The sequence below is a fragment of the Heptranchias perlo genome, chromosome 1, assembly GCF_035084215.1.
Source record: "Heptranchias perlo isolate sHepPer1 chromosome 1, sHepPer1.hap1, whole genome shotgun sequence".
Taxonomy (NCBI): Eukaryota; Metazoa; Chordata; class Chondrichthyes; order Hexanchiformes; family Hexanchidae; genus Heptranchias; species Heptranchias perlo.
The window spans coordinates 23,897,876-24,474,591 of NC_090325.1; the positions used below are offsets into that span (position 1 = coordinate 23,897,876).

General features: G+C 43.5%; 1 protein-coding gene, 1 long non-coding RNA gene and 1 pseudogene across 5 annotated transcripts; 2 read left to right on the top strand and 1 right to left on the bottom strand.

The window, feature by feature from the left end:
* Positions 1-45,656: 45,656 nt before the first annotated feature.
* Positions 45,657-81,101, bottom strand: LOC137320722 (uncharacterized). Its single transcript, XR_010962629.1, has 5 exons — positions 80,276-81,101; positions 63,144-63,209; positions 60,671-60,785; positions 49,411-49,486; positions 45,657-45,993 (listed from the first exon to the last, which is right to left on the bottom strand). It is a non-coding gene; the product is annotated as an uncharacterized lncRNA (long non-coding RNA).
* LOC137320704 (fibroblast growth factor receptor-like 1) lies at positions 80,037-374,019 on the top strand. 4 transcript variants are annotated; one of them, XM_067982402.1, is made up of 7 exons: positions 80,038-80,668; positions 81,971-82,095; positions 193,533-193,805; positions 325,672-325,761; positions 339,848-340,132; positions 344,985-345,338; positions 366,234-374,019. In XM_067982402.1, exons 2-7 carry the CDS (start codon positions 82,023-82,025, stop codon positions 366,659-366,661), a joined length of 1,503 nt encoding a protein of 500 aa, XP_067838503.1. In that variant the 5' UTR covers positions 80,038-80,668; positions 81,971-82,022; the 3' UTR covers positions 366,662-374,019. The 4 variants fall into 4 exon arrangements, with proteins under 4 accessions (XP_067838529.1, XP_067838503.1, XP_067838510.1 ...); XM_067982409.1 differs by lacking the exon at positions 80,038-80,668 and adding an exon at positions 81,094-81,247; XM_067982428.1 differs by lacking the exon at positions 339,848-340,132 and having other exon boundaries at positions 80,037-80,668.
* Positions 308,255-308,344, top strand: LOC137331344 (U6 spliceosomal RNA; annotated as a pseudogene).
* Positions 374,020-576,716: the final 202,697 nt, after the last annotated feature.

Below are 576,716 nucleotides of genomic sequence, written 5' to 3' on the forward strand. Positions count from 1 at the left end.
ACCATGTCGAAGCAACTGTCTTCCTCCAACTTGAATTGCCCCAAGCACAATGAAGACTTCAAACTATACTGTCAGGAGGACGAAGTTCCTGTATGCGTCATCTGTATTGTGGCTGGGAGGCATAAAAACCACTCGGTGGTTACTTTGAATGAAATGCTCCAACTTGCTAAGGTAAAGGCTAATTCCTGGAACTATTTCTTCCGTTGCTCGTTAGTTAGGTTCACCCCACTCCTATTGTGTTAATTGTGCACCGTGGCCTGCGTCTTTGCCTCAGTGATGTCTTCTAGCCACTATTTTACACACGTGTCGTCCACATCCTGGACTTCAGTTTATTCCTTGCTTCCCTCTGCTCCATCATCTGTGGCCAATCTTCCAGTCATTGGGGCTGAAATCTCAGGGCCTCCCGCTCCTGGAGAAACCATTGACCCTGTTCAAATCCCAGGGAGAGGATCATATTGATTATCGGAGGGGAACGGCCCTCACTTGTTGAGGTGCAACAGAATCATCTGTCCCGAGTGGCCAGTGGAAAATCAGAGTGGCACCCTGCCTTTGTCACGGAGGGGAGGGGAGGGTGGGGGAGACCTGAGGCTCTTAACAGTTCGAGGGTGAAAGGTTAAAAAAGAATTGTTGGTTAGTCAATATACGGGGGAAACATGATAATCAATCCTTATGGGAACGATTACCTTTGTTTCCTAATATTCCTGGGGCGTTTACTAACCAAGCTCACAAAGATAACCCACGCCTGCTCTCAGACACTCCCCCAAAGCTGGCGGCAGATGTGGGGACAGGACTGGCAGAAGAATTTATGGCAGAGCGTTTCAGGGGAAACCAGTAGATGTGGGTTCTGCCCCGAAAATCTGTCCTCCACGGGTGATTGGCCACCCTCTCCCACCCAGGAATGTTGGCCCTGTTATGTCCTTGCGCTCTGGAAGTTCCTCCCTAGACACATTTGCTTTATCGCTTTCCTTGTTGCCTTCAAATGCCTACCCTGCTTTCACCTCCCTTTCCAATCTATCAATGGCAAACTGTCCAAATTCCTCGTTGTCCATTTTTGTTCTTTTCTCAGCAAGGCTATCTGAGATAATTGCACTTGAGGGGTGCGGTAGTTATGCAAACTGCTGTCATTAAGCGTCCTGCATAAATCTGTAGAGTGATATTTTTAATTAGAAGAAAACTCTGTGTAATAATATATCAAGAGCTGTATGCAGAATTAATAACAATTTAATTTTATTCCCCTACCACGGTTTTAGTTAGAGTTGTGTTTTTTGGATCTTGTGAGATTTTAAAATTAGAGAAAAATTTGCAGGGCTAAGGGGAAAGAGCATGGAGGGGTGGGACTAATTGGATAGCTCTTTCAAAGAGCCAGTACAGGCACGGTGGACCGAATGGCCTCCTTCTGTATTGTATGATTCCATGCTTCCAGGTGTTTTTCAGGGGGACTGTGTGATTGATTGGCAGCTGCTCCTGCTCCGGCACCATAACTTTATACATTAAGAGCAAGAGGATAACTAAGGAAAGATTAGGGCCTATTAGAGACCAAAAAGGTAACCTGTGTGTGGAGGATGTGGGTATGGTTCTTAATGAATAGCTTGACTTCACAAAAGAGAGGGACGATGCAGAGATTGCAGTTAAGGAGGAGTGTGAAATATTGGATGGATAAACATAGTGAGAGAGAAAGTATTAAGGGGAATAGAATCTTTGAAAGTAGATAAATCGCCACGCTCGGATGAAATGTATCCCAGACTGCTAAAAGAAGCAAGGGAGGAAATAACAGAGGCTCTGACCATCATTTTCCAATCCTCCCTGGATACAGGTGTGATGCCGGAGGATTGGAGGACTGCTAACGTTGTACCGTTGTTTAAAAAGGGATCGTCCAAGTAATTACAAGCCAGTCAGTCGGTGGTGGGCAAATTATTGGAATCAAGTCTGAGAGACAGGATAAACCGTCACTTAGAAAGGCACGGATTAATCAAGGACAGTCAGCATGGCTTTGTTAAGAGAAGGTCGTGTCTGATTGAATTTTTTGAGGAGGGAACATGGATTTTAGCAAGGCTTTTGACAAGGTCCCACGTGGCAGACTGGTCAGTTGGCAAGTTGGATCCAAAATTGGCTCAGTGGCAGGAAGCAAAGGGTAATGGTCGACGGGTGTCTTTGTGACTGGAATGATGTTTCCAGTGGGGTTCCGCAGGGCTCAGTACTAGGTCCCTTGCTTTTTGTGACATATATTAATGATTTAGACTTAAATGTAGAAGGCATGATTAAGAAGTTTGCAGATGATACAAAATTGGCCGTGTGGTTGATAGTGAGGAGGAAAGCTGTGGACTGCAGGAAGATATGAATGGACTGGTCAGGTGGGCAGAAAAGTGGCAAATGGAATTCAATCCGGAGAAGTGAAAGGTAATGCATTTGGGGAAGTCAAACAAGGCAAGAGAATACACAATAAATGGGAGGATACTGAAAGGTGTAAAGGAAGTGAGGGACCTTGGAGAGCACGTCCACAGATCCCTGAAAGTAGCAGGACAGGTAGATAAGGTGGTTAAGGCGGCATATGGAATACTTTCCTTTATTAGCCGAGGCACAGAATATAAGAGCAGGGAGGTTATGCTAGAACTGTATAAAACACTAGTTAGGCCACAGCTAGAGTACTGCGTTCAGTTCTGGTCACCACATTGCAGGAAGGATGTAATTGCACTAGAGACGGTACAGAGGAGATATACGAGGATGTTGCCAGGACTGGAGAATTTTAGCTATGAAGAAAGATTGGATAGGCTGGGGTTGTTTTCTTTGGAACAGAGGAAGCTGAGGGGTGATTTAACTGAGGTGTACAAAATTATGAAAACATTTGCAGAGCTATGGGGATAGGGTGGGGAAGTGGGACTAGCTGGATTGCTCTTGCATAGAGCTGGTGCGGACTCGATGGGCTGAATGGCCTCCTTCCGTACTGTAACCTTTCTATGATTCTATGATTCTATGAAGAGCCTAGATAGCGTGGATAGAAAGGACCTATTTCCCTTAGCAAAGAGGTCAATAACCAGGGGGCATAGATTGAAAGTGATTGGTAGAAGGATTAGAAGGGAACTGAGGAAAGATTTTTTCACCCAGAGGGTGGTGCGAGTCTGGAACTCAGTGCCTGAAAGGGTGGTAGAGGCAGAAACCTTCATCACATTTAAAAAGTACTTGGATATGCACTTGAAGTACCATAACCTATAAAGCTACGGATCAAGTGCTGGAAAGTGGGGTTAGGCTGGGTGGCTCATTTTCGGCCGGCCCGGACACGATGGGCCGAATGGCCTCCTTCTGTGCCGTAAATTTTCTATGATTCTATTACTTCACCAGAAGTGTGACAGGAGCAGTTCCAAGGAAGTTCCCTCTATTGAGTTAAAACACTAATCGTTTCCTTGTAAACCTGAGTTCAAATCCAGTCTAGGTTGCTGGGATGAAAGTCTCTCCCTTCCCTTCCACCCCCCCCCCCCCCCCCACCGCCCTCCCTGCCAGTTTTAAGTGATCTACGTATAATGGCTCCATTTTGACCAAGTGGGCACAAGTCCGCCTCATAAAGCTGCCTCAAATGAGCGCAAATTGGCACCGAGTTAGCTGGCATACTCAGAAATGCCATATAAATGGTTAGTGTGGGACAGGAGAAGTTTCACTGTTGTGTTAATTGTATGAATTGTATCATTTGGGGTTGATTGTAATCAGGTGGTAAGTATTGATTGGGGACACTTTTGTATGCTTTTTGTAGGAGAGCTTAGCTAAGGTCTGGGGTGGGCAAGTGGAAACTTTGTGAATAAAGGCTTGGAAGTAACTAAAGACCAAGCTCTAGTATTCTTTCCTGCATCATATGGCTATCCAGTTTTAACAAGTGGGGCTAATTGGAAAGCTCTTTCAAAAAGCTGGCACAGGCACAATGGGCTGAATGGCCACCTTCTGTGCTGTATGAATCTATGATTCAATAACAGGTTTGGCTGTCTGCTTCTGGAGGCAAAGAGGTATCTGCAGCACTGGTGACAGCTCAAGTATTTAGTTAAAGGCAGGCTTAATACATTCACAAAGCCCAGCAATGTGTTTTTTGAGATTGTTGGTCTGCAGGACCTTTCTCTGACATCAGGGGAGGACCACGGCCAGATTTGGGGTTTCAAATCTGGTTTTGAATCAACTGTATGAGCAAGATCCCGTCAGCGAGTTACTTTAAAATAGCTTAAACTTTCAGACAACTGGGTATGAGCAATTGTACCCATTCTCTTGAACCCAACACACAGTAGAAACACGCCAAATTTGACACATGGGTTCGCAGTACGGAAATGCCATTGAGGTTTCAAATTCAGTTCCCTCACAATGGACCTCCATAACTCCTTCAAACCAGCTCCCTCCGTGAAGCCATCAGCACGCACAGTTAAAACAAAAGTATCCAAAAAAATGAATTGTGAAATTCACTTTTAAACAGGGAATGCGCAGTTTAAATTGTAGAGTCAGTACTGATTCAAAAAAGTAACACTTATGATGAATAACAATTGCACTGTTCAAGGCCCTACACTTGTGTCCCCATTGAGCAACTAAATTTCACTTTTACCTCGAATGATAAAAACAAGTTGAAGAAGAAGTTCTCGAGGTGTCCTCTCAGTCATAGAATCATAGAATCATAGAAAGGTTACAGTATGGAAGGAGGCCGTTCGGCCCATCGAGTCCACGCCATCTCTATGCAAGAGCAATCCCGCTAGTTCCACTCCCTTGCCCTTTCCCCGTAGCCCTGCAAATTTTTTCCTTTCAAGTACTTATCCAGTTCCCTTTTGAAGGCCATGATTGAATCTGCCTCCGCCATCACCTTGGGCAGTGAATTCCAGATCCTAACAACTCTCTGTGTAAAAAAGTTTTTCCTCATGTCACCTTTGGTTCTTTTGCCAATCAACTTAAATCTATATCCTCTGATCCCTGACCCTTCCGCCAATGGGAACAGTTTCTCTCTATCTACTCTGTCTTGAATACCTCTATCAAATCTCCTCACAGTCGTCTCTGTTCCAAGGAGAACAACCCCAGCCTCGCCAGTCTATCCACATAACTAAAGTCCGTCATGCCTGGAATCATTCCAGTAAATCTCTTCTGCACCCTTTCTAAGGCCTTCACATCTTTCCTAAAGTGCGGTGCGCAGAACTGGACACAATATTCCAGTTGTGGCCGAAACAGAGTTTTATAAAGGTTCATCATGACTTCCGTACTTTTGTACTCTATGCCTCTATTTATAAAGCCCAGGATCCCGTATGCTTTTTTAACCACTTTCTCAATCTGCCCTGCCACTTTCAATGATTTGTGCACATATACCACTAGATCTCTCTGTCCCTGTACACCTTTTAGAGTTGTGTCCTCTAGTTTAAATTGACTCTCCTCGTTCTTCCTACCGAAATGTATCACTTCGCATTTTTCTGTGTTTTATTTTGTCTGCCACGTGTCCGCCCATTCCACCAGCTTGTCTATATCCTCTGGAAGTCTATCACTATCCTCCTCACTGTTTACTACCCTTCGAAGTTTTGTGTCATTTGCAAATTTTGAAATTGTGCCCTCTACATCCAAGTCCAAGTCATTAATATGTATCACGAAAAGCAGTGGTCCCAGCACTGACCCCTGGGGAACACCACTGTACACCCCCCTCCAGTCTGAAAAACAACCGTTCACCATTACTCTCTGTTTCCTATCCCTTAGCCAATTCTGTATCCATGTTGCTACTGCCCCCTTTATTCCATGGGCTGCAATCTTGATGATAAGCCTTCCGTGCGGCACTTTATCAAACACCTTTTGAAAGTCCCCCCTCGTTTGTCCTAACACTCTCCCGCTTTCGTGCAACCAGGTCGGCTGGGCTGCTTGTATCCAAACCTCAATGTTTAAAGGAAACAAATCCACTTGTCATTGTTGGGGGGGGGGGGCGGAGGGGCGCGGTGGGTGGGCGCAGGCGGGGGAACAATTGCAGCTGACAGGACAAGGAATGTATAAAGATCAGCAGCATTTTATCTATGACTGGATACAGTGGTCTAGTGGTTACAATACCAGGCTAACAACCCAAATGCTGCTGAATTCACATCCCACTTCTGACAAATGGTGAAAATTAATCTGGTTCACTAATGTCCTTCAGGGAACGTGTAGCTCTTTGGCCTATACATGATTAATCGAAACTGTTATTTGAAATGAAAGGAGAGCCAAAGAACAGTATGGTTTTCCTTAACTCTAACTATGATTAAAATTGATGTTAATGAAAATAACTAACATTCACTAAGTTAAAATATAACAAAAAGTATTTCATAACTAAAATTAAATAATGACTCAAATTCCAAATATAACTCATTAAAAATAAAGTTATTTTGTGCCACAAAAGAGACATGAGAACATTGTATACAAGTTAGGCAACAATGGGGCAGAAATTGCTCAGAGTGAAAGTAATAGTTATCACTACGCGACAGTTTTAAATTAACGAACCTACTTACCGCGGTCTTTACTTTGGGCACTTCTTCAAATAGGAAGCGGAGAAGAGCCCAGCGTTAGTTCAGGCGGAACAAGAGGATCACGCCCTCTCCTTTACCAATCAGATTGCAGCATTTTTGACAATCTGCGTAACTGTTTCTGCTGGCTTGAAAGCCAGGACGTGAAAGGTACAACAGTAAAAATCATATAAAAACAGTTAAAGAGAGCGAAAAAAAGAGAGAGTAAGAAATAATTGAATTTAATAAAAGAGACAAAAGGGAAAAGTAAAGAACTTTAAAAAAAAATTTAATTTTAATTTTATTCTTTTTTAATGACCAAAAACTATTAAAATAAGGAGTAATAAGACTCCATATTTTTAAAAGTTAATTTTTAGTTGTTTGGCAATCATTAAAACATACCGCTCTATTAAAACTTAGTTTATACTTGGTATTTTCAAGCGTACCTATTTTGTGGTGACATTATTTACTTTCCAGCTGGGCAGATGAGCAAGTTGGCGCTGGTTCAATGATTTCACCGATTGCAGCCAGTGATATACCTTTAATTCGAAGCTGTCATATTGCAAACCAATAGGAGCAAGTTTTGGATTTCTGTGTTTCACTGCACATGTGTGAATGCCGGAACTTGCTCCTCCATTTCACCACTAACAACGGAGAGCGCTGTTGAGATTACCATTATTTTCCAAGCAATTTCTGCCCCATCATTTTTCAATGCAATTATGTTATGTCTGTTTACATTCAAGTAAGATAAAAGTTTTGACAAACACTTTTTCCTAAAGGCAGCATCCCTTTAAGACATGTGTACAATGGGAGCAAATTCTACCTAAACCAGTGGAAACTCGCAATACAGCCTGGAAGGCTTTCGTTCCCCTTGTTCTGTGCTCCTTGACCTGTCACACCATCTTCCCTTGGGCCTCTATCCATAGCCTGCCTGGCTTTTGCAAGTTGCCTAAACTGGGATTCGTCACCGTTGGTTCTCTACCAAAAGAAAGCAAGGAAATTCTGTTAGAAGGCAGGGTTATCCCAGCTTCCATAGAGGAAGTAAAAGATCCCAAATAAAAAAGAACTATTTAAAAGTATAATAAAAACAGAAAATGCTAGAAATGCATAGCAGCTCCATTGTCATCTGAAAGATTAAATGCTAGGTTAAAGCTCCGGAAAGGGACCCGTCATCTGAATTGAGTCCTACGTAGATATAAACTGGTACAAATAAGTATCATTTCCATTATATATTTTCCACATTTCATGGGAGAGATATAAAGGGGGCAATTTTAACCTAACCCACCCATCGAGAATCTGACGGAATCAGGTGCAATGCTGGTTTTACACCCTGTCCGATTTTACACAGAGAATAATATTGAGCATGGTGTAGAATCAGTGTTTCATCTAATCCCATGGGTTTCCCATCCAGCGAGTTAGGTTAATGTTACCCCCAATGTCACTTTCATATTTCCATTGCAAATTAATTTGAACAGAATATATTACATAGAATTACATCGAATGTACATTGTAGAAACAGGCCATTCAGCCCAACAGGTCTATGCCGGTGTTTATGCTCCACATGAACCTCCTCCCTCCCAACTTTATCTAACCATATCAGCATATCCTTCTATTCCTTCCTCCCTCATGTGTTTATCTAGTTTCCCCTTAAATGCATCTATGCTAGTCACCTCAACTGCTCCTTGTGGTAGCAACTTCCACATTCTAACCATTCTCTAGGTAAAGAAGTTTCTTAACTATTGGATTTATTAGTGGCTATCTTATATTTATGGTCCCGGGTTCTGGTCTCCTGCTAGGTATAACCTCTCAGTTCTGGTATCATCCTAGTCAATCTTTTTTGCACCTTCTCCAGTGCCTCTATATCCTTTTTATAATATGGAGACCAGAACTATTCACAATACTCCAAGTGTGGTCTAACCAAGGTTCTATGCAAGTTTAACATAACTTCTCTGCTTTTCATTTCTATCTCTCTAGAAATGAACCCCAGTGCATGGTGTACTTCTTTTATAGCCTTATTAACCTGCATCACTACTTTTAGTGAATTATGTATCTGTTACCCCCCCGCCCCCCCCCCCCCCGCCGATCCCTCTCCTCCTCTACCCCTCTTATTATCTAAGCAGTATGTGGCCCCCTTATTCTTCCTACCAAAATGTAATACCTCACACTTCTCTATATTGAAATTCATTTGCCAATTACATGCCCATTCTGCAAGTTTTTTAAAGTCTTCCTGTATTTTGTCACAATCCTCCTCGGTATTAACTATACCCCACAATTTGGTGTTGTCTGCAAATTTTGAAATTGTATATTTATGAGTACAATGTATAAACATTCTAAACCCATATCATATGATTTTTAAAAAATATTATGAGGAAACCCAGATGAGGGATCCATTGCTCAGCGGCACCACCAACGTTGGAAAGAGAAAGAGAGAAAATAAAATAAATTAAGTGGTGATGATTTGATGACTGAGCTAGATCTGGAAAGGGGCTCGATTGTAGAAGGAAGGGATGAACAGGGCTGGGGCGTGGGATAAGGAATGACATGATTTTGACGTCAATGAGTCAGAGTAGGAAACAGTAAGGAAGCCATGAGGAGAAGGATCAACACTCGGAGTACCCCCAGATGCACTCAGACCAAACCACAAAGGAATACAGAGCACTATTAAACCTATCCATTTAATTAATGAACTGAGGCTAATTAATTGTTAATGTATGGGATAAATTGTGAAGCTGCATGAGAAATGATTCATGTCCCATTGTGGCGCAGGCTGCAATTTACTTGTCACTTTGAGCTCATAAGGCATTAGTTCAGGATATTAGTAGGATATCCAATAGAGCTCAGTATCTATCCTCCAATTATATCTGTGGGCGATAAGATTTTTTCTTTGAGGGGGTCCTCTGAACAACAATAAATCAAAAGCCTTGTGTGCAATAAATACTGAACTGTTGCTGCCAGTTAGGTCCGAGTGTTCAACTCTTCCAAGTTTTCAAATATGGGAGCTAGTTGGCGACTGTATCACTCAATGGTTTAGACATTAGTCCTGATTAGCCGAGTCCAATAAAATTGGGGCTGTGCTCATCTGTGATGCGGTTGTACCCGCACTGGCAGTAGGGAGGGCTGGCCATGATGAATTGTGTAAGGCAAGCTCCTCCATGCACAGCAAGCCAGATCAGCAAGATTGCTGGCTGAAACTTGCAAAATTGGGTGAACCAGAGGCTTTCAGTGGGCTTCTGCTTGCTTTTAAGGGACTGCTGTTTGCTTTTAAAGGACTGCTGCTTGCTTTTAAAGGGCTGCTGCTTATGCTTAAAGGGGAGTTACCAACAATTGTTCTTCTAGAAGAGCAACAGACTTGTGATCAGCATGTGTGAGATGGGAATGCTGCCGAAGACTCCAGCCTCCAGTAATGAGTCTCTGGAGGGTGTTGGCAGGATGAGAAGTGAAGAAGGCGCTGTTGAATGCCAAATACATCGACCTGCAAAAACCCAGGTACAAACTGCATGGATGGAGGTTGGTGAGTGAATGAATGCAGTTTCCCAAGACTTCCATCCTTGGGAACAAAGGAGGAACAAGTTCAGTGGCATCAGGAGAAGTGCCAATGTAGGTGTACGTATAGAGACATTTGTAGACATGCATACTCTTCCTTCATATAAGGCATGGGCCCAGTGCAAATGTTTATCTGCTCCTCAAGGAGATAACTTGCAAAGAATGAACCCAGGTTTGATCGCTTTGTGCAACCTCTTTCATTCCACAGTGGCTGTATAGCATAATTGCAGACAATCAGACCATATATGTTGCACTTCGCAGGTCACCTGCAAAAGAGTACTGCGAGGAAAAACACCATGTAAGAAAAGAAAGAAAGACTTGCATTTATTTAGCGCCTTTCACAATCTGAGGATGACCTAAAGCGCTTTACAGACAATGAAGTACTTTTAAAGTGTAGTCACTGTTATAATGTAGGAAATATGGCAGCCAATTTGCGGACATCAAGGTCCAACAAACAACAATGTGATAATGACCAAATAATCTGTTTTAGTGATGTTGGTTGAGGGATAAATATTAGCCAGGACACCTCTTCTTCGCAACAGTCCTATGGGATCTTTTACGTCCACATGAGAGGGCAGACAGGGCCTCGGTTTAACATCTCACCTGACAGACGGCACCTCCGACAGTGCAGTGCTCCCTGAGTACTGCACTGATGTGTCAGCCTAGGCTATGTGCTGGAGTGGAACTTGAACCCATGACCTTCTGACTCAGAGGTGAGAGTGCTACCACTGAGCCACGGCTAATGGGAGAATGGCACAGGAAGGGAGGTGGTCTGGAGCTGCTTGGGGTGTCCAAGTACTTGCTAACATCTTCATAAATGTGCTCTAGTTCCAGGCCAATGCTGTTCCCAACAATTAGGAGAGAAAGAGAAAGAAACAATTTGCATTTATTTAGCATCTTTCACACCTCCTCAGGACATTACAAAGCACTTCACAAATTATTTTGAAATACAGTTACTGCTGTTTTGTAGACAAGCACGCAGCCAATTTTTGCACTGCAAGGTCCACGATCAGCAATGAGATAATTCACCAATTAGTCTGCTTTGGTGGTGTTGGTTGAGAGGCAATTGTTGATCAGGGCACCGGGAGAGTATCATGAGATCTTTTATATCCACCTAAACAACCAGATGGTTCTTGAATTCAACCTCTCATCCAAAAGACAGCACCGCCAACAATGCAACACTCCCTTGTTACTGCACTGAAGTATCAGTCTAGATTAAGTACTTAGGCTCTGGACTGGAGCTTGAACCCACACTCTTCTGACTCAAAGTTGAAAATGCTACCATTAAGCCATGCTGACACAACCAGGACAGCCACTGATCCAGTCTTGCAGAAGCAGCTCCCTGAGTTAGAGGTGATGGTCCTTGCCAAAATCCAGTTCAGAATTTTTCAAGGGCATTGGTAAGGGCAAGTTTGGAGGTGTAATGACACCACACAATAAATATTCTCCATTTATTATGATCCTTCATACACTGACTGACTTTCCAAATCTGCACAGTCAGGGGTACATTGGTGAAGCAGCTTCATGAAAACTCTTATGATCTTATCCGTCTTCGAAGCTATTATCTGGAGGGTGTATTGTAAATCTTCTTCCTTATCTCTCCTTTAGGTACTTCCCAAGGTGAAAAACCCAAAAGAACTCGTGCCACTGCCCCAGGCACTTCACTGGACGTTGCATCAAGCACTCAACCTAACCTAAACACCAACACAGAGACTAGCACCCAGGAGAATATAGTTTGTGAGCATGAATAAGGGGCATCGAGTGAATCATGACTCACAACTGAGGAGGAGCAAGTGGAGGTAGCAGGAGAAAAGAAGAAAGATCTGAGCAGGCTGCCAATCCATGCTGTCTGCCAATTGTTTGGGCAAGGGATTGGCATCCCACTGGGCCTGTCTTTAGACTGGAATTAATGCTTTTTCCACATCCTTTGAGTCAAGGCATATCCTTTGAACCAAAGGCGATGTGAGGAAAAACTTTTTTTACGCAGCGAGTAGGTATTATCTGGAATGCGCTACCTGAAAGGGTGTTGGATGCAGATTCAATCGTGACTTTCAAAAAGGAATTGGATAAATATTTGAAGGGAAAAGATTTTCAGGGCTACGGGAAAAGAGCGGGGGAATGGGACGAACTGGATTGCTCTTACAAAGAGTCGGCATGGGCTCGATGGGCCGAATGGCCTCCTTCTGTGCTGTAACGATTCTATGATTCTATAATTCAACCACGAGCAGCTGTAGCAGCTGGAATGTGTAGCAGTGCAATTCGAGTCATGCAGGAGAAATGTGCTTAAATGCAGAGTGCCATGGAGTGAGTGTTATCTTCATCACCATCTGCCAGGCGCCCCAAAGTAGTGATGGGAACATGCATGGAATAATGTCTTTTCATGAGCTCTGTCAGTGGCACTGTTGATTACCTTGCGTTTACACCAGTTTGTTACTGCCAGAGTTAAAAACTGGGAGATTATTTGGAGAGTGCAACGATAGTGGGTTTTAGCCACATTGGACACACTCTATAGACTGTTTTTATGCAGCTTGCTGGCCCTCCAGTTGGACTGCCCAGGCTCGAGGGAAAAGGGTCCAATGTATCAGCGTCCTCTCAAGAAGAAAGGAAAGAGCTTTCATTTTATATAGCACCTTTCACGACCTCAGGACGTCCCAAAGCACTTCACAACCAATGAGTACTTATGAAGTGTAGTCACTGTTGTAATATTGGGAAACCATTTGTGCACAGCAACCTCCCACAAACAGCAATAAGATAAATGACCAGATAATTGGTTTTAGTGATATTGGTTGAGGGATAAATATTGGCCAGGAAACCAGGGAGAGTTCCATTGCTTTCCTTCGAATAATGCCATGGGATCTTTTACATCCACCTGAGAGGGCAGACAGGGCTTTAGATTAACATCACATCCGAAATTCGACACCTCTAACTATGAAGCACTCCCTCAGTACTGCACTGGAGTGTCAGCCTAGATTAAGTGCTCAAGTCTTTGGAGTGGGACTTAAACCCACAACCTTCTGACCCAGAGGCACGAGAGCTATCGCTAAGCCAAAGCTGACAGATTGGTGTCCAACCTTCGTACAAAAGGATTTAGGAAGTGACAGACAGTAGGCTGCTACTGGCAGTTGCTGCATTATTGGATGTGACTCCAGTCATTGCCAGGAATTGCATCACTGCATCCCAACAGGGTCACAGCACCTAACAGCAACCTGCCACCACAATTGCTCCTTGAACTCATGAAACACTTCAACACTGTCTTAGGTTGAAGAGTAAGACAAGCAAATCTTTTATGGGTCAACAAGGCAAAGCAGGGGTTTACAGCACATGTTACTGCAAATAGCACTGAATAAATATGGATCTTATTATGTCAGTATTTGTTGAGTAGGACTGGGGAAAGAAATAAGGAGCCTGAAAGATGCAAAATTGAGATTTGCACTTGGATGGAGTTATACAGCACTGGTGAGATGTCAGACTGGCATGAGATGGCCTTCTGGGAAAGGTCTCAAAAGCCCTAGCTTCAGAGCACTTGGGAGTTAGATGATCAGCCAGAGTCCTGAGTTATACTGTCACTATTGCATTGGTGCGCATATGAAACAATTTGCATCAACATGAGTGTGGCATTGTAATGCATCCTTAATTTAGAAAATGTTAGGAAATTGAACAGTACGGGAAATATCACAAAGTACACAATACAGGATAAATCATACAGTATTGTACAGATAAGTCTGTATCTCTGTTTGATTTAAAGCCCAGTAAATATGGCATTTCCATTTCAAAGTGACAAGGACTGTTGCTCCTTATGGAATTCTGTGCCACAGGTACCCCTTCAAATGTGGCAGTGACAGCCTCTGAAAACAATGAACCCACAGTAACTCCAGCCAAACCAACCCCCCCTGACACTGAAAACACATTTTGCAAGATTTACAAATGCCTCTGAGGATGCAGCTGTCTTGGACTGAATATTCTGTAACTGGCTCCACAATCAGTAACCCCTAGGACAATTTCTACACAAAAATATCGACATTTTTACAGACTGTGTCATGCTTAAGATACAAATAGTTTTTGGTTTGGTTGTAGCATGCAAACCATTAAGAGAAACAATTATTAAAAAAAGATACAATTTAAGTCTTTTTTTAATATCCTTTTTGTCAAGGTCTGAGGTCACTGAAGGTTCGGATATCATCAGAGGCCAGAATTGGGCGTTACCCTGGAATTCTATGAATGAATATCAATAATCTTAATAGGCCAAATCTTGCATCTCGCGACATGCGCCATTAGCTAAAGGTTTTCCCGCACCCTTCAGCTCTAATATAAATTGTGCCGTAACTTGCTGGAAGTGCAAGCTGATAACGGCACGGAGAGGGCAACAGGGGAATCTAGGACCTTAGTGAACAACGGGACCAACAGTCTGTCTCCTTTAACTAATGAGAGTTAAGGATTGAGAAAGAAACAGAGGAACGACGGAGAAGGAGGGTGAATTAAAGTGAGTGAATTAGAGTCAAATCAGGCACAGAAAGAGAAATAAAGAGAGGGAAAGAAAGATTGGATTGAGAGAGAGAAAAAAAGTCAGAAAGGAAAAGTAAGAAAAAATTTTAAAATTTGAAGTTTTAAATTGCATGCAGGAATGAGACTCAACAGTTTAAATTGTTTCCTTTCTGGGCTGGAGAGGTTGATTGGCGTTGCATTAACAATTATGATGTCATTAAAAGGATACTTATGCTGTTAAATATGAGCTCTAACTTTCTGCGGTGAGTTTAATGGGCAATTAATGTGCAAATCCAGCAACTTCTTAAAAATAACGGGGATGCTAAGGGGGAGATGCTGTTCGTACAAAGCAAACGGCAGATTGGCATAAATCGACCAGCAAGTTTTAGAGATTCACAACTCACACAGTGTATCTCTTCTTCCCCTAAACTTGCTGGCCGATTTGCGCATTAATAATGGCGTGCGTTGTGAATTTGTCGTTATTTCTCCAGGAAGGTTTGGCCCATTGTGTTTCTTTCATGCTTGGGTGGCAGATTTGCGTTGTGGTGGAAATGATTACATATGGCATGTAAAACAATGGAGCCTGTTCCTAGCCCAGGGAGAGAGGATATGCAATTTAAACCTTGAGGTGAAACAAGCACTATATGAGTTCAACTTGTGCTCCAATCAGAGATGGAGCCTCTTTCATCCTATCCGGTCAAGGAAGGCGTCACCTAAAAGTATTTAATATTTTTTCAAACTTTTACCCTGCTTGGTGCCATTGTAGGTTTTACTTACACAACATTTGTAGGACCAGACACTAAAACGTACGGGCTGATTATACAAGCAAGGACTCCCGCCAGGAACAGGATTTCGAAAAACCCACCCCTAATAAGGTTGATTCTAGGGTTGTGTTTACTGCCAGGGTAATTTTATATGTTTTAGCATCACTGCATTTTGTTGGCAGCTGCCAAGTAACGGGGGAAATGGTAAGTGCTCGTAAAACAGACTGTTGCAACTTTCCGTGTCAGTGCTGAGAAGATGCACTCCACCTCAGGTGGTGAAATTGCCAACCCCACCGCAAACATGTGGGAAGACACAACCATGGGGCATTTGTCAGTTGGAGTTCTAAGACTGGAGAAGTAGCAAGCCATCTAGAACCTCCTTCCTGGAGGACTACACAACGAGAACCCACTCACATACACAGGGTTGCCTACTTGCTTCATTTAGAGACTCCAAAAGCCAAGGGCTGGAGAAGAATATTGGGTAGGGACCCATTATACCAGACTCCCAGCTATTTTTGCAACGTGAAAGAACTTGCATTTATATAGCGCCTTTTATAACGTCAGGATGTCCCAAAGTGCTTTACAGCCAATGAAGTACTTTTGAAGTGTAGTCACTGTTGTAATGTAGGACATGTGTAGCATCTTAGGACTTGTTGTTCACGTTAAAGGTGTTATATAAATGCATATTGTTGTTTGATTGTTGTTGTTGGATGCACTATCTGCCAGAAGTGACAGTAGACATCAGATTTGCCCACCCAAATATTGACAGGGACTTTCAAATTAGACAGGGATGACAGATGATGCTTAGCATTGCTGGCCTCTACAAACTCCTAGAATTGAACAAGTATCCAGCCCTGCTAGAGGATGGAGGAACACCAGAAATTATGTCAATACCCAAAAAAAGGATAATTAATGTAACAAGGTGCAATAGATTTGCAGTTCCAGATGGGTGGAATTTGCCAATTCATCATTTTTGCAGCTGCCTGCCCCTTTAAGGTGTTGCAGGTGTTCATCTCCTGCAGCAGTGGCCATTTCCCTTCCCCCTGGTGATGAGCTCCCAAGTGCAGATGGAAAGCCCTCCCAAAAAAATTTAAATTAGGCTGACCCTGAGAAATTCATTGAGGTCAGTGGTTAGTCAGTCGAGCCGGCCCAAACCCTACCCTGTCAACTTATTACTGCCAAGAGGAAAACCTAGTGGTAGAAATTGGTCATCATTGCGCCTATCTTCTGCATGGAAGTTGTGATCAATTTTGCAGGGCTATGCCCTGCACCCCAAGGACCCCATGAGAAACATGTAGCTCGTTGGCCTCAGACAATTTTCAGGCATTCAGGGCGGCTGCCTAAAACAGGTGTTGGGCCTCTTGCACATGCTAATTATGGGCCTAACGCCAGGGGTGTCAGGTCTGCTGCGCTTATGTTTTCCGGGCCTGGATTTGGCCTAGGAACCAGCCGCCACCGAAAAGGCAAGTTTAAATTTTTAAAAAATTCATGTGGAGCAGGAGTGCCTGCGCAGTTACCGATTCTAGGCCCGAAAACTGGCCCAAGCGATTCTCAATACCTTAGACTCAAGCTTATAAGGGATTTCAATCTGTCTAAATTTTCTCTGAGTTATGAATAACTGTGCAATAGCCAGCTGTTAGTTGGATATTCATATTGATAAAATTATTGCTACTGAGTAACAATTCTATTCTCCTGTTTCATTTTTTAAAGTCCACACTGGAGGTACAGGCCGGAGAACTTCGAAAAAGAAAATCGTTAATCCATATCACTGTCAAAAGTATTGCCAATAACATTACTGAAGTGAATGTGAGTGTACTTAGTATGTGAGGGTAAGCCTTGGTTGAGATCTTGCAGTCAATACCCAGACACATTTAATTATTGCTTAACTGATAAGTCTTTTGGTCTGGTGGTAACGTGATGGGAAAACTGCATCAGTGCAAGGCCTGTATGGCCCTGATATTCCTTTCTCCCGTGCATGGCACTAGTAAGGTGTAGCACATCCGAAGTGCGCTGTACCTAACCTGATCTGAGCTTGCCTGGATTTGTAGGTTCTGGTTATTAGAAAAACTTTGATGTGCCCCAGGCCCAAACTGGCATGGGCCAGTGCCCAGAACTGGGGGCAGAGAGGCAGCTGTTACAGCTAGGTTATCAGGTCTGCAGCAGTGCTAATGGCCGTTGGTTGTAGGGGCTTTTGGCTGCTGTCAAAAATCAGCAACCAGATGGCCTCCAGCCCTGTGTTTCCAATAAGTCCCTGTTGGGAAAAGAAAGGTTTCTTTGCCTTGCTTGCTGTCCTTCTCAGACCCTTCATTCTGAATGGAGAGGGGCCAAGTGCATGGGCTAGTGCCAGCATCTTTGGGCACCCTATGTTTAGGTGCCCTTCTGGCGAAACTGGAGGACAATGAGGCAGGAGGGCCAGAACACCTGCCCTTTGCTTGTGCCAGTTGGTAATTCCAGGTCAATGTAAAGTGGAAGAGGCTAGCATCATAGGTCTCCAGCCCTTTTTCCGCTCCATTGTGACTGGGGACTGAGTGTTTCCCAGGTGCATTCAAGGGGAATTTCAGAATCATACCTCAAGAAGGTAGTCTCACACTACTTTGGGTACACTATCTTAGTCAAACTGCGAATCATGCAAAAAAAATGGGGCCAAAAATCCTTTACCTTTTCGCGCACTCCCACCGCAACTCCCTACAAGGCCAGTGAGGGGGAATGGGCAGGAGCTCTCAATGTTGGGAGATCCCCCCCCACCCCACCTCAGTCTCTTAGAAGCCTGGTGGAACAGTGGCAGCTGGTACACCCATTGAGAAGAGATGTACCAGTTACTACCCTGGTAGAAGTGGGGCCCATCCTGGGGTCCAGGCCTGGATCCCCGACGACGGGTAATTTCCAAAATGTCTTTTTATCCGAGATTATTACTAAAGGGGTTGAAGGGGTCTTAAAATCGACTTTCAGGGGGAGGGACCTGGCCCCCCCCTATTGATGGCAACAGTTACTGGACTTTCTCGCCTGTGGTGGGTGCAGGCAGGTGCTTAAGATGTGCCCTTGGTGGCTCAGGCACCTGGCATGTGTATTTAAATGACTGGACCTCCCGTTGATCCAGCATCCTGCGATGGGTGGGGCAGCGGAGGTCCCAGCTGGCACGACCCTGGTGTAATTTTCAGGGTGCACATGTTCCAATCGAGGCAAACACATTCGGGTTTAACCTAAGCTGCCCGACGAGAACAGGAGGGTTTGGATTGGACGCCCGATTTAAACCCCGTCCGACTTTACGCTCCATTGAAGTGAATGGGTGAGGTGCAAATCGAGATCCCGCTCCGATCTTGTTGGGCAGGTTAGGTTAAAATCGTGGCTTCAGAATTAGGCTGGATGCTATAATGGGAGAGTAAGGTATTGGAAGGATGACCAATGGCTGAATGGCCTTTCCTCCTTCTTGGCTTTTTTTTATCTTCTACGACCCAGCATGCCCGTTTGTTAGCCCGTTAATACAATGCATCACTGTAATCGTCTGCCATCTTGAAAATCTCTTACTAATATCCCTTAATGGTAATAAGTGACGGTTAAAATAAGTTATACAATTTATTCAACTGCACTATTTAGGTCCAATGTAGCTCTATTTGTCTTCATTTGTCCACAGAATGCAGCATCAGGTCTTCAAAAGCAAATATCTCAGAAGTACAAGGACATGATAGTAGCCTTGAAGAAAACGGAGGATGAAGCACTGTCCAGTGTAAAAGCAGAACAGAAGAAAATCATTAAATCCTTAAACGAAAAAGCGAACAATTGTGAGAAAGAAGGGCAAGAAGTACAAACACTGATAGAACAAATCTCGTACCTTCTACAAGATGGAGATATTTACAAAATCCTTCAGGTAAGACACTAAAGGGTTGATTTTATGACTCTATGTTCACGGCCTGGAACCATTAATAGATGAAAAATGGTGGCGAGCAAGACTCCATGCCAGAGGACCAGTTTGGAAAATCTCCCCTTATGTATGTTACAGTACAGAAGGAGGCCATTCAGCCCATCGTGCCTGTGCCGGCTCCTTGAATGAGCTATCCAATTAATCTCATTCCCCTGCTCTTTCCCCATAGCCCTGTAATTTTTTTCCTTTCATGTATTTAACCAATTCCCTTTTGAAAGTTATTACTGAATCTGCTTCCACCACCATTTCAGGCAGTGAATTCCAGATCATAACAACTCGGTGCGTAAAAAAAAATGTTTCCTCTGGTTCTTTTGCCAATCACCTTAAGTCAGTGTCATCTGGTTACTGACCCTTCTGCCACTGGAAACAGTTTCTCTTTATTTACTTTATCTAAACCCTTCTTGAATTTGAACACTTCTGTCAAATTTCCTCTTATCCTTCTCTGCTCTAAGGAGAACAACCCCACCTTCTCCAGTCTCTCCACATAACTGTAGTCCCTCATCCATAGTATCATACTAGTAAATCTCTTCTGCACCCTCTCTAAGGCCTTGACAACCTTTCTACATTGTGTAGCCCAGAATTTTATACAATATTCCAGCTGAGGCCTAACCAGTGTAAACAAAACTCACATACTGAAGAGGTGAATCAGAAAGCCTGGTGTGACAAAATACAGTTTGACCAAAACTAGAAGGTGTAAGGCGATTAACCCAGCATCAAAGCTGAAGGTCAGGCTAGGGTGTGTGGCCCAACTAAGAGTTGTATATACAAATGTACGGAGTATAAGGAATAAATTAAATGAACTACAGGTTCAAATTCAAATTGGAGAGTATGATATGATAGCGATTACTGAGACATAGCTGCAGGATGGTCAGGATTGGGAACTAAATATACCGGGTTATAAGGTCTACAGGAGAGATGGGGAAAATGGAAGAGGGGGAGGAGTAGCCTTAATGATTAGAGATGAAATCACTTCAATGATAAAGGAGGATATAACGAGAGGTAAGCAGCCAACAGAGACCTTATGGGTTGAATTGAGAAATAGGAAAGGATCTAAGACTATAGTGGGAGTTTGGTATAGGACCTCTGGCAGCAGCTCTGAAGTGTTAGATTGTATAAATGCAGAGATTAGACAAGCGTGTAAGAAAGGCATAGTGGTCTTAATGGGGGACTTTAACCTTCACATAGATTGGGAAAAGCAGACTAGCAACTGTCAGAAAGGAAGTGAATTTCTTGAGTGTGTCCGGGATAGTTTTCCAAAGCAGTATGTCCTAGAGGCAACAAGGGGGCAAGCCATACTAGATTTAGTAATGAGTAATGAACCAGATTTAGTTAACGGCTTAACTCTACGCGAACATCTATCCAATAGTGATCATAACATGATCGAGTTCAATGTAGTGTTTGAAAGGGAAAAAAGTGAATCAGCTGCTAAGATTCTAGACTTGGGTAAGGCCGACTTCAATGGGATGAGACAGAGACTGTCCACAGTAAACTGGGCAAATCTGTTAATGGGTAAAACGACTGATGATCAGTGGGAAATGTTTAAAGAAACATTTAACGTGATACAGAATCGGTTTATACCCCTGAGGGGCAAGAACTCTACTTGCCAAAAAAAACAGCCATGGACAACTAAAGAGGTAAGGGACTGTATAAGACATAAGGAAAAGGCATACAAAAAGGCAAAAAATGGCACAGATCCTGGCGAATGGGAAAGATACAAAGATCAACAAAGGGTCACAAAACAGATAGTAAGAGCTACAAAAAGAGAGTATGAAAAGAACCTTGCAAGGGATATCAAAACCAATAGGAAGAACTTTTATAGTTATATTAGGAAAAAGAGGGTGGTCAGGAGCAGTGTTGGCCCCTTAAAAACTGAAAGTGGGGATATTGTCATTGACAATGGAGAAATGGCGGACATGTTGAACAATTACTTTGCGTCAGTATTTACAGTAGAAAAAGAAGATAGCATGCCGGAAATCCCAAGAAAACTAATATTGAATCAGGGACAGGGATTCGATTAAATTAACATAAGTAAAGCAACATTAATGAAGAAAATAATAGCACGAAAGAGTGACAAATCCCCAGGACCAGATGGTTTCCATCTCAGGGTTTTAAAGGAAGTAGGTGAGCACATTGCAGATGCCCTAACTATAATCTTTCAAAGTTCTCTAGATTCAGGAACTGTCCATCTGGATTGGAAAATTGCACATGTCACTCCGCTTTTTAAGAAAGGAGAGAGAGGGAAACCAGGGAATTATAGACCAGTTAGCCTAACATCTGTTGTGGGGAAAATGCTGGAGTCTATAATTAAGGATAGGGTGACTGAACACCTCGAGAATTTTCAGTTAATCAGAGAGAGCCAGCATGGATTTGTGAAAGGTAGGTCGTGCCTGACAAACCTGATTGAATTTTTTGAAGAGGTGACTAAAGTAGTGGACAGGGGAATGTCAATGGATGTTATTTATATGGACTTCCAGAAGGCATTTGATAAGGTTACACATAAGAGACTGTTAGCTAAGATAGAAGCCCATGGAATCGAGGGAAAAGTACGGACTTGGTTAGGAAGTTGGCTGAGCGAAAGGCGACAGAGAGTAGGGATAATGGGAAGGTACTCACATTGGCAGGATGTGACCCGTGGAGTCCCGCAGGCATCTGTCTTGGGGCCTCAATTATTCACAATATTTATTGACGACTTAGATGAAGGCATAGAAAGTCTCATATCTAAGTTTGGCGATGACCGCAAAGATTGGTGGCATTGTAAGCAGTGTAGATGAAAACATAAAATTACAAAGCGATATTGATAGATTAGGTGAATGGGCAAAACTGTGGCAAATGGAATTCAATGTAGACAAATGTGAGGTCATCCACTTTGGATCAAAAAAGGATAGAACAGGGTACTTACTAAATGGTAAAAAGTTAAAAACAGTGGATGTCCAAAGGGACTTAGGGGTTCAGGTACATAGATCATTGAAGTGTCATGAACAAGTGCAGAAAATAATCAATAAGGCAAATGGAATGCTGGCCTTTATATCTAGAGGACTAGAGTACAATTGGGCAGAAGTTATGCTGCAGCTATACAAAACCCTGGTTAGACCGCACCTGGAGTACTGGGCACCGCACCTTCGGAAGGACATCTTGGCCTTGGAGGGAGTGCAGCGTAGGTTTACTAGAATGATACCCAGACTTCAAGGGTTAAGTTACGAGGAGAGATTACACAAGTTGGGGTTGTATTCTCTAGAGTTTAGAAGGTTAAGTGGTGACCTGATCGAAGTTTATAAGATATTAAGGGGAACAGATAGGGTGGATAGAGAGAAACTATTTCCGCTGGTTGGGGATTCTAGGAGTAGGGGCACAGTCTAAAAATTAGAGCCAGACCTTTCAGGAGCGAGATTAGAAAACATTTCTACACACAAAGGGTGGTAGAAGTTTGGAACTCTCTTCGCAAACGGCAATTGGCTCAATTGCTAAATTTAAATCTGAGATAGATAGCTTTTTGGCAACCAAAGGTATTAAGGGATATAGGCCAAAGGCAGGTATATGGAGTTAGATCACAGATCAGCCATGATCTTATCAAATGGCTGAGCAAGCACGAGGGGCTGAATGGCCTACTCCTGTTCCTATGTTCCTATGTTCCATCTGGAGTCTATGTATGTTTATTCTACCATGGATTGTCTACTGTTCCCCTATCCCCAGGATCAAGGCAGTGTAGTGATTACGGTACTGGACTAGCAACCAGAGGTCATGAGTTCAAGTTGTGAAATTAATTCAATAAACATACTGATTTGTTCTGCTAACCTTTTGTTTTTCGAATCAATTCCTTTTCTACAGTATGTCTATTGTTCAGTATCCTCCTATATTCTCACTTTCACCATCATTTGTAAAAAAGAATGCAAAATATTAATTTAATATTCTGGGCACCACACTTTAGAAAGAATGTTAAGGCCTTGGAGAGAGTGCAGAGGAGATTTTCCAGAATTGTACCAGGGATGAGGGAATTCAATTATGTGGAGAGACTAGAGAAGCTGGGATTGTTCGCCTTTGATAAAGAAGGTTAAGGGGAGATTTAATAGAAGTGTTCAAAATTATGATGGGTTTTGATAAAGTACATGGGGAAAAACTGTATCCACTGGCAGGAGGGTCAGTAACCAAAGGATTTAAGATAATTGGCAAAAAAGCCAGGGGAAAGATGAGGAGAATTCTTTTACTCAGTGAGTTGTTATGATCTGTAATGCATTGCCTGATAGTGGTGGGGGGGGGGGCGGGGAGGGGGCGCGGGTGGAAGCAGATTCAATATTAGCTTTCGAAAGAGGTGGGGGGAGTGGGACTAATTGGATAGCTCTTTCAGAGAGCTGGCACAGACACGATAACCGAATGGCCTTCTTCTGCGCTGTATGATTCTGTCTCCACCATACCTTCATCCTCCATAATTAGACTCCCTCTTTTACTCCTGAATGGTCCTATCTATTATTTTATTTATTAGATGCTTATAAAAACTCTCACTATTTCCATTCAAATTATCTGCTAACCTTTTGCATTTTCCCTTTTAGCCCTTCTAATCTCTCCACTACGCTTTCTAGATTCCTTGTGATTTTCTTTTGTATGTTAACCCTAATTATCCCTTTTAAGTTTCAGTTCAGTTTTAATCTTTATTAATCCATATAATTCTATTCTATAATGCACTCCCTTTGCACATATAGGAATATATTTATTTTGTACTCTGCCCATCTCATTTCTCAAGATTTGCCACTGCTGATCTGTCAATCCATTTGTTAACTTTTCTGTCCAGTTAATATAAAGGGCCAGATCCCTTTTTATCTGACTGAACGCTCTCTTTTTTCAGTCCAGCACCCTCATCTTTGACCCCCCTCGTTATCCTTTTCATTGTTCTTACATTGAACCTAACCATTGTCACTATTTCCCAATTGTTCTCCTACTCTCACATGAGTTATTTTCCCCATTTAATTTCCTAGAACTTTAATCAAGCAAAGTTTATTCCTTTAAATAAAGAGCAAAAAAACCCCAACAGATGCTGGAAATCGAACAAAAATAGAAAGGTTGGTCAGCATCGGTGGAAAGAACAGATAAGTTAACATTTCAGGCGTAGATCTTCAGGTCTGTTCTCTCCACAGATGCTGATTGACCAGTTTTTGTTTTTAATGCATCTTCCCTTGTTGGACTCGAAACATACTGATTTAGGAATCAATCCTGGCTGCATTCGAAAAAACACTCCCCCACGTGGGTGCATTACCTTCATTCCCGTCGATCTTGACATTGTCAAAATCACCCAATACTCTTGTCCTACTGTTCTTGCATATCTCTCTGAGCTGTCTGAATATCTTCGTCTCTCACATCTCCACTGTTTGGTGGCCTACAATGTACCATTTCCCTTGCTTGTTTTTAATTCCATCCATATCGATTCTATCTTAACACAACATCCTAGGATATCCTTACACATTAGTGCTGTGACAGAATCCTTCACTAACACTGCCATCCCACTTCCTTATTTGCCCTCTGTATCACTTCTGAAAATGTTATAACCTGGAGCATTAAATTCGCAATCTTATCCCAGCTTTAGCCACTTCTCCACTTTGGCTGCTTTATCATATCCTTCCATAGTTAGTAATGCTTCCAAATCTCCAATTTTGTTTTGAGTACTTTGTGAGTTTACATATATAACACTCAATCCGAAAATGTTTATGCCTATTCTTTTTCCTGATTTTCTCTTACAGTAGGGAATTGCTTGAAAGCCCCTCCCCCCCAAAAATTCTGACCGCCAGATACCGACCCCAGACTGGACCCCAGGTGGGCCCCACTTGTACCCCATGGCGTACTCCCAACTTAGGGAGTCCCCACACTCGGCCCCATCCCCCCATGTTTGTTGTGGGGGATGGGCTCCATCCTCAAGTAAGACCACTGAGTACTCTCAGGTAAGGTCGGGTCCTGGTGTATCCGAGTGTGTCCGAGTCTCAGTTGAAGTTCTGCCCTGCTGACATTGCTGAGCAAATTCGGGGTCGTTATTTGCATCATATGCATTACCTCTCTCTTTAATTCTAGCATGCTACTGGATAAATTTAAGTTAATGTTACGCTCTCGTGCAACTAGTCAGGTGAACATGGCTGACACTTGCCACCTCCTTGGATAGCCATTTAAAGCAATGTCATCCTCATTGCTTACTTGGTACTTTTCTTCAAATTAGAAACTTTCCAAGAGTGCTGGGTTAGAGAGACCGTGTTGACTTTGCTTGACAACATACCGTACCTGCTGGTCCCTCTTCATTGGTGGGGTTATCTTACCAAACCTTAGAGACCATTTGCTTCTCCCTCATGTTCTTTGCATGAAAAGGAACTTTTCAAAATTTCCTTTCTCCCTCCAATTTGTGTATTCCACAGCTGCATTGACCAACTGTTCATTATTTATGCTGTGCTGCTGCTGACTGTCCATGTGGAAGATGATGAACTGGCTTGCTGTAGCAAACTATGCACCCGTGACCAGCTTAATGCATTTGTGCACAGCAATTGGGTATCATTACTGATATTCCAAAGGCAACCTGCAATGGCTCTTTGGCATAACAATTAGGGGAGTTGTGGACCTTCATGGTGACTGGTAATCCAGTGCCAATAGTGGAGGCGGCCTGCCGGCCAGGTTGCAGTATTCAGGATAACTCATTGATGGATTCGCTTGTGAAGTGCAGCCTCTGCACACAATGCTGTTGGTTCAGAAGGAGACAGGAGCACCCTGGGCTATCTATTCAGAGGAGGGGTATCGGTGGGTGGATGCCATATGCCTGACAAGCATATGGCATCCACCCACCCTCTGTTCCTCCTTTTCTCCAGAGACTTGAACACAAAGTCCAGGCTGACACTCCAGTGCTGTACTGAAGGAGTACTGCACTATCGGAGGTGCCCTCTGTCGGATGTGACGTTAAACCAAGGTCCCGTCTGCCCTCTCAGGTGGACGTAAAAGATCCCATGGCACTATTTGAAGAAGAGCAGGGGAATTTTCCCCAGTGTCCTGGCCAATATTTATCACTCAACCAACATCACTAAAAACAGATTGTCTGGTCAATCTCTCATTGTTGTTTGTGGGACCTTGCTGTGCGCAAATTGGCTGCCACGTTTCCTGGATTACAACAGTGACTACACTTCAAAAAATAATTCATTGGCTGTAAAGCGCTTTGGGATGACCTGAGGTCGAGAAAGGCGCTATAGAAATGCAAGTTCTTCCTTTCTTTTTCCTCCAAATAGAAAACACAGATAGAGAGGTATCCCCAAAGGAAACCCGACTGCTGTTTTTTTTAGAGTGGGGGAGGGTTGCAAAAAATGAAAGCTGCACTGCAGAAGCCACGAAGGTAGATGTCAAAGCAATGAGGAGACAAATAAAAAAAATTGAAAAATAAAGATTTTACAAGAATTTTTTTTTAAAGAACTTGCTCTGGTCTTTTTTGAATTTACTTCTGCTTTTTCCAGTGCCTAACAACACTGTTCCCATTCGTAACGGCCAGCGTGAAGGAGGCAGTAGTGATGGAAAATATGTCACTATGTCATTACTGCCTCACTGAAATATTTGGCCGGGTGCTTCCAGCATCTGGTGGAACGGAGAGCAGAGAATGCAACAGATGCAAAGATGAGTGGAGATCCAGTGTAACGGCTCCCTGCCCCACTTTCCATCCCAACTGCAGAAATACTGCCGAAAAATAGGGCAGTATTCAGAAGACAATTGACTTTACGGTTCGTTAGGACTATATGAAACCCTCAGAGTGTTTCAGCTCCAGGACATCAGTGGCCTTATTCTATATCCATGAATGATAATACTTGCCAAATATAAATATATATATGACATAAAAACAAAGATGGTGGAATTTTACAGCTGGCATTTAATAAATCAGGGCTCCTGACTTTTACCTGTTAGAATCATAGAATCATAGAATGATACAGCACAGAAGAAGGCCATTCGATCCATCCTGCATGTGCCAGCCCTTTGAAAGAGCTATCCAATTAGTCCCACTCCCCTTCCCTTTCTCCATAGCCCTGCAAATTGTTCCGCTTCAAGTATTTATCCAACTCCCTTTTGAAAGTTACCATTGAATCTGCTTCCACCACCCTTTCAGGCAGTACATTCCAGATCATAACAACTCACTGCATAAAAAATGTGTTCCTCGTGTCACCTCTGGCTCTTTTGCCAATCACCTTAAATCTGTGTCTTCTGGTTACCGATCCTTCTGCCACAGGAAACAATTTCTCCTTGCTTAGTCTTTCAAAGCCCTTCATGATCTAGAAAACACTTCTATTAATTCTTCCCTTAACCTTCTCTGCTCTAAGAAGTTGCTCTCTCTCTCTCGCTCCCCTCTTTTTTTGGTCAGTCCTAAAAGATGGCTTCTCCAACCTGACTGCGATAGTTCGGATTCTACCATAAACTTTACCCTTTCTTTCTTTCCTTCCTTGTGCTGACTCATCTACTCTGCATTTCTAGTATTTTCTATTTCTATTCTAGACTTCTAGTATTAACAGATTTTGTATGTCATCTGCATCTTGTCCATTGAAAGATATTGTTTTGGGAGTAATGCCTTTTCTGTTATTAATAATGGAGCTGGAAAAATACACCCTTTGTTATGAACACAAAAATAGTACAGAATAAATATGTTACTCAATGAGTGCCACTCATTTCACCAGTATAGAACCTTGCCACCAGACATTGTACTAATCATGTGTGAGCTTGGCTCAGTTGGTGGCACTTTCACCTCTGAGGTTGTGGGTTCAAACCCCACTCCAGGATTTGAGCACCTGATCTGGACTGACACTTCAGGGAGGAATTTTAACCCTCCAGCCCTCTCCCCCTCCCCTGCCTGGCAGATACCAGGCGTGGGGGCAGTTAAAATGGAGTGGAGGAACTTACCCACTATGTTCCCGCCCCGACCTGGCTGACTGCAATCTTAAATTGTAGGTGGCAAAGGCACTCGCCCGAAGCCAGCAGAGTCCTTTGTAAATATGCAGATCAGGCTCCGCTGACATCGGCGGGGGAGCAGTGTTGGCTTCCCCTCCAGGCCAAACCTGCCGGGAATGGGAGCCAGAGACAGACGGGGCCCAGTAAGGTAAGTTTTGTTTTGATTTTTTGTCAGGTTCCTTGTGGGTCATGAGGAGCAGGTGATCTCCTCCGGGCTCTACAAGGAAACCTTGGGCCTCCCCTGCCCGTACTTCCCACCCCTTTCCTGATCACGTTTGCCCTCCCCTGAGCCCTCGCAGTCACTTACCTTGTGCCGAGGACCGTTCCTGTCGGTCCAGGGCGACGGCCTCCGAGTCATGCTAATAAGGCCGGGCCATTAAAATCGGCTGAGCCTCTGTATGGCTGCTCACGGACTGGCCGGCTGCTTGTTAGGCCGTGTTCCGGACCGGGAGATGAAATTGACTGTTTCCATGCAGTACTGAGGAAGTGCTGCCTTGTCGGAGATGCTGTCTTTTGGCTGAAATAGTAAACTATGGCGGTGGTTGTTGGCTTTGGTGGATGTAAAAGATTCCATGGTATTATTCAAAGAGGAACAGGGAGATCTCCTGTTGTCATGGCCAATATTTGTCCTTCAACCAATACAAAAACAAATTAACAGGTTGCTGGTTGTGGGATCTTGCTGTGCACAAGTTGTTTGCTGCATTTGCCGACATAATAACAAAATTTGCTGACATAACAACAAAAAGAAAGAAGAAAAGGAAGACTTGTATTTATATAACGCTTTTCACAACCTCAGGATGTCTCAAAGCTTAGACGTGTAGTCACTGTTGCAATGTTAAAATGCTAAAAATTGCAAACATAATTCATTGCCTTTGAAGTGCTTTAGGACATGAAAGCCATTATATAAATGCAAGTTCTTTCTTTAACTATGGTGCGAGCCATGCTTTCTTCCATCGGTTGGTGCTAACTTGAAAACTATGATAACTACCAATAAATATTGGATCCAGAAATCGTACTAAAGGCATTAGCATTTTGTGACATGTATTTCTGACTTATAGACAAGGGCTCTAAACAAAAAAAAACCCCAGCACCTTTTAAAGAAAAAAAAAGACAAGGGCTCTTTAAATAGCATTCTAATGTTTAAATCCATAGAAAAGTCTATTTGCTCATCCAGAAAACAAATTCTTGACACAAAGGATTGTGAGAATGTGGGATGCACTGCCTTAGAAGGCCATCGATGCAAAATAAATCAAACTGTTGAAAAAAGGAGTTAGATACCTAATTGAAAAGCAGTAATGTGAAGGAGTATGGAGAAAGAGAAAGGAATTGGGACTGCAAAGGTTGAGCTGCCATGGCTAACCAAATGGGAGCAGGATCAATGGGCCAAACGGCCTAGTCTTCTTTCTCTGCGCATCCATCCAGTTAACCATTTTGATAGTGTTTTCTGGGGTTAGATAAATGTACTAAGTCAGACTGAGAGGGTAGGACTTAATTCAAATTATGAACCTGATACAGACCTCTTAGCTGTTATCTAATATATTTGATATATGTTTCTTCCTCAGGACAAAGCAGACATTAAATCACGGTAGGTCATTTGTTTTACATTGAAGCATAAATGTATATAATTGACTGAAATAAAATTCAACACTTCAGGAATGGTATGTATAAGACTTTTGAAATAATTAGAATTGTTATTGACATAAACAGTTTTGGTTGGAAAGTTCACAAGCAAAAATGACAGAAATGATTAATCATTAATATTTAATGGTCATGCCATTATCAGTTAAAGGCATAAGTTTAATAAGAGACAACAGGGAAAATGTTTGAAGAACATAAAAACCTCCATCTAAAGCGGATTGGTGTCCATTTTGGAAACTGATATGTTTGAAGACAAACTGCTAGCTCCAATCTCTTTACTCAGTGGGGGTAATTTTAACTTTGGGCGATAGTGTAAAACGAGCAATATCGGATCAGCCGCTTATTATACATCTCTCCCGATTTCCATTTCCAAAATCAGGAGAGATGTCAGCAAGGAGAGCATTGAAGAAGTTGAGTCTAGAGGTGACAAAGGCAATGATGGGGGTTTCAGCAGCAGGGTGAGGTAGAGACAGAGCCAGGCAAGGTTATGGAGGTGGAAATAGGCAGTGTTGGTAATGGATAAGATGGAAGTTTGAACTTGAGATGCTGCCTGCTGGCTGGCTCAGCCTGACAGAGCGGCTGGAAGGGAGAGGCAGTCGGGGCTGGGCTGCAGTTTCTGGTGGGAGATTCAATTTTGTCCATGTTGAGCTGAACAAAATCGAGCTCATCCATGACCTCGGACAAGGAGTTTGCAGAGCACAGTGGTGAATGTGGAGTTAAGAGTGGTGGAGAAGTAGAGCTCAGAAACATCTAGCGATAGCATTCAATCCTGCAACATAACACACAGTCACATGAAGCAAGATAAAGATCATGTCTCCCCAGACATTTCCACAATATTCCAACATGTGAAGACTCATTAGGCCTGAAATCAAACCTTTGCAGAGACAGGCTTAGCCTGCAATAAAGACTGTGATCATACCTTTACAGACAGTGGTCGGGGCTAGAATGGGGTACAGAAAAGATCTGTGGCAAACACAGCATTTTTTTTACAGCCAAAGATCCAAATTAGAAGTTGCTTCAACTGTGAATTTTTCAAGCTCCACAAAAACAGGGAGGTATTGCTGCAGTTATATAAGGTATTGGTGAGACCGCACCTGGAATACTGCATACAGTTTTGGTGTCCATACTTAAGAAAAGACATACTTGCTCTCGAGGCAGTACAAAGAAGGTTCACTCGGTTAATCCCGGGGATGAGGGGGCGGACATATGAGGAGAGGTTGAGTAGATTGGGACTCTACTCATTGGAGTTCAGAAGAATGAGAGGCGATCTTATTGAAACATATAAGATTGTGAAGGGGCTTGATCGGGTGGATGTGGTAAGGATGTTCCCAAGGATGGGTGAAACTAGAACGAGGGGGCATAATCTTAGAATAAGGGGCTGCTCTTTCAAAACTGAGATGAGGAGAAACTTCTTCACTCAGAGGGTGGTAGGTCTGTGGAATTTGCTGCCCCAGGAAGCTGTGGAAGCTACATCATTAAATAAATTTAAAACAGAAATAGATAGTTTCCTAGAAGTAAAGGGAATTAGGGGTTACGGGGAGCGGGCAGGAAATTGGACATGAATTTAGATTTGAGGTTAGGATCAGATCAGCCATGATCTTATTGAATGGCGGAGCAGGCTCGAGGGGCCGATTGGCCTACTCCTGCTCCTATTTCTTATGTTCTTATGTTCTTAAAACCAATCCTACAGATGAATTATTTTCACTTCAGGCACAATTCAAAGGGGGCAATTTTAACTGAACTCACCTGTCGGGAAACTGACAGGATCGGGTGCAATGCTGGTTTTATACTGCGCTGGACTTTACTGTCCATTGAAGTTAATGGAGAGTAATATTGGGCGGAGTGTAAAACCAGTGTTTCACCCGAGCCCATGGGTTTCCCGCACGGCGAGTTAGGTTAAAATTGACCCGTAGAAGAACTTTTACACCCATTCAACAAGCAAGGCAAAATTAGTAATTGACTTCCAGAACATCTAGGCCCTTGCAAACCTTTCCCCAAAATACCACGAATACTTGAACTCCTCATATCATCAAAACCACAACAACTACATTCCCTTCACCATATTTTCAGTGTTTATTCTATGCCACAATCCTTCCCTACCTGTTTAAATGTCATTTAAACCCAGCTCCCATGAATTTGCCTTCCAATACTAGTAATGTTTGTATTTTGAACACATTTTAAGACTCTTTGTAATCCAATATTGAAACGAAAAGAAAACTCATATAAAATTTAAAGAATGAGAGGGGTGATTTCTACTTTGGCACTCTTGGCACTGAGGGTGAACACTGGCAGCACATATATTGGGCACAGAGGATCACGTTTCAAGTTATGCAGTCCACCCAATTTTCTGCCCATTTAAATGAATCAGACAGGCATGCAATCTTCCATTCCCAGCATTCTGTTATGTGCTCTCAGTCCACATTGCTGTGCACCAGGAGTACAACAGCAGAAAATGTTACCCTATTATGTACAGCAGCAGTTCAGACTCTGCTAACATCATTCCATCTTCCGAGCTCTGACTGAAGCAGTCTTACTCAGACCTGTTAATTTGTTGATGCATTGTCAGATACTCCCTAATTTTCACGCTAAAACAATTGAAAACAATATGGCTTCCCAAGGTGCAGCTGAAGGGTTAACAAAGCCTTCGCTTTCTGTGAAAAATGTAGTTAAATTGCTTTAATATATTCCAAAAAGAAAGAGTCATGAGTCATGCAGTGTAGATACTTTAAATCCCCCCACCCCATCCAGCTCCTATTTTATAATCAGTTTGTTATCTCCATTATAAATGAATCGGAGGATGATCGCAGGTTATAAGAAAGTCTTTCTCTGCAGTAATAACTTATATAATCAATTCCGTACAGATCAGAACACAATCAGTTTAATAATAACAGTTGTGCACTACACATCTGTTGGGTTCATTAGTCACTGAGTATCATGTAATCCCATATTCCTAATTGCACACGATAATATCATATTCCCAAGAGTCTAAGCTGGGAATTTGTCCAAGACCATATCTTGGCTATGATTTAAAATTTTCTCATGAAATCACAGGGCTGTGTATGTAACCTACCAATATTCAGTTAAGATTTACCAAAAATAGGCTTAAAATACCTTTATTTGGGGCATAAAAATTGCCAATCGCAGATTCCAAGACCAACTTTCCTTTATAAAAATAATATCGGTTAAGTGTTCAACAACTGAGCTGCAGTAATGAACCCTGCTTTCTTATAAGCTAAAGTCTCCTCAAATGCCACCTTGAGAACAGCATCATACCCAGCCTAGTGAACAAATAGATAATTTGCTCCAAGAAAATGGCAGATTCGAGGAGCAAGCAGCAGATATTATTTTCAAGTCTTCTTCAGGCCACTAAAACCTGGTGACACTCCCAGCAGGCCGGCAGCTGGCCTGGCCGTTTTCCCACTCAGGAGTTAAAATTTCCCCCCTTATATACTTTCTTCCACAGATAGATTGGATTTTATGCATTTATTTTTCCCAGACCAAACTTCTATGCCCTGCTCCTGCCTCTCTTACCCAGAACACAGGGGCATAATCTTAAAATTGGAGCTAGAGCAGTGAAATCAGGAAGCTATATTTCATGCAAAAGGGTAGTGGAAATCTGGAATTCTCTCCCCCAAAAAGACTGTGGATACTGGGTCAATTGAAATTTTAAAGAATGCGATTGATAGACTTTTGTTGGGTAAGGGTATCAAGGGATACGGAGCAAAGGTGGGTAAATGGAGTTGAGGTACAGATCAGCCACGATCTAATTGAATAGTGGAATAGACTCCAGGGGCTGAATGGCCTCCTCCAGTTCCTATGAAATGACAAAGGCAGTAGTAGTGTGAGGTAGAAGCGTAGGTGGGCAGAGGTGGAAGCAACTGGTCTTGGTGATGGACTGGATGTGAAGATCAGCTCGTCAAGCAGGACACCTGCAGGTCGCGCCAGAAGAAGCAGTTGAGGAAGTAGCTGGCTCCAATCTTCGTAGCTGCACTTTAAGAAGCTGTTTTTTCTAAACTGAAGACTGAGAACCAGAGCCACATCACAACACTTCCTGCATATCTCGATAAAGGCAACGCACTCAATTCCAACCTGAGATCGGAAGCACATTCACCTCTGTATCACCACAGACGCATGACTGGATGCGCCTCCCCCCTCCATGAGAGCAAAGGAATCAGCTATGTACCCACCATATTACATATTCCAAGGACCCCATCATACCTTATTCTAAAAAAAAAACACATTGATCAAACATATTTACCAGACCAAAGCTAATTCCACAATCTTGTGCTTCCAGTGGGGGAAACCGTGATCAAAGAGAGCGTGGGTCAGAGGTCAGGCTGCAATATTGCAGCCCCAATTCTAGGAACATAGTTACATAGGAATAGGAGTAGGCCATTCAGCCCCTTGAGCCTTTTCCACCATTTAATTAGATCATGGCTGATCTGTACCTTAACTCCATTTACCTGCCTTGGATCCGTAACCCTTAATACCCTTGCCTAACAAAAATCTATCAATCTCAGTTTTGAAATTTTCAATTGACCTAGCCTCAATAGCTTATTGGGGGAAGAGAGTTCCAGATTTCCACTGCCTTTTGTGTGAAGAACTGCTTTCTAACGCCACTGCTGAATAGCCTAGCTCTAATTTTAAGATTATGCCCCCTTGTTCTGGACTCCCCTGCCAGAGGAAATAATTTCTCTCTATCTACTCTATCAACTCCTTTAATCACCCTAAACACCTCAATTACATCACCCCGTAATCTTCTATGCTCGAGGGATTGAATACAAGCCTAGAATATGCATCCTGGCCTCATAATTTAACCCTTTTAGCCCTGGTATCATTCTGGTGAATCTGCGCTGCACTCCCTCTGAGGCTAATATATCCTTCATGAGGTCCAGTGCTCAGAACTGAACCCAATACTCTAAATGGGGTCTAACCAGATCCTTATATAACTTACAAATGATTCCACTATTTGGGTATCTGATTCATTCTTTCTCTGGACTTCACAGGTATGGAATCCCTTACCTCTGGATCCTTCCATCCTCTACAATCCTCAGGCTTTTAAGTCCTAAGTTTGGCATCAGTAAACCATTACATTCTAATTTATACCATTTTCTGCCCTACTGTTTTCAATCTTGGCCCTTGGCTCTTCATCTAGGCTTCTCAATTAAAAAAAAAACTAATTGATAGCATCTCATTCTGGTGCTTTTAAAAATATATAATTTATCTCACATCAGAAACGTTCCTTTGGAATTAAGTTTTTTTTTGCTTGCCATTAAACAAGTGCTCAACTAATCCTGGAGAAGCCAATACCAAGAATCACGATAATCCAATTAGATGACACGGTTCCCTTCGTAAAGGACCCGGCCATCACACCGGAGACCAAATTGAAGAGTTTTCTGATTAAAAAGTGTAAGTACAATTCTGATTTATTAATTCACCTAAATTAAAATTCCTTTGTGTTACAAGGTTTCACAATGTATTCGTTCTAAGGAGTACACGGGGTTTAATTGGATTGTGTGTGAGAGCTAGCACATGTACCAATTGTACGTTAAGGGTGATAATTTGGTGGGTTGGTGTTAATGGACAGGGTGTTACATTTTGCCCATACTCCTAAAATTGCTGCCGGAGTTCATATTTGTAATGCACATTAGCATACAAATCCACTGTTAGCAATTGTGTGGCTTGTTAAATGCCTGTTAAGCAGCGATTAAAGTGAATTCGCACATTTATTCGGGATTTTCTTCATTCCCACCTCATTTAAAGCTGGCAGGGTCCCAGTGGTGAGCAGAGTAGGTATTGCCTAAAAGAGGAGAATTTTGGTGAGCTTTGCAGCTTTTAAAAAATTCGTTCATGGGATGTGGGCGTCGCTGGCGAGGTGGGCATTTATTGCCCATCCCTAATTTCCCTTGAGAAGGTGGTGGTGAGCCGCCTTCTTGAACCGCTGCAGTCCGTGTGGTGAAGGTACTCCCACAGTGCTGTTAGGAAGGGAGTTCCAGGATTTTGACCCAGCGACGATGAAGGAACGGTGATATATTTCCAAGTCGGGATGGTGTGTGACTTGGAGGGGAACGTGCAGGTGGTGTTGTTCCCATGTACCTGCTGCTCTTGTCCTGCTTGAATGTAGCATCAAGCATCTCAACGCTAGGCATTTTGAAGGAGAAGAAGCAGCAAGAGATCACAGTCCAGTAGCAGCTGAACTCTCAGGATACACTGCTATCCAATGCACTGTAAGTACGGCCCATGTGTCACCTGGATGGACCTCTGTGGGGAATAGTGTGAAAGAAAGCAGCGAGAAACATGGGGGTAGATTTTAGTTTTCAGTGGATCGCCCTTCCGTTACGGAATGAAAACCACGTGGGTTCAATAACTATTCAGGTGGTGATCTGATCGAGGTGTTTAAAAGGATAAATGATTCGATAGGGTAGATACAGAAAAACTATTTCCTCTGGTGGGGGAATCAAGCACAAGGGGGCAAAATCTTAAAATTAGAGCTAGGTTATTTAGGAGTGAAATCAAGAAGCACTTTTCCACATAAGGGTGGTAGAAATTTGGAACTCTTTTCCCCAAAAGGCTATGGATGCTGGAACAATTGGAGCTTTCAAGACTGTGAGCGATAGATTTTTGTTAGGTAAGAGTATCAAGAGATATGGAGCAAAGGTGGGTAAATGTAGTTGAGGTGCAGATCAGCCATGATCTTATTGAATGGCGGAGGAGGCTTGATGGGCTGAATGGCCTACTCCTGTTCCTATGTTCCTATAACGGGCAGATTACTGCCCAGGTGGTGAAGACGAAAATCTATCGCATTATCTTAAACCTGAGTCAGCTCCCTGAACCAGAACTGCAGACAAAGAACAACATCCAGACACCACCACATTAAACTTCTGTACCACAGGGCATTTCAAGGTACAATGGGAGACATCTCTTGGATCAATTAGTACGCAGTTCACTGCTACGTCACTGAAGTTACTGATGCACTTTTTAGTATATTCATTGCTTTTATTACATCGGGTCTACGGCACAGAAACAGGCCATTCAGCCCAACTGGTCTATGCTGGCGACATTTATGCTCCACATGAGCCTGATCCCTCCCTACTTCATCTAACCCTATCAGCACACCCTTCTATTCCTTTCTCCCTCGTGAGCTTATCTAGCTTCCCTTTAAATGCATCGATGCTATTTGCCTCAACTACTCCTTGTGGTAGCACGTTTCACATTCTTTCCATTCTTTGGGTAAAGAAGTTTCTCCTGAATGTCCTATTGGATTTATTAGCGACTATCTTACATTTCTGACCTCTAGTTTTGGACTCCCCCACAAGTGAAAACATTTTCTATACATCTACCCTATCAAACCCTTTCATTATCTTAGATACCTCTATCATATCGCCTCGCAACCTTCTCTTTTCCAGAGAAAAGTGCCCCAGCCTGTTCAGACTTTTCTGATAATTATATTAATGTAGCAATGCAACATGTTTAACATGAGGCATCACAGTAATGTCTCCTTCTATTTACTTCATTAATGTGACATGGATTTTCTTCTGTACTATTCTTTAAAAAAATGCTCTAACATAAAACATAAGAACATAAGAAATAGGAGCAGGAGTAGGTCATACAGCCCCTCGAGCCTGCTCCGCCATTCAATCAAATCATGGCTGATCTTCGACCTCAACTCCACTTTCCCGCCCGATCCCCATATCCCTTGATTCCCATAAGAACAACATGTATTAGAAGGAGTAGATGTGGAAAATTCTGAGGCGCCTGCTTGAAATTCTGTTGCCTACCATTCTGTAGTGTCCTGTTTGTGTGCCGGGAACAGCCTGTCTTATTCTGGTTTTGGGGCCCTGCATGCTTTCGGGTGCTTGTTTAACTCCGAAACAGTGCTCTGCGTAAACTTGTACTTTTGTGTTAGTGCACTTTAAACATGGGAGAAAAAAATGAACTCACATTTAACATACAACGGGGTTCTTTTTGACTTTGTGCAATAGTGTAAAATGGGAGATATCAAATCGGCAGCCCGTTTCACATCTCTCCCAATTTTTATTTCCATTGACTTCACGAGCACAAGTGAGCAGGCGCAGTTAGAAAGGGCAGTCCAGGAAACAGCTCACTGAAGGATAAGCTTATGTCCCAGCTCTGTTAAAGAAGACAGACTTTAAGGGCACAGCCTTTAAAGAAAGATGTTTTCTGTGCACTAGCAATTGCTGAATGCCTTGGACTGCCTGCCTGGGAGCTAGCGCAACGTGTTGGAGATTGTGGAAGAGTCCACTAATAACTTGCTTGGGGTTCTGGTGCATGACATCGACACTCTGCAATGTAGATGGAGCGTGGCCACCTTAATGGACTCTGCAGCTGGGCCTTCCTTGTAGAATTCTGTGACGTCAGTAGTAGCATCTCTCAGGGAAGCTCATACTGGGGCTATGCAGGCACTGGGCTCCACCATCTCCTCCACCTGGGAAAGGTTGTGAGACCGAATGGATAGGGGCTTCAGTTGGATCATGAATGCCCGATTGCAGGGGCAGTCGTAGAATGGGAAGGGAACATGTTTCCCTCTCTCAGGATGACAGCACGTCTGGACCCTCATCAACCCCTGAACCGTTGCCTGCCCTGATGCCAGAAAACCAGCTGCCAAGTTGGTACAGTCTGTAGCTGAGCCCAAGATGCTAGAGGTTGCTGACCATAAGCATCTTAGGAGCCCTTAACTGGACCACAGCAGTCTTCCACCTCACATGCTGAAGCCACCAGGGGACCACCTCGTAGGAGCACTAGAGTAGATAAGAGAGCTGTTAAGACAGGCACTGTGGGCTCACATCAGATTGATAATTAGTGTCTAGGTGTATGTGTAAGCTAGTAAAATGATAAGCATTTTTGAATATTTTGTATGCAGAGTATTCCTGTAGTAACTGTTGACTCTGCAATGCCAGTTGACATAAATATCAATGTTAGTCTTTGGGCAGATGTAATTTATTGGAGGATGGAAGGACTGGGAGACATGACTGTTAATGCAAGGGGGTCAGTGATTGTTCAGCTGAAGCTCTCTTCAATAATCTGCTGCCAAAGAGCTCTGGCTGCAGGCAAGTGTCAGAGCTCTTCCACTTCCTCATCATCTTCTGCATCATCAGTGTTGTCTTCCTCATCATGTTGAAGGTCCTCGTCCAGTCGTGGCTCCATGTGTTGTCCCTGTTGCAGAGCAAAGTTATGAAACAAACACCAAGCCATTGTCCTACAGGACACTCTTTGTGGAATTTCTGGAATCATTGCTTGAGGATTCTGATGGTCTGCTCGAAGAAGGTCTCTGGTTGAGCCATGGATCTGATTGTAGGGCAACTCGTCTACAGAGTAGAGTGTGGGTTCCTGAGAGGAGTCATGAGCCAAGTGTGTAGGGGAGAGTCCTTGTCCCCAAACACCCAGCCTCTCACTTGATGTGCAGGAGGGAGGGGGTGAAGAGGGGAGATGGAGGATTGCTGTAAGATGAAAGCATCATGTTAGCTGCCAGGAAAGAGGACACAAATCTGCCTGATGCACTGCTGGTGATCACACACCAGTCACACGTTAATGGAGTGGAAGCCCTTGTCAATTCATGAAGGCAGTGGGCTCATCTGAAGGAGCCCTCAGGACAATGTGGGTGCACTTAATAACATCCTAGACTTGGGGGAAGACTGCAATCTGCTTTTTCTGGATGTCCATGGGGAAAGTGATGAAAGTGTTTGCTCTAGCAAACATGACATCAGTCACCTGCTTAATGCAAGCAAGAACTGATATCCCCTGTGGCAGCCTGGAAGGAGTCAGAGGTTAAGAAGTTCAGGGCTGCAGTGACCTTGACTGCAACAGGCAATGCTGTGCTCGCACTGACCGTAGGTTATAGATCTTGTTGCAGGAGGTGACACAACTGTGTGACAGCCTCCCTGGAGAATTCAGCCAACTTACGCACTCTTAGAGAAGTGAAATAAGGTTTCCTGGGCTTATATACTCTATTGGGAGCATGAAGGATTCCTATTAGCACACCTCCTTCTACCCACATGATAAGGGCTCATGGGATTGGGGGTAATATATTAGCATGGATAGAGGATTGGTTAATGGACAGAAAACAGAGAGTAGGGATAAACAGGTCATTTTCAGGTTGGCAGGCTGTAACCGGTGGGGTGCCGCAAGGATCAGTGCTTGGTCCTCAGCTATTTACAATCTATATTAATGAATTGGATGAAGGGATTGAGTGTAATGTTTCCAAGTTTGCTGATGATACAGAGCTAGGTGGGAAAGTAAGCTATGATGAGGATACAAAGAGTCTGCAAGGGATATAGACAGGTGAAGTGAATGGGCAAGAAGGTGGCAGATGGAGTATCATTTGACGAAATGTGAGGTCATTCACTTTGGTAGGAAGAATAGAAAAACAGAATATTTTTCAAATGGTGAGAAACTAAAAAATGTTTGTGTTCAGAGAGACTTGGGTGTCCTGGTACAAAAAACACAAAAAGTTAGCATGCAGGTACAGCAAGCACTTAAGAAGGCAAATGGCATATTAACCTTTATTGCAAGGGGGTTGGAGTACAAGAGTAAGGAAGTCTTACTACAATTGTATAGGGCTTTGGTGAGACCTCACTTGGAGTACTGTGTACAGTTTTGGTCTCCTTATCTAAGGAAGGATATACTTGCCTTAGAGGCGTTTTTAAAAAATTCGTTCATGGGATGTGGGCGTCGCTGGCGAGGCCGGCATTTATTGCCTATCCCTAATTGCCCTTGAGAAGGTGGTGGTGAGCCGCCTTCTTGAACCGCTGCAGTCCGTGTGGTGACGGTTCTCCCACAGTGCTGTTAGGAAGGGAGTTCCAGGATTTTGACCCAGCGACGACGAAGGAACGGCGATATATTTCCAAGTCGGGATGGTGTGTGACTTGGAGGGGAACGTGCAGCTGGTGGTGTTCCCATGTACCTGCTGCCCTTGTCCTTCTAGGTGGTAGAGGTCGCGGGTTTGTGAGGTGCTGTCGAAGAAGCCTTGGCGAGTTGCTGCAGTGCATCCTGTGGATGGTACACACTGCAGCCACTGTGCACCGGTGGTGAAGGGAGTGAATGTTTAGGGTGATGGATGGGGTGCCAATCAAGCGGGCTGCTTTGTCCTGGATGGTGTCGAGCTTCTTGAGTATTGTTGGAGCTGCACTCATCCAAGCAAGTGGAGAGTATTCCATCACACTCCTGACTTGTGCCTTGTAGATGGTGGAAAGGCTTTGGGGAGTCAGGAGGTGAGTCACTCGCCGCAGAATACCCAGCCTCTGACCTGCTCTTGTAGCCACAGTATTTATATGGCTGGTCCAGTTCAGTTTCTGGTCAATGGTGATCCCCAGGATGTTGATGGTGGGGGATTTGGCGATGGTAATGCCGTTGAATGTCAAGGGGAGGTTGTTAGACTCTCTCTTGTTTAACGAAGGTTCACTAGATTAATTCCTGGGATGAGAGGACTGTCCAATGAGAAGAGGTTGAGTAGAATGGGCCTATACTCTCTGGAGTTCAGATGAATGAGAGGTGATCTCATTGAAACATATAAGATTCTTAGGGGACTTGACAGGGTAGAGGCGAAGAAGTTGTTTCCCCTGGCTGGAGAGTTTAGAACTATATGGCGTAGTCTCAGGATAAGGGGTCGGCCATTTGAGACTGAGATGAGGAGGAATTTCTTCACTAAGAGGGTTGTGAATCTTTAGAATTCTCTACCCCAGAGGGCTGTGGATGCTGAGTCGTTGATTACATTCAAAGCTGACATAGATAAATTTTTGGACCCTAAGGGAATCAAGGGATATGGGGATCGGGCAGGAAATTGGAGTTGAGGTCGAAGATTAGCCATGATCTGATTGAATGGTGGAGCAGGCTCGAGGGGCTGTACGGCCTACTCCTGCTCCTATTTCTTATGTTCTTATCTCATCACCCAGCAGATGCAGCTGTATTTGCTGTTTCCTCCTGTTGCTGTACATTCTTCCTCCTCCTTCTCATTTAGACAGAGTGGAAATTGCTAGATGGATCCCCATGAAGAAAAAAACCGTGTTGCCAGAGCCTCCTTAAAAGGTCAGAAGGCTGCACCACCACCACAACAACAACAACAACTTGTATTTATATAGAGCCTTTAATGTAATAAAACGTCCCAAGGCACTTCACAGGAGCGTTATCAAACAAAATTTGACACTGAGCCACATAAGGAAGTATTAGGACAGGTGACCAAAAGCTTGGTCAAAGAGGTAGGTTTTAAGGAGCGTTTTAAAGGAGGAGAGAGAGAGGTAGAGAGGTGGAGAGGTTTAGGGAGGGAATTCCAGAGCTTAGGGCCTAGGCAGGTGAAGGCATGACCGCCAATGGCAGGGTGATTAAAATCAGGCATGCGCAAGAGGCAAGAATTGGAGGAACGCAGAGATCTTGGAGGGTTGTAGGGCTGGAGGAGGTTGCAGAGATAGGGAGGTGTGAGACCATGGAGGGATTTGAAAACAAGGATGAGAATTCTAAAATCGAGGTGTTCCCGGACCCGGAGCCAATGTAGGTCAATGAGCACAGGGGTGATGGGAAAACAGGACTTGGTGTGAGTTAGGATACGGACAGCAGTGTTTTGAATGAGCTCAAGTTTATGGAAGGTGGAAGATGGGAGGCCAGCCAGGAGATGACTGGAACAGTCCAGTCCGGAGGTAGCAAAGGCATGACTATAAGACCATAAGAAATAGGAGCAGGAGTAGGCCATTCGGCCCTTCGAGCCTGCTCCGCCATTTAATGAGATCATGGCTGATCTGATTTTTACCTCAACTCCACTTTCCCGCACTTTCCCCATATCGTTTGACTCCCTTGCTGATCAAAAATTTGTCTAACTCAGCCTTGAATATATTCAATAACTCAGCCTCCACAGCTTTTTGGGGTAAAGAATTCCAAAGATTCACGACCCTCTGGGAGAAGAAATTCCTCCTCATTTCCATCTTAAACGGGCGACCCCTTATTCTGAGACTATGCCCCCCTAGTTTTAGATTCCCTTATGAGGGGTAACATCCTCTCAGCATCTACCCTATCGAGTCCCCTCAGAATCTTGTATGTTTCAATAAGATCTCCTCTCATTCTTCTAAACTCCAATGAGTATAGACCCAACCTGTTCAATCTTTCCTCATAAGACAACTCTTCCATACCCGGAATCAACCTAGTGAACCTTCTCTGAACTACTTCCTTAAATAAGGGCACCAGAACTGTACTCCAGGTGTGGTCTCACCAGCACCCTGTACAGTTGTAGCATGACTTCCCTGCATTTATACTCCATCCCCCTAGAAATAAAGGTTAATATTCCATTTGGCTTCTGGATTACCTGCTGCACCTGTATGTTGACTTTTTGTGTTTCATGTACGAGGACACCCAGATCCCTCTGTACCACAGCATTTTGTAGTATTTCTCCATTCAAATAATATTTTGCTTGTTTATTTTTCCTCTGAAAGTGGATGACTTCACATTTTCCCACATTATATTCCATCTGCCAAAATTTTGCCCATTTGCTTAACCTGTCAATATCCCTTTGCAGACACTTTGTGTCCTCATCACAACTTGCTTTTCCACCTATCTTTGTATCGTCAGCAAATTTGGCCACAAGACACTCTGTTCCTTCATCCAAGTCATTGATATGTATTGTAAATAGTTGAGGGCCCAGCATTGAGCCTTGCGGTTACAGATTGCCATTTTGAAAATGACCCATTTATCCCAACTCTTTGTTTTCTGTTAGTTAGCCAATCCTCTATCTATGCCAGTATATTACCCCCAACACCATGAGCTCTTATCTTGTGCAGTAATCTTTGATGTGGCACCTTATCGAATGCCTTTTGGAAATCCAAATATACTGCATCCATTGGTTCCTCTTTATCCACCGTTACTTCCTCAAAGATTAAATTTCTCCTCATCTCAGTCCTAAACGGCCTACCCTTTATTCTGAGACTGTGACTCCTGGTTCTAGACTCCACAGCCAGGGGAAACATCCTCCCTGCATCTACCCTGTCGAGCCCTTTAAGAATTTTGTATTTTTCAATGAGATCACCTCTCATTCTTCTAAACTCTAGAGAATACAGGCCTAGTCTACTCAACCTCTCCTCATATGACAATCCCGCCATCCCAGGAATCAGTCTGGTGAACCTTCATTGCACTCCCTCTATGGCAAGTATATCTTTTCTTAGGTAAGGAGACCAAAATTGTACACAATACTCCAGGTGTGATCTCACCAAGGCCCAATATAATTGCAGTAAGACATCTTTACTCCTGTATTCAAATCTCTTGTAATAAAGGCCAACATACCATTTGCCTTCCTAATTGTTTGCTGCACCTGCATGTTAGCTTTCAGTGACTCATGATACCCAGGCCCCTTTGAACATCAACATTTCCCAATCTCTTACCATTTAAAAAATACTCTGCATTTCTGTTTTTCCTACCAAAGTGGATAACTTCACATTTTTCCACATTATATTCCATCTGCCATGTTCTTGCCCACTCACTTAGCCTGTCTATATCCCCTTGAAGCCTCTTTGCATCCTCCTCACAACTCACATTCCCACCTAGTTTTGTGTCATCAGCAAACTTGGAAATATTACATTTGGTCCCCTCGTCCAAATCATTGATATAGATTGTGAATAGCTGGGGCCCAAGCACTGATCCCTGCGGTACCCCACTAGTCACAGTCTGCCAACCTGAAAAAGACCAGTTTATTCCTACTCTCTGTTTTCTGTCTGTTAACCAATTCTCAATCCATGCCAGTATATTACCTCCAATTCCATGTGCTCTAACTTTGTTCACCAACCTCCTGTGTGGGACCATAACGAAAGCCTTCTGAAAATCCAAATACACCACAGCCACTGGTTCCCCCTTGTTGGCCCCACGGTGTTTATTTTCTACAACCAGTGAGGTACATTAATGTGGATTATATTTATTAAATCAAATTGAGTAATTCTAATGCCAAAAAGGAGTGAGAATTGGCAGATTTGTTACAGTGACGAGATCATAACATAGATACAAATAAAGAAGGCCGCTCGGCCCATTTAGTACATCCATCCAGAAAGACCCCATCGTCCCCTCAGCGCATAATCTTGCTGACGTATTCGCCTCCATGAAGTTGTTCAAAAAGCTGTTCTTTTTGAACTATTCCTGAGTTCTTAGTTTAAGCCTGTGCCTGTTGGTTCTATTGTCACGGTGTTCCACAACTATCTATTCTATACAGTTTACCATCTTATATAAGTTCAACTTAGTCTCCTCCTTCTGAAGGCTGAAAAGCCCAAGTTTCTCCCGTCTTCCCTCATAGCTAAGTCCGGGGATCAGCTCATGTGGCTCATCTAAATTGCCTCCAGAGATTGCAAGATGGATTTGGATGAAGACACCCTTTGGCCCATTTGCTGCAGTCATTTGATACCCAGAATGCAGTCACCAATGCTATTAGAGTTGGCAGACAAATTTTCTGTATTAAGAAGAAGCAGGATGCTGATTTTTTTTTTCCAAATGTGAGCCATTTGCAATCAGCGTTCACGTCAGAAAGCCGGTAAGTAGCAGAAGGCAGACTGAGAAGTGAAACAGCTTCATTTTGTCTGTCAATTGCCACATTGCGCTGTAACAAAGATCAGGTTGTTTGGAGTTCCAAAAGAGCTACCAGCTGGAAAAGTGCCTTGGTGAATACTCTGTACCTCAGGAAAAAAAAAATTGCAGGCCTCCCACAACATTGCGGACTGGGTTACACATAGACTTGTCCACACATTCAGCATGGTATCAACATCCCTGGTGCTGAATTACTGTTGGCTATACAATGCCGCCAACACATTACAAATCACATTAACCTTTCAAGGGTCTTGTTAAAGCCAGATACCTGACAAATTAATTTTTGTCCTAAGTGGATTGAACGTGAAAATGTTTTCTTTCGACAACCATTTTATTCACTTCTGTTAATGGAGCCATTTTAATGTGCAAACCAGATTACACGTTTTATCATGTTTTTAGCCCGTGTTATACAGTGACCTCTTGGACCATTTCTACAATGTTACCTAAAATGCAACAAAGTAAAGAGGAAAAAAATATGTAACAGTTTTATGGAAATAAATAGAAAAACCGTAAATGTTGAAAAGCTGAAACAAAAACAGAATGCAGAGTTTGCCAGATACTTTTGGCAAATATTCATCGATCACAACCAAGTACGTCTCCTTTTCCACCTTTGTTAATTGACACTCATTCAACACTTCATAGGAGACTTTAAGTTGCGCATGATGAACCATTAACACCAACGTGCCTGTCAAGTAGAAAGGAAAGCAGATAATTTTTGACATGCTACTTAATATTATGGGCATAACTCACTTAAGTTTTAAATTCCGCGATCTTTGTGGTGTTTCAGTCGATTCCGCCCAGACTGCTGGATCGCTGAATGCTTTCCGCGACCAGTGTCGGAATCTTGGCACCTCCGTTTTAATTCCCCCTGAATGCACCGTTTTGATTTAGTTTGTCAAATTTTGTTGAAAATCAGTTTGGGTACGTCAACCCTCCCTATAGATGTTACTAATGTCACCCCTTAATGGAGGGAGGGGGGCAATTGATTGTGTCCCATTGGGGCCCAGCTTGCCTGGCTCTGCTTTTATATCGGCCTATCGCAAAACACGACACATTTGTCACATCACGGGTGAATGTTGAGCACCAAAATGTTGGTCCGGAGATTCCATTTAGTTTCCACCCAGATATCATCGCAGCCTGGGCGGAATCGACCGAAACAGCGCAAAAGATTGCCGAATTTAAAACGTAAGTGAGTTACGCCCATAACTACTTATGCTCGAGTTCCCGCCATCTTTTATGCTGGTTCAAAAGTCAATTCGCCCGAAGCAGTCCCCGCCCACAAAATTGGCCACGTCCCCAGGGGGACGTGGCCAATTTTGTGGGCGGGGACTGTGTTCATCACATTGCACCCAGAATTCCGGCTGCACAGGCATCCGTGGTCACATTAATTCACCGTTAATGCCTTTCGTGATTAGTGAGCAGGTTCAGAATTTGCATTTTAATTTTCTCCAAATTCACTGTTTTAATTTAACATTTATTTACATTAAAACCCATTTGCCATTCCTTAGCTCGTCTTCTTACTTGATCAGGATCTTTTTGAAAATCGTTCTTTCCACATGGTCACAAAGTTTGATATAGTCAGAAAATTATTCTAATATCACGAGAAGTGCAGTCTTTCAATTCATTAGTAAATATTACCAAAAACAGAGTGCTGCACACTCCACTCCTCTCTGTTCCCGTCAGGCAGAGCTGTTCCCATTTATCACTGCCTTCTGCTTCCTAGTTTCAAGCCACTTTCTAATCTAGCTGGTTAATTTGCTATTAATTCTACATGTCTTAATCGCCTTTAACTGTCTCCCATATGGAATTTAGGTCGAATGCCTTCTGAAAATCCAAGTAAATTGTATGTGCTGGATAACCATCTTCCACTAGTTTATTTACTTGCCTGGATCATACCTACTTACTTGCAAATCCATGTGTGAGCACTCCTCATGGCTTCTGTGCACTTTAACCGAGTTTTCATAGCATTCTTTATAACACTCAATAAATTTTCTCCACTATAATGTTAAGCTAACTGGCCTATAATTTCTTAGGAGTGTTGTGCAATTCAGCCCAATTTGTTCTGCCACTCCGAGTTGGCACAAAGAACAATACAGATGGAGTTTAGCTTTAGTTTATAAAGTGTGACCCGGGATTTAGCTCAACATGCTGAGACGAGAGGTTCCTGCCTTCAGGCATGTTTAGGCACCTTCACATCCTGTAACGTGTGATAGTCCCATAGAGAGGAAAGAACTGCTGGCTCCATCATAATCTATAAAGAGAAACTTCTCTTAAAGCTGCAATGCAGTGTTGGTGGAAAAGTGTTGTCTAAATCAACCCAGGAGCCAATTTCATTTATCATAGAATCATACAGCATGGAAGGAGGCCATTCAGGCCTTTGTGCCTGTGCCAGCTCTTTGAAAGAGCTATCCAATTAGTCCCACTTCCCTGGTCTTTCCCCATAGCCCTGTAGATCTTTCATTTTCAACTAAATATCCAATTCCCTTTTGAAAGTTACCATTGAATCTGCTTCCACCACCCTTTCAGGCAGTGCATTCCAGATCATAACAACTCGCTGCGTTAAAAAAAATTCTCCTCATCTCCCCTCTGGATCTTTTGCCAATTATCTTAAATTTATAAGTTGCATTTCTGTCCTGTTAACATAGGGCAGGGACGATGATTTCAGTGGTAGGGGTTGAGTTTCCACTGGGTTGGAGGGGGGTCACCCAATCATCCGTTGTAACCCTGGAGAAACAACGTAAATGAAGTTTACGCCGTTTCCACCCCGGGGTCTCCGCTGATCTTATGCTGGAGTTACCACGGACGGTTAGGAGAAGCCCTGTGGAAATTCGACCCCATAGTTTCTTTGCAGCAAATTTGCACATTCTCTTGCATTTTCTCTCGATGTGTATTTTTAGATGCTTGGCTCCCTGGTTTATCATTCTGTGAAGGGACAAGTTTCCAAATGTGCTCTCTTGGAGTGGAACCTCGACAGCCGACAGCACTTATCAGGAGGAGCGTGCCTGTGATTTCCTAATATGTACTCTCACTGGCCAAGGCTCCACGACTGGTGTGCTTGTTCAGAAAATTGGCCCTTTATGAATGTGAATTAACATGAATAGCTGTATGAAGTTAGCAGATGCTTAGTAACTGATAAAACCTGTGGGCTTTATAGTTTAGGAATCCAGAAGTTAGTACAGGCTGCCATCAGCTGGTCGTTCTATTTTGCGCTCATCAAGACATGAGATGTTAATGGAACAATTTTCATTTTGGGCATTCAGTGTCACCATCAAGCACTCCCAGGTCAAATATGGTATGGTTAAATGCAGAATAAAATTCTCCCTATTCAAAGAAAGGAAATTTGCATTTATATAACGCATTTCACAACCTCAGGACATCCCAAAGCACTTTACAGCCAATGAAAAATTTTTTGAAATGTAGTGGCTGTTGTAATGTAGGAAATGCAGCAGCTAATTTGTGCACAGCCAACTGCAATGAAATAAATGACTAGATTTTTTAGGTGTTGATTGAGGGATAAATATTGGCCAGGATACCGGGGTGAACATCCCTGCTCTTCTTTGAAATAGTGCATCCACGTCCACCTGAGAGGGCAGACGGGGCCTCGGTTTAATGTCTCATTCAAAAGACGGCACTTCCAACAGTGCAGCACTCCCTCAGTCCTGTACAGAAGTGCCAGCCTAGATTATATACTCAAGCCTCTGCTGTGGGGCCTGATCCCACGAACATCTGACTCACTGAGTCAAGGCTGACACCTTATATTCAATCTGCACAATATACCTCAGCCCAAAAGAGTGTCCCCCCGCCCACTGCAACAGTGTGACATATCTCCATTTCCCACATTAGCCATTCTATGGTTTCTCAGTGAGATTGTCAATTCAGTGCCAATTAGTATTGAATTAGGAGCAGTTTTGTGCTGTGGCCTGAAGGCCATTATTACCACTGAGAACTGGAACTGATTTCATGGACTTGCACAGCCAGCAGACAGAGTTAACCTTCATTCCAGCAGCCTGGACATTCTGGCTGACTGAATTCAATGAGAAAAAAGAAAGACTTGTATTTATATAGCGCCTTTCCCGACCTCAGGAAGTATCAAAGTGCTTACCTTGAATGGTTTCTTCCACTTCCAATCCTCTTCCGACAGGCCTTCACCTGGTGGGAAAGCTGCAGTGGCTTCCCTGCTAAGAATGAAAGAAAGACTTGCATTTATATAGCGCCTTTCACAACCTCAGGACGCCCCAAAGTGCTTTACAGCCAATGAAGTACTTTTGAAGTGTAGTCACTGTTGTAATGCAGGAAATGCAGCAGCCAATTTTAAGCGCACAGCAAGGCCCCACAAACAGCATGAGATAACGGCCAGATTACCTGTTTCAATGATGTTTATTGAGGGATAATTATTGGCTAGGCCAATGGAGAACTCCCCTGCGATTTTTCAATATAGTGCCTTGTGATCTTTTATGTCCACCTGAGAGGGCAGACGGGGCTTCGATTTAACACCTTATCTGAAAGATGGCACCTCCGACAGTGCAGCACTCCATCAGTACTGTGCTGGAATGTCAGCCTAGATTTTGTACTCAAGTCTCTGGCATGGGACTCAAACCCACAACCTTCTGACTCAGAGGCAAGAGGAAATCATGGAAGCTTTTAGTTTTCTTGTTGATCTAATCCTAATTTGTGTTGTTTTTCTCCCAACATAGGGGCTAGAAACATTTCTTTGGACGTGGAAACCGCCAACAGTGCACTGGAAATCTCTGACGACAGGAAAAGTGTTTCATTCAGCGAAACGGCTCAAGGTGTCCCCTCGTCCCCAAAGCGATTTACTCACATGACTAACGTATTGGGCTCAGAGGGGTTTTCATCAGGAAAGCACTACTGGGAGGTGATAGTACAAGATCACACTGACTGGAGTGTAGGGGTTGTTTACCAATCCATACCCAGAGATGACGACGACAGTCTTACGAACAGCCCAATGGCCTGGTTGCTGGTTTTTGATCGGTCACAATACATGGTGTGGCACAATAATGTCTCTATGCCTCTGAACGTGGACCGATTGGAGAGGCTCGGGGTGCTCTTAGATTACGAAGGCGGTCAGTTGGCATTTTACAACGTGGACACCATGACACTCCTGCACACGTTCAGTGAATTGTTCACTGATACTCTCTATCCAGCCTTCAATCCAGGGAAAAGTAGCGATAGGAGGAAGAACCCTGCTTTAATATTGTGGGACTCTGCAAATGTACAGTAGACTCCTGATTTAGACAGACAAGTAATAATTTTTTAAAAAGCAAAAAAAAATGTAGATTTAGTGTAGCACAGGTCAGGTACAGATCTCAGTTCTCCTTCAGTTTCAGAAGTGTGCCCCTGCCCTCAAAACTGCTTTATTGTAAACTCTTCGACCTCCCAAATGGGGCATCCTTTAGGCCTCTTTGTGATTGCAACTATAATATCAATTAGTGCTCAATGATCAGCATTCATGCTGGGGCTCCAGCAACTGAGTTGAGGCTGGCCAACTCATTCTACGTATGACTCTTACAGTTAGGGGATGGAAGAGAGTGTCATCTTCGTAGTCTGCTCTGTATTCAAACCTCAGAGTGTAAAAAGAGTGCAGTAACTCAGCTGCCCCACTCCGTTCCCACAAATCAAAACCCAAACAGTCCAATATTAGCAGTGCCAAGCTTTCTTTTTTCTTTATCTGCTCTTCTTAATGTATTGTTTTTGAGGTAAGGTAAAACCATACACTTGTCTAGAAAATGATAAAACACAGTAAAAATGTAAAACATGATGGTTGGAAACAAAGGTTACCTGCTCTTTAGTTCCTCATGTCATAACCATTCCCTGACCGAAAGGGTGGAAAGATCTATTCTCAGGCCTCTAGCCGTGAAACATAGAATTACATAGAAATTAATACACAGAAACAGGCCATTCGGCCCATCCTGTCCATGTTGGAGTTTATCCTCTACAAGAGCAGTGGTCCTAATTTCATGTGCTAATTTCCCATATCCCTACATTCCCCTTTCTTTCAACCACCTATCTAACCTATTCTTAAATGTTGCCATGGTCTCTGCTTCAATCACTAACTCTGGTAGTGCATTCTACAGCCGCATATCTGGCGTAAAAAGTGTTTCTCTTGCTCTCTGTCCTAATTCTCTTACATCCGTCAGTTGTGTCCTGCCCCAGGACAGGTCCTAACTCAAGTCTCACATGTGAGATTCTTGAGCCACTTACTATGGAAGAGTAGCTGAGGTGGTTTCTTGTTACCTCCCTCACGGTTTTTATCTTAGGGAGTAAGAACATAAGAACATAAGAAATTGGAGCAGGAGTAGGCCAATCGGCCCCTCGAGCCTGCTCCGCCATTCAATAAGATCATGGCTGATCTGATCCCAACCACAAATCTAAAGAACACAAGAAGTCGGAGCAGGACCCGGCCACATAGCCCCTGGGCCCTCTCCGCCACCCACAGGGCATTGACCGATCCGAACTCAGCTTCATGTCCAATTTCCTGCCCGCTCCCCGTAACCCCTAATTCCCTTTACTTCTAGGAAACTGTCTATTTCTGTTTTAAATTTATCTAATGATGTAGCTTCCACAGCTTCCTGGGGCAGCAAATTCCACAGACCTACCACCCTCTGAGTGAAGAAGTTTCTCCTCATCTCAGTTTTGAAAGAGCAGCCCCTTATTCTAAGATTATGCCCCCTAGTTCTAGTTTCACCCATCTTTGGGAACATCCTTACCGCATCCACCCGATCAAGACCCTTCACAATCTTATATGTTTCAATAAGATCGCCTCTCATTCTTCTGAACTCCAATGAGTAGAGTCCCAATCTACTCAACCTCTCCTCATATGTCCGCCCCCTCATCCCCGGGATTAACCGAGTGAACCTTCTTTGTACTGCCTCGAGAGCAAGTATGTCTTTTCTTAAGTATGGAGACCAAAACTGTATGCAGTATTCCAGGTGCGGTCTCACCAATACCTTATATAACTGCAGCAATACCTCCTTGTTTTTATATTCTATCCCCCTAGCAATAAAAGCCAACATTCCGTTGGCTTTCTTGATCACCTGCTGCACCTGCATACCAACTTTTTGATTTTCTTGCACTAGGACCCCCAGATCCCTTTGTACTGCAGTACTTTCCAGTCTCTCGCCATTAAGAAAATAACTTGCTCTCTGATTTTTCCTGCCAAAGTGCATAACCTCACATTTTCCAATATTATATTGCATCTGCCAAATCTCCGCCCACTCACCCAGCCTGTCTATATCCCCTTGCAGGTTTTTTATGTCCTCCTCACTCTCTACTTTCCCTCCCATCTTTGTATCATCTGCAAATTTTGATATGTTGCACTCGGTCCCCTCCTCCAAATCGTTAATATAGATTGTAAAGAGTTGGGGACCCAGCACCGACCCCTGTGGAACACCACTGGTTACTGGTTGCCAGTCCTTCTCCTGGGTGGGCTGCAACTGAGGCTAACGAGCCCCACCTGTCCTTAATGATGGGTTGGGACCATCGGCACCTATGGGATGCAAGCACCCCAGCTGAACGTTAATCAACATCCTTCTTATAGCGTGGGGCCCAAAACTACACACAGTACTCCAACTGTGGTCTTACTAAGGTTTTATATGGATTCACCATTACATCTCGACTTTTATATTCTGTACCTCTTGCCATAAAACCCAGAATTCCATTATCTTTTTTATGGCCTTATCCACTTGAGGTGCTACTTTTAATGTTGTATGAACCTGAACTGCCAAATTCTGCTCTTCCACGTCATCCAGCTTTCTTCCATTCAAAGTATCATTATTATTTTTATTTTTTTAACCAAAATGTACCAGCTCACATGTGCTGATATTGAATTCCATCTACCACTTTGTTGCCCATTCCATCATCTTATCAATATTCCCTTGTAGCTTCCTTTGGTCCTCAGACCTATTTACTCTGCCTCATAATTAACTATTGTCTGCAAATTTAAACACTGCTCCCTCTAACCCTAAATCCAATGGACAGAAGTGGTCCCCGAACAGAACTCTGTGGGACACCGCTGCCCTCTTACAACCACTCTGAAAAAATGCCATCATAGAATCTTACAGCACAGAAGGAGGCCATTCGGCCCATCGTGCCTGTGCCGGCTCTTTGAAAGAGGTATCCAATTGCGCCCTTTCCCCATAACCTTGCAATTTTCTCCCCTTCAAGTATTTATCCAATTCCCCTTTTGCAAGTTATTATTGAATCTGCTTCCACCACCCTTTCAGGCAGTGCATTCCAGATCATAATAACTCACTGCTTAAAAAAAATTCTCCTCATCTCACCTCTGACTCTTTTGGCAATTATCTTAAATCTGTGTTCTTTGGTTACTGGCCCTCCTGCCAGTGGAAACAGTTTCTCCTTAGCTACTCTATCAAAACCTCTCATAATTTTGAACAGTTCTATTAAATCTTCCTATAACCTTCTCTGCTCTAAGGAGAACAATCCCAGCTTCTCTAGTCTTTCCAAATAACTGAAGTCCCTCATCCCTAGTACCATGCTAGTAAATCTCCTCTGTACCCACTCCAAGGCCTTGACATCCTTCCGAAAGTGCAGTGCCCAGAATTGGACACAATATTCCAGCTGAGGCCTAACCAGTGATTTTTTTAAAGGTTTAGCATAGTTTCCTTGCTTTTAATGTTGTATTGTGAGCATTTGCTACTTGATAAACTTGATTTGAAGGATTTAGGTGGTATATATGAGGAAACATTTTTTACGCAGCGAGTTGTTATGATCTGGAATGCCCTGCCTGAAAGGGTGGTGGAAGCAGACTCGATACTAACTTTGAAAAGGGAATTGGATAAATACTTGAAGGGAAAAAATTTACAGGGCGATGGGGAAAGAGCAGGGGAATGGGACTAATTACATAGCTCTTTCAAAGAGCTGGCACAGGCACGATGGGCCGAATGGACTCCTCCTGTGTTGTACGATATGTGTGATATGATACTATATTTTCACTCGACACATTCTTTGAATTTTGTTGAATTTTGATATATTGCAGCTTTTTGTCATTGTATAGATTATAACGTCATTGTGTCGTAGAAGCATGCACTCAAGTGATGATTAACTTGTTTCTGCAAAGATTTCAAAATAAAAACTAATTAAAAAGGCAACACAGAAAATTTGATGGGAGCCTGATAACAAGACCTGAGATGTCAGGAAGCAGAGGAGGAATGGACACAGCTATAGAAGCAGACCCTTACAAGTGCCCCCTGCAGCAGAATGTGAGAGGGCCAGTTCAAGACAATACATCAAGTGGACTGCACCCCACAAATACTTTGCAACTTCCTGGGGATGATTGTTGGAGGGGCAATGGCCAGAAAGGTATAAGTTCTGGTCATACCGTTACATTCAGCCATAGTGAGCTGTACTCCAGGACACCATGGCAAGGAAGAAAGGATTCACAATTCATGCAATCCAGGCTATTGGGGTGACTCACTGGGAAAAGAGCGTCCTTGGCATGTTCACGCATCAGACAATGCAACTGTCACTGCAAATCACAAAAAAAAGGTTTTCCATGGAAAAGTGCAATCGCCCCACAGCAAACATGTGGGTGAGGCACCTTTGGAACATATACCAGTCAGAGCGGGTAATGTAACTTATGGACTCTATTCATAGCTCCGTTCATAAGCTCTGGAAGCAACAGGCAATCTGAAGGTCTTTTCTGAAGACCTACACAACCCAGACATCCCATGCACACATGCAGACTGCCCCAAAGATAAAGGGGGCCAGTTTGGAAGGTGGCCATGAGCTAATTAAGATTTCCTTCCATTTGATTAGGCCTCTAAAGCACCACATAGGGCAACAACTCAGCCCTGCGAGATCTCTTTCTATTCAGACAGTACTTTCAAAACCTCCTTGCTCCAGCTGAACCTGAGGGGCACCACTAAATTACCTTTACACTCCAACCCTCCCAAAGGGCAAGATTCCCAGTGTGTGCTTAACTTAATTGTATTTTCCTGCGTGTATCATGTAAACTGTACAGCGACACAACAAGTGTAGGCATTCTTTTCTCTGAATAATGAAACATTGATTAGAAAAAGGGAGCAGGAACGTCTTCCCTGATGTCTTGGTAAGTGTAGGGTGTGAGGTGATACTGAGCCACACATGCCAGGACCTTCAGTGTCTGCTTTGTGCTGGTTAACTGATCTCATCTGGGGCAGCAGTCATCACTGCAATTGGCCTCAACAAACTTGGGCTGGAAAAACCAGCCAGGGTTCCATTCTTGATTGCTGTCCAGTGATCGTCTAGAAGGAGCATGTGTTTGGAATTGGGTAAGGACAGGATTGGGCTCTGCTCTGTTGCTCTCTGCAGTTGACTAGAAAGAAAGAAAGAACTTGCATTTCTATAGTGACTGTCACCACCTCAGGACGCCCCAAAGCGCTTTACAACCAATGAAGTACTTTTGAAGTGTAGCCACTGTTGTAATGAAGGAAACACAGCAGCCAATTTGCGCACAGCAAGATCCCACAAGCTGAATTGAGACAATGACCAGATAATCTGTTGGTTGAGGGATAAATAGTGGCCAGGACACTGGGGGGAGCCCCCCTGCTCTTCTTCAAAATAGTGCCATGGGATCTTTTTCGTTCACCTGAGGGCAGACGGGGCCTCGGTTTAACGTCTCATCTGAACCAACACTCAAAGCTACATTTCTCAATTGCCAGCATTAAAATAACACACATTAGAAACGCTCGGCCCCACTGCCTAAACCCATGTATTGAGAATGACCACAGGGGTAGACAAGGGCTGCCAGCTTCTCTGGAGCTCTATCCCAGTATAAGTCAACGCCATCAGGCAAGGGGAGAAAACTGGGGAGAGGGAAAGGAAAATCTCTTATCTCATGCTGTGTGCTTTGTTATGTACATTCTGGCAAATTGTAGTTATTTCTGCACTTCGACAATGACATTCAGTTAATAATGGGATAACTAAATCTCACAAAGAGTCAGTGAAAATAAAACCTACAAGGACCTGAAAATCCATGGGCCAAATATTACCATTCCTTCATCGTCGCTGGGTCAAACACCTGGAAGCCCCTACCTAACAGCAATGTGAGAGCGCCTTCAGTGGACTGCAGTGGTTCAAGAAGAAAGCCCACCACCACCTTCTCAAGAGCAACTAGGAATGGGCAAGAAATGCCAGCCTTGCCACCGACTCCTGAAAATGACTTTAAAACAAAGAGAATCTTGGCAGTCGCACTGGGATTACATCTGTGGGTGCCCACTAGCGCTGTCCCCCACCTGAGATTGTGGGGGGGGGGGTCTCTGGAGGAGCATCTCATGTACGTAGGGCCAGTACACCAAATGCATCTTGGCCATCCTCCTCCCCCGTGCTGCCAGTATCCGAAGGGTGAGCTTGCCTTGGGGTACCCCATTAACTGTCGCATTCGGCCCTCTGTATGAAGAGGTCGATACTGAAACTTTTTGGAGGTCCAAGCCCCATCCACCCGGTGGGACCCACTAAGTGCCTCTCTGGAGGGCAGCCCGGTCTCCAGTGATACATCGGGTCCCTTCTTGGTCAGGAAATGTAGCGAGTCCCCACCACGTAAGGAGGGGTGAAAGGCCAAATGGGCATTCCCAAAGCAGGCTGGGACCCAATGTATCCAGGTACCGGCCCCTTTCCCGTGCCATTCTACTGGAGTTACAGCTGGACTCTGGCAGAACAGCTGAGGAAATTCGCCCCCCTCCTCCCCACGTGTTTAATCTAACCATCTTCCGACCCCTTCTTTCTGTCGTGCTTACCTAGGTCCTTTTTAGAATTTCCTTAATGATTTTGGTGAACAATTAAATGTATCAACCAGCTTTCTGTTTGGCCTGAGAGCTTTATTTTCTTCCGCAGTGTAGTCTCCACGGCAAGCACACAGAACTCACGTGAGGCCTCTGTATGTTCACATGGTCCCATTTGAAAAATTGAGACCAAAAATGACAAATAGAGGAATTGCATTCAATTTATTAGGTTATGATAAAGCATTCATCCAGTGCCATTTAATGCCATTTAATGCAGTGCTGCTTTCATGAGTCTAAAAGAACAGTCTTTTGCACAGTTGAAAGAACTGCCAGATTCATCTATCTGAAATCTGTTTTAATTTTTGTATTCATTTTGGATAGACAGACGGTGTTCCAGTTATTGCCACTAGGTGGCGGACAAGCACTGGCCAATACCAGTGACTCCACCATCCAGCCCACCTTCAATGCATTTTCCTTCTGCCATCAGCAGACCCGGTTGAATGTGTCTGGATTTATCCACAACATCCAGGTCTCAATAGCTGAGCTGGTTTGGATCTTTGGTCACAGAAACCGTAACCTGGTGCACAGATGAGCTGAGCTATGAGGTAATTTCTTTTTTTCCATCTGAAGCCAGAGATCCTCAGAAACCATTAAACTAGCAACAGAGATTTTGCAAGGACCAGTCATTGGACACCAGTGATGGTGTAATAAATGTCACTGAAGAACTACACTGCTTCTAATTCTTAATTTGGCTAGAGGAGTTTGTGAACTCCACACTTTGGAGATCCATCCCATTATCCTGTATTGGATGAAGACAGAAAGAAAGAAAACTTTGCATTTATATAGCACCTTTCACATCCTTAGGATGTCCCACAACGCTTTACAGCCAATGAAGTACTTTTGAAGTGTAGGCATGGTTGTAATGTGGGAAATACGGCAGCCAATTTGTGCATAGCAAGCTCCCACAAACATCAATGAAATAAAAGACCAGAGCATCTGTTTGAGGTGTTGGTTGAGAGATAAATGTTGGCCAGGAGACCACCCTTCTTATTCAAAATAGTGCCATGGGATCTTTTATGTCCACCTAAGTTTAACATCTAATCTGAAAGACAGCACCTCTAGTGGTCCAGCACTCCCTCAGTACTGCACTGGAGTGTCAGCCTGGATTATGTGCTCAGGTCTCTGGAGTGGGACTTGAACCTACAATCTCCTGACTCAGGGGCACAAGTGCTACCCATGGATCCACGGCCGATGCATCTGACACAGGGGCCTCTCTGTCCCCATCTCAGTTCCTTACCAAGTTATTTCATAAGTAATAGGGAGCGAATATTCTGCAACATGGGTGAAAGAATACCTTACTTTCTACATCGTAGGGACAATGAACTATGGAAATATTCACAGTTGTTTTTATTGAAAACATTTGTGTTCTCCCAAAATCTAGTGAAAGCTTACACTTCAGTTGATGGATATCACTGAGTTATCAGCTGGTGAGATACAAAGCTCCTGGAATGATTCTAGCACTTTCCTTCAGGACTAACACTATCATTTGGATGAATCTGCACAGTGTAGGTTTGCAAAATAACTGAAAAGCAGCCACATGGACCATTCTTCATATCTTCAATGCCTATCATATCATAGGCTTGACATGACTGCTAGTTTTGAAGGCCTGCCCTCATCAAATCCCATCCCAGCTGAATCCTCACACTTGGACAACCTCACTCCCCATGGTATAGGTTACCCGGGGTATTCACACCTAGACAAACCCCTCCCTGTGGTATAGGTTACCCGGGGTATTCACACATAGACAAACCCCCCTCCCTGTGGTATAGGTTACCCCGGGTATTCACACATAGACAAACCCCCCTCCCTGTGGTATAGGTTACCCGGGGTATTCACACCTAGACAAACCCCCCTCCCTGTGGTATAGGTTACCCGGGGTATTCACACATAGACAAACCCCCCTCCCTGTGGTATAGGTTACCCCGGGTATTCACACATAGACAAACCCCTCCCTGTGGTATAGGTTACCCGAGGTATTCACACCTAGACAAACCCCTCCCCATGGTATAGGTTACCCCGGGTATTCACACATAGACAAACCCCTCCCCATGGTATAGGTTACCCGGGGTATTCACACCTAGACAAACCCCTCCCTGTGGTATAGGTTACCCCGGGTATTCACACATAGACAAACCCCTCCCTGTGGTATAGGTTACCCCGGGTATTCACACATAGACAAACCCCTCCCTGTGGTATAGGTTACCCAGAGTATTCACACATAGACAAACCCCCCTCCCTGTGGTATAGGTTACCCCGGGTATTCACACATAGACAAACCCCTCCCTGTGGTATAGGTTACCCCGGGTATTCACACATAGACAAACCCCCCTCCCTGTAGTATAGGTTACCCAGAGTATTCACACGTAGACAAACCCCCCTCCCCAAGAGGTTGTTACACAAGATTAGGGCTCATGGGACTGGGGGTAATATATTAGCATGGATTGGGGATTGGTTAATGGACTGAAAACAGAAAGTAGGGATAAATGGGACATTTTCGGGTTGGCAGGTGTTAATTAGTGGGGTGCCACAAGGATCGGTGCTTGGGCCTCAGCTGTTTACAATCTTTATTAATGACTTAAATGAGGGGACCGAGTGTAATGTATCCAAGTTTGCTGATGATACAAAGCTAGGTGGGAAACTAAGCCGTGAGGAGGATGCAAAGAGACTGCAAAGGTGTCTAAACAGGTTAGGTGAGAGGGTGAGAAGGGGACAGATGGAGTATAATGTGGGGAAATGTGAAATTTACCACTTTGGTAGGAAGAATAGAAAAGCAGAATATTTTTTAAAAGGTGAGAGACTAAGAAATGTTGGTAGTGAGAGAAACTTGGGTATCCTTGTACATGAATCACAGAAAGTTAACATGCTGGTACAGAAAGCAATTAGGAAGGCAAATGACATGTTAGCCTCTTTTGCAAGGGGTTTGGAGTATAAGAGTAAGGAGGTCTTGCTGCAATTATATCGGGCTCTGATGAGACCACACATGGAGTACTGCATACAGTATTGGTCTCCTTAGCTAAGGAAGGATATACTTGCCTTAGAGTGGGTGCAACGAAGGTTCACTAGATTGATTCATGGGATGAGAGGGTTGTCCTATCGGCCCATTGATTTGAATGGGCCTATATTCTCTGGAGTTTAAAAGAATGAGAAGTGATCGCATTGAAATGTATAAAATTTTTAGAGGGCTTGACATGGTAGATGCTGAGAGGCTGTTAACCCTGGCTGGAGAGTCTAGAACTAGGGGTCATAGTCTCAAGATAAGGGGTTGGCCATTTAGGACTGAGATGAGGAGGAATTTGTTCACTCAGAGGGTTGTGAATCTTTGTAATTCTCTACCCCAGAGAGCTGTGGATGCTGAGTCGTTGAGTATATTCAAGACTGAGATCGATGGATATTTTGGACACTAAGGAAATCAAGGCATATGAGGATAGAGCAGGAAGTGGATTTGAAGTAGAAGATCAGCCATGATCTTATTAAATGGCAGAGCAGGTTCGAGGGGCCATGTGGCCTACTCCTATTCCTATTTGTTATATTCTTATGTTCTTATTTTGCTCTGGGGTTACTTACTTGACCTTCTGCTTATCCCTATGGTCACTGTAAAGTCACCTCACTGTGTGGATCACATTGAATGTCACTTGCTGAGACAAGAATCCGTTTCAGTTTTGCTGATCAACTATATAGTCTGTCAAGAGAAGAAAGGGAGAAAGAACTTGCATTTATTTAGCGCCTTTCACGACTTCAGGACATCCCAAAGTGCTTTACAGCCAATTAATTATTTTTTAAGTATAGTCACTGGTGTGATGTAAGAAATGCAGCAGCCAATTTGCACACAGCAAGATCCCACAAACAGCAATGTGATAACTGACCAGATATTCTTTTTCTTAGTGATGTTGGTTGAAGGATAGATATCGGCCAGAACACTGGGGATAACGCCTCTGCTCTTCTCCGAAATAGTGCCATGGGATCTTTTTTGTCCACCTGAGAGGACAGACTCATTGGTTTAATGTCTCATCCGAAAGACGGTCTTTCATTCTGTAGTCTATACATTCCTTTATTCAAAGAATGGTGGCTATAATGATGGCAAGTAGTTCATGCTTTTCTGTGTTTGCATCTAAACCATCTGATTGTCCCAGTACAGTAAATACATCTAAATTCTCCAATGGCTGTTGTGGCCTCAGGGGATATGTAACAATCTATCTAATTCTTATTAGTGTCTGGTAGCTGCTATGGCCTAGAAATTCAGCCATGCGGCACATATTTTCCAGGTGCGAAGAGGTCTCCCTGAGCCTCCAATATGGGGGGCGGGAAGCGAGTGCACATATTTGTGGCTGGAAATGTGCTGTCCGCCATATTGGATAAGGTAGTTCCGCTGGGGTCTGAAGAGCACGCGGGAACATTCAAAAGTGGAAATAATTTGTGTAAATTAGGGTCCTGCGCTTCTTGCAGGCCCCGTTGTCGTTTTCTGAATGCCCCAGAGCTTCACTTGCTGAACTCGCACAGCGCTACATGGCGCTCACCGGCAGGAATGCCTCCATACATACCTGAATGTGTAGCTGGGAGGAACAGGAGTGCTATTGCATTAGGATCCCGGATATATCATCTTGGCTCTTTATTAACAACAGTTCTTTTATCACAGGATATATTTGTTTTAAAAATATAAGAACTTGCATTTAGCATCTTTAATGTAAAAAAAATCCCAGAGGGGAGAGGAAAAAAACCAATGCCAACAACAACTTGCATTTATATAGTACCTTTTAATGTAGTAAAAAGGCCCCAAGGTGCTTTTATATCAAATGTTCTAGGTGTTATAAAACAAAGGTACACATACAAGAACAATCTCAGACAGCTTCAAAGAGAACAGAACATTTCCCAGGCTCTGGCTTTGTGTGTTTCCTCAAGGGAGAAGAAGACGATTGAAGAAAGACAAAGACGTTTACATACTCATTTCATGTAAAGCGGTTCCACTGATCCTTTCTGTGGCAGCCCTCCAGGGGAAAAATTTGGGACACATTCAAGTTTTGTTTCTAACACTTTCCCCTTTGACTGAGAAGCCTAAATAAAGGACCAAATCCCATAGCACAGGACTTCGTCAAAGTTTTAAAGAGTAGAAGAAAGGATGAGGTGAATCAGGACACGGTGCATTAGATCTTGGGTTAGGAACTTAGGAACAGGAGTAGGCCACTCAGCCCCTCAAGCCTTTTCCGCCATTAAATTAGATCATGGTTGGTCTGTATCTTAACTCAATCTTGGTTCCATAACCCTTAATACCCTTGCCTAACAAAAATCAATCTCAGTTTTGAAATTTTCAATTGACCCCCAGCCTCAACAGCTTTTTAAGGGAGAGAGTTCTAGATTTCCACTACCCTTTGTGTGAAGAAGTGCTTTCTGATATCACCCATGAACAGCCTAGCTCTAATTTTAAGGTTATGTCCCCTTGTTCTGGACTCCCCCCACCAGAGAAAATAGTTTCTCTCTATCTACTCTATCAACTCCTTTAATCATCGTAAACGCCTCAATTAGATCACCCCTTAATCTTCTATACTCAAGGGAATACAAACCTAGTCTATGCAAGTCTTTAATTTCTCATAATTTAACCCTTTTCATCCCGGTATCATTCTGGTGAATCTGGGTGTTAAGTGCCTAAGGGATAGTAGGTGGAAGGTAACACTAAGGAAGGTGAGGGATCCCTGGGAAAGATTGACTTGGAATAAGAGACCGCACGATGAGTCTTAGGATAGATTTTAACTTGCAGCGAGTTTCCGGTGGGAAACTGTCCTGGCCTGTTAATTTCTTCATCCGCCCATGGCAGAATGAGGCCAGGGTGATTTTAGCTGGCCTGGATGGTTGGGAAATGGGCAGAAAACGACTGCTAGCCTGTGTAAAATTAGCCACCCACTAGCACTCAGGTTAGTGTGGGATGGGGGTTCCGGGCGTGTCTCGCTGTAGGAAAGGGGGATTTCTGAGGCGGGGGAAGCCTAAACTTTCCTTGTGGGGCCCCAGGAAAACCGCCTGGCTTTAGAAAGAAAAGTAAAAAGCTTACCTTGAGTGGCCTCTTCCGCTTTCAATCCTCTTCTGACCTGGTGGGAAAGCTGCAGTGACTTCACCGCTAAGAATGAAAGAAAGACTTGCATTTATATTGTGCCTTTCATGACCTCAGGATGCCCCCAAAGTGCTTTACAGTCAATGAAGTACTTTTGAAGTGTAGTCACTGTTCTAATGTAGGAAATGCGGCAGCCAATTTACACACAGCAAGGTCCCACAAACATCAATGTGATCATGATCAGATAATCTGTTTGTGTGATGTTGGTTGAGGGATAAATATTGGCCAGGACACCAGGAGAACTCCTCTGCTCTTCTTTGAAATAGTGCCATGGGATTTTTTACGTCCACCTGAGAGGGCAGATGGGGCCTTGTTTAATGTCTCATCTGAGAGACTGGACCTCCGAGTGTGTAGCACTCCCTCAGTCTTGCACTGGAGTGTCAGTCTGGATTTTGAGCTCAAGTCTCTGGAGTGAGACTTGAGCACATAACCTTCTGACTCAGGGGAAAGAGTGCTACCAATTGAGCCATGGCTGACACTGCACATGACAATAAATATGAATGTGACAATGAATAAATTACCCGGTGGATTTTAACTATTTATCTTCCCATTTTCTGCCAGGCGGTTAGAGTTAAAATCCACCACAACACAGTGATGATGCAGGGAGAAGGAGCATGTAGGACAGAGTACTTGACACATTGGAGTTGGTTTTCATGAGAACAAAGGAAATTACTGGGTGATTTGATAAAGGTATTTAAAATTATGAAGGGATGGGACAGGGTAGATGGAAACAGACTATTTCTGGTGGATGAGGGGTATGGAATTCCTGGGACATTGGGACCAGTTCTGGGTAAGGAGGGACCTGTACAAGATGGACTGGTTACACCTCAACAGGGCTGAGTCCAACTGGTCCCAATGTCCTCGTAGGGAGGTTAACTAGTGCTGTGGGGGAGGGTTTAAACCAATTTGGCAAGGGAAGGGGCTTCAGGATGAAGGATTAGAGAGGAGATACAAGGTGCACAGAGGACTGGGAGAGACAAACAGCATTAAAATAAAGAGTAGTTCAGAAATAGCAGGGATCAGACAGGGGATGAAATGCGAGGCAGGATAAATGTGTGTAAATGCACGGAGCGTGGTAAATAAGGCTGGTGAGCTGCAGGCGCAAATAGCCACATGGGATTTTGATATAGTGGCAATAACGAAGACCTGGCTTAAACAAGGGGTGGAATGGGCACTTAATATTCCTGACTACAATGTATTCAGGAAAGATAGGGAAGGAAAAAAAGGAGGTGGTGGCAGTATTGATCAAAGATACTGTTACAGCATTAGAAAAGAACGATGTATTTGTGGGTTCATTTTGTGGTATAGGCCACCAAATAATGGGAAGGAGATAGACGAGTAAATTTGCAGGCAAATTGCAGAAAGATGGAAGAGCTTCAGAGTAGTGACAATGGGGGACTTCAATTATCCTAATATAGACTGGGAAAATAACAGCTTAAAGGGCAAAGAAGGGGAGGAATTCCTGAAATGTGTACAAGAGAACTTTCTTGATCAGTATGTTTCCAGCCCAATGAGGAAGGAAGCAGTGCTGGATCTGGTTCTGGGGAATGAAATGGGGCAAGGGGAGTATGTTTCAGTGATCACAATATCATTAGGTTTAGAGTAGTTATGGAAAATCAAATATGAAAATACTCAACTGAAAGAGGACTACTCAACTGAGTTGAAAAGGAATCTGGCCCAGGTGGATTGGAATCAAAGATTGGCAGGTAAAACAGTAAATGAGCAATGAGATGCCCTTGGAGAAAAGATAGTTCGGGTGCAGACTAGACACATTCCCTCCGGGGGAAAGGAAGGGCAATGAAAGCTAGAGCTCCCTGGATGATGAAAGATATGGGCTCAGAGTTTTCTCTCGATTGTGTTGGCTTTTTCAGCACAATCCGACCAAATCAGCACAAAACATCGAGGAATTTTGAAGTACGCTGGGTGTAATTTGCGCCCGGTGTTTTCACGATCTAATGCGCTGGCTAAAAAAAAAATTGCGTTGAAACTAGCCCCGCCCACAAAACAGGCCACACCCCCTCCGCTCGAAACAATGAGGATGGTGAGTTTCGGCTGATTGTGCCCGCCTGCAGCCGTTTGAGGAGGGTCTTAAAATTAAGCTCGTTTTCTTCGGCGCAAAGGCACTAGTAGGCATGGTGTAAACGTTTTTAAATATTAAAAAATATTAATTTACTGAGAATCAATGAAAGTAGTAAATGTTTCAGTATAGTTTTTTTGAGTCATTTTCAGTGATTTTAAATCAGGTTACTCACTGGGCACTTTTATTAAAAATGCTTATTTTTAGTGAAAAAACCATTTTCATCGGTATTAATAAAACTGCACCAGGTTACCACTCTAAAATACATCTCTTAAATGCATCAGTGAATATTTTTGATTGCAAAAAAATAAATGTTACGCTATATTAAGCTGTCGCATTGCGCTGATTCATGGCAGATTTTACGCTTGTGATTATGTTAATGCATTTTAACGGAAACTCGGCCTAACTTGGCGCAAAATGTGCCGGCCTAATTTTCGGGCGCAAATGCTGATTGCGCCCAAAGTGGAAACTCCAGGCCGTAGAGATCAAAATGAAACAGAAAAAGGAGGCTTAAGATAAATTTTGGGTTCATAATTCAGTAGAGATTGAAGCTGAATACAAAACATACAGGGGAGAACTGAAAAAGGAAATATGAGGGGCAAAGAGAGTGTATGTGAATAGATTAGCAAGCAACATAAAAGGGAATCCAATTGTCTTTTATAAACATATAAATAGTAAAAGGGTAGTCAAAGGAAGGGTGGGGCTGATTAGAGGATCTTCTTATTGAGGCAGAGGGCATGGCTGAATATTAAATAAGAACTTTGCATCCATCTTCACTAAAGAAGAGGATGCTGCTCATGTCACAGTAAAGGAGGAGGTAGTAGAAATTGGATAAGATAAAAATAGATCAAGAGGAGGTACTTAAAAGGTTGGCAGCGTTCAAAATAGAAAAGTTACCCGGACCGGACGGGATGCATCCTAGATTGCTGAGGGAAGTAAGGGTGGAAATTGCAGAGGCTCTGGCCACAATCTTCCAATTCTCCTTAGATATAGGAGTGGTGCCAAAGGTTTGGACAATTGTAAATGTTACATCCCTTGTTCGAGAAAGGGGAGAGGGATAAACCTGGCAACTACAGGCCAGTCAGCCTAACGTCAGTGGTGGGGGAGCTTTTAGAGACATTAATCCGGGACAAAATTAATTGGCACATGGAAAAATATGGGTTAATAAATGAAAACCAGCAAGGAATTGTTAAAGGCAAATTGTGTTTGACTAACTTGATTGAGTTCTTTGATGAAATAACGGAGAGGGTTGATGAGGATAGTATGGTTGATGTTGTGTACACCTTCCTAAGATCAGTGGACTGGTCAGGTGGGCAAATGGAATTCAATCCAGTGAAGTGTGAGGTAATGCATTTGGGGAGGGCAAACAAGGCAAGGGAGTACACAATAAATGGGAGGATACCGAGAGGTGTAGAGGAACAAAGGGACTTTGGAGTGCATGTCCACAGATCCCTGAAGGTAGCAGGTCAGGAAGATAAGGTGGTTAAAAAGGCATACGGGATATTTCCTTTACTAGCTGAGGCATAGAATATAAGAGCAGGGAGGTTATGCTGGAACTGTATGAAACATTGGTTAGATCACAGCTTGAGTACTGCGTACAGTTCTGGTCACCACATTACAGGAAAGATGTGATTGCACTAGAGAGGGTACAGAGGAAATTTACGAGGATGTTGCCAGGGTTGGAGAATTTTAGTTATGGTAAAAGATTGGATAGGCTGGGGTTGTTTTCTTTGGAACAAAGGAGACTGAGGGGAGATTTAATTGAGGTGTATAAAATTATGAAGGGACTAGATAGAGTGGATATTTCCCTTAGCAGAGGGGTCAGTGACCAAGGGGCATTTATTTAAAGTAATTGGTGGAAGGATTAGAGGGGAGCTGAGGAGAAATTTTTCACCCAGAGTGGTGGGGATCTGGAACTCAGTGCCTGAAAGGGTGGTAGAGGCAGAAACCCTCAACTCATTTAAAAATACTTGGATGTGCACTTGAAGTGCCATAACCTACAGGGCTACAGACCAAATGCTGGAAATTGGGATTAAGGTGGATAGCTCTTTATCAGCCGGCACGGACATGATGGGCCGAATGGCCTTTTTCTGTGCCGTAACTTTCTACGATTCTATGATTTGATAATGTACCACATAATAAATTTGTTACCAAAATTGAAGCCCATGGGATTAAAGAGGCAGTTACTGCGTGCATACAAAATTGGCTAAGGGTCTGAAAGCAGATAATAGTGGTGAACGGTTGTTTTTCAGACTGGAGGGAAGTATACAGTGGTGTCCCCCAGGAGTCGGAGTTGGGACGACTGCTCTTTTTCATATAAATTAATGACATGGACTTGGGTATAGAGGGTATAAATCAACGTTTGCAGATGACACAAAACTCGGAAATGTAGTAAACAATGTGGAGGATAGTAACAGACTTCAGGAGGATATAGACAGACTAGTGAAATGGCCAGACACATGCCAGATGAAATTTAACACGGAGAAATGTGAAGTGATGCAATTTGGTAGAAAGAATATAAACTAATGGTACAATTTTAAAGGGGGTGCAGGATCAGAAACCTGAGTGTGTACATTGAACGTGGCAGGACAAATTGAGAAGGCTGTTAAAAAGGTATAAGGGATCCTTGGAGTTATAAATAGAGGCATAGAGTACAAAAGCAAGGAAGTTATGCTAAACCTTTATAAATCAGTGGTTAGGCCCCAGCTGGGGTATTGTGTCCAATTCTGTGCACCACACTTTAAAAAGGATGTCAAGGTCTTAGAGAGGGTGCAGAAGAGATTTACTAGAATGGTACCAGGGATGAGGGACTTCAGTTATGTGGAGAGACTGGAGAAGCTGGAGTTGTTCTCCATTGAGCAGAGAAGGTTAAGGGGAGATTTGATAGAGCTGTTCAAAATCATGAACGGTTTTGACAGAGTAAATAAGGAGAAATTGTTTCCAGTGGCAGAAGGGTCAGTAACCAGAGGGCACAGATTTAAGGTAAAAGAACCAGAGGCGACATGAGGGAATGGTTTTTTACACACTGAATTGTTATGATCTAGAATGCACTGCCTGAAAGGGTGGTGGAAGCAGATTCAATAATAACTTTCCAAAGGGAATTGGATAAATACTTGAAGTGGATAAATTTACAGGGCTATGGGGAAAGAGCAGGGAAGTGGAACTAATTGGATAGCTCTTTCAAAGAGCTGAATGTCTCCTTCTGTGCTGTATCATTCTATGATTCTATGATTATCAAATGTCTTCTGGAAGTCCATATGGACAACATCCATAGACACTCCTCTATACACCATGCTAGTGACCTCCTCAAAACATTCAACTAGATTAGTCAGACAATCTACCCTTCACAAATCCATGCTGACTCTCATTGATCAACTGATACCTGATCAAGTCTTCATTCACTCTGTCCCTGATGGTAGATTCTAGTAACTCACTTGTTTTATTTCTGTTGTTACATGAATTTGTGTACAGAACTCTTATCTGGGTAACTGTTCCCATCCTGCCCATGTGTTTTGTTAGTCTTTTACTCACACCTTTTGTCTTATAGTATGGATTTCTCCCTCCCACCATTCCACCCCCCCTCCCCAACTAGATTAAATCTTTTTCCACTGCCCTATTTATCCTTTTCGCAAGGACACAGGTGCCTCTCTGGTTTAGGTGAAGGCCATCCCATCTGTGCCTAACTTTAGATTATTTTATTCAGTTACCTTCCTCATCCCAGATTTCCTCCCTCAGCCCAACATTGAGCCTGCTGGTGAGTCACTCCAAGTTTATGAGGAGCTGAGAGGATCATAGGCCAAATTTCATGGAGCTTTTCAGTTATTGTCAAATTAGCTGTGGTTTTATTTTTTCTGTGCCCCATTGCTAAGTTTAAATTATTTTTAATATTCTTGTGGCTCGACTTCATTCTCAATGTTGACATTGTTGCTATGGGAGTGCTAAGATTATTGCTGTGAGCAAGTTTTATCTTTGCGAATAAAACTTGATTTAAGTGTTCCTGTACATGCAATGTCATCCTAGGGTACTGGTAGCAATGGCTATTTTGTTTACAATGCAGGAAAACAAACAAAAATGACAGTACAGCATCACACTAAGCAGAGTACAAGATAAAAATCATACATCCTCCCACTCAACAGCTTGGAACATTGAAAGAAGAAAAAAAGAGAACGTGCATTTATATAGTGCCTTTCACAACCTCAGGGTGTCCCAGAGTGCTTTACGGCCAATTAAGTACTTTTTTGAAGTGAAGACACATTTGGAGCAACTCTGAGGACATTCCCGGCCTTTGTTTCTGCTCTTCTAAATTCCAATATACGTTTGTTTTGTATCTGCTTACAAGAAAAGACTAAATATAACAGAGTGCCCTCCAAACTGTCGGACTGGAGGTCATAGAGGAAGTGAGGGAAAGGGAGATTGGAGGCCACCCCAAAGCTCAGGGCTAGTACCATTATCTTATTCTTTTTTCTCCCTACTCACTCACTGATTCATTCATTGACACACAGTCTACACCACACCAGCACAACACACAATATCCTACAATATAAGCTCAGGTTATTGTTAGCATTCTAACATATGTCCTTCTAAGCTACTTTTTTCTGCCACTCTCTGGAACCCTCTCCTTAAAACCCTTTGCTTCTTCACATCTCTCTCCATTAAAGGCCTTCTCAAAACCCCATTTTTCACCAAGCTTTCGGTCAGTTCTCCTGATGTGTTTCTTCATGGCTTGGCATCCTTTTCCCCATCTATTTCCAGAACTTTTGTGAAGAGCCTTGAGACAGTTTTTATGCTAATGGTACTAGATAAATACAAGTTTTTGTTGTGGCAATGAGGAGGCTACCCCAGAGGGCAATAACCACCCTCTCCCTGGCACCTTACCGTGCCCTCCAAAAGTAGAAAGAACCAGCAAAGGTATGTCCACCAGTGTTAGAGTACCTAGCTTCTGCTCTGCTCTTGTAGCATGTTCTTGAGATGGTGGATCCAGTTAAGTTTCTGGTCAATGGTGATTCTCAGAATGTCAATGGAGGAGGACTTGGTGAGGGTGGTGCCATTGAAAGTCAGGGACAGGTGGTTGGGCCTTCACTTGTTCGGTTAGGATATTGATTCAGTTTATTGGCATATGTTGACATGGTTAGTTGTGCATTGGGTGGAACGGACATTGCATTGAAGTTCTCAGGCATTTAACTTTTCCTGTCTGCAACTGGTATTCAGCTGGGTCTCAATGTCCTCTTCTGCCAATGACTGTGCCTGTGCCTCCTATTCCACGTGGTTCACAGTGATGCCTCCGTGTTCACCTTGTATCCTCCTAATGGTGTCATGTTCCAATGTTCACCTGGTATCTTTCTATTGCTGCTATGTTGAAATGTTCACTTGGTATTTTTCTAATGGTGCCGTCTTTCGGATGAACGTTAAACCGAGACCCTGTCTGCCCCCTCAGGTCGATGTAAAAGATCCCACGGCACTTTTCGAAGAAGAGCAAGGGAATGCTCCAGGTGTCCTGGTCAACATTTATCCCTCAACCAACCCCTAAAACAGATGATCTGGTCATTATTAAATCTTGTAATTTATCTCATTGCTGTTTGTAGGACCTTGTGTGCAAATTGGCTGCGACATTTCTTTCATTACAACCATGACTACACTTTTTAAAAAGTACTTACTTGGCTGTAAAGTGCTTTGTGACGTCCTGAGGTCATGAAAGGTGCTATATAACTACAAGTCTGTCTTCTTAATATTTGTATTTTCTGTTAGCAGCTCAGATTTCTAGCCCTTGTATTTTTCTTGGCTTTTCTTCTCGATTAATGTGTTAGGCTGTGTTTGAATAGCGTATACTTTGCAAGGGAACCGTTAGTGGACAGTGCCACACTCTGCGTGTGTACAGGTGTGGGTGCTTCTAAGGCTGCATTGAAATGATAGATACAGAATTAAATCTAGCGTGGAATATGCTGCCTCACTGTGAATCAAATTCTCGGGATCAGGAGATAGTTCTGAACATGCACTAGTGGAAGTGTCTGTACTCGCTAAACATTTAAAACAACTCAGTTTAAGTTTATAAAGTGCCCAGCAAATCCAAGGGATCCCATAAGCACTTTTTAAAACCAGGTTTGATACTACACTAAGGTTGTAATCCATGCAGTGTCAAAATCTATCAGTGTGAGATCTGACTCCACAGTTATACTGTCACTTTCATGTTGTTGCAAAGAGGAAACCAATTCGCAGTGATGGAAGAAAGAAAGAACTTATGCCTTTCACAACAATGAAAATCTTTTCAAATGTAGTCCAATTCTGGTTTCTTGTCCATCCTGATTTTTATTGCTTCACCATTGGTGGCTGTGCCATCAGCTGTCTAGGCCCCAAGCTCTGGAACTCCCTCCCTAAGCCTCAGTGTCTCTCTACCTCTCTTCCCCCACCTTTAAGACACTCCTTAAAACCTATCTCACTCACCAAGCTTTTGCACACTTTCCCAATAGCTCCTAATATGGCTCGGTGTCAAATAATATTGTTTGATTATGCTCCTGTGAAGCACCTTGGGACGTTTTACTATGTTAAAGACACTATATAAATACACGTTGTTGTCCCTGTTGTAAAGTACTCTTCAGTGGCTGGAGTCATACCTAGCACAAAGGAAGATGGTGGTGGTTGTTGGAGGCCAATCATCTCAGCCCCAGGGCATTGCTGCAGGAGTTCCTCGGGGCAGTGTCCTAGGCCCAACCATCTTCAGCTGCTTCATCAATGACCTTCCCTCCATCATAAGGTCAGAAATGGGGATGTTCGCTGATGATTGCACAGTGTTCTGTTCCATTCGCAACCCCTCAGATAATGAAGCAGTCCGAGCCCGCGTGCAGCAAGACCTGGACAACATCCAGGCTTGGGCTCATAAGTGGCAAGTAACGTTCACGCCAGACAAGTGCCAGGCAATGACCATCTCCAACAAGAGAAAGTCTAAGCACCTCCCCTTGACATTCAACGGCATTACCATCGCCGAATCCCCCACCATCAACATCCTGGGGGTCACCATTGATCAGAAACTTAACTGGACCAGCCATATAAATACTGTGGCTACAAGAGCAGGTCAGAGGCTGGGTATTCTGCGGCGAGTGACTAACCTCCTGACTCCCCAAAGCCTTTCCACCATCTACAAGGCACAAGTCAGGAGTGTGATGGAATACTCTCCACTTGCCTGGATGAGTGCAGCTCCAACAACACTCAAGAAGCTCGACACCATCCAGGACAAAGCAGCCCGCTTGATTGGCACCCCTTCCACCACCCTAAACATTCACTCCCTTCACCACCGGCGCACTGTGGCTGCAGTGTGTACCATCCACAGGATGCACTGCAGCAACTCGCCAAGGCTTCTTCGACAGCACCTCCCAATCCCGCGACCTCTACCACCTAGAAGGACAAGAGCAGCAGGCACATGGGAACAACACCACCTGCACGTTCCCCTCCAAGTCACACACCATCCCGACTTGGAAATATATCGCCGTTCCTTCATCATCGCTGGGTCAAATCCTGGAACTCCCTTCCTAACAGCACTGTGGGAGAACATTCACCACACGGACTGCAGCGGTTCAAGAAGGTGGCTCACCACCACCTTCTCCAGGGCAATTAGGGATGGGCAATAAATGCCGGCCTCGCCAGCGACGCCCACATCCCATGAACGAATAAATAAAAGGAAATACGGCAATCAATTTGTGCACAGCAAGGTCCCACAAACAGCAACGTGGTGATGACCAGATAATCTGTTTTTAGTGATCTTTATTGAGGGATAAAAAAATTTGTTAGGACACTGGGGAGGACTCCCCTGGTCTTCTTTGAAATAGTGCCACAAGATATTTTACGTCCACCTAAGTGGGCAAAGTGGGAGTGTAACCTTTAACTGACAACTATGGTTGAGATTACCTCAAGTTCCTTAACATTGCAGCCATTCAATCTGTGGATTAATTGAAATCTGGATCAAAACAGAGGTAAAACTCTCAAATTCCCATCCACTTGTTGCAGTGCAGAGGTTTAATGCTTATTTGAGTGCTCCAATTTACTCAGTGTTGATAAAATAATCTTTCCATGAAGTTTTTGGGCAATGCTTTTTCTCCCTCTGACATGCAAGCTGGCAAATTTTCTTTTCACAAATGTCATTTTTAATCATTTTTTTAAAAGAAAAGTATTTAAGATTTCCAACAGTCATATGATGGTAATTAACAGCCTTGACATCAAGCTCCCTCTGGCTGGAAAGTGAAAACAATACTGCTTTTGTTACAGGTACTGAACCATATCATAAATGTAAAATATAAAATAAAATGGCAATGGGAGAAAGAGTTCAGCTGCCTGTTAAGCAAATATATATCCAAGGCCAGTGGTATTAAGTTTTTGTGGAAAAACAACAATAGCTTGAATTTATATAGTGCCTTTAATATAGTAAAACATCCCAAGGTGCTCCACAGGAGCATTATCAGACAAAAATTGACAACCAGCCAAAGAAGGAGACATCAGGACAAGTGACCAAAAGCTTAGTCAAAGAGATAGGTTTTAAGGAGCATCTTAAAGGAGGGGAGAGAGAGGTTGAGAGGCGTAGAGGTTTATGGATGGAATTCCAGAGCTCAGGGCTTAGACTGCTGAAGGCACGGCCGCCAATGGTGGGGTGAAGGCAGTGGGTGATGGACAAAAGGGCAGAATTGGAGGAATGCAGAGTTCTCAGAGGGTTGTAAAGCTGGAGAAGACACAGTCACAGCACATGAATGAAAACATTAGTTAGAAAACCCTGAATCCAATGTAGTAAAATGGAACTTGTCTTATTTAGTCAATGTAAACCAGTGGTACTGGTTATGTTGACTTCAGTCCTTTAAACGATTATTTCATTCCATAGCCAAGCTGTTCCAATACAGCTACAACACTGGCATCTACCCGACAATGTGGAAAATTGCCCAGGTATGTCCTGTCCATAAAAAGCAGGACAAATCCAATCCAGCCAATTACCGCCCCATCAGTCTACTCTCAATCATCAGCAAAGTGATGGAAGGTGTCATCGACAGTGCTACCAAGCGGCACTTACTCACCAATAACCTGCTCACCGATGTTCAGTTTGGGTTCCGCCAGGACCACTCGGCTCCAGACCACATTACAGCCTTGGTCCAAACATGGACAAAAGAGCTGAATTCCAGAGGTGAGGTGAGAGTGACTGTCCTTGACATCAAGGCAGCATTTGACTGAGTGTGGCACCAAGGAGCCCTAGTAAAATTGAACTCAATGGGAATCAGGGGGGAAACTCTCCAGTGGCTGGAGTCATATCTAGCACAAAGGAAGATGGTAGTGGTTGATGGAGGTCAATCTTCTCAGCCCCAGGAAATTGCTGCAGGAGTTCCTCAGGACAGTGTCCTCGGCCCAACCATCTTCAGCTGCTTCATCAATGACCTTCCCTCCATCGCAAGTTCAGAAATGGGGATGTTCGCTGATGATTGCGCAGTGTTCTGTTCCATTCGCAACCCCTCAGATAATGAAGCAGTCCGAGCCTGCATGCAGCAAGACCTGGACAACATCCAGGCTTGGGCTCATAAATGGCAAGTAACATTCGTGCCAGGCAATCACCATCTCCAACAAGAGAGAATCTAACCACCTCCCCTTGACATTCAACGGCATTACCATCGCCGAATCCCCCACCATCAACATCCTGGGGGTCACCATTGACCAGAAACTTAACTGGACCAGCCACATAAATACTGTGGCTACATGAGCAGGTCAGAGGCTGGGTATTCTGCGGTGAGCACTGTGGGAGAACCTTCACCACATGGACTGCAGCGGTTCAAGAAGGCAGCTCACCACCACCTTCTCAAGGGCAATTAGGGATGGGCAATAAATGCTGGCCTCGCCAGCGACGCCCACATCCCATGAACGAATAAAAAAAATGTAAAATGTGCAATATTCAGTAGGGCAGATTGTTTTGGACGGGGTGGGGTGGGGGTAGCTTTAGGAAGGCAGAATAATGACGTCAAAAGGTTATCACTTCGGGATTAGGTTTATTCGACGTTTATTTTATGTTTCACAGTCTGACTTGTTGCAAGAGTTTTGGAGCCTGTTACTCGACACCCGGCTGCTGTTCTATCCTTACACCTGTAGGAGGCGGAGTGTAACCGTCTGCAGATGTTTGCAGGTGTTAATCTCTTCGTGGTTCGGCTGAACAGAAAGAAGGCTCGTGGAAAACTAACCCAGGCTTGTCTGAAACACAGAATAGCTGAGAACGCAAAAGGATGAGCGAGAATATGTTGTGTGTCACTAATCTCCGTATCAGTATACTGGTGACCACTGTGTCAAATTAAGTTGATTCGTCTAATGGTGTGGGTTATTAAAGGTATATTTTGTTTTGCTGCTCTGTTTTATAAATAATTTAACTTGGCTGCGTGAACGATTTGAGTTTGGAATATTACTATACAGAGAAATTTAACTACCCAGGAATTACAAGGGACGCTTTATGTTATATAAATGTATTTGAGTACGTGTTCCTCTCAGTTTGTGTTTCTATATACGTGTCCCTGTGTTTCTATGTTTAATTTATGTATTTACTGTGCATATATTTGAGAGTCTGGGGTTGTTCGTAAGCTATTATGCACGGATCTTTTTGGACGAATTCCTGAGTTAGTATGTTCGCGTAAAGTATGCAAGTGTGTTTGGATGTGTTGTGTGTTTAGATATGTGTCTGGTGTGTTTGGATCAGTGTGCGTTTGGATTTGAGCGTGCTGAGGTGTGTGTGTATGTATGTGTGTGAATATGTTGTGTTTGGATATATGCGTGTTATGAGTTTGGATGTGTTTTTCAATATATGTGTGTTTGAAATGCGCTTGTATCTATTTGAATGTGTGTGAAAGTGTGTGTGCATGCGTGATTGAATGTGTGTTTTTGAACGTGTGTGTTTGTGTGTGAATGTGTGTTTTTTGAATGTGAGTGTGTGTTTGAATATGTTGTGTTTGTGCTTGAATATGTGTGTGTTTGAATGTGTGTGCGTGTTTGTTTCAATGTGTGTGTGTTTAGGTGTGTGCATGCATTGTATGACCCCTCCATGCCCATTAGCTGCTACCAATGCTGTATCACATCTTATGCGCAAGAGAATAAATGCTAGGCAACCCTAGACAAGTTCATTTTGGTCAATTGACAATGTAACAATGAAAGGTTGACGCAAACATATGATTAATGAACATGAGTTTTCGTGTAAAACACAGCTTGTGGCACCTTAACAATGTGTTATTAGAGGGCGGGGTTCGTTTATAATAAGCACATGGAACGTGGCGTTCAGACTGTAATAAATCTAACGTCCTCGGGCTCAGGTGGTTTGGGAAGCACAGTGCTGATGTTTCACGGTGCTGGGTGAAAGTACAATTGACAAAAGGAACTTTAGTTCAGATTTGTTTTCAAATTATTGTATTTATTTGTTCAGTGCTGTGTTACTGACCACGGTGTAGTTGAGAAGAATGGAAAATATAAGGTCATGGTTTCAAGTTCACTCGGTGATTTGACTGTTGCCTCACTAGTAAATGCTCAGATAGGTAATGTTGTCAATGTCGTACATTTCGGTTCAATGGCGATTGAAAAAAAAACCTAACACTGGCCACTGAAAGAAAGTTCTTTATTTAAAAAGGCTATGAAAATTTACCGACTGAAGCAATTTATGATTATGATTATTACTATAACTATTATTTATCACGTTCATACACTGTTATATTTAAACGGAATTATAACATATTAGAAACCAAATTTATATCTAAAGCACCTTCTTGACGCATTTACAATGTAAAAAGCCGAATGTTTAATCTTGATTAATTAAACTGAAGTTTGTTTCATCAGATCTAGGACCTGTTTAATGTGAAGATGTCAGCAACAGGATTATCGATTCTAAATCCCATCATTATAAAAACTACCAGTTATTAACGAGCAACCTAGCATCATCGCATTAGATAGCTGTAGAAGGGAGATTCAGACTAACTTGTACATACAGTACTATAGTATATGTAATATACTAAATGCATAGACTATAACTGTGTATACTTTAATTGTTTATTCTATATTTAACTCATATAAGTATATTCACTATACTATAGTATATCGTTATATATTATATTATAACTGCGCATACTTTAACTGTAACCATAAATATTATACTTGTACTATAAATCTAAATACTATGTCACTATATATATATTTATCCTATCTACTATAACTGTGTATACTATAACTTTATACATTTATATATTTTATTTAAATGTATATTCTATAACCATATATACTATCATGTTATATATTATGTTCAACTCCATATAGTATAATTGTGTATACTATAACCTTATATGTTATACAACTTGTTATATGCATGGAGTATAGCTGCGTACATTATAATTAACTATATAATAGATTTCTTTGTTTGATCATATGAAATATTTTAGTTACAAGCAATATTTTTCAGGTATTAACCCATCGTAACAGCGATTGAACCGGGTTAATCTGGGAGATATCGGAGAGTACACAGGCTGCAGTATTATATAGATGATAACAGACTGGCACCTGTTATATACCGGATAACATGCAGTGTATTATGTACAATATGATTGTCTGGAATATGCCATGTCTTTGACTTCAACCGGGGTTGTTCTACATAATTTTACGGGTTGTACTGACAAAGGCTACAGTGGTTATTTTATAACGGGATTTTTTTTTATTTCTTGGTGCCAGGCACCAGTGCGAATGGCAGCCTCCTGCAATCAAATGATTGAAGTGCTATTGTGTCAGTGTTTTGAACTAGAATGTTACTTTTCTGGACGCGAATGCGAAATAGCAACGATGTATGTTATTAAACAGTAGGCAGCTTCTCAAACGCTTCGCTCTTTCTGAATGCGCCTTTTTTCCGTGTGTAATTCTACTTAAGTCTACCACATTCGCCAGTCCTATTAACAGTGGGTTTGCAACCATTAAACTCATAAAACTAAATGTTTCCACAATTAAATCAGCAAGCCTATCTTTTGCCTGTGAAACAGTACCAGCGAAAAAGGAGCCGGACTGCCAACAATTAACATTAAATGTATGGATTGCTCAGATTCAGCAGGTGTTACTGGGACTCCAGCCTGGGTCTTTCTAGTCACTGTCTAGATATCCGTCTGGTGTTTTATTTTTCAATTCTGAAAATCTAACACATTTGGCAAGTTCACATTTATTCACTGCTGAAATATTTGTCTCAGGCAATGTCGCTATTGAGGATGCGGTCTTATGCTACGGAACACGTTTTTGCTGATATGCTTGAGCTCTCCCCCTTGTGCCTCCTTGTTACAGATGCCTCCAGGGAAAACCTTAAACATTATAGTTTGTTTCACTGGCGCTGTTCGGACAACGCAAACCGCGGAAAGATGAAAATTGTGATTAAAATTCTTAGCTTACTCCCAAACATATTTTTATAATATATTTATTTTCCGAGGGACTCTACGTTTTATTACTTCCACCTGTCAAGATTTAAAACGTTGGGGATTAACAACCCTTGTGAGCAGTATAGAAGACTTGAGTGTCAGGATCAGTACGAAGGAAATTCAGAACTGAAAGAGTTAACTGTCTGTATTTTAGAAGTAGATTTTTTTTTACTCAAAGTAAATAAACTCCTATGAACGCAGCATTGATCAATACATCTTTATATGGGCTGTAATCTACAGAAAATCCGCGATGTACAACATATAGTACTAAATTGTAACTGAGTTATTCATTTTATCCCTCCGGCTTTCCCCTTCTGCACTAAAGGTTTGATTTTTATTTCTATCTTTTCTTCTTTCTGTAATTTAAAATAAGGCGGGGGGAGAGAGTCATCCCGATTGTCAAAATGATCTCTGGGAGGTTCTTTCGAAGAAGCCCATTATAGTTAAACGTTTGCTGGGACAGCGATATTAATAAGAGGAGGTTATATTAGGGACAGGTGGGTAATCTTTAAAACCAACACGAGCACAACCAAATACAAGAAACCATAATGTATCCCCCCTTCCCCCAAACACCGTGTAATGAAAAAGTGCAACGGTAGCTTTGTAAAATACATGTGAACGTAAAACCTTGGAAATAATATTTTAATATTCAATAAAGCCAGGTTAGATTGCTATAATGTAGAGTGTGTATGTGTATGTAAGTCAAACAGCTGCCTCTTCTTTTACTTATAAAGGTCTTTAAAATTATGAAGGGGTTCGGGTAAGGTAGACATAACGAAGATGTTTCCACTGGTGGGGGAGTTCAAAATTAGGGACAATAAATATAAGATAATCACTAATAAACCCAAGAAGGATTCGGGAAAAAAACTTCTTTACTCGGAGTGGTGAGAATGTGGGACTCGCTACTGCATGGAGTAGTTGAGGCAAACAGCATAGATGCATTTAAGGGAAGCTAGATAAGTATATGAGGGAGTGAGGACATGTCCATAGGGTGAGATGAAGGGAGGAGGCTCGTGTGGAGCATAAACACCAGCATAGACCTGTTGGGCTGAATGGCCTGTAAATGACAAGTTTCACAAACAGATTTTATTTCTAATCAACACTTTTTTCTATTTTGTTTCGGATTTATAAACTTGTTCTTGCTTATATTTACAAGGCTGTTCGTTAATCGACGGCCGCAGACCCAGCGTGCCTGTCAGTTACAGCTGGCCCCTGATTGGCTCCAAGTTTGCCTTTCCCTGTACTCGCGGAACACAAAGACCGGCCTCTCGGTTACAACTTGACGTGGTTCTTTTTAAAACAAACACACACTGGAGAGAGAGAAAAAGGGGGGGGGGGGGGGGGAGAGAGAGACGGAAAACTCGAACAGTTGGTAATGCTGCACATCGATTGCTTGGCGGTCATTTTTTTTGGCAAGCTTAGGCTCAAGTTGCAATCCCTCTCCTACAGCTGTCCTTCTTTAAAAAAAAAACTTGAAAGGCGAAGAAGGGAAGGAGCTGCCAATCGGAGAATTCAGGTATTTTTTTTTGACTGACTGGAAGCGATCTACAGGGCCCTTTTCCTACCTTCTCCACTGATAAGCGTTTTCCACCAGACACACACACAGAGAGAGAGAGAGTTCTCTGGCTGCGTTGCAACAAAAAAAAAGATCGCTGTGAGCGCGAAGGAGGCTTGACCTTTACAGTGTAAAAATAAAACGAAATCAGAATTGGAGTGTGCCGGAGATCCTCGTGTGCTGTAGTAAAGGACTGTTCTTTTCCTTAAAGTTCAAAGTTTGATTTCTCCCTCCGCAACGCCAGTGCGGAAGCGTTGGCACCAACTGACGGGGCAAGCACATGTATGGGTTGCCCCTGGATTTAAAATACGTGCGATTGATTTTTTTTCTGCACAATATAAAATGGAAAGTCCATGTCTTAAGCAACACGGGATAGTTCCAGTTCACACATCGGAGATTACAGGTACGTAATAAGAAGTAAATAAGGATAATGCAATGAGAGGTGGATAGACTTGCCCCAAGTTGATTTGTTTATTTATGTCCGTTCAGGCCGGTTTCTTTATTTATAATAAGAAAGAATTTGCATTTATTTAGCGCCTTTCACGACCTCTGGACGTCCCAAAGCGCTTTGCAGCCAACCAAGTACTGATAATGAACCAATGCAGTTTCAATATCGGTTTCTCATCAGTTCACAAGCGCGCACTTGCGACTGAATTTTTAAAATACGCGGATCAGTTGGTGATTGTCCGTATTCCAGCATTTGGAGGCAGCATCCGCCACAAGCCTCACTCACTCACTACCTTCAGACTCTGCGAGCGGGCGATCTGTATCTGTGGACGTGATTAGTTCAGATAATTGTTGATAAGAGTTACCATAGCGGCTGCGTCTACCAATGATCCGCTTTAAAGAAAGGGGTGGGGGTGTTCGAGTTGCCAGCTTGTAATCAGCGGTATAAACAGTAATGTGTTACCGACCATTCCTGAAACTATATAAGACAGAGGCCGCTGCAGCAGCACCCAGTTGCAGTATAATATATATATATGTATGTGTGTTTTGTATGTATTGATTAAGTTGCTTTAGATTTAAAAAAATCCAAATGTTGCAAAAGCAAAAAGTGCTATGCTCCGTTGCATTATCTTTGGAAATGACCAAAATGAAACGACCAGAGCAGTCCGTTCTGCACGTGGGCAATGTGTACAGCCTCTGGCCATCTCTTTTCCCCTGAAGAGCCCATCCTTTCGCCTACTTTGTAACGTGTTTTAGTGCAAATTTGTAACTAATGACAATTGTCTAATTACATGGCATGTTGGCGGCAGTCGTTGCTTTGTTTTGTATCCCCGGGGCACCGAGCGTTAACCAGGAACTAAGTCTAAGGTTTTGAAGAAAGTGAAGGTGTTATCAAATATGGAGCGAAAAATGTTGCGATTTTCTTTAACATTCAGTAAAATTTTGCATTTAAAGCAGATGTTACAGATGTAATCCCAGGTCCCCCCCTCCCCCCCAATGGACAGGTACAGTTGTGTCCTTGCTGTACCGGTGCGAATAAGGATGGGTACGTCTCCCCCCTCCCCAATTTTATTAAACACGACTAACTTTGTGAAACTAGCACACGTTCAGAAAGATGAATTGTGTCGTAAAACGTCACTGTAGCCGGGCTGAAGTGTAAGAACAATTCCTGCCCCCGATATGTGAACCCTGTCATTCTGTATGTGGCTGATATCCTCGCTCACTTCTGAAAAAAAAATCCCCTTTCATTTATTTTCAGCTTGGAAAACGAGAAGAATATAAAGAAAGAATTTCGCTTTGTTTTGCTTTGGATGGGGAAAATGGAATTTCTTCCACTCGCTTTCTTGATTTTGGGAGTCACGGCGCTTTCAGACGGTGCAAGGGGTGAGTACACTTGGGGTTTTTAACTGGGCAAATGACTGGGGTTGAATTATTCTGTGCTTCGGGGAATCTGCCGAGTGTTCCTATCTGGTTGATAGAGTAATACTTCATTTAGTTCCTTTTCTACGTACAATTCCAAGTGACTTGGGGTTAATTCAATGATTTTTGAGTGTGAAATATATATGCTGTCTCGGCCCCACTCCTGCCTAAAAAAAAGTTACACTTTTCAAAGATTCCTAATATTTAACCCGATTAAGAATTGTCTCCTTCCTCTTCTCGCTTACGTCCAGCAGAGACGTCTTTCCAAAGTGGGAAGACTGCTCAAATGGCTTTCTGAGGGTTGGGGGCGTTCTAGCTAGTGTGTAAAAATCATTTAGATTGCCTCCAGTTCTCAAGCCTTAAGGCAGAGAAAACAATTGCATTCCTGGTCGGATAAAGCCGAGCTTCTCTCCCTCGTGTAACCCTTCGCTGGCTTGTGCATTCCCGATAGAAATGCAAACAAACAAATCGATTGGCCTCTCCGCACGCAGCGCAGGCATCGATTTTTGTTTCCCCCTCAACTGGTCGTAATTTTTCCAATGATGAAATCCAGATGCCTTCAATAAATTAAGAAAGTAAGGGATAAGTTTCACACCGGGATGCTGTAGTTGTTATTTCCTGTACCAGCACGTAGAATCAGTGTCATTTCAGCACAGAAGGATCCCATTGAGCCTGAGTCGGAGCTACCACTCCTCTCCTCCCACAGCTCTACTCTTTAGCAATTTCTTTCCAGTACACGATGAATTTTAATACAGGTAACACTTTCTGACTGATCAGAAACCGGGGATTATCCTGCAGAACAATGACAAATATATCTGTGTCGTGTTAACACTTCATATCGACAACGAGTAGCAGTTCACGTTTAAGAAGCTAAGCGGATAATGGGACAGATGGAAAGCAATTCGGATTGAATCTGGTGTGCAAAGATTGATCCCCATATTGGAATTCCACGCTGACCCCATGCACACAGCTACAGAGCGCATTCCACCCAGTCACAGAACTGTGAACATTGAGTGAAAGTTAAACACTGCGATTATTTGAAAAGGAAGAAAGCGAATTTCTAATGAAGATAGGTCCGAGCACACACTATCTATCTATCTATCTGCAGTTGTTTAATTACTGTTGGCTGCAGTTAGAACTGATTCGACATTTCCTAAGTTAAATAAACATCGGATGTGAATTCTGTATTTTTTGTTGATTGCACAGTCTGCCCATTGTATCTGGTTTAAACAAAACTGACAGATAACTAAAAGTAATTATTTAATTGAACGATTTCAATTTGCAGGAAGAATTCCAGCCAATAACTGGAGGCTACTTCCGCAGAGCTTGTAAGAAAAACAAGACATTGGAACTTAATTTTCATTGTGATTCATTATCAATGAGGAGGGGAGGTCAAGTTTGAAGTAGTTTGTTGTAAAATATGATTGTATTTGGTACCGTATATTTATCGTGGTAACAGTAGAGAATGTTTAAATCTTGGCAGAAAAATTAAGCCCCGAAGTTTGTTTTCATTTATGATAATGATTCATTTCACGGAATACTAACAAGATCCTGTGTCTGGTGTCTGTTAGTTAAATAACGAGGAGCAGTGCTTTGGAAGCATTGAATGGGTGGCATTATTGCAACGGGGGAAGGGAAGGACTCTTGCACTTGTGTTGACAGCAATCCTATTCTGTTTTTGGATCTACTCGCACTTGTTCTACACCGGCGGTGTTTTTTTTTTCTCCTGTGAATATCGTAATGCGACGCAAACAGTAATTTCGGACTCAACTTCAGATAGACGGGCAGAAAAATGTTTTTAAAAACTATTCTCTTAAGTTATCCAGCCGGTGTCTTGATACATGCCACAAGGCTGAACGCAGGTTGAATGATTTGACGATTTTCCCCAATATGGTCAGGCGGGAATCTAAATGATTTCCAACTCGAAATCCCAGGAAAGTTGGGGAGGGACCGAGGAATTGGATGGAGTTCCTGTGGGACTTTGCAACTCCTTTCACTGAGGGAAATGAAGATATACTGAAAAAGGGAAAAACATGCAGGGCTGTGGGGAAAGAACAGGGGAGTGGGACTAATTGGATCGCTCCTTCAGGGAGCCCGCACAAGCACGATGGGCCCAATGGCCTCCTCCTGTGCAGTATGATTCTATGATCTGTGTAGAGTTTAAAGCACAATTGAAGCCTGCTTGTTGGGCTGTGAAGCGAATCTTGATATAAGAGAATAGAGGGACGGGGGCTTGAAACTAGACGAATATGATCTGAGGGGAGGGCGTTCCTAAAGGAAAGGGCCGAATGGCCCTTTCCGCTCCAACCTTGCCCATTTATGTTTAGATGGCGTTGTAACCCAGTAACTTGTACACAGCTCGGCTCAGAGTTATCCATTCGTGCAAATGATACAGGTATTTACCAGCCTGATCGAGTTACTTTGAGTTATGAAATCTACCCCTCTTGTGGCCATTAGCGTGTCGTTTTTACACTTTGATTTGCTTCGCTGATGTGTAATTTTTAAGAGGTTCAAGAGAATAGTAACTGTGTTTATTCCGATGACTGCTTTTATCGTATTGCTACAACAGGTTTGGGAGATTGAATCTGCCCCTTTTAAATATTCTCCATTGACCTGGTGTCCGGTGATCGGGGTGCTACGTGGCAGGATGTGCTGATCCCGCCCGGGAATATGTCGGGGCATTGGGGGACAATTAACGGGACAAAAGGGTGAAGGGGGAAGATCATTGGGCTCACGGAGCTGCACATTAGTTGAGATGAGGATGTTACCCGGCAGGTAAAGAAACGTGTTTATCCTGACAATTTTTTGATGGCTGGGGAGCGATAAAGCTCTAAGAAAAGGGCACTACACACAAACACACACAAACAGACCATAAACACATATACACTCACACATATACACACAGACAAATACTCACATACACACACACATTCAGACCATAAACACATATACACTCATACATATACACACATACAGACCATAAATACATACACTCATACATACAAACGCTCACACACATACACAGACAAATACACGCACACACATATAGACAGGCAAATACACATACAAACAGATATACACACACGCAAATACGCGCACACAACGAGAGTCCTAACGATCCGTTGGAGGGAAATCTGTTTTCCTTTGGAATATTTGGAGTTCTAGATGTAAATTGAATTAATGTTGTTTGGAATTGTATCTGAAACAAATATTAGCAAATGCCCCACTGTTACACGTGAGTAAAACTACATAAATCAGAAAACAATGTTAACTTTAGGGTGAAGCAAGCCTGTGTTGTGATATTCTGTGATCGTTTACCAGAGAAACTCCCCGCATAGCGCCGTCTTCCATGACCAATGATTACAAATCCGAATTCTTTATAAAGGCTCCATCTGGAGCCAAGTTAGTGCTGCTGCTGAAAGTGTGTTTAATTCTCAATTTTCCCACCTCAACTGAGCAAACGAAATGCGTTGGGCGGATTGCACAGTGTGACTTAATAAGATGATATTCCCGCGTGTTATACTTGTATTATGTTGCTTTTACATAGAATTACATAGAATTTAAAGCACAGGAACAGGCCATTCGGCCCAACTGGTCTGTGCCGATGTTTATGCTCCACACCAGTCACCTCGGACCCCTCTTCATCTCGCCCTATCTATATATCATAGAATCATAATAGGTACAGTAAGAGAGGAGGCTATTTGGCCCATCCTGCCTGTGCTGGCTCTTTGAAAGAGCTATCCAATTAGTCCCATTCCCCTGCTCTTTCCCCAAAGCCCTGTAAATTGTTTCCCTTCAAGTATTTATCCAATTGCCTTTTGAAAGTTACTATTAAATCTGCTTCCACCGCCCTTTCAGGCAGTGCATTTCAGATCATTACAACTCGCTGCGTAAGAAAAAAGTTTCCTCATGTCCCATCTGGCTCTTTTGCCGATCACCTTAAATCTGTGTCCTCTGGTTACCTATCATTCTACCACTGGAAACAGTTTCTCCTTATTTATTCTATGAAAACCCTTCATGATCTTGAACACCTCTATCAAATCTCCCCTTAACCTTCTTAGTTCTAAGGAGAACAATCCCAGCTTCTCCAGTCTCTCCACAGAACTGAAGTCCCTCATCCCTGGTACCATTCTAGTAAATCTCTTCCCTACCATCTATAAGGCTTTAACATTCTTCCTAAAGTGTGGTGCCCAGAATTGAACACAATACTCCAGCTGAGGCCTAACTAGCATTTTATAAAGGTTTAGCATAACTTCCTTGCTTTTGTACTGTATGTCTCTATTAATATTGATCCCATACACATTTTTAACAGCCTTCTCAACTTGTCCTGTCACCTTCAAAGATTTGAATATGTGCACCCCCACGTCTCTCTGTTCCTGGACCCCCTTTAAAATGTACCATTTAGTTTATATTGCCTCTCCTCATTCTTCCTACCAAAATATATCACCACATTTCTCTGCGTTGAATTTCATCTGCCATGTGTCTGCCCATTTATCAGTCTGTTATTATCCTCCACATTGTTTACTACTTTTCTGAGTTTCATGTCATCTGCAAACTTTGAAATTATACCCTGTCTACCCAAGTCCAGGTCATTAATATGTATGAAAAAAAAGCAGCGGTCCTGATACTTGCCCCCAGGGAACATCACTGTATACTTCCCTCCAGTCTGAAAAACAACCCTTCACCACTTCTCTCTGCTTTCTGTCCCTTAGCCAATTTTGTATCCACACTGCCACTGTCCCTTTAATCCCATGGGCTTTAATTTTGCTAACAAGTCTATTATGTGGTACATTATCAAATGCCTTTTGAAAATCCATATATACATCAACCACACTACCCTCATCAATCCTCTCTGTTACTTCATCAAAGAACTCAATCAAGTTAGTCAAACACCATTTTCCTTTAACTAATCCATGCTGACTTTTATTTATTAGCCCGTACTTTTCCAAGTGCCAATTAATTTTGTCCTAGATTATTGTCTCCTTATATTCCTTTCTCCCTTATGTACTTATCTAGCTTCCCCTTAAATGCATTGATGCTATTCATCTCAACTGCTCCATGTGGTAGCGGTTTACACATTTTAACCACACTCTGGGTGAAGGATTCTCCTGAATTCCCCATTGCATTTATTAGTGACTATCATATTTATGACCCCCAGTTTTGGACTTACCCACAAGTGGAAACATCTTCTCTATGCCTCTTCTCTAGGAGATTATATGGCTGTGGGGTGGGTGGGAAGTTGGGGGGGGGTGGGGTGGGAAGAAGTGTTTAGCCATGATGGTCCAGCCATCATAGTGTGGGGCAGGCTTGTCTTTTCCTGCCCGTCAATTTTGTATGTTCTTATGTCTACCCTATCAAACCCTTTAACAATTTTAAGGAGCTCTATTAGCTCATCCCTCAGTCTTCTCTTTTCTAGAGAAAAGAACCCAGCCTGTTCGGCCTTCCATTGGTTTGGTAAAATGTTCAGAGGGACATCCGTAATTACATGTGCGGCACTTTTTCAAATATACTTCCCTGCACTATAGTGTGGATGACAGTGGTGCACGATTGACTAATAGAAAACAATTCCAGCAGCATGTAGTAGGGCCTGTCATCTGTTGGATTTAACACAATGTCTCTACTCAACGCAACATCTGCACTTTCACAGTTCATTTTGCATTCTGGGAGAAGACTCTAGATAAGGTAGTCTAGGTATTAAGGGATATGGGCCAAAGGCAGGTAGATGGAGTTAGATCACAGATCAGCCATGATCTTATCAAATGGCAGAGCAGGCACAAGGGGCTGAATGGCTTACTTATGTTCCTATGTTCCTATAACTCCAGCTTCAGCAAGAAACCACTCCGACTCTGAGTTGGAAGACAATGGGGCTGCTGGTTTACTCGGAGTAAATCAAGCTCTATTTCTACAGCTGGCATTCTGCTGTCCCTTCACTTTATAATTAGACCCAGTACCTGTATAAGGCAAATCCCTGCTTTTATTTACACAAGCTTCCTGCTTTTCCCATGTTTTGAAAATAGCACTCTGCAATTTGTTCGCTTTACAGTTGGGGCCTCCGATGAATATTGTTGCAGCATATGTACTTGTATTTTGGGGTCCGGTTCTGCCGAGCCTTCAATTAATTTTTTTCTTTGCGAAAGCTCACAAACCTAGAATCATAGAATGGTTACAGCACAGAAGGAGGCCATTCAGCCCATTCAGCCCATGCTGGCTCTTTGTAAGAGCAATCCAGTTAGTCCCATTCCCCCGTTCTGTCCACGTATCCCTGCAATTTTTTTCCTTAAAGCATTTATCCAATTCGTTTTTGAAAGCCAAGATTGAATCTGCTTCCACCACTCTTTCAGGCAGCACATTCCAGATCATAACCACTTGCTGTGGAAAAAAAAAAGTTTTTCTTCATGTCGCCTTTGGTACCTTTGCCAATCATCTTAAATTTTACTGTGTCCTCTGGATCTCGACCCTTCCGCCAATGGGAACAGTTTTTCTTTATTTACTTTATCTAAACCCTTCATGATTTTGAACACTTCTATCAAATCTCCTCTCAACCTCCTCTGCTCTAAGGAGACCTTGAAGATAATTCAGGACAATTCTATGAATCGTTCACATGATTTCATTCCAAAACCGCTTCTCTTTTTCTCTAAGACCCGTTTGGTTCACAAGCAACACCCTCTCTTTAACTGGCGTGTTTACACTCAAGTTTATTACCACTACTGGCTGAAGAGCAGAGGGATTTACATAATTTACTGTCCTGAAAAAAACGGATAGGGAGACACTTTTTTCTTAGCACCTCCCGAGACAACAGACGATGTTTGCAGAGTTTGACTCCCGTTTAGCCAGAACAATACAGTCATTATGGAGTGCAGCCCATCCATTCAACTCGAGATAAAAGCCATCAGTTTTAAAGCATTTTTACAGCCTCTCTCAGCACATGGCTCGTTCCTTAACGGCGGATGCGGCTTGAGGAAATTGTTGTCCCAGCTTTATTCCAATGATTTCTCGAGGAAGTAGATAAGGTTTAATTAACTGGGATCTGATTCCAGGATTTCCCTATCTACGTTTCTCGTCGCTGGTTGTAACTCAATTCCCAATTGTAAAATAACATACTGTGGTTGGAAACATGTGGGTGAAAATGACTATCCGTTTTGTTCATTGCAGAGGTTTCGATCCTCACTATTTCCGAACAGAGACTCCAGTGGCCTCCTTTAGACCACACACACTCACAGGCATTCTCTCTTTCACACAGACACACTCTCTTACTCACACACACTCACATAGACTCTCTTACACACACATGCTCACACATTCTCTTACACACATACACGCACACAGACAATCTTACACGCACATACACTCACACAGACACTCTTGCGCACACATTCTCATACACCCTCACACACAATCTTACTCACACACAGACACTCTCTCTTACACACACGTACACAGACACTCTCTTACACACACATACACAGACAGACACTCTCTTACACACACATACACAGACAGACACTCTCTTACACACACATACACAGACACTCTCTTACACACACATACACAGACAGACACTCTCTTACACACATACACAGACACTCTCTTACACACACATACACAGACAGACACTCTCTTACACACATACACAGACACTCTCTTACACACACACTCTCTTACACGCACATGCACACACAGACACTCTCTTACACGCACACAGACACTCTCTTACACACACACAGACACTCTTACACACATGCACACACAGACACGCTCTCTTACACGCACATGCACACACAGACACTCTCTCTTACACACACACAGACACTCTTACACACATGCACACACAGACACGCTCTCTTACACGCACATGCACACACAGACACTCTCTTACACACACACACAGACACTCTCTCTTACACGCACACACAGACACTCTCTCTTACACACACACACACAGACACTCTCTCTTACACACACACACAGACACTCTCTCTTACACACACACAGACACTCTCTTACACACACACACACAGACACTCTCTTACACACACACAGACACTCTCTTACACACACATACTCACACAGACACTCTCTCTTACACACACATACACATTTAAGGAATCTTACAACACCATGTTATAGTCCAACCGTTTTATTTGATAAAACAGTTGGACTATAACCTGGTGTTGTAAAATTCCTTACATTTGTCAACCCCAGTCCATCACCGGCATCTCCACATCACACACATACACAGACACTCTCTTACACACACATACACACATAGACACTCTCTCTTACACATACACACACACAGACACTCTTACACACACATACACACACAGACACTCTCTTACACACACATACACACACAGACACTCTCTTACACACACATACACATGCACACACAGACACTCTTACACTCACACAAACACTCTCTTACACACACACACACACACACACACACACATATTCTCATCTATCACATTCCCCAGCACCCTGGTTCCTTTGGCTCTATTCAAAGGGATACTAGTGCCCAGCATGCAGAGGGGGAGATGGACATGGTGAGAAGGTGGTGAGGTGGAGTTGATATATCAAAAAGGGACAGGTTTATCAAGCCTACTGGGCGTTTCCTGATCCTAAAACAATTTTTTGTCATAATGTCACCAACGACCCAACATATAATTTGATTATAAATTAAGAAAAGACTAATTACTAGAATTTGCATTGAGCAGATTTTAAGGACCTGTGGTAATTGACATCATCGACCCACATTACAGATGTTCCGTAGAATTTTTGGGGAATTGCTGTTCTAGGAGTTTAGGCTTCCTCCCTAACACTCCACAAATATCATTTGATCAACCAAGTTCTCATGAACTTTTGTTATTGTTACTCTGTATTGGCTAGCGGGGATTTATTTTAAAATACATTCTTATATAAAGAAGGACGTTTATATGAGTTGAAATCTGATGATATTTTGAATAATTCTGGAGTAACAATTGACTCAGACACTTCAAAATGGTACAGCTAAATAGAGAAAGGACCTTTAAGCGGTGCTGCATTCGCCTTTTTTGTTACTAATAGAAAGCAAGTCTCCTCTGCTAATTTATTCAAAAATGACTTTCTATTGGTTGAATGGCAATCGCACAAGTGCAGAGAGTGAGGCAAAAGTCTTGCTGCATTTTATTGGGAATGACAGCACATGGACAGTCGATTTCCTCTAGCCTGCTGTAAAAGTCATGGTTCACCACAATAGTGCTGAGGGGACGTCTGGGCAGAAATATGATACCAGCTCAAATGAATTAACCGAGGAATGCAGATGCCAGCAAACACTAGAAACATGCAAAGGATAGCACGAGTTTGTGAATTCAACTTTTGGGAGCAGTTGCCATGGATTGCACAGTTCTTGTGCGTAAGGAATTTTGTTCTAAGCAGATTTCTACGCGAAGTAAAGCGAGCGTTTGTGATCCCAATAAATAATTTAAAATCTTACGCCTTTCTTTAAAAAAAAGTTCGTCCTTTCGAGTACTTTTAGTTTGTGGTACAGTTCACCAAGTTTGTCACCTCACCTGCAAAGCCGAGTTGAATGGGAATCAACGGCCACTGGTGAGAGAACAGAAGGTGCTGTGTTAATCGGGGTTAAAAGCATCATTAGAGCCGGATGGTGTTGGCGCAATGCATATTTTGCTTCGTTCACAGGGAACTGGGTGGCATGGATAATTAGACCACTGTCCTTTCACCTCGTGGAAATCTGGCTTTAAATCCAGCCTGGTGGACAGATGGGATGAAGGTCTATTTTTCTCTCTCTCTCTCTAGCAGCTGTTTATAGTTCTAACTGAAATGAGATGGGGGCACAGTTTCAATCCAGTTCCTAAGTCCACAGCCCATAACTACTACTACTTTTACACCAGTTGGGGAATCTCACTGAAGCCACCAGCATAGTCAAAGTGAGATTCATATGTTGCAGTAGGGGGTGCTCTTTTCTGAGATGGTGGCTCCACATTCGATCCAACGCTTGTTACACCTGTCACTGACTTTTAAAAGGGGAAAATTATTACATTTCACATCATTGTCATTTCTGAGACTAATTTTTTTTAAAAAAGGGAATCCAGTTTTTCAGAAGCTTGCTGTTGTCTTTTTGGTTCAGTTCTGATGAAATTGGTTAATTCGCAGTGATTCTACTAGGTGGGAGGTTCAGTGTCACAGAAATTTGATGTGTCCCTCAGGGCAAAAAAAGTGATGCCTCCTGCCAGCTGATGGATGCTGAAAGTTAGTTAGGCAAGTCAGTGGGTTGTCCGACCGCTTTACGCAGATGAGTGGGGTAGGGGGGGGGGGGGTGGGGGTGGGGGAGGCAGAGCAGAAAATGTACGACTGAACCAAAAACAAACTTCATGGAGGATCCCAAAACTGGCTAAAATATGGTGGTCAAAGAAAGGAAAGAAAAACCTTGCGTCATTCACGACCTCAGGATGTCCCAAAGCGCTTTACAGCCAATTAAATACTTTTGAAATGTAGCCACTCTTGTAATAGTAGGAAACGCGGCAGCCAATTTGCACACAGCAAGGTCCCACAAACATAAATGTGGTAATGATCAGATGATCATGTTTTATTGATGTTGGTTGATCAGGACATTCGGGAAGACCTCCCCTGCTCTTTGAATTAGTGCCACGCGATCTTTTATATCCACCTGATTTAATTTCTCATCCAAAAGATGGAAAATCTTTAGTGATGGGCAGGTTTTTGTGCTGTGATAGCGACAACACACAATCAGTGCTGGAGCTCTGGGCGAGCTTAAGGGGAGAGGTCAGGTCAGAGGTATAGGCCTGGCCGGCCCTCCACCAAGGGCCTCTGGAATAACAGGTCAGATCCCCTAGCGAGGTTCAACTGCCTTTGCACTTTGATGAGAAAAATATGCTGACCGTCACCAGCTGTTATTTCTGTCACTTTACAAATGAGATGTTGAAATGTAACCTCAGACTTTTGGGCAGGTTTTCTATTTTCCATTCGTTCTACCTGTCAATTAATGTCAAACACGTGCATTTCATAATAAAGAAAGCTTTACTAAACTGACAGTTATACTCAGCAGCCTTTTGTGATGGGGGAAACGCATCTCTTTAGAAACTGTATTTTCTCTGCTGGATTTTGAAGCATAGGAAGTTATTGCAGACAAAAAAAAAATCTTATTCCAGACAGTGTGACTGGGATCTGGCCTGTTAAATCCATCTCACTTTGCAGACAATCCTCTCACCAATTTCACAAACCGGAGGGCAGATGGATACTTTTATCCCTCCAGCTGTTTCAATATTGACTGACAGAAAACATGAAATAGTATTATTGCTAATCTCTGTGCTTAGTGGATTACATAGAGGATACACATACTTTACAGAAAAGACACAATTCATTGACCTCACAACTAATGAGCACACAGAACATAAGAATATAAGAAATAGGAGCAGGAGTAGGCCATTCGGCCCCTCAAGCCTGCTCTGCCATTCAATAAGATCATGGCTGATCTTCAACCTCAACTCCACTTTCCTGCCCAATCCCCATATCCCTTGATTCCCCTAGAGTCCAAAAATCTATCTATCTCAGCCTTGAATATACTCAATGACTGAGCATTCACAGCCCTCTGGGGTAGAGAATTCCAAATGTTCACAACCCTCTGAGTGAAGAAATTTCTCCTCATCTCAGTCCTAAATGTCTGACCCCCTTATCCTGAGACTATGTCCCCTAGTTCTAGACTCTCCAGCTAGGGGAAACATGCTCTCAGCATCTACCCTGTCAATCCCTCTCATAATCTTATATGTTTCAATACGATCGCCTCTCATTCTTCTAAACTCCAGAGAGTATTTTTTTTTATTCGTTCATGGGATGTGGGCGTCACTGGCAAGGCCAGCATTTCTTGTCCATCCCTAATTGCCCTTGAGAAGCTGGTGGTGAGCCGCCTTCTTGAACCGCTGCAGTCCGCGTGATGAAAGTTCTTCCACAGTGCTGTTAGGAAGGGAGTTCCAAGATTTTGACCCAGCAACGATGAAGGAACGGCGATATATTTCCAAGTAGGGATGATGTGTGACTTGGAGGGGAACGTGCAGGTGGTGTTGTTCCCATGTGCCCATTCTACTCAATCTCTCTTCGTAGGCTAACCCTCTCATCCCAGGAATCAATCTAGTGAACCTTCGTTGCACCGCCTCTAAGGCAAGTATATCCTTCCTTAGGTAAGGAGACCAAAACTTCACACAGTGAAGGTGTGGTCTCACCAAAGTCCTGTACAATTGCAGCAAGCATTCCTTACTCTTGTACTCCAACTCCCTTGCAATAAATGCCAACATACCATTTGCCTTCCTAATTTCTTGCTGTACCTGCATGTTTCATATACCAGGACACCCAAGACCCTCTGAACACCAACATTTAATAGTTTCTCAACTTTTAAAAATATTCTGTTTTTCTACTCTTCCTACCAAAGTGAATAACCTCACATTTCCCCACGTTATACTCAATCTGCCACTGTCTCGCCCACTCACTTAATCTGTTGATATCCCTTTGCAGACTCTTTGTGTCCTCCTCACAGCTTACCTTCCCACCTAGCTTTGTATCATTAGCAAACTTGGATACATTACACCCGGTCCGTTCATCTAAGTCATTAATAAAGATTGTAAATAGCTGAGGCCCCAGCATTGATCCTTGTGGCACCCCACTAGTAACAGCCTGCCAACCTGAAAATGACCCATTTATCCCTACTCTCTGTTTTCTGTCTGTTAACCAATCCTCTATCCATGCTAATATATTACCCCCAACCCCATGAGCCCTTATCTTGTGTAACAACATTTTATGTGGCACCTTACCGAATGCTTTTTGAAAATCCAAATATATTACATCTACTGGTTCCCCTTTATCTACCCTGCTAGTTACATCCTCAAAAAACTCTAATAGATTTGTTAAACACAATTTCCCTTTCATAAAACTATGCTGACTCTGCCTAATCATATTATGATTTTCTAAGTGCCCTGTTATCACTTCTTTAATAATGGATTCCAGCATTTTTCCGACGACTGATATCAGGCTAACTGGCCTGTAGTTCTGTTTTCACTCTCCCTCCTCTCTTGAATAGGACAAAACAATGATGTCAGGCATGATGTGGGTGGCTTATTGTCTGCATACCACTGCTCTCTGGTGTGTACCTCATTTCTACAAAAGATTTGAGTATTAAAAAAAAAGTCTTTTTATGCCATTATATATTTTTTATTTACTTGGAGGATGATTTCCTCCGTTAGTTATTTGTGCCTCAATCATAACCTTTATCCCTCCACATTGCCTCCTGTTTAAAAAACCTTCTTTAAAAAAAAAACCTCCTCTGATCCTGCTTTTAGCACAACCTCCTAACTTCTTCCATGCCATCCCCTTCATTCCTGCACCTTTCCTATAGCATTCCCTGTGTACAGAAAGAGATGCGGGAATGCTATTGAAATGCAGGTTGTTGCTGTTCTGCTTGTGGTTACATTTTCAGCACGAGTGGCAAACAGAGGAGCTTGTCCCCCTCAGTCCTTTGTCAATATTGGCTGAAGTTGGTGTTGTGAATATAATGTGAAAGTTTGCAGGTGATCTGCATAATATTGGATCAGTCAAAATTGAAAGGGAAAAATCCCAATGGGACAGAATTTGCTGTCAAAATAACAGTGAGGCTAATGGCGCTCGCCGTTATTTATGCGTAAATGGTACAGCAACTTCAGGCGAGGAGCGTGGTTAAATCCAAATATCCAAAAGGTGGTGTCCAATTTGTGCTGCTCCAATGTTAGCTTCACGAAAACAACATTTCTCTGCCTGCCTCACCATTGACACACATTGAATGTCGTGAAGTTGCTATATTTGCACGGCAGATATGAATTAAACCTGCCGCAAATATTTAAGGTTAGTAATTAGTAGCATAAGTACGCTTTTAATGATGAGATAACTGTTAATTATTGCCAATCAATCTCTCTGGCACTGAAAATTAACTATTTCATGCGTGGAGTCTCCTTCCTTCAGGTTTTAAGCTTTTAGGGCAAATCATTTTAAGCTGTTTGGAAAAAAATTAAATAAAAGATCAAAATGAACAGAAAGAAAACACATCAGGTTTGAATAGTTCATGAAAAATTAAACTCCCTATCCTAACAGTTTGAATAAAAAAAGTAATACCAATGGTTGCTGGATAAAGGCAGCGGCCGTTGAGTGTAATTCACTGGTCTGCACTCCAGACATGTTGTATAATTTAATCTACAAACTGTAAGTGCTATTTCCCTTGAGGAGAAATTTTTTGGCAAGTTTATATTATACAAAACCACTTCAAATAGAAGTGGTTCTGTATGTGTTGGCTGCCGCTGCTTTGGAATTTGCCCTGTTTACATTGCAATATGGCTTTCAGAGTGTTAGCTGGAACACTAAAACAACTGTGCATGGGCAACCTTGTGGATGTACCGGTGTTAAAAATTTGCAAATCACAACACTTGTTCATCTGGCCTGAAGTATAGCAGAATAGCATTGCAGCAGCAGCACTGAGGAATAGGGAAGTACAGGACTGGGAAACGCTACTGTGATCCATCTGACTGGTTCCATAGTTCAAATGAATACCACACTACTTTCGGTCTTATATCTCTCAATTGCCTCTTTCCCCCAAAAATCTGTCCAGCTCCCTCTCGAATTTGCTGACACCGTGTCCAGCTCCCACTCGACACCGTGTCCAGCTCCCTCTCGAATTTGCTGACACCGTGTCCAGCTCCCTCTCGAATTTGCTGACACCGTGTCCAGCTCCCTCTCGAATTTGCTGACACCGTGTCCAGCTCCCTCTCGAATTTGCTGACACCGTGTCCAGCTCCCTCTCGAATTTGCTGACACCGTGTCCAGCTCCCTCTCGAATTTGCTGACACCGTGTCCAGCTCTACTCTCTTCCCAGTCAGCCTTTTCCACATATTCACCATCTTGTGTGAGAAATCGTTAAATTCAAACCTTCAGCTCACTTTCTTTCTTCTGAGCTGAGTCAGTGCCACTTGCTTAGAGTGTATGGTCCAGTGAAACAATTTATTCAGGTTTAGTTTTTATGTGTGTAGATATATATATATATATATGTATATTCAAGATTCTTTGATAAAATAATTTTTAAAATTATATTATCATTATATATGTTCCCAAGAATCTTGAAAACTTTGATTAAAGCCTCCCCTGAGGTTTCTTTTCTCCAGTATAGAATCATTGAAAGGTTACAGCATGGAAGGAGGCCATTCAGCCCATTGAGTCCATGCTGGCTCTATGCAAGAGCAATCCAGCTAGTCCCATTCCCCCGCCCTATCCCCATAGCCCTGTAAATTTTTTACTTTCAAGTACTTATCCAGTTCCATTTTGAAGGCCATGATTGAATCTGCCTCCACCACCCCCTCAGACAGTGCATTCCAGATCATAACCACTCGCTGTGTAAAAACATTTCTCCTCATGTCACCTTTCGTTCTTTTGCCAAACACCTTAAATCTATGTCCTCTGGTTCTTGACCCTTCCGCCAATGGGAACAGTTTCTCCCTATCTACTCTGTCTCGACCCCTCATGATTTTGAATACTTCGATCAAACCTTCTCTCTTCCAAGGAGAACAACCCCAGCTTCTCCAGTCTATCCACGTAACTAAAGTCCCTCATCCCTGGAATCATTCTAGTAAATCTCTTCTGCACCCTCTCTTAGGCCTTCACATCTTTCCTAAAGTGTGGTGCCCAGAACTGGACACAATACTCCAGTTGTGGTTGAACCAATGTGTTATAAAGGTTCATCATGACTTCCTTACTTTTGTACTCTATGCCTCTATTTATAAAGCCCAGGATCCCATGTGCTTTTTTAACCGCTTTCTTAACCTGCCCTGCCACCTTCAACGATTTGTGCACATATACCCCCAGATCTCTCTGTTCTTGTATCCCTTTTAGAATTGTGCCCTCTAGTTTATATTACCTCTCCTCGTTCTTCCTACCGAAATGTATCACTTCGCATTTTTCTGCGTTAAATTTTATCTGCCCCGTGTCCGCCCATGCCAGCAGTCTGTCTATATCCTCTTGAAGTCTATCACTATCCTCCTCACCGTTTACTACCCTTCCGAGTTTTGTGTCAACAGCAAATTTTGAAATTTTGCCAAGTCATTAATATATATCAAGAAAAGCAGTGGTCCCAGTACTGACCCCTGGGGAACACCACTGTACACCTCCCTCCAGTCCGAAAAACAACCGTTCACCACTACTCTCTGTTTCCTCTCACTTAGCCAATTCTGTATCCATGTTGCTACTGCCCCCTTTATTCCATGGGCCACAATCTTGATGATAAGTCTACCATGCGGCACTTTATCAAATGCCTTTTGAAAGTCCATATACACCACATCAACTGCATTGTCGTCTTCTACCCTCTCTGTTACCTCATCAAAAAACTCTATCAAGTTAGTTAAAAACGATTTGTCTTTTACAAATCCGTGCTGGTTTTCCCAATCAATCCACACTCATCCAAGTGACTGTTAACTCTGTCCCAGATTATCGTTTCCCAAAGTTTCCCTACCACCGAGGTTAAACTGGCCTATAGTTGCTGGGTTTATCCTTACACCCTTTTTTGTATAAACATGTATAAATGTCCCCACCTTATTTAATCTCCCCTTGTAGCTCAGGTGCCTAATGCCATAATTTATATTTTCTCCAAAACCAGACCATCCCGACTGTAGTATGTTGACCAGGATTGTGAACAGTTTTCAAACTAGGGCCAAAACGGTTCTCACTCTTAACCCCTTTGATTTAATTTCAAAACACCAAGATTTTGTTTGGATTGTTCACTGTTATCACAGACAATAGTGGTGATTTCAGTGAGTTACCCATCAATATCCTCAGATCCCTCACATGTTTTGCAGCCTACAGTCTATTATTGTTCACTTTTTATAATCCTATAGAGCCATGGAAGGTTACAGCACAGGGGAAGACTATTTGGACAACCGTGACTGTGCTAACCCTCTGAAAGAGCTATTTACTTCGTCCCATTCATTTGCCCATCCCCATACCCCTTTAACTTTTTCTTTTTCACGCTGCCTATTCCTCTTTCTCAATCTCATCACCTTGTATTTGTCCATATTGAACAACATTTGCCACTTGTCGGCCCAATTCCCCAATCTATCCGAATTCCTCTGTGTTTGTTCCTTGTTATTTGCAGCCAGCTCCTCCAAGTTTTTAATGTCAGCAAACTTAGACAACATTGTTTCAGTCCCATGCTCAAATCGTTTATGTACAATATAAACAGTAATGGCCCCAAGACCGACCTCTGAGGCACGTCACTAATCACCTTCTTCCATTCTGATGGGGCTGCATATACAGCAACTCTTAGCTGTTTGAGTCAATTTATTATCCACTCCAGAAGGTTCACCATATCTCATGCCTTCAGACATTGTGGACAAAAAGCTTTATTAAAATATGATATATATAATATCCAATAAGTTCACCTTACCCACTAGGTCCATTATCTCCTCAAGGAATGTCAGACATGACCTTCTTTCCATAAATGTAAGGAATCTTACAACACCAGGTTATAGTCCAACAAATTTATTTTAAAATCACAAGCTTTCGGAGATTATCTCCTTCGTCAGATGAATGAATGAAAAGGTTCTCAAATCGCATATCTTATACGATGTTGGGACAGCATCACACCAATCAAAAGGTGTCATTGTTATTCAAACAGGCCAGTCACGGAGAACAGCACGTCCCAGTACACTCGATATACATTGTGTCTTTTACACAGGCAGGCAGAAAGAAACTCAAAATGGCAGAGAGAGAGAGAGAGAGAGAGAATTTTAAAAAACATACAAATTTTTTCCCCCTTTTTGCTGGTGGGGTTACGTGTAGCGTGACATGAACCCAAGATCCCGGTTGAGGCCGTCCTCATGGGTGCGGAACTTGGCTATCAACTTCTGCTCGACGATTTTGCGTTGTCGTGTGTCTCGAAGGCCGCCTTGGAGAACGCTTACCCGGGGGAAAAAATTTATATGTTTTTTAAAATTCTCTCTCTCTCTCTCTGCCATTTTGAGTTTCTTTCTGCCTGCCTGTGTAAAAGACACAATGTATATCGAGTGTACTGGGACGTGCTGTTCTCCGTGACTGGCCTGTTTGAATAACAACGACACCTTTTGATTGGTGTGATGCTGTCCCAACATCGTATAAGATATGCGATTTGAGAACCTTTTCATTCATTCATCTGACGAAGGAGATAATCTCCGAAAGCTTGTGATTTTAAAATAAATTTGTTGGACTATAACCTGGTGTTGTAAGATTCCTTACATTTGTCCACCCCAGTCCATCACCGGCATCTCCACTTCTTTCCATAAAGCAAAGTTGACTCCCTTTTATTGGTCCTTATTTTCCTAGGTGCTTCATTATTCCTTCCTCAAGATGCCATCTAATCTTTTACCTACTACCCATATCCGGCTCGTTGGCCTGTAATTCTCAGGTTTATCTTTATGCTTCCTTGTTGAAGACTGGCACTGGGATGCCCTTCCGCAATTTGCAGGCAATATTTCGGTTTGCAACGAATCCCTAAAAAAGCTGGCTGGGACTTGACTGATTTCATTAGCTACTTCCTTGCCCAATGTTGGTGGAATGACCTGTGAGAGGCAGCAATTGCCCTGAATGTGAGCCTCCCCCCCCCACCTCTCCCACTCCCCTACAACCAGAAAAACATGTCAGCCTGTCACGTCCAGCAGTGTCTGGTGATATGAAAGAAAACCACATCTCGAGGCAGCATTTAGCACATCTCATTTACACTGTAGTATTGCTGCTGAAGTTGGCTGCAATCCCAGTCACCCACTTAACTGTATTGTGTATAGAAATGCCATCCTTTTCTGTTTTTATTATAAATGCAATGTATTTTGTAACTGAACAAAGACATAAAGATACTCTAAGGAGCTGCTTCTATTGAAGCAAACTGTCAGGGACCCAGAGCAGACAGCCTACAGTTACTAGTGATGTTTAAAAAGGACTACTTTAAGGAACATTTTAATTCCAATGAACTATCCAAGCTGCATAATTCCATACATTTATTTGCTCTCCATAGTATGCCTTGTATCAATAGGGCTGATTAAACTTAATGGGGTAGAAATTTGTCTCGGATGGTAATGCAAAATGGGAGGTATCCCACTGCCCACCTGTTATACGCCTTGCCTGATATTCAGTTTCAGTGACTTCAATGGAAGAATATTTGACACGGTGTATAACAGGCAGCCCAAGTGATGCAGCCTGTTTTTGCACTACTGCTCAAGGATGAATTTCTACCCCAATATGCCTCTGCCTCTCCTGGACAAGTGAGCTGTGCTGATGGGTACAGAAGTGCGGGCAGTACTCTGGAATCTCATCTGGCAGTGTATTTGCCCACGGAGAAGTTTCATCTACATCTTAATATAAGGTTTTTTTTTCTTCAGAGTGTCAACAGAGTATAAAATAATTAACAGGGACTGGAGAGGATAAAATTGGCTCCCGCCCGCAACCCCCCACCCCCCACCCCGTTGATGCTCAACCAGATTGATTGATTTAACTGGCACCAACAGCTCTGTAGGGGCCACCCAGTCCCTAGTGTGCCCACTTGACTCCTTGATGAATGAAGAGCTCCATGGAGGACGCTTGTAAATACATGCTTTTGAAGAGCAATTGATTTCACCAAGAATAAAATGCATTAGGGTGATACTTACCTTGTCTAGTCTTACCCGTAGATGTACCAACACCTTTAATTAAAATAACCCTTTTTTGTCGCTGCCATTCCTAAGTATGCTTTGAATATAGTTGAAGCATTCGGTCGCTGAAAGTAAACGGAGCAAAAGATGCTTTAATATATTTATTTCCATATATAAATATTGAACTATATTTAAATAAACTATTCTTTCCGCTTATATAATCCCAGCCACCCACTTAACTGTCCGGCGTGTAGGAATGCCATGGTTTTCCGTGTATGCTGTGAAGCATCTTTGTTGGTATTTTCTTTAATATTATTGGGCATCATTGGTGTACAGTGATCCAAGTTTACACTAGAGGCCGTAGTGTGGAAATTGCCCTGTGCAGTGTTGCTGCCTGAATGCGGAATGAAGTTGCTTTGTCTGCTGCTCTAACAGAGGCGTCAACTAATCACAACTACAGGGATTAATACCTTTATTAAAACAGCCGATAGACAATGTCACTGAATGTGTTAAGTGTTCGTACGATAATATTGGACAATGAGATTTCTAATCTTTTATTTTGAGCTCAGTCCTGTACGAATTTTAAGGCCTCTGCCGTAAATCCTGCTCGCAATCTTATTCCACGGTGAGATTGAATGAATATAGGTCCCTACAAATAACTGAGTCACTCCAGGTAGCAGGGACAGATGAATGAATACAGGTCCCTACAAATAACTGTCACTCTAGGCAACAGTGTAAGCAGTCTAATGATGGCTAATATTTACATTTAGAGTAATAATGTTTGTACAGTCTATGCCGCAGTGTGGTTAGCCTCATTTTAAAAAATAAATTATATGCACACTTCTCTCTAAAAGTGGTAGCTTGTCTCAGCAGTGTTGCATGGATCTAAAGGTATGTCCATAGGGAGAGGGGTTAGCGTCGAACCTGCACTTTAGACTTCCATTATATTCATATATTTCTCTATCTTCTGTACTGAAGTACTTTGTTCATACTGAGTACCAATGCCTTAAACTGTGACCAGAGGCACAGCCCGCCATGACTAAATAGAGCTCCTATTGCCAACTGTCAGCAAGCCACCTCTGTGGGTACGAACGTACACCACAACACTTTGTTCATGTGTGTCTACCTGTGGTTCAGTTAAGTTACTCCAGCTTACATGGAACTAAAGACACTTTTATTAACACGTGCATTTGTATCAAACATCATCCACATAACAACATTTACTGCACTCAAAGTAATTCATTATATGTGAAACACATTGGGACTTGTTGAGAGATAAGAATCATAGAGTCCTACAGCACAGGAGGAGGCCATTCAGCCCATCGTGCCTGTGCTGGCTCTTTGAAAGAGCTATCCAATTAGTCCCACTTCCCCTGCTCTTTCTCCGTAGCCCTGCAAATTTTTCCTTTTCAAGTATTTAGCCCTTTTGAAAGATACTATTGAATCTGCTTCCACCACCCTTTCAGGCAGTGCATTCCAGTTCTCTCAAAATCATTCTTAACAGAGCTGAATTCAACAACTGTCCCGAGTTCACATGATACTGCGTCTAAATTGGATCTGGCGCAAAACCTGCCACAGAAGTGAGCCTAATTTGTGCCATAACTGATTCAGAGCTCAGAGTTCAATGTTGCATTGGTAAGTTGAGATCAGGGTACAAGATTGCGTTATGATCGTGTGCCTGCTTTGAGAGAGCTTTGGTGAAGGACGTACCTGTTGCACACTCAAAACAGACATCAGGGTTGAACCATACAATCCTTCCTCCATGTCTTTTTACTAGAAAGAAGTGGGGTTTTTGTGCTCATCAAAATGGGAGGCGTTAGTGATGGGGCACGGGATTCTTTTAATTTAATACTTTTCGCACCTGGTGTCAGCATCAAGGTCAGCTATAGTATGGTTAAAAACGCCCTAACATTCCCTCCACACTATTGCAATATTCACAGTTGACTCCTTCACCTCAGCTTTGGTATTACCTTGAGACTCGGACTTGGATACTGCTTCGGGGCTCTCTTTGAGAACAGCGAGTGAGGGTAGCAATGTTTTACTCGACCCCAACCATGTGCCTTCGAATTAGAAGAGCACCTGCTAAATCTTTCCCCATGCCCCATCCATCCTGTGGCCCCTCTGTGCCAATGTAGGGGGAAGATTTCTTAAGTGCACCGTTTACAAAGGTCACCTTCATAATGTTGTTATGCGCTGTGCTCGGTGGGATCTCCCCCGCCCGGTGCAAAATTAGGGATAGTTTTGTATTGTGGACTGGATTGTGATTGTCCAAATTCTTCATATTAGGAGGCTAACAGCCAACCGACACAGGGGACTGTTAATCTAGAGTTGCTTTTTTTTTGTGTTAAATGAGATATGCACATAAAAAAGGCTATTTAATCTTTGAAAAAAATGTTTATCTGAGTATTTGGTTGTGGCTCGTGGGTCTAACTTTCTAGCTGATGAGTTTTGGATCTTTGGGGTGCCAACTGTTCCTTCACGGGGAGAACCATTTTGGCATACTCTTGTGCCATTCTTTGCAACCAGTTGTATTGTCAGGAGGCTGGGAGCAGGCCACCAGCCTAGCCGTCTTGGCTGGCATATGGCGCTTGGCCTTTTGGAGAACTAGTTAGGAGAAATGGGGAGAAAATAATAAATATTTTAAAAAAAAATGTTTGTGGCAGCTCCTTCCATTTTCCTTCCCTGAGGAGATGTTACTTAATTCCTGGAATCGTGTTGGGCAGTACATTTGGTGGTACATTAATATATCCATAGCAACCTGGCTTCCTTGCTCCTGCCCCATTCTCAAATCCTTTACAAAATGCTGTCTGAATTAAAGTTACTTTAAGAAGCCTTATAAACCTAATGTGCCAAACGTTTACTTAGTGAGACTGGAAGTTTCCAAATAAAATATACTGAACATTCATTGTAAGTTTTTTTTTTCCCTTCAATATTTGTTGTATCGGAAGTAGTTTGAGGCTGACTCTTATTGTTTGGCACTTGCAGTCACAGTCTATCTATTTTAACAGAAAATTCCTTTGACATGTGTGTGCTGCATTTCCGCATGCTGCAGTGATATTTTGTTCTCCCCTGTATCCTGTGACGGACAATCTTGGAGACAGTAAGTCTGTGTTGTTTTTAGAGAGAGGGACAAACCTCTGCAGGAGGGGCTCTGATTATAATAGGAGAGCAGAACAACTGATAGGTATTTCACACGGAGTAGATACGGTTTCTAAGGTGTTGATTTTCAAACTGGTAAAACAGTTGAAGAAATAAAACTGCCTCAATCCTTTCAGCATGTGAATTACAGCCAAAGAATGGGATCGGCCTGTCCCAGCTTTGAATCTCTTTCCGATGGGGCTTCGAACGGACAACACCTGGCTGTAGAGTATGTTATTTCCTTTTCTGAATATTATTCTTTTCTTTTCAAATTTCCACTTATTTAATCGCCATTATGAAACCATTAGAATGATTAAAAGAATGCGCGCCTTGCTTATTTGCTTTGTCACGTTGATCTGTTCACTTATGTTGACACAAAGAACCTTGTGAGTGCATTTTCATAGTATCTGGGGAAAAAAATGGCAGCCAAATTCAGCTGTATTTATAGACGTTGCCGTCATCTAGACTATAAAATGCCAACAAAACTGCTCGGACCTCAAGAGGGAAGCTGAATGGCATTCCAAGTTTTTGGTGGTCTGAAGTCTCAATAACACAGGCTTGTAAAAAAAGAGACATTTAACTCTTTGAGGGTACCAGTAATTCCCCTTTTTGCACAGGCCCACCGGTTAAACAGAGCGTTGTTTTTCCCTTTTTTACACCAGGGGAGCCTTGCTATACAGCGCACCATTTTGTGCCTTTCTCATTTTGACTCTGTACATTTTCAGTATTTTGAAATAGACAGGAAATTATTTGGCCAGATGTTGCTATTTCAAAAAAAAACACGTGGGTGTCACTCAAAAGATTAACCGTTCCCTCTAGACCGCCTTTCTTATTGTCCATGTCTGTATTGTAGTGCTTGTTTCCTATTCCCACATTGCATGTAGATAATTTCAAGCACATTTAAGTTACTGTATCTGGGATTAGTACACAATCAGTGTTTATATAGATGGAAAATGCAAACTATTGTGCATCTTTAATATATTTATTGGAAATGTGAGCAACTGTAAAACTGGTTACTAATCTACTTCAGTTCCTGATGCTGTACATGTGAACATACAGAAAGACACAGGAAAAGGCCGTTTGGTCCATCGATAGTCATGATGCAACTAAGCATCATGAACCCCCTCCCCCCTCAACCAGCAGCCATGTAATCTCGTGCGAGAGGCCAAAGAAACAGATGAAAAATACTAGGCTAGTTCAGGGAGATTTCTCTCTGGCCCTCTAAGGCAATCAAAATGCGTTCCGAGAGATGAGTGACCATGAGGTACATACCCAACTTCCCACCTATCTTTTGTACCCAGTGATATTAGCTCCAACAAGGAACCCGTCCAGATCCTTTAGTTGTAGCTCAGAGCTTTATTGCAGGTGGCTGATTGAAGTGACTGATGTGGGTAAAATGATAAAACCTAACGTAGTCAGCCTGGGATGTTCAGCCGAGTAGAACAACAAAGAGAGTTACTGGAAGTGCTATGTCTCTGAAATATAGACTCTACAATAAAATCACATTTCCAGATATTGATTTGAAAATATTCTCATTTCAGTGCACAATGTTAACAGCACATGTGCCTATTTGGCTTGTGCTTATTATTCTGTACACATAGAGTTCCCAGTCCAATCTGGATAGTCATGAGGAAGGTACCAATTGGAAGTGAGACTTTTCCAAACAGAGAAGGAAGTTCAGTGTGCCAAATGTCACAGGCTAATCTATGTACCTCCAGCTGTCTGGTTATGGATCGGTATTCTCAAATTTCTGGGAGCTTACTGCATTTCCATTTTTTGTGAGGGAATGACACATGGCTTGGAGGTAGACTGAGATTTAAAAAAAAAATCCCTGGCATCTTTCTTGTTCCATTTTGGGAAGGGGAAAAAACTAACACATAAATGGGAAGACTTCTTTTTATTGTGAAACCACATCATTGATGAATGGCCAGTTTTGGTGGTGTTGGTTGAAGGATAAATTGTTAGTCAGAAACCGTGAGAACTCCCTACTCTTCTTAGGGTATGGCTGTGGAGGGAAACTCTGAGATCATTTAAAAGATAGTTGGATGTTGTCATCTTTTTAGATGCCTGAGTGGTGATGGTCCAATGGCCTCCCTCATCTATATCTATCTGAGAGTCAAAGCAAGACAGTGCTATGAAAGTTGGGCTATCCCAAAATCTATTGCAAAAATATGAACACTCCATTAAAGCTCATGAAGGATATAGTGTGGCTTTGGAAAGCGGCAATAGAGGGAGAAAAAATTGTAAATAAAGAAGTTGCATTTGTATAGCACCTTTCATGACCTCTTTTGGAGTATAGTTACTGTTGTAATGTAGGAAAGATGGCAGCCAATTTGCACACAACAAGGTCCAACAAACAGCAATGAAATAAGTTACCAGATCATCTGTTTTAGACTTTGGTTGAGGGATAAATGCTGGCCAGGACACCAGGGAGAACTCCCCTGCTCTTCTTCGAATAGTGAGATGGGATCATTTAAACCTATCTGAGAGGGCAGATGGAGCCACGGTTTAACATTTCATCTGAAAGATGGCACCTCTGACAGTGCAGCACTCCCTCAGCACTGCACTAAAGTGCCAGCCTGGATTATGTTCTCAAGTCTCTGGTGTGGGGCTTGAACCCAAGATCCTCTTTCAGAGGTGAGAGGGCTACCACCGAGTCAAGGTTGACACTTTAGAGCAGCACAGTAAAGGATGAATGAAATATGGGTGGTAATAGGCACCCATATTGGTGTAGAGAAAAAGGGGGAGGGACACCAACTGAAACCGTCTAGGAATTTCACTCACTTATGTAGAATTAAGACTGTAACTGGCAGCAGGCATGATGTCACATGCATGGAAATTGACATAATTCCCGATGATGCAATGGCAGGCCCGGCAGTTTTCATGGTCCAACTGCATTTAAATCAATTGGATTTGTTTTTGGAAATCCCCAGCGGACTGGAAGGCGGTCTGATTGATTTGAAAGCAGTTTCCCTTTGAAATGGCTTGTCTCTCGGATCCGCCTGACACTCTCCACACAGCTCCGCACTGCGCTGGCCCTTGTCATCCCACTTAATTTCCATAGCCGAACACCAGGCAATCAAAACCAGTGAGAATTGAATAGAGGGAGACGAATGAACAAGCTACATCTCAGGAAGCTGAGATCAGCACACCTATCTTTAAAGGGTCTTGCTTAACAGCAATGACCACACCTTCCGGCTCCCGTCATTAGTTTTAAAACTTTGTATTTATATTTCGTATTTCCTTTCTTTGTGGTTGCTTTTCCCCCCCTCCACAAACTTTCCTCCAGGCCTTCCCTTGCCGCACAGCAATACACAACTGAGCCGAGCTGGGGTGAGGGCTGGCGATATGGGCACAGGTGCACGACAGCAATGAGGTCAGTCGAGTCACCCTCTGACTTCTTTCCATTCGGTTCCTTCCCTTGCCCTGGAGACATACCTCACCTCTGCTCCCCATGCTCCGTCCTGGAGAGGGAACGGGCTCGCACAGCCTTTTCCTCTGCTCTCCTCTTCCAATAAAAAGACCCAGCTGAGATCAGGAAGGCCTGTCCTATGGAGGGGAGGAGGAGGACGAGGAGGAGAAGATTGGGGGCTCAACTCTGAACCCATAACTTTACACAGCGCTGCTACCGATGCCACTGATGTGAAAAGCGGTAACAGAAATGCAGCTGGGCCCCATCACACTCGGTTAAAGTGGACGGTGAGAGTTCAGGCATTTTCCAATGCAAAGCAACTGCATACCAGATTCCAAAAAGTACTTCTAAAAATAATCAACATTTTTTTCCTCTCCCTCTGGTAAAATTCAACATCTATTCCAGAATAATCATCCTAAATAATTGCTGGCGTTCATTAATATTCATGTTTCATGAGATCCTCGCTCCAACATGTGGCTAGCATGCTATGGGGAGATTCATGGCACAGCAAAAACCCCCATTGATTCCCTCTCCGAAAGGTTGCGAAGAACTTGCTTTAGGAATCAATGGGCCTTCTGTATCACCCTCATCTTTATTGAGTATCTCTGCTTCCTCTCTAACCCAGATCATGTCTTGGAATTCCTCACATTCCTTATTTCATCAGTGATCACCCTCTGCTTGAGGAAAGGACTTCTGCTTATCCCCTATGAGAGAACTCTCCATCAGTTCTTCCATTATTCCGCCCTCTCCATGATGGGACTGATTACAGGCTAAATGGCACTTTCTTTTCTAGTTCTAATTTTCTTATTACTATCCTTTCTTCCCCGCCCCCCTCCCCAAATCCAATTTTCTTCTGAACAGATTCCCCAATTTGTTTGTTTTTATTAGATCCTTTAGAATTTTGTCAGTCATTCCCATCTATTATCACGTCTTCATTTTAAATTTTCACCCCTGTGCATAATTTATCATTTTCTCAGCCCATCAGTCGAAGATAATGCCCTCGCATGTCACTGTTTAATGCAGTGACTCGCCCTCCTCCTTGGTATCTATGGGGCAGGTGAGTCTCTCCCCAGTCAGCACATACTCCGAAAATCGTTCTTCAAGTATCAAGGCCTGGGCAGTGAGGTCTGTATCGCACTCCGTGTCGCAGCCTATCCGTGATTTCCAGAAACTGGCAGCTGGAAGGTGCCAAACTGTGGGGGAGGGGGCACTTGATGTGATTTTCTTTCTTGCCTTTGGGAAAGCACTTGGTCAATCATCTCCTCGTGGTGGAGATCAGGAACAGGTGAACGGTGGCAGGAGGGACTCATGAATTATTGCTTTTTACCTCAACCCCCCCCCCATATCCTTTCCTTTTGATGACTGAGACACACCCGGTGTGGACTTTAGGTGAAGATGAGCTGCGATTTCCATTACAGCTGAAAAGCCCACTGGTGCTCCCTGACCCCAGACCCTGACATTCGAGGGCCGGTTTTCTGAGTATGTGCTGATTTGTGGTGGGGGGGGGGGTGGGGAGAGGGAGAATCTAAGCTTGGAGTCACCTAATCAATATTCCTTGATTTACCACAGCTTCTTTCTTACTCTTTTCAACCTTGGTGGTGTTCTGGCAATACGCTTTGGCCTGTCAGTTAAGTTTCTCAATAAAAAAAAATCTGTGGAAAACCAGGAGTCACAACAGGGACTTTAAATATCCTGCAGTCAGTGGAGTTCACATGAAAGTCAGATTTACTAGATGCATCATAAGCCCCAGATGGCAAAGCCTCCGTTACAAGAATCGCACATGATTTTATGTTTGTAATGTGAAACTTCCCACATTAATATATCCTGGTAGTTATACAAGCACTTTTTATTTGGTCCATCACCAGCTCCAAGTCAAGTAGGTTCACGTTGGCTCCTCAAGCAGAAAGATCGTTTGTATTTAAAAAATTTTTTTTAAGTGAATGAGTTCTGTATTGAAAACTCCTTAAACATGCAAATACATTCATAAATCACTTTGCCTCTTTTTGGCTCCGTTCCTGGCCAGCTGTTGTTTAATCCTGTGCTTGTCCTAGTGTGAGTGAGACCAGCCACTGTGAGGATGTGTCAGGCCAGTCGCCTCAGTTGGCTTGGAAAGCACTGAGATAAGGATCGGGTGCTGCAGTCTTTTTTCTGCTTCGGTTCTATCCGCTTCACCTGTGGTTCCCCCCCCCCCCGCCCCCCCACACTGTTGGCCTTCTCCCTGAGAAAGCCTTTGAAGATGCAGGCAGATAGCAAGCAAAGTTGGCTTGCCTTCTGTCAGAGTGAGCGTTGTGTTTTTTTTTGGTCCTGCTTATCGCTCAAACATGTTCTAATGAATAAAAGAGCAGATTTTTCCAGCAGGGAATGTGCACTTGTGCTAATCAACCCTTTTTTTTTAAGCATCTGTGACCTTACAATTCAGCCTAGCTTTTTATACAGCAATTGAAATATTTAAGAGGAAATTTATTGTTTCAGAATATATGTTGAATCTGTTTAAAAATGCTGCTTTTTATACAGTGAGATCTGTTGTACATCTCCTGGTGTATGATAGCAAGACAGAGGGGCACTGATTCAAACTATTAAAAGGCAGATTTAGCAGTGAAGTTCTTCGCACAAATTGTAATTGTAATCAACACTCAGAATGGACTCGGGGATAATAGAGGCAAAGATCCTAGGTTAATTTAAGAAACAAGTTGGATGCTGTGATGGGGGAACTATGGGGAATGATTGTGACTTTGGGTGATAGTGTAAGACGGGTGATATCAGATCAGCCACCTGTTATACATCTCTGCCCATTTTCATTTCTATTGACTTCAATTGGAAATGGGGAGAAATGTATAATGGGCAGCTGATCCGATATCGCCCAAAGTCAAAATTACCCCCATGGAGTCTTTTTGGGTAGATGAGATAAAATGGACATAAAGGCCTTCCTTATCCATAAATATCTTGTGGTAGTGCACATGTAGAGTTTATTTCACTGTTGGAACTGACCTCTAACAATGGCTTTCTGATATCCTGTTAAATTTTATACATGTGTGTGAACATGAAGTAGTCATTATTAAGATGCTAACACTTTGTCTGTTTTTATATATCAGTTGTTGTATGAGGACTCATGCTGTCATTTCTGGGCTGCCTTCTTTGATTCCCTTCTAGTTTGGTATCATCTGCAAATCTGACCATTTTGCACTGAGCGTTGTGAATCAGAGTAGTTGATATAAATTCAGAAATAGCAGGAGTCCAAACATTGAGCACCCCACTCAGTACCTTCCATATATGAAAGTTTGCCCTTTTGCAGATGCTAAAAGAGTTTGCATCGAAATAAGTGTCCATAAATGCTAACTCTCAAATGCTAACTCTCAAATTTGTAGCAGTAGTAGGCAGTTAGTGGAGTAGCAGTGGGGCAGGACAGGTCAAATACCTGACTGCCCCCAATGGACTATTTTTGACTATTATACGTAGACAAACAAAATTATTGCTGACAGTTATAAGCCAGGCTTAAACATGCCTTACTTGTGGGTAAGAGGCTTTGTTTATCTACATTTGGAATTAAAACCATTTTTTTTTTGGAAACATCACTCCTGTTCCCAATGACAGACAGTCAGGCTCTCCTGTTCAGTCTCTGGTGGTTAGAACTCTACTCTTAGCTGTGGGCTCACACCCTGCCGACCTTCCTCTCGTGGGCAGTGAACACAATGGGCACAGAATATGCCGGAAACTCACTTCAATCTCATGTGAATATAAACTTTCCCACTTGCTGCATTCAACTGGGAATGCTGTGAATGGAAAAATCAATGCACAATCCCCCCAAATTTAGCCCCTGCACAAAGAGACGAAAACTAAGCCCCGTCTTTCAAAAAGAAAAATGAATCCTTAAGGTCTGCTCAAAAGATATTTGTTTTAATTAAGGTTCTTTTTTGATACATTTGATGCCAAACTCTTGTCTTTGCTCCACTCCAATGGAACTTGTTCTCAAAATATATAGTTGGATTCGGGTATAGGGAGCACAATTTTGAAATTTTCTCATGGCACAAAAGTAGGGAGTTTGGCAAACGCTGAGGAGCACTGTAAAAGACAGGTTAGCGGAATGGGAAGATAGGTGGCAGGTGCAATTTAATGTTAAGAAGAGCGAGGTAATACACTCAATGGAAAGACACTGAAGGGTGTAATGAACTGAGAACTGAGAAACCATGGGGTTTAAATACATAATATCTTGACCAGTGCAAGTGTAGGTAGATAAAGCTGCAACAAAGGCCAGCAGCATTTTAACATAAGGACATAAGAAATAGGAGCAGGAGTAGGCCAATCGGCCCCTCGAGCCTGCTCCGCCATTCAATAAGATCATGGCTGATCTGATCCTAATCTCAAATCTAAATTCATGTCCAATTTCCTGCCCGCTCCCGTAACCCCTAATTTTGGATTTTATTACTGGGGGAATGGAGCACAAGCATAAAGAGGTCATGATAAATTTGTACAAAAGATTGGCTAGGCCACAGTTATAGTAATGTGAGTAATTTAGGGCACTCCAGTATGAAAAGGACCTTAAAGCCATAGACAGCGTACAGTACTCCAGGATAATGCCAGGGATGAGAAACTATAGTTATGAAGAGAAATGTCACATTCTGAGGCTATTTCCACTGAGCAGAGAAGGCTAAGAGGAGATTTAATAGAGTCTTTTAAAACGATGAAGGGTTTTCATAGGGTGAATAAGGAAAGACTACTTCCTCTGGTTGGAAAGTCAGTGATGAGGGCTCATCAATTTAAAATTGTCACTGAGTGAAGAGAGAGGTTAGGAGAAAATTCTTTACATAGAAAGATATTAGAGCATGGAATACTTTGCCACAGGGAATGGTTGAGGCAGAGACTATTGGAATCTTTTAAAGGAAATTTGGATAAATATCTGAAGCAAAGCAAGGTGCAGGACTATGGGGAGAGAATGGGGCAGTGGGATTGGTTTCGGACTGTGATAAGCAGCCAGAACGACTCAATAGGCTAAATGACCTCTTTTTGTGCTATAAACTTCTAAGGTTCTTGTTTCTTTCCAGTTTTTTCCTGCTCTTCTCTAAAGGTGCCAGCTCAGGCTGGGGTTTGGTTCTATGGCTGTGGATAGCATTGCAAGGCGTCGTTCTTCACAGCTATTCGACAACGGTTGCCTCACTTCTATACCTGATCCTGTTCTCACTCAGGATATGTACACCCACACTTTTCACAGGGGTTACTGCGCAGCAGTGAGGAACAGGAACCCCCGGATGATTTTTTTCTCTCCCTAGCCCAGAGGTGCTGAGACCAATTGTAGCACCTCATCTGCCACTCCAGGTGAGATCAGCACAGACTAATGATGAAAGCTGGGACCTCCTGATTCACATGGCCCCGTTCCATAGTGCATTTAGTGACCTCGGAATTTATCAAACAAGCAATCCAGGAAGCTACATTGGGTCACAATGAGATGATGTCAGAAATCACAAAGCAGTGGAGTGATTTATCAAAATAATCTCAACCCAGAGGTATATTGTGAGCTTAATGTAATTATGTGTCATACGATAGCTACTTACATTTATGCAGTGCCTTTCACATAACAAAAATATCCAGTGCGTTTCGAAGAAGGGAGTGGTGGAACTGAACAGGAGGTAGGAGAGAAGTTGGGGGAGGTGACCAAAGACACGGTTAAAGAGGTAGGTTATGAGGAGACTTTTGAAGGTGTGGAGTATTTATAGAGAATTCGAGGGTATGGGAGTGTGACGGCCATTGGGCTCTGTGACTGTGAGGGAGTGGGGTCGGAGGGAAACTAACCATAGACTAAGACTGAAGGAGTTGAAGGTGTATGCAGGGACATTGGCTTGGAGCAAGACCATGGAGGGATGGAAATGAGACCGAGTACTTATACAGGTGGCATTTATGGAGGATGATTAGATTCTGTTTTCGCTGACCCTTGTTTACGTCAGCAGCAGGTGTCATGGCTGACAGCAAATGGACGACCAGCTCCCACATGCATATGATGCAATTTAAGCCAAAGCTTTCAACTGCAGCGCTATGGAATTCACTTCACTGAATGTTACAGGGAAATAGCACACTCTACATGTATTATACAACAGTATCCTGTTTTTGTTAAAACCAGAATAAATTGAACTTTGTTGTAAGTGCAAAGCGAGACCCAAACAAAAGTGACATTCAAAAAAAATTTGCTTTATTACTTGACCCCTTTCTGTATCTAATATGAAATGTAGCACAAAATCCACATCCTGTTATTCAAGGTTTAACATTATCATTTCCTGCTCGACAAACACAGTCTGAAATCTCTCTATTCTTTCCAAACCTGCTGTAACAATTAAAATGGCAATGTGGCGTTATTGCTTGACTCGCTGATCATATTGTGCGTGTTTGAAGAGACTTTGCAGTGAATGACTTTATCTGTCTACCATGCAGGATTGTGCAGTTCATGCCTGTCCTTATGCTTCTCCCTCCCTTCATTCTTGTGCGATAAGGCGTCTGTGGAAGGTTGTGCTTAGCACCATGTCAGGCTAATCAGTGGATGAGGGAGAAACAAGATATGCAAAACCTTTTTCTTTCTTCCCTTTTTGCATAAGCATGAAATGAAGTCAGAAGAAAAGAGATTCTGGGAAAGCTGAGAAACCCCTCGCTTCTACAGAATTAAAAATTGCCCTTCTTTCAGAGCACTTTAAAGTGGCTTGCTTAACTTTTGTTGGTCTGCATTACATCATTAACAGAGATCAGATGCCAAAGCCTGCCTATTTAGTGCTGTACTTTCCTCTTGAAAATAGATGTTAAAAGTGGTGCCATTCTGGTAGAAAATACTAACAGACTATTCTCCATCACGTTCAAAATACTATCCTATTTTATGAAAAAAAATAATAGTTCAAGCAGCAATTTTTGATCAAAACCTCAAGTCCAGGGCTGGGTTTCCTCTCTGCTAGGTCACTTGGTCCTGAGGAACCGTACTAGAGGCTGAGAAATCCTCATCCCCAGCCTATAGTAAGAGTAGGCTCTCAAGGCTCCAGAGTGGCTCAGCAGTGAGTGAGCTTGACATTTTCTGCTAAAATGGCAGAGCACTTTGAGAAAAAAAAATATTCTCCCTAAACGATGCTTTATGTAGATTGGCTATATGTTGTCAATTTTATAGTGACCATTTATGTAACTGATCATTCTTGCCTTTCTCAGAGAAGGATATGTGTAGCACTGAGAAATATGATAAGGCTCTATATAAATGAAAATCTTTCTTTAATGTTGATGTATTCACCATCGTATGATCTTTAAATAATAAACATGTATAGAAGAGAAAAACAGAATATTTTTTAAATGGTGAGAAACTAGTAAAAGTTGGTCTTCAGAGAGATTTGGGTGTCCTCATACAAGAAACATAAAAAGTTAGCATGCGGGTACAGCAAGCAATTAGGAAGGCAAATGTTATGTTGGTCTTTATGGCAAGGGAGTTGGCGTACAAGAGTAAGGATGTCTTACTACAATTGTAAAGGGCTTTGGTGAGACCTCACCTGGAGTATTGTGTACAGTTTTGGTCTCCTTATCTAAGGAAGGATATACTTGCCTTAGGGGCGGTGCAATGAAGATTCACTAGATTAATTAGATGAGAGGTTGAGTAGAATGGGCCTACTCTGGAGTTTAGAAGAATGAGAGGTGATCTCATTGAAACATATAAGATTATGAGGGGGCTTGACAGGGTAGATGCTGAGAGGTTGTTTCTCATGGCTGGAGAGTCTAGAACTAGGGGGCATAATCGCAGGATAAGGGGTCGGCCATTTAAGACTGAGATGAGGAGGAATTTCTTCACTCGGAGGATTGTGAATCTTTGGAATTCTCTACCTCAGAGGGCTGTGGATGCTAAGTTGTTGAATATATTCAAAGCTGAGACTGATAGGTTTTTGGACTCCAGGGGAATCAAGGGATATAGGAATCAGGCAGGAAAGTGGAGTTGAGGTTGAAGATCAGCCATGATCTGATTGAATGGTGGAGCAGGCGCGAGGGGCCGTATGGCCTACTCCTGCTCCTATTTCTTATGTGAATTTGCCATTTAAAAAATTGTGTACTCTCTGAATAATCAACTTCATTTCAGATCAAGTTTTTCTATCCAGAAATTAAACACATAACCATCTCTTTTGTCCTTCTACTGGAATTTCTACGACATATAGGATCTGTTGGGGAAATCAGGATTTTCCCACTTTTTGTGGAGCCATTACATGCAATTGCACACTTCACATCTGATGCTCAAGCTTTATGTCATTTATATTGGTTAGGTAGATATTTAGCTGCTTGAAACGTAGTATAGGTGTGTTGTGATTGGCTTTTTTTGGTGAATACCAGTGAATTTTTATTGGACAACGGAGCATGTGGTAAAATTGCGCGCGCGCGCACACACACACACTCTCTCTCTCTGTCTCGTGCACACGCTCACTCACTCATACACATACACTCTCACACACACACTCTCTCTCTCTCTGTCTCGTGCACACGCTCACTCACTCATACACATACACTCTCACACACACACTCTCTCTCTCGTGCACACGCTCACTCACTCATACACACACACACACACACACACACACACACTCTCTCTCTCGTGCACACGCTCACTCACTCATACACATACATACACACACACACACACACACACACTCTCTCGTGCACACGCTCACTCACTCATACACATACACTCTCACACACACACACACTCTCACTCTCTCTCGTGCACATGCTCACTCACTCATACACATACATACACACACACACACACACACACACACTCTCTCTCTCTCGTGCACACCCTCACTCACTCATACACATACACTCGCACTCACGTACACACACATTCATGTGCTCACACTCACACACACACACACACACACTCTCACTCTCTCTCGTGCACATGCTCACTCACTCATACACTCACACACTCACACACACACGCACATACACACGCACGCACACACAACCTATTGGCTCTAAATAATGAACAGTTTAGTCTCGCAACACAGAAATTCTGGCTTCTTTCGATCTGTTTTTAGTTAGGCCTCAGATTGCCAGCTTGTTCTGCTTGTCTTTGCTGCTGCTGCTTCTTGCATCAGTCTGTGAAAGTGTAAAGAATTAGAATTATTCACATTTTCTTGCTGGTTACACTCCAAAAGAAAAGTTTGCTGCGCTGCTAAGTTTTTGCACCTGGGTGCGCATCAGTCGAGACGTCTAATCCACTTTTGGCGATTTGGAGCCTTGCAAGTAATCCAGCGGAACCGAGCCATCTGTAAGATGCCCGTGAAAGAAAGCAACTCTCGCCGTGTGTTTTAAGTTAATGCTCCCTGTGGAAAATAACTGATTTAAAATCGGGACAGTCCATGGTCAGCGAATGGAGTAATGGGTGAACTGTTTTAAAAAGCAATCCAGGGTTTTTTCCTCTCTCTGTACGGGATACGCTTATGTGGTTAGCAAGGAGGTTTTACATTGTAAGTGTTGCATGTCGTCGGGTAATCCTCATTTAAATCACAATCACACTTGATGAAACCCAGCAAGAGACATAATTACAGTTTAAAGTATAGATTAACCTTTGAAATTCTGAAACCATATTTGCGCTATAAACCTGCTGTGTAACTGTAGGATGAGTTCATTTTAAAAAAAGGCTAAAACTCAACAATACCAGATAAGCAGGATATTTATTGCAACCTACTTGAAGGTTTGAGATGGTGTAAGGCTGTGGATTCTTTACAAATGGTTCAAGAAAAAGTCTCCTTTACCTCCCCCCTCCTCGCCTCAAAATCCTGTAGGATTTGCAAATTATCCAACTTGATCATTTAAGACCTAATAAAGCATTGTCCTATAACCCATCTGGCTGATACTCCCACATTAGGAAATGTTAGATGTTGGATATAGAGTAATAGATAATAAATGTAAAATTGACCGTTGAAACCGAGTTAATTGCAGCATTTAAAAGAGAATTAGATGAGCACGTGAAGAGGGAAAATATGAAAGGATATATTGAGCGTGCAAGGAAATGGGAGCTAGTACTGGCGTATAGATGGGCCAAGTAGGAACATAGGGATCATAGGAACATAGGGAACAGGCCATTCAGCCCCTCAAGCCTGTACCACCATTCAATTAGATCATGGCTGATCTGTACCTCAACTTAATTTTCCCACCTTGGTTCCATAATCCTTAATACCCTTGCCTAACAAAAATCTATCAATATCAATATCAATATCAAAAATGGCCTCCTTCTGCGCTGTTATAGATTCTATATTCAGAGCGATTACAAGACAATAATCTGAGTGTCATGAACCATGAACCTAGAGTAGTATATACCTGAATGCTGAGATGAGATTAAAGCCTTCACATCACTCGTGTGATGTCCATTATTTTTAATGTGTGCCATAGGGTTCACAAGGGTGAGTTTGTTCTGATGTGGACTATTTTTGCCAGTAGCAGTTGTGACAACGAAGGCTAATGGGCGTCACTGAATATTTATCGAGTGAATAGATTGTTGATTCTCATAGATTTGTACAGTCAGTATATATTGTTTTGCTTGCTCCCTGTCTCACTGTCTGACTTGTGAGTCTCTGCACATACGCTTTCAGTTCCTGTTCCTGTTAAGCAACCTGTGAGACCTGGGAGCAGTTCATTCAACAGCAGCAACTTACATTTATATGGCATTGTTCCTACTGAAAAGCATCTCTGAGCACTTTGAGGGAGGGGGGACATTGAGCAACAAGTGAAGGAATTTATGGATGGAGATCAAAATTATGGTCTAAGAAATAAGTTTTAAGGAGGCTTTTGAAAGCACCTGAGGGAGGTAGTGAAGCAACATGGTTTCAGAAGGCATCGTAATTCCAGAAGGTAAATCTCATTGGCTGAACAATTGGCCTACGATGGTGGAATAGGGAGAACAGGGAAGACGCAGTTATCTAGAGTCAGAAGAATGAAGGGTGGAGGGTTGAGATAAATGGCTGGAGAAGATCCCCCAATGTAGGGTGGGATGACATAGTGGAGGAATTGAAAATGATGGTGAGGATCTTGACATCGGCTCACTGGGGTACCGGAAGCCAGTGAAACTTGGAATGGATGGGGTTGATGGTGAATGCAGGAGCGAGGACTTGGCCACAGACTCAATCAGTTGTAGTTTCTGAAGGGTGGAAGCGGCATGGAGAGCAATTCATGAAATTGGTCCTCTTGGTGATGAAGGCAGGGATAGAATTTCAGCAGTAACGGGGTGAGGTGGGACTGTAGACGTTCACACCCAAAGGATAAGAAAAGAATTGGTAATATATCGTGGGTGATGAAAGGTTAGCAGTTCTGTTTTTAACTTCAGTGAGAAGACTGTGCTCCAGACATGTGACAAATCTCAGGCCATCCGTTGCCAAACTACAAAACAGCCATAGTAACTGGCCTGTTACCAATAATAGAGTATTGTCTGTTCCAAACATGTTTTTTTTTTGGAGTTTAGCTCCCTAATGGCTAAGTGGGTAAATGTATCTCCCTCAGTGGTACTGAATCAAACACACAAGAATAGTTCCAGGTTTGAATCCTGGTCTGTTCTGAGATATCTGATCACAGCCATGGCAGTAATGGGATGCTACTATTGATCAAATTACCCTGGGCACAAGATGGGGTGGGGAATCAGCCAGAGTTCCCACCCTTGATCGCTATCCTTAGACCTCTGCTAAAAGGTACATCCATACGGATTTCAGGAGAAGATAGGATTGGGCTTGCCTGGGATGTATCCATGGTCAAGCAGCCTCCCAGGACGCACTGTCAAGGCTCACAGATGAAGGTGAGGTACTAGAGGGTGACGGGTGCTCATAAAACTGTACCCTACCACCTCCAGGAGAAGGGGAAAAACTCAAAAAAAAACCTTTCACTTCTTCTCCCCTTGGTTTTGTTTGGCACTGAGATATGTCTGTCTGATTTATACATATTGTAAGTTAAACTGAAAATCTACAGCTAATCAATGGGTCCATCGATTGGCTAATTTATTACCTCCTCGCTGCAGCAACTGACTGGGGTGAGGAGGGCAGCACTCAGTGAACCCTGGGGAAACTCAGTGTGATCTGATTGGGGCTGAAATATGATGACGGTGAAGGAGTACTTTTCTCAAGTGAAGTCAATTCCACATCACTCGACAGATTGCAGTGAAATCAGGAGCATATAGTTGATGAGTTAAGCTTTGTAATGGAAAACAGATGTCTCAATGCCATTGGGGCAGGAGATATCTTCACGCCAATGAAGATAAGATACAACTGATCCCGACAGTTGGAAGAGATCTGCACTGAACTCGACTGCTGTGGAATCTCTCCAGAGACAGTTGGAGGCATGAGGAAAGATTGGGTTAGATGGGATTCCTTTGATTGTTAGATTGTGACCTACCAGTGAGTAAACATCTCAGAATAGGTTTATGCAGCTTTAAGAGAGAGTGAAGTAGAGGGAAAGTGCTTTGTTCAGTCTAAATCGCTGAACCGGTGCCCGAACTTGCTGTGCTTGCTTGTAAAATGACCTGCTTTAATAGGTTGAATGATTTTGTCACTCGTTTCTTGTCCTTTCCCTGAGGTGGGTACTGGGACAAAATGACAGGCACAACTGAGTCCTTGTTGACAGATTCATTTAGACAATATTCTGGCCCTGTCTTTGGCCTTCAGTCTGTCATCGAGCATTCAGCTGGGTATAGATTCTTGGAAAACTGCAGAGACTGTCAAACTGCAGAGAAACTCCAGAGATCGCCACATTCATCAGCACCAAATCTAAACTTCTGACACCCCAAGGCAAGCAGCCATTGTTCAGTTTTGCAGACAGTTACAGTTGTTTTAATTTTTAACCAATCATTATTGCTGGGCTCATTGTAATTTGCCTTGAAATAACCCTGGTAAGTAGCTGCAGCGTCTGAGCCCAGTCAATGCGGAACAGTGGGACAAACAGAAGCTTTAGTCAGTGTGGTTTTTGAAAGGTTAAAAGGGGAGCCTCACTGTCAGTATCCTTTTCAAGAAACCACCAGTTAAGAAGAATTATGATTAACTTGCTTTTTAAGGAGTTTAAGACAAACGGAATGCTGATGTCATCGTCAGGGGAGCCGGTTGAGAGGATTTGCTGAGTATTAACAGTGTGAGGGAACTGAAGTGACCTCAGTAAATCATTCATTGTAACCCCCAGCACTTCTGCAATCTTGCCATTTCAACTATACAAGTTGATTCAGTTCCCTTGCTCTGGCAGGCACAGCAACTCCTCCAAGTCGATTCTTCCAATACCGACTATCCTCGGTAATCACTATCTAAATCAACAGAAAAAGAAATGAAAACAAAACAAAGGACCTTGATGTTAGCCACAAATTATAATTAACAATCTTTGTTTTTTTTTGAGAGACTTATTGATTGTAAGATTCCCTTTGCAATTGATCTTTTCTTGGCCAAATGAGCTTCTAACTACACCTTCCATTTTGTGAAAGTGTAGGATACAAATCTTTTCTTTTCAAATGTCCCTTCTCCCTTTGGGCAGGAGGGCTAAATACCCTGTGCAGTAGGCTGAATCGTCTGCACCATCGATGGCACTCTGAAATCAGTTATAGAAACTGCCATGTAGCAGGCAAGGTAACTTTCTTAGTCGCCTTTTCTTTCCCCTCTTTCCCACCCCAGTGAAATGGAGCAAGATGCTCACTCCAGTTGGCTGCAAGAGAACTGAGCAACCCTTTTTTGAACTGAGCCCCTCCTCTCCTGAAGGTGCTGCCTAGTGCTGGTGTTATGGTTACCCAGCTCTCTGGTGCCTCACCCATGAGGCCATGTACAGACCTAACTAGGGAATATCAGCAGGATATTTAATTATGGAGACGGCTGATCCTAATCGATCCTTACCCAATGTGTACACATGAATACTTTCCAACAGGGATAACTTGACAGCAACCATGAGTGAGAACCCTGGCTGAGTTCTCAGCCTCCTTAGGCCAATTACGTTAAGGCCAATTGTAACGCTGCTACCATTGACCCATGAGATCAGACACAGACCAGGGATCAAATATTACAACAGTGACTACACTTCAAAAGTATTTCATTGGCTGTTAAGCGCTTTAGGATGTCCTGAGGTTGTGAAAGGCGTTATATAAATGCAAGTCTTTCTTTCTTTCAAACCTGGGTCTCCTTGCTCTTTATGGCTCAGTTCCACACTGAGCAGAGGACTTGTCAACTGGGTCATGGTGAGGGGCGATAGGCAGCTTTGGGGCAAATACATCTTTTTAGAATACAGATATTATAAACCTCCCCTGCCCCTATTCTGTCATGCCAGCCATAGAATTTAAATTATTTTTGGTAAGTAAATCAATAACACAGGCAAGTTGATTTGCCTTGTGTTGTAATAAGGGGCAGCTACATCATGACAACTTATGCTACTTGAATGAAGAGGCTTTACTGATGAAAATGAGATAAGAGGCTAATAAAGCCGGATCAGACAACTTTGCTCTTATTAATATCCAGAAGATTAACGACACTGTTACAGATGGGATGATGCAGACAAACAAGCACTGAACCTATGTCAACTGGGACATAATTAATTTTGGTAGGCAAATGAAGTCAAAGCAGGCAGTGCTTTTTAAATTAATTTTAAGAAAGAAAGCTGCTTGTTCATGATTGATCTTCTCATTCACAGTTAAGCCAAATTGATTTAACCTCGTTGTTTGACCTAAACAAAAAAAAATGGTCATGTATATTTGAAAAACAAAAAATTCTCTTTGATGAGGTTAAAAAGAAACTACAAATGCTGGAAATCTGAAACAAAAAGAATGGATGCTGAAAATACACAGCACGTCTGTCAGCATCTGAACAGAGGAAAGAGATGTTAATGTTTGAGGCCCTGACAATGGGTCTCTACCCAAATCGTTAACTTATCTTTTCTCTTTTCAAAAGCCAAATGAGATATACAAGACTTAACAAAATTAAATCTTCAGATTTTCTATGCTCACGTGTCACCTCCGCCAGCCCTACAATCCTTAGAGAATTAGATGCTGAGGGATACATGGAAGTGGTCAAAGATGTCTTGTCTGTGATCAAGACCATAGGAGTAGATGGCAATGTTGAGGGGATCGCAATTAATATGAGCAGGAGAGTTTATCTGGAGGAAGAGGTTTAGGAAGGACAGGAAGGCAGTGAAATCAGAGGAGAGGACAAGGTGAGTTGAGTTGCAGATTGGATTCACGGAGGATGAGGAGTCGCTTCAGTGAAGAAGCTGAGGGAAGAAAGGAGTGAGGCTATCTCGGAGAGAAACTCTGAGACCCAAGTTGTCCTCCCTAAACCTCTTTCTCCAGATAAACTCTCCTGCCCATATTAATGGCGATCCCCTCAACATTGCCATCCCACATGGCCCCTTTACTCCCATGGTCTTGATCACAGAAACTCGGGATTGGGTTTGAGTGGGTGGTAGAGAATGAGGATTTTAAAGGAGAGGCTAGAGGAATGGAACAAAGTGGGATACTTGAAGAAGAGACCAAGTTGTGATTTGCTGAAAGGGTCAAACCAGCCCCACGGGGGTTTGGGTGGGGCAAGTGGTAGCAAGTATAGCCCGATGGGAAGGCTTCAGTAAGGAGCAAGATGTTACTATCCGTGAGCCAAGTTTCAGTTATCGCCTTGATGTCAATGTAATCATCCACAATAAGGTTGTGGATGGCAAGGGCCTTGTTCATGAGTGAATGGACATTCTGGAGAGAAATGTGAAGAAGGACAGTGATTGTTGATCCTATGGCAGAGTCTGAAAGGGGCAGTGGTGGATGGGGTGAGAGGGTTGAGAAGGGTATTGGCGAGGTTAGCTGCCGTGGGAAATTTAAAGGTAAATTTTCCATTCCTGGTGATGAGCATCACATACTGGGAACACATATTGAATATTGGGTGCATTATATTGCCTGCCCATCATACAGTTCACTCGACTTACTGGCCATTACTTTTAATGGACATAACAACTGGGCAGGCTGTATAATGGGTATGTTATCCTCCGCGCTCAATATTCCGCCCTGCAATGCTGTGCACCGGGAGTGCAAAAGCAGAAAATTACCTCTTTAATCTTCTCCGGGAAAGTTCTTCAATGTTTCCAAAAGAAAATCAAGTAAAATGTCAAAATATTCATTCGCCCAACACATCTTTGCCCACACAGCAAAAATAAACTGAGCTTCAAAAGTAATGCAGTGCTTTGAGACATTTTGACTTGATAAGGCACTCTATAAATGGTAGTAGTATTATTATTGATTATCTCCAATAGTCAACCGTGTCTCCACTGTCCTTCACACACAGTGTTATCACGGTCTGGCTTTACCCTTTAACAAAAGGTTAAGGCCACAGGAATAAATGTCAAACACAAATGCAGTGTTTACCACACTGTGGGAATGGTTTAGATAGCAGCGAACAGGAGAAAATGTCCAATACAAACACCCAGAAGGTTCCATGTGCTTGCCTGATAGCAGAGGGTAACGCTTTCGGAGCCAAAGCACATACATGCCTGTTGTTTATCAGTTCTGCTGCATTTAGTGGAGACAGGCTTGATTAATGATTAAATGTTCTGCTATTTGTTTTTGTTTTTTTTTCTGTCCTGGTTGATTTTTCTATTCTTGTTGTGACAGCGTTTACCCCGTGTTTAGTTTGTCGGTGTGTTGAAAGGCGAAAGGACTCATGCTATTGTTGAACAATGTGTGACTACATTTACACACAGATAGAAAAATTGACCTTTGGAGATCCGTCGATTTTTTTTTTGAAAGTATGATGTTGACTGAATGTAAACTGAGATTGCTGCCCTGTTCCAGCTACTGATCCGGTGCTTAGAAATCCAAGGAGAACGCTGTCTTTCCCAGCACCATCAACACTTTGCCATTTCTGTAAATGCCAGTGACTTGTTAATCTCATGAATTCAAGTCCGTTTTGGTCTGTTTAAGAAGCAAGTTGCTGAAAAGCAATTTTCTCCTAAAGGCCTCATACCGACCCACTGTAGTAAGGGTTGTGTATGATGGTCAGGGCAGCTCAGTGTATTGCAGCGGCAGCAAATCTGAACAACATCAGTTAACAGACAGATGGGATTGCTGGTGCATCAGGTATGTCTGGTGATGCCTGGCACTAGATGAAGGCCCAAAGTGCAAAGGTTAAATGAGTAGGAGATCCAATAAATCAAGACTAGGATGGCAGAAGCAGATTCAATAGTAACTTTCAAAAGGAAATTGGATATGTATTTGAAAAGGACAAATTTGCTAGGGCTGGGGGAGAAAGCAGGGGAGTGGGACTAATCGGACAGCTCTTTCAAAGAGCCGGCACAGGCACAATGGGCCGAATGGCCTCCTTCTGTGCTGTATGATTCTATGATTTTAAAAGGTAGCGATTGTCTGACATCAGGATTAGGTTTTAAAACCCTGTAGATTACAAGAGGAAGGGAAGAGCGAGTGAGGTAAAGAGTTCCACAGTTTCCAGGTTCTGGGAAAGAATGCGTTCGAGTAGGAGACGGTGCAAGGACTCTTGATTTCAACACGGTGAGGATTCAAGAGGAAAGAAGATCATGTGGGACAGTGTATTTGGAGATTAAGGGGAGCAAGTGACGAAAGTTCAGATAAGCACTGACTACAGTAATATTGATAGAATAGAGTAGGATGAGTAAGGTTGCAACATGTGGTTGTTCACACCCAACAGCTAAATGTAAATGCATCATTTGCAATAAATGTTCACCACACTGGGCGTGTCCAGGAGCTGGATCTAAACGTTATCTCTTGTGGCACAGATGTTTGAGCATTTCCAGCAGCTTAATATAAATGATATTCGTTGTGCTATACATGTACCGCTGACACATCGAATGGGCCTGGTAGTACCAGGCAGGCCCCATAGCTAAATCTAAATTACATTGCCTGGAGCCATAAACGTATTGGCAGCTCATTTATTTTAACCGTTGATGACCGCCCAGGTCCGGAACAGTTAAATCGAAACATGATCACCTGAGGTATAGATATATCACAGGCAATGTCCCGTACGCACCACAGTTATATAAGTGACATTATTGGTATATTGCCAGACGTGGCCAACGGGTGACATGATGGCATTGGCACCAGTGAACAAAGCTGGGGTTTGAATTTGACAACGTTACAATTTGAAGGCGATTTTGACAATTTAAAATCTGTTTCTCCTTTTCATACACAACCTCCTTAAAGGGAAATTGGGAGGATATTTTGTTCAAGCCAACTAATTTTGTTGAAAACAACTTGAATATAAGTTGGGAACTGAACACATTATCAGAAGGTCCAGGTTCACTACTTACAGTTATAACAGGTTTAAAATACTTTTTTTCAGGGTTGCATAAGAGAAAGAACTGTTTTACTTTCCAGAACAACATTTAGTCCAAATTGAACCTCTATCGTTGTCAAATAATCAAAAAATATTATGCACCAGTTCTCAGAATTTATTTTCATTGCTTGTGAAGGAATTGAGATTTGAAGTAAATTTGGCCCTGCATGTTACAAAGGCACATGAGAAATGAGCTGCCCTCTGCACTTCAAAAATAACTTAGGATAGTTCAAACTAAATTTTAAAAAAGGCTTTGGATTTCTTTTGGTAAGGTATGCTGCTTCCTTTGTTAGCTAAAAGGGGATACTGTCTCTTTAAAAAGCAGCATGAAGATCACAATCAAGAATTCATGCTCGGCTGAGCTCTGGTGATCCTTGAGGGCCGCCTCAGTCCTTTCCGCCTCCTCTTCTTTCCATTCTCCATGTTTTCACAGCTGTTGCACAGCTATTCCCACGAACCAGAGGACTGTCTTCAGCCATGGCTCCTGTAGGCTCCAGTGGCTTTTTGCAGCACCTGTTTTTTTTTTAGGTTGGGGGAGGGTGGGGGGATGAGGGGGGGTTAAAGGAGAGACTGGGAAAGGAGGTACAGGTTTAAATTGTTCTGAACCTGCTTTTAGGAGGCTGCTACATGCAGAAGAGGCTGCATTATGCTGAGGAATTGAGTGCTTCCCTTAATATCACTTGTTTAGGGATCTGGCGAGGGTCTGGGAGGCCAGGCTGTTTTGAGTTAGTACCAAACATCTCAGCATCTGTCTCTTGCGCTTCAATGATCTGCCAGCCGAGATTAATGCAGAGGAAAGAAATGGGGGAGGGGGACTGGAGGCCGGAGTCCCTTTCTCTGTATCTCAGCTTTCCGTCTATATCTTTTGGATCAGTTTGATCTACACAAGTAAGCTTCTGGGAAACAAAATAGGTAATAGATTAAATCCCGGATTTATGAGCATTGAGACATTTTTTTTTCTCCCAATCGCAGTCTTCTATGGCTTCTTTCTTATCACTGATGATTTTATCAGGCGTCCTAAAGTAACTGCAGGCTCCTATTTTTGAAAGGAATTACTGTGACCCTATACCAGGACTCGGAATGTTGCAGCTATACTGCAGACATTAGTGTCTATACTGTGTAATATTCGGGCAGATCACTCAAATTTTACTACCATTTGCACCTCGAGGCACTTTGCGCTGTGTTTGGCACCGAGGACCTCAGTGTGTGTTAAGGTTAGGAGAGAGTAGAGGGAGCTCAGAGTTCCTTGTCACCAAATGCAGTAATGTGCAGCTGACAGTATAACTCAGGCTCAACACCAGAATCTACTTACTGATGTCTACAGTATAACCACAACATAATACTACTGTTCTTATTTCTTATGTTCTTATAATCCCGGGGATGAGGGGGTGGACATATGAGGAGAGGTTGAGTAGATTGGGACTCTACTCATTGGAGTTCAGAAGAATGAGAGGCGATCTTATTGAAACATATAAGATTGTGAAGGGGCTTGATCGGGTGGATGCGGTAAGGATGTTCCCAAGGATGGGTGAAACTAGAATTAGGGGGCATAATCTTAGAATAAGGGGCTGCTCTTTCAAAACTGAGATGACGAGAAACTTCTTCACTCAGAGGGTATTAGGTCTGTGGAATTTGCTGCCCCAGGAAGCTGTGGAAGCTACATCATTAAATAAATTTAAAACAGAAATAGACAGTTTCCTAGAAGTAAAGGGAATTAGGGGTTACGGGGAGCGGGCAGGAAATTGGACATGAATTTAGATTTGAGGTTAGGATCAGATCAGCCATGATCTTATTGAATGGCGGAGCAGGCTCGAGGGGCCGATTGGCCTACTCCTGCTCCTATTTCTTATGTTCTTATGTTCTTATAATCCAGCCTGACACTCCAGTGCAGTACTGAGGGAGTGCTGCACTGTTAGAGGTGCCGTCTTTCGGATGAGGCCCTCTCAGGTGGACATAAAAGATCCTACAGCACTATTTCGAAGAACAACAGGGGAGTTCTCCCCAGTGTCCTGCCAATATTTATTCCTCAGACAACACCTAAAACAGATTATCTGGTCATTAGCATGTTGCTGTTTGTGGGAACTTGCTGTGCGGAAATTGGCTGCCACGTTTCCTACAATACAACAGTGACTACAATTCAAAAGTACTTAATTGGCTGTAAAGTGCTTTGGGATGTCTTGAGATCGTGAAAAGTGCTGTATATAAATGCAAGTCCTTTCTTTCTTTTAAAATTAGAGACTTTACCTAAGGTCCACAAAAAAAAAACATTAAGAAGTTTACAAAATTCCCAGGAAGCCCAATGGATAATCTGGCATATTTAAAATGCATCTTCAGATTGAAGATTTACTGCACCATTTAAGAAAAGAAAGAACTTGTATTTTTTTTAGCACCTTAGCATGTCTCTCTGCACATCCCCAAAGCGATTAAATGCACTGAATTACTTTTTGAAGTTCAGTCACTGTTATGTGGGTAAACCCATTTGCACACAGCAGGGTCCCACATGGGAAATGAGAATAATAACCAGTTAATCTGTTTTTGGTTGAGGGAGGAATGTTGGCCAGGACATCTCTCTGCTCTTCTTCAACTTGTGCATGTGATCTTTCACATCCACCTGAAGAGGCAGACAGAGCCTGCAGTTTCATATCTCATCAACAGAGCAGCACCTCTAACAATGCAACGTTGTCTCAGTACTGCACTAAAATTATGTACTCAAGTCCTGGAGTGAGCTGTGAACCCACAACCATCTCACATCAGAGATGAGAATGCTACCAACTGAGTCACTGTAGACTTCAAACATCTTGACTTCCAAGTTAGACGGCCACTTTTGCCTGAAAACTGGATTGCACCAATTTGTGAATGGCAGTATAACTGCAAGCCTAAATTTCTAATTTTTTTGCTTCTGAATCTTTTTTTATTTGCACTTCTGTCTTTTCCCACATTAAAAGCACATGGGAGCGAGGGTAGTAATCGTAGATAAGGGACAACGTCACAGATTTGACAGAATCAGCCAGAGTTGTACGGTTGTTACACTAACATGCAATGTGTCGCCCTAGCGCCCCAGCCCCCAAATGTTAATGAATTCCCAGGATATCAATCAATGCTGAAGTACTTGAGGTGTCATTGAGTTTCCCGGCTCTTTCTCCATTATCTCTGGAATTTCAGTCACTGGCTCTGGGATCCTGACAAAGCTTGTCACCAGAGCCATTACTGGGGATTAGGATGAGAGGACACTTACAGGAAATGCTGCTGTATTCTGAAAATAGATTTGGAAATGTGTCCGACCTAAATTTTTTACATGTGAGGTATTTGCACTACAAACATCTTTGACACCTTTCCTTTTTCAGAACCTGTCACAATGAAGCCTGGGAACAAAGCAAGGTCAAATGTCATCTTTGCCTAAAATCCCTGAAGAGCTTAAGGATAGGAGACAAAATATTTTCAGATGTAAAGATTACATTTTTCTTTCTTAAAAAAAAAACTGTTGAAAAGTAATTGTGAAGTAGACTAGAAGATTGAAAATACTGTTAAATAGTCTTGCGTCAGGGCCCATAAACACAGGTCACAACATGGCTAACAGTGGTATGTGAGGAGATATGGCACCAGGCTTAAATAAACAAACATCCCCAGGTGTGCCTACTTAGAAGTTTGCTGGGAATGACAAGTCGTATCACTGTAAGAATTTTAAATATGAAGAATGTTGTCTTGTTTTTTATTCCCAATTGGACTGGTCCAATACCTAGGGTAAGTCCCTTTTAGCCAAGTCCCACACTGGAGCGAGGGATGAATAGGGGTGGAACAAGGATGGGATCATTGCTTGAGTTGTGAGATTTGCTTGGCAGATTATGAAAATTCATTGGAAACCTCAATATCTAGCACTGCAACAAAAAACACTTCTACATTACAAGAGTAAATGGAAGAAATAAATTTCAGTCTTTAAAAAATTCAACCTTTGGTGATTTTAGATATTAATTCATACAGTCAGGAATCTCAAAAACCAAACTGTCCAACAAAAAAAACATTGATGGCAGCTTTCATATTTCCCAAAGTATGTATTTATATATTATTAAAACTCTTGTGTAGGACATGCACTTCCTGACCACAAACTGTTGTCATGATATTTTTGTTCATATTTTGCTCTCAACATTTCCCATTCAACATCACTAAATCAGATTATCTGCTCATTTATCTCATTGATGATTGTGGGACCTTGCTGATCGCAAATTGGTGGCCATATTTCCTACTTTACAACAGTGACCACACTTCAAAAGTATTTAATTGGCTGTAAAGCGCTTTGGGACTGCAAGTTTGTTCTTCTTTCAGTTTTGCTATGTCAACTGTCATGATGTAATTGCAGGTTCTAGCCATTGGGGGATCTGTGGAGTTAGTTTCTGAGGCTTCCTCCCAACTCCGTCACCATCCTGAACTATATTCATCAACTGACCATGCCATGGGCAATTTATCAGTAAAATTTCAAAGTATGAAATGTTTTGTTTTATGAATCCTAGTGCTCCAGTAATAATTGTGACCTTTCCAAATAAGTGTAGCCTATTGATCATTTTACTGCCCAATGCCATAGATTTTTGAGATGCCCTGAAATCAAGTGTACAGGTTGACCTGAAGATCCAAGGGTTGTAACTTGTGACAGATGTTATCAGTTGCTGGGTCTATAAAAATCCCTGGCATGAGGACAATATACCTAGTTTCATGGTGCATAAAGGCAACAGGCTCTTTCAACACCTAGCAGTGGTGACATTCTGCAATTCAGCCCATGTCTTTAATTGTCAAGAGCCGAGGTGACAGGAGTCAGTCAGTATCTCCAGTACACAATCCACACATTATACAGTAGTGATCACCATTGTAAACAAAACATTGGATGACAAGGTGGGAGGGAGAGAAGAGGTGAGATTTCACTCACTGATAAAATGTAATGAAATGAAACAGCCAGCTTTTAATATAACTTTGTTTTTTCCTTAAATAAAATAATTGATGCAGAATTGCTAATATGGTCTCTGGATATTATCATTATTACCAGCTCTAGTGTTTCCACTGGTAGGAGGGTCAGTAACCAGAGAACACTGATTTAAGATAATTGGCAAAAAAATCCAGGAGGAAAATTAGGAGAATTTTTTTTAAGCAGTGAATTGTTATGATCTGGAATGCACTGCCTGAAAGGGAAGCAGATTCAACAGTAACTTTCAAAAGGGAATTGGATGTATACTTGAAAAGAAGAAATTTGCAGGGCTACGGGGTAAGAGCAGGGGAGTGGGACTAATTGGGTACCTCTTTCAAAGAGCCGGCACGGGGGCAACGGGCCGAATGGCCTCCTGTGCTATATGATTCTCCATGAGCTGGTATCATAAACTATGGAAGAGTCTCCCAAAGTGGAATCATGTTGAAAGTATACAAGATTGCCTTGGGGGTTCTTCTTCCCCCTAAAAGAAAATTGGCCTGGATTCTCCCCTGTGATCCCAGTGGAATCACAGCGGTTGAACGAAGAAAATATGCAGGTGATGGGACCCAACCTGTGTTTCTAACCTTCTGACAGGAACACCACGGGCCTTGTGCTTTCTCACCCGCTGCATGCAAATGCCGACAGATCCAGTCACCATTAAATTTCCTTTGTGTCCGCCTGTGTTACCACAAGGGGAAGGTGGCGGAGGGGGTGGGGGGGGGTAGGCCCCGGTAACAGCCTGAGGTCCCATATGGAGGGGGAAAGAGGGCCCTGTAGTAGTCTCCTCTCCAGCCACCAACACTGATCTGTGACAGCTCTGGTCTTCAGCGGGCCACAAATTCCAATCTTCAGGATGTTTCTGTCCCTTTAATAAGGCCCCTCTCCGGCTCTTCTGGTGCAGCAGCACAGTCCCTGTTACAGCACCATTGAGATTCTGATTTTCACACTGCACCCCCCACCTCCCCCCACCCACCCACCCACCAAGCAGGAATCCTGCTGAGAGACGGCTGTTTATCGCCATTGAGACCTGACCCGGGGAAATGAGTCGGGATTGGGGCAGATTCGGAGGGTGGGTGGAAGTACCGCCTCATAAGAATTCCATTCTCAAGAGGAGAAGCCTGGCCATTGTGTCTGTTAAAGTATTTTTTAATCATGGATATATTTGGAGCAGCTTTATATCTCATCACTGCCGGCAGATGAAGCTCCCCACTGACAGAGACAAGTTGGAAAATTACCCCAATAATCTTTAATTAGCCGCGAGGAAACAAAGTCCGATTACAAGCTTTTCAAAGGTTCACACAACCTTTCTCCAATGGCTCAGTGGATAAAGGAATGCCTAGTGTGGTGTTGCGTTAGACATTGTCGGAAGGTCCCAAATTCATTTGCTGGCCTCAGCTTAGGCACCAGATCAGAGCCCAACAATGGCCTCATTGCCCCTGAACTGGAGACGGGAAAGACAAATAAAATGTTCTGCTTCCTGCTGGAAGTTGCCTGTGTGTAGATGTTTGATGAGATCAGGGAGGTAGATTATCTGTGAGATCTACCAATGTTGAGTAGCTGAGGATCATACGTGAAGAATGCTCCTCTGGCTGAGGTATCAGACAGTTGCCGGCTCGCATGGAGCTAAGGGAAGATGTTTGTTGGGGGGTTTGGGGGGGGCGGCAGATAGAAACGTTTTCCCTGATGCCCACTGCGGCAACATTTGAACAATGTTTTTGGAATGTGACAGTCCTACATAGTGAAGTGAGCTTGCCCACCAACTGCAGATCGAGGTGACAATGCCCCTTTAAAAACACTGTTTTTGAACTTTGGCAGAAACCACTCGAACAAGAGTACGACTGTCAATTTGGCAAATCCTGCCTGTGCGTCAACTGGGGCTGTTTTCTTTCCTGTGATAGCACGGAATGAGTCCTTTGGGGGTTGAAGTGATGGGAAATGTGTGGTGTGGTGACAATCCTGCAGATCGATCCTGCGGAACAGCTGGGTTTTTCTTCCCAGTTATTTCCACATCACTATCATCGGCACTATTTACTTCATGATGAGGTTGAAAGGGATTGTAGTAAGCTCATTACATTTTACGACCACACATCAGTCCCTTTAGGTTGATGAGAGGCACTTGCAGGTAATTTCAAAAACAGCTTTCAAAGGCAGGAGTGATCAAACACTCCTCCACTAATAACACTCACTGTATTGATTGTCTGTTTTGTTCGCTAAGCAAATAGAAGTGCAATAAAGTTTCAAGGACTTTGAACTAATGAACCGAAGAGGTTTTGCTGATGTTAGTAAGATGTTGCACTTTGCACATCGAACTTGCACCACAATTGTTAGTTTGCATTTGTTTACAATCTTCGACATTAGGTTTATTGAAATTAAAGCATGGAAAAGAGAAAAGGTCATTCAGCCCATCAACAACAACTTACATTCATACAGCGTCTTTTAATTTAATGAACCATTCCAAGGCATGCCAAAAAGGAACTGGATTAGGGAGGTTAGAGGAGGTGAACTGAAGATGAGGTCAAAGATGTGTGTTTTGAAGTTGGGGAGAGATACAGCAAGCTGGGGGAGTTTAGGGGAGAATTCCAGGGTGCGGGGCCATGATGACTGAAGGCTCTGCCGCCAGTTACAAAGCTGACAACAGTAAGTGCGGTGAGGAGGCCATTCAGCCCATCTACCTCACCTTTCATTGTTAGTGTGGAGAGTGCGAACTGAGACACAGGTTTGCAGGAGGTTGCAGAGTCGGGCTGGAGCAAAACCATGGAGGGATTTGATGAAGATTTTGAAATCAATGTCCTGGTGGATGGCAAACCAGTGGAGGCTGCCGAGGACTGCAGTGATGAACAATCAAGACTTTGTATGGGCAAGGCTGCAAGTTGCAGAGCTTGAGATGAATTATAGTTCATATAGGCCAGGAGATCAGCTATGATGGCATTGGAAAAGGTAACCAAGTCATTGGGGATCAAGCCTACTCTTTCTGCACCCCACTTATTATTAAAGGCTTTACACATCTATTTAATGTCACATCTGCATAAATACTCCCGACAGGTCCCCAGAGGTAATAGTGCAAAACTCCAAAATATTCATCACGCCAAAGCAGAATAATACAGAAATTGAAATGTTTTCCTTTTTCTCACCAATATTCTCCCCACCCCCCTCCCCTCCTCTCCAAAAGACATTGACTTGATGAAATATGTTTTCACAAGTACTATTCATTGCTAGTACCTTGCCCAGTGCTCATTATTCACATATAAGGCTTGACAATGAATATTGGCATTCAACCACAACGTGGGCAAGGACGATCCTGTCCTCCACACAAGTGCACTAACAGTTGGGGTCGCTGCTTAGCATTCAGGAACGGCAAGCCTAGCTGATTTAACCTTTGCCTAACTCCGAAACACTGAAGCCAATTGTAATGCCCCTACTGCCACCCTAATTGAGATCAACTAACTGATTTTTCACATCAAAGATGGGCCTGGCTACTTCTAAGAGGTAACCAGGTCAGTCTTCTGAATGTAATGAGAAGCTGGCCTTAAAAGAACAATTTACATCTAATTAAAACAGTTTTCCCAAAAATATGTTTTCTCATTGCCAAAATGGACAGTGGGAACAGGGAGGAAGAAAGAGAAAGGAAGAAAGAACTTGGATTTATGTAGCACCTTTCACTACCTCAGGATGTCCCAAAGTGCTTTACAATCAATTAAGTATTTTTGACGTGTAGAATAGTAAAAGATTTTAAAGTGAAGTTAAATTTTTTTTTTTAAATGGTTAAAATTGGTAGAATCAATAGAAAATAGTGCAATTAAAGTGAATAGGAGGTAAAAGGAACAACAGAACAAGCACAAGTACAATCTTTAATGTTTTTACTTCAATATAAAATGGTATTTCAGTTGTTTAATTTAATAGTTTAGAGTTAATAGTACATTGACACAAGTATTAATAATCTTTCAGTAGCTTTATTACTATAGTAACAATAATGTTTATTGCAGGATCACAGTCCATGAGTTGAAAACAAACAAAACTAGTTGATCTAAGAGACAGATTGTCCCTGAATCTTGCCAGTATACCAGCAATTAGTACTATTTTATCCAAAGAGAACACTAACAAGTTGTGTACTTGTAGGAGATGTTAGATTTAGATGAGATGATTCTATTTTCTATACTTAAAGCATGAAGATAAAGGAAGATATAGTTGAGATACTGGATGAGCTAAATATTGATAAAGAAAGGGACTAGGAAGGCTGGCTGTACTTAAATAAGTTACCTGGTCTGGATAGGATGCATCCTAGATTGCTGAGGGAAGTAAGGGTGGAAACTGCAGAGGTACTGGCCATAATCTTCCAAACATCCATAGATACAATGGTGGTGCCAAAGGACTGGAGAATTGCAAATGTTACACCCTTGTTCAAAAAAGTGTGTAAGGATAAACCCAGCAACTATAGGCCAGTCAGTTTAACCTCAGTAGTGGGGAAACTTTTAGAAACAATAATCCGGGACAGAATTAACAGTCACTTGCAGGTAATCTGGAAGGCAAACGGAATACTGGCCTTTATTTCTAGGGGAATGGAGTATAAAAGCAGGGAAGTCATGCTACAACTATACAGGGTGCTGGTGAGACCACACCTGGAGTACTGCGTACAGTTCTGGGGCCCTTATTTAAGGAAGGACATACTTGCATTGGCGGCAGTTCAGAGAAGGTTCACTAGGTTGATTCCGGGTATGGAAGTGTTGTCTTATGAGGAAAGATTGAACAGGTTGGGTCTATACTCATTGGAGTTTAGAAGAATGAGAGGAGATCTAATTGAAACATACAAGATTCTGAGGGGACTCGATAGGGTAGATGCTGAGAGGATGTTACCCCTCATGGGGGAATCTAAAACTAGGGGGCATAGTCTCAGAATAAGGGGTCGCCCGTTTAAGACAGAAATGAGGAGGAATTTCTTCTCCCAGAGGGTTGTGAATCTTTGGAATTCTTTACCCCAAAAAGCTGTGGAGGCTGAGTCATTGAATACATTCAAGGCTGAGTTGATCAGCAAGGGAGTCAAAGGATATGGGGAAAGTGCGGGAAAGTGGAGTTGAGGTAAAAATCAGATCAGCCATGATCTCATTAAATGGCGGAGCAGGCTCGAGGGGCCGAATGGCCTACTCCTGCTCCTATCTCTTATGGTCTTATAGTCTTATGGATTGATTAGGGAAAGCCAGCATGGATTTGTTAAAGGCAAATCGTGTTTAACTAACTTGATAGAGTTTTTTGATGAGTTAACAGAGAAGGTAGATGAGGCAATGTAGTTGATGTGTATATGGACTTTCAAAAGCATTTGATAAAGTGCCGCATGGTAGGCTTATCAGGATTGCGGCCCATGGAATAAAGGGGGCAGTAGCAACATGGATACAGAATTGGCTAAGTAACAAGAAACAGAGAGTAATGGTGAACGGTTGTTTTTCGGATTGGAGGGGGGTGTACAGTGGTGTTCCCCAGGGGTCGGTGCTGGGACCACTGCTTTTCTTGATATATATTAATGACTTGGACTTGGGTGTACAGGGCACAATTTCAAAATTAGCAGATGACACAAAACTTGGAAGGGGAGTAAACAGTGAGGAGGATAGTGATAGACTTCAAGAGGATATAGACAGGCTGGTGGAATGGGTGGACACGTGGCAGATGAAATTTAACAGAGAAAAATGTGAAGTGATACATTTCGGTAGGAAGAACGAGGAGAGGCAAGATAAACTAGAGGGCACAAATCTAAAAGGGGTACAGGAACAGAGAGATGTGGGAATATGTGCACAAATCGTTGAAGGTGACAGGGCAGGTTGAGAAAGCGGTTTAAAAATCATATGGGATCCTGGGCTTTATAAATAGAGGCATACAGTACAAAAGTATGGAAGTCATGATGAACCTTTATAAAACACTGGTTCGGCCACAACTGGAGTATTGTGGCCAGTTCTGGTCACTGCACTTTAGGAAAGATGTGAAGGCCTTAGAGAGGGTGCAGAAGAGATTTACTAGAATGGTTCCAGGGATGATGGACTTCAGTTACGTGGATAGACTGTAGAAGCTGAGGTTGTTCTCCTTGGAACAGAGACGGTTGCGAGGAGATTTGATAGAGGTATTCAAAATCATGAAGAGTCTAGAGAGAGTAGGTAGAGAGAAACTGTTCCCATTGGTAGAAGGGTCAAGAACCAGAGGATATAGATTTAAGGTGATTGGCAAAAGAACCAAAGGTGACATGAGGAAAAACCTTTTTTACACAGCGAGAGGTTAGAATCTGGAATGCACTGCCCAAGGGGGTGGTGGAGGCAGATACAATCATGGCCTTCAAAAGGAAACTGGATAAGTACTTGAAAGGAAAATATTTGCAGGGCTACGGGGATAGGGCGGGGGAATGGGACTAGCTGGATTGCTCTTGCATAGACCCGGTGTGGAATCGATGGGCCAAATGGCCTCCTTCACTAATGTAACCTTTCTATAATTCTATGAAGAGAAATAAGACCTTAGTTAGACTTTGCTGGCTTTTGAAAGCTCTCACTTATCAAAGATGCACTTTATCTTCATACAACTGCAGGGGCCCTTTGTCCTTCCTCTTCTGCCCACTTACAGTCCATTTCAAAGAGAGAATGAAACTGGATCAGCGAATGATCAAAATCTCCAATTCAGAATCTCTTTTGTTGGACAATCCATTGAGCATCAAGCAGTCGGTCTGGATATTACGAACGGTTTCACCATACTTTGGGAGTCTGCCATTTCAGCAGCTCTTGTGTGGTGCCACTTTCTACTATCCTCAAGATCAGCACCTTCCTCTCAAACTACACAGCCAAAGCTCATAAATAAAATAGAGTTTACTATATTTCATATGAAATAGGTTTAGTGACTTCAAACCTATATTTGTTTTTTTAAGGAGGTTACAAAAACTTGCCAGGAAATGAATAGGAGAATATCCTTTCCAAAATGATGTGAACCACTTTGTGTGTAGGTTAGTTTTGGTAAACAAATAATTAGACTGTGTTTGGATGTACAGTCTATGTAGACCCTAAAGGAAAACTTCTGATTTTAATGTCCGTTGTGAAACTCTATTTTTAAAGAGTCTATTATATAGAAGCTGACTGAAGGGATTGCGATAGTTTCTTGAACATGATTTTAAAAAAAGGTGGAATTAATGGGCCACAAATAAAATCAGTTGTCATCAGGAAAGATGACATTGTTTTGTACTTGTTACACAGAGTCTTCTTGCAATGATTATAAGATAAAACTCTCTGATGTATTCCAGTGGTTGAAATGTATCAATTGGCATTTCCGCCATGTGTATTACTCTAACACTTTGAACAAGTTCTGTCAGCACTAAGTGGTTTTACACTGTCTTGGAAATGGAGGCTCGAACTACAAGTGTTTTGATTGCTAGACACATGAAAAGAGCCAGCTGTACAAATGACATATAATGTAGGAGATCTTGGTCTTCGCCATACAGATGAAGAAAGATTAAAACCTAGGAATTTCAGTGTAGTTTTCTTTATATACACACACACACACACACACACACACACAACTTTAAACACCCTGAAATTTCACACAGCTTTGTTAAGTAATCAATTACCTCACCTTGCATGGGCTGCCTCTGCATATTATTCTCCTCTGTTGCAGTAACTGGTGATGGATTAAAATGACAAGCGAGATGTGTGTTCTGTTAGGCCTTCCATTAATCTCCCTCCTTGTTTGTACAAAGCATGCCCAAATGGTGCCTCAAGGTAAAATACTTGTACCATCTCTCTGGTTTATCTGTTTATCTTCAAACTACTTAATAATCCATTTGACCTGGCCAGCACACCTAGGCCAGAATTACTCAAGGCAGACAGCTACGGATGTTTTCTCTGGATTGTGCAGTGGTAATGCAGTGAAATTTAACATAGTGGTTGGAGAAAAGCTTTTACCAAGATGTTATCTTATTCTTAAATGTAACTGTCAGCTAAGATACTATTGACAAAAAACTAAAAGGGGTATCACGGACTTCAGGTTTTTGCATGTCACAAGGCTGTGGACCAAGTGCTGGAAAGTGGGATTAGGCATGAAAACTCTGTGCCGGCCGAAAATTGTTCTTATTGGCTGTAGAAGAACAATTAAAGAAAATAGATTTTTTTATATTCATTCTCAGGATGGCACTTATTGCCCATCCCTAGTTGCCCTGAAAAAAAGACTTGCATTTATATAGTGCCTTTCACAACCTCAGGACGTCCCAAGCATTTCACAGCCAATGAAGTACTTTTGAAGTGTAGCCACTGGTGTAATATAGGAAACACGATGGCCAATTTGCACACAGCAAGATCCCACAAACAGCAATGTGATAATGACCAGAAAATCTGTTTTAGTGATGTTGGTTGAGAGTTAAATATTGGCCAGGACACTGGGGAGAACTCCCCTGCTCTTCCTCGAAATGGTGCCATGGGATCTTTTACATCCACCTGAGAGGGCAGATGGAGCCTCGGTGTAACATCACATCTGAAAGACAGCACCTCCAACAGTGCAGTACTCCCTCAGTATTGCAGTGTGGGTGTCAGCCTAGATTTAGTGCTCAAGTCTCTGGTGTGGGACTTCAACCCACAACCTTCTAACTCAGAGGCAAGAGTGCTCCCAACTGATCCACGACTGAGTTTGATACAACTGAGTGGTTTGCCACTCAAGACCACTTCATAGAGCAGTTAAGAGTCAACCACATGGGTGTGGGACTGGAGTCACATATAGGCCAGACCGGGTAAGGACGGTAGGTTTCCTTCCCCGAAGAACATCAGTGTAACAATTGGGTTTTTGTGACAATCTGACCGTTCCATGGTCACATTTTACTTTTACCAGCATTTTATTTCTGTATTTTTTGAAAACCGAATTAAAATCCTCAAACTGCCATGGTGGGATTTGAACTCATGGATTACTAATCCAGTAACATAACCACGATGCTACTGTGCCTGTTAGATTCTTTTAACTCTATATAAAAAAAATGGCCCCTTAGCTGGGGCCCACATACACCTCAAATCACTGGAGCTAGAATTCTGATAATCCAAATGGCCACCAATGACTATTTCAAGAGTTGCTCATAAATTTTCAGAATTTCACTCGTGGGGATCCTTCGGAGATGTTGACATCAGTTTCTTCCTAATAATCCCTGCAAGACATACGAATGTCCCTGAAACACACACACACTGAAGAATGTATATTTCTTCCTGCTATAGCAGGATGCTGTCCCACTAGGAGCACTCGTACCTAAACAGCTGCTTGGCTGGAGAAGGTTTGAACCTAAAAAGTTAACACCCTGTAGTAGCAGCAGAAGAAATTAGCCTGAATAACAAAATGGAAAGTATCATTTTGTGGCATCTTCCTTGTGGTAGGAGGTAGGAGGTAGGTGTCAGGAAGAAGCCATATGAAATACTTTCTTTTATTAGCCGAGGCATAGACAATAAGATCAGGGATGTTGTGCCAGAACTGTACAAAGTACCAGTCAGGCCACAGCTTGTGTACTGCATACAGTTCTGGTCACCACATTACAGGAAGGATGTAATTGCACTAGAGAAGGTGCAGAGGAGATTTACGAGGATGTTGCCAGGACTGGAGAATTTTAGCTATGAAGAAAGATTGGATAGGCTGGGGTTGTTTCTTTTGGAACAGAGGAGGTTGAGGGGTGATTTAATTGAGGTATTTAAAATTATGAGGGGCCTAGACAGAGTGGATAGGAAGGACCTATTTCCCTTAGCAGAGAGGTCAATAACCAGGGGGCATAGATTTAAAGTGATTGGTAGAAGGATTAGAGGGGAGCTGAGGAAAATTGTTTTCACTGAGGATGGTGAGGGTCTGGAACTCACTGCCTGTAAGGGTGGTGGAGGCAGAAACCCTCAACTCATTTTAAAAAGTACCTGGATGTGCACCTGAAGTGCCGTGACCTACAAGGCTACGGACCAAGTGCTGGAAAGTGGGATTAGGCTGGGTGGCTCATTTTCAGCCGGCACGGACACGATGGACTGAATGGCCTCCTTCTGTGCCGTAAATTTCCTATGATTCTATGATCAGGAAATCGTTTTCTTAGAATTTGCAGGAAGGAATGCTGGGTGGAAAGAAGGAAAGAAGTTGCATTCATGTAGTGCCTTTCATTACCTCAGGACATCCTGAAGTGTTCTACGCCAATGAAGTACTTTTGAAGTGTAGCCACTGTTGTAATGTAGGAAAATTCTGCAGCCAATGCGGCAGCCGATTTGCGCACAACCAGGTCCCACAAACAACAATGAGAGAAATGATCAGGTAATCTGTTTTAGTAATATTGTTTGAGGGATAAATATTGGCCAGAACACTGGGAGAACTCTCCTGCTCTTCTTCGAACGGTGCCACAGGATCCTGTACTTTGACCTGAGAAGGCAGACGGGACCTCCATTTAACGTCTCATCCAAAAGACAGCCTTCAGTACAGCATTGAAGTGTCAGCCTAGATTATGTGTTCAAGTCTCTGGAGTGAGGCTTGAATCTATGACCTTCTAACTCAGAGGCAAGAACGCTGCTGCCACTGCGCCAAGGCTGACACTTCACTGGAGCAGGAAAACTAGCTGAATGTTCCTCTCCCTAATCCATGGATGCTGAGGCCAATTGTATCACTCCTACCATTACTCACTAAATGTGGCCATCCTCCTGTTGCCAAACCTCACGGAGTGGCTGCAACATATGTGATGGCTGGCCTGGGTGTAATGTGGATACTTTGGTTTGGTGCTTTCTGTTGTTCAGATCAAGCTGTTGAATGAATGAATAGATGCGTCCGGGAACAAAGATTTCCAAGTTGGCTTTTCTTATCTGCAATTTATAGAAACCCTAATCCAAGGGCAGGACACCTTGACAAAGTAATGTTTACAATTCAACCATGGCCTTTTCTCTGATTTCACAAATGATCTCAAGTGATAAATATTCCTTTTCAGAATTATAATTTAAAAAGATTATTTGAAATGGATAGGGCTGAATTTACTTCTGCAAACACCAAGGGCTCTAAACTGTAATCAAATACTCCACTGGCCATTTAAAAAAATATGCAAAAGATAATTGGTACTATATTTTTTCAGAGGGTTAAAATAACACCAACATTTTTGCACACATCGAACAGAAACCTTTCATCCATTTCATTCAGGTCTGAGTTTACCGCAGATCAAAGCTGTGAGCAGAACAGCTGAAACACACAACTAAAGGAAATCTGAGCAAGCAGCTCCCCTGACACAAAGAGACGAGTGATATCATTCAACCTCATTGCAAAGTGATTTTATGTAAAATTCCAGCCCATTACTGGGCTGTTAATTTTGAGAAAGACTTCGATAAGAGACCCGAGACACTTTACCAGTCCATCTCGAAGAGTAACTAAAACCCATTTCTATTTATTCCACTCATTGTTTCATTTGTAGATTAAGTATCTGAAGTTCTTGCAAAGACTTTCTATCTCGTTAAAACACAGCATCAATGTCATAGTAACTTTCTACATTTAGGTTATCTGATAGGGGACCGATACTTCCTGCTCTACCTTCTTCCTCCCTTTCCCCTTAAATCAAGTTTTATAACGTAGTTCCATCAGGTGAAATGGAACAAAGGGTCTTTGTCCGATTTCTTGATGCTTGTCCTCCTATCGATCAGAAAAGGGCATTGATTACTACAGGGTCTCAGTCTGATAGCTGAAAGCATGTCTTCTAACTATGGGTTTCCTTTATATACAATACGTCCTCTTATTGCAGAATAATGCTATCAGTTCCAACACCTGGTGCATTTTAAGCTGATGGCCCTTACAACCCTAAACTTGAGACGGTGTATATACCCTTACAAAATGTGTGTTAGAACCACAGTTGTTATACAGCAGAGTGCTGCTTTAGCATCATGCTTTAGCTGAATATATTGTGTTCCCCTCAGTGAGTAGTCTGTTCACATTCAAAAGTTACACTTTTCCAATAGCTTGGAATTCCAAATTCATCAAGAAGACTTCACAGAGCTACTGTATGGGAGGGATGCTGTACGTGATGTTTTATAAAAGCCTTCTGGAATATTCGTGCGGGGGTGGGGGGGAGAAAAGAAATTTTTTTAACTTCTCCTTTCCCTTTGAATGGTCTCCGGCTGTCCTGGCACTGACAGCGAGAACAATGCACTCGAAGAATTTGATGCCTATTTTGCATTGCATTTGAACCAAAGCGCCCTTGCAGCTCTCAAACCTTCTTGAGTGGGGCCCACTTCGCTTCTTACAAGAGTGGTGTTACTGAAAGATTTCATTTTTTTTGTCATTGAAGAAACACTCACAAACAAGGTTCTCTCTTCTGTTGTTAACACTCTTCATTCTCAAGCCAATGATCACAGTGTGAACAATTTAAAATGGACACATGCCCCCCTGGTTGTATTTATTTCCTTTATCTTATTTTAACAGTCCTTTTGTCATTTCCTAATGGTGTTATCCACTTAGCCGTTTCTTGTTGTTAGTAACCTCTGGACCACATGACGTTTCGACTGGGATACAGACACCTTTTTATTCTATAAATCAATTTTCTTAACATCCGGGAAGGACGTTCCCTCAACTGATGTCTTATTCTTTATAGATTTTCATTGATTTGTTCTTGAGATGTGGGTGACACTGGCAAAGCTGCATTGATTACCTATCCCTAGTTGCCATGAGAAAGCGGTGGTGGTGAGCCTTCTCTTTAAACTGCTACAGTCCTTGGGATGATGCTGCTCCCACAATGGTGTCAGGTAGCAAATTCCAAGATATTGACCAAGTGACAATGAAGGAATGTGGCCACATCAGGATGCTATGTGGATTGGAGGGAAACTTGAAGGTAATGGTGTCCCCATGGCATTGCTGCTCATGTCCTTCTCAGTGATAGAGGTCGCAGTGGAGGGAGGTGCTGCTGAAGTAACCTTGGTGAGCTGCTGCAGTGAAGCCTGTAGATCATACATACTGCAGCCACAGTGCGCCAGTGATGGAAGGACTGGCATTGAATTCAATGGCAGGGACACCAATCAGGCAAATTGCTCTGTTTTGGATGATGTCAAGTTTCTTGAGTGTTGTTGTGGCTGCACACATCCAGGTGAGTGGTGAGTATTCCATCAAATTCCTGACTTGAACCTTGTAAATGTTGGAGAGGCTTTGAGGAGTCAAGAAGTGAGCCACTCAACACAGAGTACCCAGCCTCTGCCTTGCTCTTGTAGCCATGGTGTTCATATGGCTGGTCCAGTTCAGCTTCTGGTCTATGGTGATCTTCAAGATGTTGATGGTGAGGAATTTAGTGCCGCTGAAGGTCAGGGAGAAATGGCTTTCTTTTTTGTGATGGTCATTACCTGGTATTTATTTGGCGCAAACCAACTGATCTAAAAATCGAACTCATGAAGAAATCATCAAATAGCAAATTTACACACGGATATGGCAACAATTTTAATTTGTGTTCCCTGAATCTTTTGCTTATAAAAGAAGCGTCACCCCTCAACAAGGAGTTTGCAGGCAGATATTCAGTTCCTGATAAAGGCAGGTCAAGGAGGGGAGGGGGTTCAGCTGGGACAGCAGCAATTAAGCAAAAGGATTGGGCAACAAGGGAGGAGGTTTGGCAACAAGACGAATGTTCAGCACTAAGTCCGGGGAGGGTTCAGCAACAAGGTGGGAGGGTTCAATACAAGGTGGAAGATTTAGCATTGGGAATTGGGTTCAACAAAAATAGGGGAGGATTTGATGCAAAAGGGAAGAGCTCAGCAACAAGGAGGAAGGGATTGGCAGAAAACGGGGAGGGTACAGCAGCAAAGTCAGAAGGGGTAATCAATAATCTAATAGAAAGATAAACGTACCTGTATAAGTAATGAGAGAACACTGGTCAAGCCCAGCCCTCCCATCAGCCAATGCCTATGAACATTCCAGTAGGGGTTCAGTAGATACCATTTACAAGATGGAACCCTTGTTGGTCCTTCTGCTTTGCCAGCCATGGGACACTGAGGCCAACTATAGCAATCCTAACATCACCATGGCAGAGATCAGTTAACTCATCACAAACTGGAGATCTAACCTGGGACCTGCTGGACACATACCACTCGCTACCACAATGTATCATGTGCCCACTGAGACATCGAGATTCCCCAGATAAACTACTGATGCTTTTAAAAAAAATCCCAAGAAAATAACCAGAAAATATTTGAAACTGAAGCCCGCTGAATTTTAGGAATCGCATTGTTTTGCAAAGTCTGAATATATCTTTTGAGTGTTCTGACAGTTTCTCTGTGCATATAATCTATTTTGTGTCGTTTTACTCTCCTGTGTAGCACCGACACATTGCTATCACATTACATAACTCTGTGTGTGTGTGTGAGAGAGAGTGTATGTGAGTATGTGTGTGTGTTTCTGCATGTTTGATTGTGGGAGAAGGGCTGTTATTTAAAGTGGTTTCGCTGTCCACTTAAAATATGGTTAATACATCCTGTACATCGACTATTTCACCATTTTAAGGAATCACACAAGCAGAAACACACACAGTCATGTAATGTGATAGCAATGTGTCTGTAAAGTGACAAAAAATCATAAGGAATGTGGTGATCTTTATAATATTTCATTTTGACTGGCTGCTGTTTAACACGAGCAGGCTAACAACTCTGCAGGTATCCCACGATGTCATTTTTTTCTCCACATTGGCTCTGCCCTGAAGGGGAAAGGAAAGTGCTGGAGTTTTATCGTGTGTCTGTAATTGACCTGTGACAACCATGTCATTAGGTTGGGGGGGGGTGGGTGGGTGCAAGGGCTCACCTCACTCCAACACACTCATTTGTGGTTTGTGTTGTTGTCACCTTAGGCAATCACGGTCCGCTTCCTTCAGACTAGCCTGAAACAAGGGCCGGTTTTGATCCACTTGGCCATAAAATAAAGCTGTAGTGAGTGACTCAACCGGTTTAATGTCAGAATAGGGACATTAATTAAAGCACAAGGCAAAAGGCCAAATACTTCAGTTAGCTCAGGGTCCACGTTTGCCACACAGAACTTGCTGGATCCTTTTTACAGCCATTTGGTTCAGGATGAGAGGTCTTTACTTTCTTGCACTGTACTTTTATAGTGAACATTTATTTTTAGTCTGAGACTTATCACTCTGAAATTTTATTAATAGTTTGGGGGATTTGTTCTTCAATCTAGGACAAAGCAGCCCGCTTGATTGACACCCCATCCACCACCCTAAACATTCACTCCCTTCACCACCGGCGTACCGTGGCTGCAGTGTGTACCATCCACAGGATGCACTGCAGCAACTCGCCAAGGCTTCTTCGACAGCACCTCCCAAACCCGCGACCTCTACCACCTAGAAGGACAAGAGCAGCAGGCACATGGGAACAACACCACCTGCATGTTCCCCTCCAAGTCACACACCATCCCAACTTGGAAATATATCGCCGTTCCTTCATCATCGCTGGGTCAATATTCTGGAACTCCCTTCCTAACAGCACTGTGGGAGAACCGTCACCACACGGACTGCAGCGGTTCAAGAAGGCGGCTCACCACCACCTTCTCAAGGGCAATTAGGGATGGGCAATAAATGTCGGCCTTGCCAATGACGCCCACATCCCATGAACGAATAAAAAAAATTCTCCATCAGGAATTAAAGGAGGTAACAAAATCAGGAAAACTTCAATGATTTGGGTCAGTACCTTTGACTTAATGCCACACTAAAGATGCTATATCTGATGAAAAATGCTATTGGGTAATGAAAACAGGGTATCATTATTGTCAATGAAGCCATGATGTTGTCACACAGCAATTCCTGAATTGTAACATGGTGGAGTTACCTGTTAGTTACACTTGGCTCGCTCAGTACAGGACTTAAGGTACTGCTGGTATCAGTGCGACAGGGTTAGCTGCTTTCATTACCATGATAAAGCAGGGTTGATTTTCATCACACTGAGCGGTGACAAATTAAGACACTGATTTGCAGCAATTGCTGACTTTACGCTCAAGCAGTCATTATTATTTGTTACCGCAATGAAAATGTCAAAAAGGCTGTCATAGTTATAACCAAGATTAACACCCGTTTGATATTGAGACCTTGTCTGAGCAATCTATTTTCAAATATTTTTAGCTTATAATAGTTTAACAATAAAACAGTTTTAGTACCCTGATGTCATAGAATCATAGAAAACTTACAGCACAGAAAAAGGCCATTCAGCCCATCGTGTCCGCGCCAGGCGAAAATGAGCCATCCAGCCTAATCCCACTTTCCAGCACTTGGTCCATAGCCTTGTAGGTTACGGCTCTTCAGGTACACATCCAGTTACTTTTTAAATGAGTTGAGGGTTTCTGCCTCTACCACCCTTTCAGGCAGTGAGTTCCAGACCCCCACCACCCTCTGGGCAAAAACATTTTTCCTCAGCTCCCCTCTAATCCTTCTACCAATTATTTTAAATCTATGCCCCCTGGTTATTGACCTCTCTGCTAAGGGAAATAGGTCCTTCCTATCCACTAGGCCGCTCATGATTTTGTACACCTCAATTAAATCACCTCCCAGCCTCTTCTGTTCCAAAGAGAACAACCCCAGCCTCTCCATCTTTCCTCATAGCTAAAATTCTCCAGTCCTGGCAACATCCTCGTAAATCTCCTCTGTACCCACTCCAGTGCAATTATATCCTTCCTGTAATGTGGTGACCAGAACTGTGCGCAGTACTCAAGCTGTGGCCTTACCAGTGTTTTATACTGTTCCAGCATAACCTCCCTGCTCTTATATTCTATACTTTGGCTAATAAAGGAAAGTATTCCATATGCCTTATAGACACCTTATCTTCCGGTCCTGCTACCTTCAGGAATCTGTGGACATGCATTCCAAGGTCCCTCACTTCCTCTACACCTCTCAGTATCCTCCCATTTGTTGTGTATTCCCTTGCTTTGTTTGCCCTCCCCAAATGCATTACCTCACACTTCTGCGGATTGAATTCCATTTGTCACTTTTCTGGCCACCTGACCAGTCCATTGATTTCTTCCTGCAGTCTACAGTTTTCCTCCTCACTATCAGCTACACAGCCAATTTTTGTAATATCTGCAAACTTCTCAATCACGCCCCCTACATTTAAGTCCAAATCATTAATATATATCACAAAGATATATATTCAGCCAGAAGTGCCGAGTGGATAATCCATCTCAGCCTCCTCCCGATATCCCCACCATCATGGAAGCCAGTCTTCGGCCAATTCGATTCACTCCACGTGATATCAAGAAACGGCTGAGTGCACTGGATACAGCAAAGGCTATGGGCCCCGACAACATCCCAGCTGTAGTGCTGAAGACTTGTGCTCCAGAACTAGCTGCGCCTCTAGCCAAGCTGTTCCAGTACAGCGACAACACTGGCATCCACCCGACAATGTGGAAAATTGCCCAGGTATGTCCTGTCCACAAAAAGCAGGACAAATCCAATCCGGCCAATTACCGCCCCATCAGTCTACTCTCAATCATCAGCAAAGTGATGGAAGGTGTCGTCGACAGTGCTATCAAGCGGCACTTACTCACCAATAACCTGCTCACCGATGCTCAGTTTGGGTTCCGCCAGGACCACTCGGCTCCAGACCTCATTACAGCCTTGGTCCAAACATGGACAAAAGAGCTGAATTCCAGAGGTGAGGTGAGAGTGACTGCCCTTGACATCAAGGCAGCATTTGACCGAGTGTGGCACCAAGGAGCCCTAGTAAAATTGAAGTCAATGGGAATCAGGGGGAAAACTCTCCAGTGGCTGGAGTCATACCTAGCACAAAGGAAGATGGTAGTGGTTGCTGGAGGCCAATCATCTCAGCCCCAGGACACTGCTGCAGGAGTTCCTCAGGGCAGTGTCCTAGGCCCAACCATCTTCAGCTGCTTCATCAATGACCTTCCCTCCATCATAAGGTCAGAAATGGGGATGTTCGCTGATGACTGCACAGTGTTCAGTTCCATTCGCAACCCCTCAGATAATGAAGCAGTCCGAGCCTGCATGCAGCAAGACCTGGACAACATCCAGGCTTGGGCTGATAAGTGGCAAGTAACATTCGCGCCAGATAAGTGCCAGGCAATGACCATCTCCAACAAGAGAGTCTAACCACCTCCCCTTGACATTCAATGGCATTACCATCGCCGAATCCCCCACCATCAACATCCTGGGGGTCACCATTGACCAGAAACTTAACTGGACCAGCCATATAAATACTGTGGCTACGAGAGCAGGTCAGAGGCTGGGTATTCTGCGGCGAGTGACTCACCTCCTGACTCCCCAAAGCCTTTCCACCATCTACAAGGCACAAGTCAGGAGTGTGATGGAATACTCTCCACTTGCCTGGATGAGTGCAGCTCCAACAACACTCAAGAAGCTCGACACCATCCAAGATAAAGCAGCCCGCTTGATTGGCACCCCATCCACCACCCTAAACATTCACTCCCTTCACCACCGGCGCACTGTGGTTGCAGTGTGCACCATCCACAGGATGCACTGCAGCAACTCGCCAAGGCTTCTTCGACAGCACCTCCCAAACCCGCGACCTCTACCACCTAGAAGGACAAGGGCAGCAGGCGCATGGGAACAACACCACCTGCACGTTCCCCTCCAAGTCACACACCATCCCGACTTGGAAATATATCGCCGTTCCTTCATTGTCGCTGGGTCAAAATCCTGGAACTCCCTTCCTAACAGCACAGTGGGAGAACCGTCACCACACGGACTGCAGCGGTTCAAGAAGGCGACTCACCACCACCTTCTCGAGGGCAATTAGGGATGGGCAACAAATGCCGGCCTTGCCAGCGACGCCCACATCCCGTGAACGAATAAAAAAAAAGAGCAAGCGACCTAGTACTGAGCCCTGTGGAATCCCACTGGAAACAGCTTTCCAATCACAAAAACACACGTTAACCAGTACTCTTTGCTTCCTGCCACCGAGCCAATTTTGGATCCAACTTGCCACTATCCCTTGGATCCCATGGGCTTGTACTTCTTTTACCAGTCTGCCATGTGGGACCTTGTCAAAAGCCTTGCTAAAATCCATGTAGACTACATCAAATATACTACCCTCATCAACTCTCCTTGTTACCTCCCCAAAAAATTCAATCAAGTTAGTCAGAGACGACCTCCCTTAACAAATCCATGCTGACTGTCCTTGATTACTCCGTGCCTTTCTAAGTGACGGTTTATACTGTCCCTCAGAATTGATTCCAATAATTTGCCCACCACTGCGGTTAGACTGACTGGCCTGTAATTACTCGGTCTATCCCTCGCTCCCTTTTTAAACAACGGTACAACGTTAGCAGTCCTCCAATCCTCTGGCACCACACCTGTATCCAGAGAGGATTGGAAAATGATGGTCAGAGCCTCCACTACTTCCTCCCTTGCTTCTTTTCACAGCCTGGGTTACATTTCATTCGGCCCTGGTGATTTATCTACTTTCAAAGATGCTAATCCCCTTAATACTTCCTCTCTCACTAAGTTTATCCCATCCAATATTTCACACTCCTCCTCATTAACTACAATGTCTGCATCGTCTCTCTCTTTTTTATAGACAGACGCAAAGTATTCATTAAGAACCATACCAACATCTTCCGCCTCCACACATAGGTTACACTTTTTGGTCTCTAATAGGCCCTACTCTTTCCTTAGTTATCCTCTTGCTCTTAATGTTTTTATAAAACATCTCCAAATAAAGATAGAACCGCCATTTTGGAATCAGGATTTCAAATGGCTGAGATGTCCCATCATGCAATTGGTATTGTTCCACAGAAATCACTATTCATATTTTTAAAAGAAAATCCTAATATATAATTGCTGAAAAAAAAAATTTTACCACTGGAAAATGGTAGGAATAAGCATTCTAAAATTCCTTGAGTTTAAAAAGTTCTTATTTAGTTTGCACATTCTTTTGAAAGTCATAGAACATCAAATGGAATATCTTTGACCAGCATTCTGGTCATTTCTTCATAGGACTAAATCAGATTAGTGAGGCTGGACCTATGTTTCCTAAAGCCATGTTAGGAATCCGTATTAACCACCAAACGCTCCAAGTGATTCCATATCACATCATGTATAATGTTTTGCAACAGCTTCCCTACTACTGAATTCAAACTTACAGGCCGTTAATTTCCAGGGTCTGATTTCTTCCATTTCTAAAATAATGGGTCTATGTGAGCTACTCCCAATCCATGGGGAACCAACCTAGATCTCAATGTGCTATTGAATGTATCAGCCATCAGCTCGTATAGAACCTCTCCCATTTTCCCGAGAACTCCAGGATAAATGGCATTTTGTCTGCAGCGCTATCAATCTTAAGCACGTTCACCTTAGCTAAAATCTTTTCTGCAGTTACTTGTTTAAAAAGTAATTTTAGCTATGCTATCTAGTAATACTGGGATTGTGAGTTGGCCTCAGAGATGAAAGCTGATGCAAAGTATTTGTTTAGCCCATCAACCATATCTTAATCTTTGTACCCAACCTGTCCTGATTAAATTCCTTAAAGGACCAATATGGTCCTTGATTGTACTTGGACTTCTAACACTGAATAAGGCCTTACCATCTACTGTGATTTTTTTCTTGTGCCATGTTTGCATTCCTTATACTGACTATAGTTATCCTCAGCTGTCAGTGTATACTTGTACTGCTTTCTTGACAAACAATCCTTTTTTATACTGAGTTAATTACTTTTATTAGATTTATTTCTCTATGAATATCTTCATTTGGCCATTTAGGCTTCACTTTACCTTGGGCAATGGATATTTTTCCTAGAGCTATTCTCCTTTAAGGGCTGAGCCTTTGGCTTAGTGGTAGCATTCCCACCTTTCAGTCAGCAGTTGGAGGGTTCAAGCTCCCACTCCAGACAGCCCTGCTGAGTGAAGACTAGAATATGGTCTCTAACTCTTGGGTTGGCATGCAGTGGGGTACTTACATCTGAACAGAGTGACCACTGGCTCAGTGGCAGTATTCATGGGTGCAGGTGGCCTCTCTCTTCATCATAAAGTAGGTGGGGCTCTTTCACCTCAGTTGCAGCCCATCTAGGAGAAGGTACTCCAAAGATAAAATCCATGACGGAGGCAACAAGAAACCACCTCAGCTACTCTTCCCCAGTGAGTGGCTCAAGAATCTCACATATGAGACTTGAGTTAAGAACACAACACGTGGAATATCCCTCAATGTTAATTTATAAATAATTTCTTAAGTTGTGTGGGTCACAACTGCCATACTGGATTTACAAAACTATTATCCTGGCAGAATAAAACATAGCATTTGCTTATTGAATTAAAGTTATAGCTGATTTGAAAGATTTTGAATTAGGCTGGGCTTTGGACAGGGCAGAATTTTACTGAATTGGCCAACAAAGTTAGACCACTTAGGACCTGGATGTTGGATCTGCTGTTCCTTCCTAGACAATGCGCCTTTTGAACTACCAATACTCTTTGATTCAGGCTACTTTAAAAACTGTGAAAATAAACTCTGGTTAGTACGGCCCCTATCAATACTCGAGTGGCTTTAAGCTAACATTTTGTAGTGCCCAGGAGAATAAGATACTTTCCGGAATTTACAACAAATCTAAAGGCTGCAATTATTTATTTTCAAAGTGCTGCTGTATTATTTTGTTCAGTTTAATTGGCCCTTTAGGTGAGAACTTGAAAAAACAGCAAAAGATCTGTGAAACACAACGAGTTTTATATAATCGCGGTATTGTTGTGAATGAAAGAAAAAACACGTCTAAGGTTCCAAGAGCCATAAAATGTGCTTCAGCTGTCTCTCATGTTCCATGTGAAGGTTCCAGAAATATTTTTAATTTCCTCATATTATTGACTATTGGAACAGAACCCTGGCAGTTCTTGTGATTGCAAGCATTCAAAACTCCAGTCAAGGTGGCGCGGAAAGGAAAACTAGGGGAGCAGCTCGAGCCAAAAAAAAAAGTGGTGGGGGTGGGGGGGTGGGGGGGTGGGGGGGCTCTCAGGTTACCCGACTCAGTTTTAGACCTCTATGTGCCATCGTGTTAAGGTTACTACTGAGGAGGCTCAGCCTTGAAGGAGGGTTACTTTTCAGTGCTGCTGAAAGTAATGCGACCTTCATTTGTTTTGATTGTAACTCCTTTGCGCTTTATGAAGCTTAAGGGAAAGTTCAAAAGGTTTTCACTTTGATGGAGGGAGGAAATCTCAAATTCTTCATGTAAAATGGTAATGTCATCTGTTCATTAGAACATTCCAGAAGGCAGCGGAGTGGGGCCCCCCGTGTAACTGTGTCATAATGAGAAACTGATTCTGCAACTTGGTTTTCAATCCAGTGTGGACATGAGGCAGCTGGAGTGAGGGCCTGGCTTCTGGTTTGCTGGCTTGCAGTGGAGAATTTTTGCAAGTGAAGATTGAAATGTGCTCCATGTCCACACACTTAAATCTAGTTTGAGTACCAGCCTGAGGGTGAAATGGTGGAGGGGTAGGCAGAGACTCGTGCTGATAGAGCAGTGTGGTAGCATACTTGCCTCCTGAGTCAGAAGGTTGTGGGTTCAAGTCCCACTCCAGAGACTTTGAGCGCAAAAATGTCGGCTGACACTCCAGTGCAGCACTGAAGTAGTGAAGTAGTGCTGCACTGTCAGGTGTGCCGTCTTTCGGATGAGATGTTAAACCAAGGCCCTGTCTGCCTTCTCAGGTGGATGTAAAAGATCCCATGGCAATATTTCCACAAAGAGCAGGGGAGTTCTCACTGGTGTCCTGGCCAATATTTATCCCTCAACCAATATCACTAAAATAGATTATCACATTGTTGTTTGTGGGACTTCACTGTGCGCAAATTGGTGGACACGTTTCCTTCTTTACACCAGTGACTACACTTCAAAAGTACTTTATTGGCTGTAAAATGCTTTGGGACGTCCTGAGGTCATGAAAGGCATTGTAGAAATGCAAGGCTATCTTTCTTTCTCCAGATAGAGCTGTTTCATAATTCACTACATGACATTAGAACGTGATGAAGCACACTGATTTTTGGACTGGTGTCCCTGTTCCAGCTGTTATACTGGACCTGAGATGACAGGAGACGTGTACAAGTGACAGATTTTGTAGATGCTTGTACAAATCTACCACTTGTATACATTTCCTGTCATGCTGGCAGTGCTCTAGTCCAGTTCTGTCTTCACAAAGGAGGACACAAATAACCTCCCGGAAATGTTAGGGAACCAAGGGTCTAGTGAGAGGGAGGAACTGAAGGAAACCAGTATTAGTAAAAAAAATAGTGCTAGGAAAATTAATGGGGCTAAAGGCTGACAAATCCCCAGGGCCTGATAATCTACATCCCAGAGTACTAAAGGAAGTGGCCCTGGAAATAGTGGATGCATTGGTGATCATCTTCCAAAATTCTATAGACTCTGGAACAGTTCCTACAGATTGGAGGGTGGCAAATGTAACCCCACTATTTAAAAAAGGAGGGAGAGAAAAAACAGGGAATTACAGACCAGTTAGCCTAACATCAGTAGTGGGGAAAATGCTAGAGTCTATTATAAAAAATGTGATAACAGAACAATTGGAAGGCATTAACGGGATTGGACAAAGTCAGCATGGGTTTATGAAAGGGAAATCATGCTTAACAAATCTACTGAAGTTTTTTGAGGAGGTAACTAGTAGAATAGATAGGGGAGAACCAGTGGATGTGGTGTACTTGGATTTTCAGAAGGCTTTTGATAAGGTCCCACACAAGAGGTTAGTGTGCAAAATTAAAGCACATGGGATTGGGGGGAATATACTGGCATGGATTGAGAATTGGTTGACAGACAGGAAACGGAGAGTAGGAATAAACGGGTCTTTTTCCAGGTGGTAGCCAGTGACTAGTGGGGTGCCGCAGGGATCAGTGCTTGGGCCCCAGCTATTCACAATATATATCAATGATTTGGATGAGGGAACGGAATGTAACATTTCCAAGTTTGCAGATGACACAAAGCTGGGGTGGAATGTGAGCTGTGAGGATGATGGGAAGAAGCTCCAATGTGATTTAGACAAGTTGGGTGAGTGGGCAAGAACATGGCAGATGCAGTATAACATGCATAAATGTGAGGTTATCCACTTTGGTTGTAAAAACAGAAAGACAGATTACTATCTGAATGGTGATAGATTGGGAAAAGGGGAGGTGCAACGAGACCTGAGTGTCCTTGTACACCAGTCGTTGAAAGCAAGCATTCAGGTGCAGCAAGCAGTTAGGAAGGCGAATGGTATGTTGGCATTCATTGCAAGAGGATTTGAGTACAGGAACAGGGATGTCTTATTACAGTTGTTCAGGGCCTTGGTGAGACCACATCTGGAGTATTGTGTACAGTTTTGTTCTCCTTATCTGAGGAAGGATGTCCTTGCCATGGAGGGAGTGCAATGAAGGTTTACCAGACTGATTCCTGGGATGGCAGGACTGACGTATGTGGAGAGATTGGGTCGACTAGGCCTATATTCACTAGAGTTGAGAAGAATGAGAGGTGATCTCATCGAAACATATAAAATTCTAACAGGACTAGACAGACTAGATGCAGGGAGGATGTTCCCATTGGCTGGGGAGTCCAGAACCAGGGGTCACAGTCTCAGGATACGGGGTATGCCATTTAGAACCAAGATGAGGAGAAATTTCTTCACTCAGAGGGTGGTGAACCTGTGGAATTCTCTACCACAGCAGGCAGTGGAGGCCAAGTCATTAGATGTATTCAAGAAGGAGATAGATATATTTCTTAATGCTGAAGGGATCAAGGGATATGGGGAAAAAGCTGGAACAGGGTACTGAGTTAGACAATCAGCCATAATCATTTTGAATGACGGAGCAGGCCCAAAGGGCCGAATGGCCTACTCTTGCTCCTATTTTCCATGTTTCTATGTTTCTATGTGTCAAGCCTCCTTTTTTGGTGGGCCTCACAAGCAATTTTTCATTCAGCAGAGTAACACTGAATTTGGCACCAAGTTGATGTTTATACTAGTGTGATGATGACACTAAATTCAGAGTGACACCAGCATAACGCAAGAATGAGACGTTAAACCAAGGCTCCGTCTGCCTTCTCAGGTGGATGTTAAAGACCCATGGTACTGCTTCGAAGAAGAGCTTGGGAGTTCTCCTGGGTGTCCAGGCCAACATCAATAAAACAGATTACCTGGTCATAATCTCATTACTGTTAGAGGAACTTTGCTGTGCGCAAATCGGCTGCCACATCTCCTACGTTATAACAGTGACTGCACTTCAAAAGTACTTCATTGGCTGTAAAGTGCTTTGGGATGTCCTGAGGCTGTGAAAGGCACTATATAAATGCATGTCTTTCTTTCTTTTTAGCATTACTGGAGCTGGCATTGTGCTACGCCAGAGTCAAGTTACCCATCTCGTGGGTCTTGCTGGCTGTAGTTCAGTTGCACTGCTTTCAGATTTGGCGCTGTTAAGCCATGAATTTGGCAGAGAACTCACACTACAACTAGCGTGAATTTGTTGCTCAGTTCGTAGTATAACGTCAGCATTAGATAACGCAGGATAAGTCAACAGCAGCCATTGCTATAAAATTTCCTTTAGCACCGATGAATGGGGTTGGTGGTGTCTGTTATACAACATTTCAAACTCTCCTTATCACAGGGATTAATATTAAAAGCTGAGAAAGTAAAACAGATTTCAGTACCAAAAACAGTTTTCTTTATTCAAAGGAGGGTAGATATTACAGTACGGTAATACAGTAGTGTTATCACATGAATGCTTAAAGTGCTCAGATCAAATTCCTTTCCACAATTTTAAACAGGCATTAACCCATTTTAAAATAAACAGATTAAAGTTTCTGTTAAAATAGAAACATAGAAATGTTTAGGAAGAGACTGAGGTTTATCTAACAGGTCCCAAGAACTAATATCTCTCAACCCCTCCCTCCCTCCAATATCTATCCCATAGATTTTTCCTCACTTGGACAGTCCATTCTGCTCATTTACCATGCTCTCCATAAACTAGTTAAATCTAAAGGTGTTAAATCTCCATGGAGTTCTCTTTTGTGCAGTAACTTCAGAAGATCCATGGAAATCCTGGAGAAATGGCGTAAACCAAAGAGTCTGTACCCTTCCCGCTTCTCAACTTAACCCTGCGTCCCATGATTCTGGAGTTTGTGGCAATCTCCAACATATTACTGTAGAACCATAGATGTTTACAGGAGGAGGACACCTGGCCCATCATGTCTGTGCTGGGCAGGATAATCAAAAACTCATCGCACTGCCCCATTCTCTCTTAATATTTTCCTCTGCTTCAAATATTTATCCATTATTCCCTTAAGTGATGCCATGGTCTCTGCCTCAACTATGCCCTGTGGCAAAGCATTTTATGCTCCAACAACCTTCAAAGTTATCACCCGAGTTCAATTTATCTATTCGCTCCATCTTACTCTTTCATAAATCATTGGTTCTTCCATGAACCACAACTTCTGGCTGGCTTTCCTCCCTTTTTCAGAAATGTATCTACTGCTCCATTACGCTGGCACTTGGGAAGCAACACACCATTCATTATGTAAGGATTGGATAGAGTGAATAAGGAGAAACTGTTTCCATTGACAGGAGGGTCAGTAACCAGAGGTCACAGATTTAAGGTAATTGGCAGAAGAACCAGAGGGGAGATGAGAATTTGTTTTAGGCAGCCAGTTGTTATGATCTGGAATGCATTGACTGAAAGGGTGGTGGAAGCAGATTCAACAGCAACTTTCAAAAGGGAAGTAGATCTATACTTGATAAGGAAAAATTTGCAGGGCTATGGGGAAAGACCAGGGGAGTGGGACTAATTAGATAGATCCTTCAAAGAGCCAGCACAGGCACAGTGGGCCAAATGGCCTCCTTCTCTGCTGTATAATTCTATAATTCAGTACTTCTGTTTGTGGTTGTGACATAGGCTATCTCCCTAATCGTGGAATTCCCCCACAACTATAATTCTCCTCTTCTCATTACTAGTGTTTCTATTTTCCCCATGGATAACCCCTTGCTCCTTGGCTTCTGATTTCCCTCCATGCCTCCATCTACATCCTCATCAAAGGCATTGAGAATTGTAAACATATTGATGAAGCCCAGAACTGCAGGGTTTTCCTACACTGGTTGCTCCTGTCTGCTGCTCCTTACCATTTTGGGTGGTTACTTACTTCTCTTTCCGTGCTTCATTATTTCTGTTTATCTGTGAGGTGACTATCTTCTGAGACATGACTTCCAGAAATCCTTCCTCCCCACATATATTGTGTAAGGAGTCTTACAACACCAGGTTATAGTCCAACAGCTTTATTTGGACTATAACCTGGTGTTTTAAGACCCCTTACATTTGTCCACCCCAGTCCATCACCAGCATCTCCACATCACATATATTGTGGAGTGTAGCCAACTGGGCCTCAACTTTAGGATTCCTCTGTTTGAGCAACACAGCTTTCTAACACTTTCTGTATATATATCTATATGCAGAAAGTGTTTTTATATATATATATATATATATATATATATATATATCCTTCCTTCATACTTTGAAGATCAGGATACCTCACATCACTAGCCTAGCTCCTGATCCAGCCATTATTGTATTCCTAACTTCTATGCTGTTCTTGACTTAATTAATTAGAACTAAATCTTACTTGGCCATCTGGCCTTGCAGTATAAGGCTTACTTACTTACTCTGTAAGCACTTTATTCAGTCACCCTTACATTGGCACGACCTTATATACCTACCAGATGACTCAGTCATTTGGTTGTCTTAGCCACTCCCTAAAGCTCAAAACAGTGGAAGTCCAAAGAGACTTAGGGGTCCATGTACATAGATCATTAAAATGTCATGGACAGGTACAGAAAATAATCAAAAAGGCGAATGGAATGCTGGCCTTTATATCTAGAGGACTAGAATACAAGAGGGTAGTAGTTATGTTACAGCTATACAAAGCCATGGTTTGACCACACCTGGAGTTCTGTGTTCAGTTCTGGGCACCGCATCTTAGGAAGGATATACTGGCCTTGGAGGGAGTTCAACGTAGATTTACTAGAATGGCGGAACAGGCTTGAGGGGCTAAATGACTTACTCCTGTTCATATGTTCCTATGTTCCTAAATTGCACAATCCAGCTAACTGAATTAACTTGACATTTAAACTGCTTAATTTGAAAAGCAACTCAATCCTCACATAGCCTCAGTTACTCCAGCATACTTACAACAAAGTCAGCACCTCCAACTCCTCTCCCGGCCAAACTCCGCTCTTTACCTTCTCTCAGAAGAAACTCTCTGAGTGAGATGCTGACAGAATCAGCCTTCCACAGAGGGGAATTTGATATGAGTGGGTTAAACATTCATACAATAACATTGCTTACAGTAATTTCTACCCTTATAAATTTATAACAGGTTTTTCAATATACCACAATATTATCACGACTCATAGTGTTCTCAACAAACATATATAAAAATGACAGTTATGGGACTTGTACAATGTATGGATCTCATTAAAAGTAAGGTTGAAAAGTACATAATCTACACTTTCAGAGACATGAATGAACATTCAAATCGCAGTGCACTCAGTGGGCTTAGTTTTATGTTGTGTTTGGCACAGAAATTTCATTCATCTGCACATGCATGCTGCTATTTAAAAAGAAAAAGAAAAGGGACAAACGCATTGGGCTCAATTTTGAAATGGTGGCGCATTGGGCAGCGGGGTGGGGGTGAAGGTGCGCGTGGCAAACCCAAATAAACAAAACTTATAGTTTCCGACGCGATCGCATCGTAATTGATGATGATTAACGTGCTCTCCTGGTTTTGCGCCCGGCAGCTGGTCTGAATGACAGGAGCTGCAACGCGGGGCGGGGGGGGCGCGAGAGAAAGAGAGAGAGAGACGTCATCCGGCGCTGAAATGGAAGATCGGGGGTGGGGGAGGAGTGGACGATGGCGGGGGTGAAGAGGGGAAGATCGGTGGGGGGGTGAAGAGGGGAAGATCGGGGGGGAGACATCAGACATCGGAGCAGGGTGGAAAGGTAGGTTGATTTTGTGTTTTAACTTTGTGCAATGGTTTTTTATTTAATTTATTTTGTTTATTTTTGCCTGATCCGGCCCTTCATATCTGCTTTCACCAGGCGTGAATCAGAAGACGTGGGGAAGCCGTCCAGTTAAGTTAAAAATCATTCTAACTACCTAATATGTCACAAGTAAAGTGTCTCAAGTACCTCAATGAGGTACATTTGGTTCTTTAACTCTCATCCCGCCGGCTTTAATTGCCGGGACTTCCAGATTCGGGACGCCCCCGCGCACACAGGTGCACCTGTGGAGAACTCGGGAGTCGGCGGGTTGGAGCTGACTTCCGAACTCGCACGGGATTTCCCTGCTTTTCGGAACCCCCCTGCCTCCAACGCACTCGCAATTTCCCGGGAAAATCGAGCCCATACAAACTCAAAGAAATGGGGTAAGGTTAAGGACTCAATGATAAACTGGCAATGACAAAATGCAAACCAGTTTGAATTTTCAGTTCAGATCAGTGTTAATCTTTAATGACATAACATTTTATGATATGCATATATGCAGTGTTCCCAAATTAATATAAGGATGCACCTCGGCATATACCAGCAGCATGGCCTCATCCCATGTGAAATAATATTTAATAGCAGTGTGGTATTTCAGAATTAATACAAAGAAGTTCTTCAGCTGGGAAAATGAACAATGTGTTTGAGAGTTCCTCCTGATGACTGATGATAAATACTTTGCCCAGTGTGGAATTGAGCCAAATAGAACAGGAAGATCCCAGGTTTAAACTGAGCCATATAGAACAGGAAGATCCCAGGTTTAAACTGAGCCATATAGAACAGGAAGATCCCAGGTTTAAACTGAGCCATATAGAACAGGAAGATCCCAGGTTTAAACTGAGCCATATAGAACAGGAAGATCCAATGATTACACTGAGCCATATAGAACAGGGAGATCCCAGATTTAAAATAAGCCATATAGAACAGGAAGATCCTAGGCTTGAATTGAGCCATGTGGAGTAAGATGGTCCCCATTGTAATTCCTGTACTGTTAGCTGAGCTCAGCCATGGTAACGTCGAGGATGAAAGGCTATGGGAACAGAACGTGTAAATGTGATTAGGACTATTTGCTCACATGGAGGATAAATTACTCTGTCACTTTTTGTAGCCAATGACTAAACCTAAAACTCAAACTGCTTTGTTCAATGAGCAGCACACTCCACTCTTCCGATTGGTGAGCCAATTCAAAGATGGAAATAAAGCTGTGACGAAGCTCGATCCTAAAGCAAAAACAGAAGATCTTTTTCTTGTTATTTTCTGTTTCAATTAGAATCCAAGAGCAACATTTTCAACAGAAAACGTTTCACAGTGAAATCTAGCGGGCTGAGTGAGACTTATTCTTAATATTAAGAGGGAGGGCTGAAACCAGTTGTTCTGGCAGCCACCAGTATCTATTTCCTCCTCCAGTGGTGGAGGATCACAATTATTGACTACTTGAGCTGAAAGATGGATAATGGGAATCGTACTCCTGCATGGAATGGCACACTCAGCTCAGTGGCAGCTCTCGAGTCAGAAAGCCATGTATTCAAGCCGCACTCCAGAGACTTGAGCACATAATATAGGCTGGCACTTCAAGGCAGTACTGAGGAGTGCATCTTTCACATCCTCAGAACATCCCAAAATGATTTACAGCCAGAGTACTACTTTTGAAATGTAGTCACTGTTGTAATACAGGTACACGTGGCAGTCAATTTGCACACAGCAAGGTCCCACAAACAGCAATGGGATAAATGAGCGGATAACCTGTTTTAGGGATGTTGTTTGATGGCTAGGACACTGGGGAGAACTCCCCTGCTCTTCTTCAAGTAATGCCATGGGATCTTTTACCTCTATTTGAGAAAGCAGATGGGAACGCAGTTTAACGGGGATGAGGGGGTGGACATATGAGGAGAGGTTGAGTAGATTGGGACTCTACTCATTGGATCTTATTGAAACATATAAGATTGTGAAGGGGCTTGATCGGGTGGATGCGGTAAGGATGTTCCCAAGGATGGGTGAAACTAGAACTAGGGGGCATAATCTTAGAATAAGGGGATGCTCTTTCAAAACTGAGATGAGGAGAAACTTCTTCACTCAGAGTACTTCTTCACTCAGTAGGTCTGTGGAATTTGCTGCCCCAGGAAGCTGTGGCAGCTACATCATTAAATAAATTTAAAACAGAAATAGACAGTTTCCTAGAAGTAAAGGGAATTAGGGGTTACGGGGAGCGGGCAGGAAATTGGACATGAATTTAGATTTGAGGTTAGGATCAGATCAGCCATGATCTTATTGAATGGCGGAGCAGGCTCGAGGGGCCGATTGGCCTACTCCTGCTCCTATTTCTTATGTTCTTATGTTCTTATCTAAAAGCCTCCACTTGACACTCAGTTGAGCTCCAAGGTCATGTTATACTGTGTCTCTACCATCCAAGACAATATGCTTCCGGGTCAAAGCCAGCACGCTTGTAGGTCACGGAGAAATACAAGTCCAGGAACCAGAGGGTGGGTTTGCCTTCTTGATTCTAGTGTGAAGGTTTCTTATTGGAAAATTTTATCTAGCGATGAACGTGCAGAGAATTCTCTCAGGAATGAACTCTGTAGTGAAAGTGGAGCTTATTCATAAATTTTGGTAAGTTCTGAGAAAAATGGAAAATTGCTATCATGTTCTTTTGGAAACACTCCTGATGTCCCAAAGAGCAAAGGAACAGTATCCTTTTGTTAATCCCAAACAGATCATATTCAAACAATATTTAAATAGAAAATAAGAACATTAAAACCTCTGCAACATTCCATTTTCAATATCCCAGATTTGCTGTAAAGTTCAAGGTGCTTTTAGGTAAGTATATAATCAAATCTGATGACAGAAAGACTGCAGGAATCCATTTATTTCTAAAAATATGGAACAAAAAATGACTGCACACTGTTCCAATGAATGCTTTTAAGGGGACGGCACATTAAAACCATAGCAACTGAATAAATTATGCAATGCAGGTTTGATTTTTGACCTATTACATGACAACCTAGATAAGTTGAGAAAAAGGATCATGTTCCATTTAAATAAAATACAAGAGTGTGTTGACAGACTGCAAGTAGCCGGCACTCAGACCAATATTAGTAGATTTCCCAGTTATGCGTTGGGAAGTGCTGAACAGTCTCTTGGCTTTGATCTCCCCACCAACGGTCCTGACCTCCAAACTGAAATTTGCAAAGCAAATAGGCCACTGGCTTCACTTCGCTTATGAAGCACTGAGGTCTAGTAAAACTTAATAGATGTCAGAAGGCCCGCTACTGGATGCTCAGTTTTTTTACGGAGTTGCCTGTATGTCAAGTGGCAGGTTTATTGATTGCTCCCCTTCCCACTCCCCTTTCCCCGGGTTTTAATGATTAGCATCTGTGAACTAATGCTCTTTGAGCTTTATTTACAATTGCGCACATTTCTGTTTGCGGCCAATCTAGATAATGTAAATCGCTACTTTTTTATTTAAAAGTGAATCCTTAATATCTTTTTCATGAGAGTGGGACTGGGAAAATAAAGAGGTAAAATGAAACGCTGTGTTGCGGAGTAGCTTGGTGCGTGAGGAGATGTTCCAAGGTTCGTTTTTATTTGTGAATTTTTGGACTCATCAAAGTTAGGCCTGGAGATTAGAACAAGCCATCTCTACTCTACTCCAATGAACCAATGTTACATTTCCATTTTAACAGTCATCCAGTGTCCCCATTAAGTGAGATTGCCATTTGGCATTAAATTATATGCTGTGAACCCATGCACATTGGGAATTGAAAAACAAAATGGGATCTATTTAAACCCTATAAACTCCTTTTGAGAATCGGGTTTAAGAAGGCAGGTTGAGGAACATAGATATATTAAGATGACAGGCTGGTGACCTGCTCTTGCAGCTCTGCCAAAGCTACTTTCTAACCAGCCACCGGTAGGTCTGTGAGATTGGCAAGGAGTAATATATTTCCAGTACATTGGAGCAAGTTGTAGAACTGGTAAGAAATATTAAATTTCTTTCACCTGTGGAATGCTTTGGAGTTTGCAGCAAAACCCTATAAGACTTGTGTAAGATTCTATAGCAGTATGGTTATTTAAAGGTGTCTGGGTAGCATGTCTCTTCTGTTCCAAAGTGACGTAGAATTGGAATTCGTGTTGGAATTGCCCATGTGGATGGAATGCCGATCTCCCTGAGCTGTTGGGTGATGAAGATGTTTATTCATAACTTGTTGCTAAATTAGGTCCAGCCATTTACATGCACCTTTACTGATGGTTGCCAGGAATTTGTCCCTGCAGTGAGGTAGCTGTTTATATTCTTATAAACAAAACTTCAAAGTCTGTTTTCACTATAACTCTACTGATCATTGTGGGACCAGGAGAATGCTACCAAGTGGATTCTTGGCACTAGCCCCAGGAAAATAGAATTACCTGGGGGTGAATCTGCCCTCTACCCCTTTGCCAATCTCACATACCTATTGGTGGCTGGTAAGAGACTGGTTTGAGGTTCATGAACAGGTCACCAGCCTGCTCACTTAATCAGGGAATGGTGCACAGCATTAACAAGGAACCCTGCTTTAAAGAACAATAAGTACTTACCTCTGCCTCCGACGAGAAAACAAAATTCAAGCAGTACCATTAATACCTCTATCACCCTCAAACCGCCTTCTGAATTCCCCCTTCTCAAAGGGTGTTCATAGAGCCTTATCTTAGTTATAGGAGCAGTGTGGAGAAACTCTGTTTCTCAATCCAGGATGTTTTTTCCAATAGTAGTCACAGTTTCTTCATGGGATTTCATTATTGTGAAATATTAGAGGTTACAGTCTCTTATCTGGTGAGTCAGGCGTCTGAGTTGTCTGTCTTTTATGTTGATGGTTAGACTTCAAAAAGGAAGGTTGGGTTAAACTCACAAACCTGTACTCTTGTCTTCTTTACACAATCCAACAACTGGTGTAGCTGAGGTAAAGGGGCTTGTCTTGTTTTTCTTACATATCCAGCTGGGCGCCTGAAGAGGGTGTGCACGGCTGTTTCACGCTGAGCTGCATTACAAGACTGCGCCACTTTTGCACATACACTGAAGCCTTTCGGTTTCTTACCCTACTCGTGAACTCAATGCTGCTGACGGCAATCGCCGAGGAAGGGGCTGGCAGCCAGCAATTAAGGGCACCGCATACAACAGCCTAAGCTGCCCCATCTAAGAGGCTCCGTCTGCCCTCTTGGGTGGATGTAAAAGATCCCACGGCACTAGTTCAAAGAAGAGCAGGGGAGTCCTAGCCAAGATTTATCCCTCAATCAACATTACTAAAACAGATTACCTGATCATTATCACAATGCTGTTCGCGGGATCTTACTATGTGTAAATTGGCTGCCGTGTTTCCTACATTGCAACAGTGATTACACTTCAAAAGTACTTCATTGGCTGTAAAGTGCTTTGTCATGTTCTGAAGTCGTGAAAGGCCCTATATATAAACGCAAGTCTTTTTAAGCTGTGACTGGTAGCGTTGGAAACATGCGAGACTGTGAGGCTGATATAGATTGTAATTGCATGGGATGGTGAAAGTTGGCATGTATGTGAATGGTATGATGGTGCTTGGATATTGACATTTCTGGATTGCAACCCAGAAATTGCTGACAAATCCAACAACAACTTGCATTTATATAGTGCCTTTAACATAGTAAAATGCCCCGAGACGCTTCACAGGAGCGTTAACAAACAAAGTTTGACACCGAGCCACACAAGGTGATAATAGGACAGGTGACTAAAAGCTTGGTCGAAGAGGTAAGTTTTAAGGTGTGTCTGAAAGCAGGAGAGAGAGAGAGAGAGAGGCAGAAAGGGTTAGGGAGGGAATTCCAGAGGTTAGCGCCTAGGCAGCTGAAGACAGCAAAGGTGGAGCGATTAAAATCGGATATGCAAGAGGCAAGAATTGGAGGAGCGCAGAGATCTTGGAGGGTTGCAGGGCTGGAGGAGGTTACAGAGATAGGGAGGATATCCTTATATGAACAAATAAATGGTGGTAAAAGAAACAAAGAATCTGATTGAAGCAGCTGATAGGTTGTAAGGAAAGCATGAAAAAAATACTCATTGTCCAAATGCTGAATAGTCAGTGAAAGTATTCCCTTTTTATATTGCAGAACCACTTCCAGAAGAAGCAGTTCTGTAAGACACCTGGTACTGTGGAGTCTACCCCTTTTACACTGGCAGAGAGATTCGGATAGGGTTAGATGAAATTGGGTGGGAGGAGGCTCATGTGGAGCATAAACACCGGCAGAGACCAGGTGGGCCGCTTGGCCTGTGCTGTAAGTTCTGTGTAATTCCACAGCAATAGACAAACAAAGTGCCCAGCACAGAGCTGTTTGAAAACTTTGTGACTTCATCTCTGGTCACATGACCTGCCCCAGTGGCTGGTGAAGCCATTGATTGGGAGACTTTGTCGTGGATTTGTACGGCACAAAAGCTGTGACCTCCTCTCTGGCAGTTGTGCTTCTATTTGCCACCGGGGTAACTGCTGCCTGAAGAGGGGCCTTTGAAATAATCTGTTTATGTGGGTCCTGGAGCTAGCAGACGAAGCAATGGCCATGGTTTTCAAATGGGTGTCTCTGGACACTTGAGGGGAGGTGGGTGGGGGTGGGAGAATGAGGAGTTCCCAGTGTCTGTGAGGCCCTAACACTAAATCAGATTTTCTGTCAATGACTTTGCCTTTGAAAAAGGGCCTGAGAGGGTGTCAATATTCACTGGGAGTCCCTCACATAGGAAAATTTGAAAAGTGCTGCATTACAGTGCTGCCACTAAAATAGTAATTACAGTAAAGTAAAGGGACATTGGATTCATGCATTAACTGGAAGGACAGAGCTGCATTCATACCGAGGAGCTCTCGACTATTCACCCATCTATGGGTGTGGAAAGGAAGGTACATTATTGCATTCTACAAGTATGTAAAAAAGAAAAAGATTAGTGAAGACAAATGTAAGTCCCTTACAGTCAGAAACAGGAGAATTTATAATGGGGAACAGGGAAATGGCAGAGCAATTAAACAAATACTTTGGTTCTGTCTTCATGGAAGAGGACACAAATAACTTCTCAGAAATGCAAGGGAACCAAGGGACTAGTGAGAAGGAGGAATTAAAGGAAATTAGTATTAGTAAAAAAATAGTGCTGGAGAAATGAATGGGACTGAAAGCCGATAAATCCCAGGACCTGATAATCTACATCCCAGAGTACTAAAAGAGGTAGCCATGGAAATAGTGGATGCATTAGTTGCTTTCGTCCAAAATTCTATAGATTATGGAACAGTTCCTGCAGATTGGAGGGTGGCAAATGTAACCCCACTATTTAAAAAAGGAGGGAGAGAGAAAACAGGGAACTAGAGACCAGTTAACGTAACATCAGTAGTAGGGAAAATGCTAGAGTCTATTATAAAGGATGTGATAACAGGACACTTAGAAAATATCAACGAGATTAGACAAAGTCAACATGGATTTATGAAAGGGAAATCGTGTTTGACAAACCTACTGGAGTTTTTTGAGGATGTAACTGGTAGAATAGATAAAGGAGAACCAGTGGATGTGGTTTGTTTGGATTTTCAGAAAGCCTTTGATAAAATCCCACATAAGAGGTTAGAATGCAAAATTAAAGCACATGGGATTGGTGGTAATATATTGGCATGGATTGAAAATTGGTTAACAGACAGGAAACAGAGAGTAGGAATAAATGGGTCTTTTTTGGGGTGGCAGGCAGTGACCAGTGGGGTACCGCAGGGATCAGTGCTTGGGCCCCAGCTATTCACAATATATATCAATGATTTGGATGAGGGAACCAAATGTAATATTTCCAAGTTTGCTGACGACACAAAACTAGGTGGGATTATGAGTTGTGAGGAGGATGCAAAGAGCTTCAAGGCAATTTAGCCAAGTTGAGTGAGTGAGCAAATACATGGCAGATGCAGTATAATGTGGATAAATGTGAAGTTATCCACTTCGGAAGGAAAAACAGAAAGGCAGAGTATTATTTAAATGGTGATTGGGGAATATTGATGTCCAAAGGGACCTGGGTGTCCTTGTACACCAGTCACTGAAAGCAAACATGCAGGTACAGCAAGCAGTTAGGAAGGCAAATGGTATGTTGGCCTTCATTGCAAGAGGATTTGAGTATAGGAGCAAGGATTACTGCAGCTATACAGGGCCTTGGTGAGACCACACCTGGAGTATTGTGTGCAGTTTTGGTCTCCTTACCTAAGAGAGGATATACTTGCTATAGAGGGAATGCAGCAAAGGTTCACCAGACTGATACCTGGGATGGCAGGGCTGTCGTACGAGGAGAGATTGGGTCGACTCGGCCTGTATTCACTCGAGTTTAGAAGAATGAGAGGGGATCTCATTGAAACATATAAAATTCTGACAGGGCTAGACAGACTGGATGCAGGGAGGATGTTTCCCCTGGCTGGGGGGGGGGTCCAGAACGAGGGGGCACAGTCTCAGGATATGGGGTAGGACATCTAGGACTGAAATTAGGAGAAATTTCTTCACTCAGAGGGTGGTGAACCTGTGGAATTCTCTACCACAAAAGGCTGTGGAGGCCAAGTCACTGAATATATTTAAGAAGGAGCTAGATAGATTTCTAGACACAAAAGGCATCAAGTGATATGGGGAGAGAGTGGGAATATGGTATTGAGATAGAGGATCAGCCGTGATCATATTGAATGGTGGAGCAGGCTCGAATGGCCTACTCCTGCTCCTATTTTCTATGTTTCTATGCATTATCATCAGGCACAATGTGATAAATAAAAAATATCATGGCATCAAAGCAACCTATTTATGACACAGCAATGGAATTTCAGAAACATGAACAGGAAATGGTTTAGTGTTTTGAAATTCTGTGACTGCAGTGTGATGATTGAGTTTGTGAAGAGAAGCCCTCCTTTCTTTCTGATTTAATTAAACTGTCAAACTGTCAAAGTCCAGTCTCCTCAACATTCCTGTGTTATATGTGCGAGTGTTAAAGAAACTGGTTGGTGTTGTTTTGTTACAATCTGGTTTTAATACAGCGATATCACTTTCTTTTAATCCTGGTTAGTTTATCTTTTGTTTTCCAGCTCTAACCATTCCCTCATTCTCCAGCTACAAATTACTGACCTATTCAAGACCAGCTTGCACACGCTTAATTTGGTGGACTCACTTTTTAAGTCGACATTCATATCGCTGACCGTTCTAAAACTGTACCATTTAGTGCAGAGGTGGCTTATGGAGTGGGCAGGTAAGAGAGAACTAACTGCTGCTGTCTCTGCGGAGCTGACTTGTGGCCCTGAGTAGTGGTTCTCCCAGAGCTGTCCACATCAGGGAGATGTTGCAAGATCTATGATCAAGAAATAGTGAGACAGATCAGCGACCCATTTAAATATGTTTGATCGTATCAGCACTAATCGTCAGTCTCACTCGGAGGGAAACGGAAAAACAGTTCACATTGGTGAGGTGGAGGGTGCTCTTCTGAGCTTGTGGCAAAGTACAGAGGATTTTATTCTTTCATCTAACTAAAACCTTTCCACCTCTCCACCTCTCCACCTCTCTCTCCTCCTTCAAGACGCTCCTTAAAACCTACCTCTTAGATCAAATTTTTGGTCACCCGTCCTAATATCTCCTTATGTGGCTCGGTGTCAAATTTTGTCTCATAAGACTCCTGTGAAGCGCCTTGGGACATTTTACTACGTTAAAGGCACAAGTTGTTTTTGTAGAAACTATGCAGTACCTGACCTGGGAGTGCTTCAGCAGCTGTCTGAAATGGCTACTCCTCCATTCCCCAGCACTACCATCTATCCATAGATGGAAAGTTACTCCTGTTATGCTAAGCTCTACAATGGGAGCGCCAAATCATAAAATTTATCCCTATATATGTACAAAGTATATTTATTTTTCTAGGGTGGGATTCATCAAAATACTGTAGATTAAGTTTTTAATTTGAAGAGTGTAAGTCTCACTCCGAGTGAATGTCTAAGCAGGGGTCTGTTCCTCCCATGGTTGCTGCAGGAAGATACATGGAAGAAATGTGACTGGAAAACAATAGAAAATATAGCTACGAGTGCTGCCCAGGCAGGGAATGGTGCACACATTCCTTGTGTTTTACTGTTCTTTAAGTGTCAGCTGTGGCTGAGTCAGAAGGTTATGGGTTCAAGTCCTACTCTAGAGACCCGAGCACAAAATCTAGGCTGACACTCTAGTGCAGTACTGAGGGAGTGCTGCACTGTCAAAGGTGCTGTCTTTCAGACGAGTCGTTAAACTGAGGCCCCGTCTGCCCTCTCAGGTGGACGTAAAAGATCCCATGTCACTATTCGAAGAAGAGTCGTAGGCACTCACCAGTGTCCTGGCCAATATTTATCCCTCAACCTACATTCGCTGAAACAGATGATCTGGTCATTATCACATTGCTGTTTGTGGGAGCTTGCTGTGCACAAATTGACAGCTGTGTTTCCTACATTACAGCAGTGATCACACTTCAAAAGTGCTTCGTTGGCTGGAAAGCACTTTAGGACGTCCTGAGATCTTTCTTCAGTCAAATTTGTGCAGTTGGTTCCTGCAAGCCAGCTAAAGTGAGCCAGTTGGAAATGGCTGCACAGGTGCCCAAGCCTTGGGGAAAGTACAAGGAGCCAGGACAGATAGTGGGGTATGTTTAGTTAGGTGCACTGATTTGCACACCCATTTAATTACCTGGACTGCGATTTAGATTGGCTCCCAGACCAAAGTCTGAGGTGGATTTTGGCCTGCTCAGAACGTCGATGGATTTACAGAATTTGGGGGATTTAGTATTCCAAACAGGCATCATATTTAGTAAAAATGCAAAATGGAAATCCAACACCCATTTGGAATACTCAACAGGGTATTGCTGGTACTAATTGTCAAATAATAAGGCAACTTTAAATATCCTATGAATCACACTATTGCCCATAAATCTAAAATTGGAATAAAGGTGACATTGTAAAAAATAATAACATGCAAGTTGCATCAGTACTTTATTCATGTTCTCTGTTTTGCCTGAAGAAGGTGAGATGTTGTTACCTGTGTGAAATGTGGACTTGCAGTTGGTATTAGTTGCTAAATCCTCATCAATTATTGTCAAGCAAAGTGTTCAAGGACCTGCGACAAAGCTACCTTCAACTGCCTGACATATTTGTCAAGAAATTATATGCACTGTTTAGCTAAAACCCACTGTGACTTGCTACCCTGTGTAAATCAATATAATTGTATAAGTTTTTACAAGAACTTGTAGTATAAAGGATATTGTTCCAACAACAACAGTACTAAGAATAAGTGCAATAGGAAATGTAATTATTAACAGATATTTTGAAATGCTTGTGGTATGTGTGTATATGTAAATGTGTACGTGTGTGTATATATATGTTTTTGTACGTGCAGATGTATGTGTATATATATATATATATTTTATATATATATATATATATATATATATATATATATGCATGCTGTGGGCGTACATATATAAGTGTGCATATTTATATGTATGTATATGTACATGTGTTTGCCTATTAAAATAATGTGAGTGAATCATGAGTCTTGAAATTATGCTGTGGAATATTAGTGTATGAATGTTCCGTGCGTTCATCTGAAATAGTGGAGAGGAATTTTGCAATGATATCCATACACTATTATCCCATAGCATAATTTCAAGGCCTTGAGTTAACAACATAGGCATAAACTAACATAAGAGTTCAGGTGACATTATGCAACACAAGAGTAAAGTTCAAGCAGTTTAAAAATGCCACTTGAACTGCAGATAAGATTGCAGCCTCTACCTGTGATCTGTTGCACTCTGTAACAAATATTCTTGGAACTGACAACCTTTTTTCTTTAATTGTGTGATGGAGAGTTCTGGAGTCCCCATGCTGTGGTGTTCAGTGGACGGTATTAACCTCTTTTGCGATCATGTTCCCGTAGCATTGCCAGGGAATTCTTTGTGATCGTTTTTTTTTGCTGGACTATTCCGTATATAGTGGAAATATATTCTGGACATGAAATGGAAATCATTGCTGACCACTCACTCCATTCCGGTACCTGCTGTTCTGCTGAAGCCTCAGCAATCCATTAGTTTCCTGCACTAATTAACAGGGATTAAATGAAACTAAAGTTGTAGCTCAGATTATTTTCACATTGTAGGTCACAATTTATATTTATTCCCTAACTAAACTGCACTGCAACTGTAGCTTCTAGGAACTGAGTACAGATGTCAAATTACCTCATTGGGTTGTTTACCTATAGTATTATTTTTATGACTTTTTATTATATTGCAGTGTATTGATCCAGTCCATGTTTTGTATCTGACATTAGCAATGTCTGATCAATGATTCTAATTATAGGCAAGCAAAAAAGCAAATTCCATTTAGTATGTTAGATCTAGACTGACACTCCAGTGCAATACCGAGGGAGCGCTGCGCTGTTGGAGGTGCCGTCTTTCAGATCATAGAATCATAGAATCTTACAGCTCATCGTGCCTATGCCAGCTCTTAGAAAGAGCTGTTCAATTAGTCCCACTTCCCTGCTCTATCCCCTGTGCAAAATTTCTCCTTTTCAAGTATATATCCAATTCCCCTTTGAAACCGATTCCACCACCCTTTCAGGTAGTGCATTCCAGATCATAGCAACTCGTTATAATCAGATAAGACATTATACCGAGGCCCCGTCTACCCTTTCTTTTTCTTTATATGTAAAATACTAAGTGGAATAGAAAAGCACTATTTCACGTTAAACCAGCATTGCAGGTCCAGGGGCACGTATGCCAACCTAGAAAACTAGCAAAAGGCGGCCAACAGCTTCACAAAAGCCGATACAGCCTCACAAAACCTGACAGTTCAAAAACAGCCTTGAATATATGCCTTACGACACAAAAAGGTGAGGGGTTGCACTAAAAGTGCAGTGGCACATTGATAGGTCATAACTTAAGTTGCAGGAGAAACATTTTGCCCTTGAGATATAGCTGACACCAGCAAAGGTGGCATTTATTGTCTATCCCTAGTTGCCCTGAAGGCATTACGAGCCAACCACATAGTGTGGAGTCACCTGGAGATAGGGCAGGCTCCCTCCTCTGAAGGACATTAGTGAACCAGTTGGGTTCTTACAATAATCTGGTAGCTTTCAAAGTTATTCCCCCCCAAGATTTATTGAATACAATTTCATATCATGTCATGGGGAGATTTGAACTCATGTGATCTCTGATTGTTAGGCAAACGACCATAACCACTAGGCTACCATAACCTGATATGTCCACCACTGGATTACTTTTACTGTAATAGAAAAACCCTGAAGCACATAATCATACAGTTTGCAGCAATGGTGAATATAGAATTTATTAGAGGAGAACATGGGTGATGAAGGTGTGAGGTTTATTTTCTGGTAGGATTTCAGGGCATGCTCCTCCCCAGAAGGTTTTGATTTTTGACACTGTATTTTGCACACTTTCTGGCTTTTTGGAGATTACTTTAATCCTGCCTTTTAAGTGAAAACTAGTTTCGCCTGGAAGAGTTAGAGATATTTTAAGTATGAAAATACAAGTAGCTGTGTAGACTTTGCTACAACTTTGCAGGTAAAGTTAAAATAATTGGATCAACGGCCTGCTGTTAAAACAATGGGAAAGAGGAATGTCAAACAATCACACTGACCGTTTGTCTGCTATTATCTCCAACTGTAATTCTAGCCAGGTTTACTTTTCTTTTACTGGAAATAAAAAATCATTACACACTAATCATTAAAAAAAGTAAAATACACAAAGATGTGGGGGCAGATTTTCGTCTTCACCGCCTGGGCGATTATCAGATGCCCTTTATAGAACCTGCCCGATTTTCATTCTGTTGATTTCAGTGAAATGAAAGCCGGATGGGTTCAATAACAGGCGGACAATCCTCTCCACCAGATTAGCACCCGGGCAGTGAAGACTAAATCTATCCTGTCATTTCCAGGAATGGGTATTGGTGGGGGAGGGGTGGGGGGGTGCGCGGTGAATACTGTGCTCTCAGGTGCACCTGACTGACTGCCTGCAGTGTGGGCCGGCCATGTATTTTGCCCTTATTGATTATTAGTGGCACTACTCATGTTTCCCTGTGGTTTTTCTCTGCTCCAATATAGGTGTTATGGGCTGTCTCCCTGATTATTCTATGGTAACAAATGGACCTCAACTATGTGTGCATCACCAAACTGAAAACAGTTAAGTTATAGACTATAAACGGACATAGTAACAGGAGTCGGCCATTCAGCCCCTCAATTAGATCATGGCTAACCTGTATCTCAACTCCATTTACTTGCCTTGGCACCACATCCTTTAATACCCTTACCTAACAAAATTCTATCAGTCTCAGTTTTGAAATTTTCAATTGACCTAGCCTCAATAACTTTTTGGGGGAGAGAGTTTCAGATTTCCACTACCCTTTGTGTGAAAGAGTCCTTCCTGACATCACCCATGAATGCCTAGCTCTAATTTTAAGGTTATGCCCCCTTGTTCTGGGCACCCCAACAGCAGGAAATAGTTTCTCTCTATCTACCCTATCGAATTCTATAATCATCTTAAGCACCTCAATTAGATCACCCCTACTAAGTCAATCTTACACATCACAGCTGTACACGCGATCCACTACAGTTAATAACTGAGAAGATTTTCCTGGAATGTGTTCTGTGGAGCTATTACTGCAGTTCATTACTGGGCACTTATGCACAAAAGCAAAATGGCTGCAACGATGGGTAGAACTATGGAATGGTGGGATTCAAGGCTCATGCTCTAAGATCTTCCCTGCTCCTCGGGGCTGTTCTAGGGGAAATTACATCACGGAGGTGAGGCTTGAAAGAAAACCAGGGAGGGATCAGTGAGCAGGAATCAACACAGGCCACGCTCCTGTGCGTCTCCCAGCTGGCTACAGAGTGCCTGTTGGCAAAGGTCTGGAATTCGAGAGTGGCATCAGGAGAAGCCATAAAAATAGGAAGAAAGGAGGGGCAATAAAACTACAAGCACTGCAGCTCAAAGCACTTGAAAGAAATGTAGAAAATAACTTACCAGCGAAAAAAAAACCTGTACAGTAGCTTATTAATATTAGTTAAAGACACAAAGCCAACTCACCCAGAGACAGCCCAGACATCCCTGGCTGCTGCCCTGTAGTGTGCACCCCAGCTGCTTCTTGTTAGGAAGACATTTTTCACTGTCTTTGAACACCAAATGGCAGCCAACAGCACATTAATACTTAAAGTACTACACCATTATTTTTAGAACGGCTTTCCAAACTACAGCATGCTGAAAGAGAGCTGAGATCTATGACATATGGTGCTGTTTATCAGGCTTTACCTCATGTATAATAAGCAGCTCTCTCCGAGACGCACTGCAACTTTAAGGGCTGGCCTTTTTTGGGGGGTCCTTCACCTCAAGCCTCTGGAGTGAGACAGCAGCATTTACCAGCTTTGCTATTAATCTAGATTTATAGAAGGAAATCAGATGTCATGGCCTCGGCCTTACCTGACTTGACCCATAGTCCTTTGCTAAATTAGCCTGTTGCGAACACGGTGAAAAAACAATAAATTATTCTGCAGTCCCGTGACCTGCTGAGGGCTTGAAGCTGTATTGCATTTACTTTCTTACATTTAGCTACTGAAATGTAACAAAACTCATTGGTCAAGAGATGCCCATGTTGCAAATGTTTATACGCACCTACCATATATAACAGTGTGCCTGCCAACGTTTGCATGGCAGGATTGTCATATGAGGCGAGATTGGGTCGACTCGGCCTGTATTCACTCGAGTTTAGAAGAATGAGAGGGGATCTCGTTGAAACATAAAATTCCGGCAGGGCTGGACAGATTGGATGCAGGGAGGATGTTTCCCCTGGCTGGGGGGGTCCAGAACTTGTGGTCACAGTCTCAGGTTACGGGATGGGACATTTAGGACTGAGATGAGGAGAAATTTCTTCACTCAGAGGGTGGTGAACCTGTGGAATTCTCTACCACAGAAGGCTGTGGAGGCCAAGTCACTGAATATATTTAAGAAGGAGCTAAGTAGATTTCTGGACACAAAAGACATCAAGGGGTATGGGGAGAGAGCGGGAATATGGTATTGAGATAGAGGATCAGCCATGATCATATTGAATGGCGGAGCAGCCTCAAAGGGCCGAATGGCCTACTCCTGCTCCTGTTTTCTATGTTGCTATGTTTCTACCTTGTATGCGTGGACATACTGCTCAGGATTTGTTTGCTTTTGTTTATAAATGACCCGATAACATCCCCATTTTTCTTTCCCTTTTGGTGCATTATCCGTGCCTTGGTCATGTCCAGATTTGACTATTCCAAAGCTCTACCAAGCATCCTCCACCCTCCATAAACATCTGCTTGTCCAGAACTCTGCTGTCCATACCTTATCTCATTCGCCCATCACCCCTGTCTTCGCTGACCTATATTAGCTCTCAGTCCCTCAATGCCTGAAAGTTAACATTTTCATCCTTGTGTTTAAACCTCTTCATTTGCCTTACCTCCATCTTATCCCTGTAAGGTTTTCAGCCTTGGCTCAGTAGTAGCGCTCTTGCCTCTAAGTCAGAATGTTCTGGGTTCAAGCCCCCCACTGCAGAGACTTGAGCACATAATCTAGGTTAACACTTCAGTACAGTATTGAGGGAGTGCACTGTTAGAGATCCTGGGGGACAAATTCGATAAAGGCCATTTTGGGCAGGGGTAGTGTGATGTGCTATTACCCACTCCCCCCCCCCCCCCCCCCCCCGCCCAATGGCCCCGACGGAGGTAGCACGTGAATTTCGAGCTACCTGCTACTTACCACGGTATCTCTGTGCAGCCAGCACTACCCGCGCTGCTGAGAGGCTGCACGGAGAATCAGGTAGTCGGAAATCGGGCGTGCTCAGCACACATCATCGGCAGCCTGCACCTCTTAAAGGCGCAGGTGCACGTTTTAAATGGAACTTGCACAGTTCACTTGGAAGAGGGAAAGATGGCCGCAAAGATGGCAGGACTGGCGCGCGAGACGGCTCCACGCTTCTCCGATGATGCACTGGAGGCCCTGGTGGAATGGGTGGATGAAAGAAGGACCAACATGTACCCGCAGGGTGGCAGGAGACCCTCCAGACTGCAGCTCCACAGGCATTGGCAGTCTGTGGCACAGGAAGTGAACGCCAGGAGCATTACACCATGCACTTGGGTGCAGTGCCAAAAGAAGTTCAATGATTTGACACGAGAGGTCAAGGTGAGTGAATGCGAGTTTCACGTGGCACATTCTACCCACTGCTCCGTTGCTGCAGCCGTCACAACGTGCCGCGCTGGAGGTCCTGATGAAGGGGGTTGCTGCATATCTAATGCTCTTTCTCGTTTCTCACATCTCCCTCGTCCCATAATCTTTTCTGACTCACGTACTGCAGAGGCTGTCAGCACGCACGTCTTACTTGCTCCTCTCCCCGCTCTACAACTCAACCCGTTTCCCTTTGTCATTGCAGATACCCAAGAACACGTGACGGCATCCGCCGAGGAGGAGGATACTGAAGCCACACCGTCACTCGATCTGACACTTGCTTCCACCAGCTCAGAGACTGACACTGCGTGTTGTTTAGAGACTTGGTTAGAGGAGGGATCTGCATGTGGTGAGACACTGAGCACAAGTGTGCAGGAGCCGGGGCGAGGGGAACGGATACCACAGGTGCCAGCTCACCAGAGGGCGAGGTCACTCACTAGTTCTGCTGCAGAGAAGTTAGATGAGGACTTCAATGGGCCAGGCGACAGAAGACGGCTGATGGGTGTACACAACCAAATGCTGGGGGCACTGGAAAGCCTGCCAGAAAGCCTGCACACAATGTCAAGGGGCATGGAGGAGTCCAGCTCCAACTTGGCACAGAGTTTTGCACAGAGCTTGGAGCCCATCCTTTCCGACGTGGAACGGGTGGTCACCTCCATCAGCGCACCTGTGGAACCCACCATGGTGCAGCGTCTGATGGCCGATGTCGCGGCTTCCATTACAGCACAAACCGATGTCATCAAAGGTCTGCAAGATACATTTGCAGCTCAGACTGCTGCAATAGAAGCTCAGACTGCTGCAATGGAAGCTCAGACTGCTGCAATGGAAGCTCAGACTGCTGCAATGGAAGCTCAGACTGCTGCAATGGAAGCTCAGACTCCTGCAATGGAAGCTCAGACTGCTGCAATGGAAGCTCAGACTGCTGCAATGGAAGCTCAGACTGCTGCAATGGAAGCTCAGACTGCTGCAATGGAAGCTCAGACTCCTGCAATGGAAGCTCAGACTGCTGCAATGGAAGCTCAGACTCCTGCAATGGAAGCTCAGACTCCTGCAATGGAAGCTCAGACTCCTGCAATGGAAGCTCAGACTCCTGCAATGGAAGCTCAGACTGCTGCTATCGTGGCTCTGGGGACCACTGTGGAACGGGGCTTCCAGGGCGTCACAGCACTCCAGCAATCCGTTCTCCAGCTGATCAGGATTGCTGAGGCGCCGTCCCGGGAGAGTAGCAGTGGCGCCATGGCAGTCGGACCTGCTGTCCTCTCTCAGGAATACAGCATTCCTGCTCCCACCCCTGCCCTTCTGCCAGTGCCCTTGTTGTTGCCTATCGGCCAGCCAGGCCAGACTGCTGCAGTCCATGCTGAGATGGTGCAGTCTGAAGCCGGGCCCTCCCGGCCCAGAGTTGCTCGAGGTCGTCCTCCAAGGCCATCTGCACACTCCTCCATTGAAGGCCAGCAGCCTTCCACCACCCATGCTCCAGCCACTCGTAGGAACACCAGGATAGGTAAAGGCACACGAACAACAGACATTAAGGGAATGCACAAGGGTGAATAGTTCTGTTCTGTTTCCATGATTTCATTTATTCATTGATAAATGCGACTTTGAATTCGCATTTGGTGGTGGTTTTTATTTGTTCGATGAGCTGAGGGAAACCAATGTGTAATCAGATGGAGGGCGATTCGATTGTCTTGTGGGAGCGGAAAGGCAGGGAATGTAGGACTGTTGGTGAATTCAGGGATGTAGTTGACACATTATTGATAGCGGGCATGGATCAGGCAAGCACGCAGAGCCCTTGCAGACAAGGCGTGTGGTCCCTGTTGCACCCTTGTGTCTTCCTCCACTTCCTCTTCCGGCTCCTTGTCCTCAGCCTCTTCCTCCTCCTCAGCCTCTTCTCCTCAGCCTCCCCCTCCTTCACCTCTGGCTCAGGGTCTTCTCCGATCATTGGCGGCAACGGCTGGTCCCTCATGATGGCGAGGTTGTGCAGCATGCAGCAGACCACCATGAATCTGCCCACCCACTGTAGGGCTCCTCCAGACCAGTCCAGGCAGCGGAAACGTTGTTTGAGGAGGCCTATGGTGTGCTCCACGATGTTGCGTGTGGCAGCATGGCTCTCATTATAGGCCTGCTGTGCACATGTGCGTGGGTTCCTGACTGGAGTCATGAGCTATGGCGTGAGGGGATAGCCCTTGTCTCCCAGTAACCAGCCTTTAACTTGCCGAGACAGGCGAAAGATAGCTGGCACGTTGGACTACCAATGATGAAGGCGTCGTGACTGCTCCCAGGGTAGCGGGCATCGACCTCCATGGTTTGATGCATGTGGTCGCACACCAGCTGCATGTTGAGGGAGTGGAAGCCCTTTCGGTTGGCGAAGATGTCCGTGTTGATATGGGGGGCACGCAGGGCAATGTGCATGCAGTCAATGGCACCCTGCACCATGGGGAAGTCAGCAATGCAGACGAGCCTCGCTCGTTCTGCTTGTCTCTGTCAAGAGGGAAGGTGATGAACCTGTTCCTCATCTGGTACAGTGCGTCTGTGACCTCCCTTATGCAGCAGAGCACAGCATACTGTGAGATGTTGCACATGTCACCAGCAGAGGCCTGAAATGATCCTGAGCCGTAGAAACTCAGCACCACGGTGACCTTCACAGCCCCAGGCAATGCTGTCCTCGCCCTGCTCTGAGGCTGCAGTTGTGGCCGCACCAGTTGACAGATCTTGGTCACGGCTTCCTTGTTGAAACTCAGGCGTTGGACGCAATCCTCCTCGGTCATGTTGAGGTAAGAGAATTGGTCCCGGAAGGCCCTCATTGGACACAGCCTCCCGCTCAGTGCCCTGTGCCTCCTCGTCCTCCCTCTTCTCATTGCTTAACCTGCTACGCCTGGTCTCTCTGCATGCTCCCAGTCGTGCTCAATGCCCAGCGGAAGCCCTAGCAGACCACCCATGGTTGCCTGGAATGTCGTTCAACTGCGGTTGTAACTTTTCGAACCATAAGGCAATACCTGCCAAAGCACACTGAAATGTACTGTAACAACTCTCAGTAAGTATAAGCTTCAAAAAACACTTCCTATTCCACCAGCAGCCAGAAGCAATACTCCAGCAACTAATCTGCAACACCTGCATGATCCCTTTAAATAGCGCTGGTTGTGGGGGGGCGGGGGGGGGTCCTCCACGCACTCTAAGATACGTTCAGGTGGTCGGAGTTAAGACTGTGCGTTGAGTTCAGGGTTAAGTGCCAAAATGGTGTCTATCACTTTAAACAGCGTTGTGCACTGATTGCACGCATTTTCTCCTTACTTTACATGCTTCCGGTGTTCGGTATTTGCGCCTGCGCTAACTCCTATACCAAGGTGGCGTCTTGGCTGCGCACGTCACGCTGGAAACGTGCGTGCGCAGCCAAGACGCCATCTTGGATGTTGGAAAGACCACGTAGTGCTGAAACAACGGGCGCTAAACTGGCCAATTTAGCGCCCCCTATCTTTCAGTTGAGATATCCTGCCTGCCCTCTCAGGTGGATGTAAAAGATCCCTTGACAGTGTTCAAACAAAGTGCAGGGAAGTTCTCCTGGTGTCCTGACCAATATTTATCCCTCAATCTACCTCACTAAAACAGATTATCTGGTCATTTATCTCGTTACTGTTTGTGGAACTTTGCTGTGTCCAAATTGGCTGCTGTGTTTCCCTGCTGTACAACAATAACTACATTTCTAAAGTACTTAATCAAAAGCAAAATACTGCAGATGCTGGAAATCTAAAATAAAAACAGAAAATGCTGGAAAAGCTCAGCAAGTCGGGCAGCATCTGTGCAGTTCTGATGAAAAGTCTTCGACCTGAAAAGTTAACTCTGTTTCTTTCTCCGCAGCTGCTGCCTCACTTGCCGAGCTTTTCCAGCATTTTCGGTTTTTACTTCAAAAGTACTTCATTGGCTGTGGAGGTTTCTATTGCCCTGAGGCCATGTAATGTGTTATATCAATGCAAGTTGTTTCATAACTTCCTCCAGCCTTACAACACCCCCTCCCCTCACCTCCCCCCCCCACCCCAGAACTTATTGGTCCTTTAAATTTTGTACATCCTTCGCCCCACCATTGGTGGCCATGCCTCCAGGCCCCTCGGCCCCATGCCCTGGAATTCTCTCCCTTCACTGCTCTACCTCCGCTTCTTTAAATTCACCATGTCCTAATATACCCTTCTTTGGCTCAGTATCCATTTTTTTCTGATTATGCCTCTCTGAGGTACCATGGGATGCTTTTCTACATTAAAGGAGCTGGATTTATGAAAGCGAAATCGTGTTTGACAAACCTACTGGAGTTTTTTGAGAATGTAACTGGTAGAATAGATAAGGGAGAACAGTGGATGCGGTTTATTTGGATTTTCAGAAGGCCTTTGATAAAGTCCCACATAAGAGGTTAGTGAGCAAAATTAAAGCACATGGGATTGGGGGTAATACACTGGCATGGATTGAAAATTGGTTAACAGACAGGAAACAGAGAGTAGGAATAAATGGGTCTTTTTCGGGATGTAAAGCAGTGACTAGTGGGGTACCACAGGGATCGGTGCTTGGGCCCCAGCTATTCACAATATATATCAATGATTTGGATGAGGGAACCAAATGTAATATTTCCAAGTTTGCTGACGACACAAAACTAGGTGGGATTGTGAGTTGTGAGGAGGATGCAAAGAGGCTTCAAGGCGATTTAGCCAAGTTGAGTGAGTGGGCAAATACATGGCAGATGCAGTATAATGTGGATAAATGTGAAGTTATCCACTTCGGAAGGAAAAACAGAAAGGCAGAGTATTATTTAAATAGTGATAGATTGGGAAATGTTGATGTACAAAGGGACCTGGGTGTCCTTGTACACCAGTCACTGAAAGCAAACATGCCGGTGCAGCAAGCAGTTAGGAAGGCAAATGGTATGTTGGCCTTCATTGCAAGAGGATTTGAGTACAGGAGCAAGGATGTCTTACAGCAGTTATACAGGGCCTTGGTGAGACCACACCTGGAGTATTGTGTGCAGTTTTGATCTCCTTACCTAAGAAAGGATATACTTGCCATACAGGGAGTGCAGCGAAGATTCACCAGACTGATTCCTGGGATGGCAGGACTGTCGTATGAGGAGAGATTGGGTCGACTAGGCCTGTATTCACTTGAGTTCAGAAGAATGAGAGGGCTAGACAGACTGGATGCGGGGAGGATGTTTCCCCTGGCTGGGGGGTCTACAACAAGGGGTCACAGTCTCAGGATATGGGGTAGGACATTTAGGACTGAGATGAGGAGAAATTTCTTCACCCAGAATTGGTGAACCTGTGGAATTCTCTACCACAGAAGGCTGTGGAGGCCAAGTCACCGAATATATTTAAGAAGAAGATAGATAGATTTCTAGACACAAAAGGCATCAAGGGATATGGAGAGAGCGGGAATATGGTATTGAGATAGTGGATCAGCCATGTTCATATTGAATGGCGGAGCAGGCTCGAAGGACCGAATGGCCTACTCCTGCTCCTATTTTCTATGTTTCTATATAAATGCAAATTGTTGTTGTTGCTGTTGCTTACTTGGTTAAAAGAACTTACAAATTATTGGCAAACAGTCAGAAATATGTCGCAGACACACCTACAACAGCTCTCATCTGATTGGCAGATGATATCAGTCAATCTAATATAAAATGTTTTAATTATGTTTCTTTTTTAATTGACAATTTTCATACTTATTGTTCTTGGGTAAGTGAGAGAGGTGGGATCGTATTTTGGATAGATTGGAACTATAGTATAGCCAAAATTGTCCAATATGGGTATAGTTTACATTGAATAGTTCAAAGTGGGCGGGACGTTGACCTGAAGTGAAGTGTGCTGTTTGCACCCAGTTTTACATGGTCAGCTCATTATCACAATCATGCACTGCTTCAGGTGCAGATTTGGGCATATGCAGGGAGCACGCTAGTAGCAGGAGTGGAAACTGTAAGGGATGCAAACAATTAAAGGGAAGTAGAGGGATAAAAACCCTTATCATCTTAGGAAAGGCTCAGAAAGAAATTCAACACATTGGCAGCCTTCGCCAAGACTAAAGGAGAAGAAAACCCAAGATGCAGGCGTGCATTTACAAGCGAGTAACGGTGCAGCCCAGCGCTCAACCCAGGGTTTGATGGCTGCTGAAGTGAAGGTCATGTTGCATGATGTGGTTGCAAGGTGGGGGGAGAGGGAGAGTCCCTGTTTGCCATTCCATGGCTCAGTGTGCCTGGACAGAGGTGGGGGCAGGTTTGAGGCCGCATGGTAGCTGTGGCTGTTCTTTAAAGCAGATGACATCACTCTGCATCTGGTTCTTTGATGATGCAGAACCTGTGAAGACAGCTCCCCATGGTCATTGGTTGGGGGATATGAGCATCTGGCTTTGCTAGTTGCTAATAAGAACATAAGAAATAGGAGCAGGAGTAGGCCAATCGGCCCCTCGAGCCTGCTCCGCCATTCAATAAGATCATGGCTGATCTGATCCTAACCTCAAATCTAAATTCATGTCCAATTTCCTGCCCGCTCCCCGTAACCCCTAATTCCCTTTACTTCTAGGAAACTGTCCATTTCTGTTTTAAATTTATTTAATGATGTAGCTTCCACAGCTTCCTGAGGCAGCAAATTCCAAAGACCTACTACCCTCTGAGTGAAGAAGTTTCTCCTCATCTCCTCACCTCACCCTGACATGCCTTCTTTCATGCAATCCCACAGAAAGCTTGACCTACTGTGATTGGGGTGCTTCCATGGAAGTATCCATTATTACATTGTGAGGCATTTTTACAACTTATTTGTGTCATCTTGTCTGCTGTCCCAGCTTTCTTTGGGAATAGGAGTCTTTGCATTCACTACTGCTGTGTCAAAGCAAGGTATGTGCACCTCTGTCTGTAGATTTGGGTGTGTGGGTACCAGCAGATTAACATAGAACACCTCTGGTGTAACCTAGCCTACCTGATAACCCTTTGTTAATCTTCCTTTTCCTTTTTTTCTAAAAAGATCAAATAATGGAAATTCCCATTGGGAAACCCATTGGTGGCAGTAATGGTGCTGGTGACAGCTTATTTTATGAACGCGTGCTTCACATGGTGGGAGCACACATTGAGAAACCACGGGTGCACTGCTCGCCATATTCCATCTATTCAGTTTGTGGACAAATTTGTGAGGAACACACCCAGGATTTCCTCATCTGTTTTCCTGGCTGCTGAGGCTCCCCATCGGGAGATTGCATTCAGAAAATCGGCCCTCTGGGGCTTTCCTGGTCTGTATGGAAGAATTCACTGACCCTTCTGCAAATTTTAATTTTGGAAAGGAATCCATTCTGATTTCACCTCCAATTAAAGTGGTACTGTAAATGGGGTTCCTTAAATACTAAGGTCACGTTACATGATAGGTATCGTAGAGCACAGCTGTTGAAACCCACAGTCAGTGACAAGTTTCTATTTCCAGCCCTCAATGTAGGGGAAATAGCTTTACTTATTAAACCATGTGAGCTGTGTAAACTGGGTTAAAGATTAACTGGAAGACAGTGAAGTGGAATGCAAAGTTAATCTGTGAACTTGAATTTGAGACCTGGATTGGGAGCAGGAACTGGAAAGGTGACTATTGGTAAAGACATTATAGAATTCACAGGGTCGAAACTACCTGGGTAGAGGAAATAATTTCTCATTGATACTGTCGGACACGAGCCAAACATTTTAAGCAACCCTGAATATGAAATTCTTTTGATAACTGGTCCGATATCAAATTAATTTTTGTTAAGCAAGGGTATCAAGGGATATGGAGCTGATGCAGGTAAATGGTGTTGAGGTACAGATCAGCCATGATCTCATTGAATCTCGGAGCAGGCTCGAGAGGCTGAATAGTCTACTCCTGTTCCTATGTTTCTTTGCCCTCTGAAGTTCTTTCTACTAGGTTACATTGGAGTGTACTTCCCTCCATTCACTGAAGTTAATGATTGTTCCTTGTCATGATGTAAATGCTCCCTGGCTCACCTGGCTCTTTCTTTCTCCACCCAAAAAAAATAAGCTTTGCAAATTTTTTTTGGTGAAGACAGTATCCCTTTAAGTAAGTCTCACCATTTGATTCGGGCAGACTTTATTCGGGAGGGGCCTGATTGTACAAATTTGTTCTTTTGCCTTTTAGGGAACATTCATTCTGTAGCAGCTATCTCTATCTGCTGCACAGAGAACATTTTCAATGAAGGGTTTGCTCTTTACTGTGAGGTTAAGTTCACTTTTTTTAACCAGCAGTTGATCGGTGATGCAATGACGTCACCATGTCACAATTACGTCCTTTGATTCTCTAACCTGGCAAATTGCAGTCTTACAAAACAATTAATCAAGCAGCAATGCTCCTTTTAAGCTACATAAACTCAGATGATAAACTAATCAAAAACAGTCCAATCTCATTACTACAAACCCCATAGGGACCCAGCAAAGCAAAAGTTCTTCTTATCTGAGGTCCATCTCATCACATGTTCAACTCTTTGACTGATTACAATATGGGACTGAGGAAAACGTGTTAACAAGAAGCTTGTTGTCACAAAATTTGGAACAATATGGAAAAGTAAATCGAAGGGGGAAAAAAAAGGAACTTAACTAAACTGAAATGATGGAGTCAGTGAGACACACCGAGTTACAACCCCCTCCCTCCTCCCCACATAAAAACAAATGTCCACACAGTTTGACCTTCCTAGGAATTTCCTCTTCTCAGTTGTGTTTGATGTGATAATAAAGCTTAGCTTAAACAATGTCAGTACAATTGGTCTCCGAGGACAGGATTCAGCAGTGGTATATTTGCCATATGTCTGTGGTTTGGTGAAATCTCCCTTACAAAATGTTAACAGTAAAAGCAGTCTTCCCCAAGTTAGCAATTAAAACTGATTTGGATGTAGGAAGGAAAAGGAAATTACACAAGTTTTCCTAATAAGGGGGCACACAAGATGTGAATTTTCATCTTTTTAGTATCTTACTACCAGAGATACAGAGTAACTGCAAGCAAATAAACCAAGGTAATAGTAGGGCCATTGGATGATCCCAAAGGTGAAATTATATCAAAACTAATGAAATATCAAGTGATCAAGGAATAGCAAATATGCTTCTGTGTTCATGGTGGAGACCATGGGTAATCTCCCCAGCACAGAAGTGACATTTCTGGGAGAGGTGGTTGAAGTACTATAGGAAATTTCAAATAAGGTGGTTACAGATAGGCTGAGGAAGTTAAAGGAAGACAAGGCATCTGGCTGGACCTCATATAAGGGCTAACAAAATCAGTCACATCCTTGCCACCGTCTTTTAGGAATCATTCGAAATGGGAGGTGTGCCCGAGGACTGTAAAGTAACAAACATAATACCAATCTTTAAAAAAGGAGCATAGGGATAATGCGGGGAACTGCAGACCAGTAAGCCCAACATCTGTTGTGGGTAAAATATTAGAAGGCATTCTGAAAGAAGGGATAATGAAAGACCTAGATAGATATGGTATGGTATGGAAAGAGGGAGTCAAAATGGATTATGGGTGGGAGGTCTTGTCTAACAAATTTACTGGAGTTGTTCAATGAAATGACAGGCCTTGTTGACAACGGAAGTTCTGTGGATGTGATATATTTTGATTTCATTAAAGCTTTTGAAACTGTGCCACACAAGTGATTAGTAGGAATGCATGGAATAGGCAGCAAGCTTCTGAAGTGGAATGAAAATGAGCTAAAACGGAGGAAGCAAAGGGTGGTTGTGAATTGAACTGTTGATGTGCCAAGGGGGTCACCAGTAGGCTGCAACAGGGATCAGAGCTCAGACCCTGTTTACAAATATATATAAATGATTTTGAGCTGGGGACAGAGACAAAGCTCTCTAGACTTGTAGATGATACTAAGTTGGGGGGTGCATCAAACAGTAGGGACAAATGCAGAGGGATCCCTCTCCTCCTTTAAGACCCTCCTTAAAACACATCTCTTTGACAAAGCTTTTAGTCACCCCTTCCTAACATCTCGGTCTCTGGTTCAGTGTCCATTTTTGCCTGCTTACACTTCTGTGAAGCACCTTGGGATTTTTCTCTACACTGAAAGCGTGATATAAATGAAAGTTGTTGTTGTTGCCACAACAATGAGGCTCAACTCTAAAAATTTAGAAAGGTGCACTTTATTTCAGTCCATTACTTCATTTCCCATGCCAACCAACAATGTGAGGTCTTTGTGTGCTAATTGGCTCATATCAGGTTCTGCTTTGTGCTGTGGAATTGCACTTACTGTGATGCTGAGTTAAGCCTACTAAACACACTTCACGTAGGACCCCTTATGCAGTTTACTTGCTGATAATTCAAAGAAGTTGTTCGATACGAGAAACATTGAATTACCCAGTAGCAGCCAACGTAAATAAAATGGCAGTGCTAACGAATGATGCAACTTTGAATTACGAGGAGTAGACTGTAGTCAGCAAAGGGTAGAGACTGACATTGTATTAATCTGGGCTGCGTTCAAACCTGCGTCCCTGCGGTGAAAGGCCAATGTGCTAAGCCACTGCTACCCAGTTACACACTCCAAGCTCTAATGTCTGCTGCTGTTTTTGATAAAAGGCAAACTTTCTTTAGTGTATACATGAATTTCTGGCTTACAATATCATTTGGCACTTTTCAATGTACCTCTCCTGCACGCACCAATATTCAAAACAAACAGAAATGCCAAGAGGGCTTTTAATACCTCAGAACTGCATTCTCTTTACACTTGTAATTATGAATATTAGATTTTCTTTGTATGAAGAGGTGACAATGTTTTTTTCCAAGTATAAACATCAAAATGTATTTTCTCCATTCTAAAATTCAGGAGGAGTCAATGGTGCAGCAATTACAAAAGGGCAAGGATGGCGGGCAGGGGGAGGGAGGGTGTTGGCGAGGGGGGTGGGAGTTTATTACAAGAGCTGTAGTTGTCTACAGGGTGTAAATGTTCATCCAGATGGCTTGCATCAATGAAACTGTAGAGGGATAATTACGCTGCCGGAGGTCCGCACTTTTTCATCTCGTTCAATATTTCATAAAGGACTGTCAAACAAGTCGAATGTAATCATTCCTGGATGTGGGCATGTTAACAAACACAGCACAGAACATGTGTCTTTTGAAGTGGCTGCTGGTGACTCTCGAATTCTAGGCTTCTGGACTCCATTCATTCAGATTAATTCCGCTTTCATAATGATAACTCCAATGTGGAGCGAGAAGCTGCTCTGCAGCTGGCATATCTGCTACATTATGCAGCGGCATCTGGGAAACCGCACTGTTTATATTTACAACTTTATTTATTTTAAGCTCAAAAGCTTGCACTTAAAATGGATCAATCCAAAGCCATTCATCCTTGCTCTTTAAATTTTTAGCCCAGTCACGCAACATGGTGTTACACTGAAATTTAGGATTAGGCCACGAACTGCATTGCATGACACCAAAAGTCTTGTGGAATCCATCTTTTTGTGAAACATGCATTATGGGCAAGATTCTTTTTATTAATGCAATTCGGGGCATCTGCTGTTCTGAGATCACATTGGTGCTTAAAACTTGGCTGAGTTTTATTTTTCAAATTTTCAATTTTTTCTTGGCTGGGGCAAGAGGATTTCTTTTTCCTTGCTGCAGAGTAGCAAAGTTTGCAAGAGTGTAAAATTCTAGGTTTAAACATTGAACACTGACAGACATCAAACGCTCTGAGCAGACTGTACCAATAACACTGTTTCCAGAAGCAGCGCCCTGTGATATATGATAAATCTGCTGTGGGAACATTGTCAGGGATTGGGTTGGAGCACATTATCTGTGGCAAAGGATATATATCGGGCTAGAGATTTCGTCTTGAGCGTTAGGGCAAAAATGGGCGCCGATTATACTGCCCGATAATCAATAGAAGTCAATATTGAGCGGTGGGGGGTATAACAAGCAACTGATGCAATACTGCCCGTTTTGAGCCGTCCAATATGAATTTCTCCCCCATCGGATGTTGGCAAGTGGTTTGTTCCAAGTGGTTTGTTGAATGATCTTCATTGCATGCAGCTTTTGCATGGAGTTTGACATATTGTAGTGACATTGTACCACATGATATTCCACCACATAATTTGCACTGTAGTGATATCGTATTACACAATTCATAATGTAGTGATATTGTTCTGTGATTAATACTGCAGTGATATCTTACCAGATAACTTACACTATAGTGATATTGTATCACATGATTCATACAGTAGTATTTCTCATCTACATGTGCCCTTCGGTGACATCATCCGAAAACATGTCAGATTCCACATGTAGTCTGACGACACCCAACTCTACATCACCACTACCTCTCTCGACCCCCTCCACTGTCTCTCATTTGTCACACTGCTTGTCCAACATCCAGTACTGGATGTGCAAAGATTTCCTCCAACTAAATATTGGGAAGACCGAAGCCATTGTCTCCCTGTCTGAGGCTGAACCAGTCCGTTCACATCCTATTTAATCCTGAGGTGAGCTTCCAACCATATATCTGTTCCATCACCAAGATCACCTACTTCCACCTCTGTATCATCACCTGTCCACACCACTGCCTCAGCTCATCTGCTGCTGAAACCCTCATCCATATCTTTGTTACTTCCAGACTCGACTATTCCAATGCTCTCCTGGATGGCCTCCCATCTTCCACCCTCCATAAACTTGAGCTCATCCAAAACTCTGCTGCCCGTACCCTAATTCACATCAAATCCCGTTCACCCATCACCCCTGTGCTCACTGACCTACCTTGACTCCCGGTCCGGCAACGCCTCGAATTTAAAACTCTTATCCTTGTTTTCTAATCCCTCCATGGCCTCGCCTCTCCCCATTTCTGTAACCTCCTCCAGCCCTACAACCCCCTGAGATCTCTGCGCTCATCCAATTTTTGCCTTGTGCCATCCCTGATTTTAATCGCTCCACCATTGGCGACCGTGCCTTCAGGCCCTAAGCTCTGGAATTCCCTCCCTAAACCTTTCCGCCTCTCTACCTCTCTCTGCTCCTTTAAGACATTACTTAAAACTTAACTCTTTGGCCAAGTTTTTGGTCACCTGTCCTAATACCTCCTTATGTGGCTCTGTGTCAAATTTTGTTTGATAACACTCCTGTGAAGCGCCTTGGGATGTTTTACTACGTTAAAGGCGCTATATAAATGCAAGTTATTGTTCTGTGTGTTTAAAACTGCAGTGATATTCTACCATGTGACATTTTGCAGTGACACTTTATCACATGATTTATACTGTAGTGATATTGTACTGTGATTAATACATCAGTGATACTGAGTTATAATACATGCAGGGCATACTTTTTATCTATAAGATACACAGCACTTCTGGTTCCCTAGTAATACATATTATTCTCCTATAACTTGCAGTAAGTGGAGTGCCCCAGGGCTTAGTGCTGGGGCCCCAATCTGCATTAATGGAGTTAGATAAAATCTGTAATTGGGCAAATTATTGGCAGATGAAACTAAATACAAATAAATATTTAATCAAGTACTACATCTAGGTGGAAAAGCTGGATGTCACTGGTATAATATTGCGGATGTAGAAATAGCTCAAGGCAAAATAGAAAGGAATCTGGACGTGATAGTAGATTTGATCATTAATATGTCAAATCACTGTGGAACAAAAGTAAGCAAATTGAATTCAATAGAATTGAGAATGAGTTTAAGTTGGAAGATAAAACTATATAGTGCCTTGGTCAAACTGCATCTTGAGTACTGTGTTCAGTATTGGCCACCAAAACATAAGGGAAAAAGGTATTCAAGATATGAAGGAAGTGCAGGGAAAAATCATGATGCTGATCCCTACTCTCAAACCGTGGCATAGATAAGGTTAATCAGGAGCCCTACTTCAAGGAATGTTTTAATATTAGAACAGAGGGGCATAGGTTAAAATTGGTGAACAGAAAGTTTAGGATACATGTCAGGAAAAACTTCTTAATGCAAACAGTTATCCACATCTGGACTGGTCTTCCAGGTGTGGTAGTGGAGGCAAAAATCTTAGACTCAAGATCCAAGTAGATGATGTTACTGGGGAACTGTAGGGTTTAATACAGATTGTATGACATACATCTGTTCACCATTTTAACAGAGATGTCAACCTTTTTTATATTAAATGTGATAACGCTTATGTTAAAATAGTGGAGAGAGGAATGTCATGAGAATGTGTGGTGTGTTTATTCCTTAATGTTTCCAACAATAATTTCTAGGTTTAAATTCCATTTACCTGAAATGCTACACTAGAACAACTATTCGTTGTTACCTTGTATTGTCAGCGAACCTACAAGGTCAGTGAATAAAGCGCAAAGATACAATGTTAAAAGGGGTGATTCCACGATTCAGTGCTCATGGGCAGTGCATCTTAGGAAACCATAGCCAGCGTGCCCGCAATTTCTTGAGATGTGGAAGTGCTGCCACCCCCACTGGAAGCACCAGTTTGCATGATCACCCTGCACCCCCCCAAACCTGGTAATAATGATTGATTGTTTTAAAAAAATGTTTGACATGACATGCAATCAGAGGGTAAATCATTATGTGGTGTAGTGCTGAGCTACCCAGACCAGGAAGGTCCCAGGTTTGATCTCCAGTCTGTGCTGAGTTAGTCACATTAGGGGGCCTCTGCATCACTTGGTTATGGGGGGAGAAAATTGCTGAGGGTTTTTTAAAAATCTGTTCTTGGGATATGCACAACAATGATAAGGCTGCATTTATTGCTTTTCGCTAGCTGCCTTGAGGGGATTTAGATTCAACCACTCCTAATTGCAATCCAATAGCCTTGCTGGCAAATGTATGTGTGTGTGTGTGTGTGTGTGTGTGTGCGTGTGTGTTGGCTGAGGACAGAATTGGACTTGGCCAAATTACATAGAATTACATATAACTTACAACATGGAAACGGTGTTTATCCTCCATACAAGCAGTAGCCCTAATCCCATGTGCCCGCCTGCTCCCATATCTCTTTATTCCCTTTACCGTCAACCACCTATCCAACTTATTTTTAAATGTTAACATGGTCTTTGCTTCAATCACTAATTCTGGTAGTGCATTCCACAGTCTCACGACCCTCTGTGGAAATATGTTTCTCCTGCTCTCTGTCCTTAATCTCTCATAGTTAATCTTATATCTATGTTCCCTTGTTCTAGACCCCTTCAACCACCAGAAACAGTCTGTTTCTGTCTACTTTGTCTCATCCCATCATAATTTTAAACACACCTATCAAATCATCCCGGAATCTTGTAGTGAAATCAGTCCTATGCTGACATAGATTTATATGTTATTTATGAGTTATATGTGTATTTTCATATGCATTTATTACACTTCAGGCGTTATCCTCTAACGCATTTGCCAAAGTGTGAAATGTATAAAACAAATAAAGGCAATCACTATGATTTCAAGCTGATTTCTTCTGACCAGGAGTCAAACATTTATAAGCACCTGCCAATCGTCAGACTTCTCTCACCAACAGCAATTAATCTCTAACCTCAGGTTGTACCTATTTCTAACGATTAGACTTTGTGGCCCCTAAATGGATAGGCTAGCTTAAACACAGCTGGACCTTAGCAGCAGAATAATACGTTGGGCGTTACTTGGTATAATGCTTCTGTCAGTATAATACAGTGTATCATCTCACTTACCATGTGCAACGCCACGGGAGATCTGCTAGTGTCCTTAAGAGAGTGTTTTAAACTTTAAAAAACAACTTGACACATAATAATCTCTCATTGGCCACTAAACCAACTGTATCTTTTTCTTGACCCTTAGGTCCGCCACAGATTTCTGAACGAGTGATCAACAGACAGACAGTGAGGTTAGGTCGAACGATTAAGCTGCCCTGCCCAGTAGAAGGTGACCCCCCGCCACTGACTATGTGGACAAAAGATGGCCGCACCATTCACAGCGGCTGGACACGATTCCGGGTCCTGCGTCAGGGTCTGAAAATCAAAGAAGTGGAAGCTGAAGATGCCGGGACATACATCTGCAAGGCTACTAATGGTTTTGGCAGCATTAACCTCAACTACACCCTCATCGTGATTAGTAAGTACTGAGTAAGACAGGAAGCTGCTTTGTTTTTTGTTCCGCTCCATCTAGTTCAGGTGTCCTCTGAGCTCCATTAAGCAGGAGTGATGCATTACTTTTTCCATCTGCATATTCCATCTAGGTCGGATAAACTAAGCTCCATTATCCTGGGCTTTGTGGTTGATTGTTTCACAGATGCTAGTCAAAGACAGCGTGGGTTCTATTTATCACTGAGCGCTGGGAGAGCTGTCCGCCTTAAAGTCAGGTTTTGCTATACGGCATAAAATGGACATTCTTCATTTAGGACTCAAAAAAAAACAAGTACAAGTTAGAACAGTAAACATGTACAAAGTGCACTGTTCTGCGTCATTGAGTTACCACTTTCTTTAGTGTGAGAAGGAATAGTTGCAAATAGCTCAGTAAATAAAGAAGTCAGGCATTAGATTTATAAACTGTAACCTTTTCTGTTTTATTCTTCTTTCTATCTTTTTTTAGTCAAACTACTCAGAAACCCACATAAGTAGTCTCCATTTGCCCGATATGGAGTGCACATTCTCTCCCCATTGGGACATACCCCACATGCAACAGCCAAGGCTTGTACTGCTGGAGTTTAACCAACTAAAGCTGTCAGGCTATCAGCACAGAGTACTAATAAGCTTCCTATTATTGGTACAGCTAGGATCATCTTACCTGTTAGGCCGTTGGCTTGCTTAGCCTGTCCGTCCAATAGACTCTACCTGCCCTGACAGATGTAAACAAATCACACTTGGAGCCTGTTAAACATGTTTTTAGTTTGCCAAGAATATTTATGGCCATTCAGGATTATGGTTGGAGCGGAATTTCCAGACTGCTTATAAAAAACATAAACTGCTGATAATATTTACAACTCCCCCTGTTTTAAAGCTGCTGGACCCCGTAGTGCCTGCATAGTAAGCTGGGCTTGTGCCTCCAGTAAGAACAGATCCCAGTATCATGTAAATGAGGTGGGGGGGGAACACGGAAATTGAGGCTCTTCTGCCTCAATTTCCTGTTGTTCTGTTGGTTGGGTTCCTAATTAAGGGCACCTGACGATGACGGTGTGGGGCCTTACGCCAGTGACCCATTCGTAACACAGAAGTTGATTTTCAGGCGCAGAGGCCCCAAAAGCAGCCACAAGACCCTGAGACACCAGTCAGGCCTGCAGCCATCCCATTTTACTGCCCTGTTTTCTGGCACTCAGCCCTGTGAAGAGGGTGGGTCTGTGCCTGAGGTGCTGCCAGGCCACGCCAATGGACACCAAAATTGACCGCAGCTTGGCCTGGACAGGCAAAGCACACTTCGGGCACACCAGGTCAGATGGTGAGCCATGAAAATCAGCTTCAAGGACTTCCTGAAATTGTCCTCTACTCTGGAAATTTGAATATTTTCATAGCAAATGACCAATTTTTTAAAAAACAAATCTGCTTCATTAATACCTGCCTATGATCTGGGTGGGGGACACTGCAACTAAAAGGGATTCCTTTGATAGCTCTTTAGGATGTAGCAACTAAGGAGCATGAATGCCTCATTAGAAAGTTAGGGGTGAGTCTTTCCTGTTGTATTTGCGAATAAGCAGTGCGGTGATATCTTCTGTATTGCAAAACTGTCCCAGGATCACAGAAAGTGTTATCTTGCTTGCTTGTGACCCTGTGATGAAGTGCCAACAACAAAAATGGTACTGGACTCTTCCAGATCTCGCCATGGGGAAAATAACTAGGTTTCCTCCTTTCGTTTTTGCATTCCAGAAAGCTGAGTAGCATCACTGGTGGAAAAGGTGATTTTATTTTTTAATCAAGCAGCTCCACGTGTGTGAAAATTGGAGGGACTCATGCTAAACCGTGCATCTGGTGTGATGGTGATTGGCAAAAGAACCAAAGGTGACATGAGGAAGAACTTTTTTACACAGCGAGTGGTTAGGATCTGGAATGCACTGCCCGAGGGGATGGTGGAGGCAGATACAGTCATGGTCTTCGAAAGGGAACTGGATAAATACTTGAAAGGAAAAAATTTCCAGGGCTACGGGGATAGGGCGGGGAAGTGGGACTAGCTGGATTACTCTTGCATAGAGCTGGCACGGACTCAATGGTCCGAATGGCCTCCTTCCATGCTGGAACCTTTCTATTATTCTATGTCAGGAACCTAGGAGTTAGTGGGCAGCACTCATGTTGGAATGGGGAGTCGCATTTCGATACTGGCCCGGAAATTGCTCTGAGCGTCGAACCAACAGTGCCCGCTGCTTATTAGATTTAAATCTAACCCACTAATTGTCCGTGGGCTTTTCAGCAGCAACTTCCTTCAATGTTGAGCTTAAACAAATGCAGTGGTCTTTCCCGGGTTTTTCTGAACGGTGAGAGCAGGGAAAGGATCGCTCTCTTCCCTCGACCATCCTTGGCCAGTCAGAACCAGGAAGTGAAGCCTCCTTCACAAACCACGCAGACTAAGAACCAGGAAGTGTCAGATAAATTAGTAAATTCACTATAAAATCAGTTGGAGAAAGCGACAGAAAGAGAGCGTAAGATTAAAAGACAGAGATATAAGAGACAGAAAGAATAAGCAAAAATGTCCAAATGTCCAACAATATTTAATAAAGGAAGGAATGAGACTCCACATTTTTAAGTTAATTTTCAGTGCCAGAGGGGTTGTTTGGCAGTCATTAATACGCTGTTAAAAGTTAGTTTAGACCTAAAAAACCCAGTGCACCTTTTTTTATGAATAGATTAGTTCATTTCCAGCTGAGTAATGCAGCAAGTTCACGTTGGTCCATTCATTTCAGCCGGCAAGCTGGCCTTTCAAACGAGCAGGGCAAATGGTAGAGCAACTTTCAGATTTATAGGAACATAGGAACATAGGAACAGGAGTAGGCCATTCAGCCCCTCGTGCCTGCTCCGCCATTTGATAAGATCATGGCTGATCTGTGATCTAGCTCCATATACCTGCCTTTGGCCCATATCCCTTAATACCTTTGGTTGCCAAAAAGCTATCTATCTCAGATTTAAATTTAGCAATTGAGCTAGTATTTGACTGCGCATGCGCACTCTCTGGAACTTGCTCTTCCATTGGCCCTGAAATAATGGTGAGCCCTGTTAGCCTTGCCGTTATTTCTTGAGAAATTTCCGGGCCAATATACCTGCAATAGGAGCAAATAGGAAATGATTTATAACAGCCGAATCTGTGCCTTAATCCTTGAAATAAAGGAGAACCTCGTGGTTCGCAAAAATGTTAAACCAGTTTGCAAAAGCCAAGAGTTCTTGGGAAATTTTAATTTAAATCCTGTTTATTAACAGGTCAGTTTGGATTACTTACAATGGCTGACATGCAAGTCAGCCACAGCCTTTGCCTGCAAGATTTACGATTTAACCCCTCCAATGAATTCTGATCGCTGAGGTTATTGTCGATTCCCATCACCATCACCACCAACAATTTTTGAATACATTTTCTTGAACCGTGAATTGTAATAAATTTTGTTGAGACTAAGAACTGCTAATCCAAGTGATTGTAATCTTCTCTGTTTAAACTACCCCATTGAGGGTATGTTACCTGCATCCTCTGAACTGTCGGTATTTTTCCCTGCAAAGTGGTTTGTTAGCATGTGTGATGTTCTGTTGCCGACCAGAGCAGGTTACCCTGGGATAGGCTGATAGCCTCTATCTAGTTGACTTAATTTGATTTACTGCTTGGTAATTGAGGGCAAATCCTTCCAGGTCAGAGTTTGTTCTCGGGGAATATTTATAATTTCAAAATGCAGCCTATTCCCCAGAGCCTGAGAAACCACAGAAGGCACGACCATGACCTTTAAAACATGGTGGTCTTACATTTCCAGCAAGCACCATTCACTCATCTTTTACACCTCACAACCCACACCAGCTTAGAAACCACAATATTATGGGGCCAATTTACAAATATGTTAAACTAAAAAGTTTCCTACAGAACTGTCTTGATGTCTGTTTTTCAATCTATCTCACAAATATATCTTTTTAGTCATCTTGTAACAGATACCATTTGCATATGTCAAAGTGCTTGATAGCTGTTGAATTCATTCCATGTGTTGGAGAATTTGTCCGCCTGAAATTGGGACTCAGACCTCATTTGAGTAACATTGCCAATCTGCCACCGTCTGTGGTACCTCCGCAGACAACTCACCCATTAACCAGAAAATTAATTTCGGACTGCTTGCCTCGCCGGCAGCAGCCCTCAGGAAAATGCTGGAGGGGCAGGGGGAGAGAGAGGACAGCGGAAATGCGGGGGGGGGGGTGGGGGTTCCGATCGTGGCCGACAGTTCAGAGGTTGCAGGTAACATACCCTCAATGCGGTAGTTTAAACAGATCCATTGACTCTTGACTCCGCATTCATTTAAAAGAAGATGTAACTTAACTTTTTGGTGGTGGCTGCTTGCTAGACTGCATCCATGCCTAGAAAACCTAAAACAGGCATTGGGCCCCACATTAGCATGTGCAAGAGGCCATAACACCTGTTTTAGGCAGTCGCTCCGGATTCTTTCTATCTTTCTTGTTATAATTTGGGCACTATTCAGCAATGCCATCAAAAACATGAATCAAAAGGGCTTGCATTCCATGACTGTGAGGATGGTATGCCACTGCTGATTTGGGATTATGCGCATTAATGGCCACTTTCCTTGGAGTATCCATGATATTTACACCCTAAACTAATGTCATGGACTCTTCCCAGAAAAAAGTGCATTGACCGCTGGCTGCTGGAAGATGATGCACTACGCACGGCAACCTTGGCTTACAATGTCCCTGCACAATCCACACACCACTGCTGAGCTATGGCCCAATGAGACCCATGCCCAGACCAGGGTGGTAATTGAACATGGTCAAATAGCCTGCTAACTCTACCGTCACGGCTCACGTGAAGAACGAGGAACCGGAGGGCTGACAGTGCCTGTTAACTTTACAGTGCATGCAGTAGAGGAGGTAGAAACCTGAAAGGGGAAAAAAGAGGCTTGATTTAAAAACACTCACTTAATGCATTGAAAAATTGACATTTTGTTAATTATCAGGAAAGCTCTTTTTGCCTTCACTCCAGGTCACTCGGCACCAAACAGCACAATGGCAAATCCTTCCAGTTATAAAATCACTGTTCAATTTAGTAATGTCTCAGCCTATCCGATGACACATTTGCAGCACCAAATAAACCCTGTCTTACTTTGTCCAGATGGAGCCATGAAGTGGTGTGAAGAATTATCTGCAATGTAAAAAGCCACACAAACAAATTTCATAGCTGCATTGTCTGCCAATTGGGAGAGTGTGAAAAGTCACCCTGACTGTAACAGATTATAGTCTTCATTCAAAACAGACGCAGACACAGCAGCCAAGTGAAAAACAGTTTACTAGCAGTTTAAAGCTAGCCGGGCATATAGATACAAACACACTCTCCCTGCTGGCAAAGTGCAATCGCTCATACTAACTTTGCTTCTTCATCGCCTGAGAAATCAGCAGCACTTGTGAGGAGGCAAATGCAAAACGATGGCTTTGGCAGCTGCTTAGGAAACCTCTTCCTATTTGAAAACGATAGCTGTGTTATTGGGCCAAAATAACGTTGAGGCTAATGGCGCTCGCCGTTATTTATTTGCAAATGGTACAGCAACTTCAGGCAAGGGACAGATGCGCAGTTAAACACAAATATCCAAAAGTTGCTGTCCAAGTTGCGTGGTCCACCATTAGCTTTGGGAAAATGGCAACTCATTGTCTGCCTCACCATTGAAACACATTGAATGGTGTGACCTTGCTGTATTTCCACAGAAGATACAGACTAAATTCAATATAGAAAGTTAATCTTTATCCTTTCAAATGTAAGAACCCTTTTAATGACGTGGTAAGTATTAATTACTGCCAATCAACCTCTCAGGTACTGAAAATTAACTATTACAAGTGTGGAGTCTCATTCCTTCAGGTTTTAATTATTTTAGGAGATTTTAAAAATGTCAAATTTAAAATGTTATTTCTTTTTTTAACTTTTCCTTTCTGTCCCTTTTTTCTCTCTCTATTAATCCAAATCTTTCTTTCCCTCTCTTTATTTCTCTTTCTGTACCTGATTTGACATTGAATTCCCCCACTCTAATTTATACTTCCATCTTCGTCGTTGCGTTGTTTATTTATGAATCCTTCAATTTGATTTGTTAAGGAGATACCTTGTTGCTTGCACTCAGATCCCAGATGCCCGGTTTCCCTCGCTGTGACGTTATCAGCTCGCACTTTCAGCAACTTGCGATGCAAAAAATATAAAAACCTAAACGTGCAAGGCCAAGTCTAACTAACGGCATACGCTGTTAGATGCCCTGCTACAGCAAATTCTGGCCCATTGCTTTGGGCCTTTAGGTAGAAGAAAGAACTTGCACCTTACCATGTCCTCGGCACATTCACAGCCAGGTACTACAGATCAGAGATGCCAATTCCTTTTAACAACATTTATAGACTGAAAGTAGCAAATAAAATAAGTTGATCAGCATTTGAAAGAGAGAGCGATATAAGATAATGTTTGGTAGGACTCTTGATCAGAGATCCATTATCACAAAAAAAAACAGAAAAGTGATTCATAAAACAACAGAGCACACCAGTTACTAGTGACTGTTAGAAGGAATGTTTATTTAAAGAATGCCTTCGATAAAAGACCAATAAATTCACTCTGCTGTCTGGTATCTAAAGATTGCTCCTTTATAGGAATATTTTAGAACAGAGTTCTAGTTCTATATCAACAGGTTAGACTGGCAATGCTGGTATGTAGTTGTAGTTTAGACTGGAATTGCAGGTAATATTTACTTTAGATGGGCATTTCTGGTTTACAGTTATAGTTTAGAATGGGATTTCTGGTTTATAGAGATAGTTTAGACAGGAATTTCTGCTTTGTAACTACAGTTTAGACTGGGATTGCTGGTTTGCAGTTATAGAGTAGACTGGGATTGTTGGTTTGCAGTTATAGAGTAGACTGGGATTGTTGGTTTTTAGGTATAGTTTAGACTGGGATTGTTGGTGTTTAGTGATAGTTTAGACTGTGAATGTTGGTATGTAGTTGTAGTTTAGACTGTGAATGTTGGTATGTAGTTGTAGTTTAGACTGTGAATGTTGGTATGTAGTTGTAGTTTAGACTGGGATTGTTGGTTTGTAGTTATAGTTTAGACTGGGATTGTTGGTTTGTAGTTATAGTTCAGGCTGGGATTGTTGGTTTGTAGTTATAGATTAGACTGGGATTGTTGGTTTGTAGTTATAGTTTACACATGGATTGTTGCTTTGTAGTTATAATTTAGACTTGGATTGTTGGTGTGACGGTGTAGTTTAGACTGGGTTTGTTGGTGTGTAGGTGTAGTTTAGACTGGCATTGCTGATTTACAGTTATAGTTTAGACTGGGATTGCAGGTGTGTAGTCATTGTTTGGACTGGGATTGTTGGTTTGTAGTTATGGTTTAGATTGCGATTGTTGATGTGCGGTTATAGTTTTCACTGGGATTGTCGGTGTGTAGTTATAGTTTGGACTGGGATTGTTTGTTTATAGTCATAGTTTAGGCTAGGCTTGTTGGTTTGTAATGATAGCTTATAATGCAATTGTTGATTTGTAGTTACAGTTTAGACTGAGCTTGCTGGTATGTAGTTATAGTTTAAACTGGGCTTGCTGGTATGTAGTTATAATTTAGACTGAAATTGTTGGTTTGTGTTGACAGATTAGGGTGGGATTGTTGGTTTATAGTTATAATTCAGACTGAGATTGTTGGTTTGAATTTACATAAGAACATAAGAATTAGGAATAGGAGTAGGCCATACCGCCCTTCGAGCCTGCTCCACCATTCAATAAGATCATGGCTGATCTTCGACCTTAACTCCACTTTCCTGCCCGATCCCCATATCCCTTGATCACCCTAGAGTCCAGAAATCTATCGATCTCAGTCTTAAATATACTCAACGACTCAGCATCCACAGCTCTCTGCGGTAGAGAATTCCAAAGATTCACAGCCCTCTGAGTGAAGAAATTCCTCCTCATCACAGTCTTAAATGACCAAACCCTTAACCTGCGATTATGCCATCTAGTTATAGTTTAGACTGGGATTATTGGTTCGCAGTTATAGTTTAGACTGTGATTGTTTGTTTGTAGTTATGGTTTAGTCTGGGATTGTTGTTTTGTAGTTATAATTTAGATTGCAACTGTAGAGTGAGAGCTTAGACTGGGCTTGTTGATTTGTAGTTATAGTTTAGATTACGATTGTTGGTATAGAGTGAGAGCTTAGACTGGGCTTGTTGATTTGTAGTTATAGTTTAGATTACGATTGTTGGTATAGAGTGAGAGCTTAGACTGGGCTTGTTGGTGTATAGTTATAGTTTAGACTGGGATTGCTCATTTGTAGTGAGTGTTTAGACTGAGATCACTGGTGTGTGGTTATTGTTTTGACTGGGATTGTTGGTGTGTACTTTATAGTTTAGACTGGGATGGTTGTTTGTAGTGATAGTTTAGACTAGGCTTGTTGGTGTAGAGTGAGAGCTTAGACTGGGCTTGTTGGTTTATAGTTATAGTTTAAACTTAGATTGTCACATTGTATTTATAATTTAGACTGTTTTTGTTGGTTTGTAACCACAGTTCAAACTGGGTTTGTTGCTTTGTAGTTATAGTTTAGACTGAGATTGTTGCTTTACAGTTATATTTTAGACTGGGTTTGTTGGTTTGTAGTTATAGTTTAAACCGGGCTTGTTGGTTTGTAGCGATAGTTTAGACTGGGATTGTTGCATTGTATTTATAATTTAGACTGGGTTTATTGGTTTGTAACCACAGTTCAAAGTGGGATTGTTGCTTTGTAGTTAAAATTTAAACTGGGATTGTTGCATTGTATTTGTAATTTAGACTGGGATTGTCGGTGTGCAGTTATAATTTGGACTGGGATTGTTAATTCTAGTTATAGTTTATTATAGGCTTGTTGGTTTGTAGTGATAGCTTAGACTGTGATTGTTAATTTGTAGTTATAGTTTAGACAGAGATTGCTTGTGTGTAGTTATTGTTCGGACTGCGATTGTTGGTTTGTAGTTATAACTTAGACTGCGATTTTTGGTGTGTAGTTTTGGGATTGTTGGTTTTAGCTATAATTTAGACTGGGCTTGTTGGCTTGTAGTGATAGTTTAGACTGGAATTTTTGGTTTGCAGCTATAGTTTAGACTGGCATGTTGGTTTGTATTGATAGGTTAGGCTGGGATTGTTGGTTGACATTTATAATTCAGACTGGTATTGTTGGTTTGAATTTACATAAGAACATAAGAAACAGGAGCAGGAGTAGGCCATCTGGCCCCTCGAGCCTGCTCTGCCATTCAATAAGATCATGGCTGATCTTCGACCTCAACTCCACTTTCCAGCCCGATTTCCATATCCCTTGATCGGCCCAGAGTCCAAAAATCTATCGATCTCAGTCTTAAATATACTCAACGATTCAGCATCCACAGCCCTCTGGGATAGAGAATTCTGAGTGAAGAAATTCCTCCTCATCTCAGTATCAAATGACCGACCCCTTATCCTGCGACTATGCCCCCTAGTTATAGTTTAGACTGGGATTGTTTGTTTGTAGATATTGTTTAGACTGAGATTGCTGATGTGTAGTTACTGTTTGGTCAGCGATTGTTGGTTTGTAGTTATAGTTAGGTTGCGATTCTTTGTGTAGAGTGAGAGCTTAGACTGGGATTGTTGGTTTGTAGTTATAGATTAGAATGGGAATGTTGGTGTATAGTTACAGTTTAGATTGGGATTGCTAATTTTTAGTGAGTGTTTAGACTGAGATTACTGGTGCATAGTTATTGTTTAGACTGGGATTGTTGGTATGTATTTATAATTTATATTAGGATTGTTGGTTTGTAGTTATAGTATAGACTGGGATTGTTGGTGTGTACTTATACTTTAGATTGGAATTGCAGTTTTGTAGTTATAGTTTAGACTGAAATTGTTGCTGTGTAGTTATCGCTTAGACTGGGATTGTTGGTTTGCAGTTACAGTTTAGACTGGGATTGTTAGTTTATAGTTATAGTTCAGATTGCGATTGCTGGTTTGTAGTTATAGTTTAGACTGCAATTGTTAGTTTATAGTTATAGTTTAGACTGGGATTGTGGATTTGTAGTTATAGTTTAGACTTAGATTGTTGGTTTTGTAGATATAGTTTAGACTTGGATTGTAGCTGTGTAGTTATAGGGCTCCATTTTAGCACCCGCTATCGGTTGCGTTTCTGGCGGGGGGGCTCCGAAAATCGGGGAATCCCGGAGCGGGTCGGGAGCCCGGCTCCAACCCGCCCACTTCCAGGTTCCCCACAGAGGCGCGCAGCCCCCGCATGTGGGACTCCCGCAGGCAATTAAAGCAGGCGGGGTGCCACTTGAGAGTATTTACCTTGCTATTTCAGGTCATTAACAGACCTGATTAAGGGAATATTTCAGGAGGGGTGGGATTTTAGAAACAACTGGGACTGTTTCCCATACTGGGGGAAACACACCCAGTTGAAGTGGAAGTGTTGCAGCTGTCAGCCTGTGGCAGCTGCAAAGGTCCATTTGACAGGTGGGGAGACCCTCACTCATTGCAGGAGGCCACTCTGTCACTTGGGACAAAGTTTGTCCTCCACCACCCTCCTCCTGACAATCAAATTCACCAACTTGCACACTTACCCCGGGGTCCAGAGACATGTACCTACCTTGCGGACCCCCTCAGATGTACATCTTGCGGATGGGGGTCGCCGTAGCTGCAGTCATGACCTCCTCGGAGGGCGAACAGCATCACCAGCCTCGCCGGCCAAGCTGTCCACCTCTGACACGTGGAGCTCCATAACACAGTGCTGTGACACATCCACCTGCACAGCAGGAGGGAGGGCAATTGCAGAGAGAGATGCGTCGCAGGGGGCACTACCCTCGCCACAGGGTCCACAGACCGAGGCTCAGCTTTCTGGACCTCTCTGAGCAGCAGTGCACACGGAGGTTCAGAGTCACTCGACATGTAGTCATGGACATCTGCAGCCTCCTTCATGCCGAGCTGCTCCCGGCTGGCCCGAGCACCATCTTCTTACCTGTCGCTGTCAAAGTCACCACTGCCCTCAACAACTTCTCCTCCGCATCCTTCCAGGGTGCCACCGGGGACATCGCCGATGTCTCTCAGTCGTCTGCACAAAAGAGCCCTGCAAATACACCTACACCCACTCTGCAGTGACACAATGGGTGGCATCAGGTGTGGGTCTTCATTGTGATCCTCAGGAAAGGGCATTATTGCACAAACCAGACAAGATTCGCAAAGATGTGGCAGTAGTGGTGTCAATATAATATGTGATGTGAGTTGATCAGAAATTAAATATAAGTAAAAACCATGACAAACCCTCAAAGACCCTTGTGCATCCCCTTCATGCTCACAACACATTTGCCGTACGCTTCCTACTGCACATATGTGATGCATGCCTTGTGGCTGCAGCACAGGTAGTGGCAGGTTGAGTGAGGCTGACCGTGAAAGAGATGCATGAGAGGGTGAGTATGAGATAGAGTCATGAGATTGTATGAGGATTGGGTTGAGTGGTAGTGGTGGGATGAGTACTGGCGAGGTGAGTAAGTGCAGGTAAGATGAGGATGAGGTTTGAGTGGGTGTGAGGGGTGATATGACAGAGTAGTGTTGGCAGTGCAGAAGGAGATGTGGGGTGGGGGCGGTGATGTGGCAGACGGAGTGCAGGGGAAAGAGTAAGTGTACTCACTTTGGCTGATCTACTTAGGTCATTGCAGCGCCTCCTGCACTGTATGCAGGTGGGCGATATGTTGGTGGTGCAGGTGACCTCCTCTGCCACCTTGAGCCAGGCCTTCCTGGTGGCAGAGGCAGGCCGCTTCCTCCCGCCCGCCGGGGGGAAGATCTCTGTCCTCCCCCTCCTCCTCACCCCATCTAATGATACCTGGAGTGAGGCATCATTAAACCTGGGAGCAGCCTTCCCCCTGGGCTGCTCCATGCTGTATTTTTTCCTATTTCTTGCAGCATCTGTCAGTGGAGGACTGCCCCTTTAAATAGAGCTCCTCCAGCTGACAGACCTTACTGTGCAGGTGCAGCCCGCCCGACGCGCAGATCAGCAGTGGGGAACCCGGAAGACCAGGTAAGTGGATCCAATTAGGCTGCAATCGCGCGCGGGGCAGACTGATTTCACCGGGCGCATTACGCACGTGCCCAATTGCCCCCCCGCCGCGAACCCGCAGCTCTGGTAATATTGAGCCCATAGTTTGGACTGGGATTGTTGGTTCTAGTTATAGTTTAGTCTGGGCTTGTTTGTTTGTAGTGATAGATTAGACAGTGATTGTTGATTTGTAGTTATAGTTTGGACTGGGATTGTTCCTTTGTAGTTATAATTTAGACTGGGGTTGTTGGTTTGTAAGTACCATTTAGACTGGGGTTGTTGGTTTATAGTGATAGTTTAGACTGGGATAGTGATTTTGTAGTGATAACTTAGACTGCGATTGTTGATTTGTAGTTATAGTTTAGACTGGGATTGCTGGAGTGTAGTTATAGGAACATGGGAATATAGGAACAGGAGTAGGCCATTCAGCCCCTCGTGCCTGCTCCGCCATTTGATAAGATCATGGCTGATCTGTGATCTAACTCCATATACCTCCCTTTGGCCCATATCCCTTAATACCTTTGGTTGCCAAAAAGCTATCTATCTCAGATTTAAATTTAGCAATTGAGCTAGTATCAATTGCCGTTTGCGGTAGAGAGTTCCAAACTTCTACCACCCTTTGTGTGTAGAAATGTTTTCTAATCTCGCTCCTGAAAGGTCTAGCTCTAATTTTTAGACTGTGCCCCCTACTCCTAGAATCCCCAACCAGCGGAAATAGTTTCTCTCTATCCACCCTATCTGTTCCCCTTAATATCTTAGACACTTCGATCAGATCACCCCTTAACCTTCGAAACTCTAGAGAATACAACCCCAATTTGTGTAATCTCTTAGTTTATTGTAGTTATTGTTTAGACTGGGGTTGTTAGTTTGTAGTTATAGTTTAGACTTAGATTGTTGCATTGTATTGATAATTTAGAACTGGGATTGTTGGTTTGTAGATATAGGTAGACAGGGATTGTTGGTTTGCATTGATGGTTTAGACAGGGATTTTTGGTTTGTAGTTTATAGTTTGACTGGGCTTGTTGGTTTCTAGTGATAGTTTAGACTTGGATTATTGATTTGTATTGATAGTTTAGACTGGAGTTGTTGGTTTGTAGTTATAGTTTAGACTTGGATTGTTGCACTGTATTTATAATTTAGACTGGGACTGTTGCATTGTATTTTAAATTTAGACTGGGATTGTTGGTTTGTAGTTATAGTTTAGACATTGATTATTGATTTGTAGTTATAGTTTAGACTGCAATTGTTGGTTTGTAGTTATAGATTAGACTGTGATTTTTGGTGTGTAGTTATAGTTTAGACTGAGATTGTTTCTTTGTACTTATAAATTAAAATTGGATTTTTGGTTTGTAGCTATACTATTGACTGGGATTGTTGGTTTGTAGTTATAGTTTAGACTTGGATTGTTGGTTTGTATTGATAGTTTTGACTGGGCTTGTTGGTTTGTAGTGATACTTTAGACTACAATTGTTGGTTTGTAGTTATATATTAGACTGGGTTGTTGGTTTGTAGTTGTCGTTGAGACTGGGATGGTTCTTTTGGAGTTATAATTTAGAATGGGATTTTTGGTTTATAACTATCGTTTTGACTGGGATTTTTGGCTTGTAGTTATAGTTTAGACTTAGATTGTTGCATTTTATTTATAACTTAGACTGGGTTTGTTGGTTTGTAACCAGAGTTCCAACTGGGATTGTTGCTTTGTAGTTAAAATTTAGGCTGGGATTGTTTCATTGTATTTATAATTTAGACTTGGATTGTTGGTTTGCATTGATAGTTTAGACTGCGATTGTTGGTTTGTAGTTGTAGGTTAGGCTGGGATTGTTGGTTTGTATTGATAGTTTAAACTGGGATTGTTGGTTTATATTGTTAGTTTAAGCTGGGATTGTTGGTTTGTAGTTGTAGTTTAGGCTGGGATTGTTAGGAACATAGGAACAGGAGTAGGCCATTAAGCCCCTCGTGCCTGCTCCGCCATTTGATAAGATCATGGCTGATCTGTGATCTAACTCCATATACCTGCCTTTGGCCCATATCCCTTAATACCTTTGGTTGCCAAAAAGCTATCTATCTCGGATTTAAATTGAGCAATTGAGCTAATATCAATTGCCGTTTGCGGAAGAGCGTTCCAAACTTCTACCACCCTTTGTGTGCAGAAATGTTTTCTAATCTCGCTCCTGAAAGGTCTGGCTCTAATTTTTAGACTGTGCCCCCTACTCCTAAAATTCCCAACCAGCGGAAATAGTTTCTCTCTATCCACCCTATCTGTTCCCCTTAATATCTTATAAACTTCGATCAGATCACCCCTTAACCTTCGAAACTCCAGAGAATACAACCCTAATTTGTGTAATCTCTCTTCATAACTTAACCCTTGAAGTCCAGGTATCATTCTGGTAAACCTACGCTGCACTCCCTCCAAGGCCAATATGTCCTTCCGAAGGTGCGGTACCCAGAACTGCTCACAGTACTCCAGGTGCGGTCCAACCAGGGTTTTGTATAGCTGCAGCATAACTTCTGCCGCCTTGTACTCTAGTCCTCTAGATATAAAGGCCAGCATTCCATTAGCCTTCTTGATTATTTTCTGTACCTGTTCATGACACTTCAATGATCTATGTACCTGAACCCCTAGGTCCCTTTGGACATCCACTGTTTTTAACTTTTTACCATTTAGAAAGTACCCTGTTCTATCCTTTTTTGATCCAAAGTGGATGACCTCACATTTGTCTACATTGAATTCCATTCACCTAATCTATCAATATCGCTTTGTAATTTTATGTTTTCATCTACACTCCTTACAATGCCACCGATCTTTGTGTCATCGGCAAACTTAGATATGAGACTTTCTATGCCTTCATCTAAGTCGTTAATAAATATTGTGAATAATTGAGGCCCCAAGACAGATGCCTGCGGGACTCCACTAGTTACATCCTGCCAATGTGAGTACCTACCCATTATCCCTACTCTCTGTCGCCTTTCGCTCAGCCAACTTCCTAACCAAGTCCGTACTTTTCCCTCGATTCCATGGGCTTCTGTCTTAGCTAACAGTCTCTTATGTGGGACCTTATCAAATGCCTTTTGGAAGTCCATCTAAATAACATCCATTGACATTCCCCTGTCCACTACTTTAGTCACCTCTTCAAAAAATTCAAGCAGGTTTGTCAGGCACGACCTACCTTTCACAAATCCATGTTGGCTCTCTCTGATTAACTGAAAATTCTCGAGGTGTTCAGTCACCCTATCCTTAATTATGGACTCCAGCGTTTTCCCCACAACAGATGTTAGGCTAACTGGTCTATAATTCCCCGGTTTCCCTCTCTCTCCTTTCTTAAAAAGCAGAGTGACATGTGCAATTTTCCAATCTGGAGGGACAGTTCCTGAATCGAGAGAACTTTGAAAGATTATAGTTAGGGCATCCGCAATGTGCTCACCTACTTCCTTTAAAACCCTGAGATGGAAACCATCTGGCCCTGGGGATTTGTCACTCTTTAGTGCTATTATTTTCTTCATTACTGTCGCTTTACTTATGCTAATTTTATCGAGTCCCTGTCCCCGATTCAATATTAGTTTTCTTGGGATTTCCGGCATGCTATCCGCCATTTCCCCATTGTCAATGACAATATCCCCACTTTCAGTTTTTAAGGGGCCAACACTGCTCCTGACCCCACCCTCTTTTTCCTAATATAACTATAAAAGTTCTTTGTATTGGTTTTGATATCCCTTGCAAGTTTCTTTTCATACTCTCTTTTTGTAGCCCTTACTATCTGTTTTGTGACCCTTTGTTGATCTTTGTATCTTTCCCATTCGCCAGGATCTGTGCCATTTTTTGCCTTTTTGTATGCCCTTTCCTTATGTCTTATACTGTCCCTTACCTCTTTAGTTGTCCATGGTTGTTTTTTATGGCAAGTAGAGTTCTTGCCCCTCGGGGTATAAACCGATTCTGTATGGTTTGTATTGGTAGATTAGGCTGGGATTGTTGGTTTCTAGTTATAATTCAGACTGTGATTGTTGGTTTGAATTTACATAAGAACATAAGAAATAGGAGCAGGAGTAGGCCATACGGCCCCTCGAGCCTGCTCCGCCATTCAATCAGATCATGGCTGATCCTCAACCTCAACTTCACTTTCCTACCCGATCCCCATATCCCTTGATCGCCCTAGAGTCCAAAAATCTATCAATCTCAGTCTCAAATATACTCAAATACTCAACGACTCAGCATCCACAGCCCTCTGGGGTAGAGAATTCCAAAGATTCACAACCCTGTGAGTGGGATTGTTAGTTTGTATTTATTGTTTAGACTGGGATTGTTGGTGTGTGTTCATAGTTTAAACTGGGATTGTTCGTTTGTTGTGATAGTTTCGATGGGCATGTCGATTTGTAGTCATAATTTAGAATCGGTCTGTTGGTTTGTAGTTTTAGTTTAGACTGGGATTGTTGCTTTGTCGTTGCAGTTTAGACTGGGATTGTTGTTGTATAGGTGTAGTTTAGACTGGGATTGCTGATTTTGAGTTATAGTTTAGACTTGGATTGCAGCTATGCAGTCATAGTTTGGGATGGAGTTGTTGGTTTTCATTGATACTTTAAACTGGGATTGTTACTTTGTAGTTACAATATTGACTAGGATTGTTAGTTTGTAGTTATAGTTTAGACTGGGATTGTTCCTTTTTAGTTATAATTTAGACTCAGATTGTTGCACTGTAGCTATACTTTAAACTGGGATTGTTGGTGTGTATGTATTGTTTAGACTGTCATTGCTAATTTTTAGATATAGTTTAGGCTGAGATTGTTGTGCAGTTATAATTTAGACTGAGCTTGTTGGTTTATCGTGATAGTTTAGACTGAAATTGTTGGTTTATACTTATATTTTAGACTGGGATTGTTAGATTGTAGTTATAGTTTAGACTGAGATTGTGGATGTATCGGTATAGCTGAGACTGGCATTGTTGATTTGTAGTTACAGTTTAGATTGAGATGGATGGTGTGTAGTTATAGTTTAGACTGGGCTTGATGGTTTGTAGTTATAGTTTAGACTGAGATTGCTGTTGACTAGTTCTTGTTTAGATTGAGATTGTTAGTTTGTAATTTTAGTTCAGACTAGGATTGTTGCTTTGCAATTATAGTTTAGACTTACATTGATGGTTTGCAGTAATAGTTTAACCTGGGATTGTTGTTTTGTAGTTATAGTTTAGGCTGTAATAAATTTGATAGCCAGGTGGTGACGGATGGAGTACTAGAGCCTGGCCTTCTGTTGCTTCCAAGCCTTTATTCACAAAAATCCACATTAGCCCCACCACACACACGATAAGCTCTCATATATACAATACAAGAGAGTCCCCAATTGATACGCATCACCTGAATACAATTAACACTAATTGATGTAAATCACAGGGATACAATTAACATAATCTGGAATTGTTAGTGTGTAGTTATAGTACAGACTGGAATTGCTGATTTGTAGCTATAGTTCAGACTGGGATTGTTCCTTTGTAGTTATAATTTAGACTGGGATTCTTGGTTTGTAGTTATAGTTTAGACTGAGATTTTTAGTGTTTAGTTATAGTACAGACTGGCAATGCTGTTTTATAGTTATAGTTTAGACTGAGATAGCTGATGTGTAGCAATCTTAAAAAGACAAGTCTAAAGGCATTGTGTCTTAATGCGCAGAGCATTCGCAATAAGCTAGATGAATTAACAGCGCAGATAGATATTAACCATTATGATATAGTTGCGATTATGGAGACATGGCTGCAGGGTGACCAAGGATGGGAACTGAACATCCGGGGGTATTCAATATTTAGGAAGAACAGGCAAGAAGGGAAGGGAGGTGGGGTAGCGTTGTTAGTAAAGGAGAAAATCAATGCAATAGTGAGGGAGGATATTGGCTCGGAAAATCACAATGTGGAATCTGTATGGGTGGAGCAAAGAAACACCAAGGGGCAGAAAACATTGGCTGGGGTTGTCTATAGGCCCCCAAACAGTAGTGGAGATGTAGGGGAGGGCATTAAACAGGAAATTAGAGATGCATGCAAGAAGGGTATAACTATAATCATGGGTGACTTTAATATACATATAGATTGGTCAAACCAAATTAGCAATAATACTGTGGGGGATGAATTCCTGGAGTGTGTACGTGATGGTTTTCTGGACCAATACGTTGAGGAACCAACTAGAGAACAGGCGATCCTAGACTGGGTATTGTGCAATGAGAAAAGATTAATTATCAATCTTGTTGTGCGGAGTCCCTTAGGGAAGAGCGACCATAACATGATAGAATTCCTCATTAAGATGGAGAGTGAAGTAGTTGAATCCGAAACTAGGGTCCTGAATCTAAATAAAGGAAATTATGAAAGTATGAGGTGCGAGTTGGCTGTGATAGATTGGGAACTTTACTAAAAGGGATGACGGTGGATAGGCAATGGCTAATATTTAAAGAAAGTGTGCAGGAATTACAACAATTATTCATTCCTGTCTGGTGCAAAAATAAAACAGGAAAGGTGGCTCAACCATGGCTTACAAAAGAAATTAGGGATAGTATTAGATCCAAAGAGGAGACATATAAAATTGCCAGAAAAAGCAGCAAGCCTGAGGATTGGGAGCTGTTCAGAATTCAGCAAAGGAGGACAAAGAGATTGATTAAGAGGGAAAAAATAGAGTATGAGAGTAAACTAGCAGGGAACATAAAAACTGACTGTAAAAAATTCTATAAATACGTCAAGAGAAAAAGATTAGTGAAGACAAATGTAGGTCCCTTACAGTCAGAAATGGGGGAAATTATAATGGGGAACAAAGAAATGGCAGAACAATTAAACACATACTTTGGGTCTGTCTTCACAAAGGAGGACACAAATAACCTCCCAGAAATGTTAGGGAACCAAGGGTCAAGTGAGAGGGAGGAACTGAAGGAAACCAGTATTAGTAAGAAAATAGTGCTAGGGAAATTAATGGGGCTCAAGGCTGAGAAATCCCCAGGGCCTGATAATCTACATCCCAGAGTACTAAAGGAAGTGGCCCTGGAAATAATGGATGCATTGGTGATTATCTTCCAAAATTCTATAGACTCTGGAACAGTTCCTACAGATTGGAGGGTGGCAAATGTAACCCCACTATTTAAAAAAGGAGGGAGAGAAAAAACAGGGAATTATAGACCAGTTAGCCTAACATCAGTAGTGGGGAAAATGCTAGAGTCTATTATAAAGGATGTGATAACAGAACAATTGGAAGGCATTAACGGGATTGGACAAAGTCAGCATGGGTTTATGAAAGGGAAATCATGCTTAACAAATCTACTGGAGTTTTTTGAGGATGTAACTAATAGAATAGATAGGGGAGAACCAGTGGATGTGGTGTACTTGGATTTTCAGAAGGTTTTTGATAAGGTCCCACACGAGGTTAGTGTGCAAAATTAAAGCGCATGGGATTGGGGGGAATATACTGGCATGGATTGAGAATAGGTTAACAGACAGGAAACAGAGTGTAGGAATAAACGGGTCTTTTTCCGAGTGGCAGGCAGTGACTAGTGGGGTATCGCAGGGATCAGTGCTTGGGCCCTAGCTATTCACAATATATATCAATGGTTTGGATGAGGGAACTAAATATAACATTTCCAAGTTTGCAGACAACAAAAAGCTAGGGTGGAATGTGAGCTGTGAGGAGGATGCAAAGAGGCTACATTAGGCATTAGACAAGTTGGATGAGTGGGCAAGAACATGGCAGATGCAGTATAACATGGATAAATGTGAGGTTATCCACTTTGGTTGTAAAAACAGAAAGGCAGATTATTATCTGAATGGTGATAGATTGGGAAAAGGGGAGGTGCAACAAGACCTGGGTGTCCTTGTACACCAGTCACTGAAAGCGAGCATTCAGGTGCAGCAAGCAGTTAGGAAGGCGAATGGTATGTTGGCCTTCATTGCAAGAGGATTTGAGTACAGGAGCAGGGATGCCTTACTGCAGTTACACAGGGCCTTGGTGAGACCACATCTGGAGTATTGTGTGCAGTTTTGGTCTCTTTATCTGAGGAAGGGTGTCCTTGACATGGAGGGAGTGCAACGAAGGTTTACCAGACTGATTCCTGGGATGGCAGGACTGACGTATGAGGAGAGATTGGATCGACTGGGCCTATATTCACTAGAGTTTAGAAGAATGAGAGGTGATCTCATCGAAACATATAAAATTCTAACAGGACTGGACAGACTCGATGCAGGGAGGATGTTCCCGATGGCTGGGGAGTCCAGAACCAGGGATCACAGTCTCAGGATACGGGGTATGCCATTTAGAACCGAGATGAGGAGAAATTACTTCACTCAGAGGGTGGTGAACCTGTGGAATTCTCTACCACAGAAGGCAGTGGAGGCCAAGTCATTAGATGCATTCAAGAAGGAGATAGATATATTTCTTAATGCTGAAGGGATCAAGGGATATGGGGAAAAAGCGGGAACAGGGTACTGAGTTAGACGATCAGCCATGATCATTTTGAATGGCGGAGAAGGCCCAAAGGGCCGAATGGCCTATTCTTGCTCCTATTTTTCTATGATTAGACTGAGATTGTTGGTTTGTAGTAATGGTTTAGACTGGGGTTGTTGGTTTGCAGTTATAGTTTAGATTGTGATTGTTAGTTTGTAGTTATAGTTTAGAATGGGATTGTTGGTTTGTAGATATGGTTTAGAGTGAGATTGTTCGTGTGTAGTTATAATTTAGGCTGGGATTGTTGTTTGTAGTGATTGTTTAGACATAGACTGCTGCCAGTTATATTTCTGACTCGGGTTGCTGGTGTGTAGTTATAGTTTAGCCCAGATTGTTGGTTTGTATTTATAGTTTATATAGGGATTTTTGGCGTGTCATTATAGTTTAGACAGGAATTGCTGATTTGTAGTTCTAGTTTCGACCTAGATTGTTGGTTTGTAGTTATAATTTAGACTGGAATTGTTGGTTTGTAGTTATAATCTAGATTGGGATTGTTGGTTTTTCATTACAGGTTAGATTGGGTTTGTTAGTTTGTCGTGATAGTTTAGACCGAGATTGTTCGTGTGTAGTTATAGTTTAGACTGAGATTGTTCATGTGTAGTTATAGTTTAGACTGAGATTGCTGCTGTGTAGTTTTAGTTTAGACTGGGCTTGTTGGTTTGTAGTCATAATTTACACTGAGATTGTTGGATTGTTTTGGTAGTTTAGACTGGGACTATTGCTTTGTCATTATAATTTACACTGGAATTGTTGGTTTGTAGCTATAGTGTAGATTGGGATTGTTGGTTTGTAGTTATTGTTTCGAATGGGATTGTTGTGTTGTTTTAATTTAGACTGGACTAGTTGGTGTTTAGTGATAGTTTAGACTGGAATTGTTGGTTTGTTGTCACAGTTTAGACTGAGTTTGTTGATTGGTTATAATTTAGACAGGGTTTGTTGGTTTATAGTGATAGTTTAGACTGAGATTGTTGGTGGGTAGTTACAGTTTAGACTGGGATTGTTGGTTGGTCGTAGTTACATTTTAGACTGGGGTCATTGGTGGGTAGTTACCGTTTAGACTGGGGTTGTTGGTTTCCAGTTATAGTTCAAACTGTGATTGTTGGTTTGTAGTTATAGTTTAGACTGAGGTTATTTTGTGTAGTTTTCTTTTAGACTGGGCATGTGGGAGTGTAGTGATAGTTTAGACTGCGCTTGTTGGTTTGTAGTTATAGTTTAGACTGGAAATGTTGGTTTGTAGTTATAGCTTAGACCTGGATTCTTGGTGTGTAATTATAGTTTAGACTGGCATTGCTGATATGTTGTTAGAGTTTAGCCTGAGATTGATGGTTTGTAGTTATAGTTTCAATAGGAATTGTTGGTTTGTAGTTATAATTTAGAGTAAGATTGTTGGTTTGGATTGGTGGTTTGGAATGGGATTGGTGGTTTGTAGTTATAGGTTAGACTGGGGTTGTTCGTGTGTAGTTATAGTTTAGATTGGCATTGCTGATTTGTAGTTATAGTTTAGACTGAGATTGTTCCTTTGTAGTTATTTAGACAGGGATTGTTGGTTCATAGCTATAGTTTAGACTGAGATAGCTGGTGTGTAGTTATTGATTAGACTGGGATTGTTGGTTTGTAGTTATAGTTTAGACTGGGATTGTTGGTTTGTAGTTATAGTTTAGACTGAGATAGCTGGTTTGTAGTTATAGTTTAGACTGAGATAGCTGGTTTGTAGTTATAGTTTAGACTGGGATTGTTGGTTTGTAGTTATAGTTTAGACTGGGATTGTTGGTTTGTAGTTATAGTTTAGACTGAGATAGCTGGTTTGTAGTTATAGTTTAGACTGGGATTGTTGGTGTGTAGTTATAGTTTAGACTGGGATTGTTGGTTTGTAGTTATAGTTTAGACTGGGATTGTTGGTTTGTAGTTATAGTTTAGACTGGGATTGTTGGTTTGTAGTTATAGTTTAGACTGGGATTGCTCGTTTGTAGTTATAGTTGAGCCTGGAATTGCTGGTTTATAACTGAGACTGAGATTCCCGGTTCATAATTTAGATTTGAACTTCTGGTTAATTTACAGTTTCAGCAGATTGACTTGTTTATACTCATCATTTAGAATGTGACTGTTAGTTTATAGGAACAGATCAGACTGAAGCAAAGGATTTTATCGGATTTCACAATTAGTTTTGTAATGATGCACACAGACAGCTGTTGTTGGGTGACAAAAAGTCCCAAAACTGAATAAAACCATTTCCATAAAATTCAACCATGTGTAAAATATAACAAAATCTGATTACCAAGGAATTATTTTTTTAAGGCAGTAATTTAATCTCTTGGGGTTCAAATAATATTTATGAAGCACTTGAGCTTTGCCCCTCATGGTTTATGAGGTTGCCTGAACCCCTCTGTTAGATTAGTGCCTTATAATCATTGCCAGGTACCCATTACTTTCTATATAACTGACTGATTTACTGATAATCAATTGTAGATTAGCCCCCGATTAACTTGCAGCAACTGTGTTGCAATCAGGAATCATTCAAGGTGGCCATCTCTGTACACTGATTATATGGTGGATCCTATGTGTCATCATTTGCCGGGATAGCCTGCACCAACAAGACAAAAAGCTGAAAAAGAATAGGACCATTCCCACAAGCTCAACAGTCTATACTAACCTAAAATAATAACAAATACAAGAGTGATTTCAACAGACTAATCTCATTTTGGGGCTCAGACGATGTTGAAAAAGTCCTTGAGATTTGTTTTGGTGGTTCGTGACATCATCTGAATCGAATGATTAATATGCCGACTTGTCATTGATAATAGTATATCCCGAGAATATGGGATCCCAACAGTAGCGGAGTTCAGAATTGCACCTGTTAATGATTTTGAGGAAAATTAAGAGTTTTTCCATTGATGTAAGCATAAAATGTGTTCGTGTTTTTTTTTCGCACTCTGCACACATACCTGATAATACAACAGACGCCTGACAAGCTGACATATGGCTGGTGTCAATTTGAGGCATGCAGAACATATGGATCTGTTTATTCCACAATCCTTTGCAGATGCTCGGGAGCAGAAGGCAGCTTGTACATCCGTGTGAATATCAAAGTGCGAGGCTGTCCATTTTTCTGATTCATTTAAGGACCCAAGCTGTACAAAGCGTTAGCATTCCAGTCCCCGCACCCCCCACTACCATTCTTGTTTTTGATCTATGCGATGGGGGCAACCTGACTTACTGCATTTTAATAAAATCTGTCTGCAGCATTGCCTGTGCTTCTGTATATCACCCGTACAAACCTCTGGCTCATTTCAAGTTACACAGATGCCCAGATGAGTTGAGCATAGAATGGAAAATGCTCAACATGAAAAAGTGTGTTGGAGCCTGGTTGAGGCTTTGAATAAAATAGGCTGGCCTGCTAAATGTTTCCGTGCCCACAAGACAATAAGGAAGCTCCTCTTCAGCTGTGAGCACTGTAGTAGTCACTCTGCACCTTGTCCAGAAATAATACATGTAACGTAATGGATATTCAAGGGCAAATTCCAGTTGGTCCCAAGTTGGTAAATCCAAACCAACAAGAGGCCCTATTCGTGACCGTGATATTCATACTACTCCCGTTAGTTGTTCAGTACAATACATCAAATTTCCAAGGTGTGAGCCTTGGCTCACTCTGAGTCAGAAGGTTATGCATTCAAGCCCCACTCTAGAGACTAGCGCATGTAATCTAGGCTGACATTTCAGTGGAGTGCCGAGGGAGTGCTGCATTGTTGGAGGTGCTTTTTTAATGAGAAGCTAAACTGAGGCACCACCTGCTCCTTCAGATGGATGTAAAGATCCCATGGCACTATTTGAAGAAGAGCAGGGGAATTCTCCTGGTGTCTCAACATTTATGCCCCAACCAACATCATGAAAACAGATTTACTGGTCAGTTATTTAATTGCTGTTTGTGAGATCTTGCTATGTGCAAATTGACTGTCGCATTTCCCTACATTACAATCATGACTGCACTTGACAAGTAATTCATTGGCTGTGACTCTGTCTGTCACTCTTTCTAAGTTTTGGCAACGTTCATCACACTTCAAATGTCAACGGTATAAAAGAAAGAGAAGGAAAGGCAATTATTTCATACTGGTTTTTGACCTGGAGCTGGCATTATAAGCACCTGCCAATCTGCAGACTTCCCTCATTGAAAGCAATTAACCTGCAATTGACCTCAGGATGTCGACAGCATTGAGACATTGTAGCTTTAAAGTGATAGAGAAGGTTAAACACATCTCTCCCTCAGCAGTGGGATGCTGTGTGCATTATGTGGTATAACAATCCTACCATTATAAAACAGCATATCATGTTACTTACCACATGCATTGCCTCAAGAAATCCCCTGGTATATTGTATAAGTGAGTACAATTTCTATTTTCTTCTAGGCATTGTGTAGGTTTAGATGTGCTTGATGCACTATTTGCATGTTCTATGAAACTTCTATTTTATTTTTCCTTGACGATTATAGAGTGTTGCATTGTATTCTGTGTGAAAGTCCCTCCTTAAGCCCCTCTTCCTCTCAATTTCTCTCCGCTGCTTTAAAAATCTCCTTGATACTTATCTCTTCAACCAAGCTATGGTCACTCCTCCTAGTCTCTCCTATCCTGTCTTGGAGCCTGCTTTCTATTCATGTATCTGTAAAGTGCCATGGGACCTTTCTTATGTTAAATGTGTTATAAAAATGCAAGTTGTTGTTGTGGTAGCACTAGAAGTAGCTAGTTCTACCACAACAACAGGTAGAACTAGCTGTATTGGTAGTAATAGTTGGAGTAGTATTGTAGTAGGTACAGTACAGGAAGAGGCTATTCAGCCCATCATGCCTGTGCCTGCTCTTTGAAAGAGCTATCCAATTAGTCACATTCCCCTGCCCTTTCCCATAATGCTGTAAACTTCTTCCCTTCAAGTTTTTATCCAATTCCCTTTTGAAAGTTATTATTAAATCTGCTTCCACCGCCCTGTTCAGGCAGTGCATTCCAGATCATTACAACTCATAGAATCATAGAAAGGTTACAGCATGGAAGGAGGCCATTCGGCCCGTCGAGTCCATGCCGGATCGATGCAAGAGCAATCCAGCTAGTCCCACTCCCCCGCCCTATCCCCGTAGCCTTGCAAACTTTTTCCCTTCAAGTACTTATCCAGTTCCATTTTGAAGGCCATGATTGAATCTGCCTCCACCACCCCCTCAGGCAGTGCATTCTAGATCCTAACCACTCTCTGTGTAAAAAAGTTTTTCCTCATGTCACCTTTGGTTCTTTTGCCAATCACCTTAAACCTGTGTCTCTGGTACTTGACCCTTCAGCCAATAGGAACAGTTTCTCTCTATCTACTCTGTCCAGAACCTCCATGATTTTGAATACCTCTATCAAATCTCCTCTCAATCTTCTCTGTTCCAACGAGAACAACCCCAGCTTCTCTAGTCTATCCACGTAACTAATGTTCCTCATCCCTGGAATCATTCTAGTAAATCTTTTCTGCACCGTCGCTAACCCCTTGGCCTTGCAAACTTTTTCCCTTCAAGTACTTATCCAGTTCCATTTTTCCATCTTTTTTTTTATTCGTTCACGGGATGTGGGCGTCGCTGGCAAGGCCGGCATTTATTGCCCATCCCTAATTGCCCTCGAGAAGGTGGTGGTGAGCCGCCTTCTTGAACCGCTGCAGTCCGTGTGGTGACGGTTCTCCCACAGTGCTGTTAGGAAGGGAGTTCCAGGATTTTGACCCAGCGACAATGAAGGAACGGCGATATATTTCCAAGTCGGGATGGTGTGTGACTTGGAGGGGAACGTGCAGGTGGTGTTGTTCCCATGCGCCTGCTGCCCTTGTCCTTCTAGGTGGTAGAGGTCGCGGGTTTGGGAGGTGCTGTCGAAGAAGCCTTGGCGAGTTGCTGCAGTGCATCCTGTGGATGGTGCACACTGCAGCCACAGTGCGCCGGTGGTGAAGGGAGTGAATGTTTAGGGTGGTGGATGGGGTGCCAATCAAGCGGGCTGCTTTATCTTGGATGGTGTCGAGCTTCTTGAGTGTTGTTGGAGCTGCACTCATCCAGGCAAGTGGAGAGTATTCCATCACACTCCTGACTTGTGCCTTGTAGATGGTGGAAAGGCTTTGGGGAGTCAGGAGGTGAGTCACTCGCCGCAGAATACCCAGCCTCTGACCTGCTCTCATAGCCACAGTATTTATATGGCTGGTCCAGTTAAGTTTCTGGTCAATGGTGACCCCCAGGATGTTGATGGTGGGGGATTCGGCGATGGTAATGCCGTTGAATGTCAAGGGGAGGTGGTTAGACTCTCTCTTGTTGGAGATGGTCATTGCCTGGCACTTATCTGGCGCGAATGTTACTTGCCACTTATCAGCCCAAGCCTGGATGTTGTCCAGGTCTTGCTGCATGCAGGCTCGGACTGCTTCATTATCTGAGGGGTTGCGAATGGAACTGAACACTGTGCAGTCATCAGCGAACATCCCCATTTCTGACCTTATGATGGAGGGAAGGTCATTGATGAAGCAGCTGAAGATGGTTGGGCCTAGGACACTGCCCTGAGGAACTCCTGCAGCAATGCCCTGGGGCTGAGATGATTGGCCTCCAACAACCACCACCATCTTCCTTTGTGCTAGGTATGACTCCAGCCACTGGAGAGTTTTCCCCCTGATTCCCATTGACTTCAATTTTACTAGGGCTCCTTGGTGCCACACTCGGTCAAATGCTGCCTTGATGTCAAGGGCAGTCACTCTCACCTCACCTCTGGAATTCAGCTCTTTTGTCCATGTTTGGACCAAGGCTGTAATGAGGTCTGGAGCTGAGTGATCCTGGCGGAACCCAAACTGAGCATCGGTGAGCAGGTTATTGGTGAGTAAGTGCCGCTTGATAGCACTGTCGACGACACCTTCCATCACTTTGCTGATGATTGAGAGTAGACTGATGGGGTGGTAATTGGCTGGATTGGATTTGTCCTGCTTTTTGTGGACAGGACATACCTGGGCAATTTTCCACATTGTCGGGTGGATGCCAGTGTTGTAGCTGTACTGGAACAGCTTGGCTAGAGACGCAGCTGGTTCTGGAGCACAAGTCTTCAGCACTACAGCTGGGATGTTGTCAGGGCCCATAGCCTTTGCTGTATCCAGTGGACTCAGCCGTTTCTTGATATCACGTGGAGTGAATCGAATTGGCCGAAGACTGGCTTCCGTGATGGTGGGGATATCGGGAGGAGGCTGAGATGGATTATCCACTCGGCACTTCTGGCTGAAGATGGTTGCAAACGCTTCAGCCTTGTCTTTTGCACTCACGTGCTGGACTCCGCCATCATTGAGAATGGGGATGTTTGCAGAGCCTCCTCCTCCCGTTAGTTGTTTAATTGTCCACCACCATTCACGACTGGATGTGGCAGGACTGCAGAGCTTTGATCTGATCCGTTGGTTGTGGAATCGCTTAGCTCTGTCTATAGCATGTTGCTTCCGCTGTTTAGCATGCATGTAGTCCTGAGTTGTAGCTTCACCAGGTTGGCACCTCATTTTTAGGTACCCTTGGTGCTGCTCCTGGCATGCTCTTCTACACTCCTCATTGAACCAGGGTTGATCCCCTGGCTTGTTGGAGTGAGGAATATGCCGGGCCATGAGGTTACAGATTGTGCTGGAATACAATTCTGCTGCTGCTGATGGCCCACAGCGCCTCATGGATGCCCAGTTTTGAGCTGCGAGATCTGTTCTGAATCTATCCCATTTAGCACGGTGGTAGTGCCACACAACACGTTGGATGGTGTCCTCAGTGCGAAGACGGGATTTCATCTCCACGAGGACTGTGCGGTGGTCACTCCTACCAATACTGTCATGGACAGATGCATTTGCGACAGGTAGATTGGTGAGGACGAGGTCAAGTTAGTTTTTCCCTCGTGTTGGTTCGCTCACCACCTGCCGCAGGCCCAGTCTAGCAGCTATGTCCTTCAGGACTCAGCCAGCTCGGTCAGTAGTGGTGCTACCGAGCCACTCTTGGTGATGGACATTGAAGTCCCCCACACAGAGTACATTTTGTGCCCTTGCTACCCTCAGTGCTTCCTCCAAGTGGTGTTCAACATGGAGGAGGACTGATTCATCAGCTGAGGGAGGACGGTTGGTGGTAATCAGCAGGAGGTTTCCTTGCCCATGTTTGACCTGATGCCATGAGATTTCATGGGGTCCAGGGTCAATGTTGAGGACTCCCAGGGCCACTCCCTCCTGACTGTATATCACTGTACCGCCACCTCTGGTCGGTCTGTCCTGCCGGTGGGACAGGACATACCCAGGGATGGTGATGGAAGAGTCACATATTGGCCAGACCAGGTAAGGGCGGCAGGCTTCCTTCCCTAAAGGACATTAGTGAACCAGATGGGTTTTTACGACAATCCGGTCGTTTCATGGCCATCATTACTGATACTAGTATTTTAATTCCAGATTTTTATTTAATTAATTGAATTTAATTAATTGAATTTTAAATTCGCCAGCTGCCGTGGCGGGATTTGAACTCATGACTCTGGATTTTAGTCCAGGCCTCTGGATTACTAGCCCAGTAACATAACCACTATGCTACCGTATCCTTTCCTAACGTGTGATGCCCAGAACTGGACACAATACTCCAGTTGTGGTCGAACCAGTGTTTTATAAAGGTTCATGATGACTTCCTCGCTTTTGTACTCTATGCCTCTAATTATAAAGCCCAGAATCCTGTATGCTTTCATAACCCCTTTGTCAACCTGCCCTGTCACCTTAAATGATTTGTGCACATATACCCTCAGATCTCTCTGTTCCTGTACACCTTTTAGAATTGTGCCGTCTAGTTTATATTGCCTTTCCTCGTTCTTCCTACCGAAATGTATCACTTCGCATTTTTCTGCATTAAATTTCATCTACCACGTGTCCGCCCATTTCACCCCTTGAAGTCTTTCACTATTCTCTTCACTGTTCACTACACGTCCAAGTTTTGTATCATTTGGAAATTGTGCCCTGTATACCCAAGTCAAACTCATTAATATATATCAAGAAAAGCAGTGGTCCTTGTACCGACCCCTGGGGAACACCACTGTACACCTCCCTCCAGTCCAAAAAACAACCGTTCACCACAACTCTCCGCTTGCTGTTACTTAACCAATTTTGTATCCATGCTGTTAGTGCCCCCTTTATTCCATGGGCTTCAATCTTGATGACAAGCCTATTATGCGGCACTTTATCAAATGCCTTTTGAAAGTCCATATACACTACATTAACCGCATTACCCTCATGTGCCCTCTCTGTTACCTCATCAAAAAAACTCCATGATTTGCTTTTAACAAATTTGTGCTGGCTTTCCCTAATAAATCCAATAATAAATCCTAATAAACTCGCTACGTATAAAAATGGTTCCTCATGTCACCTCTGGCTCTTTTGCTGATCACCTTAAATCTGTGTCCACTATTACCGACCCTTCTGCCACTGGAAACAGTTTCTCCTTATTTACTGTATCAACCACAGTATTCGTAGTATTAATAATAGTAGTAGTAGTATTATTGGTGGTAGTATTAGTATTATAATGCTCTTCATGGGTTCTATTTCCACAATGAGATTCGTTCCAATAACAACTACTACCCTATACTCAGGAGGCGAGATGGATGAAAGGCTTTATTGTGAATTCAGTGGGGTAAATTTTCACCTTCACTGCCTGGGTGTCACTCTTGCAGAGTGGATCACTCCACCCTATTTTAGGATCTGCTCGATTTCCTTTCCACTGATCTCCATGGAATGAAGATTGAGCTGGTTGCACTTTGGGCAGGCGATCCGCTCTGTCAGAATTCTGCAATTGGCAATTTGTCCCTCGTAATACTGAAATGAGTGCTTGTGATTTTAAAAATTCATAAATAAAGTCATTAATTTAATTTTCATGGTTTTTAAACCCTATTACTTCTGAATTTTGTTTATGCTATGTCATTTAATTCATATCCATTCTATGTACAAGGGCTGCCTCTAGAGGGCATTCTATTAGAGCAATCAACCTTTAAATAGTTTAGTTAGTGTTACAGTACAGAATGGACTGATCCAATTCACTGGTTGCTGTGCTGTTTTCCGACATGGTTACATATTACAATACAGCATATAATGCAATATCATCTTTGTATATATTAGAATCAATATATAATGTAGTGGTATATTGTGGTAAAGTATGTAATTTAATACAGTTAGTGTGTGGTAATGCAGTTTATATTATATGACAATGTACAAGTTAAAGCTGGGGCATGGTTCCATGGGGGATGGCTGTGGTCTGGTACCTCCCCCCAAACAGCCAGCCTTCATGTGTGAGTTTAGATAGAAGTCTACTCGATTAGGGGGAGCATACTGACCTACAAATTGGATCACGCGGTGCCCATTTTTTAGGCGAGAAATGGGCGCTCACTGGTCCAATGTGGCACGCATTGTGTGCGTGCTCAGTCTGTGTTGGAAGTGCGCCGCGCCCCATATTAGTTAGGGCGCCCTCTAATCGTCTAAGGCATCTGCATGAAACAGGCGTTAGGCCCATTACCCATCAAATGGGGGGGGCCTAACGCCTATTCAGGCCGCTTTGGGAAACTTAAAAATAAACCCACCCTACCCTACCTGGGCAGGTACTCAAGATGCACCAATAGTGGAATAGGTGCCTGTCAATAATGTTTAAGTTTGAGGACTTCCTCCTGACTCTGGATGCTCTGGAGAGGTCAGTGATGGAGGTTCCCAGTGGGCACATCCTTGCACATACACTGGGATTAAAGGACCATGGATTTTTGGGCCTAGGTAGTTTCAGGTTCAACAGCGACAAAGAAATAGAAAACTGAATCATGGAAAGTGGAGCTGCCCAACCGTCAAACCCAACTCACATTGTAGGTGCCTCCTTTTAAAAGAGAGTTAACTGGCATTTACATTTTTTTTTGATTGCACACTGTAGTATTTTTGTTGGAAAGTAAGCAGCACCCCAGCCAGTGGATAGGAACCCCCCCCTTCCCTGAAATACAATTTATGAAAAATAACTGGATAGTTTTTAGGAGAAATGTATGTTATGAATTACTTTTTTTTTATTCGTTCATGGGATGTGGGCGTCGCTGGCGAGGCCAGCATTTATTGCCCATCCCTAATTGCCCTTGAGAAGGTGGTGGTGAGCCGCCTCCTTGAACCGCTGCAGTCTGTGTGGTGAAGGTTCTCCCACTGTGCTGTTAGGAAGGGATTTCCAGGATTTTGACCCAGCGACGATGAAGGAACGGCGATATATTTCCAAGTCGGGATGGTGTGTGACTTGGAGGGGAACGTGCAGGTGGTGTTGTTCCCATGTGCCTGCTGCTCTTGTCCTTCTAGGTGGTAGAGGTCGCAGGTTTGGGATGTGCTGTCGAAGAAGCTTTGGCGAGTTGCTGCAATGCATCATGTGGATGGTACACACTGCAGCCACAGTGCGTCGGTGGTGAAGGGAGTGAATGTTTAGGGTGGTGGATGGGGTGCCAATCAAGCGGGCTGCTTTGTCCTGGATGGTGTCAAGCTTCTTGAGTGTTGTTGGAGCTGCACTCATCCAGGAAAGTGGAGAGTATTCCATCACACTCCTGACTTATGCCTTGTAGATGGTGGAAAGGCTTTGGGGAGTCAGGAGGTGAGTCACTCGCCACAGAATACCCAGCCTCTGACCTGCTCTTGTAGCCACAGTATTTATATGGCTGGTCCAGTTAAGTTTCTGATCAATGGTGACCCCCAGGATGTTGATGGTGGGGGATTCGGCGATGGTAATGCCGTTGAACGTCAAGGGGAGGTGGTTAGACTCTCTCTTACTGTATTTATATCTCTGAAGATAGAAGAGAGAAGTCTCGAATTACTGAATAGTGTGTACACCAACAGAATGAAAGAGGGGGCATGGCAGCACGTATTGGTTACTCTCCGGCTATACAAACACAGGCACACACAAATATGCTAAATTTAGAGTGAGCACATTTTTGGCTGTTATCTTTTTTTTAAGTTATTATTTACTGTGACATGACAGCCATGTGACCAGTAATAATCGAATCCTTATAGAAAATCACTCTAATATAGTTACAAGGTTAATGTCCCTCAACATGCATCAGGGATTGGCAGACACTTGAGTCACCTGATTTACTCTGGAGTGCTGGCAGTACGTTCATGAATAATTATGGTGCCTCCTTTCCTTTAATGATGAGATATAAATGTTTCCCTCTTCATAAGGTGCTGTGTGTCTGTTAACAAATTACAGAAACTGGGTTCGTTTAATTTAGCAATTCACCTACGTTGCTGCACTTTCCATAAAACAAGACAATTGTATTCACATGGTCCTCGTCAGGCAGTGAAGTGAGTTGGGGTAAAAGGCCTGTTTGTTCAGACTGGTCTTTGGGCTTCCATTTCATGCCTAATCTGCAATTCTAAAAAGCTGACTGCTCCTCTCTCAGTCTAGACAATGCCCAGTAAATCTTAGAGGAGTGAAATGGTGCCTTATCTGTCCCCCATTAGCCTAGAGTTACTTGTCCATTTTTGGTCTCCCCTTACAGCTGCCTGTTCCATAGGCATCCAATCCTACTCAGCATACTTCTAGTTTCCAGTTACCTGTTAAAAGCTGCCCATTGACAAATGTTACTGATCTGACCTCCCCACATTCACTTCTATTGACCCTTTCATCATGATACAGGACATAAGCACCAGAGCTGCATTTTTACAAATACCATAATAGCCCTCAATGCTTACAGTGTAATCCTAGGAACAACTTCTCATAGAAACGTTCAAGCTGTTACTCCATAGCTCCCTGTTACCCCAACACATTGCATTTAAAATCCTCATCTACAAATGCCCCCACTCCCTCACTCCACCCTAACTCTGCACTTTTCTTCAGCCTTATGTCCTTTTCCATATCCTCTGGTCCTCTAACTCTGGCCTCTTGCAGATCCTCCTCTATCTCTACTCCACTATTGATGGAAGAACCTTTAGCTATACAGTTCCTACTCTTTGGAACTCCCCATCCCCCGTCCCCCAAGCACCTCCATCTCTGCAACCTTAGAAGCCTTTGCAAAACCCATCTCGTCAACCAAGCTTCCAGTCACCTCTCTTAATTTCTCCTTCAAAGAGCTGGTGCCTACTTCTTTATCTGTGAAGTGCCTTGAGATGTTTTTCTACATTACAGTTGTTACGTAAATGCAAGTTGTGAATATTAAGGTCAGGGATTCAGCTGCGATCACTCTGAACTGTTTTTCTAGTGCGTTTAACAGATTGTTGGTGTCATTGTAAATCTGTCAGAACAGTTGACAGTAGCTATTGGCAATGTTTTTCAGCCATCACTCGATTCATGTATTTAAAGTGGTATAAATAAATTAGAAAATACTAGAAGTATACATACAGCAGGCCAGTCAGCAACTGAAAGATTTTCACATCGTTCACCTGACGAAGGAGGAAGCCTCCGAAAGCTTGTGAATTTAAAATAAAATTGCTGGACTATAACTTGGTGTTGTAAAATTGTTTACAATTGTCAACCCCAGTCCATCACCGGCATCTCCACATCATGAAAGATAAGAGACAGGTTAATATTTCAGTGGGATCTTTCATCAGAACTACTATAGTCAAAAAAGAGCATCTCTTGAGAAATTTATGTTGGGTTCTACAAAAGGGATTTTCCTCACAACTATAGCATTTCTGACAAGGAGCCTCCACCCAAAGTATTGATCTGTCTCTCTCTTTTTAGATGCTTTGGGTGGAGACTCCTTGTCATGAGTGCTATAGTTGTGAGGAAAACCCCTTTTGTGGAACCCAATATAAATTTCTCAAGAGATGCTCTTTTCTTGTCCACTTCTAGAACCTCCTGATTTCCAAAGTTTCCAGTTTTTCTTTTTTCTCTTGATCTCTATTCACTTTTAAAGCACATGTTTATTAGCCTTGTTAGACTCCCTGAACATTTAGAAGATTGTGTACACAGTGTACATTTGAACAAGTCAGCCTTTTGATAAAGTTCTAAGTGTCCTTCTTTGTGCTTTTTTTTTTAATCGGTTTTGAATCTTACAAGTAGTTGTTTTGTTTTTTGACACATGATTTTGATGTCATTATCATGTATAAGGCTGGTCTGTCTAAACACTAAACTCCAGGGTAACAAACAGAAGCTTATCTCATTCAAAAAAGACAATCGTAAAAACACAACTTTACCCTTTTCGCGCCGGCTCCGTGGATGGTTTTTTACAGTCACTGAGAATTATATGGTATTTATTACAGATTTTGCTCTTGGCCACCAAATAATATGTGTGGAAAATAGAATGTACGTTGGGTAAATTGTTATAATGTTATTGACTTATAGTGAACGCAGGGGGTAGATTTTCAACTTATCACCGGGCATAAAAATGACATGTTGCATCGACTGCCCATTATATCAACTGCCCAATTCCCATTCCCATTGGGAAATCAGAGGCAACAAAAATTGGGCGGATTTTATAACTGGCGGCCGAGCTGCAATGCCAGTTTTATATACTCGGGCGGCAAGATGAAAATCTACCCGGTATAACCTCGGTATAACGCTGACCATGTATGGAGTACATATGTTGCTCGCATAGGAGACCTATGTGTACAATGATATCGATCTGGGGCAGGCCAACTACTGACTTGCCCCAGATGGATATGGTTTTTGTACAATAGTTGCTTCTCCATCAAACCAAACCAGTCTGAGTTACCAGGGCCTGCGGGCCACATAGGCCGCAGTTCGGACATTCGTGCCTTAAGGTCATTTTGCATTGATGAAGGACCGTTGATGGTAGACACATAATACTACCTCCATTGACAGCATTCTTTCATACAAACGAGCCTACCCCAGAGACCCTCATTTTCATGGGTCTTGCAAACTGGTGTTGGGCTTGCAACTAAAACTATAGCGTGGCCCCAGATTTCCTCTCTTTTAGTAATGGGAATGGTGGGCCTACAGCCTTGATTTGTAGCAGAAGCAGGAAAAAGAGTCAATAGGAGTAAAGATTAAAACCTCCAACCAGCCTTCTCCCATCTCTGTTTTCTTCCTGCTGCCACTACACCATAATAAAAGTGCCTTTACTTCTGATCCGTTTTTGCCTGGATGTGCATTTTTTAATTTTGTCTTGTGAATCCATTAAAAGCTCATCCAGATTATTCTACTGGGGAAAAAAAACAGATGATGTTGATATTTTTCAGGAATCAAAGGTTTAAAGGAAGATAACGGGGGAAAAACAAACTGCCATACAGTAAGGGTTGCTGTGATTTACAGTTTCAAGGTTCTAGAGGCCAGCACTTACTCCAACTGTGCAAGTGATGAGTTGGGCTTGCTCAAGCCATAAACCAACTTTCTGACAAGCGTGCGACTCCCATATATTTGCATGAATCATAAAAGCAGATTGCCAACGCAGATATAGTTTTAAGACTGAAGTCAACAAGGAAATGAGGAACAAGGACAGCGTGGGATGAAGTCAGAGGGGAGGAAGGAGATGAGGACTGAGGATAGCAAAGGGTTGAGAACCAAGAACAGCAGGGCTAGGGATTATAAGGAGCGAGGACAGAAAGAGGATGAGGAGCGAGGACAGAAAGAGGATGAGGAGCGAGGACAGAAAGAGGATGAGGAGCGAGGGTAGAAAGAGGATGTGCAAAGTTGCACAGTTGGAGTTTGTGCTGGCGTCCAAAACCTTGAAACTGTAAATCACAGCAACCCTTACTCTATGGCAGCTTCCTGCTATCTTCCGTCAACTCTTTTGTTCCTGAAAAAAACATCAACATCATCTGTTTCTTTTCAGTAGAATTGTCTAGATGAGTTTTGAATGGATTCGCAAGGAGAAAGAAATGCACTTCGAAACAAAAATAGATTTCTAGATGTTGGCCTCCAATCAGAAGTAAAGGCACTTTTATTAATGTGAAGTGGCAGAAAAATAGATCTGGGAGAGTGCTGGACGGTGATTGTGGATCTCGTGAGATGAATAGTGAGGGCAACAGGGAGATGAGGGGTAAGAGCAGCAAGGCAATAAGTGTGAACCCAAAGGGGCAAAGGCAGTAAGGAAATGAGGAGGAATGAGAGACGAGGGCATCAATGAGATAAGGAGTGTGGGCAGCTGGGGGATGAGGGGCAAGACCAGCGAGAGCTGTGAGGAGAAAAGGAGTGAGAACAGCAAGTTTTGTTTAGTAATTCAGCGGAGATTCAAAGACTACATCTCATTCTATACTATTTTTAAGAGCCATCTTCTTGGCAGAGGAATTAATATGAATTTTGCACCTCATTTATTTTCATTCTTCAGGAGTCATTAGGCTGCAGAGGGAGTCTGGTACTTTTTCCTTTTTTAGTGCATATTGAAAAATCATCCTACCTTGGTAAAATACCATTTTTATTTGTCTTTAGTGCATGTAAACTGTGCTGGAATGTATCATAAAGCAAACTGTTCATGGCAGATAAACTGGAGTCTAATGGGAGCTTTCTGCATGGTATAGTATGGGGAAACAACTGTAAAAACCAAGAATATCTGGGCCAGACATACCTTTGGGTAAGGCCATGCTTTGGGAATAGCAGTGACCCTTCAGTCTGCTATGCTGTCACTCAGTTAACTGGCCTTGACAGTCAGGAAATTTAGTATATATGGTGCAACTAAACATGGAAGTGCAAAATGCACCTTGCCCTGGGCAGGATGTGACCTCGTGTCCCCATTGTTCTTTAGAAGAGAGCAGTAACATAAACTATCTCCACATACCCACCCTCTCGCCCAGATTTAAAAATAAACAAACCACAAAGAGTTCATAAATGAATTATTTCACTACATCCATTTGGCAAGGTACGTCTTACTTGAGATATAGTTTTGGGGGAATTTCTGTTCCTTATCCGTGCATTGTCCTAACACACCTCGGTTAGTAACCTGTCACTCTTAGTCCGCACTGAGTTAAATAAGCAGAATTCAATGAGTATAGGCATGAAGAACTAACATACATTCTGGAGTAATGTTAGCCAAGCACTGAACCTAAACTCAACAGCTGGATTTTATTTGTGGGCCAGTCTAAGAGAGGCTGCTGCAGGAATTGCCATTGCCGATTGTACGGACATTTCTGTTACTGCTATCGCCCGGTCTATTGCCAGCGGCTGTGAATGACGAGTGCCATTGCTGTTCCAGGATAAATCTGAGCCCGGCAAGTCAACCCATACCACTCTCATCCAAATCCCAGCAGCCGTATTTATAGCAGAATCGTCCTGATCACCCTCTTCAGTTAGGTCAATATTACAGATCTGCTACAAGTTGAAGCATTCTTGTAATATGCTTGGGGGCTCCTGGTGCTGTGGAATCTGCACCATTGATATTGTGGGGTGGTAGCATCAGACAAATGAATACACTGGCACAGTTCTTTCAAAGCCCTGATTCATGATCATTTCTGACCCAAGTACCTATCCCTGAGATCTGGGAAGTGGAGCATCGCATCACTGGCCTGTCTGGGCGGTCCAAACACTCAGCCTGCCCGTGGCCAGAAAAAAAAGTGTCCACTTCTGAAAATTTTGAGGAAAAGCACTTCTTCAGGCATCTTTTGAAGAGAGCAGCAACATCTCATTGACCTTACAGTGCTGCAATGAAGTCAGGGCTTCACAGAATAGTATGTGGCAGGACAGGGAGACCAAAGGAGAGCCACAGAATAAAGTGCAAAATGGGGCAGGAGTCAATTAATAATAATGACAGGAACATAGGAACAGGAATAGGCCATTCAGCCTCTCGAGCCTGCTAAGCCTTACAATTAGATCATGGCTGATCTGTACCTCAACTCCATTTGCCCACCTTGGTTCCATATTCCTTAATACTCTTGCCTAAGGGTACTTCAAATAATGTTAGTGAGTAAACAAATCTTTAAGAAATATAAATAAAAGTGATTTTTAAAAATTTTATCCTCAGAAGCTATAGACAGGCACACACAAACATACGCATACTTTCTTTACACAAAGACACTAAAGCTTGTGCCATTATATATTGTGTTGGATTTGCGGCTTGTAATGTTAAATGCTGATGGCTTATTCCAGTCACAGTTTGGCTTCTTTGTGATTTATGCTCCAGTGTAGATGATGATAACTGGGATGGACACAGGACGTGTAGGTTTTCTTGCCTGGGAATGTCATCAGTGGCTTCTTGCCAAACTCGGGGAAACAGCTAAGATGTTTTTGGCCCATGGTGACAATATCCTTCCTGTTTCATCAAAAGCATGTGTTCTCACTCCCAAGTGACAACCTTGTAAAGCACTTAGAACAGGCTAGGTGGCAGCCACAGTGACAGAAGCAAGGCTACGGCTGGAATGCCACGCCATGACTGAATGCTTCCCCAGATTGTTTGGAAGAAACGGAGACCATTAAATACACTCAATTGTCTATTTGTCTGTAGCTCGGACTCCCCAGATGTGGGGCCCTGGCCAAGGGGTGATGGATGACTGCTCTGTGGGAGAGACTGGTGGTAATAGGAATGACCTGTTGGATCTCTCATTTTGACAAATCACACAAAGTAACTTTGGCCAAAAAAAAAACAATTGGCGTACTAGCCCACTACAAATGGCAGCTTTCCTTTACAGAATCACACTGCACAGTTAGCTACTGTGTAAAGGTAGCAGAGTTATTGCAGCTTAGCTGGATCGCAAATTCATTGTAAAGAAATAAAATATAACTGCCAATACTAAAGACTGAAATAAAACAGAAAACGCTGGAAGTGCACAGCACATCCATCAGCAGCTGTAGAGAGAAGATGAGTTAACATTGTGGGGGGAATTTTATCCCCCACGACAGGTGGGAGAGGGTTGGGGGAGGAGGGGTTAAATTGCTAAAAATGTGAAACCCGCCGCGAACGTGCCTACATTCAGTTTAACCGCAGCGAGTTGGGGGGGGGGGTGCAAGTAACCCATTCTGGAGAAGCGGGTCAGTGATTATAATATGTCAATGAGGCAGCCAGTTAAAATCTTATTTGAGAAAGCTTAAGGCTTTTTTTTCATTTGAGATGCTAATTCTTTCATTTTGCAATTTTTCCTTCTGATTTCTTTCCCCTTGCATTGCTGGGGTTTGGTTCTAGAGGTGGTAATAGCCCTTCAGTATCTTGACCAAGTGGCCATCCTTAAACATGTGAACCTGGGCCATGATTGTCAGTTGGCTACTTGACCATGAGACCCAGACAAGCACACTTGCAGCAACGGTGATTCACTAGCGTTCAGGAGGGATGCTGAGGCCAATGGTAGTTACCTTAGTGCTGTCTGGGCTGACTCTGGCTAATGAAACACAAGTGCTGATTTTTTTTCAAAATCAACCCCAAAAAAAAATGAATGGTACGTACGCAGAATCTTGTATTAATAAAAAGAAAGTAATATGGCTTCTGGCAGCTGTAGCTAAATGTTTAAACTCTTAGAAGGCTTAAACCATTTCTGAATGGGTCAATTTCTGGTAACTTCATTATAACAAACCCTCCTATTACAAAACCTCCAATTACAATAATATTTTCATTGGTCTTGACTCAAACTCAATTAAAGCCTGTAAAGGAACTTATTAAAGTGAACCCCTGACAAGAGGTGTATTGTTTGTCCTCATGAGTTTGTAATGGCCACGATTGGCTATACTGTAAATGAGTACATACAGAAATACATGCATATTGGTGAAGAGATGGATGGACTGTATTAGTAAGGTGAAGTCCAATCAAAGATATTGATTATAGGAGAGGAACACTTGAATGGATGGCAGTGCTATGAAATTTTCCTCCACAGTTCTGCTCTGTTTAACTGCGCATGTGGATAAGGTGCATTGTTGGCTACAATTTTCTTTCTATACGTTTACATCTATCCCACAGGCAAAATCACAGTGGATTTGGCTACGTAAAAATTCTTGAGGAATTTCTAGCCATACTATTTTAGTATTGTGAGCGTTAACTGTTCTCTTTCTCAGAATCAGTGTTCCTCAGCTTAGTGATCTATAAAAGGTACATCTTATGCTCATTAAATGGTTACTAACCAGCACTGTGTGATCAGTTTTGTGAAGGCATTCTCTTAGCATAGACTCCACTCATTAGAGGCACCTATCAGGACATTGTAGATGCACTCTCTGTGATTTTCCATCCATTAAAATTGTTGGATGGAAAATTGTGAGGAACGAGCCCATGATTTCCTGATATGAGCTTCCCAGTGAACAATGTTAATTGTATGTTTTATATCCATTAGTGTTAATTGTATTCAGGTGGTGGTTATCAATTGGGGACTCTCTTGAATCGTTTTTATAGGAGAGCTTAGCTTAGGTGTGGTGTGTGTGTGTGTGTGTGTGTGTAAGGGGAATCTCTGTGAATAAAGGCTCGGAAACAACTGAAGACCAGGCTCTAGTATTCTATCCTTCACCACATGGCTATCCAATTTTAACAATTAAGGCTCCATTTCAGGAGCATGCATTCATAAGATTTCCATCTCAGTGTAAATTTTTACAGTGAACTATGGGCAGGTATGGAAGTCCGGCCTTACTCAGTAGCTTAGTGAGTAAACCTACCACTTGGACAAATACTGAGCCAGGCTGGCAGAGGTTCGATGCTCAGTTTGCATAGAATTAGTTGATCACTGCTGGGATAGCAGTTGGGGTGATACTGCTGGCCTCTTAGGCTAAACAAGGAAAAAATCTGTCTGAATTCCCATTCCTAGTAAGTCGCACAACAACAACAACAACAACAACACATTTATATAGTGCCCTTTAACATAGTGAAATGTCCTAACGCACTTCACAGGAGCATTATCACACAAGATTTGACACCAAACCACATAAGGATATATTAGGACATGTGTCTAAAAGCTTGGTCAAAGAGGTAGATTTTAAGGATTGTGTCAAAGGAGGAGAGACGGAGAGGCAGAGAGGTTTAGGGAGGAAATTGCAGAGCTTAGGGCCTGGATAACTGAATGTACGGCTGCCAATGATGAGGCGAAGGAAATTGGGGATGCGAAAGAGGCCAGAATTGGAGGAACGCAGAGTTCTCAGAGGGTTTGTAGGGCTGGGGGTGGTTACAGAGATAGGGAGGGGAGAGGCCATGGAGGGATTGGAACACAAGGATGTTAATTTTAAATTCGAGGCATTGCTGAACCAGGACCCAATGTCGGTCAGCAAACGCAGGGGTGATGGGTGAACCAGACTTGGTGTGAGTTGGGATACGGGCAGCAAAGTTTTGGATGCCCTGAAGTTTATGGAGGATGAAAGACAGTCCTGCTGGAAAGTGTATGTGTGTGCTCCCGGGTGCACAGATATTGGATAAGGAGTAGGATCACACATGGTTTTTGAGTCCTCAATTGTTGAATGGCCTGCTGACACTCACTTTCTCAACTCACAAACGAAAAATCATCACTTGAGTGAGGTAACAGAGAGACACTGGCACCTGTGGAACTGCACCACAGCATGCCTCAAAGTCTTCAGGAAGAGAGTAAAAGGGAGAAAGTTGAGGGGTGGGGGAGAAATAAAACTACTATTAAAGCAGAGGAATGGCTCAACACCCTCCAGGAGAAGCTGAAGCTGAACAGTCACTTTTGGTCACTTTCACAATAAAGAACAACAAAAGTCTGGCTTGAAATTCTTAGTGATAGCTGCATTTTAAAGATACGCATTTCAGAAAAATTAAGGCTTTCAATCTTAAAAAAAAACTAACATTGGCTCAATAGGAAGACTGTGACTGCCAGACACGGCAATAATTCTGAGGTTGCTGTCATCGGCACAGTTTAGCAGAACCGCTTTGACTGATAAAGGAGGGCTGAGTTACACTCAGCGGAGGTTTTGGGTAACACATTTTGATGGTTTTAAAATTGGAGTATTCAAGGCAACAAAGGAGATATTGTGGCTTTTAAGTGCTACAATAGTGTGATCTGCTATTTAGCGGAAATTTGACAGGCTGACTAGAAGCAACCCATAATCCCATTCTTCAGGCATTACATCCTTCATGTAGTGGTTCAGCAGACTTTTGTGCAATGAGTGCGCACTGCTTGCAGTCGCTCAGTATGGGGCGTTTTGATATTCAAGGCAGCGTGCTTTTAATCTGTCTAAAATAATGCTGTGGTTGATGTTTCTGAGGGCACCAAAAGGCCATTTTGGTCCGATTGGTGTTTCCAACATTGCCTCAAATGCACATTCCAAGTTGCAGTCTCCAGGAGTGGGAAGTATATGCTTCTAAAGTAAATGCCGCACTGTGTTTGTCCAAAGGAAACTACGGTTAAATTTTTAAAAATCCAAAGAATGCTTCGGCCAAGATATGTTTGGAATAGGAAGCTGGGGGCTCATTGGAATGTGGAGTCCGATTCCAAAAATATTCCCTATCTGCGATAATGCTCCTTGTCAGTAACAGTCATTACCATTGGCTCATTATTCCAAGAATAGGGATGATGTCATGTCCCACTTGCATGGAGATGAAAACACAAGAGCGTTGAGTGCAGGGTGGGGTGTGGGGGGGGGAAGGGGGGTGGGGAAAGAGGGTAGAGGAGTGATAGGTCGGCCAGAACAGAGAGAATTCTGCATTGTGTTTAGAAATCACCAGCGGGTTACACTAAAGAGTCAGACAAAACACTCCTCCAAAAAAAAATGCAATGACTTTGACAGCTTTTCCATTGGTTGATGTCTGTCCTGTTTAGCCCTTTCAGATTCCACAGCACAGCAACAAGTAACCTCACCAAAGAAATATTAAGACAGGCTCTTGTCTGGAACCTGCAGTATGTATGGACTTTATGTCATCATTTTAAACTATAAATATTCCTCACATTCTGCATTTACCCAGTGTTCCAAGCAGTCTCAATGAAGGATCAAAGGTGATTCCCCACTTACATTGAAAATTAATGGGAACTTTTTTTGCCCCTTCATTCGCCTCTGGCTGGCATTGCAGTGTTTTCCTTTGTATAGTAGACAATATATCAAGAAAAAAAATGCCAGTTCTTTGTTGCCCCATTGTACATACAGAATGACTTTTAAAACTGTATTTTATATCTGCTTGATTGTATCACAAGTCCATTGTCCGAGGTAGTCAAGATATTATCAGAATGAAGCAAATTTGACCCAATTGATTCACATCCAGGCATTTTATCACTATTTGTTACAACTGAATAAAGGGATAATGGAGAAAACTCATGGGAACTATCCCTCTCCTGCTTCCATTGAGTCTACCGAAGTACCGGAGTTTGGATCCTATATTTCAAATGCTTCAGAAGTTCTTTGCTAACTTATTTGCTGTTGCTCTGTATATGAATGATACTTCTTTCCCTCGCTGATTAAAGAAGATTTCACTTATTGATGTCGTGCGCTAGTGTAAAACTGGTGAAAGCGAGTCACCAGCCCGTTTTACATCTCTCCTGATTTTTATTTCAGTTGACTCCAGGTTTTTTAAAAATTATTCATTCTTAGGATGTGGGCATCATTGGCCAAGCTTATGTCCCGAAATAGAGTGGCTTGCTAGGCCACTTCAGAGAGCAGGTGTCAGCCACATTGGTGTGGGACTGGAGTCACATATAGGCCAGGCCAGTTAAGGACTGCAGGTTTCCTTCCCTAAAGGACATTAGTGAACCAGTTGTGTTTTTATGACAATCCGACTGCTTCATGGTCACTTTTACTGATACCAGTACTTTTTTCTTTACTGAATTCAAATAGTGGGATTTGAACTCATTGTTTGGATTATTAGTTCAGGCCTCTGGGTTGCTAGTCCAGTAACTTAACCACTATACTATCATACTGCTTAATGCATTCCTCTGTGCACTATTTTAATGCATGTGTTAAACTATTTCTCTTAAGTTAATTTATGCTTCTGCTAAAATGGCAGATGGAGGAACGAGGTATGAACGTGTGAACATGTCGAGCCTTTGTCCGCAAGTATTCAGTGGTCATTTTTAGGCTTTGTGTTTTTTCTTCTTTTTCCCATGCCCCATTTATCAGGGCTATTGTAATGGGAAGGTTCATGTTGAATACAGAACATGTATATTGGTAAACAGACTGGAGTTGCCCTATAAGCACTTCAAAAATATGAATCAAAAGTAAATAATGTGGTCAAAGGAGTTAGCAAATCTAAAAATTTAACAAGATCACATGATTAAATGGAAGTGTGTTTACATATACCCGAACCCTAAATCTCCTCTGTGGCTATTGTTAATTATTATTAATTGTGTAATCTGATACACATTACACAAGGGGCTTTTACAACAATGACTTGAATTATTGTTTTACTAACTTCAATTGCAAGAAATCTGGGTGTCATTTAATTTATAATGGGCCATAATTTGCTGTAACACAGCATCTAACGGTGCCTGCCGTTAGTTAGACTTGTCCTTCTACGTTTAAATTTTTAAATTTTTTGCGTGGCAAGGTGCTGAAAGTGTGAGCTGATAATGACACAGCGAGGGAAACAGGGCATCTGGGACCTGAGTGACCAGGGCAAGCAACTGGGTATCTCCTTATCCAATCAGATTGAAGGATTGTGAAATTAAGGATTGTGCAAGTACTGAGAAGGAATTGTAAATTAGAGTGGGTGAATTCAATGTCAAATCAGATACAGAAAGAAATAAAGAGAGGGAAAGAAAGATTGGATTAAGAGAGAGAAAAAATAGACGGAAAGGAAAAGTAAAAAAAAGTTAAAATGTTAAATTTGACATTTTTAAAATCTCCAACAACACTTAATAACCTGAAGGAATGAGACTCCACACATGTAATAGTTAATTTTCAGTGTCAGAGAGATTGACTGGCAGTAATTAATACTTATCACATTGTTAAAATGACACGAAATGACACGACTTAACTTTTGTAGCTACCGCGTAAATACAGCAACTTCACGCCATTCAAGGCATTTCAATGGTGAGGCAAATGTAAGGAATCTTACAACACCAGGTTATAGTCCAACAGTTTTATTTGAAAATCACAAGCTTTCGGAGATTATCTCCTTCGTCAGGTGAGTGAGACTCACCTTGCGTTTGTCCACCCCAGTCCATCACCGGCATCTCCACATAATGGTGAGGCAGACAGCGAGATGACGTTTTTGCGAAGCTAACAGTGGAGTGGTGCATCTCGGACAGCAACTTTTGGATTTCCATGTTTAACCGCACATCTGCCCCTCGCCTGAAGTTGCTGTAGCATTTGCGCATAAATAACGGAGAGCACCATTAGCCTCTCTGTTATTTTGACAGCAAATTCTGGCCTAATGTTACAATGGCAGGACCCCATTTCCCTTCAAATATCCTCACAGCAATTGTCATTACATCTTCTCTGCAGCAAAGTTCCTATAACCAATTATTTCCTTTCTCAGAACAGCTGACCATGGTAATCACTACCATACCTTGCTTTCCCCAGGCAAATTCCCGTATCATCCTGGAGGGCAAGGACAACTACACCTCCTTTCCTCCACGATGAATCACCTTCTCTACTGCAACCAATTCCTGACCACACAATTATCTTTCCTGGTTCCTATGCTTGCCAAAGTTGTGAATGACTCCCTTTGTTCAGGCACTGTCCATCATCTCCTTTTCAAAACCACTGTCATCAAGCACAGGCTTGATCTGTCCATTCTTTCCAACTATTGCCCCATCTCTAGCCTTCCAGCTCTATGTCCATCTCTCCCAAAATTCTCTGTTTGAATCCCTTTGGTCTGCCTTCCACTCTGCTCACAGCACTGAGACTATGCTGACCAAAGCTACAAGTAACACTTTCTACGATTGAGAAGACAATGGTGCGTTATCACTCCTTGTCCTTTTTGACATCTCCACAGCATTAGACATTGTCAATCATACATTCTCCTCCATCATCTCTCCTCTGTTGTCCTGGTTTGTGGGACTGCCCTTGAGAGATTCCACTCCTACTTTTGTCCCAAAGCAGCCTCCAACAATGGTTTCTGTTCCTGCCCCTGCACTGTCGCACCCCCCCCCCCCCCCAGGCCAAGAGTCCCCCATGGCTCTACACTTGGCCACCTCCTTTTCACCATCTCTCTATGACACCATCCGAAAAAAGTTATGTTAATCATATATACTTAGTAACCAATTAGATTTTGTTTTTATTTCTTTCAAATAACCCAGGTGTTCATAGTCACACTGTCATGGCATAACCTTTGTTTGTGAAGGTGTCGATTTTCAGATGCTACGTCAGGCTTTCTAAAAGCAGCTGGAACACTTCAGAAATTCCATGTCTGTTAGATTTGTGCAGGTCAAAGATGTCTGCCCCGGTGTTAGATCCGACTGGGAGATGTTTCCAGGCCCTTCTGGTTCCCTGCGGATTGCCTCTGATAATGCTTGGGTTGCCTCCCTCTCTTTTAACTGCCATAACTTGTCCCTTGGCTGCTTTTCTCCCTTCAAACCATTCTGTAATCATCCCCTGGCCATCTCTAACCTTCTCTTTTGTGTGTGACCTCTGCATAAGGAAAAAAAACGACGGGAACCAGGAAAAAGACAGAAAGCAATAAAGGGACAGTAAAAGGGACAGATTAAAAAAACAGAAAATAACATTTGGGAGACGGGGTAAAAAATAATGTGACGAGGAAATAAATAGACACAAAACAAATGGAATTCAAAGGGCAAAGAAAAAGGCAGGATATAGTATTTGGGATTTGTGAGGAACAAATAGTTATCGGTACTTTGGGCTAATGGACATTATCCATTAGTGCGGAGTGTGAATGTTTGAAGGACACTGATTACTCCATCAAGACTGTGTAAAAGCTGCTGAAGTATGCTATGTATCACTCTAATTACTAGTGCAGGACAGAATGTATCAGCAAGCAGAACCCAAATGCATTTAGTCATTTGCTCTGAACCTCTATTAGAGTAAAAAAGTTAGGTCAAATGTTTGGCACAGTGGAATTTAATAAGGTATTGATGGAAGTATCAGTAGCAGGGGTACAATCAGTGCATGGGCAATGCTCTTCTGGCAAGGTTAACCCAGCCCTCCCCCAGCCACACACACACCCCTACAACGCCAGACACATGATCTGCACAATGTTACTGGTCTGCTGGCCCTCACCAAAGTTTGTCCCTGCATCCCCTCCCCCCCCCCCCCCCTCTCCCTCCCCCCTGCTGATTCCCCAAAGCCTTGGCTCCACCCATGATTAGTAATTTTAGACCCTTCCACATCTGAAATCTTTTATGCTTTAAGAAAGGAAAACGTCAATCATAATCTTGAACATTTGCCGCTTATGTGAAAGGTATTATTGCTGGAAACTGTGGCCCATTCTGTTCCCTTCCAAAACCACAATGGGAAGTGGTTGAAAAGAAAAGTGGAGCAGATCACGTTACAAGAAGTGAAAGAAAGACGAGACCGTGTGTTTTCTTTTTTGCAGTGCTTCTATCTGTCTACCTAGGTTCAGCTTCATACCTCCAATTCGTCCCACCCGTAGTATAGTACTGTCCCATCAGTGCTGATCTCTGTTGTACGTGGACCTATCAGTAAATGCATTATTTGAAATAAAGTTGAAGCCTGATTAGAAGAAAGTAATCTCAGGAATTCATGAAAAATATAGCCTGTTCCATGCCCATTGGAATGCCAGATACTGTCATTTGAGTTAGGCAATAACTGAAGTTGGTTCTAACCACATTTGCCTATATCGTACTCCAGATTTGCAGATAGGGGTTTCATGGAATGTGTAAGTCTATTGAAAATAAATTACAAATTATTAAGACCCAGATTTTTTTGTCTTATCTCAGCTGGTTAAATGTAACAGGATTCCTGTGTGCTTTACTCACTTTCTTTTAGCCTCTTTATACTAGTGCAGTGGAACTACTCACTCACAGTTTCTCCAAGGTCCATTCCTTTCCATCACTGCAGATTTCTGCTTGAAAATTTCAGCGATGGAGGGACACAGGAAAGATGACCATAGTGCATCGCCATAGTAACAGTGCCGACTTGACAGCAACGTCACTAATCAAAGACAGATTCCAGTGTCACTCCATGACACATTCACACTTCACTGTCACCTGATTAATACCTCAAGAACCAATAGTAGGAGAGGAAAGTTCTCTGATGAGATGTTGACTCTATATTTTAGAGTTGAATCTGCACTGGAAAAAAAACTTACAGTACAAATTGGACCTTGGTGACTGAGAGAGCCATACACAAATATATCAATACAGTGTTATACACCATGGGTGTACGCCAATACGTCAGTATTGTGTTGCTGATCTATATAATAGTACGCCATTGTCATGCACTAATACACTACATAGCCTTGGCCTATTAGATTTGCATATTTGGATAGTCCAAGAACAGTTCTTTCCAATTAGGGCAAGACTTGTATATGCATCATCTGGTGACTGCATATCAGTCCTCAAGATATGCATTATTCAAAATAACTGCAATAGAAAACACCATCCATTGAAAGAGCTTGCAGTGTAGTTCTGTAATAACTTTTTTTAAGTACAATATTGGGCTTTCATTTAAATTGCAACCTTAGTATCCATGTGAATCTGGAGTGAACCTGTCTGTGGAGTAAGGCAGAGTGAGACTCCCCGGTAAAAGTAGTCTCACCGCCCCTCCCCACCCTGTTTCGATTTGACCCGGAATGGAGTGTAAATCCAATGCAGTGTCAATCCCGGTTTGAGCCAATTGCTCAGCGGCTCCTTAATTTAATTGTTGAGAGAGAGCAGAGATTCTCTGCTCCCATGCTCTCTAAACATTTAAAATTTACAACTATTGGGATAACACTCTGACTTGGACCCAGTTCTTGTAACCGGGCACGCGCAGACCTCTCTCCTTGACAGGACAGATAACGTTTCAGTCAGTCAGGAGCCAGCAGTGTAAGCAGACAGGCAGGGTTCTGCCTGGCTGGAATACCAAACTTCAGCCACCAGTCTCTCAAACAGTGTAAATGCACTTTTACTCAACATAAGAGTTTCAAAGGAAGTGTTTCTGGTTGTTAACAATGAAGAATGTCTTTAGAATGGAATGCAGGCTCTTTCACTCCACAAATCTCTCAACTTGCCCCGTTTAAAGCTCTATTTAGACAGACGGAACTTGATATTGTGCGAAGCCCTGCTCTACACGCAGAGCAAACAAATGGTTAATTTGTACAAGGTTGCAAGATGTCTCCCAGATGCTTTTCTTTCTCCATTCAGACGTTTAAGGCCGAGTTATTGAGGATGAATGCTTGACTGAATAATTTGTTCTTTTCAAAGGTGGTCAGCCCCCTGAACTGAATAAAGTGGGGGGGGGGGGACTTAAAATGTGGGCAAGTTACTAATTGAGGAAGTAGAATAACTTTGATCAACCAAGTAAATTTCACTTGAGGAGAGGAGGGTGAAGGGAGGAGAGTTTGAAGTGAATTTTTATCAGGATTAAATTAGATTCAAACATCGTATTTTAGGAGCCAGTAAACAAGTTTCGTATCTTTTATCTAGTTGGCTAAAGTTAAGCAGAGGTTGAATAGATATGACTACACACTTTAAAAACTACATCTCTGTGTGAAATAAAGGTCCAAAAGGAGACGAAAGGGAAAGGGACCATCAGGAAGAAGAAAAACTGTACAATATTCCTTTCACTATTCTATGTCCAAGATATCCTGCCTAATGGTGACATTTCTTCTTTTGTATCACTCAACATCTCCTCCTCCTATAGACCTCAACAACCATGAGTGGAAACATGATAATGAGAAATATGTTAAATGATTATTAATAGCATGGTCAAAGTGCTGAAAATAAGCGCCAGCATTTTTTACATTATATGTTAAATAAGTAGATGCAGAAAACTCCAGAAATGTAAAGATTCAGAAAACAAATTACATTTTTACACTTTTAAAAAAAAGGAAAACTCAATTATTTTAAGAAGCCAATCAATATAAACAAACATTACAAATTGCAAGAGGAAAACCTGGGCAACATTTAATAATTAGTATTCCAGTTCTAAACATTTTTAAAAGTATTTCTTTTCAAAAGGAGAAATATTATGCACTGGTTTTTACACTGATATGGTAGTGGTATATATCCTCAACACTCCATTATCAAGGGGGCACATTGACTGCATAATTAGGTATATTGTTACCGTAGCTTAACATGATTCAGGATCAGGGTGGACACAGGTGTGGGAGGCACACCTGGACACAGGTGCACATCCCAGGTTTTTTTTTTAGGGTGTTTTCTGGTTCGCTTACTCTCTCTCTACAAGTGAGGGCCAATTGCATTGCATTTGACGTCAACTGGTCTCCCCATGTGCAGGAGTGCATTGTGGGGTTTGCAAGAGGAGACTTGTATAGGTGTTCAGACAGCTTGGTACTTTCCCATTTTTCGGACTTGGAAATATATCACCGTTCCTTCATCGTCGCTGGGTCAAAATCCTGGAACTCCCTTCCTAACAGCACTGTGGGAGAACATTCACCACACGGACTGCAGCGGTTCAAGAAGGCGGCTCACCACCACCTTCTCAAGGGCAATTAGGGATGGGCAATAAATGCTGGCCTCGCCAGTGACGCCCACATCCCGTGAACGAATAAAAAAAAAAGTAGAGGCCATAAATTACAAGCTCTGGCATACGGCCAACAGGTACCTGATCCAAAGGCCAGAGGGGGCAAGGAATCACTCTATATAATTAGACTGACACCCTTGATTTGGGAGGAAGCGATGTATGCAAGGGGGGTTTCTCTGGTCTGTCTTGGTTAATCTGGCACTATAAGAACCTCTCAGGTGCACTAGCAGCAGCCTAACGTGAGAGGGACATCACCGAGCTTAGCCAGCTTCTTGGCAAAAGTAAGGACCCATTCTTTCAGTAATTCATGAAAAATTGCACCTCACTCAGCAGGATGTGTTTAGGAACCTTCAAATCAAGCAATTCCTCCAGGAGCCAGAGACAGTCCTCAAGATAAACATATCACTGTCCTATAGAAAGCTTCCAATTCCACCTTGACAGAACTCACACAGGACTCTAAATGGAGCATGGGAGTGAGATCAAGGTCACTAAATAACAGTGAATCAGGGAACAAACCCTCACCATTATCACTAGCAGCAGAGTAAGTGAGGGGCAACTCCAACTCATACGTCCTACATAAGCTTTATAGATCCCGCCTTCTCCTGTGGGATGAATGCTGGAGAGGATGAGGTCAGAGTGGGACATTTTTACAGGCCTTATGCTCCTGCCTCCTGAATCCAAACATTTTGGAAAGTAGTTAGATAGGCAACAAAGATCCCTTCCCTGTCTACAAGGCCTGTCCCCATGGTGTGCGGTCCACCTGGGCACAACTTTTACTGTTGGTGGCAAGAAGATGCATCTCTCCATGGTAACAAAAACCCTACCCATCCCATCACAAACATGTGGATTAAGCAACCGTGCTTGGGCTGTCCCAGTAGCTCAGTTGGTAAATGCATTGCGTAGTGCAGAATTAAGCCAGACCGACCAGGAATATCCCAGGTTGGATTGCTGGCCTGCACTGAGTTTATCTATTTTCCGGCGGGGTGGCAATATGGGAGGTATAATTGGGCTTATCACCCGTGGGCCAGGGATTGCTATCCAGTGGCCACTGCTAGAAGTGCATTTACTGTTGATATCAGATGAAGACAATAGTGGGCTTCAAGCTATGATCCATCCCATGGTCGAATAGATTGTCAACACTCACCGCCTTGACTCATACAAGGTGAGTTACCAGAGAGCAATCGCACCCATGAGGATGTTTTCTGGCTTGCGTTGGGGAGGAGAAAATTGGAAGAGAAATAAAATAAAATTACCAAGAGTTGGGAAATGTAAAGAATCTTACAACACCAGGTTATAGTCCAACAATTTTATTTGAAAATCACAAGCTTTCGGAGATTATCTCCTTCGTCAGGTGAGCGTGGGACTCCTTGAACGTTTCGCATAAATGACGCAAAGCTTGTGATTTTCAAATAAAATTGTTGGACTATAACCTGGTGTTGTAAGATTCTTTACATTTGTCAACCCCAGTCCATCACCGGCATCTCCACATCAAGAGTTGGGAAGGGGCTGCTCAGAGTGTGAAAGTCTGTCTTTTGTCTTTTGGTTATTGTGCTCAGAAGATGATGGTGCTGGAAGACAATGAGAATTCAAGAAACAAGTTACATATCTTCATCATGTGGGAATCCACAAGTGAGATAGTCAGGCACAAATATAGGAACGGGCTCGATGGACCAAATGGCCTTTCCTCACTCCAAGCTTTCATAGAATTACATAAAAGATACAGCATAGAAACAGGCCAATTGGTCTATGCCAGTATTTGTGCTCCTCAGGAGTCTCCTCCCACCCCTCTTCACCTAACCCTAACAGCATAAACCTTCTTAAGTTCTAATGGAAGGAGTTTGATTTAGTTGAGGCCTCAGTGCTGTGTTGGCTTGTTATTCCTTTCCTAATCTTATTTCAGCATTCTGTACCTCAGGCGTGTCCTTTCTGTTTCTTATGTCTTTTGCACTGTAAAAATAACACACATTCAAACGGCCTCCACCAAGATAATCCATTTTAATGGCACGGCACTTTTTCAAGTTCAATGAATTTCACAAGTTTCAGATGTAATCAGTTACCTATTTCCAAATTGGAAACAGGGCCTTTTTTTTAAAAAAAAGGCTCGACTTGAAAGTCCTCAAAGGGTTAAATATTAAACTCAAGGTCACGTTCTGCAGACTAAGATAATAGAATGTCCGCACTTTGCAATTACTTTACTGTCGTTTTCCAGGGACATCAGAGTCAGGACGTTGCTTCAGGCACCTTTGCAGCAGCTCTGCTAACTCTTTGGCAGCTGGGTTCGAGTCACCATTATTTTTCATCTGGACTACATTAGTCAGTCACACGTCTCCCCTGAATACAATTGCCTTCAAATATTTATTGGAACTTGGAATACAACAGCAGGGGCATAGCAGTTGTCATAACAGTACTCCCTTTAAACCAAAAGCAGGCACATGAATACACACAGGAAAACTGTGACACTGTGAGCCCCAGTTACAGCCATTGTACTGTTCGGGTGGATATTTTAAAGTAATCACTAAAATTTAAGTGTATTTGTGATATGGGCAGATTGAAATTGAAATAAGTTTGGCAAAATCTGTGCAAAGAAACATGACATCCTGGTTAAACTGAGACATATGGACCAGGTAGGCTCCAGGCTCAGTCACGGGTCTGTACTGTTAGTTGATCACAGACAGGATGGCAATTAGGGGAGCTACAATTGCCTTTAGCACCCCGATCTAACAAAGACTTGTATTTATATAGCACCTTTCACGACCTCAGGACACACCACAGTGCTTTACAGCCAATGAAGTACTTTTGAAGTGTTGTCACTGTTGTAATGTAGGAAACGCAGCAGCCAATTCACACACAGCAAGGTCCCACAAACAGCAACGAAATAATGACCAGATAATCTGTTTTAGTGATGTTGGGTGAGAGATAAATGTTGGCCAGGACACTGGGGAGAGCTCCCCCGCTCTTCTTTGAAGAGTGTAGGGAGGGGGGGGGGATAATAAACTGGGGTTCTGTTACTAATCGCCAGCCAGAGACTCCTGCTGGAAGTGTGTGTGTGTTGATTTTGAGGTGAATCCTGGGCTTTACTGCGATGCCATCTAGGGTGAAATAGGCTGTCAGCTTATTTCCAAGCTGACGTGAAGAAAGGCACTACAGTGAGTCACCAGAAGGCATCTGGTGCCTGAAACATACCCGATCTAGAGCCATGGGCTCCAGGAAATGATGGGAGAAAATGAGAGGAAAGAAAATCTGCAGTTTATTATTAACAGCGGACTATAAGCAAGATACATGTCAGGGATTGGTGAAATAATGAAAATAAACCATGGAACAGCATAGTCTACTTAATTCACAGCATTTCAGTGAGTCATGTGGGCTGGGCCACAAGTAACTTATTTTTTCATATACCGCGAACCCGGCATATTATTTTTGTTTTGGCCACACGTGCTTTAGTTGTTGTTTCTTATTTTGGGGAGGAGGGGCTGGGCCAGTTAATATGTTGGCATCACTGGGACTGCATCTGTGCAGCTGCATCACCACCCAGTGGAACTGGGAGCCTCCACAGCAGCAGGGCACCACAGAACACGCTGGCCACATTATCATCGTTCAGTGCGGTTCTCTGAACATGGCTGGGGGAGGGAGGGGTGGTCGACATTTTTAAGAGATGTGTCTCCACAGTCGCTGTGCCTGGTGAGATTCGAATTGGATGAGAAGGGTCTTGGCCTCACTTGCCCTCATCCCTGCAGAATACCGACTATGCCATCTTTCCCCTCAGCCCCTGCACTGAGTAACTGTAGCGCTGCGGCAGGAATCGAAGGTTAGCTTAAAAGTTGCAAGCTCAGCGTGCGCTGGAGAACTATTGGAAAAATGGAAGGTGCCTCCTGACTAAAGTCTAGAATTTTCTGCCTATTCTCAGTGGGGAGTCAAAGATTAACAACAGGCATTGTATCTCAATCCAGTGTTTTGCTTGAGTGGATATACAATGCAGTCAAGGACATTGTTCAGATTACCACTGGTAACTAGTAATCCTACTTGTCTCCACACTTTGAGATTCCTAACACTCAACATGGCCGTCGCCATAAACGGTTAGAAAGGATGATCAGTTCTACTCTGTGCTACAGTGATCCACGTTGCCTGAGCTAGGGCAGTTTGCTTTAGGAACATCCATAGCAATAAATTCAGTGCCGCTAAAAAAACCAAACTGTTCAAGTCACCAAGCTGTGACTTCTGCAGCTTGGCTGCCAGCTTCGTCCCACGCTGAAGGTTTTGAAAATGAGGTGAGCGGCACATGGGTGAAACGATCAGATTGTTAACCGGATATCCAGAGTCAGAATATATGGGGTTGTCGAACCCACTTGCCATCCAGTGACCCTGTTGGACAAAGGCCTGAGGATAGAGTCGGGATTGGAGGCGATGCCTCCCCTAGTAGAAGAGCCTGCGGACACTCCATGCGTGCTCACGTCAAGAATTGCTACTCGTGCGAGGTACAAAAGGGCTGGTGAATAGTTCAGCATCTTTGGGGGACGTTGGAGCAGAAAATTAGGGGGAATAAAAAGAAACTAGACTACCAGAATTCGATGACATGGATTCACTGATCAATTAGCCTTATGAAATTGTCAGAGAGAGAGAAACCAAACCTGTTGCCCTGACAGCCAAGAAACAGCTTGTAATGAAATTAACTTGCATCAAAAGTATCCAGACTGGACCAAATTAAGAAATGGAATAAATAAACCTGAACTAGTCCAGGCTATTGGATTTGGATTTCTGTTTGAAGTTTCCATTAATTCACATTTGTATCAGTCTATCTGGATAATTAAAGTCTTGCATATTGCATCCATCTGTTGGGAGTCAATCTAAGAATGTCCTGTCTGTGACTTGATGTTTTTATTTGCATGTATTTGTGAGTTTCAGAACATTTGTATCTGTTTTTGTGCATATGTATCTCATTTTGGTTTCCATATGTTTCTTTGTATGCTTGTGTGTATGTATTTATGAATACATGCGTAGTATGGTAGTGTAGAGGTTATGTTACTGGACTACTTCACCACCACCTCCCTCGATCCCTCCACTATCTCTCATTTGTCACACTGCTTGTCTGACATCAAATACTGGCTGAGCAAAAATTTCCTCCATCTAAATATTGGGAAGACCGAAGCCATTGTCTTCGGTCCACGCCACAAACTCCGTTCCCTAGCCATCGACTCCATGCCTCTCCCTGGCCACTGTCTGAGGCTGAACCAGACCGTTCACAACCTAGGTGTCCTATTTGACCCTGAGATGAACTTTTGATCACATATCCGCTCCATCACCAAGACCGCCTACTCCCACCTTTGTAACATCGCCCGTCTCCATCCCTGCCTCAGCTCAACTGCTGCTGAAACCCTTATCCATGCTTCTTTTTAACCTCTAGACTCGACTATTCTAATGCTCCACCGGCTAGCCTCCCATCTTCCACCCTCCATAAACTTGAGCTCATCCAAAACTCTGCTGCCTGTATCCTAACTTGCACCAAGTCCCGTTCACCCATCACCCATGTGCTCGCTGACCTACATTGGCGCCTGGTCAGGGAACGCCTTGATTTTAACATTCTCATCCTTGTTTTGAAATCTCTCCATAGTCTCACCACTCCCTATCTCTGTAACCTCCTCCAGCCCTACAACCCTCCGAGATCTCTGCGCTTCTCCAATTCTTGCCTCTTGCACATCCTTCAGTTTAATTTTTTTTATTCGTTCATGGAATATGGGCGTCGCTGGCAAGGCTGGAATTTTTGCCCATCCCTAATTGCCCTTGAGAAGGTGGTGGTGAGCCGCCTTCTTCAACCGCTGCATTCCCTGTGGTGAAGGTTCTCCCACAGTGCTGTTAGGAAGGGAGTTCCAGGATTTTGACCCAGCGATGATGAAGGAACGGCGATATATTTCCAAGTCGGGATGGTGTGAGACTTGGAGGGGAAAGTGCAGGTGGTGTTGTTCCCATGCGCTTGCTGCCCTTGTCCTTCTAGGTGGTAGAGGTTGCAGATTTGGGAGGTGCTGTCGAAGAAGCATTGGCGGCCATGCCTTCAGCTCCCAGGCACTAAGCTCTGGAATTCCCTCCCTAAACCTCTCCGCCTCTCTACCTCTCTCCTCCTCCTCCTCCTTTAAGACACTCCTTAAAATCTACCTCTTTGACCAAGCTTTTGGTCACCTGACCTAATATCTCCTTATGTGGCTCAGTGTCAAATTTTATTTTATAATGCTCCTGTGAAGCACCTTGGGACCTTTTACTACGTTAATGGTGCTATATAAATGCACGTTGTTGTTGTTGCTGTTGTTGTTGTAGTAGTAGTAATTTAGAGGCCTGGACTAAAAGAACATGAGTTTACAATCCCACCATGGCAGTTTGAGAATTTTAATTCAGTTTTTTTTTAAATCTGGAAATAAAAAATTGATATCAGTGACAATGAAGCTGTCAGATTGTCATAAAAACCCAACCGGTCTGGCCTATATGTGACTCCAGTCCCACACTAACGTGGTTCACTCTTAACTCCTCTCACTCATGGACTGCGGTGGTTCCAAAAGAAGCCCCACCACCTTTCCCTCGGGGCACCTAGGGATGAGAAATAAATGCCAGCACCGGCCTTGTCAGTGATACCCACATCCCGAGAATGAATTTAAAAAAAGATGTCAACCTTTTTCGACATGTTCACATTCCAAAAAGTGATAATTCACAGCTGTCCTATTATGACTCTATGAGGGCTAAATTGGGCCACTTGGACCCATTTTGTAGGTGCTTTGCAGATACCTAAGCCCTGAAAATGGCATCCGAGTGCACACTTCCAGCGTGACGTGCGCAGGACGCCGTCTTGGTAAAGGTGGGTGCCTAACGAACACTGGAAACATGTAGAGTAGGGAGATCATGGCGTTAATCAGTGCGCAATGCTGATTTGAAGCAGCCGGGCAGCATTTTCGAATTCCTTGCTCCAGCCAGCGTACTGTCCTAACTTCTCACAACTGAACAGGAGTTAAAGGGCAAGAAGGACCCCTCACCAGCACTATTTAAAGGGAGCATACAGGAGTTATCAGTTAGTTGCTGGTTTATTTATTCTGGTACAATTATGGGTGTTTGTGGAAGTTTCCTATACTTGGAGAAATGCCTGGGTGGTCTTGCAGTGCTGTCAGGGGCATTTAAAATAGTCGGCTGACCAAAGTTGCTTCCAGACATGGATGGCCTGCTCGGGCTTCCTCTGGGAATTGAACATGACTGGGGGCATGCAGAGAGGCCACGCAAAGCAGGACAAGCCGCTGGAAGAGAGAGACGGAGGTGGAGACGGAGGAGGAAGTGGTGGTGAAGGAAGAGGCAGGGAGGCAACAAGGTAGACAGACCCTGTCTGCCAGGGCTCTGCTTGATCAAATGATTAATGAGCGATACCAGTAACCTCAACAACACCTCCCCATTCACCAACAGTCCCACACTCCTTACCTTTCCTCTCTCACATGACCATCAAATCGTTCTCCTTCTGATTACACATTGCCTCTTCCCTCAGCTCAACGCAGAAATGAAAACTAACATCAAATACAAATTCATAACCACATTTATAGGTTAATGGTTCAAACAAATGGATATTATTCACCTTTGTGCATTCCCTTAGTGCCTTTCGCTCATGTGCCTTTACCTATCCTAGTGCTCCTACGAGATGCATCCCCAGTGGCTGGAGCATGGGTGGTGGAAGGCTGCTGGCGTTCAGGACAAGGGCAGCAGGTACATTGGACAACACCACCTGCACATTCCCCTCCAAGTCACACACCATCCCGACTTGGAAATATATCGCCGTTCCTTCATCGTCGCTGGGTCAAAATCCTGGAACTCCCTTCCTAACAGCACTGTGGGAGAACCTTCACCAGACGGACTGCAGCGGTTCAAGAAGGCGGCTCACCACCACCTTCTCAAGGGAAATTAGGGATGGGCAATAAATGCCGGCCTCGCCAGCGATGCCCACATCCCATGAACGAATAAAAAAAATTGAGGAGAGTGCAGATGGCCCTGGAGGAGGACCTCGAGCAGCTCTGGACCGAGAGAGTCCAGCTTTAGACTGCACCATCTCAGCCTGGGCTGCAGCAGTCTGGGTGGACTGGCTGACAGGCAATAGCAAGGGCACTTGTGGAGTGGCAGGGATGGGAGCAGGAATGCCGTCATCCTGAGAAAGGACAGCAGATTCATCTTCCATGGCGCCACTGCCACTCTCCTGGGGCGGTGCCTCAGCAACCCTGGTGATCTGTTGGAGAAAAGATTGCTGACCTGTTGTGATGCCCTGGAAGCCCCGTTCCACAGTGGAACCCAGAACGACAATAGCAGCAGTCTGAGCCAGTAACATTGCAGTCTGAGCTTCCAAATGCAGCAGTCAAACCCTGGATGGTAGATGTTTGTGCTGCAATGGAAGCTGAGACATCGGTCATTAGACGCTACATCATGGTGGGTTCCACAGGTGTGCTGATGGAGGTGACCACCCGTTCCCTGTTGGAAAGGATGCGCTACAATCTCGGTGGAAAGCCCTGTGCCAAGTTAGAGCTTGACATTGTGCGCAGGGTTTCTGGCAGGCTTCCCATTGCACCAAGCATTTGATTGTTTATGCCCATCAGTCTTTTTTCTGTAGCCTGGCCCATCGAAGTCATCATCTGACTCCTCTGCAGCAGAATTAGTGAGCGACCTCACCCTCCGGCGAACTGGCACCTATGCCTGGTGTCTCACCATGTGCAGATCCCACTTCTATCCCACCTTCTAAACTACGGGCAGTCAGTCTCTGAGCTGGTGGCTGCGAGTGTAAGATCGAGTGACGGTGTGTCTGCATCATCACTGTCATTTTCCTCTGCCTCCTCTGACTGGGCAGGTTCCAGTTCTTGAGTATCTGAAATGACAAAAGGACACGGGTTGAGTTGTGGTGAGGGGAGAGGAGAAAGTAAGACGTGCGTGCTCACACCATCTGCAGCACGTGAGTCAGAAAAGATTGTGGGCTGAGGGAGAAGTGGGAAGCGAGAAGGAGGATTAGGTATGCAGAGACCCTCATCATTGATACCTCCAGTACTGCCAGTGGCCACAGCCGCAGCGATGGCCCACCCAATGATGGACAGCACTGTCTCCTCCATGGGGGTGAGGATGTGTAGGCGCGTCTGTCCTCCGTCCGTTCTTGCCTGCTGTTGTGCACCATCTTCTCCTGCAAGAAAGAGGGAAGTGTGCCAGTGAGAGTCCTGCAAGATGTTTGGGTGATATGGCTGTCATGGTTGAATAGCTGCCAGTGTGTGTGACCTGAGTTGTGGGCGTGCAGCTTGCCAGAGTGCTAATGTGTGTGGGTGAGATGCAGCATCTGATTTGAAGGGTTGAGTAGTGATTGAAAGAGATTGTTGGTAGGTGGGTGATGGCGGGTGTAGTGCGCGGAGCAGTGGATGAGGCTAGTGGTGCAGTTGGTAGGATGTGCCACTTGAAACTTCAACTCACTCACCTTAACCACTTGTGTCAAATCATTGAACTTCTTCCTGCACAGCATTCATGTTCTTGGCGCTATGCTCCTGGCATTGACCTTGTCCACCACAGCCTCCCACTGCCTCTTCAGCATATGTCTGTAGGGCCTCCTGCCCCTCTGCAGGTATAGGACGGCCCTCCATCTGTCCACCTCTTCCTCCAAGGCCTCTAGTGCACCATCCAAGAACCTTGGTGCACGTTCTCTCGCCAGCTCAGCCATTCTTCAATATATTTCACCACAGGTTCACTTCCCAAAGCACTTCCTGCAGCCACAGTGCACCTCCCCTTTAATAGATGCAGGCTGCCTTTAGTAGTGCTAGCAACTCCCGATATTGGGGCCCCCTGCTGGTTTGTGCAGCCAATCAACAGTGCTGGCTGCACGCAGCAATCATTGAAATCATCAGGCAGCACGAATGTTACGTGCTGCCTGCATCGGAACGAACGAGCACGGGTTAATCATGCACCGTGATTCCAGCACCCGTTTTCAGGGGTTAACCAATTTAACCCCCAATATAAAATAAAAACAGAAAATGCTGGAAATACTCAGCAAGTCAGGCAGCATCTGTGGCGAAAGAAACAGAGTTAACGTTTCAGGTCGATGACCCCCTATATGTTGTATATTCGGTCTATAATGACAGCTTAAAATATTTTACTCACTAATGTTAACTTTGTCTCTGAATAGTCATAAAACACCATCTCAGTGAGAAAAGGCTGAATTATGACTTGTTCTGTGCATCTATGTGTAACAAGATGGAGTTACTGGGCGGCTGTAATTACGCAGTGAACCCCAATGAGAAAGAGAAAACTTCCAAGATACTGAACACTTGATAAGGTTTATAGGGAAAGAACTATTTCCACTGGTTGATGAGGCAGTAATTAGAGGGCATAAATGTATGATAATCACCAAAAGAACCAAGGGAAAGGTTAGGAGAATGTTCTTTCCTCTGCGGAGGATTGTTAGGACATGGAATACCTTACCACAAACAGAGGTAGAAGCAAAATCCACAACAACTTTTAAAAGGGATGCAGACAAATACTTAAGAAGAAAAAAATGTGAAAAGGAATGGAGAAAGGAGGGCTAAGGGAGCAATTGGATAGCTCTTTCAGAGAGCCAACACAGGCACGATGGGCTAAATGACATCCTCCTGTGCTGTAAAATTCTGTGATTCTTTTATTCTAGGAAGGAACTGGCATCTGGTGCCGACAGATCTGACTTGTTCCAGTTTGAAAGATCCCATAAAATTCCTTAATAACTTTGGTTTAAAGCTTAGACTTGTCACTAAAATAGTACACCAGTGCGTCAGAAAAGATATGTTAATAAGGTACCGAAAATTCTAGAATATGGGAACAAAGGATCAGGAGTAGGCCATTCAGCCCCTCGACTCTGTTCCACTATTCAATTAGATCATGGCTGATCTGTACCTCAATTCCATTTTCCCATCTTTGTCCCTTACCAACAAAAATCTATCGATCTCAGTCTTGAAAACTTCAGTTGTCCCAGTGTCCACGGCCTTTTGGGGACAGAGTTCCAGATTTCCACTACCCTTTGTATTGGAAAAGTGCTGCCTGATTTCACTCCTAAAACTGTGTCCCCCCCCACCACCAAAATGTTTTGACATCCGTGTACTTGTGAGATGATAAGTAGAATACAACACAGAGCTCTCAACCTCTCTGCCATCTCCCTTTGCTCAAATAAAAAGGATTTAACAATGCCATGTTAGTAAATAGTCTCCTCTAATTTCTTCGTTAATTGTGCTGGACTGTTACTCAGCCATGACCCATCAGTACGATCCCTGCTGCTCACAGTAAACGGGATCTGCTTTAGATTATTCTATCATTAATATTTATTTTGCCCTCACCCACAAATTTCCCATCAAATAACGTTTGGAATTTTAAAAAAAAAATTGCAATTGTATTGTGGCTTTAACATGAGGGGTTTTGATAGAATAAATAGGGAGAAACTGTTTCTACTGACAGGAGGGTCGGTAACCAGAGGACACAGATTTAAGGTAATTGGCAAAAGAACCAGAGGGGAGATGAGGAGGAATTTTTTAAGCAGTGAGTTGTAATGATCTGGAATGCACTGCCTGAAAGAGTGGTGGAAGCAGATTCAATAGTAACTTTCAAAAGGGAATTGAGAAATACTTGAAGGGGAAAATTTGCAGGGCTACGGGGAAAGAGCAAGGGACTGGGACTAATTGGATAGCTCTTTCAAAGAGCCAGCATAGGCACTATGGGCTGAATGGCCTCCTTCTGTGCTGTATGATTCTATAATAAAAGCTCTCAAAATGCTTCAGAAGCGAAAGGAGCCACTGAGCAGTGAGTGATAGGAGAGGATTTAGGGAGGTGACCAAAGACATAGTTGAGGAGATAGGTTTTGAAGAGACTGTTGAAGGATGTGAAAGAAGTAGCAAGCAGAGCGGTTTAGGTATATTACAGAGAGTGGAATCAAGACTAAAGGCTATATGACTGAAGGCAGAGTGGAGAGAGGAGGGGGGATGTGAGGGAGGCAAGAATTGAAAGAGCAGATGGCGTCTGCTGGCAAGGAGGGCTGGTAGAGTTTGCAGACTTGGGTGAAGGCCCACAACCAGTATTGCACAAAATCATCAAGCTTAAAAAAAAGAACAGAATAGTTGAGGAAAATCAGGGAGTAGTGATTAGGCAATGCCAAGCTTGGGTTTTGAAAGCCTGTAGGTTGTAGGAGGAAGGGAAGACTAAGGCAAGTAAGGATTTACAGTTTTGACATCTCATCTCCTGGATCTTAACTTCAAGTCCAGGGTCAATCCTTCCAGTCACCTGTTTTTAAAGCCTCACTGGCAATCCATGTGTATCTTTTCTTCCTTTCTCTCCCTGCATTCACTGGAAGTAGAAAAGCAGTGCCCTGATTCCTTCCCCGTTCAGGAATTTGCCAGCAGCCCTGACAACCAATCCACTACTCTGTCTCTCAAGAGTACCAGCTCATGCTGGCCTCACACAAATAGAATCATTCCCACCATAATAGATATGGATATTTTGTTTAGCCATCTGAATGGAGAAAACAAATTGCTTACAACAACAACTTGCATTTATATAGCGCCTTTAATGTAGTAAAACTTCCCAAGAGGCTTCACAGGAGCATAATCAAACAAAATTTGACACCAAGCCAAATAAGGAGATATTAGGACAAAGAGAGGTTTTAAGAAGTGTCTTAAAGGAGGAGAGAGAGGTAGAGAGGCGGAGAGGTTTCGGGAGGGAATTCCAGAGCTTAGGGCCTAGGCAGCTGAAGGCACAGCCGCCAATGGTGGAGCGTTTAAAATTGGGGATGCGTAATAGGCCAGAATTGGAGGAGCGCAGAGATCTTGGAGGGTTGTGGGTTTGGAGGAGGTTACAGAGATAGGGAGAGGTGAGGTCCTGGTGGGAATTGAAAACAAGGATGAGAGTTTTCAATTCGAGGCTTTCCCGGACCGGGAGCCAATGTAGGTCAGTGAGCACAGGGGTGATGGGTGAACGGGACTTGGTGCGAGTTAGGATACGGGCAGCAGAGTTTTGGATGAGCTCAAGTTTACGGACGGTGGAAGGAGAGCATTGGAATAGTTCATTCTAGAGGTAACAAAAGCATGGATGTCTCAATTGTTGTTGCTGCCTGGTCAAGTAACACCACAACCCACCCACCCACCCTCTCGCAGAGTCTGCTTTGTAAACATTTGCAAATTTATTTTGTTCTGAAACACAGCTCTTAAACATAACTCATTCTTCTGTCTCTGAGTCAGCAGCCTGTGGCTTTCTTTAAAAATCTGTTTAAATTCTCTTTGTTTTAAACGACAGCATTTAAACATGAATCATTGACAAATCCTTTGTGCGACAAAATAATGATCAGAAATTTCAAACCTTGATATATTCCTTTATATTCTCATTGAAAAGCATTCGGGGTGGGGATAGCAGTTAGTGTTTATGTCAATTGAAAATTTCAAAACTGAGATTGATAGATTTTTGTTACGTAAGGGTATTAAGGGTTATGGAACCAAAGCAGGTAGATGGAGTTAAGATACAGATCAGCCATGATCTAATTGAATGGCGGAACAGGCTCGTGGTGCTGAATGACCTATTCTTGTTCTTATATTCCTATTCCCAATCACTTATAGATATTGCAAACGATTTTTAGAAATCGATAAAACTGAAGATGCACTTTCCGAGAATCCAAGTGAGGTAATATGAAATAATATCATGCTGTCACAGGAGGGATGGATTGTCAAAATGCACTCAAAGAAATATATACTCTGTGGTACTGCTTAGGGTAAGTTAGAAGATACACTGGAGTAGATCTTGACTTTGTGCGATAGTGTAATACAGGTGATGGCGAGTCAGCAACCCATTATACATCTCTCCCGATTTTCATTTCCATTGAAGTTATTGAGATTAGGAGCTTCAACTGACTTTTCACTCAGTGGCTAAGGAGGGGGAAAAAACCCAGCTGGGAATCCTGTTCTTGATCTATCCAGTGACTTCCAGTTAAAAAGTGTGCTTGGACATTGAATGAGGACAAAATCGGACACAACTGGATGCCTTTTATATAAAACTAGCCTGGTATCGCTCACTGTTTACATAGAATTACATAGAATGTACTGCACAAAAACAGGCAATTTGGCCCAACTGGTCTATGCCGGTGTTTGGGCTCCACCTGAGACTCCTCCCACCCGTCTTCATCTAACGTTATCAACAAAATCTTTTATTCCTTTCTCCGTCATGTACTTATCTGGATTCCTCTTAAATACATCTATGCTAGTCACCTCAACTACTCCTTGTGGTAGCAAGTTCCACATTCCTCTGGGTAAAGAAGTTCCTCCTGAATTCCCTATTGGAGTTATTAGTGACTATCTTATATTTATGGGCCCTGGTTTTGCTCTTTCCCCCCCCCACCCCCCCCCCAAAAGAGGAGACACCTTCTCTACGTCTAGAATTAGAAGAATGGAGATTTGGGCGAGGTACCAGGTGGCTGCTTATGAAGCCATATACACCAGGAACAGTTAATGTTCTAAGGACAGAGGAGAATTATTGATAATGGAAAAAGAAAGGCATTCCGAACAAGAAGCATGGGCCAGTGAAAGTGATTGTGACTGGACAAGGATGCATTTTCCCCATCCTCTGGCATTCCCATTGATTGCCAGTAGGAGCATGTGCAGAAGGATGTGCTTCAATGTCCAACATAGTGTACACTGGCCGGAAGCCAGCTGGCAAGGCGCGTCACCAAGAGCTGACTGCAATGATAACTGTGATAAAGTAAGTCATTGTTGACTAGCTGCTGCGCTGACTGCTTGTGACGTAACCTTAGAAACAGCTCAAGCTGTTTACCAGTCCTGAGCGCAGTATCTGACGTGGCAGAGGGCTGTGAGACCGGCTGCCATCTTTTTTAAAGGGGTATCATCGCTGGTGCGGAGAGCTGTCAGGTGGGCTCAGTACCTGGAATATCTGGTTCCAAAACCTTAGATTTAAAGGTATCATCCACCAGGATTAAAGAAAGAAAGACTTGCATTTATTTGGTAACTTTCACGACCTCAGGACGTCCCAAAACGCTTTACAGCCAATGAAGTACTTTTGAAGTGTAGTCACTGTTGTAGGAAACCTGTTGCTGTGTGAACAGTTGAGCAATCTGTGGTTGCCTTCATTTCTGTTTAGAACAACAACAAAAAAAATGAAAGTTGTTTCTTTACCCCTTTTGGCCATAGACACAGCTGTGACCCTTTGAATGTTTTCAGCAATAAAACATTACTCGGTCGTCAAACAGGGAATGGAGCTGAAAAAAAAGTGACTGCATGCCGTGATCAGTGACAAAACATCACAGATCACTTGCACTATTACACACTTCTGTTTTCACACTTTGGTAACAACACACCAGTCACTTATGGAGAGATGAAACCGCTGTTAAAAACACTTCTTTTGTGCGCCCCAATGCCTCAGCCGATAAATGCACTGCCCAGTGTGCAATCCATCAGGCAGACCAGGGAGGTCGAAGGTTCAATAATCATTTCCATTTGGAAATGAAAGTCGGGAGAGGTGTATAATGGGCGGCCTATTTGATATTGCCCAGTTTACACTATTGCTAAAAGTTAAAATTATCTCCCATGCTCCCTACGCCCACATTAAGGACAAATATCCAAACATTTCACCCCAGGGCTGTTGAGAGCACAGAAAGACTTCGGAAAAACTGGATTGGGATATCAGTGAGTAAGCTACAGATATCCCATACCTCGATGTGTTCCTAAAACTCTGGCTTTGTTATTAGAAAGTATTTAAAAGTGCCGCGTCATATGAATCTCACAAGACAGCTAGCCCCATTTCTAAAGAGTAGAATATTTGGCATTGCAATCTTGGGCATGTGCCATGAAGAGTTTTAAATATTTGTGAGTAAGCAAACCAACGCCCCCCCAACCAAAAAAAAATGTTGAGAGAAAAGTTCAAGGTAAAGTATCAGCAACACAAGCCTTTTGCTGATGGATAAGGTGAGAGTAGAGTATGGGTGGGTTTTCACCTTCACCACCAGGGCTGTACTCAGGTGGGGCGAGCCCCACGCCCTTTATAAAACCCGCCTGATTCTCATTCCATTGATTTCAGCCCAGGCAGTGAAGATGAAAATGGTTCTAATATCTCCGGAGCTCAGCCGGCTCAAAGTATTCTTTGTCCCCCATCCCTTCAAATGTCAAGGCCTCTTTAAATTAGTTCTCGCAAAGTCTTTGGGAAAATGTTTACTCCCTCCTTCCCCCATTCATAAACATGTAACCTGGTAATGTCATTCTGTCACATGGAAATCTTCTGTGTTATTCTTTTCTCTTTCCCCCCCCCCCCACCCCTCCTCAAAATGCTAGTAATTCCTCCTTTTGAAGTACTAGAATCATAGACTCACTAGTGCACCAGTAATCCAGCCCTATATCCTTGCAAATACACTCTGCTCCTACAACTCTAGTCTAATGTTCATTCCCCAGAACGCTGTTCCACCACCAATGACAGAGTCATCAGTCACCGCTTTCTTCACTCTACAATTCTCTTAGAATCTTATAGCACAGAAGGAGGCCATTTGGCCCATCGAGCTCGTGCCGGCTCTTTGTAAGGGCAATCTAATTAGTCCCATTCCCCCCCTCTTTCCCCGTAGCCCGACTACACTGTACTACACTGCGGAGAGCCAGCCCAATGCTTCACCTGCACTTGAGACAGTCTCCAAACTGTGGAAAACAGAACTGCTTAAACCTATAAAGGGAAGACCACTGCACATTCCAGTGTGCGTGCATAAACTCCGTCAGAAACATTGTTGAATTAAACTTCAAAGGACAGGGTTTTTGAATCCAATGAGCCTGGATGGAGAGACTGGCTTTGCTCAAAATCGTTTGTTCCTGCTGTCTACCCTCTCATCCCATGCGAAGCGTTATTGTCTCTTGTCAATTCTCCCCCATGATATCTCCCATAAAGTGTTATTGATTAAGCTTGGCTCGCAGTCATCTGCAAGTCATTTCTCTTCAGCTCAGCTATTTATGTGAGGCGCTTTCGGCTGTGGAAAATAAAAAGGCAACTGGCCCATACAAATTTGTGTTTTGCTTCATTGCAACAAGGTGTCACAGAGAGGGGAAAAATGTTTAAAACAGTGGATAAGTCAGTCAGCACAGTCTGGACACCACCTGCTCAGGGGCGGCTGGAATTGTGCCAAGAGCGAGTGGCCTTGGCTGAGCCTCTTCACCCTCCTCCCCTCCCACCCCCCCCCAAAAAAAAAACCAAAAGCTTTTCATATGCTAACAAGTATATTGTTAGCCTCAGTTGGGTAAATTTGTCTTTATTGTGGGTCAGTGAAGTACAAGTAGGCACGTGTCTGTCAGCACGGCAATGTAGGCTGAGACAGAACCCCCCCCCTCCGAACACCCCACTGTTGACTTCCCTCCAAAATGGCACAAAGCGGTGTGCTGGAGAGTGACAGGCGAGAGTGTGGTGTCAGAGAGGATTGGCCATGGTTTTCAGCTAGGAAGGTGGGAGATGGAGAGAGGACAAATGGGAATGGGGAGCACGTAGTATGGAATCTTTTGAAAGGATGTTAATGCAGAACAAAAAGGAAGGGCAAATAATTGAGTATTAAACAAGCCAGAAATATTAACTCTCACTGAAATAAATGTAAATGTTCAATTTTTATTTTAACAGGCAACTCTCAATTTAATTCCCAATCACCTTGAAGTGAGGCTTTTTGTATATTAGTTTGTAAGCATATAATGAGCACAGGCATGATGGGCTGAATGGCCTCCTGTGCTGCAAGATTCCATGACTGAAATTCCTTTGTCCATTATTTTAATTGAAGCACCACCCTATTTATTTGATGGAACCTGGATCGGCCAGGTTTCCGCCCCTTGACAGCAAGCACAGCAAATTATGTTGGTGGGGGAGGGGAAAACTTCTTCTGCTTCACCCCCCCCCCCCTCAACAACTATGTCCCAGCAACAGTGTAGGGGGGCATTCACAAGGTTCCCTGGGAATCCTGTTAGAGAATAGGCCTAGGTGCCATTCTGGGCCTAAAGTGGGTCCAGAGTGGTTACTATAAAGGACGATTGATTCCAGAGGGGTGAATTAGTCATTACATTCAGAGCTTGCCAGTGTGGGACCAGCGAAGAAGAAAACCTTACTTAAGAAAAGACATACTTGCTCTCGAGGCAGTACAAAGAAGGTTCACTCGGTTAATCCCAGGGATGAGGGGGTGGACATATGAGGAGAGGTTGAGTGGATTGGGACTCTACTCATTGGAGTTCAGAAGAATGAGAGGCGATCTTATTGAAACATATAAGATTGTGAAGGGGCTTGATCGGGTGGATGCGGTAAGGATGTTCCCAAGGATGGGTGAAACTAGAACTAGGGGGCATAATCTTAGAATAAGGGGCTGCTCTTTCAAAACTGAGATGAGGGGAAACTTCTTCACTCAGAGGGTGGTAGGTCTGTGGAATTTGCTGCCCCAGGAAGCTGTGGAAGCTACATCATTAAATAAATTTAAAACAGAAATAGACAGTTTCCTAAAAGTAAAGGGAATTAGGGGTTACGGGGAGCGGGCAGGAAATTGGACATGATTTTAGATTTGAGGTTAGGACCAGATCAGCCATGATCTTATTGAATGGCGGAGCAGGATCGAGGGGCCGATTGGCCTACTCCTGCTCCTATTTCTTATGTTCTTATGTAAAACCCCTTGGCCCAACCAGCCTGTGACTTCTCCTCCTGGAGATTCCAATGGCTGCACTGTGTGGACCACCTTACTGTGCAGGCTCCCACCTCATTACATTAATTAGCCTGTCCCTGGGATTTGGGCTTCCGCCCTGCCTTGTCCCTCATCTGGAGGGGCAATTGCGCTGCTGGAGTTTAATACACTTAAATGTTTAAAGAGAGAAATCAGCAGGGCCTGGAATATCTTAATAAAAAGTGACTTTGTCACACCTTGCTGAATTTCTGTTTTACAAAAATGATCAGGACTTTTGTGAAACATTATTTAAAGTTCTACTCACAGCTCTGAATTCAGGATTTTTTTTTCATTAGTCAATTAATTTTTACGCTCATCACGGTGAGGAATGCTAGTGCCGGAGAACGGAATATAGGAGCATTTTCTATTTTCACCTAGTATCAAGAGAGGGCAGAGAAACAGGATTCGAGTGAATAGATCGAGTTGAAGACCTAGCAATAGCAGAGTGGGATTGGCTTTGATGGCGTCCTTCTTTGCTGCCATTTGTACGCTGTACCTAACTCTACGAAGCTAAGAAGCACAGTCTCAGCTACAGCATAGCTACATGCAGATATAACTCCATTTGCTTTTTCTTAAAAATGTGCCTTATCCACAACCTCAGAGCAGCAGTTTCTGCAACTCTGAATTTCTCCATTTGGCAAGACAGTCATCCTGATGGCCTAAATGAGATTGCCGAATTGTGTGAGCTATAGTGTTCCAAGCTGCTGTAGGGTGTGCTGCACTGTCGGAGGTGCCATCTTTCAGATGAGACGTTAAACCTCAGGTGAATGTAAAAGATCCCATGGCACTATTCGAAGAAGAGCAAGGAGTTCTCCCTGGCGTTCTGGCCAATATTTATCCCTTTACCAACATCTAAAAAACAGATGATCTGACCATTTATTTCATTGCTGTTTGTGGGACCTTGCTGTGTGCAAATTGGCTGCTGCATTTCCTACATTACAAGTGACTACACTTCAAAAGTAATTCATTGGCTCTCAGACATCCAGAGGTCATGAAAGTCGCAATATAAATACAAGTTTGTTCTTTCCTTCTTTTCTCTTTTGTTCTTTCTTTTAGGAACTGAGCTGTGGTTATCCAAATTGATTTCACAAAGGAATCCTTACAATTAAAAGAGAGACTTTCATCCCATCAGTCTGAGCTAGATTTGAACATGGGTTGCAGAGGTTAAAGTACAGCATTCTGACCCACTATCTATGGTTTCCTTTTAAGAGAAGCCAACACAGTGGAGATAGACAGGTGGCACAAAACAAAACATGATGGAGAGTGACATTGATTTACATGCAATTTGAAAACTTGCAATCTGTGGTTTTACTGCCTTGTAAAAACACCAACTTTAAATTGGAAAAAAGTGATTTCTGCAGCACAAAGCAAAACGGGTCCTCAAAGCCATTTGGAAAAACGACATGGGGTGATAGGTCACACGTAACTGTATACAATAAACATCCTACAGCGCTCACGCTTCTGAGGCTTTTTGGAGCCTTGTTTACACTACAGATGCAAACTGACATTTGTTGGGAACTTGCAGCTAATTCCTACTGAAGTACTCAGTGTAAATGGTGCGGCGATATTTATTCGGGCTCCATTCAGAGTAGAATCTCTGGCTTCCAAATGTCAAACTTATTCATAGAATGACATAGAAATTACAGCACAGAAACAGGCCATTTGGCCCAACTGGTCTATGCTGCACACGAGCCTCTTCCCACCATACTTCATGGGACATTGGCTAGACTCCCCTGCACTTCTTCGAAATAGTGCATTCCGATGGAATGTCAGCCTAAATTTTGTGCTCCAGTCTATGGAGTGGGACTTGAACCCAGGACCTTCTGACTCATGGGTGAGTGTGCTACCCACTGAGCCATGGCTGACACCATGATAAGCTGCATGTGGAAGCGTGACAGGCACTGGCAGCTCTTCCTGACTATATAGATGAGGTCCGAGGATCAATTCCTGGCCATCCTCTGGCCTCTTGCTCGGGCCCAGATTAAAGTCTACTGTTGCAGATGAGTATAATAGTGATGGCGTGAGTTGAGACAATCTTGTACAATGCACTTGACTCTCACAGACATCATGATGAGCCTGCAATACAACAGCAGCATTAAACCAGGAAGTAGTGGATCTGCGAAGGTACAAACACCACATTATTTGTGTCTTTTTTATTCGTTCATGGGATGTGGGCGTCGCTGGCGAGGCCGGCATTTATTGCCCATCCCTAATTGCCCTTGAGAAGGTGGTGGTGAGCCGCCTTCTTGAACCGCTGCAGTCCGTGTGGTGACGGTTCTCCCACAGTGCTGTTAGGAAGGGAGTTCCAGGATTTTGACCCAGCGACGATGAAGGAACGGCGATATATTTCCAAGTCGGGATGGTGTGTGACTTGGAGGGGAACGTGCAGGTGGTGTTGTTCCCATGCGCCTGCTGCTCTTGTCCTTCTAGGTGGTAGAGGTCACGGGTTTGGGAGGTGCTGTCGAAGAAGCCTTGGCGAGTTGCTGCAGTGCATCCTGTGGACGGTACACACTGCAGCCACTGTGCGCCAGTGGTGAAGGGAGTGAATGTTTAGGGTGGTGGATGGGGAGCCAGTCAAGCGGGCTGTTTTGTCCTGGATGGTGTCGAGCTTCTTAGCCAACATTCCTCCCCCAATCAAAATTACCAAAAATGGATATAATTCATCCGTTGTGGGATCTTATGTGTGAAATGGCCGCCATATTTGCCGATATAACAGTAGTCCCTGTACCTCAAGGCAATTGATTGTGTATGAACACTTTAAGATGTTTCTGAGCTATGTGACAAGATGCTGTATAAATCTTTGTCTTTTTTCTCTTCTCTCCTACTATGGGGGTCATTTCCTATTCTTTCTCCCTCCCCATCCATGTTTCAATGTAATGGGATGGGGTGGGGGGGGGCGGATTTGTTAAAGTTAGTGGCTGGTACCTAGGGGAATTTACAGGGACCAGTAGCTAAAGAGTTAATAAGATCTTTCCCACTTGCTTGCTGCCCGGATTCTCGTCTCTGCGACTGCCAGTGGCAGGGAAAGCACAAATTAATTGATTAATTGGAAACTAATCATGTCACAGTTGTGATAAATTGATTAGAAAGAAAGGTTTAATCATTGCCCCCTTGCTACCAGTCAGCATGCCTTTGACAGAGCTGTTTCTAATGGCTGAGTGAAATGAAGATAAATTGTCGGTGCCAACTTAATGTTTTGCAGCTGGGACCAGCAAGATTGCAGCTTTCTGCTGGCTTATTTGGGTCCTTTCTCACTGCAGGGGTTCCAGTGGAGCCTGACACAGGTGGGAATAAGCAGACCAGCCATTTGAAACTGCTCAGTGCTGTAATCCTAAATAGACTAATTACATATTCTGTGGGTCGTCTCTGGAAAAAGTAAGGGCAATTTTGTTTTGAAAAGCCACTTTAAGAAGCTAGGTAAACACATGAGGGAGAAAGGAATAGAAGGTCTTGCTGATAGAGCTGGATGAAAATTGGTGGGAGGAGGCTCATGTGGAGCACAAATACCGGCATAGGCCTGTTGGGCTGAATGTTGGTTGGCTCACTGCCCTTTAACCTCTGGAACCTGGGTTCAAATCTGACGCAGACTAGTTGGGGGGGAAGTCTCCTATCTCTGACAGCTCTAAGAATCCTAGATAAAATGGGTCTGGGTAATCTTAAACCAATCGCTAATGGTTACGGGCCCACACCAAAACAACATCCACAATCAGGCTTTAAACTGGCACTCTCACTCCCAGAGGTGAATGATAAGGATGGCTGAATTTGGGAAATGGAGAATTGGCACTAGTGCAGTGGGTAGCTCTTTTCACATTGTGATTCTTAACCAAACTGTTCACCGCCTTGGCGCCTGTGCAACCCTGAGCTGAGCCTCCAATGCCATATCCACTCCGTCACAAAGACTGCCCACTTCCTACTTCAGTACTACACCACACAGTACATTCAGCTACTGAGCCATAGAAGGGGCAATGATTTACATTATCATTATTTCCCCTCCCCCACCCCCCAACATGGGTTTTCTAGGATGATATAAGTGCTGAGAGGGAGGGAAGTGAAAATAACATCAGGTGGGCCAGAATCGACCCACACCAACTATTGTCTACCCCCTTATTGCTGGCTCAAGAGGGGATGAAACAGGAGGTGTGAACAGGTCCAGCTGGCCTGATCCACCTGTTGTAAAATGACACTGGGGACTTGGCAGGGGGGGGGGGGTTGGAGAATCTAAAGTGGAGAGGAAAAACATGTCAAATGTATGATTTATGAAAAAGATTATTTTAAAAACACATTTTAGAAAAGTTTATTTTCAGCACTAATGTCCACGTTTATTTCCCTCGAGTACTACTGTAGAATGTAGAATAAAATCACCTGTATAGGAATTTCCACCGTAGAATGAAAGCAGATGTGTGGGTAATTTCAGGTCAAAGGGCACAGATATAACTCTTGCACTAAAACACAGGTGTGGGAGCAATTTGCAGCCAAAATAAATGTCAATTTTGTTGCCATTTTCCCTTGGTGGCAAAGCACATTACATTACATACATTGTATTCCTAGTATAGAGTGTGCAAGGTATAATTTAGATGACAGGTTGTTGCAGTGAATGAGATTTACCAGGCGGCTAGGGTTGGAGGTGACCCAGGACCCATTCTTAGGCAGTGGCAGTGGCGTTCGTGTGGTGCTGCTGGGTTCACCCACTGTGTCAATGCCTGTTGGTTTTTCATTGTTGCTACCACAGCTTTGATGGTCGTGCTAGTTCAGAAAGAAAAAGAAAGAACTTGGAATTATAAAGCGCCTTTCACAACCTCAGGACGTCCCAAAGCACTTTACAGCCAGTGAAGTACTTTTGAAGTGTAGTCACCTGTTGTAAGGTAGGAAATGTGGCAGCCAATTTGCCCACAGCAAGCTCCCACAAACAGCAATGTGATAATGACCAGATAATCTGTTTTAGTGATATTGGTTGAGGGATAAATACTGGCCTGGACACTGGGGAGAACTCTCCTGCTATTCTTCAAAATAGTGCCACGGGATCTTTTGCATCCACCTGAGAGGGCAGACAGAACCTTGGTTTTACATTTCATCCAAAAGACGGCACCTCCAACAGTGCAGCACTCCCTCAGCACTGCTCTGGAGCCATTGGTGACAGGGACCAGATTTCCAGAAACTACCGGTTTAGTATTAGCGCTCCTCGCAGCATTACTTTAAATGAACACGACAGGCCGAGAACCCTTTACCTATTGTTCTCTATTCACTTTCAAAAATGCCTGTTGAAGTGCTTGATTCACTTTGAATGTCACTGCTTCCATTGTAAATATTGAAGACAACTCTTTAAAAAACTAAGTCGCCAATGTCATCCAGAGTGGCTACAGTGCGGCTGGTGTAGGAAATGGAATCGAATCGCAAGTTGTGCTTTTGAGGTTGGGGACTGAGGACCACTGTTGGGACAGAACTGAATGAACTCTACACTCTGTCTAACTGTTGTGTTCTTGAATGCATGATGCTGACACTGGGCCCCTGAATATATATTTTTTTATGTGCTTATCCCTCACTTTGAGAGGATCTGTTAAATTTTTGATCTCAAATAAAAAGAGAAAAATATGCTTGAGCTTCTCATACCCATAATGTTGGCCATTTTAAAGTCTGTGAAAGTTTCTATAAAGTTCCATGCAAAGCTTAATTGACTTTAATGTGCTGGAGGAAATCAAAATGTCTGTAAACTAATACTGTAGTGCTGGTGAGAGCAGCAAGTGCATTTGGTGTGATGTAATATTAGTGGTAGCAATGTACATTGCTAATCTGAGCAGAGTTGAGCTGAGGCCTAGTCTCTGAGGACTGAGATACATGATCACAGTCAAGTGATAAATCTGAAAGAAGAGAAAAAGAACAAAGACTCTTTATTCATTCTCAGGATATGGGAGCAGCTAGCAAGGCCAGCATTTATTGTCCATTCCTAGTTGCCCTTGAGAAAGTGGTGATGACCCTTCTTCTTGAATGTAGATGTAGCAATAACTGATAAATAGAGAGACATGGAGATATTTAGGAAATACAAAACAGAAAGAGAATAGTCAGGGCAAATAATGATGGATGGATAAGGTTAGTTAAGTTATGAATCCTTTCAGGCTTAAAAAAAAAGCTCATAAGGTTCATTGTTAAGAAGTGAGTCAAAGGCTCCCCTGGTAGCTCAGGGAGTTTATATAGTGAATAGGTGAGATATACAGACCAGGAAGGTCAGAGGCTTAATACCCAATCTGGTGGTTAGCTGGTCTCAGCTAAGATGGCAGTACAATTTCTGCAATTGCTCTCACCAGCTCCTTGATTAGGAAGGGAAAAATTAACCAGTGTTTCTGGTTCATTGAAACATATAGGATTCTGAGGGGGCTTGACAGAGTCGAGGCTGAGAGGTTGTTTCCCCTGGCTGGAGAGTTTAGAACTAGAGGGCATAATCGCAGGATATGGGGTCGGCCATTTAAGACTGGGATGAGGAGGCATTTCTTCACTCAGAGGGTTGTGAATCTTTGGAATTCTCTTCCCCAGAGGGCTGTGGATGCTGAATTGTTGAGTATGTTCAAGGCTGAGATAGATACATTTTTGGACTCTAGAGGAATCAAGGGATATGAGGATTGGGCAGGAAAGTGGAGTTGAGGTCGAAGATCAGCCATGATCTGATTGAATGGCGGAGCAGGCTCGAGGGGCCGTATGGACTACTCCCACTCCTATTTCTTATGTTCTCCTAATCACTATCCAGACTGGAAGTTCATGTGCATCAGTGTCCAATGAGGATAGGATTGGTTGTGGCTGTGATGTCCCTTTAACTCAAAATAGCCTGCTAGCACACTCCGTCAAGGTGTAGACAGGAATTCTAGGCAACTTGGAAGAGGTACCCTGGGAAAGAAATCTGAGAATGGGAGCTGGGGGGAGAGAAGTAGAGAAAATTGTTGAAAAGAGGAAAAAAAAGACAGAAGAAGTCAAGAAGAGAGAAGAGGAGAAAATAAAAGGATAAAAATGTCCTGCTTACTCCAAAGCTGCACCTTATTAATATCCGAGGGATATTGATTGTAAACACAGGCCATTAGTAGCACTGGCCCAGCGTAGTGGAGAAGCTCCTTACAGCCTAGAACTGTCAACATCGAGGAGTCAGATTTATGATCAAAATCATTACCCCATTTAATTAAATGGAGCTGTGTTCATTTTTATTGAATGAGAAATATCAAAATAGGAAACATTTTTAAACCAAAGTGAGTGAACCTGACTGTAAATGAATGCGATTTGACAGGTTCGCACATAGTCTGTTCCAACTAGGTAACACTGTGATACCTCCCAACATGTGCAGTGCAATCCAGATGTGATAAGAACAAAGCAAGAACACTAGATTCTGAGAAACATGCAATAGAATTCTTCAAAATTAACAGCAACCTTTCGTCCCTGAACCCTACCTGAGAACAAAACAATATGAGGGGAAAAAAAGAACATCATGAAGAGAAGTAACAGAGAATAAGAAAGAGAGAGATGGAGAGAAAAGAGACAAAAGAAAAAAAAAAAGAGCTAAAAAGAAATAGTTTATTTTCATTATAAAGAAAAAACAGGGCCTGCAGCAGCAGGCCTCACTATAACCTGGCTTTAGTCCAACTTGTTTGAGTGCTCAGCAGTGGAATATATTAACCTTCTGCTAACTGAAAGAATTCATAGCCTCTGACAAACAGACCTGTTTTCGATCACGCTTTCCCCTAAAACTGAGCAGACTCAAAATCCCTCAAAAATTGGATCCTGAATTTTGTAGACCGCAACAAGGGCAAGAAGAACTTGCATTTATATAGGACCTTTCACATCCTCAGGATAGCCCAAAATATTTCATAGTCAAGTAAATACTTTTCAAGTGTAGTCACTGTTGTAATGTAGGGAAATGTGGCAGCCAAAATTGCCCACGAACAGCAATGAGATAAATGACTGTTTTAGTGATGTTGGTTGAGGGGTAAATGTTGGCCAGGGCACCAGGAGAACATTCCTGCTGTTCTTTAAATAGTACCATGGGATCTTTTACACCCATCCAAGATGGCAGATGGGACCTTGGTTTAACATCTCATCCAAAAGTTGGCATCTCTAACAGTGCAGCAACCTCTCTTTACTGCATTGGTGTTTCAGCCTAATATTATGTGCTCAAGTTTCTGGAGTGGGGTTTGAACCCACAGCCATGGCTCAGTGGTAGCACTCTTATCTCAGAGTCAGAAGATTGTGGCTTCAAGTCCCGCTCCAGAAACTTGAATGCAAAATGTAGGTGGACACCCCAGTGCAGTACTGAGATGCCGTCTTTTGGATGAGACATTAAACTGAGGCCCTGCCTGCCCTCTCAGCTGGACGTAAAAGATCTGATTTCAAAGAAAAGTGGGGACGTTCTCCCTAGTGTCCTGGCCAATATTCATCCCTGAACCAATATCACTAAAACAGATCATCTGGTCATTATCTCATTGCTGTTTGTGAGACCTTGCTGTGTGCAAATTGATTGCTGCGTTTCCTACTTTACTTCAAAAGTACTTTATTGACTGTTAAACATTTTGGGACATCCTGAGGTTGTGAAAGGTGCGATATAAATGCAAGTCATTCTTTCCTTCTGACACAGAGGCAAGAGTGTTACCACTGAGCTACAGCTGACCCCATGCTTTGGAAAGTTAGGAGATTATCGTACTAAAAAACAGATAATGCTGGAAATACACAGCAGGCCCATCAAAATCTGAAATAGAAAACTAGGTAAGTATTTCTTAGGTTGTGATGAAGAACCTTTCAGTCACTATGTCCCTGCTTCCTGGAGCTTTCTCCCTACACCACCTGTCATGCCAACTACCATTCTTGCCTTCAAAAGTCGCCTAAAACATTCTTCTCTTTGACTATGCTTTTGATCCCCTGCAAACATTTATGTTTTCCTTCCCCTCTTGTTTGCTTTTCATTTTTGTCCTTTGCCCTATAAAACATTCTGAGGCATTTTTCTGTGCCTGAGGTGTACCATCATTTAACTCTAACCCTCCATTTAGCCACATTCTGGAATTACCTCCCTAAACCCCTCTGCCTCACCACCTCTCCTCCTTTAAAACCTTCCTTAAAACCCATCTCTTTGACCAAGCTTTTAGTCACCCCTCCTAATATCGCCTTCTTTGGCTTGGCACCCAATATTTGGATAATGCGTCTGTGAAACACTTTGAGATGCTTTTCTACATGACACACCTGTGTAGGTGCAAGTTGCAACTTTTAATCAGTGCATGTTAGCTGTTGAAGTTTGAGGGTTTGCTGTGGCGTCAATATTCTTTAAAAACGTGGTTGGTTTTTGAGTAGAGTAGTACTGTGTTGCATTGTAGCACAGAGTCGCAAGGCACCTGCGATTCCACACAGTGAGTATCCATTTCACTGAACCAAGCAGTGCTAGTGTCGCCAACTCTTGTTGGATGTATTCCTGGAGGCTTCATCACAGGACCTCCTGCCTCCAACCGCCCTGCCCAGTCAAACAGACTTTATTCTCATCTCCAATATTTTTATAACTAATAAACAAAAAGCGTTGCAAGAAAATGAAAAAAATAACATTTTTTTTGTAAAGGCCCCATGAATTCTTCTCCTGGGTTGTTCACAGCAGTGTTTGGGAGATTGATCCTTAATTCCTGGAGACTCCAGGACAATCCTGGAGGGTTGGCAACCCTAAGTAGAGCCCAGGCACCCCACAACAAAGGATACCGTACTAATTCACTGTCCAGGATTGAAACCAGGCCACCAGAAGGCTGCCGGGACTCTCACAACTGTACTCAATGAGAGTCTGTGCCATCAAGAGGGGGAGAATAGAAAAAACAAACCTCTAGATAAAATATCTACAAAGCCGCAATTACACTGATAATGGACAAACTCTTGGGAAGAATCTAACTATAAGTTTGAAGAATCGGGAAATTAATAGTTAAATGATGTCTTGACTGCTTCTCATTAGTAGAGGTATAGGGTTTAAATGACAGCCCCTCACCCCCACCGCTCCTCTTTTCATTCTATTTGAAGATGCCGAACCATTCTTCAGAGGTGCCAGCAAACAAAAACAAAATTTGTCATGCAGTGAGCATCAAGAAGGGCTTTTTCACGGTGCAGATGTGAGATTAAATTTCATGCTTTGGTGTCTGATAATGTGGCAGACTTCTCAGTTACACAGAGACTGCTTGGCTTTGGCCTCAATCAGCTTTCCGCACCATTTCAGATCAGAAAAAAAAACACTGGGGCACATTCACTGTAGCAACTTGAGTGTTAATAGCAGTAAGACGATAGCTGCTGCAGACACATTGTTGATGCTTCAGTATCTCCTCGATGCGGGCCTAATGCCTGCGATTGTGAAACCGTTAGGACCATTGTGATAGTAAATTGACCCCATGCTTAACTTGGGATTCACTGTGAACCTGTAAATGAATGAAATTTATTCCTTCTGATTTTGTTTTGCTATTCTAGTTCATTCACTCTCTTCCATGGTGTGAGATTTACCAATATGCTTTTCTTGGTTCCTGGAATACCAGATGAACTCTCTACAGGTTTCTCCCATCAATGCCGATACCAAGAGTAAAAACTCCCCAAATAGCTTAATGTTTCTGCTTGTATCCCCAAAATTTGTCTCCTTTTGACTCATGCTGGTTTTACTACATTAACGGCACTATATAAATACAAGTTGGTTTTGGATTATGGTCCCATGGGGAGCCAATAGTCCTTTGATACCTTGTTTAGGTGTCTTTTCTTCATATGTAAGTATGTGTTGACGTGTTATTTGATGGCGGATGGCATCATAGATAAAACCCATGTTTTCTCATCCCATGTTCTCGCCCATGGAGTTTCCAGCAGGAATCACTGCATATCTATCAGAAAGGGTAATCCTGGCATATTTGATTTTCTCTGCGTTAGACCAATTGTAGTGCCCCAGCTATTGCCCAGGTTGAATGAGCAAACTGAACACATACTGTAGATCGAGCCTGGAATGTTTTGGTCTGTATGACTCAGTACCACACTGGGTGGTGCCTTTATCAATGAAGTCATTGGGAGAAGCTCAAATATCTTATTTAAACATAACCAAAAAGCCAAATTGTCCTTTGCACTGATGTTAAATGAGAAATTGCTTTTGCAATTGAAAATACAAGAGAAAAACACATCTATCAGTAAAACAGAGTGACTACTGGAAGCAGTCCACAGCCACTTTGGGGAATAACAGGATGGTTCTTTTGTGGAAGAGTGTTAATCTGTCAGGGCAGAAAGTGGCCCCTATTTTCTACAGTTTTTGCTCGTGCAGTCTTTTTTTTAAAGGGGCAATGCCAACACAAAAAGTTCAGGCTTGCAACTCTTCAGAAGCACCTTGTGTACCATTCTTTCCTTTCTAATTTCCTTCCCTCCTCTCCCAAAGAGATTGACCCCTGTCATGGTACACGTCCATGGGTTCCAGCTACCCTAATGCAAGTGGCCATTCTTCATGTATAAGTGGAATGGCTTCCAAGTACTTTAAACTTCATTTTCTAATTTGTAATGTTACAGTACCACAGAGTTTCAGATATCAGTCAGCTTCGCTCTTCTTTAAATTATGATATGGTGCCTTTACTGTGCTCAGCAAGTCTTCCCAATAATGGGGAGCAAAGTGCCAGCGGGTTATTCAAGCATGGAAGAACATTATATCCAAAACTGATCCTGCCCTCACCCGCTATCAACACACGCTGACTTTCCATCAGGAGTCACTTGGTAGCAATGAGGGGCAGGAACCTTGACTGAATTTTCTCCTCCCTTGTCCAGGCGGCTTGGTCTAGTGAATAAGATGTTAAATTAAGGCCCTGTCTGCCCTCTCGGACGTAAAAGATCCCATGGCACTATTTTGATAAAGCGCAGGGGAGTTCCTCCCCGGTGTCCTGGCCAATATTTATCCCTCAACCAACTTCATTAAAAACTTTATCTGATTATCTGATCATTATCTCATTGCTGTTTGTGGGATCTTGCTGTGCGCAACTTGGCTGTTGTATTTCCCTATATTACAACAGTGACTACACTTGAAAAGTACTTCATTGGCTGTAAAACGCTATGGGACATCCTGAGGTCATGAAAGGCATTATATAAATGCAAGTCTTTCCTTCTATTGCAGTGCCTCCTTACCACCTTCCCAGCTGAGATCAGTTAATTCAGCACAGACCAAGGAGCAAACTTGGGCTCCACCTGGTTTGTGCAGCTCAATTCCATGTCTTTACTGTTTGTTAAGGTGGACTCTCACAGCTGCAAAACATTTTTGGGGGGATAGTCCCAATTGGCCCCTGTTTACTTACAGGAATTTCTGTCTGTCAATCCAGAAAATCATGATGCCAGTTTGCCTTTAATTTGTGTTATTCTCTAATACACTGCTTTTCTTTTCATGGAGGGTGGAAAAGCTGCACCGTGTTTTAATAATTTACACTTTCATTAGGTAATGCGTATACAATATCAGGTTAAATTTTTAAAAAAGCACGTAACCAGGAACTGTAAAAGGAGAAGCATTTAAGTATAGGCTGAGATTTTGGACATTTTGGAAACTCAATAAAATGAAGACACTTAGACGTTTTGGACTGGCAATGAAACTCGAGCTATTTATTCACTTGTAATCCACTGCTGAAAATAAATTTGTAATGTTACAGTACCACAGAGTTTCAGATATCGGTCAGCTTCGCTCTCCTTTAAATTATGATATGGTGCCTTTACTGTGCTCAGCAAGTTGTCCTGATAATGGGGAGCAAAGTAGAAAATGAAGTTTAAAGTACTTGGAAGCCATTCCAGTATCAGACAACAGCGAGCTTAAAGGAAAGTGCAGACAGGCAGCATCTTCCCACATGAATATCCCTTAGGCTTGGCACCTTTAGTAAAAAAAAGAGACAAATATTTACCTCATAATTTTTTTTTAATGCCAACTGCTGCCATTTAATAAAGAAAGAATAAAGACTTGAATTTATATAGCACCTATCATGACCTCAAGACATCCCAAAGCGCTTTACAGCCAATGAAGCAATTTGAAGTGTAGTCACTGTTGTAATGTAGGAAATGCGGCAGCCAATTTGCACACAGCAAGATCCCACAAACAGCAATGTAATAATGATCAGATAATCTGTTTTTTAATGTTGGTTGAGGGATAAATATTGGCCAGGACTCTGGGAATAACTACCCTGTTGGTGACATTATGGTGATGGTGTCCATTACAGGGAAGTGAATGTGAAGCTTTCATTAAAATCAAGTTGACAGTCAACTGTTGTTTCATGAAAAAACAGAGGCAGAAACAAATGGTTGTCGGTGTAATTTTAGTGCCTTAGCAAGAAAGCTTTACTCTTGCTTTCCGTATAATAATTTTATTTTTCAAGTAGCTTGTAACACTTTTTTTATTTGCCTTATTTAAATTTAATTAAACCAGAAGCAGACATACATAAAACACACAGGCTTACAGCGTTCAGCAAAAGAGTATAAATAATTCTGCCAAACAGAGAAGAAGGTACCAATGGAATCCAATAGGTAAAAAGAACAGGTAAGGCAAAAAGATAAGCTACGACTGCTAGAAATCTGAAATAAAAACAGAAATATTGAGAATGGACAGCAAGTTGGTCAGCATCTGAAAGAGAGACAGAAATAGGGTAATATTCTGGGTGGAGACTTTTCACAATTTGGATGGAGGGTTTCCACATGAAATACATCAAATGTTAACCAATGGCCATTTCCAGCATTTGCTGTGTTTTTATTATAGCTAAATGAAATAATCATGATGATTTTATTTATATATATATATTATATATATATATATATATATATAAAGCAGATGCCATATCAATACTTAAGTTGCGTGAGAAGGGCCCTCCCACTTCCTTGGACAATTATCACCTCGTCTTTCAGTTGGAAGACTGAGAATTGCAGTTGATAGGGAAAAGGCGAGGAACATTGGAACGTAGAATGCTCCTAGAGATTCCAGCCCTCCAGTGACGCAGTTAGTTGGCCACCCTTTCCATGAGTTTAACTTATTAATCCGGTATCCAGTTTAATCAATCAACTATTTATCGAGCTGCCTGTGAATCTGGTTTAAAAAAAAATATCACCACTATTATTGAGTTTGTACCACTGCACTATACAGTGAACCATCAACTGTATTTGCACATTCATTCTGGGGTTATTAATTCCACAAGATATAAATCTTCCAGTCAAAATACATGTGGAGCCGTGGCACCAGGAGAAGTGACAGCTATGTAAATACACTGCTGGCAACAGGTAAATCGGGTAGTATTCCGTTACACAAGGACTTTGGAAACTGATGTCACCCATATTGATTGATGTGTTTATCAGCACACAGTGATCCCTGGCACACACACTGACTCTTGGCTCATACGCTAACTTTGCAGTCGAGCATTAATGCTAAAATGCAATCTGTAGTAGAGGACAGACTAATTTCCCTCAGTTTTCCCTTTCTCCTACAATCTACAGGCTTTCAAAACCCAAGTTTGGCATCAACTAACTATTACTTCTTTGATTTGCCTCATCTTTCTTCCTATTCTTCTCAACCTTGGTGGCATCCTGCACTGTGAGGTCTCGACCTTTCACCTGAGTTTCTCAATACATGAAATGGTGTTACTGTTCTTAAGGGTGTGGAGGTGAGTGTATTGGGCTCCAATATTAAATTCCACACATTGCCTGATAGATGTGAACTATTATCCAAGTCTGAGTTATGTAGTTCTCCCTGTACCTTGCAAATTATCCGCGAGTGTCCTGTGTCACCTGTGCTGGCTCCCAACTCCCAAATGAGCAGGCCACCCAATTGCACTGATCGAGACAGAGCAATGGAACAGTACAGTCATAAGGGTTGCCTGCTATATTGGGAGCTGGTAGGCAATGCAGGCAGCAGAGGTAATCCAAGATCTTCCTGAATTGATCGAGTGTAGGGAAGTCTGCCATCCTGTATGTACAGGCTGGTTCAAAATAACTGTTTTGTTCTGTCTCACCCTACTATATAAAAGAAGTTTCAACTGCAACCTTCTCACTGGTACTTTGAGTAATGGAAAACTATCTGCTTTACTCTCAGATAATAAATAACTTCACAATCACAGCAGTTGTGGTTTAAATGACTAAGAGTCTCCTGTTCCTTGCGGTCTTGTAAAATGGGTGGGGAAATGAAAAGAAAAAAAAAGATTTATGATCAAATCCTTTCCAGGAGGAGGGCTGGTCCTTTTGAAGCAAAGCATACATGGATAATATAATTGCAGATTACCCATGCTATTTCAGTGGACAGTGTAGGGTTACAGAACAAGGATTGATGGGGCAGGTGAGAGCCGCCTCTCCCCAATCTGTCAACAAAAGAGAACAAACATGTAATTAGCACTTCCTGAAGCCGAATTTTCTCAACATGAGGGAGGAGAGAAAAAAAGAATGTCGTCGCCAGAGCTTCTTAATCCTTGAAAGAATATCCTTTCTCTGGGCCTTAGGGAGCAGGAGAGTCCCAGGTTAAATTTCCTGGGTCTGTGATAAATTAGCTGATTTCAGTCGGGATGAGAGACCCCCCCCCCCCCCTTGCTCCTGATCGCTACACGGTGAACCCCCCCCCTTACTGGAAGTGCATGCGTCTGGAAATGGGAGGAAGGCAGGATTGGGCGCAATTCCACGGAAAGCGAGCAGAACTCACCGTTAAGGCTCATACAGGAATAATGGCTGCCTGGTTGATGTACTGGAGGGAAACTTCTACCCATGAAACTGTGCTCTAGGGAGTCAGTCAATACCTTCAGAAGGAGGGGAAGGGAGCAGGGAAAATCAGAAAAAATAAAGAAAACTCTTTCAGTTTGGACTCAGTTCATATGTAACAGGTTAGGATGGATTTAGGTATGTTGGCCCTAAATTTCCTTGGGTTCAGATTATGGGAGGGTGGGACTCTGTCTCACTTTCCAGGTTAGGGCCATTTCGCATGTTTCGGGTGGGCGCACTCACCATTAATGGCAGAACTTGGGCACCTGCCTCAGATGGGGTGGTGAGGGGCTGGGGGGGAGTAACCTTGATGTGGGGCCTATCCGTTGGGATCCATCATGCCATCGATCACCCTTGTGCCCAACAATGTGCTGGTTCATTGATTGGAGGGAGACAGCCGAGTAGAAGCCATCTCTCCCTCCAGAAGGGCCCCAAATATTCTTGTCTTGAAGGTCTTGGTCCAGGAAACTGGATCGGCATCATAGCAGGGTTGGGGAAGCAGGCGGAAGTCCCGCCCTGCCCCTCCTCTGACAGAAGGAAATCCAGCTCATGGTATGCAAATCATGTGCTATCTTGACTTATCCGAATCAGAGAGTTATAGGTTCAAGTCCCAGTGAAGGACCTGAGCATGCAATGTGGACTGACATTTCCATGCAGTAATGAAGAAGGGCTGTATGGTCAGAGACACAGTGGACTCAATATTTACGGGGAGGTGGGGAGGGAGCTGCCGGAAAGACCGGGAAGGCTGAGGTCTTTAATGGCTGGACCTCATTAGAATTTTTTTACTCAGTTTCCCGCCTGGCAGCCGGCCAGATTGAGAGGCTGGCTGCTGCTGGGCAGGAAAGCCTGCTGTAGAGGACAGCAGCCGGGGATCTCTTGGAACAGTCGCCGGCAATCGAGAAGATTGGGGGTCATGGGGGAGGAGGGGGGGGGGGGGGGTCGGAGCGCGGCAGCAAGGAGGGAGGGAGAGATTGTGGTGGGGGGGGGGGGGTGGAGAAATCGCTGGGGTGGGGTGCGGCTGATCGCGGTGGGGGGGGGGGGTTGTTGACAGGTCGCGGGGGGGGGGGGGGTTAGCAGATCGTTGGGGGTTCGCAAGATCGCGGCAGGTTTGCTTGGGGGGCCCGGAGGGGGAAGCACTCCTGCTCCTCCTGGCCCACAAGCAGTGCTGGAAAAGCACTTACCTGCTGGATCCAGCAGCTCCCGACTTCCTTCAGTTGCCAGGTTTCCCGAGCTCTGAAAAATCCAGCCCGCGTCTGTTAAACTTAAATGGCTGCCAAAATCTGAGGAAGGCAGCCTCACTAACATGTAATAATCACCGATCAGCCTCTCCAGAACGGGTTATTCCACTGCCCCCCCCCCCCCAAACTCTGTAAAACTCGAAGTAGGTGTGTTCGCAGCAGGTTGGGGTCGTGTTTTACATTTTTAGCAATTTAACCCCCCTAGACCCTCTCCCACCCATCGTCGGGGGTTGGGGAGGGTTAGAATTCCCCCCACTGTCTTTTGGATGGGACATTAAACTGAGGTTCTATCTGCCTCTTCTGGTAAAAAGGTCCTATGACATTATTTGAAGAAGAGCAGAGAGATGTTCTGCCCATCATTCCTCAATCAACATACCAAAATCGATTAGACATCTTACATGTAAATCGCCACATAGCAGTAGTGATTCAACAGTAATTCATTGGATGTGAAATGCATATTAATACCATTTCTTTCTTTGCACAAATCAATGTGGAGGCAGTTCATACCCATTTTCCATTGCATGCTATCACATTTTAGTCTGAGTATAATTTTGCTACTATAATTCAGACTTTAGGTGGTATTTTCCCACATTTGCTAAATGTTAGTGAAAAAGTTGGCTTGGCTATAAACCAGTGAAATTCGTTTCTACTCGTGCTGACCTTTTTGCTAATTTTAGCGAATGAAGGAAAATGTACCCATTAAATTCAACTCTGAGGACGGAGCCGTGTTGGGAGTCGGTAACAATGTGCAATTGTAAGAACATAACAAAACATGGAAGCTCCCCCAGTGGCTTGGTAGGTAATGGCATCGCCCAGTGTGGTACTGTGCCATACAGATCAGAAGGCCCCAGGTTCCATCCTTGGTCGGTTGGCTGATCTCAGCTAGGGCAGCAGTTGAAGTTCCTGTAATTTTCCTTCAGTGCCCCTCAGCCAGAGAGGGGATAAATCAGCCTAGATCACACCTCTCATCAACGATGACCTCTGCTTAGAAGTGTGCATTTTGTGGGTGTCATTTGAGGACACAGTTGATTGGCCTGCTGATGCTCAGTAAGTGGGCTCACGCATGAAAAATAGTTTGAAGTGCGAGGCAGCAGAGAGTGGCCAGTGTATGTAGAACCATAGCCCGGATGAGCTGGAGCCTTTCAGGAAAGGAGGAAAGAAAAGGGGAGAAAAACATTCACTAGGAAAAGACCATCAAGCAAGTTCCTTCAAGAGACCATGTACAATTTGCCTTATCATGGATTAATTTAATCTCTGGAGGAAGAGTTCAGCAAACATTCTATGCTCCATTCAAAGGAAATGGACCAAAATTTCAGAAGATCTGTCTAAATTTACTCCCTCATTATTCATATTTGAACAGTTGGTTTACACTTCCATGGTCCTGCAGATCAGAAACAATCACTATGCATGATGTATTTAATTATCTCTGTCCATACTTAAAGCCTTCAATCATGTGCCTAACTGGATATCAGCTATTCATTTTTAAAAGGATTATAACTGTCATAACTTTATCTGCTTCTACTGGGAATCTGTTCTCCATATCTACTACCCTGTGAGAAAAATGTATTTCTTCTAATCCCCGGTCCCACTCGAGGCTTTTAACTAATTATTTGAATCTTCTGGTCCTGTGCTTTATCAAGAATTTGCTTATTCAACTGTACCAATGAGCGAGCAGCTAAAGCTTTCTCTCCCTTAACTGTAAGAAAGTGTTATTCAGGGAAAAAAAACTAGGTTTCCAAAAATCATTATGAAATAAAACAGTTTAATTAATGGAGGGAAAACGTTCCATTACTTTGTGCTGTTCAAGGTTAATGATAGTACTAAAAAATTGAACTCTTTCTGTATCACCCCCCTTGCCAGCATCCAGTATTCCCAGCTCAGGCATGGTATTGGTTGCATTTAAGGTCAAACTCAATCAACACCAAGATGATGTGTTCAGCCCTCTGACACACTGCACCAATGTGATTTCTTTCTATTTCCTACAGTTAGTCACTATTGTAGACTTTCCGGGTGAGACTACCAATTTATTTGTAATCCACTGTGCCAACTAGTCTCATGTATCTCTTGTATTCTAAACTAGGTCAGAAGAATTGATTCCAGTTGAACCAGGGTGAAGTGTCTTCTTACATGTACAATGCCACCTGCACTTGTGTTACCATATTGTTTATCCATTTTAGGCCAACTCTGTAATATATAGATTCATGACCAGTCTATAAATTCATGGTCAGCCCTACAATCTATTGATGTAAGGGCCAACTCTAATTAATAAATACTAAGATTGAAATTATGAAAATCGCATTGAAAGGAACAGAATAGTATCCACCGTGCCAGCTCTTCACTTTTCAATCCAGGCTGTCCAGAAACTGAGGCTGCCTGAAAACTCTGCAGTATTGTGATGCCAATCTTACTAACAATGCAAAACATTGCTTCTTTTATTTTAAGTTAGATACATGACCTTTTATACTATGTGCTTTCCCAGGGGTTCCCCAACACTACCTGTAACTGACAATGGATCTACACTTGTAAACAGATTGGATGATCTTAAATAACTCAAACTGACTTGATATTACAGCACAATTTGACCTGGAGAGTAACTGAACTCCATGCACATGTTCAAATTGCTATTTAATGTTCCGGATCACCATATCTTTAAACAAGGGTTAAAATTCACATTCTAACCCAGATTTCTAATAACAACATTTTCCATGTTTATTAGCCATTGCGTGATTCTTAATGTAAAGGATATAGAGTTTTACAAGCAAAATAAATAACACTAATTTTCTAGGTATTCCAGAGCATCAAAGTAATGTATAATTGAGTGCACCTTTAACTGATTAAATAAGTCTCGAGGCTTGTTTAGTGGGAAATATCCACCATAAAACGATATTAAACTCAGATTTTAAAAATGCATGTCAAAATATTTTGTTTGGAAGCTTGCAGGGCCAGTAACTAAGTCCAATCTGGAACGAAAGCCATTGTGTTCTTCACTTTGCGCTCTTGAGTTGCACGAGAAAGAAAGGCCATCTTAATGAATTTTGTTTGTCCATCACAAGCTGAGATTTCATGGCCGAGGAACCATTTTTAATTCTTTTGTGAAAAGGCAGATACAGTAAAGAATCCATTTTGTTTTCTCTGCTTGTTAAAGCATATTGCTACATATTTTCCTTTGGAATGAGCATGAACCTTCTCCATATATCTGTTATTCATTATCGAAATTATGAACCAACTATTAAAACTTTAAAGCGAGTTGCTTGTTGTGCTGTATAAATGCAGCTGATGTTTTGATCAAGTCAAAGGTTTTGGCCTACCTAGGCTCCATAGCAACACTTTACGGCCTTAATTTCCCCTCCATGTGTTCCAACACAATGTTGTGTGTAAAGTCATATATAATTGCATCTGCGTGCAAATCTGCATCCCGTACCCAGGTGTGGTGCATTATTCATGTGTTAAATGGCTTTCAATGAAATAACATTTAGGTGCTGCAGCGAGACAGTCTACCAGTGTGTATGGTGCCACCTGCCTAGTTCTGGACCAGGTACTCTGATTTTTTTGAGCGAGTTAGCCAGAAATGTCTGAAATGTGAATCAGACACTAATAACCTAACTGGCTGGTCGGGAAACCCACGGGATCGAGTGGAATGCCAGTTTTACACCCCGCCCAATATTACTCTCCATTGATTTCAATGGAAAATACAATCGGACAGGGTGTAAAACCAGCGTTGCACCTGATCCCGTTAGTATCCCCACAGGCTGGGAAGGTTAAAATTGCTCCAAAACTTTGCATTTTAACTAAAAATCCACTTTTTTTGTAGTTATTTTCCTGTCTCATGAAACGCATTAAGTTTTTCAATTAATTTTTATTATTGGCGAAGCAAATATCAAAATTCAAACCATGATCCCATTCCTGGTAACTAATAAGGTGATTAGCCATAATGGGGTAGGACATGGATTTGGGCCTGTAGTCCCCTGTGTGACGTGTCCCTGATCTCAGCAATGCTGCTGGGTGACATATCGAAGGAGGACATGCCTTCATGAGAAGGGAAAACCAGAAGGTGTATTACCTTTAACACTTCAGCCCCATGCCTAGTGGATCAAAAATAGAGATTCTCATTCCTTAAAGTGAATCGACTCCACCCTCTTGATCAACAATGTTAAATGTCTTGGAAGACCTCAGGCGGAAGCAAAATCTAAATTATTTCCAAAATTGGGATTTAATATATGTTGGATTTATGTCTGAATCCACTTCATACTCACACAGAAGCAATGGTCACAGAAACAATGCTTCTTCTCCAATGCTGGTGAAAAGACGTGTAGTAGTTCAGCTGCTTTCCTTTTGATTCACAAAATGCATTAATTTATTAATTTTCACCGATTGGGGCCAAGGAGTATAATCTGCGCAGTACAATGTGATCTATGATCTCAACCTTTGGGAGAGTTAGGGTATTCCCAATTGGGGAACAAAGTGTAAATAGGAATATACACAAAAATCCAATTTTGACTTTCGTTTGGTGCAACATTTGAGTATTAAAGGGAAAGTTTGCCATAAATCTGCATTAAAAAAAACAAATGTCAAAAATTCGATGAAAATGTTTTATTTTGATAAAAAATCTCTTTTCCCCATCTCTCATCCATACGATCCTTGGTTGGAACAACCCAATCTATGGAAATTTAGAAGCCAATTTTATGAAACTGTGCTCCCGGCAGATGAGCCTCCCCCCTTCCCACTAGTGCACTAGTAATCCAGCCCTACATCCTTGCATGCACTCGCTGCCCCTACAACTCTAATCTAGTGTTCATTCCCCAGAACTCTGTTCCACCACCAATGACAGAGTCATCAGTCACCACTTCCTGCACTCTAGAATTCTCTTAGTGTTTTATAAAGGTTCATCATGACTTCCATACTTTTGTACTCTATGCCTCTATTTATAAAGCCCAGGATCCCTTATGTTTTTTTTAACCACTTTCTCAACCTGCCCTGCCACCTTCAACGATTTGTGCACATATACCCCCAGATCTCTCTGTTCCTGTACCCCTTTTAGAATTGTGCCCTCCAGTTTATATTGCCTCTCCTCGATCTTCCTACTGAAATGTATCACTTCGCATTTTTCTGTGTTAAATTTTATCTGCCACGTGTCCGCCCATGCCACTAGCCTGTCTATGTCCTCTTGAAGTCTATCACTATCCTCCTCACTGTTTACTACCGTTCCAAGTTTTGTGTCATCTGCAAATTTTGAAATTGTGCCCTGTACACCCAAGTCCAAGTCATTAATATAAATCAAGAAAAGCAGTGGTCCCAGCAGTGATCCCTGGGGAACACCACTGTACACCCCACTCCAGTCCAAAAAATAACCATTCACCACTACTCTCTGTTTCCTGTCCCTTAGCCAATTCTGTATCCATGTTGCTACTGCCCCCTTTATTCCATGGGCTGCAATCTTGATAAGTCTACCATGTGGCACTTTATCTAACGACTTTTGAAAGTCCATATACACCACATCAACTGCATTGCCCTCATCTACCCTCTCTGTTACCTCACCAAAAAACTCTATCAGGTTAGTTAAACACGATTTGCCTTTAACAAATTTTGCTGGCTTTCCCTAATCAATCCACACTCGTCCAAGTGACTGTTAATTCTGTCCCGGATTATCGTTTCTAAAAGTTTCCCCACCATTGAGGTTAAACTGACTGGCCTGTAGTTGCTGGGTTCATCCTTGCACCCTTTTTTGAACAAGGGTGTAACATTGGGCAGGAAATTGGACATGAATTTAGATTTGAGGTAAGGATCAGATCACCCATGATCTTATTGAATGGCGGAGCAGGCTCGAGGGGCCAATTGGCCTACTCCTGCTCCTATTTCTTATGTTCTTATGTTCTTATTGTTGTTGTTTATTTGCTCTTCTACGTCACAAATACAATACGAATAACGTGTAACATTTTCTACTAAAAAAAACGTTTCCCTCTATAACAAGAGTCACTGTACCACAAAACATTGTGCAAAGCACTTTAAGACATTTCAACATAGTGAGATGCTATATAAATGCAAATCATAGAATCGTATAGCATAGAAAGAGACTATTCAGGCCATCGTGCCTGCGTCACTTCTTTCAACAAGCTGTTAAATTAACCCCATCTTTTTCCATACCCTTTAAAATTTTTCTTTTTCAAAATATTTATCCACTGCCTTTTCAAAAGCTGGAAAGAATTCTGCTTCCATAATGTTTCTGGTAGGGCAATCCATGTTGTAACAACCCCCTTCGTAAAAGAATTTCTCCTAACCTCTCCTTCATTCCTTTGGCGGTGACCTTAAATTTATTATTAACATAAGTGTTACTATTAACGTGCATATGATGTATGTAGCATTTCAATGGCTTTTAAAACCCAGTGTTGCTTAGCTTTGTATCTTTTAAGTTTTAAAAAAGCTTCACTTTAAGCGTACCGAAAGGCACACATCAACGTCCATCGAATCCTATCCGACGAATCAACCTTTGGGCTCTTGAATAAAAGAATGTGCTTCTTCAGTTGAAGTCCTCTCCCAAGCTGCCAACTCAACAATTACCCATCCCTGGGGTGACCTAGCCTGTTAATTTGTGTCCGTTAATTGTTCTATCATTCTCTATGCAGCATTGCCATTGTGTTTCACGGCAGGTTGTGGTGTCCCCCACCGAGGGCTTAGCTGCAACTTGTAGTTCATGTTTTAAAAGAGCCCTTTCAATATTATTCAACAGTGGAATGTGTCTTCCACTGATTAAGAGTTATTCTGACAGCGTGCGCTCTACATACACACCCACTGATCCCTTAAGATACTGAAATATAAACTTAAAACGTGATAGGCTTTAAAAGTAAGAGGCAAAAGTTTTATGTATATGTGACTTTCTCTGGGCAATAACTAATGTCCTTAACTTGAAAATCTGCTATGGAACCAGCAGGTTCAGGGATCGGATGACTGTGAGGAAGGATAAGATAGATTATGTTAACTTGTTCACCACAGGAGCTTTCAAGATTTGCAGCTTTCCATAATCCATCACAAGAAAGTTGACTCTCCTGACTTGCTTAAAAGAAAAAAAAACCCTCAATTTTTTTTTGAAAACTGTTTAGCTGTAAAACGGTTAACAATGAAATTCAGAAAAAATGATAGGAATTTAGAAATCTGAAGAGAATCTAACAGCCAAACATTTAGCCGTTAACTATTGACAGCCAAGGTGCGATCAGTGTAGCACAGGATTCAGTTAAAGTGTTCCATTTGGGCCGAAAACACCATGGAGTCATACAAGTGTGAAGAAGAGAGAAGAAAACTGACTTCATTTAAAATAAATTTATTTAAAAGGAAGCTTACAATTTTTGAGACTGGAGGTTCATTTAGTTTCCACTCAGCTATTTTATTAAAGTATAACAGAAGGAAGCAAAATGACAGGAAGGTATTCACCAAAAGTATGGAAATAAATAGCCCACAAAAAAAAAATTAAACTTGGATAAAACTTAGAAACTGGGTGGGGGGGGGGAATAAATTCAAAAGCAAAAGTGAGAATCCTTTTTCATTGCTTCAAAGGATGACTTGTTAGCTGTTTAATATTAATGAGCTATCTGTGTAACCTCACAGTGACCCAAGCGTTGTGATTTAAGTAGCGTTATTATGTAAATACTTCACGTAGATAATCACAGAAGGTCTGAAAGTTTCAGAGCATGACATTAACCAAAGTTAAAAAGAGGAGAGATGGCACGATAAATCAAATAGTAGTCATTAGGTGACACCAATAAGCCTGTAGATTGTGGGAGGAAGGGAAGACCGATGGGGATTTTTACGTTGCTGTGCCAGTTTCAGTAGAGCAGCATATAGGCTTCCAATCGCACCTCCTCGTCGTTCTCTTCCAACTTGCCCCACTTTCCAGCAGATGCCAGGCAGAAGGGAGCTGGAGCAATGGCAGCGGTTTCCATAACCCATGTAAAAAGTGGGTCTCCTAGAGTCATAGAATCACATAAGAACGTAAGAAATCGGAGCAGGAGTAGGCCAATCGGCCCCTCGAGCCTGCTCCGCCATTCAATAAGATCATGACTGATCTGATCCTAACCTCAAATCTAAATTCATGTCCAATTTCCTGCCCGCTCCCCGTAACCCCTAATTCCCTTTACTTCTAGGAAACTGTCTATTTCTGTTTTAAATTTATTTAATGATGTAGCTTCCACAGCTTCCTGGGGCAGCAAATTCCACAGACCTACTACCCTCTGAGTGAAGAAGTTTCTCCTCATCTCAGTTTTGAAAGAGTAGCCCCTTATTCTAAGATTATGCCCCTTAGTTCTAGTTTCACCCATCCTTGGGAACATCCTTACTGCATCCACCCGATCAAGCCCCTTCACAATCTTATATGTTTCAATGTGGTAGGTCTGTGGAATTTGCTGCCCCAGGAAGCTGTGGAAGCTACATCATTAAATAAATTTAAAACAGAAATAGACAGTTTCCTAGAAGTAAAGGGAATTAGGGGTTACGGGGAGCGGGCAGGAAATTGGACATGATTTTAGATTTGAGGTTAGGATCAGATCAGCCATGATCTTATTGAATGGCGGAGCAGGCTCGAGGGGCCGATTGGCCTACTCCTGCTCCTATTTCTTATGTTCTTATGTAAGATCGCCTCTCATTCTTCTGAACTCCAATGAGTAGAGTCCCAATCTACTCAACCTCTCCTCATATGTCTGCCCCCTCATCACAGAAAGGTTACAGCACCGAAAGGGGCCATTCGGCCCATCGAGCCTGTGCCAGCTCTATGCAAGAGCAATCCAGCTAGTCCCACTCCCCCGCCCTATCGCCATAGCCCTACAATTTTTTTCCCTTCAAGTACTTATCCAGTCCCCTTTTGAAGGCCATGATTGAATCTGCCTCCATCACCCGCCCTGGCAGTGCATTCCAGATCATAACCACTCGCTGTGTAAAAAAAAGTTTTTCCTCGTGTCAACTTTGGTTTTTTTGCCAATCAATTTAATTTTATGTTCTCTGGTTCTTGACCCTTTTGCCAATGGGAACAGTTTCTCTCTATCTATTCTGTCTAGACCTTTCATGATTTTAAATACCTCTATCAAATCTCCTCTCAATCTTCTCTGTTCCAACGAGAACAACCCCAGCTTCTCCAGTCTATCCACGTAACTGAAGTCTCTCATCCGTGGAATCATTCTAGTAAATCTTTTCTGCACCCTCTCTAAGGCCTTCACATCTTTCCTAAAGTGCGGTACCCAGAACTGGACACAATACTCCAGTTGTGGTCGAACCAATGTTTTATAAAGGTTCATCATGACTTCCTCGCTTTTGTACTCTATGCATCTATTTATGAAGCCTCGGACCCTGTATGCTTTTTTAACTGCTTCCTAAACCTGCCCTGCTGCCTTCAACGATTTGTGTACATATACCCCCAGATAACTCTGTTCCTGTACCCCTTTTAGAATTGTGCCCTCTAGTTTATATTGCCTCTCCTCGTTCTTCCTACCAAAATGTATCACTTCACATTTTTCCGCGTTAAATTTCATCTGCCACGTGTCCGCCCATGCCACCAGCCTGTCTATATCCTCTTGAAGTCTATTACTTTCGTCCTCACTTTTCACTACCCTTCCAAGTTTTGTGTCATCTGCAAATTTGGAAATTGTGACCCGTACTCCCAAGTCCAAGTCATTAATGTATATTAAGAAAAGCAGTGGTCCTAGTACCGACCCCTGGGGAACACCACTGTACACCTCCCTCCATTCTGAAAAACAACCGTACACCACTACTCTTTGCTTCCTGTTACTTAGCCAATTTTGTATCCATGCTGCTACTGTCCCCTTCATTCCAGGGGCTTTAATCTTGATGACAAGCCTATTATGCGGCACTTTATCAAACGCCTTTTGAAAGTCCATATACACCACATCAACCGCATTGCCCTCATCTACTCTCTCTGTTACTTCATCAAAAAACTCTATCAAGTCAGTTAAACATGATTTGCCTTTAACAAATCCGTGCTGGCTTTCCCTAATCAATCCACACTTGTCCAAGTGACTGCTAATTCTGTCCTGGATTATCATTTCTAAAAGTTTCCCAACCACTGAGGTTAAACTGACTGGCCTATAGTTGCTGGGTTTATCCTTTCACACTTTATTGAACAAGGGCACAATTTCAAAATTTGCAGATGACAAAAAATTTGGAAGTGTAGTAAACACTGGGGAGGATAGTGAGAGACTTCAAGAGGATATAGACAGGCTTGTGGCATGGGTGGACACGTGACAGATGAAATTTAACGCAGAAAAATGCAAAATGATACATTTCGGTAGGAGGAATGAGGAGAGGCAATATAAACTAGAGGGCACAATTCTAAAAGGGGTACAGGAACAGAAAGATCTGTGTGTATTTGTGCACAAATCATTGAAGGTGGCAGGGCAGGTTGAGAAATCAGTTAGAAAAGCATACGGGATCCTGGGCTTTATAAACAGAGGCATAGAGTACAAAAGTATGGAAGTCATGATGAACTTTTATAAAACACTGGTTTGGCCACAACTGGAGTATTTTGTCCAGTTCTGGGCACCGCACTTCAGGAAAGATGTGAAGGCCTTAGAGAAAGTGCAGAAGCGATTTACTAGAATAATTCCAGGGATGAGGGGTTTTAGTTACGTGGATAGACTGGAGAAGCTGGGGTTGTTCTCCTTGGAACAGAGAAGGTTGCGAGGAGATTTGATAGAGGTATTCAAAATCATGAAGAGTCTAGACAGAGTAAATAGAGAGAAACTGTTCCCATTGGCGGAAGGGTCAAGGACCAGAGGGCATAGATTTAAGGTGATTGGCAAAAGAACCAAAGGTGACATGAGGAAAAACTTTTTTACACAGCGAGTGGTTAGGATCTGGAATGTACTGCCCGAGGCGGTGGTGGAGGCAGATTATGGCCTATAAAAGGGAACTGGATAAGTATTAGAAAGGAAAAGCTTTGCAGGGCTACAGGGATAGGGTGGGGGAGTGGGATTAGTTGGATTGCTCTTGCATAGAGCCGGCGCGGACTCGATGGGCCTATAATTCTATGAAAAATACCAACAGTATTTCAGCAATAAAAGAAGATAAAACTTTCATTTATACAATGCCTTTCATGACCTCAGGACCTCCCAAAGTGCTTTACAGCCACTGAAATACTTTTGAACTGTAGTTGCAATGTAGGCAATGCGGCAGCCAATTTGCACACAGCAAGGTCCCAAAAACAGCATTGAGATAATGACTTGATAATCTGCTTTAGTGATGATGATTGAGAGATGAATATTCGCCAGAATACTGGGGAGAACTTTGCTGCCGTTCTTGTTTGGAATAGTATCATGGAATTGTTTGTGTCCACCTGAGAGGGAAAACAGGGCCTCGTTTTAACATCTCATCCGAAAGACGGCACCTACGACAATGCAGCACTCCCTCAGTACTGCACTGCAGTGTTAGCCTAGATTTTTGTGCTTAAGTCTCTGGAGTGGAACTTGAACCCACAACCTTCTGACTCAGAGGCGAGAGCATTACCACTGATCCACGACTGACACTGCCAGGAGGAAGGCAATTACACTGCCTGCTCGCATTGTTACCGAGAGGCGGCAGGATACAGAGTTGTACTCATTTAAAAGAAAACATCTTGAGGGAGGTAAGGAATTCCACAGTTTCGAGGCCCTGGAAGAATAAGTTAACGCAGCAGATGTTCCTGGATTTTCACAGAAAAATGTTTTGGGCAGCGTGTTTAGGGGAATAGGGGAACAGGAGAGGAAAGTTCAGAGGTTCAGGGAAGCTAGTAAATGAAACAGAGACAAGAAAGGCAGTGATGGATAAACTATCGTGTTATCTGGAATACGTAAGTCGGATTCGTGAGAAGATAAAAACAGACTGTCTGGGAATATTTATTGGATGGGATTCCAGTTTCGCAGAGTACAGAAAGTTTAAAATATTCACCGAAGATTAGTTTAAAGCTGAAGTTTTGCATTTGCTGAACTTAACAGACCTCCACCAGCCTTTGGGAAAGGTTATGACACAGCCGTGAACTGGAGCTTAGAAACAACTGCTGTGTAAAGGCTTGTGCATTTGCAGTTGTTTTTCTCATATTCCAGCTACTGTGGAATATATACCACAATATTAAAAGGACAGTTTGTATAGCACCCAGGAGCTAAGACATCATTTACTAAACCACTTACTAAACAGGCCATGAATACACATGAGCACAATTCTGTATCCTTCCCACTCTCAATAACAATGTGAACAGGCAGTATAATTACCTTCCACCTGACACTACTGCTGAAATACTGTTGGTATGGGTGAATGATACTACATTGGTAATGGTGAATGGTACTGGTGAATAGCATGGCACTGGTACTGGTGAATGGCACGGCACTGGTATGATGAATGGTAATGCACTGTTACTGGTTCTCATCCAGGTGAATGATACTGCACTGATACCTATCTTGGTGAATGATACTGCACTGATACTGACCCTAGTGAATGATACTGATCTTGGTGAACGATACTGCACTGATACTGACCCTAGTGAATGATATTGCATTGATGCTGATCCTGATGAATTATACTGCACTGATACTGACCCTAGTGAATGATACTGATCCTAGTGAATGATACTACACTGATACTGATCCTGGTGAATGATACGACACTGATACTGATCCTGGTGAATGATACTGCACTGATACTGATGCTAGTGAATGATACTGATGCTAGTGAATGATACTGATTTGATACTGACCCTAGTGAATGGTACTGCACTGATGCTGATCCTGGTGAATGATACTGATCCTGGTGAATGACACCGCACTGATACTGATCCTGGTGAATGACACCGCACTGATACTGATCCTGGTGAATGACACCGCACTGATACTGATCCTGGTGAATGACACCGCACTGATACTGATCCTGGTGAATGACACCGCACTGATACTGATCCTGGTGAATGACACCGCACTGATACTGATCCTGGTGAATGACACCGCACTGATACTGATCCTGGTGAATGACACTGATCCTGGTGAATGATACTGATCCTGGTGAATGACACCGCACTGATACTGATCCTAGTGAATGATACTGATCCTGGTGAATGATACTGATCCTAGTGAATGATACTGATCCTAGTGAATGATACTGCACTGATACTGATCCTGGTGAATGATACTGATCCTGGTGAATGATACTGATCCTGGTGAATGATACTGATCCTAGTGAATGATACTGCACTGATACTGATCCTGGTGAATGACACCGCACTGATACTGATCCTGGTGAATGACACCGCACTGATACTGATCCTGGTGAATGATACTGATCCTGGTGAATGATACTGCACTGATACTGATCCTAGTGAATGATACTGATCCCGGTGAATGATACTGATCCCGGTGAATGATACTGATCCTAGTGAATGATACTGCACTGATACTGATCCTGGTGAATGATACTGATCCTAGTGAATGATACTGATCCTAGTGAATGATACTGCACTGATACTGATCCTGGTGAATGATACTGATCCTAGTGAATGATACTGATCCTAGTGAATGATACTGATCCTAGTGAATGACACTGCACTGATACTGATCCTGGTGAATGATACTGATCCTGGTGAATGATACTGATCCTGGTGAATGATACTGATCCTAGTGAATGATACTGATCCTGGTGAATGATACTGATCCTAGTGAATGATACTGATCCTAGTGAATGATACTGCACTGATACTGATCCTGGTGAATGATACTGATCCTGGTGAATGATACTGATCCTAGTGAATGACACTGATCCTAGTGAATGATACTGATCCTGGTGAATGACACTGCACTGATACTGATCCTAGTGAATGATACTGATCCTGGTGAATGACACTGCACTGATACTGATCCTAGTGAATGATACTGATCCTAGTGAATGATACTGATCCTGGTGAATGACACCGCACTGATACTGATCCTAGTGAATGATACTGATCCTAGTGAATGATACTGATCCTAGTGAATGACACTGCACTGATACTGATCCTATTGAATGATACTGATCCTAGTGAATGATACTGATCCTGGTGAATGATGCTGATCCTGGTGAATGATACTGATCCTAGTGAATGATACTGATCCTAGTGAATGACACTGCACTGATATGATCCTAGTGAATGATACTGCACTGATATGATCCTAGTGAATGATACTGATCCTAGTGAATGATACTGATCCTAGTGAATGACACTGCACTGATATGATCCTAGTGACTGATACTGATCCTGGTGAATGATACTGATCCTAGTGAATGACACTGCACTGATATGATCCTAGTGACTGATACTGATCCTGGTGAATGATACTGATCCTAGTGAATGACACTGCACTGATATGATCCTAGTGAATGACACTGCACTGATATGATCCTAGTGACTGATACTGATCCTGGTGAATGATACTGATCCTGGTGAATGATACTGATCCTAGTGAATGATACTGATCCTGGTGAATGATACTGATCCTGGTGAATGATACTGATCCTAGTGAATGATACTGATCCTGGTGAATGATACTGATCCAAGTGAATGATACTGCACTGATACTGATCCTAGTGAATGATACTGATCCTAGTGAATGATACTGATCCTGGTGAATGACACTGATTTGATTCTGGTTTTGGTGAATGGTACTACACTGATACTGACCCTAGCAAATGTTACTGAACTGTATTGAATAATGTTGAATGAAAAAGTGAGCATTAGAAAAGTAGAGCTTGCAACTGGCAAATGTTTGTATGAGAGTTTTCAGCAGTGGTAAGGTGAGGACAGAGACACACAATGATCCAGAGGTGGAAGCAGGCATCCTTAATGATGGATTTAAAGCTCAGCTAAAAGTCGAGCAGGACACAGTGGTTGCACACCATCAGTCTAAGCTTGAGCATATTAATGGCTTTAATGAAGGGACCGAGTGTAGAATCCAAGTTTGCTGACGATACAACACTAGGTGGGAAAGTAAGCTGTGAGGAGGACACAGAGTCTGCAAAGGAATATAGACAGATTAAGTGAGTGGGCAAGAAGGTGGCAGATGAAGTATAATGTGGGGAAATGTGAGGTTATTCATTTTGGTAGGAAGAATAGAAAAACAGAATATTTTTTAAATGGTGAGAAACTATTAAATGTTGGTGTCCAGAGATACTTGCATATCCTGGTATAAGAAACACAAAAAGTTAGCATGCAGATACAGCAAGCAATTAGGAAGGCAAATGGCATGTTAGTCTTTATTGCAAGGTGGTTGGAGGAGAAGAGTAAGGAAGTCTTACTATAATTGTACAGGGCTTTGGTGAGACCTCACCTGGAGTACTGAGTTTTGGTCTCCTTACCTTGCCTTAGAGGTGGTGCAACGAAGGCTGATCGACTAATTCCTGGGATGAGAGGGTTGTCTTATGAGGAGACGTTGAGTCGAATGGGCCTATACTCTCTGGAGTTTAGAAGAATGAGAGTTGATCTCATTGAAACATATAAGATTATGAGGGGGCTTGACAGGGTAAAGGCTGAGAGGTTGTTTCCCATGGCTGGAGAGTTTAGAACTAGAGGGCATAGTCATAGGGTAAGGGGTCAGCCATTTAAGAATGAGATGAGGAGGAATTTCTTCACTCAGAGGGTTGTGAATCTTTGGAATTCTCTACCCCAGAGGGCTGTGGATGCTGAGTTATTGAATATATTCAAAGCTGAGATGGATAGATTTTTGGACTCTAGGGGAATCAAGGGAGATGGGGATCAGGCAGGAAAGTGGAGTTGAGGTTGAAAACCAGCCATGATCTGAATGACAGAGCAGGCTCGAGGGGGTGTATGACCTACTCCTGCTCCTATTTCTTATGTTCTTAAGCAGCCATCCAGAAAGGAGATGGGATTGGGGTCAGGGTATGGAGTTTCTGGCAGGGGTCAACATTGACTTCAGTCTTGCCAGTGAAGAGCTGCAAGAAGTTTTGACTCAATCACAACTTCATGTTTGGCAGGTAGTCTAATACCATGGTGACAGTGGTGGAATCAAGAGCGATAGTGGAGGGGTGATGCTGGTATCTTCAGTCCAGATGAAAATTAATCCTAAGCTAAAACATTAGGGAGTGAGATGGGTAGGTATAACTCCTCAGCCACCCGTGCCATTCCAGCATTCACAACACATGTAGATTAACTGCTAGGAGCTTGGAGGAATAAACAGAGAAACAACAAAAATATATATACTTTTTTAAATTTGCAAGTAAGGGTCTCTTTCTCAGCTCCAAGGACTGACTGGCAGAAGGGAGGACTCTTGTTGTTGTCAAAGATGCTGAGTGCCTCAAATTTTGGATGGTTCCCACCGGCAAGAGCCCCACAAAAATAATTGCAGTGGTGGCAGGCTGGAGACTGACAGATGCACACACAAAAAAAGTGCCTTGATAGATTGTGTGGCGTCTCTGTGAGACAACAGATGCATCTCATGGATGGAATTTTCCACGAGCGCTCCCATGTCGTGCAGTACTTATGTCCCAGCATGTAAAAGGAACCAGCCTGAAGTATACCTATTTTCTCTCCCCCCGCCCCCCCCCCAACCTTCCTCCCCAAGCATTTCATCTAGTTCTCAGCATTAGAAGAATCGACTATTAATTGACATCATGGAGATACCATTTGTTCGTGATTAGGTATAAGAAAGGGACCAAACTTTTGTTCCACTGAAAGGAAAGCTTGTAGCTCATTAAGTTTTGAGGGATTTGCTATGTCGCGTATTGTGCTCTGAAAAGGTATTAGTGCTGTGCCATGAAGGGTAGAGTTTTTGCTGGAAGAATTTTTTTTCCCATTCACCTCTATTCTGAATCTCTTTAATGATCTTGCCTGTGGTGGGTTGTCTTGTAAATGGAGGAATCCTTTCTCATTAGCTACTTACTCAGACCAGTCTTTGTGGCTCTACTAGTTCATTATGATGATTCAATAGCGATTTGCCTGTAAACCTCGCTAATTCAAGCCCAACCTAGACCAGGAATGAAAGAAAGGGGGGAGGGGGGGGGGGAGAAAGAAAAACAGGAAAACACAGAATAGATTCACCAATTAAATTAGAAGCATTGAGTTGCAAGAATGTAGGCCACTCAAGACTTGCTTTTAAGTTACTTTGAGAAATACAGAAATTGAACAATATACGCTTTGAATAAGTGCTTGCTGTAACAGTAGGCTGCATTATCAGAAAATTAGTTTTGATGGTTCTCCAATTTGTTTGGTAAAAAGCCCTCCCACAGAATAACTTTTCATTTATTTGACCCTTCAAGCCCAATTGTGTTATTTCTGTCATTCGTCGGTAAACGGAACTGACCCTCGCTCTCACATTCAATTATTTAACAGTGACCGTGTTCGGTTTTCCTGGTCAGTAGAAAAATAATGTTGGTGGTTTAACTACTAGCCATTGAATTTAATGAACCAAATGCATTTCTTTTTAAAAGATATTTTGTAAAAATAACATTAATTCGACTTTTCTGTGCTGAAATAGTTGCTTTACATCGGTTGGACTAAAGCCTTCTGTTGGATCGAGGTGCACGTACAGCATTTCCCCCACACATATCCACATTTTTTGCCTCTTTCTTCCCCATATTTATGATTTTTAGACATGCAGAATGTTTTGTCCGTAAACTGTGCAAGTTTTAGGGATTAAGGGGTAGAAATTGCACCTCTTTGGGCCCGTTTTATAGGCATAAACCGGGCACAATGAGGGCCAATTTTCAGAGCAATGTCCCTGTGCCTGATCAGCAATAATGTTACGGGCGTCACTACATTGGCACAAGCAGCTGCCCAGGCGCCCACCTGAAACAGGCAAAAGGCCCTGTACATATGTAAATGAGGGGCTTAACACCTGTTTCATGACCCCTGCACTAAATTGGAGAGTGATGGGCGAAGCAGGCAACTTGCCGGGGTATTTTAACTCCTGAGAATCATTTAAATGCAGCCAGTTCACGTCCCACCTAGAACAGGTGGGAAAAGGGCACAGAGAGACAGGCAGCAGGACAAGATTGAGAGTCCCTTAGCTGCTTGCTGGTAAAGGAAAGTTTTACACTTACTTTGGAGGGTCTCTTAGTCCTTCCCACTGGCTACTGACCTGCTTTAGCCTAGCAGGAAAGCCATGCCGGCTTCCCTGCTCAGTCCTCTGTTAAAATGCAATCAGGGTCCTATTGATGTAATAGGACCCTGGTTAGCAATCATGCATGAGGCTCCTGCCTGAGTCTAGCAGACGCCTCATCCACCTCTAAAACCAGTGATGTTAGAATTGGAGATCGATGGGACCAGAGGGCAAATGAAGTTGTTCCATGGCTCCTTTCCTGCCCACTGGGGAGAGTTAAGATTCCACATTATTTCCTCTGGTTGAGATGTGAGTGATGAGCGATTATCAATTTTAAATTGTCAATTAAGAGAGTGATGAGAGGAGAAATTTCCTTAGACAGAGATTGTTGAAGCAAGGAATACTTCACTACAGGGAGCGTTTGAGGCAGAGACAATTGCATCTTCTAATGAAAAGTTGGGTAAATATTTGAAGCAGAAGAAGACACAGGACTATGGGCAACAGCACAGAAGTGGGATTAGTTTTGGATTGCTCTAGCAAAAGGCCAGCACAGACACGATGGGCTGAATGGCCTCCTCCTGTGCTGTAAACATTTGTGGTTCTATGGTTCATCTCATGGCTGTTTGTGGGCACAAAATGGAAGGCACATTTGCCTAGACAACAACAGATGCAGCACTTCAAAGTGTGTGATAGCATGTAAAACGACTGTGAGATGTTTCTGAGAGGTGCTATAAGATGTTATATAAATGCAAGTCTTCTCTTTCATAACAACTTAGATCGCTTGCAAGGCATGTATTATATTTTTCAGGTTTGCATATGCTGTTAGAAGAGTTATGTGAAGTTCTGTGCTGCATGTTTGTTCATTTGTTTCCCTGTTTTACCGTATGAAAATAATAAACAGCAAGAAAAATCTTTAATTCAAAACCAATGTGTGGAGTTTCTTCCATGAGTCCTATTTATCCAACTGGTAAAATCATTCACCCACCATGACTTTGCCTTTGGGGGGAAATGTAAAGCCTGGAAGAATTTTTAGACATTAATCTGCCGAGAAATCCCATGCAAATTCCAAATAAACGTTCAGTGAATCAGCTCTATGATTCCTTGCCCGCATGTTAACACTGGTAGAATCCAGCTTTTTAACCCCTCAGCCACAGTAAAACACAACAAATGCAAGAAAATCTGATAAATGCACCTGGCATAGATTCAGCCCTAAAGCTAAAGAAGTTTACAGCACAGAAGGGACTATTCAGCCCATTTAGAATCCAAAACTAATCCCACTGCCCCACACGCTCCCCATATATCTTCCTCTGCTTTAAATATTTATCCGTAAATCTGGCCTGCTGGACTCAGATCCTCTTTGTCAATACACATCGGCCTCCTAACATCCAGCTAATCAAGTGGGATTCATTCTTTCGGGTTAAAATGAGAATTTGTCAGGTCAAACCTAATCTACTGCTGAAGCAATTTTGTTACCACACCCAAGGCAGCTGGTTGTAAAGTGAGAGGCATTAAATCAGAACTGTGAGTCAAGTTTGTATGAGGAGAGGGGATAGAATGAGCCTTTTGAAGGATGAAGGGGGAAGGGATCCTCTTGCTCTCTCGTCCTCATTTTTAGATGTTTCCTCCTCTTATCAACATCTTCTGTAGGGAAACAGTTAAGGGCCCTGCCTTCATGTTTCCAGCCTATCCTCATCTATTCCTTTTTTCGTGCTGCTGACATTAGTGATGTCTTACTGTAATCTCCGGTCCATTGTGTCTTTTGTCTAAACTGTCCAAGATGGGTGGATTGGTGCATGCCTTTGCTTGTAGCGTTTTTCTTTCCATGACCATTAACACGAGAACAAAGATCCCTAATGTACTGTGTTAATGTGGAGACCCATGCTGAGATGGTTAGCTGGTAAAACTCTTGAGCAGCTTTGATGATAAGGTCCACTTAAACACTGTAAGAACGCAGTGATTTAGTGGAATTTGAAGGGTTGGGCATGGCTCCTTGTGTTTGTCTGTCAGGTTGTGGTATGTGGTTTTCTGTATGGTTCAATCCTGGCCTTCTCGGAAGGTTTGTAAGGTATTGGACTGTGGTCTTTGTTTTAGCAGACATTCGCAAGCTGATTGGTGGCGTCACTGTCTCCTGCTTCACTGCTTATGGATTTTCCTTTGAGAGGGAACAGCTGCTCTCCTTTATTTCATGCTTCAGCCCTTTTGTTTGCAGTAGGTTTATTTTGACGTCCATGATAACTGGCTTCCAACATGTTTTCATGGGAATGTAATACATGCTACTGTGTGGAACGTTGCCTTCAGTGTAAGATGTTTCTAGTTATTAAATTCAAATTAACCGGGGCATCATTGGAAAAAGATTGGTGAAAGAAGACTCTAATGGGAGGTCTCGGTTTATAGTTACATCCCTTCAGATTGATGCAAATTCACGTGCTGGTATTTATCCTTCAGCAATGCTCCTCATCTATTTCCTGGTGCTTTTGTGCTTATCAGGGCGAGTGATGCAGCAGAAGGGACATTTTCCCATTTTGTACTTGGTGACCACATCAAGCGCTATCTAGTCAGCTATTGTATGGAACACATGCAAGAACATCCGGCTCCTCTCACATTGCCCTGATGAAGTGCCTGAAACCCAACTTGAGAGGAACATAATCTACCCCTCAGGTGTAACAGTTCTGTCTTCTTTGTATCTATTCTTGTCTCTCTATTCAGGACTGCTGCTAAATTAGAGCCTCTCTTCTGTAAAAATCCAGTCATTCAAAATAATCTTAGAATAGTATTACATTTGACTCGTACCCAGAATGATTTTGGCAGGCTCATCCTGGGTTATTAATTTGAGATCATAGAATCATACAGCGCATAAGGAGGCCATTCGGCCCATTGTGCCTGTGCCCGGCTCTTTGAAAGAGCTATCCGATTTGTCCCGCTCCCCTGCTCTTTCCCCATAGTCCTGCAAATTTTTTCTTTTCAAGTATATATTCAATTCTCTTTTCAAAGTTCCTATTGAATCTGTTTCCACCACCCTTTCAGGCAGTGCAGTCCATATCAGAACAACTAGCTGCATTTAAAAAAAATTATCCTCATCTTCCCCCGGTTCTTCATTTACTGTTGATGTTCAACATTTACGTTTGATGAAAACTGCATACCTTTTTATAATTGTGTCTATAGAGTTCTGGACCCCGGAAGGCAGTGTGGTGAAACTGAGATATTATACTGGCCTCCTGTTCTGACGAAGAGCTGTTTGCCTGAAACATTAACTTGTCTATTCTCTCCACAGATACAGCCTGACCTGCTGTGTGTTTTCAGCATTTTCTGTTCTTGTTTTAGATTTCCAGCATTTGCAGTATTTTGCTTTTCATTTGGCCTCCTTTACTATCTAGAGACATGAGTGTTTGATTAAAGATTGATTTTAGTTTCATACCAGAGTAATATTTAATTACGTTGCACTGATACCATTATCTTTCTGGTTTCCATGTTGGCGTGAAACTGGTGTGAGGGGTTTACACAAAAATACCATCACGTTTGTGCACTAGCAAATGTTTCATTATAAACAGGAATTTGGATTTGCTTTTCTTTAAAGCAGCCTAAAATTATGTCACCTAATCTGCGTTTTATCTTATCTAAGAACATATATGCACATATGTGTCATTATTTCCTTTTATTGCACCATATAACATTGAGCCGGTAGAAACCTAGACTAGTAGCCGGATGTAGTCTAGACTAGCAGCCGGATGTAGTCTAGACTAGCAGCCGGATGTAGTCTAGACTAGCAGCCGGATGTAGTCTAGACTAGCAGCCGGATGTAGTCTAGACGAGCAGCCGCCAGAAGTGTAGACGAGCAGCCGCCAGAAGTGTAGACAAGCAGCCGCCAGAAGTGTAGACAAGCAGCCGCCAGAAGTGTAGACGAGCAGCCGCCAGAAGTCTAGACTCGCAGCCGCCAGCAGTACCAACAATCAATCTTCTTTACTTTCTTTCAAGCTTCAAACAAGACAATATAAATAAGATCAGATTTATATTAATCAGTTTAGAACATTTGTATCCAGTTTTTTTTATGTTTCTAAATGTTTGCCGGCCTTGATCTTATAAAATAATATCCACACAGGCAGCTTGGTCTTAGAAAGATAAGAGAGGGCCAAATATACATTGTATTGGATGAGAACGTTCTGTGGGTTTTATTTGGGAGAGAGGGGTAGGCACATTTCTGAGAATCTCTAGTTTTAATCTATTTCATTATCATTTTCAATAGACTGTGGGCTGACATTCCTTTTGCGGCTAACTTTAGCAAAAAAGTAGACGTGAGTAAAAAGTAGCATAATATTGGTCGGAAGTGGTAATGTACTATGTGTCCATATTTAGTACTGCCACAAGCATTGCTAGCTCTCAAAAAATGCATGACAAACATTGATTGTTAAGGCCTTGTTAATGATGAATGCAAACATCAAACAGTCAAATTAAAAAGTGAGTATTTTACTCCAGGTCAGACCGAGCGCTAGAATGTGTCACTATCGTCTGATTCAGAAGGTTGTGAGTTTGCAGCCCCACTCCTGGACTTCAGCAAATAATCCATGCTGATGCTTTAATACAGTACTGAGAGTGTGCTCCATTGTTAGAGGTGCATTCTTTCAGAATAAAGTCTATAATTAAAGTGAGAACCCATCTGCCTGTTCAGATGGATATAAAGGATTATTACTACATGGCACTATTCGAAGTAAAGCAGTCAACATTTATCCCTCAACCAGCACCACCAAAATAGATTAACTGGCCCCTAATCTCATTGATGTTTGTGGGAACTTCCTGAGCGCAAACTGGCTTCTTTTTTGCCTGCATAACAATAGTGACAAAACTTCAAAATATTATTGGCTGTAAAGCACTTTGGGACATCATAAGAACATAAGAAATAGGAGCAGGAGTAGGCCATACAGCCCCTCGAGCCTGCTCCGCCATTCAATCAGACCATGGCTGATCTTTGACCTCAACTCGACTTTCTTGCCCGATCCCCATATCCCTTGATTCCCCTAGAGTCCAAAAATCTATCCATCTCAGCCTTGAATGTACTCAACAACTCAACATCCACAGCCCTATGGGGTAGAGAATTCCAAAGATTCACAACCCTGAGTGATGAAATTCCTCCTTATCTCTGTCTTAAATGGCCGACCCCTTATCCTGAGACTATGCTCCCTAGTTCTAGACCCTCCTGCCATGGGAAACAAGCTCTCAGCATCTATCCTATCAAGCCCCCTCAGAATCTTATATGTATCAATGAGATCACCTCTCATTCTTCTAAACTCCAGAGAATATAGACCCATTCTACTCAATCTCTCATCATAGGTCAACCCTCTCGTCCCAGGAATCAATCTAGTGAACCTTTGCTGGTCCGCCTCTAAAGCAAGTAAATCCTTCTTTAGATAAGGAGACCAAAACTGTGCACAGTACTCCAGGTGTGGTCTCATCAAAGCCCTGTACAATTGTAGCAAGACTTCCTTTCTCTTGTACTCCAACCCCAACATGCCATTTGCCTTCCTAATTGCTTGCTGTACCTGCATGCTAACTTTTTGTGTTTCTTGTAAGAGGACACCCTGATCTCTCTGAACACCAATATTTAGAAGTTTCTCACCATTTAAAAAATATTCTGCTTTTCTATTCTTCCTACCAAAGTGAATAACCTCACATTTCCCCACATTATATTCCATCTGCCACTTCCTTGCCCACTTACTTAACCTGTCTATATCCTTGTTTCCTCCTCACAGCTTACTTTCCCACCTACCTTTGTAACATCAGCAAACTTGAATACATTACACTCGCCCCCTTCATCTAAGTCATTAATATAGATTGTAAATAGCTGAGGCCCAAGCACTAATCCTTGCAGCTCCCCACTAGTTACAACCTGCCAACCTGAAAATCACCCATTTATCCCTACTCTCTGTTTTCTGTCCATTAACCAATCCTCTATCCATGCTAATGTATTACCCCCAACCCCAAGAGCCCTTATCTTGCGCAACAACCTTTTCTGTGGCACCTTATCGAATGCCTTTTGGAGATCCAAATATACGACATCCACTGGTCCCCCTTTATCTACCCTGGTAGTTACATCCTCAAAGAACACTAATATATTTGTCAAACACGATTTCCCTTTCATAAAACCATGTTGACTCTGCTTAATCATATTATAATTTTCTAAGTGCTCTGTTACCATTTCCTTAATAATGGATTCCAGCATTTTCCTGACGACTGATGTCAGGTGAACAGGCCTGTAGTTACCTGTTTTCTCTCTCCCTCCTTTCTTGAATAGCGGGGTCACTTTTGCTCCCTTCCAATCTGTTGGGACCGTTCTAGAATCTAGGAACTTTGGAAGATCATAACCAATGCATCCACTATCTCTGCAGCCACCTCTTTTAGAACCCTAGGATGTAAGCCATCAGGTCCAGGGGACTTGTTGGCTTTTAGTCCCATTAATTTCTCCAGTACTTTTTCGCTACATCCTGAGGATATGAAAAGCACCATATAAATACAAGTTATTTCTTCTTTGTTGGGGAATTTAATGAAAGGGCATTTTTAAAGTATTAACAGCAGTGAGAGAAGTGACTAGTTGAGCACATGGTACAGCAGTTTTGGTAGAGGCTGGGATATCTTCATGGAGCAGGAGGAGGAGAAGAGGGCAGTTCTGGAGTACAGGAGACATTGGAGGTGCATGGCTTGCAGCAGGTGCTACCCAGTGTCGACTGCCTGGACATGGCTAAACAGCATGAGGTGCTTCAGACATACTAGGCTGGCTGTAACTGAGGTGGGCTACCTGGGTCACAAAGACCTTCAACCATCTGCCATGCATTACCAGCGGCAGTGAAGGTCACCCTTATGCCTCGGTGTTTTTTGAGGCAACCACAGGGGCATGACGTATCAGCTATTTGTTTGGCTTTTGAACATCTGACACTTTCTTTTCTGCATACAGAAAACAGAAGAGACATTACAATTACATAAGCATACTTACTCATTTGGGGATTTTGTCATTAGGTGCAATCAGTATGTTCAGACACGTTGATTTTTAAAAACTTGTTCTTGGGATATGGGCAACATTGGCAAGGCCACATTTATTGTCCATCCGTAGTTGTGCTGAGAAGGTAGTGGTGGGCATTCTCTTTGAACCACTGCAGTCCCTGTGCTGACGGTGCTACCACAATGTTTGTTAGGTAAGGAATTGCAGGATCCTGACCCAGGGACAATAAAGAAATAGCAGTATATGTCCCAAATCAGGATGGTGTGTGACTTATAGAATCTTCATTTTTATGGGCCTTTACAGTAGTTTTTTTGCCACTTTGGGAGGTAACTGTTCCCATTTAATACAGATTGTCTTTGCAAATGAATGTGCAGGAGACTCTTCTACTAGTTGACAGTGCTTGTGTTGCTCTGAGACGAAGTGGCAGAAAACAGGTTATATTGCAAGACTGAAATGAGACTGGTGAGACTCAGTTCCTCCGAAAGATGGTGACAGCTCATGCAGTGACCTGAAAATGGATGAAACTCAACACTAGGGTGAGCAAAACAGGCTCGGCTCAAATTCAGTCTGATGTTACTCCTGCCCAATGAACTCAAAACCAAATCTAAACCACACCAAAAAAAAAAATCACTTTCAAAGACAAGTGAGGTATAAGTACAGAATCTGGTTGAAAAGAGAATGTTGCGGGTTCATTCAAGAAGCTAAAACTAAATCAAAGAGGGCAGTTTTCATGTGGGCTTGACTTTTCAGTAACAGGCTCAGTCTTTATTCATCAAATGCATTGGTGAAGAAGTTGGTCTGTACCAGGGCTTCAACTCGTTCACAAAATAAGCACTCTCTCATGGCAATTTGAGGTTGCTTTTCTGTTTCCAATGTTTTAATGAGTGTAATCTTCCTTCCCTTTGGTACCCATAAGCCACCTTATTCTGGAACACTGAAAACGTAGAGGTTTTGCCATTCCCTAAGCGAAAGACAAAAAGAAAACAGCACCACAGTCTCTGCAGGGTGGTACTCGTTTCAAAGAGAACGGGGAGCAGAAAGTATGTCAGATATTTTAATTCGGTAAGTCCCAATTCTCTCCTTGATGTTTGCTAAAGTTACATTGAGCAGCTGCAGACAAGAACATGGGAGAAGAGACCAAAGAAGCCCGTGACATTACAGCGTTTAATGCTTTCAGATCCAGTAATTCTTCTCATGCACGAGGACAGATGTCAAATGCTTTCTGTTTGATGTGTCTTGCTTGCTTCCTATCTTTAACAAATTATTTTAACTCCAACTCTACAGAAGACTATGTGGCACAGGCAGTTCAGTTACCATCGTATTCCCATTGGAGACCCAGAGTCCCCCCCTCACTTTTTGCAAGCACAAATAAACCCATAAGCTCTAATCTTACTCCTGTCATTAACGCCTGCACCAGACAGGTTCCACAAATATGGGGCTTTCACAACTAGAACCTTAACACACACGCCCCCAAGGAACTCAGAAAATTGGATGGTAGACAGATCTATTTTGCTACTAATAGATCATCTGTGCTTCTAAATGTTGTGGAGATGCCGGTGATGGACTGGGGTTGACAAATGTAAAGAATCTTACAACACCAGGTTATAGTCCAACAATTTTATTTGAAAATCACAAGCTTTCGGAGGCTTTCTCCTTCACCTGACGAAGGAGAAAGCCTCCGAAAGCTTGTGATTTTCAAATAAAATTGTTGGACTATAACCTGGTGTTGTAAGATTCTTTACACTTCTAAATGTTGGCATTTTCTAAACGTCTTGTCTTCGATAGGTCACTTCCCACATATTAATTTGTTTCATTAATTGCAGTACAATCGCCACATCACTGACGACTTACAGGCTTTTGTGCGATAGTTTGTTTTACAGATTATTAGGTTTGAGAAACTATCAGCTATTACTTGTTCTAAATTAATTGCTACAGTACAGATTTATAAAGAATGGGTATTGAAGGCCTCTGTTAAAAAGGGGCTAAAATTGTGTAAACGGTTATATGAAATTCGGAGTGCACTTTAGTGTGAAAAATGTTGAAAGCAGATTCTCGCTTTGTTATGGGCAGGAACCATTTGATCTCAAAGGTGTCGTACCCAATCTTGAGGTGCTGGTAAAGGTGGGTGGGGGGTTGGTGGTGGGGATGATTCCAGTAAGTGTGAAGACTTCAAAACACAGCCAGATCCATGGGCGTTAAAGACGCAGTTCCCACACAGGCCTCGTCAGTTTGCCGTGCCCTGCCGTCCATTCTTGGGTTATTTATGTTGTCACAGCAGAGTTCGGTTTTAATGCGATACTGTTTTGTGCATTCACACGCTGACACCCACCGGCTGTTCCTGCCAGTCACAGAGCCGGAATTCCAGTCGAGGTCAGCGGGATGTAGACGCAAACAGCGATAAAAATCCATCTTCGCAAACAAGTGCCAGTAACTTTAACTTTAAAATAGATAGCGCGAGTAACAGGACTTTGCAAAGATAATTTTAGTTCTTGGCTAGATGAGCGACGACTTTAATTTTGGGGGGCAACTGTGGAATACTTTCAGTTTCAATGAGCAACTAACTCCATACCTTCTGTAAGTTAGAAATTACTGTTGGTGATATTAGCAAATGGATACTCACCCCATTCGTGTGACCCTCCCCCATCAGCTATTTTAAAGCACCAGTGGTCCTTGGTTCGAAACACCTGTGCTCGCTTCGGCAGCACATATACTAACATTGGAATTGTAAACAATTTTACAACACCAAGTTATAGTCCAGCAATTTTATTTTAAATTGTGAATTTAAAATAAAATTGCTGGACTATAACTTGGTGTTGTAAAATTGTTTACAATTGTCAACCCCAGTCCATCACCGGCATCTCCACATCATAACATTGGAATAACACAGAGAAGATTAGCATGGCCCCTGGGCAAGGACGACACGCAAACTCATCAGCTATTTTAACAGAGGCATTCAGCCATTTACTTTAAATGGGTTAATAATGCCTCTGCTAAATAGTGGACAAAAGGAATGTCATTCAAATGCACTATCCGTTTATCCACTGCCATCACCAACACTAGTTCGTACCTCCATATGTACTGCACATAACATACTCAAAAAATGGCACTGAAAAGGACACTGAAAATTCAGTAAGACTTATTATTTAGGTTTCTAAGTAATAGCTGCAGTAACTTTTGCACTTATTTTGCTGAAAAATGATTTACCTTATTGGAGTCGTTAGGTCAGAAAGCCCAAAGGGTTAACAAACACTGGTATTTCAGGATCAATTTGTTATGCACAAATAGATTTTGATAAATGTTCCTTACAGATGCAACATGTTGCCTGACGAGGAAGGGGGTCACTTAAAATTAGACGACTCACATTGCCTGAGTGTTTTATGTCTACAGCTGTAAAGCACTCCAAATGTAGTGACTGATGTGTAATTTCACTGGTGACATCCATCACTCTGTGCCATACGGACTCCATGGGCTTTACCATATATGCTTTGATTGTGTCCTTCACTTTAACTGGAGACATAAATCAATGAAAATTGATACATTTGCTAAATAAAAAAGCAGGAAATAGTTCCAAGGGGGGTATGTCAGGATACATTTGGCTCACATTTTTAAAATTCTGTTGAAACGTTAAGCCGAGGTGTTGAGAGATAAGCTTAAGCTAGGAATACAAACAGCTGGCGCAGGTGGAAGAGGAACTACACATAAAGCCAAGGTGATGAGTACTTCAGGACGACACTTTTAAGACATGTTGCAGCAGACTAAATATTGTTTTACCTGTCATGTTCTCTGCTTTTCTTTCCCAAGAAGGTGCTAACTTTCACAGGCACCAGCAGCTCCCTGCTAGGCTATTCAATGGCAGCGGGAATCACAGCTGAGCCCTATCCTGTGCTCAAACAACGCCATGCTCTCCAGCAGGGGTCATTCATTGATGATCAGGAGCAGCTACCCTGGCTGACGGTTCCCCTCCCTGGCCCAGAAATGGGATTGTAATGGTTGTGATCTTTGATTCACATGGATGAGGTTATGGTTTTGAGATGGATGACACTCTAGGTGACTATGTGTATGAAATGTTTTTCCTTTTGGTCAGAGTTAACCCGGTTTGTTAGATCCAACTGAATATGAAACCTTTCAACTGCCCAGGGAAGCTAAAAACTCCCCAGTCATTTCAGAGGCAGTTAGATAATGCGATGGGGAAGCAGTAGGTTTAAGTGGAAGGATGAGCTCCATGGGTCAAGTGGCCTCCCTTATCTATACATTATCTTTGTGATCTTTGTCTGAGCAATTCGCCCAGAGTAGTAAGTGCTTTTTAATTTGGGTAGGGACGTTGGGTGGACAGGGAAGCAAAACTTGACTAGAAAGAAGAAAATAAATCACCAAAACATCAATAGTTTCAAGATCAGAAAATGACTAACGTTCGAGCTTGGTACATTCACCTATTGTGATTTAAATCATAAAAGAAAATCGAATAGTATATCAGCGTTAGTGGCATGAAACTGATGGCCCATGAATTAAATTTAGGCATTAACAATAACCAGTAATATCATGGACTAGAATCTGTTAAGAAACAACCTGGACTTTGCATGTGAAAAAAATTATATACGCCCAAACTGAGGCGAAGTAAGGGTGGAAATTGCGAAGTACTGGTCATAATCTTCCAAACATCCTTAGATACGAGGGTGGTGCCAGAGGACTGGAGAATTGCAAATGTTCCCCCTTTGTTCAAAAAAGGGTGTAAGGATAAACCCAGCAACTAAAGGGCAGTCAGTTTAACCTCAGTGGTGGGGAAACTTTTAGAAACCATAATCCAGGACAGAATTAACAGTCACTTGGACAAGTGTGGATTGATTAGGGAAAGCCAGCACGGATTTGTTAAAGGCAAATCATGTTTAACTAACCTGAGAGTTTTTTGATGAGGTAACAGAAAGGGTAGATGAGGGCAGTGCAGTTGATGTGGTGTAAATGGACTTTCAAAAGGCGTTTTTTTTATTTGTTCATGGGATGTGGGCATGCTGGCAAGGCCAGCATTTATTGCCCACTCTAATCGCCCTTGAGAAGGTGGTGGTGAGCCGCCGCCTTAAACTGCTGGAGTCCATATGGTGAAGGTTCTCCCACAGTGCTGTTAGGTAGGGAGTTCCAGGATTTTGACCCAGCGGCAATGAAGGAACGGCGATATATTTCCAAGTCGGGATGGTGTGTAACTTGGAGGGGAATGTGCAGGTGGTGTTGTTCCCATCTGTCTTCTGCCCTTGTCCTTTTCTAGGTGGTCGAGGTCGTGGGTTTGGGAGGTGCTATCGAAGAAGCCTTGGCGAGTTGCTGCAGTGCATCCTGTGGATGTTACACACTGCAGCCACTGTGCACCTGTGGTGGAGGGAGTGAATGTTTAGGTTGGTGGATGTGGTGCCAATCAAGCGGGCTGCTTTATCTTGGATGGTGTCGAGCTTCTTGAGTGTTGTTGGAGCTGCACTCATCCAGGCAAGTGGAGAGTATTACATCACACTCCTGACTTGTGCCTTGTAGATGGTGGAAAGGCTTTGGGGAGTCAGGAGGTGAGTCATTCACCGCAGAATACCCAGCCTCTGACCGTCTGTTGTAGCCACAGTATTTATATGGCTGGTCCAGTTAAGTTTCTGATCAATGGTGACCCCCAGGATGTTGATGGTGGGCGATGCAGCAATGGTAATGCCATTGAATGTCAAGGGGAGGTGGTTAGATTCTATCTTGTTGGAGATGGTCATTGCCTGGCACTTGTCTGGTGCGAATGTTACTTGCCACTTATGAGCCCAAGCCTGGATGTTGTCCAGGTCTTGCCGCATGCGGGCACGGACTACTTCATTATCTGAGGGGTTGCGAATGGAACTGAACACTGTGCAATCATTAGTGAACATCCCCATTTCTGACCTTATGATGGAGGGAAGGTCATTGATTTGGTGTATATGGACTTTCAAAAGGCGTTTGATAAAGTACCGCATGTTAGGCTTGTCATGAAGATTGCAGCCCATGGAACAAAGGGGGCAGTAGCAACATGGATACAGAATTAGCTAAGTGACAGGAAACAGAGAGTAGTGGTGAACGGTTGTTTTTCAGACTGGAGGGAGGTACAATGCTGTTCCTCAGGGGTCGGTGCTGGGACCACTGCTTTTCTTGATATATATTAATGACTTGGACTTGGGTGTACAAGGCACAATTTCAAAATTTGCAGATGACACAAAACTTGGAAGGGTAGTGAACAGTGAGGAGGATAGTGATAGACTTCAAGAGGATGTAGACAGTCTGGTGTTATGAGCGGACACGTGGCAGATGAAATTTGACGCAGGAAAATGTGAAGTAGGAAGAACGAGGAGAGGCAATATAAACTAGAGGGCACAATTCTGAAAGGGGTACAGGAACAGAGAGATCTGGGGGTATATGTGCACAAATCGTTGAAGGTGGCAGGGCAGGTTGAGAAAGCGGTTAAAAAAGCACATGGGATCCTGGGCTTTATAAATAGAGGCATTGAGTACAAAATCATGGCCTTCAAAAGGGAACTGGATACGTACTTGAAAGTAAAAAATTTGCAGGGCTACGGGGATAGGGCACGGGAGTTGGACTAGCTGGATTGCTCTTGCATAGAGCCAGCACGGACTCGATGGGCCGAATGGCCTCTTTCCATGCGAGGCCGCTTGAATATTATGGGCCTAATGCCTGTTGAAGGACCCCTTTCATAAATTGGTCACCGCACAAGCAGGGCAGGCGTCAAAACCAACTTCCTATGGAGCCAGGAGGAGCAGGAGTGCACCCCAATTCCACAAGAGTCACGATCACCCCCATAACCCGTTTCAACCCCCTTCCCGGGACATTCTTGAGGGCCGATGCCAGTGAGGCAGGTGGCCCGAAATTGAGTCCACCTCGCCTCCACGGGCAGCTCGCCCCAAGTATGCAGGTGAGGAACAATGTCTATCGATCCTCTGGCCTCTTGCTTCGGGTGCCAAGGCGGGACCTGAAAATGGGCACAGACTAAATTCTACCCCATGGTCTTTTTAAATCCTGAGAGTACTACACATGCCAATCGGAAATTACAGCGGAATAAGAGTGAAAAGATGATTTATGAGTGTTATGGCTGCCTTGATCATCCCCACCACCTGAAATTTAAGTAGCTTCTGACTCTAAAAGCAGAAAACACCGATGCTTTGATATTTTGCATGGTGCGACCCCTTTTAATATTTTACTTCAGTGCACATGTCTATTAATATGCACCCATACACTCAAAATTATGGTCGGATGAAAGCAGCTTTAACACAAGAAGGCTTTTTGCTAAATATTTGCATGACAGAACAAAGTTATTTTAAAGTGACATTTCCTTTTGTTTGATGTGTTTATCTGTGATGCTAATGATATAATTCAGGTGTACTGTTATTGTATTCACTCGAGCGTAACCAAACCCTGTTGGCGCCAGCTCTGTCCTCTCTATCAAGGTGCTAATGATAATCTAACCTCAAACACAATGAGGTATGAGAGACCAACATACTTTATGAAAGAGAGGTGAAGTTATGAAAGCAGATTGGCTGGTTAATGATTTCATTCAACCAGAATCGTCATGTATTCACAAACAAGACAGGATTTTTGTGTTGGTTCATAAATCCCCGCTCCCAGGACTGGAGTTATCAATCACATTGTAACTAACGCTTGAATATGAAGTCATTTTTAGTGAGGCTTAAAAGGAGTCGCTACTAAGTTTGCCCATATCTGTGTCTGGTGATCGCACTGTCTGTAGGTTTCGTATTATCTAAAGGGGGCTGGATTACAAAGGCGAGGAAGTTATGCTTCAGTTGCATAGAGCCTTGATCAGACCCTATCAGTTCTGGGCACCGCACCTCAGGAAGGATATATATTGGCATTAAAGTGGGTGCAGCGCAGATTCACCAGGATGATAACGGGGCTTAGACGGTTAAATTATGAGAACAGGTTGCATAAACTTGGCTTGTATTCCCTGGAATATAGAAGATTGAGGTGTGATGTGATTGAGGTGTTTAAAATGTTAAAAGGATTTGATAGGGTACATACAGAGAAACTATATCCTCTGATGGGGGAATCATGAACGAGGGTACATAATCTTAAAATTTGAGTTAGGCCATTTAGGAATTAAATCAGGAAGGTTTCGCACAAAAGGTAGTAGAAATCTGAAACTCTCCCCCCCCCCCCCAAAAGGCTGGGAATGCTCGGTCAATTGGAGCTTTCAAGACTGAGGTCGACAGATTTTTGTTAGGTAAGGGGATCAAGGGAAATGGAGCTAAGGCAGGTAAATGGAGAAGATCTGCCATGATCTAATTTAATGGTGGAACAGGCTTGAGGGGCTGAATGGCCTCCTCTTACTCCTATGCTATTATATTAAATGAAAAAATTGGTTTGAAAACTTATCTTAGTGTAGACAATGCAAAGTACCACTCGGAATTATTTTGTAGTTCTTGGTCATCGCCATAGGCGATGAGGAATAAGGCCTGCTGAGGTCTTTACATTGTGCAGCATTGTGTGTCTAACAGAGATTAATAACCCCAGTTTCTCACCTACATGGATGAAATATAGCGATTTACTCAATTAACAGAAGCAAAGTTGAATTTGGATTTTGGAGTATTATGATCATGATGAGGATTGATTGACAACTCTGTTCAGGGTTCAGTATATTCACCTGTGCCCTTTCACCTCTGACAACTCGGTTCAAATCCTGCCAAAATAGTGGGTGTAAGGATCCTGCGGGGAATTAAAGGGAACAGCCTCACATTTGCTAGTGGGGTCAGCCAACAACAAGGTCACTGAGGGAGGCAAGAATGACAAAACAGTTCCACTTTGGCACACTAGGGGATGGTCTTTTGTGCTTAAGTTTAGGACAGGCATTTGGTCTAGAATAGAGAAAGCTGTCCTCTGTATCTGGCCCGTAGCATTTCCCAAGTCGAGCTCTTGATGCTGAAACTAATACCAGAGTAGAGAACGTTCCATTCCCGAGCAACAGCATCTTTCACCTTGGTGAGCTCACACACGCACTCACAAAAAAGAATGTTCTCACAATGTTATCATTGATTTCCACTGGTTTCCTACATCATGGGTGTAACGACCAAGTAAATCCAAAAGGGGAGCCTTTATGACATGATTGGTTCCCTAGCGATGAATTGCCTATTATAACATTATTATCCATTTACTACTAGGCTTCATCATAGGCGGACACTGGAACAGCTTGCTAACAGCATCTCAAAAATAGAATAAAGGCTTGTTTGATGGAGTCATTTCCAGAATGTGTGACAGATGGTACAGAATGTGTTCTATACAGTTTGCCTTTGCTGCAAATAAAGCAGAGTGTTAGAAATATAATTTTTTGTAAGCCATGGTTATTTTTAAATCGTAGTCTTTAAAATTCTATCCAGCAGCTCCCCTACAGCACTGCCCAGTGAGGAGTTCAGTCGTCCAAGGCATAGAATCTTACAGCACAGAAGGAGGCCATTCGGCCCATCGTGCCTGTGCCGGCTCTTTGAAAGAGCTATCCGATTATTGCCACTCCCCTGCTTTTCTCCCACAGCCCTGCAAATTTCTCCTTTTTAAGTATATATTCAATTCCCTTTTGAGGGTTATTACTGAATTTGCTTCCACCACCCTTTCAGGCAGTGTATTCCAGATCATAACAACTCGCTGCATAAAAAAAATTCTCCTCATGCGCCCCCCTGGTTCTTTTACCAGTTATCTTAATTCTGCATCCTCTGGTTATCGACCCAGAAAGCTCTCTTGTTCAATCCCTGCTCTACGCTGCATTAGCAGGTCTCAGCCGGGCCAAGAGTAGGAGTGCTGCAATCGTCCTGAGTACAGCCGGGCTTGGAAGGGGAGGGGTTAAAAAAAAAATCATCCAGAGTTCACACATCTGATAAAACCTTTTCATAAAGCCATCACTAATTTAAACTGGTTTCCTGCATCGTGGGTGTAATAACCAAGCATTATTAGCTTAGTGACCCCTGCTGGAAAATGCACGTGTATGTGTGGATCTCAAATGAGCTCAGCTGGGATGTCTGTCACCATCAATTGCCAACTGACACTCACGATCTAGGCTCCCACTGCTTGCGAAGGCGGCAATGCGGCCGCAACACATGCCCGGACTGGGAAGCCTGAGGCCTGCCCAAAATTGGGCCCCGGGCCTCCTCTAAATGATCTGGGTGAGCCACAATGCCTGCTGCCCCTCCACAGTCCCCGAAACTGGGCCAGGTTGTGCCCGTTTGACGCCCGTAATACACTCCAATTTCTACCCCAGTGTATCCATTGATGCATAGGCACAGCTTTACAAGTGTTAGCTAGGTATTGGCAGCAAGCTCATTCTGTTTTAAGGGTTAATGGACTACCATAATATACAATGCTGCAGGAAAACAGACTGACGTGAGTTCTAGAATGCCATGGGCGGAGACAGAGCTTGTGATAGCTATTGTAGCTGGAATGTTAAATGCCTGATTGGACATCTGTAGCGGTTTACTGGTGGCCATCAGGGATCACAGTGTGGTTTCAGTTGTGGTTACGAGGCTCATCCTGGCTCAACTACAACACAGACTGTGCTGCACAATAAAACCTCTCCACCGTGTCCCTCGTATATTCTCCGGTGGCTCAGCAGTCAGTGGAGAGCCCTCGCAGGAAATTTTGGCCCCAACCAGATTGTTTTTCAGAGGCTTGTAAAACTGGGAAGAGACACCGAGTGGATGCTTGTCGGAAGTGGTGAGGAAAGATGTGTTTATTGCTTGAGTGAATAACATAGGCTGCCTCGCGAGTCTGATAAACACCATATTGTCCTAGTTACTCTCATATTATTTTCTCCCACAGTCTGTTGATCTGTCCACATTGGTCATCATTGAAACTTGTTACAGTATCTGCACTTTGGTTTTGAATTGAGCCCCCTTCCAGCACAGGCTGTGTCCTCTGGTTCTACTGTTCTGGACAAGATGAAATAACTTATCATGGTCCACATTATCTAGTCCCTTTAGAATCCTAAAAACGGCAATCATATCACCTCTCAACCTTCTCTTTTTACATAATCGCTCCTCATAATCAAATCCCTCCATCCCCTCAATCATTCTGGTTGCTCTCTTCTGTATCATAGAATTACATTGAATTTACAGCATAGAAACAGGCCATTCGGCCCTACTGGTCCATGCTAGTGTTTATGCTCCACTAATGCCTTCTCCCACCCCTCTTCATCTAACCCTATTGGCATATCCTTCTATTCCTTTTTTCCTCATGTATTTATCTAACTTCCCTTTAAATGCCTCAATATCCTTTCAATAGCTGCAATATCCTTTCCGTGCTGTGACGACCAAAACTGTACACGGTATTCTAAGTGCAGTCGCACCAATGATTTATAAAGTGGCAGGTTACCTCACTATTTCAGTGCAATAATTGACTTTTTAACATAACATCCCAACATCTGATTTGCTTTACTCACTGCCACTGAGCATTGTTGCGATAGCTTCGATTTATTGTCCACCAGGACCCCCAAATCTTTAATTTTACATGCACATTATTTTCTTTCCATTTAAGCAACAGTCCCTTCCTGGATATTTTGTCTCCATGTAAAGCAATTTGCATTTCTCGACATTGAATTTCATCTGCCATCTGTCTGCCCAATTCCCAAGTATATTAAAGTCCTACTGTAGCTTATCCTGTTCATCTTTGCAGTCTACCACCTTCATTAGATTTGTATTATCCACAATCTGTCAAGTCTACTTGGGTCAAGTACCAGAGGGTGACTGCTGCCTGTGGAACCTCACCCGAGAGAGGGAATCAAACCTTAAAAAAAAGAGAAGCTGAAGTAATTGATTACTGAATGGCATCAATGTGTCACCCAGCATAACAGTGAGTAAAAAAAGGACTTTCATTTATAAAGCGTCTTTCATGTCCTCAGACATCCCAAAGCGCTTCACAACCAATGAATTGCTTTTGAAGTGTAGTCACTGTGGCAACCAATTTACACACAGAAGAATCCCACGATCAATAATCAGTTAAATGATCAGTGAATCTGATTTGGTTGAGGGGTAAAGTGGCTAGGAGAACTCCCTCTTCAGGACCGGGGAGGGGACAATCGGGAGAGGCGCCTGATCGGGAGTGGAAGGCGACTGGGTGACCGGGCGTCGGGGAGTTTTGGAGGGAGGATAGTGGTGACAATGAACGGAAGGGGCAGCGGTGGCTGGGATCGGGGAGGGTTGCGATTACGATCGTGGTGGGTGGCGGTGGCGGTGGTGATCGGGGTGGGGGTTCGAGGTTGCGATTAAAGGGGAGGTGAGCGGTGGCTGGCAGCGGCCTCTGGTTTTAATGTGGGGTTGAGAGAAGCACTCCTGCTCCATCCGGCTCCACATTCAGGTAAGTATTTTTAACAAATCTACCTTCTTGGCGGTGACCTGCAGAGCTTAGGTCGCATATAGACCCGGTTTTCCTGAATGCAACCGCCGTTGGCTGTCCATATTGCATAGGGGGCCTCAAACACATGTTAGGTCACTTGTTTGCAAATGCAAAAGGCCTAACGCCTGTTGCAGGTGCAGGCCCTGGATGTCTTTTTTTTTTGCCTTTACCAATATGGCGGGCTGTGCATTTCCGACTTGTACTGAGCGGGCGCTTCTTGTCTGATATATTGGAGGCTTAGGAGCCTGTTTAGTGCCTGACAATGGGCACGGCACCATCAAATTTCTAGGCTATTGAGGCTCACTGAAAATCCCAAAAGTTACTCCTGTGTTACCTCCTTAAGAGAGCTTAGAGGTTCACCATGTTACAGCCAGAAAATTTTGATTTAACTATAACAGTGCTTGATATTTAAGACGTCTCAAAGATCAAACTGTTCCTGTCGATAAGTTCATGATAAAATACTTTAAAATTTAAAAGGGTAATATCATTGTTGTCAATCTTAATGGGCTGTGTTGAAAACGATTACAAATTATGCCGACGCAACATTAGTGTAATTAAGTAGTGCACCACCGTGCAATTGTTTGAGAGAAAAATTATTGAAAAATTCCAAAGTAATTTTCTACATTGCTACCAAAAACATGTGACCTGGTCTTTGCAGAGCTCCACAGCACAGAACTGGATTACAAATAAGTAAAACAGACCATTCTGTGCACTGAAGCAGGGAATTGTATCTAGGGGCTGCCATTTCTGTTTGTGAATCTTCAAAAAAAATAAATATGCATCAAGTGTAGATTATTCATGAGAGATGTTCCTGCTGCGCCTGTGGCCAGCATAACAAGTCTCTACTGCAGACGCCTGTGATTTTGCGATGTACTCAATGGCAGACTGCAGTGCAGACAACTGTTGTTCCATGACATCACTGTTGGAAGTGCGTATCTGGGTGCTGGGCCCCCAGACCACCTCCACCATTATGTCTAAGGAGGCAAAGGGGTTCCTCAATGTGGCCCTCCTGCTGTTATGACTTCCGTTTGGAAGCGCTGAAGTCTGCATCCCTACATAATGGGGCTTGCAGCGTGCCAGACTCTTTGCCAGCTTCACTGCCACCCCTTCCTCAACAGTGCCCCGTTGTCTCACCCTCTGCCTCTTCATCCATATCAGCACCAACATCTCCTGCAGTAGCTACATCTGTGCTGGTGTCTGTTTCAAGGTGGTAATTGGTACTCAGGCATGCTTGGTGATTACTGTAGCACCATATCGTATCCTCAGGATGTCACAGAGTGCTTTGTATCCAATCAATTACTTTTGAAGTGTAGCCACTTTTGTTATCTAGGCAAACAGAGAAGACAATTTGTGCATTAGGCTCCATAAACACCGAATGAGATGAATGACCAATTAACCTGTTTTTGGTGTTCTTGATTTGAGGGAATAAAGAAGAAAGTGAGTCAGGAATAGCTGATGGCTATTATCCTTAACAAGTTAATAATTCTTCTCCAAGCAATTATTAAATGATATGTTCATCAAAGAAAACATTTTAGATATTGGTTTTGAATGCCAGGACCATTTTCTTCCCTTCTCTCCTGAAAGCAGTGACTCATGGTGGGGTTATAGTTCTAGGGTGATGTGAGCATGCTGGTACCTCATCCAAGTGATCATCCTTCATGTTGTGGAGATGCCGGTGATGGACTGGGGTTGACAATTGTAAACAATTTTACAACACCAAGTTATAGTCCAGCAATTTTATTTTAAATTCACAAGCTTTCGGAGGCTTCCCCCTTCGTCAGGTTCACCTGACGAAGGGGGAAGCCTCCGAAAGCTTGTGAATTTAAAATAAAATTGCTGGACTATAACTTGGTGTTGTAAAATTGTTTACAATCCTTCATGTGTGAGACCAGACAGTGTCAGCGGGGGAATTCATCCCTTAAGATTATTGCAACTGAGCCCAATCTTAGCTGATGTATACACACACTTTTCATCAGGAATCCTAATTTTTCTCTCCTGAGGCCAAGACACCTTGGCCATTCACGGTGCCATGCTAGCACTCTGGTTGAGATCAGTTAATTCAGCAGGGGTCAAACATGAGGCCATCCTAATCCCATGTAATTGGGGTGCATCTACTCACAGCCAATGTGGGACACTTTTTTGATAGATTGGCACCCCATTTTTGCTTGTTGATGGGAATAGGGTATTGACACGACAATTGTGGGACACCATACCCTTAAAAAAGAAAGTAAGTCAGGAGAAAGTAATGACAAAAATCAGCCCTAGCAGGTTAATCATTTCATACTAATTGGTTATTAAATAATATTTTCATGACAGAAAACATTTACCTTTTGAGGTAACCAGACCAAGCAATTGTCTCAATTAAGAAAAAACTCTGGCTATTGACCCTTGAAAGGATACAACTAAGGCTGCCTTTATACTACAACAGCAGTGTTGTAATGAAGTGCTTTTATTTCATACTATTGTTAAGGAGATAGTGTCAATCCAAAGCTGGGGCCTGAGTGGACTCCAGAGCAAAGTGGACTGACGCTTGGTGGAAGAGGGTATCTCACTCCACTTTGCTCTACAAGTTTCTAGCATTGGTACAAAGTAAAACCACAGTTGTATTGTGAAAGCAGCCTAAGAGGGGACTTCATAGGTATAAAAATAGCAAACAGAAGAAGTAAATTCAGGACCCTTGGAGAGGGGGCACAATTTCAAATTAGCAAACAAGGTAAATTTAGGACTGATGTCAGAAAATTCTTCTCTATGCAAAAAGTGACCAGTACATGGAATCAAATTCCATGTCAGATACCGCAGGCAAAAAACCCTCGAATCATTTAAGAAACGGTTGGATGCTATAACAGGCAGACTGTAGGGTCTTTCTGGATCGACATGCTAGGATGGCCCGAATGGCCTCCCTCATCTGTATTCATATTGCGATCCTGTTAACAGGGCAAAGACCTTTGGGGTGATTGTCAGTCTGTGACCTGGGGGAGTGGATCGCCCTCTTGCTTATTGTAGAACCTGCCTGATTTTCATTCCATTAAAATCACAAAGTTGAAAATTACTCTATTTCTCTCCGATTTTACCTCACACGTGAAACTAATTGCAGATGCTTCCTCCTTACAAATACAGTTTGGCGATAGTTATTGCCTTTTGGTTTCATAAACAAACAGAACATTCTGCAGAAGGTGTACACAAGGATATACCATCGTTCCAACTGCATATTCAATCATGGGAGCTGTGTAATTATTGTTGTAGCCACCGATACTTGGATAAGTTTATGCAGAAACTGTACCTGACTTGTGTGTATATTTCTTTGTTATCATTTACTTGCTTAAACTGATGGATTGCTAAGAGATTGGAGGCAATCAAGCTACCGTTGTGAACAAACAATATGGCCAGCCATAGCAATTATACAACCAAAGTGACTAAATCTTGCCTCCGTTCTTGGTGCCTTCCCTTGTCTATACCTGTCAAAAATAATTGCTGCACTGAGTTTGATGTGTTCCAGGAGTTGATTCGGTTGTTGTTAAGAGCACAAAGCCCCTTGGTATGATTGTTCAAGCCTGATTTGATTACACTGCTTTCCCCTAATTTCAGTGTTTTTATTTTAATTCCCCCTCACCCCTCCCTCCCTTACTCAGCACCCTTCACTTGTCAGGACTGTCGAGCAGGAGTTGCCTTAATGATGCATGTTGATCGTTTCATCCATCGCTTTGAAGTGCGCTCAGGTCTCCAGTTGGAGTTCAAAGGTCGACGTGTTTATTTATGCAAAGCTGGATCATCTGTGAAATGGGGCTTAGAAGGCCCCCTGACTTCAAAGAGTTCAAATCTGGCCTTGCAAAGTCAAAGCAGAGACTGGTCTTGCGTTAAAATATTAAAAGAAAGTTTGTGGCTTTCTGTGAGTGATATGGGTCATTTCAGTTATTAAATAAAATTTTTAATTGGTATCAAAATCATGTCAGGTCTAATTGAATTAAGTAGTAATGGCCTCAATAATTTGTTCTTGTTTTTTTTTGAAGAGCTCTGTATAAATTGTCAGTAAATAGGAATGAGCTCATCCCTCTTTGTCCATTCTGAACCTCATTCAGGGTGTCTGCATGTGAAAGGTCCGTACAGGTTTATTTTGGGGGGGGAGGGGGGGGAGTGGACTGCATGCGAATTGCGCGCAAAGTTGGATCTTTAGAAGATCAAAGCAGCTCCAGCAATTCAGCGCACATCAAAGCTTTGGCTGCAAATCAAGTTGTGTTGAAAATCTAGCCGTTTGGCCGGTGCTAAGAGGTAACGAAGAATGAAACATAAGGAGAGCAGTTTGTTTTTTACACTCTTCGTAAACAAGTCAGTTCTTTAAGGGTTGGCACAAAAGTCTCATTTCTGATCAAATTGTTCTCATTGTTGCTGTGAATATAAAAACAGACAAAAATATAAACCTGATGACTGGAAGCATCCTTGGTTAGTTCATAGTTTTAAACTGTGAACCTTGAGTCCATAGTAGTGTTTGTGTACTGGGAAAGAGCAGTGAAAAATTAACATCAAAAGGATCTGACAAATTTTATGCTTTATTAACAAAATGTTACAAGTTTAAACGTGATTTCTCTTCAAACTTTAAAAAAAATTAAAGCTGCGGTTCTCATCATTAAAGACCTTGTATTTATACAGTGACCTCAGGACATCCCAATGCACTTTACAGCCAATGAAGTACTTTTGAAGTGTAGTCACTGTTGTAATGTAGGGAAACGCGACAGCTAATTTGCGCACAGCAAGGTCCCACAAACAGCAATAACCAGACTGTTCTTTTGTTCAGTCGTATTGGTTGAGGGATAAATATTGGCCAGGGCATAGGGGAGAACTCCCCTCCTCTTCTTCGGAATAATGCCATGGGATCTTTTATGTCCACCTGAAAGGGCAGACAGGGCCTCGGTTTAATGTCTCATGTAAAAGACAGCACATCCGACAGTGCAGCACTCCCTCAGTACTGCACTGAAAAGCCAGCCTAGATTTTGTACTCAAGTCCCCAGGGTTGGGCTTAGAACCCGCAACCTTCTGACACAGAGGCAAGAGTGTTACCCACTGAGCCATGGTTTACACCACGGCTTGACCAACTGAACGGGACAGGAGCTTAGAGTAGGTTGGCCGTCTACCCTCTTAAGCAAGAGACCAAGTGAAAGTGGTAGGGATCCTCTGTCTGGATTTGAACCAGTCTAGTTTTTGAATGAGCTGCTGGAAATTTATATCAGAGTTCTGTTTGTTTTTTCTGTGTCTCATGACGTGGAGACATTACTTATGATAATTTTCAATTCATCACTAGCAAAACAAACAAGAAGTTAATCCACAATCCCACCTTTGCCACTATCCTACCCTTGTCCGATTTTAGATTAGACAAGAAGGTGGCAACGCTGGAGCACAGCCCAGGACATGGTGAAAGAAAATAAAATGTATGAAAGAAAGAGTTGACAAAAATTTATCTGTGGCATACTTTGAAACTGGTTGGTCAGATAAGATGCAGCTTTTGCATCTTATTTCCACAGAGGCAATTACAATAAATCAGCTGTCTGTGTCTGGGCAAATTTATGAATCCAGAATTAACGAGTGTTTTTTGTCAAGGTTAAACGTCTATCATTCTTTGGGCAGCCACATTGTCAGTAGCTCTATGGGGGAAATTGGAGCACCCAAACAATACTAAGCTGCACTAGTGGCAAGCTATGCGATGTCTTCGGTGTAACTATGCAAAGATGAGGCCACGAGACAAGAAAGAATGAAAATTGGTTGCTAACTGCCTGCTGAAATGGAATGCAAAGCTTTGGAGTTTATTACTGGTGAAACAAATTTCTCAATTCTTTATTTCTTAAATGATAAGAATACAACCTCTTGAGCGGTGGGATGCAGGTTTGATTATGAGTTCCTGATTCCAGCCTTGTCGCAGTGGAGAGGGGCTAAACGATGGCCAGATACTTCCCCACACCAAGGGAGAATTAAAAGGAGAACTGTCTGCAGGGCCCTGATATCCGTTTCCTCATTGCAGAGTGGCATTCATAGGAGCCTGAGAGCATGTCAACTGAACCTCATTGGTAGGGGGCGATGCATTAAAAAATGGGACAACAAATGAGAACTTTACACTGACTACGCCTCAACTACAAAGATTTGATTTCTTTTAAAAGCAAAAACTCAGCAGAACAATTATTGCAGTAAAATTTAAATAATTCTGGACAGAGAAATTATTAGGAAAAAATACATTTCTTTTTTTTAAATGCAGATTTCAAAATAGGCTGATAATTTACTTAGGAGAATGAAAGCCTTGAGATTTTTGTTAAAGATTAGCTGATTGTGAAATGTAGTTTAATAAAACCTGGCATCGCTTTGCTTTTGATTCCAAACAAAACCCACTGTAATTACAAAATAATAATGTTATTATAATATTAGTTCTTGGCTTTTACTCCAAATTTAGTGGTAGTTCACTGGCTAACAAGGTAATTACAAATAGTTCATAATTGCAAGAACTACAATTAAGAATCTTAAAGTAGATTTATGGGAGCTGTAAATGTGTGGCCAATGCTGCAGATTCCTGCCGTAACTTCAGAGGGAGTCCACTGGAACGGCCGTAAACTCTACCAGGACCTAGATTTGTTACATCCTGGCTGTGAGGTATGGTCTTGTGGGAGGGGGGGGGGCGGAGCCTCTGTCTGCCCCCACAAGACCGTTGACGTAAGGATGTGGGGCCAGGATTAGAGACTCTCTAAGTCGGGACCCAGCACAGCATCAGATATTGGGCTACCTGAGGGTATAGGCTGGAATTGAGGCCTGGACTCCAAAGATTAGGGGCACACTTTTTTTCCTGCATTACAAGCAGTCCCCTCACACAGGGACCCATTGGGTGGGGCAACTTTTTCCCCTTTCTGGGGTGCGGTGGTGATGAGCACCCATCACCCTCGTTAGCTTGGCACGCTTTAGTTGGTGTTACCAGTCTCTTTGACATCGGGGCACCCCAGGTGCACTCACCAACTCACTAAAAGCCTGTTACTCACGGCCCATCTCCCAGACCCTGCAGATTTATGCCTGGATGTGCCCCCACCCTGATGGATAAATTCTATGTTATTAAACATCTGTACTTAAAATGTCAAAATTCTGATTCTTAAACTTTTGCCTTTTGGTGTCAAAATAATAAACTTCTGATTTTTATTTAATGAGCTCCTCACCAAATTATGTGCTGAGTTGAAGACATGATAAAAACAGGTTTGTTTATATTTATCCTGTGACATCAGTGGAACAGTCTATTAAGAGCAGTGGGAGCAATATAAATGTTGAAATATAATTCAAAGTACACAGTCAGGATTTTAAACCTTTTTAACATGATCATTTGAAGATTCAATCTAATATGGCCATCCCCTTTTGGCATTGTTAAGTTCCACAAGGATATTCCATTATCCTGAGGTGGTAAACAGACTCATTTTACTTTGTCTCTCTCTATTCCTATGTACGATCTCCCTCATTCTTATAGTCAGGTTTTTATCTCACCCCTTAAACCTTTTAGTTCTTCGTCCAATTTTTGCCCCTTTGCTCTACCCTTCTTTCCTCTCAGACTTTCCCTCCTCCTTAAAGCTTGTAAAGTCAAGTTTGGCGTCACCTAATCATTACTTTTGGATTGACCTTGTCTTCTCTCCTTCCTGTTTCACCACTGATTTTGTCCTGTACCTTGGTGCCTCACCTAGGCTTTGCAATAAAACTATCTTTGCAGTTTAACTTTGAAGATTATTTTTAACAAGAACCAGAAGGTTAAAAAAAATGTTTTTATAGCCAAGAGGTGCTATGTCAACTGGGATCTTTTAAGAGATGTTTGACGTATCATATGCCTTCCAATCCATAGTTCCTAAAAGTTTCCTTGCTTAATTTATTTACAGATGATTCAAGCACAGGAAGGGATGGACAGAAACTGCCTCAAGGATCAAATGGGGAATATACAAATGAAGATCCTACAGGAAAACAATGGGGTATGATGCCTTGAATTCTCAAAATGCAAAAATACTAACATAATCAAGTCTTTCTTTCTATCATTAAATTTGAGTTGGAATGAGTTGTATATTATAATGTATTCAGTTGGCTGCTCTGGTTAGATCATTCTGTGGCATCCAATTGTTTATTGTTTAGATGATATATGAGAGTCAGATTGTACCTTTGGATGCTGTAACTGATAGGACAGCTAAGAGAGTGGAGTTTAAGCAGGAGGTACAGCTGCCTGGTGGATAGGTTCAGAATTAAATGTGTAGCAGTGTGCTTCTTGGTTAAAAACTAACACCATTCATCTTCTCTCATCTCTCGTTCAGTCACATTGCAAACAAGAAGCTGCACTAACATCACTGGTCTTTTAGCATAAGAAGTAGGCATGAGTGGTTCCCCTTATAAGGGTGGTTAAATGTGTTGTGGTACTGAGTCATACAGACCAGGATAACCCTAGGTTCAACCCCAGATCCATATTTAGTTGGCCAATCTTAGCTGGCGTTGCAGTCAGATCTCTCTTTCTTTTCCCATTTTGTTCCTGGGATGTGGGCAACATTGGCAAGCCAGTATTTATTGCCAATCCCTAGGTGCCCAGAGGGCATTTAGAGTCAACCACATATCACGGGACTGGAGTCATAGGTAGATAAGACTATGTAAGGGTGGCAGGTTCCCTACCCTGAAGGGCATTAGTGTACCTTGGGGTTTTTACAACAATCCAGTATTTTCATTTTCTGATGCAAGCCACAAATTATCAGATTTATTCAATTCAATTTCATGACTTGCTATGATGGGATTTGAACTCACAACTTCTGGGTTGCTAGTCCACTACTATACCCATTAGGCTACTCTTACCTCATGAATTGGCTTAAATTGTCCCCGGTCTATGGAGAGAAAAAAAACTGTCTGGGGTTCCTGTTCTTTATGTCTGGTGACTGACTGTAGGTGTGCGCATGTATATGCATGTGAGTGTATGTGTGTGTCTGCATGTATATGTATATTTGCCAGGCGAAGCTATAATTGTTGCTGGGCCATCACAGCTGACCCATTCACTGCTACGCTCACATATGAAGAATTCCATCAAGGAAATGATTATCTCTATAAGTAAAGAAGAGAAAGGGAAGATATTTGAAAACAAGTGCAAGAGTGCAATGGAGAAATTGAGTTAGACTTTAGTGTTAAAGAAAAGAGACCAAAATGATAATACACTAGAATCAAAATCCAGTGCAGTATTCACCAAATTATCAAACTTATACCAGTTTAGCAGGATCGACGTGCTGTTGTCCACAGAAATATATCTATAGATTTAGATTTCAGAATTAATAAGTAGCTCACTGTTGCCTCCAATAATTAGTAACAAATCAATCATTTGATTTTGCTGCATATCCATTTCCATCTGTATCTTCATTCAAATAAAGAAAATTAAACTGTGAAGGTATAATGGATTTGGTGGATAGAACTGACTGGTGCTACAAGTAATTCTGACAATATCAGTACATAGACTTACTGATAAAGGTCCTGAAATACCTCAGGTCTTGATGCCAGTGGTTACACTGGGCTGGCGCCTGACCGTACCCTCCAGTACTGATCCTGCTGGAGTTTGTGGAGTTATCGAGGGCACCTCATTAGCATAGGATAGGCGAGTGCAGGTGCTACTGCAGATGCATCTCTGACGCCTGCCTGCCCACAGAAACATCAGACCCCGCTCACCCTCGAGAGAAAGGATTTCCTAGAATCTCGCTACCCCCCGCCCTCCCCTCCCAAACTCCGGCACTGTTCCTACTGGCCTCTAGAGCAAGGCGACAGATCCATTAAATATTTTTTTCAAAAACTGTTACTTGTTGGGATGTCCAGGGTGGGGCACACATACACCCTTGTGGAGGCTTCCAATCACTGGCACTAGTACAACACTGAACCCGACTGAGGCTCACAAACCCCCAGCTTAGGAAGACCCCACTACTGCATCTGCCCTCTGACTGTCATTTGCCTTACAATCGGTGGACAGAAAGTTCTACCCAATGAAAGGCATCGATAAATCTCCCAGAAATGACAGAGACGCTGTTCCAACCATGTCTCCATTGTTTCCCTGGTGGTTTCACCAGATTTATGGTAGGAGACTGGCAAAACGCCTGCATAATTTCAGGGCCAAACTATTTAAGTTCTGTACACCAAAGTACCGTGTTTCCATTTTTAACAACCTCTTGTTTCCATTCTATTTTGCATGAAATTATTCTTTTCACACGTTCATCTTGGAACATTGAAGTGCGTGATGTCACCAATATGTTGTGAGTTGGCATTTTCCTGATCTCCGTCCCATTTTTGGTCCAATTTCCTTCCCTCACCCTTTTCCTCCTGAAGGTGGTGACTCATCCTGGGCTACAGTTCAATGGGTGCCAGCAGCTCCCTAGTGCCCCACTCAACTGGCTGTTTTTTTTTAAAAAAGAACTTGCATTTATATAGCACCTTTCACGACCTCAGGAAGTCCCAAAGTGGGGTCAGCAAATCTGTTGCCTATTGACCATGTGGGTATACATTTTGGACACTGGACCTCAGGAAAGATATATTGGCCTTGGAAGGGGTACAGCAGTGATTCACCGGAATGATACCAGGCTTAAAAGGTTAACTTATAAGAACAGGTTGCATAAATTTGTTTGTATTCATTTGAGTTTAGATGGTTGAAGGGTGATCTAATCAAGGTCTTTAAAATGATAAAGGAATTTGATAGGGTAGATACAGAGAAACTATTTCCTCTGGTGGGGTGTGGCTGAGAAAAGGTGGGAAAATCCTAAAATTAGAGCTAGAAGTGAAATCAGGAAGGACTTTTTCATACAAAGGGCAGTGGAAATCTGGAACTCTCTCCCCCAAACGGCTGTAGATGCTGGGTCAATTCAAATTTTCAAGACTGAGATCGACAGATTTTTGTTAGGTAAGGATATCAAGAGATATGGAACAAGGGTGGCTAAATGGGGTTGAGGTACAGATCAACCATGATCTAACTGAATGGTGGAACAGGCTGAGGGGCTGTTTGGCCTCCTCCTGTTCCTGTTAGACCACATAATTCAACACTGACCGAGGAACTTCCAAATATGTGCAGCTCCATAACACATTTACTCACTGAGCCATCGCAGCGTTCCTCCCCCGTTTCTTCTTTACTTTCTGGTTTTGTTATTTTATCTTGGCCTGATATTTTTCAATGTTTTTAAAATCTTATTTGTTCTTCTTCATCAATAATTCTCATATTCCAGAAGCCCCCCCTTGGAATCATTCATTAATAGTGGGAACAGTAGGGAACATTAACTGGCTCTGTCGAATTCCAACCGACCCTGCCCAGAAGGCTGGAGCTCCCTCCATTCATCATCATCAGAAGTTTCCTCTCACCGGGCTAGTTTTCAATCCAGTTGACTAATTTACTGTTAATTTCACGAGTTTTAATATTTCTTAAAATCTCTCATTATTAAACACCTTCTAAATATCCAAGTAATTAGTTCTTATCCAGTTGTTTAATACCTCCTCAAAGCACTGCAGTACCTTTTTCAGTCCTGATTTATTTCTTCTAAATTCATGCTGACTGCTCCTTTTGCTCTCTGCACTCTTTCAATGAAAATTGACATCATCTTGTAAAATGCTCTTGAACATTTTCTCCACTACACCCAATACCACCTAGTTTATAATTTCACGGTTCACGTCCCACGCTATTTTTAAATATCAGGATAACTTTGCTGTTCTTTGGTTGTCAGGTAGAGCTCCTGTATAACTTGAGCTCCTTAATATGTTAACCAGAAGTATTCCCTATTTGCTCTTTCCTTTCTTTGTGGATTGTAGGGTGTATTTTACTTGGCCAAGGTGGCAAAGGTGGCTACTGGATCCGTCCCTTAGGTTTCTTCATGACACACGTTTTATTGACCTCTGCATATGTTATAGATTCGTGAGGAAAAAACGTTTGGATCAGGAATTCATCACCAGTCTTTGTTTGGGAAGGATTCATTAAACACGTCTGCCATTTCCTGATCCTCCACAATATTTCTATCCAACTTGAACTTTAAAGGACTTACCTGGTCTCTAACACATTGTCTACTTCGCATATAGCTGAATTATTTATGTCTTTCTTGCTGCTCTCACTCTGGGCCAGAGAACTGAGGCTATGATGTTGTATTGATCTCTGACCAGTGCTCCCGATGAGTGTGGCTCCCCACTAGGTGGGCTAGATTGTGGAATTACCCCTAACATTTCAACTTTTTATTGTCAGTTTACTTCTCCTGATATTCATTTAGTTAAGATCAACTTAGTTTTGTACAATACAATTCTCACTATATTATGTTTCCTTGCCTCTTTTAAAATAACTCTGCTCAGCCTTTGCTCTTTATTCTGCCCCTGTGGTCTTTGTTCTCTCTGTGCTTCTTCTTTGTCTCAGATAGACACATTTTCTATCCACATCCTTTAAAATAATCTTTAATAATATTCCAAAATGAAAACAGAAATTAGCCCCGATATTAACTCGGAGCGGGAGTTGGGCGGACAGGGGCCAAGTCAGGCAGAAAACCCACCCCGACCTCAGCAGCGGAGGCCCGGGAGATTTTTAACTCGGGCCTCACCTGCATAGACTCAAGTCAATCTCCCGCCCGAAACTGGTGGGAAGCGGCAACTGACCAGCAGGCACAATGTCAGGCCCCCACCAGGGACTGAAGGAACAGTCCCCAGAGCGGGTAAGTGGTTGGGAGAGGGTTCGGCAGGGATCCCACAGTCAGGGGATGAGGGGAAGCCTGAGGCACAGAGCGGCACCTCGGCAGGTAAGTCCCATGGGCGATTTCTAACTGCTCGCCCGCACGGTTTCTGCTGGGCAGGCAGGGTTAAAATCGCCCTAAATATGTTGGAAACACACAGCAGGTCAGTCGGCATCTATAGAGAGAACAAATAAGTTATCATCTTGGGTGCAGACCCTTCTTCAGAAAAATAAGAGGCAAACAGGCTTACCATTACCATCAAAAAAGGGGGGTGTATAAAGAAATAGAGAGGAATTGTGCCTTTGGATTGGAAAACTTGCAAATGTCACACCATTATTTAAGAAGGGAAGGAGGGGGAAAACAGGTGACTACTGACCTGTCAGTTTAACATCAGTTGTGGGGAAGTTACTGGAATCTATCACCAGAGACAAAGGCCCCAATATTTACAGAGAGGTGGGGAGGGAGCGGTCAGCAGCCAGGAAACCTGGAAAGACGGGAAAGGTGGAGGTACTGCCGAATTTAACGGCGGGACCTCATTCGAATTTTTTAACTCAGTTTCCTGCTCGGCAGCCAGCCAGATTGAAAGGGGGGAGAGATCGCGGAGGGGGTGGGGAGATCTTGGTGGGGAGAGCGATTGCGAGGGATTCAGCAGATCGCTGGGGGTGGGGGGATCGGCCGATCACGGGGGGCATCGGAAGATGGCAGCAGGTTTCCTTGGGGGCTGGGGTGTGGGGGGGCGGGGGGAAGCACTTTTGGCCCACAAGCACTGGGAAAGTGCTTACCTGCTGGATCCGGCAGATCTCCCCTCCCTTTAGCTGCTGGGTTTCCCAAGCACTGGGAAACCCGTGCTGGAGACGCTAAATTAAAATTGCTGACAAAATCTGAGGAACGGAGCCTCATTAATATATTGATTGTAATTACTGACCGGCCTCTCCAAAGCGGGTTGCTTCGCCCTCCCCCAACCCACCTTGGTAAAACCGAAAGTAGGTTTCCTATTTGTAACAATTTAACCCTCCCACCCCTGGACCCTCTCCCGCCTATGTTGGAAGTGGAGGGAGGGTTAAAATTACCCCCATAGTGATTGAGCAGTTGGACAAGTATGTCATGATCAAACAGAGTTAGCATGAATTTGTGATGGGTAGGTCACGTTTGACTAATCAAGTTGAATTTTATGAGGAAGACACAAGCATGGTGGATAGTGGGGTGTGTATGGATGTGTATATGGACTTCCAGAGGCATTTGATTAGGGTCCGCACCGAGATCATTAGGAAAAATTAAAGCGCATGGAATTGGAAGTAATCTTGTGACACTGGTTGGTAATTGGTTGGGAGATAGGAGGTAGAGAGTGGGGTAAAAGGAATGTATTCTGATTGATGGGATGTGACAAGTGGTGTTCCCCAGGGATCTTTACTGGGGCCTCAACTTTTCATCATGTATAGCGATGACTTTGACGAAGTATTAGAGTTGTATCTCCAAGTTTACAGATGATACTAAGTTAGGAGGCACTATAAATTGTGTAGATGGGAGCAGGAAGTTACAAAGAGACACAGACAGATAAAGTGAGAGGGCAAAACTTTGGCAGATGGAGTTCGTTGTGGGGCAATGTGAGATCATCCGCTTTGGATCCGTGACAGACAGATCAGAATTTTTTTTAATGGTGAGAGACATGTAGCTGTGGAGGAGCAGAGGAATTTAGGTTCCATGGACACAAATCACCAAAAGCTAGTGCACAGGCACAAAAAGTAAACAAAAAGGCTAAGGATAAATAGGGCTGTGGATAGCACTTTAAACTAGTGAGACGGAGGAGGGATCTGGTGAAAATAATATAAGTCTGAAGATAAAAGAAATGGGAGATGAGAGTAAAGGTCAGACCAAGATAAGGAATAAGGGTAACATAAACGGTCAGGAAATAAATAGAGTTATAGAGCATAAGTACAAGATGACTGTTAAAAATAAAGTCAGGGGAACAATTATTAAAAACAAATTAAATTTCCTGTAGTTGCCTGGCAGTTAAATATTGAAGGATATAACATATTTAGAAAGGATAGGAAAGGAAGGATGGGGGGTGGGGGGGGGGCAGTAGCTGTACTAATTAGAGACAAAATAATAGAGAAAAGGGACATAAGTAATATTAGGATAGAAACAAAATCCATATGATTGAGACATAGGGTAAGAAGGGATCGATCACGTTATTAGATATATTCTACAGACCACTAGCAGTGGAAGGGAAGTGGAGGAAGAAATATGTCGTCAAATCTATGGAATGAGTAAAAACATCGAATAATAATCATGGGAGATTTCAACTACCCCCAAATAAACAGGCAAGAAGAAGTAGGGAAAGGGGAAAAGGGAAATAGACTTTCTACATTGTACAGGACTCCTTTCTTATCCAGTATGTGAGAAGCCCAACAAGAGAGGAATCACTTCTGGATCTAGTAATGGGAAATGAACCGGAGCAGATAAGAAAAGAAACCATAGGGAAACATCTAGGCAATAGCGATCGTAACATAAGGTTTAAAATAATGATTGAGAAAGACATAAGTAAGACGAAGACCAAATTAATAGATTGGAAAAAAAATAATTTTGGGAGGATGAGAATAGAACTAGGGAAGGTAACGGGAAAACATTTTTAACAGACAAAGAGATAGAACAATGGTGGGAAATATTTAAAAGGGTGAACAACGGAGTTCAGGAGTAATATATTCCTCTTTAAAAAAAGAAACAAACTAGCCAATAATGAAACACGATGGATGAATAAAGAGATAAGGGTAAAATTGAAACTAAAGAAAAAGGCATACTCTTAAGTACACAGACAATAAAGGAGAGGATGAGAAAAGGGAATATGAAGAAGTTAGGAAATAAGTCAGAAAAACAATTAGGAAAGCAAAGAGGAACTACAAAATTAAATTATCAAGGAATATAAAAGAAATAGTAAAGTATTCTACAGATACATAAATAACAAAAGAAAAATCAGGATAGGGACAGGGTCACTAAGGGATGCACAAGATAAATTCACAGGTAATGACAGTGAAATGGCAGAAATATTGAATAGTTACTTTGCCTCAGTATTTACCAGGGAGACTAACGAGATGGGTATGACATTGGAAGAAGAGATCAAAACAGATATAAAGACATTTAAGATAGAAAGGGTTGGAGATAATTGATAAACTAATCAAACTTAGAGAGGATAAAACCTTTGGTCCGGATGGATTGCATCCACGTATATTAAAAGAAGTTAGGGAGGAGATAGCAGAGGCACTATTACATATATAGAAAAATTCATTAGAAAAGGGAATAGTGTCAGAGGACTGGCGGACAGCTAATGTGATTCCTATATTTAAAAAGGGCGATAGAACCAGTCCAGGGAACTATAGATATAGCTTAACTTCAGTGATAGGAAAGATAATGGAATCTTTACTCAAAGATGCAATAGAAAAACATCTGGAAAACAAAAATATAACAGAGTAATCAGTATGGATTTGAGAAGGGAAAGTCATGCTTCACCAACCTTATTAAATTCTTTGAAGAAGTAACAGAAAGAGTAGGCAAGGGTAATGTAGTAGATGTAATATATTTGGATTTTCAAAAGACCTTCGATAAGGTATCACATTGTAGACTCATGACTAAGGTCAGAGCATATAGAGTCAGGGCACAGGTAGCAGAATGGATAGCAAGCTGGCTATAAAACAGAAAACAGTGAGTAGAGGTTAAGGGTAGCTACTCAGACTGGCAAAAGGTGAGAAGTGGTGTTCCACAAGGATCGGTGCTAGGACCACTGTTGCTCACAATTTACATTAAAAGATTTGGACTTGGGAAACAGAAGTACAATTTCAAAATTTGCAGATGACACCAAATTGGGGGGTATAGTTAATACAAAGGAAGAATGCGTCAAAATACAAGAAGACATTAATAAATTTGCAGAATGGGCATGTAATTGGCAAATGAATTTCAACATGGATAAGTGTGAGGTGGTGCATTTTGGTAGGAAGAAAAAGGAGGACATGCTGCTTGGATAATAAGAGTCTAAATGGGGTAGAGGAGCAGAGGGATCTAGGGGTACAGATACACAAATCACTAAAAGTAATGACACAGGTTAATAAGGCCATAAAAAAGGCAAACCAAGCACTGGGGTTCATTTCTAGAGGGATAGAATTGAAAAGCAGAGAAGTTATGCTAAACTTGAATGGAACCTTGGTTAGACCACACTTGGAGTACTGTGAACAGTTCTGGTCTCCATATTATAAAAAGGATATAGAAGCATTGGAGAAGGTGCAAAAAAGATTCACAAGGATGATACCAGAACTGAGAGGATATACTTATCAGGAAAGGTTGAACAGGCTGGGACTGTTCTCTCCAGAAAGGAGAAGGCTGAGGGTGTCCTGATATACGTCTTTAAGATAATGATAGGGTTTGCTAGGGTAGACGTAATGAAAATATTTCCACTTGTGGGGGAGTCCAAAACTAGAATTCATAAATATAAGATAGTCACTAATAAATCCAATAGGGAATTCAGGAGAAACTTCTTTACCCAAAGAGTGGTAAGAATGTGGAACTCGCTACCACAAGGAGTAGTTGAGACAAATAACATCGATGCATTTAAGGGGAAGCTAGATAAGCACACATGGGAGAAAGAAATAGAAGGATATGCTGATAGGGTTAGATGAAGTAGGGAGGGAGGAAGCTCGTGTGAAGTATAAACACTGGCACAGACCAGTTGACCCGAATGGCCTGTTTCTGTGCTTTAGACTCGATGTAATTCAATGTAATGTTGGCCTTCATCTCAAGGGGGTTGGAATTCAAAAGTGAGGAAGTTGTACAGAGCCTTAGTCAGGCTCAGTAAGGAGTACTGCATTCAGTTTTGGGCACCGTTCCTCAGAAAGACGTATTAGCCTTGGAGGTGATACATGCAGATTTACCAGAATGATACCAGGGCTTAAAGGATTAAATTCTGAGGACAGCTTGCATGAACTTGGTTTGTATTCCCTTGACTTTCGAAGGTTGAGGGCTGAGCTAATTACAACAGTGTCTACACTTCAAAAGCACTTCATTGGCTGTAAAGCATTTTGGAACATCCTGAGGTCATGAAAGGCGCTATATAAATGCAAGTTCTTTCTTTCTTCTAACTGAGGTATAGATCTAAGTGAATGGCAGAACAGACTTGAGGGGCTGAATGGCCTATTCCTGTTCCTATGAGACACAGCATCAATAGAATGATATTACAGATCATCTCAGTCAAGTAATAGACAGAAGCATTGAAGAAATAAAAGACATTTAAAGAAACAAAGAATGTGTGACTAGCTAAGGAGCCTGGGGGAAATGCAAGAAAATGGAAGAGATGGAAAAGGTGGAAAACCAGGGGGTCAGGTATGAAACTAAAATAGGTTTGAAATTGAGGATATGGCTGAAATTTGAAGTTACTTAAGTCAATGTTCAGACCAAAGGGTTGCAGGGTGCCTAGGAAAAACATGAGGTATTGGAGTAGAAATTGGTTGTGGCATGTTATTGGGTGTAAAACTAATCATGCACATGGACCAGGAGGCCTAAGGCTCACCTGAAATTGGGCCTCAAGTTTCATTTGCTTAGTTTGAGTGAGCTGCCAGCCCCTGTCGCGCCTCCACATTCAGCTCGCCCATTTTGCCCATACAAATGTCAGGATGTTTGCTCGCTGGCAGCGGCTCGAAGGTAAATCCCGAAACTCCTGCTCCTCCTGGCTCCACAGCATCATTTTTTGGAAACATTTTGTTAAACAAAAACTAACCTTTTGTTGACGGCCAATCCTTAGGCCGCTGAAGAATTCTGAGCAGGGCACAAAACCCTGCCCTGCTCATCGCAGACCAGTATCTGTAAGGAGGAAGGCCCCTCATTCACATAATATAAGGGACCTAAGTCCCGTTTTAGGCAACCACCAGGGACGTCTGATAAATGGCCTGACCCAATTTTGGAATTGGGTCCCATTGTGCCCGTTTTATGCCTGTAAAACAGGTGCAATGAGGTTCAATTGCAACCCATTTTTCCTGAAGCTTGCATTGGGCTTCATGGAACAGTAATCAATGAGAAGGACAGAGTGTGAATGGGAGTGGAAGTTAAAGTGGCAAGTCACAAGTAGTTCAGGGGTGCACTTTCAGGCACAGTGGAGATGTTTGGTAAAACAATCATCTAATCTGCGTTTGGTCTCCCCAGTGTAAGGGAGTCTGCACTGTGAGCAGAAAATACACTATACTAGATTAGAGGAAGTACAAGTAAATTGCCATCTCATGTGCAAAAAGTATTAGGAGTCCTGGACAATGGTGTGGGGAAGAGGTGAATGGGCAAGTGTTGTTTCTCCTGCTTTCATGCAGAAAGGTACCAGAGAAGGGCAGCTAGAATAGTGGTGGTGGAAAAGCCAACAATGGTGCCTTGGAGGAAATGGTCCCTCTAGAAAATGGAGAGGGGAGGGGAGAGAAGATAAGCTTGGGGGTAGGAATATGTTGTATGTGGTGGAAAGGGCAGAAGGTGTCATGGCAAATTTGGAGGGTGGTAGAGTGGAAGATAAAGACGAGGGGTTCTAACATGGTTGTCAGAGGATGGGAGAGGGGGTTAGGGCAGAAGCACAGGAAGTGGGACAGACCCGGTCAAGGGCCCTGTTGACCACTGCAGAGAGGAACTCTCAGCTGAGGGAAAAAAGGACATTTCAGAAGCTTTAGGGTGGAGGGTAGGGTCTTTAGAGCAGAGTTGGCAGAAGTAGAGTAACTAGGAGAATGGGATGAAATCTTTTCAGAAAGCGGGATGGGAAGAATCATCCTCTGGGTAGTTGTGAGAGTCGGTGGGCTTGCAGCAGATGTCAGTGGAAAGCCCATTGTTGGAGATAGAGAGAGAAATGCCCAGGAAGGGAAGGGAGGAGTCTGAAATGGACTATATGAAGTGATGATGTGGAGATGCCGGTGATGGACTGGGGTTGACAATTGTAAACAATTTTACAACACCAAGTTATAGTCCAGCAATTTTATTTTAAATTCACAAGCTTTCGGAGGCTACCTCCTTCCTCAGGTGAACGATGTGGAAAAAAAAAATTTTTTTCCACATCGTTCACCTGAGGAAGGAGGTAGCCTCTGAAAGCTTGTGAATTTAAAATAAAATTGCTGGACTATAACTTGGTGTTGTAAAATTGTTTACAATATATGAAGTGAGGGATGGATGGAAATTGGAAGCAGACCTGCTTCAGCCTGGCAAGAAAGCCACTGTGGCGTCCACTCTCAGGCCCCAATTAAAATACAGTCAGGGTCCCATTGATGTAATAGGACCCCTATTTGCATAAATTCATGAGACCCTCGCCTGCTTTAGGAGTGTGCTTCATCTGCCTGCAGGTTATTATCTAAAAGGGTTGAGTTCCGAGCGGGTAAGTAACCTGCTCATTTTTAACTAACCACACGCCCTGTTTCTGTCAGGTGGGGAGAGTTAAAATCGCCCCCACAGTATGCAATGAGAATGTCAAAGGCAGTTCAATGTCTCAGGAGTAGAACAGAAAGGAAACTTTTCACCCATACTGGGGACATTTGGAAAAGGAGGTCTTGTCGAGGCCTGGCAGATACCATTATGAAATGAGCTATTAGTTGCGTAGATATTCATGATTGTTATGAATCCAAAGGACCATTTTCAATATATGAAGTGAAGAATTACTTTGGTCACTATGTGTAGTGAGATCATAAACATATATTTACAATGCTGATAAACTGTAACCAGAGCAGTTCTTCCCCTCGAAGAGTACAGTCCCTATAGATGGGAGAGAATTATTGGAAAATATAATTAAAAGATAAGTTGGAAAGTGTAGGTTTAGATATTTTAGAAGGTAACGGAAGTATCCATATCCATTTTCAACATACCATTCTTGGAACTCCCTCCTTGAACTCTTCTTCCTCGGCATCTCCCTCTTCTTTTAAGACCCTCCTTAAAACCCACCCCTTTGCTCAAGCTTCTGGTCACCTCTCCTAATTTGTCCTATTTTGGCTCTGCATCCATTTTCCTTTTGCCTCTGTGAAGCACCTTGGGACGTGTTTCTACATTAAAGGCCATGTGTCAATGTGGATTGCTGTTGTTGGTGTTGGTGTTGTTACCTCATGTCGAGAAATGCACACATAAAAAATGTTTTTAAAAACCGCAGTGTATACAGACTATCATCAGTGCAATCCCTACATAGCATTTATGGGGGCTTATTCCAAGTTTGCACTGGAGGCAGAGAACTTTGCTAACCAAAAGGTATTTCTGCTTCAGCTTTTTGTGTTAATTCAGCACTCTTGCACTGTCGGGCTCAGGAACTTTGTCAAGATCTGGTAACGTCGTCAGTGCTAATAAAAAAAACAGAAGCTGCTCAAAATACAAGCAGGTCAGGCAGAATCGGGGTTCTGACAAAGGATCTCCACCCGAAACATATACCCTTCTCTTCTCTTTTCACGTACTGACAGCCCGCTGTATATTTCCAGGAATTCCTGTTTTTATTTCAGATTTCCAGCATTTACATATTTCTTTTCCTTTTTACTTCCGATGTCATCGGTGCTCACTGTTTAAACAACATTACTCGAATAAATCAACAGAAAGAGAAATATACATAAGGATATCATAAACAATTCATAATTCCAGATTGATTTTAAAACTCTGTAAAGCCATCACTTACCAGCATTCAAATAAATGGCAACACTTGGAGCCTTTAATTGAAACACATGTATCGTATAGTGAGAGATGAGAAAAAGGATTGTCTGAAAGGATCTTTGGCAAATCAAAGCACAATAAGTAAGGCAAAAGTTGGGGACTATGAAGAGGGACTCACTCCTGCTCTAAAATATCTAGGGGTTTCATTTATTTTGGTGGTTTGCTGGTAAACACGTTCATGTCAAATTCCTTTGAGCGCTATTTAATGGAGTCTTTAATTCATTTAAAGCGAACAGGTTAACGATTACAGTAGAACAGCACACAAAGAGGAAGCTAGATCAGTACATGAGGGAGAAAGGAATATGCTGATCAGGTGAGAAGAAGAAAGGTGGGAGGAGGCTTGAGTGGAGCATAAACACCAGCATATACCCGTTGGGCCGAATGGCCTGTTTCCGTGCTGAAAATTCTATGTAATTCTATACAAAAAAAAAAGGATTTTGATCTGAATGCGTTAACCGATATGCTAGGAGGGGAAATGCAAAACTTCTCATGGGACGGCTTTCAGGAATTGGATGGCCAAATATTTCTAGAGCATCTTGCCTTCAGATGGATCTCCCTTGTTAAATAGAACCGGCAGAGTCTCCCTTTTCAAGTAAACAGCGTTAAACATTTATTTCTCATCAGGCAAATATACATTTATTCAACAGAGTTGTAACAGCTTTTCTTTGGTAATTTGTAGTCAGGCCCAGGTTTACGCAGCCCACCAAAATGCGTCGCAGAGTGATAGCCCGTCCCGTGGGCAGCTCAGTCCGGCTGAAGTGCGCTGCGAGCGGGTATCCCCAGCCCGATATCACCTGGCTGAAGGACAACAAGCCTCTCGCGCCTCAGGACATGGGAGACGCCAAGAAAAAGAAATGGACTCTGACCCTGAAAAGCTTAAGGCCCGGAGACAGTGGGAAGTACACGTGCCGCGTCTATAGCAGAGCGGGCGAAATAAATGCAACGTACAAGGTTGAAGTAATCCGTAAGTACTGCACTGGATTTAAGAAGGGATTAAAATAATGGTCTATTTGAAGACAGTTGCAAGCTGTCTTTATGTTTACAATGAGAAACACATGGCCAAAGCTGTACTCTGCTCCGAAAGAGTCGAACCTGGAGCACGTTGCACATCTGGTAGTGATAAGGCTGTGCAGCTGTGTGCAGATGCTAAATGTGTTTTCATTCTAAACACAGAAGCAGAGATGCAAAACTCAAGTCAGGCCTCATCCCACTGTCAGATGTGGTGGCTTTATTTCTAAAATCTGAATCAGGCAGAAGCAAAAAAAAGGCAAATTTTTTTTTATATGTCATTCAGCATCAAAAACAAATATTTATTCTTCGCATGTTTCACTGTTACCCGAGATTCGTTGCTTAGAGTCTTTTTCTTTTCTAAAAAAAAACAGATGTTTTAAAGAGTCATTTTCATTAAGTTTCTAACTGAAAACCAGTTGAAATTAGGACTGATTAAAGGTTTACTCAAATCATTTTTCCCCCAATTTTGTCCCCTCCTCAAGGCTGGGTAGCTGAGTCAGTTGAATACCCGATTTGGGGCAGAATGTAAAGGGCTCAAGTCCAGGAAAGCTTTTCAGGCTGGCAAAGCGATGTCTTAGAATGCCAGAAGAGATGCGAAGATGGCAGGGACTACGTGCAGTGCTTGTCCCACTTTCTCAGTAGTATCATGGCACACATCCGGCTGTTTGGCCACAGAGGCAGACGTTTATCCCTAATGGCTCATTTCTCTCTCTTGTACTCTCTCAGCCTTTTAAGGCACTGACCCATACTGAAGTGCACTTCCACAGGTAGTGGCAGCCCTCTCCGAGCTCACTCAACCATCCATTCATCACGTGTGAGCCTAGACAAAGAGGGTCCTCAGTCCACTGTACCATGTAAACCATTACAGTCAAATCATTACATGTCCTCCATCACCTGATATCCAGTAGACATCACTAGATGCCAATCAAGAACAGGAACCTTTGCCGATTTTTTTTCCCCTGCTTATCACTACACTAGGCATTTACCCCTTTAGGCCATCGGGAAGATTACAAGTCATTCTCCATATAGCTACAGATTACTTGAAATTAATTTTAAAATGTATTAAGTGTATTCTGTTCAAATAAGAATGTATACAAGTAACTCCCCCACACGGCTTAGTTGGAAGTGCATCACCTTGTGTAGTATGAGCCATACAATACAGCCAGACCAGGAATATGCAGTTCCCAGTCTGTGCTGAATTAACTGAGTTCAGCTGGGCCTTTCATATAGGAAAGAACTTGCATTTATATAGAGCCTTCCACATGCTCAGGACGTCACAAAGCGCTTTATAGCCAAAGAAGTACTTTTGAAGTTTAGTCACTATTGTAATGTAAGAAACACGGCAACCAATTTACGCACAGCAAGGTCCCACAAACAGCAATGTCCAGATAATCTGTTTTAGGAACATAGGAACATAGGAACAGGAGTAGGCCATTCAGCCGCTCGAGCCTGCTCCGCCATTTGATAAGATCATGGCTGATCTGTGATCTAACTCCATATGCCTGCCTTTGGCCCATATCCCTTAATACCTTTCTTTGGTTGGCAAAATTCTATCTATCTCAGATTTAAAATTAGCAATTGAGCTAGTATCAATTGCCATTTGCGGAAGAGAGTTCCAAACTTCTACAACCCTTTGTGTGTAGAAGTGTTTTCTAATCACACTCCTGAAAGGTCTGGCTCTAATTTTTAGACTATCCCCTATCACAAATGCTCTCTCGACCTTTCTCCTACCCCCCTGTACAGCTGAGCCACCCATAGTGATGTTGGTTGAGGGATAAATATTGGCCAGGAGAAAACTCCCTGCTCTTCTTTGAAATAGTGTCATGGGATCTTTTACATCCACCTGAAAGGGCAGACAAGGCCTTGGATTAATGTCTCATCCAAAAGACGGCACCTCTGACAGTGCTGCACTCCATCCATACTGCACTGAGGTGCAGCCTAGATTATAGCTCCTAAACCCACAACCTTCTGTCCCAGAGGTAAGAGAGCTACCACTGAGTGATGCTTCGTGCCCCTGGGCTAGGAAGGCTAAAAAAAACTGTCAGCCAGGGTTCCCACTCCAAAATATTACCCAGCGACCCATGCTGGAAAGTGTGTGTATCTTTTTATTTGTTCCTGGGATGTGGGTGTCGCTGGCAAGGCCAGAATTTATTGTCCATCCCTAGTTATACTTGAGAAGGTGGTGGTGAGCCGTCTTCTCGAACCGCTGCAGTCTGTGTGGTGAAGGTTCTCCCACAGTGCTGTTAGGTAGGGAGTTCCAGGATTTTGACCCAGCAACGATGAAGGAAAGGCAATATATGTCCAGGTCGGGATGGTGTGTGGCTTGCGGGGAACTTAGAAGTGATGGTGCTCCCGAGCACCTGCTGCCCTTATCCTTCTCGGTGGTGGAGGTCGAGGGTTTGGAAGATTTCCTACGAAGAAGCCTTTGCAAGTTTAGGATGAGAAGTCTTTTGTGTGTGGGTGTGTGTGTGGGTGTGTGTGTGGGGGTACGGGGTGTGGGCATGGCCACTAGATGAGGCTTGACTATGATGCTTCCCACAATCAAATTGGCCGCCGATACTCACCGATGACACACATAAAATGGTTTCTTTGGTGAGGTAGCAGATTATGGCACAATTGTTAGTGGCCATGGATGTTAACAAATGATACCTGCTACCAGCACAAAAACTGACCAAAATCAGAATGATGGATATATATATATACTTTTACAGTTTAACCCCTTGATGACACTACTGCCTTGTACACGTTCTGAGCTATCCACTATCAATGAAACTTCACAGGCAATCATAATTTAGGAGTCTCTAAGTTAACTTGGCTGTTTTTAAACCTTAAGTTACAGTTACCTCACTGTCAGTTGGTAATAATAGCAGTTCATTCATGAAAATCGAGCACTGGAGGCCCAGGTTACTCTTTTCCTGCCCCACTGGTGAAACCGTATGGAATTCAGAGTCACTGGGGAAAAATTCTGTTTTTCTCTGTGTCCGGGGTTTCTGCCAGAACCTTAAAATTAATTTTAAAATGGTGACGTGCAGACAGCCCAAGTCCAGTAGAGCCTTATTTAAAGTAGCTGTGTGTCTCAATCTGGTGTTCATCCCATTGGCTACCAATTGGCCCCAAAGTCTGGTAGATCTAACAAAAATGTTTAAAATAACAAACGGGAGATAAGTTATTTTGTTGAGAGAAAGTCTCCAGGAGGTTTGATTTTCTCAGGCAGCGCACTGGTTAATGACTGCCGCAGATTTCTTTTTGAGTGCTTCTATACTGCAGTCATTAGTCCCTTTATCTGTGCGTTCAAATAGTGAATATACGTAACACTACCAGAGAGAATTAACCCCCCCGCCCCAAACGGCAAATTATGCCGTCAGTCCCGCCCCTCTTCCCTCCTCTCACACAAACAACCCCCTACAATAAATGTCCAAGCCATGCCCTTGAACAACAAAAACAACAACTTGCATTCATATAGCGCCTTCAACATGGTAAAATGTCCCAAGGCGCTTCACAGGAGTGATTTTCAAACAAAATTTGACACCGAGCCACATTAGGAGGTATTAGGACAGGTGACCAAAAGCTTGGTCAAAGGGGTAGGTTTTAAGGAGCGTCTTAAAGGAAGAGAGAGAGGTGGAGAGGTTTAGGGAGGGAATTCCAGAGATTAGGGCCTAACTTGTTGAAGTTCAACAAGTCTTTACTTAAGTTGTCTGATTGCAGCTAACAACCCATAAAATTAATGAAGCTTTGCAACTTTCCGATAAGACATAGAGATAGCTCTCCATGAGCCAAACAGGTGATTGATGCAATAACTAATAACTCGAAGAATCAATATGGTGAAAAAAAAATTGCAGTAAATAAATTAAAAAAGTAAAAGAAATTTTAAATACACTGATTCTTTTTCTCTCCACCAACATTATTAGCGGCTGAGGCTGCAGAATAATTTCTGAGCAGGCTTTAAGTGGGGGTAATTCTCCATCCACTTATCAAGTCTTTTGTCTTATTTATTAACTGTGTGCTCTTGATTTTCAATTTGAAGTTGTAATGTAAATTTTGAGACGTCAAATAAAGCAAATCTTTCATTGAGGTTTGCACCAAGAAATTATCAGATTCCGACATTTGCAAGTCGATGCAATGAACTCCTGAAAGATCTTTGGAATCTTCTGTATCAGCACTATTCAAGGAGAGATGTTGGTGATCATTTTTTTGGCTTTTTATCTATTCCCCTCCCCCCACACACATTCCTCTGTGTTTTGTCTTGAGTCAACTTCCTTCATCTGAGGAGATAGTTACAGGCTTAACAGAATATTGCAATTATTTTTGGTCTCCTCTTCTCAAAATAGATGTGAAAACAAAATGTCTATCAATTTTAATATTCGTTCCCTTAGGAATCATTTTTAATGTTGCTATTATATGCCTGCTTGTGATATTATCCGAATCACAGTAGATATATTGTAATAGATATGGTGTATCTGGTTCTAATAATTCCATTTGAAATAATGGTCATTAACAAGCCTCAACTAGAGGTTTATGCTAACACTAATCACGGGTCTACTTTCAGTGACACATTCTAATGAACCATGAAATATATTCCCCAACTGTGGCCTTGTTTGTGCTTTAAATGGGATAACCTTGAGGTAGGGATCCGTGGCAAAATAAAGTCTGCATAATTAAGGTGTGTGATCTCATTCTATTTTATCTGTGGATGAAATATTTCTGCCTTTCTTAGACAGTTGATGTATAATACACGTGTCATTGGGCATCAGAGTTTTCTGCAGTGACGGTCATTAACAATGAATCATTTTGCTTATCATTTGCAGAGACCACCAGGTCCAAACCCATCCTGACTGGAACCCACCCCGTAAACACCACAGTCGATTATGGAGGCACAACCTCCTTCCAGTGCAAGGTCCGCAGCGATGTCAAACCTGTGATTCAGTGGCTGAAGAGGGTAGAATATGGCAGCGAGAACAAGTACAACTCCACCATTGACGTCGGCGGGCAGAAGTTTGTGGTGCTGCCGACGGGAGAGGTGTGGTCCAGGCCTGACGGCTCTTACTTAAACAAACTGATGATCTCCAGAGCAAAGGAGGAGGACGCTGGGATGTACATCTGCTTGGGCGCAAACACCATGGGATACAGCTTCAGGAGTGCCTTCCTTACTGTGCTGCCAGGTAGGCAGGTTCCTTCTCTCGGTACTTGTACGCTGGAAATAAATATTTTGCTTTTTCTGGGTTTCAGCAGTGCCTTTCAGCTTTGGGTGCCAGAGTTTCTGAAGCTTTCAAATCCAAAGCTGGAGTTCTGAGGTTGGTCCTGCCCAGTTGGCATAAAATGCTCCATAGACAACCGGGAAGCAAGAAAAACATCTCCATTCTCCTCTCCTCCACCGCTAAACACCCAGCATACAGTCACACAACATTACCAAAGTAACATGGAAAGACCTGCTGCTGGGATGTGTCAAGTTACCTCGTAACTATTGATTAGATTTTTTTTTAACTGGGAAACCCAGGTGAGGGGATAAGGTTCATAGTGCAGGACAATCGCCAAGTTTGTAAAGAGTAGCAGAGAAAGCAACATAAATAATGCAGTAGTGGTTAGGTGATGCCAAGCTTAGGCTTTAAAGCTTGTCAACTATAAGACAGAAAGAAGACTTAGGAGCTTCACAATTTTGAGGTGCTAGGAAAGAATGAGTTCGAGTAAGAGATGCTGCAGTGAGCCTTGATTCGATATGGTGAGGATTCAGGAAGAATGATGAACCATTCTATAAGGTGGTCGATTTGGATTTGCTATTTTAAGGCTGAAGGATAGTGAGCAATTAGTATGCAGACTAGCCTTATACGTTAAAGGATTAAAAATGAGAACGGGCCTTAGGATTGAAACTACAGTTAGCATAAAGAAGATTGGCGTAGCAATGTGACATAACAGTGACATAGGAAGATAGGAAATGTCAGATAAAAAAAGACCAAAGTCCATCTAGTTTGCCTGCCACCATCCCGGTAGGCGCATGATACAACAATAATGTAGATACCAACTAACTGCATCTTTTTCAGGTAATTTCCCTGGGGGTTCTCCCAACTGGCTGCTGTGAGTTGGGGGGAAGATAGGCATAAACCTGGTCTCACTTGGATTTATTAGGGGCAGCATTGACTAAATTCTTTTTTATTCATTCATGGGATGTGGGCGTCACTGGCGAGGCCGGCATTTATTGCCCATCCCTAATTGCCCTTGAGAAGGTGGTGGTGAGCCGCCTTCTTCAACCGCTGCAGTCCGTGTGGTGAAGGTTCTCCCACGGTGCTGTTAGGAAGGGAGTTCCAGGATTTTGACCCAGCGATGATGAAGGAACGGCGATATATTTCCAAGTCAGGATGGTGTGGTGTTGTTCCCATGTGCCTGCTGCTCTTGTCCTTCTCGGTGGTAGAGGTCGCAGGTTTGGGAGGTGCTGTCGAAGAAGCCTTGGCGAGTTGCTGCAGTGCATCCTGTGGATGGTACACACTGCAGCCACTGTGCGCCAGTGGTGAAGGGAGTGAATGTTTAGGGTGGTGGATGGGGTGCCAATCAAGCGGGCTGCTTTGCCCTGGATGGTGTCGAGCTTCTTGAGTGTTGTTGGAGCTACACTCATCCAGGCAAGTGGAGAGTATTCCATCACACTCCTGACTTATGCCTTTTAGATGGTGGAAAGGCTTTGGGGAGTCAGGAGGTGAGTCACACATCGCAGAATACCCTACCTCTGACCTGCTCTTGTAGCCACAGTATTTATATGGCTGGTCCAGTTAAGTTTCTGGTCAATGGTGACCCCCAGGATGTTGATGGTGGGGGATTCGGCGATGGTAATGCCGTTGAATGTCAAGGGGAGGTGGGTAGACTCTCTCTTGTTGGAGATGGTCATTGCCTGGCACTTATCTGGCACAAATGTTACTTGCCACTTATCAGCCCAAGCCTGGATGTTGGCCAGGTCTTGCTGCATGCGGGCTTGGACTGCTTCATTATTTGAGGGTTTGCGAATGAAACTGAACATTGTGCAATCATCAGCGAACATCCCCATTTCTGACCTTATGATGGAGGGAAGGTCATTGATGAAGCAGCTGAAGATGGTTGGGCCTAGGACACGACCCTGAGGAACTCCTGCAGCAATGCCCTGGGGCTGAGATGATTGGCTTCCAACAACCACTACCATCTTCCTTTATGCTAGGTATGACTGCAGCCACTGGAGAATTTTCCCCCTGATTCCCACTGACTTCAATTTTACTAGGGCTCCTTGGTGCCACACTCGGTCAAATGCTGCCTTAATGTCAAGGGCAGTCACTCTCACCTCACCTCTGGAATTCAGCTCTTTTGTCCATGTTTGGACCAAGGCTGTAATGAGGTCTGGAGCCGAGTAGTTCTGGCAGAACCCAAACTGAGCATTGGTGAGCAAGTTATTGGTGACTAAGTGCCACTTGATAGCACTGTCGACGACACCTTCCATCACTTTGCTGATGAATGAGAGCAGTCTGATGGGGCGGTAATTGGCCGGATTGGATTTGTCCTGCTTTTTGTGGACAGGACATACCTAGGCAATTTTCCACATTGTCGGGTAGATGCCAGTGTTGTAGCTGTACTGGAACAGCTTGGCTAGAGTTGTGGCTAGTTCTGGAGCACAAGTCTTCAGCACTACAAGCCGGGATGTTGTCGGGGCCCAAAGCCTTTGCTGCATCCAGTGCACTCAGCCGTTTCTTGATAATGAATTGGCTGAAGACTGGCTTCTGTGATGGTGGGGATATCGGGAGGAGGCCGAGATGGATCATCCACTGAAGATGGTTGCAAACGCTTCAGCCTTGTCTTTTGCACTCACGTGCTGGACTCCGCCATCATTGAGGATGGGGATGTTTACAGAGCCTCCTCCTCCCGTTAGTTGTTTAATTGTCCACCACCATTCACTGCTGGATGTGGCAGGACTGCAGAGCTTTGATCTGATCCGTTGGTTGTGGAATCGCTTAGCTCTGTCTATAGCATGTTGCTTCCGCTGTTTAGCATGCATGTAGTCCTGAGTTGTAGCTTCACCAGGTTGGCACCTCATTTTTAGGTACGCCTGATGCTGCTCCTGGCATGCTCTTCTACACGCCTCATTGAACCAGGGTTGATCCCCTGGCTTGTTGGTAATGGTAGAGTGAGGAATATGCCAGGCCATGAGGTTACAGATTGTGCTGGAATACAATTCTGCTGCTGCTGATGGCCCACAGCATCTCATGGATGCCCAGTTTTGAGCTGCTAGATCTGTTCTGAATCTATCCCATTTAGCACGGTGATCCTGCCACACAACACGTTGGATGGTGTCCTCAGTGGACAGACGGGACTTCGTCTCCATGAGGACTGTGCGGTGGTCACTCCTACCAATACTGTCATGGATAGATGCACTTGCGACAGGTGGATTGGTGAGGACGAGGTCAAGTAAGTTTTTCCCTCGTGTTGGCTCACTCACCACCTGCCGCAGGCCTAGTCTGGCAACTATGTCCTTCAGGACTCGGCCAGCTTGGTCAGTAGTAGTGCTACCGAGCCACTCTTGGTGATGGACATTGAAGTACCCCACCCAGAGTACATTCTGTGCCCTTGCTACCCTCAGTGCTTCCTCCAAGTGGTGTTCAACATGGAGGAGGACTGATTCATCAGCTGAGGGAGGGCGGTAGGTGGTGATCAGCAGGAGGTTTCTTTGCCCATGTTTGACCTGATGCCATGAGATTTCATCAGGTCCAGAGTCAATGTTGAGGACTCCCGGGGCCATTCCCTTCTGACTGTATATCACTGTACCGCCACCTCTGGTCGGTCTGTCCTGCCGCTGGGACAGGACATACCCAGGGATGGTGATGGAAAAGTCTGGGACGTTGGCTGAAAGATATGATTCTGTGAGTATGGCTATGTCAGGCTGTTGCTTGACTCGTCTGTGGGACAGCTCTCCCAATTTTGGCACAAGTCCCCAGATATTAGTGAGGAGGACTTTGCAGGGTCGACTGGGCTTGGTTTGCCTTTGTCGTGTTCGGTGTCTAGTGGTCCGATGCCGGGTGGTCCATCCGGTTTTATTCTTATTATAACTTTTTTTAGCGAGATTTTACAACTGAGTGGCTTGCTAGGCCATTTCAGAGGTCAATTAAGAATCAACCACATTGCTGTGGGTCTGGAGTCACATATAGGCCAGGCTGGGTAAGGACGGCGGGTTTCCTTCCCTAAAGGACATTAGTGAACCAGATGGGTTTTAGTACTAAATGCCAAACATTTCCACAGGGAAAAAAGGAATTACAACTGGCAGCCAATTTGCACCATTAGTGGTCCGTTACATAGCAAGGCAAACACTAAGGACGCCAAATCATCCGGGTTCTGCACGGACCCAACCGGTAAGTGGGGGGATGGGGGAACATATACAGTGCATGCTCCGCCCACTTGTACATTAAAATCGGGATCCTACAAGTGGTCTAGGACCCAATTTGCATATTTAAAAAGCTTCCTGTCTGTTTTGGGCAGGAGTGCTGGATGCCCATTTAAAGGCCAGCCTGAATTAGGCAAACTAATGGGTATCCAAGGTGCCTGCCAGATCTTCCTCTGTCGGTTGGCTGTTTTTTCAAGCAGTTTAAATTCCGCCCCCCACCCCTCCCCCCATAGGTTATCTGTGAGTTCTCTCAGCTGGTGATTTAAACAGAACGGAGAGAAAGAATATCTTTTTTTATAAAAAGGTAGATTAATAGGGGATGGGTAAAGCAGTAATTTAGCGCACTGCCCTTTCACCTTACAGAGCTGGGTTTGAATCTATCTAGGTTGAGGCAGTGAATGTACCTTCTTTCTGCTGGCTGTTTGGATCTTCTGTAAAATTAATTGGTGCTGTTTTAACCTAATTGCCCTAAAAGTCCATAAATTAAATCTGCCTGCAATTTGCCACAAACTATCACTAAAGTGGCAATCTCATCCGGGGGGGATAGTGTGGGAAGTGGGAAAAGATACTTTCCTAACTCTTTTGACATTAAGACACATTGGGGGTAATTTTGACTTTGGGTGATAGTGTCAAACAGGCGATATTGACTCAGTAGCCCGTTATACATAATTCCCGATTTTGATTTCCATTGACTTCATTGGTGGGGCAGGCAAAAGAGAGCTTTACTCTGCATCTGACATCTCTGTACCTAGCCTGAGAGTGTTTGCTTCTGCGTATGGGCATTATAGATGGAAAAATATTCAATTTTTCCATTCACCTCGATGAACAGGAAACTTCATTCCAAGTTATAAATAAATCAAGCTGAAAAAACGGATCTATGCTAGTTTGTTTTCAAAGGTATAGAATACTTTAAAAAGTAATTTATCAGCGCATTTAACACAAATCGTTCAGGCTGCTTTGATTCTTGAAGCTACAGATCTATGCATTCATAGCATGAAGAACTTGATGCTGCAAAATGACTTTGCAAGAAACACAATGGAAGGGTTAGTCTGTTGGTGTTGTACTATGGCGATTTTCGACCAGAATTTTATACAAACATATTCAGAATGGAATTAAGCCAACATCTGTACTTCTAGATGCAAAGTGCTGAAACGAGATTAATGGTGTTGATTATATGTGAAACTGACAATCTGGAGTATTATTCATGCCTGCATGTGGTGGGACATTATATTCAACAGAACCGATCAAAGCTGAATGTTTACAGTGGAGAATATCCAGGAAAAAATTTGCTGGTTGATTTTTCTCTAATAGCGGTAATCAGTGCTGAGGTAAAATCTTGTACAGGACTTCCAAATTAATCCAATTTCTGGGTTGCTTTAAAAGCCAAGCTGTGTGAGGTCTTTCCATAACTCAAACTGCCAGATCTCAGCAACAATCATGATAGCATGACAATATTTTCTTGACCAAAATGCTCGCATCATTAAACAAATAATAGTGTTATGCATCCTGGTCGAGACCACATTGATTATCTTTTTTTGGAACTATTAGATCTTACCATTTTCTTCTTCAGCAGGAGTGGAAATTTGGACAGTTCAGAAGTCTAGGATCTGCATTTTTGAGGGGGCGAGGTGGAATATGGGAGTTCAGGATCATAATAACGTTAATTATAGAGCTCATGAGACCTATGAAATGCTGCTGTGCTAGCTTTCTGCCACGAGAGAAAGTGAGAACTAGAGTTATGTAATACCTCATGAGCCCCCTAAGGCAGAAACCCAGTGTTGTGGCTCCAACTTGCATTTATGTAGCACCTTTAACATAGTAAAACGTTCCAAGGTGCTTCACAGAGAAATTTGACACCGAGCCAAATAAGGAGATGTTAGGAAAGGTGACCAAAAGCTTAGTCAAAGAGGTAGGTTTAAGGAGCGTCTTAAAGAAGCAGAGAGAGGTAGAGAGGCGGAGAGGTTTAGGGAGGGAATTCCAGAGCTTAGGGCCTAGGCAGCTGAAGGCACAGCCGCCAATGGTGCAGCGATTAAAATAGAGGACGCTCAAGTTGGCAGAATTGAAGGAACACAGAGAACTTGGAGGGATGTGAGGCTGGAGGAGGTTACATAGATAGGGAGGGGCGAGGCGAGGCCATGGAGGTATTTGAAAACAAGGATGAGAATTTTAAAATCGAGGCGTTCCCAGACCGGGAGCCAATGTAGGTTAGTGAGCACAGGGGTGATGGGTGAATGGACTTGGTGCGAGTTAGGGCAGCAGAGTTTTGAATGAGCTCAAGTTACAAGGCGACTTTGGTACAATGCTTGGTTTGGCAATGTTTAGTTCTGGCTCTCAAACGTATTTTTGAATCCTGGTAACAACAGCTATGTTTGAAATAATTCAAATAGTTCATGGCAATCTCATTGGTACGGCATTTCATCACATGTCTCTGAAACATCTCCAGATGCTTCACCTATAGTGAATGCAGTGACTGTTATGTAGGCATGCAGCAAGATCTCACAAACAGCAATGAGATGGAAGACCAGTTTGTTTTTAGTAGTGTTAGTTGAGGAAGAAATGTTGGCCAGGCTTTGAGTGGACTTCTATTTGGATCATAAACGTAAGTCAAGGTTTCACAATGCATTGATGATCAGTTTGCACTTAGTTCAGTTTCAATCATTACACTCCGAAATATATGTACTTGCATTAGAAAGGATACAGGAAAAAACAAGACTAATTTCAAATGTAATGGGGATGAACTATGAGGAAGATTTCAAGAAGCTTAAATTTTACACTCTAGACGGGGTACCCCATCAAAATTTATAAAATCGTAAATAGATAAGGCAAAACCAGATTATTATTGTAAAGTATGCCAAGAAGGTAGAAGCAGAAGACATAAATGGATTTTAGCAAAAAGTAAATTTAGAACACATATGCCAGGAAAAAAATTCTTAACTCAAAGGAAAATATGGTTTGAATATGGTTCTATCATCTCTACTAAATATCATTGTGATGCCTCGAAGTGTTTCACAGCCAATGACGTACTTTTGAAGTGTAGTCACTGTTGTAACATAGGCAAACACAGCAGCCAATTTTCACACAGCAAGATCCCACAAACAGCAATGAAATAAATGACCAGGTAATCTGTTTTAGTGGTGTTGGACAAGAAATAAATGTTGGCCAAGACACTGGGAGAACTCACCTGCTCTTCTTCAAATAATGCCATGGGGTCATTTATATCCACCCACCTTAAAGGCCAGCCCAGGCCTCAGTTTAATGTCTCATGTGAAAGACAGCATCTCCAACAGTGCAGCACTCCTTCAGTACTGCACTGAAGTATCGGCCTAGATTTTGTGCTCAAGCCTCTGGAGTAGGGCTTGAACCCACAACCTTCTGAGGCAAAAGTGTTACCACTGAGCCAAAGCTGAGAATCAGGGGGAGAAAGCATAGCTCCCAGAAAGTGTTACTGACTTTGTATATCGCTTTGGTCAAGCCCACCTGGAATATTGTGTACAACCATGGCTGGCATTCTATCATAGAGACATCTTGGCTTTGAACACATACAACAAATTGACACCTGAGCCTGGAGGAGAGGCTACAAAAACTGGGAATGTTTGTGGTTAAGAAGAGAAAGCTTAGGGGGATCTTAATGAAGTATTTGGGATCCTAAGAAGTAGTCAGACACTTAATCTTATCAATGTGTTTGATGAAGTCACAACTCTGCAAAAAGAGGGCACAGACTCAAATTTAGAAAAGGAAAGGTAAATTTACAGTTCTGATTTAATTACTTTACATAGAGGATGGTGAATGCATGGAATGTATTTTGCGGGGAGGCCCTGAAGATGGATTATGTCAGTAAATTGAAGAGGAAATTGGATGGATTTTTAGTGAGGGAAGCTATTATATCTTTGTTTTCAAAACCCTCCATGGCCTCGCCCCTCCCTATCTCTGTAACCTCCTCCAGCCTTACAACCCTCCAAGAGCTCTGCGCTCCTCCAATTCTTGCCTCTTGCGCATCCCTGATTTTAATCGCTCCACCAATGGCGGCCATGCCTTCAGCTGCCTAGACCCTAAACTCTGGAATTCCCTCCCTGAATCTCTCCGCTTCTCTATCCCTCTCTCTGCTCCTTTTAAGACGCTCCTTAAAACCTATCTCGGTGACCCGTCACCTGTCCTTATATCTCCTTGTTTGATAAACGCTCCTGTGAAGTGCCTTGGGACGTTTTACTACGTTAAAGGCACTATATAAATGCAAGTTGGTATTGTTGTTGAGGGAAGCTATTAATGAGTATGAGATATAGAGTGTTGCATGATTTTCTTGATTTTGGGACAATCCTGATCGATCCTAATGGTCTTTTTCAGTACTGTATGATTATAAATATATCTGAGACTCCATTTCAAGTATTTTGTCTAACCTCCCATCAATGAGAAATGTAGGTTAGAGAGTATAAACAAACAAAGAAGGGACCATGGAAGTAATCATGTTTATGCGAGAAATGTAAAGTATAAGAGAGGCAAAAGAGGGGATTTTACTCCGAAACTTTGCAAATTTTGTTTATTCCAGTGGCAGTTGCTGTTTTGTTATGAAAAATAGCCTCTTTGTTTCTTAGTGTAAAAAAACCCCATCTCAATTCACTTCAGTCTGTGGTACTCTTTGCTGGCCTTGGCAGTACTGTACCCTATGAAATTCCTCACTGTCTTGTTCGAAGACAAATGAGCCAGGGACAGATGTGGGAGCCTTGGCGTATAATTAATTTCCTTGCCCTTCCTCCGACTGTGAAATCTCGCTGTTTTAAGCACGTGGCTTATACTCCTTATAACCTTTCTAAATGCGAGCCCAACTCGCCTATCAGCACACATAGCTCGGTGACATGTTCCATTGCTGTGAGTATGGCAGTGGCAAAACATGGTCAGCACAATCAGCAACAATTTCTTGTTCTGTGTCACACTCAGTACGTTCAGATACTGGTGATTCATCTGCTTCACTTTCATTCTGGCTTTACTCAAGCCACTGTCAAATCTTCGCAATGGAAATGAGCTTCACATTCGCTTAAACTTGCACACCCATATCACGTAAATAAAGCACCCTAGAGAATCAAAATGTTTGCATGTAACATTGGCATCACTATTTCTTTTACCTCAGATCAACAAAGAGGTAAGGTTTCTCTTTTGTCTAGAAAGAACAGAGGCAATTTCTCCTATGGTATCAAGTGATTTTTTTTTAGGTGAAATCAATGGAGAATATTTAAGTGTGATTTAAATGCAATAATAATACACTGACATGAGATACTATCTGCATGTGACCGCAGTGGTAAGTTTTCCACTGTGCAGGAGGTGTAACAAAATCTGCTGCCCATTCTTTTTAAAGGCATTTACACTGTCGCTACACAAAGAGGAATTCTCCCCCCGGTGACAGCTATTTTATTCCTCCATCTTCACAACTGCTAATCTGTGTGTTAAGTCAACTGTGATTGGGAGTGTTGTGCATTTTAAGACATTAGTACCTAGAGCCAAGGGAAAAGTTGGCAAAAGGTATCTGGCAAAAAAAAGACAGTCCAAACAGGAAAAATGACATGAAACTGGGAAATGTAGTAAACATTGAGGAGGATAGTAACAGACTTCAGAAGGACATAATCAGACTGGTGAAATGGACACACAGATGGCTGTTGAAATTTAATGCAGAGAAGTGTGAAGTGATACATTTTGGTAGGAAGAATGAGGAGAGGCAATATAAACTAAATGGTACAATTTTAAAGGGGGTGCAGGAACAGAGAGACCTGGGGCTGAACATGCACAAATCTTTGAAGGTGGCAGGACAAGTTGAGAAGGCAGTTAAAAAAGCATGTGGGATCCTGGAGATAGGTCCTGGTATTTATGGGGATCCGGGGAAGAAGCGGTGGGAAGGGTGGGGGGGGGAACGGATTTGTAGCAGCCGGGAAATATTTCAGATGGTTGCGAATTTAACTGCAGGACCGCATTTGAATTTTTATTCTCCATTTCCCGGCTGGCAGCCAGCCAGATTGAGAGGCTGGCTGACTGTTGGGCAAAAAGGCCTATGCTATCAGGCCGCTGCTGGGGACCGGAGAGGAGGGAGGGAGAGATCGCCGGGTGGGGGGGGGGCGGGGGGAGGAAAGAAATTGCGGGGTGGGAGGAAAGACATCGCGAGGTGGTTGGGGGAGGAAAGAGATCACGAGGTGGGGGGGTGGGGAAGAGATCGCAGGGTGGGGGGGGAGCTGGAAGAGATTGCGGGGTTGGGGGAGATCGCGGGGAGGGCTTCGGATCGTGGGTCGTCCTGGAGGGGGGGGCATTGAATCACGGAGGAGTGGGGGTTAGCGGATCGGGCGGGGGAGGGAGGGCGGTCAGCCATTCCCAGAGAGGGAAGCCGAGTTTGGCAGGTTTACCTGGGGGGCCCAGGGGGGAAGCACTCCTGCTCCTCCTGGCCCACAAGCAGTGCTGGAAAAGCACTTACCTGCTGGATTCGGCAGTTCTCGCCTCACTTTAGCTGCTGGGTTTCCCGAGCCCTGGGAAACTCGGCCCGCAGCTGTTAAATCTGAAAGGCTGCTATAATCTGAGGTACGGAGCCTCATTAACATATTTAAATTACTGATCCGCCTCTCGAGAGCAGGTTACTCGCCTGCTCCCCAATCCTCCCCAGTTAAACTGGACGCAGGCATGTTCGTGGTAGCTTGGGGTTGTGTTTCAGATTTTTAAGAATTTAACTCCCCCCACCCACCCTCTCCCTCTGCCCATCCTGGGGGGTTAAAATCCCCCCCCACCACTACCATGCAGTACAAAAGCAAGGAAGTTATGCTAAACTTTAAAAATCACTGGTTCGGCCCCAGCTGGAATATTGTGTCGAATTCTGGGCTCCACACTTTAGGATGTCTGGGCTTTGGAGAGGATGCAGAGGAGATTTACTAGAATGCTACCAGGGATTTAGGACTTGGGTTCGGCGGAGAGACTGAAGAAGCTGGGGTCTGTCTCCTTAGAGCAGAGAAGGTTAAGGGGAGATATAATAGAGGTGTTCAATATCAGGAGAAACTGTTTCCATTGGCAGAAGGGTTAGTTAACCAGATTTAAGGTAATTGGCAAAAGGAACCAGAGTCGAGATGAGGAGAGTTTTTTTTTACTCAGCGTGTTGTTATGATCTGGAATGCACTGCCTGAATGGATGGTGGAAGCAGATTCAATAACAGCTTTCAAAAGGGAATTGGATAAATACTTGCGGGGAAGAATTTGCAAGGCTATGGGAAAAGGGCAGGGGAATGGGACTAATTGGACAGCTCTTTCAAAGAGCTGGCACAGGCACGATGGGCCGAATGGCCTCCTTCTGTGCTGTATCATTCTATGATTCTAAAGAGATGCTGTGTGTTTGGACTATCAATGTGCTCTGCAGTGTAGCCACTTAATTAAAGACAAAGGAAACGCTGGGACAGATATGCTCCACAAAGATTCTTGAAGATGTGAGGCTGTGTATTATCTCCAAATCCACCCCTTATCACTGGCCCACCGTGGTTACAGTATATAGATCTGCAAGATGTAATAGAGCAACTCACCAAGGTTACATTGACAGCAACTCTCAGTGCCACAACATCTACTATTGAGAAGGACAAGAGTAGCAATGTCATGGGAACACCATCACCTCCAGGTTTCCCTCCAAGTCACATACCATCCTGAATTGAACATACACCGCCATTCCTTCATCGTTACTGGGTCAAAATCCTTATATTCCCTACCTATCACCACTGTGGGAGCCCCATCATCACAAGGACTGCAGCGGTTCAAGGAGCAGGCCCACCATCACCTTCTTAGGGCAACTAGGGGTGGGCAACAAATGCCGGCCCTGCCAATATTGCCCACATTCCAAGAATAAATTTAAAAAACAGAGACATAGGGGTTCAGATACACAGATCTTTAAAAGTGGGAGGACAAGTTGATAAAACGGGGAGTGTCTCGAAGCCCCTATCTGCACTTTCCTTCAGGCTTTGTAACCCAAAGGAGATGCTGCACCCCGGAGTCAAGATGGCAACATTCTGAGCTTCCATCAAAGCTGTCAGAGCTGTCACCAGAGGCTCTGTGGCTGTGGGTCCTCCTGCAGTGCTCATGGAGCTGACCACTCACGCCACCTTTGACTGCATGATCAATGCCACATGTGAAGACATCCCACAAATTGGAACTGGACTCCTCCCTGCTCTCCGACATTGTGCACAAGCTCTCTGGCAGGCAGCCCAGTGCATTTAGAAGGTCCGTGTGGTTATGTATGGTGGGCCCCCGATGTCTCCATCTGCAATCTGTGCAACAAGTTTAGGATGTGAGCTCGCCCTCCGGTGAGCTGCTTCCTGGACTGTCCTATCCCCCTTTCCACTGCAGACTCGTGCTGGGTGAATCTCCACCTGTAGACCTCTCTAGCTTACTCTCTGAACTATGCGCAGTGCCAGTATCTGAGCTGGTATCTGCAAGTGTAGGGTCGAGTGACGCTTCCTGATCAGCAGTGCTGCCCTCTTCTTCTTCTTCTTCCTCTTCTCCCTGAGGGCTGCTTGCATCTTCTGAAGTTGAAATGTAAGGATGGGCGATGAGTTAGCAGTTAGTGACATGTTATGCAGAGACAGATGAGTGGCTTCTGAAAGCAGCTGCAATCTGTCATGCATCACGTGTAGGGGTGAGATTTAAGTGAGAAGCGAAGGAGGGGAAGATGATTTAAAACCCTGCCAGACTTGTCCTTCAGCCTCACCAGATGCCACGGTCCTGACACGTCCCCTGCCCACGATGTCCATAACCTGCTCTTCGAGTGGGGACAGCACATGGATGAAGTGTGTCCCTTCTTCCTGTGGCTGCCTGCTCCCAGTTATTGTGTGCGAGCTTTACCCTGCAAGAAAGATGAAAGAGTGTCAGTGTTAGAGCAGTGAGAAGTTTTGAGGACATGCATGTCAGGGTAGAATAGAGTCGCTGGTGTGTGAAAGATGGCAGAGGTGTGAGAAGGTGAAGGAAGTAAAGGTGAAGAAAAGTAACAGGTGCCGAGTGTGACATTAGGAGCAGAAGGAGGTGGAGTGAAGTGTGCTGCAGTGATTGGAGGGGAATCGAGTGAGAGCTGGATGGTGAATGCTGGGGCAACAGGTAGTGCAAGGCTAATCATAATGTAATGAGAGGTATGAGTCAGGAGGCTTACCTTAGTTATCCTCGTGAGGTCATTGAACTTTTCCTTGCATTGCAGTCATGTCCTGGGAGTGATATGCCTCACACTGATGCCCCCTCTACCCATTCATATCAGGTAGCTTGCCTGCAAATTTTCCTGCCACCTGGTGGATAGAAGATGCCCCATCTCCTGTCGACCTCCTCCACTAAAATCTCCAAAGCAGTGTCCGAATGCCAGCGTGCCCTCGCAAGCTTCTCCTGCGCATGCCATTGCCCACATATAGATGCCTGCAGCCAAAGTGCACCACCCCATTAAGAGGCGCAGGCTGCCTTTAAATTGCACCAAGAACGCGCAAAATTTGTGTCCTCCATCAGGCGAGCTGCCAGTTAACAGCGCGGGTAGTACTGACAGCCCCCACCCCCCGTTTTATTTTAATAAGTTGGATGGATTTAGGGTGTGCTTTGTGGCCACGTGATATGGTGTGCAAGTGTTTTCATGCCTTTCTGAGCCCAGAAAAGTGCTGGAAGCAACCTCTTACCCCAGAATGCTCTACATGAATACAATAGAAACATAGAAAATAGGAGCAAGAATAGGCCATTCGGCCCTTCGGACCTGCTCCGCCATTCAAAATGATCATGGCTGATTGTCTAACTCAGTACCCTGTTCCCGCTTTTTCCCCATATCCCTTGATCCCTTTAGCATTAAGAAATATATCTATCTCCTTCTTGAATACATCTAATGACTTGGCCTCTACTGCCTTCTGTGGTAGAGAATTCCACAGGTTCACCACCCTCTGAGTGAAGTAATGTCTCCTCATCTTGGTTCTAAATGGCATACCCCGTATCCTGAGACTGTGACCCCTGGTTCTGGACTCCCAGCCATCGGGAACATCCTCCCTGCACCCAATGGTGGGAACAGAATTTATAATAGATTTTAAGAGGGATGTGGATAAATATTTGAAGAACAAAAATTTGAAGAGTTTTGGGGCAAGGATAGGGGAATAGCTTTAAATGGGTAGTCCTTTCAGAGAGCCAGCACAGGCACGATTGGCTGAATGGCCTCCCTCTGTGCTATAAGATTCTATGATTCCACTATCAACATAATCACTTAACAAATACTGTCTTGGAAATCTTAATAGTGTTTCCCACAGATGCCAGTCATAAATTTGAACCCTGGAATAGCTCTGTCTCCCATGCCAATACCTCAGATGTAAGCAATTACACTAGCCCCAGCTCTCACCCTGATACCTCAAATGGCAGCAGTGACCCGTCATGTCATTCAGATGGCTCAGCAGAACTGCCAGCAACAAGAGGCAGTGTGCAGTCTAATAGATCCAGGCTTCAATCATCTGTAGGGACTGAGGGGACACACCCCACAGAATCAATGGAAGAACACGAGAAGCATTTTGCTTTCACTCACACTGGCCTGTCTCAGTTGATTAATAGTTTGACAATTGGTTTTAACATGCTGGCTAGTGGATTTGCTAATGTGCAAAAGTTAGACACAATGCTGGGCAGCGTCTTCCGGCATGTTACTATAGTGACGGATGGACTGCGAAAAAACAAATCTTCCCAATTGGTTATGCCAGCTGGGCAAGGTAGTGTGGCCCATGGAACCACTCTGGATGTGGTTCCAGGATCTTCTGGTCCAGGATTGCTCTCTTCACAAACAGAGATCACATCTTAAGTAACCATCCCAGTGTTCAGAACACAGGTTCAATATCAGTGATATTTATATAGCGCCTTTTATGACCTCAGGACATCCCAAACTGCTTCAGAGCCAATGAAGTACTTTTGAAGTGTAGTCACTGTTGGCGGCAGCCAATTTGTACACAGCAAGATCCCACAAAGAGCAATGAAATAATGACCAGAAAATCTGTTTTTAGTGATGTCAACCACTGACATCATCAACAAGTTGTCCTGATGTCCAGAAAAAGCAACTTTGAAATGCAATTTTTGCACCTTAACAAAAGAAATAAAAAGCATATAGATGCTTTCTGGACCCTGTGACAGAATAAAAATTTGTTTGACCTGATTTGTCTTTGTCCAGTGTTTTTTTTAAGTCTGTCTAAATTCCACATTCATACGGCGACAGCTTACCAACTAAAGTGTGGTTAGAGTGCACATAGACTGGTTCATACATCACTCCAAATAGGTTTTAGTAACAGTATGGGAGGAATGTCATATGATTGCTGTTGGCTTGTAAGGGGAAGAAAAATCATCAGGCAATAACTGGACTAAATGCAACTTAGGAATTACTTTACTGCTTCCCCAACCTCTTTTTAGGAAGGTGCTAAAACCTATCTTGAACAATTAACCCACAATATGAAAGAAAGAACATGCATTTATATAGCGCCTTTTATGACCTCAGGATATCCCAAAGTGCTCCAGAGCCAATGAAGTACTTTTGAAGTGTAGTCACTGTTGACGGCAACCAACTTGCACACAGCAAGATCCCACAAACAGTAACGAGATAATGACCAGAAAATCTGTTTTTAGTGATGTTGGTTGAGGGATAAATATTAGCCAGAACACCGGGGAGAACAAAAGGGCAGACGGGGTCTCGGTTTAATGTCTCATCCAAAAGTGGATCTCATCCTGAAGTGTCAGCCTAGATTTTGTGCTCAAGTCTCTGGAGTGGGACTTGAACCTTCTGGCTCAGAGGCAAGATTGCTACCACTAAGTCAAGGCTGACATGTGTAGGAATAATTTGATCCTGCTTTACACACAAAAGGAAAATTGTTCCCAACGTCTCCTAATCCATTTTTCTTTGGTCGCTGATTCAAGTGAATAAGTTGTATACAGATATTTATTTTGCTCACATCAGTGATTGGGTGAATATATACCATAGATAGTACTAGAAAGGAGGCCTGAAATTCTAGGGTCCCTGTTCCACTGCTTACCAGGGCGGGACTCCAGCTGATACGGTGCCCCGGAATTGACCCCATCTCAAATTGTGGAGCCGGGGGGTCATTTAGATAGTTGGGGTGCATGTCCCTTGCCTGTAGAAGCTGAAAGAGGTGCCCATGCCAAATGCCCACCCTGCTGCTCAGATTGTGGAGGGGGGGGAGGGAGAGATCCCAAAGCCCATAATGATGGCAGATAAAAATAAAGATTATATGATCCCTGTGGGATCGATTAATTTTGACCCCTAACATTTTGGGGACCTTTACTAGGTCCACAGTGGAACCCAAGTGTGCTCTCAGCTTGGACCTATTGGGTGGTGAACTGGATGGAATGCCCAGAGGGCCCGACACAAGTGCCCTTGGGGGATGGCAGGCGGAAGACTTGCTTGCCCCCCTGGCAATCATGATTTCTCACGGTATTTACATGGGGCAGATACCCAGCAGATTTGGGTTTCACTTCGAATTCCTGCCCCACATAAACCCATTTGAAATAAATGAGTTAATGCCTGTGTTAAAACAGCAGAACGAGGGGCGTCACTTGAACATGTTAAGTGTTCTGCCATAAATAAATATGTAATTTCTGGGCTTAGTACTTTTCCTCTGAAGGAGAAAACTCAGCTCTATCTTACTTGTTCAACATCTATATCTAAGCAGAATATTACCTGTACTCTATGGGTGTCACTTTACAGATTACAAAGCATTCTTCAGATAGCAGCTTTGCTTGTTTGCCTCTCTCACACAAAAGGTTTGGGGGTGGAGGGGAGTGGGAGATCCTTCAGTTCTTGTACAATCTCCCCCAGCCTCAGGAACGAACTGACTCAGCCTTTGGGTTCAACCTCTGATCTGGTGTCAAGTGATGTTGAGCGACCAGACTGAATCAGTTACCAACTGCAACTCAAACGATCACCTCCACGGATTCAAGTCTTTGATCCTGTCAAAGCAACTGGCTTGATTTAGGAACAAGTATTGACCCAGGTCAGCTTAGATACTGAGTCCCAGCTGAGCATGACTTATAACTCAGCGTTGCTCCACTGGCATCACCGCTCATCCTGTAAAAGAAAGAGTGGGACATAGGTTGAGGAATCCTCTTTGGGAAATTTCCTTAAAGATTCTTTTACTTACACATCCTCAACTATCGAAAGATGTCTCAGACTCTAACCAGCTTTGTTAAAGTGGTTGTAATCCAGACAGGACTGCCCAGTATGGCTTTGCTTTTTGTATCACCAGCTACCTTGGTCAATGCAAAGGCAGCTTTGGCACTGCCCAACGGAAGATCCTGTGACTCTTGTGGAGTTACCTAGTTAGAACCTTTCTCCTCAGGAACAGTCTGATTTCCTCTTATTATCTAACAGTAAGTACAGCAGGGAAGGTTAAGGGGAGGTTTAATAGAGGTGTTCAAAATTCTGAGGGGTTTTGATACAGTAGATACAGAGAAACTGTTTCCACTGGCAGGAGGGTCGGTAACCAGAGGACACAGATTTAAGATAATTGGCAAAAAAAGCCAGAGGGCAGATGAGAATTTTTCTTATGCAGCAAGGTGTTATGATCTGGAATGCACTGCCTGTAAGAGTGGTGGAAGCAGATTCAATAGTAACTTTCAAAAGGGAATTGGATAAATACTTGAAAAGGAGAAGTTTGCAGGGCTATGGGGCAAGAGCAGGGGAGCGGGATTAATTGGATAACTCTCTGCTTTTCACATAATGTCACGGAGGCCCCAATAATATTCAGGCCTTCTGGCGAAACCCCACTTATTCCAGCAGGAGTTCAGATGAAGGTCCAGGAAATAGGCCGGGACCTGGATACGCTGGGTCCTGGTCTTTGCTAGCCTTTTCCAGAAGGCCTTGCCTGGGGTGGAAACTCCATCTGACCCAAACACGGTTCTTTTTGTCAGAGGGGCAGGGTTGTGGGGGGGGGGGGGGGTGGGGGTGAAAGGTTGAAAATGGGAGTTCCTGCTTCCCCGGCCTCAATGTAAACTGGTGTAAGCATGGAGGCCAGTACACCCAGGTTGATGAGGTGTACCTGCATCCTGAAGGGTGCTGGTGGTGGTGGGGAGGGGGAGGGGGTTAGTCCAGGCTACAGAAGCAGCTTGGACCCCTGAAGAAAAGGTGAAGGTTTTTAACATTTTTATTGTCGTTCCCAGGGTATCTGCTGGGATTGCGTCCCGTGCAAATCCAGGGACATAATCTTTAGGACTTGAATTTCCTCCACCATATTCCTCCACAGAGCATATGCAAATCATTGAAATTCAGGCAGGGAGGCCTCCTGCCGCATCTCTGCCCCTTGCCTGGATTTTCCTCCCCCTGCCAGAGCAGGAAAGGCCACCAGCCTTCCATTCAATACCCACCATGTATAAATAAGGGTGGGCAGGCGGGGCTTGGAGACACTCCTGATTTTTCTGCTTTCTGCCACTGCCAGGAGATGGGTGGCTGATGCCCCTGGGTCTGTTGACACCTCTTTTGAAGGGAGATGACCCAGTAATGGGCACTGTCTCTCTGCTCAGGCATCAAAACCTATCTGTCTTGGGCCTCGGCTCCAACCAAGGCCTAAAAAAATAATAATACAGATCTTTGGAGTTCTGCTCCTCCCTTTAAATGTGCTCCTCTCTTCTAGTGCTCCTGCTATAGCATTGCCTGAATGTTCCTCATTGGCAGCAGGGGGCTCCCTCTAGGTAGTGGAGATCTAGGCAGTAGCTTGCTCTACATGAGTAATAAATCCCGATCCAAGAAGATGGTTTGGGGTCATGGGGGTTGTTGTGGTGGTGGTTGGAAGCTCCAGCCCGAGCCTCCTCCTACAGAGGTGGGAGATCCAGCCCCAAAAATCCACCCAAACTACTAGAACAGACAGACAGGGCCTTTATTAATGTCTCATCTGAAACATGGCACTTACGACAATGCAGCACTCCTTCAGTATCACACTAAAGTGTCTACCTAGATTATGTACTCAGGTTCCGGAATGGTGTTTTAACCCAAAAACTTTAATGTGGTAAAACGTCCCAAGGCGCTTCGCAGGGGCAATTTTCAAACAAAATTTGACACCGAGCCCATAAGGAGATATTAGGACAGGTGACCGAAAGCTTGGTCAAAGAGGCAGGTTTTAAGGAGCATCTTAAAGGAGGAGAGAGAGGTAGAGAGGTTTAGAGAGGGAATTCTACAACTTAGTGCCAAAGCAGCTGAAGGCAGGTCTGCCAATGGTGGAGCAATTAAAATCGGGGATGCGCAAGAGGCAAGAATTGGAGGAACAGAGAGCTCTTGGAGGGTTGTAGGGCTGGAGGAGGTTTTTTAGAGATAGGGAGGTGTGAGGCCATTGAGGGATTTGAACACAAAGGTGAGAATTTTAAATTCAATGCGTTGCTTAACTGGGAACCAATGTAGGTCAGCAAGAGACTTTGCCAGGCTGTAACAGCAGGTCTCAATTGTATCCATAATTCTTCCATTGAGTTGGCATGGAAAATATCACACAATGGACAAAGTGTGATATTCTTTAAGTGGAATTTTGATGGTTTTGTACATGGGGCAATATTGAAGGTGGCACATTTGTGAATGTAAAAACAATATTGCCCAAAGGGTACAAGAAGGAAATGGAACCTTAAATATCTAACTATCTCCCACTGTTTAGATGTCTCTCTCTTTGTACTATGTATCCACTACTTTGGCTAATGCTGTTCTGCACTTTACCCAACCAGTAAGAGATGCAGGAGAATAGCATTTTGCCCTCAAAATTGTCTCATTCCTATGGGGAAGTGCCTGGCCTCTGCTGGTTGTTTTCCTCCAGTGCTTGGCAGACTGGCAGTTCACTATGTGAGCAATCACAGGCACATACTCATGTCCTGACCTTCCGGTTTTGCAAGCCAATGGTACATCTACGCATCACTGGGCTATATCGGAACTGTGTTTATTTTAACCAGATACAAAACGTCATATTGAAGCTTTAAAGTAATTCATATGGAGTGCAAAACAACATTATAAAAAAGACAATTAATACTGTCTTCCAAGTTCTTTCTATTTTCACTGCAGTTTTACCATCATTATACCAAATTAGATCCAATGATTACTGAGTGAGATGCTCGGCTTAATGCCATTCTAATGAGAAGGTAGTTAAATTTCTTAGTTGAATGACTTAAAACAGATTAAACCGCTTCAAATAGGGATGATATCATTCAATGTGATTGTGGACAGCAAGGCCACTTTAATCTTATTGATAATACCACTTTTATAAAGTTTAGACAGTATGATGTCCACCTTAAGTCTTATTTCACAAAGTACATGTGTTAAAACCCAAGTGTGAAATTTATTCAACTTCCAGGCACTGTGTATTTTTAAATTCATGGTTGAAGCTGTAAAATAGGCATCCTATAATTTGTCTCCTTTTTTTTTTTGGTTGGTTCCCTATATACTCTTGAAAGAGCTGTTCATTTCTTCAGCTATTACCAATGTAAAACCTGTAAACAATTTAAGGGTTGATTTATGCTTTGTCGGCAACATTACGTTTAATGACAAAAACACAGGCACCCAAAGAAGACAGGAAGAATGTGTGGGACATCTGTTGTTGATTTTTGTCACTTGGTTTTAATTTTGTTTGTCTTTCTGTGCCCCCCCCCCCCCCCCCCCCACCTACCCCTCTTTCCCTTTTATCTTTTCTGGATGCCTGATGTGCCAGACCCGAAGCCCCCCAAAGCACCTGTGGCTACCTCTTCGAGCAGCAGCCTGCCTTGGCCTGTAATCATCGGAATCCCCGCTGGCGCCATCTTCATCTTCGGGACAATCCTGCTTTGGCTTTGCCAGACCAAAAAGAAGCCGTGCTCCACCCCGGCGGCGGCAGCGGCCGTGATCCACAGGCAGCAGCAGAGGGAACAGAGGCAGCAGGTTCTCGACAAGGAGTGCATCACACCGATAAACTACGAGGAGTACGTGGCTCAGCAGCAGCAGCAGCAGCAGCAGCAGCACCTGCTGGCTCAGGGGCCACCTCTGGTGCCGCCCATGGCCCCGAAAATGTACCCGAAGATCTACACAGACATCCACACTCACACGCACTCCCACGTCGAGGGCAAGGTCCACCAGCACCAGCACATCCACTATCAGTGCTAGCTCACGGCCTCGTGTTCCGCGCGGCATTTTCCAACAGGACCTCGGAAAGATCAAGCACTCTCTCGTCAGCCCGCACTGCCAGTAGACTGAAGGCTGGTTGGCAACGACCTTGCAAGGAATTGGGAGACGGAGTGGAAAATGGAGCTGGTCTGAAATTCCTGTGAAATGAGAATGTACTTGGAAGCAGAGAGACCTAGGTTACAGTGAATGATTCAAGGTGGTGTTTTAGAAGAGATACATACCAAAAGATTGACTTAAAGCGTAATTTTTTTTTAAAAACTGTAATAACTCAAATCATCTCACACTTCAATCCCAATTTAAAAACCTTATGAAATGCAACTAACTTTTGGCGCACAGTCCAACTAATTGAATCTTTGCCCCAGGTACTGAGCAATTACTTTGTATCCATAAATTATATTTAAAAAAATGTAAACTACTTGAGGTATATTTGAATACTGTGAGAACTAGTTGGCTTATGCAGTTAAATTCACTTGACACAAAGATACCTTATCTTCAACCACACCAAATAATATTTATATATTATATATATTTCAAAAATAATTACTATTTCCTGGAACCCACAAACGGGATGAAAAGATTATATTTGCGATCATACACACAAAAAACCTTGTGTTTGATAAAGGTTTCACCACTGGTTAGTGCCAAATTAAAGTCTTGACTATATGTTTTAAAGTAAGATGCTATCTACATTAAGTTCCTGGCTGACTTGATATTCGGAATTATATAGTCTGTGCTACTATATGAATTTCTGCTAGGCACGGAGGAGACTTCAAAAATGAAACCTGCAATATAATTATGTCTAGCCACTGCCATTACGAGGGAATGGAACAGCAGGACAATGCTTCAAATGTGAACTGACATAAACTGTAACGATGAAATATTTATTCACCCATGTAGCAGAAAAGCGGATACTGTACTGCTCAGTTTCATCGTCACCCGCTGAATAGACACTGGACAAGCTATTATATCAATGGAGGAAAAAAAAAGTCACCACAACAGCTCAGTCCCTCCAGGTGACCTGAATTTTGTGCCTGCTCTTACCTGCGATCACATCTTCCTGTTCTGTACAATCGCGTTTCAATGACGTTTTAGCAAATAGGACCTCAGTAGTGCCTATGTGGATTAGAGAGACGCTAACCACAGATATAAGCCTTTTTTTGTAAAACTATATAGATTTTAAACAGAAAGTCATGTATATTTAATTTATTTTGTTAAGTGAGAAAAAAAAGTGTATCATAGTTTCCTCTAAAACAGGCATTTCTATAAATATATTTGATCAAAGGCGAAACTGAATTGTTGCAAGAGTTCTTACCAAGTGGAAAACAAGAGATCCTACACGGCGTGCATTGGCTTATGTGGTCAATTGGTAAGTGCAGGGAGATCGTGTGTAATATTTTTATGCAAAGCCTTTTTAATTCAAAAACGACAAATCTGTAGTAATCTTTATATCGACAATCCTGTATAGTCTGCCCCATTGTTACCGCCAGCTTTTGTTTTGTATTTGACGTGTTTTGAACACATTTGTATATTTTTTCTAAACATTTTCAGAAAGAGCTATTTTATTAGGAAGATGATGTTATGGCATAAAGGACTAATGTCACTGCACTCCATGAGAAAAACAAATCTTAATATTATTTTCCTAGAATATTATCTAAGTGGCTTCTTGTCTTTTTTAATGGGAATTACAGACTCTTAAAAGATATTTAAACAAATTATTAATCAAACTAAATTGCTATAGAAAATTACTAGAAGCCTCAAGTGAGCTTATGAAACTGTAAAAACTAACAAGAAACTACTAAAACAATGCCAGATTTACAGCCTGTCATAATCACCTGTTTGTGCTAGTGAGTGTTCAATTGCTGTTATAAGTAGCACTTTATTGTAAAAGCTGAATTCAATCATTAAGTGCCATAGTGGGTTATTGTGATTGGGCACAGTGTTTTCAACCTTTTGGGTTGGGGGTCATTGCCCCTTGACCACCATTTCAAGGTTGGCACTCACCAGCCTGTGGTCATTCATGCCAAGGGTAGTGAGATATTGACAAAAAGAGCAAGAGAGACTCAAAACTGAGACAAATCTGGCAACAAGTGTAGGAAAAACACAACTGCGTCATGGAACAGAAGTTGGTGTGTGAAAAATCCCATATACCATTTAATCGGTCGACAACAGAGCCGATGCTTTTCTTGCCTGAACAGACTTGTCTGCTCTGTCAATCAAAACTATCTCTTTGATCAAATCATGCTATATAATAAAAAAAACTTTCTTTGATCCAATCCATTAAACTTATTTTAATAATAATATTGATTAAGAGGATAAATGGATCTTTTCTGTGTTTTCCTTAATAGTATCTCCCTTCAAAAAAGAAATTGCCTGCAGTTGAAGTTGATTCTAGTGATCTGTTAATAAAAAGTATTATCCAGCAATGAGAAAGCTTTGATAATTTGTTACATAAACAGTTACAACTGTAGAACATTCCTCAACCCGCATAGCAAAACAACACACATATACTAGTGCCATTGCCTCTTATTCTGAAAGACACTGATGTAAGCAAATTCTTAATCAGATCTAAGTCTTTGTAACTAGGTGTGTTATTTATGGCTGGTCGGTTGCCATGGTATCTATTAAATTAATATATTGAGCAAATATGTAATCAAAACAACTCCATTGCCTTATGGGGGAGAAGGCTTTAGATTTGTTAATTTGTAGAAGAGAAAACATATTCATATGCTTTGTGACAATGAAGTAACTTGAGAGGCTAGTTAGCTCATACGAGACTAGAAATGGAGCTTTGAAGGTCATCGTACCTTTCACAGTCTTTAAATGTGCATCAATAACAGCAGGATTGTGTGCATGTTGCAACTTAACATGGGCACACATGAAATCATCTAAGCATGTTGATTTTGTGACATATCTCTCATCTAATCTTTGAATGCTATCACCCCAAGTAATGTTCTAATCACAGTTTACAGCTTCTATTCTCAAGCTGATTCTCTTGACAAAGCGAAACTAAAATCATTCACTGGTAATGTTAAAGATGTTTAACAAAGGTGATTTTAGTTAAATAGTAATTCTGAAAAAAGTCAGTTCTGTAATCTGGCATTAAAGAACTTAAACCCAAGTCACTGAATTCTGCTTAAGGCAGAATTTATCCAGCTCTCTTCTTCCAGGCTTTACAATCTAAATTTTACAATCTAGCATCATGGTAGCACAGTTTTTGGAAGTCAATTATTTTGCATGTTATCATTAGGTATATATTTTATATAGGGTATGTGACTAGTATACACCTAACAAAATCTAATACAAAAAAATCAGAAGTCGAGAACCTTTCACTTAGCAGATCGGGTTACAATTGAGAGAACAAGTTTCTAAATACAGTGAATATGCACCCTTTATCTAATTTAATGATCAATTAATCATTATTATCAGTCGGCTATCATAATGGTGCTAGTTTATAAAATTTGAAGATTTGTATTGGTTAATGAAGTCCTGTTTTACTTTGGACTCTGACACTTTGCAGGATCTGTTCTGTCTTTTTTTCCGGGCTCATCTATTTTCAATTTGTGTGCACATGTCTGCTGCTTCCAGCTATCTTACTATGGAAGATATGTTACTGATCACACTGCCAGTGTCAATACAATTATTAGGGAAAAAAATGTTTAAGACTTGAACCATTTTCATCTATTCAAAAGTACTCTAGAATGATCCTTTGAGGGGGAAAAAAAGCCTTTGGAAATCCTGCTAATTTAGTCTTTTCTTCAAGTTATTGTGAAAGTGAAGAGAAAAAATGTTAATCTTACATAAAAATCTCTAGTTTAAGCTCCTCTCACTGTCCAAGCTCAAACATGAAGAATTGCCACTTGCGTGGGATGCTAGCGTCCATGCAATCATATTCCACCACCTTCAGGAGAGGAGGAGAGAAAGTTGGAAACCAAACAAAAGCTTTCTGTTGCCATTGCTTTTATTGCTCTTCTGTTTGGTGCTTAGTCAACCAACTGGGGCTGACTTCAAGAACTCATTGCTCCCTTTCCCTGATCCAACTGCTGCTTTTACTCTTCGTGTCCTTCCATCTGTGCCAGTGAAGTAACTGATAATATTTCAGCTGGTATGGAAGATTTCTCACTCTTCACCTTCTGCCAGATCTGGGACTGCACCTTGGCTCAATCAAGCCTGTTATTCTGTTGTCTTCTTGTTATCGCATCTGGCATCTTGATCAATCTGAAGCATCTGGGCCAACTTTATTTCTTCTAACTTGGAACTACTGGAATGTCTGAATGCAACTGTTTTGAAGGGAAGCACCAACTATCAGCTACATCATTAAATAAATTTAAAACAGAAATAGACAGTTTCCTAGAAGTAAAGGGAATTAGGGGTTACGGGGAGCGGGCAGGAAATTGGACATGAAGCTGAGTTCGGATCGGTCAAGGTCCTGTGGGTGGCGGAGCGGGCCCAGGGGCTGAGTGGCCGGGTCCTGCTCCTACTTCTTGTGTTCTTTAGATTTGAGGTTAGGATCAGATCAGCCACGATCTTATTGAATAGCGGAGCAGGCTCGAGGGGCCGATTGGCCTACTCCTGCTCCTATTTCTTATGTTCTTATGTTCTTGCTGCCCCAATAGCCACTCCTACTAGTCCCTTTCCAAAGCCTTATATTTTTTATAAATCCTCCTTTCCACCACTCTTTCATCCTGATAGTACAGTTACTAATTGTCTTAAAGAGAAAGCTAACCTTTTTGGCTCACTTTTTTCTTCCAACTCTAATCTCAATGACCTTGGTAAAGAACCTTTCCCACTGCTCTCCATTGTTCCATCTGTTGGACAATTATAATTCATATCAATTTTTAACCCCTCCAGGTCTTTTGTATCCATCACTTTCTGGACTCCAATAAGACCTCTAGTCCTGATAGGAAGGAGACTCTCATCCTCAAAAACATAGCACTCTACCATAATATCTCTTTACTATCTCTTGGTTACAGTTCTCCTTTCCTTCTCCTTGAAGATTTCCTCATGCTCAGCCGATCCCTAAGAAAGGTGATTCCTCTTACCTTTCAAACTACTACCCTACTGCCCTTTCATTTGTCCTTTTGAATGTTATGGAAGCTGTTGTTAACTCTCAACTTATCCATCACCTTGAAAGTTCTAGCCTACTTCACTATCTCTATTACCATTTCTAGCTTGGCCATTCCACTACTGACCCTGTTGCCTATGTTATAAGCCTCTGGACATCATTCTTGGAACACTTTGGTGAACATCTGCTAAAACCTTTGGTGGGGTCTGGCACCATACATCTCTAAACAACATCATCATATGGCCTCCCACCAAATCCATGTCCATGGCTATCTAATTTCCTCTCAATCATACTATCTATTATAGTAGATGGTTCATTTATGAGAAATCATTGTGAAAATCCAGGGGCTTCCCAAAGTCATGTCTTCTCCCCATCTCTGTTTCTTCTTCCTATCAATGACCTTGTGCCTTCTATTCTTTTGTTGTTGATTTAACTTTATGTTCATCAACTTCCTTCAGCTCACATTGCCCCAGTGTTCACAAGCTCACAGTGCAATGGTTGAATCACTATACCTTTAATGAAGATTGCATTTCTTTCAAATCATTAAATGTACACTTTCTTCACCTCTCCCACAAGTCTATTGACATTCTTCATTTCACTCTCCCCCACATCTTCCCTGTTGCTAATACTTCCTCCAAGAAGGTTGATTTTCTTTTTCGTGCCAAAGATATATTTTTCCCTCAACAACTCTTAATAAAGCCAAAGTCCACCCAACACTTGAATGTTGCTTCCACCTGGGGAGAACATGCAACACACCTCTCACACCCTGGGCAGGAAATAGAAGAAAAGTTTGTCATCTGATAGGTGATCCCACTCTCATCTCTAGACTCTCTGTTTTATTAAAATGACCATGATCTGTGCTCCTTTGAACATTTACCTCTTTTTTCTTTTGAGCTTCAAATATGCTGTACTAAACACTCTTTTTCCTCTCTGCATCCCATTGTATTGAATCAAGACTCATTACACTCCAACTCTAACTCACTCTTTCCCAGGACCTCAAAATTGTGCGATTCCTTGTCTCTATCAGTCTTACCTTCCTCTTATAATCTCCAAGCTTTTATAACCAATGCATGGCATCCCCTAATCACTACTTACTGATTTACCTTTCCTCTGTTCTTTTTCAATCATGGTGATGTCCTCTACTTTGGAGTCAAACCCCAATATAGACACACAGAGAGGAATGAATAGGGTCAATGTAATATGTAATAATCATGTAAATATTTGAAGTCTGAATTTGTAAAAAAAAATACAATTTGGTATATATATATAATCATCCTGGACTTTCATCGAGGATTATAAAATTCACACATTTGCTTTCCTGAGAAGTCTGAATTAAGCCCTTGATTACCAGGTGTATGTATTAATTGAACATAACACCTCAACCTGTACAATCGAGAGTGTCACTCATAGCTCTCAGGAATGCAGTTACAAAAGGGGAAGCATATAGAAACAAGTTCTTGGATTAAACATTTCACTACAGCTGATCAAGTGCTAAGATAATGGACTGCAGCATCGCAAAATAATCATCCTTGAACAACATTAAACAAAACAAACATTTGAAGCCATGAAATCTACAAAGAAACTCCCTCATGACATATATATAAAGAGTATAAATATGCTCAGATTGAAGTTCCAAATATGATTGACTGTAGTAGAGGCACCAAATATGAGAGAATGGATTTCATTTTATGTCTTAATTGCCCAATGACATCCCAAAGCACTGCCTCGAGCTTTCGAAAATTTATTTCCATTAACAAAATGTAAATCCAAGGGCACAATAATTTTTTCAGGTTATGAAGTAAACCTAGCCAATAGTTTTGTTCTATAGTCTTCCTGTGCATGAGCGAGTTCATTTGGACACTGACCATTTTCTGTATAACCAATATATTTACATATTCATATATCGATATATAGTTTACACCCGGTCTACAGAAGCCTTACCATCCTCCTCCCAAAGAAAAATAAACACTTGCAACTTTATGTGTTCCAACTGTCAGCTCACTCTGGCAGCATATCATATGAGCTAAGTATTAATTAGTCCCGCTGTCAATGACATCATCTTTCTGTCAACGTTGACGTCCCTTAGTGTATAAAAAGGTACAAACCTACCAGAGCGGCCAGTCTTCTTGTATTAACTCTTCCAGTCCTCGGTTTGTTTTCTTGGGTTTTAACAAATCGACTGCATTTCAATCACATAATAATTCTGAGAAAATATAAAGTTTTCATCATTCATAATGTAAGAAAGAATTTAATAAACAATGCTTCATTCATTGTTGGTCTGTTGCAATTCATTCATTTCTTTCAACAAACAGCATGGCCTCGACTTTAACCCACCCCACTTGCCTGACCCTTTCCTGCCCGTCCTAAAAATCGAAATCCTGCCTCCAATCCGCCGTGTTCCCGGTCGCCATAATATTTAGGGCGGCGATTCGGACCCTGGACGAGGCCCCCATTAAAAGCAGGCAGGGGCCTACTTAAGATTCAAACGTTGCATCCCGATGATGTCAGCTGGTGAATCTGGCTGGTTGTCGGGCAGGACATCTGGGAAGTTTAATTCAAATCAGGCCCTGCTGTTAAGATCAGCGGGACCTCCTCGTCCCCAACCTGGCCGGGTGCACCGCCAACTACCGGGCTCCCCTGCACCCTCCCCCCCCCCCCTCCCCACCCCCCTAAAATCGAGGCTTGTGAATAGAGCTGTGTTGTTATTTGTTTGGGGGCGGGTGGGGTGACCATGGACAAGCTTAGTTCCTCAAGCAGCATATATTAGGAAACCATTCTGTCAATAAACTCCAATGATGAACATTTGCATGTTTGAAATACATATTGACTTTTAAACGCCCGGAACTTCTATCCAACAGGTTAAGCGTTAATGTAGATATTCCATAAAGAAACTTTTCCATTGGGAAAACATATGATACTCTTATGGTTCTGCAACACCCAGTGATGTTTTAGATTGATTTCCCAGATTTTGGAAATGATCCACGTAATTACAGTTAAGTCTCTCCCGGTTACATAACCTGAGCCCCATTGCTGACTGATAGAATTTTCCTATGAACTCACTGCAGCTGTCCTCTAGCATGTCAACTCAGAAATGGCATTTGTTTTATTTTCTCATTCCCAACTCTAATTTATAATTTCAGGCTTTTACAGTGGTCCCATAAACTTGGAGGGAAAAAGCAAGCACAATCAAATTGATAGATGCGAGAAACCCTGATACCTTGCTATGAGGAAATCTCTACTGTTGGTAATTTGAATAAGAACGTTGGTGTGAGCACAAAACAGGAGTCTCTGTTTGTAGTCACACTAACATTTTCTATAAAATGAACAATAGAAGGAACTTACATGTATGCGTCACTTTATAATATCCTGAGGATGTCCCAAAGAACTTCACCACCAATGGAGCACTTTTGAATTGTGCTCACTGTTGCGTAGACAATCTTGGCAGCCACTTTGCACACAAAAAGGTCCCAAAGAACAGGAAATTAGATGAATCACCAGTTAATAGGAGTAATTTTACTTGTCAAAGCAGGACCCTCGCCTGTCACCAGGCAGCACACATCAGAAATTCAGAAGACGCTGCCCTCAATTTTCCGACCATTTTAAAATTACCGTAATTGGTTTTTGGTGGGAGGAATGTTGTTCGGGACACTAGAAGAACTCACTGTTGTTCCTAAGTTAGTACTAAGGAACCTTTTACGTCACCTAAACAGGCAGACAGGGCCTCAGTTTAATGCCGCATCTGAATGAATTGTGCGTTCAAGCCTCCTTCCAGTGCTCGCTTCATGGAAGGAGGCTTGAACCCACAATTTTCTGACTCAGAAACAAGAGTGCTAGCACCTGATCAACTGAACCAAGGTAAAACTACCAATAGTGAGAATCTCACCACTACAGTGTCAATAGAATTTTATCACAAAAGGTGTAGAATATAAAAGCCAACAGGTAACAATGAGCCTTCTTTACACAGAGAGTTGTGATGGCGTGGAATTCTCTTCCAGGGTTAGTGGCTGAGGCAGAAACAATGTCAATGGTCCAGATTAGATTGAATAGGTGGATGAAGAAGTTGAAGGGATATGGGAACAGGGTGGATAAATGTAATTAAAACTATTTTCTCGCGTGAAGGGTGAATGTTGACACAAACTGGTTGGGCCGAGTGACCTGTTCCCATGTTCTAATTTCCACGTATTTCTATGTAAAGCACTCCATATGACCCAGCCCCCAAATGTAGCTGTCTTATCAATCTCTTGTGTTTCATCATTACCATGGAAATCAAACCTAGCTTATTATAAACATGCAGGTAAGACATGTAATATATCTGGACTCACTCGATATCGCTCCCATATATATGATCCTATAATAAATTATGCCTCCCCCATATATAAGGGTCATAATAAACAATTTTAACAAAATTAATGTGTTGCACCGAATATTGGCCTAAGTACAATAATATTTACTGCTTGATGATTTCACATATAATTATATTTCTGTGCCTTTTATGCTCTTTACAGTTGTTTCTATTCATACCTGTTGTCACCTTTTCTATTTTTGTGCGTTGATTTTGGAACCACAGGTATTACGATATGCAGCTACCGTGCTGATGGACTGCCCAGCTTTCTGTTTCTAGCTCTCTGCAATATAAATTCTACCTGTTATACTGTGATAAAAATAACACTAATGGAGGAAAGGATTTATGAAATCTTTCCAATTTGAAATCTAACTTTTGCTACCTTTCCTGGCACCAAGAACTGCAACAGGAGATTTGAGAAAATGAAAGAAAGAAAGAACTTGCATTTATATAGTGCCTTTCATAACCTCAGGACGTCCCAAAGCACTTTACAGCCAATGAAGTACTTTTTTTGAAGTGCAGTTACCGTTTTAATGTAGGAAGCATTGGTGGTCAATAAATCATTTAAAAATAATTAGCAGAGGACATGAACTGAAGTTTGGGGGAGGGGAAAAGTTTAATGGTGTCAAAAACGTTTAGCGTCATTGAGACTCTGGGTAATCTCGCTGAACTTGACTGCTATGCAGTGGAAATTTAGTTGGGTCATTAAATCTGATGTACAGCTGTAATATATTGGCTCGCCTTTTATTTAAAATAAAAGCATGGAAGCTTATTCGCTGCCAACCACTAACAACAAATTTAAAATAATGTTCCCATAACCAATCAAGTAGACACCTCTTAATAAAATCACACCTTTCAGTAATTAATATTTTGACATTTTTTTTGGAGCCACAAGCATGAGGTCATTTGTTTCTTCTAGGTTCAAATTCCACTGTGCTCCAACATTGTACTTCAACTTGTGGGGATTATGGGTTTTCTTTTTGGAAGGGTTCCAGATGCTGATCCTGGTATTTCTTGATTATGTCTGCATTCCAGGCAGCCCTTTTATCCCCTTCATTAACTCACAATTGACCAATCACATAAATCAGGTTACTCAATAATAGTGCTCCTACAAGGGGCTTGGTGTTTTCTGATTAAAGAGCAGGTGAATTAAGGTTTGAAGTATTCTATATTCATTAGTTTAAAAAAATGGCTTTTGGAACAACAGAAAAGAATTAATTAGAACTGAACACCTTTGTTCTCCTCATCTGAACAAGTGAAAAACTAGATTCAATATACCAGTGGAGGTTGCAAATGCGGAAGGAAGAAAATGTCCCCAAAGAGATTCAACACACACAATCCATTTTTTATATCTCATTTTGACTAGGTAGGGACTTACCTGTCATTATTCTGTCATGAATGGTGTTGATAGAGTAAATAAGGAGAAACTGTTTCCAGTGGCAGAAGGGTCGGTAACCAGAGGACACAGATTTAAGGTAATTGGTAAAAGAACCAGAGGCAAGATGAGGAGAATTTTTTTTACACAGCAAGTTATTATGCTCTGGAATGCACTGCCTGAAAGGGCGGTGGAAGCAGATTGAATAATAACTTTCAAAATGGGGATTGGATAAATACTTAAAGGGGAAAAATTTGCAGGGCTATGGGGAAAAAGCAGAGGAATGGGACAAATTGGAAAGCTCTTTCAAAGAGCTGGCACGGGCACGATGGACCAAATGGCCTCCTTCTGTGCTGTATCATTCTATGAATCCAAAAGACACTGGGAATGTCTAATGTCCATTAAATGATCAATAACAGACAGTGGATTTTTTTCTTTTAAATGTAGTCTACATTTTCATTACCATGAGGTATGACAAGGAAACAGTTGGTTAAGATTAGGATGTTGAATATACTATAACTCCTAAGACCTTTTTCACATGACTCCTTCATTTAAAGCCATCCAGGACCTTTTATTGGTCTCAACTGAAAGCAGTTGCTGCAGAGGAGATTAATGACATAATGCAGTATAATTGATTGTTGTAGAACATTATTGTAATATGGTGCTGTTATGAACTATTTTTCAAGACCATCAGTTGGATTTTTTTTAAAATTACCATTTGAGTTATTTCCTTCCTCTTCTCCACCTCCTCCGATTTTCTTGTCTTCTCTCCTCGTCTGAAGGTGGTGATTCATGAAGGGGTACAATTCCACGGATGCTGAGAGCCCTCCATATACCTTGCCCAAGTGGTGGTTCTTCAGTGAATGATAGTGGGTAATTCAACCATATGTGGGATCCTGTCCTTATCTGAATCACACAAAAATCTAGATTTTTTTTTAGTACAGGAAGAGTCCATTAAGCTCTTTTTGCCTGCATTGAATGTAGGCCAGTCTCAGAGGCTGATTTTACAATCCCCTTTTTTTGCTTTTTTCCCCTGAAATAATCCCATTCTCCCCATATTCTTTTTGTAATTATCCAATACCTTTGTGAATGCTATAACCAATTTAGATTGATCACCACTGTGGCAAAGCATTCCACATTCCGATAACTCTTTGCATGACAAACATTCTTCTAATTTCTCCCTTTATCTAAATAGAAATATATTAAAGTTATAACACAGAAACAACCCATCCTGTTCCTACAAGTGAATTCTACATCCTCACAACTCTCTGTGTTTCTCCTGCCCTCTGTTCTAAATCTCTTACATCTTGTATCTCGTCCTAGACTCCTCTACCTACTGGAAACAGTCTACCTAGAGGTTGTCTTGTCTTCAATTTATCTACCCAATGGAAATAATCTATGTCTGCTTTGTCTATTCTTTTTTATCATTTTGAACATATCTATCAAATTGCACTGAATCTTCTCAGTTCAGGAGAATACTGCCCTAGTTGCTCTAACCATTCCTCAGAACTCAGACCCCAGACAGTGATCAGGAATGAGATCTCTGGTTGATTTTTTTTCCCTTCTTAGTCTGGGTGAAATTGAGACTAGTTGTAATGCTTTCCCTACTGCCTTGGCTGAGATCAGCTAACAGCAGATATCCAGGATTGAACCTAGAACATTCCTGGTCTGTATCAGTACCGTACCATGCATATCCCAATTACCCATGGGGATAACCACACCATGTGGGTTTGTAAAGGTACCACATTCTCCAGCTACCCATAAATAGTTAACAGCTTGAATAAGGTATCTAAATTACTGGGTTATTGGTTTGTGCTTCAGTGAGTTCTCTGTGCTCTGCTGGAATACTTTAATGTTTGGTCACACATATTTATACTTCTTTGAATTCTATTCATTATTTTACTGCAATTTTGAATCATAAAAAATGTAAATATTAAAGCAAGAAAGTGGCAGGCACATTAATAAGTCAGCTCAAACACCCAGAGATAATTGGCTGTTTAATACTGGCTACGTAAAAGAGTTGAGTGAACTAGGTCAAGTCTAAGTTTGCTTTGGAACTAAGTGGATAGGTCTTACATTGAGCTGGCACAGATGCAATGGGCTGAATGGCCTCCTCTGCTATAAAATTCTATGCTTGTATTCTATGGCCAATTTTCACTTTCTCAAGAGAAATGCAAATTGTGGTGAGAAATGCATAGTAAAAAAAAATTAATAGTGACTTCAATCATTCAAATGTATATAATTTCCCATTAGGGCTTGATCTTTCCTTTAGAAAATAGTGAATATTTGATGTGTGCTGAATAAGTACAAACATCCGAATTTGAATATTCAAGATTTGTAGATTGAAGGCAGTATTGAGGTGTTGCCAATGAGATCTCTAAGGCACATTGGACTTATGGCCAATATTTTTGAAAGTTGCAACAACATTTAGCAGCAGTACAAAGATAACAGCAGCAATATAGAGGCCAATGCATAAGATTTTCAAAAAGCCAGGAACAGCACCTGAAATCTTGAAATGACTACAATATTATTCTTTTCTCTTGTTTTGTATAAGCTGCAATTTGAAATGATCAAAAATTACTTTTCTCAACTAATGAACAGAGCGCCAGCCTGTTTCTTTTAATGTGGGAATAATTGGCAGCTCCCCGATGTTCATGTTCGAGCCCAGATTTGTGCTGAGTCAGCTAGGGGAGCAGTAGGAGCTTTACACTTGACCTCAATGCCTCAAGGGACCACATAAGGCCTTTGAGAGATACTGGAGGTTAGGTTTGCCTGGAGTCCCAAAATATGGTTGAGGTCTTCAGTGGATACTTTGCATATGTGCGCATCACTGAAGATGATGCTGAGTTGCCAGTAGTAATAGAGAGAGGTGCTACTAAAATTGAATGGTGGAAGCCCATGCAGAAATAGTCCTGGCTAGGATTAGGGCTCTTAACACAGGTCAGGCCGCTGGCCCTAATGGTATTCACCCTAGAGTACTAAAAGAAGTTGGGCTGTGTTTTGCAAGCTGCTATTTCATATATATCTCTGAAGCTAACAGGACAGCCTAACTGTAGTTGACAGTACTCTTTGAAATTACTGCAGTAAATTCTGTCAGGCCATGCTATAATTAAAGATGCTATGGATATTGAAAAGTCAATTCATGGCAAACTCATTATAATTGTTGTGGGGAGTTTATTCTGCTGCTCTTGTGATGAATAAAGTTTTAGGAGATTTTGTTGCTTGTATTTTGACAGACGTGCATTGTGTGAGATGACTCAGTGAACGAATTGATTAACGTTTATTGTATGAGAGTCTGAGCCCAGTTTAAATGGGGACATTGTGTCACAATAATAATGTTGCTGCCCACATTAAACATCTTGTCCATGAATGTCAAGTGACGCATGAGACATGGTAATAAGTTACACCACTGATCTTTTAAAAAACATATCACATGAATTCTGCGATTCAGAACAAAAGTGCCATAAACGTAGTTATCCGTCAGATAAAAAGCTTCCTTTGTTCTGTGAGATGTCAAAATATTTGAAAAGTTTATGCGGTCCATTCAAAAACCCTCTGTCAATTGCTAAAATGAAGTCGTCTTATAAATAGCATGTTACATAGTTTATTTTTCAAATCATAGCTAACTTTTCTTTTCATGGTCAAAGAGTTCAAGGGATAGATCTTGACTTTGTGCTATAGTGTTAAACGGGTGATAGCGAATTGGCTTTACATCTCTCCCGATTGAAAACAAAAATCAAAACAGGCTGCCGATTCACTATCATCCATTTTGCATTATCGCACAAAGTCAAAATCTACCCTCTACGGTCTAAAGATTAATGACCGTGCTCCTCCGATATCTCAGTGAAAACTCCACCACGTGGTATGCTCGTGAGCTGGATAGGCCAGGGAGGCCCGAGATTCAATGCTTGTTTTTTTTTGCTGAGTTATGTCACCTCATTCAGGGTCGTGTTGGGGGCATTGCAATCAGGTTTAGTGACGGCAGGTTAAGGTGGAGAAAATTCAGCAGAAGTCCCCATCCCCGATTTCTATCCAGTGACGCCCGATGAAAAGTGCGTGTTGGATGATGCCAGTGTCAGGGGATGGCGCCATGGTCAAATAGCCTTCCGACAGTCTCTGTCCCAGCATCATAGGTGAAGAATTGTCACCTGGGTGCGATTACTCGAGAGCTGCTGGTGCCCGTGGAACTTTAAGGGTAATTTACCAGATCCTGGCAGTCGAAGATCTATGCTTAGAGCGGAAATTTGTAAAATGGCCCCTTTAATAACCTGCCTCCGGTGAGGAGGTGAGAAATAAAAAGCCGAGGCCAGGAGTTTTCTCTGGTTCCGTCGTCACTACTTCGCCAGAAGTGCGGCGGAACCCCGTTTACGTGTGTAAAAGAGGTTTCTGCCGCACGTCCAGCGAGGTTACGGTGGTAGACCGGGAGCAGCTCTGAGGAAATTCCTGGCCCTAATTGTTTGCCAATGAGTGGAATTTATCAGTCATGATATTTAACACCACTTTCTACAGTCCACTCAATAAATGAGTTCCCGTCTGAAAACACAATTGTAAATTTGTCCCATAAATCAATGAGGGCAGCACTTATAATTAATCTAAACAATTATCTTAATTGAAAAAAAATGTTTAGCGGTTATAGGCTAGTTGGCTTCTGTGTTTTGCTTTGTTACTGGTGCATGATCAGTGGTGGAATTTGGAAGGGGGGAAATGGGCTCTCTGGGATACATTTAAAGCACTGTAACGTTCTGCAATGGAGCAAATCTTTTGTAGGCTTGTTTTAGCCATTAACTTGCATTAAATTCTTATTTGCTTATTTATTTTAAGCACTGGTTACAATCTGTAACTAAATCACTTCAATCCAAACATCTATGTTTTCCAGCAGTTGTGCACTGGAGAACAAAGAGAGGATGGAAAGTTAAGTGAGAGCCAAGCCAGGAGTTCTTGGAGTATAGTACACACAGAGATTTATATCTGTAATTCATTACTATTCTGCATATAAATCTACGGGCAAAATGGGCATTTTGCTGAGTGGGAAAATGACTTAAAAGAAGGGCGAGGAAACAGTGGGCAGGAAGTCTCTTTGAAGCAGAAGATGAAGATATTTCCAAGATAGCAGCAACTTGCTCCTTCATCAAAGAATGTAAATTTAGGCCCTGGATCACTGGCAAATGTCACTTTTCTTTATTCTAATTATGATTTAAGAATGTAATCATGGAAAAAGGCCATTTTGGCTTGTTCCATTCTTCAGCTGTTGCTCCAGGACCCAATCAACTTCAAATTCATACACCTCTGTTCATTATCGAAACAAAAATTCATTTTAGTTCCTTCTTCACACTTGAACTGAATCCATGCTTGCAAGCCAGTTTTATTTTCACATTTTGCATCAATGTGATGGCTATCAATATAAAGTGTGTTGTATAACTTGGGAGTAAAGTCAACATATTCGGATTCTGGCAAATGGTATCAAATCACTTCGAGGAAATAGCTCCAGCAGACCAGCTGGGAACTTTTAAAATTTCATTTCTAATATTTTTAATAATGAGAGGTAACTATCTGATTCGCTCTTCGGTAACATTAAATATTGAACCTGAGTGGGAGCTCTGTGAGTATGTGCAAACATAGGTGGGGAAAGGTGTGTGTGTGTGTGTGTGTGTGTGAGGCATGTGTGCGCACGGTACACTAATTATCCATTGCGCCATGTTTTCAGGCTCAGTTACAGCTACTGTCTCTAACAAAGGATCAGTGCATTGCCAGGCTGAGACTGTCCAGGAAGGTGGCAACGGAACTGGCATAGCTGCTGAAGAAGAGTTCCAGGGGAAGTCTTCAGTGAACACTGCCCTCCCTATAGCAACTTTACAACTGTACTCAATCTTTATGTGACAGTAGCTTCCAGATACCAACATGCAACATTACCAGGTTGACCAACTATTCAGTTCACATCTCTATTCAGATATTGAGGCACTGTCTGGGAATGCACACAACTTTAACATCAACCAGCACCTACAGTCCCAGAGGCAGAGGAGCTTCTGCAGTTGCCTAAGGTTCAGGGATTAATTGATTGACTATGTGGGTATATTCAGGAACTGTCGAACAATGCATTTGTAAATAGGGGCATTGAATACAAAACAAGGAAGTAGTATTGTGTACAATTCTGGGCACCACACTTTAGGAAGGATGTCAAGGCCTTGGAGAGGGTACAGAGGAGGTTTACCAGGATGATACCAGGGATGAGGAGAGATTGGAGAAGCTGGGTTTGTTCTCCTTAGAGCAGAGAAGGTTAAGGGGAGACCTAATTGGGGTATTCAAAATTATCTGGGTTTTTGATAGAGCAAATAGGGAGAAACCGTTTCCTCTGGCAAGTGGATCGGTAACCAGAGGTCATAGATTTAAAATAATTGGCAAAAGAACTAGAGGGGAAATAAGGAGAATTTTTTTCACGCAGAGGGTTGTTAAGATCTAGAACACACTACCTGAAAGGGTATTGGAAGCAGATTCCATAGGAACTTTCAAAAAGCGTATACTTAAAGAGGACTAATTTGCAGGGTTACGGGGAAAAAGCTGGGGTTTGGGACTAAATTGGACAGCACTTTCAAAGAGCTGGCACAGGCATGATGGGCTGTATGGCCTCCTTCTGTGCTGTAAGATTCTGTGACTCTATGATTCTATGTCATACATAAATTTGAATAGGTTTAACTCCCTTAATGTGTAGAGGGTATGTGACCAGAAACTTTGGTTTATACATGTCAACAGCACTGTCTCTGAGAGTACCCATGATGCATACTTTCTGCACTAATTTAATTCTGTCGACTATTCCAAACTGGACACTGGTGGCTCATGATAACTGTACACAAATTGTACATCAAGGCAGACACCCGTTGTATTGAGGGCCATGACTGAGCCCTTCAAAAATTCCACTGGAACTGGGCCGGTCGCATATGTTGCCCACACACGGGCTGGTATATTATGATGACATGCAAATGAGGAAAGTATGTCATGCTGTGTATTTCCTATCATTTGTGCTCTGCTGGAGGAGTTGCCAGAGATAGGGCGGGGCAAAGCCACAAGGAATTTAAACGCACAGAAGAGGACTTTACATTTAATGTGTTAAAGGAAAGGAATCCAAAGTAGGCCAGTGAGGACAGGGATGATAGGCAAACAAGACTTTGTACAGGACAGGATGCCCGTGGGAAATCTTTAGACAAGTTGGAGTTGATGGAGGAAGGGAGGCCAGCAAGGAGAGTGTGGGAGAAGTCTAACGATGATGAAGGCACGTAAAGGGTTTCAGTGGAAGAGGGTTTGAGGTAGGAGGCTGCCATTGTTATGGATGTGGAGGTTAGGGGAGTTTCTGGTGGAAGAGAAATGGGGTCTAAAGCCAAGCTCAGGGTTGACTAGAATGCTGAGGTGGTGTATGGTCTGGTTGAGCCAGAAACGGTGGCCAGTGTGAGGATGGAATCAGTGGCAAAAGGGTAGAGTTTGTGGCGGGGGTCAAAGATGATGGCTTCAATCTTAGGAACATGGGTACAGGAATAGGCCATTCAGCCCCTCGAGCCTGTTCCGCCATTCAATGAGATCATGGCTGATCTGTACCCTAACTCCATTTATCAGCTTTGGCTCCTTATCCCTTAGTACCCTTAGCTAGCAGAAATCTATCAATCTCGGATTTAAAATTATTAATTGAGCTAGCATCTACTTGCTTTTTGTGGGAGAGAGTTCCACACTTCTCTACCCTTTGTGTGTAGAAGTGTTTCCTAACTTCTCTCCTGAATGGCCTGGCTCTGATTTTAAGGTTATGTCCCCTTGTCCTAAACTCCCCACCAGTGGAAAAAGTTTCTCTCTATCCACCCTATCAACTCCTTTCAAAATCCTAAAAACCTCCATCAATACACCCCTTATCCTTCTATATTCCAGGGAATACAAGCCTAGTTTATTTAATCTCTCCTCATGATTTAGCCCTTGGAGCCCTGGTATCATTTTGGTGAATCTGTGCTACAACCCTGCCAAGGCCAGTTTATCTTTTGTAAGATGCAGTGCCCAGAACTGTACACATTACTCCAGATGTGGTCTAACCAGGGCTTTGTATAGCTGTAGCAAAACTTCCCTTTATATTCTAGCCCTCGCAATATAAATGCTAACATTCCATTAGCCTTTTTGATTATTTTTGTACTTGACCACTACATTTTAATGATCTGCATACATAGACCCTTAAATCTCTTTGGACCTCCACTGTTCCTCGCTTTTCACCATTTAAAAAATCCTCGGATCTATCCTTTTTTGATCCAAAATGGATGACCTCAGATTTACTTGCATTGAAATCCATCTGCCACAGTTTTAACACTCACTTAATCTATCAATGTCTCTTTGTAGTTTTATGCTCCCATCTACACTACTTGCTATGACACCTAAACTTCCCGATATTGAGCTGGAGGAAGTTGGGGTTCATCCAGGACTGGTAACACAGAGGTAGTAATAGGCCTGGAACAGCAGTCTACCAGAAATGTCAGTGGGCCAGGGCAAGACAGACCTCCCAACATCCTTCATCTATCTCACCAACTTGGGCAAGCACAGGTACACATATCCTAGAGGATAGAATTAATGAGAATGTGGAGATAGCATCAGATGAGGAGAAGGAGCGGGACCTGCTGGTTATCATCGAGGACCTCTGTTTTTTTGGGAAATGCAGCAACGTGGTGGTATTGGCCAGCTAGATTATGCTTCTGATGCAATCAGTGGAAATGAAAAGTGGGTCGTTTCTAATTGGGCGGTCAATCCACAATGCCTGTTTTACCCCCGGATGGCAAGTTGAGGATCTACCCCACTTTCTCTTTGCCCCTCAATCTCATGCCTTGTTCGTGCTTTCCATCAAATTTATTCCCACTGGATTCACTGAACCGAAGCCAAAGCCTTGATTGGCTCATGATCATGATTGGCTTGTGACCATCAGACATAGGCCTCACTCACTTTGAAGCCAGTCCTCTTTAATTGACATCTCTCATTTTCCCTGTTTTTTTTTAATGAGGTTGGAGATAACCTGGGAGGCTGCAGGCTGACTTTCCATGAGCTTGTTTGGATTAAAACCTCACTCAGTCCTAACCAGCAGGGCACTTTTCATTCTACTTGTGAACCTTTTTACACAATGTTGAAGACTTAACTGAATCAGATTCCACAACTGCTAGGAGAGAGACTGCATCAGTTGATGTCACTGAGGATACATCTCCTTCATTTGGAAGAGTATTCTGCCAAAATAAATAAACTTATTTAAACAAAAATTAAACCAACTACAGCCTGTCCATCTGTTTACGGGTGGTTTGAGCTGTCGAATCTGGGACACAAGATGAAATTCTGAACAGGACAGAACACAAACGTGGTGAGTCCAAGATGTACCATTAGGAATTCCAGGATGGAAGATACAAAGAACTGAATCTGGACATTCTCCTACATATCGGGACGTCTAAAGTGATTAATCAGACGTCAGAGGGAAAATAAAACATTCCCTTAAATGACAATAGACAAGCCGACCCATTCGGAATGTTTTACCACCGCTAATGTGTAATCAAACCGGAGAGTCCCATATAAAAACAACCCGAACATAGACCCAGGATTTTACCAACATATTTAAGTGATCGAAGCCCAGTGTTTCAATTCCAAATACAGCCAAGATTAGAGCAATATTATTTAGGAACAAGTAAAGACAATCTGGGCTGTTTGGGCAGGAAATCGGTGTCAACATTTTGAAAGCTATCTGGTTGTAATTCTGAATAATCAATGACACTTTAAAGAACTGGATTTTTGAACTCACAACAACAACAACAACAACAACAACAACAACAACAACAACAACCCCACTCCAAACACTGCCTCATTAAGATAGATTTCACTGCTTTAATAGTTTTATTAGTTATGCGGAAACGGTGCCAGCAGTAATTATATCACAATTTAAGTATTACAGCATAGTTTAGTCTCATAGTGGCATTTGTTTACTGCTGAGATAAGACATATTTTACAAGGTAACTGTCGTGCTCTTGAAATTTTTGTTTTAGAATCTATCATTTTCTAGACTAACAGTGACTTTGCCTTGACATGCAAAATTTCACCAGTCTACTACAGATTTCATTCCTGGTTATTTATGTAAGTGTATGTAATTCAACTTTGCTGTTTGCAACTTCTCTGCAAAGTAACATGGGCATTCTTCCACTACTGATTTGAGGCCAGTACCTATTCAGTGTGTATGTGCCAACAGACCTGAATTAGACCATTGGTTCCGTATGGCTCTCAGACTGAAGGATTCAGAATGTCTGAATACATAGAATTACATTGAATGTACAGCACAGAATCAGGCCATTCAGCTCGACAGCTCTATGCCAGTGTTTATGCTCCACATGAGCCTCCTCTCACCTCTCTTCATCTATGTCTTTCTATTCCTTTCTCTCCCGTGTGTTTATCGAGCTTCCCCTTAAGTGCATCTTTGTTATTCGCCTCAACTACTCCTTGTGGTAGCGAGTTCCACATTCTTACCACTCTTTGGGTAAAGAAGTTTCTCCTGAATTCCCTATTGGATTTATTAGTGACTATCTTATACTTATGGCCCCTAGTTTTGGAATCCCCCACAAGTGGAAACATCATCTCTACATATCTGTTTGATAACTGTCCCCAGTGAGTGTTTATTCTCTTATTTTAGTCAGTAAATGCTCTGTGTTCTCCGAATCCAAAGTTTCTCCTGAATTCCCTATTGGATTTATTTGTGACTATACTATATTTATGGCCCCTAGTTTTGGTCTCCCCCACAAGTGGAAACATCTTCTTTGCATCTACCCTATCAAACCCCTTCTTAATTTTAAAGACCTCTATCAGGTCACCCCTCAGCCTTCTCTTTTCTAAAGAAAGCCTGTTCAGCCTTTCCTGATAAATATATCTTCTCAATTCTGGTGTCATCCTTGCGAATCTTTTTTGCACCTTCTCCAGTGCCTCTAAATCCTTTTTATAATATGGAGACCAGAACTGTGCGCAGTACTCTAAGTATGGTCTAACCAATACTGGTTATATTTTAATGTTATTAAAGAGGCGATGGGACAGCGAGTTCCACATAGTAAAAAGATTTTAAACTTCAATCTTAAGGTCGTCAGGTAGATTGGACTCTGCTTCACACTGACTATAGTTGTGCTACAAATTATGTGAAGTTGAACACATTGTAAGACAGCCCCTAGGAGGTAGTCTCACACTGCTTGTCCAAATCCGAGCCAAATGTCTTCAGACCTGAACCGCACTATGATGCAAAGCCAGAAACATTTTACATCAAAACACACTCTGGCCCAATGGATTACAGATTTACTCCTGGTTTTGGCAAATCACACCAGCAATACTATTTAGAATTGTGCATCTATGGAAATAGAACAGACCAGCTGCTCTTTGGTTTCTGCACCAAAGATAAACATTTCTGAAAAATGTAAATGAACTGTCCTAGCGCTGTATTTTTAGAACCTGTAAACGCTTGAGGTTTTCCTCTGATGTATTTTGCTTGTTGTACTTACAGGGCTCATTGTGTCTGCTCTCCCCACACATTTGCTATAAAGCAGATGTAGCATCTCAGCTGAAATAGCCCAGATAAAATATTTTTTAAAATAATAAATGTGCCCTGGATTTTCTATTCTAGCTTCTGGCATTCAATTGCAAAGTCTGTGAACTTGATTTTCTGCACAGACTCTTCATTGTTGCGAAATTTTCCCCTTGAACAATGGATCAAGCTGAAGTTAATTTTGCGTACCTATGTGAATTTGGAGCTGTTCCCAAATCATATTACTGGAGACTTCTCCAGTTTCTGCATCTATTAATGTGCGAGTACTTTGTCGGTGCAAAGGTCTGATTTCCTGATTGACATCATTTGAATCGAGCGCAGTATCTGTATCGCTACAGGCAATTTATCACAGCTCATTCTCACAGCACTGAGCTGTTTAGTGCATAAAGGACACAATCTCGACCTTTACTCCAGTTTGATGGATTTTGTGTTCTTTGGCTAGATTCTTGAACATGATTGGCCAAATGTGTCATCAGAAACAGAATGTGGTCAATTTTCATCTTCTTGGCGCCCCGGGGGTTGGGGGCGGGGAAAAGTCGGGAATCAGTTCCAGTAGATTCCTACTGGTTTTAGCCCTCTCTGTTGTCTTCCGGTTAGGTCTAAAGCTCCTGCCTGCAGCAGGTGGGAGCTTCATTAATCTATGTTAAAGTGGGGGTGAGGTGGGGGGGGAGGCAGTGAGGAAAGGTGCCACATTGTTTGCCAGCCCGCAGGCGTGCTGGATGCTGAGTCTCCAACATGCCCAGGAAAATCTGGCAGCACAGAGGTTTTAGGCAGACCTGCAGCCCGTATCCTAACTCACACCGTGCCCCGTTCACCCATCACCCCTGTGCTCACTGATCTACATTGGCTCCCGGTCCGGCAATGCCTCGATTTTAAAATTCTCATCTTTGTTTTCAAATCCCTGTATGGCCTCGCCCCCTCCCTATTTCTGGAACCTCCTCCAGCCCTACAACCCTCCGAGATCTCTGCGCTCCTCCAAATCTGGCCTCTTGCATATCCCCAATCTTAATCGTTCCACCATTGGCGGCCGTGCCTTCAGCTGCCTAGGCCCTAAGCTCTGGAATTCCCTCCCTAAACCTCTCCGCCTCTCTACCTCTCTCTACTCCTTTAAGACACCCCTTTAAACCTACCCCTTTGACCAAGCTTTTGGTCACCTGTCTTAATATCTCCTTATGTGGCTCGGTGTCATACTTTGTCTGATAATGCTCCTGTGAAGAGCCTTGGGATGTTTTACTACATTAAAGGCGCTATATAAATGCAAGTTGTTGTTGCTGCAGGCGGGTTGGCCTCTAATAGGCCCACAGACTAAGTGGAGAAGGCATCTTAAAAGCGCTTCTTGTATTTTTTTCAGCCGGCACTTAGGCTTTTATGAAAACTATGTGCCAGTTTAGTTTATTTAGCCAGTTACGAGCTCTCTTCATTGGCACCAGAGAGTTTGCCATCAGAGATCGTCTGAGCTGACATGTTAAGAGGGAAGAGGAACCAGTAGAAAGATGCTTGGCAGGTCAGGCTGCCTGAGAGGGGCTCCGTGTCTTCGCGTCAACCCCATAGACCCCCACTTCTGCAAAGAGAGGTACCTCGATTTGGGGACAGTATTGGTTGAGGGTCCTCTTTCCAAAGCAGATTGTGCCAGCAGACCCCTGCTGGCATCCCCCTCATGAGGCTACTGTCCAAGTGGTCCAACCAAACCAGGATTGAGTATACATTTCCTGCAAAACAACATAAAAAATTTGCCTCGTGATTATAAAATAATCTTTTTAAAAGCCGTTCAACATCCAAAAGTGGAAGCTGGACTGACCTCCTTTAGTGATATTGTGCCATGCAAGCTGTAAAAGTCTAAATCGTGTTTATTTTCTAAATGTGCTTAGCCTTTGGCTTTGGACATTGCCAAGTTCCCACGGGACCCCGGCTGCGGCCTCCTGTCGCCAGAGGTCCACTCCTCCCTGCCAGCCAGGCAGTCAATCTGACCGGGTGTTGGGCGGGACTCTGGAAATATTTATTCAAATGAGGCCCATCCATTAAGATTGGCAAAGCCTCCAAGTCCCTGAACTTGCCGTGTTCGTCACCTGCACCCTTCCAGACCCCTGTAAATCTTTAATAATCTCACTTTCTATTTTCCACTCATCTTGGTACGGTCTACCCAGGATATCCAGCTCCATAATGTCCCATGATTTTGTCTCAATGCTGTTGTTACCACCCCAAATTCACCTCATCCAAAGTAAAGATCAGAACCGACTTGTACAACTTGTACACCTGTATGCAGTGAAATTTGGACTCAAAAAGGAATTCAGTTATTTCGATGGCTTTCTGCTTCAGATGGCAGTGCTCAATATGAATCATTTGGCTTATCGATGCCAGATGTATCGTGTATACCCTTTGAAAAGGGAAACAGGAAAAAAAATGCATACAGGAATCCATGTCGCACTAGGATGATTTAATGGCAAATATTACATCTAAAGCTTTAAGGCTGTTTAAGTCTTTCATTATGTCAAATGATGGAATCTGTGCAGTGTCGTTTCTAATCAAACTGATTGGTCACAGCAGAACCAACCAGAAGAGGAAATGCGCTTCCTGTAGTTCATTCAGAAAAATGAAACTACATTTAACCTGCAGCAGTGGAAGTCAAGCTTTTATAGTTTTGAATCCTGCAACAGTGAAACATGTTTTCTACATAACCCCCTCTGAGTGTAGAACAGAATATAAAATGTAACTGGGGCCAAGGTAAACACATGGTGGCAATCAGTACAGAGACTAGTCTAACTCAGTTTGTGGATTAAATTAACTTCATTGAGTTTCGAGATTATGTGCATTAAGCGGGAAATGGAAGGGTAAATTTCCCACAGTGCAGTGCCTTGTACCACAAGCTTTGAACTTCCACAAGTTGGGAATAGCTGGCCCCGTCAAATCATCCAGAATTGGCCTTGGGTATAGCTAGCCAACGCCCAGCCTGGTTGGGCCTGCCAACAGGAACCTGATGAACGGGGGCATGGAATTCCGCATGGCTCTTAAAGGGGCTGCAGCTGCCTTTAAAAGGGGAATTCAATTTGTTGGCAGCAGAAGCATCATGGGCAACAGGTACACTGTGCCCACGAAAAACACCATCCTTTTATGATGTAGCTGTGAATCTGCTCTTTCAAAGAGCAAGACAATAGATAAGCCCCCTCTTTGGCACTGAGAGACATGCAAACGGCATGGGCCTATTTTCAGAGTTTGCACTTCTGGTGGGGAGCCTTGGCTGCACACAACACAAAGACGCAGGTCCGATTTTCGATCAATTAATTGAAGTCCAACCTTCAAAGAAACGGGCAGCAGATAAGGACCAAATGGGCCAGCCTGCGAAAAATTACCGAAGTAAGACTACCCAGAATTTCTCTATACAAAACAGATGGACAAAACACATACGCCACAAAGTTTCCTCTCAGCCTATTATACTTTGCCTGGGGCCGGATGCAAAGCACCCAGGCAACCTTACAGCCTTTGCCTAGCTTCACATGACGCAGCAGGGAAGCTTGCAAACTGGAACTTTTATTGCGCTAACATCTGTAAAGTTGAGCCACAGGCATCCAACAAAACCAAGCTGTATCATGCATACTGCCTGTCATTTTCATATAGTACTCTCTGAATCGCATGTTCATCTATTCACAGCTGCTAGAATGTAGGATAGGCACTTTGTATCACTATAAACACTGTTCAAACATCCAAAATCTCCAAACTACTCCTCTGCTTGTAGGACAAAGCCTCACCCAATAGGAGGGAACAAAACCCACACTGGAGGAAGGCCTCAGAAGTTTCTTCTCTTAAATACATTTGAGGAGGCCAAACTGGAAATCCTGGGTTGAGCGGGACAGGGCGAAGCAGGAAACTTCTGCCAACCTCAGAGCTAGTATCAAGGGACTAATTGGATGGCTCTTTCAAAGAGCTGGCACAGGCTTGAAAGGCCGAATGGCCTCCTTCTCTGCTGAAAGACTCTATGATTCAGTGATTCTATAAGAACCAGCCAGAGAAAGTTATAACAAACAAACATGAGATCCCTTGCAGATATTCATCTTCCCAGGTGCTTTAGGTCTGGAATGGGGTTTGAACCTTCAGACTGAAAGGTGAGCGTACTACCAGGTGGGCCAAGCTGCTTCTAATCGCTGCAAAGAAGCCAGCACCTCACAACACCCAGTGTCACTCACTCCCCTGCACTAACATAGGTACATCCACCCAAAACGATTTTAATTGTCAGTTTGAGGAAGGATCACAGGGTGAATCACAAAGCATGTCTGAACGTGATCTTGCAGTGGTGGAAGTGGAGGAGAAGGAATCTTTTGACCGGAGGGCCAGCATGCATCTTTCAGCAGCTGTAGAGGCCTGGGATTCCACCCTCATAGGGTCTGCATTTAAAAAAATAATTGACATCTAAGCTCAAGCATTATCTACAGTTATTCTGGATTTAAGTCCAAAGTACCTGTAATATCTGGCACCATCTATGGAGGAGTCGACTACCCGCATCTGTACAGTACCACGTAATAGCTTAATAGGATTGCAGTCCACCATGGAACATGTGCCAACTCCAAGAGCCTCTGCAGAATAGTCTCTGTGACAGAGGTTCTTTGCAGATTGAGAGTATCTTTCATGAATGCTTATATTGCTGGTATGGAAGCCTTCTGCTTTAATGTACAAAAGGCTCTCTTGTTTGCTTCCATATGCTTGTGTATCAGATGGAAAGAGCAATTATGAAGGCTTCACAAACAATGTTGTTACTCCAGTGACTTGTGCCCATAATCTAGGCTGCCACTTCAGTACAGTGCTGAGGGAGTGCTAGATTGTCGGAGGTGCCGTCTTTCGGATGAGATGTTAGGTATATGTAAAATATTTCATGCCACTTTTGGAAGAAGACCAAGGGAGTTCTCCTCGGTGTCCTGACCAATATTTATCCCTCAACCAATAACACAAAACAGATGATCTGGTCATTATCACATTACAGTTTGTGGGACCTTGTGCACAAATTGGGTGCTGCGTTTCCCACATTACAACGGTGACTACACTTCAAAAAAAGTACTTAATTGGCTGTAAAGCGCTTTGGGACATCCTGAGATCATAAAAGGTGCTGAAGGTGTTATATAAATGTATATATGTATGTAGGTAAGCGGTGGGTCGGTATGTCGGTGGGTCAGTACATCGGTCAATTGGTACATCCATCCGTCAGCAGAGACATGGTTACAGTAGGCATGGATGAGGCTTCTGCTATTCAGGGCAATGCCACACTGGCCCATCTAGCCTACCACACTCAAGTGTCCAAATGCAGGCAGAACCTATTGTGCAGCCTGCAAACGATGATGATGATTCTTGAGAATTTCATGAGGTTGTACTATAATAGCCCTCTGATCCGCCAAGACATCTGAAGCATTGTTTGAAGATCCCAGTTGTATGCTTGATAACTGTCCTGACTGTAGCATGAGCACTCAGCAAACAGGAATATGTTTTTTTTTTATTCGTTCATGGGATGTGGGCATCGCTGGTGAGGCCAGCATTTATTGCCCATCCCTAATTGCCCTTGAGAAGGTGGTGATGAGCCGCCTTCTTGAACCGCTGCAGTCCGTGTGGTGAAGGTTCTCCCACAGTGCTGTTAGGAAGGGAGTTCCAGGATTTTGACCCAGCGACGATGAAGGAACGGCGATATATTTCCAAGTCTGGATGGTGTGTGACTTGAAGGGGAACGTGCAGGTGGTGTTGTTCCCATGTGCCTGCTGCCCTTGTCCTTCTAGGTGGTAGAGGTCGCGGGTTTGGGAGGTGCTGTCAAAGAAGCCTTCGCGAGTTGCTGCAGTGCATCTTGTGGATGGTACACACTGCAGCTACAGTGCGCCGGTGGTGAAGGGAGTGGATGTTTAGGGTGGTGGATGGGGTATCAATCAAGTGGGCTGCTTTGTCCTGGATGGTGTCGAGCTTCTTGAGTGTTGTTGGAGCTGCACTCGTCCAGGCAAGTGGAGAGTATTCCATCACACTCCTGACTTGTGCCTTGTAGATGGTGGAAAGGCTTTGGGGAGTTAGGAGATGAGGCACTTGCCGCAGAATACCCAGCCTCTGACCTGCTCTTGTAGCTAGAGTATTTATGTGGCTGGTCCAGTTAAGTTTCTGGTCAATGGTGACCCCCAGGATGTTGATTGTGGGGGATTCAGTGATGGTAATGCCATTGAATGTCAAGGGGAGGTGGTTAGACTCTCTCTTGTTGGAGATGGTCATTGCCTGGCACTTGTCTGGCACGAATGTTACTTGCCACTTATCAGCCCAAGCCTGGATGTTGTCCAGGTCTTGCTGCATGCGGGCACGGACTGCTTCATTATCTGAGGGATTGCAAATGGAATGAACACTGTGCAATCATCAGCGAACATCTCCATTGCTGACCTTACGATGGAGGGAAGGGCATTGATGAAGCAGCTGAAGATGGTTGGGCTGTAATGAGGTCGGGAGCCGAGTGGTCCTGGCGGAACCCAAACTGAGCATCGGTGATCAGGTTATTGGTGAGTAAGTGTTGCTTGATAGCACTATCGACGACAACTTCCATCACTTTGCTGATAATTGAGAGTAGACTGATGGGGCGGTAATTGGCTGGATTGGATTTGTCCTGCTTTTTGTGGGCAGGACATACCTGGGGAATTTTCCACATTGTCGGATAGATGCCAGTGTTGTAGCTGTACTGGAACAGCTTGGCTAGAGGCGCAGCTAGTTCTGGAGCACAAGTCTTCAGCACTACAGCTGGGATGTTGTCAGGGCCCATAGCCATTGCTGCATCCAATGCACTCAGCCGTTTCTTGATATCACGTGGAGTGATTTGAATTGGCTGAAGACTGGCTTCTGTGATGGTGGGGATATCAGGAGGAGGCTGAGATGGATCATCCACTCGGCACTTCTGGCTGAAGATGGTTGCAAACGCTTCAACCTTGTCTCTTGCACTCACGTGCTGGACTCCGCCATCATTGAGAATGGGGATGTTTACAGAGCCTCCTCCTCCCGTTAATTGTTTAATTGTCCACCACCATTCACTACTGGATGTGGCAGGACTGCAGAGCTTTGGTCTAATCCGTTGGTTGTGGAATCGCTTAGCTCTGTCTATAGCATGTTGCTTCCGCTGTTTAGCATGCATGTAGTCCTGAGTTGTAGCTTCACCAGGTTGGCACCTTATTTTTAGGTACGCCTGGTGCTGCTCCTGGCATGCTCTTCTACACTCCTCATTGAACCAGGGTTGATCCCCTGGCTTGTTGGTAATGGTAGAGTGAGGAATATGCCAGGCCATGAGGTTACAGATTGTACCAGGTAGGTGGCTGATAGATAGGATAAACTGTCACTTGGAAAGGCATGGTTTGATCAGGGATAGTCAGCATGGATTTGTTCAGGGAAGGTCATGCCTTACAAATCTGATTAAATTCTTTGAGGAAGTGACAAGGAGGATTGATGAGGGTAGTGCAATGGATGTTGTCTACATGGATTTTAGGAAAGGTATTTGACAAGGCACCACATGGCAGACTGGTCAGAAAGGTAAAAGCCCATGGGATACAGGGAAATGTGGCAAATTGGATCCAAAATTGGCTCAGTAACAGGAAACAAATGGTAAAAGTCGATGGATGTCTTTGCAAATGGAAATCCATTTCCAGTGGTGTGCCACAGGGCTCAGTGTTGGGTCCCTTGCAGTTTGTGGTATATATTAATGATTTGGACTTGAATGTAGGGGGCATGATTGGAAAATTTGCAGATGACACAAAAATTGGCCGTGTAGTTGATAGTGAAGAGGATAGCTGTAGACTCCAAGAAGATATCAATGGGTTGGTGGAGTGGGCGGAAAAGTGGCAAATGGAGTTCAACCTGGAGAAGTGTGAGGTAATGCACTTAGGGAGGGCAAATAGTAAAAGGGAATACACAGTAAACGGGAATATATTGAGAGGGGTAGAGGAAGTGAGAGACCTTGGAGTGCATGTGCACAGGTCCCTGAAGATGGCAGTACAGGTAGTTAAGGTTGTGAAGAAGGCATACGGAATGCTCTCCGTTATTAGCCGAGGTATAGAATACAAAAGCAGGGATGTAATGATGGAACTGTATAAAACGCTGGTAAGGCCACAGCTGGAGTATTGTGCGCAGTTCTGGTCACCACATTACAGGAAGGACGTAATTGGTCTGGAGAGAGTGCAGAGAAGATTTACAAGAATGTTGCCAGGGCTTGAAAATTACAGCTATGAGGAGAGATTGGATAGGCTGGGGTTGTTTTCCTTGGAGCAGAGGAGGCTGAGGAGAGGCTTGATGGAGGTGTACAAAATTATGAGGGGCCCAGATAGAGTAGACAGGAAGTACCTGTTTTCCCTAAGCGGATAGTTCAAGAACTAGAGGACATAGATTTAAGCTGATTGGTGGAAGGATTAGAGGGGACATGAGGAAAAACTTTTTTATCCAGAGGGTGGTGGTGTATGGAATTCGCTGCCCGAATTGGTGGTAGAGGCAGGGACCCTCAACTCTTTTAAAAAGTACCTGGACCTGCATCTAAAGTGCTGTAAGCTGCAAGGCCACAGACCGGGTGCTGGAAGGTGGGATTAGAATGGGCACCTGGTTGTTCTTCGAGCCGGCGCGGACACGATGGGCCGAATGGCTCCCTTCTGTGCTGTATCTTTTCTATGGTTCTATGGTTCTATTTTCCATTCTTCCCTCATCCTCTGCTATTCTGCTGTAACCATTTATACCTCCTCTCGACCCACCTTTTGTTTCTATACTTATCTAATTATCACCTCATTTTGCCTTGTGCCATCATCACTGTTGTCATTTAATCACACCGGCCCTCCACCCTATCGCAGACCTCTCTCGCTTTTGTTCTTTTCCTGCTCCCACCTCCCTTTTCCCTGGCTCTGCATTTGCTTAAACGCTATTCATAGTATCATAGTAGGTACAGCACAGGAGGAGGCCATTCGGCCCATCATTCCTGTGCCGGCTCTTTGAAAGAGCTATCCAATTAGTCCCATTCCCCTGCTCTTTCCCCATAGCCTTGTAAATTTTTCCCTTCATGTATTTATCCAATTCCCTTTTGAAAGTTATTACTGAATCTGCTTCCACCGCCCTTTCAGGCAGTGCATTCCAGATCATAACAACTCGCTGCGTAAAAAAATGTTTCCTCATGTTGCCTCTGGTTTTTTTGCTGATCACCTTAAATCTGTGTCCTCTGGTTACAGACCCTTCTGCCACTGGAAACAATTTTACCTTATTTACTATATCAAAACTGTTCATGATTTTGAACACCTCTATCAAATCTCCTCTTAACCTTCTCTGTTCTAAGGAGAACAACCCCAGCTTCTCCAGTGTCTTCACATAACTGAAGTCCCTCATCCCTGGTACCATTCTAATAAATCTCTTCTGCACCCTGTTTAAGGCTTTGACATTCTTCCTAAAGTGTGGTGCCCAGAATTGAACACAATACTCCAGCTGAGATCTAATCAGTGCTGTATTAAGGTTTAGCATAACTTCCTTGCTTTTGTACTCCATGCCTCTATCTATAAAGCCCAGGATCCCATATGCTTTTTTAACAGCCTTCTCAACTTGTCCTGCCAACTTCAAGGATTTGTGTACATACACCCTCAGGTCTCCGTGTTCCTGCATTTCCTTTAAGATTGTACCATTTAGTTTATATTGCCTCTCCTCATTCTTCCTACCAAAATGTATCACTTCATACTTCTCTGCATTAAATTTCATCTGCTATGTGTCTGCCCATTTCACCAGTCTGTCTATGTCCTCCTGAAGTCTGTTACTATCCTCCACATTGTTTACTACGTTTTGTATCATCTGCAAACTTTGAAACTATACCCTCTATACCGAAGTTCAGGTCATTAATATATATCAAAAAGAGCAGTGGTCCTAATACTGACCCCTGGGGAACCCCACTGTATACTTCCCACCAGTCTGAAAAACAACCCTTCACCACTACTCTGTTTTCTGTTTTCATCTCTAACATCTTCTATTTTTATTTCAGATTTCCAGCATTCACAGTATTTTGCTTTTGTCATAGAAAACACAGGGGCACCACGGTGTAATCAGTGACCCATTGTAGAATTCTGCCACCCTGCCATTGCAGGTCAGTGGTGAAAGTAATGATGGCGTTGGCCCTGCTGAGTTAGGAGCACATTGCACATCAGAAGTAAGAGCCTTAGATTATGAGGGCCAATCCCACAGTCGGGGGGGAAATCTAGCCACAACCACTGTGCCCTAGTGAAGTACTATCCAATAGAAATCACTGAACAGAAATGAATATGGTGATACCATTTTAGCCTCATTCACTAATTGAAGAAGGAAACGCCTTACACACATTACAGGTAAATGTACTTCATGTGTGTATATTTATTTAAATATCTACCACTATTCAGCGTGAAACTTTGCAGTTTTTCTCTTTCACCAAAGTTTGAATTTGTGACATGAGTTTATCAGACACAACACATCTTAGTGCAGCTTCTAGGGCCTGGATTTTAACTTGGAGCCGGGGTCTCAGTGGGTGGGTGGATTTGTGTTTGGGGAACCCGGAAGTCAAGTGTGTGCCACCTCCAGCCAAACATTTTTGGCTACAGAGCCGGTTTCTTCCTGCCATCCATTGGAAACTTTACCTCCCTCCTGGCTCTCAATGCAGCCAGCAGTACATCCAGGGAGGCATCATTAAATCTAGGGGCATCCTTTGCTATCTTTTAAAATCCATTCTTGGACTGACCTTTTAAATAGTGGGCTTTAAATCGCGTCATTCAGGTGCGCAGTAGGCCTGCTGCGCAGCTTGGGGACGCGAAACCCAGAAGCAAAGATAATTGCCTGCAATCGAGTTGCGATTGCGGATTTAAACGCACCCACTTTAGGGGGCGGGTGTGGAGGGAGATGGTGCCCAGACTGAATGCTGCCTACCGTCCCTAGAAACAGAGAAGGCAGTACACTTTAAAGAATGTGGCAAGATAAGGCGAACCAGAAGTACTATGCACTAAGTAGATGACAAATACCACAAATTGTAGCCTGTCAACCCATTCCATACTTACTGGTTACCTATCCCAAGAACTTCATCTGACCATATAGCTCTTTCATTGTACCTCCTGCATACCGATATTCAGCAGGGCATAAAGTCAAGATGCAATGTACAATAAAAGCCTCAGCAAACACAGATACTTCCAAGGGTTTCAGGTTGGACATATGGCAGCAATCAATGACCCTTGCACTTTGGGAAATGCAGCAGTATGTTGACATTGGGCAATATATGACATGGTATTAAGTGGGAAAGGAGATAAAATTGCTGGCCTAGCTCACCAATGCTTTGGGGCCACCTTTTGACACACACATGAGCAGCTCCAAACCTGACTTTGCAGTGCTGGTCAGGAATAAAACATAGGCATAATAACTGAAGGCAGTAGTGATCTTTCCAAACACTGGCAGTGCCATCCCCATGTTTCAGGTTTGCTGCAGGTGTCCTTGCTGCAGATGACAAAGCTCTGGCCTGTTGACGTGTAGTGAGTTGAGGCCGTTGTCCTGGGTCATTAGCAAGTAGGTGTGCCAAGATCTGCAGAATGGCCTGGGGCATGATAATCTCTCTGGTATACATCTTGTACCAACTCTAAGATGAAATTGAGGTGTTTTACTTGCCTTAAGGATTGAGACAAATGGCTGCCAAATGTAGTTTAATAAAAATTTAGGATGGATGGAGAAAACCTTGAACAAAAAAATATTTCTTTAGTAAGTATTATAAACATTACAAAAATCCGGTCTAAAGACTGTTTATGAGTTCCTGCACACATGGCTTCCCTTGTTCTCATTCCAAATGGGCGCAGTGAGCAAACACTGGGGAGCAGTGCTTAGTGTTAATTTAAATATTTTTGTATTGAATCAGGGGCCTTAATGAGGCTCAGGCAGGAATATGGACACAAGCCCTTCAGCTCACTAATAATCGAATGTCAGAGAATTAGAGGGTGGGAGGAAATTGGTGGAAGGCCTTTCATCCAGTCTCCCACCCACTTTGCACCAGTTGCACGCCACCTCTCCCAGCACACATACAGCAACAACTTGCATTTATATAGCGCCTTTAACATAGTAAAACGTCCCAAGGCGTAATCAGACAAAAACTGACACACTGAGACAAAGAAGAATACATTAGGACAGACTTGGTCAAAGAGGTAGGTTTTAAGGAGCATCTTAAAGGAAGAGAGAGAGGTAGAGAGGCAGAGAGGTTTAGGGAGGGAATTCCAGAGCTTAGAGCCTAGACAGCTGAAGGCATAGCCGCCAATGGTGGGGGGAAAGGAAGTCGGGGATGTACAAGAGGCCAGAAATGGGGGAACGCAGAGTTCTCAGATGGTTTTAGGGCTGGAGGAGGTTACAGAGATAGGGCGGAGTGAGGCCATGGAGGTATTTGAAAACAAGAATGAGAATTTTAAAATCGAGGCATTGGAGGACTGGGAGTCAATGTAGGTCAGTGAAGTTATTCACTTTAGTAGGAAGAATAGAAAAACAGAATATTTTTTAAATGGTGAGAAACTATTAAACGTTGGTGTCCAGAGAGACTTTGGTGTCCTGGTACAAGAAACACAAAAAGTTAGCATGCAGGTACAGCAGGCAATTGGGAAAGCAAATGGTATGTTGGGCTTATTTGCAATTGGGTTGGAGTACAAGAGTAAGGAAGTCTTACTACAATTGTACAGGGCTTTGGTGAGACCTCACCTGGAGTACTGCATAAAGTTTTGGTCTCCTTATTTAAGGAAGGTTATACTTGCCTTAAAGGCGGTGCAACGAAGGTTCACTAGATTAATTCCTGGGAGAGTTGTCCTATGAGGAGAGGTTGAGTAGAATGGGCCTATACTCTCTGGAGTTTAGAAGAATGAGAGGTGATCTCATTGAAACATATAAGATTCTGAGGGGGCTTGACAGGGTAGATGCTGAGAGGTTGTTTCCCCTGGCTGGAGAGTCTAGAACTAGAGGGCATGATCGCAGGATAAAGGGTCGGTCATTTAAGACTGAGATGAGGAGGAATTTCTACACTCAGAGGGTTGTAAATCTTTGGAATTCTCTACCCCAGAGGGCTGTGGATGCTGTGTTGTTGAATATATTTAATGTAAGGAATCTTACAACACCAGGTTATAGTCCAACTGTTTTATTTGAAAATCACAAGCTTTCGGAGGCATTCTCCTTCGTCAGGTGAGCGTGGGATTCGGATTCCATGGAAGGTTGCCGCATTTATAGTGAAGACTAACACGGGATGCAACCAACAGAGTACCCTTCGTCCTCCAGTACTTCCCCGGAGCGGAGAAACTACGCCATGTTCTCTGCAGCCTTCAACATGTCATCGATGTCGACGAACACCTCGCTAAGGCCATCCCCACACCTCCACGACTTGCCTTCAAACAGCCACCCAACCTCAAACAGACCATCGTTCGCAGCAAATTACCCAGCTTTCAGGAGAACAGCGTCCACGACACCACGCAACTCTGCCACGGCAACCTCTGCAAGACATGCCAGATCATCGACACGGATACCACCATCACACGAGAGGACACCACCCACCAGGTACATGGTTCATACTCCTGTGACTCGGCCAACGTTGTCTACCTCATACGTTGCAGGAAAGGATGCCCCAGAGCATGGTACATTGGCGAGACCATGCAGACACTGCGACAACGGATGAACGGACACCGCGCAACAATCGCCAGACAGGAGGGTTCCCTCCCAGTTGGGGAACACTTCAGAAGTCAAGGACATTCAGCCACCGATCTTCGGGTAAGCGTTCTCCAAGGCGGCCTTCGAGACACACGACAATGCAAAATCGTTGAGCAGAAATTGATAGCCAAGTTCCGCACCCATGAGGACGGCCTCAACCGGGATCTTGGGTTCATGTCACGCTACACGTAACCCCACCAGCGAAAAAAAGTTATCTGTTTTTAATACAACGGGTCATTCTCTGTCTTTCTCTTCCTTTCGGATGTTTCTCTCTCTCTCTCTCTCTCTGTCTTTTGTTCTGGCCGTTTGTGTATTCGGTGGTCCTGTAGGTAACATCGCTCTGTCTGAACACTTTGATTGCCGTGACAACGGGTAGTTGGAAAGATTATCTGTAATCACCAGGTATTGTTCTCTGACTATAAATGCGGTAACCTTCCGTGGAATCCGAATCCCACGCTCACCTGACGAAGGAGAAAGCCTCCGAAAGCTTGTGATTTTCAAATAAAATTGTTGGACTATAACCTGGTGTTGTAAGATTCCTAACATTTGTCAACCCCAGTCCATCACCGGCATCTCCACATCATGAATATATTTAAGGCTGAGATAGATTTTTGGACTCTAGGGGAATCAAGGGATATGGGGATCGGGCAGGAAAGTGGAGTTGAGGTTGAAGATCAGCCATGATCTGATTGAATGGCAGAGCAGGCTCGAGGGGCCGTATGGCCTACTCCTGCTCCTATTTTTTAAGTTCCTGCTTTGTAATCCATGAATAGCACAGGCTACATACAATGCAACAACAACAGTAATTTCCAGGCTTCAGTTCATTAAAGAGTTCAGGCTGTAAAATTCTTACCATTTCTATCACTATCGAAGACTATGCAGTTTTATATATTAAATAGTTGCCAATGGACAGATAGATTAAAACTATATGCATAGCCCAATAACTCCATAACAATGGGCTGTTCAGTATTCTCAGCAGTTACCGTGCAGGCCAATAACAGCTGTTTCCTCAAGCTCCCCGAAATCATATATTTACATTGTTGAATTGCTGCTTACTGCTGGAGGGCCGATTGATGTCCTCACTCTGAGAATACTTCACCTACTCTTCATTTTTTGGCTTGTGAAATAGAAAAGATGAAGAACATCGTCAGCCGGTTAGGCAGGTGAATAAAGGAACAAACAGCAAAGGTAGCTGGTTTCTATGGCAACAGACTGAAGTATCTCGAGACAAGTTGTTTTTTTTTCTCCTTTGACCACATTTCTTTCTGAACCGAAGCATCTCTCTTGTTCTGCTTTACCAGAGAGTACTTTGATGACTCTTTTATGTTACACTTTGTAGATGGCTGGATTCAATAGCCCTGATTTTAACCTTGGACGAGAGGTGGGCCTGAGGTCCACACCATTTTAACTCCCGGGCCTCATTAGCATAGTGCAGGCCCAACTCCCAGCCGAACCCGGCGGGAATGACATGAGGTGGGCGGGCAGGTGCGGGGGTGTGCCAATGAAATCCCGGGGGAATGGTTCCCGGCAGTCAGGTGAGTGAATTGGGGTGGGTTGGGCGGGTGCTGAAACGGACGCGAACGCAGTCGGTGGAGGGGGAGCCCCAGGGCAGGGAAGACCAAGGATCCCTGGTGGGGCCCAGAGAAGCACTCCTGCTCTTCTGACCCTGGAGCCTCCACATGTCAGCTTGCTCAGACAGAATCGGCACTGTGCGCGAGTAGTAGGACTCAAAGTTAAAACAACATCGGGGTCTGAACGATGTCCGGACTTTTGTACATCAATGAGGCCCTCGCCTCTCACATTGCCCAGAACTACTCGCCTGTTAAAATGGCATGGGGCATGGACAAAGTGAGTACCATGCTGCTGACATTTTAACACCCCCCGCCCCCCCCACCCCCGGAAACCCTGCATGGCCCATTCTAGTCGGGCACGGTGGAGGGGGGGATTAAAATCAGGCCTAACATTTTTATTTATTTCATAACTGATAACAAAAAATAATTTACAGGAGCATTTACACATGTTGATTAAACCACCTCGCAATTCAAACGTTCATCGTAGTCATAGAATCAAAGAAAAGTTAAAGCACAGAAGGAGGCCATTCAGCCCATCGAGTCAGCGCTGACTCTAAGCAAAAGCAATCCAGCTAGTCCCATTTGCCCGCCCTGTCCATGTAGCCCTGTAATTTTTTTCCTTTTCAAGTACTTATCCAGTTCCCTTTTGAAGGCCATGATTGAATCTGCCTCCACCACCTCCTCAGGCAGTGCATTCCAGATCCTAACCACTCGCTGTGTAAAAAAGGTTTTCCTCGTGTCACCTTTGGTTCTTTTGCCAATCACCTTAAATCTATGTCCTCTGGTCCTTGACCCTTCCGCCAATGGGAATAGTTTCTCTCTATCTATTCTGTCTAGACCCTTCATGATTTTGAATACCTCTATCAAATCTTCTCTGTTCCAAGGAGAACAACCCCAGCTTCTCCAGTCTATCCACATAACTAAAGTCCGTCATCCCTGGAATCATTCTAGTAAATCTCTTCTGCACTCTTTCTAAGGCCTTCACATCTTTCCTAAAGTGCGGAGCCCAGAACTGGACACAATACTCCAGCTGCGGCCGAACCAGTGTTTTATAAAGGTTCATCATGACTTTCATACTTTTGTACTCTATGCCTCTATTTATAAAGCCTAGGATCCCGTATGCTTCTTTAACTGCTCTCCAACCTGCCCTACCACTTTCAATGATTTGTGCACATATACCACCAGATCTCTCTGTTCCTGTACCCCTTTTAGAGTTGTGCCCTCTAGTTTATATTGCCTGTCCTCGTTCTTCCTACCGAAATGTATCACTTCACATTTTTCTGCATTAAATTTCATCTGCCACGTGTCCGCCCATTCCATCAGCCTGTCTATATCCTCTTGAAATCTATCACTATCCTCCTCACTGTTCACTACCCTTCCAAGTTCTGTGTCATCTGCAAATTTTGAAATTGTGCCCTGTACACCCAAGTCCAAGTCATTAATATATATCAAGAAAAGCAGTGGTCCCAGTACCGACCCCTGGGGAACACCACTGTACACCTCCCTCCAGTCCGAAAAACAACCGTTCACCACTACTCTCTGCTTCCTGTCCCTTAGCCAATTCTTTATCCATGTTGCTACTGCCCCTTTTATTCCATGGGCCACAATCTTGATGATAAGCCTACCGTGCGGCTCTTTATCAAACGTCTTTTGAAAATCCATATGCACCACATCAACTGCATTGCCCTCATCTGCTCTCTCTGTTACCTCTTAAAAAAATTCTATCAGGTTAGTTAAACACAATTTGCCTTTAACAAATCCATGCTGGCTTTCCCTAATCAATCCACCCTTGTCCAAGTGACTGTTAATTCTGTCCTGGATTATCGTTTCTAAAAGTTTCCCCATCACTGAGGTTAAACTGACTGCCCTTTAGTTGCTGGGTTTATCCTTACATCCTTTTTTGAACAAGGGTGTAACATTTGCAAATCTCCAATCCTCTGGCACCACTCCCGTATCTACGGATGTTTGGAAGATTATGGCCAGTACCTCCGCAATTTCCACCCTTATTCCCCTCAGCAGCCTAGGATGCACCCCATCTGGACTGGGTAACTTATCTACTTTAAGTACAGCTTGCCTTTCCAGTACCTCTTCTTTATCAATTTTTAGCCCATCCAGTATCTCAACTATATCTTCCTTTACTGAAACTGTGGCAGCATCTTCTTCCTTGGTAAAGTGTACAAATAAATATATACCTGAAAAATGACAACCTATTACCATAGAACTGTAGAAGTTTACAGAGCAGAGGGAGGGCCATTTGTGCTGGATCTTTGCTAGACCAATCCGTAACTAATCCCACTGCCCTGCGATCTCCCCATAGCCATGTATCTTTCTCCAATTTTTTCTTAAAAGATGCAGTGATCTCTGCCTCAACTACTCCCAGTGGCAAAGCATTCTATGCTCCAACAACCCTCTGTGTAACGGGACCTACTCCCTGTTGCACCAGGGGGGCATTCCATGCCATGCGCTCAAAGTCACCACAGCTCTGAATGTTTACGCCACTGGATCCTTTCCGTCTGCTACAGGGGACATTAGCTGCCCCTCCAGTCGGCAGTTCACAGCTGCATTAAAGCTGGTGACCGACGCCCTCTTTGCCAGTGCCGAGCAGTAGATCATCTTTCCCCGCCGACGTCAGCTGTTAACAGGACAGAGCTCGTGGCTTTGCAGCTGATGGCACACGTGGCCATCATGGCACCGGGACACAAGCCAATAACATTCATCACTAGAAAAGGATACCGTCCTATCGATGTCCAGCTTGTGGCCGATCACAAGAACATCATCATCCATGTCTATGCAAGGAACCCAGGGAGCTGTCACCTTGCTTCTATACCCAGACAGTCTATGATCCCCCACTATTCTACCCTGTGAGGAATGTGACAAGATGGCTGCTGGGGGAGACAAGGTATATGCCCCCCTCTCAGGTTGATGTAAAAGATCCCATGGTACTATTTTGAAGAAAAGCAGGAGAGTTCTCCTGGTCTCCTGGTCAATATTTATCCCTTAACCATCATCACTGTAACAGATTATCTGGTCATGAATCTCATTGCTGTTTGCTGTGCAGAAATTGGCTGCTGCATTTCCTACATTACAATAGAGACTACACTTCAAAAGTACTGTTATCTTTGGTTGGATTAAATTGCTGAATGATTAACTGGGCCATGGAACAAAAATTACAAATTGTGTCCAAGCATAACTTTGAGACAAGCATAACATTTCCTGGCAAAGTAGCTATCCCTTTATTGGGATCCAAACGTACTGCCTTGTTCAGGAAAGAAGAATCAGGGAATGGTTCCCCTAAAGAAGCAGATCAGTGTTCTATCAGAGATTGATTAAGCAACTCCTGTTAGTTACGCACCCGCGTGCGCGCACACACACACACACACACACACACAAAACTAATGTAAGGAGGAGGCTCCAGGAACATCCCCATCTTCAATCAGGTGGAACCCAGCACATGAACGCAAGGGACAAAGCTGAAGTGTCTGCAAGCATCATTTGCTGAAAGTGCCAAGTGCCCAGCCCGACTCAGCCTCACAGATACCAGGGTCCAGCCAATTCAGTTCAGTCCCCATGACATTAAGAAGCAGCTAAGTGCAAAGGTTATGGGCCCTGACAACATCTCAGCTGTACTGCTGAAGATTTGTGCACCAGAGCTAGTTGCTGCCCTAGCCAAAAATGTTCCATACAACTATGACACTGGCATCTATCTGACATTGTGGAAGGTTGCCCAGTTATGTCCTACCACCGCCCCCCCCCACCCCCACCAAAAATGGCTGAATCTAATCCAGCCAGCTACCACCCTATCAAGTTCCTTCCAAGCATCAGGAAGGAATCATTAACAGTGCCATAAATTGACACCTACTTACCAACAACCAACTCACCCACACTCAGTGGGACCACTCAGCTCCAGATCTCATCACAGCTTCGATCCAGACATAGATGCAAGAGCTGAATGTCAGAGGAGAGGTGAGAGTAACTGCGCCTGACATCAGAGCAGCATTCAAATGATTAACGCACCAAGAAGTCCTTGGTAAACTGATGTCAAAGGGGAAACCCTGAAGTCCTACCTGACACAAAGGAAGATGGCAGTGGTTGTCAGAGGCCAGTCCTCACAGGAAATCACTGCTGGAGTTTCTCAGGGAAGCATCTTTGCCTGAGCATTTTCAGCTGCTTTATCAATGACCTTCCCTCCATCATAAGGTTAGGAGTGGGGCTGTGTGCTGATAATTCCACAGTGTTTAGTTCCATTCACAACGCCACTGATAATGAAGCAACCCGTGCCAGCATACAGCAGGACCTGAACAACATCTAGGCTTGGGCTGATAAGTGGCAAGTAACATTCACGCCACATAACTACCAGGTAATGACCGTCTTGAACAAGACAAAGCTCCATCACCTCCCTCTGACCTTCAACAGCGCAACCAGTGCCATGTCTCCCACCATCAACATCTTGGGTGGGGGGGGGTCACCATTGAATGAAAGCTTAAGTCAGGAGTGTGACGAAATACCAGTTATCCAGATGAGTGCAGCCACAACAACAAGCAAGAAGCTCGACACTCTCCAGGACAGAGCAGTTCACTTAATCACCATGAGACTCAACATACAACCCTCCACCATTGGTGCACTGTGGCTCCAGTGTTTACAATCTACAAGATACCACTGCAGCAACTCACCAAGCTTGCTTCAAAAGCAAGCAACAAGAAGCAAAATACTGCAGATGTTAGAAATCAGAAATGAAACCAGAAAATGCTGGAAACATTCAGCAGGTCAGGCAGCATTTGTGGAGAGAGAAAGTTAGGGTTAACGTTTCAGATCTATGACCCTTCCTCAAAATGTTCCCAGCATTTACTGTTTTTATTACTTAAACAGGAGCTCCCGCCCCTGCAACCTCTACCACTGAGAAGGACAAAAGCAGTAATGTTGTGACAACTCCATCCTCTCCAAGTTCCCCACCAAGTCTCACAGGAGACTGACTTGAACATATACCATTCCTTCATCGGCCCTGGGCCAATATCCTGGTATTCCCTACCTAACACCATATGAGAGCACCATCACCACAAATGCTCCCAGGAGAAGGCCCACCACCACCCTGTCAAGGCAACTAGGGATTGGCAATAAATGCAGGCCTTGCCACTGGTGCCCACATCCCGAGAGCAAAGTTAAAAAATGAAGTAATGCGCAGAATCAAAAAGACGCAGCAAATTATTAATACATCATAACACACTACAACAGTGACTACACTTCAAAAAGTACTTAATTGGCTGTGAAGCGCTTTGGGACATCCTAAGGTCATGAAAGGCGCTATATAAATGCAAGTCTTTCTTTTTCTTTCTTTTTATAATAACCAACTTTACACAATATATATGAATTGATCTGTTATTCAAAAACAAACAAAAAGACAGAATCCAAACATTTTTCAACAGACTATGTAAAAGCAAGTCTGTTTTTTTTTATCTTTCCTTTGGTAATCTTCTGAGTTTCCTACTTGCACTCCACAGGAAGGGTAGATAACATAGATGGCTGAAGACCACAAGACACATGGGTGTTCTTCCTTTGATACAAAAGGAGGTCCTTTGAAGATTTGTCCTTACATACAGACAACAGACAAGGCATTGATGGTTCAGGAAACAAATGGTGATGTTCATATCTTCCCAGTTGTAACTGTTTTCGACACCCAATAAAAGAGAAAATTATTGCCCAGCAAGGGTGCAAAGAACAGTTCCCATTAGATCGCAGGGAGTTCTCTCACTGAGCCGGATGAAGTGTAACTGCAGTTCAGGCACAGAAAAAAATATTCTCGCACAAACCAATCCCAGAGGTGCAGCTAGATGAAGTTGTTTTATAAAAGTGTAGATTTAACCTAACTATCCAAAATTACATAAAATAAAGACAGAAATGTCAGTTTCTGTTATACAGGGATCAAAGGCTTCATCGAAAGCAACTCCCAAATCCACGACCTCCACTACCTAGAAAGACAAAGGCAGCAGGTGCATGGGAATACCACCACCTCCAAGTCACACGCAATCCTGACTTGGACATTTATCACTGTTCCTTTATTGTCACTGGGTCAAAATCCTGGAACTCTCTACCCAACAGAATTGTGGGAGTACATTCATCACACGGACTGCAGCGGTTCAAGAAGAAGGCTCACCACCACCTTCTCAAGGGCAACTAGGGATGGGCAATAAATGATGGCCTTGCCCATGTGCCCAGAATGAATTAAAAAAGTAGGATGAAGGTGATAAAAAACAAAACTTAAATCACAACTGAAAGGAAGTCTGTATCTAACAAATTGTTAAATGCATGTTCATTATGCTAGTTTCACAATGTCTTTTGGGACTTTGTATGTTTGGATAAACTGCTGTAAAACAGGAAAGTGCAGCTCATTATAGACATAAACAAACACAACAAGTAACACAACGTGCACCCTGAATTAACTACCATAATTGCATTCACTTCTTTCTGTAATATTCTAGAAAACATGATTAAATAAAGAGGTGACTAATGGAATAGTTCAGGATAATGGCCTACACTATCAGACCAGGCTAAATGCAAAAAGTACAGAGATCTAAAAAAGCGAATAAGAGAGGCAAAGAGAGAGTATGAGAATAGATTAGTGGCTAACATTTAGGGAATCCGAAAAGTCTTTCATAAACATATAAATAGTATAAGGTTAGTCAATGGAAGGGTGGGACCGATTGGGGACAAAAAAGGAGATCTTCTTATGCAGACAGAGGGAATTGCTGAGGTACTAAATGAATACTTCACATCAGTCTTCACTAGAGAAGAGGATGCTGCCATTGTAGCAGTAAAGGAGGAGGTAGTAGCAATAATGAATAGGATAAAAATAGATAAAGAGAAGGTACTTAAAAGATTGGCAGTACTCAAGGTAGAAAAGTTATTGGTCCAGATGGGATGCATCCTAGGTTACTGAGAAGTAAGGGTGGAAATTACGGAGGCTCTGGCCACAATCTCCAATTCTCCTTAGATATGTGGATGGTGCCGGAGGACTGGAGGATAACAAATGTCACACCCCTGTTCAAAAAAGGGGAGAGGGATAAACCTGGCAATTATAGGCCAGTCAGCCTAACGCCAGTGGTGGGGAAACCTTTAGAGACAATAATCCAGGACAAAATGAATTGGCACTTGGAAAAGTATGGGCTAATAAATAAAAGTGTACACATTTTTTTTAAAGGAAAATCGTGTTTGAATAACTTGATTGAGTTCTTTGATGAAGTAATGCAGAAGGTTGATGAGGGTAGTGCGGTTAATGTTTTGTATATGGACTTTCAAAGGGCATTTGCTAATGTATTAAATTAAAGCCCATGGAATTAAAGGGACAGTGGCAGTGTGGATACAAAATTGGCTAAGTGACAGAAAGCAGAGAGTAGTGGTGAACGGTTGTTTTTCAGACTGGAGGAAAGTATACAGTGGTGTTCCCCAGGGGTCAGTATTGGGACCACTGCTATTTTTGATATATATTAATGACCTGGACTTGGATATAGAGGGTATAATTTCAAAGTTTGCAGATGACCTGAAACTCGGAAATGGAGTAAACAATGTGGAGGATAGTAACAAACTTCAGGAGGACACAGACAGACTGGTGAAATGGGCAGACACATGGCAGACGAAATTTAACGCAGAGAAAAATGAAGTGATATATTTTGGTAGAAAGAATGAGGAGAGGCAATGTAAACTAAATGGCACAATTTTAAAGGTGGTGCAGGAACAGAGACCTGGGGGTGCACAGACACTAATATATGAAGGTGGCAGGACAAGTTGAGAAGGCTGTTAAAAAAGTATATGGGATCATGGGCTTTATTAATAGAAGCATGGAGTACAAAAGCAAGGAGGTTATGCTGAACCTTTATACAACACTGGTTAGGCCTCAGCTAGAGTATTGTGTTCAATTCTGGCACCACACTTTAGGAATGATGTCAAGGCCTTAGAGAGGGTGCAGAAGAGATTTACTAGAATGGTGCAAGGGATGAGGAACTTCAGTTAAGTGGAGAGACTGGAGAAGCTGGGGTTGTTCTCCTTAGAACAGAGAAGGTTAAGGGGAGATTTGCTAGAGGTGTTCAAAATCATGAACGGTTTTGATAGAGTAAATAGGGAAAAACTGTTTCCAGTGGCAGAAGGGTCGATAACCAAAGGACACAGATTTAAGGTGATCGGCAAAAGAGCCAGAGGTGACATGAGAAAACATTTTTTTAACGCACTGAATTGTTATGATCTGGAATGCACTGCCTGAAAGGGTGGTGGAAACACATTCAATAATAACTTTCAAAAGAGAATTGGATAAATACTCGAATGGAAAAAATTTACACGGCTATGGGGAAAGAACAGGGGAGTGGGATTAATTGGATAGTTCTTTCAAAAATCTGGCACAGGCATGATGGGCCGAATGGCCTCCTCCTGTGCTGCACCTACTACGAAACTATGATAAAATATCCTGATCCTTAAGCAGTTGTGGAAATTGTACCCTGCTATCTCCCATTTCATTTTTTAAAGTAATATTCCATCAGAATTTCTTAACACTTCACCATGTGGTGTCTGCATTCCTATTCCAAAATGTCCTCTCTGAGACATCTCCAAATCTGGGAAAAGGAACACCTCTCTTCTTTTCCTTGGCTCCTGGTACCCTCCACTTAGAAGACATCAATGTGATTCAGGAACTGGCTAAATGGAAGGAAGCAGAGTGTAATCATAAGGCAAGCTAGTTAAATTGGGGTGGCGTACTGATTGAAGTGCTCCATGGGTTGGTACTGGCACCCCTGCTGTTCCATGTAAATAAGTGAATGCCATGACGTTATATTTGGAGATGACATCAAGCTTGTCTTGTCTTAGAAGGAGAACTTAACAGAGTTTGTACTGAGCTGATCGGTGGCCAATCCAATTCAATATAGATAATGTGAGAAATTGCATATATAGGAACATAGGAACAGGAGCAGGCCATTCAGCCCCTCGAGCCCATTCAGTGAGATCGTGGCTGATTTGTGATCTAACTCCATATACCCGCCTTAGCCCCATATCCCTTAATATTGTTGGCTAACAAAAATCTATCAATCTCAGATTTAAAATTTACAGTTGAGCTAGCATCAACTGCTGTTTGCGGAAGAGAGTTCCAAACTTCTACCACCCTTTGCGTGTAAGAGTGTTTCCTAACTTCACTCCTGAAAGTCTTGGCTTTAATTTTTAGAGCCAGGACTTACAATGCTCTGTACAACTCAAGCATCATTTTCTCACTTTTGTATCCTGACCCCTTGAAATAAAGGCCCATGGAGAGGTTAGGATAATTTATTTTTACACAGAGGATTGTTATGGAGTGTCCTACCAGAAATAATCCATTAGGGGCAACTCTCTTGAATTCAGTTCTATTCAGAGTAGTCAGTTTGACTATAAAGGTTTGGGAAATATAACCAGTCCTTTTGCCATTGGTTTGTACCCCACAATGGAACAATTTTTACAAGATGGAAATCTGATTAGACCTTCAGCAGCAAATTACATTCTTACTGACTGATACAGGTACGAAATCAATGCTAAATAGTACATGTGACTCTCATCCTTTACTCGGGAAGCAGCTATCATTTCCATGACAGATGCAATGCAGGACACAAAGGGGGTGATTTTCAATTTGCCACTGCCCCATTTATACCTAAACACGGGACGGTAGTGAGACCAAGATCGCATGGAGGATTGACCTGCCATCGTACTGCTGGTTGTCCACCAATCTGACTTTCAGGTGGACCTCGATTTGGGCAACCAGAGCTCCTGATGAAACAGGCGAGGGCCTCTTTCATATAAGCAAATCGGGATCAAATGACCCAGTTAAGATCCCAACGCCATTTTCATCTCTACCTGCCTCTCTATTGCCAGTTCCTCAACCTGCCCACAAACCACGGGTGACACAAGTTGGGAGGAGGCAATTTCCATCAGTATAGAAAGAGATGCTAGAAAGTTTTGAGAGACATTTTGCTTCTATTATATTTTGTTTTTGTGGCTTCTTAGACTATTTCAAAGTGCTTGTAATAGCTGTGCACCTATCCGAATTCTTAAGGGGCTTCTGGCAATGTGCCTTTTTCCTTCATGGGAGGGACGGAGTGGGGTTCTTTGGCAATCCTACTCTGGTTAGAGGAGGAGAACGAGCAGCAGCAGCAGGAGGAACAAGCACACGGAGCTGGAGCTGCAGGGAGACCAAATAGGCATGCTCGGGGGAATTCTCACCCTCTGCAATCGCGAACCCCCCTCCCCCCCCCCCGCCTTGCAACATACCTTGCTGGCGGCCACCCCAGTCCAATCATGAGGCCTCAAACTGGCGAGCTGCGCCGGGTGGAACTGTTTTGCAACCCGCAGCTTGCCTGCCAGGGTTAAATGAGGCCGGGGCCTCAAAATCTCGGGGGGCTCTTCGCCACCAGAATGGACGGCCCATCAGCGCACTCTACCAGTCCGTCACCCAAAAGTTAAAATAGACACCCAGTGTGAGCTATGAGAAGAACAAAGGAGTGGAATTTCTCCAGCCAGAATTTTTGCAGAAAAACTCAATAGGAGGACACCGACAGGATCAAATCACACACTGTTTTCTGTCTGAATTTTATTAAATTGTAAGGACCACCATTTTGGAACAGCATGTCCTCACAGCGAGGCTCCTCCAACAACGCACTTGGTGTAATGTTGCAGTAACCAAAGAAAGAAAGACTTGCATTTATATAGTGCTTTTCATACAGCCAACAAAGCACTTTTTTGAATTGCAGTCACTGTCGTAACATAGGAAACGCGGCAGCCAATTTGCGTACTGCAAGGTCCCACTAACAACAATGTGATAATGACCAGATAATCTGTTTTTTAGTGATGTTGGTTGAGGGATAAATATTGGCCAGGACACCAGGGATAACTCCCCTGTTCTTCTTCAAAATAGTGCAATAGGATCCTTTATGTTCACCTGAGAGGGCAGATGGGGCCACGGTTTAATGTTTCATCTGAAAGACAGCACCTCTGGCAATGCAGCACTCCCTCAGTACTGCACTAAAGTGCCAGCCTAGATTTCTGTGCACTCCTGCTCCTCCTGACCCACAAAGATACTTAACAAACATTTTAAACTTACCTCACTGGGCTTCCTCTGGACCTTGATCCAGATCTTGGCAGATTTGGCCTGGTGGGGAAGCCCCCTTATCCCTCACTCAGGTCTCAGGTTGAAATCGCAGATCTGGGCCCAGGCGATGCCATCAGAGCCTGACCTGCATATTTAAAGAGGACCCTGCCGGCTTGGGGCGGGTGTGCTTGCTGCCTGCAATTTAAAATTGCAGTCGGTCAGATCAGGGTAGAAAAGGAGTGGGTGAATCCCCCCACTCCATTTTAATTGCCCTCCCCCACCTAGTTAAACTGAGGTCAAGGTTCCAACAGGAACAAGCAGAAAACCTCTCAGAGAGTGATAGAAATATTCTTTTGACTGAAATTAGGCACAGGGTTGATGTGATAGTGGGAGTGGGTGGCAATAGACCTGCCAATACGGCAGCCAGAATCATGTGGAAGGAAGTGGCAGTGATAGTGATTGGCAGCTCCCTAATCCCCAAGGCCCTTCTCCAATGCAGAAGGAGGTTTACATACCTCAGAAGGTCAGCAAAGGTACGTGCGATAGCTGCAAGCTGTTGTTAATGTGTGCTTTGTACATTGTAGACAATAGACCTATACTAAAAGTGTGTTCATAAACCTAAGGGTATTATCCAGTGCAGTAAATGATCTGTAGTGGCACCAGCACATGGAAAACTTCATTGAAATGGATATAAGTCTCATAAGAAATGGGAGCAGGAGTAGGCCAAACGGCACCTCGAGCCTGCTGTGCCCTGCAATGCATGCATGCCCATTGAAGCCTCACTATTTCTGTTTGAATTCCATACGGTAAATGATGAGAATTCTAGGAACATAGGAACATAGGAACAGGAGTAGGCCATTCAGCCCCTCGTGCCTGCTCCGCCATTTGATAAGATCATGGCTCATCTGTGATCTAACTCCATATACCTGCCTTTGGCCCATATCCCTTAATACCTTTGGTTGCCAAAAAGCTATCTATCTCACATTTAAATTTAGCAATTGAGCTAGTATCAATTGCCGTTTGCGGAAGAGAGTTCTAAATTTCTACCATCCTCAAACAGTTGTCAAATTGCACAGTCTGTGCCTGAAAATGATGAAAATTCTTTCGTCGGGCAGGAACAGACAGATTGGGCACATTCCCAGAAAGGAGCAGGCTATAGGCAAAGGCAGCAGGATGAGGGGGCAATGCAAATCCTGGGAACTCATTCGGCTAATGGTGACCGTTGGGGCTGGAGGACAAGCAGGAGGAAGAGCAGAATGACAGAGTGCAGAGACCTGCAGCTGCTGGGAGAGGAGGGCGTGGGAGGGTGCAGGAGGCCCTGCAATTTCTATGCCTCAGGATCATTCCAGGCTGTAACAGGTGACATTAGCAACATCAGTCCATTGCTGCACCAAGCAGGTGATGGATGTGCTCATCGCTAAGGAAGTTCTTCTTCACGCAAAGGTTAATCAATGTATGGAATGAATTCCCAGATGGACTAATAGAGGTGAAATCCTCGGAATCATTTAAGTAACAATTGGATGCAGCAAAGGAGAGACTTGAGGGTTTTTCTGCAGTGTTGAACTAAGATGGGATGAAATAACTTCCTCAACCGTAACTATTTTGTGACCTACTGAGGCAGGTATAGATCAGTCTGGATGTGCATCATAGGAACATAGGAATATAGGACCAGGAGTAGGCCATTCAGCCCCTCGAGCCTGCTCCGCCATTTGATAAGATCATGGCTGATCTGTGATCTAACTCCATATACCTGCCTTTGGCCCATATCCCTTAATACCTTTGGTTGCCAAAAAGCTATCTATCTCAGATTTAAATTTAGCATGGCACACATTGGATTGTATGACATTGTGTTGACTCCGACTGATGGAGCTGACTAGTTATTCTGCCAACTGACCACCATCTTGGGTAGAGGCTAGTTGTGAAGTAACACAGTTGTGGTGGGTGAGTTCCAGCAGGTCCGCAGCATGATTTTTCTGTCAGATTTACACTGCTCCAGAATAAATGAATAATAGAAATACATCAAGGAATATTGATAAAGAAAGAAAGAAACACTGCAAAAGCTGGAAATCTCAAATTAAAGTTATAAAAAAGTGCTGGCTGTCTACAAAGCGTAAAATGCATCTAAAAGAAAAAGACAAGCTAATGTTCAAGGTGTAACTCGTTCATCATATCCCTCGGGCCGGTGTTATTGAAGGATGCTAATCTATCTGCGTTGTTCAATCTCATTGGCTTGCTGTGCCTTTCCAGCATTTTCGGTTTCCTGCAGACTGGTTTGTATTACTAGAAGCTTTTATTTCTGATTGTTATATTCCTGCAGCAATAAAAAGGTTACAGGTGGGATGTATTAGCCACAGCACTTGGTTACCAAACGTTTCTTCTTTTTTTTTGTCAGATAATGGGACAAGAGGACTCTGGCTAATATCTCCCACATGGCACAAACTTTTCATTGATGCATAAATATAACAATCAAGTAGAAATGCCACACATAGCGAAACACTAATAAGAAAAGAAACACAACAAAGCTTACAATAAATCAAAATATACAAAATGGAACATTTGCAGCATGGGTGGCCTAACCAGCTGTACTCAGACAAATAAAATGGCCACCCCAGGGCATCAAGCCAGTTCAGTGGACACTTAAATATTAAATTTTTACTTTAAATATTTTTTCACTTTTGATGAAACATGACCTTCAGTTACTGAGGGCAACAATTAGAAGGGAGCACAAGTGAAGAGTCATTTTTTTTTTACAAGAAGAAAATTACATTTATGTAGGATGGCCTCTTTATGAGCCAAGCAAAATAAATCTCAAGAAGATTGTAATCATGTAAAGAAACATAATGACCAGAGTCAATAAATGAGAATGGAAGACGTTTACATCATTTTCAAAGCTATGGACTCATTCACAGCACTCTGTGCAACAGATTTCTCCAGTGGATAGAATTGATTTTCAGGCAGAATGGGGATGCCAAGTAGGCCTCGAAACAAAACTTAGTTCATCGACTGCCCCTGCAGAAAGAGGAACACAAAAATTGAAAGGTGCGGATACTTCTAAAGCCAGTTCACCATACCTAAGAACCACTGAATGAATGGATGTTATTTGGGGGAGTGCTTCAATTCTCTTTGGATCAACAACAGCGACAGGAATTTAGGGGATGATTGAACCCAAGTAAAGGAGGAGAGGGTAAACAGAACAGAACCATATAGGAAGGAACTTAATAATAACAATAGCAGAAATAGCAAATAAGAAAAAGAATGTTTTGCGGGAAAGGCTTAAGATGTTTTTTATACACATGCAAGGAGCATCAAAAATAAAGTACTGGAGTTACCGAGTTATATGCATCTGGCAAGATTAGTGATATTATTGGCATGTCAGAAACGTGGCTGACAGCAAAGAATGGGCCAGAACTGGAGCTAAGAGTATAACAAATATTTCCCAAAGACATACCAACCTAAAAAACTCAGAAATGCTGACGCGCAGCTTCAAAAAAGCTGACACGGCTCTCACAACAAACTGCCAACTCAAAAAACAATTTACAACTGAAAAACAGGCCTGCATAAGGGCCTATCATGAAGGCCACCATCTCAAGTGACTAAGTTAAAATCCATTTTATCTCATTGGATTTCAGGATTGTTCTTAGTATTTTGGGATTGCATTCCCCAATGCAACTTGTCTTTTTGGAGGTAGGGGTGGGAAACTGAAACCCAATGGTCTCAGATATGACATATAAAAAGAAGCAGTTACAATGGGAGTGTAGTGAAGCTTGAGCTTGTCATAACTTTGACTGCAGTTGCTTTCAATATTTTATCAGTGCGTGTTTTCCTTTGTGGATTTTGAATTTTTTGAAGGGGGGAGTTTAGCTCTATTGATGTAAAACTTATCTCTAGGAGAGTCTGGGAGAATGTCCCCTAGAAAATGTTGGCTTTTGATGCATTTTATAACATTCTGAAGTGTACCTTGATTCAGCATTAACAATAGTGAGAGCCAAAGAAAGCTCTTGGACATGGAGGGAGGGAGACTCAGCAATACCAAGGAGAGGGAGACCCAGATAGCACTCAGTGACACTGAGGAGAGATGGAAAGGCTACGAGAAAGCTCGGCAATACCAAGAACCGTGGATGGACTTGCCTGAAACTGCCTGAAACCTGCTGGTCTTCCAGCTAAAGGAGCTGTCCACGATCGAGTGTTGCCGATTGGCACACTCCAAGGTCCAGGAGTACGTGCTGCGGGACGCACTGAAGCGAGGTGCGACCTATGCAAGGGCTCTATGGGGAAAGGCCACCGTGTAAAGCCATCCCACCTTATATTGTACAGCATGTATTATAAGATATGTTCTGTGTTCAAACTGTAATATTGGAATGGTATTGTGTACGATCTGTGTTGTATTGTTCTGAATTGTATCACCTTGGAATTGTGGTATCCTTAAATTTTATAAAATAAATATATTTTGAAATATAAAAAAAGATGGGCTTGCCTGGTGTACCTCCATGCACTGTCAGACAGACATTAACTCATGTCCCTGGAGTTTAGACTGTGCATCACTTAAGTAGATCTGAGCTCAGTGACAGCAAATTCACAAAAACTAGGAGCTTGAGCCACGAGCACATTGTGGAGTGAGCTGGTAACGGAGTGAGGGGCAAGGATGTGTCATTCCTGCAAGATGTGGCAGTTATGACCACCAAATGCTGACTCGGGCAAACGTATCTGTGGGAGTGTCATCATCACACGTTGCTCGACCTCATAACCCCAGAACTTGAGAAGGAAATGGAGACAATCCGACACTTCAGGGCGGGAGAGCAGCTTTTGGAGCGAGAGTCTGAGAGGATCGCCACATATCGCGGTATGGAGCAGGCAGCGGATGAGGGAAGATGGGTGACTATCCGAGGGGTGGAGAAAGGCAGGAAGGAAAGATTAGAATAGTCGGCCCCCCAGAGCGACCTGCGCTCTCAAAGCGATTTGAAGCTTTAGCTTCCCTGTTGGGAAAATGAGGACTTGTGATACAGCCATCAAATCAATATCGGTGGCACCCACAAACAAGAGATGGCTCAAGGGGGGAGAGATTAATGAAGCTAGAAATGCAGTAGTGATAGGGGATTCAATGGTTAGAGGGGATGACACAATGTTTTTGCAGCCCAGACTGACAGTCCCAGATGCCTCCCTGGTGCTAGTGTAAGGAACAGATTGGAGAAGATCGTGCAAGAGGAGGGAGAGCAACCAGTCATCGTGGTCCATGTAGGAACCAATGAAGTAGGTGAAGAAAAGCCTAAAATTCTGCAATATGAATTTAGGAGATTGGGAAACAAGTTTAAGAGCAGGATTCACAGGTGGTAATCTCAGAATTACTTCCCGTCCATGCATTAGAATAGAGAAGGACAGGAAGATTAGGGAAATCAATACATGGTTGGGAAAGATTTTTGTCTTCACCAGTGATCTGGTGGATTGCATCATCCACCCATTATAAAAATGGAATGAAAATCGGGCAGATATCCCATGTCGCCATTGCTCCACTGGAGGTGGGGCAGGGTGGAGCTTCCCTTCAACCGCTTTAGCCTGCCATTGACCCCTAACCCTAATCCCGGGAATGGAGTCATTTAAATATAGGGGCAGGTATCTGTAGTGATGCATCAGAGCAGCTTCCCCCACCTTTCCATTAAAAACCTGGATCGGCACTCTAGGATCAGGCTGAGGAAACCTGTGAGAATCTTTTGTATCTTCCTCTGAGGGAGCAGCTGGATCTTTTAGTTATGGGGATTGATTGGTTTGGGATCGGTTACCGATTTGTTGGGGCCATCGCTAGGGGCAGAACAGGATGTCGCTCGCTCTCAGCAGATGTAGCAGCCACTTAGCCTATCAGAGTTGCTTCTGCTGGAATTCCTGGGGAAGCCTGGGAGTTTCCCCACCAGGCATGTCCCCACACTACTGCCAAGGAGCAGGGAGGGTGAATAGAAGAAGCATTTATCCCTCTCCTAGATCAGGGTTTCCTGGGCTGTGGAAAATGGGGTGGAAACCCCAGCAGATCTGGTTCCACTCCAAACTGTAACCCTCCCACCACAACTAGGCCAGAATTTATCCCAAATTCCACCCTACCACCATGGAATTTCTACCATTTTATTAAAGATGATGCACTGTGTTATCTCAAACCTACGTCTGAGAACTGGTTAGATCCAGTTGCTTATTAATTATTGTCTAGAAGTGACTATTGCCAATATTAACAGCTAAAAAAATTAACACATTTCCATCACATTCTCCTGTGTGCTATTTTAGCAGAGATATCAACCAATTTAAAATAAATGGGTTAACTCCTGCTTTAAAATACCGGACTAACGGATGTCATGCGAGCAAGGGTGTAAGCATTTGTAGCCTAATATTGCCAACAGTCACGTAGGCTTACAAGTAGTGAACAAATGAACTCCAAAACTACAAAGTATACAATGGCCCCATTCCATTGGTTTTCCAGTACAACTGGTGGGGATAGTGGTTGGGGCCAGAAAACTCCTTGGGGTTGTGCTCCCTGTCTTTCTCCCCTTTTCTAGAGGATGGGTTAGTGTCATAAAATGCATCGCCCGTATGAACGTGGGCATATGCAAAATATATTGAAGCGAGGGAAACAATAACAACTTTCATTTATATAAAACGTTCCAAGACGCATCACAGGAGTGATTATCAAACAAAATTTGACACCAAGCCACATAAGGAGATATTAGGGCAGGTGACCAAAAGCTTGGTCAAAGAGGTAGGTTTTAAGGAGTGTTTTAAAGGAGGAGAGAGAGGTAGAGAGACGTAGAGGTTTAGGGAGGGAATTCCAGTGCTTAGGGCCTAGGCAGCGGAAGGCATGGCCGCCAATGGTGAGGCGATTAAAATCGGGGATGCGCAAGAGGCCAGAATTGGAAACATCGAGTCTGCATCCAGCATTCAGAAGTCAGAGGCAGGGACTTCTGAGGTTTCTTCTCAAATGGATTTCTGCATCCTGTGCAAGTGCGTGGTTATGTATGGGACCCAGAAGCAGCAGCAAACATTTTTTTTAAGAACAATTTCAACTTTTCAGGCAGTTCCGAGACCTGCCACAGCAAGCTTCCAACCCCGGTTCAGCATGACACCTCTTCGGAGGCTGGAGAGTCATCCTCCAGTATGCAAACATTCTTGGGTCTGAAAAGTCAGCTGGGGTCAGGGACGCATCTCTACAGCAGACAGAAGTCCCACCCTGGCGGGGTGGTGTCCCAAATCAGGAGAGCCTAGGCCAATGTTCCCATGTGCATTATGCAAATTGAATTACAGAGCTGAGATCAATCAAAAAGACATCAGGTTTGTGAACCTAATGATCTTTTCTTGATCCTAACAATGTTTATGTTTCCTACATTACATTTAAATCTACAGGATCCTAAACCTAAAAGCAAATTCCCAAACTGAGTTCTGACAAACTGCTTCAACTATTAAAACAAATATTAAAATAACACCATCGTGGAGTTTTGATAGAATAGATGGGGAGAAACTGTTTCCACTGGCAGGAGGGTCAGTAACCAGAGGACACAGAATTAAGGTAATTGATAAAAGAACCAGAGGGGAGATGAATTTTTTTTTGCGCTGCACGTTGTTATGATCTGGAATGCACTGGGCGGTGAAAGCAGATTCAATAGTAACTTCCAAAAGAGAACTGGATATATACTTGAAAAGGAAACATTTGCTATGGAGAAAGAGCAGGGGAGTGGGACTAATTGGGCAGCACTTTCAAAGAGCCGGCACAGGCATGATGGGCCGAATGGCCTCCTTCTATGCTGTAAGATTCTACACTCCCAAAGGAGCGGAGGAGTTTGGATCCGTCCCGTTGGCACTGACAAAGAAAACCACCGCCCGTAACATGAAGAGGCCCCAAATTGTCCCATCTTAAGACCATAAGGTCTGCACTGCGACCGCTAAGAAAGCTACTGTGAGGGATGAAGGCTCATTACGCTTTCCACATTACAGAAACAAGAATGGCAGTACAAATATAATTAAGCCCCTAGTGAGGAAACACAGCCGTGCAGCTGTGCCGGAGCTGTAATTTTTTTTTTGCCTCCAAACAAGCTTTAAATCAAACCCAGAAACTGGTTGCAGGATGCAGGGCCAGTACTGAGAGAAGTCCGCCTGCCCTGGTTAGCAGCTGACCGCCAAATATCCTCCTTGGTTCCACAGAGCTAGTATTATGTGGATGGCATTCCACAGCAAAAAAGGAACAACAATGATTTGTTTAACTTGGAGCCCAACTGTCACTTGGCCCAGCTGCCACGAGACAGTCATGGCCTTTTTTTTTTGTTGCATGTAGCATTAACCTGACTTTATTGTCCCTCCAGGGCTTGAGAACACCACATTGCTGGAACATGTCATTTTTTTTTTCCAGGTCATAAACTCTTTGATTTCCAAAAGAAAAAAAAAATGGGGAAGTTTAACTTTTTTTTTTGCAATTCCGGTTGCTTCGCTATTTTATAAATACTGAGAGTGTTATTTTATGAGCCTGGGGCTGCTCCAAAAATTTTTTTTAAGAAAAGAAATCGGCAAATACCCATTAAAAAGAATTAAGTTCCCATGAGCATGCTGTCATACACATGTACAGGAAATTGGAAGCTAAAATTATAACATCTGTGTTACTACGGGGCTGTTTAAACTCTTGAGTGAGATATAAAAGAGACCTTTCAACTGCCACACAATATACGGGCATCTCAATTTTAAGGGTCACACTGCAGCTCCTGCTGTCTTAAATCACATTCGTCTCCTTTCAGAAGTTTGTCATAAGGCCAGATTTACAGCATAGCCTGAATTTCTAGCATTGTTATCTCTCATGTCTGCTTCAGTTAAATACAAACATTATAATGTCCCCATCACATCCGGACATTGTGTTGGAGGAACTAGCTGGCTACTGCATCCAATCTAAGACATCGCTGCGCTCACCCCAGATTCCTTGATAATATATGATGGATAGTAAATTTTTAAGTACTTTACCGTCTAACACAATCCTGCAAGTTCCTACAAGAAAAGCAGGGGAGTTCTCCCCAGTGTCCTGGCCAATATTTATCCCTCAACCAACATTCACTAAAAAAAACAAATGATCTGGTCATCATCACATGGCTCTTTGTGGGAGCTTGCTGTGCGCAAATTGGCTGTTGTGTTTCCTACATTACAACAGTGACTTCATTGGCTGTAAAGCATCTTGAGATCATGAAAGATGCTACGTAAATACAAGTTATTTCTTTTTCTTTCTGTTTTAAGTGGTGTGCTGATAACACAACAGAAATGCTTTCACCATTGAAAGAAAACGTAATGGGGAAGAATTTGCTCTTATCGCAATAACGGACTGCCCCCGCGGGCACAGCCAGTCGGGTGGGCCCCATTATGGTCACATGGTCCTTCCTGCCTTATTTTCCTCTCTGCCCTGTGCCCAGGTGGTTCCTTATGCCCAAGCTCAATATGGAAAAGAAAACGTCCCGGTATTTCGCAGTTAACAGTGTTAAATATTCACTGATCTCCGTAGTAATATAAATGGTAGCAGATTAATAAATACCAGAGCCTAGAAATTCTGCACGGTTTTCAATGCGGAATTAGTATAATCTGAGTGGGGGGGTGGGAGGGGGGTGAGATTTGGGGTGGAAACTGTTTCTGCCTGATTTCCATCTGATTTCCACCCCTTTACGGCCCCACTGATAAATTCCAACCGAGTGGCGACAGGTGCTTCTTGAGGCTGCCCCTCCTCTGACATGATATCCTAATGGAGGTGATACTGGCGGAATGCCTGAATGAAGTGTGATACTTGTCACACGAGTTACTTAAGTGGGCCTCACAATGTAGTATCTAAAGGACAATTGATCTAAAAGAGATCGATGCAGCTCTGTAGACAGACAGCAGCCGTTTGGAATTGGAGCTGGAGGGAAGGCTGCCATCCCCAGTTGTTACCTCCCTCCCACACATAGAATCATAGAAACATAGAAAATAGGAGCAAGAGTAGGCCATTCGGTCCTTTGGGCCTGCTCCGCCATTCAAAATGATCACGGCTGATCGTCTAACTCAGTACCCTGTTCCCGCTTTTTCCCCATATCCCTTGATCCCTTCAGCATTAAGAAATATACCTATCTCCTTCGTGAATACATCTAATGACTTGGCCTCCACTGCCTTCTGTGGTAGAGAATTCCACAGGTTCACCACCCTCTGAGTGAAGAAATTTCTCCTCATCTCGGTTCTAAATGGCATACCCCGTATCCTGAGACTGTGACCCCTGGTTCTGGACTCCCAGAGTATCCACACCACAGTATCCAGTTTATTATCTGATAATTGCCTTGTAATCCAGTCATCAGTGCTCTAGTATCTGGCCATCTAGTATCTAATCCACTGCCAGTCGTCTAATATCCTCCATGTAACCCATTAGCAGACATCCAGTCATTTATACATGTTCAACTGTCGCCTATTAGTTATCTCGCACACTTAATGTCAATAATTGGAGAGGCCACGCTTCAAATAAATAAAGACTTGCATTTATATCGCATCTTTCTGACTTCAAGATGTCCCAAAGCAGTGAAGATGTCCCATCCAATGAAGTACTTTTTGAAGTGTAGTCACTGTTGTCATGTCAGAAACGCAGCAGCCAATTTGTGCACAGCAAGCTCCCACAAACAGCAATGTGAGAATGACCAGGTAATCTGTTTTTAGGTGTTGGTCGAGGGATAAATATTGGCCAGGATACTAGGGAGAACTCCCCTGCTCTTCTTCGAAATAGTGCCATGTGATGTTTTACGTCCACCTGACAGGGCAGAAGGGGCAATAGTTTAACGTCTCGTCGAAAGATGGTATCTCAGAGTGCAACATTGGGCAGAACTTTCAACTTTCAGCAGGGGTGGGGGGGAGGAGGGGGAGAGTAAAATGGACAGTGGAGGATCGGCTGCCAGTTATACTGCCGTACTGCTCATTTTACACCCTCACCAAAGTTGAAAATTCTGCCCATTACCTAGAGTTTCAGGAGCACTCAATTTGGAGGAATGTTGAAGTGCTGGAGAGGATTTCAGCAAAGAGTGAAGAGGACGATTCCAGGATTTAGTGTTCTGGGTTATGAAGAAATACCCACAGAACTAAATTTGTTTGCTTGAGAGGAAGGGAGAGAAGGCATGATCCTAAAATACTGAGAGGAACGGATAAAGTGAATATAAACAAGTTATTTAACTCAGTGTGGAATATCCTACATAGACTCAGCTACAGCACTTAATACTGTATGGATTAATCCATTTGAAAAAGAGCATGAGTATCCAGGTATGAAGCGGATTGACAATTATAAGGATAATCACAGATAAAGGTAATCCAGCACAATGTGGAACATTATACTTCTTCAGCTGTTGAGACTTTGGCCTCAAAAATACCATAACTTCAGTAGGAGTCTGCCGGAATGGCCAAAAACTACACTGGATCCCAGCCCAGCACTGAGGTTTCTCAGCTGGTCTTGTAGGGGAAGAGCCTCTGCTTTCCCCTTACAAGGCCATTGACATAAAGTGATAGGGCCAAAACCAGGTGCTCTGAATGTTGGAGTTCCTTTGTCCTGTGGCCTTCTTAGGGACCCCGGTGTAGGCTCTATGCATGTCTGCCTGATGAGACCAGCTGATCCACAGGTTGTTGTGGGGTCCATCTGGGGTCCAGGCCAGGAGCATGGCTGAACCCCCAACGATTTGCCGCAAAATATTTTTTTTAAGTTTTGAAACGGCCAGCCTTGTAAAGGGGCCATGGAGACAGCTTCAGTTTGTTTCTGGATGGGAACCAGCACCTCCCCTCTGGCTCGAGAGTTTTTCACCGGACTTTGCTGCTGCTTCAGTGGTGGGGGCGGGCACAAATGCGCCCGACGTCCATCGAAGCCATGGAAATTGCAAGAACTCCTCCTGACCCTGTGAACTTTGGTGGGGTCGGCAACGGAAGTCAGGGCAGGCACATCTCTGCACTTCCACCGAGATGGACCACCCGTCAGATTTTCGGGGCCCATGTCATGCCAAGTAGGTCAACCAGTGAATGTTGGATATGATGTAAAGTTAAGACAGGATGTAAGATTGGAGTCTTGCTTCATGTACCTTTGTAGGAACAAGGCAAAAGTTTGAAGGCTGTTTCCTTAGGAAATTGAAGGTTTGGGCAGACTTCATGACACATTGGCTTGGACATGGTCTATGGAAAGAATGTGACTGAAGGGCCAATTGGCCCAAATGGGAACTGCAAAACAAACACATTCCACTGCATTAAAAAGTCCAGCGGAGGAGGTAGGAAATCAATGTGGGCAAAAGGAGAAATAATGCAGGGCATAAGAGTTCAAAAAAATGTTTTGCATAAAGAATAAAAGTACAGATTTGATTAAAGACGGGAAGGAATATAGAACAAAGGTAAACGGAATTTTAAAAAGTCAATTAGGACAGCCAAAATAGATAATGAGATTATAATAGAGGCAAAATACAAATAAAATGCTTTCTACAAATATATTTGGCAGAAATAAGTTGCAAGGGAAATAGTGGGACACAGTACCATATAGATTACTTTACAAGGCATGGAATACGAGGGAACTTTTGAAGTGGATAACTAACAGGTCGAGTCAAAGAATACGAAGAACAGTTGTTAAGCATCATTGACGTTGAAAGAGGCGGCTAGTGAGCTATTGCAGAGATTGGTTCTAGGGCCAGTGATATGGAGGAAGGGCTGATAGCAAATCTCGCCAAGTTTGCCGATGATACTAAATTGCTAGGGGTTGTAAATAGCAAGGAACAAGTGGATCACCTGCAGAGGAATTGGAACAGGTTGGGAATTGGGCCAAAAAGTGGGAAATATTGTCTAATGTAGAGAAATGTAAAGCCATGAAGTTAGGGAATGGAAACATGCAGTAGGAGTATAAAATAAACGGGAACAGTCTGTAGGAATGATACAGGAGAGGGATCAGGGGTTTTAGTGGAAAAGATTTCCGGCTATTAAAGTAATGTGCAGTAGTGGTGAAAAAAGTAATAGAATCGTATTTGTAACTCAATAGTACAAAAAAGCAATAATTAGTTTGTACCCAGCTCTGGTCCACCTTGAGATTTGTATGCATATTTGGACACTGCACCGTAAGAAGGACATCCAGGCAATGTAGGAGGTAAGAAGGGCAACTGAAGTGATGAATGGGATTGGGTACCTGTTCTATGAGGAAAATCTACTGGATAAGACTACTAGATAATGAAAGGGTTTGATAGGGTAGATGTCGAGAAAATGTTTCCACTTGTGGAGGAGTCCAAAACTAGAGGTTATAAAATATTAAACAGTCGCTAATAAATCCAATAGGGAATTCAGGAGAAACATCTTTACACAAAGAGTGGTAAGAATGTGGAACTCGCTACCACAAGGAGTACTGGAGGCAAATAGCATCGATACATTTAAGGGGAAACTAGATAAGCACACGAGGGAGAAAAGAATAGAAGGGTATCCTGATAGGGTTAGATGAAGTAGGGAGGGAGGAGGTTCGTGTGGAGCATAAACGCCGGCATAGACCAGTTGGGCCGAATGGCCTGTTTCTGTGCTGTACTTTCAATGTGACTCGATGTATTGGTATTAGGGATATATGCATTGGAGAAAAGTAATGTTAGAAGTGATCTTATTGATGTATTTATGACCTTAAAGATGATAGATAACTGGATCCCAGAGTGATGTTCTTTTTTTATTAACCGCGACAGACATCAACTGCTGCTGGAAGACCATCAACTCGGTGAAAGTCGCCCTTTGGTCTGCCCGAAACTTGCTGGTCTTCCAGTTCAAGGAGCTGTCCTCGACCGAGTGTTGCAGACTGGCACTTTCCAAGGTCCAGGACTACGTGCTGAGGGACGCACTGAAGCTAGGTGCAGCTCCCGCAAAGGCTTTGTGGGGAAAGGTTACCATTAAGAGCCTTCCCGCCATTGTATACCAAGGGGCTGCAATCAAGGAAAAACCACCTCGGGCAGAATGTAAAATACAAATTTATATAATGTACTTGTAATGAATCTGTAATCAACAAGTTGTATTGATTGTAATGCAAAATGAGGCACCCTAGAGTGTCATGAATTATGTACGATGTTTAACTGTGTTGTTGGAATCATATTTGAACTGTACTTTATGTATCTTGCAAATTGTATAATCTGTATTGTGTACGTTTGAAATGTGATATGACAACTGCATTGTATGTATTGTTGCAAATTTTATGAATAAAGTATATTTTTGGAAAAAAAAATTACTGCCCATCCCCAGTTGCCCTGAGAAGGTGATAGTTGGCCTTCTTCATGACATCAGTGAACCAGTTGGGTTTTTATATTAACTGAAGCTCTACGTCAAGACAACACGGATTCAAGCTTAGGTAAGAAATGACGAATAAGCAGCTAAAGAATGTCTTCACAAGGGCACTGTGAATATTTGGAATAGCTTAACCAGGGAGGCCTTTGATCGTGCTTCGAATTTAACTCGACATCTGGGCAAGTGAAAGCACTCTCTGGGACATAAGGAGTCAGGGCCCATCTCATGGTTTAAGATGTTGAACCAAAAAAATATCCAGAGTGGAAAAGAATAATTTCAAGAGGATGATTGATAACTATTTAGCAGAAAGGGATATTGCGGGGTATCAAAGTTGCAGTGGGGTCAGAAATCTGTGACCATTGGGAGTGGCCTGATGGATGGAAATGGTTCCGGTGAAGAAACCTCTGTCACATTTTTGGCGTTTTTTAAAATTATCTTTTTCACTCTGGATATTTTTTTGGTTCAGCATCTTAAACCACGAGATGGGCCCTGATTCTCTATGTCCCAGGGAGTGCTTTCACTTGCCCAGATGTCGAGTTAAATTTGTAGCATGCTCAAAGGTCAAATGTTGAACCCTCTTCAATTTCTAGGCTTTAACTATCAAACTAATGCATTAAACAGTAAAGAGCAAGTCAACGGTGGCAGTGACACCCTATATATTTTACAGTAGCTTATAAGCTGAACTATCTCCTTCAGTATAAAATAAAAAAATAGCCTCAATTACTGTACAAAACTATTCTCGTGGCGGTTCATTTTTTTCCCCTCACTGTTGACAAGAGCTATCTGACCTGATCATCTCTCTCTGAAAGCTTCAAACGGATTTTCCAATTTAAACCAGCCAGGCTGAAAAATATTTTCCAGAAAACTACCAGTATGAAATAAATTTAAAGCTGCCACCCAAACACATATTTGAACAAATCCCACAAGATATCTGTACTTAAATTGAACAGCTTGGTTCCTTCCTCAGGCACTTGGCTGGGACAAAATGACTAAAATTGTTACATTTTATATCCTAATAAACTAGGGTATGTTTTTCTATGTGAGAAGCTGGTTTTAACCCTTTATGTATCGTGACAGACTTAATGAAACCAATATTATACTAGAACTTGGACCAAAGTGCAACATTTTTGTGTAAATAGCAAAGTACTGCAGATGCTCGAAATTTGAAACGAAAACTGAAAATGCTGGAAATTCTCAGGAAGGTCAGGTAGCATCTGAAACGTAAACTTGTCTGTTGCCTTCGCAGATGCCGTCTGTTTCCAGCACTTTTGTCACATGCCTTACAGCCTATTTGATCTTACCCTTCTAGAATAGCAACTCTGTGTACCTATTGTGGCTTTCTTTAAAAAAAAACATTGCTGAACAGGCAGTGAGGACTAGGTCTAACATTTAATTTGAAGGATGGCATCTCCAAAAGTTCTAATGTGGCACTCAAACTCATGGCTTTCTGATCCATTTCCTGCCTGCAGAGATCTGCATTCAATGATCTCCAGACTCTTCTGTGTCAGGAGCTCCTCACTTCCACCTGGAACAGCTGATCCTGGCAATTGCTGCGCCTCATAGAATTGAGAGTAACTTACTCCGAGTGCAGCAGCGATGCAAACCCAGGAAACTCAAAGATGTTTTGTCACTAGCTTTCACTTTGACATAGTCAGAGGAGGCCTGTGGTGACTCGGTGGGCAGATTGTGGGAGGGCTCCAGAAGCACGAGGACTATCGGGAGAAACCCCCCCTCCCCCCAACCATGTGGTGCCCTGCCTGCGGTGGGCATCATGCGCCAATTTGTCCTGCAAGAAGATAGACTGACTGGGGGTTAAGGCTAGCCTTTGAGGAGCATGTGCCAAGTGGCATGAAATAGGTGAAGTAAGAGCTACGGGGTATGAGGCTGTTAAAGTGGAGGAGTGGGTTTTGGGTTGTGCGTCTAAGTAATTGCTGTGAAGGGAGCTGGGAAGCCATAATGCCACGTGCTGAGTTGGAGCTGTCTTCACCAGAGAGCATTGTGATGGGTTAGCTGAGCAAATGTTGCTTTAAGATGGTGAAGAGTGTGCTAGTGCCCAGGGTAAGCAACGATTAAAAGGGAGAGCTATGCAATGTGTTATCTTACCTGCCCTGCTAAGGATGTGTAAGTTTTCATGGCACGGTTCTGTAGTCCTGGGGGTGAGGGAGCTGGCAGCCAGTGGCAGTGCTACCTCTCTCCAGGTGACACGGGTAATAATTCTGGGTGACCCACACATGTCCTGCCTTCAATGCCCTCCAGGTGGGCTTTGAGGTCTCGATGAGTGAAGCTGTGTGTTCTTCCTCTCCAGCTTGGTGCCTTTTTACCCTTTGGGCGTATATCGTGCTTGAGTGATTATAATACTGTGCAAGTGTAATAAAAAATATTGCTAAGACGTGCAGTGAAGTTATTAGAGAGTAAAGTGAAAGAGTCAAGCGCTGTTGTTATCTTACTTCTGTCCCTGAGTCCGCAGGCTGAACTGTTTTTTTAAAGGATGCACAGAAGTTTCCAGGTAGTTCAGCTGTGTACACCCATTTTACACCGGTTTTACACCAGTGCCTGTACTCATGGAAATGCATGTGTAGCTCCCTCTAGTGGTCACTGGTGAGCATAACACATTTTTAAAAATGGGCAACAGCAGTTTAACACCGAGGAAATTCTAGGCCATCATTGCTGCCAATTGAGGAGGATTCTTGCAGCCAGGTTGGATTTGATTCTAGGTCTCAGAGAGGAAAGGACAATTTGCTAGCCCAATGCACCACCCATCCTTGAAGAACCTAAAACAGAAAATATAAAAATAGAACAACCCAACAAATTAGCAGTTAGGAATTTCACAAGGCAATTATGTGATTACATGTCTGGCTCCTAGCAGTGCCTGACACTTATCTCCCATCCACATTTATGCTGAATTTATTCAGCTTTTCGCTAGCTAGATAAATAAGATTCCACATCAATGTGAGACCCACCTTAGACATCTGAAGTTGACCACAGGTGATCTTGCTTTTTGGCAATCACAAGCTACATTGGAAGAAATCATAGTAACATGAATAGGCCATTCAGGATCTCAAGCCAGTTCTGACATGTAATTAGATCATGGTTGATCTGTACTTCAACTCCATTTACTCACCTTTGTTCCATATCCTTTGATAACCTTACCTAACAAAAATCTATCAATCACAGTCTTGGAAATTTCAATTGACCCAGTATCCATGGCCTTTTGGGGGATAGCGTTTCAAATTTCCACTACACTTTGTGTGGAAAAGTGCTTCCTGATTTCACTCCTAAATCGCCTAGCTATAATTTTTAGATTATGGCCCTTGTCCTGGATTCCCCCGCCAAGAGAAATAGTTTCTCCCTATCTACCCTATCAAATCCCTTTATCATTTTAAAGACCTCAATTAGTTCACCTCTCAACATTCTAAACTCAAGTGAATACAAGCCAAGTTTATGCAAACTGTCCTCATAATTTAATCCTTTTAAGTCCCGGTATCATTCTGGTGAATCTGCGTTGTATCCCCACCATGGCTAATATATCTTTCCTGAAGTTTGGTGCCCAAAACTGAATGCAGTACTCCAGATATCATCTGACCATAGCTCTGTACAACTGAAGCATCACTTCCTCACTTTTGTATTCCAACCCCCTTGAGATAAAGGCCAACATTCCATTAGCCTTTTTGATTATTTGTTGTACCCATGCAGTAGTTTTTAGAAGGACACATGCTCTGTTCTGGTTAGATTTGTGATTTCAGCTGGGTAAAATCTCAACTCTACCGCTGCGTACACTTGGAGGTATCAAGCCATGGCTTTTGCTAACGTGTGCCTAAGATCTCTGAAATCAGGTAAGTGCGATATATCTTTATAAGGAGAGTGTATGTACTCTATTTAAAAGAAACAGAAACTCTGTGGACTTCTCTGCAGTTCTGTTTGGAGACTCTTAAGGATACTAATGGGTTTCTACATGTGTCAGACACCCGGCCGACTAAACATAAGGGCACTAATATAATCCATGGTTTCAGACAACATCATAAACTACGGGAATAGAAGTTCAAACAATTTTTGACCATCGTTTGATCCCTGAGATAGATTACTGCCATAAAACAATCTCAGTCCAGACTGTCAGTTGTATCTTCTACAACATATACTCTTAATTTTATGGGTTGCTTTCATTCATCTGATATTCTGAACCATGAAAGAGAACTATGTGGACACCACAAGCTTAACCTGCATTGAGATTTTGCAGTCTTTGAAGAAAGAGGAGGACGATTTGTAGTGTCCTAGAGACTGACTTCCACTAGGGCCCCCATGTACTGATATGAAGCAACAATTGGAATATTGAGTTTCTAATGCTGAAGATGTCCATCATATAACTGATGAGGAAATCCTGAGAATTGGGACTATAGTGAATGGAAGGAGTCCAGGAATGGGAACACATGCTAATATATCCAGACTTTATAAGCAACTGCTGCTGAAACTTGTGCTTATCCTACTTGAAACAGAGGTAGGTAGGATCTCTTTAGAGTCAAGGTAGCTCCAAGATGACATGACTGGCAATAAATGTTCGAAACCAAGTCAACATAGTATTCCGATCCCTGAGTCAAGCAGGTTTGCAGTACCACAGGTTGATAACCCAGCCTGCTTCACTCATGGAACCTGAAGGCATAGACCTGGTGTGGCAGCTGGGATTCTTCCCATTGGGCTTCAGATAACCTCTGCAGGCCAAAGTTCTCACCCCAAGGTGAGTCTGGCTAGACAAGCAGTGGGAAGCAAAAAAGCACCCTGTTCTTGTAAACTGCTCAGTTTTAGCTACTTAAACTCCAGCAATACTTCTGTCCACACTTGGGGTTCCCTAATCCTTGCCTTTGTCAATCTGTGCTGAGCTCTCTTGGATAAGTAAGATGTGCCCTTACAGAGAGAGTGTGTGCACTCCATATTGAGCAAACAAGAAGCCTACAGGTGAGTGTATTTTTCAAAGTATCTTGAATTAGAAACTTAAACGTGGTGATGGATTTCCTTGTGTGGTAGACACCAGTTGATGCATGGTGATATTCACACTGATGGACTAATGATAATGAGGTAATAGCAGCAAGTTTATCCAGGGATAATCCATTATTATTCCCAGAAAATAAAACATGTTTTTCATAGCAGTTTTCTTTAAAAAAAAGTTTTCAGGAGCTAACATAGCTCAACTGTAGAAAGCTTTTAGAAGTATAAACTGTTTGGAGGAAATCAGCTGCACTATGGTGTGAAGTTTGCTTAGTAACCCCTAGTAATAACCCCCAGTTATTTTGGTAGTTTGAGCAAAGCCTGGTTTATAATTCTGCATTTGGCTATCAGTGCAGGATACCTGTTCCCGATTGGTGTCTAGTGGCCCCTGCTGGAAGTGTGCATGTGAGGATAGGGCGGAGATCAGTTATGTTAGCTACATGACGAATTGCTGACACTGTGCAGACTGTCACATGAAGAATTGCCACTTGAGAGAGCTATGTGAGAACCCCACTGGCTGTCTATGGAACTAAATCCAAGCACAAGTCAGCACTTTAAGGAGAGAATGGCTAAGGAGAAAAACAGGGGGGGGGGGGGGGTGGAGAGGGAAAGAAATGAAATGCAGTTACGTTGGTCATGGTGTGCCTGCACACTGACTTTAACTGAACGCCTGTTTCAAACAGCTAGGAGTCAGTGCCTTCTCTACTAAAATTGTCTAGCATGTGTTTCCTCACACTGTCACAAAAAGAAGTGTGCTGGGATCAGCATTAGTCTTCATGGCTTGGTCTGTTAACGGTTACCCGCATTCACATCATACTTCGGCTAAAGCAGGAAGTCTAAAGCCACTCACTGTCAGGGTTACAGAATGATGAAGTACTGCTTTGGCCCTATGTGCCATTTCAGTTCTCCTGGTGAAAGAGCCTTGCCTGTGTGTGCCCTACAACTGAGATTGATAGTAGCTATATAATCTCCCTCATCTGTACAGATTCAATTTGGACCAGTGCCAATCTTTGGCTTTGCCTGCAGCATTAGAGGCTATGGCAGCATATTTGCTGTGGTCTTGTGCCAATCTTGAGTTTATGGAGAAAATAAAAGGCAGCAAAGAAGGCTTGAGTCACCTCCAATGGCATATTTGTTTCGGTAAGTAAGTGAGTCTGAAAGGAATCCTACTGTGATAGCCATGGGAAGGGGATATCAACATCTCAGAGGTAAAGTTGACAGATGAGATTGGCCATAGGAGAGGAGTGAATGCACAACAATTCCACAGAGGGAATAGATGATTGCTTTTCAACACAGTAGGGTTCCCGACCCTCCAGGATTTTCCTGGAGTCTCCAAGAATTAAAGATTAATCTCCAAGACACTGCTGTGAGCAGCTCGGGAGAAAAATCATTGGGGCATTAAAGAAATTGCGCGTTTTCTTCATTTTTTTGGAGCAGTTTTGGTTCTTGGTTTTAAAAAATATTGGCAATGGGGAAAATTGCTGTTTGACTGGATGAGGCGGTTAGAGGTGGGAGGTCATGTGATGAAACCTCCAGGAATACGGCCAACCAGAGTTGGCAACCCTACATCAGAGTGAGGCAAAGATTGTGAAGCACCATTGTAGATGCATAATCTTGGTGGATGGGAGTACAAGTCGGAGACAGGGCTACTACACTATAATCCCGATTATATGCCCCGAGCTTGCATCTATCATGGATCCACGGCACCAGTGGGGCTTGGCAATTTCTGCCTGATATGTAAATAATTAAAGTAGATGTTGTATTAGATTCAATATTCAACAATCTGCTGGAACTGATTAGTAACCTGGATGTGAATGCACACTTGGGCCCTGGTGGTCATTTTATAGTTCAATTTGATATTGTAATTAAGGCTAAATCCAAAAATAATAATCCAGATGTAAGGGATTAGAAGAGCCAACACTGGGGCTATGATGAGGGAGGATTCAATGGGACGGAGCACGAGAAAGTAAAAAGAAGAAAAATTAATTTTTTCAAGACTGTTTTAAGGGATACAGAAAGGAAATATTTACCAGTAAGAGAAAGGCAGGGTAGCTGAAATAGGGAGAAAACAACCTAGTTGGTTGCACTAAATTTGATTAAAACATTAGATATATGTAAACAGGGGAGCAAAATGCAAAGAAAGAGGATTCAGACCTTTTCTCTTTAAGAATCACTGCACTGAGACTTGCTCCCATCTTAAACTGAGCTAATGGAAATTGAAAAACAGATATTTATTTTTTGCTTGTTAAAGGCCAATCGGAGTTATATGGGGGAAAAGGGGATACAAATGAAAAGTCTTCACCTCACACTCAGAACAAGGTTAGTCCAACAAAGACTTCAGAGTGTCAATACTGGACTGCTAGAAGTGAATAGTACAGAGGAGTTTTCAGCCCTACGGCAGTATACAGTGGCCATTGCCACATGAGGAGAGGATGCATAGTTGCCATAGGCGATGCACACCACAAAGAACAACTATCCCAGGGGCTGGACATTCCACATCACACTCAGCTACCTGAACATAACGGAGGGTCACTGGATAAGTCGGCTTAAGATGAGCAAGGAGTGTGATAGTGCTGAAAGACCAGTAGATATAGTCTACCTTACACATTACAGTATCAGTGACAGTGAAAGTCACCACTGCCTTCAACTTTTATGCCACTATGTCATTATATTACATAGTATTATATTACATAGTATTTACTGCACAGAAACAGGCCATTCGGCCCAACAGGTCTATGCCGGCGTTTATGCTCCTTACAACCCTCCTCCCACCTTACTTCATCTCACCCTTTCAACATATGACCTTTCAAGAATTCACAGGGAACATCACAGGAGAGTAAGAAAGTAACTGAAGCACTGTTTACCATGTGCCCATCTACATACTTGAGCAGTGACCACCACCAATAGCAGGAGAGATAGTTACAGTTTTACCATATCGATGGCTTCCTAAAGTGCAAGAGCATTTTGGCTGCATACATGTCGCCATTCATGAGCTTAGCCAATAATCTGTGGTTATCTAAATAGGAAGGGCTAATATTCCATAATGCACAACAATGATTGCTTTCCCATGGACTATGCGCAATGTTTACATTCTGAGGCAATCAATCAAACGTCACAGTGCAATTTAAAGGAGAAGGAAGGATTCTCTCATTCACCACCATGCATGGGTTAGCATTCTCAGGTTTAACAATTAACTCCTAATTGCAGTAAACAGATTAGTGGAGAATATACGGGATGCCCACCACATCCCAGGCTACGATCCCAGCCTGGATGCCCAGGTGGGCCCAAGTTCCGTCCTTCAGTCCAACCCAGCGTACCTCTGCTGACTGGATTCCTCTGAGGCCCGGGACCCCTTGCGCCCGGGAAAGCAGGAACTCCAGGCGTAAGGAGACTCCTCCCCAACCCTGCTCTTATTCCGCTGGCCTTGTTTGGAGAAGGTTGAGACTTTGTATCCACAGGGCTAACCGGGAACTCCAGTGTAAGGCCAAGCTTAACATTTTACCACAGACTGCTAGGTATGTGGGATGTTTTCCAGTTAAAATCCGTTAATGATAAACCAAATCTTGATAAAAAGGAAAGTGCAGGAATATTGGTCTAAAACCTATAGTCTCAGCCCAGCTGGGACTTCGATAATATCACCAGGCTTTGTGAGATCATTTTTAATGTTACTTTAGATTGATATCTTGGGAATTTTTGCTTTGATAGGCTTCACAGAATTTTACAGCACAGAAGGAGACCATTTGGCCCATTGAGCCTGTGCCGGCTCTTTGAAAGAGCTATCCAATTAGTCCCAAGCCATTGCTCTTTCCCCTTATCCTTCTAAATTTATTTTTGGAGGTCAGGACGAAATTTCAGAGCTGTCACTGGTTAGAGGTTTCCCATGTGCTGTTCATTCTTGGGAGATAAAGTAAATAGCGGAGGGTCCAAGACTGCACCAATTGTGCTTGGTCTAGTGGAAGGAGAAGTTTCAATGAGCTGAAGTGATTTTTCTCATTCATGTATTATTTTGCAATCTGAGTAAGTGACTATAAATGTCATTGCCAAAATTATTATGTCAGCAGCCCCTAAGAAACATTATCTAAGAACATCTTCATTCAGATTATTACTTCTCCAAGAGTCTTTTGTCTGTAGAAGTCTTTGTGATACCAAATAGTATCTTAAATGACAAGTGAATTTGACTTTTAATAGAGATGGAATAATTACCTGTACGTGAAATGTATAAATTGTGATTTGTATTAGACACGCCAATGTAAAGATAGTTGTCCTAATGTGCTTAAAATGACTTTGGCTTGTTCCTCTAAATACAGGTCCAACAAAAACTCTATCTGTGCATTGTCCTTGACATTTTTAGCTCCTCCCAGGCAAAAACAAACAAGGATTACATTTATTTTTGTGTAACATCAACTTCAATTTGGGTTCACTTAGGGAACATTAGAGTGACTTGGCTCAGCAAGTGGCCAACTATTTGGTCAACTGGTAACCAAATAAAACCAGTGCAGCTCAAGATAAGTGCTGCTCAGCAGGGCAAAACAGAGCCTGATGTGTGATAGGCGGGGTTGGTATCTTTCCAGCGACACTGAATAACTGGTGTTCTTTCATGAATATGAGAAATAAACAAACCTACAAAACTTTGCAGGCTCGGTTGTGTTCCGGTAAGCTTTCTTATGAATTAAAGATTTCCTGGAACTCACTGAAATTCTGAAGCATAATTCAGGCTGATCCAAATAAAGCCTGTGGGGTTTAATTTAAGAAATCCAAATTGGCCCAATCAGCCTACTTTAGACTCTCTTTAAACAAAGGAACTGTGATTGTGCGTGCGTGCACATGCCTGGTTGGTGGCCCTCAGTTTCCTCCCCGTTTTGAGCACGAAAGTTAATTGCCCTTTTGTCTTTTCTCCATCCAATTCTTGGTATTTGTGTGGGGAAAGGTATATGGGATTTCATGGTGAGTCTGGTGGAAAATACAAAACCTTTTTGATAGATTCATGTTTATCTGATCCCCAATAGTCTAGTGGAATGGATGTAAGTGGGATTGGCCCTGCCACATTACCAAAACTTCTTATTGGAAGGGGGGGTGGGGGGGCGAAGTGCAATATGAGTTGAAATATTGAATATATGTTATCACATCCTCATGGAGTAGTTTTGCCTATACTGAGCAAAAAGAGTAAAAAACCTATTTTTTTATTGGAAAACCAAGGTGAAGAGTCCAGGCATAGTTCTGCGAACAAGCTGGGCTGAAATAATAAAAGGGACGGTGTCCTGAAGTGATGATTAAGTGATTCCATGCTTAAGTTTTTAAAACACGCTGAATGAAGGAACGACTGAGGAAGTCAGGAGTTTCAAGGGCCAAATTTCCTTTTGAGGCCCCCACTGGCTGCCTGACAGAAGCAATGTGCCCAAGGCGCCCTGCACCCATGAGGAGAGAGGTAACCTTGATTCTCCTGGCTTGGGCTATTTGCATAGCCCAGGTGCACTCCCAGCATAGGCCTGCTTCCTGGACGGGCCTTGTGCTAGGATCGTAGTTGAGGTGGGGGTGACACAATCAGGAGTGCAGCTGTACACCTGGCCTCTGGCATCAGGACCTTGTGGCTGCTGCTGGAAAACAGGCCCCGAGCTCAAAGGTCATCCAGGCATGGCGGGTGTTGAAATTTCTAACAACGATACTTCATTGCCTCCAATTTTCAGGCTTCCCCTGGGACCCCCACAGACCCTCTGGTCCATCGAGAGTCCTGGCGCGAGCTCCATCACTAGGTTACTTCGGGGGCCTCTCCGCTTGTGGTCCAAATGGACAGACGGTAAAGAAAGTGAGGCAGGGGGCAGGGATTGTTTTCTCCAGCCCCATTTGGATGTTTACGCTGGGCTTGACCTGACTGTTCCAGTTGCAGTTAGTTGGGGAAGCCCTAGAAATTCTGGGGCAGCATATTGGGGATAGAGACCTGACATAGCAGGTCTCAATCGCTTTTTCCTCTTCACTGCACCTGGTACTGAACATTCCTGCGTGCGATGAAGAGGAAAATCTCCCCTCTAAAGTCCTTGGAAAAGAATGATTTAGGATGAAGGAATGCGCAATGAATGTTGAGTACTCAGCATGCGTCAAATTCCATGGTATGTTCACTGGATGGTCTTCGGATTCTGATTATGGAGTACGGTAATGTAATGGTTATGTTGCTGGACTAGTAATCCAAAACCATGGATTAGTAATCCAGAGAACATGGGCTTAAATTTGAAATGGTGGCGGGTTGGCAGCGGGGACGTGAATCAGAAGCCATGGGAAAGCCGCCCAGGTAAATTAAAAATCGTTATAACTACCTAATATGTCACAAGTAAAGTACCTTAAGTACCTCAATGAGGTACATTTGGTTCTTTAACTATCATCCCACCGGCTTTAATTGCCAGCGAGACTTCCGGTTAAGGAAAGCCCGAGCGCACACAGGTGCATCTGTGGGGAACTCGGAAGTCGGCGGGTAGGAGCCGGCTTCCGAACCTGCTCTGCATTTTTGCAATTTTCGCAGCTCCCCCACCCCAACGCACCCACAATTTAAAGTTTAAAATTGAGCCCCATGAGTCCAAATCCCAACATGGCAGTTTGAGAATTTGAATTCAGTTTTTAAAAAAATCTGGAAATACAAAATTGGTATCAGTAAGAAAAGTGACCATGACTGTTGGATTGTCGTAAAAACCCAACTGGTTCACTAATGTCCTTTAGGGAAGGAAACCTGCCGTCCTTAGCTGGTCTGGCCTCTATGTGACTCCAGTCCCACACCCAATGTGGTGGCCCTCTGAAGTGGCTGAGCAAACCACTCAATTGTATCAAAAAACTGCTACAAAGATGAAAACGGACAGCGGCGGTTTGAGAAGACAGGCCATCACCTCCTCCTCAACGCAACTAGGGATCGGCATTAAATGCCAGCCTTGTCAGCCATGCCCACATCCCGAGAATATTTTTTTTAAAATTCAGGACACCTGAATTTGGACACTCTAAAATTGAAACCAAAGTCTGTAGGGTAATTCCGCAAAGCATACACTAGACTAGTTGGCATACACCCATGAAAACTCACACCTTCCTAGTTATTATTGCTTAAATAAGGTATGTATTTGTGAACATATTACGTTATTGGCAAAGATTTCAATAACCTAAAATAATGTTTATCATATAACAGCCAAATCTACTCAATGTTTGAATATACTTCATATTCAAAGACCTGAGTTTGAATCCAGATCAAGGGCAGGAGATAAATAAGTTGTTACAAATTGTAGATAATTTCTTTGAAGTTCACAGTGGGTATGGATCTTCAATACTACTTGTAATTTGTCTTATGTCTAAGAGAAACAAGGGATAAGAATATACAAAAGGAAAAAAATTACACACTTAGACTGTAGATGGGAATTTGTATTAAATGTTGCTCATAAATGTGAAAGTGCTGAAACTGGATTTTTTTTAAAAACTCAATCTCTAAAGTTACACTCAGAGTTAGGTGGTAGATAAGTCAGATATAATGAAAAACACTCCTTGCTTTATAAATATACTTGGCTTCAATGGCAACCGTAGGAGAACACCCATTAATGTGACCTTCCTATGTGTTGGACTCAGTATCCTATTTGGGGAAGATTGCTTAACTGGTTGTGCTTATTAATGAATGTGGCGACACTGTATTGGGCTAATGTTCTGACTTTGGACTGCTGGTAGACGAGGCTTCCTTCCCCCCCAACCCCCCACCGGCAGCACTGCATATCAGTAATTTGGGCACACAGTAATGGTCAGAAAATTGTGTGCCAACAACATTCATTAATAAGCACAACCAGTTAAGCAATCTTGTCCAAATAGGATACTGAGTCCAACACATAGAAAGGTCACGTTAATGGGTGTTCTCCTAAGGTTCCCATTGAAGCCAGGTATGTTTATAAAGCAACGAGTCTTTTTCATTATATCTGACCTATCTACCTGATGAGTGAGGTTCCCCTTCAGAAAATTACCCCATATATCAACTAAAAACTATACAGAGGGTCCTACTGAAGAGCCTCTCTTAACTGATCTGGTGGAAAGTAGCCAAAGACACAGCATTACGTAAAGAAAATGGAATCAATATGTATGTAGGATAAACATAAATTAATGATGCCATGAAGGGCGTTCATATGTATATGAAATGCCAATTATGCAAAGAAGAAGCTTCATGTAATGCCATACAGGTAAAGTAGGATTTGTATTCTTATACGAATGTCAATCCTGGGCCACTGTCAGATAGTCCCTAGCAGCCAAAGGAAGAGTGACATTGACAGGTACTTGGGGGCAGGAAGCAACTGACCCATTGAGACTGTGGATATAATGGAAGAATCCATCCTGCATTAAAAAAGTAGAAAATGAATTTAAGAACTAGAGAGAAGAAATATTGCACTTTTATAGCGCCTTATCTTATCTTTCAAATGTCTCAACAGAGAATTACTTTTAGAGTGGTAACTTGTTATTTCTGTAAATGTAGCAGCCATTCTGCAACAAAAATGTCACACAAATAGCAGTCAGATTTTGGATATTTTTGCTTGAGTGAAGAAAGTTGACCAGGACATGAGGAGAATTCCCTTATCTTCAAACAGCACCATGAGATCTTTAATATCCACCTGAACCACGGGAACAGACAGGCAGGACTTTAATTTGACATTGTCTTTGACTCCAACTTACACTCTCTCTCAGCACTTTACTGGAGTGTTAGCCTAGATTATGTGCATCTTAAACCCACAACTTTCTGACCCAGAGGCAAGAGTGCCAACAACTGAGACAAGCTGGTGACACTGAATTGTACTGTAGTTCATTACAAAATAAGAAGTAGACTGCATCATTGATCTCAAGGGTACTAAAAAGATCAATTAAAAAATACAATTTAAAAAGAGATTTTCGCATTGTGTGGGATTGGTTTGAAGCCAGTGTATGACACATGATGCTATCCAATCCTCCCTCACACATTTTGTGAGGTTGTTGAAGTACACTGCTGGAGAAATGTAAGTATGAAAATGTTACAATGTCCAGCACTCCCTCACTTTAATGAGTACACAATAAAAGCAAAGAACACCTCATTAAAAGCCATAAATGTTTTCCAATACAAATATAGTTGTTCAACCATTTACTGCTATTGAATCTTCTGAAAAATACACTTCCGGAAATAATATCAATACTTATTAAATCTCTAAATAAATATTAGGAAAGAATTGTGTGACAGTTGCTACCTTGATTTTATTTCATTCCCCAGATGCGGCATCACTGGCAAGGCTGGCATTAATTGCCCATCCCTAGTTGCCCTGGATGCAACTGTGCGACTTGTTAGGCTACTTCAGAGTCCACGTTGGTGTGGGACTGGAGTCACCAGATCAGCTAAGAATGGCAGATTTCCTTCCCTAAAGGAAGTTGGGTTTTAACAACAATGCGATAACTTCCATGGTCACTTTTACTGATACCAGCTTGTTATTTCCAGATTTTTCAAACTAAATTCAAATTCATGGTGGGATTTGAACTCACGTTCTCTGGATTATTAGACCAGGATTACTAATCAAGTAATATAACCACAATGCTACCGTACCCATTACTCAAAAGACTCAGCTGCTAAATGCAGTGTCTAGTGTGGGACTGAATTGTCTAACTCAAGAATGGTCATGTTCAGTGCCCAATCTGTGCTGAGCTAGCAGATCGGAGCCTGGATAACATCACAGTTGCTACAATCAGCCTCGTAATGGTAAGATTGATTAGGATTTTGTTTGAATGCCTTCAGGGTGACAGAGGTTTCAACTCATAGAAGTTTTATTTGGTTATTAACCACTTGAGAAGAACAAATAAGTTGGATAGACTCATTAATTATGCAAATTGTGCATGATTAGTTGGAAATAACAGGCTCCTTGCCTCTTTTTAATAAATCCATTAGGAGACACTGGGTTGCCCCAATGCCATCAACCCAAAATAATAGAAATCTAACAAAAGGGGCACAAACAATAAACACCCAAATCATACCAAAGAAAAAGGAAACTTATCAAATTAAATCATAATGTTGTTGCTGATATCAACTATGCACTCCAGTCCCTGTGGGGACAGGCTCCTTGCTGTGCTGAATGGTCTCACTCAATCCAATTGTATGTCCTTATGGTGGTAAATGCTATATCAGCATAAAAATCTAGTTCTCTGATGGCACATCAGTAGATAGAGTGCCATGGATCTAGCCACTAGCATGTTCATCCACAAGAATGCATGGGCCAAATAATCTGCTGGTGGTCATCTGATGTGCTGAAGCACATTGAATGCCTAATTCCTGTATTACAGTCCCCATCGCTTACAGCGGGCGTGCTGGTGTTAACGTGATTTGCCCGCTATAAGCAGTGGACGGCAAAACTGCAAAGTGTCGAATAAAAACAGTGTCAGTAGACGGTTTAGCATCCAGCTCAAACTTATTCATGTAGGAGTCATCAACATCCTAAAGAGGAGACGTGTAAGGATTTTAGACATTGGGTCAAACCCCATTGTACTCTTTTGAACTACTGGACGTTTCTTGACTTTACCTTTGGACAGTTGGACAGTATAAATTCACAACTACAAAGACAGCAAAGTGCAGTCGGTTTAAACTGGACATTTTGGACATCATTTTAAAACTGCAAAAGCAGCAAAGTACAGAAACATCAACAAGCTGCGGTTTTCAATAACAACTGATAAGCACGAAAGACAAGGCAGGAAAGTGGGTGGACTATATACTGGAGCCACGTTTAGACAGAAAACAGGGCTTTCTGGGCAGGAATGGGTGGAAGGTATAAAAAATCCTTGTTCAGCGTTCAGGCAGAAACAAAGTTTTTCTGGGAAGAGGCATTGGAGGGTCACAACAAAAATTACACTGGAACCGTTTAGATAAAAATGGAAGGTATCAATTAAAGGACAGGTAAGGGTGGGTGGAATATAAAATGGAAGCGATAGTTCCAAAATATATAGCAAAGAAGTTACCAAAGAGTGAGGAATGGTTCCCAGTTGAGGACCATCAGGTAGATCCTTTCGAGGCACACGAGATGTGTGGATACATATGCAGAGAGGCCGAAATGAAAGAAAAAGATTAAAGAATGATGAGCAACAAACAGACAGTGGCCCTGGTATGAAAAAGAAGCCTGCGAGATGGTTGTTAAACATTCTGAAAGAGAGGAGGGAGAAAAGACAAGATAGTAGCTCTGGGATGGAAAAGAAACCAGTGAGTCGGTTGTTGGAGTATGTGGCTCACTTCTGTGCATAGAGGAGTGAAGCCAAAGTGGGTGATCTAATGAAAGATGTCTCAAAGAAGGAACAGGAGGAGAAGGGGCAATTGTTAGAGCATAAGAACATAAGAAATAGGAGCAGGAGTAGGCCAATCGGCCCCTCGAGCCTGCTCCGCCATTCAATAAGATCATGGCTGATCTGATCCCAACCACAAATCTAAAGAACACAAGAAGTAGGAGCAGGACCCGGCCACTCAGCCCCTGGGCCCTCTCCGCCACCCACAGGGCATTGACCGATCCGAACTCAGCTTCATGTCCAATTTCCTGCCCGCTCCCCGTAACCCCTAATTCCCTTTACTTCTAGAAAACTGTCTATTTCTGTTTTAAATTTATCTAATGATGTAGCTTCCACAGCTTCCTGGGGCAGCAAATTCCACAGACCTACCACCCTCTGAGTGAAGAAGTTTCTCCTCATCTCAGTTTTGAAAGAGCAGCCCCTTATTCTAAGATTATGCCCCCTAGTTCTAGTTTCACCCATCTTTGGGAACATCCTTACTGCATCCACCCGATCAAGCCCCTTCACAATCTTATATGTTTCAATAAGATCGCCTCTCATTCTTCTGAACTCCAATGAGTAGAGTCCCAATCTACTCAACCTCTCCTCATATGTCCGCCCCCTCATCCCCGGGATTAACCGAGTGAACCTTCTTTGTACTGCCTCGAGAGCAAGTATGTCTTTTCTTAAGTATGGAGACCAAAACTGTATGCAGTATTCCAGGTGCGGTCTCACCAATACCCTATATAACTGCAGCAATACCTCCCTGTTTTTATATTCTACAAACAATACAAACCCTACCTGAATTAGGGCTGAGAGGCTCGCAACACATGGTTGCAGTTTTAGATGACGAGCCTGTACTGTTAAAACAGACCCCTGTTACGGTTACTGCCTCCATGCTCAGTCAGCAGGACGCCCAATTAAAGGAAGAGTTAAAGGAAAAAGAAAATAAGCAGAAACAGTTAGAACTAGAAGTGCAGGAGAATGAAATTCAGCAAATTGGAGAATGAGGTTGTTGACCAACAAGCAGCAGTAGCTTGTTCAGAAGCATTTAAAGTTTCTGTGGAAAGGGACCGTCTCGAAACTGAGAGTGAGAAGGGAAAATGTGAGAGGTGTAAGGATGGTCTGGGAGTTGCAGGAGGGAGAAGGGCAGTCATAGAGGTTCTAGAAAGTGAATCGAGAAAGAGACGAGAACTCTCCGCTGGTTTTCCCTGGGACCTCCTTTCCATTCACTATACCCCGTCCTTCCAGCAATGAGGGAGAAGGAGAAAACTTTTAAACAGGAGAGTCAATACAAGCCTGATAAATGGTCTTTCCCACATGAGAGGTTAAATCGGTTCAAATTTGAGTTAAGTAGGAAACCTTGGAGTTCAGAGATAGATGATAAAGGATAAAAGCGGAAAGGGAAGATTCCATCTCTTCTCCTGTTACAAGCTAGAGAATTTTTCTTTAGTTTGAGTGTTTATTTGTTTTAAATCACTTCGACCATTTACAAAACATTTTTCTTAATGTGGTTACCTCTTAAAAACACAAAGGACTTGGGAGTTGGAAATTCCAAATTCAGCTGTCCTGTGTACATCTGGACGCGGGATAGACAGGGTTAATTTCAGACAGGCTGCTAGCTTAAAACAAGAGAGTGAGAGACCTTTGAAGATAAGACAGAAAAGCTAGTCCAGTCTCTCCCATGTTTTTCTCGACATATTTAGTTGGGTTTCTTTGAAATTTAGTGCTATTGTTGCAGTGCTTTAGTCAAGTGCATAAGGTTTTTAAGTTTCTTAATTTACGTAGATGTTTCCCCACAGTGATAGAAGGAAATCTGATGTATCATGGAGAAAAGCAGCAGTGTAAGGTGGCCAGCCAAAACTACCATGCAGGTCCAATAAAAGCAGGAGTGTTGCCTGACACTCACGATATATACGTAGACGGATCCAGTAGGGTAGAAAACAGACAAAGGAAGACAGGATGTGGAATATATGACCCAGCAAACAAGTGGAATTAGCTATTAAACTGCCTGCACATATGTCTGCGCAAGCAGCCGAATTGGCAGCTGTAGCATATGTGGTCACACATCCAGTTGAGTTCCCATCTCCCTTTACCATACACTCAGACTCCATGTACGTGTGTAACCCCCTGATGGAATACCTTCCGATCTGGGAAAAGAGAGGCTTCACATCAGCCGATGGAAAGGCGTTACCCTCTGCCCCCATTTTGAAAGTGATCTTTAACAGAGCACAGGAAGAACCCGGAGAAACAGCAGTGCATAAAGTCAAAGCACGTACCAAGAAAGAGCCTCTATGGGAGGGAAATCAGAAAGCAGATGAATTGGTTAAGAAAGGAGGAGAGGAGGGAACGGATTGGGATCCAGTAGAAATGTTTCCTCCAATGGACACGGTAGCATAGTGGTTATGTTACTGGGCTAGTAATCCAGAGGCCTGGACTAAAATCCAGAGTCATGAGTTCAAATCCCGCCACGGCAGCTGGCGAATTTAAATTCAATTAATTAAATCAAAATCAGTAATGATGGCCATGAAACTACCGGATTGTCGTAAAAACCCATCTGGTTCACTGATGTCCTTACCCGGTCTGGCCTATATGTGACTCCAGACCCACAGCAATGTGGTTGATTCTTAATTGCCCTCTGAAATGGCCGAGCAAGCCACTCAGTTGTAAAATCTCGCTACGAAAAGTCAGAAAAAGAATAAAACCGGACGGACCACCCGGCATCGGACCACTAGGCACCGGACACGACAACGGCAAAACACCAAGCCCAGTCGACCCTGCAAGGTCCTCCTTCCTAACATCTGGGGACTTGTGCTAAAATTGGGAGAGCTGTCCCACAGACTAGTCAAGCAACAGCCTGACACAGCCATACTCACAGAATCATATCTTTCAGCCAACGTCCCAGACTCTTCCATCACCATCCCTGGGGATGTCCTGTCCCACCGGCAGGACAGACCCACCAGAGGTGGCGGTACAGTGATATACAGTCAGGAGGGAGTGGCCCTGGGAGTCCTCAACATTGACTGTGGACCCCATGAAATCTCATGGCATCAGGTCAAACATGGGCAAGGAAACCTCCTGCTGATTACCACCTACCGTCCTCCCTCAGCTGATGAATCAGTCCTCCTCCATGTTGAACACCACTTGGAGGAAGCACTGAGGGTAGCAAGGGCACAGAATGTACTCTGGGTGGGGGACTTCAATGTCCATCACCAAGAGTGGCTCGGTAGCACCACTACTGACCGAGCTGGCCGAGTCCTGAAGGACATAGCTGCTAGACTGGGCCTGCGGCAGGTGGTGAGCGAACCAACACGAGGGAAAAACTTACTTGACCTCGTCCTCACCAATCTACCTGTCGCAAATGCATCTGTCCATGACAGTATTGGTAGGAGTGACCACCGCACAGTCCTCGTGGAGATGAAATCCCGTCTTCGCACTGAGGACACCATCCAACGTGTTGTGTGGCACTACCACCGTGCTAAATGGGATAGATTCAGAACAGATCTAGCAGCTCAAAACTGGGCATCCATGAGGCGCTGTGGGCCATCAGCAGCAGCAGAATTGTATTCCAGCACAATCTGTAACCTCATGGCCCGGCATATTCCTCACTCTACCATTACCAACAAGCCAGGGGATCAACCCTGGTTCAATGAGGAGTGTAGAAGAGCATGCCAGGAGCAGCACCAGGCGTACCTAAAAATGAGGTGCCAACCTGGTGAAGCTACAACTCAGGACTACACGCATGCTAAACAGCGGAAGCAACATGCTATAGACAGAGCTAAGCGATTCCACAACCAACGGATCAGATCAAAGCTCTGCAGTCCTGCCACATCCAGTCGTGAATGGTGGTGGACAATTAAACAACTAACGGGAGGAGGAGGCTCTGCAAACATCCCCATTCTCAATGATGGCGGAGTCCAGCACGTGAGTGCAAAAGACAAGGCTGAAGCGTTTGCAACCATCTTCAGCCAGAAGTGCCGAGTGGATAATCCATCTCAGCCTCCTCCCGATATCCCCACCATCACGGAAGCCAGTCTTCGGCCAATTCGATTCACTCCACGTGATATCAAGAAACGGCTGAGTGCACTGGATACAGCAAAGGCTATGGGCCCTGACAACATCCCAGCTGTAGTGCTGAAGACTTGTGCTCCAGAATTAGCTGCGCCTCTAGCCAAGCTGTTCCAGTACAGCTACAACACTGGCATCCACCCGACAATGTGGAAAATTGCCCAGGTATGTCCTGTCCACAAAAAGCAGGACAAATCCAATCCGGCCAATTACCGCCCCATCAGTCTACTCTCAATCATCAGCAAAGTGATGGAAGGTGTCGTCGACAGTGCTATCAAGCGGCACTTACTCACCAATAACCTGCTCACCGATGCTCAGTTTGGGTTCCGCCAGGACCACTCGGCTCCAGACCTCATTACAGCCTTGGTCCAAACATGGACAAAAGAGCTGAATTCCAGAGGTGAGGTGAGAGTGACTGCCCTTGACATCAAGGCAGCATTTGATCGAGTGTGGCACCAAGGAGCCCTAGTAAAATTGAAGTCAATGGGAATCAGGGGGAAAACTCTCCAGTGGCTGGAGTCATACCTAGCACAAAGGAAGATGGTAGTGGTTGTTGGAGGCCAATCATCTCAGCCCCAGGGCATTGCTGCAGGAGTTCCTCAGGGCAGTGTCCTAGGCCCAACCATCTTCAGCTGCTTCATCAATGACCTTCCCTCCATCATAAGGTCAGAAATGGGGATGTTCGCTGATGACTGCACAGTGTTCAGTTCCATTCGCAACCCCTCAGATAATGAAGCAGTCCGAGCCTGCATGCAGCAAGACCTGGACAACATCCAGGCTTGGGCTCATAAGTGGCAAGTAACATTCGCGCCAGATAAGTGCCAGGCAATGACCATCTCCAACAAGAGAGAGTCTAACCACCTCCCCTTGACATTCAACGGCATTACCATCGCCGAATCCCCCACCATCAACATCCTGGGGGTCACCATTGACCAGAAACTTAACTGGACCAGCCATATAAATACTGTGGCTACGAGAGCAGGTCAGAGGCTGGGTATTCTGCGGCGAGTGACTCACCTCCTGACTCCCCAAAGCCTTTCCACCATCTACAAGGCACAAGTCAGGAGTGTGATGGAATACTCTCCACTTGCCTGGATGAGTGCAGCTCCAACAACACTCAAGAAGCTCGACACCATCCAAGATAAAGCAGCCCGCTTGATTGGCACCCCATCCACCACCCTAAACATCCACTCCCTTCACCACCGGCGCACTGTGGCTGCAGTGTGCACCATCCACAGGATGCACTGCAGCAACTCGCCAAGGCTTCTTCGACAGCACCTCCCAAACCCGCGACCTCTACCACCTAGAAGGACAAGGGCAGCAGGCGCATGGGAACAACACCACCTGCACGTTCCCCTCCAAGTCACACACCATCCCGACTTGGAAATATATCGCCGTTCCTTCATTGTCGCTGGGTCAAAATCCTGGAACTCCCTTCCTAACAGCACTGTGGGAGAACCGTCACCACACGGACTGCAGCGGTTCAAGAAGGCCGCTCACCACCACCTTCTCGAGGGCAATTAGGGATGGGCAATAAATGCCGGCCTTGCCAGCGACGCCCACATCCCGTGAACGAATAAAAAAAAAAACCTGAGATATTGCCCGACACAATCGATTTGAAACAATTACAAAAATAAGACTCTGAGATAAAGGCAGTAATGGTGATGATAGGAAAGAAAGAAAGCCCAAGGGGAGAATGTGCTGATCAGTCCAAATTAGAGGTGGAAGACGGGATCCTGCTGTACAATCTGAGGTGGGTGGTACCACAGAACGAGTGAAATGCTTTTCTGTACCAAGCCCATGACGCACCCACTTCAGGACACCCTGGTCCACAGGGAATGTTAGAAAGGCTCCAGCAAGTAGCATGGTGGCCAGGAATGAAAAGCCAGGTGGAGCATTACTGTCACAACTGTTTAATTTATGTACAACACAACCCAGATGTGAATACCGAGATGGCACTGTTGCCCCATACTCAGCTGACAGCTGGCCCTTGAACAAATCTACAGATAGATTATATTGGGTCCTGTTCCCCTTCCTCTCAAGGTAATCGGTATGTATTGGTGGGAGTAGACACATTCTCAAAGTGGGTAGAAGCATTTCCAACCCCCAGTGCAACAGCACAGGCCACTGCTAAAATAGTGGTGAACCACATATTCACCAGATGGGGACTCCCAAAGTTCATCAACTCAGACCAAGGTAGTCATTTTACGGGGAGGGTAATGCAAACTGCTATGCAGCTGCTAGGATTCTATATTTCACATAATCCTACCGCATCAGGCATAGTGGAGAGTATGAACCGAACATTAAAAACAATGCTAAAGAAGTTGATTGAACAATCCCGCAAAACACGGGACCAATTGCTGCCCTTGGCATTAATGGCTATGCAATCCACTGAGTCACGTGCCACCAAGGTTTCACCCCATGAGTTAATGACAGGGAGGGTGATGAGAACCCCTGAACATTTGATGTATCAGGATATGTCTGAGCCTCAGTATCAGGCCTTGACTCAGGAGCGGTACGTTAACTAACTACGTGACCAGCTGCAACTGACAATGGTCTTTGCAGCTGTTAATATTGGACAATCTAAAAAGGCCAACAAAATGTATTTTGACACCAACGTCAAAGCAGTAGAATGGGATGTGGGACAGACAGTGATGGTAAAAACAAACCAATCAGCAGGTCCATTCGCGGCTCGCTTTTCTGGACCATATCCCATTGTGAATTAAGCCAATCCATCTGTGTACAAAGTCGCCTTGATAAAGGGAAAAGGAAAATAGTTCCATGCCAACCAACTAAAAGAGTATAAGGTAGATGTACATGGTGTAATCAGCCCAGTGGAGAAAGAGATTACTCACCTCCCTCCCATACTATGGGATGAGGTGGATTACAACCTATTACACCCACCTGTGGTAGGACAGAGAGCACCAGTCCTAGATGACTGAGACAAAGGCCAGTCCGTCTACCTGATAAGTACGCTCCTCCATGCGATTACAGACAAAGACGGTTACGATACGTAAATGGCAGAAGACATTTACACAAAACCGAATAAAAAAAACAAGTAAAAAGATATTAACAAAGAGCAGACATTACCCATATGTTTTGTTTTGTCCTAGGTCCTGACTTGAGACCAACATCGGGAAAAGCAAATGAAATATCAGCAAGAATGAAATTACTGTTTGTAATGATAATAGGCATGTTAATATTGTGTGTAAACAGGTTTCAAGTAAAAAGTGAAGAATGTAGCATAACGGTATATCAAGGTAGTGACCCAACAGGGCAAAACTGGAACGGGAAGTTGAGGTGGATAAGAGAGGAAGGAACAGGAGTTAGACTGCATTGTAAATGCACAGGAGAGAGTGGTACACCAAGTCCAGTATATGCCAAGTATACACCAAACCTCTCCCTGGTCTGGAAGGAGGGAGAAATCCTGGATGATGTTCTGTATACTCCAATCAGTACCAGCCGACCTAAAAGTGTGGGACAGGTAGGGGTACCCTACTCCACAGACTCCACCCCCAATGAGGAGGGTAACATAGAAGGAGGCCTAAATTGGCCAGCATTTCATAAATGGCATGAGGGACTATTTATTTGTAATACCATTCATTAGGGTCGACAAGCAAGTAAGAGAAAGGGTTGGATAGTTCTCTGAATAAAAGTGGAAAACTCCCCTGAAACCTCCACTAAAAAGAATGAAATTAAACAAGAAGAAATCCCAAAATTGTGTCCACCCACAAAAGCCAGGAACGGTCTGATAATAACTCGTACCCATCAGGCATGAGACTGTACCGGTGGTATTTAATCTTAGTGCTGTACACATGTCCCCGGGGCTATGTGACCCAAAACACAAAGAATTTTATCAAAGATTAAGGATTTTGTCCGGAGAAACGCAGGCAGGGATCTGGATGAGCCTTGGTCCTCGGACATTCAAGAACCCTTGATTAATGTTGTCTGGGACAATGTTACAACCACCCCAATCGCCAATAGTACGGGGACCTGCAGTAGAAAGTGGCAAGAATTAGGTGAATGGTTAGGGATCGGAGTCACAGCTGGAACAGCAGCTTGGAACCAGATAGACATAGAGAGAGCATATGGGAACACAATGAGGTTCCGAAACAGCAAATGAAGGGAATCCTGAATAAAACCAATAAAGGGCAGAGAGATGAAACTCTTGAACAACAAAAAGGACTGAAGTCCACAAAGGAAATGGTGGACGGAATGCTTAAGATAAGAGGGAAGGTTAATGAAATAATCCAGCAACATAATAACAAGGTGCACGGTCAGAATGTGTCAAAGGCTATTACCTGGGCTATGTATGGAGTGTTTTAATTGAATCAAGTACAACATGGCTTGGAGGATATTGAGAATAATGGGGTATCCAACTGTGTAAGTGATAAACCCTTAAGGATTGGTTCAAGCACCATAAAAATGTGAAGAGCACCGACTAGTGCAAAATTAGGCGATATGGGTCACCCTATTATGCTTGGCGACCATGTAAAATAGATGCAGACAATAAAATGGAGAGTGGGTTAGTGCTGGTGGTTATGTGGTTACCACCGTTAATAGAAAAAGATAAATGGGAAGTGTTTAAGGTAGAATCCATCAGATCTATTGAAGGAGATGGGCATAAGGAATTTATACAATTTAGAACAGATTGTAAAAAAGGGAACCACGTGGAAGGCCCCTAGCCTGGATTGTTGTACCAGGTCAAGAGGATCCTGGATATGTAGGTGTGATAGCACAACCCCAGGCATACCTGCCTATGTGTTTACCCTGGATGGCCAGTCTCCTATGTGTACAGTGCAACTGCAGACATGGGATACCCACCAGGTGAAACATGTCTATCTAGGATGAGGGCAATATTTTGTGACTACCACAAAATTCACATATGAGCACGGCGACTAAGTGTGCCCAATAGAATCCCCAACTTTTTGTTTTGTACCGACGGAATTGACCAAGATAGGTCATATCGTGCTGATACCGGTGGCAACCCACGATATCACCACGATTCAAGTTAATATATCAATGCAGCATCAGGCCCTGAAAGCCATGGTCAGTTTGGACAGGTAGATAAGGTGGTTAAAAAGGCATACGGGATATTTTTATTTATTAGCCGAGGCATAGAATGTAAGAGCAGGGAGGTTATGCTAGAAATGTAGAAAATATTGGTTAGGCCACAGCTTGAGTACTGCGTACAGTTCTGGTCACCACATTACAGGAAAGATGTGATTGCACTAGAGAGGGTGCAGAGGAGATTTACGAGGATGTTGCCAGGACTGGAGAATTTTTGCTCTTAGGAAAGATTGGATAGGCTGGGCTTGTTTTCCTTGGAACAGAGGAGGCTGAGGAGTGATTTAATTGAGGTGTATAAAATTATGAGGGGCCTAGATAGAGTGGATAGGAAGGACTCATTTCCCTTAGCAGAGGGGTCAATAACCAGGGGGCATAGATTTAAAGTAATTGGTAGTAGGATTTGAGGGGAGCTGAGGAGAATTTTTTTTATCCAGAGGATGGTGGGGGTCTGGAACTCACTGCCTGAAAGGGTGGTAGAGACAGAAACCCTCAACTCATTTAAAAACTACTTGGATGTGCACTTGAAGTGCCGTAACCTACAGGGCTACGGACCAAGTGCTAGAAAGTGGAATTAAGCTGGATAGTTCTTTTTTGGCCGGCACGGACACAATGGGCCAAATGGCCTCCTTCTGTGCCGTAACCTTCTATGATTCTATGATCCAATACCCCCGTAATCCTTGAGTCTTTAATCCATCATAAAACGTACTACGACTTCACAGAAGCACCTTGTAAAAATGCAACAAGACAATGAGAACGTAGATAAACATCCTAGGTGCTCATGAGACAGAACTTCGATACTTTACCACTGAACTGGAATGAAGAGGCAAACTTTGATGAGACAAAAAACCCCGACGCCTCATTCAACACATCACATGTTACTGCAGCAATCAACACCCTTTGTCTAGACCTAGACGGCTGCCTTGATGCTTTATAAATGTTGTATGTGCTATTTGCTCGCTTTGCTTCGTGTTTGCTTATGTACTCATTTTTGAATAATTAAATAAAGTACGTGCAAGCCCCCAATTGTACTATCGGGTAGAGTAATCCACATATTGATTGAGTTGCTTCGTGCTTGCTAGGTGCTCTTTTTGACTCATTGACATTTGATTAACGAAACTACCATGTCAGGGTGGCTTTCTTTGTTTGAACTATTGTCTCCAGGTCCACACGTCTGGGAAAGACCCAAATTTCCTACAGACGGACACCATACTTTGACAGTTGATGGAGAACAAGACAATTAAATCTTGCAGCCTGAGCGACAGCCGGTAAATATGTGTAATCCTGTCACTCAGCCACCATTTCACCACAGTCCTAATACAGCGGCACTGCAGTACGAAGGCACTCAGCTCCTCAGGTGAAGAGTTAAAAGCACCCTAACCACGTCAAAGAGGCCATCCCCTATGGACAGGCCCTGCGAATACACAGGGTCTGCTCAGACGAGGAGGAACGCGATGGACACCTACAGACGCTGAAAGACGCCCTAGTAAGAACGGGATATGACGCTCGACTCATCGATCGACAGTTCCGACGGGCCACAGCAAAAAATCGCATAGACCTCCTCAGGAGACTAACACGGGACGCAACCAACAGAGTACCCTTTGTCGTCCAGTACTTCCCCGGAGCGGAGAAACTACGCCATGTTCTCCGCAGCCTTCAACATGTCATCAATGACGACGAACACCTCGCTATGGCCATCCCCACACCTCCACTACTCGCCTTTAAACAGCCACCCAACCTCAAACAGACCATCGTTCGCAGCAAATTACCTAGCTTTCAAGAGAACAGCGTCCACGACACCACACAACCCTGCCACGGTAACCTCTGCAAGACATGCCAGATCATCGACACAGATACCACCATCACACGAGAGGACACCACCCACCAGGTGCATGGTTCATACTCCTGTGACTCGGCCAACGTTGTCTACCTCATACGTTGCAGGAAAGGATGCCCCAGAGCATGGTACATTGGCGAGACCATGCAGACGCTGCGACAACGGATGAACGGACACCGCGCAACAATCGCCAAACAGGAGGGTTCCCTCCCAGTCGGGGAACACTTCAGCAGTCATGGACATTCATCCACCGACCTTCGGGTAAGCGTACTCCAAGGCGGCCTTCGAGACACACGACAACGCAAAATCGCCGAGCAGAAATTGATAGCCAAGTTCCGCACCCATGAGGACGGCCTCAACCGGGATCTTGGGTTCATGTCACGCTACACGTTACCCCACCAGCGAACAAATGTTATCTGTTTTTAATATAACGGGTCAGTTGCTGTCTTTTCTATGTTTCTACCTCTCTATCTCTGTTTTTTTTGTTTGTTGTTTTGTTTTTTTTTGGTGATTTGTATATTCTGAGAGCTTGCAGGTAACACCTGACTGTCTGCACACTGATTGCCTTGGCAACGGGCAGTTGAAAAAACTGTCTGTAATCACCAAGCATTGTTCTGTGATTTATAAATGCGATTTCATTTCGAGGATTTCATTTCGTTCACCTGAGGAAGGAGGAAGCCTCAGAAAGCTTGTGAATTTAAAATAAAATTGCTGGACTATAACTTGGTGTTGTAAAATTGTTTACAATTGTCAACCCCAGTCCATCACCGGCATCTCCACATCATAGTTAAAAGTACACACTGAAAGGCATTTAATAAACACTTCAATCAGCAGAGCTTTTAAAATGGTAAATAGGGAGGATTGGGTAATTAAGGTAATCGCACTTTAACGAGGTGGGATAAGCTAATTGAATTGCCCGAAGTAGCCCACGCGCTTATGTTATAAGTGGCGCCTTTGTAATTGACTTCAGTGGAAATGACAATGATCAGTGCCATTTGCCCCATATAGGTAGCTGCCCATGATAAGCATGGACTGTATAAGCGGTGGGGACTATCAGCATGGAAGCCTGAGGCACCCAATACTTACCAACGCCCAGCACAAAGGACACTGGGGGAGGTAAAATTCAAGTTTGGCAGGGGCACAAAACGGGCGGGAGCTGCTCAGCTGCCCACGATCCACCCCGTTTGATTCTCCTTTCTATGAACTTCAACACCATGTAACAGAACTGGGTCCCAGCCCAAATTCCATGTCCTTTCCTGAATAATGTTTTAGGAGTGCCCCCCGAAGCCCAGGAATTTTGGGCCTATTGCGTTGAATGCCTAGTGTTCTTTATGCTTGGTGGTTGAGGCACAGACTACTGCATCTTTTAAAGGAAACAGGGATAAACACTTGAAGCAGAGGAAGATATAAGCCAATGGGAGATTTATTTTGCATTGCTGTAGCAAAAAGCTGACACAGACACGATGGACTGATTTGGCCTCCTGCTGTGCTATAAAGTTCTATAGACGTCTACTGTAACACAAAAAAAACACATACCCTCAACAGGTATTTGCTGCAATGGGAGAAACGGTTGAAGAATTGTATGCTACCCCTCACTCCTATTATCACTGCTCACGTAAAATGGGCATTACTATTAATAGCAACAGACCACAGTGTTATGGTAATCTGACAGGAGTGATGAGGGGCAGTGGGAGTATTGCCAGTTCTGTCAACCCACACCTCTAGTGCACATAATCCTGCTGTACCTGTGGTAGTTTGAGCCTGAATTCTAGGAATCTACTGCTTCATCATTGGACAATTGGTCTCATCGCTGAGGCTCTCTTAGATGCTGAAGTTCCCAGTCATAGAGGATGCACAGTGGTTGACTCAATCCTTTTTTTAAGCTTGTGGGGTTTCAAGTTTGCTTAGGCAGTTCTGCACGACCCACTCCTGATTTCCCTTTTGGACTCAGTTCAGTGCTTCTGATATTTGCCCGAGGGTGGGTTCAGCTTTCAAGCACTTGATTGACATGCAGCTGAATGATGGCATGTGGAACACGATTCACGAGAGCAGTTAGATCAAACACCTAACCGTGGCTGAGCTGAAGGAACACTTCTGATTATTATGGTCAGCATTTTTGTTTTTCTCTCTGTGGCAGACTGAACAATGTTGCTGCCGTCCACTCCGATTTCTCCAGGTTACACTGTAGCCATTGTGTCTTGTAGACAGAACCAATCAAGTCACAATCACTTCCTGCACTGGCGATTCCTCACTTATTATATGTAAATAGCCGAATATTGGAATCGACTTGTTCCATATACAAGTTGATGTACCCGAGCATTAATAAAAATAACAAAAAAAAGGTTTGCAAAGTAGACTTCCTTTCTGCTAAATTTATTGTCTGCAACCTGCTAAATCTGTCCGGCAAGTAGAGGGTAAGTCTGTGACCTGGCAGGGGTTAGGCTCTGTGTGTGGGGAGGGGAGGGGAGAGGCTCTGTGTGGGGAGGGGAGGGGAGAGGCTCTGTGTGTGGGGTGGGGAGGGGAGAGGCTCTGTGTGTGGGGAGGGGAGGGGAGAGGCTCTGTGTGTGGGGAGGGGAGGGGAGAGGCTCTGTGTGGGGAGGGGAGGGGAGAGGCTCTGTGTGTGGGGAGGGGAGGGGAGAGGCTCTGTGTGGGGAGGGGAGGGGAGAGGCTCTGTGTGTGGGGAGGGGAGGGGAGAGGCTCTGTGTGTGGGGAGGGGAGAGGCTCTGTGTGTGGGGAGGGGAGGGGAGGGGAGAGGCTCTGTGTGTGGGGAGGGGAGAGGCTCTGTGTGTGGGGTGGGGAGGGGAGAGGCTCTGTGTGTGGGGAGGGGAGGGGAGAGGCTCTGTGTGTGGGGAGGGGAGGGGAGAGGCTCTGTGTGGGGAGGGGAGGGGAGAGGCTCTGTGTGTGGGGAGGGGAGGGGAGAGGCTCTGTGTGTGGGGAGGGGAGGGGAGAGACTCTGTGTGTGGGGGGAGTGGGGAGAGGCTCTGTGTGTGGGGAGGGGAGGGGAGAGGCTCTGTGTGTGGGGAGGGGAGGGGAGAGGCTCTGTGTGTGGGGAGGGGAGGGGAGAGGCTCTGTGTGTGGGGAGTGGGGAGAGGCTCTGTGTGTGGGGAGGGGGAGGCTCTGTGTGTATGCGGGAGGGGACAGGGGAGGGGGGAGGCTCTGTGTGTGGGGAGGGGAGGGGAGAGGCTCTGTGTGTGGGGAGGGGAGGGGAGAGGCTCTGTGTGTGTGGGAGGGGACAGGGGAGGGGGGAGGCTCTGTGTGTGTGGGAGGGGAGGGGGAGGCTCTGTGTGTGCGGGAGGGGACAGGGGAGGGGGGAGGCTCTGTGTGTGGGGAGGGGAGGGGAGAGGCTCTGTGTGTGGGGAGGGGAGGGGAGAGGCTCTGTGTGTGGGGAGGAGAGGGGAGAGGCTCTGTGTGTGGGGAGGGGAGGGGAGAGGCTCTGTGTGTGGGGAGGGGAGGGGAGAGGCTCTGTGTGTGTGGGAGGGGACAGGGGAGGGGGGAGGCTCTGTGTGTGGGGAGGGGAGGGGAGAGGCTCTGTGTGTGGGGAGGGGACAGGGGAGGGGGGAGGCTCTGTGTGTGGGGAGGGGAGGGGAGAGGCTCTGTGTGTGGGGAGGAGAGGGGAGAGGCTCTGTGTGTGGGGAGGGGAGGGGAGAGGCTCTGTGTGTGGGGAGGAGAGGGGAGAGGCTCTGTGTGTGTGGGAGGGGAGGGGGAGGCTCTGTGTGTATGCGGGAGGGGACAGGGGAGGGGGGAGGCTCTGTGTGTGCGGGAGGGGACAGGGGAGGGGGGAGGCTCTGTGTGTGTGGGAGGGGAGGGGGAGGCTCTGTGTGTGCGGGAGGGGACAGGGGAGGGGGGAGGCTCTGTGTGTGGGGAGGGGAGGGGAGAGGCTCTGTGTGTGGGGAGGGGAGGGGAGAGGCTCTGTGTGTGGGGAGGGGAGGGGAGAGGCTCTGTGTGTGGGGAGGGGAGGGGAGAGGCTCTGTGTGTGTGGGAGGGGAGGGGAGAGGCTCTGTGTGGGGAGGGGAGAGGCTCTGTGTGTGTGGGAGGGGACAGGGGAGGGGGGAGGCTCTGTGTGTGGGGAGGGGAGGGGAGAGGCTCTGTGTGTGGGGAGGAGAGGGGAGAGGCTCTGTGTGTGTGGGAGGGGACAGGGGAGGGGGGAGGCTCTGTGTGTGGGGAGGGGAGGGGAGAGGCTCTGTGTGTGGGGAGGAGAGGGGAGAGGCTCTGTGTGTGGGGAGGGGAGGGGAGAGGCTCTGTGTGTGTGGGAGGGGACAGGGGAGGGGGGAGGCTCTGTGTGTGGGGAGGGGAGGGGAGAGGCTCTGTGTGTGGGGAGGGGACAGGGGAGGGGGGAGGCTCTGTGTGTGGGGAGGGGAGGGGAGAGGCTCTGTGTGTGGGGAGGAGAGGGGAGAGGCTCTGTGTGTGTGGGAGGGGAGGGGGAGGCTCTGTGTGTGCGGGAGGGGACAGGGGAGGGGGGAGGCTCTGTGTGTGTGGGAGGGGAGGGGGAGGCTCTGTGTGTGCGGGAGGGGACAGGGGAGGGGGGAGGCTCTGTGTGCTGGGGGGAGAGAGGCCCCAAACTTGCACACGGACTACAAGATAAATTAGGCCCCTTCGCTTCATTCGGGGAAAAAAATATCACATTCGGACCAATTCTGCCTGGTTCAGATTTGGCAAAGAACGGCTGCCTGAAGGAAAGGTAAACACGGTGCCAACTCCACAGTCCAGTTTCTGAGTAGGTGTCTGGAAACTTTTAAAATGTAAACCAGACACCAAAAAGTCTGCTTCTGAAATAGAAGCCCGTTCCCCGCCCACCCCACTAACTTCCATTGCACTAGTTTTCAAAGTTAGGAATATGTCAGTGAATTTTCACCAGCAGCAAAGCCAGCACCAGAGCCCCCAGTCACCACTCCTCATCCACACCTCCACAGGCAGCTCGCCCCCATGGGCGAAACAATGGCGGCAGCAGCCATTAGGTAAATCCTGGGGGGGGGCGAGTGTTTGACCGGGCTTCGAGGGGCGGAGGAAGAAGGGAGGAGGAGGAGGAGGAGGAGGGGAAGGTGAGAGTTGGCTCCGTAGCAAGGTTTTTTTTTCAAGTGTTAAACTTACCTTTAGTTGATGGCCGCAGGGGCTGCTGAAGAATTCTGAGTGGAGCAGGCCCCGCGCCTTCCCCGCTCACCGATAACTAATTTTGTAAAGGGGTCCTTCAACAGGTATTAGGCCTCTCATTAACATATTCAAGTATGGGGCCTAGCGCCTTGGATGCCTAAAAAGAATGGGCCCCACGAATTTAGCGGTGGGACCATTGCCTGCGCAGATTGAGCACAGGCCATCTGACTTTGTGAGAATCGGCCGCAGTGCGTACCAATTTCCAACCCACAGTTCTCTAAGCCTATCTTGATAACTAAGGGCTATTAAAATAGGGATCAATCCAACGGTCTTCGTTTGAACCTTTAACAGGGGCCTCTATATCAGCCACCATGTGAAGGACCAAAACTGAACAAAGTATTCCAGATGAAGCCTAACCAGTCTTGTACAAGGACCCTATGGGGGTTACATTGGTCTGCGCTTGTAGTGTGAAACGAGCTCATAGTGAATCGGCAGCCCGTTTAATACCAGGCCTAGTTCTCTTTTCTGCAATAGAATAGAAAATTGTGCAAGGTGAAAACAGGCTGCCGATTCGTTTTGAGCCCGTTTCACATTAAACCAATTTCACCCTGTATAGTTCCTTATTTTTACACTGAACTGTCCTCGCTATGTCATAGTATCAGAGTATCATGGTATGGTACAGGACAGGAGGAGGCCATACGGCCCATCGTGCCTGTGCCAGCTCTTTGAAAGAGCTATCCAGTTAGTTCCATTCCCCTGCTCTTTCCCCATAGCCTTGTAAATTTTTTCCCTTCAAGTATTTATCCAATTCCCTTTTGAAAGTTACTATTGAATCTGCTTCCACCATCCTTTCAGGCACTGCATTCCCGATCACAACAACTCACTGAATAAAAAAATATTTCCTCATGTCGCCCCAGATTCTTTTTGCTGATCACCTTAAATCTGTGTCCTCTGGTTACCGACCCTTCTGCCACTGGAAACAGTTTTTCCTTATTTACTCTGTCAAAACCCGTCATCATTTTGAACACATCTATCAAATTTCCCCTTAACCTTCTCTGTTCTAAGGAGAAAAATCTCAGCTTCTCCAGTCTCTCCACGTAACTGAAAAGTCCCTCATCCCTGGTACCATTCTAGTAAATCTTTTCTGCACCCTCTCTAAGGCCTTGACATCCTTCCTAAAGTGTGGTGCCCAGAATTGGCCACAATTCTCCAGCTGAGATCTAACCAGTGTTTTATAAAGGTTCAGCATAACTTCCATGCTTTTGTACTCTATGCCTCCATTAATAAAGTCCAGGATCCCTTATGCTTTTTTAACAGCCTTCTCAACTTGTCCTGCCAACTTTGAGATTTGTGAACCTACACCCCCAGCTCTTTCTGTTCCTGCACTCCCTTTAAAATTGTACTATTTAGTTTATATTGCCTCTCTTCATTCTTCCTACCAAAATGTATCACTTCACACTTCTCTGCGTTAAATTTCATCTACCATGTGCCTGCCCATTTCACCAGTCTGTCTATGTCTTCCTGAAGTCTGCTACGATCCTCCACATTGTTTACTCCATTTCCGAGTTCCATGTCATCTGCAAACCTTGAAATTATATCCTCTATACCCAAGTCCAGGTCATTAATATATATCATAAGAGCAGTATTCCTAAAAGTGACCACTGTATACTTCCCGCCAGTATGAAAAACAACCTTTCACCACTACCCTCTGCTTTCTGTCCCATAGCTAATTTTGTATCCACATTGACACTTTAATCCCATGGGCTTTAATTTTGCTAATAAGTCTATTATGTGTAACTTTAGCAAATGCCTTTTGAAAATCCATATGCACAACATCAACTGCACTACCCTCATCAACCCTCTCGGTTACTTCATCAAATAATTCAATCAAGTTAGTCAAACGCGATTTTCCTTTAACAAATCCATTCTGACTTCCATTTATTAACCCATACTTTTTCAAGTGCCAATTAATTTTGTCCCAGATTATTGTCTCTAAAAGCTTCCCCACCACCGACGTAGGTAGACTGACCTGTAATTGCCAGGTTTGCCCCCTCCCCTTTTTTGAACAGGGGTGTAACATTTTCAATCCTCCAGCCCTCTGGCACCGTCCCCATATCTAAGGAGGATTGGAAGATTGTGGCCAGGGCCTCCACAATTTCCACCCTTACTTCCCTCAGTAACTTAGGATGCATCCCATCTGGATCAGGCGACTTTTCTACTTTGAGTCCTGCCAATCCTTTAAGTACCTCCTCTTGGTCAATTTTTCCCTATCCAATATTGCTCCTACCTCCTCCTTTACTGTTACATTGGCAGCATCCTCTTCTCTAGTGAAGACTGATGTGAAGTATTCATTTAGTACCTCAGCCATGCCCTCTGCCTCCACAAGAAGATCTCCTTTTCTGTCCCTAATTGGTCCCATCCTTCCTTTGACTCCCCTTTTACTATTTATATGTTTATAAAGACTTTTGGATTCCCCTTTTATGTTAGCCACTAATCTATTCTCATACTGTCTCTTTGCCCTTCTTATTTCCATTTTTAAATCTCCTCTGTACTTTCTGTATTCAGCTTGGTTCTCTACTGTATTATGAGCCTTACATTTGTCATAAGCCTCCTTTTCTGTTTGATTTTAATCTCTACATCTTCAGTCATCCAGGGAGCTCAAGCTTTGGATGCCCTTCCTTCCATCCTCGTGGGAATATGTCGACCCTGTACCCAAACCATCTCATCCTTGAAGGCCTGCCATTGTTCAATTACTGTTCTGCCTACAAATTTTTGATTCCAATCTACCTGGGCAAAATCCATTCTTAACTCACTGAAAGCAGAAAAAGGGGGCATATGACAGATGTCAGGTTAATAATACAAGTGAGAACCAGGCTGAATATAGAAAGTACAGAGGAGAAGTGAAAAAGAAAATAAGAGGGGTAAAGAGAGAGTATGAGAATAGACTGACGGCTAACATAAAAAGGAATCCAAAACTCTTCTATAGGCAAAAAATTAGTAAACGGGTAGTGAGAGGAGGAGCGGGGCTGATTAGGGACCAAAAAGGAGACTTACGCATCGAGGCAGAGGGCAAGGCTGAAGTACTAAATGAGTACTTTGCATCTGTCTTTACCAAGGAAGAAGATGCTGCTAAAGTCACAGTAAAAGAAGAGGTAGTTGAGATACTGGATGGGCTAAAAATTGATAAAGAGGTACTAGAAAGGCTGGCTGTACTTAAAGTAAATAAATCACCAGATCCCGATAGGATGCATCCTAGGTTGCTCATGGAAGTAAGGGTGGAAATTGCAGAGGTGTTGGCCATAATCTTCCAATCCTCCTTAGATATAGGGGTGGTGCCAGAGGACTGTAGAATTGCAAATGTTACACCCTTGTTCAAAAAAGGGCATAAGGATAAACCCAGCAACTACAGTCAGTTTAACCTCGATGAGGGGAAGCTTTTAGAAACGATAATCTGGGACAGAATTAACAGCTTATTGATTAATAAAGGAAAGACACACAGATTTGTAAAAAGGCAAATCATATTTAACTAATGCAGTTGATGTGATGTATATGGAATTTCAAAAGGCGTTTGATGAAGTCCCAAGTAATAGGCTTGTCAGCAAAATTGAAGCCTGTGGACTAAAAGGGGTAGTGGCAGCATGGATATAAAATTGGCTAAATGACAGAAAACAGATAGTAGTGGTGAACGGTTGTTTTTGAGACTGGAGGGAGGTGTACAGTGGTGTTCCCCAGGGGTCAGTACTAGGACCACTGCTTTCTTTGATATATATTAATGACTTGGACTTGGGTGTACAGGGCACAATTTCAAAATTTGCAGATGACACAAAACTGGGAAGTGTAGTAAACAGTGAGGAGGATAGTGATAGACTTCAAGAGGATATAAACAGGCTGGTGGAATGGGCGGACACATGGCAGATGAAATTTAACGCAGAGAAGTGCAAAGTGATAAATTTTGGCAGGAAGAATGAGGAGAGGCAACATAAAATAAATTGTACAATTCTAAAGGAGGTTCAGGAACAGAGGGACCTGGAGGTATATGTGTACAAATCCTTGAATGTGGCAGGACAGTTTGAGAAAGTGGTTAAAAAAGCGTACAGGATCCTGGGCTTTATAAATAGAGGCATAGAGTACAAAAGCAAGGAAATCATGTTGAACCTTTATAATTGTACACAATTTTACAACACCAAGTTATAGTCCAGCAATTTTATTTTAAATTCACAAGCTTTCGGAGGCTACCTCCTTCCTCAGGTGAACGATGTGGAAATGAAGTCCTCGAAATGAAGTCGCATTTATAATTCACAGAACAATGCTTGGTGATAACAGACAGTTTTTTCAACTGCCCGTTGCCAAGGCAATCAGTGTGCAGACAGACAGGTGTTACCTGCCAGGTCTCAGAATATACAAATCACCAAAAAAAACAACAAACAAAAAAAAAACAGAGATAGAGAGGTAGAAACATAGAAAAGACAGCAACTGACCGGTTATATTAAAAACAGATAACATTTGTTCGCTGGTGGGGTAACGTGTAGCGTGACATGAACCCAAGATCCTGGTTGAGGCCGTCCTCATGGGTGCGGAACTTGGCTATCAATTTCTGCTCGACGATTTTGCGTTGTCGTGTGTCTCGAAGGCCGCCTTGGAGTACGCTTACCCGAAGGTCGGTGGCTGAATGTCCTTGACTGCTGAAGTGTTCCCCGACTGGGAGGGAACCCTCCTGTTTGGCGATTGTTGCGCGGTGTCCGTTCATCCGTTGTCGCAGTGTCTGCATGGTCTCGCCAATGTACCATGCTCTGGGGCATCCTTTCCTGCAACATATGAGGTAGACAACGTTGGCCAAGTCACAGGAGTATGAACCATGCACCTGGTGGGTGGTGTCCTCTCGTGTGATGGTGGTATCTGTGTCGATGATCTGGCATGTCTTGCAGAGGTTACCGCGGCAGGGTTGTGTGGTGTCGTGGACGCTGTTCTCTTGAAAGCTAGGTAATTTGCTGCGAACGATGGTCTGTTTGAGGTTGGGTGGCTGTTTGAAGGCGAGTAGTGGAGGTGTGGGGATGGCCATAGCGAGGTGTTCGTCGTCATTGATGACGACGAACACCTCGCTATGTTTCTACCTCTCTATCTCTGTTTTTTTTTTGTTTGTTGTTTTTTTTGGTGATTTGTATATTCTGAGACCTGGCAGGTAACACCTGTCTGTCTGCACACTGATTGCCTTGGCAACGGGCAGTTGAAAAAACTGTCTGTTATCACCAAGCATTGTTCTGTGAATTATAAATGCGACTTCATTTCGAGGACTTCATTTCCACATCGTTCACCTGAGGAAGGAGGTAGCCTCCGAAAGCTTGTGAATTTAAAATAAAATTGCTGGACTATAACTTGGTGTTGTAAAATTGTTTACAATTGTCAACCCCAGTCCATCACCGGCATCTCCACATCATGACTACAATCGAACCTTTATAAAGCACTGGTTCGGCCACAGCTGGAGTATTGTGTCCAGTTCTGGGCACCGCATTTTAGGAAGGATATGAAGGCCTTAGAGAGGATGCAGAAAAGATTTACTAGAATGGTTCCAGGGATGAGGGACTTCAGTTGCATAGACAGACTGGAGAAGCTGAGATTGTTCTCCTTAGAGCAGAGAAGGTTAAGAGGAGATTTGATAGAGGTGTTCAAAATCATGAAGGGTTTAGATAAAGTAAACAAAGAGAAACTGTTTCCATTGGCGGAAAAGTCAAGAACCAGAGGACACAGATTTAAAGTGATTGGCAAAAGAACCAAAGGTGACATGAGGAAAAACTGTTTTAGGCAGCGAGTAGTTATGATCTGGACTGTGCTGCCTGAAAGGGTGGTGGAAGCAGATTCAATTGTGGCTTTCAAAAAGGAATTGGATAAATACTTGAAGGGAAAAAATTTGCAGGGCTACAGGAAAAGAGCGGAGGAATGGGACTAACTGGATTGCTCTTGCAGGGAGCCGGCACAGACTTGATGGGCCGAATGGCCTCCTTCTGTGCTGTAACCATTCTATGATTCTATGATTAGCCCTCCTCCAGTTAAGTATTTTCACATTGATTGTTCCTTGTCCTTTTCTGTAACTATTCTAAACTATTACGATCACTGTCCCCAAACGCTTCCCCACTGAAATATGCACCACTTGTCCCACTTCATTCCCCAGAACTAGATCCAGCACTGCTTCCTTCCTCGTTGGGCTGGAAACACACTGATTGAGAAAAATTCTCTTGTACACATTTCAGGAATTCCTCCCCCTCTTTGCCCTTTATGCTATTACTATCCCAGTCTATATTGGGAGAATTGAAGTCCCCTGATAGCACTACTCTATAGTTCTTGCATCTTTCTTTAATTTGCCTGCAAATTTACTCCTCTATCTCCTTCCCACTAGTTGGCAGCCTATAGTATACACCCAGTAGTGTAATAGCTCCTCTATTGTTCCTTAATTGTAACCAAATAGATTCTGTCTTTGACCCCTCAACTATATCATCCCTTTCCAGTGCTATAATAGTTTCTTTGATCATTACTGCCCCCCAACCTTTCCTTCCCTATCTTTCCTGAATACCTCGTATCCAGGAATATTACGTACTCAATCCTCCCCTTCTTTTGGCCATGTCTCTATTATTGCCACTACATCATCGTCCCATGTGGTGACTTGTCCTTGCAGCTCACCAACCTTGTTTACCCTAGTATTCTTTTTGCCTAAGCAGTAGCTTCCCAGCACTGGTCTTGTGCCTTCAGAGGCTCATATACTATAATGCCTAGGTCCCTCTCCCGTTCAACAGACTTCAGCTTTGAACCCAGCATGGCATATACATGCTTGGCGTTATCTCTAACAACATGCATGACACTGCATTTAGCTACATTAAATGACATTAGATACGGGTCCAATTCCCCCATCGCATCTTGATCAGATTGTAATCTTTTTTTGGCATCTAGGGTCTCAACATTAGTACAGATTTTCGTGTTGTCCTTGAACTTCCAGTCAGTAACTGCAACACTTTTTTCTAGATCATTGATATAGATTGAGAAGAGCAGCAGTCCCAACACGGATCCCTGCGGGGCTCCACTAGTAACCGTTCTCCACGTAGAACCACTTCCATGAATAACAACCCTCCAATTCCCTATCCAATCCAGGATCTGCCCTCCTATCTCACAGGACTCTATCTTATAAAGGAACCTATTGTGTGGCACCTTGTCCAAAGCTTTCTGAAAGTCTAAATAAATAATGTCGACAGAGCTACCTTCATCCACCAACCTAGTTACCTCCTCAAAAGATTCAACCAGGTTGGTGAGACATGAGATTCTTTTCCAGAAGCCATGGAGGGAGTCTCTAATAATACCTTTCCAGGTGGTCCTACAGGGTATCTCTAACGATCCCTTCTAACAACTTTCCAATGACTGAAGTTAAGCTAATGGGTCTATAATTTCCTGGTTCTGATTTGCTGCCCTTTTTGAATATTGGTTCTACATTTAGCCTCCTTCCAACCCATAGGAACAAACCCTCTCTCTAGTGAGCGATGAAATACATAAGCTAAGGGGCTCACTTAACACATCTCCCATTTCTTTGAGCATCCTGCAGTGAGTGTCCTTAGGCCTACCAGATCTGAGACCTCTTATTCTTTCCTGGATTTTAAGTGTATTCCCTTTTGATATTCTCCACTTTAGTGTTAACTGTACACTGTATTAATGGCAACTGAGCATTGTCTACTGCAGTAAAGGCTGATACAAAGTCGCTATTTAGAACCTCCATTTAGAATGCCCTGGTAGTTGACTAGAATTTGTGCTGCAGTGTACTTTAATGGCCCGATGTAGTCTTTCATTACCTTCTGAGTCCTAACAGCACAAGAAGGCTTGGCTTCTTTAGCCTTGGCTACCGCAGTTACCCACTAACCCTTTGGCTGTTCTAACTGCTGCTTTTGTTGCCTTTAGCTGAGCCTGATATCTATCCCTGATCGCCTGGGAGTTGTTTTCTTTTCATTGTAAAAACATTTTTGTTTGAGTCTAATTTGTCCTTGGAAGAGAGTAATGCTCGTTCTGCGTGAGTCCCTCCCAAGTATCGGAGCTATACCATTTAATCATCACAGTTTAGCAAGCATTTATATTTAGCGCTTAATATACAACGGGCCAGAACTTGCACAGAGTGGCATGGCAACACTGGCCGCAGCTCCTGCGAATTAAATTAACAAATGTACTTACTGCGGGCTCTGTGCTGTCGACTTGCTTGATTTTGAACTTTTAAGAAATTGTGCGCTATCAACTCAGCCTCTGAGCAGCGTATGTTGATGCGCGTGGAATAGTCTGTGAGAATGGAAGGCACACCCACCAAATCTGTCAGGAAGAGAAGTCACGCTCACAACCAGGCAAACAGACTTCATTCATTTAAAGTTAGTGTTCTGGAAGTCATTGTAAATGAACATTTTAATTTTTTTTAATAAAAAGCCAAAGAAATAATTAAACTAAATTAAAGAGACAGAAGGGAAAAGTAAAAAAAATAATAATTTAATTATTTTTTTAATGACCAAAAACTATTAAAATCAGTGTAAAGAATCTTACAACACCAGGTTATAGTCCAACAATTTTATTTGAAAATCACAAGCTTTCGGAGGCTTTCTCCTTCGTCAGGTGAATGTGGGAATCCTTGAACGTTTCGCATTTATATTCAGAGAACAATACCCAGTGATTACAGATAATCTTTCCAACTGCCCGTTGTCGAGGCAATCAAAGTGTTCAGACAGAGAGGTGTTACCTACAGGACCACCAAATATACAAACGACCAGAACACAAGACAGAGAGAGGGAGAAACATTCGAAAGGAAGAGAAAGACAGAGAATGACCCGTTGTATTAAAAACAGATAACTTTTATTTGCTGGTGGGGTTACGTGTAGCGTGACATGAACCCAAGATCCTGGTTGAGGCCGTCCTCATGGGTGCGGAACTTGGCTATCAACAAGTTCCATCTCACCATCAAGCTCACCATGGACTACTCCTCAGATTCGGTTTCTTTCTTGGACACACGAATCTCCATCAAAGACGGGCACCTCAGCACCTCACTCTACCGCAAGCCCACGGACAACCTCACGATGCTCCACTTTTCCAGCTTCCACCCTAACCACGTCAAAGAGGCCATCCCCTATGGACAGGCCCTGCGAATACACAGGGTCTGCTCAGACGAGGAGGAACGCGATGGACACCTACAGACGCTGAAAGACGCCCTCGTAAGAACGGGATATGACGCTCGACTCATCGATCGACAGTTCCGATGGGCCACAGCGAAAAGTTGCATAGACCTCCTCAGAAGACTAACACGGGATGCAACCAACAGAGTGCCCTTCGTCGTCCAATACTTCCCCGGAGCGGAGAAACTACGCCATGTTCTCCACAGCCTTCAACATGTCATCGATGACGACGAACACCTCGCGAAGGCCATCCCCACACCTCCACTACTCGCCTTCAAACAGCCACCCAACCTCAAACAGACCATCGTTCGCAGCAAATTACCCAGCTTTCAGGAGAACAGCGTCCACGACACCACACAACCCTGCCACGGTAACCTCTGAAAGACATGCCAGATCATCGACACAGATACCACCATCACACGAGAGGACACCACCCACCAGGTACATGGTTCATACTCCTGTGACTCGGCCAACGTTGTCTACCTCATACGTTGCAGGAAAGGATGCCCCGGAGCATGGTACATTGGCGAGACCATGCAGACACTGCGACAACGGATGAACGGACACCGCGCAACAATCGCCAGACAGGAGGGTTCCCTCCCAGTCGGGGAACACTTCAGCAGTCAAGGACATTCAGCCACCGATCTTCGGGTAAGCGTTCTCCAAGGCGGCCTTCGAGACACACGACAACGCAAAATCGTCAAGCAGAAATTGATAGCCAAGTTCCGTACCCATGAGGACGGCCTCAACCAGGATCTTGGGTTCATGTCACGCTACACGTAACCCCACCAGCGAATAAAAGTTATCTGTTTTTAATACAACGGGTCATTCTCTGTCTTTCTCTTCCTTTCGGATGTTTCTCCCTCTCTCTCTGTCTTGTGTTCTGGCCGTTTGTATATTCGGTGGTCCTGTAGGTAACACCTCTCTGTCTGAACACTTTGATTGCCTTGACAACGGGCAGTTGGAAAGATTATCTGTAATCACCAGGTATTGTTCTCTGAATATAAATGCAAAACGTTCAAGGATTCCCACATTCACCTGACGAAGGAGAAAGCCTCCAAAAGCTTGTGATTTTCAAATAAAATTGTTGGACTATAACCTGGTGTTGTAAGATTCTTTACATTTGTCAACCCCAGTCCATCACCGGCATCTCCACATCATGGCTATTAAAATAAGGAGTAATATGAGACTCCACGTTTTTAAAATTTAATTTTTACCTGTTTGGCAGTCCTTAAGACGAACCGTGCTTTTAAAACTTAGTTTAGACCTGGTATTTTTAAGCATAACTAAAAACGCCACCAAAAGGTACTTTCCAGCTGGGCGGATGAGCAAGTTTGTGATTTTTCAGTGATTTCAATGATTGCAGCGTGCGATGGCCCTTTAATTCGAAGTTGTCAAATCGCCGGCGAACCAATAGGAGCAAGTTCACGATTCCCGCATTTTAGTGCACGTGTGCAAACACGGGAACTTGCTCCTTCGATTCGCCATTAAAAATGGAGAACGCTGTTGAGCTCCTCCGTCATTTCGGGAGTGAGTTCTGCCCCAATGATATAATTTGCACTCACACTAAACAGGTACAGACCGCACCGCTTCGTGTGAATGTGATTGGCCCACTATAAACGTTGAGCGATAAAACCAACACTAGCCATAGAAAATATTTCTATGATTATGGGAAATTGCCCGTTTTAGACAGTTGCCCACCATAGGGTATGTGATGGGGACTGTATGGGGTATATTTTAAAGAAAATTGCTTATATAATGCAAATGAGTTCATAGGTGCCCAACAATAAGAAAGAATTTGAAAGAACTTGCATTTATATAATACCTTTCACAACATCAGGACGTCTGAAAGCACTTGAACGTAAATAGCAAGAATCTCCACAATATTTTGTTGAAATCAGTGCTCCCACAATTCGTTCTCTCATTGACATTGTCATTAAACCTGCTAACAAGGGCGGCACTGTTGTTGTCTGGTGAAAATACCTCTACCTTGCGAAGGCTGAATGCCAACTCTCCGACACTTCCTCCTACCTCCCCTGGACAATGACCCCACTGTCAAACATCAAGCCATAGTTTCCCAGACCATCACTGACCTCATCTCGTCTGGAGATCTTCTCCCCATGCTCTCCAACCTCACAGCACCACCACCCCCCCCCAATCCCGCACAGCCCACTTCCACCTCCTTCCCAAGATCCACAAGCAGGACTGCCATTGTTTCAGCCTGTTCTTGCCCCAAGGAGCTTATTTCTTCCTATCTCGATTGCATTTTTTTCTCCCCCTGTCCAGTCTCTTCCGACGTACATCCACGACTCTTCTGACGCCCTCCGCCACTTTAACAGTTTCCAGTTCCCCGGTCCTAACCGTCTCCATTTGACCATGGATGTCCAGTCCCTCTACACCTCCATCCCCCACTAGGACGGCCTGAGGGCCCTCCGCTTCTTCCTTGAACAGAGGCCCAACCAGTCGCCATCCACTATCGCCCTCCTCCACCTGGCTGAACTCGTTCTTACCTTTAACAACTTCTCCTTTGACTCCATTCACTTCCTCCAAATAAAAGGTGTCACTATGGGAACCCGTATGGGTCCCAGCAATGCCTGCCTTTTTGTGGGATACGTGGTACATTCTTTGTTGCAGCCCTACTCAAGTCCCCTCCCTCACCTCTTTTTCCGGTACATCGATGATTGTATCAGTGCTGCTTCCTACTCTCTCCCCAAACTGGAAAATTTCTTCAACTTTGTTTCCAATTTCCACCCTTCCCTCGCCTTCACATGGTCCATCTCCGACTCTTTCCTTCCTCGACTTCTCTATCTCCATTTCTGGGGATAGGCTGTCAACCAATATCTACTATAAGCCCACCGACTCCCACAGCTACCTTGATTACACTTCCTCCCACTCCGCTTCCTTTAAGGACTCTATTCCCTTCGCCCAGTTTCTCCATCTCCGTCGCATCTGTTCTGACGATACCACCTTCCACACCAGTGCTTCTGATATGTCTTCCTTTTTCCTCATCCGAGGATTCCTCTCCACTGTAGTTGACAGGGCTCACGACCGTGTCCGTCCCATTTCCCAGACTTCTGCCCTCACCCCTTCCCTTCCCTCCCAGAATGAAGATAGGATTCCCCTTGTCCTCACCTTCCACCCCACCAGCCTCCACATTCAACGTAACATCCTCTGCCATTTCCGCCACCTCCAGTGCGATCCCACCACCAAACACATCTTCCCCTCCCCTCCCCTTTCAGCATTCCGAAGGGACCACTCCCTCCGTGGCACCCTGGTCCACTCTTCCATCACCCCCAACACCCGCTCTCCTCCCCACGGCACCTTCCCATGCGAGCGTAAGAGATGCAACACCTGCCCTTTCACCTCCTCCCTTCCCACCGTCCAGGGCCCCAAACAGTCCTTCCAGGTGAAACAGCGATTTATTTGTACTTTTTTTGATTCAATATATTGTATTCGCTGCTCATGATGCAGTCTCCTCTACACTGGAGAGACCAAACGCAGATTGGGTGATCGCTTTGCTGAACATTTCTGCTCAGTCCTCAAGCGTGACCCTGTCCTGCCAGTCGCTTGCCATTTTAATTCCCCTTCCCACTCCTACTCTGACCTCGGCCTCTTACACTGTTCCAATGAAACTCAATGGAAGCTCGAGGAACAGCACCTCATCTTTTGATTAGGCACTTTACAACCTTCCGGATTCAACAGTGATTTCAAAACTTCAGGTCATAACCACTACTCCCATTTTTTCGGACGGCAGGTGCTGGTAATGGTTCTGCTGTTGCCCTTTACAGTTCCTTTAGATCCATCTTTTGTTTCTTTACTTCTCCCATTACCACCCTCCTTGCCTTGCACCATCATCCCCTTTTGTCATTTAATCACTCCTGCCCTCCACCCTATCACAGACCTTCCCTTTTGTTCTTTCCTCCTCTCCCCTTCCTCTTAACACCCCCCGCTTTCCCTGGCTCTGTACTTGCTTAAAAACTGTTTAATCTTCAACTTCTTCCAGTTCTGATGAAAGGTCTTCGACCTGAAACGTTAACTCTGTTTCTTTCTCCACAGATGCTGCCTGACTTGCTGAGTTCCTCCAGCATTTTCTGTTTTTATCTCAAACAATTCTGATTAGTTTTGAACACCTGGAAAATTGCAATAGGATCATCGGAAGCTTCTGGGTAGAATTTTAGAAGTACGATTATCATGGGGTCGACGCTCGTCCAATGTTGGACCGGACAGAATGGAAATTTCTAAAAGTTAAAATAGGTCAGTTTTTTTCCCATTTATTTCTGTGGTCTGTGATGTGGAGGCAGACGTTACTATTTAGAACTGTCACAAGCAGGAAAGAAATAGTCAGAACTCAAGAGATGATCCCATCTCTCTTCTGTCCTGCCCAAATCCAGGTTTAGTATTAATGTGTCTCAGGATATGGGTAACAGTGGCAAAGCCCCCAATAATGTGCTGGGAATGGGGGGGCTGTGTGGGGGGCGAGGGGGTGTATGGGGAGGGGGTGTGGGGGTGTTAGGGGGAGGGGGTCGGCAGGATGGGGGGGTTGGGCCTTCAGTAGCCACTGAGGGAAATTTTAACTCCCAGGACAGGCTGGGATGGGAGGCGGTTTGGGGGTAAAAAATTTTAAAAATGAGAAATCCGCCTCCAATGTGCCCACTTCTGGTTTTAACGGAAACAGGTTGGGGGGGGCGAGTGGCTCACCTGCTCTCTGGAGACGGATCAGTTATTAAAATATTTTAATGAAGTTGCTTGCCTAAGACTATCTCTGTTCCAGATTTAATGCTGGCCAGCCGAGTTTCCCGAGCCTCATGAAACCCAGCAGCTGAAGGGAGGCAAGAACGGCTGGATGGAACAGGAAAGTGCCTTTCCAGCACTGCTTGTGGGCCAGGACGAGCAGGAGTGCTTCCCCCCGGCCCTCCAAGCAAACCTGTTAACCTACCTGCGATTGGACCTCCTCGAACGGCTGACCCCACCCCACCCCATGATCGGACCCACACCGATGTTCAACTCCACCCCGCCCCACGATCTCCACCCCCCGATGACTGACTCCCCCCAGTATCCGCCCCGCAATCTCCCCTCCATCGTCCACCCTGCGATCCCCCCCCCCAATGTCCAACTCCTCCCCGCCCCCCAATATCCGCCCCGTGATCTCTCCCCCCAATGTTGACCCTGCAATCTCCCTCCACCATGTCTGACTCCTCCCCACAACCCCCCCCCCCCCCGATGTCCACCCCACTTTGTCCGACTCCCCCTCCCCCACCCCCCAATGTCCAACTCACCTCCCTTCCTCCCTCCACTCCCCAGCTGTGGCCTGGTGCTGCAGTCCTACCTGCCCGTCAGTCAGCCCGCCTCTCAATCTGTTTGGCTGTGGCCGGGAAACCAGTTCAAAAGATTTAAATCAGGTCCTGCCGTTAAATCCGGCATTCCCGGGTTTCCCAGCCACTAAACCTCCGCACCCCCCGCCCCGCCCCCTCCCTGCCTCCCCGTTATTATCGGGGTCAATGTTTCTATTTGCTTGGCCACTTCAGAGGGTACTAAGAATCAACCATATAATGTGGGGCAAGTTGGTCCATCAAACCTGTCCCCTTCCCTAAAGAACATTACTGAACCAGTTTGGTTTTTATTACAATCTGGCAACCCACAAATTTCCAGTATATTGAATTCATTTTATTAATTTTTATAGCGGGATTTGAACTCATGACCTCCAGGACCATGACCACTACTCTACGGTACCCTTATAGCTTTGAAGGCACAAAATGGCAGCAATCCTAAATGAGCAGCTATAATTATATGGCATGATTACAAAATACACCCACTGAGCATAATTGTTATTTCTATTTGGCAGTATGTAATTTTGAAGTGGTAAATGGCGCTGAGATATTCCTGATGTTAGGATTTTAAAAAATGATGATGGCCCCGATTTTAACCCTGGGCTGGTTTTGGCCGATGGACAATGAGTGAGTTGGAAGCTCACCCGCTGCTCCAGAAATGAGGCTCGGAATGTTTTAACTCCCAGGGCTCGTTTAAATCTCGCTGGCCGACTTCCTTGAGACCGGCTTCGAGGGCCTTGTCTCACAGGGGTCTCGCATTCGGGAAGGGGGTCCATGCTAGGGGAGGCCTAAGCTCTCCTTGTGGGGCCCAGAGGAACACGCCTGCTCCTACAAGGAAAGTAAAAATAACGTAACTGTTTGGGCCTTTTCTGGCCCCGATCTTCTTCCCGTTGTCTTCACCTGGCGAGACAGCTACAGCGGCTTCCCCACTCAGGCCGCCAGTTAAAATTGCAGCTGGGACCCGATGAAGTCATTGGGACCCATCATGCATACATAAACGGCTTTGGATGGGTGTCCTTGCCACCTGTTCGGTAAAGCAGGTAAATGTTCGGAACGGTGAGTTCCTGGTGGGGTAAGTAATCCAGACAATTTTAACTGCCCAACAGCTCAGTTTGCACCAAGCTGGTTGGGCAGTTAAAATCACCCCCTCTATAAGTCAAGTTCAGTGATACTGTGCATTCACCGCACCAGCCAAAGTGTGGTGTAAATATCGCTATTGGACAAAAGCCTTTGCAGCTGCAGTGTTCGAATTCGATAGCTATGGCATTGCTCACTGCACCGCAGTTTGTCTCATTGATCTGTCATAAATTCATACAGCAAAGGAGGCCATTTGGCCCATTCATGCCTGTGCCAGCTCTTTGAAAGAGCTATCCAATTAGCCCGACTCCCCCTCTCTTTCCCCATAGCCATGCAATTTTTTCCCCATCAAGTATTTATCCAATTCCCTTTTGAAAGCTACTACTGAATCTGGTTTCACCAACCTTTCAGTCAGTCCATTCCAGATCATAATAACTCGCTGAGTAAAAAAAAATGTATCCTCATCTCGCCTTTAGTTCTTTTGCCAATTACCTTAAATCTGTGTCCTCTGGTTACCGACCCTCCTGCCAATGGAAACAGTTTCTCCCTATTTACTCTATTAAAACCCCTGCTGCCAGGCATTTGCAGGCTGTATTCCAGTATTGCCCCCAGAATGAGCATACCAAGCATGTTTTGTTTGTTAATGGGGGAGGCATGTATTGTGGTGAAAACATTTTTAACCACCTAAAGTAAAACTATGTCCACTGTGCCCTAAGCACTTTTAGTTTAAACAACCATTGCTGTTGTAGACACTATCCATCTCAATTATAGCTAACTGTTTTTATTGGTTAATGATCAGCCCCATTATGTTCCAGAGGTGACCATTTAACAATAATTACAGACTAGACAATTCGGCTGGTGAAGTGGTTGATTGCCAACAGCGCTTAACGAAATGGTGAGTCCAATATATCATACTCTGGAGCATAAAAAAGAAACCTATTCATGGGCCAGTGACAGGACGACATGTTTTGTCGCTGATATACAGCAGACTCTCCATCATCAGCTGCAATCAGTGTAAAATCATGAAGTTAATGTCAAAAAGGGAGGAGAGAAAGGAACAAAATGAAAACAGGAGCCTAAATAGGCCTCTTGTTCCAAATGTAGTTCTTCAAGCTCTGCAGGAATGCGAGGGTTCCATCTACACTGAGCAGCAATAAATATGTTTTGACTGTAGTTTATCTGCAACTCAAGTCTAATCTGATCAACTGAACCGAGTATCCAAACCCAGAAGCTCCACAACTCAAAACAGAGGCGATTGGAGAAGGTGCAAAATCTGAATGGGGAACTTGTTAGTTGTCCTCTGCCATTGGAGTGAAACCTGCCCCATGTTATCTACTGCAGATGCCAATTCTTCTATTTCTTTCAATTGGAACAAACACCTGGTTAAATTCGGCACTTTAACTGCTAACATGTAACTGGTAATCAGAGAGAAACCAGTTTTTCCCAAATCTCTGGTGGAATCTCATATATTTCTGTAACATTCTGGAATTTTAAAAAATAACAAAAAAAAGTCAGAATAACAACCTTGAATTTTCATTTTTTGAGATTACTGTTTATACAGAAATGTTATACATTGTGTTTTTCATTCACAAAATTCCAGATGTCTGCTGAACCAAATGGGATTTGGCAGTAATAATTTGCACTCTAAGTTACGAAGCCTAAATGTGAGGGCCGCACTCACACACAATTCATAACTGCGTTCTCATTAACTGTTTAGATACTAGAGTTCCCTCTCAAGCTTTGCTCAACAGCATCCAAAACCCTTCAGACAGTAGATTTCAGAGGCACCAAGTGGCCCTTAGAATCTGATGAATTTTAACTGAAATTCTTCTAAATTAAAATCAAGGATCTGGAAAAAACGATCCTTGCAGTGCGTTTATAAATAAGATTATTTTGAATTACTGAATGAACACCCTACTGTTGGGCAACAAGATCTTTAATGATTTCCCTTGAGTTTATTTGGAGGGAATACAATTATGCAACTTTTTTTTTCAATGCAATGAAAGAAACGGTGACACTTTTCCTTAACGGGCACTGCCAAGTGGGAGCAGGAAGGTGCCAGGTTTGATCTCTGTCTGTGCTGACCTAGTTGATCTCAGCTTGCAGTAGGGCCACTACAATTGGGTTAAAGCATCTCTTTGGAAACACAGAACCATTAAAGCTAGCAGCGCAGTAGGAGGCCATGCGGCCCATCGGTTGTGTGCTGTATCTTTGTTAGAGAAATCTAAAATTAATCCCATTGTCCTACTTTCTCTCGATAGCCCTGTATCTCTCTCGGCATCAAATATTTATCCATTTTTCCCGTAAACAATGTAACGGCCTTTGTCTCTGCCACACCCTGTAGCAAGGCATTCCCTGCTCTAACAGGTCTCTGTATAAAGAAATTTCTCCCAACCTCTATCCTCACATTCTTAGTGATAATTATAAATTGATGACTCCTCATCACTGGCTCCCCAGCCAGAGGAAGTAGGACCAACCTTGATTCAATGTACAGCACTCTCGCCTCTGAAGGTTGTGGGTTCAAGTCCCACTCCAGAGACTTGAGCACAAAATTTGGGCAGACACTCCAGTGCCGTACTAAGGGAGTGCTGCATTGTCAGAGGTGCTGTCTTTCCGATGAAATGTTAAAGCAAGGCTCTACCTACCTTCTCAGGTGGACATAAAAGATCCCATGGCACTATTTGAAGAAGAGCACGGGAGTTCTCCCTGGTGTCCTGGCCAATATTAATCCCTCAACCAACATCACTTTTAAAAGAAAAACATATTATCTGGTCATTATCTCATTGCTGTTTGTGGGACCTTGCTGTGAGCAAATTGGCTGCAGTGTTTCCTATGTTACAACAGTGACTACATATCTAAAGAACTTCATTGGCTGTAAAGTGCTTTGGGATGTTGTAAAAGGCACTATATAAATGCAATTTCTTTTCTTTCCTTCTTAGTCTTTCGTGTAAGCAAGGGACAGTAAAACAGTCAGCCAGAGTTACCCTTCCTCATTATTATGTACTGACTTCTGCTAGGAAATACAATTGTGTGGATCTCAGCTGAGGACAAGATAGGCCTCAGCTCCCCATGGTCAAGTAATCTGGAGACACTTTTCTCCCAGGTGCACACGTTAAGAATGGTCACTGATGGGAAATACTGGTAGACAGCTGATACCCATTTAATTGTACTCCTGCTCAAGTCAAGACGTTTAGGAGAGGATGGGGGTGGGGGGAGAAAAAGGAGGGGTTTTGATAGAATAGGTAAGTTTTCACTGGCAGGAGGGTTAGTAACCAAGGACACAGATTAAAATAATTGGCAAAAGAACCAGAGGGGAGATGAGAATTTTTTTTTAATGCAGCAAGCTGTTATGATCTAGAATGCACTACCTGAAAGGGTGGTGGAAGCAGATTCAATGATAACTTTCAAAAGGGAATTGGATAAATACATGAAGGGGGAAAAAGTTGCAGGGCTATGGGGAAAGGGCAGAGGAGTAGGACTAATTGGATAGCTCTTTCAAAGAGCCGACACAGCTTGATGGGTCGAATGGCCTCCTTCTGTGCTGTGTGATTCTATGCTTCTGTAACTGCCAATTCTGATATTGGTCACATAGGTCTTTAAAATAGATTTGACAAAAAGTGGTTAAAATATGATAAGAAGCCTAAGACTGAGGAAGATTTTTACACCTTTCAACAGATTAATGCGATAACTTGTAAATTTAGATCTGCAAAACCAGTCATGCTTATTTCCTCTTTTCACGTATCACAGCCTACTAAGCCTCCAGAATTAAAAAAAAAGCAGAGTTATAATAATAAAGCAAAGTCCTAGCTTGGCTTATTTGTAGTTTGAAAAATCATGGAAATTGTTATCACAGACCTAAAAGTATAGATTACGTGTGTTCAGCCAACTGGTGAAACTGGAGAATCCCAGAGCAAGAAGGCTGCTTTCTTCTTTCAAATACGGAGATCTTTAGAACAGAAAAAGTCCAGCATTAAAATCACAATGCAAAAATGCTTAGTGTTTGAAAAATTAACATCCAAATGAGCCTGAAAGGGCTTGTTGTGTTTCCAAACAGCTCAGAAAGATTTCATTGTGCAGCATGTGAAGTTATTTCCACACGAGAGGAAAATTATGGGAGGAAATTCCGAAGCAATGGGCAGAATTTTTTCCTTCTGACCTGAACTTTCTGGAACTCATTTGACTTCAAATGCAGGAGAGGCCAAACTGCTTAGTCCTGGCCTCCTCTGGAATGGTAAAAGTTTTACTGCTGTTAAAGCTGCACGAGCCCACAATGTTTATTATTTCTAACAGTAGTCCTTGTAACAAGTAATGGGCTTCTGCACGAAAGGGACAAAAACATCCATTCAAAACAGACAGAGGCTGGGCTGCAATACTGAAATGTCGTGGTGTATATTTACATAGCAAGTACTATTTATTGGTTGTTTGATCTTGCTTGTTTAACCACATAGCGCCACGCGAAGTGAGACCTGGAACCGATTGAGAACCCACTCTATAATAGGAACATAAGAACATAGGAACAGGAGTAGGCTAGTCATCCCCTCGAGCCTGTTCTGCCATTCAATTAGATCATGGCTGATCTGCAGCTTAACTGCATCTACCTGCCTTGGTTCCATGTCCCTTTAATACTGTTGCCTGACAAAATTCTATCATTCTCAGTTTTGAAATTTTCAATTGACCCCCAGCCTCAATAACTTTTTGGGGGAGAGAGTTCCAAATTTCCACTACCCATAGTGTGAGGAAGCGGTTCCTGACATCACCCATGAACGGCCTAGCTCTAATTTTAAGGTTATGCACCCCCCCTCCCTTGTCCTGGACTTCCCCACCGGAGGAAATAGTTTCTCTCTATCTACCCTATCAATTCCTTTAATCATCTTAAAAACCTCAATTAGATCATCCCTTAATCTTCAATATTCAAAGGAATACAAGCCTAGTCTATGTAATCTGTCTTCATAATGTAACCCTTTTAACCCCGGCTCCCCCAGTGGCCTAGTAAATGCATCACCTGGTGCATTACTGAGCCATACACAAGGGCCGCCCAGGTTTTATTCCCAATCTATATTAGCTGATCTGAAACTGGGGTGGCAATAAGAAAGATACAATTGGCCAAAGTACCTCTGGGCCTCGAAAGGGGAAATCAGCCAGTTATTCCAATGTTGATTGCTACTTAGTGACCCCTGTATGTATGTGTTGATATTATGTGAGGAAAGGATTGTGTTTGGCTATGGGCATTGGGTTCAGGTTAGGGTTCATAGAATTACATAGAATGTACAGCACAGAATCAGGCCATTCAGCCCAACAGGTCTATGCCAGTGTTTATGCTCCACAGAAGCCTCCTTCCTCCCTACTTCATCTAACCCTATCAGCATATCCTTCTATTGCTTTCTCCTTCATATGTTTATCTAGCTTCCCCTTAAATGCATCTAGGCTATTTGCCTCAACCACTCCATGTGGTAGTGAGTTCCACATTCTAACCACTCTCTGGGTAAAGAAGTTTCTCCTGAATTTCCTATTGGATTCATGAGTGACAAAATTTTGAAGCTGAATTCAAACCCAGTGTCAATGTCTGCAGCTCTCGGCTCGAGTAGCTGATATTTATTGTGACGTCATTGGATCAGCACGGGGTCTCCACTGCAAAATGTCGTATATTATTATTTTGGGGGATCTTTGTATCCTGCTGTCTATTATAATAGGAAACAAGTTCTTCACCTCTCTGTAATCTCCTCCATCCCTACAAATCTCCGAGATCTCTGCGTTCCTCCAATTCTGGTCTCTTGCGCATCCCTGATTTTTATCACTTCAGCACTGGTGGCCGTGCCTTTAGCTGCCTAGGCCCTAATCTCTGGAATTCCCTCCCTAAACCTCTCCTCCTCTCTACCTCTCTCTCCTCCTTTAAGATGTTCCTTAAAACCTACCTCTTTGACCAAACTTTTGGTCACCTATCCTAATATCTCCTTATGTGGCTCGGACTACATTAAAAGCGCTATAGTTGTTGTTGGTATGTGGAAATTACACCATGACAGAATAGGACAGACTCGATGGAACGGCTGGTCTTTTCCTGTCCTTTATATTTGTACGTTTGTATCTCTGCAGTGTTTGTTTTGCTGGTGTCGTTGTTAACCTTTGCCACATGGTTACCTAGTCCACAAGTGACAGCTCTCCGTGGAATCCTGACGTTATGAAATACGACTGGTTGCACATTGCTGGTGCTTAGTTCAAAGATAGCCTAAAAAAATAGAAGCAAAAGCCGTCCATACTGGCAGCCAAAAAAGTTATAATCATTTTAAAAGCACATTCTCTAAAACAGTTAAATAGTCTCTTCCTGCCAGTCGTCAGTGTTTATTTTTCTTCTTCCCCCAGACAAGCTCGGTGCTGTTGAAGGATTAGGTAAGCTGTGCTACCCAGTAACCATGGATTTGCATTGCTTCAGGAGACCAGAGAGAATGGGAAGAAGATTTACAATGTGAAAACAAAGGATTAGCGGGGACAGCTGAAGATTTGACTTTCTGTTGCAGCAAGAAGAATCTTCTGAATTTGGAGGGGCTCAAAATTTCTGAGTTGTGAGATTCTCCCACATGTTCCGATGTGTCATTCTGGCAACCTCATAGGAGCAGCAGGTAAACAGCTGCTATCAATCGATCAATAGCTCCTGAGGAAGAAATAGTAAGGACAGCACTTCGTTATCTCGCACCAGCTCACCGTCTAGCCCCCTTTTCAGCCATTTTTGCAGGAATTCGAGTTCTGCCAATAGACATAGCGCAATCTGTGCACGCGACCTCTCAGAATGCCTCAGCTGCTTAAGCCAGTGGCTGAGCCACACCGGACCGCGAAGGTCTCAGTTCCGATCAATGGCCTGTGCTGAGTTAGATGGTCTTAGTCGCAGTAGCAGTAGGGATGCTACAACTGGCCCCGGCACCCGCGGGTTAGAATAAAGAACGGTCAGGGTTCCCATTCTGGTTTGCTCTCCAGTAACCCCAGCTGAAGCCCAGGTTTGTGGACACTGGGGTTAGGACAGGATTGGGCTGACTTGTGTTGTCTCCCAAGGTTAAAACAGCCCGTCACTAATCACATTCAAGGCTTACACATGAAGAATTGTCATTAGGTTGTGTTACATACTGAGTGTTATTCTGCACCAAGGCATAGGGGGTCGATTTGAACTCTGGGCAAGTTTTGGGCAGGTGAAAGTTCAAGTGCAAATTGCACACGCTGGAGAAAATGTAAAACCCGGGCTAATTTAACTCCCGGACCCCATTAACACGATGCTGTTCCGCTTCCCGCCGGGAATGGATAGGGAGCAGCTGCCAGCCTCTGTAAAAATTGGGCCAGTTGCTGGCATGAAGGTAGGTGTGGGCAAGGGAGTTCTTTGAGGGTCTTACGGGAAGGAATTGGGGGGGTGGGGGGAGTGTGTCTGGGGCTGGGGAGACTACGAATTTTCTTGTGGGGCCCGGAAGAACACTCCTGTTCCTCCTGGCCCCTCAAAGGAAAGTAAAAAAAAATACCAGTTTGGGTTTTCTTCATCTTCCCGGCAGGTCCCGACTCTCTTCAGCCTGGCGGGAAAGCTACGACGAGGTCCCTGCTCAGGCCCGAGTTGAAATCGCAGTTGGGGCCTGGTAACATCATCGGAGCTCTATCTGCATATTTAAAGAAGGTCTTTGGCTGGGAGGCTTAGTCACCCGGCCAGAAGCCTGAGTAAATATCGCGGTTGGTGGGATTCAGCGGTTTTCCGTCGGTTAAGTAACCTGAGGCATTTTAACTGCCCACCCACCGGTTTCCGCTGGGTGAGTGGGGTTAAAATCACCACCCTGGCCATTTTTCTTCCCTCAGTTTTTCTCCCCTCTTTTACTGAAGAGGTGACTTATAGTTCCGTAAAGGATGACAATGGTACCGTGCTTATGCTTTCTGCTGAAATGTGGACATATTTTTACCTGGAATAAAGGTCATGAAAAAGTGCCTACATTCCATGCATTACAACATCAACAACTTGCATTTATAAAGCACCTTTAACGTAGTAGAACATCCCAAGGCACTTCACAGGAGAGTAATCAGACAAAAAATAATTGACACCCAGCCAAATAAGGAGATATTAGGACAGGTGACCAAAAGCTTGGTCAGTGAGGTAGGTTTCAAGGAGCATCTTAAAGGAGAAGAGAGAGAGGTTGAGAGGCGGAGAGGTTTAGGGAAGGAATTCCAGAGCTCAGGGCCTAGATGGATGAAGGCACGGCCGCCGATGGTGGGGTGAAGGCAGTGGGGGTTGGACAAGAGGCCAGAGTTGGAGGAACGCAGAGTTCTCAGAGGGTTGTAGGACTGGAGGAGACATGGTCAGCGCACATGATCTCCAAAACACGAGTAAAAAAAAGCCCTGAATCCTATGTGGTAAGAAAGGATAGGTGACCAAAAGCTTGGTCAAAGAGGTAGATTCCGAGGAGCGTCGTAAAGGAAGAGAGGAAGCTAGAAGAGGCGGAGAGATTCAGTGAGGGAATGCCAGAGCTCAGGGCCTAGATGGCTACCCTCCAAAGCAAAAGTGGTTGTCCGCACATTCCTGGAGAAAGGTCCACAACTGCTGTGCAGAATCAGTGACATGATGTTTTGTGGACTCCAAAAATAATAGGAAAAAAAGCACAGCCAAGTGCTTCTCATTCCTGACTTTATACCTGAGCTAGCATTCTTCATATAGTGCAACAAATAAAAGCAGACCAATATTCTATCTAACCCCTCAAAATTAGTGCCCCAAAAATTCAGTACAATTTCTCCCATCCTCGCACAAATTAAATTCAATCGGTGGGGGGGAGGGGAAGGGTCTTGTCCCTTTAGTTTCTCTGTTTGCGTTTACAGCAATCATTCCGCTCCTCCCTGGAACATGCACACAGAACCTGGTAGTAAAAGGCCATTCATCCAGTACAGCAGGACGGATGGTCTTTTGCATGAACAGAACTGAAGTCACCACGAACCTGGCAGATAGAAGACATGTACCTTTTTTTTTCTCTCCCTCCATATAAATAAATGTACTTCAGGGAACTCCCGGGCATTTTATTTAGAATCATAGAATGGTTACAGCACAGAAGGAGGCCATTCGGACCATCAAGCCCGTGCCGGCTCTTTGTAAGCGCAATTCAGTCAGTCCTATTCGCCCGCTCTTCCCCCGTAGAACTGCAAATTTTTTCCTTTCTAGTATTTATCCAATTCCTTTTTGAAAACCACGATTGAATCTGCTGCCACCACCCTTTCAGGCAGCGCATTCCAGATCATAACTACTCGCTGCGTAAGAAATCTTTTCCTCATGTCGCCTTTGGTTCTTTTGCCAATCACCTTAAATCTGTGTCCTCTGGTTCTTGACCCTTCACCAATGGGAACCGTTTCTCTTTATTTACTTTATCTAAACCCTTCATGATTTTAAACATTTCTATTAAATCTCCTCTTAACCTTCTCTGCTCAAAGGAGAACAGCCCCAGCTTCTCCAGTCTATCCACGTAACTGAAGTCCCTCATTTTTTAAAAATTCGTTCATGGGATGTGGGCGTCGCTGGCGAGGCCGACATTTATTGCCGATCCATAATTGCCCATGAGAAGGTGGTGGTGAGCCGCCTTCTTGAACCGCTGCAGTCCGTGTGGTGAAGGTTCTCCCACAGTGTTGTTAGGAAGGGAGTTCCAAGATTTTGACCCAGCGACGATGAAGGAACGATGATATATTTCCAAGTCGGAATGGTGTGTGACTTGGAGGGGAACATGAAGGTGGTGTTGTTCCCATGTGCCTGCTGCTCTTGTCCTTCTAGGTGATAGAGGTCGGGGGTTTGGAAGATGCTGTCGAAAAAGCCTTGGCGAGTTGCTGCAGTGCATCCTGTGGATGGTACACACTACAGCCACTGTGCGCCGGTGGTGAAGGGAGTGAATGTTTAGGGTGGTGGATGGGGTGCCAATCAAGCAGGCTGCTTTGTCCTGGATGGTGTCGAGCTTCTTGAGTGTTGTTGGAGCTGCACATATCCAGGCAAGTGGAGAGTATTCCATCACACTCCTGACTTGTGCCTTGTAGATGGTGGAAAGGCTTTGGGGAGTCAGGAGGTGAGTCACTCGCCGCAGAATACCCAGCCTCTGACCTGCTCTTGTAGCCACAGTATTTATATGGCTGGTCCAGTTAAGTTTCTGGTCAATGGTGACCCCCAGGATGTTGATGGTGGGGGATTTGGCGATGGTGATGCCGTTGAATGTCAAAGGGAGGTGGTTAGACTCTCTCTTGTTGGAGATGGTCATTGCCTGGCACTTGTCTGGCGTGAATGTTACTTGCCACTTATCAGTCCAAGCCTGGATGTTGTCCAGGTCTTGCTGCATGTGGGCTCGGACTGCTTCATTATTTGAGGGGTTGCGAATGGAACTGAACACTGTGCAATCATCAGTAAACATCCCTGTTTCTGACCTTATGATGGAGGGAAGGTCATTGATGAAGCAGCTGAAGATGGTTGGGCCTAGTACACTGCCTTGAGGAACTCCTGCAGCAATGTCCTGGGGCTGAGATGATTGGCCTCCCACAACCACTACCATCTTCCTTTGTGCTAGGTATGACTCCAGCCACTGGAGAGTTTTCCCCCTGATTCCCATTGACTTCAATTTTACTAGGGCTCTTGGTGCCACACTTGGTCAAATGCTGCGTTGATGTCAAGGGCAGTCACTCTCACCTCACCTCTGGAATTCAGCTCTTTTGTCCATGTTTGGACCAAGGCTGTAATGAGGTCTGGAGCCGAGTGGTCCTGGCGGAACCCAAACTGTGAGCAGGTTATTGGTGAGTAAGTGCCGCTTGATAGCACTGTCGACGACACCTTCCATCACTTTGCTGATGATTGAGAGTAGACTGATGGGGCGGTAATTGGCTGGATTGGATTTGTCCTGCTTTTTCTGGACAGGACATACCTGGGCAATTTTCCACATTGTCGGGTAGATGCCAGTGTTGTAGCTGTACTGGAACAGCTTGGCTAGAGGCGCAGATAGTTCTGGAGCATTCCTAGAACCATTACAGTAAATCTTTTCTGCACCCTCTCTAAGGCCTTCACATCTTTCCTAAAGTGCGGTGCCCAGAATTGGACACAATACTCCAGCTGTGGCCGAACCAGTGTTTTATAAAGGTTCAACATAATTGCCGTTCCTTTGTACTCCATGCCTCTATTTATAAAGCCCGGGATCCTGTATGCTTTTTTAACCACTTTCTCAACCTGTCCTGCTGCCTTCAAAGATTTGTGCACATATACCCCCAGGTCTCTCTGTTCCTGCACCCGCTTTAGAATTGTACCATTTAGTTTATATTGTCTCTCCTCGATCTTCCTGTCAAAAGGTAACACTTCGCACTTCTCTGCATTAAATATCATCTGCCACGTGTCCGCCCATTCCGATTTAAATCGTCAAACCTGTCAAATATTGACCTCTTTTATTTTTACAATGATGTACAGCCAGTTTCTGACCTCGATGAGAAACAGGTCATTAGTGTCTTCGGACTTTACCAAACCTAAATATTAAAAAATGAATAAGCTGCTTATGCTGTTGGCCAGCTGTGACAGATTACACAGGAAGCTTGTCGTTATCAATTAAGTAGTTTAAACTCTGGGGAAGAATCACGTTGGAGAAATGTAAAATGCACCATGAAACATTTCCAGAGGATGTTATTAGCCTGTTGTTTGTCACTGAGCCACTCTCCACAAATTAACCCCTGCAGTCACGCGACAGGAAACCTTGCCGTGCTGAGCAATCTGAACCAAACCTGTTTAAGGAACATCTATTGTTTATGACTGTCAATAATCTGGGAACATACTCAATGGCCATGATTAACATAGGTGAGGCATGACATTAAAATGCTCTAGGCCCTCGTTATTTATTTGTACTTATGATGGTTGTTATAAAGTCATAGAGTTATACAGCACGAATAGAGGCCCTTCGGCCCATCATGTCCGCGCCGGCCATCAAGCCCTGTCTAATCTAATCCCATATTCCAGCATTTGGTCCGTAGCCTTGTATGCTATGGCATTTCAAGTGCTCATCCAAATGCTTCTTGAATGTTGTGAGGGTTCCTGCCTCCACAACCCTTTCAGGCAGTGAGTTCCAGACTCCAACCACCCTCTGGGTGAAAAAGTTCTTTCTCAAATCCCCTCTAAACCTCCCGCCTTTTACCTTGAATCTATGTCCCCTTGTTATAGAACCCTCAACGAAGGGAAAAAGCTCCTTAGTATCCATCCTATCTGTGCCCCTCATAATTTTGTACACCTCAATCATGTCCCCCCTCAGCCTCCTCTGCTCCAAGGAAAACAAACCCAATCTTCCCAGTCTCTCTTCATAGCTGAAGCGCTCCAGCCCTGGTAACATCCTGGTGAATCTCCTCTGCACCCTCTCCAAAGCGATCACATCCTTCCTGTAGTGTGGCGACCAGAACTGCACACAGTACTCCAGCTGTGGCCTAACCAGTGTTTTATACAGTTCCATCATAACCTCCTTGCTCTTATATTCTATGCCTCGGCTAATAAAGGCAAGTATCCCATATGCCTTCTTTACCACCTTATCTACCTGTTCCGCCGCCTTCAGGGATCTGTGAACTTGCACACCAAGATCCCTCTGACCCTCTGTCTTGCCTAGGGTCCTCCCATTCATTGTGTATTCCCTTGCCTTGTTAGTCCCTCCAAAGTGCATCACCTCGCACTTTTCTGGGTTAAATTCCATTTGCCACTGTTCCGCCCATCAGACCAACCCATCTATATCATCCTGCAGACTGAGGCTATCCTCCTCGCTATTTACCACCCTACCAATTTTTGTATCATCAGCGAACTTACTGATCATACCTTTTACATTCATATCCAAGTCGTTAATGTAGACCACAAACAGCAAGGGACCCAGCACCGATCCCTGTGGTACCCCACTGGCCACAGGCTTCCAGTCACAAAAACAACCTTCGACCATCACCCTCTGCCTTCTGCCACTAAGCCAGTTTTGTATCCAAAGTGCCAAGGCACCCTGGATTCCATGGGCTCGTACCTTCTTGACCAGTCTCCTGTGCGGGACTTTATCGAAGGCCTTACTGAAATCCATGTATACCACATCCACTGCGTTACCCTCATCCACACGCCTAGTCACCCCCTCAAAAAATTCAATCAAATTAGTCAGACAAGATCTTCCCTTGACAAAGCCATGTTGACTATCCCTGATTAATCCTTGCTTCTCCAAGTGGAGACTAATTTTGTCCTTCAGAATTTTTTCCAATAATTTTCCTACCACTGATGTTAGGCTCAATGGCCTGTAGTTCCCCGGTTTTTCCCTACTCCCCTTCTTGAATAATGGCACTACATTAGCGGTTCTCCAGTCCTCTGGCACATCCCCTGTGGCCAGAGAGGTTCTGAATATATGTGTTAGAGCCCCCGCAATCTCCTCCTTTGCCTCACACAGTAGCCTGGGATACATTTCGTCCGGGCCTGGGGATTTATCCATTTTTAGGCCTGCTAAAACCGCCAATACCTCCTCCCGCTCGATGTTAATATGTTCGAGTATATCACAGTCCCCCTGCCGTATTTCTATGTCTACATCGTCCTTCTCCATAGTGAAAACAGATGCAAAAAATTCATTTAGAACCCCTCCTACATCTGCCGGCTCCACACACAGATTGCCATTTTTGTCCCTAATGGGCCCTATTTTTTCCCTAGTTATCCTCTTACCCTTAATATACTTATAAAACATCTTAGGATTTTCCTGTTATTGGTAATCAGGGCCTGAAATGCAGAACCTAGACGACTGAAGATTGGATAGTGATTCTTTGGTTAAGTCCCGATGGTGAAAAAAGTTTAGTGTTAAGAGTTTACAATTTTGTTAAAAGATGTAATTTCATGAGCATCCCTTGCTGGCTGGAAGCCGTGCTTAGGAACATAGGAACATAGGAACAGGAGTAGGCCATTCAGCCCCTCGTGCCTGCTCCGCCATTTGATAAGATCATGGCTGATCTGTGATCTAGCTCCATATACCTGCCTTTGGCCCATATCCCTTAATACCTTTGGTTGCCAAAAAGCTATCTATCTCACATTTAAATTTAGCAATTGAGCTAGCATCAATTGCCCTTTGTGTGTAGAAATGTTTTCTAATCTCACTCCTGAAAGGTCTGGCTCTAATTTTTAGACTGTGCCCCCTACTCCTAGAATCCCCAACCAGCGGAAATAGTTTCTCTCTATCCACCCTATCTGTTCCCCTTAATATCTTATAAACTTCGATCAGATCACCCCTTAACCTTTTAAACTCTAGAGAATACAACCCCAATCTGTGTAATCTCTCCTCGTAACAGCTTGATATAAATGTGGGCCGGACTTAGGGCTTTAACATTGCTCACTGCTAACGGGGCCCCTCGAAGGTAGCCGAGTTTCTTGAAGTGACCCCTCATTGGTCTTAGTACATTTCTTTTATCTAGGTTCGAGGAATTATGGGCGTGCTCTATTGATGGAGCTGGTGAATGTTTTAAGAACATGAGGATCATGATCTCTGACCCTGGCATAGGGTTCCCTTATTTGGCTGCCTATAGAAGGTGCCTATCCCACGCTGGCTACATCAAGGGTTTCTGCCTGCCAAAGAGGCCAGAAGGTCTGGCCGAAGAGTATCTACCCGGGGAGGGGGCGGGTTGGATGGTGCTTGTTTTGCCCCCTTCCAGAAACATTCTTTAGCTGCCCCCTGTGACCACTGCAGGATAAACTAGCTCCAAAAAAAAGTTCTGTGTTCGGGAGTCCAGGCCACCATGTCCACTGCTGGAAACAGTCACCATCATTTCATACTTTTAACACTTCTGTCATATTACCCCATAATCTGCATTATTCTAACAAAAAAGCTCCAATCTTTCACGTCTTTCTCTGTATTTCCTCATATCAGGCATCATCCTAGTGAAAGTGCATTGTACCTTCCACAAAGCCTGAATATCATTCTTATAGTGCGGTGTAATACTGCACACAGTATTTCTAACTTAGGTCTTATTAAGGTTTTAATAAGTTCATCATTATCTCTTGGTATTTATAGTCTATATTTCTTGTGATAAAACATTAACATTTTTACAGCCTTACCAACCTGAGGTGCTGCCTTTAAAGCATGGTGAGCCTGAACCCCCAAATCCCTCTGCTCTCCCACAGCACTGAACCTATTTCTACTCAGAGTATAATTACTACCATTATTTTTTTTAAACCAGAATGTGTCACCTCACACCATTCTCCCATCTTCTCAATATCCCTTTGCAGTTTCCTTTGTTCTTCTAATTAACTATTTTGGTATCATCCGTAAATTTTTACACCACTCCCTATAGGCCTGTATCCACATGCACAATGAATAGAAGTGGCCCCAGAACTGAACCCTGTGGGACACCACTACCCACTTCTAACCACACCGATAAACTGCCCTTAACTCCTACTCTCTATTTTCTCCCTTCTAACTAATTTTAAATCCTGTTTGCAGTCCTCCCCCTAATTCTATACCCTTTAATCTTCTCTGGTAATGTTGGTTTGCACCATCACAAAGTGGATACAAAACGTTTCCAAACTTGGCACGAATTTAAACAGATTACCAAGGAATCTGTTGCAGTCACAGCTTTCAGTCTAACTGACAAAACATTGCCTGTGCATACTATCACCTGCAGATTTACACGCAAGATAAAATGTTACATGAAAGTGGGACTTATGCACCTGCCTTTGGGGGTCAATATTTGGTGATGTCATTGCCTTGAAATAGTTTTCATACTTCATAGATGATAACATCACATTAAATTCTAGTTTATTGCAAACCATTTCGTTTTTACAAATTGATTTGCAGAGAATGTTCAAAGTGTAAACATTGCAATAAAGCACACACACACTGCCTCCAGCTGCACTGGAACCAATCCAGAAAGGAATATAATTCACCGTTAAACCCATCTATTTGAAAGCCTTTCCAGATGGCTCAGCAAGTTTATCCATTGAGTCGCTTGGCCACTCTGAACGGGAAGTTGCCAGGTTTGATTCCCAGTCTGCACTGAGTTATCTGATCTCAGCCAGTGCAGTGGAAGGGGAGCTATAATTGGCCTCAGTGCCCCTGGACTAGAGAGAGTAAAATCAGCCAGGCTTCCAGCTCCTATTTGCTGCGTGCTGGAAATGTGTGTATATGTGAATTGATTTTGGGTGAGAACAGAATCTGAGTAAGGACAGCATTTGTAATACCCCCCATTAGATTAAAAAAAACTTACAGACATAACCCTCTTAAGGCTCACACATGGATAAAGGGCTGATGGGAGAGGTACTGAAGGGCGACTGGCACCCATGTAACCATAATCCAGCAAGAAGACAACATCTTCAGGAGGGGAGAAAATTTGGCAAGGCATAAAAATATCTTTTTGCCTCATTATCTAATACCTTGTCAAACTAAATGTCATTATAATACATACAGGACACATTATGAAGACCCACAGTTTATAGGTCCCAAAATTGTCCGTGGATGTAATCCCGGCAGTTATTCCAGGATCGTGACCATGGCCCAGTGCCACTGACCCCACTAGAGTATGTGGGGTCAGTGGAGCTCACACAATTTAAGTATTGCTGGGGGTGGGGTGCCTGCACCACGAGGGATGCATCTCAGGTGCCCAGCAGCTAGAAAGTCTTCGAGGGGCTGTCATGTGTTTCCCCACCTCCCCTGCGGAAGACAATTTTGTGGCCTCTTCAGCCCCTTTTTGTAAGGAGATTGATAATATCATTCATTTTTTTTTAATGACTTACCTTATTTCAGGGGTCCAGGCCCCTTCCATGGCCTAGAGCCCCTGGCGGGACCCATTTCCTCTCTTCAGGAGGCCGGCATACCTCATCGCCCGGAATGTTCAAGCCCCCTTACTTACAACGGGTACGAGGTCAAGGAAGCGGGAACACCAATAGAAGAAAGTTGCCGTTCTTGGCCCCCAACCCCCTCCACCTCAGTGGCCTTGTTTGGGGTGGGTGGAGGCTCTACCCACAAACAAAACCCTTGGAAACTCCAACGCTAGTCCGCGACCTGGTGTTTCTGGATCCCACCAGAGTTCGCGGCCATTCTGCCAGAATCCCACCAGAGTTACAGCAGGAGACAACTGGGACGGCTGAGTAATTTGGGGGGCATGGTAGATACTCCACTTGTGTTGCTGATCTTAAATCACAAGCAACTTTAGGTCAAACCATTAATGATATCTTATAGGCCCTGACAATGGAAATGCTGCCGGAATACTTTGTATGGAATGTGGAAATGTCGCTTTAGTGGAGTAGGGATGACTTTTCAGAAGTTGAGGAATGACAATGGTGCAATTTAGAGGACCTTAGAATTGCAGTAATCCAGTGTTTAGAGCCAACCTGAGACTACTTAAAAACTGCATGTTGCCATATTTTACCTTTTTCAAACTTTTGTTGGCAGATGATCATTCCGCATTGGGATCGAGCGAGGTTCTCCACCGACGTATTCAGAGAATGACCACCAATAAGTGCACCGCCATCTTTATTGTTGCTAAACATGCTGATCTCAAGGAAACACTGAATGCCATGAGTATAGAATCATACAGCACAGCAGGAGGCCATTCGTGCCTGTGCCTCTTTGAAAAAGCAATCCAGTTAGTCCCACTCCCCAGCTCTTTCTCCATTTTCATTTTCAACTATATATCCAATTCCCTTTTGAAAGTTTTTATTGAATCTGCTTCCACCACCCTTTCATGCAGTGCATTCCAGATCATTACAATTCGCTGTGTAAAAAAAAATCTCTTCTCATCTCCCCTCTGGTTCTTTTACCAATTATTTTAAATCTGTGTCCTCTGCTTACTGACCCTCCTGCCAGTGGAAACACTTTCTCCTTATTTACTCTATTAAAACCCCTCATAATTTTGAACAGCTCTATTAAATCTCCCCTTAAGCTCTCTGCTCTGAGTGTGTATAACTTCACAAAAAATACCCTAAAATATATAGAGAACCCATTTCAAACATTTTTTCTAAGCTTAACCAGATCCAAGGGATTTTTATCATAGCTGGTAATGATAAATTAACTTCTGGAAATATTTCAGTCTGGAATGCACAACATATCATGCTATAAAGTTCAATTAAGTTTTTGCTGCAACATATCACCACAGGCACGTTTTGACTTTGTTAATCTTTCCAGTAATAGAAAATATTTTTCATATGCTGTGAAGTTTGTAACAGGACACCTATAGGATATATGAAGTGGTGTGTAATGATGAATTCTTTTTTCAGCGAATATATTCTTAATAAGTGAAAATGTTGTTATTCACTAAGTGGAAAGTAGGAGCTGCAAACCATAATATCATCGTACAAGATTTCAGCTGTGCATTTGTCACCAAGGATATAATCTCAAGTGATTCCAGATTTACACATGTCATAACTGATTCAAATTTTATAAGACAACGGGATCGATTTTAACCCACCCTGCCTGGTGGGAATGGGGCAGGGGGGTGGGGGGTGGGTGTTCATTACAATCGATCGATTCCCGATTCCCGGTTCCCGCAGTAATCGCGCTGGCTGCCATTTTAAGTGCTTGCCCACCAGGAACGGACAGGCGTCTCTTGAATGCATAAAAATCAAGGTCCTGTGATGTAATTAGGATCCCGATGCAATTTTAACTGGGCGAAGCAGAAGCCCCGCCCAGCGGCCAACGTACTGATTAAAACCTTGCGGGATTGGCACCAGGCACTGAGTGACTGACTGGAACGCTATTTAAAGAGGCACTCAGCTCATCGCCATCTGTGAGCTGTTGTGCCTCCAAGGGGATTTTTCTTTTGAGGTTGGAGATTGCACGTCTCTGTCTTCATTTTGTTTTACTCATCCCGATTAAGCTCTCACTGTTTTCATGGGTGTCATTTTTCTTTCCTAGCTCTGGATGGAGGAACAGTTGATGAGGAGCAGCACCTGGAGCCTCAACAACCAGGACAGGCAGCGGATGGGCCTGTTAGAAGACAGCAGGTATTGGGCGGGGAGGAGGGCTACCTGTAGAAGGCCTGACCCACTTTCCTTGATATGATTGCGGAGCACTTCATCAGGCTGTTAATGATCTGTGCAAACTCCATCAATAGAACCTGCTGCCTGCTGGTCCAGGCGGCCAGAAATTTTTCCAGTGGCCGTCGAGGTCACCACCGGCCTTATGTTTTTTGTCTCAGGCTCCTTGCAGGCTGTTACTGGGGGAATCACTCGCATCTCCCAGTCTGCAGTGCATAGCTGCATCAAGGAGGTTACCAGTGCCTTATTGGCCAGGGCCAACCAATATCTCATCTTTCCCCTGGACACCAACACTCAAAATAAGAGAGATCTGGGATTTTCAGCAGTGGCTGACACCTAAAGGCGAGCCAGCAGCGTTCGTCAACTGGAAGGGCCAGCACTCAATTAATGTCCAGCTGGTGTGTGATGCAAATCTGTACCAGTTTCACGGGCAGATGGCATCGCACCTTTATCCTGAGACAGTCATCCATCCTCCCACAATTCCACCCTTCCAGGAACGTAAGAGGATGGCTGCTTGCGGAAAAGGGCTACTCCCTGCACAGTTAGGGGCGACACCCCACCATGCCTGGACAGCTCAGGTACAATCAGTCATGGGACCACGAGGAACATCACTGAGCAACAGGAGCAGTCATCATCCGACAAGGAAGAAGCGGAAGAAGGCGAGGGAGAAACAGAAAAAGGAGGGACAGCACAAAGCATTGGAGCCAAAGAGACCAGGAGGGATCAGTTGATGGAACAGAGCTTCCAGTGATCTGCTCATTCTCTCCCCCTAAGAAGATACACAAATCCCCTCTGTATTAACAGTCCTTGTTACCCCCTTCACTCCTCCCTTAATCCTGCATTAAAGTACGTTGAAACCATTTATTTAGTCCACCTGTCTCTCCAAAGTGAAGTCCAGAGTCTGGATGGCAGCCATTTGAGCTTCCATCAAAGCTGCAAAGGTTGGTAACATAGACTCCTGTTGTGAGGGCCTGGCTGCAGTGACCCTGGAAGTGACCACAGTCTCCAAGGTAGACTGTAGAATAATAATACCATGTGAGATGACATCACTCAAGTTAGAAGCGGACTCCTCCGTACTTTCAACCATGATGCTGATTTTCTTTGGCAGGCCTCCCAATACTTTGTATGTAAGGAGTCGCACAAGTCACTTCACCTGACGAAGGAGCAAAGCTCCGAAAGCTTGTGATTTCAAATAAAGCTGTTGGACTATAACCTGGTGTTGTGCGACTCCTTACATTTGTCCACCCCAGTCCATCACCGGCATCTCCACATCATGAATACTTTGTATAACTGCTTGTTATTAGAACTCCTTCTCATAGCTGGGCCCTGAGGTCCACATCTATGTCCTCATCAGAAGAGCTGAGAGAGGACCTTGCCCTCCGGAGAGCCGTCTCTTGTGCTGTCCCTGCCACCAGTGCCTACTCATGCTCACTCATGCTTAATGAGTCACTACATGCAATCCCGAGTAACTCTATGACCCACCTGGGTTGTCAATCTCTGTGCTGGTATTTGGGAGGGATGGAGCGCAAGACAGTGCCTCCTCAGAAGGATTGTCCTCCTCCGAGATGTCTTCTTCTAGAGGCAATTGCCATGAGAACAACCTAGTGGAAAAAGAACAGAGACAATAGTTAGCCTGGCACTGACAGGCTGCACAGTAGCAGATGACAGGCTTCACAATGCAGCTTGATGATGCCAAGCAGGCTGAATGTGCATTTTTCTGAGGTACATGGGAGAGAGACCCTGTTCAGCTAAGGACCCAGCCTCAAAATCTCCAATGTGGACAGCTCTCGAGGGGCCACTGATGTCGAGAGCTTGCTGCTCCAGCTCAGCGAGGATCATGATACTGGGCGTCCCTCCCCTGCACTTACTTCTGTCCCTTGTGTTGTACGCCAGTTTCTCCTGCAGAAAGGCGGGGTGAGAGTTAGTCAGTGGCGACTGAAAAGGAGAGTGCACATGTGTGGGTTTTGTATTCTTTGTGCATATGAGGGAGGAGAAGCAAGATGCAAGCAGGATGAGGAGGTGTTGAATGGAAAGCAAGTGTCTGGAATAAAAACAGAAAATGCTGGAAAACACTCAGCATCTGTGGAGAGCGAGAGAGTTAACGTTTCAGGTCAATGACCTTTCATCAAAACAAGTGTCTGAAGTGTGCAGTGAGGAAGGAGTCATGAGGGGTGTTCAGTGTTTTGGAAATAATACCATGTGCAAACAGTATGCTGTTAGTGGCTGCTGGGAATGCAGCAAGGAAGAGGTGAGTGTGTGTCTGGACTGAGAATGAAAGGTGGCCTAATGGGCCCATGTAATGGGTGCTGAAGGATGTAATGCAGGGGAGGGAACTGTTTAGATTGCTGGGGGGGGCTGAAGGACTGTTGCTAGATGTCATTGAGAGAGATGGAGAAATGAAGAGCTGTACTCACACTTGCTGCTCCAGTCAGGTCATTGAACCCAGTTCCTGGGGTGATGCTCCTGATGCTGACAATCTCTGCCACCTCCCTTCAGGTCTGGTGTATGTCAATCTTTTCAATCATTCTGCCACTCATAGGAAAGAGTATATTCATCCTCGCCCTCACCTCTTACGACAGCACCTCCAGGGAGGCCTCGCAGAACCTATGGGCTTACTTCCAACTTCTGCAGAAAATCTTCCGGCAGCAATCTTAACGAGCACTTGTCAGAAGGGAATGCAGCCTCCCTTTTAGAGCCACCAAGCCAAGGCTGATAACTTCAACTGCAGGATAACTATCTAACCTTAAATCCTTAACACTTGCCTTTCTTGGTATGACTGCTGCATGATCTCTGTGGCTCAGGAACCATTTTGTTTCACATAGAATCCAGTCACATGTTTATCCTTGTTTTCCCAATTCTTTTCCTTACCTGATATTCCTTCAACTCTTGTTTTTCTTAACTAACACATAGAAACATAGGCACATGAGTAGTCCAGATGGGATCTAACCAGAGCTCTGTACAGCTGTAACATAGCTGTTCACCCCTTTGTAATCCAGTGGTGACACAGCATAATTTCTTTTTGATATTGAGAAATGTTAGTGAAGGGACCAGATCCATAGCGTAAGAAGCTGTAGATGAGATTCTATTCAATCTATGCAAAACTCAGGGGGCAGGAAATTCCTTCCAAGTCTTTCTTGAGCCTGTTAATTTTGTATTCATGTCCTCTAATTCTGCACTCAGAATGTAAATTAAATCATCTGCATTATCTGTTCCGATCATCATTTGTAAAAACTTGGCTCACTGGATTAAGTTTGTGGGGAGGCTCTTTAGCATTTAATCTTTTTTTTTGTCAGGTGGGCTTTGATCAGCTTGATGCAAAGCAAAATCAAATCATCTCTATTATACTTTGAAGCATCGTCCAAGTTTACAATACGTCAGACGATAATTTTCATCCATTCAAACTGCCGTGTAAACTGCAGTTTGTAAAGTTTGCACAAGAGGATGGAAACTATATCATCGGTCTGGGCTGAAAGGTCTCCTTTAAAAATAAAGATGACATTTGACATGTTTAAAGCAGATTTTTGTTCTTCGGTGTGATAAAACAATATTAAACTATCATTTTCAGACTGTCAGCCATTAAGGCATGTTATGACCAATTATGTAGCAATAAGTGCAAGTGCCTATCACCTACACATATTCCAAAATAAAAGCATCTTAACCAGCCACTAGTGTTAAGACACTCAATCAGATTTTAGTTCAAAATATTCTAATGTGTTACTTCAATGAGAGAGGAGATATGGGATTAGAGGTACAGTATGCAGACCAGACAGTCTGCAACAACAGATGGGGAGCTGCATCATTCATGTGAAGTAGATACTACACAAGTTTATTTGCCTGCTTTATTAGGCTGTGCAAGAGTCAGACTTGGTTCAGTGGTAGTCTTCTTACCTCTGAGGCAGAAGGTCATGGGTTCAAGCACCACTTCAGAGACTTGAATACGTAATCTAGGCTGGCATTTCAGTGCAGTACTACGGGAACGCTGCACTGTCGGAGGTGCCATCTTTCAGATGAAACGTTAAACCGAGGCCCCGTCTGCCCTCTCAGGTCAACGTAAAAGATCCCATGGCACTATTCAAAGAAGAGGGGGAGAGTTCTCCCCTGTGTCCTGGCTAATATTTATCGCTCAACCAACATCACTACAAAACAGATAATCTGGTCATTATCTCATTGCTGCTCGTGGGAGCTTGCTATCGGCAAATTGGCTGCCGCATTTCCTATATTATAACAGTCACTACACTTCAAAAATACTTCATTGGCTGTAAAGCGCTTTGGGGCATCCTGAGATCATGAAAGGCGTTATATAAATGCAAGTCTTTATTTCTTTCAGTGTGCAGGTTGGAAACAACCAAATGCATACCCGTGTAGTCAATATTATGCAAATGTACAATATTATGTAAATACAGCTGACAGAACAGGTTGACTCTCCAGTCAATCTCCTTAGCAGCAGGTGTGTTTTCTGTTTTTGTATCTGAGCTGTTTGGGATTATTAACACTGACATTCCTCCGTGTGAAATCCTGTGTATTCACTGCTGGGAGTGATCTTTTGTGACTTTGACATTGGTATTAATGTAGAAATCCGGTAAATCCGGACAATGCTGGTTTCACACTTTTAAAGAGCACTAACAGCCACAACTAATAAATTATAACACCCAACAACGTGAAGCCAGCTGCAGAAATATGTACAACCACTGTCACTCACATCCTGGGGCTGAAACTGATCTTAGGCGGCAGTGCAAAACGAGCATTAGCAAATTGACAAGCCATTTTACATCCAATTCTCTTTCCCAATGGTTGCTGATTCGTTATCACCTGTTTTGCACTACTGCCAAAAAACTAATTCCATCCGGTCTCTGTTTGAAATGATCTGAATCGATTGGTGTACTCTATGCATGATTTGGCACAGCAGGGCCTGAATGGTAGATTGTCCCCACGTTTAAAACCCCAATTCACTCATACAGATTTATCTGCAAACCTTTTATCAGCACTTTTTGTTCAACCTGAATATTTTACTTCTTCTAAGCCCATTTGGCTTACAGTTCCCATCAGCATCATTCTGGGATCCATCGTTGACCAGAAGCTAAACTCAATCAGCCATGTCAACACCGTGACTACAAGAGCAGGGCAGAAGCTGGATATTCTGCAATGATTGGCTCACTTCCTGATGCCTCAAAGCCTCTGCACCATCTACAAGACTCAAATCAGGAGTGTTATGTAATACTCACCAGTTACCTGGATGAATGCAGCCACGGCAACACTCAAGAAGCTCGACAGCATCCAGGACAGAGCGGTCTTCTTGATTGGTGCTCCTGCTACTGGAAGCAACAGCCCCCTCCACCCCCCCCCCGACCTCCCCCTCCACCATTGGTGCACTGTGGCATCAGTATTTATTATTTATGAGATGCACTGCAGCAACTCGCCAGAGTTACTTTGACAGGACCTCGTTCCCTATGAACTCCACCACCAAGGGGACAAGAGCAACAATATCAGGAATAGGAACACCATCGTCTCCAAGTTCCCCTCTAGGTAATTCAGTATCCTGACTTGGACATATATTGCTGTTCTTTCCTCACCACTGGGTCAAAATCTTGGAATTCCAGATCTAACATCACAGTGAGAGCCCTAACATCATAATGACTGCAGCTGTTCAAGCAGAAGGCCCACCACCACTTTCTCATGGGCAACTAGGGATGGGCAATAAATGTGACCTTGCCAGCATTGCCTACATCCTGAGAAAAATAGTTGAACCAGAAGTAGCACACGATGGTGATGTTTCCTACATTACAACAGTGACTACACTTCAAAAGTACTTCATTGGCTGTAAAGCGCTTTGGGATGTCCTGAGGTCATGAAAGGTGCTATATAATTGCAAGTCTTTATTTCTTTCTGGGAGAACATAAGAACATAAGAAATAGGAGCAGGAGTAGGCCATATGGCCCCTCGAGCCTGCTCCGCCATTCAATAAAATCATGGCAGATCTTTGACCTCAACTCCACTCTTTCCCACCTGATCCTCATATCTCTTGATTCCCCTAGAGTCCAAAAATCTGTCTATCTCAGCCTTGAATATACTCAATGACTAAGCATCCACAGCCCTGTGGGGTAGAGAATTCCTAAGATTCACAACCCTCTGCGTGAAGAAATTCCTCCTCATCTCAGTCCTAAATGGCCGACCCCTTATTCTGAGACTATGCTCCCTAGTTCTAGACTCTTCAGCCAGGGGAAACAAACTTTCAGCATCTACCCTGTCAAGCCCCCTCAGAATCTTGTATGTTTCAATGAGATCACCTCTCATTCTTCTAAACTCCAGGGAGTATGGGCCCATTCTACTCAATCTCTCCTCATAGGACAACCCTCTCATCCCAGAAATCAATCTAGTGAACCTAAGGCAAGTATATCCTTCCTTAGGTAAGGAGACCAAAACTGTACACAGTACTCTAGGTGAGGTCTCACCAAAGCCCTGTATAATTGTAGTAAGACTTCCTTACTCTTGTACTCCAACCCCCTTGCAATAAAGGCCAAATGCCATTTGCCTTCCTAATTACTTGCTGCACCTGCATGCTAACTTTCTGTGTTTCGATCAATCTCGTGTGGCCAAAAGCCACTTGTCCTTCTAAGAAGTTGGATGCAGACCGCTCAGGGGTCGCGTAACTATTTAGCACAGAGGAGTCTCATTCGTTATCGGAATTAACCAGACAAATCGCTCCACCAAAGGGCACCAAAGCCCTGTACAATTGTAGTAAGACTTCCTTACTCTTGTACTCCAACTCCCTTGCAATAAAGGACACCAAAATCTCTCTGAACACCAACGTTTAATCGTTCCTCACCATTTAAAAATGGAGAAGACCATGTTCCTCTGAGAGATTTGCTTGCTTGAGTCCATCTGTCATGAGAATCTTCTAGGAGTGTGCCTCCCTGATGTGGGGCCCTGTAACCCCATTATGTTTTGGACATACCTATGCAAGTGCCATGTGCTGACCATACTGCGTGAAGCTTCACAGCATCCAGGTAGTAAAGTAAGACATTCAAGGCCAATGTATACTGACATGACTGCGCAGAAATATTAACACGCTCTCCACTGTCCCATTTGCTATCTTCACAGATGAAGGATCCATTGTCGGCACCTTCCAGGAGCAAAAAGAAAGAGCAGCAAGAAGAACATTCCCCCTACACATGTTTGAGGAGGACCACAAGTGCACAGCAGCACACAAATCCATCTCATCCACTCAAGGATGGTGGCACCCATTTCTTTTATGTTACACATTCATACACTTTACACACACCACAGGTTTGCACATACACTCCGCTAAAGGCACACAGCTACTTAATACATCATGCTATCAATGCCTGTTCTATAAAGGGATATCAGTACACGCCCATGTTGATGAGTTATTGTTAAGATCGAAGGCAACGGTGGGCAAGAGGTTAGATAGTAAGACAAATGTCCAGGTGCAGGAGCTTAGGGAAAGAAGTTCTCAATCAATTGCTGCCACTGTTTGCTTACTACCAGCAGTCCTTCTTCCTCAGATGTTAATTGCCTCTCCTTGTCCTCCTCTTGCCCTGATGTCTGCTGGTCATTTCTGAGTTGCACTCCCTCATGTCTCTTTCAAGGGCAACGTTGTGCACCAAGCAGCATATTGTCCCTGTATTGGCTACCTTTCCAGGACTACACACGAGTCTGCTGCCAGAGCAGCCCAGGTACATGGAGCAATGACTGAACATAACAAAGACCTTTTTGATCAGCACCATTGTCCAGGCAAGAGTCTCATTGCAGTACGGCTCATCTCTGGTGCATGAGTTGTGAGAAGTCATCATGGCCTTCATATCTAGAGGACTAGAGTACAAGGGGGCAGAAGTTATGCTGCAGCTATACAAAACCCTGGTTAGACCGCACCTGGAGTTCTGTGAGCAGTTCTGGGCACCGCACCTTCGGAAGGACGTATTGGCCTTGGAGGGAGTGCAGCGTAGGTTTACTAGAATGATACCCGGACTTCAAGGGTTAAGTTACGAGGAGAGATTACACAAATTAGGGTTGTATTCTCTAGAGTTTCGAAGGTTAAGGGGTGATCTGATCGAAGTTTATAAGATATTAAGGGGAACAGATAGGGTGGATAGAGAGAAACTGTTTCCGCTGGTTGGGGATTTTAGGAGTAGGGGGCACAGTCTAAAAATTAGAGCCAGACCTTTCAGGAGCGAGATTAGAAAACATTTCTACACACAAAGGGTTGTAGAAGTTTGGAACTCTCTTCCGCAAACGGCAATTGATACTAGCTCAATTGCTAAATTTAAATGTGAGATAGATAGCTTTTTGGCAACCAAAGGTATTAAGGGATATGGGCCAAAGGCAGGTATATGGAGTTAGATCACAGATCAGCCATGATCTTATCAAATGGCGGAGCAGGCACGAGGGGCTGAATGGCCTACTCCTGTTCCTATGTTCCTATGTTCCTATCAATAGTTGGAACATGTAGTCCAGCCATTGAGCCTTCAATTGGTGCAGGATGAATGAATCACCGAGACTCCTGAAAAACTGGCATCTAAATTGGTCGCACACCATCTGCACATTAAGGGAACATATGTCTTGGTGTTGCTGGATAGTGTCCAACTCAGAATCTCAGTACAACTGATAATTTTCTGAACTCTAGGGAACTATACAGGCTGAAACCTTGCTGTCTTTAACATTGCAGGTGCTGTTCTGTGCCAGAGTTGATGTGCTGGTGGGCATAGCCAAACAATACATCAGTAGTCTGTTTTATGACTTTGTGGACCAAATAGCAGCTCGCCCCTGTAATAACGTCTCCTGTTGGGACCTGTTAACTGCAAGTGGTGTCGGAACTGAGAGCTGTTGTGAAGGGCAGTGGTGACTGAAAACTGTCCCTGTGGCTCGTCGCTCAGCAAGCAGCAAAGGTAACTAACCACCTCCCTTCGGCTGTACATTACTCCTCTGTTAGGAACAGTCCTGGGCACTACATCTTAGGAAGAATATATTGGCATTGGAGGGAGTGCAGCGTAGATTTACTCGAATGATACCTGGACTCCAAGGGTTAAATTACGAGGAGAGAATACACAAACTAGGGTTGTATTCCTGGGTGATTTGATCGAAGTTTTCAAGATATTAAGGGGAATTGATCGGGTAGATACAGAGGTGCAGCAGGTGATCAAGAAGGCCAACGGAATGTTGGCTTTTATTGCTAGGGGGATAGAATATAAAAACAGGGAGGTATTGCTGCAGTTATATAAGGTATTAGTGAGACCGCACCTGGAATACTGCATACAGTTTTGGTGTCCATACTTAAGAAAAGACATACTTGCTCTCGAGGAAGTACAAAGAAGGTTCACTCGGTTAATCCCGGGGATGAGGGGGCGGACATATGAGGAGAGGTTGAGTAGATTGGGACTCTACTCATTGGAGTTCAGAAGAATGAGAGGCGATCTTATTGAAACATATAAGATCGTGAAGGGGCTTGATCGGGTGGATGCAGTAAGGATGTTCCCAAGGATGGGTGAAACTAGAACGAGGGGGCATAATCTTAGAATAAGGGGCTGCTCTTTCAAAACTGAGATGAGGAGAAACTTCTTCACTCAGAGGGTGGTAGGTCTGTGGAATTTGCTGCCCCAGGAAGCTGTGGAAGCTACATCATTAAATAAATTTAAAACAGAAATAGACAGTTTCCTAGAAGTAAAGGGAATTAGGGGTTACAGGGAGCGGGCAGGAAATTGGACATGATTTTAGATTTGAGGTTAGGACCAGATCAGCCATGATCTTATTGAGTGGCGGAGCAGGCTCGAGGGGCCGATTGGCCTACTCCTGCTCCTATTTCTTATGTTCTTATGTTCTTATAAACCATTTCCGCTGGTTGGGGAGTCTAGGACTTAGGACTCTAGGACATAGTCTAAAAATTAGAGCCATGACTTTCAGGAGTGAAGTTAGGAAACATTTCTACACACAAAGGATGGTAGAAGTTTGGAACTCTCTTCCACATACAGCAGTTGATGCTAGCTCAATTGTTAATTTTAAATCTGAAATCGATAGGTTTTTGTTAACCAAAGGTATTAAGGGATATGGAGTTAGGTCACAGAACAGCCATGATCTCATTGAATGGCGGAACAGACTCGAGGGGCCTACTCCTGTTCCTATTTTCCTATGTTCTTAAGTAACAGGCTTTTTGGCCCGCACGCATGGCCACATGCATACTTCTTTTTCCGTTGTTGGCCCTGGGTTTTTTCTCTGTTTTTTTTTGCCTCTCCCACGCTGCGGGGGTAGGTCGGGGGGGAAGGAAGAAGTGTTTAGCCATGATGGGCCGGCCATCATGGTGTGGGGCAGGCTCGATGGACCAGCTGGTCTTTTCCTGTCCGTCAGGTTCCTATGTTCGTAAATGGGTCATGAATATTCTATGAAGCCTTCAGTCCCATTGTGTCCTGTCTCCTTCAATAATACAATACACTGCATATTTTTATTGCAATGCTCACTAGCAAGTTTACCTATCCTTGAGATGCCATACTTCCAACTCAGGTCAGTAGCAACTAGAACCAGTGGAGAATTTATTGCACCCAATAGAAAACAGCACCAATCGGCCATTGAGAAACTTTAATTACTATGATTAAGCAGCGAGCATTAATAGGAACCACAGAGCATTTATGTACATAAATTCTTTAGTCACAGAGTGGCAAATTCAGAATAGCATCAAGAATCCAGCCAAGTCATCTGAAGGCCTGCCCTCAAGTGCTTTGGAGTGAGCGTCCAGTTTTCTGTGGGTGAGGTTGTCCCTTATCCACAATACCACTGTGTGGAGGATTCTCTGAATAACAAAATCACCTCAAACTCAGCAACTTTGTAAATCAACAGAACCAAGTGGCATTTATTTTTAGAATGCAGATCATGTTAATAAAACGGTATATTTGTTGCAAATGTAACTTGTAGCACTGATATAGTCCATCATTTTATGATTCAGAATATGCAGTGGAACATATATCTTAATTGGAGGCCCCCAAAAATGAGCTCCATTGTTGCTTTAATCCAATGGCATAAGGGATTTGCTACCACGTTAAACCTACATTTCATTCAGCTAATCTCTTTAGTACAAATAAGTTTCTTACTGTTCAGTATCACAGAGTGAAAGTTTCCCTGTATCAATGGCATGTGATGTAATACAGCTGAGGACTATTATTCCAAACCTTTTATACATCTCTTCCTGTCGTCAGATATAAATACTTCTGTCATCTTCAAAGGACCATCATGGTGGACTCCATTTATCCCTGGCAAACAGCAGCAGGTTTCACAGTGCTGTCTATTATATGTGTACAACGTGTATCAATGTCTGGTGTATATAACATAGAATTTACAGTTGGGTTGGAGTGAGTTATATGCAGTAACATAATCTCTGGATTCCAGTTAAAACACAAACTAACATCATCTAAATCCTAGTGGTTAATTAATATATTAGCTCTAATAATATATGTGAAACAGCCAGGCCCATGGACGCACGCACGCATGTGCGCACAAAACTTACTTTGAAACAACTTATAATGCCAAACTCTAATAGCTTTGCCCTTTGCTGTGCTTTTACTGATTAAGAATGCATTCTTTATTGCAGTGATTTGGTTGCTTTTCAGTCACCGCTGTGTGATTTAGAAAGCTGTAAATTCTTCTATATGTTCTACAGAAGGTAAGGAAGACTCCTGTGAACTGTGAGATCACAGCAGGAATGTTTATATCGCTGTTTCAAGGGCGAACAGCTGATGGCATCCAGCCCAGACAAAGAAACATTTCAGCAATGGCATGTGTGATTCAATCTTGTTCATCCATCATCATTGTCATCGAGTAATTCTATAAGTCCGCTCAGATAAAACTGTTCAGATTTGTGCCCCGAATACTGAGTTTTCTAATATACCAAGGAGGAAATAAATCAGGGACAGCAGAATAAATCAATTCTAAGATAAATACAACTGACGTTCAAACGGTGCAAGGTTATAAGATCCAGTGGCTGCACTTAGGTGACAGTTGTTTTTCCAACTGTGTGATGGCTGCTTTCACTCAAGTTTGTTCCACACTTACCTTCAGTCATTCCAATCTTTATCGACATGGACACCATAAGTTAAGTCCAAAATTACTGTTACTTCCTGATGGCACTCTGCTCCTTTAGTTTCTGTACGATATTTGGTCTCAACTGGAATATAATTGTTGGCTAAGAACGGGGAGAAGTGTCTTTCTCCTCGTTCCTATTTACATCCCTTTTCTTTTCTGATTTCCTGAAGGCAATGACTCGCATTGCGTTACAGTTCCACTAGTGCTGACCATCCTCCACTACCTCACCCAATTGCGCATTCTTCATGTGTGAGTCTAGACGGTGGATGTGGGCTGGCTATTTTACAGCTGAGTCCAATCCTATCCTTTGAAAATGACCACAATATGTGCAGTTTCCAATAGAGACCACTAGATAGCGATCAGAAGTAGGAAGCCTGGTTCCTTTCTTTACACATCCCCACACCAGCTACATGGAGGGCAAATATAAGCCCCGATATTTATGGGGAGGCGGGGAGGGAATGGGGGAGCGTGTTTGCGGGGTGGTGGGGACCTGGAAATCCCGGGCACACGGAGGTCCTGCTGAATTTATCATTTTTTAATTGTGTTTCCTGCCTGGCAGATTGAAGGTTGGCTGGCTGCCGGGTGGGAAAGCCTGCGGTAGAAGGCAGCATCCGGGGACTGTCCCCAATCGGCAAAGATCGCGAGGCATAAGGGAGTGGTCAGACTGGCAATCAGGAGGGAGGGAGGGGTTGCGGGTTGTAAGGGGGGGGGTCGGCAAAGATTGCGGGGCAAAAAGGGGGGGGACCGACCGGCAATCGGGAAGGAGGGAATGATCGCAGGGCAGAAGTGGGGGGGGGGGGGTGGGGGTGGCGGCAGATCGCGGAGCAGAAGGGGGGATCAGCAGATCGTGGAGCAGAAGGAGGCTCAGCAGATCGCTGGGCAGAAGTGGGGGTCAGCAGATCGCGGGATAGAAGGGGGCTCAGCAGATCGCGGGGCAGAAGGGGAGTCAGCAGATCACGGGGCAGAAGGGGGGTCAGCAGATCGCAGGGCAGAAGGGGGGGTCAGCAGATCACGGGGCAGAAGGGGAGTCAGCAGATCACGGGGCAGAAGGGGGGGTCAGCAGATCGCAGGGCAGAAGGGGGGGTCAGCAGATCGCGGGGCAGAAGGGGAGTCAGCAGATCACGGGGCAGAAGGGGGGTCAGCAGATCGCAGGGCAGAAGGGGGGGTCAGCAGATCACGGGGCAGAAGGGGAGTCAGCAGATCACGGGGCAGAAGGGGGGGTCAGCAGATCGCTGGGCAGAAGTGGGGGTCAGCAGATCGCGGGGCAGAAGGGGAGTCAGCAGATCACGGGGCAGAAGGGGGGTCAGCAGATCGCAGGGCAGAAGGGGGGGTCAGCAGATCACGGGGCAGAAGGGGAGTCAGCAGATCACGGGGCAGAAGGGGGGTCAGCAGATCGCGGGACAGAAGGGGGGGTCAGCAGATCGCAGGGCAGAAGGGGGGGTCAGCAGATCACGGGGCAGAAGGGGAGTCAGCAGATCACGGGGCAGAAGGGGGGTCAGCAGATCGCGGGACAGAAGGGGGGTCAGCAGATGGCGGGACAGAAGGGGGGTCAGCAGATGGCGGGGCAGAAGGGGGGTCAGCAGATCGCGGGACAGAAGGGGGGTCAGCAGATGGCGGGACAGAAGGGGGGTCAGCAGATCACGGGGCAGAAGGGGGGTCAGCAGATCGCGGGACAGAAGGGGGGTCAGCAGATGGCGGGACAGAAGGGGGGTCAGCAGATGGCGGGGCAGAAGGGGGGTCAGCAGATCGCGGGACAGAAGGGGGGTCAGCAGATGGCGGGGCAGAAGGGGGGTCAGCAGATCACGGGACAGAAGGAGGGTCAGCAGATCACGGGACAGAAGGGGAGTCAGCAGATGGCGGGACAGAAGGGGGGTCAGCAGATCACGGGACAGAAGGAGGGTCAGCAGATCACGGGACAGAAGGGGGAGTCAGCAGATGGCGGGACAGAAGGGGGGTCAGCAGATGGCGGGGCAGAAGGAGGGTCAGCAGATGGCGGGGCAGAAGGAGGGTCAGCAGATCGCAGGGCAGAAGGGGGGTCAGCAGATGGCGGGACAGAAGGGGGGTCAGCAGATCACAGGACAGAAGGGGGGGTCAGCAGATGGCGGGGCAGAAGGAGGGTCAGCAGATCGCAGGGCAGAAGGGGGGTCAGCAGATCACGGGACAGAAGGGGGGGTCAGCAGATGGCGGGACAGAAGGGGGGTCAGCAGATGGCGGGGCAGAAGGGGGGTCAGCAGATCGCGGGACAGAAGGGGGGTCAGCAGATGGCGGGGCAGAAGGGGGGTCAGCAGATCGCAGGGCAGAAGTGGGGGTCAGCAGATCACGGGACAGAAGGAGGGTCAGCAGATCACGGGACAGAAGGGGAGTCAGCAGATGGCGGGACAGAAGGGGGGTCAGCAGATGGCGGGGCAGAAGGAGGGTCAGCAGATGGCGGGGCAGAAGGAGGGTCAGCAGATCGCAGGGCAGAAGGGGGGTCAGCAGATGGCGGGACAGAAGGGGGGTCAGCAGATCACGGGACAGAAGGGGGGGTCAGCAGATGGCGGGGCAGAAGGAGGGTCAGCAGATCGCAGGGCAGAAGGGGGGTCAGCAGATCACGGGACAGAAGGGGGGGTCAGCAGATGGCGGGGCAGAAGGGGGGTCAGCAGATCGCGGGGCAGAAGGGGGGTCAGCAGATGGCGGGGCAGAAGGGGGGGTCAGCAGACCGCGGGGCAGAAGCCTCGTGATCGTGGGTTTGGAGGGGGGTGGGTTGGCCAAACGCAGCAGTGAGGAGAGGCAGCGATCGGCAGAAGGTTTGTTTGAGGGGCCGGAGTGAGCAATCCTGCTCCTTCTGGCTCACAAGCAATGCTATAAAAAGCACTTACCTGCTTGATCCGGCTGCTCCCGTCTCCATTTTGCTGCCAGGTTTCCTGAGCCCTGGAAAACACGGCCAGCAGGTGTTAAATGTAAATCAGGCTACCAACAGCACTGTGGGAGCCCAATATTATAATGAAGTCTTGAGAGCGGTACACAGACATGGCTCTCAATCCACCGCCGTAAAAACAGCCACATACGCGGCTGGTTGGGGTCGCGTTTCTCGATTGTTAATTTTTAACCCCTGACCCACTCCCGCCCATCGAGTGGGGGTTAATATTGACCCCATAGTTTCCTTCCATTTGCCTAGTTGAGATTAGCTAACTTAGGACAGGCCAAATATTGAACCTGGGAATCTTGTGTAACCGATCGCAGAGAGGCACGGAGCTACCCTAAATTCAAAAGCTATATCAGTTATAATAACTACATATTAGATCCGATTTTAAAGTATTACTCTAAAGAATGGTTATTTGCTTCTTCACCAATAATCTGCTCACCGACGCTCAGTTTGGATTCTGCCAGAACCACTCGGCTCCAGACCTCATTACAGCCTTGGTCCAAACATGGACAAAAGAGCTGAATTCCAGAGGTGAGGTGAGAGTGACTGCCCTTGACATCAAGGCAGCATTTGACCGAGTGTGGCACCAAGGAGCCCTAGTAAAATTGAAGTTAATGGGAATCAGGGGGAAACTCTCCAGTGGCTGAAGTCATACCTGGCACGAAGGAAGATGGTAGTGGTTGTTGGAGGCCAATCATCCCAGCCCCAGGATATCGCTGCAGGAGTTCCTCAGGGCAGCATCCAAGGACCAACCGTCTTCATATGCTTCATCAATGATGTTCCCTCCATCATAAGGTCAGAAGTGGGGCTGTTCTCAGTGTTCAGCTCCATTCCCAATTCTGCAGATAATGAAGCAGTCCATACCCATATGCACCTGGACAACATCCAGGCTTGGGCTGATAAGTGACAAGTAATTCGTGCCACACAAGTGCCAGGCAATGGCCATCTCCAACAAGAGATAGTCTAACCATCTCCCCTTGACATTCAATGGCATTACTATCACCGAGTCCTCCACCATCAGCATACTGGGGGTCACCATTCACCATAAACTGAACTGGACCAGCCACATAAATGCCGTGGCTAATAGAGCAGGTCAGAGGCTGGGTATTCTGTGGCGAGTGGCCCATTTCCTGACTCCTGAATGCCCCTCTACAAGGCACAAAACATAAATCAGGAGTGTGGTGGAATACTCTCAACTTGCCTGGATGGGTGTAGCTCCAATAACAGTCGAGAAGCTCGACACTATCCTGGAAAAAGCCGTCTGCTTGATCAGCACCGCATCCACTGGCTTAAACATCAACGATGTACCGTGATTGCAGTGTTGCTGTCTACAGGATACCCTGCAGCAATTCACCAATACTTCTTCGGCAGCACCTCCCAAACACGCAAGCTTCACAATCTAGAAGGGCAAGGGCAGCAAACACATGGAAACAGCATCGACTCCAAGTTCCCCTCCAAGTCATACACCATCCTGACTTGGACATGTATCGCCGATTTTTCATTGTCACCGGCTCAAAATCCTGGAACTTGCTACCTAACAGCATTATGGAAGTACCTTCATTACACGGAATGCAGCAGTTCAAGAAGAAAGCCTATCACCACCTTCTCAAGAGCAACTAGCCTGGGCAACCAAATCCCTTTGCTCCTTCACAGTTTCTAGTCTCTTGCCATTAAGAAAATATTCTGAGTTGTCTTTTTCAGATACACACTTCCTCAAACTGAAATCCATCTGCCACGTTTTTATCCTTTCATTTCATCTGTCCGTGTCCCTTGCAACTTCATGCTCCCATCCACAACTTACTCTTAATTAGTGTCATTTGCAAACTTGGATATACAACTCTCTATCCCCTCAACCAAGTCATTGATATATATGGTAAAAAGCTAAGGCCCAAATACAGATGCCTGGAGACCACCATTTGTCACATCTCACGAATCAAAGTACATATCCTTATCTCTACTCTCTGTCTCCTACCTCCCAACCAATTACCAATCCAAGTCACAAGCTTACCTCCAATTCCATGCATTTTATTTTTGCTAATAATCTCTTGTGCAGAATCTTAACAAATGCTTGTTAGTCCATATAGAAGCCATCCATCGACACTCCCCTAACAACCATGCTAGCGACTTCCTCAAAAAATTCAACTAGATTAGTCAGCAATGACCTACCCTCCATAGGTCCATGCTGACTCTCTTTGATCAGCTAATATTTGTTCAAATGCTCAGTCACTCTGTCCCTGATGATAGATTCCAGTAACTTCCCCACAACTGATGTTAAACTGACGGGTCTGCAGTTTCCTAGTTTCTTCCTCTCTTCTTTCATAAATAATGGAGAGATATTTGCAATTTTCCAATCTAAAGACACAGTTCCTAAATCTAGAGAGCTTTGGAAAATTATGAATAATTTAAAGCTCATAAGTGGAAACCAGCAGGTCCTGGAGATTTGTCGATCATTATTTTCTCCATTACCATTTCTTACTTAAATTAAACCCACTAAGTTCCTCCCCTTGAGTTATTTTTAGGTTTCCTTGTACCCACTGTCCTATTCCTCTACTGTGAAAATGGATATAAAGTATTCATTAAGCAAGTCTGCCATTTCCTTATTAAAACCATCAGAGTATCACCTGTATCCATCTTTAAAGGCTTCACATTCCCCCTTACCACTCTCTTTCTCTTAACACATTTACAAAAACTTTACTGTTAGCTTTGAAACCCCTTGCATTTTTTTCATTCTCCCTTTCTGCATTTATTACTTTCTTTGTATCCCTTTGCTGCTTTTTATAGCTCTCCCAGTCTGCTGGATTTCCACTTTTCCTTCCATTCGTGTAAGTCTTTTCTTTTAGTTTGCGACCGTCTCTTACCTCATTTGTTGACCACGGTTGCCTAACAACCAAGTGGAGAGACCATAAGAGACCATAAGAGATAGAAGCAGGAGTAGGCCATTCGGCCCCTCGAGCCTGCTCCGCCATTTAATGAGAACATGGCTGATCTGATTTTTACCTCAACTCCACTTTCCCGCCTTTTCCCCATATCCTTTGACTCCCTTGCTGATCAAAAATTGGTCCAACTCAGCCTTGAATGTATTCAATGGCTCAGCCTCCACAGCTTTTTGGGGTAAAGAATTCCAAAGATTCACGACCCTCTGGGAGAAGAAATTCCTCCTCATTTCCATCTTAAACGGATGAACCCTTATTCTGAGACTATGCCCCCTCATTTTAGATTCCCCCATGAGGGGTAACATCCTCTCAGCATCTAGCCTATCGAGTCCCCTCAGAATTTTATATGTTTCAATAAGATCTCCTCTCATTCTTCTAAACTCAAATGAGTATAGACCCAACCTGTTCAATCTTTCCTCATAAGACAACCCTTCCTTATCCGGAAACAACCTAGTGAACCTTCTCTGAACTGCCTCCAATGCAAGTATGTCCTTCCTTAAATAAGGGCACCGGAACTGTTCGCAGTACTCCAGGTGTGGTCTCACCAGCACCCTGTACAGTTGCAACATGACTTCCCTGCTTTTAGAAGAATAAAACCAGACTGACCACCCGGCATCGGACCACTAGGCACTGGACCCGACAAAAGCAAACCAAGCCCAGTCGACCCTGCAAAGTCCTCCTCACTAACATCTGGGAACTTGTGCCAAAATTGGGAGAGCTGTCCCACAGGCTAGTCAAGCAACAGCCTGACATAGCCATACTCACAGAATCATGCCTTTCAGCCAAAGTCCCAGACTCTTCCATCACCATTCCTAGGTATGTCCTGTCCCACCGGCAGGACAGACCGACCAGAGGTGGCGGTACAGTGATATACAGTCAGGAGGGAGTGGCCCTGGGAGTCCTCAACATTGACTCCGGACCCCATGAAATCTCATGGCATCAGGTCAAACATGGGCAAGGAAACCTCCTGCTGATTACCACCTACCGTCCTCCCTCAGCTGATGAATCAGTCCTCCTCCATGTTGAACACCACTTGGAGGAAGCACTGAGGGTAGGAAGGGCACAGATATGTACTCTGGGTGGGGGACTTCAATGTCCATCACCAAGAGTGGCTCGGTAGGACCACTACTGACCGAGCTGGCCGAGTCCTGAAGGACATAGCTGCGAGACTGGGCCTGCGGCAGGTGGTGAGCGAACCAACACGAGGGAAAAACTTACTTGACCTCGTCCTCACCAACCTACCTGTCGCAAATGCACCTGTCCATGACAGTATTGGTAGGAGTGACCACCGCACAGTCCTCGTGGAGACGAAGTCCCATCTTCGCACTGAGGACACCATCCAACGTGTTGTGTGGCACTACCACCGTGCTAAATGGGATAGATTCAGAACAGATCTAGCAGCTCAAAACTGGGCATCCATGAGGCGCTGTGGGCCATCAGCAGCAGCAGAATTGTATTCCAGCACAATCTGTGACCTCATGGCCCGCCATATTCCTCACTCTACCATTACCAACAAGCCAGGGGATCAACCCTGGTTAAATGAGGAGTGTAGAAGAGCATGCCAGGAGCAGCACCAGGCGTACCTAAAAATGAGGTGCCAACCTGGTGAAGCTACAACTCAGGACTACATGCATGCTAAACAGCGGAAGCAACATGCTATAGACAGAGCTAAGCGATTCCACAACCAACGGATCAGATCAAAGCTCTGCAGTCCTGCCACATCTAGTTGTGAATGGTGGTGGACAATTAAACAACTAATGGGAGGAGGAGGCTCTGCAAACATCCCCATCCTCAATGATGGCGGAGTCCAGCACGTGAGTGCAAAAGATAAGGCTGAAGCGTTTGCAACCATCTTCAGCCAGAAGTGCCGAGGAGATGATCCATCTCGGCCTCCTCCCAATATCCTCACCATCACAGAAGCCAGTCTTCAGCCAATTCGATGCACTCCACCTGATATCAAGAAACGGCTGAGTGCACTGGATACATCAAGCTGTTCCAGTACAGCTACAACACTGGCATCTACCCGATAATGTGGAAAATTGCCCAGGTATGTCCTGTCCACAAAAAGCAGGGCAAATCCAATCCAGCCAATTACAGCCCCATCAGTCCACTCTCAATCATCAGCAAAGTGATGGAAAGTGTCTTCGACAGTGCTATCAAGTGGCACTTACTCACCAATAACCTGCTCACCAGTGCGCAGTTTGGGTTCCACCAGGACCACTCGGCTCCAGACCTCATTACAGCCTTGGTCCAAACATGGACAAAAAAGCTGAATTCCAGAGGTGAGGTGAGAGTGACTGCCCTTGACGTCAAGGCAGCATTTGACCGAGTGTGGCACCAAGGAGCCCTAGTAAAATTGAAGTTAATGGGAATCAAGGGGAAAAGTCTCCAGTGGCTGGAGTCATACCGAGCACAAAGGAAGATGGTAGTGGTTGTTGGAGGCCAATCATCTCAGCTCCAGGACATTGCTGCAGGAGTTCCTCAGGGCAGTGTCCTAGGCCTAACCATCTTCAGCTGCTTCATCAATGACCTTCCCTCCATCATATGGTCAGAAATGGGCATGTTCGCTGATGATTGCACAGTGTTCAGTTCCATTCTCAGCCCCTCAGATAATGAAGCAGTCCGTGCTGGCATGCAGCAAGACCTGGACAACATCCAGGCTTGGGCTGATAAGTGGGAAGTAACATTCGCACCAGACAAGTGCCAGGCAATGACCATCTCCAACAAGAGAGAGTCTAACCACCTCTCCTTGACATTCAACGGAATTCCCATCGCCAAATCCCCCACCATCAACATCCTGGGGGTCACCATTGACCAGAAACTTAACTGGACCAGCCATATAAATACTGTGGCTACAAAAGCAGGTCAGAGGCTGGGTATTTTGAGGCGAGTGACTCACCTCCTGACTCCCCAAAGCCTTTCCACAAGGCACAAGTCAGGAGTGTGATGGAATACTTTCCACTTGCCTGGATGAGTGCAGCTCCAACAACACTCAAGAAGCTCGACAACATCCAGGAGAAAGCAGCCCGCTTGATTGGCACACCATCCACCACCCTAAACATTCACTCCCTTCACCACCGGCGCACTGTGGCTGTAGTGTGTACCATCCACAGGATGCACTGCAGCAACTCGCCAAGGCTTCTTCAACAGCACCTCCCAAACCCGCGACCTCTACCACCTAGAAGGACAAGAGCAGCAGGCACATGGGAACAACACTGGCAGCTCAATATTCCGGGGTACAGAATCTTCAGGCGAGACAGAGGGGGAGGTATAAGAGGAGGGGGGGTCGCAATATTAATTAAAGAATCAATTACTGCCATAAGGAGGGATGATATATTAGCAGGTTCCTCTAATGAGGCCATATGGGTGGAGCTTAAAAACAAAAAGGGGGCAAGCACTTTGATGGGAGTGTACTATAGGCCCCCAAACAGTCAGGGGGAGATAGAGGAACAGATATGTTGGCAAATCTCAGAAAATTGTGCAAATAATAGGGTAATAATAGTGGGGGATTTCAACTTCCCCAATATTAACTGGGATACTCAGAGTGTAAAAGGCTTCGAGGGTACAAAATTCTTAACGTGCATCCAGGAGAGCTTTTTGAGCCAGCATGTAGAAAGTCCTACAAGAGAGGGGGCGGTACTGGACCTAATTCTAGGGAATGTGGCCGGCCAAGTGGAAGAAGTGCTAGTAGGTGAGCACTTTGGTGACAGTGACCATAATTCGGTGAGATTTAAGGTGGTCATGGAAAAGGACAGGGAGGGAGCGGAAATAAAGGTTCTAAATTGGGGGAAGGCCGATTTTAATAGGATAAGGCAGGATCTGGCCAAAATGGACTGGGATCAGCTGCTTGTAGGAAAATCCGCATCGGAGCAATGGGAGTCCTTCAGAAGGGAGATTGAGACCATACAATGGCAACATGTTCCCGTAAAGGTCAAGGGTGGTTCCAAGAACTCCAGGGAACCTTGGATGTCAGGGGATATACGAGAATGGATTAGGAAAAAAAGGAGGGCTTTTGGCAGATACAAAAGGCTAAGGACGGAGGAAGCCCAAGAGGAGTACAAAAAGTGCAGGGGGATACTTAAAAAAGAAATTAGGAGATCAAGGAGGGGCCATGAAATAACACTGGCGAGCAAAATAAAGGAAAATCCTAAGATGTTTTATAAGTATATTAAGGGTAAGAGGATGACTAGGGAAAAAATAGGGCCCATTAGGGACAAAAATGGCAATCTGTGTGTGGAGCCCGCAGATGTAGGAGGGGTTCTAAATGAATTTTTTGCATCTGTTTTCACTATGGAGAAGGACGATGTAGACATAGAAATACGGCAGGGGGACTGTGATATACTCGAACATATTAACATCGAGCGGGAGGAGGTATTGGCGGTTTTAGCAGGCCTAAAAATGGATAAATCCCCAGGCCCGGACGAAATGTATCCCAGGCTACTGTGTGAGGCAAAGGAGGAGATTGCGGGGGCTCTGACACATATATTCAGAACCTCTCTGGCCACAGGGGATGTGCCAGAGGACTGGAGAACCGCTAATGTAATACCATTATTCAAGAAGGGGAGTAGGGAAAAACCGGGGAACTACAGGCCAGTGAGCCTAACATCAGTGGTAGGAAAACTATTGGAAAAAATTCTGAAGGACAAAATTAGTCTCCACTTGGAGAAGCAAGGATTAATCAGGGATAGTCAACATGGCTTTGTCAAGGGAAGATCATGTCTGACTAATTTGATTGAATTTTTTGAGGGGGTGACTAGGCGTGTGGATGAGGGTAACGCAGTGGATGTGGTATACATGGATTTCAGTAAGGCCTTCGATAAAGTCCCCCACAGGAGACTGGTCAAGAAGGTACGAGCCCATGGAATCCAGGGTGCCTTGGCACTTTGGATACAAAACTGGCTTAGTGGCAGAAGGCAGAGGGTGATGGTCGAAGGTTGTTTTTGTGACTGGAAGCCTGTGGCCAGTGGGGTACCACAGGGATCGGTGCTGGGTCCCTTGCTGTTTGTGGTCTACATTAATGACTTGGATATGAATGTAAAAGGTATGATCAGTAAGTTCGCTGATGATACAAAGATTGGTAGGGTGGTAAATAGCGAGGAGGATAGCCTCAGTCTGCAGGACGATATAGATGGGTTGGTCAGATGGGCGGAACAGTGGCAAATGGAATTTAACCCGGAAAAGTGCAAGGTGATGCACTTTGGAGGGACTAACAAGGCAAGGGAATACACAATGAATGGGAGGACCCTAGGCAAGACAGAGGGTCAGAGGGATCTTGGTGTGCAAGTTCACAGATCCCTGAAGGAGGCGGAACAGGTAGATAAGGTGGTAAAGAAGGCATATGGGATACTTGCCTTTATTAGCCGAGGCATAGAATATAAGAGCAAGGAGGTTATGATGGAACTTTAGAAAACACTGGTTAGGCCACAGCTGGAGTACTGTGTGCAGTTCTGGTCGCCACACTACAGGAAGGATGTGATCGCTTTGGAGAGGGTGCAGAGGAGATTCACCAGGATGTTACCAGGGCTGGAGCGCTTCAGCTATGAAGAGAGACTGGGAAGATTGGGTTTGTTTTCCTTGGAGCAGAGGAGGCTGAGGGGGGACATGATTGAGGTGTACAAAATTATGAGGGGCACAGATAGGATGGATACTAAGGAGCTTTTTCCCTTCGTTGAGGGTTCTATAACAAGGGGACATAGATTCAAGGTAAAAGGCGGGAGGTTTAGAGGGGATTTGAGAAAGAACTTTTTCACCCAGAGGGTGGTTGGAGTCTGGAACTCACTGTCTGAAAGGGTTGTGGAGGCAGGAACCCTCACAACATTCAAGAAGCATTTGGATGAGCACTTGAAATGCCATAGCATACAAGGCTACGGACCAAATGCTGGAATATGGGATTAGAGTAGACAGGGCTGATGGCCGGCGCGGACACGATGGGCCAAAGGGCCTCTATCCGTGCTGTATAACTCTATGACTCTATGACTCTATAACACCACCTGCACGTTCCCCTCCAAGTCACACACCATCCCGACTTGGAAATATATCACCGTTCCTTCATCGCGCTGGGTCAAAATCCTGGAACTCCCTTCCTAACAGCACTGTGGGAGAACCTTCACCACATGGACTGCAGCGGTTCAAGAAGGCGGCTCACCACCACCTTCTCAAGGGCAATTAGGGATGGACAATAAATGCCGGCCTTGCCAGCGACACCCACATCCCATGAACGAATAAAAAAAAATACTCCATCCCCCTAGAAATAAAGGCTAATATTCCGTTTGCCTTACGGATTGCCTGCTGCACCTGTATGTTGACTTTTTGTGTTTCATGTACGAGGTCACCCAGATCCCTCTGTACCACAGCATTTTGTAGTATTTCTCCAGTCAAATAATATTTTGCTTTTTTATTTTTCCTCCCAAAGTGGATGACTTCACATTTTCCCACATTATATTCCATCTGCCAGATTTTAGCCCATTCGCTTAACCTGTCAATATCCCTTTGCAGACACTTTGTGTCCTCATCGCAACTTGCTTTTCCACCTATCTTTGTATCAGCAGCAAATTTGGCCACAAGACACTCTGTTCCTTCATCCAAGTCATTGATATATATTGTAAATAGTTGAGGCCCCAGCACTGAGCCCTGCGGCACCCCTTTTGAAAATGACCCTTTTATCCCGACTCTTTGTTTTCTGTTAGTTAGCCAATCCTCTATCCATTCCAGTATATTGCCCCCAACCATGAGCTCTTATCTTGTGCAGTAATCTTTTATGTGGCACCTTATCGAATGCCTTTTGGAAATCTAAATATACTGCATCCATTGGTTCCCCTGTATCCACCCTGCCTGTTACTTCCTCAAAGAACTCTAATAAATTTGTCAGACGTGATTTCCCCTTCATAAAACCATGTTGACTCTCCTTGATTGAACTATGAGTCTCCAAATATCCTGTTTCTATTTCCTTAATAATGGATTCCAGCATTTTCCCAATGACAGATGTTAGTCTAACTGGTCTATAGTTACCTGCTTTCTGTCTCACTCCCTTCTTGAATAGGGATGTTACATTTGCAGTTTTTCAATCCGCTGGGACCTTTCCAGAATCTAGTGAATTCAAAGGGTTCAGAGTAAACATGTTCCCACAAAGAAAAAAGGTTGGACTGCCAATTCTAGAGCCCCCTGGATGACAAGAAGCATACGGGGTAAGAAAAGGCAAAAAAGGGAAGCTTATGTCAGACACCGAGAATTCAATACTGCAGAAAGCCTAGAGGAGTATAGAAAGTGCAGGGGTGAAATTAAGAAGGAAATTAGAAAGCAAAGAGAGGGCATGAAAAAATACTGACAAGTAAAGTTAAGGAAAACCCAAAGATGTTTTATAAATACATAACGAGCAAGACGATAAATAAGGAAAGAGTAGGGCCTATTAGAGACCAAAAAAGTAACCTACATGTAGAGGCGGAAAATGTGGGGATGGTTCCTAATGAATACTTTGCAAAAGAGAGGGATGATGCAGACATTTTAGTTAAGGAGGAGGAGTGTGAAATATTGGATAGAATAAACATAGTGAGAGAGGAAGTATTAAGGGGTTTAGAATTGTTGAAAGTAGATAAATCGCTGGGCCCAGATGAAATGTATCCCAGGCAGTTTTTTTTTTATTCGTTCATGAGATGTGGGCGTCGCTGGCAAGGCCGGCATTTATTGCCCATCCCTAATTGTTCTTGAGAAGGGGGTGGTGAGCTGCCGCCTTGAACCGCTGCAGTCCGTGTGGTGATGGTTCTCCCACAGTGCTGTTAGGAAGAGAGTTCCAGGATTTTGACCCAGCGACGATGAAGGAACGGCAATATATTTCCAAGTCGGGATGGTGTGTGACTTGGAGGGGAACGTGCAGGTGGTGTTGTTCCCATGCGCCTGCTGCTCTTGTCCTTCTAGGTGGTAGGGGTCGCGGGTTTGGGAGGTGCTGTCAAAGAAGCCTTGGCGAGTTGCTGCAGTGCATCCTGTGGATGGTACACACTGCAGCCACAGTGCGCCGGTGGTGAAGGGAGTGAATGTTTAGGGTGGTGGATGGTGTGCCAATCAAGCGGGCTGCTTTATCTTGGATGGTGTCGAGCTTCTTGAGTGTTGTTGGAGCTGCACTCATCCAAGCAAGTGGAGAGTATTCCATCACACTCCTGACTTGTGCCTTGTAGATGGTGGAAAGGCTTTGGGGAGTCAGGAGGTGAGTCATTTTCCAATCCTCCCTGGCTACAGGTGTGGTGCTGGAGGATTGGAGGACTGCTAACGTTGTACCATTGTTTAAAAATGGAGAAAAGGATAGACCTAGTAATTACAGGCCAGTCAGCCTAACCTCGGTCGTGGGCAAATTATTGGAATCGATTCTGAGGGACAGTATAAAGCGTCATTTAGAAAGGCACTGATTAATCAAGGACAGTCAACGTGGATTTGTTACGGGAAGGTCGTGTCTGACTAACTTGATTGAATTTTTTGAGGAGGTAACAAGGAAGGTCGATGAGGGTAACACATTTGATGTAGTGTACATGGATTTTAGCAAGGCTTTTGACAAGGTCCCACATGGCAGACTGGTCAAAAAAGTAAAAGCCCATGAGATCCAAAGGAAAGTGGCTAGTTGGATCCAAAATTGGCTCAGTGGCAGGAGGCAAAGGGTAATGGTTGATGGGTGTTTTTGCAATTGGAAGGCTGTTTCCAGTGGGGTCCCGCAAGGCTCAGTACTAGGTCCCTTGTTTTTTGTGGTATATATCAATGATTTGGACTTGAATGTGGAGGGTTGATCAAGAAGTTTGCAGATGATACAAAAATTGGTCACATGGTTGATAGTGAGGAGGAAAGCTGTAGACTGCAGGAACACATCAATGGACTGGTCAGGTGGGCAGAAAAGTGGCAAATGGAATTCAATCCTGAGAAGTGTGAGGTAATGCATTTGGGGAGGGCAAACAAGACAAGGAAGTACAAAATAAATGGGAGGATACTGAGAGGTGTAGAGGAAGTGAGGGACTTTGGAGTGCATGTCCACAGATCCCTGAAGGTAGCAGGACAGGTAGATAAGGTGGTTAAAAAGGCATACGGGATACTTTATTAGCTGAGGCATAGAATGTAAGAGCAGGGAGGTTATGCTAGAACTGTATAAAACATTGGTTAGGCCACAGCTTGAGCACTGCGTACAGTTCTGGTCACCACATTACAGGAAAGATGTGATTGCACGAGATAGGGTACAGAGGAGATTTACAAGAATATTGCCAGGGCTGGAGAATTTTAGTTATGAGAAAAGATTGGATAGGTTCGGGTTGTTTTCTTTGGAACAAAGGAGGCTGAAGAGAGATTTAATTGAGGTATATAAAATTATGATGGGATTAGATAGAGTGGACAGGAAGGACCTATTTCCCTTAGCAGAGGGGTCAGTGAGCAGGGGACATAGATTTAAAGTATTTGGTAGAAGGATTAGAGGGGCGCTGAGGAGAATGTTTTTCACCCAGAGGGTGGTGGGGGTCTGGAACTCACTGCCTGAAAGGGTGGTAGAGGCAGAAACCCTCAACTCATTTAAAAACGACTTGGATGTGCACTTGAAGTGCCCTAACTTACAGGGCTACAGACCAAGTGCTGGAAAGTGGGATTAAGCTGGATTGCTCTTTTTTTGGCCAGCACGGACACGATGGGCCAAATCGCCTCCTTCTGTGCCGTAACTTTCTATGATTCTATATGTTATTAGGATGACCGTGTAATGCAGAATTTATTATTTGGCTTTGGTGGAATTGTTTATTGTTTTGTGTTCCATTGTGCATTGCCTTACATATATCTCCTACAAAATCAACAATACAATGGTGGAATTGTATCCTTTTAAGACCGCAACTAACTATTGTTAAATTTGGTAAGCAATTTTTTGCAGATTGGAAAGTTAGAAGTGTGGGCAGGATAGAAGGAAGGAAAAAAGGAAGAACTTGTATTTATATAGTGCCTTTCATGACCTCTGGGTGTCCAAAGTCATTTTACAACCAATGAAGTACTTTTGAAGTGTAGCCAATTTGCCCACAGGAAGGTCCCACAAACAGCAATGACCAGATAACCTGTTTTAGTGCTGTTGGTTAAGGGATAAATATTGGCCAGGGAGAGAACTCCCCTGCTCTTCTTCAAATAGTGTCATGGCATCTTTTACGTCTACCTAAGAGGGCAGATGGGGCCTCGGTTTAATGTCTCATCTGAAGGACGGTACCTCCAGCAGTGCAGTATTCCCTCAGTACTGCACTGTCAGCCTAGATTATATGCTCAAGACTCTACTGTTTTTCTTATATTGCAGTCATTCTCCCATGCATTGCTCATGGTAGATGTGATAATGTGTTGTTCTAGATCATGTGTAATGCACAGTGTACAGTGTATTATTCTGCTGCTAAGGGGGACCTGTGTTCCTTTATGGCCACAAAGTCTAATGTTGTTAAGTAAACAGAGCCAAAGGAAACTGTGGGTGGTGAGGTCAATCATAGTTTGATTGCTCTTCAGGTTACAAGTCAGAACCCAGGGTGGAATCATTTTTCTTCCTCTTAGCGCTCTAGAAAAGCTCAGTTCCCAGGCACAAAGCAGAATAAAATGGTCTCTGCCCTGGTGTTTCTGAGGCTTCACTTCCAAAGATTGGCGTTCTAATCAAAAAAGAGACTAACCACCGTACTGTCACTTGGTGACATCATTGAAGCAGCTCAGAAATCTGGACAAATTAAGAGGATAAAATTGCAACTTTTGCTGACTTTTAACAAAAACATCAGTGTGAGTATGAAACAAGAAATCACTTTTGTTTTGCAAACCCCTTAATATATTTTACATGGACAACAGCTCTTTTGCCGCTGGACCTAGTAGATGTCATCTGTGGAATACAGCTGGTCGCTTTGAGCGGTGCAGCTTTCAGGATTGGATTGATACCTTGGACCTTCACTTCCAGGGTCAGGGAAAGATTTTAGCTTCCTGGGTGCTTTTGCTTGTGGTTGGTTGAGCTCATTGTGAAGGGCAAACCGTATGTTATGGGTGGAGGGAAGAACGGACATTCATTTTCAGTGGCTCCCAATGGTCTTATATCAAACTGCTGGCCATAACATATCTTCTGTTTCTCATGAGGTACTCCATCTAGTGTCCAAGCTGAGAACTGAGGAAGATAATCACGTCTATGTTGGTGGAAGGCTTTGATCTAAGTTCAATCTGCAGGACCTTTTCATCATCACTGCACTCAGACCACACAATAACTGATGAAGCTAACTACTCCCACTCAAAAATAGCTGTAGGCCTTTGAACTTATTTCTGCTTAATTGCATGGTGTCTAAATTAGAGATTGTTACACAGACACATGTGGTAAGCGTCTCTATTCAGTGCAACCAGGCCTGTGCAAATCAATCAAGTAGCATTTCTTCAACGCGCAGTTCCCCAGACCGTGTCATACGCAACTACTTAAAGAGCACCTGAATGTTTTCAAAAGAAGTGGTTACAGATTGTTTGTTCCCATGCCAACTGGCTTCAGGTTAGTACAGGTCTCTGGCTGAGTCATCACAGATCAACACTGGATCGAAAGGCATCGACAAAGATTCATGGTTTTCATTGCGAGAAATGATCTTATATCATAGCTGCATTAGTGAGTCTCTGAAATAGTCCCCGACACTGTGTAACTTTAGCACATCTATTTGTTCTTTATATGGGTATCCAACACTGAATGTTTGGGCTGAAAGCAGTTGATCATCCATCATGTATAATACAGAACATCAGACTAAACAAAATACACACTCTATCGAGAACCACACTGGGATTTAAGCTAACCGATAAAAACAGCACAAGTGGTAGCAGAGGTACTAAAATTGGCCTCAGTGCCCCTGTACTAAAGAACAGAAAAACATGTGGATGCCCATTCATTATCGCTGTCCAGCTGGAAGGTGCTTGTGTCTGGACAAGAGGATCATGCTCGGATGTCATGTCAGCCCCCCCCCCCCCCCCCACACTCTCCAACACTCACTACAGGCTCCCACATGTTACGAATGGCTGCTTAGACAAGGCCTGTAGGGTAGCCAGTGCCTTCAGGATAGAAGGGAAGGAACCTGAAGGTACTGAAAAAGTTATTGGTTTAACCGTGCAAGTTGCGAGGTGACCAAAAAATATCTTTCACTACATTCTAGAAATGTTCTGTCTTCTCTGATGCCATTGTTTCACTAACGGCCACATCACCCACCACATGCCTGGGTGTTCCAGGAACTGAGCCAACCAAAAAGACTCTGTCAATATGGGACTACTCATTTCAAGAGGAATGTTTTAGTGGCGGAGTTAACCCATTTCAAGCAAATGAGTAATCGCCTGCCGTGCAAACGTGTTAATCTTTTTCCTGCTAATATTGCCAGCACTAATTTGTAGGCTCCAGACTGCTCCCACACACCTACTAGTGGCCGGATGCAGAGCAAATTGGAAAGAGCTAACGGAACACTATTTCTTTACAGTTTTTTTCCCCCTAAGCTTTCAGCCAAACTTCAGGTTTCACAGCAGCTCCTGCCTCATTTAGAGCAGTGTTCATTTTATGTCTGTTATTTTATGTCTGTTGTGATTCCACTTCCACTCAGCAAAACCCTTGCACCCAATCTAGTGACATGTGACCAATTATTATGTTAAAGTGGGAGAGATTACTTAAAATTATTTCATTTTTTTGATATTGTCTGTCAGTGAGAAAGCAAAGGAGTCTGTGTAGATTGTTTGTAGTTATAGTACTCAGTGAGGGGATTGTGCTGGCTGCCAGAGGTTCTCTCAATGAGCAAGCACCCATAGATTAATTTAACCCTTTTGAATCTGGCACTTGCACACTTTACAAATAGAGCATAATTATTATTGTTTTTCTTTACCTTGTTGTACATGGAAGTCTAACTCAACTTAAATTGGAGTGAAGTGTTTCAATTCAGAAATATACAGGAAAGAGAAAGAGCAAGAGATTGTCCACAAATGTTGACACCAAATGCCCTCTCGGTACGAGAGCATTGATTTCTGTTTCCAATGTTGAACAGGCAGGAGATACTACAAGCCAGGAGATACACTGCCCAGTCCCTGCACTCTCCAGTTTTCTCTCAGGATGAAACAGTGAGTGAAATCCTGCCAGGATTCAAATCCAAGACCTGGCCCATAGCTTTGAGCCCTGGTTGGTGGGGTGAAGAGAAGAAACGTACAATAAAGAGAAAACTGAAACATGATACAAAAACAATAATTCAAGTGCTAAAAATATGGGAGCAAACAGGAGTTCTGTTAGGCCTGATTTGAAAGTCAGATGATCAATTAGGATTTTGAACAGGTGAATGAAACACTTACCTATTTCAGGCACTCTCTGTGTTAACAATCAGGATTGCCAGGTCAGGTAACAGAGCCAGCTGAAGTGTAAAGCTCCCTCCACTCTGTCACAATCAAACCCACAGAAACCATCCCTACTTTACACTGCCTGCACCTGCTATCCTCTGATGTCGGAGTGTGAGTATCAATCTGGTACTAATTAACGCCAAATTAGGGACAATTTTGTTTTGTGGGGTTGAGACAGCTCAAACACATTTCATAAAGGATGTTTACAACCAGTAGATAGATAAAACTTTCACTCGTTAGACAACAACTTGCAGACGTACAGCGCTCCCATTTTTTCGGACAGCAGGTGCTGGTAATGGTTCTGCTGTTGCCCTTTACAGTTCCTTTAGATCCATCTTTTGTTTCTTTACTGGTTCCATTACTACCCCATTTTACTTGCACCATCATTTCTTTTGTCCCCCCCGGCTAGAAGATCAGCCATGATCTTATTGAAAGGCGCAGCAGGCTCGAGGGGCCATATGGCCTATTCCTTCTCCTATTTCTTATGTTCTTATGTTCCCTCCCCTCCCCCCTCCTTTCCTCCTTCAGGCACAAGAAGGCTGCCCGCCCCAGAGGAGCGGGGGTCTAATTTCACATCCCAATGACATCATCAGGATGTGCACATCATTTTAACCGCGGATTTGTCTTAGGCCCACAAAGTTTCCGACCCGCCAGCGCAAGCTGACGGCAGCAAGGATCCTGGCCACAGGAGGTCCAGGTAAAATATTAAAGAGGCATTGCAAAAGTTTTTTTTCCTGCCAATTTCTGCTCCTGAAGGCACTGGGCTCTTTCCACCCTGGGCTCTTCTAGATATGGTTCCACTCTCCACTACCTACGTCAAGAGGCCATTCTTCACTTGCCAGCCAAGCTTGCAGAAATGGCCATAAAGGGCCTCACAGCCAAGCCCCATCCTATTTTCACTTCCCCTCCACACGTGCACTTTTCCCTAGGGGTCACAGGATAGAAATCAGAAGCGTGAAGCCCAGATGTTTCGTCCTTAGACTGAGAAAGAACTTGCTTTTATATAGCTCCTTTCACAATGTCCCAAAGTGCTTTACAGCCAATTAAGTACTTTTTGATATGTAGTCAAAATCACCTGCACGTTCCCCTCCAAGTCACATACCATCCCGACTTGGAAATATATCACCGTTCCTTCATTGTCGCTGGGTCAAAATCCTGGAACTCCCTTCCTAACAGCACTGTGGGAGAACTGTCACCACACGGACTGCAGCGGTTCAAGAAGGCGGCTCACCACCACCTTCTCAAGGGCAATTAGGGATGGGCAATAAATGCCGGCCTCGCCAGCGACGCCCACATCCCATGAACGAATTTTAAAAATAGTCACTGTTATAAAGTAGGGAAACATGGCAGCCAATTTGCGCACAGCAAGCTCCCACAAGCAGCAATGAGATAAATGATTAGATAGTCTGTTTTTGTGATGTTGGTTGAGGGATAAATATTGGCCACTGGGGAGAACTCCTCTGCTCTTCTTCAAAATAATGCCATGGGATTTTTTACATCCACCTGAGAGGGAAGACAGGGCCTCGGTTTAATGTCTCATCTGAAAGATGACACCTGTGACAGTGCAGCATTCCCTCAGTGCAGCACTGGAGTGACAGCCTGGATTATGTTTTTTTTTTATTCATTCATGGGATGTGGGCGTCGCTGACCAGGCCGGCATTTATTGCCCATCCCTAATTGCCCTCGAGAAGGTGGTGGTGAGCCGCCTTCTTGAACCGCTGCAGTCCGTGTAGTGACGGTTCTCCCACAGTGCTGTTAGGAAGGGAGTTACTCTAGTCTCTGGAGAGGGGCTTAAACCCACAACCTCCTGATCCAGAGGCAAAAGTGCTACCACTGATCCAAGGTTGACACTTGGTTGACACTGAGATTAGGTTGCTAAATTCAATTGCAATGTCTCAACTACTGCCCCAGATGAGATTAGCTACTACAATACAGACTGGGAATTGAACCTGCGGCCTTCTGGTTTCATGGCATAATGTCATGCAGGGCAGAGCCTTTAGACATTATTGCAAAACTCTGTTGCACTAGTGCAGCATTCCCTGCAGCCATACATTTCCCCCCTCAATAACACCAGGGCTATTTGAATTGTGGTATGTTCCTAACTGCTCCCCGTTCAGTTATCAGGTCAAAATGGACAATTTAAATTTCTAAAATCTAAAGGGTTTTATTTATATGTTAATTATGAAGAAAAAAAATCTGTGAACCTAGAAAAGGACTGATTAATTGTTCCTTTGGGGGATTGTTGGCCTGGCATTTGCCATCTTTTGTTTTAACAGTTTGAGCAGTGTTGAAGGTAAACAAGTTAGATACAAGACAGAGTAGATTTCATTTGTTTCATTCTGATGGTATTTAATGGCACAGAGGAAGTGTGAGCAGTTAGGACCCAAACATCTGCCAGATGGGACTCAGGCCAAACCTTTCATGTTTGCCAGTGAGGCAAAACAAAAGCAGCCCTAATCTGGGCAATTTCTTTTGAGCCTTTCTCAGAACATCCTGTGGAGTTGCCTGACAGAATGGGACTTTCTTTCAACAGAGGTTTTCAGGCTTGTTTCACCACTCAACAGCTGCGTGTGTTTGGATGGAAACTGTTTACGGACTGTTTGTCCCCAGACCTCGGTTGCTAGAGGGTGTGGTGGACGTACCTGTTGAAATTCAGCCACCAGGTCTCATAAAGCACAACATTCCTGTCGAAACTCACTACAAAAAGAGAAAGTTTACCATATTACAAAATTTCAAGTGATAAAGGTTTAGTGTAAGCTTTAGATTTGAGGTATTTAAAAAAAAATCAGATCTGCAATGCACACCGATTAAAGTTGCTACGAAATCATTCTCAGACACTCTCCCAAATGTTACCCTCTTTGATGCTTCTCTCTTCAATGAAACATAATTGGTTTGAAGCTAAAGTTTATGATTCTCAATTAGTTCGATCATCCAGAGAGAACATTTGTCCTTTCAGAAGTCAGCTGAAGATCCAAATGCTTATCTCTCCTCTTGCTATTTAGCCTCACATGTTTTTACACACTTTTTTTTCTTCCCTGTTAAGACATTCACAAAGTTTGAGTGTAATTTTTCACACTACAGTCAGATTGCTGGAGATCAAGCATCCCTGTAACAGCATGAACAAAGGTTGTGCTTTTTAAAAATTCGTTCATGGGATGTGGGCGTCGCTGGCGAGGCCAGCATTTATTGCCCATCCCTAATTGCCCTTGAGAAGATGGTGGTGAGCCGCCTTCTTGAACCGCTGCAGTCCCTATGATGAAGGTTCTCCCACACTGCTGTTAGGGAGTTCCAGGATTTTGACCCACTGACGATGAAGGAACGGCGATATTTTTCCAAGTCAGGATGGTGTGTGACTTGGAGGGGAACATGCAGGTGATGTTGCTCCCATGTGCCTGCTGCCCTTGTCCTTCTAGGTGGTAGAGGTCGCGGGCTTGGGAGGTGCCGTCAAAGAAGCCTTGACGAGTTGCTGCAGTGCATCCTGTGGATGGTACACACTGCAGCCACAGTGTGCCGGTGGTGAAGGGAGTGAATGTTTAGGGTGGTGGAAGGGGTGCCAATTAAGCGGGCTGCTTTGTCCTGGATGGTGTCGAGCCTCTTGAGTGTTGTTGGAGCTGCACACATCCAAGCAAGTAGAGAGTATCCCATCACACTCCTGACTTGTGCCTTGTAGATGGTGGAAAGGCTTTAGGGAGTCAGGAGGTGAGTCACTCGCTGCAGGATACCCAGCCTCTGACCTGCTCTTGTAGCCACAGTATTTATATGGCTGGTCCAGTTAAGTCTCTGGTCAATGGTTATAAACTACCAGGTAATAACAACCCCCTCCCTTACCGACCACCTTATATTTTCACTGCTGTGGCTCCAGCCACAAGGAACAGCTACTACCCTCCAACTAAATGTCCACAAAGGCACTTGAGAAAATACCAAAGGTGACATTTTGCACTTTTTAAACTTTTTTTTTGTCTGTGCTGTTTTTAAGAGCCAGGGTAAGGCAAAATAATTTAAATTAGGCAGAAATTTGTTATCCCTAAATTAAATGGAAATAGCCCATTCCAATTCTTGCAGGTTTAGAATTCAGTTCAGATGTCGCTCTCACTGTAGAATTGTGCTTTCACTTCATTATATAGTCCAGCACACTTCCTTTGTCATGTCCATCAACTAGTCACCGTTTCAGATATGAAGCAGTCTGTGGCATTAAGTGGGATTGTTGCAAAAGGTGGGAGGAAGAGAAAACCCAACACCAAAATGAGACATGCACCTTAAGGGGGCAAAATAAAGGAGTGAGGAATATGAGAAGTGAACAAATGAAAGGATTTAATGCTATTGTATTCAACAACAACAGGTATTTATATAGTGCCTTTAATGTAGTAAAATGTCCCAAGGCACTTCAGGAACGTTTATCAAACAAAATTTGACACCGAGCCACATAAGTAGATATTAGGACAGGTGACCTTGGTCAAAGAGGTAGGTTTTAAGGAGCGTCTTAAAGGAGGAGAGAGAGGTAGAGAGGCGGAGAGGTTTAGGGAGGGAATTCCAGAGCTTAGGGCCTAGGCAGCTGAAGGCATGGCTGCCAATGGTGGAGCAATTTAAATCAGGGATGCGCAAGAGGCCAGAATTGGAGGAGCGCACAGATCTCGGGGGGGTTGTAGGGCTGGAGAAGGTTATGGAGATAGGGAGGGACGAGGCCATGGAGGGATTTGAAAACAAGGATGAGAATTTTAAAATCAAGGCGTTGCTGGATAGGGAGCCAATTTAGGTCAGTGAGCACAGGGGCGATGGGTGAATAGGACTTGGTGCAAGTTAGGATATGGACAGCAGAGATTTGGATAAGCTCAAGTTTATGGAGGGTGGAAGGTGGGAGGCCAACCAAGAGAGCATTGGAATAGTCCAATCTGGAGGTAATAAATGCATGGATAAGGGTTTCAGCAACAGATGAGCTGAGGCAGGGGCGGAGACAGATGATGTGACGGAGGTGGAAATAGGCGGTCTTGGTGATGGAGTGGATATGTGGTCCAAGGCGCCTATTTCTCATCTTAGGCGCCAAGGTTGCGAATGGTCTGGTTCATCCTCAGACAGCGGCCAGGGAGAGGGATGGAGTCAGTGGTCAGGGAACGGAATTTGTAGCAGGGACGGAAGACAATGAGCCGGAATTTGCTCCGACCGGCATGGCAAGGCTCTCCGCACCTCCTGTGGATAAAAAGTACGAATGTACTTAGTGCGTGGTCCACAACGTAAATTTTCCGGATTCTGAGATCTTCCTCAGTGGTGCGTTCCAATATCAGTGCAAGCCATGTGCGCATGGAAACACTGTGGGACTGCAAGCACTGCCCACAAGCAGGCAAGTTAAACTCATAAAATTAAAGTGACATTTCCTATGTTAGTCTAAATAAGAATTTAACATAATAACACACCTTGTTATAAAAAGACAAGGAAATGATTTATAATGTACTGAAACATACGGAAATTAAAAGTTAAAAAAATATATTTTTAATACATTTTTTCAATGATCAATAAATATTAAAATAGGAATAATTAGACATTCCACATCTTTAAAATTTAATTTTTTTGTTGTTTTGCTGTCATTATAAGTCTCCTCGCTTTTAAAAGGTAGTGTAGGGCTGGTATTTTCAAGCGTACCTTCTCACGGTGTAAGTATCTTCATTCCAGATGGGCAGATGGGTACGTTTACGATCGTTTGGTGATTGTGTTTGATTGTATTGATTGTGGTGTAGTTGGCCCTTTAATTCGGGACTGTCAAAACGCCATTGAACCAATTAGAGCAAGTTCGCGATTTCCGGGTTTTAACGCGCATGTGCGCATTCGCGAACTTGCTCTGATGGATTCAATGGCGGTTGGGATGGATGCCATTACGGAGCAGTGACCAAGGTAAGTAGATTCTGGGCCATTGGCTTCGGACTTCCCAATATTTATTTGGAGGAGATTTCTGCACATCCAGTACTGGATGTCGGACAAGCAAGTGTGACGAACCAGAGACATTGGAGGGCCCGAAAGAGGTGGTGCTGAGGTAGAGTTGGGTGACATCGGCATACAAGTGGAACATGACGTCGTGTTTTCAGGGGACAATAATAAGCCAAGTCCTCTTATACTGTGAGGTAAAAATGCACTACACTGTGGAATTAGGACATAGTTCCCCCCTCACAATCTCCATGTGTTCATGATCAGTTAGGTCATTAGGGGGAACACGATGAATGATAAGCATAACTCCTGAAACGAGGAAAGATAATGAGAATACAATTTGGCCCAAATTGTTCTTCCCATTTATTAGTGGCCCAATATAGATTGCAATTGCAAAGATCTGAGAATAGGCGACCTGCTCCTCTTCTTGGAAGGAGTAGAGTATGGGGGGGGGGAGGGGAGGGGGGGGAGGGCTAAAAATTAAAAGAATGGGGAAAGTTTTTTTCTCACTAGGTTTCTCCCTTCCCCCTCGTCTCCTGGATTCCTTGACTTTAGCTGGGATATAGTTCTATGGGTGCTGGTTGTCCTCCAGTATTGACCCAAATGACCTTGCTCATGTGTGAGTCTTGACAGTGAAGGCTAAATTATCCATTAGGTGTCAGCCATGGCTCAGAGCCAGCACTCTCACCTAACTCAGAAGGTTGTGGGTTCAAATCCCACTCCAGAGATTTGAGCACAAAATCTAGGGAGATACTCCAGTGCAGTACTGAGGGAGTTCTGCACTGTCTTTCGGATGAGAAGTTAAACCTTCTCAGGTGGACGTAAAAGATCCGATGGCCGCTATTTCGAAGAGCAGGGGAGTATTCCCCATGTCCCTCAACCAACACCACTAAAACAGATTATCTGTTCATTATCACATTGCAGTTTGTGGGATCTTGCTGTGTGCAAACTGGCTGTCACATTTCCTACATTACAACAGTGTCTACACTTCAAAAGTACTTCATTGGCTGTAAAGCACTTTGGAACACCATGAGGTCATGAAAGGCACTATATAAATGCAAATCTTTATTTTATCTGATTGGCATTATTTCAAGGCTGACCAGAAAATCTCGGCTTTTTGATCAAGGTGGGTGGGGTGGGGGGGAGATGGGGTTGATATTACAGCTGAGCCCAGTTCCATACTCATTCTTCATCTATTGACATGCACGTTCTAGAGGTCCCTGGATAGTAACTAGGAATGGGAATCCCTACCCTGTTTCCCCCCAGCCCAGCAGTACTGAGGCCAATCGTACCTCCCCTTCCACTACCCTAGCTGAGATAAGCTAACTCAGCAGACCAGGGGGAAGACCTGGGATCTTCCTAGTCTATATGGCTCAGCTGCTCACTGGGTGAACTTACTGAACCATTGAGGGGAGCATATACCCTTTAAGAAAAGAAGTTTTAAAAATCTGATATATCTTATTATGTAATATAACAATGGTGGATGGAAGGCTGGGCTTACAGTACCTACAAATGCACAGTATTAATTGTATCATTACCTACTGTGATCAAGTGCCCCTTGTTTCAGAATGGCCATCACCCCTTCAAGTTCTTAACACCAATTCAACTAAAGTCAGTTCAGCACTCCTGTGCACTTTTGTTGTTCGGTTATTACCCAATAAAAAAAAAACACATCACACTTATCACAGATCTCTGTCTCTTCTCCCTAAAGACCTGGCCCAATCTGAAACACTGGATTATATAACCATCTTGCTGGTTTTACTTAATCAAGGACATCTGTGATGACATCTTGGGAGCCTAGCTGGCTGCCATCATCCACTCCTCATGGTCCTAGTGCCCTACAGTAACGGCAGTGCATGTATACTTCACCACATTACTTAGCCACATGTTATCTGCACACCTTGAACTCATTCTTAGACAGAGAACCCTCTCTTTGCTTAGATCACAGTTCTGACGGTGCTCGATGCCAAAACGCATAAAGTTGGTGTCTACTCATGTCTACAGAGATATATATATATATATTCCATGGCTTTCTCTTGAAGACACAGCAAAGTTGAATTAACCTTTTGCTTTTGAAGTCCTTACATGTATTGCATAACGCAACCTTTTCCCATTCAATTGGAAGCAGGCGCAAAAACAAGATAACATTATAAAACTTGAAGGAAAGGATGGACCTTGCTAGTAAAAAGGGAACCAAGTGAAGTTTCAATGTAGGACTTATGTAGGGACAAGTATCTTTATTTTCTGCAGTTTATTATTAATCGAAGTAAGTCAAATAAAGTAAGTCAAAACATTTGTTGAAGATAGACTTGTCCCTTCTAAATACTGCCAGTGTTTTTCCTCTGAGGATAGTATAACTGGCAGAGCCCATGTATGACCACCTCAAAGACATTTCTATTAGATTTTCTGGCAACGCAAAAGGTTTTTGTCTCCAAAAAGCCAATCCCGATAAATAAGAAAGGACAACTTGATGGACGTATGAAATATTGTTTTTTTTCTCTCTCTCTATTTTTATTCTGTTGCTGGAAGAATCACAAAGGACCTGTGTTAGATCAATTATTTCTCTTAGTTGTCTTTTTATATTGTCTTTTTCCACCTAGTGAGGCAAATGCTGGAGAGATGATGGATCACAGAAAGGGGTTAAAATGAAATTACTATGGCTACACATGAAGCTAGACAGATGCATTCTATCCATTAGTGTCAACTGCAATGGCTGAGTAAACTTTTGAACTTACTGGCCAAAGCTTTTCAAAAAATTGTAAATTTAAGTGACATTTGAATTGGTTTTACAAATCTTTTTTCTTTCTTAATAAGACTGGCATACGTTGTAGTCCAGATTGCCATTGTGTAATGAGTACTTTTGTAAAACCAAAATGTAACCCTTTGTGGCAATGGTTTTGTTATAGTAACCAATACAAGTCCAAAATAATCAAATCCAGAGGCAGTGAGGCCAGTTGTATTGTCCGTATGATCACTCTGCCCAAGCTTCCGCCAAGGAGTGACCATGGCCCCTTTATGGTTTCTATGGCCCAGTAACACACCTGGCACTGCATTTATCCATGAAGCTCTCGGGGAAAAAAAGCACAAAGGAAAATAAAAAGCTGTTTTTATATTATTTAAGCAAACAATGAAGGAGGAAGATTCGAAAATATACAATAGTAAAGTAGGAGATGCCAAAATAACAAAAATTGGGACAAAAAGAGAAAATGGGAAAAGGAAAGCAATGATGAATTTTTAGGAAATGAAATGAGATTATTTGAGTACCTCCACAGCAAACGTGGCATTGAAGAGTAACTGGGCCTCCTTAAGGGCCTCTTACGAGAAAGGTAACCATACAATAGAGATTTTAAATGATTTTATCATAAAGTTTCCACAGTAGATGTAGCATTCCCAAATGGATAAGTAAATAAATATTTTCGAATCATGTGTTGTGCCAAATCAGGTAGGAGAATATGACATTTTATAATATCATTATACAGTGGCAATTGTGACTACGACGTATTCCACAGACAGTCCTGCACACCTATCAGTCCCCACCAACCTCCATTGGCTCTATCCTCCAGTGCACCGACTTCAAAATTCTTGTTATTGCCTTCAAATCCCTCTGTGATCTTATTCTACTTACCTCTGTGTGTTCTTCTCAAACCCTGTATCTCAGCGTATCCCTTTGCTCTTCCAGTTCTGATCTATTGTATATTGCCTCTCCCTTAGCTCCATCATTGGTAGCAGAACATTTGGCCACAACATACCTGTACTCTAAAAATGCCTGCCTAAAGTTTTTTGGCTTGCCACCTCCACCCACCTTCAAAACGTACCCAAACGTTTCCCACTGAATTTGCTTTTGGTCATCTCCTTTAATTTCTCCCCAGCTTCCTCTGTAGCGGTCACCAGCCTACTTATAATGAGCTTTAGCATGTTTTGTTATGTGAAAGGAGCTTTCGGATGAGACATTAAACTGAGGTCCCGTCTGCCCTCTCAGGTAGACGTAATATATCCCATGGCATTAGTTTGAAGAAGAGCAGGAGAGTTCTCGCTGGTGTTCTGGACAATATTTATCCCTTAACCAACATCACTAAAACAGATTATCTGGTCATTATTTCATTGCTGCTTATGGGACCTTCCTGTGCCCAAATTGGCTGTTGCGTTTCCTACATTACAAAAGTAACGACACTTCAAAAATACTTAATTGGCTGGAAGGCCCTTTGGGATATCCTGAGATCATGAATGGCACTATATAAATGCGAGTCTTTTTTTTCTTTTTCTATAAGTGTAATTTGTTGTGTTGTACAGTCAGCTGCAGAGGAAAGCTCCCTCTTTTCTTCAGTATTGTTAGCATTCTGTGTTCTCTGAACTTGGTAATGTTAGTGCTGTCCGTTCTCTGAAATCAGTTGTGTTAGCGAACTCGGTAATGTCAGCGCTGTGCGGTCTCTGAACTCAGTAGTGTTCGTGCTGTGCATTCTCTGAACTCGATAGTGTTAGCGCTGCCTGTTCTCTGAAATCAGTAGTGTTAGCATTGTGCCTTGTCTGAACTCTGTAGCTTGCCTGACAATGACTGATGATCAGTGGGAAATGTTTAAAGAAACATTTAACGTGATACAGAATCGGTTTATACCCCTGAGGGGCAAGAACTCTACTTGCCAAAAAAAACAGCCATGGACAACTAAAGAGGTAAGGGACAGTATAAGGCTTAAGGAAAGGGCATACAAAAAGGCAAAAAATGGCACAGATCCTGGTGAATGGGAAAGATACAAAGATCAACAAAGGGTCACAAAACAGATAGTAAGAGCTACAAAAAGAGAGTATGAAAAGAAACTTGCAAGGGATATCAAAACCAATACGAAGAACTTTTATAGTTATATTAGGAAAAAGAGGGTTGTCAGGAGCAGTGTTGACCCCTTAAAAACTGAAAGTGGGGATATTTTCATTGACAATGGGAAGATGGCGGACATGTTGAACAATTACTTTGCGTCAGTATTTACAGTCGAAAAAGAGGATAGCATGCCAGAAATCCCAAGAAAACTTATATTGAATCGGTGACAGGGACTCGATAAAATTAACATAAGTAAAGCAACAGTAATGAAGAAAATAATAGCACTAAAGAGTGACAAATCCCCAGGACCAGATGGTTTCCATCCCAAGGTTTTAAAGGAAGTAGGTGAGCACATTGCGGATGCCCTAACTATAATCTTTCAAAGTTCTCTAGATTCAGGAACTGTCCCTCTAGATTGGAAAATTGCACATGTCACTCCGCTTTTTAAGAAAGGAGAGGGAAACCGGGGAATTATAGACCAGTTAGCCTAACATCTGTTGTGGGGAAAACGCTGGAGTCGATAATTAAGGATAGGGTGACTGAACACCTCGAGAATTTTCAGTTAATCAGAGAGAGCCAGCATGGATTTGTGAAAGGTAGGTCGTGCCTGACAAACCTGATTGAATTTTTTGAAGAGGTGACTAAAGTAGTGGTCAGGGGAATGTCAATTGATGTTATTTATATGGACTTCCAGAAGGCATTTGATAAGGTCCCACATAAGAGACTATTAGCTAAGATAGAAGCGCATGGAATCGAGGGAAAAGTACGGACTTGGTTAGGAAGTTGGCTGAGCGAAAGGCGACAGAGAGTAGGGATAATGAGTAGGTACTCACATTGGCAGGATGTGACTAGTGGAGTCCCGCAGGGATCTGTCTTGGGGCCTCAATTATTCACAATATTTATTAACAACTTAGATGAAGGCATCTAAGTTTGCCGATAACACAAAGATTGGTGGCATTGTAAGCAGTGTAGATAAAAACATAAAATAACAAAGCGATATTGATAGATTAGGTGAATGGGCAAAACTGTGGCAAATGGAATTCAATGTAGACAAATGTGAAGTCATCCACTTTGGATCAAAAAAGGATAGAACGGGGTACTTTCTAAATGGTAAAAAGTTAAAAACAGTGGATGTCCAAAGGGACTTAGGGGTTCAGGTACATAGATCATTGAAGTGTCACGAACAGGTGCAGAAAATAATCAAGAAGGCAAATGGAATGTTGGCCTTTATATCTCGAGGACGAGAGTACGAGGGGGCAGAGGTTATGCTGCAGCTTTACAAAACCCTGATTAGACCACACCTGGAGTACTGTGAGCAGTTCTGGGCACCGCACCTTCGGAAGGACATAGAATCATAGAATCATAGAATCATAGAAGTTTACAACATGGAAACAGGCCCTTCGGCCCAACATGTCCATGTCGCCCAGTTTATACCACTAAGCTAGTCCCAATTGCCTGCACTTGGCCCATATCCCTCTATACCCATCTTACCCATGTAACTGTCCAAATGCTTTTTAAAAGACAAAATTGTACCCGCCTCTACTACTGCCTCTGGCAGCTCGTTCCAGACACTCACCACCCTTTGAGTGAAAAAAATTGCCCCTCTGGACCCTTTTGTATCTCTCCCCTCTCACCTTAAATCTATGTCCCCTCGTTATAGACTCGCCTACCTTTGGGAAAAGATTTTGACTATCTACCTTATCTATGCCCCTCATTATTTTATAGACTTGTATAAGATCACCCCTCAACCTCCTACTCTCCAGGGAAAAAAGTCCCAGTCTATCTAACCTCTCCCTATAAGTCAAACCATCAAGTCCCGGCCTTGGAGGGAGTGCAGCATAGGTTTACTAGAATGATACCCGGACTTCAAGGGTTAAGTTACGAGGAGAGATTACACAAATTAGGGTTGTATTCTCTAGAGTTTCGAAGGTTAAGGGGTGATCTGATCGAAGTTTACAAGATATTAAGGGGAACAGATAGGGTGGATAAAGAGAAACTATTTCCGCTGGTTGGGGATTCTAGGAGTAGGGGGCACAGTCTAAAAATTAGAGCCAGACCTTTCAGGAGCGAGATTAGAAAACATTTCTACATCACAAAGGGTGGTAGAAGTTTGGAACTCTCTTCCGCAAACGGCAGTTGATACTAGCTCAATTGCTAAATTTAAATGTGAGATAGATAGCTTTTTGGCAACCAAAGGTATTAAGGGATATGGGCCAAAGGCAGGTATATGGAGTTAGATCACAGATCAGCCATGATCTTATCAAATGGCGGAGCAGGCACGAGGGGCTGAATGGCCTACTCCTGTTCCTATGTTCCTAATGACTGGATCAAATTACACATTCCAGAGAACTTGAATTATTCTGCAACAGACTGGATCAAATTACACATTCCAGACAAAGGGTTGGGTGAGTATTGTCCTCCCACATCCTGTCAGTGGCAATAGCAGAATGAGTTACTGCCACCATAGTGGTGGCAATAGATGCGACCAACCTTAGAAGTGTGTCTTTTACTGCAGGGAATCCTGCCATCGTGGCCACTGATTCCCAAAAAGCAGCCCTCAATTAATTCCTATTTGTGTTTATGTTTCTTACTTGCCAGCTTGACCTGTTTGAATGCTGTAGGCTTGAAGATTTAGAGGGCCAGTTAGATGGGATGAATGGCCTTTCCATCTTTATCATCTTATATTTTTGTAATAGTGATCCTACAACAATGAGAGAAGATAATGCAAGAGATCTACTCAGAAGATGTTTCCTTAGTGGAATTAGTGCATAAAGCAGTTTTATAAAATAATGATGTTGAAAACCAAAAATCACATTCAATTTTGTTGTGATTTTTTTTTGTGTTCATCAAAGCACTCAGATTGGAACAGTTTACAACTTTTTTGCACACATTGACCACTCCAAAGACTTGAGCACATAATCCAGGCTGTCACTCCAGTGCAGTACTGAGGGAGTGCTGTACTGTCGGAGGTGCCGTCTTTCGGATGAGACGTTAAACCGAGGCCCCGTCAGCCCAGACAGGTGAACGTAAAAGATCCTACAGCACTATTGCGAAGAAGAGCAGGGGAGTTCTCCCTGGTGTCCTAGCCATTATTTATCCTTCAACCAACGTCACTAAAAAACAGATTATCTGGTCATTTATTTCACTGCTGTTTGTGGGACCTTGCTGTGCACAAATTGACTGCCGCATTTCCTACATAACAACAGTGACTACACTTCAAAAGTATTTCATTGGCTGTGAAGCGCTTCGGGAAGTCCTGAGGTTGTGAAAGGTCCTATATAAATGCAAGTCTTTCTTCTTTTTCTTTCATCATCGGTATGAAGCACATCCATGCCATGTGAAGCGAAGGAAATCTCCTTATACGCGGGCCAACAATACGCGATAACCCTAACTTTCCACTACACTAGTCCAGTATTAGTATTTTCATTATCCATATAATAATCTCTCTGATTAAATTTGTTTACTTAGTTGCTAATTCATGATGAGTTATGGGCAGCTTGTGCAATATAATCAGGTTTAGATTGGGATGATCCAAATTTATTTTCTTTAGGATTCCTGGAGCCATGAGAAAGATTTTTATGTCACTTTTGCAACATGAGGGATTGGGTTTTCCTCTTCTAGCACTCGTGAGCCTGCAGTTTTCTGCCTGTTTATCAGTGACAGGCTGGAGATTGCTCACAGAAGTAGAAAGCCCCAGCCCAGACCTCAGAGATGAAGCTATGCTAATCCACCCACTGGTTTTATTTTCCTCTCCTCTCCTTCACTTCTCTCTGTGGGATTGATTCCATCGGTCACCCTCTTGTACCTCGATCAAGTGGCTGTTGTTCCCTGCATGAGCCACGACAGTGACTGTTGGCAGGTTCTTCAAACATTGGGAAAGCATCTTGCTGATCTTGCCCTCACCCAAACGTCCATACATGAACACCAAATAGCGATCAGAAACAGGGTTATGGGGAGAAAGCTGGGGTGTGGATCTAAATTTGACTGCTTTTTCAAAGAGCCGGCACAGGGTGATTTTACCTTCCGTAAATCAGGGATGGTGAAGTCAATCGTAGTCCCTCTACTGCTGCCCAGCTATCACCAACTCCCTCAGCACAGGCCATGGATTGAAACTAGAACCTTTCAGATCTGCACTGTTCAGTTACTGAATAAACATGCCGAGCCATTTGGAGAAAACCTATGACAAATTTTACTATTATATTTTTTTAAATATTGTCCCAGATTTTCCCGCAACAGCGAGGATTGACGACGTGCACTGTAAATCTCGCCGTCTCGCACGCTGACCCCTCTGTTGCTAACGTGCTCCAAAGTTTGCTGGTTTTTTTTAAATTCGAATACTCCACAGCGAGCACAGTGGCGAATCAGGCACTCAGCACTGATCTAAGAGCTCCAGTGACATCACATTCACCATCCGGAGACGCTTGAGGGTATAAGGGAATGGAAGTGTAACCTGTTAAATTAACTTTAACCTACAATTATTTTAAGCTGTAATGTCCCTTTTTGAGTCTTGAAATTTTTGACATGTGTGATCTATGAATTCAGGCCACTCCATGTCACCACATTATAAACGATTAATAATTTAGGAATAAAAGAATTATTTTCGTGGATTACATGGGCATAAAATAAGGTGAGCAAACTAACCTTGAATTTTTAACTCAGAATCGTAGAACCTTACAGCACAGAAGGAGGCCATTCGGCCCGTCATGCCTGTGCCGGCTTTTTAAATAGCTGTCCAATTTAGTCCCACACCCCAGCTTTTTCCCCATAACCCTGTAAATTAATTTTCTTCAAGTACACGTCCTATTGCCTTTTGAAAGTTTCTATGGAATCTGCTTCCACCACTCTTTCAGGTAGTGCGTTCCAGATCCTAACAACCCTCGCTGAGAAAAAAATGGTCCTCATTTCCCCTCCAGTTCTTTTGCCAATTATTTTAAATCTATGACCTCTGGTTACCGACCCACTTGCCGGAGGAAACAATTTCTCCCTATTTGCTCTAACAAAACCCCTCATTATTTTGAATGCCTCTATTAGGTCTCCCCTTAACCTTCTCTGCTCTAAGGAGAACAATCCCAGCTTCTCCAATTTCTCCACATAACTGAAGTCCCTCATCCCTGGTGTCATCCTGGTAAACCTCCCCTGTACCCTCGCCAAGGCCTTGACATCCTTCCTAAAGGGTGGTGTCCAGAATTGTGCACAATACTCCAGCTGAGGCCTGTGATTGTAAGGTGATTTGTAAAGGTTTAGCGTGACTTCCTTGTTTTTGTAGTTAATGCCCCTATTTACAAAGCCAAGTATCCCATATGCTTTCTTAACCGCCTTATCAACTTGCCCTGCCACCGTCAAAGATTTGTGAATCTGCACCCCTAGGTCCTTCTGCTCTTGCACCCCCCTCAAAATAGTACCATTTAGATAAATTTAAAACAGAAATAGACAGTTTCCTAGAAGTAAAGGGAATTAGGGGTTATGGGGAGCGGGCAGGAAATTGGACATGAAGCTGAGTTCGGATCGGTCAATGCCCTGTGGGTGGCGGAGAGGGCCCAGGGGCTATGTGGCCGGGTCCTGCTCCGACTTCTTGTGTTCTTTAGATTTGTGGTTGGGATCAGATCAGCCATGATCTTATTGAATGGCGGAGCAGGCTCGAGGGGCCGATTGGCCTACTCCTGCTCCAATTTCTTATGTTCTTATGATACTGCCTCTCCATGTTGTTCCTCCCAAAATGCGCCACTTCACACTTATCCGCATTAAATTTCATCTGCCATGTGTCTGCCCATTTCACCAGTCTGTCTATGTCCTCCTGAAGTCCACTACTATCATCCTCACTATTTAAAATTGAAAACTTGTTGAAAAGTTCTGGTTTTGATTGAGACAGAAGGTAAGAAATCTTTGTGGACAGCAAAAAATTACATAATGACATGCTTACTTTCCTCTAAGTAAATGGGCTTGAAATGTTTTTGAGGTAGAGCTACATCAATTTACTCATAACTAATTGAAACGATAGCGATTAAAAGGTCAATCAGAGTTACTAGAAAAGATATGATTGTCGTGTTAATGGCTTTAGTGAGTTTGAGCACTGCGGGAAAACAGAGAAGGGGTCATTTAAATTTTGAAAACAATTTCACAAATTGAATGGGCTCCGGACATGTGGCGTGACAATGTTAAAATTGAAAGTCCCAGGTGCAGGAAGTGGATACTCAAAGATCCTAGTTATTTAACCTTTGCAACAGTAATACATTTTTAACAGCTGGGAGTTTATCCCCAATTTTGGAGCAATAAATCACATTTAGACCAGTATCTTTAATTCTAAGTGGCAGCGGCAGGAAAACTGGCTTAAATGCAGGAAAATCACGATCACCATTGATATTAATGGGAGTGGAGCTAGGATAATTACCTTCAAACTCTTCTAGGCGAGGGTAACAGCGCAACGGCGCAGAAGTCCCAGGAAAATATGCAGTGGCATAATTAATGGCATAAGTCACTTACTCCATAATTTCCTCTTTCTTTCATGCCATTCAAGGGTCCCTACGGCGTAGATGCACCGTTACAATGGCCCAAGTCCCCAGGAAATTCTCATCCATTTTAATTATTTTGCATGTGCGATTGTACATTCATGAAATTGATGGTGGCCGGTTTTATTTTTCCTTTCGTATTCAATGATAAGAAACTTCCAGGTTAGAAATAGTACAAGACAGATGGAGTGTTAAACTCTTGTTACATTACCCTGGAGAAATGCTCAATCTCAGACGAGCACTCACTACCAAGCCAATATAGTTTTTTCAGTTTTTACATTGCCAGATAAGTGGCAGTAATGTCAAGTTTAAGGATAATTTCCAGCAACAGACTCGTGCCACTGGGAATTGAATCGAGACTGTTCAAACTAATTTGCTCAGAAAGCCTGTAACAGCCACCAGAGTAAAAATAACATCCATCTCACTTATTCGGCTGGTTTGAAACTCAGGTTCTAGAGCTAAAAAGCAGTGTTCCAAACCAGAGGCCCAGAACCTACTGGATTCATGGAGGACAGTGTAGAAGATTTCAACCCAAGGGGGCAGAGGGCAGAAATTTGGGGCAGAACCGGATTCAGCCCACTTTACAATGCCCCTTCAATTTTAAGTAGGGGGGGTGGGGGAGGAGACGAGTGGCTCTTCAGCTTGCCCCCTGTACGTCAATAACACAGAAATACTTCATATCTTCTTGTGGTATATCACCCCACTGAGTGACAAAAACAGAAACTGTAATTTCTAAGTGTAAAAAATGTAAATATATATATATATATTTCCTATAAAATAACAGATACGTGCCAAGGAAGGAGTTCACTTCTGCGATTAATCTCCCTGTTTAGATGTCATTTATGAACCAGTCACTCAATTAAATTAAAGCCTTGTAGCTCACATAGTGTATCTCCCTGTGTTTCTTATAGGCTATACCCCTGTAAACTTCACATTCATGCAGCAGAACATGCAGTTTATTTTCTTGTATTTTTTTCAATCTTGTTGGACGTGTATTATTGTCTTTCGATCTTTTAATTTGTTCTCAATGTGTAAACAATGCTGGCATGGCAGTATTTATTGCCAACCCTAGTTATTCTGAGAAGGTGGTGTTGGGCCTTCTCCTTGAACCGCTGCAGCATATTCACCCAGCAACATTGAACGAATGGAGATACACGTCCAAGTCAGAATGGTCTGTGACTTGGAGAAGAACCTGGAGATGATGATTTTCCCACAACATTGTTGTTCTTGTTCTTCTCAGTGGTAGAGGTCACAGGGAGGAAAGTGCTGTCAAAGTAACTTTGGCTAGTTGTTGTAGTGTACTCTGTAGATAGTGCAAACTACAGCAGCAGTGCATTAGTGATGGATTAGATATTGGTCCATTGGCAGTTCTGCTCAAGAAAATTCCTCTGTTCTGGATGGTATTGAGCCTCTTCAATGTTGTTGGTCTGTACCCATCCAGGCAGTGGGGAATATTCCACCACACACTTGGATTGATCCTTGTAGATGGTGGATAGGCTTCAAGAGGTCAGGTGGTGAGCCACTTGTCACAGAGTACCTAGCCTTTGTGTTAATACGGCTGGTCCAGTTAAGCTTCTGCTAAATGTCGATCACCAAGATGTTGATGGTGGGAGACTTGGCGATGGTGGTGCTGTTGAAAATGAAAGGGAGATGGCTGGGCTTTCTCTTGTTTGAGATGGTCAAGATCTGGTGCTTATGTGGCATTAATATTGCTAGTCACTTGTCAGCCGAAGCCTGGATGTTATCCAGCTCCTGCTGTAGGCTGGCATGGGCTGCTTCAATATTGAAGGGGCTGTGAATGAAGCTGAACACTGTGAAATTGTCTGAAAACAGTCCCATTCCTGACCTTATAATTGAGGAAAGGTCATCGAAGAAGCAGTTGAAAATGCTTGGGCCAATGACACTTCCCTGAGCAGTTCCTTTATTGATATTCTGGATTTCTAGTTCAGTACCATAAGCAATAGGTAACCTAATAGTTATGGTATTGCATTAGTAATCTAGAGGTTGTAAGCACAAATCCCACCATACTGAATTATGAACTTGAAGCTAATAGATTTAGTAATTTGTGGGCTAGCATAAAAATGATCATAAAAGCTAATGGATTGTTGTAAAAACCCAGCTGATTCACTAATGTCCTACGGGGAAGGGAACCTATCATCCCTACCTGGTCTGGCCTATATGTATGACTCTAGTCACATAATATGTGGTTGACTCCTAATGCCCTCTGAAGCTGTCTAACAAGCCGCTTAGTTATAAACAATCACTACAACATTTTCTCACTACACGGCCCAATTTAGCGCCCACAGTCTTAGAATGATATCACCGAGGGGCAGCATGTAGATAAGAAATATGAGAGGGTCAAGAATAGATCCTTGGCGGATTCCAGAGGTAATGGTGTGGGAGCGGGAAGAGGAACCAATGCAGGAGACCTTATGGCTATGATTGGCTAGGTAAGAGTGGAACCAAGCGAGGGCAGTCCCACTCATCAGGGCAATGGAGAAAGGCATTGGAGGAGGATGGCATGGTCGACCATGTGAAAGGCTGCAGAGGGGTCGAGAAGAATGAGGAGGGATAGTGTACTATGGTCTCAATCATAGAGGATGTAGGAACATAGGAACATAGGAACAGGAGTAGGCCATTCAGCCCCTCGTGCCTGCCCCGCCATTTGATAAGATCATGGCTGATCTGTGATCTAACTCCATATACCTGCCTTTGGCCCATATCCCTTAATACCTTTGGTTGCCAAAAAGCTATCTATCTCAGATTTAAATTTAGCAATTGAGCGAGTATCAACTGCCGTTTGCGGAAGAGAGTTCCAAACTTCTACCACCCTTTGTGTGTAGAAATATTTTCTAATCTCGCTCCTGAAAGGTCTGGCTCCAATTTTTAGACTGTGCCCCCTACTCCTAGAATCCCCAACCAGTGGAAATAGTTTCTCTCTATCCACCCTATCCGTTCCCCTTAATATCTTATACACTTCGATCAGATCACCCCTTAACCTTTGAAACTCTAGAGAATACAACCCCAATTTGTGTAATCTCTCCTCGTAACTTAATCCTTGAAGTCCAGGTATCATTCCAGTACACCTACGCTGCACTCCCTCCAAGGCCAATATGTCCTTCTGAAGGTGCGGTGCCCAGAACTGCTCACAGTACTCCAGGTGCGGTCTAACCAGGGTTTTGTATAGCTAATGTAATTTGTGATTTTGATTTGGGCCGTTCCAGTGCTGTGGCAGGGACGAAAACCTGATTGGGGAGATTCAAACATGGAGTTGCGGGAGAGATGGGCACGGATTTTGGAGGCAACAACATGTTGAAGGACATTGGAGAGCATCCTTATACAATGAACCTATGTGAGCTTATGATGGAAAAGACACATGTACCCAGCACTGTGTAGAAAAGCATTATCAGTTTGGAGTTTGGATTACTGTCTGCTGATCCAGGTGCTCTGTTCATTGGTGTACCAAGGTACCACCGCACAGAGAAATTGGGCGTCAGTTTGCATCCATGATGCACACATGGTGAGCTCCCAATCTGAGCTGGACTATTGGGACGAGCCAAGCAGAGGCAAAGCACTACCACGAATAGAGGAAATGGAGGATAAGACAGCCTAATTCACCTCCTTCTACTAACACTTTACCATCAGGTGCACTGAAGTGGCCTTTCATAACTGGGTATTGGCACCTGGCATCAGGAACATAAATAAAAGTTGAAAGAATAAGGGATTTTTTCTTTCCTTAAAGAGCTAACAGTTTTCTTGCTAGATGACTGCTAACTGCTGGCACACACAAAACAAAATGAAAAAAAAAACCTCACAAAAATATTCTCCTTTTAAAGAAAAGCCGCTCAGAGTGGAGAATCAGAAGGTCATCATAACCATGTGCCAATGGAACCTCTCAACCAGTGTTTGTCTACCTGTCATCTTAAAGTCAGACTAATAAACGACCCTGTGTATTGTTCTAAATATTGAGGCATTAAAAAGATTGTTTATTGGATGGATGACAAGATTCCAGCGCTAATCTCAACCACAAAAGTCCAAATGAATGAGAATGTTTCTAAGGGGGAAGGAGAGAAATCTGTAAGATCAGCCATGCACATTAATATTTCTGCACCAACCTCAACCTAAAGGTAGCATTCGCTATAATGCATGGAACTTTTTCAGTTAAAGGATCATTTCTGCAGCCTATTATGGATGGTGATTATACGCTCCAACACTGAGGCCCCTGAAATGTTACGTTAGAAAACCAAAGCTATTCTCCTACGGGCCCCTATGACAAATTAGCCATATCGGATATCAACCACAGATTATGAGTGGCCTCATCGGGCGGGCGGTGATTATTGGCATTCATCATTTTGCAAATTACTAAGCCCGACCATATAATTAAATGTCATTGTCTCATCTGCTAGCAATCAGCGACTGCGGCATAACAACGCACATCTTATTGAAAGTTATCTCTTGTGATTTTCCTGAACCTTTTAAAACCACAGGAGATACTAACCTTTCGTGAAGCTTATCTTTTTTTCTGCTGCCATTGCACTTCCTAAATAGAGGGGCCAGAATTTTCCAGTTCTGCGCTCCAGCAGAAAGTCATGGGCCGGGGAATGCAGAAGCAGAAACGTCCTAGCCAGGATATACAAACCGAGAAATGAGTGTTGGCAATACAAGCAGATAAACATGTTAAGCGTTCCTCTGTCTGCTGTTTTAACGCAGGCGCTAACCCATTTATTTGAAATTGGTTCACAGCTCTCCTAAAATAGCAGTTAGAGGATTGTCAGGAGCACATTAAGGTGTTAACCGTGGCTCAGTGGCTAGCACTCTCCCCTCTTAGTCAGAAGGTCAAGGGTTCAAGCCCCACTCCAGAGTCTTGAGTGCATAATCCAGGCTGACACTCCAGTGCAGGACTAAGGGAATGCTACACTGTTGGAGATGTTAAACTGAGGCCCTCTCTGACCCCTCAATATGGCCATTAAAGAAGAACAGGGGAGTTCTTCCCGGTGTCCTGGCAAACATTTATCCCTTAAACAACATTACTAAAAACAAATTATCTGGTAATATATCTCATTGCTGTTTGTGGGATCTATCTGTGTGAAAATTAGCAGCTACATTACAATGGTGACTACACTAGAAAAGTATTTAATTGAAACTGTAAACCACTTTGGGATGTCCTGAGATTGTGAAAGGTGCTATATGAATGCAAGTTCTTTCCTCTCTTTGATTTTTCTATCATCTGTTGGTATCACCAACAGTAATTTCTGGGCTACAATGTGTACAAGACCGCTCTCTTTTTCTAAGATTACTGATCTGAAGAATGTTTTGGAAAGATTTGGTAAGCCTCATTTTTCATCAGTTCAAATGTCTATATAGAAATAAATAGAACTCTGCTTCCAATTAAACTGCCTGTCATTGACATCTTCATATGAATGCAATGTTTGCCTTATGATTTAAATTTTTGGTAGTTACTTCTACTAAAGTCTGTTTACTTGTGAACCTGCAAATATTTCAATATAATAATACTGGGAGATAATAAATTACAGAGGACAATAATGTTCATTAAGCACGTGTGAAATTACAGTCAGACTTGCATTTACATAGCACCTTACCACATCTGTCAGAAATGTCTCAAATCACTTCACAGATGAAAACTACTTTGAAGTGCAGTGACTGTTAAATAGTTAAACACAGCAGCTACTTTGAGATCTCACAAACAGAACAGAGATGACAAGCTAAATGCTTTTCGTGATGTTGGTTGGTTAGGACACTGGGAGAACTTCTTGTTCTTCTCCTAACAGTTGCATGGAATCTTTAATGTCACTTGAGCTGGTGGAACAGGCAGGTAATGGATGGCGGATCATGAGAAACAAGCAACCCACTTCCTGAAAGGTGCTCCCTATAGACAAAGCTCCATGCTAGGAGAACGATTTCATAAAATTACCCCTTATAATTCTCCAAAGCTATCCTCTTAAATTTTATTTTTATAGTTCAAAACAATCCAGTGCAGAATCTTTAGATTTTTAATGTTAGTAAGTACTGACAGGACATTCAGCTCTTTATTAATATTAAAATAATCCTCAGCATGCTAAGGCCTAATGAGCCATGCATTACATATGCAAGCACAGAGCTCCACTTTGGCTGAGTACAGAGGAATGACAAGCCAGCAATATAACACCACACTGCTGGTCAACATTGCTCTACACAGGTATTGGTGTCCTAAGAATTCCTGACAAGAATAGTCTTTTTGTATTTCAATTTATTTATAACAACAGTGCCATGGTTTGATTTTTCTGTTTAATTAAATTAACAGTAAACATAATCACAGAACATCACAGCACAGAAGGAGGTCATTCGGCCCATCATCCCTGTGCCAGCTCTTTGAAAGAGCTATCCAGTTAGTCCCACTCCCCTGCTCTTTCCCCAAAGCCTTGAATATTTTTCCTTTTCAACTATATATCCAATTACCTTTTGAAAATTACTATTGAATCTGCTTCCACCATCTTTTCAGGCAGTGTATTCCTGATCATATCAACTTGCTGCATAAAATAAATTCTCCTCAGCCAATTATCTTAAATCTGTGCCCTCCTGCTATTGGAAACAGTTTCTCCTTACTTACTCCATCAAAACCCTTCATAATTTTGAACACCTCTATTAAATCTCCCCTTAACCTTCCCTGTTCTGAGAAAAACAATCCCAGCTTCTCTAGTCTCTCCATAATAATACATAATAAATTGCACAGATTTTTAGGATTTTTCAGAACCCCATCTTATCCTCTTCCCTCCTCTCCTGAAGGCAGTGACTCATTCTGGGATACAGTTCCAATAAGATTACTTCTCATTCTTCTAAACTCCAGTGTATACAGGCCTAACTTGTCCAACCTTTCCTCATAAGATAACACCCTCATCCCAGGAATCAGTTGAGTGAACCTTCTCTGAATCGCCTCCAAAGCAATTATGTCTTTTCTTAAATAAGGAGACCAAAACTGCACACAGTATTCTAGATGTGGTCTCACCAATGCCCTGTATAACTGCAGCAAAACATCTCTACTTTTATATTCCATTCCCCTTGCAATAAATGACAACATTCCATTTGCCTTCCTAATCTCTTACTGTACCTGCATACTAACTTTTTGTGATTCATGCACTAGGGCACCCAGATCCCTCTGTACCTCAGAGTTCTGCAATCTCTCTCCATTTAAATAATATACTGCTTTTCTATTCCTCCTGCCAAAGTGGACAAGTTCACATTTTCCCACATTATACTACACCTGCCAAATTTTTGCCCATTCACTGAACCTATCTATTACCATTTGCAGACTCCTTATGTCCTCTTCACAACTTACTTTCTTACCTACCTTTGTGTCATCAGCAAATTTAGCAACCATACATTTGGTCCCTTCATCCAAGTCATTGATATAGACTGTAAATAGTTGAAGCCCAAACACAGATCCCTGGGCACTCCACTCATTACATCTTGCCAACCTGAAAATGACCAATTTATGCCTACTCTCTGTTTCCTGTTAGCTAACCAATCCTTTATCCATGCTAATATGTTAACCCCTACAACATGAGCTCTTATTTTGTGTAGTAGCCTTTGATGTGGCACCTTGTCAAAAGCCTTCTGGAAATCCAAGTACACCACATCCACAGGATCCCCTTTATCCACATTGCTTGTTACTTCCTCAAAGAACTCTAATAAATTAGTCAAACACGATTTCCCTTTCACATGGTCGTGTTGACTCTGCCTGATTGCATCGAGATTTTCTAAGTGCCCTGCTATAATCTCCCTGACGCAAAAACACAAAAGGAAAAGCGGCCCAACCATGGCTAACAAAAGAAATTAAGGATAGTATGAGATCCAAAGAGGAATCATATAAATTTGCCAGAAAAAGTAGCAAGCCTGAGGATTGGGAGCAGTTTAGAGTTCAACAAAAAAGGACCAAGAGATTGATTAAGTGGGGAAGAATAGAATATGAGAGTAAACTTGCAAGGAACATAAAAGTGGACTGTAAAAGCTTCTACAAGTATATAAAAAGAAAAAGATTAGTGAAGACAATTATAGGTCCCTTACAGTCAGAAACGGGAGAATTTATAATGGGGAACAAGGAAATGGCAGAGCAATTAAACAAATACTTTGGTTCTGTCTTCACGGAAGAGGACACAAATAACTTTCCAGAAATGCTAGGGAACCAAGGGTCTAGTGAGAAGGAGGAGGTAAAGGAAATTAGTATTAGTAAAAAAAAGTGCTGGAGAAATTAATAGGGCTGAAAGCCGATAAATCCCCAGGACCTGATAATCAGCATCCCAGAGTACTAAAAGAGGTAGCCATGGAAATAGTGGATGCATTAGTTGTCATCTTTCAAAATTCTATAGATTATGGAACAGTTCCTGCAGATTGGAGGGTGGCAAATGTAACCCCACTATTTAAAAAAGGAGGGAGAGAGAAAACAGAGAACTACAGACCGGTTAGTCTAATATCAGTAGTGGGGAAAATGCTAGAGTCTATTATAAAGGATGTGATAACAGGACACGTAGAAAATATCAACGGGATTAGACAAAGTCAACATGGATTTATGAAAGGGAAATCATGTTTGACAAATCTACTGGAGTTTTTTGAGGATGTAACTGGTAGAATAGATAAGGGAGAACCAGTGGATGTGGTTTAGTTGGATTTTCAGAAGGCCTTTGATAAAGTCCCACACAAGAGGTTAGTGAGCAAAATTAAAGTACATGGGATTGGGGGTAATATACTGGCATGGATTGAAAATTGGTTAACCGACAGGAAACAGAGTGTAAGAATAAATGGGTCTTTTTCAGGGTGGCAGGCAGTGACTAGTGGGGTACCACAGGGATTGGTGCCTGGGCCCCAGCTATTCACAATATATATCAATGATTTGAATGAGGGAACCAAATGTAATATTTCCAAGTTTGCTGATGAGACAAAACTAGGTGGGATCGTGAGTTTGGAGGAGGATGCAAAGAGGCTTCAAGGCGATTTAGACAAGTTGAGTGAGTGGGCAAATACATGGCAGATGCAATAAACCGTGGCTAAATGTGAAGTTATCCACTTCGGAAGGAAAAACAGAAAGGTGATAGATTTAAATGGTGATAGATTGGGAAATGTTGATGTACAAAGGGACCTGGGTGTCCTTGTACACCAATCACTGAAAGCAAACACGCAGGTGCAGCAAGAAGTTAGGAAGGCACAAACGGTATGTTGGCCTTCATTGCTAGAGTATTTGAGTACAGGAGCAAAGATGTCTTACTGCAGTTATACAGGGCCTTGGTGAGACCACACCTGGAGTATTGTGTGCAATTTTGGTCTCCTTACCCAAGAAAGGATATACTTGCCATAGAGGGAGTGCAGCGAAGGTTCACCAGACTGTTTCCTGGGATGGCAGAACTGTTGTATGAGGAAAGATTGGGTCGACTAGGCCTGTATTCACTATAATTTAGAAGAATGAGAGGGGATCTCACTGAAACGTATAAAATTCTGACAGGGCTAGACAGACTGGATACAGGGAGGATGTTTCCCCTGGCTGGGGCCTCCAGAACGAGGGGTCACAGTCTCAGGATATGGGGTAGGACATTTAGGATTGAGATGAGGAGAAATTTCTTTACTCAGAGGGTGGTGAACCTGTGGAATTCTCTACCACAGAAGGCTGTGGAGGCCAAGTCACTGAATATATTTAAGAAGGAGCTAGATAGATTTCTATACACAAAAGGCATTAAGGGGTATGAGGAGAGAACGGGAATATGGTATTGAGATAGAGGATCAGCCATGATCATATTGAATGGCGGAGCAGGCTCGAAGGGCCGAATGGCCTGCTCCTGCTCCTATTTTCTATGTTTCTATGAGCTGAGGAGAATTTATTTTATGCAGCAAATTGTAATGATCTGGAATGCACTGCCTGAAAAGGTGGTGGAAGCAGATTCAATAGTAACTTTTAAAAGGGAATTGGATATATACTTGAAAAAGAAAATATTTCAGGGCTATGAGGAACCTGGAATCTCACTGTTCTAATAGCCCAGTAGCATACCAGACAATCTGGAACATGCTTCCCCAACTATTGTGAATTCTGTATCTGCTGTTTTTTTAAGAAATTAGTAAATCACTATTTAATGATTTTTTTTATATATGTTGGTGGCCTCTATCACAGCAGGATTTCAATATCAACATGTTCACATCTTGTATTTTACCAATATTTGTTTTGCTGAGATTTATAGATAAAGATTCCACGTAGCAAGGCATCTTTCTGATGAAGCTCCCCATTCTGTGTCTACTGCCTTAAGCGCAGTGCAGTGTTATCTGTCAGTTTATTTTATTGTGATCACTTAACTTCTACAAAACAAACAGCAGTTTCAGCAGATTTCTCTTGATTCTCAGTGGATGATAATGGTAATGAATTGAAAAACAGACAAGGGTCTTTCATCGTACAATAGGATGCTGTTCCTATCTTGACATGCCCTCCAGATACTCAGGTCAATTCAAGCAACTGCATAAAGAGTCCATTCTTCTCTGCAATAGTCCTTTCAGGGCATCATTACAAAGTGAAGTAATATCTTGGTGCTTACCTGAAATACAATCACCCCTATTTGTCTTCCTGCTGCAGACCGCTCAATGGATAAGGCCTGTTGCAGTAACAGCATTGACTCTTTGCCCTAGGCAGTGCTGATTGTAGTCACTGATGCCAGTATTGAACAATATGCCTGCTGTCATTTTAATCACTCACATGTACCAAAAATAACACACAAAGTGTTAATAGCAGCAGTTTACACTCAATACAAATAATATTCTGCTTATTAGTTTTTTAAGTGGTAATACGAATTGCTATTTGGAGAGGGAAAAGGGCATCGCTACAGTATCTTGCAACGGATGGACCATTTGCTTCCTGCTCTCATCTCCCCATGTAGAAAATGTTAACATCGATGAAAAAAAAATTGCAGAACCGGATTTGCCCCTAACTATCGGACAAGTGCCACTCATTGGAAGTGAAAATCATTGCTTTTACTTTGATAATTTAACATATTTAATGTGCTCTCTCTTAAAAATGAACACAGTTCCTTATCTTTAAATGGGTTTTGCAACCCCTACCCCTTCTTACCTGATTTGTGTCAATAATAGGATCTGGTGTGCTGTGTTTGGAATTTGTTTATTCTATTCTGTGCCTGCTCAGTAACTCAGCTGTTCCACTTGTGGCTTTACCATTCTGCGCTACACCCATCCCAGTGACAAGGAAAGGTCCATATAGGTCAGTAATGTGAGGTGCTCCCTTTCTCCACAGGCATGTACACTGTCTCATTTATCTTACAAGTGTACCTCTGAAGACAGTGCTTTAATATGAATGGGGTAGAAGCAGTATTACACTGAGCTTTATGCACTGTTCCTTCCTATTTATATCATTCCACAGTACGACTCTCTAGAAGGCAAAGGAGGCCCAGATAAGTGTTTGTAAAGGTTCCTTGTGATTGCCAGGAGGAGTAGGAGTGCACCCCCGGGCCCCACACAGAAACCATGGGCTTTCCCCCCTCCCCCAACTAGGACTCCCCTCCTGAAACAATGACCTTGTGCCAGGGATTGTTCCCGTGGTTCCCTGCCAGCAGCCCGGTTTCAATGGCCAGGCAGCTGCTTCCCATCAGTTTCCTGGCATATTAATGAGGTCCGACCGTTAAAATCGTCCGAGCCTGGCTGCCGCTGCTCCTGGACGTATACGCGGCTCATTTAGTCACATTCCTGCCCAGGAGTTAAGTAGAGAGTTTGGTAAACACTGAGGAGGACTGTCGAAGACATAGACAGGTTAGCAGGTGGCAGATGCTGTAAAGACCAAAAAAGATAGAACGATATTTAAGATAGAAAGGGAGGAGATAATTGATAAACTAATCAAACTTAGCGAGGATAAAACCCCTGGCCTGGATGAGTTGCATCTGCGCATATTTAAAGATGTTATGGAAGAGATAGCAGAGGCACTTTTAAATAGATATAAAAATTCAATAGAAAAGGGAATAGTGCCAGAGGACTGGCGGACAGCTAGGGGTAGATTTTAACCCCACGAATGAGTGGGTTGGGGCCGGGTGGGAAGGTAAAAATCGTAAAAAAGTAAAACCTGACCCCAACCCACCCACTTCTGGTTTTAACCGAGGCAGGTCGAGGGGCCAGCGACCAATCTGCTCTCAGGAGGCGGGTCAGTCAGTGAAATCTTTTAAGAAGACTGCGTTTTTTTATTTTTAACTCTTGGGGGCCGGGATTCCTGGGCCTTCTGCTTCACACCACGTAAGAGGAGGTGAGTAGGCCTGGCTCAGCAGGTAAGTGCCTTTATTGCACTGCTTGTGGTGCTTGTGGGCCAGTGAGGAGCAAGAGTGCTTCCCCCAGGTCCAACAAGTTTACCTGCCACAATTCCACGCACGTGATCGGCCGACCACCTCCCTGTGTCCGACCCCCCCCCTCACGATCTCCCTCCGACCCTCCCGACGATCTCCAACCACCCCCACAATCTCCGACACCCCCCCACGATCTCCAACCCCCCACGATCTCCGGCCGCTCCACGATCTCCGGCCGCCCCACGATCTCCGGCCGCCCCACGATCTCCGGCCCCCCGATGACTGATCTCCTGATGACCCCCCAATGACCACTGACCCTGATGACCGACCCCTTCCGATGACCGACCCCCCAATGACTGACCACCCAATGACCCCCAACTCCCCCCATGACCGACCCCCCCCATGACCGACCCCCCCTATGGCCAACCCCCTCTGATGACCGACCCCCGCCGATGACCCCCAACCCCCCGATGACCCCCAACCCCCCGATGACTGACCCCCTGCAATGATCCCTGACACCTCCGATGACCCCCGACCCCGACCTCCCAATGACTGACACCTCCCGATGACCCATTGACACTGCCGATGACTCCGACCCCGGATGACTAACCACCCCTGATGACCGACTCCCCCGATGACCCCCAAACCCCCCGATGACCGGCCTCCCAATGACTGACCCCCCCAATGACTGACCCCCCCCAATGACTGACCCCCCCCAATGACTGACCCCCACCGATGATCCCCGACACTCCGATGACCCCGACACTCCGATGACCCCGACACTTCCGGTGATCCCGACCTCCTCGGTAACCGACCACCCCTGATGACCCTCCCCCCCACCCCCCCCTCCCCCCCGTTCTACGACTTAACTGCTGGCATCCACTCCCTGGTTGCTCTCCCGTCCAATTGACAGCCAGCCTGTCAATCTGGCTGGCCTGTCGGGCGGAAAACATATAGGAAAAAAATGAAAGACATCCATACGTCAAAATTGTACGGGCATCCAGGAAACCCATACTTCAAGGTTTCCAGTCAGGACTCCCCCCTCCTCCATCCTCTTCCCGTCTCCCCGTTAAAGTTTACCCTCTAATGTTATTCCTATAGTTAAAAACGGAGATAGAATAAGTCCAGGGAACTATAGAACCAGTTTAATGTTGGCAAGAAAGATAATGGAATCTTTACTCAAAGATATAATAGAGAAATTTCTAGAAACCGAAAATATAATAAAGAATAGTCAGCACGGATTTCAGAAGGGAGGGTCATGCTTGAGCAACCTTATTGAATCCTTTGAAGAAGTAACAGAAAGGGTACACAAGGATAATGTAGTAGATGTAATATATTTGGATTTTCAAAAGGCCTTTGATAAGGTACCGCATAGTAGATTCATGACTAAGGTCAGAACATGTGAAGTCAGGGGACAAGTAGCAGAATGGACAGCAAGTTGGCTACAGAACAGAAAACAGAGAGTAGGGGTTAAGGGTAGTTACTTAGACTGGCAAAAGTTGGGAAGTGGTGTTCCACAAGGATCGGTGCTGGGACCATTGTTGTTCACAATTTACATGAACGATTTGGACTCGAGAATCGGAAGTACAATTTCAAAATTTGCGGACGTTACTAAATTAGGGGGTATAGTAAATCACCAAGGAAGACAGCAACAAAATACAAGAAGATATAAATAAACTTGCTGAATAGGCATGTAATTGGCAAATGAGTTTCAATATAGATAACTCTAAGGTATTACATTTTAGTAGAAAGAATAAGGAGGCCACATACTGCTTGGATAATGAATCTATATGGGGTCGAGGAGCAAAGGAGCAAAGGGATCGAGATACACAAATCACTAAATGTAGTGACTCAAGTTAATAAGGCCATAAAAAAAGCAAACCAAGCACTGGGGTTCATTGCTAGAGGGATACAATTGAAAAGCAGAGAAGTTATGTTAAACTTGTATAGAACCTTGGTTAGGTCACACTTAAGTGTACTGTGCACGGTTCCAGTCTCCATATTATAAAAAGGATATTGAGGCACTAGAGAAAGTGCAAACAAGATTCACAAGGATGATACCAAAACTGAGAGGATATACTTATCAGCAAAGGCTGAACAGGCTGGGGCTCTTTTCTCTAGAAAAGAGAAGACTGAAGGGTGACCTGATAGAGGTCTTTAAGATAATGAAAAGGTTTGATAGGGTAGACATAGAGAAGATGTTTCCATTTGTGGGGGAGACCAGAACTAGGGGCCATAAATATAAGATAGTCATTAATAAATCCAATAGGGAACTCAAAAGAAACTTCTTTACCCAAAGAGGGGTAAGAATATGAAACTCGCTACCACAAGGAGTAGTTGAGGTGAATAGCATAGATGCATTTAAGAGGAAGCTAGATAAACATATGGGGGAGAAAGGAATAGAAGGATATGCTGATAGGGTTAGATGAAGAGGGGTGGGAGGAGGCTCGTGTGGAGCATAAACGTCGGCATGGGCCAGTTGGGCCGAATGGCCTGTTTCTGTGCTGTAGACTCTATGTAATATGATGTACCTCTCCTCCCTCCTTCTCTAACCATCAAAGAATGTTTGTGCTATAAGAGTTTATATTAGAAATAAAAACAGAAAATATTGGAAATGCACAGCAAGTCAATCAGCATCTGAAAGAGAGGGACACGGTATGTGTGGGGCAATTTGCTGGCGGAGTACCGCAATGTTGCCTAAAATATCCTGGAGCAACATAGGAACAGGAGTAGGCCATTCAGCCCCTCAAGCCTGTTCCGACATTCAATTAGATCATGGCTGATCTGTACCTTAACAGCATTTATCTGCCTTTGATCCATATCACTTGATAACCTTATCTATTAAAAATTTATCAATCTCCATCTTCAAAATTTCAACTGACCCAATATCAGAGCCTTCTGGGGGAGAGTTCTAGATTTTCACTACCTTTTGTGTGAAAAATGCTTCTATATTTCACTCTTAAAAGGCTTATCTCTAATTTTAAGTTATTTGCCCTCTTATTATGGATTCTTCCACTATAGTTTCTCCGTATCCACCCTATCGTATCCCTTTATCATTTTAAAGATATCAATTAGATCACCTCTCAACCTTCTAAACTCAAAGGAATAAATACCCCAAGTTCATGCAAGCTGCCCTTGTAATTTAACCTTTTAAGCACTCGCATCATTCTTGTGAACCCTTCCAAGGCCAATATATCCTTCCTGAGGTGCAGTACTCCAGATGGGGTCTGACCAAAGCTCTGAACAGCTGTATAACTTCCACCCCTTTGTATTCCAGCCCCCTTAAGATAAAGGCCAAATTCCATTAGCCTTTTGATTACTTTTTGTATCTGTCCTCGAGCTTCTAGTGAAATGTGTACATGGACACCTAATTCCCTTTGCTCCTCCGCAGCTCCTGGAGGTAGAGAATTAGGTGGTTTTTCAGCAGATCTGTGCAATAACAGATAATTTTCCGCATTATTTGGACCATTGGGTCAAAATAACTTAGCAACATTTTACTTTCTCTTTTAGATTTACAGCAGTAGTCATTTTTCCTTTCTATCTCTGAGCTTCTATCGAGTCTCATTCAGTGATTCATTGCAAACAGCAAAACAACAGATCATTCTGGACAATAACCTTTGCAGATTAACTTAACTAAATGTTTTGATATGATCTAAGTATAAACAAAACAGCCATTGAACTGTTCTTAAAATTCAAAAACCCAACCATCATAAATAATTAAGGAACTATGAGGATGATACAAAACTTGACAACATAGTAAATTTGTGAGCAGGATAGTAACAGACTTCAGGAGGACATAGACAGACTGGTGAAATGGGCAGACACATGGCAGATGAAATTTAATGTGAATAAGTGTGAAGTGATGCACTTTGTGAGGACCAACATGGAGAGGCAGTATAATCTAAATGGTAGTATTTTGAGGGGGTGCAAGAGCAAAGGAACCTGGGGGTGCATAGTCACAAGTCTTGGAAGGTGACAGGGCAAGTTGACAAGGCAGTTAAGTAAACATATGGGATACTTGGCTTTGTAAATGCAAAAATAAGGAAGTCATGCTAAACCTTTACGAATCACTGGTTAGGCCTCAGCTGGAGTATTGTGTATAGCACCACACTTTAGGAAGGATGATACCAGGGATGAGGGACATCAGTTATTTCGAGAGATTGGAGAAGCTGGAATTGTTTCCCTTAGAGCAGAGAAAATTAAGGGGAGAACCAATAGAGGTTTTCAAAATTATGAAAAGTTTTGATATAGCAAGTAGGGAGAAAACGTTTCCTCTGGCAAGTGGGTCAGTAGCCAGAGGTCATAGATTTAAAATAATTGGCAAAAGAACTAGACGAAGAATTTTTTTCACACAGAGGGTTGATAAGATCTGGAATGCACTACCTGAAAAAGAGTGGTGGAGGCAGATTATATAGCAACTTTCAAAAGGCAATTGGACGTGTACTTAAAGAGGACTAATTTGCAGGGTTATGGGGAAAAAGCTGGGGTGTGGGACTAAATTGGACAGCTCTTTCAAAGAGCCGGCACAGGCACGATGGGCCGAATGGCCTCCTTCTGTGCTGTAAGATTCTAGTGTTTTCAGTTATTAATCGTGTTTCTTGATTATAATTAGTGTTGTTTTATCGAACAGGAAACTGGTGTTAAATTATACTATGTTTGAATACATTTATACTGTGAACAGTCAATTAATTCCGTTTTCATTTTCACCAGAAATCCTTTCCCTCACTCTTTTATTGGCTTATATCTGTCAACGCTATTCACCAAATCACAGCTTACTTACATTTTCCAAATTTACAAGTTTCCACTGCTTAACAGTCGGCTTCCCGTTGCCATCCCCACGCCAGCTTGCCGCTGTGTTAATAGCCTGTGTAACTGAAGTCTGCATTCACGCACAGTGGTATTGCTCTAAAGGACTGTGTGGAATAAAGACAAATTTACAACCTAATACTTTTCAATTATTATTTTTCTCTTACTTACATTAAAAGAAAGAAAAGAAAGGACCTGCATTTCGTTTCACATCCCCAAAGCCCATCAGAGCCTTTGAATTACTTTTGAAGTATTGTTTTGTTATACAGGTAAAGGTAGCAGCCAATATATAGACAGCAAGGTCCCACAGACAACAATGAGGTAAGTGACCAGCTAATTTTGTGTTGTTAGCCAAGGGATAAACATTCAGGCTCAAGATATGTTCCCTGCGCCTCCACTGCAGCCAAAATGGGTGCGCCGTATTTCTAAGCCTATAAATCTAGCAATTTATAGGTTGGTACCAGGAAAAAGGAATGACCATGAAAGCTACTTGATTGTTGTCATAAACCCAAGTGGTTCACTAATGCCCTCCAGAGGAGGTCCTGCCATAACTACCTGGTCAGCGCAGGAGGGAGTGGCCCTGGGAGTCCTCAACATTGACTCCGGACCCCATGAAATCTCATGGCATCAGGTCAAACATGGGCAAGGAAACCTCCTGCTGATTACCACCTACCACCCTCCCTCAGCTGATGAATCAGTCCTCCTCCACATTGAGCACCACTAGGAGGAAGCACTGAGGGTGGCAAGGGCAGAGAATGTACTCTGAGTGGGGGACTTCAATGTCCATCACCGAGAGCGGCTTGGTAGCACCAGTACTGACCGAGCTGGCCGAGTTCTAAAGGACATAGTTGCCAAATTGGGCCTGCAGCAGGTGGTGAGCGAACCAACACGAGGGAAAAACCTACTTGACCTCGTCCTCACCAATCTACCTGTCGCAGATGCATCTGTCCATGACAGTATTGGTAGGAGTGACCACCGCACAATCCTCGTGGATACGAAGTCCAGTCTTCACACTGAGTACACCAACCAATGTGTTGTGTGGCACTACCACCGTGCTAAATGGGTTAGATTCAGAACAGATCTAGCAGCTCAAAACTGGGCATCCATGAGGTGCTGTGGGCCATCAGCAGCAGCAGAATTGTGTTCTAGCACAATCTGCAGCCCCAGGACATTGCTGCAGGAGTTCCTCAGGGCAGTGTCCTAGGCCCAACCGTCTTCAGCTGCTTCATCAATAATCTTCTCTCCATCATAAGGTCAGAAATGGGGATGTTCACTGATAATTGCACATTGTTCAGTTCCATTCACAACCCCTCAGACAATGAAGCAGTCCATGCCCGCATGCAGCAAGACCTGGACAACATCCAGGCTTGGGCTGATAAGTGGCAAGTAACATTCGCACCAGACAAGTGCCAGGCAATGACCACCTCCCCTTGACATTCAATGGCATTATCATCGCCGAATCCCCCACCATCAACATCCTGGGGATCACCATTGACCAGAAACTTAAATGTCCAACGACATAAAAACTGTGCCTACAAGAGCAGGTCAGAGGCTGGGTATTCTGCGGCGAGTGACTCACCTCCTGACTCCCCAAAGCCTTTCCACCATCTACAAGGCACAAGTCAGGAGTATGATGGAATACTCTCCACTTGCCTGGATGAGTGCAGCTCTGACAACACTCAAGAAGCTCAACACCATCCAGGACAAAGCAGCCCGCTTGATTGGCACCCCATTCACCACCCTAAACATTCACTCCCTTCACCACCGGCGCACTGTGGCTGCAGTGTGTACCATCTACAGGATGCACTGCAGCAACTCGCCAAGGCTTCTTCGACAGCACCTCCCAAACCCCCGACCTCTATCACCTAGAAGGACAAGAGCAGCAGGCACATGGGAACAACACCACCTGCACGTTCCCCTCCAAGTCACACATCATCCCGACTTGGAACTATATCGCCGTTCCTTCATCGTTGCTGGGTCAAAATCCTGGAACTCCCTGTCTAACAGCACTGTGGGAGAACCTTCAGCACACGGACTGCAGCGGTTCAAGAAGGTGGCTCACCACCACCTTCTCAAGGGTAATTAGGGATGGGCAATAAATGTTGGCCTTGCCAGCGACACCCACATCCCATGAACAAATAAAAAAAAAATGTGTGACTTCAGTTCTTTACTATGTGGTTGACTCTCAATGCCCTCAGAATTATAATCAATAATCCAATCAATACTGCCTTGAAAGTGTCATCCGCGTACAGATGGCCTTGGAGGACGACCTCGAGCAGTTCTGGGCCGGGAAGGCCCGGCTTTAGACTACACCATCTCAACATGGGCTGCAACAGTTTGGCCCGGCTGGCTGAGAGGCAACAAAAGGGGCATTGGTGAAGTGGCAGGGGTGGGAGCAGGAATGCTGTCATCCTGAGAGAGGACAGCAGGTCCAACTGCCATCGCGCTACTGCCACTATCCCGGGGCGGGGCCTCGGCAATCCTGGTGATCTGCTGGAGAAAAGATTGCTGGAGTGCTGTGACGCCCTGAAAGTCCCGTTCCATAGTGGTCCCCAGAGCCACAATATCAGCAGTCTGAGCTTCCAAGGCGACAGTTTGAGTTCCAAATGCAGCAGTCAGATCTTTGATGGCAGATGTTTGTGCTGCAATGGAAGCTGAGACATCAGTCATCAGATGCTGTATCATGGTGGGTTCCACAGGTGTGCTGATGGAGGTGACCACCCATTCCATGTTGGAAAGGATGGGCTCCAAGCTCTGCGCAAAGCCCTGTGCCAGGTTAGAGCTGGACTCCCCCATGCCCCTTGACACTGTGCGCAGGTTTTCTGGCAGGCTTTCCAGTGCACCAAGCATTTGGTGGTGTACGCCCATCAACCACCTTCTGTAGCCTGGCCCATCGAAGTCATCACCTGACTCCTCAGCATCAGAACTAGTGAGCGACCTCGCCATCAGGCGAGCTGGCACCTGTGGTATCTGTTCCCCCCGCCCTGGCTCCTGCACACTTGTGCCCGGTGTCTCACCATGTGTAGATACCTCCTCTATCCTAGCCTCTAAAGTACGTGAAGTGTCAGTCTCTGAGCTGGTGGCTGCGAGTGTAAGATCGAGTGACGGTGTGTCTGCATCATCACTGTCATTTTCCTCTGCCTCCTCTGACTGGGCAGGTTCCAGTTCTTGAGTATCTGAAATGACAAAAGGACACGGGTTGAGTTGTGGTGAGGGGAGAGGAGAAAGTAAGACGTCCGTGCTCACACCATCTGCAGCACATGAGTCAGAAAAGATTGTGGGCTGAGGGAGAAGTGGGGAGTGAGAAGGAGGATTAGGTGTGCAGAGACCCTCATCATCGATACCTCCAGCACTGCCAGTGGCCACGGCTGCAGTGACAGCCCGCACTGTCTCTTCCATGGGGGTGAGGATGTGTAGGCTGCCTGTTGTTATGCGCCACCTTTTCCTGCAAGAAAGAGGGAAGTGTGTCAGTGAGTGTCCTGTAAGATGTTTGGGTGATGTGCCTGTCATGGTTGAATAGCTGCCAGTGTGTGTGACCTGTGGGTTTTGGGTGTGCGGCTTGCAAGCGTGGCACTGTGTGAGGGTAAGATGCAGCATCTGATTTGAAGAGTTGCGTACTGATGGAAAGAGTTTGTTGGTAGGTGGGTGTCTTGCGTGGAGCAGTGGGTGAAGCCAGAGGTGCAGTTGGTAGGAGACGCCACTTGATAGTTGAAGTCACTCACCTTGACCACTCGTGTCAAATCATTGAACTTCTTCCTGCACTGCATCCATGTGCATGGCGCGACGCTCCTGGCAGTTACCTCGTCCACTACAGCCTCCCACTGCCTCTTCAGCACGTGTCTGGAGGGCCTCCTGCCCCCTGTGGGTAAAGGATGTCCCTCCGTGCATCCACCTCTTGCACCAAGACCTCTGGTGCGTCGTCGCAGAACCTTGACGCACATTCTCTCGCAGGCCCAGTCTTTCCTCAATTTATTCCAGCACAGAGTTAGTTGCCACACCAATTCCAAGTCTCCCTGCAGCCACAGTGCACCTCCCCTTTAAGCTGTGCAGGCTGCCTTTAATTAGTGCTAGCGATATCGGGGCCCCCTGCTGGTGCGTGCAGCCAATCAACAGCACAGTTAGTGCTGGCCGCACGCAGCAATGATTGAAATCACCGGGCAGCACGACGATCCCAGTGCCCGTTTTCAGGGGTTAACAGTTTAACCCCCATTATTTTTATTTTGGTATGAGAAGTATTGGAAGAGGCTCCCCAGATATGGGAGCACTATTCAAGTTTTAGATGGGTTTGGCTTTTATAGAGAGTTGCTGGGGGGCGGGGGGGGGGGGTAAGAACTGTTTGTAATTTATTAATTTATACAAGTTGTAGCATTTGTCAGTTAAATACTTTAGTTAACATTTTTCATCTGAAACCCATTTGTTGCTATAGAAATGCTGTAATCATAGAGGAAAAACTTCCTCTGCAACACAAACCAGACTCAGGTATTTGAGAAAAGGCAAACAACTGAAAGGAAATGCCAAATTTCGTGGGAAAAGACAAGAAGTCAGTGGATTATTTAAGCTAAATTTATACACAGAGCCGCTTCTGAAAGCAATTCTATAAATTCCAGGTTTTCGCTGCCTTTTTTTTAATCCCAATTTCCTCCTCTCTCCTCTTAAATTCATGGGGTAGAAATTCATCTATCGCCCGTTATAAGCCACTCAATATTCAGTTCCAGTGCAGTCAATCGAATTGAATATCAGGCAGGGCGTATAATGCGTCTGTTACTGCCCGGTTTGCACTGCCCCAAATTGTGTTACCTTTTCCCCAACCATTGGCAGCCCTCTAGTATCTTGGACAAGTAGGCATTCTTCATGTGTAAATCTGTCTAGTGAATGTTTGCAATGACGGTTGGCAGGCTACTAAAATATGAGGGACGTGTTAGCCAGCAGACAGACATCACAATTTCCATTAGTGGTCTGTGAGCATCAGTATCACACCACGTGATGCATTTACATACTAATCTATCAGGGGAGCATAACCATGTGAAGGAAATTTGGCCGGGGGTCGGAGAAGGACCCTCCACCCAGTTCTGCCTGTTTTGCTGTACTGCAATTAAAGGTTGCGTCAGCTTGGCTCAATTGGTAGCAAGCTTGTCTGTGAGTCAGAAGGTTGTGGTTTTAAGACCCACTCCAGCACTTGAGGGCCTATTCTAGGCTGACACTTCAGTGCGGTACTGAGGGATTGGAGATGCTGTCTCTTTTAAATTGAGATCCCACCTGCCTTTTCAAGTCACAAGGTAATTAGGGATAAGGCCCATCTTAGTTCATCCACCCAGAAACACTTGATTCCCCCCACATTGCAGCATCCAATTGTTTCTTAAATGATTCTGGGGTTTTTGCTTCCTCTATTCTATCTGGAAGACCGCTCCATGTGTTGATCATTCTTTGTGTGAAGAAGAACTTCCTAATATCAGTCTTTACTGGTTTGAACCTTGAAATTTAATAAAAAATAATATTCTGGATTTACCTTTACCCTTTATCCTTCTATACGATCACCTCTCAGATGCCTCCTCTCCAGGCTGAAAAGCTCAAGTTTCTCCAGTTTTTCCTCATGGGTTGGACCATTTACATTAGGGATCAGCCTCGTGGCTCTTCTTTGCACTGCCGCCAGGACTTGAATGTCTCCGTTGTTTCTTGATGACCTAAATATTCCCGGCTATAAGGTCTTTAGAAAGAACAGGCAAAAAGGGAAAGGAGGAGGATTCGCTCTATTGGTAAAATACACAATTAGAGCAGTAGAAAGAAGAGATTTCAGTAGGGGTGAGCAGGCAGTGGAAACACTGAGTAGAATTAAGAAACAGCAAAGGATGCAAGACTCTGGTGGGGATTGTCTACAGACCTCCTGATAGCAGTGATGCAGTAGTGGAATGTATAAATACGGAGATCAGAGAAGCATGTAGCAAAGGCAAAGCTGTTATAATGGGAGATTTTAATTTTCACATAAACAGCTCAAATCATAAAGGCAGTGAATTTCTAGAGAACGTCCAGGATAGTTTTCTGAAACAGTATGATTTAGAACCGACAGGGGAACAGGTAGGGGAGTCTATAACGAGGGGGCATAGATTTAAGGTGAGAGGGGAGAGATACAAAAGGGTCCAGAGGGGCAATTTTTTCACTCAAAGGGTGGTGAGTGTCTGGAATGAGCTGCCAGAGGCAGTAGTAGAGGCGGGTACAATTTTGTCTTTTAAAAGGCATTTGGACAGTTACATGGGTAAGATGGGTATAGAGGGATATGGGCCAAGTGCAGGCAATTGGAACTAGCTTAGTGGTATAAACTGGGCGACATGGACATGTTGGGCCGAAGGGCCTGTTTCCATGTTGTAAACTTCTATGATTCTATGATTCTATACTAGATTTAGGAATGAAGAACGAGCCAGAATTAATTAATAATCTGACAGTAAGGTAGCATCTTGCAAACAGTGACCACAACATGATAGAGTTTGACATTTAGTTTGAGAAGGAGAAAGATCAGACACAAACCAAGGCTTTAAACTTAAGTTAGGCCAACTTCGAAGGAATGAGATGTAAGCTAACACATTAAACTGGGCTGAACTGTTAACAGGTAAACCTTCAGAAAAACAGTGGGAGATATTCAAAGAAGTAGTTAGTACAATACAAAACCAATACATACGCCTAAAGAGCAAAAGTTCCACTTGTACAGTCAAGCAACCTTAGTCAACATATGAGGTAAGACACAGTTTAAAGCTAAAGGAAGTGGCTTACACAAATGCCAAGAAAAGTGGTCATGCAGTGGACTGGAGATATATAGAAAGCAACAAAGGAACACAAAGAAAACATTAAGAGCTCCAGAAAGGGAATACGAGAAAACAACTTGCAAGTAATGCAAAGGCTAATAGTAAAAGTTCTTATAAATATATTAAGAGTAAGAGAGTGGCTAAGTGAGATGTGGGCCCATTAAAGACAGACGCAGGCGCTACTGTAATAGACAACTAGGGAATGGCAGATTTGTTAAACGAGCACTTTATATAAACATAATATTACATAGAATGTACAGCACAGAAACAGGCCATTTGGCCGAACAGGTCCATGCCGGTGTTTATGCTCCACACGAGCCTCCTCCCAACTTTCTTCATCTAACCCCATCAACATATCCTTCTATTGCTTTCTCCCTCATGTGTTTATCTAGCTTCCCCTTAAAATGTATTTATGCCACTCGCCTCAACCACTCATTGTGGCAGCGAGTTCCACATTCTAACCACTCTCTGGGTAAAGGAGTTTCTCCTGAATTCCCTATTGGATTTATTAGTGACTATCTTATATTTATGGACCATAGTTCTGGTCTCCCCCGCAAGTGGAAACATCTTCTCTACGTCTACCCTATCAAACCCTTTCATAATCTTAAAGACCTCTATCAGGTCACCCCTCAGTCTCCTCTTTTCAAGAGAAAAAAACCTCAGCCTATTCAATCTTTCCTGATGGATATAACATCTCAGTTCTGGTATCATCCTAGTAAATATTTTTTGCACCTTATCCAGTGCCGCTATATCCTTTTTATAATATGGAGCCAGAACTGTTCACAGTATCCCAAGTATGGTGTAACCAAAGTTCTATGCAAGTTTAACATAACTTCCCTGCTTTTCAATTCTATCCCTCTAGAAATGAACCTCAGTGCTTTGTTTGCTTTTTTTAATGGCCTTATTAACCTGCGTCGCTACTTCTAGTGATTTCTGTATCTGTACCCCCAGATCCCTCTGCTCCTCTACCCCATTTAGACTCTTATTTTCCAAGGCCTCCTTATTCCTCCTAACAAAATGCACCACCTCACCATGCTATATTGAATTTCATTCACCAATTACACACCCATTCTGCAAGTTTATTAATGTCTTCCTGTATTTTGACGCAGTCCTCCACAGTATTAACTATACCCTCCAATATGGTTTTGTCCGCAAATTTTGAAATTGTATTTCCGATTCCCGAGTCCAAATCGTTTATGTAAATGATGAACTACAGTGCTCCCAGCACCGATTCTTTTGCCAGTCTGAGTAACTACCCTTAACCCCTACTCTCTGTTTTCTGTTCTGTAGCCAATTTGCTATCCACTCTGCTACTTGTCCCCTGACTCCACATGTTCTGACCTTAGTCATGAATCTACTACGCGGTACCTCATTGAAGGCCTATTGAAAATCCAAATATAATCCATCTACTACATTACTCTTGTCTACCCTTTCTGTTACAACTTCAAAGAATTCAATAAGGTTGGTACAGCATGACCTTCTCTTTTGCAATCCGTGCTGACTATTCTTTATTATATTTTCAGTTTCTAGGTCTTTTTCTATGACATCTTTGAGTAAGGATTCCATTATCTTTCCTACCACCGATGTTAAGCTAATTGGTCTATAGTTCACTTCAAGTAAAGTGGAATAGTTGGCAAATGTCACATCCTTGTTCAAAAAAGGATGTAAGGATAAACCCAGCAACTATAGGCCAGTCAGTTTAACCTCAATGGTGGGGAAACTTGTGGAAACGATAATCTGGGACAGAATTAACAGTCACTTGGACGAGTGTGGATTGATTAGAGAAAGCCAGCACAGATTTTCTAAAGGCAAATCATGTTTAACTAACCTGGTAGAGTTTTTTGATAAGGTAACAGAAAGGGTAGTTGAGGGTAATGCGGTTGATGTGGTGTATATGGACTTTCAAAAGGCGTTTGATGAAGTGCTGCATGGTAGGCTTATCATCAAGATTGTGGCCCATGGAATAAAAGGGGCAGTAGCAACATGGATACAGAATTGGCTACAGGACAGGAAATAGAGAGTAGTGGTGAACGGTTATTTTTCGGACTGGAGAGAGGTGTACAGTGGTGTTCCCCAGGGGTCAGTACTGGGACCACTGCTTTTCTTGATATATATTAATGACTTGGAATTGGGTGTACAAGGCACAACTTCAAAATTTGCAGATGACATAACACTTGGAAGGGTAGTGAACAGTGAGGAGGATAGTGATAGTTTTCAAGAGGATGTAGACAGGCTGGTGAAATAGGTGGACACGTGGCAGATGAAATTTAAGGCAGAAAAATACAAAGTGATACATTTTGGTAGGAAGAACGAGGAGAGGCAATATAAACTAGAGGGCACAACTCTAAAAGGGGTACAGGAATAGAGAGATCTGGGGGTATATGTGCACAAATCGTAAGAGGTGGCTGGGCAGATTGAGAAAGCGGTTAAAATAGCATACAGGATCTTTGGCTTTATAAACAGAGGCATAGATTACAAAAGTAAGGAAGTCATGATGAACCTTTATAAAACATTGGTTTGGCCACAACTGGAGTATTGTGTCCAGTTCTGGGCATCGCACTTTAGGAAAGATGTGAAGGCCTAAGAGAGGGTGCAGAAGAGATTTACTAGAATGATTCCAGGGATGAGGGACTTTAGTTACTTGGATAGATTGGAGAAGCTGGGGTTGTTCTCCTTGGAACAAAGAAGGTTGCGAGGAGATTTGATAGAGGTATTCAAAATCATGAAGGGTCTAGACAGAGTGGATAGAGAGAAACTGTTCCCATTGGTGGAAGGGTCAAGAACCAGAGGGCATAGATTTAAGGTGATTGGCTAAAGAATCAAAGGTGACATGAGGAAAAACTTTTTTACACAGCGAGTGGTTAGGATCTGGAATGCACTGCCTGAGGGGGTGGTGGAGGTAGATTCAATCATGGCCTTCAAAAGGGAACTGGATAAGTACTTGAAAGTAAAAAAATTGCAGGGCTACGGGGATAGGGCGGGGAGTGGGACTAGCTGGATTTCTCTTGCACAGAGCCGGTGTGGACTTAATGGGCTGAATGGCCTCCTTCCGTGCTGTAACCTTACTATGAGTCTATGAATAAATAAAAGTGGTAAAATAAAAAGAAAACTCCAAACAATTGAAATAAAGAGATTATGCTGATAATATACCTGTGTCTAGCATAAAGCGAGGGGGTCAAATCTACAATACAATCTATGCTATATATACACAGGAAAAATAGATTGTTTTTTTTTAAATCAAAGGAGTGAGGAGCCTTTGAAGAACTTTCACAAAAAGACAATCATGGCCTGCCCTTAGTAGTTGAAATCTGTCAACATTGGCCACAAAGAGGGGATCATTTACCCAATATAACAGGAACTCATCATTGGAGACAAAAGGCGTTTATTGCAGCAATTGCTTATCTTACTGGTCTAAAAAAAATCATGCCCCCAGGTGTATTTGCCTATAAATGGATAGGGGTTGCTGTTTGTCTACTGTAAACTGTCTAAGGAAGGACGAGGCATGGGCCTGTTTGGTGAAATAAATATGTCCTGTCTGACAACTGATAACATCATCCCGAAAGGAAGTGCCTGTTCTGATGTTCTCAGTCAGACACGATGGCACGGCAGAATACTGTTACAATGAACACCCTTATGAACTTTTACTGCACCTTTTTTTTTGTGCTTATCTCAGGAGAGCGACCTCTGTGCACCGTTTTACATTTGTCGTCAGGTGCTGATCCCTGTAGGCTTGCCGGGCTCCAATGCGAAATGCAAAGAAGCGATTACAAACATGAGGGTCCAGCTCAGTGCTTTTAACCTGCTGCAACAGGGGGTGCTTAATCCGACCACAGCTTCATAGGCCCATGATTTCATGGATCTACAGCTGTTTTTATATCAGGTTAAGTGCCGTACTAGTGCTGGCAACTCCCGACATGCGGGTCTTGCGTAGCTGGCGGCAACCCAAAGCAAACTTGCGAGATTTGCTTCTTTTCTTTTCTCTTTATATAAATATATCTATATTTCAATCATGCTGATTCGGGACGTTGTTGAATGAAAGCCAAGTTTTATCCCATGAGAGGCGAGGGAGAAGAGGGAAAATTGAAGAAGAGCCATCACTGGGCTGCTGCGCAACTGGGCACGGTAGTATAGTGGTTATGTTACTGGACTAGTAATCCAGAGGCCTGGACTAATATTCTGGAGTTATGAATTCAAATCCTGCCATGGTAGCTGGGGAATTTAAATTCAACTAATTAAATAAAATCTGGAATAAAAAAAAACTAGTATTAGTAATGGTGGCCATGAAACTACCGGATTGTTGTAAAAACCCATCTGGTTCACTAATGTCCTTTAGGGAAGGAAACCTGCTGTCCTTGTCTGGTCTGGCCTTTATGTGACTCCAGACCCACAGCAATGTGGTTGATTCTTAATCGCCCTCTGAAATGGCCTATCAAGCCTCTCAGTTGTTCAAGAAGGCAGCTCATCACCACCTTCTCAAGGGCAATTAGGGATGGGCAATAAATGCTGGCCTCGCCAGCGATGCCCACATGCCATAAATGAATTTTTAAAAACTTACTATCAGTTGGGTCAAGAACAACATCAGGTGGAGGCCTAGTACATGTTGCCTGCCCACCCTCTCGCTCCGTGCATTCCAGGAGCACTACAAGGCCACCAAAGGCTCAATAATAATAGGAAAGAAAATCAGTTTATAACAACAACTTGCATTTATATAGCACCTTTAATGTAGTAAAACGACCCAAGGCGCTTCACAGGAGCAATAAATCAGACAAAATTTGACACTGAGCCAAAGGAGATATTAGAACAGGTGACTAAAAGCTTCGTCAAAGAATAGGTTTTAAGGAGAGTCTTACAGCATGGGAGCAGTAGAGAAGCAGAGAGGTTTAGGGAGGGAATTCTAGAGCTTAGGTCTAGATGGCTGAAGTCACAGCCGCCAATGGTGGGGCAAAGGAAGTGGGGGATACACAAGAGACCAGAGTTGGAGGAGAGCAGAGTTCTTGGAGGGTTAAACGTCTGGAGGAGGTTACAGAGGTAGGGAGGGGCGATGCCATGGAGGGATTTGAAAATGTGGATGAGAATTTTAAAATCGGGGCTGGTTCGGGAGCCGGTGGGTGAGCAATTCGGGAGCCAGCTGGTCAGTGAAGTATGGATTAGGAACCAGCGGGGGAGCAGAGTGAAGCTCAGAAAATCAGGTGCAAGATCCAGTGTAGGAGGCAAGAGAAGAGTGATACACAGCCTAGGAAACTAGCATGGTAATGGAATTCAGCCCAGGAAATCTTTGGAGCCACGCACTGCCCAGGAGCCATGCAGCAGCAGAGTAAAGCCTCGAAGCTAACAAAGCAATGGAGTTCAGTGTAGTAGCAGAACAGAGCCTTGGCAGCAGAGAAGTCCAGAAGGTCAGGTGGGAGTAGAGCCCCCGTAGTGAAAGCAGAACCCAGGTGGACAAAGCTGCAGCTTTGGCGTTGGGCAATGTGGTCTGCAACAGTTAGCATTAATTTGTAGATTAAATAGCAGGTCAAAGTCACTGCAGCAGAGGAGTTCAGGGTGGTCCAGCAGAACAAGAGTTCTAGTAACAGAGGAGTCCAGAAGATCAAGCCGCAGCAGAAGTAACAACCAGGTGAAGTACAGAGCAGCAAGGTGGGAATTGACAATGTGCTGTGGAGCAGGTAGCTTCGACTTGTAGACTAAGCCAAGATATACTCTCTATTAGATAGCAGGTTGTAGGGGGGAAGGGCAAGGATGACAATGGATGGCATCAGGATCCTGCTCCTTGCATTATGAGGTACTGAAGCCTGAAACCTACTCAGCACCCTGTGCGCACAGCATGTAATAATATACCTCACCAGTGCCTGGTGTGGGACTTGAGCCCACAACTTTCTGACTCAAAGGCCAGAGTGCTACCATTTGAGCCACAGCTGACACCTTACTGCTGCCCCTATGTCAGATTGTAAGGGGGAGGATTCTCTCCCTCTTCATTTGTGGGACAGCTTTAAGAGAAAGCCCTTTAAAAGCTTCTGTTCCTAAAACCTCACTCCCTGGCCCTTTGGGGCTTCCGGTGGGCCACATTCTGTGCACCACGAGCACTGTGCTATGAGCTATCTTCACATTACAGTGCAAAGTTAGTTCAGTTCAATGCCAATGCACGCAGTGCCCGAGGACCAGCTGTCCCATCGCCAATACATGGAGACCGTATTATTGGAGGCTGCACAAATTACTTCAGAGTTATTATGTACGAATACACAGCAGCCATTTTGTGCCTGACAAGGCCCTACAGATATCGGCTGTGGCTCAGTGTTAGCACTCTCGTCTCTGAGTTGGAGGGTTGTGGGTACAAGCTCCACTCCAGAGACCTGAGCACAAAATCTAGGCTGACACTCCCAGTGCAGTATTGAGGGAGTGCTGCTCTGTGCCGTCTTTCAGATGAGACGTTAAATCGAGGCCCCATCTGCCCTCTCAGGTGAGCATAAAAGATCCCATGGCACTATTTTGAAGAAGAGCAGGGGAGCTCTCCCCGGTGGTCCTGGCCAATATTTATCTCTCAACTGGCTGAGCGAAAGGCGACAGAGAGTAGGGATAACGGGAAGGTACTCACATTGGCAGGATGTGACTAGTGGAGTCCCGCAGGGATCTGTCTTGGGGCCTCAATTATTCACAATATTTATTAACGACTTAGATGAAGGCATAGAAAGTCTCATATCTAAGTTTGCCGATGACACAAAGATTGGTGGCATTGTAAGCAGTGTAGATGAAAACATAAAATTACAAAGCGATATTGATAGAATGGGCAAAACTGTGGCAAATGGAATTCAGTGTAGACAAGTGTGAGGTCATCCACTTTGGATCAAAAAAGGATAGAACAGGGTACTTTCTAAATGGTAAAAAGTTAAAAACAGTGGCTGTCCAAAGGGACTTAGGGGTTCAGGTATATAGATCACTGAAGTGTCATGAACAGGTGCAGAAAATAATCAAGAAGGCTAATGGAATGCTGGCCTTTATATCTAGAGGACTAGAGTACAAGGGGGCAGAAGTTATGCTGCAGCTATACAAAGCCCTGGTTAGACCGCACCTGGAGTACTGTGAGCAGTTCTGGGCACCGCACCTTCGGAAGGACATATTGGCCTTGAAGGGAGTGCAGCGTAGGTTTACTAGAATGATACCCGGACTTCAAGGGTTAAGTTACGAGGAGAGATTACACAAATTGGGGTTGTATTCTCTGGAGTTTCGAAGGTTAAGGGGTGACCTGATCGAAGTTTATAAGATATTAAGGGGAACAGATAGGGTGGATAGAGAGAAACTATTTCCGCTGGTTGGGGATTTTAGGAGTAGGGGGCACAGTCTAAAAACTAGAGCCAGACCTTTCAGGAGCGAGATTAGAAAACATTTCTACACACAAAGGGTTGTAGAAGTTTGGAGCTCTCTTCCACAAACGGCAATTGATACTAGCTCAATTGCTAAATTTAAATCTGAGATAGCTTTTTGGCAACCAAAGGTATTAAGGGATATGGGCCAAAGGCAGGTATATGGAGTTAGATCACAGATCAGCCATGATCTTATCAAATGGCGGAGCAGGCACGAGGGGATGAATGGCCTACTCCTGTTCCTATGTTCAACAGATTATCTGGTCATTACCACATTGCTGTTTGTGGGACCTTGCTGTGTGCAAATTGGCTGCCGTGTTTCCTACATTACAACAGTGACTACACTTTTTTTTAAGAAGTGCTCTATTGGCTGTAAAGCTCTTTGGAAGGTCCAGAGATGGTGAAAGGTGCCATATAAATGCAAGTCTTTCTTTGCAATTAAAAATGAAGTGAACATGGTATAGG

Coding starts and splice junctions, on each gene's coding strand:
- LOC137320704 (XM_067982402.1), top strand. CDS start 82,023: ATGGGGAAAATGGAATTTCTTCCACTCGCTTTCTTGATTTTGGGAGTC. Junction 325,762..339,847: donor TCCTACAGGAAAACAATGGG/GTATGATGCCTT, acceptor GGTAATTTGTAG/TCAGGCCCAGGTTTACGCAG. Junction 345,339..366,233: donor CTTCCTTACTGTGCTGCCAG/GTAGGCAGGTTC, acceptor CTGATGTGCCAG/ACCCGAAGCCCCCCAAAGCA.